Source organism: Odocoileus virginianus, chromosome 18 (genome assembly GCF_023699985.2).
Source record: "Odocoileus virginianus isolate 20LAN1187 ecotype Illinois chromosome 18, Ovbor_1.2, whole genome shotgun sequence".
Taxonomy (NCBI): Eukaryota; Metazoa; Chordata; class Mammalia; order Artiodactyla; family Cervidae; genus Odocoileus; species Odocoileus virginianus.
Window position 1 is genome coordinate 8,816,884 of NC_069691.1, and position 560,684 is coordinate 9,377,567.

At 38.9% G+C, this 560,684-nt stretch overlaps 3 protein-coding genes across 6 annotated transcripts; 1 reads left to right on the forward strand and 2 right to left on the reverse strand.

The window, feature by feature from the left end:
* Positions 1–2,970: 2,970 nt before the first annotated feature.
* GNA14 (G protein subunit alpha 14) lies at positions 2,971–183,348 on the forward strand. The gene is made up of 7 exons (XM_070480320.1): positions 2,971–3,582; positions 114,937–115,121; positions 174,635–174,789; positions 177,252–177,380; positions 178,560–178,689; positions 181,094–181,247; positions 182,369–183,348. The coding sequence occupies exons 1-7, from the start codon at positions 3,459–3,461 to the stop codon at positions 182,557–182,559; spliced, it is 1,068 nt and encodes a 355-aa protein (XP_070336421.1). The 5' UTR covers positions 2,971–3,458; the 3' UTR covers positions 182,560–183,348.
* Positions 183,349–192,360: 9,012 nt separating this feature from the next.
* Positions 192,361–445,995, reverse strand: VPS13A (vacuolar protein sorting 13 homolog A). 4 transcript variants are annotated; one of them, XM_020879716.2, is made up of 72 exons: positions 445,794–445,995; positions 425,645–425,688; positions 422,682–422,724; positions 418,806–418,901; positions 418,435–418,536; positions 414,251–414,360; positions 413,466–413,525; positions 411,623–411,682; positions 410,819–410,899; positions 407,464–407,521; positions 404,091–404,218; positions 403,805–403,911; positions 402,171–402,342; positions 401,609–401,671; positions 400,244–400,373; positions 399,336–399,430; positions 398,840–398,982; positions 381,266–381,455; positions 381,065–381,179; positions 378,658–378,794; positions 371,902–372,034; positions 371,130–371,247; positions 359,008–359,146; positions 347,542–347,623; positions 345,953–346,107; positions 345,315–345,471; positions 340,143–340,222; positions 338,030–338,095; positions 337,680–337,833; positions 336,393–336,509; positions 336,210–336,313; positions 328,998–329,165; positions 327,662–327,966; positions 313,094–313,241; positions 309,299–309,446; positions 304,819–304,946; positions 304,374–304,543; positions 303,626–303,843; positions 302,580–302,812; positions 288,887–288,979; positions 288,056–288,412; positions 284,981–285,082; positions 283,517–283,675; positions 283,095–283,350; positions 281,274–281,434; positions 275,931–276,034; positions 272,632–272,914; positions 270,238–270,633; positions 269,726–269,830; positions 269,460–269,606; positions 264,564–264,692; positions 264,005–264,138; positions 256,019–256,148; positions 249,444–249,676; positions 243,471–243,624; positions 242,767–242,931; positions 242,491–242,572; positions 241,817–241,886; positions 240,838–240,943; positions 238,327–238,440; positions 236,845–236,990; positions 235,576–235,657; positions 233,898–234,011; positions 232,752–232,827; positions 232,501–232,664; positions 232,146–232,191; positions 231,920–232,043; positions 225,894–226,008; positions 209,565–209,650; positions 205,592–205,715; positions 200,030–200,104; positions 192,361–197,895 (listed from the first exon to the last, which is right to left on the reverse strand). In XM_020879716.2, the coding sequence occupies exons 1-72, from the start codon at positions 445,891–445,893 to the stop codon at positions 197,845–197,847; spliced, it is 9,540 nt and encodes a 3,179-aa protein (XP_020735375.2). In that variant the 5' UTR covers positions 445,894–445,995; the 3' UTR covers positions 192,361–197,844. The 4 variants fall into 4 exon arrangements, with proteins under 4 accessions (XP_020735375.2, XP_020735376.2, XP_020735377.2 ...); XM_020879717.2 differs by lacking the exons at positions 192,361–197,895; positions 200,030–200,104; positions 205,592–205,715; positions 209,565–209,650 and adding an exon at positions 219,876–223,457; XM_020879718.2 differs by lacking the exons at positions 192,361–197,895; positions 200,030–200,104; positions 205,592–205,715; positions 209,565–209,650 and adding an exon at positions 224,773–225,703.
* A 109,759-nt stretch (positions 445,996–555,754) lies between these two features.
* FOXB2 (forkhead box B2) lies at positions 555,755–557,038 on the reverse strand. Its single transcript, XM_020877608.2, has one exon. The coding sequence runs from the start codon at positions 557,036–557,038 to the stop codon at positions 555,755–555,757; it is 1,284 nt and encodes a 427-aa protein (XP_020733267.2).
* Between the last annotated feature and the right edge of the window lie 3,646 nt (positions 557,039–560,684).

Genomic DNA, 560,684 nt, shown 5'->3' on the forward strand with positions numbered 1-560,684 from the left:
ATGAAATGCCAGGCTGGATAAAGCTCAAGCTGGAATCAAGATTGCCAGGAGAAATATCAATAACCTCAGAAATGCAGATGACAAAACCCTTATGGCAGGAAGCAAAGAGGAATTCAAAAGCCTCCTGATGAAAGTGAAAGAGGAGAGTTGGAAGAGCTGGCTTAAAACTCAACATTCAAAAAACGAAGATCATGGCATCTGTTCCCATCACTTCATGGCAAATAGACAGGGAAACAATGGAAACAGTGAAAGGCTTTATTTTCTTGGGCTTCAAAATCATTGCAGAAGGTGGCTGCAACCATGAAATTAAAAGACGCTTGCTCCTTGGAAGAAAAGCTATGACTAACTTAGACAGCATATTAAAAAGCAGAGACAATACTTTGCCGACAAAGGTCCATTTAGTCAAAGCCATGGTTTTTCTAGTAGTCATGTATGGATGTGAAAGTTGGACTATAAAGAAAGCTGAGCGCCAAAGAATTGATGCTTTTGAACTGTGGTGTTGGAGAAGATTCTTGAGAGTTCCTTGAACTGCAAGGAGAACCAACCAGTCCATCCTAAAGGAAATCAGTCCTGAATATTCACTGGAAGGACTGATGCTGAAATTCCAATATTTTGGCCACCTGATGCAAAGGACTGACTCCTTGGAAAAGACCCTGATGCTGGGAAAGATTGAAGGCAGGAGGAGAAGGACGACAGAGGATAAGATGGTTGGATGGCATCATCAGCTCGATGGGTATGAGTTTGAGCAAGCTCCGGGAGTTAGTGATGGACAGGGAAGCCCGGCGTGCTGCAGTTTATGGGGTTGCAAAGAGTTGGACACGACTGAGAGACTGAACTGAACTATCTAATTGTATGAATGTACTATAATTTATTGACCCATTCTCACCCTTTTTGGGCATTTAGATTGTTTTTGCATCATTGTTTTCATTAGAAATAAAATCTTTGACTTGTCTTATCATTTCTTAAGGGGGAATTACTAGTTTGGTTAAAGGGGATAGACATGTTAAGCCTTCTGAGACACACTGCCAAGTTGGTTAGCCCAGGAAAGTTTTGCAGATTTGCCATAAGCAATAAGCTTCATGTCTTTCTTGAAATCTTAGCAAATTTAGATCTAACAGATCAGTTATTCCAGTTAACTTGAGAGTTCAAAATTTCCCTAGTTTTCATTATTGAAAAAATACTAATAATTATGATGCCATTATTCATTTGAGAAGCTAAGCGGTCTTATCCTTAAATTGTAAATGCATCTGTAAGAGCTAAGAGAGAAATGTATGAATAAATAGATAATGATCAAGTAAGAAATGTCCAGGAGCTTTCCTGTAGGGGTCACTATTACTGTCAATTTATGTCTGCAAGGTAACTAAAATAGTTATGCACTTAAGAATATATGCACATTTGCCCACAGGTCACAACTAGAGATTCTGTGCAGGAAAGGAAAGATTCCCCACGACGCAAAGAAGATCATGCCTGCAGCAACTAAGACCCGATGTAGCCTAATAAATAAATATTAGAAAAAAATAATGTAGGGACATCCATTTTAAATGCCTGATTCCTCTACATTTCCTAAACTGTAAATAATAAGACCTTTTGCAGCCAGATAGTATCCTAATGTCAAGTTCTTTATATAATGACATATACCACTCTCTCCACTCAATATGTTCCTCAGTTTGAACTGACTGGGTTTCCCTTGGGGCTCAGCTGGTAAAGAATCCGCCTGCAATGCAGGAGACTTGGGTTCGATCCCTGGCTTGGGAAGATCCCCTGGAAAAGAGAACGGCTACCCACTTCAGTATTCTGGTCTGGAGAATTCCAGGGACTGTATAGTCCATGGGGTCGCAAAGAGTCGGACACTACTGAGCGACTTTCACTTTATGCTACTCCTAGGAAAGGTACCCAGGCTTGTTCTTAATAGAGGAAGCATTAACTAATTGCCTAACTCCAAAAAGTGTTTACATGGCACAAGCTTACTTGAACAGAAGGGGAAAAAAAAAAAAAAAAGTTCTTTGCTATGGACAATAGGATCCCCTCCTTCCACCTTCCCTTTTCTGCTTTCCCCGTCAACCTCTCTGCCTTCTGCCTCAAAATGTACACAGAAGACAAAAACCAGTTGTTGTAATACGCATTCTATCGTTCCATTTGGGTACAAAGAGATGCTTTTTAATGTTTAAGTTTTTGTTAATGCAGTTCAACTGTGGTCCCGAGGTTCCAGGAGACCGGCGGTCGTCAGGCTTCAGGGCTGGGGCAGGGCACCTGCTGCAAACGGGTCAGCTCTCTCCAAAGCAGGAGCCTTTACCATCGTAAAATGCAAAGTAGCCAGCCGTTTTCCATTCTCCGGTCCCCGGCGGCGTAGGAAGGGGCCGGGAGGATATTTACCCACCCCGCTTTCGCACTTCTATCGACCAGAACCCGGGGGCAGCGGCTTCTCCGAGAGCAGCGCCAACCGGCTCAAGTCCAGCCGAGGCTCACCCAGGGATCTGGCCGAGCCGGCGCTGGGCTGGGGCGTCCGGGAAGCCTAGGGGATCCGTCTAGGAAATCGCGGGGTGCCTGGTGCTGAGGCAGGTTGTGAGAGCCTGAGTTTCAACTCAGGGGCGGAACTCAGCCTCGCCCCTGGCGCGCTCGGCTCCTTTTGCAGCTGGGAGGAGTTGAGGCTGGGAGTTGGCAAACCTCACTCACCTGTCGGAACTTGGATCCGGACAGGGAGCGGGGCCTGGAGATCAGGACACGCTGGTTACCGCAGCCTCGGCCTTCCGCACGCCGGGCCACCACGGCCAGGGGGTGTGGGGGCTGCTCCCCAAGACTCGAGACGCCTGGGCTCGGCTCCGCAGCTCCCCACTCCCCGCTCTTGCCCCCGGGCGCCATCGACCTGGCGAGCAGCGAAGGCCAGCTCGAGCCGACGCCAGAGCTGCGGGTTCGAGAGGCTCCGCCTTCTTCGGCCACTTCGAGCCACTAGCGCCTCCGGGAACTTTTCCAGTCTGTCTTAGGCTGCGGTCACTGCTGAGGTTTTCAGAACTTTGCAGGAGAGGGCCCGCTAGGACCTCTGCCTTCAACCCACGCCTTGCCTGCCGCCTGCCTGGGACATCCCCGAGTCCAGGAGATCCCGCTCCCCGACGCCCCAACTTTTCCCGAGCGGTCTGCGCTCCCAGACTGTCGAGCCAAGAGGCGTGCTGGTTTTCGGGGGCCGGCAACGCTCTCTCCCTCGGCTCGCCTTCCACCTTCCCCCGCGTGGGGCTGGGTGAGTCGGGATCTGCGGTGCACTTGAGCGATCCCAGAGCTCCGGATTCGCTCCCGCCCCGGAGACGCCCTTCCAGGAGGGACTGAACCCGGGCGGTCCCGGCCTCTTACTCCGTAACTCGAATCGTCCCGGGTCTTTACCCTCCGAACTCCAGTGCCGTCGCGGATCGGCCGGCGGAGCGTCCGGGCGCTCGAGACTTCGTGGCCTGTCGGGGGCTGCGCGTACCATGGCCGGCTGCTGCTGCCTGTCCGCGGAGGAGAAGGAGTCGCAGCGCATCAGCGCCGAGATCGAGCGGCAGCTTCGCCGGGACAAGAAGGACGCGCGCCGCGAGCTCAAGTTGCTGCTTCTGGGTGAGTGAGCGTCTCCCACCCCTGAGCTCCGGGCATTTCGCTCCCGGCCGCTTCCCTCGCCCGGATCCCTGGCTGGAGGACCTGGAACCGAGCGGTTTGCTGCTGCGCGGCTTCCTCCTCCTCCCAGGGGCTCGCGGATGATAGCAAGTTGGGCCCTTAAGCGGCAGTCCTTTGCACCTCCAGCTGGGCGACATTGGAAGGCACCGCCTTCCTGACCCCGAACAGCTGAGAGGTAACATTTGACCTCTGCTTTCTCCGTTGTTTGCGTCTCTCCCTAAAGCCTCATCCACCTCACCCCTGCGTCCACAGCGCACACCGCCTCTGCAGGACGTATCTTGGATGTTGGGGGTTGGTGGTGGGGAGCTGTTTAATCCACATTTTGGGTTCATCCTGGCCCCTGCGCTCTCGACTAAGTACGGTTGACTGAGCGCTAACGAAGTGTGGAACAGCGCTCGGTTCTTATGCGCATCGCCGCCCAGTGATGAGGACAAGTGATATCCCATTTTAGAGAATTAAAAACAGGACGCAAAATTGGCGAACTTGCCCTGACTGAGAAAAGGCAAAGCAGATACCGGGTCTGTCGTGGGGGTGCAACCCAAGCCTTAACCTCTCTCCTCGCTGTGACGGCCTCCGCCTGCCTCCCCGAGCTCCCTTTGGGGAGGCCTGTTTGCGTTAAGGCCCAAACCTCCCTTGCTCAGCTCAGCTCCCCGTGTGTTCCTTCCTAGGGTTGGGACTCCGGTTCCCCAGCCGCTCTGGCTAGTTCTTCATCGGGCTCTCCGGGCGTCTGCACAGGTCTAGGTAGGACGCTCACTTTCAAAAACGGAAAGAGTGTTAAAAGTTTGCCCAGTGTACGCCTTAGGGCAGGATCCCTTCTCTTGGAACTTTCTAGAACCCTGTTCAGTCTGTTTGCTGTTGAGGAAGATTTACCTTTTCCTTCTTTCATACCAGAGTAGCAGCTGTCAGATCTTTCTAGATAGCTGCAAATAGTTCAACTTTTTTCTTTCCCTGAGAAGTGCCTACCCAGGCCGCTGTGCTGGAACGGTGGGCTCAGGTCTGCAGGTGGGCCTGAGAGGCCACTCTGGAAGGAGATGGAGCCTCGGAGGGGAAGGAAAAGGATTCTGTCCGCTGGCCTGGGCTGCCCTTTCATGCCTGGCCCAGAGCTCGGAGGGGTCTGAGAATTCTAATGTACTTGGCCTTCCAGGTTGTTCCAAAGCTACATTTGCCAAGGAAAGAGGATTCTGTGACTGTCTCTTGGTGGGTAGCACTGAAAAGTAATTGTGTGGGCCCCCAGTGTCCTCCTGTCCGAGGCTCCACGAAGATTAGGGGCGGGCCGGGCTTTAGCTGCATTGTTGTTATTGTTTAGCCCCAGTCTTTTCCATCCCTTGGACTGTAGCCCGCCAGACTCCTCTGTCCATGGAATTTCCCAGGTAAGAATACTGGAATGGGTTGCCATTTCCTTCTCCAGGGTATCTTTCCAACCAAGGGATCGAACTTGTGTCTCCTGCATTGCAGGCAGATTCTTTACCCCTGAGCCCCCTGGGAAGCTCTTTAACCGCATACTTTTTCAAGGACAGACTGAGTCCTCTTTCCTTGTGAAATACTTTTTGATCTGTGTCAGTGTGTAAAATTCAGTGCCTGAAATATACCAGGAGCTTGACAAATGAAAATTAAGCAGGAAGCTGACCATATTGTTTTGGTGATAAGACTGTTCAGGGGTAAAATGCTTGACTTACTTACAATCAAACTAGGGCAGGGATGTTTGTAGGTATGTTTTCCCTGAAAGTCGTACTTAATCCAGGTGACTAGAATCTGTTTTTGTACCCGCCAGGCCCTTGCCCTAACCCTCTCATTGCCCCTTTCAGCACTGCCTGACCTCCCAGGAACCCCTTTTTAATCATCCTCAGCTGTGACTAGCACACCATCTCAGTGCTAATCATCCAGAACTTGTTAGCAAGTTGCTATACCACATGGAACTATCCAAAACCCCAAGGATGGACTTTGAAACCTCCGGTTTAGTTTGCTCTGCAAGGGAGCAGGGCATACTTGAATTTCTTAAGACAGAAGAGGAGGAGGCCATGACGCCAAAAACACAGAAATCAGGGAATCCTTTTTTGTCTAAAGTCATGCAGTTTGAGTGAAAATGAAAGTCACCTGAGCTGCTCTAATGGGTGCATTAGATGAACCGCTGCCTGAGCACCTCAGGTGAAAGCTGTTTTGCAAATAGGAGTTGAGGATCCCGTGCGGAGGGCGGAATGAGCCAAAAGGCCGCCAGCTCTTTGACAAGGAAGCATGCTGCTGCAACGAAGTGATTTAAGGACATTTCCAAAGTACATTCAGTGGGGCCATATCCTGTTTGTGCTTAATAAAAGCATGGGTCAGTGTCCACGGGGAAAGATGAAACTTACTGTCCATTTGGGGCTACTATTTGCAAGGTGTCAGCGTGGTACTTTCTTGTGGAAGGAGAAAGGGAGAAATAAAGGAGATGGCTGAAATTAGTAGAAAGAAATTCCTCATCAGTTCCTCAGATAAACGTAGGACAAAAGAGTTCTCATAAGAACCTGATGAACATCACTCCATGTAGGAAGAAAGTGTCTAGACAATAGCAACGAAATGGGGAGAGGTGTGATTTTTATTGATTTTTGGTATCAAATGAGGCTTGGAAAAGTGCTGCTTGTTAATCAGTTCGAGTGTCTCCAGCATCTCTGATGTCTTGATTTTGGATGCAGACCTCCTGTTGGAACTGGAATGTGTACCGGGGAATTGGTATTTAACTCATGTTGGTATAGAGATTAAAAATGTAGGTTCTTAGGTCTGACTGCCTGAGTTCAAACTCTGGTTCTACCCTTTCTTAACTGCAGACTAACTTGGCTCTGTCGACTAGTAAGTGTCAACTAGCATCATTCCATTTTGTAGCATTTTTGGCCGCCGGGGAGTTGTTATTTCCATTTTAGCTGACCAGTTGTAGGTTGGTAGCAGTTTGTCTAAGTTGTGCTGGTTGTTCTTTAACAAAAATGTTTTGCTTGGAGTTCCCCTTATCATTTTCTGAGCCTTAAGCTGACTTTTAGATCTCTTATTCTTCTTACACTAATGAGTTGAAAACTCTGAGTCCCCTACAGTTTTGGTGCATTGGTTATAACCAAATTCCATGTCAGAACTATTTGTCATGTTCCTGGGCTGCAAGTCTATTTAGGCTTAATGGCTAGGAAATTATTGTCCAGCTCCAGCTTCTCTCCACTGACCAGTTGGCACCAGACATTCTGCTGTAAGCCTTCCTCTGCCCCTTTTTGGTTTATTTATTATCCATGTAAACTCACATATAGCTAGGATTGTGTATGTGTGAGAGAGAGTTTTACCAGTGGTTTTTATTTCATTACTGAATCATTTTGATACTCAAATTGCACCCAATTTGCACACTAGTTCCCGCATCACTCCTCCATCAGTTTTTGGAGCATTTCCTTACTTTCTGGCATAACTCTGTGCTCCAGGTTCATCTTGTACCCCTCTTCTCAATCCAGAAATCAGTCATTTCTCTGCTGGGCCTTGATCATTTTCAGTGGAAAACTGTACTTTTTTTTTTCCCCTGAAGATAATCACTTGAAACAAAGATATCAACTCCCCTAATTCAAATCAGTCGCCAGTATATAAGTATCTGAAAAACCACATTTCCAGAGTTCGGAGTTAAGAGGATGAAAGTTTTAAGGTTGCAATGCTATCAAAGTAGATATAAAAGGGAAAAATCTAACAGTAAAGTTAGATGAAAAACAATGTAAAAAAGTCTTAGTCCTCAAAGGGTACTTTTTTCATTTTTAATGGCTTCTAGTCTGTATCGCCTTTTGTTTTCTCTTTTTCTATGATACCTGAATCACAAGAGAAAAGTCTCCTTGTAAGAACTCTCTTGTGTGGGGTGGCAGGGAGGGAGGCGGCTGGACTGAGGGGAGAGAGGAGTGTACAGCAAGTTAGCGTAGCAAAGCTATTGTGTTACTAAAGACAGATTGAAATTCACACAAAAAGAAGGCTTTATTGGAAGGATTCTTACCAGGGCATCTAATGAAATGAAAAGAATCAAATAGTAAAAACCAGGAAAGCAGATGCCATGGCCTTCCCAGGGCACAATCACTAACGTGACTTGGCTCAGTTCCCTTCCAAGCTCTAGAACCTTCTGGGCCTTTCTTGTCGTTGTCGTTGAGCCTGCGGCCCCATGTGAGTGAGGCTGTGAACCTGAATCAATCAGTTTAGTCTGGGAGGTGCATAGCACAGACAGAGCTTCATCTGAATGCACATGGCCTGAAGCTAGGTGCCCTGTAAGGCCCGCAGCCGCTGCCGCTGCCGCTGCCGACAGTGTAAAGAATTAGAAGCAAACCGGCAGAAATCCCAGGGTGCTAGAGGTCTAGTGCTCAGCAGGACTCTGTGTGGAACCCCAACTTTCATTACCACAGTTGGCTCTCTGCTAATGGGTAAATTAGTGACTTATCGTGTTGGCCAGGGTTCCTGGTTGCAGAAGAATAATTTCACTTAAGAATAATTTATTGGAGGGGAAACAGGAAGCTCATAATTTGATGGGAATTGAAGAGCAGGCTAAGTGAAAGGGCAAGATCCAAGGGAGTCTTGACACTGGAATCAGACCAGGCTGCCAAGCGCACAGCCAGAAACTTACCACCCAGAGAGCTGAGAGTCACTGAGTCTGCCCTGGATGCCTACCTCCACATGAATGCAGCAAATCCTCTGTGATCATCTCTTGCAACTTTCTTTCACTTTGCAAAACCTCAGGCCATCTGATTTTGCCCACGGATTCGATCCTTGGGTCGGGAAGATCCCCTGGAGGAGAGCATGGCAACCCTCTCCAGTATTTTTCCTGAAGAATCCCATGGACAGAGGAGCCAGGTGGGCTGCAATTCATGGGGTCACACAGGGTCAGAGACAACTGAAGAAGCGACTTAACATGCACACATATGCGCAGGGAGCTTGGGGAGAGGTAGGATGGTGTAGTGGTGAGAATATGCTCTCTGGAGCCAGCCTTTGTGAGTTTAAAATCTGGGTGATCTAGTGGTTAAGACCATGCTTCTAATGCAGGGGTTGCAGGTCCTCATAAGGAAACTAAGCTCCCACATGCTGTGCAGTGAAGTAAAAAAGCACAAAATAATAATAAAAATAAAAAATCTAGGCAGTAAATAATCCCCATTGTGCTGCCAACCCTCTGTCTGGGCTCAGTTACAAGGTCACTGATAGAAGCAGCATTTTTTTTCCAGAAGGGCATGCATATAGGACAGTCAGTGACATGAAATCTCCACTGGTGTCCGTTCTCAGAGAACATGGACCTGACATGTGGTCATAACGTAGCATCATGAAGTGAGCAGCATGTTAAGGCTCTGGAAACCTGAGGGGTTGTTTTGTTTTGTTGTTGTTTTGATGGAGCTAGCCTCTGAGTAGTAAACATATGACCATGAGCAAGACCTTCCCTTTTGAACCCCAGGATCCTCACTGGAAAATGAAAGTTTTGGCTCAGGTGACCTCTGTTGTTGCTCAGCTGTGTCCGACTCTTTGTGACCCCATGAACTGCAGCACACCAGGCTTTCCTGTCCTTCACCATCTCTCGGAGTTTGCTCCAACTCATGTCCATTGAGTCAGTGATGCCATCCAACCATCTCATCCTCTGTCATCCCCTTCTCCTCCTGCCTTCAATCTTTCCCAGCTCATTAGAAATTTCTATTGAGTTGGCTTTTCGCATCAGGTTGCCAAAGTATTTTAGCTTCAGCATCAGTCCTTCCAATGAATATTCGTGGTAGATTTCCTTTAGAATTGACTGGTTTGACCTCCTTGCTGTCCAAGGAACTCTCTGAGGTCTTTCCAATTCTGGCATCAGATAGTTTATACCAGTGGTCTTCAAAGTGCGCTCCCAGGACCAACAATATCAGCCCCTCTGGGAACTTGTTGGAAATGCAAACTCTCAGTCCTCAGCATGGCCTTCTGAATCAAATTCTAGAGTAGGACCAGCAAGCTGTATGTTAATAGGATCTCCTGGTGATCCTGATACACATAAGTTGGAGAACGTGTCTTATAACCTTGGCCTGGACCTCAGGATGGACCAGCCTCTGATTGCCACCCTGAGCTCTAAAGCAGGTGCCTTCTCTTTCAGTGGGTATCTGGGAGGCCCCTGGGATCAACCTGTCTAGGGGATGCTCTATTTTTTTATGTTGAAGTAGTCTCTCTCACCATCTTGATGAAGGGTCTTCAGAATGTGAACTGGGTTATCTGTAGGAACTGTCTATGCTCTGTCCCCAGGTGTCAGGTTGCTGGGCAAAGAGGAGAAGCAGGCACGCATGTACCTACATCTTACCTTGCCAAGAGTCCCTACAAAAGCAACAGTGTCTGCATTTGCATGAGCTCTTGAACTTTGACCTAGAACTCCTAAAGTTGTGCTCCTATAAATTGTAATGGTTTATGGCCTATTATCATTAAGTAATTATCTCTCTATTGTGGGCTAAGTGGTTCAGGGAAAGCCTATTTTAGTACTAGCCACCAAACAGCAGTCTGCTCTTTGAAAATTCAACCTCTGTGGAACGTTGGGGGCTTCCCTGGTGGTTCAGGTGGTGAAGTGCCTGGAATGCGGGAGACCTGGGTTTGATCCTTGGGCTGGGAAGATCCCATAGAGAAGGGAATGGCAACCCACTCCAGTACCCTTGCCTGGAAAATCCCATGGACAGAGGAGCCTGGTGGGCTACAGTCCACGGGGTCACAAAGAGTTGGACACGACTGATCTGGATAAAGGAAAATGGAACATTGGCTGTATATTCTGGTTGTCAAGTGTTTTTTGTTTTTTTTTTTTTATTTCCCCCAAGTAACTGATGCATTCTGTTATTTTGTACTTGGTTGTAAATGAGAGAAAAAGAGAACTTTTATCTTCTATTATTTTGTCTGAAAGGTATCTTTTGTATGGTCAGTTAGTTGTCCATGACCCAAAGAGGAACTATGCCACTGCTTTCTCGAACCTGCCATGAATGACACCTTCATTTTGACATTTTGTGTAACTCATCTCCAGAATGTTTTTCTGTTGCTCAGCTATTATGTAACTGGGAAATACAAGCTAATTGTATTCCTAAACAAAATCAGATAAATGAAGGTGATAAATAATTTATAGAAGCATCATCTAATGTACCTCGTAGTCTAAATCCTGGTTGTCTAAGTCAGTGTCACTCAAAAAGCAGTCATGGGTCCTGGGCCAGTGTGCGTGTAAGACAAATACAGAAATCAAGAATAGACACCTAGAAACTTTTATAGCAATTTAACATTGATGTAGCATTAGGGGGTGTTTTTATTGTATTTCATTAATGTAATAGCCTGAAACTGAATGGGAAAAATTTAAAAACTGTGTCCCTTACCACAGAGTTTGAGAAACAAGAGTGCAGACTTTTAAGGATGGGATAGAAAAAAATCAGAGGAGTTAAACTCAGCAGATGTCACAGGGTTTGGTGATCAGTAGCTATTTGACAGTAAGCCACAGTGAGGAGGCCAGTCTCTTGGTTGCCAGCCAGTTCTTTTATTAAGTCACTCCCGAGTCTCCATGTTGAACTTCATTTCTAAGGTAACATCAGTTCTAAGAGGTGCCATTGATTTGAAAGCAGATTTTCATTTACTGCATTGTACACATCAACACAAAGATCTTCTTGACCTTAAAAATGTTCATTTGTGTGGCAGTAGAACTCAGAATCAAGAATATAAGGCTGTTTAATTCCTTTTTCCTCTAATAGTACAAATTTAAAATAAAGCAAAACGGTTCCAATTATTGACAAATAATTCAATTTCATAAAACTAGTTTAAGTGCTGAAATTAGATTGGAAAAGATGCCTCTGTTTTATTTCCATCAGCCCCACTGAGTTCAAGTAATCTTTTTCTGTGAAACTCTGAAAAGGGTTGCTTCCTGGGTCAGTGGGACTGTTATGTATATAACGGGTAAGAAACAAATATGTAAGAGCACTAATGAATGCTATTGTTGGCTCCAGTGCGGATGGGCTGCATCCAGGTGGCTGGCGGAGTCTAGGAAGAGCTTTCCATGGGACCTTGAAATCCGTGATGGCTTTGTTCGCCACTGAACCCACAAAGCTGAGCACAGAGCCTAGCTAAATCAGAGGTTGAATAAATACATGTCTCTCCCTCTCTCTCTTTAGTGGCTTCCATGAAATACCAGATGAGCAGTGTGAATTCCTTACAGGAGCTGGAGGTCTCTGTTGTTTCGGGTGTCACAGAAACATTCATGGAAGGAAGACTGGCCTGGCTTGGGCCTTGAAGGGTGAAAGTCGCTCAGTCGTGTCTGACTCTTTGCAACCCCTTGGACTGTACAGTCCCTGGAATTCTCCAGGCCAGAATACTGGAGTGGGTAGCCATTCCCTTCTGTAGGGGATCTTCCCAACCCAGGAATCGAACTGGAGTATTTAAAGAATTTATCAAGTGAAAATGTTACTTAAACGTTTAAACCATTTCAAGTGAGAATGTTAAAAATATTCCAGTATATTCATCTAAAAAGCAACTTAAAAGGTGATATTAGACGTATTTCCCAACTCCTTTCTTAACATATCCAAAATAGAACACATTGAGCCAAATCGAAGGGTCTTCTCTTTTTCTCTCCTTAATTGATGCATTTCTACTAACAGATGGTACCCCTGACCACCTGGTGCTCACACCAGAATCCAGGGAGTCTTTGTTGGTCTTTCTTGTTTTTCCTTTTGTTATTGGAGTATGATTGCTTTACAGTGTTGTTACTTTCTGCTGTACAATGGAGTGAATTACCTACGTGTATAAATATATCCCTCCCTCTTAAACCTCCATTCCAGCCCCACCCTACCCCTCCAAGTCTTCACAGAGCACCAAGCTGAACTTCCTATGCTATATAGCAGGTTCTCAGTAACTGTTTTATACATGGGAGTTGATATAGCAGAGAAGGCAATGGCACCCCACTCCAGTACTCTTGCCTGGAAAATCCCATGGACGGAGGAGCCTGGTAGGCTGCAGTCCATGGGGTCACTAACAGTCAGACATGACTCAGCGACTTCCCTTTCACTTTTCACTTTCATGCATTGGAGAAGGAATGGCAGTGTTCTTGCCTGGAGAATCCCAGCGACGGGGGAGCCTGGTGGGCTGCCGTCTATGGGGTCGCACAGAGTTGGACACGACTGAAGCGACTTAGCAGCAAAGATGTATATGTGTCAGTTCTACTGTCACAATTTGTCCCTCCTGACCATGTCTGTACGTCAGTTCTGTGTCTCCTGATCTTCTACTACAGGTAACACTAGAAATAAAATAATGATAATAAAACATTTATACATCCAGTCACCGTTCTAGGCACTTGAACAATCTCATTTATTTCTTGCTGTGCTTGGAACTTCAGTTAACTGTTATCCACCCCATTATACAGATGAGGAAACTGAAGCTCCAAAACCAGGTTCACCAGCTAGCTTAGAGCCAGCGTTTGAAGCCACACAGTCTGACTCCAGAGTTCTGGTTCTTAATCACATTCCTGTTTCTGTTTCCTGGAGCCAACATCTCTCCAAAATCTACTTCAGGAGGCGAAATCTCTCTGTGTGCACTTTTTGCCATCCTATTTGCCCCAACTCTTGTCTGGATTACTTCATCCTCTACTGCTCTTTGGCCCTGAGTTCACTTCTCCACATTGCAGCCAGAGTGACTTTTTAAAGGTAAATTGGAAGAATTGATGCTTTTGAACTGTGGTGTTGGAGAAGACTCTTGAGAGTCCCTTGGACTACAAGGAGATCCAACCAGTCCATCCTAAAGATCAGTCTTGAGAGTTCATTGGAAGGACTGATGTTGAAGCTGAAACTCCAGTACTTTGGCCACCTGATGCAAAGAGCTGACTCATTAGAAAAGACCCTGATGCTGGGAAAGATTGAGGGCAGGAGGAGAAGGGGATGACAGAGGATGAGATGGTTGGACGGCATCACCAGCTCAATGGACATGAGTTTGGGTAAACTCCGGGATTTGGTAATGGACAGGGAGGCCTGGCATGCTGTGCTTTATGGGGTCGCAGAGAGTCAGACATGACTGAGCGACTGGACTGGACTGAACTGAACTTTCCTGCTCAAAACCTTTCTATGTCTTCCCTTCCCTTTTTGCCTTCGGATGCAAATATAAAATCTGTGCATGGCCAGTGAGATCCTCTATCCAGCCCCTGCCACCTCTCTGCAGTTATTCCCTTTGATCACTTGCTTCTGTCCATAGAGCCTCCTTTTAGGACCTTTCATGGGCCACATGCTTCCTTATTTTATGTCTGCACACAGCAATTGTCTGCTTCCAGTGTGTGTCCTAACTGGTCTTTTAGGTACTCATTTCAGAATGCGTCTTAAACATCCCTTCTTCCTGGAAGCCTTCACTGACTCCTTGATCCAAAATAAGTCCCCCTAGAACGTTCTCCCATAGCCCATTCTACATTTTTTCCTTAATTTATTTTTTTAATTGAAGGATAACTGTTCCACAGTATTGTATTGGTCTCTGCCATACATCAACAGGAATCAGCCATAGGTATAGTCTACATTTCTTTTTAAAAATAGTTGTCATCGTGGCTTGAAACTCTGTTTCTGATGTTTTATTTACTCTCTGTCTCCCCCTCTAGACTCTTTGTTTGTTGAGCATAGGTCTTGTGTGGTGCTTGGATGTTCCAGAAACATTTACTGAATGAACAAATGTACTGCCATTTAGCATCAATATTATTGCTTAAAAGAAAGAATATTTTACCTTCAAATAGTGGGAAGGGCTTATTCTTAATAGAGGATAGTTTAAATTGGATAAATATACATTTATAACAAATTTGTATTTGTTCATATTAAACGTTCCCTTTTGGACTAATGAAAACTTTATTACATACTGACATTGGAATGTGGGCTGATGTTCTGGAATCAGTGATGTATTGCATGTGTCTTATTTTTTTTCTAAGTTTTCGCATTTTCTTATGCACAAAAGTGAATATTCTTGAGTGTTTAAAAAATTTTTTTTAGCTTAGAAAGTGGCCTATTTGTAGCAAAGACTGCTATCAGTCTCCTAAATGCCTTTCCTCCTTCTGTAATAAGGTAATCTCTTGACACATGACATGCTCAGTTTACCTGCCGCTAGGTGTGGTCGTTTGACTAAGTTTACAGCCCATGGGATGGAAACTGTAGTCACATAGGTGATTTCTGGATTGTGACCTTAAAAAGGAAGGAGGCTTTCTTCCCTTCTAGAGAAGGATGCTGATTTGGTGGTAGCAGTGAGAGCAACCACCTTTTCCCACGAGAGGGAAGTTGGGTGTTGAGGATGAAAAAGGCAACAAGATAGAAGAGGCCTGTATTCCTGATACTGTGAAGGTGCTGTACTAGCTCTGAGCTAGGAATGATGGCACCCTTTTTCAATAGCTGCTAAACTGGTATCCTAGCTAATAAAATATTATGCAATCTGTTTTGCACTCAGCTTTTTAATTCCTAATATCTGGGAGTTCTTTCCCAATCACATGCAATTCTAAGTTTAAAAAAAAAAAACAATGTAATATGTTTGGGGCAGCTGTACCTGTGTGTGTGTGCTGTTGTGTCTGGCTCTTTGAGACCCCATGGACTATATCCTGACAGGCTCTTTTGTCCATGGGATTTTTCTGGCAAGAATACTGGAGCAGGTTACCATTTCTTTCCCAGGGGATCTTCCTGACCCAGGGATCAAACCTGAGGCTCTGGTGTCTTCTGCATTGCAGGTGGATTCTTCACCACTGCACTACCGGGGAAACCCTGTGTTTGTGGAGGAGGTATCTGATATCCAATATGATGGGATCTTGGCTGGCTAGAGGTCGATACCATATCTGGGTCTCTCATTCTCCCAATATTCTGGTGATTATATGACATTCTTGTATCCTGCAGTTGACTTTTCAGGTATATGAAAGGGTCTTTTTTGCAAGCAAATAAACATTTAAAGCTACTTCTTTTATTTGATATTGAATTTGTTGAAGTTGAGGAATGTAAAACCCTAGTTGTCCTAAACCTTTAAATTCATTTCAATTTTTAAATATGTATGCCATGACTTTCACTTAGTTCTTTGATTAGCTTTTAATTTATTGCTAAGTTAACTCTACTTATTAATTCAGTGAAATTTCTGTTAGATAGTTAAAAACCTATTTACACATTTAAAAAGCCTGAATAACCTCAAATATATCAACCCCCTGACAAAGCTGGCAAGAAAAAGCTAAGCATTTAAGTGTCTCCAGTGATCTCATAAATGTAAAGTTATATATTACATTAATCTTGTTCTTTTAAACAGTCAAAACTATCTCTAAAGGTAATAAACAATACTGTTCCTAAGTGTAATCAAATCAAATAATCATTTATACTATTAACTCCTATAAATTACAGTTCTAATACTCAGATTATTTTACATCAGGTTAAATACTTTAAACAATAACAGCATCAAAAAAACCTCAGTGCTGCTCATGATTACTATACCTATTCTTAAATTTAACTTGAGTATTATTACTATATATTTGATTCATTTCTTATTCCTTCACCTTTTGTAGCTTCCAAAGTTCAATGCAATCAAGAGGAGAAGATTTACAATCTCAGTATGAATGTTAGGATAATTTTTCAAGCTCATAAATTTTGTTGAAAGCCTCACTTATTTCTTCCAATTTTTATCATTTAAAAAAAACTCCATTTAATCAGCTCATTTTAACTGCATTTTGTATCCACTCCCACCTGCGGGGACAGCTAGTTTCTTCACTACCTAATTTGTGTTGAAGAGATTGTACAATTTATAAACTGTTCAAGCTGTCTTGTGATCATCATTTCAATTCTTTTACTGTCACTGAACCTTAAAGAAGAAAAACTTAGGTCTCAGATTCAAGAGATGAGCTATGAGGTTGTTCTTTTTTAAATTTATTTTTAATTGAAGAGTAATTGCTTTACAATATTGTGGTGTTTTCTGCCATATATCAACATGAATTAGCCATAGGTGTACATATGTCTCCTCCCTCTTAAACCTGCCTTCCACCTCCCACCGCATCCCACCCCTCTAGGCTTTTACAGAGCTGTGGTTTGAATTCCCTGAGTCACACCGCAAATTCCCATTGGGTATCTATTTAATATATGGTAGTGTGTATGTTCAGTGTTCTTGCCTGGAGAATCCCAGCGACCGGGGAGCCTGGTGGGCTGCCGTCTATGGGGTTGCACAGAGTCCAACACGACTGAAGCGACTTAGCAGCAGCAGTGTATATGTTGGGCTTCCCTGGTGGCTCAGAGGTTAAAGCATCTGCCCGCAATGCGGGAGACCCGGGTTCAATCCCTGGGTCGGGAAGATCCCCTGGAGAAGGAAATGGCAACCCACTCCAGTATTCTTGCCTGGAGAATCCCATGGACAGAGGAGCCTGGTAGGCTAAGTGTGTGTGTTTCTGTGTTACTTTCTCCATTTGCCCCAGTCTCTCCTTCCTACCCAACCACCATGTCTATAAGTCTGTTCTCTATGTCTGTGTCTCCATTGCTGCCATGCAGATAGGTTCATCAGTACCATCTATGTGTTAGTATACAGTATTATTTTTCTCTTTCTGACTTCACTTTTTAACAGGCTCTGGGTTCATTCATATAGGTTGTTTCTTAAAGCTTGTCTGGTATGGTAGAAACCAGTACAATATTGTAAAACAATTATCCTCCAATTAAAAATAAATACATTTTTCAAAAAAGGTTGTCTTCATTCTGCTTTTGTTATTCTGCATTTGAACATATCAGTCTAATATTTATACATTTATTCCCTTTCAATAGAAACATTGTTATTTAAGGATGAAAGAACAAGATGAAATGGAGTGAACTAAATATAAAGCCCTTGTCACAAACCATAAGCCTATCCAAACTCCACCAGCTATAAGCCTTCAAAGCAGGTGTTTGAGTTTAAATGCTGCTTCTGTCTTCTAAAATGTCTAGAAGTTGACCGAATCACCCCTTTCATGTCTTCTCTCTGCCTTTGTATTTGTTACTGTGGAACAGCAGACTGTCTACAGGTAGCTTATGCATGAGGAAACTGCTGGAACTTTCCTTGACCATTTTTAAATTACTCGTCATTTAGGGTAATGAGGAAGTCTTTCTGCCTTGCCTAATAAGTTAATTTGTGTCTCTATTCAAGGATAGGTGGAAGGAAAGAACAGGCATCTTTGGTTTATTTGACATAAATTCATCAGGATAAGACTGGACCCTAAAGGAAGTGTCTATCAATTAGGCACAGCCTTGATGAAGTCAGTTTATGTGTACACATATACACACACCACCACAACTACCCCCAGATAATTTGCACTTAAAAGGCATTTTGAATTTGCCCTTAGAAGAATTAAATCAATTTTGTCTGAAGTGTAGCTATATCTTGATACAAACCAGGAAATGGCCAGAAAAAACTTATTATCTAACAAAAGTATATTTATTTGTTTAAGGTGTTTATTTTGAGCATCTAAAATTTCTGTTTAAAGTCATCTTCTCTTTAAGGAGAATCATGTTGGCCAAAACAGATTTTTTTTTTTTTAGTTTTTATGATTCAAAAAACTCAAAGAATACCTTAATTTATATTATGCTATCTGATAAAGAAGTCATCAGTAATATTATTTCTATGTTTTCCAGAATTCTAAACATTCCCTACTTCATTTGATACATTGCCTGTTTAATGAATTACTTTTCCCTTTAATACTTTTAAACTTTCAACTACCTGAAAAAGCTATGTCGTCTATATGCTTGTGATGAATTGCCAGAAATCTTTGGTGTAGGTCCAAGAATGGTTTCTATTTTGCAGTGTGACCTTGGGCAAGTCAGAAAGGCATAGAAGCTCCTCGGTGGTAAAAGGAAGAGGCTGGATTCGTCAGTCTCTAGAAGTTCTTCCAGCTCTGAGTTTCCCTGGTAATTCTTCAGCTGCAGTGGAAGTGTTACCTTGATCACTTGGCGCAGAAACTGACCCTGAGACTCTGTGTGTGTGTGTGTGTGTGTGTGTGTGTGTGTGTGTGTGTGTGCAGAAACTGACCCTGAGACTCTGTGTGTGTGTGTGTATTTAGTGCCTGCCCCAGCATAACTGAGGAAACAGTTCCTGGTTGCTGTTTTTCTGGGTAACAAGTGGCAAAAATAGAATTCTTCATATTCCTTTGTTCTCTAACTGTGTTCGAATTTTCAAGTAACATGAGACTTAACATGTGCGATAATCTCAGGATATCAGAACAGGTTTTTCAGGGACAGAAATGTTTTGAATTGGTAATCTAAGTGAAACTTCTGTTTGTAGAAAGAGCTATTGACATAAAAATGATTCTTGGGGGCAGGGTAGGTACAATGGGTGAAAGGAGTCCAAAGGTATAAACTTCTAGACATAAAATAAATAAGTCATGGGTGTGTAGTGTACAAAAATAAATAAGTGGTAAGTAAATAAAATGACTTCTGGGACTTCCCTGGTGGCCCATAGGTTAAGAATCTACCCTCCAATGCAGGGGATGCAGGTTCAATCCCTGGTTGGGGAACTAAGATCCCACATGCCTCAGGGCAACTAAGCTCATGCTGAAACTGGAGAGCCCATGCTACAACTACTGAGCTACAACAAGGACCCAACATAGCAAAAATTAAAAAAAAAATAAATGACTCCTGAACTATCACTATTGGCCATTAGTCTAAAACTTTCTAGCCTTTAATTTACTATAAAGTATATGAACATAAAAAGCAGAGACATTACTTTGTCAACAAAGGTCCATCTAGTCAATGCTATAGTTTTTCCAGTGATCATGTATGAATGTGAGAGTTGGACTATGAAGGAAGCTGAGCACCAAGGAATTGATGCATTTGAACTGTGGTGTTGGAGAACATTCTTGAGAGTCCCTTGGACTGCAGGGAGATTCAACCAGTCCATCCTAAAGGAAATCAGTTCTAAATATTCATTGGAAGGACTGATGCTGAAGCTGAAACTCCAATACTTTGGCCATCTGATGTGAAGAACTGACTCATTGGAAAAGACCCTGATGCTGGGAGGGATTGGGGGCAGGAGGAGATGGGGACGACAGTGGATGAGATGGCTGGATGGCATCACCAACTCGATAGACATGAGTCTGAGTAAACTCCAGGAGTTGACAATGGACAGGAAGGCCTGGCGTGCTGCGGTTCATGGGGTCGCAAAGAGTTGGACACGACTGAGCAACTGAACTGAACTGACTGATAAGAACATTTAGGGCTTCCCAGGTGGCACTAGTGGTAAAGAACCCACCTGCTAATGCAGGAGACATAAGAGATGTGGGTTTGATCCCTGGGTTGGGAAGATCCCCTGGAGAAGGAAATGGCAACCCACTCCAGTGTTCTTACCTGGAGAATCCCATGGATGGAGGAGCCCATGGTGTCAGTCCATGGAGTTGAAAAGAGTCAGACACGACTGAAGTGACTTAGCCTGCATGCATATGAACATTTAATAATGGGAGTAAACTCATATAACATGCTTATATGTCAGAAATTATCCTAAGGGTTTTATATCTATGAGTTCATTTGATCCTTACAAGTTATTGAAGTAAGCAATATACTTTTTTCCCATTTTACTGATGAGGAAACTGAGGGTAAAGAATGATTAAATGAGTTTCTCAAAGTCACTTATTAGTAGATGTGAAACTGCGATTTGATTGAGCAGGTAGTTGGATTCAGGGATTCCTTACTTTTCTTACGGGCTCTTCTCTCCTGCCCCTGGTAAAGGATCACTGTAGGGCATCGTGCCTGGGCAGTAGAAGGTAGTTGGAGTGTAGCCAGAGGTCTGGCACATGCTTCTGGGTCTTCCATTACAGTGCAGTGGCAACTTTGGGCAGGTCATCTAATCTCATCAGTGGTCTCTGATGGAATAGAATGTGAATTGTATATGTGAGCCACACACCTAATTTACAGTTTTCAAGTAGTCACATTTTAAAAAAAAAAAAGTAAAAAGAAACAAGTGAAATTAATTTTAATAATATATTTTGTTAAATCCAATACGCCAAAATATAATCATTTAACATGTAATCAATAAAATGTATCAATAAGATATATTCTTACTTCATATTAAATCTTTGAAATCTGGTGTATATTTTACACCTACAGCACATCTTAATTCAGAGTATCCATATTTTAAGTGTTTAATACCCCTGTGTGACTGGTGGCTGCCACGCTGGACAGCATAGCTCTGAACCCTTGGAAGCTCCTGTAAAGTGAGACCATGGTGATGGATACTCACTTAAACCACTGCTCTGAAATTGTAGGAATCTATGGTGAGAAACACCTGTACTGCTTAAGTGACTTTCTGTGAGATGACTTATTTCTTCCCCGCTTAAGTAGCATGGAGGTTACCTTCTAAGATAAGGAACTTTTTTCACTGTTGAATTGTGAAGACTCACAAAGGCAACATGATGTCAAGATAACGTGTATATACCAAAGAAGGATTTTCAGAAAGTAACTGTGCTTTAGTAGGTAAAATAATAATAATAATAAAACTCAATTGTTTCCCCCCACAAAATTTTGGAAGCTTGGTGTTGACCAGCTCTTGTTCCAGGTCTCTCGGATTGAGAAGAGAACCTGAATCAGAGCCTCTGCCCTCTTGGTGCTTCACTTTAGTGTGACAATAAATAGATGTGTGCAATGGTTTGAGATTAGGCAGGAACCATGAAGAAGCAGACTGAGGGGTCAGACAATGGAGTCCTGGGGGATCAGTGAGTCTGGTGTTGATAGGAAGACTTCTGTGGGGAGATGACTTTTGAGGGGAGATTGCGTTGAGAGATGGGACAGTCTGCATGAAGACCTAGAGAACAGGGACCGGGGAGTGACTGAGTATTCTAGGCTGGGGAGAGCCTAACGTGGAAACAGGCTCAGTTAGCGTGAGGAAGAGCTGAAGGTGTTGAACTGAGCAACAGAGAAGATGACAGGAACCATGATTGGGAAGGAAGAGTTTCAATTTAAGTGCTCTGGGAGGCCAAGGGAGAGCAGTGATTAGCAGAGAGAGGTGACTTGATTGTTTTTTATAAAAGAAAACTCAGACAGATAATAGACTGTATTTGGTAAGAGTGGAAGCAGGAGGACCAATTAGGATGGTATGGAATTGTTGAGGTGATCTGTCGTGGTGACTTGATTGCCATCAGAATGGTGGAGGTTCCTGGGGCTTTTGGCTTGAGCCACCTTGCCAGTGGCAATGCCATTTACTGAGATGACTGAGGGTAAGGTGAAGACGGATTGGGCAGCAGGGAGAAGGGAGCAGGGAATCAATAGTTTGGGTTTTAGACATTTTCAGATTGATGTCTAAATGAATGTAGAAGTTAAGATTAAAATTGAGGCTAGAGAGATTTATCCGGTTCACCTTAGATGTTTGGAGAGATCACTTTTCTATGACTCAGAGAGCTGGCAGTATATTGTTTCATCCGGGAACTGGGTAATTTTTTCCCCTATGATATGAATGAAGCCTTTATGATGCATAGCTCTGGATAATGATACATGTGACAAAGCCGAGTATCATGACTTAGCTGGAGGAGTGTTTCCCTTTATTGGAACAGGGTTTTGGTTCAGATGGTAAGCAGGCACACTGGTACAAGGTGTTTGATATTGAAATATTCCTGTACCAACTGGTAAATAACCATTAGCCTGAATGCCCCTCCTCTTGATGTTGTCAGTCTAGCCATCAGGACCTCATCTCTGGAATATTCCACATCTCCCTCTGCTTGGCAACTAGTAAGAACACCTCACACAATGCTTCCTTGGCCCCATTCCAGCCACTAGAATGGACCAGCATCTGTTCTGATTCGTCAACACCCATGCCACTCCATTAGCATTTGTTCAATATTTTGAGTGTAACTGGTTCTGCCCCTGGGTAGGCCATGACCAAGTCATGTGAAATTAGGAAGAGTCACCTTCATGGATCAATCACTTGCAAATAATCCAGAATGGTGAAGTCCTTGTTCTCTTGCATGAATCATGTTTCCATTCTGCATTAGCATTCTGTGAATATGGCACAACGCATTTTATAGTAGCTAGTGTCTGGGTTGACAAGGGCTTGACATACATATCAGCACAAATACCACAGATGGCACTCCCCGTCTTAGTGTGAGCAAGCACTAGGAGATTCCAGAGAGACCCTTTATTCCTTTACTTCTCATTTATACCATAAATCAAACTTAATCTTGGCTCCAAGACTAAGATAAGAAATATCTGAGTTACTACAATGAATCGAGTCCCATCAGTTCATGGCTTAATAGTTGGGGAAAAAGTGGAAACAGTGACAGATTTTATTTTTTGGATTCCAAAATCACTGCAGATGGTGACTGCAGCCATGAAATTAAAAGACGCTTGCTCCTTGGAAGGAAAGCTATGACAAACCTAGACAGCATATTAAAAGGCACTCACTTTGCTGACAAAGGTCAATTTAGTCAAAGCTATGGTTTTCCCAGTAGTCATGTTTGGATGTGAGAGTTGGATCATAAAGAAGACTGAGGGCCCAAAAATTAATGCTTTCGAACTGCAGTGCTGAGAATACTCTTGAGAGTCCCTTGGACAGCTAGGAGATCAAACCAGTCAATCCTAAAGGAAATCAACCCTGAACATTCATTGGAAGGATTGATGCTAAAGTTGAATCTCCAGTACTTTGGCCACCTGATGCAAAGAGCCAATTCATTGGAAAAGACCCTGATGCTGGGAAAGATTGAGGGCAGGAGGAGAAAGCGATGACAGAGGATGAGATAGTTGGATGGCATCATCGACACAATGGACATGAGTTTGAGCAAACTCCAGGAGATGGTGAAGGATAGGGAAGCCTGGCGTGATGCTGGGAAAGACTGAGGGCAGGAGGAGAAAGCGGTGACAGAGGATGAGATAGTTGCATGGAATCATCGACACAATGGACATGAGTTTGAGCAAACTTCAGGAGATGGTGAAGGATAGGGAAGCCTGGTGTGATGCAGTCCATGGGGTCGCAAAGAGTCGGACACAACTTAGCGAATGAAGAAGAAGAAGAAATACAATGAAAAAAGAAAAGATCGAGCTATCTCCTTTTGACTCCACCTTATACTTTGAGCTCTCTTGTTAAAAATGAAAACAAGAGCAAAAGAACTAGTGATTCTGTTGTATTTTGAGGGTTTGCATGCAAAATAAAGCCTTAGACTTGATAAAATTCTTTGTAATTTAAATATACATACACAGATATAATGGTATACATATATATATATACTATGCAGTAATATAATTTTACATCATTTCCAACCACCAGTATTGAGTTTGGGGATGTTTTGAGGACAGACTGTGCATGATGGTAAACTGGTTGGTGAAGGGAGTTGGGTAAGGGAGACTGTGGACACAGCTCCTCCTTGGTCATCCTGCTCGACTGGAGGATCTCGTCTCCTTAGAGCGGGGACACAGATAGGGAGTGATAGAGCTGGATGAAGCACGTCCTGGGGGCTTGGTGATGGAAGAGCTGAAAGTGCTGTTTGCTGAGGCCTGGGCTTGGCAGAGTTTGCCTGGAGGTAGGAGAATTGATCAGGGCCTTGGCATGCTGGTGGTCCTTAACTAAGCAGAGAGAGGCACTTACCATATTCTAGACCATAAATAAATAGTCCTTAAGATTGATTTCCCTTCAATGGCTTAAAAACCATTCCCTCCAGACATACCAATTAACTTGGGATCACTTCTGAGTAGCGCTGGGAGGATTTGTCCTCTAAAATTTGATGGCTAGTTTGGAGCCTCATGGACTCAAGTGGTCGTCATGTTTCTTAATGGGTCAAGGTTTGATGATGGTGCTTCTGTCACATTTGTTTCAGCCACAGACCCATTTGCCTTTATTCTGCAGGCATTAGGGAATTTTCTCTGTGCTAAAAGCTGTGGGTACAGAGAAGAGTAAGATTGACAAATATAAGTGGATTTTCAGTTAAATTAGACTTTTAACCCCCCTGGTCTTCCCAAGTTTATAACCATTTAGGAGGAAATCTGGCTTCCACTGTTTTAAATGCTTTTGGCATTTACAGTAAATTATAATTAGGGGAGTATTTGCAATCTACCACTGCCAGCTCTTTCTTTGAGGGCAAGACTCTTTTTCACTAGGCCAGCCAGTAGCTCTCCCTGGCATGCCAAGAGAATAATAAAGAAGTGAGGCAGGCCAGGTTGATGGATAACATTACCGTAGCGGGAAAGATGACAGACAGAGGCCGTAAGCTGTATGGCAGGGGACTTTCGAAGGAGGGAGGTTTCAGATGAGGAGAATTTCAGAGAAAGTTTTCTGTGTGGACGGTATTCAGAGGAACAGTGATGAGAGAACATTTTGAGGATAGATGTTAAAAAATATTAGCGTACCTCACCTTTGGCATTTTATAAAGATTGAGAAAAAATTGGAAAATAAAATGGGTGTTTGTTGCCTCACAGTGTTTATTTAAATGTGACACAATGTCAAAACCGAGCTGCATGGGGCCCCAGGATTTATTGAGGAAATACAGTGCAAACACAAATGCGTGGACCTCTGACCCAGATGTGCCAAGAACTGAAGGAAGAAGAGTTGTTTGACCCCTGGGGACAAAGACAATGAGATAGATGGAATATATGTCCAGTTTTGGTCATTGGAATGTGAGTGGATGTGATGTACACCATTTCCATGTATTAACTGGGACATTAGGAGACAATTTCTTTAAGTTATTAAAGGGAAATCCATCTTAAGGAAGATTTATTTATAGTCTTCTCTCTTTTTCTACTTAGGTTAGTATCACCTATTTGGCACCTTTAAATCTGGCCTATAGTAAGCCTCCCATTTCACAATCCTCTTTATTTTCTACAGTCATCTTTGAAGCCATTAGTTGGAAAGCGTATGGTTATAAGACCTGAGTTACCACTTAAAAGAAAGCTGCCTAACCATGAATGCATACATTAGACTTTATATATATGAGTAAAAACTTTCATTGGGTCAAGTCATTGAGATTATGGGATTTCTTTTTGTGGCTACAGCACAGCCTAGCCTACTTTGACTAATACACTCTTATTTCCAAGCAAGAAGTCCAGCAGTAACCCCTCTGCTCCTCTCACTGATTAACCACACTGCTAGCTGCTGTTTCTGTCCTCACATTATGAGAGAAACAGCTGCTAATCCTAGTGAATATATTCCTCTCATATTCAGTATGTTTTAGAACAGGATTATAATAATGATGTTGCTTTGGCAACAAGAAAGGAGATAAAGGTTGGGGGACAGTTTACTGGCAAATCGTCAGCACCTACCAAATTCTGGTAGAATATTCCTGAAGCCAGTTCTGGTTCTACAGGTTTCACTAATGAATGAGCGAGTCTTTGTCTTGTTTTGCCCTGTGACTTCATGTTTGTTTGCATTTTAGATCTTGATATTTGCTTTTTGGTTTTATTATTACCCATTTTGCCTGGTTTCAGCCTCAGAAAGCATGGGAGTTCCCAGGAAGGTTTCTGCCAGATACAGAGAGCGCTTGCAGCTCCCTACCCTCCCAGATTGGTAGGAATGATGTCTGAAACAGGATCTTGGGGGGGAAAAACCTTTCCCATGGATGTCTCACTTTGACTACGTGCTAGCCTTGGTCTTTGGTGAGGATTTTAATTTTGGCTTTTTGAATGAGCATGAACTTATTTTTTCTTTCTGATCAGAGGCAAATTGGTAGGCTGTGGAAGCATTTAGTTTTTGATGTCTATGTTTCAAGTGTTACTTACTGTCTAATGAATGCTTTAGTGACTCATAGAGTAAAGAATCTGCTCCCAATGCAGGAGACTCAGGTTTGATTCCTGGATTGGGAATATCCCCTGGAGAAGGAAATGGCACCCCGCTCCAGTATTCTTGCCTGGATCCATAATGAGCAACTTAATTTTTTAGGACTCTATTTACTTTCTTATTTGTTGTATGTATGTATGTATGTATGTATGTATAGCATAGCTTCTGGTTTATTATGTCCATTAAATAAAAACCCTTGTTGATATTATTATCAGCGAGAATATTACCTATTGTTTCCTCTCTAATTTTTTTCTTTGCTTTTTTTTTTTAATAGATAATGAGGTGTCACTGGTTTGTTTATTTACTTGGCTAAGTTGGGTCTTAGTTGAGGCATGTGGGATGTTTGTTGCATCATGTGGCTCTTTTGTTGCTGTTCGTGGGCTCTCTATTTGTGGCATATATGCTCAATTGCTCCTTGGCATGTGGGATCTTGGTTCCCAAACCAGGGATTGAACCCGAGTTCCCTGCATTGCAAGGCAGAATCTTAACCACTGGACCACAGGGAAGTCCCTCTCGTTTTTTCTTATGTTGATGTTTTCTAAGTTGTAGCATTGAGCATAGATTTTTGTACTTTGCATTTTGAGGGCAGCTGAAGTTTAGAAACTTCCAGATTATGAGAGTATTTCGAGTAGATTCGTGTCCATAATGGCAGCTCAGTGTAGAAATCTAAAGGATAAATGCTGTTTGGATTACCCAAAATAGTCTTTTCCATTTTTAACTTCAGCAGCAGGCTGTGGTGGGTACAAGTTACGCAGATCCACCAGTAGCAGAAAAATTACTTGTAATTTTCATTGCCTGGGCTTTGCTTCCTTCTTCGTTTTCTCTGACTATCACATGTGTAAGAAGAGGACTGGAAAGGAGGCAGTACAAAGGATGACCATTGAAACTGAGGGAGATTCATTGTCTGAAATCTGTTTTCCACCTCTGTGGTCACTGTTGGGAGGTCATTCCTCAGGGGTGTCTCCTGTGTCTGCATGTCTTGAAAGGAAGGCATCACTATCGTTTCCTTGGACTTTCTTTTCAAGGGTGTTGGTATAACAGTCTTGAAAGATGGTGTCATTCTCCCGAGTTAAGGGCATGCCTGTTCACTGCTTACTCTAAACAGTTCAGGTTTCCTAAACTCAGAGTTTCTCTCCTGCAGTAAAACCACAGAGCTTTCTGGTATCCATCTGGGGCCATCCTTGAGATCGCGCAGGAGAACAGATACAAATATGCTGGTGCTGGGTTTCCCTGGTGGTTCAGACAGTAAAAAATCTGCCTGTAATGCAAGAGAACTGGGTTTGATGCCTGGGTTGGGAAAGATCCCCTGGAAAGGGAATGGCTACCCTCTCCAGTTTTCTTGACTGGAGCATCCCAGGGGAGCCTGGCAGGCTACAGTCCACAGGGTCACAGAGAGTCAGACAACACTGGGTGACTCAGCACGTCATGCTTCTTTCAGTGCTCTTTGTAATAAAGGCTTTTGTCTCTGACACGAGTTCTGTGCCTCCTGCCAGCATCTGTGAAAACTGCGGCAGGCTAACTTGTTAGCCGGCAAGTAGGGTAAGATCCCAGGCTCTTCTTAGATCTTGACAGTCACCACTGTAGTCCCAGTCTTCTAGGGGCCTTAAGACCACTTTAGAATAAGACAGAGTAAGACAAATGTAACTGGATCTAATCCCTGAGTCATGCTGTTCATTCTGTGTGTGTCTTCAATTCACTTATTTCTTACTCTACTACTACTGTTTTTTCCTCCTAGTTGTGCATTATAATTTGACACAGGCAAAATCATCCTTAAAGGATGAAGAAGGAGAAAAAGCTTAAGGAGTGAAACCAGAATCCTTTTTTACGCAAGTGAGAAGGGGTTAGATGGGTAGCATCCGATGTGAATCCCCACTGTCCCTTTCAAGCAAGAGTCTAATCTTAACATCTCACAAATACTTTCAGTAGATGATTATTGTTTTTCTTTGCTCTGGTCTATAATATTATAACAGAATTATGTATAAGTTTATTTTGATTGCCTGCACTTAAACTTATGCAAGTATTGGCACTAATGAATAAGTGACTTTTTAAAATTTAAGTTTGTGAATGTAGAGGAGCATGTTATAGACTTAATGGTTGTGTTTTTTCCCACCCCATTCATATGTTGAACCCATAATCCCCAATGAGATGGCATTTGGAGATGGGCTTTTGGGAGATTAAGTAGGGATGAGGCCCTGAGAATGGACCCCTGGTCCTATGAGATTCATGCCCATATGGAGACACTGGAGAGCTCGGTCTCTGTCTGTTGGTCTTTTTCTCTCCCCTTGGGAGCACACTGTGAGAAGACAGCCATATACAAAGTAGAAAGAGGGCTCTTGCCAGCCATGTGGACCAGAACCTTGATCTTGGACTTCCTAGCCTTCAGAACCACGAGAAGTAAATTGAACCCAGTTGTTTAAGCCACCGAGCCTATAGTAGTTCGTTATGGCAGCTCTGAGAACTGAGTATAGATCAGGAAGCAGGCATTGAAGAGACGTGACCCAGTCAGAAAAGTTTGTGAGGGTCTGTGGAGTTGATCTCCCTGGGAAACCTTCTTCTGCTTTTCACAGCCATTCTTTATACTATGTTCAAGTGTGTGAGGCTCAGATGATGTTAATCTGCATAAGATATATCTGAACAAGTTTGGCCTACTGTGCCCACCTCAAGAACCTTCACTAAGCCATTTCAATTCCCATGCCTCAGATAGTGGCTCTATCAAGTCACTTTCCCTGCTCATTGGTTTGTAGTGGTTTCTGTTTTCAGGATTCATCAGCAATCACTTATTATTCTGATTTCTTACTATGCCTTCCCAGCATGTCACTTGATATCTCTGTCTTTATGAGCCAGTGATTAATTTAAAATTCTCTTATTATACTGCTCTGGTAACCTGTCCTTTCCTTTTATTATCATAGACGGTTGCAGCTTGAAAGAATTTCAAGTCATCCCATGCAAATCCATTATTTTCTAGATAAGGAAAGTAAGTTGTTTTAGCTTGAGCTGCTATAGCAAAACACCACACATAGGCTGGGTGGCTTAAATAACAGCATTTATTTCTTTACTTCTGGAGGCCAGGAAGTCCAAGATCATGGTTGAATTCTGGTTAGAACCCTGTTCCTGGGTGGTACAAGGCTGCCTTCTTGCTATATGCTCACATAGCAGAGAGAGGATGTTCTGATATCTCTTCTAATAAGGGCACTAATCCCATCATGAAGGCTTCCCTGAAGGCTCAAGTGGTAAAGAATCCCCCAAGAGATGTGGGTTCGATCCCTGGGTCGGGAATATCCCCTGGAGAAGGAAACGGCAACCCACTCCAGTATTCTTGCCTGGCAAAACCCATGGACGGAGGCGCCTGGGGGCCACAGTCCCTAAGGTCACAAAGAGTCCGACATGACAGAACACACAAGCATGCAGGCTCATCGTGGGGCATCACACTCATGGCCTCATCTAAACCTCATTACCTATCAATATTTCCACCTCCTATAACTGTCACACTGGGGATTAGAGATTCAACATATGACACATAGGGAGACACAGACATTCAATTTAAAATAGAAGGCTTAGGCAAGTTGAAGATTTTGAACCATACAGCATTCTTCCTTTTGTAGCATCTACTCAGAGAATGACTCCCCCATGAACTCTAACTAATTAAGCTCGTTATAGCCCATCTGATGGCGGCATTCATGCAGAAATTCTCTTTTGAGCTATGCTAAGACACAGTGGGTATGCTAATATGTAGGAGATGTGGTATCTGAAGACAGAGATTTCAGCTTTGATGTTCATTATACTTGTTTTAATGATAATGGCCATCCACCTCCTGAAAAGAGGGGAGCTATGCATATTAATGAAGAAGGAATTCAAGAGGTTGAGATTCTGATTTTCTATCATCACAGGATAATATTCATTAGCTAGTTGTTCCAAAAATAACAGCCAACATAATGGGTTTATAGAGAGAAATGTTGCTTGACTCCAAAGAAATTTGTACACACTCAGACTAGAAAGATTTAGTAAGAATGAGGTGGGATTTTTTTTTAACCCTGATAACAGGAAAATTACTTTCTCATAATAAATATTTTGGTTTGAGATAGCCTTTTATTCCTTTTTAGGAAACAGTAGTTTTTAATTGCTGGTAGTTTATCCAGATCAATTATAATGCCTTCTCCTGGGTCAAGGCCTTAAAAAAAGAGAAAGATCTTTCTTTCTGGAGTATAATGAAGCATCTACAATGTTTCTGTTTCATTTCGCAGGCTGCCCACCTAAGAATCTAGTTCATCTTGCTTTGGCAAACGTTTCCTGAATCACTTCATTGTTAGAATGGCTCCAGCCACCCTGCCCCCCACCCCCTACCCCAACCCCATTAACAGGAAAGGGAGATATCTCTCAACAGAGTATATTAAACTTATCAAGACGTGCTCTTTGCTAATTGACAGTCTTCTATCTAGTTTTGTTTTGGAATGGAAAAATAATGCTGCTTATAATATGATTTTAGGACTTGGAAGGAATTTAGAAATCTTAATAGTTCAACTTTGATTTCAAGCTGAGGTTACTGGGACCAAGAGGAGAATTTTGCTAATTAGTAAAGAATCAGAACTAGAACCAAGGGTCCTTGGCTCACATCTCAGTGTGGTTTCTGACCCAAGGTACTGGCCTCCTTTCTCATTGGCTAGGTCTTTGTCAGCTATATTTCATCCTCATCTGTGAGAAGTGACAAGCAAGAGAGCAACTCTCCGTGGCAAACTTCATGCAAGGATTCTTTTTTGAGCCTTCTATGCAATGCAAGATTGTATGAGACTTGTCACCAGAAAACAGGAATCTTGGCCTCTTGAAAAATTTCCACGTTTATTGAGCATTTATTTCTTTGTGCCAAACACAGGTCCCAGGGTCAAAATGGCATTCACTCAACAGCCCGTGACTATCATGGGCACTAAGCATTCTTGCTTAGTTCTTCTTAGGAAAAAAAAAAAAACTGAAGAAAAGAAAATTTTGATAGTGACTCTTGTCAGTGGGGAAATGATAGAGACTTTATATGCCTTCAAATGCAGAGATCTGGTGCATGAAAGGAGAGAGAAACACAAGGGAGTCTTAAGGTACTTTCTGGGTTCATCTTGCTCTCTGAGTTAGCCCAAGTGAAAGTTCTCTGAGGTTTCTTATCTCTTCTTCCATCATGTCTTCACCTTACCCCTGTATTTTTGCTTCATGTATTTTTACTTCCTTGGTAAGAACTGCAGGACTTCCAGGTGGTTAATGATGAGTGAGAACCAGACGGGCTTTATCTTGTCATATTTTCAGACAGTATCTGGAAACGCAGACTTGTCGGGATGATCAGCTGGTTCTGTTGCCCACATGACCAGATTCACCTTAGTGGTGGTCTGTGAGGAAGAGCATTCACCCTGACTGCTGCCTGTCTCTGTGACTTCGGACGTCTACGTAGGGCTTCTCCAAAGTGGGAGCAGCTCAATCTCTGCCATTTTCATAGGATTTCAGGAACATCTGTTTCCACCAGGTATTTGCTTGCTTTTAAATACAGACCACAGGACTGTCTTTCTTTGAGACCTTGTCATATTGCAGTTTTGGACATAAGCAGAACAGAGCATCTCAAAATTTTCACCCAAGTGTCCTTAGCCACAGAAGAGGGTGAAGGAAGAACCTTGGGTACTTGGGCCTAAGCTCAGGGTATCTCAGAAGGAAATACTTCTGAAGTTTTATATTTGCAGAAATGAATAGAGATTTTACATTAAACTCTCAAACATTCATTCCCATATTAAAAAATAACATTTCAGAGAATTCCCTGGTAGTCCAGTGGTTAGGACTTGGCACTTTCACTGCTGTGGCCTGGGCTCAATCCCTGGTCGGGTCACTAACAAACCAAAAAACCAAAAAATTTTTTTCAGATTAATTGCATTGAGTGTTAGCGACTTTCTAGACATTTCTTCTGTGACTTTTGTGAACCCAGCACATTGCTGACTGCCCTTTGGTTTCTCGTCCCCAGTTTAAGAAGCACAGGCCCAGGCTGGTACTCGAGTTCTTGCCGGGACATTGGGAACCTGGGGTCATTCCTGATAACACGCATGGGTGTGGTTTGAGGGGCTGCATCCGTGGCTCATCAGACCAAACCATGTCACACCTCCCCACTCTCCATCTTCGATACTCCTAAGCTGTCACAGCCATTTGTCCAGGAGGAGGGGCATTGCTTACGTAACAGTAAGAAGTGATGCCTAATTTTAATATAAATGTCACCATTCATGGAAGAATATAAGTGGGCCCACAAAGCAGATCAGTGTGAGCTTGCCAACTGTGAGAAGAGCTTCATGAGGCAGTCTTTGACAGCCACAGATTTGTCAGGAGCCTAGCGTGACCGGATGTTTGCCCTGCTTTAACGAAGGTAATATAATCCAGGTCAGGTAACTAACAAATATAATATAATCCAGGACAAGCAAATATAATCCAGGACACGTAGGGTGTTTATGAGTTAGTTGGGTGGCAGGTGAAATGATGTTCAAGACTTGTTACATAATTTGAAGGTGAAAATGTCAAGTCACTTGTGCTAAAACGATGAAGAATGTCAAGATGGCAACCTCAGAGCTTTAAACTAAGCCCAGGTCTCCTCCGAGTCACACATCACAGCATCAGTCACACACCCATCACACAGCTCACATGTCAGGTCGCTGGCCCTGATAAAGTTTCTTCAGTTGGGAAAGTTCTGAAATGTGGCTAGAAAGTAAAGGAAGAGATCATAAATATGAAAGTTACAAGAGAAAGAAGGGAGTGAGATTGTCACAGGAGCAGTTTTCTTATAGGTGGAGTACAAAAAGGTGGTGGTCCTGACTCCGAGGAGAATGGAAACAGAGATCCAGCATCAGGGTTATAACCAGGTCTCTCCCAGGGATCAGCGGTCAGCACCGATGGGTAACATCCTCGTGGGCAGAGTAGCACCTCCACAAAGCACACAATTGGCTGGTTAATTAATTATAAGATTCCTTTTCACACCTTTCCTTGAAACTCAGTGGCAATTGTGTTTGCTTTGAGGTCAGAGAACCGTGAGAGAGCTTTGACTATTTGTTCTGTCCACCTTGGGGGAAAAACTCAGTCTATAGTACGGAGAGATTGAGGGAATTGGCATGGATGGTGATTTCCATGTCTTAAAAGATAGAAACTTAAGCATCAGTGAACTCTAAAGGCCGTGAGCATAATTCAGGCCCTAGGACAGAGAATAAGTAAATGCAGTGCTCATTTAATCAGGCAATACCATTAAAGGAATGAGAGGCCAAACTGCCACATAAATATGAGCAGGCAGGAAAGTATATTTGTGGGGACAGTGAGGAGCAATGGGGACTAAGGCAAACCAGAGAGTGTGGGGCCCATTGAAAGATGCTCAGAATCAAATACTTCTAAAACCCAGTGGGAACTGAGCAGAATCCTCCCAGAGGTTAGGTTTAATTGCTTGGCCATCAGTTTACAAGCTCTGATGAGTGAGTCGTTGAGAAAAAGAGGACCCTACAGTGGTTCAGAAAAGCACTGAATCAGTATCTTTTAAGCAGGAGGTAGGCACAGGGCTTATACACACAGGGTGTGTATAGAGCTGGTTTTCAGCGTTGACGTTGTTCAGTGTCCGGAAGAAGGCTGTAGGCTACCTTCATGGTCTGCTGGGGTTTAATTACTAGTCAGGAAGTTTTTATTGCTTTAGACAAACTCACTTCATTTTCATCTTGTTTCCTCTTTATGTAGAGCTACCTTCTCCTAAGGTTGACATATTTTTCATAGAAAGACATATTTTTCTACTTCTGTTACAAGAGTATGTGTTGTTTTCCCCATTTGAAAATATTGGAAATCCTAACTTTTAAAACATAGTGTGCGGGGCCAGAGAGTTTCATTCCATCAGAATAAATGATGGTTCTGTCTGTCAACAGAGATGTTAGTGATTGATTAATCTTGAGTAAAAATGATTCTTCCTTTGCTTTCTCTTTTTGCCAAAGATCCCTAGATCTTTGCATCATTCATACTCTGCTTTTCACTCTCTGGTTCCTCATCTTGCTCTCTGGACTCCTTTTGCCTCTCAAGAGGAATTGCCTGAATCTGTTTTACCTGCTCTCAGTGTTAGGTGACAAGCATTACAGAGTTTTTACATGGCAGGCTGGGAAGCAGATACCAGAGGCCATGAGTTTCCAGTTGTGTCAAAGAGAACTCTTATACATTCCTGTGTACTCCAGGCATTAGTAAAAGGAGAAATCAATTGCTCTCAAACTTTCCTAAGAATCAGTTCAGTTCTGTTGCTCAGTCCTATCTGACTTGTTGCGACCCCATGGACTGCAACACGCCAGGCTTCCCTGTCCATCAGCAACTCCCGGAGCTTGCTCAAACTCATGTCCATCGAGTCAGTGATGCCGTCCAACCATCTCATCCTCTGTCATCCCCTTCTCCTCCTGCCTTCAATCTTTCCCAGCATCAGGGTCTTTTCCAATGAGTCAGTTTTTTCCATCAGGTGGCCAAAGTATTGGAGCTTCGGCATCAGTCCTTCCAATGAATATTCAGGTCTGATTTCCTTTAGGATGGACTGGTTGGATCTCCTTGAAGTTCAGGGGACTCTCAAGAATGTTTTCCAACACGACAGTTCAAAAGCATCAATTCTTTGGCACTGAGCTTTCTTTATAGTCCAACTCTCACATCCATACATGACTACTGGAAAAACTATAGCTTTGACTAGATTGGACCTTTGTTGGCAAAGTAATGTCTCTGCTTTTTAATATGCTGTCTAGGTTGGTCATAACTTTTCTTCCAAGAAGCAAGCATCTTTTAATTTCATGGCTGTGGTCACCATCTGCAGTGATTTTGGAGCCCCCAAAAATAAACTCTGTCACTGTTTCCACTGTTTCCCCATCTATTTGCCGTGAAGTGATAGGTCCAGATGCCATGATCTTAGTTTTCTGAATGTTGAGTTTTAAGCCAGTTTTTTCACTCTCCTCTTCCACTTTCATCAAGAGGCTCTTGAGTTCCTCTTCACTGTTTGCCATAAGGGTGGTGTTATCTGCATATCTGAGGTTATTTATATTTCTCCTGACAATCATGATTCCTGCAAATAAAAAGGTTTAAATGGTAAGTTTTACTGACAAAAGCTCTTGGTAAGAATGCATGAGCGCTTGATGTTAGGACAGAGACTTGACCATTGTTAATTTTTACTGGTTTAAATTGTGAAGATGAAAGGGGACACACTCTCGCCTTCCTCTCTTCTTTCTCTCCATTAGGGAGATACAGAGTTTCGACCTCATCGTCAAATCTGGGCCTCCAATACTTTTTTTAAACTAAAGAATTGGAAAACCCTCCATACAAGGACATTCAGACCATTTATAGCAGGATCTTAAATAAAAAAGGAAGAGAAGTGTTGTTACCTCTCTTTTAAAACTGAGATACTTCGTGATGTAAATACATACTGTAAATGCATGATGTAAATGCATACTATACTCATCACTCTTTGTTTTGCCAGTTTAAAATTTTTCATTTGCTTTATTTCTGTCAGTAGCCCCCATGTCCCGGGAAAGGGACACCTATAACCTTAAACCCTCATGTTAGTATGACAGAAGATGATGGTAAGAAAGGAGTGTTTCACAAGAGAAATGCCTCAGATTGAAGGAGTCCCAGTGGCCGCCAGCAGCCAGTCGTCCACACACCAACACATCCCTACCTGACTGTTATAGGAAATAGATCACAATAGACCAGGGCAACTCCCTTGGGGTTGGCAGAGCCTGTGTTCTCAGGGCTGGGCTTATCTCAGTGATAAAACTTTTGGTATTTGTCCCCACTCTCCTCTGTTTTCTGCCTGGCAATCAAATTGTGTTAACTGGCAGAGCTGTAGTTGACTCTTTAGTGCCTTTGTGGGCATTAGGAAGGGTTACCTCTCAGAGCAAATCCAGTGTCCAGATTCAGCCTGCTCATTACCCTTTGTGTGGAGCATAAGCTGCCCACAGTCTCTTTCAAGGATGCTCAGAATCACAGCATACGTGGGACATCTAGCCTTTCTCTTCCTTACTTAAGATGTCTCTGTTGTGTGGCTTTCTCTTCCAGGGCCTTTATTTTCCTAAGTGACCTGATTACACAATGAATAAATTCACAGTAAGGTGTTAACAGCAGTGGTTGTTCCAGGTGTGCAATTATATTGCCAAGGCTGTTTTTCATTGTCCAGAATACTGTTTCCTGCCTTGACATCTGCTAAAATTCCTATTCACTTTGCAGGACTTAACTCTAATATTAATTACTCTGTTAAAAAAAAAAAATCCTGAGACTCTCAGCTGAGTTAGGTATTTCCTTTTCTGAATGCTTATAGTACTTGTTATGCTCATCTGTTTTCATATTTCTTATATTGCTTAATAAGTATTTTTCCTGTCTCTCCTAATGGGAGAATTCCATTGAGATCCGAGGCAGTGTTACTCATTTTTATATCCCTGGCTCATGGATTATTATTTAGATGTGAATAGGTGCTCAGCAAATAAACATGAATCATGGTGTTGAATGAACTGGTCAGTCAGACTTAGTGCCCACCACAGTGCTTTTGGCTTCCATGGGGGCCTTCTGGAGACTTCTTGTTAAAGCAGTCTGCTTGATCAAAGCGCAGACAGCCCCAAGGACAGAAACCTCTTGGCTGTTTGCCTGGATCACAGTTGGTGTTTTGCATTCCATTTGTAGTTGGATCAGGAATTAGTAACAACCTCTATAAAGAGGGATTTTATCCCTTTTCCTTGCTTTTTAGATTCCTTGAGCCTCAGAAGCAATGGGAACCTCCAAATATGTCAGGAAATTTTTTGGTTTTCTGGATTTGAGGCACATTTACCGCTTACATTTGCTTAGTGTCTTTTTGAGCAGGAAGCACGTCTATAAGGTAACATACATTGTTACTGGGAAGCTAAATCGATGAAGTGATGAACAGTTCACTCTTCAGAAATCACCTCAGTCTTTGGTGACCGAAAAAGTCTTCGTGGAAGTAGATTTTTGAGCCAGATCTTGAATGATAAGTATGGTTTCTGTTTGTTCATTCGACTGAAAAATACTTATCGGATGTGCTCCCTTCTGTCCTAGGGTGTGAACATACAAAAATGACTCAGTCAGGAGTATACTTGTACTTTTGAAGTGCTTCAGCCCATATAAGTTATATAGTTCTTTGCTCAACCTTATGAAATATTGCCAAATTAGCAAAAGATAGTTGACTAAACAGGCTCAGTAATGTATCAGCCAGGTTTCAGTACAAACAAAAGGAAAGAGGTTCCACATGTTCAAAGTTTTTTTTTTTTTTTTAATTTAAAAATAGCATTGAAACATGTATATGACCATATGTGAAACAGATCGCCAGTCCAGGTTGGATGCATGAGGCAGGGTCTCAGGACCGGTGCACTGGGATGACCCAGAGGGATGGGATGGGGAGGGATGATCAGGATCGGGGACACATATACACCCATGGCTGATTCATGTCAGTGTATAGCAAAAACCACCACAATATTGTAAAGTAATTAGCTTCCAATTAAAATAAGTTAATTTAAAAAGAAATTTGTTGGAAGAAGTTAGAATTTTATCAAATATCTCATCTTTCTGTGTATGTGGAAAAGATTCTACCAAGAAGGGCATGGAGGCAGGAACACCAGACGAGACCAATATTTTAAAAACTTACTGAAAAAGATGTCGCAAAAACAATCTTAAATTGAGGCAGAGGCTGTTCATCCATGACTGGATATGATGTTGTGGGTTTTGTTTTCAAAATCAGTTTTGCTTTTGAAGTGGGCACTGTGCCCACTTCAGTGCCATTTAGAGCCGGTTCTGCTAAATGTGTCCATCAGTTCTCCAGAGAAGGTCGGGCTGTTGGTACAAATGCAACATTTTAGAAGGCACCTAAATGTGGGCAAAATGTCAGCTTTGATGGTGCCGTTCTCATGGGTCAAATTAGGCTGGGAGGAATGCTGTTTGAAGTGCTGCCAGTAGCTATTAAATCGGCCTTCAGCAAATTCAACCGGGATTGAAATTCAAGACTTGCTTCAATATAATAAAATGGCCGGACTTCCTTTTTCTCCCTTTCGGAGTATTTTGGAATTATCTTAATCTCCTTCCTGTTTCTCCCCTGATGCTGCCACCTAGAATGCGTCCTAAGGAGCCTTTGATCTCCTGTAGTCACAGTATGCACACGGCAGCATCAGAACCACTCACTGTAGGATGCTGGGAGTGTGGCATGGGGAGGAGGCATAGAAAAGGGCAAGAACGTTGGTTCAAAGGGAGCCTTTTTGATATCTCAGTCAGGGCTTTATTACTAATCCTCAGTAAAATCAATCAACAAATATCAGTTCTGCAGTACCATGTGATTTGCACCAAGTCCCTTTCTTTGTTTCCAGAGAGAGAAAGAAATTAATGTAAAATAGTCATCCTTCCAAGGTTGTTATCATCAACTTGCTGAACCATAGCTTAATTTCTTAAGAAAATTATATCTTTGTATTGATCCCACCATTTACATTTATTCTTGGTACAGTGAATAACTTGTTTGGTAATTAATACTCTCTGTAGCGGATGAGCTAAGGCATACTGGCTTTCAGAGAGAAGCGTGTCATCGCACAGAGGGACATGAAGTGGCTCTGAATTTTTCTGTTCAGAAGCATCTGTGGTGCTGGACTTTTTCATGCAGTGCTCAGAGTGATGTGCTCATGGCCCCTGGCCCACAGCGGAGATAACAGCTCCCTCCCTGAAGGTCTGCCGGAGCCCCCACCTGCTGTTTCCATCCTCCTTGTCTTGGGAAGCAAAGCCCTGTGCTTGAGCCATCTTCCAAAGGACTCATATCCTGTCTTTGTTAAGAAAAAAAAAAATTACTCAGGCCATGAAGAGGTGCTTGTCTTTTGAAAACACCCCTAAAAGCCTTGAGTGCATCTTTCCTATCTGTCTCTTGTCAGAATGGTTGCAATTTGAATTTCACCACAGTAAAATTCATTTCCTGTCCATGGTGCTGTCCAGATTGACTTTATCACACTCACATGCTTGTCAAGTGATAGCGCGGGTTAGTTGAGAGCAGCAGGAAGTGGAAAGGAAATGAGAGACGTGGTGTTTTCCAATCTCGCAATCAGCATTTGCTTTGGGAACAACAGTTGGGAAGGGAGTCTCATAGGATCGCTCTATAAGAGCAGGGGCCTTGATGACCAATCACACTGCTGCATCTTCCTAACTGTGAAGTCTCAGGCTCAGAGAAGTGAAATAGCCACTGGTTTCATCTTCTGCAAGGAGTGTGTGTGTATGTGTGCGTGTGCGCTCAGCGCAGTGCATGTGGAATGCCCTTGATAAATGGTAGTTATGTTAACATGAGCTAAGAGCTAAGGAGAATTGCTGAAGGCATTTGTCACTCTGTGCTCTTGAGCAATGATGACCCATTTTGGGTAGGGGAGGCACAGTCCCTTCTGTAATTCATTCATTTCACTCCTTAAATCCTTGGTGAGCTAAGCCAAAGCATAAATCTAGAGGTTAATTTAACAAATGTTCATCAGGCTTCAGCTGTGTACATGCCAAGTGGTGTGGGGAATGCAAATATAGAAGATGTGGCAACAGTAGCCACCAGTCTCATGGGGGCATGACACATGGCAAGCAGCTACATCACAGGGCATTTCTAGTGCCAAGTGAGGGGGGTAAAGCACTGTGGTTTGGAAGCAGTCAGAGACTTCTTGCAAAAGGTGGCATTTGAGCTGGGCATTGAAGAGTGGGAGAAATCCTGGAGACAGATATTTCAGACAGAGGCTTTGTTTATCCTCCATACTTACACATAAATTGCTGGTCACTTGTTTCTGTTCCCAAGGGCCAGCAGTACTCTTTCTTTTTTATTTTTTAAAATATAAAACATTAGTATCTTCTTGCTTTAAAAAAAAAAAAAACCAGAGCTGTTGGCAGTGCTGCTGCAGGCTTTGCAGGCTACTGTTCTCCCCCACATGTAGGGAAGAGAACTGTGGTTAAATAAACTTGGCCAGGCCAAGGTCAAGCCCAGTGTACTACATCCTAAAAAAGGACTGTTAGTGACGAATTCACTTGTAGCTCAGTAGAGGGTTTCTCATGGTAGCTGTTCAGTCCTTCAATTGCTTTCACTTGTTGTAGAAACCAGCCAAGGTCTTGTGGTTTTAAAGTGAGTGCAGGACCCTTTCTAAGGTGGAAAGGCTAGGGAAGAAGTGGCCTTTACCAAGATCGACTGTAGCTTTAGACCTTGATGTTATCTCAGCTTGGGTTCTTCAGAATCCAAGGGTTCCACCGGTAGACACTTGAAACTTTGGGTGTAGGATTTAATTTGTTTTTGATTGTTACCCTGTTTAGTGCCAGTTGGAGACCAGAGCCACAGGATGGTCTATGGAAACACAACTTTTTCTTCTGCTACTCTGAGCCAAGGTAGAAAGGGCTGGAAACGGTGGTGATCTTCTGAAACTCGGACCCTGCCTTTTTCTGCAGGGCAGACAGGATGTCCTCCTGGAACTAGAAAAACTGAGTATCTGGAAGAATGTTAGCCTAGATTCAAGGAATAGGCCTACCCAGTCTCTAAACTCAGAGTTCTTATATTCTGACCCGTTTGAGGATCCAACATGACGCTGCTGAATTATTTCCTTATCCCTATAACTGTTTACAATTTAGTCTGTACAGTGATGAAATCTCACCGCCATCCACTCACCCCCTTATGAGAAGACTCTAGCAAATGAAGCCTTGCTTGAGAATGGACTTTTCAGATTCTGATATTTTAGGCAAAAAGCAAGCAGTTCTAGGAAGTACTTCCTAAATGGTGAACAACTATAGAATAAAAGCATTATCAGACCATCTCATTTGCTCACTAGAAGGGAAGAGTTTTTTAAAAAGACTTTTAAGCAAGCTTTTAAAAACTATGTACACTTTTGGCCTGAATTTGTTTTTTTCTTTTGTATTTTCTCTGTATTGCCAGTGTGTAGTTGAAGAGCACAGTTGAAAAGGAGAATCTGTAGAAAAGAGTGATTGTGATTCTTTGCAGATGTGTTGTGACAACCCTGATCGGAGCTTAGATGGTGTAGACTAACATGTTGCCTTCAACTCAAACACACACACACAAGAATATTAGGGGATGGATTCAAGCACTCACTGCTCTACCCATGCAGGTCTTGAAATCATTTCAACCCGCAGCAGTTAGGAGCTGCTAATGGAGGGCATCTGGCTCATGCCAAGTGCGATTTCAGCTTCCACCTCTGTAACTGGAGTCAATAGTCCTGCTTTGACCTCATGGATTTGTGTGATTCTACACAAATATTATCTCTGAGAATACACGGAATAAAATAAAGTGCTAGCCAGATACAGAATTAAAACACATCTGCTACTGAAGAGTTTAAGGAATATCTCCTGCAAATGAATCTAGGACAAAATTTGAAATGGGGCATCAAGCTTAAAAGTGTGACTGTCCTTTCCCAGGGGACCCACCCTCCCCCACCACTTCTTGCCATCCTCCCTACTCTAGCTCCCTAATAGTTTTTCCTAGGAGGAATAATTGATGACTGAAACTTAGCTCATCCCAGGGAGAAAAGTGTGCTTGACTCGTTTGATGTGGACTTTCCCATGATTAAATACTTGATTTTAAAAATTTTATTCAAGTATAGTTGATTTACAAAGTTGTGTTAATTTCTGCAGTTTAGTAAAGTGATTCAGTTATATATATATATTCTTCTCCATTATAGTTTTTCATAGGATATTGAATATAGTTCCCTGTGCTATACAGTAGGACCTTGTTGTTTGATTTTTATTAAATTAAAATGATTAATCAAATATCTGCTTATAATATCGGATGCTAAGCCAGGCACAGTCCAAGCATGAGTTCTATCTCACAGGGCTTGTACTTCAGGAAGGGCAATGAAGTAAACATATAAAGTGTTATTCTACAATATTCTGTAGTGTTATTGTTATGGCAGTGACATGCCTTAACAAACACAGCTTATGGGAGTTGACAAAAATAAAATTATTTATGATACAGTATAATCAAGGAAGAGTTTATGAAGGGCTTAGGATGGGTAAAACTTAGATCAGGAATTGCAAACTCAAATGCCTTTGGAATTCCAAGCTGATAGGCTAATGAGTAAATCAGGCTGCTGTAATACCGTAGGGAGTGGGGATATAACACTATAGGGAGTGGTGGTGACTGGGCAAAATTGGAAAAAGTTTGTGTGTCTCCTAAAATGTTGGCCACTACTCAAGCCAACCCAGTGCTTTCCACCTGATAATGTGGGCCCCAAGTAGTCAGATCTTACATTTTATGAGAATGTAGAAATCTACTCAGGTAAAATCTTCTAATTTTTGACAACTGATAAAAACAAGCTAAGATTCCATGCAAGTAAATTTGTGCATGCACACAGACAGAACACATTTGAATTTGGGGGGATGGATTGAATCACTCCAGGCAGAGGGAGTGAAGTGTTGTACATGAACAAGAAACTCAGGTGGTTCACATGAAACTTGAATATCGAGTGCAAGGAGTACTTTGTGGCAAATCTACTTAAAAAGTTTGTCAGAGACCTTACATGTCACATAGGAAATTTGAACCTTATCCTCTCAGAATGGGGAGCCAATGAAGTTTCTTGAGCAAGGGAAAGGAACGACCAGATACTAGAATAATCTGATCCACTACAGAGATGCTTTAGATCACAGAGAGCTAGGCACTGTCCTACTGTATTACATACCACTGGCCACATGTTTTCCACAAATTATGCCATCTCACCCTAAGAAGCTAAGGTAGAGGTAGATACTGTTAGTTATATCCACTTAACTCATGAGCAAATGGAGACTTCCAGGAGTCCCCCAAGGTCATATAGCTCGGGAAGAAGAGGGGATCAGGATTTGAATCCAAGGATGTTTGATTGTTAAGCCTAGATAGTTAGCTTCTCTGGTGTACCCAGATTTAGAGAGAGGGAAGGAGAGGTCTAATATTTCCTTTAGTCTGGTAACTTTGTCCTCCTGTCACTTCACTAGATAATCAAAGATCTGAGCAGAAGGATGGAGCAGCCAGTAATCAGAGCACCAGAAAGGTTGAAAGTGTTAGGAAGCAATTTGGCGTAGGAGGGAGAGCTCTGGCTACAGGAAAAGCATAGTCAGTACAGTTCTCCTTAGAAACAGTAGGTGATCGTAGTCCTGAAAGAGCGTTATGTCTCTGCGGCATCTGCCTTCCTGGAGGAGGGCGAGGCCGGTCTTCGAGGGCATGTTGACACTGTCATTCATCGTCCATCACTATATATGAGATGACCGAGTTTGCTGATTCCTGCTAGGCTGTGACCCACATTTCCTGTTTCATGAGAAATGTGGAATCTCACCCTAGAGCTGGGTTTGGCATGTAGTCTACACTCCTAACCTGTGACAGCAGTGATTTCAAAAATCACTCCAGAGAATCTGTCCGCATTGCGGAAGACCCGGGTTCCATCCCTGGGTTGGGAAGTACCCCTGGAGAAGGGAACGGCAACGCACTCCAGTGTTCTTGCCTGGAGAACTCCGTGGACAGAGGAGCCTGGTGGACTGCAGCCCACAGAACTACAAAGAGTCAGACACAACTGGAGCGGCTAACACTTTCACTTTCACCACGCTCCTGACCTGTCACAAGTGTGATTTCAAAAATGACTACATTCAAAAATATGCTTGAGGTGTACAATATATCATTCTTACTTTTTTGGATACTTGGCTTTGTAGTTTTCTAATCAGGAAAGTAAGATAAAGTTTAAGTTCCACTAAGTTCTGTAATTTCTTAGTTCTTTGAAAATGAGCTGACTTGGAGAATGTTTATACTGATAAGTAAACTTGCTTGTAAGTTTATGCATAATTTCAATTTTTAAAATGTGCATGACCCAGGAGTTCTGTTTGCTTGTCCCCATAAGTTCTTTTAAAAGGTGACGTCTCTCACCCCATGCTATGTGACATCTGCCCCTCATTCTGACAGAAAACCAATGCGTGCATTTGGATAACTCTCAGGAGACCTGTGGGATAGCTGGAAAGAACACATGAAATCAAGCTGTCACAAAACATGTGGGACATCTGGTCGACACGCCATTTCTCCAGCAGAGAAGCAGAGAGGAGGGGCAGTTTCAGGCTCATAGAAAACATGAAATTGCTCTCATCTGTGTCTTTAGATCACTTGGATTTTTGTTGAAGGTTTTTCCTCCACAATGTGCACACAGCGTTTCCTTCAGTGCAAAGCCTAAACTCAGACACTTTCTTTTACAGGGAGAAATCACTTAGTACTTAGCTGCAAGGGTTAGGAAAATAATGGGGAGTTTGCGTTTAAATGACACCGTACTACTTTCCTTACTCTTAAGCACTGGTTTTCTCATCATTTTGGAGGAGCACAGCATGATAATACTCTTAACTCAGTGTGTTATCGACCACAAAAGACATAAGTTGCAAAACATTACCATTTCAGGATATTAAGTTTTTGGAATTGAAGGTAGTAACTCTGATGGCCACAGTAGAAATCCTAGAGATTCTGCCTTTGTGGGCAACTCCAACCATCAGTGTCGCTTCGGGTAAGCTAGTTCACCCAGTGTGTACTGCCTAAAGGCGTTAAGTCAAGCAGAGAGGGAAAAGGTGATAGCCAGCCACCCTCAGTGCTCTATCCACCCTGGTCAGACAAACACCCGCCTCCCCTGTCAACAAACACATACCCATAAAGGTAGAGCTGACTCATGCTGTAGCTTTTGAGAATGATATACAAAGAATGTCTGAACCCCAAGATGATAGATACACTGAACAAAGAGTGTTCTTTTCTCTTCCAGGGCCCCTGGCTTCCTAATAAAGACCCAGCTCACTTGGCTTTGTGTGCATAAAATTTCTAGGTCAAAGTTGAGTGAATTGACAGAACTGAGAGTTTGTTTAAGGCCGAGGCTGTCAAATAGCTTTGCTCTCAAACGACTCAGGGAAATAAAGTGGCCTGGCCTGTCAGAAAGTTAGACTGTCCCCAGAGTGGGTTATCTGCTCACCAAGCCAGCAGGGCCTACAGGAAATGCACCTGTGAGAGCTAACGCCAGGTTTCAGCAAACTCACCCTCAGAGTTACTGAACACAGACTCCCAGGGCGTCCAAAGGCTCTGTGATTCCAAACTTGATACTTTCGCATATATTGCAGAGTCTATATGAGAGTGGGCGGAAAGAAATGAAGATGCCTTTGAAGGCTGCCTCCGATAACTCTTTTTGGTTCTGCTGCCATTTTCCTTTTCTTAGCAGGCAAATCCCCTCTGTATTCCTGGGCACTGTGAGGCAGTGGCTGAGGGGGACTGAAGCCAGTTTGAAGAGCTGACCATGACTTGGACCGCTCGGAGCAGCGCAGTCAGCACTCATTACACACGTGTGGAGTGGAGGAAGCTGTTCATTCTGCCTGGGGACAGCAGGGGCCTTCCTGGCACGGAGATCTCTGATGCAGATTCAGGTTTAACAGTAGGAGGGTGTCAAGGAAGGGAAGACCCTTCCCACATGGAAGGGTCGTGGCTAACTTTCACGCTAGAGGTGCGAAACAGTGCTCTCAATTGGATTTTTATATTTTAATACATTTTCCCGACTCTGTGCAGTCTCACCCTTGCTTCTGTGGCCTCTGATTCAATGCTTTAGTTAAATTTTCTCTATTTTATTCTCATCTTTTTAGTTATTCAGCCACCAGACACTCATTAAATATCTGTTTGTCAGACCTCTTTGTTCCCAGGGAAGGAACTGTACCAAATATGCAATTCTTACATATTTCCTTAGTTATTTTCCCCTCATGGCCAAGGCATCCAACTCCTGCTACTGATACTTTTATGTTCCCTATTCATTCCAAATGCAATGCTGAAAAAGAGAGCATTTTACAGCTTGAGGTTCTGTGGTTACAGGCAACAGACCTACACTAACTTAGGTAAGAAAAGGAATTCATTGAAGGGGCAGTGGGGTGCGATAGATAGAAAAATCGCCTCTCAAAGTTGTTCATATCCTAGTTCCTAAAGCCTGTCAGTGTATTACCTTATATGGCAGAAGGGACTTTGCAGGTGGATTAAGGATCTTGAAATGAAGAGAGTAGCCTGGATTATCCAGATGGGTCCAGTGTAATCACGGGGTCCTTACAGAGGGAGGCAGTGAGGTCAGAGTCAGAGAAGGAGATGTGATGACAGAAGCAGAGGTCAGAGGGATGTCATTGCCAGAAAGAGGCCACAAGTCAAGAGCGCAGTAACTCTAGAAGCTGGCAAAAGCAGGTGTGAGTTGTTCTCTAGAACCTCCAGAAGAAAGGCAGCCTTGGCAGCCTTTTGATTATAGAACTTCTGACCTCTAGAATTGTGAGAGTATACATTTGTGTGTGCTTGTGTGTTTATTGAGGTGAAGTTTACATACATAAAATTAACCACTTAAAAATGATCAGTGACATGTAGTACGTCTTCCAAGTTGTACAACCCCTAAATTGTCTAGTTCCAAAACCTTCTCATTACCCCTAAAGGAAACCTTGTACCCATCCAGGACATGCTTCTCATAGTCCGTTCCCCCTTTGGCCCTGGTAGCCGCCAATCTGTGTTCTGCTGTATGGGTTAATCTATTCTGGGTATTTCACATAAATGGAATTATATAATATGTGACCTTTTGTATCTTGCTTTTTTCACTTACTGAAATGTTTTTGAGGTTCATCCATGTTATAGCCCATCTCACCTTCATCTTTTGTGCCTGGATAATATTCCATTGGGTGAATGTACCACAGTTTATTTATCCATTCATCTGCTGATAACTATTTGGGCTGTCTTGACCTTTAAGCTATCCCAACTAGTGCTGCTATACACATGCATGTACACATCTATACTTGAGTATCTGTTTTCAAGTCTTTTGGGTTGAAACTGCTGGATTGAACCTAGGATTGAAAATTGCTGGATTGTGTGATAACTCTATGTTTCACTTTTAACAGCCAAACTGTTTAGCAACTGAATCACTCTATAGTCCCATCAGCAATCTCCAAGGATTCCAATTTCTCAATACTTACATCCTTCTCAATACTTACTCTTTCATTTGTCCTCTTAAAAAATTTAGCTATCTTAATGGGAATGAATGGTATCTTACTGTGGTTTTTGAATTGCACTTCCCAGTGACTAATGCTATTGACCATGTTGACCATTTGTGGTCATGTGCTTGTTGACAATTTGTATATCTTATTTGGAGAAATGTCTTGAAGTCCTTTGCCCATTGTTTGTTTGTTTTTATTCTCAACCTTTTATTTTTAAACTTTAAACTTTTTATTTTGTATTGGAGTATAGCCGATTCACAATGTTGTGGTGGTTTCAGGTCAACAGAGAAGAAACTCAGCCATATATATACATGTACCCATTTTCCCCCAACTCCCCTCTCCTATCCACCTTTGCCAAATTTTTAATTGGATATTTAGTTTCTCCAAGTTGTGGGAAAGATGCTCTGGATTCTGGGTCATAGGAATTAATGGATAGTCCATTTGAGACATGTCTTTTAGGATCTATGTATTCACATTTCCTTCAGTTCTTATGTCCCTGATTTAAGAGGGAAGAGTGGCTGGTATAGCCTGAGGAATGTTCAGTGCCTAGGTCAGAAGAAAGCAGACTTCCTTGATGTCCAGTACCACTAAGACTGCATGTAAACAAAATAGAAGTGCTATTACCAGAAGAAAGGCAGATAGGTGCTAGAAAGGAAAAAGCAAAAGGAACCCACGTGGGCATACAACTAGGTAATAGTTCAGGAAAAGAAGCAAACAAAACATAATGTGATAGAGACTTAAAAGCTCTAATTGCTCAAGAGAGAAATCTGTAATTCTAAGATAGGGAAGACATAGCAGAAGACAAACAGCACTTAAAAAAAAAAAGGTTTAGTGGATAGGCATCACAGGCTCTGTTATTATTGCCATAGCATCTGGAGGAAAAGGTGATGATTCTATTTGCTTTGCACTGGTCATGCCCCCACTTCAGATGAGGAACTCCACTGTGTGCTTACCACCCTGAGGGTCACACAGGCGAAATAGAACATTTTCACAGGTGAGAGGCCAGGAGGCTGGGTTCATGCCATTAGAGTAATGGTCAGAGAGACTGGCATGTTTACCTGAATAAGTAAAGATTCTAGGCAAGAAGATGTAAAGTGGGATAAATGAATTCCAAATGGGGAGGATCAACACCAATATCTAAGTAGTTGAATGAAATAGAAATCTATTTCTCATTTACATCACAATTCTGTTAGGTCTGTGATGGAAGAGCTGAGTTTGGTTTCTTGGATCATATGTCGCCAAATTCCTTCAGACCTTTGCCTCCACATGGAGTTAGGGAAGGGGAGAAAAGAACATCTCTGTGTGTGTGTGTGTGTGTGTGTGTGTGTGTGTGTGTGTGTGTGTTTTCTTGGACCATGGCAAGCAGTTGTGCTAAAACTCATTCATGTGGATACACCTGCTTCAAGGAATGCTGGGAAATGTAGTCTCATTCAGAAAGAAGTGGTGACACAGACATTAGTGAAAATGATCACTTTCTCAAGGCTGCACAGAGTGGGCCCACAACTCTGGGAAAGCAAGGTACGTTAGTTATTGACCCCCTAGTAGGAAAAAGTAGGAAGCAAGTAAGAATGCCTGCCTTTGCTCTTTTGTTCTCATTAGCTTGGCCTCTTCATCACCTTCTCTTGTCATTTCTTTCTTTTTTCCTTCACCTGCACTGGTTTTAATTTTGTGTTGACTCTGACTTTATGACTTATGAAACTTGCTCTTTTTTTCTGCCTCTCTGTGATTTTTATTAATTATGAATAATTTTATTAATGAATTATGACTATAACATACACAGTGGGTAGAGCAAATTAATATCTCATGGTCCAAATGTGCCTTGAAATCTAGGCAAGTTCAGGGGTGTGTGTCTGTCTGTACGTGTGTCTGTGTGCATGTGTGTGTGCATGCACACCTGTTTAAACGTTGTAGAGTATTCAATAAAATTTGAGATGTATTTTTTCCTTGAAATATCATAAAATCTGACCACTCCAGGTCTGCATGCCCGTAATAATAGCAAGAATAAGAGGTATGCATTCTCCATGCTACCAATTGCTATTAATCCCTTTTGCTTCTTAATGCTGAGACCTAAAGTCAGTTTCCACTTAACACATTTGTACTGTGTGTGTGTGCTTTTTTTAAAAAATACTCTTCTCTTTTTCTGATCTTGTGATCTGACTGTTGTGGGCACTTGAGTTTGGAATCACTGGTTTTCCTATAGCTACTTCATCTGAAACATCAGTAAGAGTGGAGGGTGGGGGGACTGCAGCACTAGAGACAAGATAGGACGAGGGTAGGGTTGGCCAAAGGGTGCCAGGATGTTTATTCCATGTGCAGGGGAGCCCAGCTGATAGTATATAGAGCAGTGGTCTCCAAACTCTGATTATGTACCTCATCAGAAAAATAATATTTTCATATGTACTCTTCAAAGTAGGAGTTATTACTTAAAAATTATATGTATATACTCCTGTTATTTCTAGATGCAGTATACTCTCAAGGTCATAATTAAAGAAGACTATAAGTCCATATTCCAAATAATTTTCATTATAATTTTCAATTTCTGGGCCAACTTTTTGGTTGGCAGATGTACATTCTTAATGGCATCTTTAATTAGCAGTTTCTTGGCATTATTTAAGCCTCATACATTTTGTGATGATTAGTTCAATTGAACTAGATAATGCATTCCATAAATTCTGTAAATACACATCTCAGCATATGGCAGTGAGCTGAATAGAAATGAAAAAGTTGGTTCACCTCTGTCAACCCTTCCTGATTTGCACAATTTTATTTCCATTCTTTTCTTAGGATTTCTTTCATTCATCCTGATGGGAAGCCATCTGAGAGATGTAGGTACTTGTATGTGTTTAGATTTTGAAATTTTAGATTAAAATTAACATAAATAGAGTTTTTAGAAACATTAATTAATGGGACAACCAAGGATCTGTGTGTGTGGTGGGAAGGGGGATTTTAGAGGGCAGGAGACATGTAGAGCATAATAGGATCTCCTTGTAGCCTTATAAACACTAGACACAGTAGTTAGTATGTTCAACCTCTGCCCATACCCACACTCAGATGTGGGTCAGTTGACTACACTTCCCCAGACAGTCTGTAGATTCAGTGCAATCCCTATCAAATTACCAATGGTATTTTTTTTCACAAAACAAGAACAAATTATTTTAAAATTGTATGGAAACACAGACGTCCCCGAATAGCCAAAACAATTTTGAGAAAGAAGAATGGAGCTGAAGGTATCCCACTCTCTGACTTCAGACTATACTACAAAACTGCAGCCACAGGGTGGTACTGGTACAAAACAGAGACAAAGATCAACAGAATGGAACAAAAAGCCCAGAAATAAACCCATGCACCTATAGTCAATTAATCTATGACAAAGGAGGCAAGTATTTACAATGGAGAAAAGACAGTCTCTTCAATAAGTGGTGCTGGGAAAACTGGACAACTGCATGTGAAAGAATGAAATTAGAACATTTTTAAATATCATGTACAAAAATAAACTCAAAACTGTAAATGTTAAAGTGGGTACTATAAAATATTTAGAAGAAAGCATAAGCATAACACTTTTTTTTTTTTAACACTCTGACATAAATCACAGCAATATCTTTTTGAATCCATCTCTTAGTATAATGGGCATAAAAACAGAAGTAAACAAATGGGACCTAATCAAACTTGATTTTTTGCATACCAAAAGAAGCCGTAAACAAAACAAAAAGCCTACAGAATAGAAAATATTTGTTAGTGGTGCTACTGAGAAGGGATTAATCTCCAAAGATATAAACAACTAATGCAGCTCAATATTAAAATTTTAAAAACCCAAATAACAAAATAGGCAGAAGACCTGAACAGCCATTTCTGCAAAGAATATGTACAGATAGTCAAAAGGCACATGGAAAGATGCTTAACATCACTAGAAATGCAAAGCAAGACTATAATGAGGTATCACCACCCACTGGTTAGAATGACCATTATCAAAATGTGTACAGACAGTAAATGCTGGAATGGAGAACAGTATGGAGGTTCCTTAAAAAAGTAAAGATAGAGCTACCATATGATCCTACAGTCTCTCTCCTGGACATGTATCTGGAGAAAACCATACTTCAGAAAGATAATGTGAGAACAAGATGGAGGAGGAGTAGATGGACATGTAGTACTTCTGTCTCCATGGATACATCAGGAATACTTCAGACACAAAAGTGCGTGCAGAACACCCGCTGAGAGCCGACAGGAGTACCTGACCAGAGGAAAAGAATATATAGAACCATGCAGAACTCAGTAGGACGAAGGAACTAGGGGGAAAAACAGGAGTGTTAGTAGGACTGGGCCTGTCCTCAGAGGGTGGGGGAACTGAAGCAGGGGTCCGATCTCCATATTGGGGCAATTGTCTGAGTCAGGAGAAACGTTTAAGGCTGAGAGTGAAACAGCTGATCTGTGGCAACCTGAATGGAATGAGGTCCCCTGGAAGGCGCAGCGGCTGGGAGCTGGAGTTTAGGGACTGTGGAGCAATCCCAGGGCAAGGGCTGCTGTTGACTGCAGAGAGACAGATCTAGGTGATGTGAGGGAGGAAACTGGGGTGGGAAATGCCTGTGGAGGAAAGCCAGGCAGCCATGGAAGCCAAGGTGATACTGCTGAGTCACGCGTCGTGGGTGGAGCCATCACCATAGCCTCTCTCTGCCCCCACACACCAGCATCAGCAGCTGAACAAGAGAGGCTGGCCCATCAAATGCCCAAAGCTCTGAACTATAGAGCAGGACCCACCCAGCTGCTGCTAAGTCACTTCCGTCGTGTCCGACTCTGTGCGACCCCATAGACGGCAGCCCACCAGGCTCCCCCCGTCCCTGGGATTCTCCAGGCAAGAACACTGGAGTGGGTTGCCATTTCCTTCTCCAATGCATGAAAGTGAAAAGTGAAAGGGAAGTCTCTCAGTCGTGTCCGACTCTTAGTGACCCCATGGACTGCAGCCTCCCAGGCCCCTCCGTCCGTGGGACTTTCCAGGCAAGAGTACTGGAGTGGGTCGCCATTGCCTTCTCCGGCCCCACCCAGGGTGCCCCTTTAAATGCCTGTCCGGCAGATCTGCAGAGTAGGACCCCACCCAGGGTGCCCCTTTAAGTGACTGAATGGGCTGAGCTGCAGAGAAGGACTGGCCAAAGAGGTCTTCTGATTGCCAGCTAGAAGAGGCTCGAAAAAAGACTCTGATAGGGTCATAACTCCTGCGGGGGAGGCAGTCCATGTCCCTGCACACTTGGCGCCGCCAGGGTCCCTGCAAGCCAAGTAGCTGCGCCACCTTCACGCTCAGCTCTCCCTGGGGCAGAGCTGCCACCGGCAAAAAAATTCTTGCATCTGTACATGCAGGGTCACTTCAGTCGTGTCAACTCTTTGTGACCCTGTAGACTGTGGCCTGCCAGGCTTCTCTGTCAGGGGGATTTTCCAGGCAAGAGTACTGGAGCGTATTGGCCAATACTGGCCGCCATACCCTTCTAGAGCACTGTATTTCCCGCTGCCCTAGCCGCCAACTCCCCTGAGTACCTGGTGCTGCCAGAACCCCTGCGACCCAAGCAGCAGCCTCCACCCCTGGCCCTCACAGAGGCAAACCCAGGTCCTCCAGGGCAGCCTTAGGAGCAAACCCCAGTGGATGACCCACATGCAGAGGTGGGAATAAAACCGCAACTGAAACCCAGGGGCAGTGTGACTAAGGAAGAAGATCCAAAACCTTCCCACCAGCTGTATAAGCAGCAGGTGAAATCCACACGATCAACTAGGCAGACTCTGTGTCCGTGGAATATATAAAAGGTCACTGAGAGCTCCCACAAAAGAAAACGCACTAGTTCCAATAGCTGTGGACACTGGAGGCAAGAACACAGAGGAGCAGGACCAGATTAGAATCCGAGCTGCCCCCACAGCAGGGCCAGAGACCAGCGCAGTGGTGGAGGGCAATCTAGGGAGATGAGGTGGACTGTGATTCCCAGCGAGGGAAAGACTCTGACAGCAGTGACTCAAGAAAAACATTTGTTATTCTTATGTTTTGACTTCTTCTATACATTCTTTTGGATTTTTTTTCTTTGTTTTCCCCCTTTGTTGTAGTTGTTGATTTTATTCGCACTATGAAATCTAATTAAGCTTTTGAGATTTTTTTTTTCTCAGTCACATTTTTTATTGTTATAAATCTCTGCCTTTACGTTGGGCTTTTGCAGTTCTGTGGAGTTTCACTTTTTTTTTCTTTTCTTTTCTCTTTTTAACATTTTGATTTTTTAAATCTATTATTATTTTTTACATTTACTCCTTCGTTTGCTTTTGCTATTGTTCTTTTCTCCTTGCAGTTAATCTTTATATAAATCTTCTTTATCTACCTCTATTTAACTTTGCATATCTATTTTTTCTTTCTTTTCTTCTTTCCTTTCCTCTTAACCTTTTGTTAGTTTTATTTTCATTGCTTTATTCCCCATTTGGCACCTTTCTCTAGTTTTGTTTCCAGTTTGTGCTTTAGTTAGTTTTATCTGCTAAATATAATTTTTTATTTCTTTTGATCGCCAGGTCAATCCACTACATTTTTGTTGCACTGTTTTGACTTTGCCCATGGGTGTATATGTATATGTGTATATTCCATTATTTTAGTTATTATTTGCCTGATTTTATAACTGCCATTTGTCTGGGGTTCATCTTTGGCTTCTCATTTTTGGATAAGTGTTTTAATCTCAGTTAATGCCTTAACAAACCACTTGTGGAATTGTCATTCCTAACCAGAGATCAAGCCCTGAGTCTTTGGTGTGTGAGCACTGACTCCAAGACCCCAGACTACCAGAGAACTAACCCTAGGGAGTATCAAATAGTGAGAACTCACAGAAAGGGAACCACTTGAATACAAGGCCCAGCATCACCCAACCACCCAGTAGCACCCTGTGCAGGACACCTCATCTAAACAACAAACAAAAATACAAACCCAATCATCAGCAGACAGGATTACACCTCACTCAGCCTTGCCCATCAGAGGAAAAACAAACAGACAAAAACGTACAACTCTCACCCTATGTGACCCTTATACAAACCACTGGACAAACCTTAGGAGGACAGAAACCAAAAGGAAGAAAGAATTCAACTGTGAACCCTGGGAAAAGGAGACTTCAAACACAATAAGTTAAAAAAAAAATAAAGAAAAGGCAGAGAAATACTACACAAATGAAGGAACAAACTAGAAACACAGAAGTCCAAATAAATGAAGAGGAAATAGGCAAACTACCTGAAAAAGAAGTCAGAATAATGATAGTAAAGACGATTAAAAACCTTGAAAACAAAATGGACAAAATGCAAGAATCAATTAATAAAGACCTAGAAGAATTAAAGAATAAACATGTAGAGACAACAAAATTACTGAAATTTAAAGTACACTAGAAGGAATCATGGAGAAGGCAATGGCACCCCACTCCAGTACTCTTGCCTGGAAAATCCCCTGGGCAGAGGAGCCTGGTGGGCTGCAGCCCATGGGGTCTCGAAGAGTCGGACACGGCTGAGCAACTTCACTTTCACTTCTCACTTTTCATCAATAGCAGAATATCTGAAGCAGAAGGACGAATCAATAAGCTGGAAGATAAACTGGTGGAAATATCTTTCTGAAGGGCCGAATAAAGTAAAAAGAATGAAGAGAACTGAGGATAGTCTCAGAGACCTCTGGGACCATGTCAAACACACCAACTTTCGAATTATAGGGGTCCCAGAAGAAGAATGGCAACCCACTCCAGTATTCTAGCCTGGAGTATCCCAGGGACAGAGGAGCCTGGTGAGCTGCATCCATGGGGTCACATAGAGTCAGACACAACTGAAGCGACTTAGCAGCAGCAGCAGGAAAAGAAGAAGAGAAAAAGAAAGGGTATAAGAAAATTTTTGAAGAGATTATAATCGAAAATTCCCCCAACATGGAAAAGGAAATAGTCAATCAAGTCCAAGAGGTGCAAAGAGTCCCATACAGGATAAACCCAAGGAGAAACACTCCAAGACACATACTAATCGAACTAACAAAGACTAAACACAAAGAAAGAATATTAAAAGCAGCAAGGGAGAAGCAACAAGTAACATACAAGGGAAACCCCATCCACTTAACAGTTGCTTTTTCAGCAGAAACTCTGCAGGCCAGAAGGGGATGGCAGGATACATTTAAAGTACTGAAAGGGGAAAATCTACAACCAAGACTACCACACCTGGCAAGGATCTCATTCAGAATTAATGGAGAAATAAAAACTTTTCAGAAAAACAAAAATTAAGAGAATTCAGTAACACCAAACCAGCTTTACAACAAATATTAAACGGACTTGTATAGTCAAGAAATACAAGAGAAGAAAAAAAGATCTACAAAATCCCTTCAATAAATTGTGCTGGGAAAAATGGACAGCTACATGTAAAAGAATGAAATTAGAACACTTCCTAACACTATACACAAAGATAAACTGGAGTTTCAGCTTCAGCATCAGTCCTTCAGCATCAACACCCAGGACTGATCTCCTTTAGGATGGACTGGTTGGATCTCCTTGAAGTCCAAGGGATTCTCAAGAATCTTCTCCAACACCACAGTTCAAAAGCATCAATTCTTCAATGCTCAGCTTTCTTCACAGTCCAACTCTCACATCCATACGTGACCACTGGAAAAACCATAGCCTTGACTAGACGGACCTTTGTTGCCAAAGTAATGTCTCTGCTTTTTAATATGCTACCTAGGTTGGTCATAACTTTCCTTCCAAGGAATAAGCGTCTTTTAATTTCATGGCTGCAATCACTATCTGAGTGATTTTGGAGCCCAACAAAATAAAGTCAGCCACTGTTTCCACTGTTTCCCCATCTATTTGCCATGAAGTGATGGGACTGGATGCCATGATCTTAGTTTTCTGAATGTTGAGCTTTAAGCCAACTTTTTCACTCTCCTCTTTCACTTTCATCAAAAAGCTTTTTAGTTGTTCTTCACTTTCTGCCATAAGGGTGGTATCATTTGCATCTCTGAGGTTATTGATATTTCTCCCGGCAATCTTGATTCCAGCTTGTGCTTCTTCCAGCCCAGCGTTTCTCATGATGTACTCTGCATATAAGTTAAATAAGCAGGGTGACAATATACAGCCTTGACAGAAGTACTCCTTTCCCTGTTTGGAACCAGTCTATTGTTCCATTACTCAGCCATAAAAAGGAACACATTTGAGTCAGTTCTGATGAGGTGGATGAACCTAGAGCCTATTATACAGAGTGAAGTGAGTCAGAAAGAGAAAGATAAATATCATATTATAATGCATATGTATGGAATCCAGAAAATGGTACTGAAGAATTTATTTACAGGGCAATAGTGGAGAAACAGACATAGAGAATAGACTTATGGACATGGGGAGAGGGGAGGAGAGGGTGAGATGTATGGAAAGAGTAACATGGAAACTGACATCACCATATGTAAAATAGACAGCCAACAGGAATTTGCTGTATGGCTCAGGAAACTCAAACACAGACTCTGTATCAACCTAGAGGGGTGGGATGGGGAGGGAGGGAGTTCTAAAGGGAAGGGGTATATGTATACCTATGGCTGATTCATGTTGAGGTTTGACAGAAAACAGCAAAATTCTGTAAAGTAATTATCTTTCAATAAAAAAATAATAAAAAAAGAAAGATACATACACCTCAGTGTTCATTGCAGCACTATTTACAATAGCCAAGATGTGGAAACACCCTAAATGTCCATCGACAGATGAATGGATAGAGATGTGGTACATATATACCTTGGGATATTACTCAGCCATAAAAAAGAATGAAATAATGCCATTTGCAGCAACGTGAATGTGGATGGACCTGTAAATTGTTATACTAAGTCATAAAGACAAATTCCATATGATATCACTTATATGTGGAATCTAAAAAATGATACAAATGAACTTATTTGTAAAAACAGACTCACAGTTATAGAAAAAAAAACTTATGTTTACCAAAGGGGAAAGGTAGGTAAGGAAAGGATAAATTAGCAATCTGAGGGTAACACATACACATGCTCATGTATAAAATAAACAGCAAGGACCTACTGCACAGAGAGGGGCCTATACTCAGCATTTTGTAATAACCTCTATGGGGAAGGAATCTGGAAAGAATGGATATATGTGTGACTGGATCACTGTGCTATACACCCAAAACTCATACAAATTGTAAATCAACTGTATTCCAATTGCATTTCTTTTAAGTGAAAAAGTGGGTCAGCTGGAGCCACATAGAAAGAATATGAAAAGATTTTTAAAAATCTTCAACTCATCAGCTAAAATGAAGATAAAGCAAAAATAATTAAAATCTCAAACAGAAGTTTACTGGAATTTCATGAACTTACAGAGAAAGCATTTATTTTGGAATCTGGAGTCAGAGGAGTCCAAATCCCTCAAATGGGCTGTTGTTTTTGTTGTTGCCAAAGCTTCCACATTTCCCAGCTGCCTGTGATTTATCTGCCTTCTTCACTGAAGGGCTAATGACCTCAGGAGTACATTTAATGCTTTCTTGTCTCCCTTGATTGTTTTCTTTCTTCCCATCCCTCCAAACTTGAACTCTTCATTTAAGGCCTTGCCTCCCTTTCCTGAGCAGATTAAAAAAAAAAAAAAAGGCTTTGCTGTCTCTTACACTGTTTGGGAATTAGGCCTGTTAGAGATTCGATAAAGCTCTTGCTTCTCCCAGGACACCTAGGCCTAGTGGGGAAGTCTCTCTGCATCCATCAATGTGCAGTGTGACTAGAACACGTTTCAGATGCCAGCACTGCAGAAAGCAGTGGGGAATGTGGAGGTGTGAAAGCCCAGCCCGACCAGCCAGACCAGGTTTCCATCCATACAATCCATGGTTTTGAGCACCTTTTGGAAATTCTCAATATCCTGAGAATGCAGTCATCATGACCAGGCCTCTGACCTTATGGAGGTCAACTTCTTACAGCAAATAAGATATGCAGACAGATACTTAAGCCACCACATACACCTTATTTTGTTCTTGCTTAGTCGGGTAAGTCACGTCCCAACTCTTGTGGCCTCATGGACTGTAGCCTGCCAAGCTTCTCTGTCCATGGGATTTCCCCGGCAAAAATACTGGAGTGGGTTGCTGTTTTCTTCTCCAGGGGATCTTCCTGACCCAGGGATTGAACCCACGTCTCCTGTGTTGGCAGGTGGATTCTTTACCACTGAGCCACCAGGGAAGCCTATAGTTACCTTATACAACCACTGAAATACACAGGAGGTGTCACATGATACGAGGGAAATGAAGGATTAGATTTTATGGCAGCTGAATTGATGAGGCGAAGAGGCTTGTGTTTGAGAAGTTGAATATTTGTCAGGTGGACAAGGGAAAAGAAAAAGACATTTGGATAGATGTAACAGCTTACACAGAGTGGATGTGCAAATTGGCATTGAGTGTTGGCTGACTACAAGGCCAAGGGGATGGACAGGATTGCAGGAGAATCAGGTGGACAGTAACTGAGGACCCTGGATTTTATCCTGATGGACAGTGTTTCCTAAACCAGAGTCTATATGCCTGGAATGCAAAGTGGTGGAGGAGAGAGAAATCCATGAGCTGAGGTGGAAAGATTGGTAAAGTTGTAGAAGGCAGTGATGAAGGCGAGAATGTTAGCGGGTGAGTGACTACCACAGGGAACACAGAGGGCCTGCTGAGATTGTAAACTGTAATTTGAATAGTAGCAGCATCTCAGATACACTGTAGCTGCTTTGGGGCTTTCATGTGCAAAGTAGGATTAATTCATGGTTGGGGGACTTCCCTTGCTGTCCAGTGGTCAAGACTCAAGTGCTTCCACTGCAGGGGGCATGGTTTTGATCACTATGAATGATGATCTCACATGCTGCATGACCCTCTGACCCCACCCCCCCAAAAAAAACAGATTGGAGGAACACTGAAAGGTGAAAATAAAATGCCTGTGAAAAGGAGTTAAAATGATAGGACACGTGATCCAGACAGTGTAGGAAAGCAAATGAAGCCAGGAGGGAAAATAATTTGAGGAACACTCTGAGGGTTTCAAGGAACCCATGGTATAGATGAGCTGCAAGGAGCCAAGTTGATCTGAAGCTGTGGTCAGAGAGTAGGGTGAAGAATTTCCGATTTCACAAGTGTAAGGTTCCAGTTGGGGTCCCAGATTTTTCCTGCACCTCTAAGCTTGGCCTGTCCCCACTGCTGAATTTATTTAAGATGGCAGAAGAGACCCATCAACAGATGAAATTGGGTGCTGGGAGAGTATAACAGGAATGTGGAGTCAAGGTTTCTTTCGGGGGTTCAGGAACCCTGGGGCCTTAGGATTGGGCCAAACTGTGGGAAGAGAGCCTCCTGTTACTTGAGATTCGACTTCGCTGACCTGCCTTATTCAAGAGGCATTTGTGTCCTAAAAGGGAGAATCGCATTGGGTTGATTTTGTCACCCAAACCAAAGTCTTTTGCACAGTTCTCTGAAAGTGGACCTCCTTTATGTTTTGCCAATGTGTCATTGACTATGACTAGGATCTAGGTCCAGGGCAATTCTTTGTGGCAGAAAACGCTTTACAGCAGTTAGTGTGCATGGACCCATTGTGTCATGGTATTCACAACTGCCTCATGAAGTGGGTACTATTATTAACTTTATTGTTTTTTCTCTTTGAGATACAGATATTTCCTCTGAAAATATCTGCAGAAATGGAATTGCTGTATCATATGGTAGTTCTGAACCCACTCCAGTACTCTTGCCTGAATCCCACGGACAGAGGAGCCTAGTGGGTTACAGTCCATAGGGTCACCAAGAGTCGAACACGACCGAAGCGACTTAGCATGCACACATGCATGGTAGGTCTAGTTTCAGTTTTTTGAGGAACTTCCCATCTATTTTCCATAAAAGTTATACCAGTTTACATTCCCACCAGCAGTGCCCAAGAACTCTCTAGTACCTTCATTTCACACAAGAGGAAACTGAGGTACAGAGAGGTTAATTAACTTGCCTGTGTGCACATAGCCCGGAAATGGCTGTGCTGGCTTATCTGGCCATGGAGTCCATGTGCTCATCTTCTCTATGTGGCTGCGTCTGAAAAGAAATGATTCTAAGCTTGTTTCTTCAAAGGTGACGGCAGGATTCGTGACTTCCTCCTGTCACGGCCTAGCACATAGCCAAAGTTTCTTGTGATCCCTGTAATATGGGTCCTTCTCCCCCTTCACTCCAGCCAAGCCTATGAAGACTGCAGGTGGATCTCCAGTACTTGTCTGGGGGTGGTGTAATTTATCATTCAAACTGAGACAGTCTGAGAGTAAATGTGGACGCTGTTAATAGCTTTGCTAGCCCCACAGGCACAAATGAGGACTGTCTGGGCCAAAGCACTTCATATGGTCACTCTAGTGATATATTATAAATTACATGAGAATTGGAAAGTGGACCCATGATATTTCTGATCTGCCGGAGGGAGACAGAAACTTCCCAAACCCAAATTCTAAAAGATCTGGTTCATAATAGGTGCTTAATAGATGGGGTTTCGTTATATCCCAAAGAAATATGTGGAGAAGGACAGAAGTATTGGATTGGCCAAAAAGTTCGTTCAGGTTAGTACTATTTGGCCAACCCAGTACATAGCCAGACGTAAGGAAGGGGCAGAGCTAGGAAATGCCAAGAAGCCACTCCTAGCAGTAACTTCTGTCCAAGCTTCTTGCAGTTGAATAAACTAGTGCTTGCTGTTAAACTGAAGAAATTACTCAGCAGACCCAAAGGAAACTTATTAAATCTCGTTTTTGCCTCTGTCTCTGAGACTGCCATTAAAATATCTGTACCTGAGGAAGAACTTGGGGTCCACTCAGCATGTCCTACTGTAGAAAGGCTAGAGGAGTGACAGGTCTTTGAAAAGCCCAAGAGTAGGGACTGCACGCATCATCAAGATTGCCTTTGAATTTGCAGAGGAACATTGCTTTACAAAACGGCAGAAACTTGATTATTGGGAAATCGAAAGAACGTGGCCCAAGGGGTTCCCAGGTGGCACAGTGGTAAAGAACCCATATGTCAATGCAGGAGACACAAGAGACGCAGGTTTGTTCTCTGGATTGAGAGGATCCAATGGCAGGAAGGAGGAGGAAATGGCAACTCACTCCAGTATTCTTGGCTGGAAAATTCCATGGACAGAGGAATCTGTCAGACTATAGTCCATGGGGTCGCATAGAATTGGACACCTTTAAGGATGGAGGAGCCTGGTAGGCTGCAGTCCATGGGGTCACTAAGAGTTGGACATGACTAAGTGACTTCACTTTCACTTTTCATTTTTGTGCGTTGGAGAAGGAAATGGCAACCCACTCCAGTGTTCTTTCCTGGAGAATCCCAGGGATGGGGGGAGCCTGGCAGGCTGCTGTCTGTGGGGTCACACAGAGTCGGACACGACTGAAGCAACTTAGCAGCAGCAGCAGCAAGCATGCATACATACATGCCCCAAGGTCACTGAGCAGACAGAAAACAAGCAGCTCGTCTCTGACTCTAAGCCTTTCTTCTTCTCTGTTGTTGGAGGAGGGCAGGGCTTGCACACCCCTTTTCCTAGAGAGTCTAGTCCCAGTGGTACTGGGGGACTAGTCGCAGTATGCGAGAGAGGGCAAGTTGTTCGTGTAGGCACAAGGTATTCTCACCTGAAGACAGTAGCTTCACCTGCTCTGCTCCTTTGCACTCAGCTGTACCCAGCCTTAGAGGAAGACCCCTCATTTTTGCAGGGTGCCAGAGGGCCAGCCACATAGTTGGGTATTCCAACTTTATAGGAGCGGCAGAAGATGAGACTAATGACAAGATTTTAGTGATCCTGGTTAGAGACAGCCTGTCCCATCTCCCAGCCACCCAGGGCTGGATGCCCCAAGAACAGGAGAGAAGAGTGACCTGGCAGTTATCTTAGGCATCATGACCAGTGTCACCTTATAGTCTGAGATAAGGGCCACAGTGTTCTCTAGGCCCAAGAGGCTTTTCTTGAGATGAGAATTAATTTGGAAAGATTTATTATCATGAAAGCAATGAATTTCAAGTTTTACTAGAGTATTTTAGGTGAGTCCATAGTCTCTGCCCCTCTCGACTAACTGGTTCATTCCCTTTTCTGGTGATGAATCCTCTTTGTGTTTAAAGCCTATTTCTTTTTTTAAAAAATCTTTTTATTTTGTATTGGGGTATAGTCAATTAACAATGTTGTAATAGTTTCAGATGAACAGCAAAGAGACTGAGTCATACATACACATGTATCCATTCTCCTCCAACTCCGCTCCCTTCCAAGCTGCCACATAACATTGAGCAGAGTTCCATGTGTTATATACAGTAGGAAACTTACTTCTTTATAAGGACAAAATATGTGCAGAAATCAGGCACTTAAGTATTTCAACTAAACTACAATATGGGAAACATTAAATGAGGGCAAGGTTTTAAGTGAGATAAGTGTTGGAAAAACAGTTGTCACTGTCCAGACTGAGAATCCAGATGTAATTGCATAAAAATATTTTTTTCACACTCGTTCAGCTTAAAAAATTTTGTCTTTTAAGGTAGCTAGTCTATAATTTAAGATTGTAGCAACTTGTGGCCAAACGTGTTCTTTTCATGTTATAGATGAATATTTTTTCACCATTATACTTATTCCAACAGCTGAGTCATATTGGAAACACAATGTGGAACAAGTTCTAAACAAGTTTTTCAAGTGATATAAAACTGTCATTGGCCCTAGACATAATACAGTTTTCTGGAATTATGTGAGAGACCAGTCACTGAGTCACTGATTCAGAACAGTCCCAAAGGTTCTCTTACAAAAGTGAGGCAAGACTTCATCTTGTTACCATCATCATTCATCGTTTCACTCCATCACCCTTATTCTTCTATTAGTGAGTTCTGAGGATGAGTGTATTCACATTAAAGTGATGGGAATGCTTAATGGTGAGAGAGAAGTATTTATGATTTCTTTGTTTACTTCCATAAAAAGTATGACTCCTTGGAGAAAAGAGTTTTGAGATCATTTTATGGGAAAAACAAATTTACTACAGAGCTGTGTAAGCAGCTGAGCCAGACACTGGGGCAGTGGGATCTATTGGAACATGAGGAAGTTATGAGTTTACCATTAAAATCAGTCCCCTGCAGCTCTGATTTCTGGTGTGACCAGAAATTTCAAAGAACCTCCTTCAAAATCTTTTTCTGCCTTCCTGCTTCTGGATTCTACAGAGCCCTCTTTGAAAGTGGTCAGTAAATAGGTTCCCAGAGTGTTTAATCTATAGATAGGAAATATCAGTAGTTTAAAGAGACTATGCTCAAATGACTAATTGTGTGGATGGTAACTAACTCTCTCCTGAGAGCCCTTTTGGCAAAGAGAAGTCTTATCTGACTTATGACAGCCTTGGAGTGGGGAGGGGCACTACTGGAATACAGTTGGACTTGATGCTTTTTAAAAACACCTTGATTTGAATCCACTAAAGCCTTGTGGCTACCAGACCCATTCATTAAATGTCTGAATAGATGAAGGATAGGCTGTGTTCAAGGTCTGAGAACTGTACTCTGTTTTATTGCTATGCTAACCAAATGGGCAAAGTTCTGAATGTTCATTTAGGGAGAATGGGATGTATCTGAAATTCTTTCTTTGAAGTGTAGAGTGCTTAAGATGAAGAGTATTTGCTCCATACGTTTTTTCCCCCAAAGAGGTAAATTCAGGTGTTCAAGTTATGAGTTCTTGAGTGATTTAAACTTAAGGGATATTTTCCCCTCATTAACTCTTCAAACAGACCATGGATCATATTAGCAAGTGCCTTGGTGTCTAGCTCAAAGCTCTTAGTTTCCAATTGTTTAGAGGGCTGGGAATGTAATTGCTCCAAAGGAAACTCCTGTGTGATTTATTAGGTTTCATGCATGCACATATTACTACCTTATGTTTCATGCATGCACATACTACTGCCTTATGGGAAACGTTAGCGTTTAGCAAAGAAGAGGAATATGTTTCCGAGCTGTTTGCTGATAAAGTGGCATTCAGATGTTTGGCACTTTCAGGTTAGCATATCAGGCTCGTATTTTCATAGTGTCATTCACTCTGGAAAACATTTTCTCTGTTTGAGAGAACAGTCATAAATTAGGGAAGGTTCAAAGTTTTCATCCAATCCTTTTGTTACTGAGTTGTTATTGGATAGAATCATGGAACATATGGCATCTCCATAGAAGTTTGAGGGGATAAGCATAGGTTTTTAGATCATGAAGATTATAAGAAATTGCTGACTGGACAATTCAGTTGTGGTCATTATATAAGGAATGTGGACAGAATGGTGGGAAACATTAACCTCTAGGCTGTTGGAGTTATAACACCATGTTAACTCATTTTTAAAATAAAGGTCACAAATGTATCAACTAGAAATCTTCAGTGGTAGTATCATTAAATAGTACTAATTCAGTTCAGTCTCTCAGTTGTGTCCGACTCTTTGCGACCCCATGAACTGCAGCATGCCTGGCCTCCCTGTCCATCACCAACTCCTGGAGTTTATTTAATCTCATGTCCATCGAGTCGGTAATGCCATCCAGCCCTCTCATCCTCTGTCGTCCCCTTCTCCTCCTACCCTCAATCCCTCCCAGCGTCAGGTTCTTTTCCAGTGAGTCAACTCTTCGCATAAGGTGGCCAAAGTATTTGAGTTTCAGCTTCAACATCAGTCCTTCCAATGAACACCCAGGACTGATCTCCTTTAGGATGGACTGGTTGGATCTCCTTGCAGTCCAAGGGATTCTCAAGAGTCTTCTCCAACACCACAGTTCAAAAGCATCAATTCTTCAGTGCTCAGCTTTCTTCACAGTCCAACTCTCATATCCATACATGACTACTGGAAAATCCATAGCCTTGACTAGATGGACCTTTGTTGACAAAGTAATGTCTCTGCTTTTTAATATGCTATCTAGGTTGGTCATAACTTTCTCTTCCAAGGAGTAAGCATCTTTTTATTTCATGGCTGCAATCACCATCTGCAGTGATTTTGTATCCCCCAAAAATAGTCTGACACTGTTTCCACTGTTTCCCCATCTATTTGCCATGAAGTGATGGGACCAGATGCCATGATCTTAGTTTTCTGAATGTTAAGCTTTAAGCCAACTTTTTTGCTCTCCTCTTTCAATTTCATCAAGAGGCTCTTTAGTTCTTCTTCACTTTCTGCCATAAGGGTGGTGTCATCTGCATATCTAAGGTTATTGATATTTCTCCCGGCAATCTTGATTCCAGCTTATGCTTCTTCCAGCCCAGTGTTTCTCATGATGTACTCTGCATATAAGTTAAATAAATAAGCAGGGTGACAATACACAGCCTTGATATACTCCTTTCCCTATTTGGAACCAGTCTGTTGTTCCACGTCCAGTTCTAACTATTGCTTCCTGACCTGCATATAGCTTTCTCAAGAGGCAGGTCAGGAGGTCTGGTATTTCCATCTCTTTCAGAATTTTCCACAGTTTATTGCAATCCACACAGTCAAAGGCTTTGGCATAGTCAATAAAGCAGAAATAGATGTTTTTCTGGAATTCTCTTGCTTTTTCGATGATCCAGCGGATGTTGGCAATTTGATCTCTGGTTCCTCTGCCTTTTCTAAAATCAACTTGAACATCTGGAAGTTCACAGTTCACATATTGCTGAAGCCTGGCTTGGAGAATTTTGAGCATTACTTTACTAGCATGTGAGATGAGTATAATTGTGCGGTAGTTTGAGCATTCTCTGGTATTGCCTTTCTTTGGGATTGGAATGAAAACTGACCTTTTACAGTCCTGTGACCACTGCTGAGTTTTCCAAATTTGTTGGCATATTGAGTGCAGCACTTTCACAGCATCATCTTTCAGGATTTGAAATAGCTCAACTGGAATGTCATCACCTCCACTAGCTTTGTTGGTAGTGATGCTTTCTAAGGCCCATTTGACTTCACATTCCAGGATGTCTGGCTCTAGGTGAGTGATCACACCATCGTGATTATCTGGGTCATGAAGATCTTTTTTGTACAGTTCTTCTGTGTGTTCTTGCCACCTCTTCTTAATATTTTCTGCTTCTGTTAGGTCCATACCGTTTCTGTCCTTTATCAAACCCATCTTTGCATGAAATGTTCCTTGGTATCTGATTTTCTTGTATCAGAGAAAATCATATACTCGTATCTAGTCTTTCCCAGTCTATTGTTTTCCTCTATCTCTTTGCATTGATCACTTAGGAAGGCTTTCTTATCTCTCCTTGCTATCCTTTGGAACTCTGCATTTAAATGGGAATATCTTTCCCTTTCTCCTTTGCTTTTCACTTCTCTTCTTTTCACAGCTATTTGTAAGGCCTCCTCAGACAATCATTTTGCCTTTTTGCCTTTCTTTTCCAAGGGGATGGTCTTGATCCCCGTCTCCTGTACAGTGTCACAAACTTCCGTCCATAGTTCATCAGGCACTCTGTTTATCAGATCTAGTCCCTTAAATCTATTTCTCACTTCCACTGTATAATCATAAGGGATTTGATTTAGGTCATACCTGAACAGCCTAGTGGTTTTTCCTACTTTCTTCAATTTAAGTCTGAATTTGGCAGTAAGGAGTTCATGATCTGAGCCACAGTCAGCTCCTGGTCTTGTTTTTGCTGACTGTATGTATACAGCTTCTTCATCATTGGCTGCAAAGAATATAATCATTCTGATTTTGGTGTTGACATCTGGTGATGTCCATGTGTAGAGTCGTCTCTTGTGTTGTTGGAAGAGGGTGTTTGCTATAACCAGTGCGTTCTCTTGGCAAAACTCTATTAGCCTTTGCCCTGCTTCATTCCGTACTCCAAGGCCAAATTTGCCTGTTACTCTAGGTGTTTCTTGACTTCCTACTTTTGCATTCCAGTCCCCTATAATGAAAAGGACATCTTTTTTGTGTGTTAGTTCTAAAAGGTCTTATAGGTCTTCATAGAACCGTTCAACTTCAGCTTCTTCAGTGTTACTGGTTGGGGCATAGGCTTGGATTACCGTGATATTGAATGGTTTGCCTTGGAAACGAACAGAGATCATTCTGTCATTTGAGATAGTATTAATAGTATAAGGTAAATGTTATCCTGTGAAAATAGACTGTTTCTCAAACTGTTTCACTTTGATCTTGTTAAGCAGAAAAATAAAAATGATAAGTATTTATGCTTTTGAATTTTAGATGGAAAGCAAAGTACCTTATATTTTTAAAAATTCTGGTAATTTGAACATTAAAAAATATTCAGGACACTATTATAGCTAACAAATAAAAATATGTCAGTTTTCCAAGAGTGCCAGTCATAATTATTTTGATCTTTACTCTATCTGATCGCTGAGAAAAAAGCAAAGCATCTTCTTTCTTTCAAGATCTCTCTCCCTTAACAAGTCATAATATAGAACTGAAAATACACAGCAGTAGTTCTGTGCTTAGAAGAACTTTTATGTTTCTCAATTTAAACACATGCAAGCAGGTTCAAGAGGGATGGGACATATGTATACCTATGGCTGATTCATGTGGATGCATGGCAGAAACCAACAAAATAGTGTAAAGCAATTATCCTCCAATTAAAAATTAATTAATTAAAAAAGAAAAATATGCAACCGTAGATTTTGCTTCGTCATGTTTAAAATAAATTTTCGTCATTACCAATTAAAAATTCCTTGCAGTGGCATTTCAGCACCACGGACAGCACCACCCGGTGCTGTCCCCCGCCCCCTAATTTTCGTCCGTCCACCTCTGACAAGGGTGTTTAGGTATGACTGTGTTGCCATAAGGCTTCCCTGGTGGTTCAGTGGTAAAGAATCTGCCTGCCAAAGCAGGAGACGCAAGAGACATGGGTTTGATCCCTGGTTCAGGAAGATTCCCCAGGAGGAGGAAGTGGCAACCCACTCTAGTATTCTTGCCCAGAGAATTCCATGGACAGAGGAGGCTGAGGCTACAATCTCTGGGATCGCAAAGCATCAGACACAACTAAGTGACTAAACAAGTGTTGCCAAAAATAGTACTTATACTATTGGTGTTATATTAAAATTACCCGAAGGATATCCCAGTTTCCAGCCCCGACCACTCTGACCAATTAAACCAAATTATCTAGGGTGCGTTCTGAGCTTTAATTTAACTTCTTAAAGCTTTCTAGCATTAAAACCAATAGCAAGTGATCATTTCTGGGAGATGGTGTGGCTTTCTTCTAAAATAGAGATTTTTAAACTTAATGGCCTCTTAGAATTGCACAGGTAACTAAAAAATTATTACCTTGGCTTGTCTCTAAACATTGTAATTCAAGTAGCCTGAGTTGGGGCACAGACATCATTAGTTTAAAAAAAATCATCTAGGTGATCCTAATTAGAAAGGGTTGATCAACAGTACACTTTTTTTAAAAAAAAATTTATTTTTAATTGAAGGATAGTTGCCTTACAGTATTGTTTCTACCAGATAGCAGTACTCTTAAGTAAGAATTGGATTCAGTTTTTTTTTTTTTTAATGCGGACAGTTTACACAAATTTGATATTTCAGTAGGAGCCCTACATTCTAGAGGGGAGCAATGTCTAGTTTCCATGATATTGGACTTGAAGTTGAGAAACTTGGATTTTAGCCAGATTTGAGATTAAATGGGACTCCAGAAGCTACTTTCTGTACCTTGCCTGGACCAAAATTCCAAGCCTAAATGTTGAGAAACAGCATGAAATGTGAAATCCTTATGTTCCCATCTATTCAAATTAAGAGGAAAAGAACAGTATATACAGTATATGGATTCCAGATTGTGTAAATATTGTTCCTTCCATTATTCTTAGCAGTAGTGCCCCTGTGTACTTTAACTGTCTGTGTGCATGCATGCATGCTCAGTCGTGTCTGCCTCTTTGCGACCCTGTAGACTGTAACCTTCCAGGCTCCTTTGTCCATGGGATTATCCAGGCAAAAATACTGGAGTGGGTTGTCATTTCCACCTCCAGGGGATCTTCTGAACAGGGATCGAATCCATGTCTCCTGCATTGCAGATGGGTTCTTTACTGCTTGAGCAGGGCCTCTTCATTTCAGTTGAAATTACCAAACAGGTTCTTTAGTTCAGAAATATGGCCTGTAAAGGTGTGATTTCTCTCAATCTTGCTCTGCCTTTATCCTTAGACTGTAAATACCCATAAAGTCAAGCATATTCTTTTGTTGCTGAGACTAGTTTTTACCCCAAACCCTTGTTTATATTCGGTGCCACCTGCTCCCCTATGTCTCCTGCCGGTCCACTGTTTTACTAGGCAGATTGTGTGTTGCATTCCCTTCCTCTCTGAGCTGAAACTAGTAGTATGTCAACACCCAAATGTTCCCCCCACCTCTGATCTAGTGACCACAGAGAAGCAGGCACAGGTTTAAATAAACAAATGGTGATGCCTGGAGGATACAAGGAGGCCAGTTGTTTTTGGCCACTGATTGTCTTTGAACTTTGATGGTTCTCCACCTAACATCAAGCATATGAGTCTCTTAAAGGTTTTGATGGAAGATCTTTCTCATTTTACTGCTATCCCTTCACCTCTCTCCTCCCCACTTCACTCCCTCACAGAGCCTACAGGTGCCCTGGGAAGTGGAGCCAGCTTACTTACATTCAACCCCTTGAGCATAGGTCGATTACATCCCAGTGGAGGCTGAAACCTAGATCTTCACTATCAGTGTTCCCCTTTCTACATCTTCAACATTCTTTATACAGAAAGGTTTAACCTAGATTATTCTCTCAAAGTTTTCAAGGTTTGAGGAAAGTAATTTTCAAGCAGGGTATTAAAGTAACCTATAATCTAATTTTAGCTGAAATAACTCACTAAGTATTCATTTAACACTAACAGTGTGTTAATAACAGGCTTGTTATTCATGGCTTCTACCTGCAGTTCCTAATCACTTACAGACCTTTGCCTGTCTCCCTGCAATATTATCTCCACAAACTACCAATGGAACATTTAGTGAATTATTGCTATAGCTCATTAAATTATGACCCCAAAACATTCAGAAGCATCCTAGGTTCACCCTTCCATTTGGATCTGGCCTGACCTCATTTCTAAAATATGCAGAGTCCCCAGGAGACAGACAGGCAGCAGGTTTTTACAAGATTTGCGAGGCATAGAATGCCTTTTAGGCTAATTGACTGCTTTAAAATATTTAATGTCTTTGATAGACTTCATTACCTTGGCTAATTCAAGCCAATTTGATTTTTTTATTTGTAGCTAATTAATTTCAGTTTTTAATTACAATTTGTGACTCTAACGTAAATATTTTTAAAAACCTTGGGTCCCAGGTCACAGATCAGTTTATTGCATATTGAAGCAAAGCTGCCTCTTGTAAGGTATCTTTTGGAATGTACTTGAAATGAGTGTCTCATTACATAGTCTGTAGAATAAAGAAGAATATATGTTTGTTTTCATTTTATGACAAAAAGAGAGGAGGAGGAAAGAGAGAAATGTCTGAACGTTAAGACTGGTCCAAGATAGGAGGAAGATGATAGATTTGTCTGAATTTTTAAAATATATTTCCCAGTCTAAGTACTTTTACGGACACATTTTATGATCCCTTCTCTCTCCAAGTTAAGTCTCTTTCTTCTGCCCCCCCCCCTTTTTTTGGTGAAACATTTGTTGTCACTATCACTGTTCCTTCTTCAATTCCTTATCACTTGCTGGCCAAAAAATCACTCATTGCCATTGAAAACCAACTGTAATTTTCCACATGGCCTGATTTTGCCGCTTAACCTGAGGAGTTTTCGGAATCTTTCCAGTTTGTACTGCTTAGGGCTTTCACCAAGTCCTCTGATCGCAGCCTCCTCTTTGAATTGCTCCTCAGTGTTTTGCTAGAATACCAACATTCCCACAGTGTAAATACACTCCAAGTGAAGACAAATTCTCCTATAATATGACACCCTAGCATCACAGTCAAGGACTTCTGACTTTCTTCAGTCTATCTGTGACCTTCTTCCAGCTCCTGAAAGAAAGGACCAATGACTGTTTTCTTGGTTTGTCTATAAACAGAGGCCTCAAGCTCGTTGAATTCAAATTCTCTGGACAAAGGTTTAGTTTCAGGTTGAGTAAGCTGTGCATTCTACTCTTTTCATATTCTCATCCTCCAGAAACTAGCATGTTGTAGCAATACCAGAATGACTGAATGAATGATAGAATTGAAAAGTGAAAGGGTTGAAGGAAATCAGTTGCTATATTTTAATATTTCTATGTCTTTTCCCACTTGTGAGTTGACATAATGCTTACCATTTACCCAAATAACTACACTGTTGGGATTACATATAAGTGGCAAAATGAGTATTTTTTCTCATTTGACTATTAACTGCTTGTAATATGTAAGCAGCACAGACTGGCCTTTGCCCTGTGCTGTATTTTGGGGTCTGCATGTGCCTAGTCTCCCAGTCCTTCCCTCTAGTTTTGTTTTGCTTTTCTGCATATCCAGTCTGAATTTTTAGCAAGACTTCACTTCTTCAATTCTGTGGGTACTTTTCTGCACATAGTTTGGGAAACCCTGGGTAACCTCGGTGTTTGGGCCACTCTTGAGATGGTGTTTGTGGGAGAGTCCAGGGGCAGCCAGGCCCTCCCTGCCACTCACCACTATTTCTGGTCTCAATCCAACAGCATCAAACCTTCTTGCATGCCCTCAGCCACTGTGCCCGCCCGAATAACTCCGTGGCCTGAATGAGCATCACTTGGAGCCTCAGGTGGACATGAGCACCTTTTACCTTTTCCAAGACGCCACCTGTGCTCTCTGTCCTCTCACCCTCCTCCTTCAGGGATGCTTCTTCTTGCCTTGATCTTCAGAACACTCCCCTGTCTGACTGATTTCCTCTAAATGGTTCTTGTTGCTGAAAAGAAATTCCTTTGATCTGTTTGTCTTCAAGCGACCAGCAGCCTGTTCTCCAGTTCACATCTAAGGATTCAGAGAACTTCATGTTTGCTAAACACCGCTCTTTTCTGTTCAGCCCCCGTGCTGATCTGCTCTCTTTGAGGCCTGTATGACAAAGACAAAGTACATGCGTGCTCAGTCGGGTCTGACTCTTTGTGACCACATGGACTGTAGCCCACCAGGCTCCTCTGTCCATGGAATTTTCCAGGCAAGAATACTGGAGTGGGTTGCCATTTCCTACTCCAAGGGATCTTCCCAACCCAGAGATCGAACCCGTATCTTCTGCGATGCTTGCATTGGCAGGCCAATTCTTTACCACTGCTCCACCTGGGCCAAATCCCCATCTCTTGGTCTGTTTTCACTCCTGCTCAGCATTTGGCATCACTGGCTTCTGTCCTTCTTGACACTCTTGACTTAACCTATCTCCCAATTTTCCTGTACTCTTTCTTTACAAGATCCTACACTGGATCCTTATCTTTTTAAAAAGTATATTTATTTATTTACTTTGCTGTACTGGATCTTGGTTGTGGCATGCAAATTCTTAGTTGCAGCATGTGGGATCTTGTTCCCTGACTAGGAATTGAACCTGGGCCCCCTGCTTTGGGGGGCACATGTTACATGATCCTACTCTGAAGTCTTCAGGATAGGCAAATCTCTAAAAACAGAAAGTGGGTTAGTGGTTGCCTGAGCTGGCATGATGTGGGCCTGGGGAATCTCTGCTAATGGGTACAAGATTTCCTTTTGGGATAGTGGAGATGTTCTAAGATGATACTATGTGCAATCAAGTTGTGATTTCACAACTTGACACATACACAAAACCACTGAATTGTACACAATGGATGGATAAACTTTATAGTATGTAGAATATGTCTCAAAGTGACTAAAAATTGAGGGGGACATTATTTTAGAATTAAGAGCATGCATATTTACTTGTCTACATTAAAGGCATAACTTCTGTTGAGTTATCTATCCCTCCCCATTCCCTATGCTCCCTGGGAGCAGGGACCATGTCCATCTTATTCATAGCCATTTCACCAGGACCTGACATAGCAGCTGCTCAGGAAACCTTTTTTTTTTTTTTTTTAGGAAACCTTTTGGGTGGGACAATTCTGGTCTCTCCAGCCCAGGAGAGGAGCAGCTAAAGCCCCAGCCACATCTGGCAATGTATACTTCTATTTACCAGTTGTGCCATCTTAGACACCAAAGTACCAGTGACCTCACTGCCACTGTGCTAACCTCTTAGCCCCTCGTGTTAGTTACTACCTCACTGCCAGGACCAAGATAAGAGCACATCTGAGATGTTCTTAATACTATAGCACAAGTACATTCAAGCCACCTTCTGTGGGGAAGAAACGTTTCTTCTATTCCATTAAAAGAAAACAGGCAAAAGGGATACTAGAGCCTGGGGATATTCAGCCTAAAATGCATCTGGAGGACTTCCCTGGTGGGCCAGTGACCAAGACTACGAGCTCCCAGTCCTGAGGGCAGAAGTGTGAGCCCTGGTTGGGGAACTAAGATTCCATATGCTTGAGGTGTGGCAAAAAAAAGAATGCATCTGGAGCGGTAGCTCTTTACGAAATCAGAGTGGGCATGTGGGGCTTAGGTTTCTCATCAAGACTCAGCTGAATAGGAGGCCCTTGCTGCCTGGGCATTGATGAACTTGTTTGATGTGAAGTTCAACCTGAACCTATCAAGGAGGAGAGGGTTCTGCTGATCTCAAAAGTGATGGGACATTCCGTTTACAAATAGAATCCCATGAAGGTTTTCTGAAGAGTCATTCTGATTTCTAAGTTGTATCTTTGCCATCTCCACTGGACCAACCAAAGAGGGTCTGCTGGGCACAGGCCTGTTTTCTCTGAGCAGGCTGCAAAGAGTGAACAGCAGGAGAGCAGGGCCCCCCCGACAGATCCCGGAGACTTTGCCGCGCCTGCCCGCCTCCTGGACCCCCAGTGCTGCCTGAGGCTCTGCTTACCTCCACCAGCCTATCCAGTACTCGCAGTTTGGCCAGGGGCTCATTTGTGTTTCTGAATCAGTATTTTGCTCTGATCTGTGTGCTTTTTTAATCCAGATAATTATTTTTCCTCCATCTTGAATTTTTTTAAATTGACATATGGAGGGTTTACTGTATCTGTTAGTTTCAGATACACAGCACAATGATTCAGTTATACATATGTGTGTGTTTATACATATATATTCTTGTTCAGATTCTTTTCTCTGATAGGTTATTACAAAATCTTGAGTATAGTTCCCTGAGCTATACAGTAGGTCTTTGTTGGGTATCTATTTTATATGTGATAGTATGTATTCCATCCTGCATTCTTTAATCACATGTTTTAGTTAGGTTAGCTATGCTGAGACCTGGGCTAGAAGCTGTGAATGGAGTGATAAACAATAAAGATGAGTCTCTTTCCTCTAGGAGTTTCCAGTCCAGCCTTTATTTCTTCTCCTCTCCCTCTCCTTCATTTTTCTCTTTTGTTATCTGTTATCTTTCAGGCCCCAAATAGGAAAGTCAATAAATATCAATTTATAGCAAGACATGGTGAAGGTCATCCGAACTCTTGCTGCCCCCAATTTGAATACTTTACCCAGAAAACTTCCCACCAAAACATACCTTTTAAAACTGAAGGTAATGGTGGCAAGTCAGAACAAATTGTAATTGTTTCTAGTACTCGTCTCATTTTGCATGCTCTCATACTGAGAATGAATTCATGATTCAAATTCACTCCAGGAAGAAAGTTAAAATTAGTTCTTGATGAGGAGTTCATAACAGAGGACGCTTAGAAGAGCCACAGTTCTCCTAAAAACCTTTATGGCTGTGGAGTCCATTTGTCACGTGGAGGACTTGGAACAGGAAGCGTGTTTGCTACAGTGTGCGTTTTTGTAAATATGGAAATTGAAAATAGAAGAAGGTTAATAATCCTGTTTTCTAAAAAAGATTAGTAAAATATAAGTATGGGGACAATGCATTTCCTCTGGATTTGCAGAACAGATTGAGATCTGTAACATATTTCTGCATGCTGCTTTGACAAAATCATCTCTGACTAATAAATATATGGTACATTTGAGAAAAAATGCCTGATCATGGTGCATGACTTGTATTATCAGTTACCACACATGGAGGTCATCTTATGGGTGACATTTGCTGGAGAGGGAAATGGCAACCCTCTCCAGTATTCTTGCCTGGAGAATTCCATGGTCAGAGGAGCCTGGCGGGCTACAGTCCATGGGGTTGCCAAGAGTCGGACCCAACTGAGCGACTAACATTGGTAGGAAAACAGTGCTCTTGGGTTCTGGGTATGGGTGTAAGATAAATACAAATAATTCTTAAGACACTGGCAAAGTATTTTAGACCTGCAGTTCACTCTCCCAAGATTCAAATTTTAGCCATATTTGAAAGCAGAGAGATACTCTAGTTAGTTGTTTAATTTAGTTACAAATTATCTGTGCCAGGACCCCAAATGAATTGTGTTCTGAGAGCAAAGAACGCAGTTTTTAAAAGGATGGAAATAGGATAAACCTCCAAATATTTCTTAAAACTCTGGGACTTAGAATTGTATTGTCATTCCTGTTGATGAGAGTAAGAGCTCAGAATATTGAGTGGACACTTTGAAGCCTTTTGAGCTTTTCTTGGCTAGGTTTACTTGTCCATTAATGATTAATTTGAGTATTTTCATCGCACTTCTGTTGAGATATGCTGACTGGCATCACCACTCTGGAGGGCAGTTTTGTCCTGTCCATAAATGTTTTAAAAGCACATGCAATTTTTTGACTTCAGGTCTACCTTTGAGAAACACTCCCACATGTGGACAATGATTCGTGCATACCTTGGTTTTTCAACCTTAGCACTATTGATATTTTGGGCCAGATGATTCTTCATTGTGGGGGCTGTGCGCATCATAGAATGTTTAGCAGCATCCCTCTACCCATTAGATCTCAGTGGTGTGCCCAGTTGTGACAACTAAAGCTGTGTCTAGACATTGCCAAATGTCACCTGGGGGGCAAAATTGCTCCCTATTGAAAGCCATGGATGGGACACTTCCTTTGTAATTTCAAATGAACTGCAAATATCCTAAATACCCATCTTTTAAAACAGAGCCATTCAACAGAAATATGATAGGGACCATATAAGTGGTGTTATGTTTTTCAATCACTGCATTGACAGAAATAAAAGGCAACAGGTGAAATTGATTTTAATGCCATGTTTTATTTGATCCAATACATCCAACATGTTATCCTTTCAATATGCAATTAAGATAAAACATAATTAATAAGATTATGTATATTTTTTCTTAGTATTAAGAGTAAGTATTCAAAATCTGGCATGTATTTTATGACACATCTCAGCTCATGCCAGCCTGACTCAAGTATTTGATAGCCACTTGTAGCTAGTGGCTACCATATTGGATGGCACAGATTTAGAGGAATGGCTTCTAAAAGTAACTGTGGCATATTCCTACTGTGTACCAGTTACAAATAATGAGACAGAGAAGTACTCAATGGAAAGAGCTCAAAGGCATGTTGTTAAGTGAAAACAGAGCAGCAGAATAATATGTGTGCTATGACATATGTTAAAAAATTATTTTGAAAAATGAAAGTGTACATGTATTTTCATATATATGTATATTCACCAATATATCTGTGAAAATACATTTATATGCAAATAAATAGAAAATTTTCTAGAAGCGCTTCCATCATTGAGAGAGGACTGGAGGTGAGGGGAGAAGTGGAGGTGGCCAAGGCAGAATTTAAATGTCACATGTTAACTTTTGTAAAAAGGAGAAATGTATTTATATACGTGTGTGTGTGCATGCTAAGTTGCCTCAGTCGTATCTGACTCTTTGTGACCCCATGGACAGTAGCCTGCCAGGCTCCTCTGTCCATGGGATTGTCTAGGCAAGAATACTGAAGTGGCTTGTCATGCCCTCTTCCAAGGGATCTTCCCCACGCAGGAGTCGAACTCGAGTCTCTGGCATCTCCTGTATTGGCAGGCTGGTTCTTTACCCCTAGCGCCACCTGGGAAACCCGTATTTATGTATAACTTGTGTAATAGTATGTGCTTTACAAAGTGAGCTCAGTAGATTCTGATAGCCTCTGGATATTGCTGGCCTTCAACCTGGGCTGTACCTTAGACTCACGTGGATGGGGCTTTCCAAAAATATCCTGCCTGGACCCCACTTTGGACCAATTAAATCAAAATCCCTCAAGGTACTTCCTGTCTTAAACACTTCAGATGATTCTAAAGTGTGGTCAGGATTGAGAACCACTTCTTCAGAGGAAGAGGTAGAAGGTATGTTCTTCAAATGATTATCTGTGGACATTTCTTAAGAAAAGAATTTGATAAGGATCTGATGGAAGTTATCTTGAGACATATTCTCTGATGAGGGTTTTTCATGTTGAATAAGGGCAGATTCATATTTTGAAGATAAACACATCAAATGAGCTGAGGAATGGGTTTGATGTTGTTTTGTGAAAATCGAAGTTTTTGACAAGATTCTTCCTAATCCATGGCCATCCAACTTTCAAGTAAAGTCTGCCTAAGAGTCTGTAAAAGTAATGCTAATCTCTCTTTAAAGCAAGTCTATATGAACTCTATCAAACTAACATACATAGAGACATGACTCAAAGTTGCACTCCATAGAAAATTGTCCAATAGGTGGTTGACAAAAGAAAGGATCATGTAGACTTAAAAAATTATTTACTTAGATTCTTGAGCTCATTGTCACCATTTGAAAACATGAGATTAACCATCCTTGGTATTTAGAAAGCACCACTTCAGTTAGCCTGATAGGAAAAATCTCGTTAACATTTTTTCCCCTATTGCTTGTTCTGCTTGAATGCATGACAATTACAATGTCGTGCCATCCAAGGTGAAGCCAGTGTAATTTCGTTTGACAAGATAAGCCCTTCTGAGAATCAGGCATATTTTACACTTGATCCAGGGTCAATATTGGTTTGGGATGCAGTTCTCACATATTTATCCATCTTTGGCTTCCTCTGCACTTTTAGAAATGAAACAGATCAGTGTTTGGTAAGACTTACAGCCAATATATATCTGTTCCAGGGCTTTGAAAGTACCCAGAAATCGCTCGATTTACTGAATGCTTCATTCATTTGTCCTGTGGTTTAAAGGAGTACACTCTTGTCACCATGGAAACAGACTCACATCCTAAGGAAACTGATTCAGTACCTCCCTCCTAATGATAGTATTGAATACAGCATGAGCTTTGAGGAGAACAAGGGTCTACATCAGATTCTATAATTGAGATGATGACATCCCCTTGATCCATGAATCTTTCCCTTCCTTGGGTTTAGCCCCTAGGTTTACATTTGTGGAACAGTGGTACATGGTGAGAATCAATACTTTAATCCATTGCCACCGAGCTATTGCATTTGTGTGAACAATCCAAATGCCCAGTTGGTTGACTGAATTTGCTGAGCATTTGAGAACAGGTACCCGTGTCTGCTCCCAGAAACCTAGAAATCTGGTATAGGCCTCTAACTCTGGGGTTGGAATCCACTAGTTAAAACCTTTAGGAGGCTTCATGATCTGAAAATGGTTGATTCAGGGAAAAGACTACTTAAAGTGAGCCTATAGAATGAGTCCCAGTATTTCATATTAAATACTGGGAGTGAGGTGGCTTAATTGGAATTTCATTTTAAAAAATAAAACAAAATTATAAAGTTATTTGATATTATAGTTTTAAAAATTAGGTTTTAGCATCAAGAATGGTTGTAAATATAGTTTGAATCAAGCATGAAACAAGTACGGCATTAAAAAAAAATTATATGTACATCACACTGTGATAAGCACGTGTAGATTTTGATGCCATCTCCTAACTCGCCACCTACCCAATAGACACAAGTATGTTATTTTTTGTAAAATTTCTAGCAGAATTTAATAGGTGTGTTCTGGCATGTGGGACTTTTGCCACATGCTAGTGTTTATATATATATAAACACTGCAAATATATGTCAACTACCAATTGGCACTTACCAAGAACATTGTCAAAGACTAAACGAGAAAGGCGTTTGCCACTTGCCTCTAGGGAGACCGAATCCCACGCTGCTGCAGCTGCTGACCTTCAACAACCCCTGAGCGAGTTCAGGGGGGGCGAGGCGCTCTGTGCTCCAGGGAATCCAGTGGGACAGGTCTTTAGATACTTGGATGTTTTGAGTAACAGATGACCATTATATCTACTATGTGGGCAAGAATCCCTTAGAAGAAATGGAGTGTCCATCACAGTAAACAGGAGTCTGAAATGCAGTACTTGGATGCAATCTCAAAAATGACAGAATGATCTCTGTTCGTTTCCAAGGCAAACCATTCAGTATCACAGTAATCTAAGTCTATGCCCCAACCAGTAATGCTGAAGAAGCTGAAGTTGAACAGTTCTATGAAGACTTACAAGATTGTCTAGAACTAACTCTCAAAAAAGATGTCCTTTTCATTATAGGGGACTGGAATGCAAAAGTAGGAAGTCAAGAGGTACCTAGAGTAACAGGCAAATTTGGCTTTGGAGTACAGAATGAAGCAGGGCAAAGGCTAACAAGAGTTTTGCCAAGAGAAGGCACTGGTCAGAGCAAACACCCTCTTCCAACAACACAAGAGAAGACTCTGCACATGGACATCACCAGATGGTCAACATTGAAATCAGACTGATTACATTCTTTGCAGCCAGAGATGGAGAAGTTCTATACAGTCAGCAAAAACAAGACCGGGAGCTGGCTGTGGCACAGATCATGAACTCCTTATTGCAAAATTCAGACTGAAATTAAATAAAGTAGGGAGAACTACTAGACCATTCAAGTATGACCTAAATCAAATCCCTAAATCAAATTTGTCACTGTGGAAGTGACAAATAAATTCAAGGGATTAGATCTGATAGACAGAGTGCCTGAAGAACTGTGGACAGAGGTTCATGACATTGTATAAGAGGCAGTGATGAAGACCATCCCCAAGAAAAAGAAATGCAGGGAGGGGGGATCTGGATGGGGAACACATGTAAATCCATGGCTGATTCATGTCAATGTATGACAAAACCCACTACAATATTGTAAAATAATTAGCCTCCAACTAATAAAAAAAATTTTTTTTAATTAAAAAAAAAAGATACTTGCAATTGAACAGTATTTTAATAATCAAGTTATTTTCCTATAACAGTCATGTCCTATTGTGCTTATTATGTGGCTTTTTCTGTGTTAAATACTCTCTTTATTTAATTCTCATAAGTATCTGATGAAGAGTTTGCCTCAGACAGTTCTGCAGTTCTGATTTAGATATATTGTCACAATGTATGTGTGAGCCAAAGAGAGAATGAAAGTGTTAAAATAAATAAATCAATTAGAAAATAAAAAAAAAAAAAGAAAAAGAAATGCAAAAAGGCAAAAAGGTCGTCTGACAAGGCCTTACAAATAGCTGAGAAAAGAAGAAAAGCTAAAGGCAAAGGAGAAAAAGAAAGATATATCCATTTGAATGCAGAGTTCCAAAGAATAGCAAGGAGAGATAAGAAAGCCTTCCTCGGTGATCAGTGCAAAGGAAAACAATAGAATGGGAAAGATCAGAGAACTCTTCAAGAAAATTAGAGCTACCAAGGGAACATTTCATGCAATGATGGGCTCAATTAAGGACAGAAATGGTATGGACCTAACAGAAGCAGAAAATATTAAGAAGAGGTGGCAAGAATATACAGAAGAACTATACAAAAAAGATCTTCATGATCCAGATAACCATGATGGAGTGATCAGTCACCTAGAGCCAGACATCCTGGAATTCAAAGTCAAGTGGGCCTTAGGAAGCAGCATTACTATGAACAAAACTAGTGGATGTGATGGAATTCCAGTTGAACTATTTCAAATCCTGAAAGATGATGCTGTGAAAGTGCTGCAATCAATATGCCAGCAAATTTGGAAAACTCAGCAGTGGCCGCAAGACTGGAAAAGGTCAGTTTTCATTCCAATCCTAAAGAAACACAATCCCAAAGAATGCTCAAACTACCACACAGTTGCACTCATCTCACACGCTAGTAAAGTAATGCTCAAAATTCTCCAAGCCAGGCTTCAACAGTACATGAACTGTGAACTTCCAGATGTTCAAGCTGGATTTAGAAAAGGCAGAAGAACCAGAGATCAAATTGCCAACATCTGCTGGATCATTGAAAAAGCAAGAGAGTTCCAGAAAAACACCTACTTCTGCTTTACTGACTATGCCAAAGCCTTTGACTGTGTGGATCACAGAAAACTGGAAAATTCTGAAAGAGATGGGAATACCAGACCATCTGACCTGCCTCCTGAGAAATCTGTCAAGAAGCAACAGTTAGAACTGGACATGGAGCAACAGACTGGTTCCAAATAGGTACAGGAGTCCTTCAAGGCTGTATATTGTCACCCTGTTTATTGAACTTAATGCAGAGTACATCATGGGAAATGCTGGGCTGGATGAAGCACAAGCTGGAATCAAGATTGCTGGGAGAAATATCAATAACCTCAGATGTGCAGATGGTACCACCCTTATGGCAGAAAGCAAAGAAATAAAGAGCCTCTTGATGAAAGTGAAAGAGGAGAGTGAAAAAGTTGGCTTGAAACTCAGCATTCAGAAAACAAAGATCATGGCATCTGGTCCCATCACTTTATGGCAAATAGATGGGGAAACAGTAGAAACAGTGGCAGACTTTATTTTGGGGGGCTCCAAAATCACTGCAGATGGTGACTGCAGCCATGAAATTAAAAGACGCTTACTTCTTGGAAGGAAAGTTATGACCAAACTAGACAGCATATTAAAAAGCAGAGACATTACTTTGTCAACAAAGGTGCATCTAGTCAAGGCTATGGTTTTTCCAGTAATCATGTATCGATGTGAGAGTTGGACTGTGAAGAAAGCTGAGCACTGAAGAATTGATGCTTTTGAACTGTGGTGTTGGAGAAGACTCTTGAGAGTCCCTTGGACTGCAAGGAGATCCAACCAGTCCATCCTAAAGGAAATAAGTCCTGAATATTCATTGGAAGGACTGATGCTGAAGCTGAAGCTCCAATACCTTGGCCACCTGATAGGAGGACTGACTCACTTGAAAAGACCCTGATGCTGGGAATGATTGAAGGTGGGGGGAGAAGGGGACAATGGAGGATGCGATGGTTGGATGGCATCACTGACTCGATGGACATGAGTGTGAGTAAGCTGCAGGAGTTGTTGATGGACAGGGAAGTCTGGTGTGCTGCAGTCCATGGGGTCACAAAGAGTCAGACATGACTGCGCAACTGAACTGAGGGACAGATTTTATGATCTCAATCCTTGCATCTCCTCTTATCTAGAGAAGCGCTAAATCCCTTCATGGTTGCATCAGATCCTCATGACTAACACAAAAGCCTTTTGTAAAATCAGTGCTTCATGGTATTGAACTGTACCTTCACCAAAACCTTATGTATTGACCTTCCTCCACTGCTGCTTTGGAGCAGCCTCTCAGAGCTGTCTGAGATGCTGCCTCCTGGGATGCAGTCCTTATTTTTGCCCCCAATAAAAAACTTAACTCATAACTCTCAAGTTGTACACCTTTTCTTTAGTGTGTGTATGTGTGTGTATATATATATATGTGTGTGTAGGAGAAGGGAATGGCAACCCACTCCGGTATTCTTGCCTAGAGAATCCCATGGACAGAGGAGCCTGGCAGGCTACAGTCCATGGGGTCACAAGAGTTGGACACATGTATATATACTTTTCCTTTTTGGCTGCACTGGGTCTTCGATGCTACGGGCAGGCTTTCTGCAGTTGTGGTGAGCGGGGACCCCTCTCCCACTGTGGTGTGCTGGCTTCTCCCGTGGAGCGTCGGCTCCAGGTGTGAGGGCTTCAGGAGTTGCAGTACAGAGACTCCATAGCTGTGGTGCTTGGGCTTCGGTGCCCCGAGGCACGTGGACTCATCCTTAGTACAAATCACTTGGACTTAGTTCAAATCACTGTGGACTTAGTCCTGGGATGTGGACTCATCCTGGACCAGGGATCGCCAGATTCTTAACTCTTGGACTACCAGGGAAGTCCACTCTGGTGTTTGAATATTTCGGTCCTTCACACCTCTCCCTCTTTACCGCCCCAGTAGGTTTCTGTTTCCCTTTTTCCTGTTACTTTCTACTTCCTAGAATAAATACCTTATTCCAGCTCTGGCTCCCTTCTGTGCCTTCTTCTTACCTCCTATGTGATAATCCTTTTGGATTCTGCCCCTTTATTTGTGTTCAAGGAGCTTCCTTGGCCCTGTTCCACTTTTCTCATTCCCTTTAGATGCTCCGTCCTTGTTAAGATTATCAAGATTCTACTCTTTGTTTCTCCTTAGCCTTTCGATAGCACTTATCTTTTCCACTCACCGTGGCACTTAATCGCATGCTACTTCTTAAATTTATTTAAATGATACATTGTTTTATGCCTTGCCTACTCACAAATGTCCTTGTGAGAAGTGATGATGTGTCTTCAGGACTCCAGCCCAAAGCTATTCACATGATGGGTTCTTAAGATTCCATTGTTATGTTTCATTCTGTGATTTGAACTCAATGATTCCAGTTTTCTGAATACACAGTGTTAGCCTATAATTTTACTTTTTTTTACAACTGCTTAAGTTTTCTAACAAAGTCTCATAGGCAGCCATTCCAGATACAGACTCATAGGACATTAGAGGGAATCATTTCTAAATATATGTATATATAGAGAATTCAGGTGGCTGAAAATTTGTGGATTAAAAACTTCCTAGTTCATCAGGCTTTGAAATCCTCCTAAGAAAGTCAGTAATACACTGTTGAGCTTTATTCTAAAGTGAAAGATGAAGCAATGCCGAAGGGGAGAGATTTCCTAAGAAAGAAAAGCCGTTTGTAAGGCCCTATTTGGCTGGTAGAAACTAGGCAACAGGAAAATAAGATATAGATCTGATGTTTGTTAGTATAATAATAAGCTAGCTAGCTGAAGGAGAGTGGAATCACATCTTAGCTTCCTGCGTTTTGTGCTAAGTATTGACTTAAGGGGTAGAAAACTTTATTAAACACTTTTTAAAAATTGAAGTACAGTTGATTTACAATATTAGTTTTAGGTGTATAGCATAATGATTCACTTTTATAAAGATTGGGAATGCTTCATTAATTTCATGTTATCCTGCTAATCTTCTCTGTATGTACCAATTTTATTATTCATATGTGTGCTGCCAACGTGAGCACCACAATCTTTTACTGTGATAAAATATATATACATGTTGTATATATCTTAGCCATTTTAAGATGTACAACTCAGTCATTAAGTACATTTACAAAATGAGTGACCATCACCACTATCCATTTACAGAACTTTTCCATCATCCCAAAGAGAAAATCTGTACCCATTGAACCATAACTTTCCATTCCTCTTGCCCCAGCCCCCGAAAACCTTTATTCTATGGATACATTCTGTTTCTATGAATTTGCTATTCTAGCAAGGTACTTTGTGTAAGTGGAATCACGTATTTTCCCTTTTTGTGGCTGATCTATTTCACTTGGCATAATGTTTTTAAAGTTCATCTGTGTTGTAGCATGTATTAGAGTAGCCTTCCTTTTTACAGCTAAATAATATTCCACTGTATGTATATACCATATTTTGTTTATCCTTTTTTCTGTTGAATAAACAATTATTAAGCTGTGAAATATTGGCATCACTTGCTTGCCTTGTAATAGTGGTTTTTCTAATTCACCCTTACCCTTCTTCCTGTTTAAAAGATTTCTTATCCTCTGTTTGACCTCTGCAGAGGGATTTCTACATCCCAGTAAACAAGTTTGCTCAACTAGTCTGGGAAGGCATTATGACCCCACAGATTGGGACGGCTAAAACCAGGTGTGATCAGCTTAACCAAGCCCCATCCTTATTGTCTGACCCTGCATGGAGGTGCCTCTGGAGGCCTACAGGGAATGATACCATATGTTTTAAAGAGTGTAAGGTGACACTTGTGAACCTTGTTTAAATCTCCATGTAAAAACTCTGAAAGAGAACTCTGATCTAAGTTTGTGTTTGTGAAAGCTCTGGGAGGGAAGACTAAACATTTGAGAATTATTATTCTGGCTGAGGGAGCTCTCTGGAGTAATATGAATTGAGACTCAGAGGAATTCGTGGAGAAGAGCCAAGAATCCCGAGAGACGATATTTCCTCTGGTTCATGTGAAAGTGGTAAGAGCAGCAGACTTTAAATCAGGCTCAAAGAGAAGGGAAAGAACAAAGGCAGGCAGCCCCAGAGGAGCCCCAGATACTCAGCCCCATCTGCTCAGGGGAGGGTTTCCATTTTCACTGATGGTGCTTCCTAGGGGAGATAGAGCATGGGCTTAGATGCTGGGAAGTTGCTGCTTTAGAATGCAGAGGAAAACAAAGGTAGTGAGTGTCTGAATTCTGCTTCTTACAGGCTTCTTCTGCCTTTCAATGGAAGGCAGGCCTCAGACCCCATCCCCACCCCAGCCTTTTATGGGAGGAATGTCAAGCAGTGCCTCTGGGTGTAAGGTCTCCCCATCTATGCTGAGTGGACAACCTCTCCTGGTCTCTACCACTCCCTAAATACACTTTCTAGACACGATTTTGATGTCATTAGGTTTAGACATACTGTCTGGGAACCCCATAAACCCCCTTCCCTGGAAGACCTGCTTAGCTGTGTCACATGAAGTGTCTGAGGAGCTGGGCACAGAGTTGAAGTCTGTTACTCAAAATTGGAAATGCTTTAAAATAATGATTTTTGAAAATATATCTACGTTTCCTTATTTTTATTTTGCAACAGTTATAAAAATAATAAAGCCATGATATAATGAAGACCCCCTCTCTTCCATCGAAATTCAATAATTGTAAATATTTTGTGATATCTATCTATCCATCTATATTCATATCTATCTTTTCTGTTTTGCTGAGCCATTTGAAAGTTAATTGCAGACATCAGAGCATGACAACTCTAATGCCTTTTAGTTAAGAACATTTTTATATAGAAACAAAACACCATTATCACACCTGAGTATTAATCACACTTCCTATTACAGACTATCCAATTTAGATTGATATTCTTAATTTTCTTAATAAAAAACATTAGCTTTGTAACAGAAATCTCAGAGACTGGAATACTGAGACAGATTTCAGAGGTTGGAGAATTATAAAGGGAGGAATGAAATGGTGCCATGTGGAAAATATGAGACTTGGAGGGGGAGTCCTGGGTTGCGGTTCTAAATTGTTATATGGCCCCAGGGAAATCATTTAGCTTTTTTGAGTTCATTGGCAAGTTGGGGGGGGGGTTGGTAAAATAATCCCTAGAGCCCCTTCTGATTCTTTCCTCAAAAGTGTGATTATAAACTGCTAATGTAAAGATATTATACAAATGATGTCCTGTTTTTTTTTTTAGAAAGTGTTTTCCCCCCTTGTATTCTTGATTAGGGATTGTCTACTGTTGAAAATAAAAGGTAACTTACCCTTTTCTCTCATGAAATAATGATCTGTTAGCCACTGTACCCCCTTGTTCTACTGGAGGAAGGACAGTTTTAAACTTAGCTGACTTCTTTGTACCATTTATCCAGGCCTGTTCTTGTTTTTCTATCGTATTTTTGTTAGTCGTTGAAAAGACAGTTTTATTCCCTGCCAAAAAGGCTCCCTATTGTGGGCCATTCATATTCCCTGCGAGCTGATATTTTGTTCTTAATGAAACATTGTTTGAGTAATTTTGGAGTGAGAGTGCTCAGCAAAATGTCTGTACTTGGCCCTGGTCCATGAAACACTGGGAAGGCCACGATGGTCTTTTCTAACTTGACTGTGATTTTATTGATACACATCGTGTTCTGGTTATTTTCCGAGTGGGCCAGAATGATTATACTCTTGGGTATATGAAGTCTGGGAGTTGTGGCCGACTGTAGTAACTCAGAGTCCCACTGAGTCAATTGCTTCTTTTTCTATGTGTCTATCATCCTTTTCTCGCTCTCCCTTCTCTGTTCTTTCTTATTCACTTCGTTTGTTCGTCTCTTCTGTATATGCTTTTATCCTGTGCCTCCTTGGCCTCAGGCACAGGGCCGTTTATTTCTACATTGACTGTAACGTATGTCAAAATGATGGGCTGTGAAAGGGTCATGACCTTGAAAACCCTATTTGAGTCCCATAATGAGAAAGGAAAGGGACCCATGGAATGTGTGTGTGTAGTATATAAGTTCCATGGCAATTTCTAAGCAAGCTTCTGATTTGAGAAACCTGGGACTGGTTAGGAGAGAGAAGTAGGGGAGCTTAGAGCATACGGTGGTGACCAGCCTCAGCTGTGAGAAGGAGGAAGGCTGGTTCTCTCAGATTTGCTAACGCAAATGGAGATGCGTTGTGATGCTCTGGTGGTGGCCTGGAACAATCCAGTTTTATGATGAGTCCAGTTTCTTCCTTTCTAAAACCTTGGTCCATTAGGTTAAGAAACTAATAAAAATAAAACCTTCCCCAGATGTGGTGCTTGGAATTGGATTGCTTTTATCAGTATCATCTGTAAGCTCTGACATGGCCTCTTTTTTTTCCCTCATGATTCTGCCCCCTTCCCCACTGTAGCATCCATCTGGATGGATCCACCATTGTTATTTGAATCCATTCTCCATATATTCCATAGCTATGCGACTCTGAAGCACATTTTGTATTTACTTAAAAATGAATGTTGAAATAAATGGTATGTAAGACTCATTTGGCAACCTGCTTTATTGATGTATTTATCTTTTACTAGGCACTGCTTTATTAAATCCATCTATGTGGTTGTGCTCTAGATTCCATTAGAGTGGAATGAGAAGCACTCCTTTTCATTGCTATGAAACATTTCATCCAACAGAAACACATTTCTTTGGACATGTGGGCAGTTTTCAGTTCTTCATGTTAATAAACAATCCTGTAGTGGTACATGTGGTTTTGTGCATGTGAAACTTTGCTATCTTTTTCCCCCAACTCTTGTTTTGAAAGTTTTCCAACCTGTAGGAAAGCTGAAAGAGCATACAATAATCACCAGCCTTTTTTAAAACCAAAATACCCAAGTATTTAATTTTGTTAACATATTTTCAGCCTTCTTCCCTTCACCTCTATACCAGTCCATTTGGGCTGCTAGAACAGCATACCACAGACTGGGTGGCTTACGAACAACAAAAATTTACTTCTCAAAGTTCTGGAGGCTGGGAGGTCCAAGATCAAGGTGCCAGCAGATTCTGTGTCTGGTGAAGACCCGCTTCCTGGTTCATGTGTGTGTGTGTGTGTGTGTGTGTGTGTGTGTGTGTGTGTGTGAGTTGCTTAGTCGTGTCCAACTCTTTGCAACCCCATAGACTGCAGCCCACCAGGCCCCTCCATCCATGGGATTCTCCAAGCAAGAACACTGGAGTGGGTTGCCATTTCCTTCTCCAAAATGAGCTATAGAAAGAGAGAAAGTGAAGTCGCTCAGTTGTGTCTGACTCTTTGTGACCCCATGGGCTGCAGCCCACCATGCTCCTCATAGGTTACCGTTTTTTCACCATATCCTCACTTGGCAGAAGGGGGAAGTGTTGGTCTCTGCAGTCGCTTTTATAAGGGCATCAATCCCATGTGAGATTGGTGGGAACTCTCATGACCTAAGCACTTCCCAAAAGCCTCACCTCGTAATACCATCACCCTGGGGATTAAGTTTTAACATAAGAATTTTGGGGGGACACAAACATTCCGTCTATAGCGTTTTTGCTGTCTTTCTAGATAGATAGATACAAACATACACACACATATGTGTGTGTGTGTGTGTGTGTGTGTATTTAAGTTGTTTCTTTAAACTGATTCTTTTAGTTTTAGACCTCACTCCTAAATATTCCTGTCACTGATCTCCTAGTAACAAGGTCATTCTCTTATATAGCCATAATACAGTGATCACGCCTAAGAAAATTAAACCATTGCATAGTATCATAGGGTACCAATTGAGAATATACACGTTTTTATTTTTAAAAATACTGCCAAAATCTCTCCAAAGCATCTGTACCAATTTATCGTTCCCAGCAGCAATGCATGAAAACTTCCCCACATGTTCACCGACACTTTATTATCTCACTTTAAGTTTTGCTAGTTAGATGGATAGAAAAGTATCCACTTTTACACTTGCATTTTAGAAAAGAAAAATCAGCCGTAAAACATGTAAACAAGTATAAGATTAAATTTTTAATTGTCAAAATAGAAATGAGATCCCAGTTTGGCTTCTAGCTCAGGGTAATAAGCTCCATGTCTGTGAGCAATTTAGATCAGGATTCTTATATTTTTTCTGAAAATTTAGGGAAAAAATATATAATGTAGCTCAATTCTTCATTTTATAAACATAGACCTTTCAGCCAAAAATCTTGTCAGAGAATATTTTGATATAATTATCTTGGGGATCTGAAGTTTTTTCAGTGATGTTTTAATAGTATCACTGTAAAATTCATATAAATTATTAACTTTAATATTAGAATAGCCTGCAGGATATGAAGCCCTCATACTGAGAATAGTGAGGAAGCAGAACAGATTGTGTTCCTGCTCTCTCTGACAATAAAATGGAGGCTAAAACTTAAAAAAAAAAATTATTTTTTAGCAAAAGCTTTAAGGTTTGAACTTTGATGACGATAAACATGGATGCTCATGACCAGATGTGGATAGAATTTTATTTTTTTATGAATAAATAATAATAAAACCAAACACTGTATCTCTGCTACCCAGTGATTGACAGTTGGTGATGATAATTCCAACTTAGAAGTATGTGTGTGTGTATGAAGCATAAGAAGCATCTAGATCACTTTCACCTCAAAGTAACACTGACACTCATTGAGTGTTTGCTAAGGGTTACGCTCTGGCCTCAGTGCTTGTAATAATGTCATCTCCATTTTCCAGAGTCGGTCATTGAGGTTCAAGTTTAGGCACCAGGTAAATGGCAGACCTTGAATTTGAGTACTGGGAGTCCTCTTCACCTTTAATGTACTCTCTGCCAGTGTTATGTGTTATTTTCTCATTTACTATACTAGAAACATCATTTCATGTCAGTATCCATCTACATTGATTTTCTTAGCTATATAATATTTCTATTGTATAGATTCACCATGACTAATTGATTGCATCACCTACCACTTTGAATTTTTTTTTTTCTGTTGTGTTTAATGCTGTGATCACTGTCCATTGTATTTATATTTGGCTACTTGTCCCACAATTTCTTTTGAAATCCTAGAATTGAAATTTCTGGATGACATGATGTTACATTTTGAATGATGTTGATCCACCATTACCGTGTTGCTTCATATTGCTGCACAGGTACTACAGGGATAGACTGGAGTAGGTGTCTTTCTTCTTATATTCCCATTAACACTGGAGTTTTTTTTCAAACTTGCCCCTCTAATAGAATCCAGTATCTCATGGTGTTCATTTGTACTCTTTCATTACAGGGAGGCCAAATATTTTTCATGTGCCTACTTGTATTTTCTTTTCTTGAATTGCCTTTTTTGTATTTTCCCTGTTTTCTCTTCTATTGATGTTGTCTTTTAAAAATTAATTTGAATAAATGAAAAATGAAGAATATAAACTTCAATTTCAGTGAAGACTATAAATTCTTTGTTATGTTAGAACAGTTTTTGCCTAGCAAAGCCTTTGATTTTTCATGTTTTTTAATGGTGTATTTTATATTTTGTTTATACTTTAAAAAATCTGAATTTTGCTAATGCAATATTGGACAAATGTCCACCTTTACTTTCTTGACATATTGATTATTTAAGCATTTGCATATAAATCTTTAACTCATCTGAGATTACTTTTGATATGCCACACAGGTATGATTTTTCTCCCCTGATGCTACTTGTGAAAATGGTATTGGTAGTGCCTAGCACACAGTGTCTCCATAAACAGTGCTAGCCCCCCGCCTCTCCCAGTCTCGTGCATAGTCTTAGAGGTTCAAAGGAAGGAGTTTGCCATATCTAAGAGCTGAGTTGCGGCAGGGGAAATAAGAGGAAGACTGATAATTGGGATTGTACCATTTCGTCAACAATAACTATTTATGATGCTCCTCTGAGTGATGTTTGAGAATTGTTACCTTCCACTAAGCTAGTTTGGGATCTTGATAGGCAATTTTTCTTGGGACATGTTTTTTCAGAAGGTGACATCATCATTAGGTAAATGGGAGTTGGTCCTTATCTGGATTTTCATAATGATATAGCAACCTTTAGAAAACCCGGACGGAGTTATTACCTTTGCTTTTCCCCTGTTAGCCTGCATTACAGTGGTTCATTTTCATTGTTTGGCAGTGTTCCCATTGCTTGATGCTAGATAGAAACTAAATTAGACTCTCATTGTTATAGGCATGGTGGTGCTTAACCAGACTAATTTAATTTGGTTACAAATACCTGAAATGTCTGAGGTATTAAAAGAAAACTAAGGTAAAATAATCATGCTTTTAAAATTAGCTCTTGTTTCTCTAGTATATCAAGGCTAAATAGAGCTACAGTGGTAGATCATCTGGGGAGAGATGACCCCTGCCCACTTACTAGGTGAATTGGACTTTTGGTAGCATTTGTTTCTTTTATTGTATCAGAGAGTCATCATTCTTTGTGAGGTCATCTTGGAATTAGTAAAGGGGCAGAAAGTAATTATTATAACTCGTGTTGTCGTTGTTGTTCAGTGGCTAAGTTGTATCTGGTTCTTTGTGACCCCATGGACCGCAGCATGCCAGGTTCCTCTGTTCTCTACTGTTTCCCAGAGTTTGCTGAAATTCACGTCCTTTGAGTCGGTGAGGCTATCCAACTATCTCATCCTCTGCCAGCCCCTTCGCCTTTTGCCTTCAACCTTTCCCAGCATCAGGGTCTTTTCCAATGACTCTGCTTTTCACATCAGATGGCCGAAGTACTGGAGCTTCAGCTTCAGCAGGTCTTTCCCATGGATACTCAGGGTTGATATCCTTTAGGATCGACTGTTTGATCTCCTTGCAGTCCACAGGACTCTCAGGAGTCTTGTCCAACACCACAATTTGAAAGCATCAATTCTTCGGCACTCAGCCTTCTTTATGGTCTGGTTCTTACATCTGTACATAGTAGGCCATAACAAAAAGATAACCTAATTTACCAGTTAATGTAACTTGTATCATACCTCAGAGTACAAGACTGTTAGTTTTCAACTCTAGTTAGGAAGATTCATCAACAAATTCTGCTGTATGCCAAAACCCAACATTTGATGATTCTAAAATTGCTCAGAGCATCTTTTCTCACATTATTTTCATTTCTGAATCTTTTCCTCAGATTTGCTCATTTCCCAATCTCTCAAAAGCCTCCACAGTTCCTTCACTTTTCACCACTAACCCCCCATAAAAATAAACCAAAAAAAGCAAACACATAAATAATCTCCTAGAATTTGGATAATATAGATTCTTTCTATTTTATATAAGAGCTTTTGGGGAATAGTTGACTGCCTGGATATCTTTGTATTAAGGCAATGTTGTAAATATCGTCATTCTAAAATCACTGTACATATTTTGTATCAAATATGCCAAGAAAATGAAAGTGATTGTCTTTTAACAAAAATAAAGAACATGCCACCAAACCCTTTTTCTTCTTATTTTTTTGTTCCCTAAAGATGCTTCTCAGATCTGGTATGAGAATAATCCTTTAATGCTTTTTAAAAAAACTATGTTTCCTCCTGAGGGGCTGGAATTGACCAGACTTTAGGAGCAGGGGAGGGTCCCATGAAGGAGGGCTGCAGCTTCAGTTTGGGGACAGCACTTCAGAATCTGATGGTCTAGTGATTTAGGGTCACTTGGAAAGGTGAATGGGTAAGCCATGTGTATATGACTATGAGGAGATCCTAATTGATCTGATCTTTTGACTAATCCTAAGCCTGCCACAGATGTACTTCATGAGGGAAGAGGGCAGGCTGGGGTGGGAGAAAGGTGAGCTTATGCCAGCTGATGGTTAACTGGATGTCCCAACCAGGATAAAGAAATGTAAAGACCCTGCATATCTGCAAGACAGAATTTGGATTGTAAAAACTTAGTGGATGAATAGAAATTGTATCCTCTAGAAACCTGAGAAGATTCAGAATTTGAAAAGGAATGAGGAAGGGAGAGGAAGAAATGAACAGCTAGAAGGATGTGCATCAAACTGCAAAAACAGGGATTCTTGATTTGGTTGGTTGTTGAGTTGCAGGCACAAAATTTCTGCAAAAAGAATAACGAAAATTCTTGGCTAATCTGCCAGAGGTTGAAATTTTTGCTCTTCATTCTCTCATGGAAAAACTTTCATCCATATATGTTCAAAAGGGGGCAGGGGCGGGGGAGACAAAGCAGACTATTTGGAAATATACACTGTTTTCATCAAGAAAATCAGAATTGAGTTTTTATTTTCACAGAGGATTCAAAGCAGGAATTAGACCCACAATATTCTAAACAGAGAAATTTTCACATATGATCTTGAAATCTAATGTAACTAAATTTTCAGTGTATAAGTATGAGTGTGAAAGTGACCCTTTCAATATGCACAGTGTGGCTTATAACTCAACTGTTTTTCCTGCGGACAGCCTGACCCTGGCAAAAGTCCTGCCAAGGCTACCTCATTTACATCTCCCATTAGATTGTTTGGATTTCAAAGTGTAGATAATGGTTACATTATAGGAGAAGATACAAAGTGTGATGTGATGGCTACTTTGAAGATACTTTAAATGCACTTTTAATTAGTTTTATCAAATTGACTTCATGCTGCACTGCCTAACTTCATGCATTTTATGATAATGCCCATGTTTGGATGATGATTATTTCACGGATAGATATTGATTTAAATGTGATCACATGACATCATTCCCAATTGTCCTGGGAAGTATGGCTGGTCCAGAAACACCGGTTGACTCAGAAAAATCTTAGCATACTGAGCAAATAACAACCATTCTTATATGCTTTTGAAGTTTTCTTCAGTTTTTGAAAGCTCTAGGTGAAAACAAATACTCTTTTAGTCTGCCATCCTTTCAGCAAATAACAGGAAGTCAGATGTTTCTGTACTGGGTAGATACATAGCAAAATATATCCGGGCTGGGAGAGTATATCCTGGTAAAATGGAGAAATAAGAGTATTTTGGCATTGATATTTCTTTGCTATGTGTGTGTCAAGCCAGTGAGGCATTTATGTTTTTAGGGCCCTATTGTTGTTTAGTTGCTCAGTTGTATCTGACTCTTTGCAACCCCATGGATGGTCGCCTGCCAGGCACCTCCGTCCATGGAATTCTCCAGGCAAGAATCCTGGAGTGGATTGCCATTCCCTTTCTCCAGGGCATCTTCCTGACCCAGGGATAGAAGCTGAGTTTTGGCAGGCAGATTCTTTACCACTGAGCCACTGGGAGGCGCTTTAGGGCCCGGGCAGGGGTACAAATGGAAGACCCTGGCTGGTGCCCCTTGTCGCCACCACCTCCCAAGCACAGTGCAAAGGTCTCTGCATGCGCTCAGGCCAGCACATCCAGGCTTTGTCCACACCCCATCTCAGACACCTGTCTCTTGGCAGGCCCAAGGATGTGCAAACCTATGTCATATTTGCCCTCAAGAGGAGGGATTGGAAAAGGGCCTATGTTGTGAAATTCCAGGATCTTAAGTGCCTTGAGCATGGCCTTGAAGCTGGGGAGAGGACATGGTTTAAAAGTGGATATGTGTCCTTGACCCTGGGGCCTCATGGTGCTGTTGGATGAGGAGAGACGGAAGACAGCCAGAACAAGGCTTTCTGCTGGGGGAAGCTCTTTTGTCCCACTCTAAAGGTGGCAGTGTGTCGAGCCCTGGAAGATGAGAATAATTGCAGGAGGCTGTTTTGCTGGCCCTTTTGTTTCTGACCAGCATGCATCTGAATGTCTGTTCTGTGCAGATTGTGAGGCTGGGTATTGTGGGAGGATACGAAATACAAAGCTATTTTTAATTGAGTTGTGGGGGAGATAAAAGCCAAACTGAGAATAATTACAAAACAACTGGTTAATGAGGGAGAAGGGTTAGCTCCTAATTGTTGAGGAAGGGAATTTGGGGTGAAATGGAGTAAAGTGATGTGACTAATTTTGTTACCAACCTGCTTTCTTGAACTCCTTAATCAATAGAAATTGATAGGAGGAATTGAGGCAGAATTCAGGCAAGGCTTTATTGGGAGGGGGAGCAAAAACAAACAACAGATTTCCTTGCAGCTGGAGGGTGTGCAAGCTGATGCCTTAAATGGGGTGAGGGTGGGGGTGGATCCATGGATCAGGTGGAGGGGTGACTTTGGTGGTTGTGGGCAGGGTTCATGTGCAGTACCCTGCTTTTGCTCCCAGCACCTCAGAAACGGCAGTTGGGTTTTGACTTTTTTGTATCTTATTGTTTATAATTTTCCCCAACTGCCCTTGCATGATTATTTTAGTTCCTAATAGCTTCTTGGTATTCTGTTACTGAAGGAGACTTTATTTAGGAGACTTGGTCTGGTACAGGGTTCCAGGTCCCAGGTCCTGGCCTGTCTGTTTAAGAAGCATAGGGTTTAGGGATCATGGAGATCAGAGCTGGCAACTTGTGTTTCCAGAGCTCCCACAGGTATTATAAATGTGGGACTGGACCAGACACTAGGCAGTGAGGACTAGGGAGAAACCGTGGGTGTGTTTAAATTTAACTAGTGAATGTGTGCCCCAGCAAAAGACATTCAGATTTAAAAAAAAAAAAAAAAAAAAGCTGAACAATGTGCTGACCAAACAAAACATGTGTAAGATCCCTAAGCTTCTGGGGTTGTTGCTGATGATGTTAAAGTGATGTTGCCACATTGAGGCAAAAGCTTACTTGCTCACCCACATTTAGGCCTAATAAAGTAACTTGAGTTATGGAAGGTGCTTCATGTAGAAAATAAGTGTGAGGGGAAAAGCTGTAAAGTGAAAATTCTTGTTCAGTTCAGTTGCTCAGTCGTGTCCAACTCTTTGTGACCCCATGAACTGCAGCACGCCAGGCCTCCTTGTCCATCACCAACTCCTGGAGTTTACCCAAACTCATGTCCATTAAGTCGGTGATCCAACTATCTCATCCTCTGTCGTCGCCTTCTCCTCCCACCCTCAATCTTTCCCAGCATCCAGGGTCTTTTCAAATGAGTCAGCTCTTCACATCAAGTGGCCAAAGTATTGGAGTTTCAGCTTTAGCATCAGTCCTTCCTATGAACACCCAGGACTGATCTCCTTTAGGATGGACTGGTTGGATCTCCCTGCAGTCCAAGGGACTCTCAAAAGTCTTCCCCAACACCACAGTGCAAAAGCATCAATTCTTCAGTGCTCAGCTTTCTTTATAGTCCAACTCTCACATCCATACATGACTACTGGAAAAACCACAGCCTTGACTAGATGGACCTTTGCTGACAAAGTAATGTCTCTGCTTTTTAATATGCTATCTAGGTTGGTCATAACTTTCCTTCCAAGGAGTAAGCGTCTTTTTATTTCATGACTGCAATAACCATCTGCAGTGATTTTGGATCCCCAAAAAATAGTCTGACACTTGTTTCCACTGTTTCCCCATCTATTTCCCAAGAAGTGATGGGACCAGATGCCATGATCTTAGCTTTCTGAATGTTGAGCTTTAAGCCAACTTTTTCACTCACCTCTTTCACTTTCATCAAGAGACTCTTTAGTTCCTCTTCACTTTCTGCCATAAGGGTGGTGTCATCTGCACATCTGAGGTTATTGATATTTCTCCCAGCAATCTTGATTCCAGCTTGTGCTTCATCCAGCCTGGTGTTTCTCATGATGTACTCTGCATATAAGTTAAATAATCAGGCTGACAATATACAGCCTTGACAGACTCCTTTCCCTATTTGGAACCAGTGTGTTGTTCCATGTCCAGTTCTAACTGTTGCTTCCTGACCTGCATACAGGTTTCTGAAGAGGTGGGTCAGGTGGTCTGGTATTCCCATCTCATTCTTTAGTGTCCTTCAAACAGTTCAAATGATGGTTAAGACAAGTAAAATGAAGAGCCCTTTCCTCTTTCATAGTATTAAAAATTTGCTCTGTTTGGAAAACTTAGAGGAGTCCCCAGTTGCCTTTTCATTTCTGTAAAATCCTGTGAATAATTATTATATCAAGTTTTTATGAGTGTGAGCCTGTGATCACCTTTCCCAAACAGGCACTGCACAGGGTTAATTGTAGTGCCCATTAGAGTGCCCCCAATTCGTGATGAATTTGGAACCTATGAATGTGAGCTTATTTGGAAGTAGGGTCTTTGAAGATGTTAATCAAGTCAAGATGTGGTCATCCTGGATCAGGGTGTGCCCCGAATCCATTCTGACTGGTGTGCTTGTAAGGAGAGTTAAATTCGGACACATATACACACGACTGATGGCCATGTGAGGACAAAGGCAGATTGGAGTTATCTGCTCCAGGCTAAGTAGCATCAAGGATTGTCAGTCACCACCAGAAGCTAGGAGAGAAGCTAGGAACAGATTCTCTTTCAGAGCCTCTCTGAGAGAATAAATGTCTCTTGTTTTAAGTTTGTAGCACTTTGTTATAGCAGCCTAGAAAATGAAAACAGGCACCACTTCTAACTTCCTTGTTGTTATTAGAAATGCCACCGAGTTCCTGGTCTCAATGTTGATAATTCCTGCTTCTAACCTTGTCTTACAAATGCATTCAGTCTTCCAAGCTATTACATTTCCTTCCTCCACAGTTATGCTTATTACTTATCATCACAATTAATATTTGAATTCCACTTTCTGGAATTAAAGCAGTTTTAATTTTGACAACAAATGATGATGGGGATGGTATCGTTACTGAACACAGGTTCTTGCGCCCAATGCCCATTGAGGCCAAACAAACCGTAATGTCACAGTTCAGAGTCGAGAAGGGTTTATTGCAGGGCCATATAAGGAGACAGGTGGCTCACGCCCCAAAAGCCTTGAACTCCTCAAAGTGTTTTTAAAGACAAGGTGAGGGAGGGATGTGGTTTGTTGTTGCAAACTTCTTAGTGTTGGAATCCTGTTTTGCATCTGTCCACAAAAGTCAGGTCACCGTGTTCCTGCAAACCTCCAACAAGACAAATGCTCTTTTCTGGTCTGCAGGTTTCATGTATTTATTTCTGGCTGCGCTTGGCCTCTGTGGTTGCACGTGGCTTTCTCTCGTCGCAGTGAGTTGGGGCTACGCTCTAGTTTTGGTGCTCAGGCCTCTCATTGCAGCGGCTTCTTTTGCTGTAGGGTTCGTGGGCTGCAGTAGTTGTGGCATGCAGGCTCAGCTGCCCCGAGCCATGTGGGGGATCTTCCAGGCCAGGGATCAAACCTGTGCTCCCTGCAGTGACAGGCAGATTCTTAACTACTGGGCCATCTTTGTCTCTGTGTGTGTGTGTATGTGGGTGTTCTGTTATGTCCGACTCTTTGTGACCCCATGGACTGTCACCTCTGTCCTGCCAGGCTCCTCTGTCCATGGAATTTTCCAGGCAAGAATGTTGGAATGGGCTGCCATTTCCTTCTCTAGGGGATCTTTCCAACCTAGGGATCCAACTCATGTCTTTTGTGTCTCCTGCACTGGCATGCGGGATCATTCCCAGCTGAGCCACCAGAGAAACCCCATCTCTATACGAATGAACTGCCGAAGGGCAGAGCCCTGAGACTAGGCTATCTGATAGATTTCAGGATACAGGCAGCACTCCTTCGCAAAAGGTGCAGAGCCAGCATGACTAAGCACAGGAAAAGCTGTAGATCTAATGTGGGGTCAGATTTGTTCTTCCCTGTTACAGTATTATTCTGCCCACTTAATTGATGAGGAAACTGAGGTTCAGAGAGTTTAAGTCATTCACCCAAATTCAAACCGCTTTCTAGCATATGAAAAATTTGGGAATTCAGCAAGATTGGGCCCTTTACTCCAAGAAAAAATACGGAATCCCAAATGGAGTGCTTGTCTTTAATTATTTTTCCATACTGCCTTCTCCATCATTCCAGAGAAAAGACAAAAAAGAAGCAAACAAACAAAAGAAAGAAAAGACAATAAGAATTTATCCGTATCATTGGGGTAAAATGAAAATAATCAAGTCATTCTCTTTGCTTCCCCACATCTTGGAGGATTAACACTTAATTATCCCAGCAAAGGCATCTCAGTGTTGATGGAACAAAAAAGAGAAAGCTTATTTGCCCCTTTTTTCTTTTTCTTGTAACAACAGAATTTCTTTTATATGTTTAATTAAAGCCTTAGATGAGACATCAAATTGGCTTTTCGTGATGAGGTTTTTTCCCCCCATAAGTAGGTCACTAGAGATAGAATTAACACAAATAATAGCTATCATATACAGCTTTCTTTTAGTTGAAGTGACCTCTTTTGCATATACTTTCCCACTGTCTATAACAAAGCAGTTACTTGGATTACGTTGTTCAGCTGGTTTTATAGCAAAGTGAAAAAGTGCATCCTTCCCATAGAAGAAACATGTTACTAACTCCCACAATTGTCTTACTGAAAAACTGTTTTTTTTTTTGTTAAGGTGGAAGTTTATGAAAAGAAAAAACTGATGAATTATTTATTTTCTTCTCTTAGGCTACATGTTTAAGCAGGAAATTAGTGCTGTAATGCCAGAAAAGGCTGTAAAGTCTCTCCCAACCCCAATATGCAAAGTTATACTGAGAGTGACTGTATACCTCATTATCCAAACCAGGGCACTTTTGAGAATGAGAAAGAATATTATTAATAAGCATCTCAGGACAACTGGTATAAACTAGATCTGGTCTTAATCAGAGGATGTGGTCATCCTCAAGCTATTATATATATAGAATGGATAAACAATAAGGCCTGATTGCAGAGCACAGGGAACTATGTTCAGTATTGTGATGGAAAAGAGCGTTAAAGAAGGGAGTACACACATATATATGTATTTGTATAGCTGAATCACTTTGCTGTACAGAAGAAATTAAAACGTTATAAACCAACTATATTTCATGAAAAAAAAAAGATATGGTCATCCTGGTCGTTTTAACCCATACTGGAGAAAGGAGTTCAGCTTGTTTTTGCACACATCTCCCCTGAAATAGATCTCGATGAGTCAGACTAGAGATTATCATCATTCAGGAATCATTAGGTTGTCCTTGGAAATTATATTTGCATATATATATATATGTAACTTTTTTGGATATTAGTAAGACATTGAAAAGTTCTTGACCAAATGTTTTGGTTTCAGTCATCCTGGAGCTCACAGTTCCAGGGGGACTGCGCCTCAAATGGCTCTTGGGTGGGAGGGAAGGAAATGAGGGAGTTGGTCCTCTGCACTGGGCTGAAACTCACACCCTAGAATCAGTGCCCAGCCCAGGCACTCCATATATGCTGAATAAATAATGATTGAAATGGCTAAGCACCTCCTGAATTGGACTGTGATCTTACTTAAGTCACAGCTGTACACCAGAAAAGAAACTTCTTCAGTGGGTGAAGCCATAATGAAGACCATGTGATGAAAACTCCAGTTTTGAGTCTGGCACAAACTGGTCTGTTGTTTTGGAAACTGAGAGCCGAATTAAAGCAGGAGTGATCTTTCATCTACAGTTAAGGAAGGCCCTTAGGAAAGAGTCTGGGTTTTGTGATGAGATGAGGAATGTTAAGGAAAGTGGTATTAGGGAGTTCTTCAAATATTCAGACGTTTAGTCAGCACTGTTCTAGGGCTCCCTGGGTGGCTCAGATGGTCAAGTGTCTGCCTGCAGTGCGGGAACCTGGGTTCGATCCCTGGATCGGGAAGATCCCCCGGAGAAGGAAATGGCAATCCATTCCAGGATTCTTGCCTGTAAAATCCCATGGACAGAGGAGCCTGGTAGGTTATAGTCCATGGGGTCACAAACAGTCGGACACGACTGAGCGACTTCACATGGCTCCATGGTTCAGAGTTCCATACTGTAGGGCAGGGATTGTCCAAACTGCTAGGGTTCAAAGGTAGAGAGGAGAGTTAGTTCCTAATCTAAGGGAAATCGCAGACCAATAGGAAGACAAATAATGTCATGACAAGACAATAATAATGATATGTAAAGATTTGATAGGAACAGAAAGAAGAAAATGAGTCTTCCTACTCAGGAATGCAAGGGGATTCATGGTACAAGCGATGGTGGTACAGTGTGATGAGCTGGACGAGTTGGCCCGCGAGCCAGCAGGGCTCCTGGGTTAAAGAAAGGAAGAGGGAAAAGGACAGGGGCTGAGTTTTATGTGGTTGATACAACATTGCCAATGTCTTCCTACTACTTAACACATGTGTTCTTGAACTGAATCTTTCAAAGGTCAGTTCACATATTTTGATCACAGTGGTGTTGAAAGACACCATGTACCTATTTGGATATCTCTAGCAGTCTCTCTCTGAAAATACTGTAAAAATTTAAACCCTTTCCCATCTTAGCTAAAGAATCACACACTGTGGCCATAACTTCATCCATAGAGGATGTATTCTAAGACCCCAAGTAGAGACCTGAACCCACGCAATATTAACAGTACTGAATTCTACAAATACTGTATTTTTTCCTACATATATGTATCTATGATCAAGTTTATAAATTAGGCCCAATAAGAGATTAACAATGTAACTAATAATAAAATAGAACAATTCTAACAATATACTACAATGCAAGTTATGCAAATATGGTCTCTCTCTGAAAATATTGTGTAAATTAATGCCTTTTCTATCTTAGCTAAGGACTTACACATTGTGGCCATAACTTTTGCAGTTTGAAGGATAGCAGCAAAACTAGCATGGATTTCTTTTTCCTTCTTCACAACTTCACGGATGGAAGATTAATTCTTAACATAGATCTTAGCCACCTCAGCATACAATTTTTTTCCTTTCCTGATTAAGTTGAGAATTTTTACCTTTTCTTTTAAAGAAAGTACTTCATGGCTTCTCTTTGGCATATTTAAGTTGCCAGCATTGTTACTCTTGTGTGTTGGGTGTAAAATGAGGGTGACTTGAACACGACCACTGTGATAACTGGACAGTCAATCTGATAACCACATAGCTACAGAGTGACGAATGGATAGGATATGTTGGATAAAGGAATGACTCACATCGCAGGCAGGACAGAGCAAGACAGTGCAAGTTTTTATCACAGTGCTCAGAAGGGTGTGCATTTTAAAACTGAAGAATTCTTTATTTCTGGAATTTTCTATTTAGTATTTTCAGACCATGGTTGACCACAGGTAGCTGAAACTGCACAAATTCACCCCGTGAATAAGTGGGGGGTGGACTACTGTACTTAAATCTGAATAAAACTCATTTCATGTTCTGCCAGAATGGTGAGCAGGACTTCGAGAGAATGATTGTTTAACCATCCAAAGTGGATGATAGTACCTTGTACTTTGAAAGATCTGCAGTTTGGGGATTCTCTATGCTTTTATTCTTAACCTGAACCTGCATTTAATTACACTAGTACTTTTGTTTCAGTATAGTTTAATTTATTTTCATCTAAATTTATCTTTGGGGTGGAGGAGGGTGGATAGAAGAGTGAGTCAGGTACTCTAGTTCCTGGTGTTTCAGCAAAATGCTTTGGTATTTGGAAACGGACACCTTGTCTCCTTGCCTGTTCTTATTGAGGCTTGAGGATTTTAAGTCCATCCTTTCTTCTTGTCAGCTCTCTTTTTAGAGCTTCTTTCTTTTCCTTTAAGTAATTTTTGTCTTTGCTATAGTCTTTCTTCAATTATTTTTCGACATGAGCAAACATCAAGCTTTTCTTAATAGATAATCCATAACTTATGTAGGAACAGGTTTCTGACTTTAGATTCATCTCTGTGTTGACTATTCTGGGTTTATATGACTCCTCATATCCTTTCAGAGATTGAGAATCTGAAGTCTTATCCATGTCCTGGTGGTATTATTTCTTGGTAAACATTTCTGTAAAAATAGAGGAAATGGCAATTTTCAGGAAGAGCCACAGACTGGAAGATTCTAAAATCATTTATGAAAATGCTTGCAATTTGTCTTTTTAAAAAGAAACAATTTTGAGTCAGAATCATAGACTAGAAAGTGATCTCCTAACTGTCCTTATAAGTGAAATGAGTTGTACTTCTAGTAGGATTGCTAGTATTTTAGCTATAAGCCACAAAGATTATTTGAATAATTTTGTCCCTATCCTTTGTGTGATTTATTCATTTTTAGGGAAAAGTAATTGATGTCCTGGGCATTTTCCAAAATAGAGTTTTTCCATTAACAAGCATTTGATTCTTAGGATTCTGTTTATTACTTTTCCAAAATCTTATACAGATGAGCTATTGATACAGAATGAGCAGAATTGTACAACTCTTTGTGGAAGTGTCAGAATGTTTCACTAGTGACAAAGATCTCCGAACCATGTTGACTACACACAAGAGATGCATGTCAATTAATGACAGCCGTTTCCTGACATAAAGCAGTTAATGCTAAACTGAATATTTCTATAAATTTTTTTATGAGTACCACATTTATAGCAAATTATAGAAATTTGGCTGTATAGGTAAATAGCTCAAGTTAATTTAGAGCAAAAAGTAGCCTTATCTTCTTGCATTTGAACTTTTAAATGCACTTGTGGCAAATATGAGAAGTATATTATTTTTGATACTTCAAATTGGCAAAACATCTATCCAAAAATTCTTTGTGACTGAAAATTGTTAGCATGATCTTTTGGCTTTGCTTCATATAAGAACTACTCAGAAATCAAGTTTGAACTTGAAAATACCATCTTGATCAAAATGAGGCCCAAAAAGAGAAAGTGGCAGGAAATAAATATTTAGCATTGCTGTTTTTCTTGGTTAGGCAATAAAAATGATTTTGTAGATTAATGAAACAAAAGAACTATAAAACATGAGACAGCATCTTGAATTCTGCTCCATTGTTTTAATTGGTTTTTAAAAGAATCTCAAACTGTGTATTGAGCCTCATCACTTAAATTCTTTCAGCTTTTCTATTTCGAAAGCCTTGTACTTACCTCGTATGCTGAGAGAGCAGCCATGAACCCTGTCTCCAGTTGTTTCCAATTCTGTGTTGCCTAGGACACTGCCACTTCTTTCATGGTGAAAATAGCACCATTTCTCTTTACAAGAGCAGAGCTGGGGAAGGTGACATGATTGTGATGGTGATAAGGGATTGGGGAGAAGCAGGCAGGACTGATTTAACTCAGTGAATCTTTATGGCACCTTAAAAATGTTTCCTCTCTGGAAACTGAAAAACAGAGCTCCTGTGGAGATTTTATTCATGTAGAAATGAGATTGGAACTTGGTATGGAAACCCATCATCTAAACTGAGTATGATGTAAAATCTCAAGCATTGCAGCCCCAGGTAGATTACATTAGTAGAGGTTCCCCTTAGAGACCTGGAGAAGGGCTTCCCAATCACTCCATGAACTGGAAACATCAGTACCCCTGGAGCTCTTTTTAAAATGCATATATTGCCAGGCTCCTGAAAGGGCCAGTCAGAGTTGAACTGAGGAGGAGCCCAAGAATTTGCATTTTTATTATCTCTCCTTCCATTGGATTGCACTTGGTTAAATGTCTTAGGTTGTTTGAGTTGCTGTAAAATACTACAGACTGGGTAGTTATTGTACAATAAAATGTATTTTTCACAGCGTGAAGCTAGAAGTTGGAGATGAGGGTGCCATCAAGGCTGGGTTGCAGATTTCTCCTGGTGGCCTCATGTGGTGGAAGGAGCAAAGGAGTTCTCCGTGCTCTTTTATAATATAAGGCTTCATTCTCATGACTTAATCACCTTCAAAGGCCCTTCTAATACCATCTCTTTGGGCATAAGGTTTTCAACATATGAATTTTGGGGGGAGGTGGGGCACAAGCATTTTGACCATGGCAGTAGGAGAATCATTTGGAATTTTCCCCAGCATTAGCCAGATTCTCTCATAAATCAGTATCTTTGGAATAACAAGTACCAGGACTGTAGCAGTAATGGGGGCAGAAACGGCCAGCACATGGCGTAGCTGCTGCCCAAGGTCAATGGAATAGGGTCCAAGCAGAGCGCCCCCAATGCCACTGTTCTCCTCTGGACCACCCTCCTTGCTACTGAGAACCACTCCTGCTTTAAGATTCCAAAAGGAATTTTCTTAAACCATGTGCCCCCTTACCAGGAAACCCAGTACACAGCCTGAGTTGCCCTGTGTGGCTGGCCCCGGGTCCGGAGAGTCCCCATCAGAAAGGGCAAATGGCAGCTCGCCTGCCCCCGTGTGAGGATGCCTTGTTATTCAACAGACTTGTCCAATTAGTCCTGAGTCTTCTCTTGGTCAGACAAACCCTCTTCCTATTGCTTTCCCAAACCGTGATCATCCTGGTTGTCTTAGTCAATAAATACCCACGCACAGGTATTTATTAGGCTCCTACTACATGCTCTGTTTTAGGATCCAAAGACACCAGAGAACAAGAGAAATAAGGCCCTCTCCCCGTAGAGTCAACCTGCCAGTCACATCAGAATGTCCATACTCTCTCTTGCTTGCTAGTCAGATAGATCATTTATACCAATGTCTAGAATTGTGTCCCCATTTCTGTTCTGTTTACATATCAGTACATCATATTCTGTAAAACTGAGCTAAAACGCAACAACTTCTCCCAGATGCTTTCAGAAGACATTACAGACTATGGGAGATGGCCATGTCTATCTGGGAAGCTTTATCAGCTCCTCGATTTTACTCTCCAGGAGGTGGTCTTGACTAAAGATTGTAGTTAAACTTGAGAACAATTGGCTTTCTGTTTAGATGTTCTTGGTCTATCATTTGGAAAAGGATTTATTTTGCTTTGGCCGATGTTCTCTCCTGGCTCCTAAAAAGAAACTTTTTTTTTCCCCCTCCATGAGCCTTTCTGAGTGTTATGCTGAAACTTGAACCTCATATTGCTTTCTCAAATCTCAGAAAGAATTTAAAATTTTAGCACTAAGACATTTTCCTGGCTCCCTTTTAGTTACATGAGTTTCAACCCTCAGTTTTTTTGTATGTGGGTGAGTTTCCTGGGTAGAATATCAGAAGCCCCTTGAGAAAAAGAGGGGGAAAGCTCCTTTCACAATTAAGAGCAAAGGGGTACATTTCACATAAAGAGGACAATAATTCATGGGTATCATTTTCCAAAATGAAGTACCCAGATCACTGGGGATAGACCAGATGTTTGTAGCTAGAATCTCACTAAAGTCTTATTATAGTGTATTTAATTTGATTACTCATGGAAAATGATACTGGTTTTTCACTCGTAACAATCATGTTTCCTTACATAACAAATTTATTTAAATAAAATATCGGGTGGAGAGGGAGGTGGGAGGGGGGACTGGGATGGGGAATACATGTAAATCCATGGCTAATTCATTTCAATGTATGACAAAAACCACTGCAATGCTGTAAAGTAATTAGCCTCCAATTAATAAAAATAAATGGAAAAAAAAAGAAAACAAAAAAAATTTTTTAATATTATATAATCATACAGATGGTACATGGATATGATAAAAATAATAAGATAGGTACATAAATAATGGAGTTTGGGGAAACACTGGGTAAATGAATGCCAGGAACAAACATCCTGGAGGAACACTTCCAGTCCTGCAGAAGGCAAGCCCCTCAACCAAGGATGCAGGAAGCATGCGGAAGTGAACTTTCACTTAAATAGAATAGTTATCCATGTGTGCCAACCATGCTGGAGTATTTGTGTGGATTAACAGCTTACTGACCATCTACTCTGAAAAAGGAAATAACTCACATTTAAGGCTAGGGCACGGCTTCCCTGGTGGCTCAGTGGTAGAGAATCCGTCTGCCAATGCAGGAGACATGGGTCTGGTCCCTGATTCAGGAAGATCCCACCTGCCACAGAGCGCCTAAGCCTGTGCACCACAGCTATTGAGCCGGTGCTCCGGAGCCTGGGAACCACAGCTACTGAAGCCCCTATGCACAGCATGTGGGATCTTTCCAGATGCAACAAGGAGAAGCCTACACACTGCGACTCGTGAGTAGCCCCACTCACTGCAATTGGAGAAAAGCCCACAGCAACAGGCTCAGCACAGCCAAAAATAAATAAACGGAATTCTTTTACAAAAGGGACTGGGGGTGGCAGAGGATCGTGGCAGAGCATTACAGTGAGAGACTCAGGAGAGCATGAGAAACCTTAAGTGAGAAGCAGGCTGGTCTCCTGCCCTGAGGTTACCAGGCACAAAAGCAGGGAACCCACACGGGCCCTCTGAGCAATCTGTTACCAGCCAAACCTCCTTACCCAAAAGTCACCTGCTGATTTGATTGCAGATCACATTTGCAGTAAAGAATGACAATAAGGAAGAACCTCAAGCTAGCAGGCTCCTAATGATAATAAAAGTTTTGAAGTACTTGTAACCCATAGCTGGTTTTTTCCTCCCAAGTATGAAAACAGTGAAGGAAAAGCTTAAGTGGAAGAGAAGAGACATTTCCCTTATTGGTATTTGGAACAGAATCTAGAGATAGAATTGTAGTTTTATTCCTTTCCCTGCTCTGTGTTTTATCAGCATTGGGTCCTGGAATGAAAGTCCTTCTAGACTGTGCTCTCCTCGCCCTTACCCTCTTATCACATCTGGTTATATCTCTTGGTCACCTGATACCAGAGTTTGCCTTCCAACCAAAGGCTTCAGCTTCCCTGTGAATCAAAACGTTGCTTCCTGCTTGAGGCCTCTGGTTCTCCAGCTATCTGCAGAGGCGGTGGAGAAGCGCCCACCAGCATGTTGATTTCATGGAGGAGTCAGCGAGAACAGTCTTAACAAAGAGATGAGAAACAAAGCCCAATGGACTTGTGCTACTGGCCCCAACCACACACTCCAATACACAATTAGGTGTGATGTCAAAGCTAAGTCACCTATTCTTCCATTCACCAATAATTTTCATTCTAAAAATCACATCCTTTAGATTTTTCTTTTGTGCAAAATAAATGAACAGTTGTGCTTAATGTCTCAGTGTTGAGTTTCTGTTTGGAAGTGATGAAATAAAACCAAGACCTGTATACATGCTACCTGCAAGAGACTCACTTCAGATTAGAGCCACATACAAACTGGGAATGAGGGGATAGGAAAAGGTAGTCCATGCAAATGAAAATCAAAAAAAGTCAGTGTGACAATACTTATATCAGACAAAATAGACTTTAAAATAAAGACTTACATAATGATCAAGGGATCAATCCAAAAAGAAGATACAACAATTGTAAATGTATAATACCCAATAAAGGAGCCCCTCAATATGTAAGGCAAATATTAACAGACATAAAAGGAGAAATTGACAATAACACAATAATAGTAGGGGACTTTTAACACTCCACCTACATCAATGGACAGGTCATCCAGACAGAAACTCAGTTCAGATCCTTAGCTTGAGTTAACTGATGCCTGTGGTTCTGATCATGGCTATCATTGCAGAGAATGACTTACCTCTCATGTGTCCACCCCCACCTCAGCCCCTAGCTGCAAGTCCTGTTGGGGCCATCTCATTTAGAGCAGAACTCTGAAGAATTAAAGACGAAGTCCCAAGTGTTGGGATATCTGAACCAGGTGAAGACAGCGCTCAAGCTGATAGGAGGGTATAGCTTGGCCATTTATTTTGGGAAGCACTCAGGGTAAAACTAGCAAATGTGTTATCATGGGAAGTGCATGCGTCAACAGAGACCTGGATGTAGACCCAAGACTCAACAGTCACTTCCAGGCTGAGTCGCCTTGGACAGACTTTGACCTTGGACAGAGATTAAATAAACTAATCTTTCTGTTGTTCAGTTTCCCTTCTGGAAAAAGAAGACACTAACTGGGTTGTATTGCAGCTTAAAAGACAGTAAGAGGATCCCCTCGTCTGTATCCCCCACCCCACAACTCCTCACCCAACCTCCTACCCAGCCCGTGGAGTCTCTTTGCTCTGAGACCTCAGCTCCAGGTGATATGTCTTTCAATGTCTCCTCTTGGCCTTCAACCTATCCTTTTTTGCCCCATGTCTGTTTTTTAATTCTTCAAATAACCACAATGTAGAATTGAAGACTTTTAAAATATTGATATTGATCAAATAAATTTATATCATCTTTTTATTAATCATTTTTAACCTTTTCTTTTCAAAATGTTCTGTGTCCAAAAGCAAGATCAATGACTTTTTAAAAAATGTTTCTGTTTTTGGGGCTGGTAACAGATTTGACTTTAACCACTTATGAGTGAATGGCCTTTATAACTCACGTTTCTCTAACTTGGTGTAGAAATTTGGAGTGAGTCAAGTGATTTTTCTGACTTCAGTTCAGTTCAGTCACTCAGTCGTGTTCAGCTCTTTGCGACCCCATGAACCGCAGCACGCCAGGTCTCCTTGTCCATCACCAACTCCTGGAGTCCACCCAAACCCATGTCCATCGAGTTGGCGATGGCATCCAGCCATCTCATCCTCTGTCGTCCCCTTTTCCTCCTGCCCTCAATCTTTCCCAGCATCAGGGTCTTATCCAGTGAGTCAGCTCTTCACATCAGGTGGCCAAAGTATTGGAGTTTCAGCTTCAGCATCAGTCCCTCCAATGAACACCCAGGGCTGATCTCCTTTAGGATGGACTGGTTGGATCTCCTTGCAGTCCAAGGGACTCTCAAGTGTCTTCTCCAACACCACAGTTCAAAAGCACCAATTCTTCTTCACTCAGCCTTCTTTATAGTCCAACTCTCGCATCGATACATGATTACTGGAAAAACCATAGCCTTGGCTAGACGGACCTTTGTTGGCAAAGTAATGTCTCTGCTTTTTAATATGCTGTCTAGGTTGGTCATAACTTTCCTTCCAAGGAGTAAGCGTCTTTTAATTTCATGGCTGCAGTCACCATCTGCAGTGATTTTGGAGCCCAGGAAAAATAAAGTCAGCCACTGTTTCCACTGTTTCCCCATCTATTTGCCATGAAGTGATGGGACTGGCTGCCATGATCTTAGTTTTCTGAATGTTGAGCTTTAAGCCAATTTTTTCACTCTCCTCTTTCACTTTCATCAAGAGGCTCTTTAGTTCTTCCTCACTTTCTGCCATAAGGGTGGTGTCATCTGTGTATCTGAGGTTATTGATACTTCTCCCGGCAATCTTGATTCCAGCTTGTGTGTCCTCCAGCCCAGCATTTCTCATGATGTACTCTGCATATATTCTGACTTAAGAGTGCCCAAATCACAGCTTGCTGTGTGAGAGTTACATAAATTTCTCTGTTCATGTCAGCTTTGTGGTGTGTAGAACATGGAAGTGTTAATCTTTGCTTAGGGTAAAGTAGCACGGGACCCGAGGTCAACCTTGCCAGGGTGGAGTAGAAGCAAGCATGGCAGCATCATAGATGGAGGAGATACAGGGACCCCAAGATTCTGCAAGAGTGGAGACCTAATCCAATCCAGGACTTTGGACCAAGCTCTGACAGCGCAGGGTCTTCCCTCAGGTCCTCAGTTATGATATGGGGCCTCAACAGCCAAGAGTCATCATGAAACTGGTCTCATCACAATTGTATTTAGACAATTCATATCTCAACTCTCTGCAGTTGTCCATGAGATGAGACCTGTGGAGGACTTCTCGTGTTTGTTCTATCCATTTAACCATGTGTTAAGAGCTGACTATATAGCGGACACCATGATTGTGGTACCCAAATGAGTGACTCCCAAGCCCTACCCTTCCTGGACTAAAGGTGTAACAAGAGACCCATCTGCAAACAAGCAGTCAGAGGCTGTGCCCCAGTGGGATGTCCACAGGCGCTTTGAGAGTTTATACAGGGCAGGACTAACTCTTGAGGGGATGAAAGTGAAAGTGAAGTTGTGTCCAACTCTTTGCTACCCCATGGACTGTAGCCTACCAGGCTTCTCCATCTATTGGATTTTCCAGGCAAGAATACTGGAGTGGGTTGCGATTTCCTTCTCCAGGAGATCTTCCTGACCCAAGGATTGAACCTGGGTCTCCCACATTGTAGGCAGATGCTTTACCAGGGATGAAGTGAAAGGCAGCTCCTTCAGAGGGCTGGGAAGATCCCCTGGAGAAGGGAATGGCTACCCACTCCAGTATTCCGGCTTGGACAGTTCCATGGACCGTATAGTCCATGGGGTCACCATGCATCAGACATGACTGAGCGACTTTCACTTTCCAAGGCTGAGGCATTGACAATGTGGTTTCTAGCCACAGCTCTGCATCTGCACCGGGTCTGCCCTGTTGGGTGACTCCCAGCCAGTTTCCTCATCTCTGATGTGAGAAGACAGCACTCACCTTCGCCACCTCTGGAGGTAGAAGTGAAGCAACAAGCATTTTGCTTCACTGTTAAGACTGCTCTTGAGGATACACACCTGTCAGGAGGCTCTTCTTGGGCCCCAGCAGCAGCGTGTGCCTGCAGGACGGTGGATCTGCCTGGGCTCAGGGTTCGGTGTGTGGCTGTGAACTTCACGTTTGTCCTCATTAGAGCAGCATGACTAAGTCTATGGCCCTGGCGGTCTTTTCTGACAGTAAGCTTTGTCCTTAGAGTCTGATTGGGTAAATCCCCCCTCTCTCTCTTGCTGATCCTGTGCGCTTTCAGGGGTTACTAAACAGAATGAGCCCCAGGTTTCTCATCTGTATAATAGAGATGATGGTAATAATTTACATTGTAGGATGGTTGTGAAGATCAAAGGACAGAATGTGTGCAAAATACCAGGCTTTAATATTTAATATTTGTGACTCTGATATTCACCATTGTGGGGACTAGGGGAATAACCAGAAGAGGTCCCAGAGGACCAGGATAAGGCTCCTGCTTGGCCACTGTCATGGTTGTTGATGCCATGGTGGACGTCACTGCTATGCCCATAGCACCCTGGGTGGTTGAGAGAGGCTGAGCCATCTATTTTCCTATTTGTAGATAGTGCAGGTGGCCAAGACTGTGTGAATTCCTTATCACTATCATGTTTTCAAAAATACTAGAATGTAACTCAAGCTTTCAAAAGGAAGGAAATGCTATCTCAAGAATGAACTTTGAGGGTGTTGTGTTGTATGTGTGTGCATGTTCAGTCGTGTCCAACTCTCTGCGACACCATGGACTGTAGACAGCCTGGCTCCTCTGTCCATGGGATTTTCTAGGCAAGAATATTGTAGTGGGTTGCCATTTCCTCATCCAGGGGAGCTTCCTGACCCAGGGGTCAAACCTGCATCTCCTGCATTGGAGGCGGATTTTTCTACTGCTGCGCCATCAGGGAAGTCCCGTTGAGGGTATTCTAAGTGAAATAAGCCAGTCACCAAAAGACAAATGCTGTGTGATCATCCCACTTATATGAGGTACCCAGGGTAGTTAAACTCCTAGACCCAGAAAGAAAAGAGGTGGCTGCCACGGGCTGGGGGGAGGGGATAGAGGAGAGGGGAGAAGGGGAATTGTTTAATGAGTATGAGTTTCAGTTCTGCAGGATAAAATGAGTTCTGGAGATTGGTTGCATAATAGTGTGAATATGCTTCACGCTTCCAAACTGCATACCTACAAATAGCGAAGACAGTAAATTTTGTTATATGTATTTTACCGCAATCTTATGAGAGCTTATCGAGCACATTATGTGCCAAGCGTACAGCGTTCCTGGCCCAAGGGGAAAGTGGAAGTGAAAGTTGCTCAGTCGTGTCCTGGGCCAAGGGGAAACAACGTGATAAAAACAAACGTGGCCCCTGTCTTCCCTTATGGAACTTACAGGCTGGTAGGGGAGACCTGCCACAGGAAGAATGACATTAATGGGCAAAAGTGCAGCTGGAACAGGTGCTCCATTGAGACGTTCACAGTCCCTTGAGAACCTAGAGTGCAGGGACTTGACCACAACAGAGAAGTCAGGCCAAGAGCAAAGATGAGCGAGAGGAAGGAAGACCATCCTAGGAATGTGCAAAGCATGAACCAAGGCTGCCTCAAGGAGGCCAGTGTGGCCGGAGCACAGAGGGTGGAGAAAATGTGCTGGGAACAGAGGCTGGGGAACATGCAGGGGCCAGACCCCACAGCCTCGCTGGCCACAGTGAGGAGTTTGGTCTTCCTTCCTGAGCCACAGGGACCCCACTGAGGGTCTTGAGCCGAGGATGGGGAGACAGAAAAGCAGGTCTGTGCTTTGAAAAGATCAATCCAAAGGATCATTTTTTTTTTTCCTTACAAGGAAAGATCTTATCAAATACTCAATTGTAGTCATCCACATGGAAATAGTGAACGAATCCCCTAGATATTTCTCCAGGGCCTGATATTTAGAAGACCCTGACAAGAATACAGATGAAGACCCACATCCCATAAGTCTAAATAATTATAGGCTGTAATCAAGCCGCTGCCACTGCTGTTAAGTTGCATCAGCCATGTCCAACTCTGTGTGACCCCGTAGACGGCAGCCCACCAGGCTCCGCCATCCCTGGGATTCTCCAGGCAAGAACACTGGAGTGGGTTGCCATTTCCTTCTCCAATGCTTGAAAGTGAAAAGTGAAAGGGAAGTCGCTCAGTCGTGTCCGACTCTTAGCGACCCCATGGACTGCAGCCTACCAGGCTCCTCCGTCCAGGGGATTTTCCAGGCAAGAGTACTGGAGTGGGTTGCCAGTGCCTTCTCTGGAGTAATCAAGCTAAGAAACCGTTATTAATATGTTGAATCTTCTTACCATGACAAACATATCTTTATAACTCAAATGTCAAAAAAGATACGAATACCTGTGGTTTTTAAGGGACTAATAGTCAACAAAGTGTCAAAGATGATTGAATTTAACTGTAACTACACTGTCTGGAATTTCTGTTGGGTCAATGAAATGTGAATGAGTAATAAAATATTTTATAATTAGTCATTTTCTATTTTATAATTTTTGGCTTTTATAGTAAAATAATTAACTATATTATTTTAATTAAGATTTTCATATAACTCATGTTATTTTACTAGAAATGCTGAACTAAATGACTTTTTGTAACAGGTATATTGAATATATAGTATATATTACAATTCATCCATTTGAAATATCCAACTTTTCTTGAGTCATTTTATTTCTCAGATCATTTTTCATTAATTACAATTTGAAGAAACTTTGCCCTATTGAGGTCATATCAACCTGAATTGTTAAAAAAAAAAAACCTTCTTTAAAGCAATATTTGAATTTGAACCATAAATACATTATGTTCCAAACATGGTGATAAGATCTCTTAGATAAATTATCACAAAAACTGTTAGAAAGTATTTTAATTCCATTACTCAAGTCTATCACTTATATTGCAACTTTTTCTGTCTGTCCAAGCAATATCTCAGTCTAATGTAAAGCCCCAGCATCATGTTTCATACAGGTTGTCTGGGCATCTATACATATTTAATGGCAATAGAAATGGTTTGATGTTGTAAAATGCTCCTTGGTTGCCATGTACAAGTGTCATGAGTTTGGAGGGCCTCCTGAAGAGCAGATTGGAATATAAGGAGTGGGAGGAATATAGACATTTGGTACAACTGGGGAAGGTGCTTTATTGTTCAAGGATCCATTGTACTCATGTGTCTGAAAGATAGGAATTGGCAAGTCAGCCTTTTCTCCTATCCAGGTGTTTCTGCTCCTCAGACCCTCCCTGACCTCTGAGGCAGCAACCCCAGCCCTGCTATAGCTGGGATTAGCAGTAGGAAAACCCTTAAATGTTTAGGGCTTTCAGGCACAGTAGCCAATTGTTTCAAGGTCTTAGGGCTAGGGATGTGGGGGAGCAATTCCCTGGGGCCTAAACAGTGTTAGTCACGAGAGCTGATGCTTAAGATTACTCCAAGTGACATGGACACTTATGTGTCCTTAATAAATTGTGTGTGATTGCTTCTCGGCCTTTTAGCTAAGATCAGGTGTAATAAATTGTGTGTGTGTGATATTTGCAGCCCTCTAAAGCACAGGCCCTGGGGTTTAGGATGGCACTACCCCGCAGCGTAAATTGCCTAGCTATTCAGCAGTCCCTTTCCAAGTCCCCATGTCAACTTACTAATCCTGATGTTGACCAACACTGCCACAGAGTCCTTTTTTTTCTCACTCTACTCCTTTTAAAGTCTGCTGACTGCATTTTTCTCATTGATTTGTCTTATTAGGAACTGGTGAAAGTGGCAAAAGCACCTTTATCAAGCAGATGAGAATCATCCATGGGTCTGGTTACAGCGACGAAGACAGAAAGGGGTTCACGAAGCTGGTTTACCAAAACATATTCACTGCCATGCAAGCCATGATCAGAGCCATGGACACCCTGCGGATACAGTATGTGTGCGAGCAGAATAAGGTAACGTGCTTAAGAGGGCTGGAGCCATTTGTGAATGCCATGCTCTCCTCCTCGGGGTAGCCTCTGTCTCTGAACGGAAAGATGTACTGAGTGCTCTCAGCAGAGGCCAGAAGAAGCTCTTGAGCTCAGACTCTGGGGTAGAGCTCCTCCAGAGGAGTGTGATGAATTTAGGCACAGTCTGATTTCTGCAGAAGCTCTAGCACAGTGGTGTGGTGCTGCCTCATGTGCAGTCATCTCAGTGCCTTTTTTGGGGGTGCTGAGAAAAGGAAGACATATATTTACATTTCCTCTTCCAGCTAAGATACCTCGTTACTTTCTTGCTTTGAGCGATGGTGGTCTTGGGTTTACAGTGGACAACTTTTTGTTTTGTTTTTTTTTTTTACAATGGACAACTTTTTAAGAATTCCTAGTCTTAGGAAATATTTTCATAAATGTCCTGCAGACTACTCAGAGAAGGCTGTGGGTTTTGTTTGTTTCTTTGGGAAGCTGACCCTTCTTAGGAGCTAACTGATAATTTAGGAAGAGTAATGCTTGTGTCTCAACTAGCAAGGGACTCTCCCAAAGTAATGATATCAAGTTGCCATTTGCTTTCCTCTCTCTGTGGGTTATTTAAAATCCGTATCTGTTTGAGACTATAGGAGAATAATGAGACAGGAAGGTGGGAGAAGGAGACAACAATTTTCTAGGGTGTATAAGAATGTAAATCCATGGGAAAATACTATGAGCTCATTAAGAATCGAGATGACAGAATTTCTTTAAAATAATTCGTACCGAGTTATAACACGACATGATGATAAAGAGAAAAATTCCAAGATGAGTCCCTCGTGAATTGATTAGGAAGAATTTAGCTGCTCAAAAGCTGGAAGAGTGGCTTAAATATGGACCTCAGGAACTGCTTTATCATAAGCTTGTGGCATTTGTTTTTATGTGTATTATACAGAGTTTCAAAGCAGTAAGTCTAATTTTTTTTTATCACTCAGTGACTGCATTACGTAGGAAAACTCAACATGCACCAAATTTTAGACATACCTTTATACTGTGACTACAGTCTTGTGTCTTTACTACCATTTCCTTGCAGTCTTGAGGAAATGAAGGAAAGTATAATATCTCACCTACAGCTTCAGCCTTCAACAGCGTTATGTTGAAAACTGTGTGTGTGTGCATGTGTGACAGGCGGGGATGGTGGTAGTGGTGGAAACTAACCTTTAGAATATCTGGTGCCAAGTAATATGAGAGGTGGGTCATGAACCATTGGAAAGTTCTACAAGTAACTCTGATTCCTTTACAAGTTGGCTTTGAGTATGTGCCTTATATCTTTTTGGTTTTTTTTTTATAAGCATATTTTAATTTTTTGAATTTTCATTATATCTTTTTGAATGTGTGCAATTTTTTAAAAAAACCACCCTGTACGAGCTAGTTTAAAAATTAGGTCATCTGTGGAAATTTAAGATTATTTCAGAGAAGAGATAGGAACATCCTTGTGGTGATTTTAGTTAATCTACTTTCCTTCTTGGTAAAAAGACATTTTGTTTCCCAGTCATAGTGGGGTGACTGGGGAAAGCTTGGAATTTAGGAATGGGTTTGTAAACAGGCCTGTTGGGAAGAGAAGACTCAAGTATGAGTCAGTTCTGCTTACCTTGGCAACAAGTGTTTGTAAAAACCCAATCAGATTTAGGAATCAAGGTCTCTGGATTTCTGTTTTGTTTTCCCTCAAGGTCTTCTAGAGGTACTCTGAGTTTGTGTCTCAAATAGAAAGGTTTTACAGGGCTCGACATTCCACCACTTTCTTCTGTTCTCTTGATCTGCATTCTTTTCCATAAGGCCAAGTCCCCTTGCCCACTCATCTGCATTAGTTTCCTCCAGCTGCCATAACAAAGCACCTCAAACTGGGTGGCCCGAGACAGATTTCTTCCTTCCCGGTTCTGGAGGCGCGAAGTCTGAAACCAAGGACCTGGTTCCGGCCGGAGTCTCTGTCCCACGCGGTTGCCTGGTTGTGGGGTTGCTGGCAATGCGCGGCGCCCTTTGGCTGGTGGCCGCCTCCCTTCAGCGCCTCGCTCTGTCTCCACGCAGAGTTCTCGCCTGTGTCTCTGTGCTCTCGGGGCATTCCCCGCTGTGTGTCCGTTTCTCCCTCTTCCCACGACGACAGCAGTCATTGGATTAGAGCCATCCGAATTCAGGGTGACCTCATCATAGCTTGATATACCTACAAAGACTCTATTTCTCAATTAAGTTACTTTCTGAGATTTGGGGTTTGCATGGATTTCAAGGCAACACTATTCAACCCAGTATGGTCCAACCTCTGCCTGCTCCCATGAATGTCATGTCCATTAGCAAAATACTTTCACTCCATTCTAATATCCGCCAAAGATTTAACCCTAAAAACAGCATCAACTCTAAGTCCCAAATCTGATCTAGTATCAGTTCAGAAGGCCTCCAGTCTCATTTAAATCCTCTATCTCAGGATGGTGGTCCATCCTAGAGCAGAATTCTCCTTCCACACACCTGTGAAACTAGGAAGTGAATTAATCATACCTTTGTCCCTTCCTCATTTGCTGTCTCTGGCTCCATTCGCAATGCCTTCTTTCTACTTCAAGTACCTACATTCATGCATCATCAACTTCCACTTATCTCTCAAACATATGCCAGGGGTAAACCATATATTGAAATGGCTTAAAGAGATGCTTCCCTGGTGGGCTCAGATGGTAAAGAATCCACCTGCAATGCAGGAGACCTGTGTTTGATTCCTGGGTCGGGAAGATTCCCTGGAGAAGGGGATGGCTATCCGCTCCAAACTGTTGCCTGGAGAATCCCATGGACAGAGGAGCCTGGCAGGCTACATAGTCCATGAGGTCGCAGAGTTAGACATGACTGACAGACCAACAAGGAGAGGCAAAATGTCGAGTAGGAAAAAAATCACTGGATTGGTCCTACAAATCCAGGCTCTGTTCGTAGCTCCCTTGTAGGTCTCAGATGGGAGTCTCTAACCTTTTTCTCTAAAGGGCCAGAGAGGAAATATTTTCAGCTTTGAAGGCTACCGTCTCTGCTGCAACTATTCAACTCTGCTGTTTTACAAAACCAGGCATGAGTGATGCATAAAAATGAGTGAGGCTTGCTTACAAACTCTGTTTGCGAAATGTGAAAACTATTCTTAACTCATGGGCCAAACAAAAACAGGCCAGAAGTGGATGGAGTCCATGGACTGGAGTTGCTGACTCAGTCCTAGGGGAAGATATGGAACCTCTTCCATGTGGAAATTTTGATCAATTTCTTCTCTATTGTTTTCTGAATGATTGCCTCTATGGGCTAGTCCTGATCACAAATGTGAAACTATAACCAAGTACTCTTCTTAGGTCATAAAATGATCAAATGATTAATGCTCCAGGGGTTTAAGTAATTACTTAAGGAACATGATCTATTTTCTTTACAAAGTATTGCTTCATTTAAAACAGTTGACTAGTTAAGATGAGTATGAACACAACTAATTAGCTTTTCTTTTCAGTCCTTCTCTCACTTCTTGTCGTTGAATATTTATTTCTATTTGATTTTTTCACAGCTAGAAACACTTTCTTAAAAATAAGTAGAGGAGGATTAAGAGCACTTTTAGAGGGTTTTATTTTAAATGTTAGCAGGATTATGGCTCAGCCAGTTTGTTGAAAATCTTTGCTTGTTACTTGACAGGCTGCTTTTGAGAGGAAATTTGTCAGAAATTCAGTGTAGCATTTGGTTTTTAACCAATATGTTTACTCAATTAAGATTTAGCTTTGAAGATTATTTTCTTATACATTGCCTGCCTTTTTTTCCTAAAGAAATGATTCATACATATTTGCTCACTCTGTTGATAAGCCTTAATTTTTATGAATGTCTCTCGAGTGTCATGAGCACATATTAGAATTTATGACTTCTTAAATAAATATTACAGAGGCGTTTACTCAGTGTCAGGACTCCTAACATTGAATTAGTTTATATCTTATGTTGCCTGGTGATGATTTCATGGGAAAGCTTTTTTTTTTTTTTAACTCTTTGTAGTGTCTCCAATTTGAGAAATTCTTACTCTAGGCCTGTAGTAGGGTGAAGGAAATCTTATCTCATTTTAAGGTTCTGCAGAATCTGCTTGGATGATTTAGATAAGTGTTTTCCAAGGGCAAAGGACAGCCCTGCCTGACTTTTCAAAAATGCTTGGTTTCAAGAACAAGGTCTACAGATTCTTTTGGTAGCTGACCCCAGCTTCTTCCCTGCCCTCCCACTTATAGGAGCTCTTCACCACACCGCGGTCACATCATATGTGCATGTAACTTGCTGTTATTCAGTCGATAAGTTATGTCTGACTCTTTGCAACCCCATGGGCAGCACACTGGGGTCCCTGTCCTTCCCCATCTCCTGGAGTTTGCTCAAACTCATGTGCACGGACTCAGTGATACCATTCAGCCTTCTCATCCTCAGTTGCCCCCTTCTTCTGCCTTCAGTCTTTCCCAGCATCAGGGTCTTTACACACATTTAACTGCAAGGGCTCGTCATAAAAACAAAAACAGTGTCTTTAAAAAGGAGGGTTAGTAATTGAACAGCAAGAGGAGTATTTTGCCTGCCATTTGCCTCAAGAACTTAATTTGGAATTCACTGTTTCCAGAAGCTTGAAGTCTGAAATTTCCTTCAAAAGCATCTTTGTCTTCTACCAGAAGCTTGTGCTGAATTCCAAGTCACACTTGAGGCAGGGGACTTGGGCCCTCCAGCCAATCACAGCTCTTGAAAGTCTGAATTTGGTGGGTTTAATTGATGCTGAAGCTGAAACTCCAGTACTTTGGCCACCTCATGGGAAGAGTTGATTCATTGGAAAAGATGCTGATGCTGGGAGGGATTGGGGGCAGGAGGTGAAGGGGACAACAGAGGATGAGATGGCTGGATGGCATCACTGACTTGATGGGCATGAGTTTGAGTAAACTCCGGGAGTTGGTGATGGACAGGGAGGCCTGGCGTGCTGCGATTCTTGGGGTCGCAAAGAGTCAGACACGACTCAGCTACTGAACTGAACTGAATTGACTCACAAGGTCTCCACTAATTTTGTTTCATGTTTTTCAGGTTCTACATTTAGGTAAGCAGACCTCTTTGTTGTCCGTTTCCTGTAGTGTCTTGAGTTTCAGGCTCTTGGAACAGGATGCCCCCTCTCCTGACTGCTAGGTATATCAGGAACAAGGAAGACAATGGCCCTCAGCCCTGGCTGCACATTGGCATCTCCTGGGAGGCTTTTCTGTTGCTGCCCAAGGTACCACCCACCAGAGAGCTGGAGCTAAGTATTCTTGGCAAGCAGCCAGAGCTTTTGGATTGATTGTTAGAAACCTCCTAGGTGATTCTTGTTAGGCAGTCACGTTTGAGAACCACTGATACTCTATATGTGTCTTATCACTATCCAGAGGCATTCAGTTTGGATTCTACTTTCTTATTGGTCTTTCTGTAGAGGAAAGGGAGACTTCTGGTAATCTCTTCCATGGGCTGACCTAATGAATCTCCATCCCAAGGTAAATTGTGTAGCCAGCACTGAGGATGTTTGTTTAGTTCAACAGTACGAGGGGGCTCCGGTGAGATGAGGTGATGGTAAACTTGACAGCATCTGCAGGTGACATTTTTAAATTTGGGTCAGACTGTGTGTGTTTCCTTTGAGTCTTGCATGAGCCTAGCACAGCTTCATGCTGAGAGCTTCCAGGGGTGGGGCGGGAGTCAGGGCAGAAGGAGGAGCTGCATCTTGTTCTCTGGAAGTCACGTTACAGGGCCTTCTCACCCTCCTTTTTCTATTGTTGCTACATGGAAGTTATTTCTTTCTATTCAGGAAAGACTCAGAGATGCAGGTTATGCTGATATCATATGCAAGGTACAGATATTTTTTATAATAAAAATACCTTAAATTTTGTTTTGTAAATAGAGACATTCTATTAGGAAGTTAAAATGTATATTATATATAATATATAGGTTATATATAAGTATATACAATATATATACATATTATATAATACAAGTTATATATTTTCACTCCTCATTAATAGATATTTTTATTTACTGAGATGGCAGTTCACTAGGTATATAAAACTTAAACACCAAATATCCAACTTTACATTTAAGCAATAAAGTCTTATATTTATGGGGTAGGATTGCAGGAGATGTTTTCTAACACCAAAAGGAGCTCCGATCATATCTCATATCTGTGTATTTCTAACTCTTCCAGCTTAACTGTTCTCAGAAACCAAGGCTGAATGTCCAGAAGGGTCTATTAAAGATACATGTGAGGAAATTGAGCACAGTTAGGTAAAAATGGTCAATTTACATGGCTCTTTATAGAAAAGTTTCCCAGAACTTGATGTATCTTAAGACCCCCTATTTTCTAATTTGTATAATGTCTGTTTAAATATACTTTTCAGTCCCACTTCCTTATCCAGTTTGAAAAGTCAGAGTCTGCATTAGTCTCTTGAGAATAGTGAGGCCAATATTCAGACTTCGGCTGTAGCCCAGGGTCACTGGTTTTCTGGCACATGTTAAACCCAGGCTCTTTCTTCCCATGTCTTATTGGATATTAAAAATGGCATGGTGCATTTTTCTTCTTACTAAGAATTTGGAATTCTAGCCAGTGTCACAACAAGAACAAATCCTCCACCAAAATCCTGTGCTGGAATTTTTCCATTTATCCCAATAGTTTTCTGATTAATCAATGTTGACATTAGTGTGAAAATTGCTTAATCAGCTTGAAATATAATAAGCTGGAAAATGAGAAAGAACAGGATAAAAATGAGAAAGAATTGATTTTCTCCTTAATCATTATCACAAGTAAATCTGAGCACCCACTGCCCATTGGGAGATGAAGATAGTTTGAGGTCAGTGATGAGTAATGAAATAGACTGGACCACTGAAATGTTCATTTCTTCCCTAACCTCAAGGCTGGGTATGAACCTACCAGATGCAAAGAAATGCTTTTAAAAATCTAGTGAAAAGGGAAAATCTCACAAAGTTACAGTCCAGGAACTAGTGTGATCCTCAGGCTGTTTGAACACCTATCCATTCCATCTAATGTAGGTGAAACATTTTCTTTGCATCTTTTAAATTGCACCCAACTTTGTTGCTATCTTAATATACAAAGGGGAACATGTGAAACACTTTCACAAATCAAAACTCCTTGACAAAAGTTAAACTCATCATTGGTGATGCTAGTAAAGTTCTTTCTTTTTTTTTTAAATCTTCCTACAGTATAGTTGATTTACTGTGTTGTGTTGATTTACTGTTGATTTACTGTGTTACACAGCAAAGTCAGTCAGTTACACAAATATGTACTTTTTCATATTCTTTTCCATTATGATTTATCACAGGATATTGAATATAGTTCCCTGTGCTATACAGTAGGACCTCGTTGTTTGTCCACGAAAATTCTTATTATATCCAAAGTCCTTCACAATTTGCTTTCTCTTCACGGCAGAGCCACGCTTGTTTTCTGATGGCAGAGAGGTAACAGATGTGTCGACCTGCTGTCTTCTCAGCCCTGCCCTTTCTCATCACCCAGTTTCTTCGCTGTGAATGAATGCCATAAACACGGGCGAGGGGGCAAATTAACCCGCAGGTTTGTTTTGGAGTCCTGCCGAGAGAATCATCTGTTCACCTGGTTTTATTGAATTTAGAGGTAGATTTTTATTAACTGGTTGATAAACTCTGCAATATTATCCTAGGCAAACCATTCTAGAAAGCCTCCTCTATAAAGAGCTTTTTTTTTAGGGACTTCCATGATGCTCCAGTGGCTGGGACTCTGTGCTCCCAACGCAGGGGGCCCAGGTTTGGTCCTTGGTTGGGGAACTGAATCCCACGTTCTTCAAGTAAAGATCCTGCATGCCACAACTAAGACTTCTGTGTAGCCAAATAATTTTTTTCTTTTTTAAAAAAGCTTTTTAAAAAGTTAAGACAGGGACTCAAATGGGACACAGTAACTAATCAACAGAAACACATTGTTAAAAGGTTTGTGTATATCTATCTGTGTGCCTGAGTGTGTGTGTAGGCGTGAGTGAGTGGGCCTATTTACCAATAAACCTACCTTCAGAGTTAAAAGCATGTTCATTAGAAGCCAAAACAGTTGGCTTTTTTGTTTGTTTTTTTCCACTGACACATCCTTTTGGAAACTCAAATGTTTCCAGGGAGCTTTGAGACATTGCATTTTATGTACTTCACCTTGATTTCCTTTTTCTTTAAACTTTTATTTTATACTGGATTATAGTTGATTTACAGTGTTGTGTTTCAGGGGTACAGCAAGGTGATTCAGTTACACATATCCATATATCCATTCTTTTTCAGATTATTTTCCCGTATAGATTATTATAGAGTATTGAGTAGTGTTCTTTTCTGTGCTATAGACTGGTTCCTGTTGACTGTCTATTTTGTATATAGTGGTGTGTATATGTTAACCCCAAACCCTTAATTTAACCCTGCCTACCCTTTGGTAATCGTAAATTTGTTTTCTTAGTCTGAGTCTGTTTCTGTTTTGTAAATACATTCGTTTTTTTTTTTTAGATTCCACATATAAGTGATATTGTGTGACACTTGTCTTTCTCTGACTGTCTTCACTCTGACAATCTCTAGGTCCAGCCATGTTGCTGAAATGACATTCTTTTGTTCTTTTTTATGGCTGAGTAGTATTCCATTGTATATACGCACCGCATCTTTATCCGTTCCTCTGGTGATGAATATTTAGGTTGCTTCCGTGTCCCGGTGGTTGTCAGTTGTGGTGCAGTGAGCACTGGGGTGCATGTCACTTTTCACAGTACAGTTTCCTCTGGGTATATGCCTAGGAGTCGGATTGCTGGGTCTATGGCAGTTCTGTTTTTAGTTCCTTAAAGAGCCTCCATTCTATTCTCCATAATGGTTGCCCCAATTTACATTCCCACCAACAGGGTAGGTGGGTTCCCTTTTCTCATACCCTCTCTAGCATTTACTGTTTGTAGACTTTTTGATGATGGCCATTCTAATTTGTGTGAGATGATACCTCATTATAGTTTTGATTTGTATTTCTGTAATAACTAGTGATGTTGAGCATTTTTACATGTGCTTTTTGACCATCTGTATATCGTCTTTGGAGAAATGTCTGTTAAGGTCTTCTGCCCAATTTTGATTTCTTTTATTATTATTTTTGCTGTTGATTAACATGAGCTATTTGTGTACTCTGGAGATTAATCCCTTGTTGCAAATATTTTCTCCCATTCTGTGCATAATCTTTTCATTTTGTTTATGGTTTCCTTTGCTGTACAAAAGCTTTTAAGTTTAACTGAGTCCCATTTGTTTATTTTTGTTTTTGTTTTCATTATGCCAGGAGGTGGATCCAGAAAGATATTGCTAGTGATTTATGTCAGAGTGCTCTGCTTGAGAGTTTTATAGAATCTAGCCTTACATTTAGATATTTAATCAGTTTTTAATTTATTTTTGCATATGGTGTTAGAGCATGTTCTGATTTCATCTTTTTTACATGTAGCTGTTGAATTTTCTCAGCACCACTTATTAAAGAGAGTGTCTCTTCTCCATTGTATGTTCTTGCCTCCTTTGTTGTAGATTAATTGACCAAGGGGTGTGGGCTTATTTCTGGACTTTCTATGGACCTTGATTTCTGACACTTAAAACTTTGTCAGGTTTAATTAAGTATGATCTAAAATAACATAAAATAGGTTTCACATTGTTACCATCGCCTTGTATCTTCCCTAAATTTTTAAGCATTCTGGCATTTTATATATCTGTAATTAGCTGTAAAGATATAGGCACATTTGTTTCAGTTGGCCATTTATGGATTTGGTTAGAAAATTATTTGCTTTTGTGTGTGCATGTATAAAGACTAGAAAGCTGATTAGTTTTTCTAGATTCTCTTTATTAAACAACACATCTAATCTAGTCTTTTTTTTTTAATCTAGTCTTTTAGTTATTTAAATAGTTACAGTGGAGCTAGTTGTAAAGGGGTTGAAATCAATAGGAATAGCTTGGTGTTTTAGGTGCCTCAAAACTCTGCCTTCCATTTATACTGAGAACTCAAGTGGTTGAATGATGCCATTTGTGGAAGACCATCATGATTGACCAGTGGTCACCAGTTCTCCCCAAGACCCCAAACTCTCTAGCTCCTATTGTATCTCTGCTTTGTGTTGACATGGGATATCTTTCCTAGTGAGCTGTGTGGAGGCTTCACTTTGGGGGTTAATCATCATTTATCATTGTTATCATGCACGGTCACTATAATTTGGATCAGTCCATTTGTAGAGCCCTGACAGTGTTAGGAATTTCCCCAAACAAGAAAGTCTTTCTTTCCAAGTTCAAGTTAGTTCTTGGTGTGCTAGAATGAGACCATGACTGACATAAATTTGAATTTGCCTCTGCCTCTCATTTACACCCTCAACAACCTTTGACAGGTCACCAATGTTCTCAGTCTTTGTATTTCCTTCCTTAACTGAATGCTATGTTGCCTCCCTGTCATATTCCAAAATTTAAACATGTAAGTAACCTACCTTCAGAAGTAAAAAATTGCATTTTCTGTGTCCTAAAAACATTACTTTTCTCACCAAGATTTTATTTTTTGGTATTTTATCTTACTAATTTCCTAATTAATAAGATATTACACCAGGTATTAATATAATGTTATATATAGCATGTCAGCATAAGTTATTTTATTTCATATAACCTAGGAGTTCTTTTCAGATATAGTATCTGCATCTCCTGCATGTCTTCTCACATTTCACCATGAGAACAAGCATCTGTGGATGAGAATGTCCCTTACAGAAATCTTTGGTCACAATGATATAAGGATGAGGCAGGATTCATGCAGTGTCTTTCAAGTTGCTTGATTTCCTTAAAAAATTTTAAATGACAAGGTTAAAGGATTGGAGAAGAATCTTGCTTAGCATATTGTCTACTGAAAAAAATAACCACATGAGAGCTATGAGTTAAATTTTATTTGAGGCAAAATGAAGACGATAGTCCCAGAGACAGCATTTCAGATAGCTCTGAGGAACTGCTTCAAAGAGGCAGGGTGGAAGGTCGGTATGTATGTCATTTTGGTGAAGGGGAAGTGCATACAATCAGGCACATACCTTTTTTTGAGAAAGTTGCTGCTAGTCACGAGCAGATGTCACCATGAAGGATGTTAGTGCTTTTCTAGATATGAGGAGATGTAAGAATTTGGCTCAAAATCTTCTCCTGAAAGCATCTAACTATCTGAAGATCTGTTCTGACAGTTTTTCCCAGAGCACAGAGTGCCTCCTTCCTGATCTCTGCACTGAACTCGGTTCAGGGGATGTTGAAGATCAGCTGCATGATCTCATGATTTAATTCTTATGGAGGGAGATGGTAAGTGCCAATTTGTAGTTGGCAAAATGATGTGATTTCTGGTGATTTCTTCACTCCCTCCCTCAAAGAGAAGTGTCCAGGTTGGACCAGAAAGTTGGTGACTCTGGCTGTCCACATCTGATTATAACCCAGGTGGTGGGCTTTGTCTCAAGGGAAACCAGGATCTTGTCCTTTTGATTACACTCTCCATTGCCTTATCCACTAGGGACAAGTCATCGCCACTGTAGTTAGAGTTGTTCATTTTTATTTTTACCATTTGGCCAGAGATGACCCTTCTCACTATCAGTAAAGGTGATCAACCACCCCTAACCTCATTGCAAAGTCCATTCATTTTGGGTATCAAAGTCTACTTATGCTAGTTTTGCATTCCTGCTTCCAGATGGGTAGTATTTCTGCCACTAGAGATTAACGTGAATGGCTGATGATGCCTAATCCTCATTGCCACCTTGGAAACTTAGAGATGAAGACCCAACCCATATCAATAGTAGGCACTTGGTGTGTCTTTATGAATTAAGTGAACGTGTAAGGTAAAAGTGCTTTCTTGATGAAAAGCTGGGCCCAGGAGGTGATAAAACAGACAGCTAGCCTAGACTCCTTGGGCTTCCGGAGTCTAACATTGACTGGCTTTCCTTGAAGCAGGGCGCCCTGAGTGATGATCTCCCAGTGGCCCCATCTCCTCAGTGACTGTCCGCAGCTCTTGCAGGAACACCTGCCCCAAGCCTCTGTCCGTGGTTCTCTTCCCAGTGGTTGAGAGCATCACAGCGCTGTCTCTCCTGGCTGGTCTATCATGTCTGTTTCCTTCAGCTCTCAGGCAAAAGTGGTGCCCCCCAAAAATATGCCTTTTGAATTCCAGGTGGACAGTATTAGAAATCTCCAGTTGTTACATCATGGTTTTGGCATTAAAACAAAATATAATCATCCAAATAGGCCTTTTTTTTTTTTTTTTAACAAGCATACTAGCTTTGGATCAGCATCTTGACTGCTACCCTCTCTCTCCTTCAGCTCTGGGCACAGTGACCTCCTGTCTCTTGACCCCAGGAGTCCTAATGCTCCTTCAAGTCCAGGACTTTGCACATGCTCTTCTTTGCTCTTCCTCTCTTTGCCTAGCCAAGTCTTTCTTGGTCTCCACTAGACATGAAGGCCAAGAACATGTGTGCATCCACATACCTTTGCAACTCCAGCACTGACATACACACAGGCCAGTTTGCCAAAAGACTATTCACTGAAGAACCAATTTCTGGGGCAAAGAAATCTGATTTTTAGGATCCCACACATAGGTTTTGTTGTTTTTAACAAGCATCCTGGCTTTGGCATCAGCACCTCAACTGCTACCATCTCTTTCCTTCAGCTCTGAATAAAGTGACCTCCTGTCTTTTTCCCAGGTGATCTTAGGGCAACATTCTGGCCTCTCCTGAGCTTGCCTCTGACAAGCCTTCCAGCCTCATCTGCTCTCCCTGGTGGAGTATGTCTTCTAGCACATCCCATGCCTCTCTGCTCATCTTCTCTATCCATTGGAGCATCCTGACACCCGTTCCCTCTGCACTCGTAAATAGCCAACTTCATTTATTCGTCTTGAGTAAGGTATCCAATATAGTAGCAAACTTTCTTTGATACCTTCCTCTCCTATCTTCCCTGGGATGAGGCTTTCTTTCCAATACACCCGTAGCAGGTTGTGTTAACAAAATACATTGTAGTTATTTATGCATCTCTCCCACTTCAGTCTAGGAGATCTTTGAGACTGGAAATCATATTCTGTTTATCTCTACATCCCTTTGGGCTCAATAATTATTAGCAAAGTGACATTAAGACCTTGTGTGAAGTTGTTATAAACCCCACATTTCCTGAGAGTTTTGTCCATGGGGTGAAATCTACAATCTCAGAGGATGACTGAGCTGTTCTTTACATGTTTTTGCATCCCCTTTGGAATTGTGATAATGGGCAAAAAGGAACAGAGTCTATAAGACCATATTTGTCTTTTTCTAAGGAATATTGAGCAATTGGAAATATTGCTTCTGAGTTTCGGGATAGTTCAAAAAGCCTCGCAGAGTCATGGGGCTCCAAATCCCTTGCAGTAAGCTTGGGATAGAGTATATTCAGCCCTTGGGTTGTGTTTTGTGAACTACAGAAGTACTCCAACTGTGAGAATTAGGTCAGTGATGATGATTCTTCAAGCTGAATCACCAGGCAATGGTTTTGGAATCCCATGGGGCTAAAAAAAAAAATGGTGCCATAGGAAGAATGGCTTTTTGATGAGCTTGAGAGAGACTCAATAAATAACCCTCTTCAACAACCAAATTCTAAAATAATCAAGAAATAAGACAAAGAAGTAAGGTGATCAGTTCACTGTTGCTAAAGCTAAGGGTAGAGAAGGTGGCTCATAACTGAGGCATCTGACCTTTCTAATACCGAATCTAGAAGATGATAGACTGACCCATAGGGTCATCATTAGCTCTGGGAGACCCAGGCTTTACCCAGAGGGGCAGGCCTCCAACAGCACAGCAGAGAGGAAGGAGCAGAGGGCGGAACCACCCCTCAGCTGACATGCCCCCCTAGGGAGAGTGGTTGTCCCCTGTATCACAGCATCTGTCAGAGGCCCTGTCTTCCCGTACGTAGCTCCCTCAGGGAGAGAACTGTATGTTCTTCTGGGCATTAAAATGAGTGTGAATCTGTGCTGTGCTTTATTGAAGATGTTCCACGCTGGCTCTGTGGTAAAGAATCTGTCTGCAATGCAGGAGTCACAGGTTTGATGCCTGGGTTGGGAAGATCCTGGAGGGAGGGCATGACAACCCACTCCAGTATTCTTGCCTGGAGAATCACATGGACAGAGGAGCCTGGCAGACTGTAGTTCATGGGGTCGCAGAGTCGGACACGACTGATCGACTAAGCACACATCGTTTTATCTTAAGCAGTTCTTCAGTGAGAAGGCTGCCAGTTGCCCCCACTTTAGAGATGTACAGACTGAGGTTTATGGAGGTTGAATGACAGCCCCAGGCTCACACAGGGGTTGTGTGTCAGAGCTGCAGCTGAACCCAGGCAACTTCCCAGGCAGAGCTGTTAATCCCTATGCTTTGAACTTTGCTATGGTCACATAAGGCCATGTGCAGTGGAGGTCCTGGGTCATCATTTACAGTTAATTATGAAAGCAGTAAACGATGTGGAAGGAGGATTCTCTGTCTTGAAATCTCTATTCCTGGCTGCTCTCATTAATTCCTTTTTCCCTGGCTGGAATCCAACCAGCTCACACAACTGTCGGTGCTATCTCAGTCAGTATTTACACAAAAGGGTCATGCAATTAAAAAAAAAAGCCAGAAATATCAGAATGTTAGTACATCTGTTGGATGAAGTTTAAGGATTGGTGAGCTCTCTGTTAAGTGGATTTGAAATGGTTGCCTGGAGAATATATTTTTTTCTTTCCCTAGATGAGAGAAGTAAACGAGCCAGAAATGATTTCAAATTTGTTTTGCAAATTGGAACAATCAAAACATAACAGTGACCTTCGAACCAATGCCAGAAAGTTAGGAAAGATCAAATAAAATCTGAAGAATATATTCTGATAGTGGCATAAGTGGGGTTCCTTTTGGCTTTACATTCTGCCGGGATTGCATCTCAAGTGCAGTTATGTATTTTAACCCATTTCACCCCGATCTATTCAGACCTGGAGACCTACTCATGAGCACAGTTTAATTCAATTGGAAAAATCACAGGAGGAGTAAGAAGAGGGCTGTGAACCCAGTCTCTTTCTGCGTGCTAAGCTGCTTCAGTCATGCCTGACTCTGCATTCCTACGGACTGTAGCCCACCAGGCTCCTCTGTGCATGGGATTCTCCAGGCAAGAATACTGGAGTGAGTTGCCACGCCCTCCTCCAGGGGATTTTCTCGACCGAGGGATCGAACCCATGTCTCCTGCGGCTTCTGCATTGCGGCAGATTCTTTACCCCTGAGCTACCAGGGAAACCCATGATCTCACTCATCCCCCCAAAAGCACACGTACTTGCTGCACCTCGAAGCTGTCTGCCTCAGTGAAGAGCAGTCCCTGCCTCCCAGTGCCTTAGTGAGCTGGCACAGGGCCCTGTGCAGAGAACATGGATCCTCTGCTTTTTGTCCAACTTTATGGACCCTTTGACATGCTTGGGGTCTAAGAGGAAGGGAGCAAAGCAGGAATTGAAGTTGTGTCCAGCTAATTAGCTGGCTAATTTGGACAAGTTAGTGGTCCACTCTAAGCTTGCTTCCTTGTTTTAAAAGGAGGGACTGGACTGTTGGATCTTTAAATTTTTGAACTGTAGAGGCATGAAGGATCCATCTTAGAACTAGAAAATAGCACAGTGAGGCCATTCTAGGATTTCATAAGGTTATGGTCAGCTTGGGACCATTCTTTTAACTTCTATTCTTTCCTGCCTTAAAAAATAAATTTTTTTTTTCTTTTTGAGACAAGAAAATGTCTGGTGCCCTGCAATCTTGGAGCTTGAGTTTCAACTCCCATAATATGGAGATAGTTTGGTGCCTTCCTGACTTTGGCTGGTTCTGAGACCATCTTCTCTGCCCCAAAGGCTGGGATGCTTCATCACTTATCACATAATATTTGAATCCAAGGGATGGACTCCATCATCATTTATTACATAATCTTTGAATCTTAGAGCATCGCCAGACAAGATGTCTCCTCATTCTCTCCCTTTTCTCTCTGTGGACACTTTTCAACTTTTGTACTTAACTTCTCTCTGCTCTGGGAGCTACCTCCTGATTATGTTCTAGGAGCCTGATATAGAAAAGGCCAAAGGAAACATTGCTTCTCTGTCTCCCTGACTGTCCCAGGGGCATCTTGGAGGCTGCTCCAAGATGAGATGCCCGGAGGCCATTGACTGGGAATCAAACTTAAATGCGTGATAAGGACCCATCTGAGAGCAGTGTGCTTTGGCATAAGGACTGAAGGATATTCTTACTGTGCTCAGGCTCCTCTGTTCAAATGTGATTAAACATTCTTGACTAATATTGAAATAAAGTACTTATTTCATCAGTTCTGGTGAAGCAAAAGCCCTGAAGTGTCAACCCAATGAGAATATATTCAAAGGGCGATTCATCCTGAATCCCACTCATGAAGTATGATTATACAGTCGGATTTTCAGAGCTTGAAAGAACCCTCAAGTATCCTCTAGGTCAACTCAAGATCTTTTCTATTTGGTTTAGGTAATTGAAGTCTAAAGAGATTAAAAGCTGTGCCTAAGGCAAGTGAGGACTGGGAAGAATCCCATAGGGTTCTGTTTCATGTCAGTCTAGTAGGGATCGAAACATGAGGCTTCGAGTGAGGTTCTGAGGTCTGAAACATCACCTTGTCAGTTGTGAAGATCATGAATTGAAGAGGCATCTATAAAGTACTGTCTCTTTATTTTTCAATTCATGCTTTATATAGATTGGGGCATTATTTTATTCTTGTGCTTTTCTAGTAACTGTTCCTCTCAGTTTTTTTTAAGAAAAATTTCACAACCGGAAAAAATGTTGAAGAATAGCACAATGAACACTTTTGTACCCACTGATAGTTGTTAGTATCTTGTGATTCTCCCCCTTGCTTCCTGTCCTTCTTGGTACTTTTTGCTCATGTGTACACACACACACACACACACTTTATGTGAGTAAAAGCCAGCTCTAGGCATTGTGATGTCACCCTCAAGTACTCCAACCACTGTCTGCTCAGAGCCAGAGCATTCTCAACAGAACCACAGTCGCTTTAGCATGCCCAGGGCAGTTCACTTTGTAGCTTTAATATTATACAGTAAAAAAATGCATATCCAGATGTCTCCACATGCCCCCAATATGCCCTTTATAGCCTCTATTTTTTAATCTAGGAAAGAATCAGGAATAGCATTTAGCAGTCATCCTTATTCTCCTTTAAATTACAGTATCTCCCATCTTCTAATTTATGTCTCAAGTGATATTGGTAGTTTAAAGAATTTTGGCCAATTACCTTATAGAATGTCCTGCAATCAGGATTTATATTTTTGTTTTCTCATTGGATTTAAATGTTTGGGCAAGAAAAAAATATAGAGGAAACCCCATACACCACAGGTAGGAGTGTAAAAGATGCAGTCACTTTGAAAGAGAGTCAGGCAGCTCCTCAAAAGGTTAAAACAGAGTTCCACATGACCCAGCAATTCCTCTCTTAGGTATATACCCAACAGAATTGAAAACATAGCTTCACACAAAAACCTGTAAATATATGTTCATGGCAGCACTACTTGTAATAGAAAAAAAGGAGAGACAACACAAATGGATAATAAAATGTGGCATATCCGTACAATGGAATATCATTTGGTAATAAAAAGGAATGAGGTACTGATGCATGCTACAACAAGCATGAACACATTATGCTATATGAAAGAAGCCAGTCACAAAATGTCATATTTTATAGAATTCAGTTCATATGAAATTTCCAGAATAGGCAAATCCAGACCGAGAGAGAGGAGATTTGTGGTTATCCAGGGCTGGGGGAATTGGGGTAAATGGAAAGTGACTGCTGAGGGGTATATGGTTTCTTTTGGAGGTAGTTAAAATATTCTAAAAATTGTGGTGATGGATGCACAATTCTGCAAATATAACTAAAAGTTACTATTGAATTGTGCACTTTAAGTTGTATATGATATGTGTATGGTATATGAATTGTATCTAAACAAAATTGTTACTAGAAAATAAAGAATAATATGTGATAATGTGTCCTCCCCGTTGGGCACTTTAAGAGCTACTTAATCCCAATTTGTCCTGCTATTGTTTATGCTAAGCTTTGATCACTTGGGTAGCATGGCTCCTTTCAGATCTCCCCATTGTGAACGTGTCTGTCACCTTGAGATTAAGTCATCTGAAGGGTGACACTTAACCACTGTGTGGACATCCTGTTCTCCACCTGTTAGTATCCACTGGTGATCCTTGCAAGTAAGATCAATTTCACAGATGAATACAAAATGATGATTTTTTATGGTCATATTTCTTCCGTTTATTAACTAGTAGCTTTCTGTAGAGAAAGTATGCTTCTCCCTCTTTTCAGTTTAGTTCAGTCACTCAGTTACGTCCGACTCTTTGCAACCCCATGGACTGCAACATGCCAGACTTCCCTGTCCATCACCAGCTCCCAGAGCTTGCTCGTGTCCATTGAGTCAGTGATGCCATCCATTATTAAGCAGAATTATCATATGACCCAGCAGTTCCACATCTGAGTGTATCCCCAGAAGAACTGGAAGCAGAGACATACACTTGTGTGTTCATGCCAGGATCATTCACTGCAGCCAAAAGGTGGGAACCACACACATGTCCATCTCCAGATGAGTGGATCAAAAAAAGGTGATGTATATGTTCAATGGATATCATGACACCTTAAAAAGGAATGGAATTCTGATACATGCTACAGCATAGGTGAATGTGGAACATGTAAAATGACACAAATAGTGTTTGATTCCCCTTATATGAGGTACATGAGGTGATCAAATGCGTAGACACAGAAAGTAGAATGGTATTTGCCAGGGCTGGGGGGAGGTAGGAATGAGGAGTTATTGTTTAATAGATACAGAGTTTTGGTTTTCAAAGATGAGAAAATTCTGGTGATGGATGATGGCTGCACAACAAGGTGAATGTATTTGATTCTGCCGAACTGTACACTTAAAAAGTTAAGATGGTGGCAAAAACCACTACAATATTGTAATTAGCCTCCAACTAATAAAAATAAATGGAAAAAAAATTTTAAAAAAAGTTAAGATGGTAAATTTAATGTTTATGCATATTTTATCACAAAATCCCCTCATTAGATTCTTGTTTACTCTTTTTTGTTTAGAAATATTATCATTATTACTCTTTCTGATACTGGAAATTGGCCACCAGGAAACCCTTTAAGCTACTCCTATTCCCTCTTGGACACAGCCATCTCTCCGCAATTCCAGTTACAGGGGGATTGTAGTCAGAAACCAAGACTGGAATGCTTAGTGAGCTCATCGTTTAGTTGTCATCCGCTTCTCACACTTTGAGTAGATAGAGCTAGGAAAACAGACACATGTGTGCACACATACCTAATACTAATATACACACATGCACATATGCATACACATGCAAATATATTTAGACATATTCTTCATTAGTCTCCAATTTAAATCTAATACCACATTTTCCCCACCTCATCTCAGTTCATATTTATCCCCCTTCTTCCATAGTAACAACTCTGATTCCCAAGAATACCTACATATTTACTAATTTGCTCTATCCTTCAGTGAGCAAAAGAGTTTCAGATTTATCATACTAAGACCACAAATCATTTAAACACTAAAGAATAAAATTCACATGTTCAGATTACTAGCAGTGCTAAAAGTATTTTGTGGACCTGTTTTCCTTTCTTCCTTACTGAGCAGGGAGGGTGAGATTAAGGTCATGGTTGTGTTTGTGTAATTCAGTCCCTAAATTGTGTCCAGCTCTTTGCAACCCCATAGTCTGCTCCTCTGTCCTCCAGTATCTCCCAGATTTCGCTCAAATTCATGTCCATTGAGTTGGTGATGCTATGGTGGTGTTGATAGAGATTAAAAGATTAAAAAGAGAAAGGAAGGGGAGAGTGGGAGGGATGAGGAGAGAGAGAATGAGAGTTTCAACATTTAAAGTTTTCACAAGAAAAACCCCACTAAATAGAAGTGAGATATAGTAGAAGAATTGGGAGGAGAGGAGCCAACTGATTTTTAAAATTTTTTTTTAAAGAATCTGGTTTGCTGACTTTTAGAGTAAATGCTTTGTATGTTTACTTAGACAAGAAATAGTACAGAAGGTTAGACTCAGTGAACATAGAAAGACAGATGTTTTTTATGAATTCCGATAAGATTTTTATCCTGTGTGGGGAGTTCAGTTGCTGCGTTTGGCTTTGATGGTGACATTTTCTGAGACGTGGCATTTGATCCGGCAGACATGCTCTACATGGTTGTTCCTGAAACGAGGAATTGATTTATTTTTCAAAGGTTCTCCTGCCTTTGGAAGAGAACCAAATCTCTCTTTCAAGTTGGAGAAATAACTTCCTTTGGAGACCTAACCTCTTTCTCACCCCAGCAAGCCATTTGGCCTTTTGTGTACAAGTTGGGTAAGCATACTTAAACATGAGATTCTTTTTCTTCCTTTCTGACTGCTCAAACAAGCTATTTTTTCTGCTATGAAGTATTCTGATTTCTAAGAGAGATGGTGAGATGGTAGTGGAGACACTCTGAGACAGGCATCCCAAACCTATCTTGGTCATGGGTAATGAGTCTTCTCAGGAGCTTTTTCCTCTGTAAACATTCCTGGTACTTGGCCTTCACAAGAGAGCTCTGTGTGGTCCTGACAAGGTTGCCTTGCAGGCTGAAGGCCTATGGGAAGCAGGTTCCCTGTGAAAGCAGGCCTTATGAAACGACGCTCAGTTTGTATAGTCTCAAGTGTGTGATCAAATATTTAAGGCCTTTAAAAAATGACAGTGTTTATAAGGGCCCTTGCAAAGAATTTCTGATGGAAGACAGTGAAAAGATTTGTTTCCATTACTCATAGCTTCAGTCCGCTGTGATGGGAGTTGTTTAAATTTTCAGTTCTTAGATGGAAACTTAACAAAAGTAGGTGATGAAAGTTGTTGGGATGGGTAATTTGGGGCCAGGGTGAGTAGAGAGGTGACAGCGCTCTCCCTGGAGGCAACTTTGCATGCAAGCCATCCGTTGCTTCTCCCCTGGAATCCGTGTGTTCTGGCCTGTGTAAGGATGTAAAGGTGTGCTCAGTCAAGTTAGATATTTGTTATATTCCACAAAACATTTTTACGAGTCAGTGTAAGCACATATTAATAGTTCATGTCCAGAGGAGTGGGGAAATGGGAAGGGATATTAACATTATGTATTTCCTGAAGTCAACTTTCACTTAGCAGTTTCCTCTGTATTTCTCTGGGAAGTTCAGTGGAAGCTTTTGAAATCGTTGCACAGAAATGGTTTCCTCAGCATGAAAGCATTTACTGGGTGCCTCCTATCCAGGTTCCTTACCTTTTACAGCTTTATCTCTCCCTAAAACTCCTTGAGGGTCAACCCATGAGGACTGGTATTCATCACACCCCACTGGAAATAGTTGGTTAACTCATAAAGACTGGCATTCAAAACAGGTCCTGCCATGTTTGTGCATTCAATGCACTACCACGTGTAAAATAAATGGCTTTTGGGAACCTGCAGTATATAGCATAGGGAGCTCAGCTCAGAGCTCTGTGATGACCTAGAGGGACGGGGTGGGGTGATGGGAGGGGGGTGTAAGGGGGAGGGCACACAGGTATACATATAGCTGATTCACTTCATTGTACAGCAGAAACTAACATAATGTTGTAAAGCAACTGTAATCCAATTTTTTAAAAAAGAAAGAAATGGAGTCTTCTGCTTCCAGAAAATTGGAGTAGACATACTTTTCCCTATTCATCCCATTAAGTACAAATGAAAGGCCTGAATGTTATACATAAAACAAACATAAGGAGACTCTGAAAGGCAGAGAGAAGAAGGAAGACTGGCAGAGACCTCAGGACCCAAGGAGGAACACAGGGCAGAGTTCCCTGAGTTTCTGATTATATCATATATTCCAGACTTGGGTCCGAAGATGCCAGGAACTTTGCAATACAACAGGCACAGATGAAAAGTCACCCAGTAAGGCTACTCTTTCTAGCTGAGAGATCAGGAAAAGGCAGCCTAGCAAGACAGAACATTTCTAAGCAATAACCATTCTACTCCAGCCAAATACCACAAAAAACTGGTTCATCCCACTCATGCCAGCAAAATGTCAGAAAGGAACCAAGACATCTACCGTCACCAGGCTCTAGCAACACGCCTCAACCCCCCTGCTGGAATAATGTCAGAGAGAGCTAGAACTTACTTCCCCTAGGGAGTAACGAGGGGCCCCGCCTCTCCCACTGGGTTGATGTCATCTCAGGCCAAGTGAAGGTTCAGGACTTTTATCATGGCCCACCAGTGTTTTCAGGGTAGCTAAGATTTATTTTAACCAGATGTGGCAAGGCATGAAGATTCAGAAATGACTCATGAAGGGAGAAGTTGATCATGACAGCCTCTCGAAACAAGAGGCACAGCACACCACTGAGGGCCTCACACGGAATCACTGGCGTGTGTCAGATGCAGAAGGAGCAGGAGACAATTTGACGAGACTCTTTCTTGTGGTTTCCATGCCAAAGAGTGGGTGAGGCAGGGCACATAGACCGAAGACGGCCAGTTTGAATAATTGCAGCAAGCTCTGGACTGCTGGGCTTCCCTTGAGGCTCAAACAGTAAAGAATCTGCCTGCAATGCAGGAGACCCAAGCTCGATCCCTGGATCGAGAAAATCCCCTGGAGAAGGGATGTCTGACTTTGCGATCTCATGGACTATAGTCCACCAGGCTGCTCTGTCCATGGAATTCTCCAGGTAAGAATACTGGAGTGGGTTGTCATTCCCTTCTCCAGTGGATTAACACTTTCACTGGACTTAAGGGGTTGTCCTGAGTTACCTAATACCTGGTTCTGGGGTATTTAGCTCAGAGGAACAGGGTCCCAACATACAAGAGCCCGATATAGGAGGTGGTTGTAGGTTTGGACTCTGAATTGATTGGTTTGTATATGAAAGGTGCTCTCACGGGGAAGTCATTTATTTTCTCTAGGGATTGCCTAGCTGTGGAGGGGCCATTCCTCCTGGGTCAGCCAGGCTCCTGATGTCAAAGCTTCATAAAATGAAAGGCACGGTTAATACAAAGAGGAACAGGTCCACCCTCCCAGAGGTGGTGGTGGTGGTGATCACACGGGGATCAGCGATGAGGCTCTCCCAGCAGAGAAGTGTCCATAGAGGTCAGGAAGGAGCCAGGACACCCCTCCTTACCATGCATTATCAAGCAGCCCTGGCCTCCTCCACTGCTGGAGCAGGGTAAACCAGTTAAAACACAATTCAGAGCCTCATAATATCCAAACTGTTCAGATTAATTGAAAATCAGTCATCATGCCAAGTATTTGGAAGATTTCAGATTGAATGAAGAAGATAATATATGTCCACACCAAGGTGGCTAAGATGTTAGTATTATAGTGATAAGATTTAAAGCAGCCAATGTCAAAATATGTGAGCAATTGCGAACATGCTAGAGAGAAAGATTCAACAACAGCAACAAAAATAAAGATACAACGAAGTAGCAAATGGAAATTAAAGCTACAGAACACAATAACCAAAACAAAATACTCAGTGATGCGCTTAATAGCAGCATGGATGAGACAGAGGAAGAAGCCATGAACTGGAAGATAGTCTAATGGAAATTACATATAATCTGACTAACAGAGAGAAAGTAGACTTTAACATCGTGTTAAAAGGATGAAAAGACAACCTAAAAACAGGGAGACAATATTTTCAAACCCTATATCCAATAAAAGACTGGAACTAGAATATATAAAATAAAACTCTCAAAACTCAGCACTAAAAAAATGCAATCTAATTAGAAAATAGACAAAAGACATAAGGAGACATTTCACTGAAGAAGATATATAGGTGACAAATAAACCCATGAAATGATGTTCAACATCATTAGCCATCAGGGAAAAGCAAATTAAAATCACAATGAGCTGTCACATCAGAATGGTTAAAATAGAAAGTAGTGAAAACACCAAATGCTGGGGGAAAGGTGGAGAAACTGGGTCACTCATACACTGCTGGTGGGAAGGTGAAATGGTACAGCCGCCCCAGAGAAGAGTTTGGCAGTTATCTTAAATAAATTAATATGACCATATGACCTGGAAATTGCATTCCTGGACATTTATCCCAGAGAAATGAAAACTGTGTTCACACAGAAGCCTATACATGAATGTTCATAGCCAGTGTATTTGTAGTAGCTCCAAACTGGAAACAACCCAGGTGTCTTTCTCAAAGGTGGATGGTTAAACTGTGGTGCCTCTATACCATGGAATGCTGCTCTGCGATAAATAGGAAGGAACTGTTGCTATGCTGGGTGAATAAAGCCAGTCCTAAAAGCTTGCATGCTATATGATTCTGCTTGTGTAATATTCTTGAAATGATACGCTTACAGAAAAATAAAAAAGATTAGTAGTCATCAGAATGGAATGGAGCCAGGATGAATGCTGTGGCTGTGAAAGAACAACATATGGGATCTTTATGATACTTGGAGATGTTCTATATCTTGACTGTATTAGTGTTGAGACCTCTCTGTATTATTTATAACCACATGTGAATCTGCAGTTGTATCAACATAAAATGTTTGAATATATAAATAGTAGTATACTCTTCCTCTCAGTGTAGGGTCACTCCCCAAAATTCATCCTAAAGGAATAATAATCAGAGCTTGGCACAAAGAGCCTAGATCCTAAATATTTAATAAGAGAAAGACTAAATTATGACACATTCATGGGTTAAATACTATGTATAGTTAGCAAGAATCATATTCCAGACTGTTCATTTTATTTTCATTATTCTTACTTTTTTAATGCACATAAATGTTATGTAGCTCTTTTTGTACCTGTCTTGCTTTCTGTCTCTGTCACTCAGTTGTGTACAATACTTTTGCAATGCCATGGACTATAGTCTGCCAGGCTCCTCTGTCCTTGGAGTTTCCCAGGCAAGAATGCTGGTATGGGTTACCATTTCCCCCTCCAAGGATCTTTCTGACCCAGGGATCGAACCCGTGTCTCCCGCATTGCCTGTATTTTCAGGCAAATTCTTTATTGCTGAGCCGTCAGGGAAGCCTGTTTCTTGCTTTATGGTAAAAACATTCAAAAATGTTCAGTCTTCTTAATAACATAAGATTTTCATAGTCTAAATGGAAAAAACCACAATATTGAGTTCTCTGCAATGCAGTCATGAATTGGTTTGAAAAAGTTATGTATAAATTATAAAATACTAAAGGAGATTTACCAAGATGTTGACAGTGGACATCTCTGGTAGTAGTGATGTTTTTATATTTCTTTAATTATTCTTCTGGAATTAATAGCTCAAGAATTTACAGTGAACTTTTTATAGTTATGATAAATGGAATGAGCTTTTGAAATCAAGGAACAATACAAATGTTATTTAACAGAGCAGTGGTCTGATGACAGTGCTCGAAGGTATCAAGGCTAAAGACTTGGAGGTAAGCACATAGCTAAGTTACTTACCCTTTCCTTAGTACCATCTTATATTTCCCATATGTTTGTGGAATTCCCCACATATTAGCATTTTGCTTATTACTCTTTCCAATCTAGAATATGCTTGACATTTGCCCTTTCACTTCAGGCCAAGGTGCCAGAAAACCCTGCTCATGTAATTCCTCCCAGCTGTAAACATTTCTCTACCAGTTTCTGGGTTCTTGTATGTCTTATCCGGTGTCCTGGACACTTGTATTCCAGGAAGTTTGATAGAATGGTGATGAGGGTGGAGGTGAAGGAGTGAAAGGACAGATCCATTCATGGCCTGTGCTCTGTCCTTCAACATGTGATCCTAGGAGGTATCCCACACAAAGCCAGGAGGACTAGACAAGCCCATCAGTGCCTCCAGCATTGGTCACTATGCTGGGGCAAAGCCAAGTTCATGCCGCTGCAGTCTGGAGAGATCCCAGGGCTTTGAGACCAATATCAAGACTCACTGACACCATGGCATTCCCTCAGAGCCACGAACTACTAATCTCAAGTGTTGTATTATAGACATAGAAAACAAACACGTTTATAACAGGGAAAGGGGAGAGGGATAAATTAGGAGTATAAAATTAACAGATATATACTACTGTATATAAAACAGATAACAAGGATTTACTGTATAGTACCAGGAACTATATTCAATATCTTATAATCTATAATGAAAAAGAATCTGAAAAAGAATATGCATATATATACACACACATATATGTATCTGAATGGGCTTCCCAGGTGACGCTAGTGGTAAAGAACCCACCTGCCAGTGCAGGAGACATAAGAGATGCAGGTTCGATCCCTGGGTTTGGAAGATCTCCTGGAGAAGGGCATGGCAGCCCACTCCAGTGTTCTTGCCTGGAGAATCCCATGGTCAGAGGAGCCTGGCGGGCTACAGTAGTCCATGGGATCTCAAAGAGTCGGATGCCACTGAAGCAACTTTGTATGCATGCATACATCTGAATCATTTTGTTGTTTACCTGAAACTAACACAGTATTGTTCATCAATTATAGTTCAATTTTAAAACACACAGAGACACCATATCATACCCACAAAAAAGCCCCAAAATGAAAAAGCACAATACAGAGTTGTGAAATGTACAGCAGGGCTTCTCCCGTCCAAGGTGCCCAGTGGTACTCACTCAGTCGTGTCCGACTCTTTGTACAAGGTGCCGAGGAAGCACACCCAAGGTACACAGACACAGCCCCAGGAGGCTTGCAGCTCAGGCGTGTGGTGTATTTGTTTTAAAGGTAAATAAATGGGCTCAGAGAGGCTAAGTGTCCTCCTCATGGTCTCATTGCTAGGAGCTGGAGGAACTCCAGTTTGAAATCAGGATTTCTGACTGTTGGTCTAGTGTGGTCTTTTCTGAGCATCCACGTCAGGGCCCAGTTAGCTTCTGGACAAGCAAGGAGCCAGAGGGCACATCAGATCCAGGTCTTTTTTCCCTCAGCCTCTTAGGTTTTAAGCCTCACATGATCTTCTGGAAAGAGCTGGAGTTTGAGACAAACCCAGGGTGCTTGAGCGTTCAGGGCAGCCTCATTCAGCGGGTGGAGAACTCTTAACATTCACGGGAAAGAACAGAGAGTCCGTGAAAGGCGTCTGTCTTGGAGGGGAGATAAGAAGCAGAGTATACAAAATCCAAATTAGAGAAATGAGTGTTGTATCTCTGGAGAGAAAGAGAAGAGTACACAGCAGAGGGCTACCTAGGAAGCGTCTATGTGATATTAGGACCTAAAGCGAATGCCAAGCCATGTTATGATTTGACAAAGCAGGAAAGCAGATACAATCCCATTTGTTATATTACTCTTTGTACCTTTCTGTTTGCTTGGAATATTTCACTCAAAACACAAAGCGTACCATGACTGGGGCATAATCCCATTTGTTATATTACTCTTTGTACCGTTCTGTTTGCTTGGAATATTTCACTCAAAACACAAAGCATACCATGACTGGGGCATAAAATGGGGATAAATCCCAACTCATAGTAAGCACTTGACTGATTTTCAATAACCTTGACCTTTCCGGAACAGATTGATTGTTTCTCTAAGGTCTGGTTCAATGTCACTTCCTCCACGAAAACAGCTCTGATTCCACTCCGTGGCTGAAAGAATGTGCCCAGGAACCTGCCATACAAATTAGCGCCTCTTTTTTGGGCAGATCCAGGTCACACCTCTGCTCTGCGCTGTCTGCTCTGTCCTCCCTCAGCATTGCTTAGAGGGTTCTCCGTCAGTTTGCTAAAGGCAAAAACAAGCCTCTGATGCCAGAGCTGGAAGCCAGTTGTTCGGTAGTTTTATTTCCTTGGGCGGGTCACTGCAGCTGAATGTTTGTCACTATCAAAAGTGAAATCTTGTAAGGAAAATGGACCCAGCACCCCCTCCCAGCACCAGCAGTGAGGTCACAGGAATTGATGTGGTTTTTCATCTTGTTGGTCCCTCTCCCAGGGGAGACCCCTTACCCTTGTCTCAGCCACTTCTATTCCGGGGCTGCTTGAGAACATCTCAGGAGTTTGTAGATCTTAAATAATTGTGGATCTGAGCTCTAAATAAGCAGGGTATTCTGGGACAAAGCTCTTCTTGAAGGGGCATAGTAAAAAGGAGTTAAAGAACCTGTGAGGACTTGACTCTTATACCTGTGGCTTTAGATGAATCAATCAAGGGGAAAGTAGCCCAGCCATTGTTCATACTTTGACCATGTAGGCAGAAGACATAAGCTTCCTAAAAGTCAAATGTTTCAAAAAGAGTATTTTTCCACTATCATGATGTGAAACGTCATTGTTTGCCAAAGGAAAGAAAAACAGTAAATTCCTTCCTTATTTATTCATCTTCAGAGGGTACAATCAAAGATTCCAACAGCAGTGTAGATATGCCACAACCCTGCTCCAGCGCTTGCCAGTGCAGAAGGTGTTATGGACATCAACTCCTGATTGCCTTGGGTCCAGTTGTGTAGAGCAAGTCCAAGGTCACCTTGGTATCATAAACTTTCTCCATCCCTTCCATGAAACATTATCCTCCCTGGGGAGAAAGCTGACTAATTAAGAAACATGATTTAACATTGTTTAGTGAAACAAGCAGCAATTTCTTTTGTATTCGGCTAAGTTATCTCAGAACAACTTGTTTTTAAAGAAATAGAGCATTAAATATAGTTGAAATCCCTTGTGTATACATTCTCCTTCCCATTTGCTTCTTTTTCCCAAACTGTGAACTGTAGTGGATTTCTCATAGTTTCTAAAGACATGGAGCATCCTGGTTTCTTGTTTACTATGAAATATTCTAAGTAGGTAGCAAATTGTAGAGAATAAAGTAGATATCTTTGTGCCTACTTTGTCAAAACCTGTTGGCCATATTTGCTATATTGTCAAGGAAAGTAATATTAGCTGCTATTATAAAAGATTCCCAAGTCTTAGTGTCTGGGCACAACAGAAGTTTATGTCTTGTTTATACAATATTCATGTACTCTGTCAAGCAACTTTCCAGCAAGAGGTGACTCGGGATGCAGACTACATTCTTATTGTGCTTCTGTCATCTTTAACATGCGATCTCCAATCACTGTGGCGCAGGGGCTAACTAATTAAGAAGTTTCCTCCTGAAGACTCTGTACTGTGGCGAGTGACAAGAATTTGTTCTTGAGTAATTAGTTGCTACTGCCACATTTCAGTGTTTTGGGGACGGGGGGTGGGGGGAAGGAGTTTTATTTTTTTAACTTCTCTAAGGCAGCCTATTCACTGTGTAGCAACCCAAGGATCTTAGAAAATTCTTCTTTGATCTCAACTGAGTCTCTGTTGAGTCCGAGCCCCATTTCTTTGTGTGTGAACTTCCCTATGCTGTGTGTGAACTGTTCTGATTTTGTTCTGTGAAAGGCAGGGATGAACCAGCTGCCATGCTGAACTCTGTGGCCACCAGAGGTGAAGAGAATGTTTCCTAGTCTCCAAGAGACTCCCTCCTTTTACTGGAGATAGCAGCACCGGTTTTCAGTATCCTTTTATTTTATTTTTTTTTTTTGCAATTGGAAAGTAACGAAAACAGATATTTTGGTTGGTATAATTTAGCCATTTCAGTATGTTAGAAAATCTAAAATCGAAATCACTTCCCCAGTAAGTTGGATGCTACATGTAGGATCAGATTATTTCATTTCTAAAGCATTTTGACCACATCTCTCCCCTACTTAAACCCCTCCAAGCTATACTACTGTTTGAATTCCTATTTATCAAATTACTTCTAGGGTGTGAAGCATCTCTTTTCTTTGTCATGTGCGTTTCTACCAAACCAGTGTAATTCTTAAAGACTTAAACTAGAGGGCTCCACTTGGGCCTGCTCCTGCAAGGATTTAAAGAGGCAGAAGGATCATGCCCACCCAGAGCCTGTACCCTGCTTCTAGACCATCTCTGGGTACCCAGTTCCCTAGAGTCTCCTGTCCAGCAGTGCCGAGTGGCTGCCGGGGCCCCGTGCGGGTCTCGTCTCCAGGTCCTCTCGGGGACAAGGGAAGCCACGTGATCCTAGGCCGTGGGAGTTGTGTAGGGACCTGAGCGAGCATGTCATGTCCCCTTTAACTGTGTACCCCAAATTCTCTTATCTCAGCCTGATCCTGCCCTGGGAATGGTGCTAGGAAAAAAATGAGGAAGAGTGCCGGGAGTCAGAGAGGAAAATAAGTTCCCATATTCAATTCTCAGCCCTGTCACTGGACTCAGACTGTTCACTACCCCCAAGGCCAGGATCGTCCACTCTGTCCCCTCCTTTACCAAAGATTCAGAGCTGCTGCTAGGATCTGAGATTCAGCCCCAGAATATGTTTGAGATTATGCAAATAAATACTTAAGTATAGGGATTTTCATTTTGCTTTAATGTTGAAAGAACTGTCACCAACGTAATAAGCCTCTTCAAATTCTGAGTCTAGTGACCAAAATTTTCTTAATAAGAGCATTATGTTTCTGCTTATGTTTATAAAAACCAACCTGACTATAGGTACGGGTGATTATCAGGTGAGCAAATTCGCTTGTAAAGCTACACTGAAGAGGAGAGTTTATAGCAAGACTTCATCATCCAGGTCAAACCCTCTTCTCATTTTGTTTTTTCATGATTATATTATGACTTTCCATCACTGCGGTGATGGCAAGCAAAGCAGGTAAACTGTCTCACTTCTGCTTCTGGGCTGTCATCAACACAGACAACTCTCAGGCAAATGGCACTCCTACCTTTTTGAAGAACTGAAACACTTCTCAAACGTGGGTGTGCTTCAGAATCACCTGGGGCACTTATTGTATAGATAGCTGGATCCTACCTTTAGAGGTTCTGATTCCGGAGATTGGGATGGGGCAGAAGAATTTGGTTTTCTGGCAAGTTCTTAGATTCTGCAGATGCTGCTGGTGCAAAACCCACCTTGAGAACTACAGGTATGCCTCAGAGACACTGCCGGTTTGGTTCCAGACCACTGCAATACAGTGGATAGCACAATAAAGTGAGTCATACAAATTTCGAGGTTTCCCAGTGCATATAAAAGTTATTTTTGCACTGTACTCTTAAGTGTGCAATAGTATTTTGTCTAAAAGACATACCTTAATATAAAAATACTTTCCAAAAAATGCTAACCATCATCTGATCCTTTAGTCATCTTTTTTGCTGGTGAAGGGTGTTGCCTGATGTTGATAGCTGCTGACTAATCAGGGTGGTGTTTGCTGAAGGTTGGGGTGGCTGTGACAATTTTTTTTTCATTTATTTGGCTGCGCTGAGTCTTAGTTGCAGTACACAATTTAATTTTCCTTCAAGTACTTTTTCTTTCATTCACAACTTGGCTAAGTGTTTGGTGCAAGAGGTCTAGCTCTTGGCCTGTCTCAGCTTCTGACCTGCCTTCCTCACTGAGTTTCATCATTTCTAGCTTTTAATTTGAAGTGAGAGACTTGTGACTCTTTCCCTTGTACACTTGAAGGCCACTGTAGGGTTATTCATTGGCCTGATTTTAATATTGTTGTGTCTCAGGGAATAGAAGGGCCTAAGGAGAGGAAAAGAGATGGTGGAACGGCTGGTCAGTGGAGCAGTGAGAACACACACAGTCCCGTCAATTAAGTTTGCTGTTTAATGTGGGTGCAGTTTGCGGCACCCCAAAACAGTTACAATAGTGACATCAAGTTGGATCACTGATCACAGATCAATATAACAAATATAATGGTAATGAAAAGTTTGAAATGTCGCAAGAATTACCAAAATGTGATACAGAGACACAAAGTAAGCAAATAGAAAAATGACACCAATGGACTTGCTTGTTACAGAATTGCCATAAACCATCAATTTATTTCAAATGCATTATCTGTGAGGCACAATAAGGTAGAACATAATAAAAGGAGGTATGCCTATAGTGGAATAGAGGAATTGTTGACCCTTACCTTAATTAATTAACTAAAAGTAAATTGGTCCATTTTATTTTTAAAAAAGTTTCTTTTATTGAAGTATAGTTGCTGTATGATATTATAGTCGTCTTGCCTGGAGAATTCCATGGGCAGAGGAGCCTGGCAGGCTATCGTCTATGGGATTGCAAAGAATTGGACATAACTGAGCAACTAACACACACATTATAGGAGTTACAGGTGTGCAATATAGTGATTCACAGTGTTTAAAGGTTATATTCCATTTATAGTTATTATAAGATACTGGCCATATTCCCTGTGTTATGCAGTTTATCTTTGTAGCTTAGTTTATACCTAATAGTTTGTACCTCTTAACTCCCTGTCCCTGTATTACCCTTTCCCTCTCCCCACTGGTAAGCACTAGTTTGTTCTATATATCTGTCAGTCTGTTTGTTTTTGTTATATTCACTAGTGTGTTGTACTTTTTAAGATGCCACATATAAGTGGTATACAGCATTCGTCTCTGTTTGTCTGATTTATTTCACTTAGTATGATAAGCTCTAGGTCCATCCATGTTCTGCAAATGGCATTATTTCATTCTCTTTTATGGCTGAGTAGTATTCCATTGGATATATAGGCACTACATCCTCTTTTTTGTTGAGATTATTTTTTTAAATTAATTAATTTATTTTAATTGGAGGCTAATTACAATATTGTGACACTACATCCTCTTTATGCATTCATCTGTTGATGGAAATTAAGTTGCTTCCATATCTTGGTTTTTATAAATAGTGCTGCTATGAACATTGTGGTGCCAATGCCTTGAATTTAGATCTGAACTCCTGAAAGGAGGAGGAACATACTTAAGTAACTAAGGTATCTTCACCATTAAGCAGTCTTAGTTATTGTTTGAAATATCTTTCCTATGGTCCTGAATTCCAGATGTCTGTATTTTCTCTCTTCTAGCTCTTCTTTCTAAATTACTCTTTAAAAATTTTACACCTTTATTGAGATGTATTTTACATACTAAACAAATCACCATCTAAATTATAGTGTATATAATTTATAGTGTATAGAATACATTTTAGTGTATGATTAAATGTTTTTTAGAAATCTTTTGTCTCCCATAAAAAAAACCATTTGCCCCTTAAACTTCCCTTGTGGCTCAGCTGGTAAAGAATCCGCCTGCAATGAGGGAGACCTGGGTTCGATCCCTGGGTTGGGAAGATCCCCTGGAGAAGGGAAAGGCTCCCACTCCAATATTCTGGCCTGGAGAATTCCATGGACTGTATCATCCATGGGGTCGCAAAGAGTCAGACATGACTGAGTGACTTTCACTTCACTGCCCATTCTGCCCCTCGACATTCCCCTCATCACTGCCCAGTCCTAAACAACAGCTAACCTACTTTTTCTCTTTCTAGATTTGCCTACTGGGACATTTCACATAGATAGAATCATACAGTATGTGACCTTTGGTGACTAGCTTTGTTCACTTAGCATAATGCTTTCAAGATTCATTCATGTTTCTGTTGTATGGATATACAACATTTTGTTTATGAATTTTTCAACTGAAGAGTACTTGAGTTTCTACTTTTTGGCTTTTATGGAAAATGCTGCAGTGATCATTCATCAGCAGGTTTTTTTGTGGGCATATATCTTATATGGTGTATATACCTGGAGCCCCCTGAACATAGCTTTGGGGTTTTTTACACAATACTGTGTGTACATGTCTGTCTCCCTCCAAAGGCTGAAAACTCTCTGCAGAACAAAGACTTTCTTTTTATCTTTATAACATCAGCATCTAGTCATCTGGTTGGTATTCAATAAATGTTTGAATACATGAAAACAAAATACAGGAATGCCTTTTAATTCTAAAAACAAAATTGATGAGTGAAACAACTAATCAAGCCAGGATTGCCTCTGAGCAATATTGCCTCTTGCCTGTAAGCCTCCTGAGAAAGAAAAATTGTCCAAAACAGGTCTGCAATAGAACTTTCTGCATGGTGTAATTCTCAACCTCCTTCTGGGAAGTAATTTGCATTCCTGATTAAATGCTTGAACAATTCTCTGATACTCTTAAATGACTAAGAATTGGGAAGTTAGCGTTTATCCACCCAACTGACTGACTAATCTAATCATCTTTGATCATACTTTTTTTTTCTTATTGTCGATCTTTTCAGAGTGTTTGAAATAAAACTTTAACACGTGCTTATAAATAATTTGGGAAGTTCTTTCTAAAAACAGTTTGTCTTAAGACTGTCTCTGAGCCCTCTCACTTTCATAACAACTTCCATGTGAATGCAGTATCTTATTTATTCTCTCTCTTCACTCCATCTTTCCTTCCCAGCCATCCCAGGCCTAGAAAAAGGCAGAGTCTAGGATGATGGATGGTTGTACCACGTGAAGGAAGTGGGAAGTGGATAGATGGCTAGCATGAGGATGGGAGTCTCATGCAATTACACACAGCAAGAGAGGGAAGGGGAGCTAATGCATCCTCAGAGGAGTGGAGACCAATAGATGACCAGGGCACAGACCTTGTGGACTTGCTAAGAAGCTTGGACTCCATACACATACCAATGGATTAAATTAACACTAACCCAGATCTTCTGAAATTCAGAAAAATACACTGCATGTGATTGAAGTTTTAAAAAGAAGAATATTCTTATAAATCAAGGTAGGCTAGGATGTGGTGAGCAGCGAACATTTCCCAAATCTCGGTGGCTTAGAATATCCAAAATTGTTTTTCGTTTTTGTTTTTTTGCCTATATCACATGTCTAAGCAGCGGGGTGAAGGCTCTGCTTCACGTGATCCTCACTCAGGACCCAGGGTAGCAGAGGCTTCCCCATCTTATGATGCCATTGCTCCAAGGTATGTTACAACAGAAGAGAAGAAATAGAGACACAGAGCATCAATTAAGCAATTAATTCCAAGCAAATGATTCTTTTTGGAAGTCACGAGTCTCACATGTCATTGTCCAAAGATTGCAAGGTCACACCCAACTTCAAGGAGGGCAGGAAAAGATAATCATTCCATATTCCTGGAAAGAGAAAAGTACTTAAAATATTTCTGAAGACTGGGACTGTCTACCCCACATAGCTAACATGGAACAAAGACAGAATAGCCACTTCAGACCGTGGAGGATGTGCTAGATGGTGGTGAAAAAGAGAACTCAACATCTGTATGTCTGAATACAAGAGAGGATTTCAGACCTTCAGGATGGTGGTGCAAGGAGCTTGGTAGACCCTTTCTCCAACAAAACCATTGAATTGGTGAAAATTGTAACAACTGTTTAAAGTCTGTGGAAATTGTCCCAAAAGCATCCAGCAAATACAGAAACATTTTTTTTTCAAGAAAATATCTCAGTAACTATTGAGAGTTGGTAGCATTGGAACCATGGCCTGTTCTCATACCTCTTCTCCTTGCTCCATGTGATGAAAGCTCTGTCCCAAGAGAGTGTGGCTAAGAAGATGTAAGACGCAGCTCCTGGTCTCCCCATGGCCCACCCTGCATCCCCAGCTCCTAGCCCAGGTTGGTGGTTTTGCTCTGGGAGGGTCACACTGACTGTATCCTCTCAAGGACTGTGTGTGGAGTGCTCTCTCTGGCAAGTATGAATGAGAGGTCTGGGCTCCCTTTCCCCACTCAGGTCTTACTCATGTGGCAGGGGCTCTGTCCCAGGAATAAAAGGCTGAAGACACTGGGGCCTCAACCATCCTCTCCCAGGACTTGTAGGGTGGACTTTCCATTTCAGATGGGCTAAGAAAAGAAGACCAAAGATGATCAGTTCCCAAGCAGAGCAGAGGTTTTGCTCCAGGAGAAGTGAATCATTGTCCCTACCCCTCACTCTGGTACAGGGTTCTATCCCAAAGGAGAGGCAGGATGTGAAAATGGCATTTCCTCCAAAGAGGGTGGTTGTTACTTGGAATAGAGCACAGAGAAATTCATGCCAAAGGTCATTGCCAGAAACAATGGAAGCCTTGGTGGTGAGCAGTTACAGAGATGCTGGTAGCTCGGTGATATTAGAGCAGGAAGCAAAGCAAAGGTTGAAAAGAGACAGCCAGCTAAGAAAAGCCCTCCTGAGATTGTAAGCCCAAGGGGTTTAGAGGGCCTCTGTGATAGCTCAGTCAGTAAAGAATCCACCTGCAATTAGGAGACCATAGTTCATTGCCTGGGTTGGGAAGATCCCCTGGAGAAGGGATAGGCTGCCCACTCCAGTATTCTTGGGCTTCCCTGGCGGCTCAGCTGGTAAAGAATCTGCCTGCAATGTGGGAGACCTGGGTTTGATCCCTGGGTTGGGAAGACTCCCTGGAGCAGGGAAAGGCTACCCACTCCAGTATTCTGGCCTGGAGAAGTCCATGGACTGTATAGTCTGTGGGGTCACAAAGAGTTGGACACGACTGAGCGACTTTCACTTCACTTTCAAGGGGTCTGGAAGGCTATTGCACATGCATAATGCTCAAAGGAAAAAAACTGTCAACCTAAAAGCTACCATCCAGAAATGATGGCAATCCTCAACATTGTTGGTGGGAATTTAAAAACTGGAGCAGCTGCTTTGGAAAACAGTTTGACAGTTCCTCAAAAAGTTAAACTCCTAGGTCTTTATACAAGAGTAATGAAGGCACAGGCCACATAAACATTGTATATGAATGCTAATAGCAGCATTATTCATAAATAGCCAGAAAGTCTACAAAATCCAAATGTCCATCAAATGTTAAGAGGATCTATGTGATATCGTCATACAATGGAGTAGCATGAGGCAATAAAAAGAGATGACATCCTGAAGCATGCTACAATGTGGGTAAACCTTGAAAACACTATGCTAAGTGAAAGAAGTCAGTCACAAAGACCACATATTGTATGATTCCACTTATGTAAAACTTCCAGAATAGACAAATCCATAGAGACAGAGAGTATATTGTTGGTTTCCTAGCCTGGGAAATTCCGGAGGGAATGGAGAATGAGTGTGTATTAGTTTCCATGGCTAGTGTAACAAAAAAATACCCACAAACTGCATGGGTTTAAAACAAGAGAAACTTATTCTCTCACAGTTCTGGAGGCTAGAAGTCCAACATCAAGGTGTTGGTAGGGCCATGTTCTCTCCACAGACTCTAGTAGAAGATCCTTCTGTCTTTTCTGTCTCTGGCGGCCCCAGGCACTCCTTCCCTGGGGCTGCGAAGCTCCAGTTTCTGTCCCTGTCGTCCTTCGGGGTCTGTGTCTGGCTTCCAGGCATTCTCCTGTCTGTGTATGTCAGTCTCCAAATTCCCCTCTTCTTATAAGGATGCTAATCATAGTTTTAGGGCCCACCCTAAGGGTCTCATCTTAACTTGATTACATCTATAGACATAACCAAATCACATTCACACGTTACTAGGGGTTAATACTTCAGCATATCTTTTGGGGAATGTAGGGTTTCTTTTTAAAGTTGATAAAAATGTTCTAAAATTGGTTATGACGATGGTCGCATAGCTCCTTGACTATTAAAAAAACCACTGAATTGCAGATTTCCAGTGGATGAATTGTATGGCATGTGAGTTATATCTGGTTAAAATTTTTTAAAAAATGAAAGAGGTGGACTTCCCTGGCTGTCCAGTGGTTAAGACTATACGCTTCCAATGTAGGGGGGCACAGGTTCAATCCCTAGTCAGGGAACTAAGATCCCACATGGTACAATGTAGCAAAAAAAAAAAAGAGAGAGACATTCCCAGATTTCAAAAAGAAAAACAAAACAGAGAATTCATGATTAGCAGGCCTTCCTTAAAAGAAATGCTAAAGGAGGTTCTTTCAGCTGGAAAGGTAGGGCACCACTAATTCAAATCCACAGGGAAAAGAAGAGTTTCAGTAAAGGTAACTGCGTAGGTAATGAGAAAAGACAATATAATTACACGTTTCTTTTTCTTTCTTCTTGTTGCTGATATAAAAAGCAGTTGTATAAAAGAGAGGAACCTGCATATGCGCTTTTACTCATATGAAGCCAGAACGACTCCAGCATTTCTCCTGAATTTTAGCTGTTCACTTAGACTGGTTCTGTTCAGCTTCCAAGATGCTCCCAGCTCCTGAGATGTCCTGGCATTGCTCAGGGCTTTTGAGGTCTTGGCCTATTGAATCTGGCATTATTCTACCAGCACCCCTCCTGAAATGGAAACCAAATAATCATTTTTGAGACATTTCTAGTTGCTTTTGATATCGGAGGGGCTTCCCTGATGGCCTAGGATCACAGAGTCAGACACGATGGAGCACGGCACACCACGTCCATCCTTGATGTTGGTGGAAAAACCACAAGTGTTCTTTGCTGAAGGAAAAAAATAAAGCTTATCTAAAAGCTAATCACACTTTCTAAATGACAGAAATATTTGACTGGAGTTAAAAACTAAAGGTTAAGGATAAAGGTCCGCTTTCGGAGATTTAATCCTTTGGCCATGGTCCTGCCCTCTGTTGCGTGGAGAGATTTTCTAAAGCAAAGGTCAGCATCTGTCTGAGAAGTGACCGGTCTGCATATAATGCAACCTCTTCTTTTCTTTTTTAAATGGCATCAGTGGATTCCACACTGTTTTCATTAGCCTGGCTCTTGGGTATCTGGAGAGGAAAGTTATTGGCATCATCCAAATTGACTGCAGTTGTTCTGGATATTCTGTTGGGGTGTCTGATTATGATGAGGATCCAGGGATTTTTTCATCCAGGGAACAAGTGAGGCTATGCATTGCCCTGGAAGTTTTGTGATTCCCATGTTCTACTGCCATTTGCTCTAAAATCTAAAAGAACGCCGGTACAACTCTATCCTGAAATGGTTTGTATTAGCAGCAGGGGGTCAAGGACTTGGCTTTCCAAACCCTGCTCTCTTACCTGTGCTTCCATCTCCCAAGCTGTTTAACGTGCCTGAGTTGCTCCCACCGGAGGGCCATGGGCTGGAGGTGAGGCTGAAGTCGCAATTAACTTACCCCATGAGGGAACTCTATTCAGCTGAGTTCAGTCGCTCAGTCATGTCCGACTCTTTGTGACCCCGTGGGCTGTAGCTCGCCAGGCTTCCCTGCCCATCACCAACTCCCGGAGCTTGCTCAAACTCATTTCCATTGAGTCGATAATGCCATCCAACCATCTCATCCTCTGTCGTCCCCTCCATTGGTCATCCCAACAAGAGGAGCCGTCTCCTGGGAGGCCGTCAGAGTCCAGAGCGGAGGCCCAAGGACAGCAGGGCTGGAGAAGAGTTTGGCGTCTGTGGGTCCTGGTGGGAGTCTGAAGCTGCTCCTGCTCTCTGAGCCATGAAGGGCTAAGAGGGGCTGCAGAAAGGGTGAACTGAGTCTTTTCTGACCAAACTTAGGGACCTCTAGAGAGATTCCGTTTCATTATTCCAAGAGGGAGCTGATGACCGGAACCATACTACCGGGGAACGCCGCCATCACTGGCAGTCTAGTCACTAGACTTGGGCACAGGCGGCTCGCAGAGAAAACCTATCGAGCTGGCTGAGCCCCAGGCCAGGGAAAGAGCCAGCAGTCAGGAATCGAGGACTCGGCAGGGTTGCTCCTTCCGGCCTCTCTGGGGGAGAACCCGTCCCCGTGTCTCCTCCCAGCTTCCTGCCGGTCCTTGGCTGGTAGATTTATCAGGCAATCCTGCCCCTTCTTCCCTGCATCTCTGTCCCTTACAAAGTCCTCTAACTGGATTTAGAGCCTCCACTAATCCAGTGTGATCTTATCTTGATTCTTAATTACATCTACAGAGGCACTACTTCCAAATAAAGTCAAATTCTGAGGTAGACATAAATTTAGTGGGGATACTGTTCAACTCACTAAGGGTGGGGGAAAGAGCTTTCTGATGGGTTTGTAGGTAAGGGAAACCAAAGCAGAGAAGAAAATGAACTTGTTCAGGAGTGCCGGGAGCATTCCTGACAAAGAGACGTGGGTGCTACAGAGGACTCCCCACGTTGACTCCAGTGGCCTCCCAGGATCACAGGTGGCCCATGGGCAGGTCACCTCGGCTCTGGCCACTGTGTGGAGGGAGAGCGGGGCAGAGCGTGGAAAAGCCTGGCAGAGGGCATTGTGGGATGCCAGGAGGCATCCTGTGGGCCCCATAGGATGTGAGAAGGCTTTGTACCTATAAGTCAGGGGAGTTTGGGGTTGAATAAGGATACATTTTTATGCTTGGCGACTGAGAAGCTGATTTGACATTTGGAAAAAAGGCAAATGAAAATTGCTGAGGGATCAGGCAATCCTAGTATTTGATTAAGAGCAGGAAAAATCATGGCCCAGGCTCTCCTGCAAGGTGATTTGACAGGGGTGGGGAGCGATCAGGCAAGGGTTTGAGGGTGGAACCTTGGAGACGGGGGCTGAGAGCAGTGAGAGTTCCTCAGGCCAGAGATGGTGCGCAGGGAGGGAGCACCCGGGGACACATCCAGGAGGCAGAAAAGGCCGGGGTTTGTGCGCGGGTGCAGGAAAGAGCATGTGGAGGCAAATAGGAGGTGGTGAGGCGAGATGTCACATCCTGAAGTAAGAGCTCTTCGTCCTTACTTTTTCTTTTCTAAAATTGTGGTGAAATATACATAGCATGAAATGTACCACTGTAACCGTCTCCAAGTGCACAGTTGAGGGCATTAAGTCCTTTGTTGGGCATGTTCCTTCCTATCACATGTGGGGGCGGAGGGCAGCGGAGGGGACCTTAGTACTGACTGCCGGCAGCAGGAGGGATCCTGTGAGGAGCCTGCCTGGCGCCTTGGGTGAGTGGATGAGAAAGTTGATCCTCCCCAGCTTGCTCTACAGATAAAGTCCGGAACATGGGAAAGCGGGGCGTAGACACCCTTCAGAAGGAAATGGGTACTGAGTTCTACTTTTTCCCCTAGAGGAGGTAGCCTTGCTAATGCCAGATTTGCTTCAAAAACCAGGGAGAAGCCCTGAAATTGATCAACAGTCTACACACAGAAGCACCTGAATTGCTTTAGTGTCTTTACTACAGGAAAATACTACAGTAAATTGAAAAGGCACTTTAGCACAAGTTCTTCCCAAATACATGAGCCTGCTTAGATGAAAAGAGTATTTGTTGTGTGTCTGAAAATCAAACTTCACTAGCCGTCCCCTGTTTCCATTTGATAGTCATATTCTGATGAAACTTTGATATCGGGGCTAATTAAATCCAGACGTAGGACAACCGTCTGCATTTGGGGTGGTTCTCTTTCCACCGGCCCAGACCCACCAGAAACACTGCAGACTGCTACAGCCGTGGTCAGCCCATCCCCAGCCCCCGACTCCACAGCATCACAAATGCCACCAAGCAGAGCCCCCATGGCTTCCAAATGCCCCTCAGGCCACGTGGAGTTCCAGGGAGACCCCTCTTCTCTCTCAGAGCCGTCCGTGTGGATATGACCTCACCTACAGAAAGTGGGTAGTAGTTGATGGAGGACAGTGCGGGCCAGCCTGGTGCCCCCAGAGGCAGCCACCCTATCCCCACAGCCCTATCTAGAGAGAGCTCAGGGCATACTCTCTGAGAATTGCAGGGTCAGGGTGCTGGAAGAGGCTCCTCAGAGCCAAGGATAGGGGATTCCTCAGGAAATCTGGGGTGCCCTGCTCGTCGTAAAGCTGCTCCCCGGCAGAAATGCTTGTGGGTTTTCACCGCAAGAGGAAAGCAACAACCGCATATGCATCCAGGATTAAAACCACCATTTCAAAAGCGCATCATTAAAATAAGCTGTGACCCAAATATTTGTTGTGGTGTGTTTAAGAGTTTTTCAAGCTAGTGAAAAGAATGGAAAAAGTGAAACACCAAAAAAGTAAAAAAAAAGGAAAGAAAGAAAGGAAAAAACACCCCAGAGCAAGGAATGTTTTTGGATGACTCTCTGGGAGTTGTGTGGCAGCTTTTTTTTTTTTCCAGAAATGTAAGTTCAGTGTGGAGGGAGGACCAGTGCGGAACTAGATGCAGGGCATCACTGGAGCATGGTTTTGACGGTTTACAGGGTGGAGTGTCTATAGCCCAGATAGATGTGCATTTGAAATGAAAGGCGCACCAGTGGGAAACGTGGTGTTGAATTCAGTCCTAGGAGTAGGACAACCTCACACAGCTCCTTGGATGCCATGGGAACTGGCTGTGCTCTTGGGCGCTTTTTCACACACTGGTAGGGCCTTGCCTGCCAGCTGCCCCGAGCTGGCTATTGAAGCATCGGGGAAGTCACATGGACAGCTTGGAACATGGACAGTTGGCCTGAGTCCCATGGCCACTCATCTGCTTACTGCTAATGAAGACAACTTAACCTCTCGTCAATTTTTGTACACTTCAAAGGAAACACCGATAAAATTTGAATTTATTAGAGCCCTGTCCTCCAAGTGGTTCATATTCTACTGACCTGGAAAGTAGCAACAAGGATGTGCCTTCTACTAAACTCTCAAACCCTCTCTCTCACTCCTATTCACTAAACTTTCCTATCAAAGAGTGAGAATGTCTGGGTCTATTCCATATATCCTAACTGTGAGATAGACTCCAAGGTAGAAGTCTGACCGCGTGATTTACTGAAACTTGATGATTATAAAGCAAGCACCGAGTCTGCTGTCAGCGGATGCAATCGGAGAAGCCGTCACGAGGGGGCGCCTTGGGTCGCAGTGGCGTGAACCAAGCCGCCGGATTCCCTTCTCCTTGCTGTCTGCGGGTTTTGATGAGCACGGAGACTAATCAGTGAAGCTTGTTTTTTCTATAAACATCACATTGATACTGATTTTAATATAAACCACCGCCGACAATCTATCTGATTGTATTTAATTTTATTTTTCTTGTATAAATGATATTCTTTAGAGGAAAGGGTGTGTGGGCTGGCGCCAGTGGTGGTCTTCAGAATGCACATTTCTGATTTTGATTTCCCATATTCTGTGTTAAGAAGAACACATGTATTCTCAGTTGCATGGTAACTACCGGAAAGTCTTCTGTGTGGAAACAGTCACGCCGTGCTGGAGGCTTGGTGTTGTATATTCTCTCGCAGTTGTTGCAGCTCGCTGTGGAAGCAGCTTCTTTTATCTCTGAAGGCCCTTTTCCTCCTTTTTTTGAGCAGGGCTTGCCTCTTGAATGCTGTATGTTCCAAAACACTTCATTTTTCCTTGGAGAAGAGCAGCTGGCAGGCGGCGGGTGAGGGAAATAATTCTGGCTCTCCTAGTACCTAGGGTAATCCTGTCTAGTCTGGAGGGTTTCAGGCAACCACTACCCCGACTCCTTCCTCCCTTTAAGTGTAAATGTTGTACATCAGTTGAGCATGTGGTTGACTATACAGACTTTGGGGCCAGGCACCCTGCACGCAGGCACCGTGGACCCGAATGGCTATTCTGCCACCTCTTCTCTCTAAGCTTTGGTTTATTTACTTATTAAATCAGAGTATTCAAAGTATCAAATTTCATAAGTTTATTGTAATGATCAAATGAGATAATGCTTATATAAGGTGGTCACATAATGCCTCAGTTTATACTAGTATTGATGTTATTTTGTAAGTTGATTTGTATTTATGCCCTATTTCCTTACGTAACACAGGGGAAACTACTGATAAGAATACATATCTTAAACTCGATGCCAGAAAAAGTTAAAGATAGAAGAGTGAGACTGGGAGAAAATTAGAACACAGGTGTTTCAGGACATGAGTCCTCATCAACTCCTACTGAGTTACTTAGACTTTGCCACATATTTATCTCTGAGCTTCCCGTTAGCTGAAGTGAAAAGAGAATCAGGTTCACATATATGATTCCCATGGACCACAAGGCAAAACCTACCATTCCCTCAAGGAATCTTGATTGTTCTTGGCTCTTTTTAAAATTATGATTATTGATATAGTTGATTTACAGTGTTGTTAGTTTCTGATACAGAGCAAAGTGAGATGCAAACACATATATGTTCTTTTTTAGGTTCTTTTCCCTGATTGGTTATTATAAGATATCTGAATATAGTTCCTTATGCTATACAGTAGGACTTTGTTGTATATCTATGTTCTTGGTTTTTAATTCCAAAAATATGTCTTAATTCCTATATAAGATATCATAGGTACTCCTTTATTACACGCTGAGGGAAAAGTAAACAGCAGTTATGCTCCCCAGAACTGTGAGTAAGACCATGTGGTCGGCAGAATTCTAAGATGGGCCCCAAGATTCACGCCCTGGTGTACTCACCTTCACAATCCCCTCCCCTTGAGTGTGGGCAGGAGCATGATAGATGTCACCCCATGATTAGATTATGTCATATGGCAGGCGAAGATGTCCTTACTGAGTTGGCTTCTTAAAGGTGTGTCTTTAATTTCTGTACTTGTGGCTGTGCTGGGACTTGTTGTGGCTGTGCTGGGACATTGTTGCTGCGAGGACTTTTCCCCGGCTGCAGCGCGCAGTGGCCCCTCTCTAGTTGCGGTGCACGGGCTCCTCACTGTGACATCTCACTGCAGGGCCCAGGCTCTAGGTGCGTGGGCCTCGGTAGTTGCGGCCCATGGGCTCAGTAGTTGGGGCTCACAGGCTCTGGAGCAGAGGATCCGTGGTTGTGGCACATAAGCTTAGCTGCTCCCCAGCATATGGGATCTTCCCGACTCAGGGATCGAACCCACGTCTCCTGCCTTGGCAGGCAGATTCTTTACCACTGTGCCACCAGGGAAGCCCCCTAATGAGTTTACGTTAATCAAAGGGAAGATTGCCCTGGGTGGCCTGACCGAATCAGCCTACTGGAAGTCCTAGAGGCAGGGAGATTGTCCTGCTGGCCTTGAAGAAGTGGCTGCTATGCTGTGAGAGGGCCATGTGGCTGGGACCTGAGGCAGGCCCTAGAGGTTTAGAGTGGCTTTCAGGGGACAGCCATCAAGAAGACTAGGACCTCACTCCTGTTGTCACGAGGAACTGAATTCTGCCAACAACTTAAGTGAACTTGGATGGGCATCCTGAGCTCCAGGTGACCACACAGCCCAGCCAACACGTTATTTCAGTCTTCTGAGACCCTAAGCAGAAAACTCAGTCACTCTATGCCTGGGTCCTGGCCCACAGAAACTGCGAGATAGTAACAGGAGATTGTTTTTAGCTGCTTAAGCATGTGGCAGTTTTTTATGTTTTTAGCTGCTTAAGCATGTGGCAGTTTTTCATGCAGCAGTGGGAAACTAATTCAGATAATATGGCTGAAGACTACATAGCCTTTGGATAGATTCAGAAATAAAGCCTAGAACATCTAGGGTTATTTCTAAGCTGAATTAAATGTATTAATAGAGGAAGATGTTACGAGATGTGCCATGAAAAAAGTCTTCTTCCGAAGACCCTAACTGTTTACATCAGAGAGAAGGCCTTTGTTCTGCTGCTGGGACAGGGTCAGGTTCTTGGGTTGTGAGCAACAGGACCAAGCTAACCTATGTGTGCCCAAGAGAATTATGGAAAGCTGTAGTGGAGATCATGGAATCAAGGAGAAGCCTGAAAAAACAGTCTCAGAATGGGCAGAAACCCAGAAACTCCTGGGCTCTCACTACCAAGAAAATCCTTGATGAGCCTCTTGCTCCCCAAATAAAAGAATTTAATCTGGTCCTTTCCTCTGTGTCCACTGCTACCATATAACTTCTGCTCAAGGTTGACAGTCTGTGCCAAGTGAGAATGGCCTGAGCCCTGAATCAGCAGACCTGCCGGGACCCACAGGATAGCTCTCCCCAAACCAGGACCATTGTAGCCAGGAGGAGGTAGATGGTGGATGGTGGACCATCTGAAAGCTGAGGGGACCCACAAAGTAGGCTTGAACTTGTGATGTGGGGTAGAATCTGAGCTCTTCTCCCTTTCAACTGAGTATTAGAGGAAAGGGGAAGTCACTCTTACAAGAAGAGGTGAGGAATCCGGAGCCTCTAAACTGCGGAGCTGCAGAAGGGTGGGCTGAGTAGGTGGAGAAGGAATTGAGGGGTGGACTGAGGTGGTGGGGAGATGTGCGGGGCACCCCTGGCTTGTGCAAACCAAGGTTGTGAACAGTCGGATGCTCTGGGCGAGGGATGGAGAAGCCGAGCTTTGTGCCTGAGCAGCTGAGTGTAGATGTTGAACCGTGAAGACATAACCCTTGGAGATTAGCCATAACCCTTAGAAATTAGGCTTTCACAGGCGATGGAATCTGCCGGGGCCTGAGCCAGTAAGACCCTATGAGAAAATGGCTGCTGCTTTAGCTATGTTAGTTTGGCACGTTGTATATCCTCAGTCTCTTTGGAAATTCGTAATAGGCAGGCCCATTGAAGAGTCTGTGCTTTGTCTGGACTTCTTTACTTAGTGTTATTCAGTTTTTTGTGGTTCTGTTTGTTGCTGCAGGCTTTTCACTGTGGACCTTCAGTAAGTTGTCACTAAATGCTGCATTTGTGAATGGAGTCATGCTGTGGTTTCAATGATTTTTTTCCCCTAGCATGCATATATCCATTCTTATGTTAAATGTTCTCGTGAAACATTCCAGTGATCAAACGTTTAAGAACTGAGTGTGCACAGTTACACAATTCCAGGCACTGTTGTATCCTGTTAATACACATTGTTCCCTGATTTAATATATTCTGTAATATACTCTGTATATTCAGTATTGACTAAATGTAATGATTTTCATGCAGCATTCATTTATTCATTCCAGCAATATAGGTGTGCCAGCCACTGCTTTGAGCACTTGGGGTACATCGATGAGAAGAAGAGACCAAGACCCCTGCCCCCTTGGGATTCATGTGATACCCACCCGTGTGTGCATGTGCATGCATGCATGCACAACACACACACTCTCTAACTTCTCAGAAGTCCTGCAGTTAAAAAAAAAAGTGGGTGACTGTTTCAGACCTTGTCCTAAACTTAGTTGGACAAACTTTTTTGTGTGTACTCACACCATTTTGTCGAGTCATGGTCCGTATAATACAGCCCTCTGAGAAATCCTTCACAAAGGTATAGCCGGACGGTGTGTACTTCAGAAGAAAAATCCATAGATATCATTTGTTTCAACATTTAATGAGAGTCAGACGGCAGGGAGATTACTGATAAATCCTCCACCAGGTTCTGGGGTGCAGATCTTCTCTACTGCTGCTCAAAGTCACGTCTGTATGCTTCCGTGTCCAGTGAGCAGGTGACTTTGGCCAATACTGAGGTCCCATCTGGAAGCTTCCCTTTCCCTGGTGGCTGAGATGGTAAAGAATTTGCCTGTACTGTGGGAGACCCAGATTTGATCCCTGGGTCAGGAAGATCCCCTGGAGAAGGAACTGACAACCCACTCCAGGAAGCTTGCCTGGAGAATCCCAGGGACAGAGGAGCCTGGTGGGTTACAGTCCACGGGGTCGCAAAGAGTCAGACACGACTGAGCGGCTAGGTGATGAGGTTCTGTCTGAGACTGCTGCTTGACCAGATGTCAGCCCCTCACCCACTGGCAGGACAGGGATATTTTCAAGGGATTCTGGATCAAACGGTGTCGTGGTCAGATGTGCCGGTCTTTGTCTCTTCCTGGACTGTGACTGTCAAGGCAGGATCTGTGGATTTACACCCACCTTCCGAGGAACCCAGCGTGACATCTAGCATGTAGTAAGCACAGTCCAGTCAGTCGATCTTAAGGGACCACGTCCAGTCCTTTACACAAATACCTACCACCTCGATGTGCTCAGCTGATTTCTTGGTTGGGAGTTTTGGGCAAGAAATATGGAACTTGGCTAAGCATCTGTATTACTGTGTGATGCTTGAGGATAAGGTACTTTGCATTGACCCAACAGTTTTCCTTATTCCCCCAGTTAATGCAAAGAATCTCATGTCATTGCTTGGAAGGGTAGCTGAGAGGCTGCGGACCATGTTGGCACAATTGACCTGAGGTGGAATAACCTGAGGTCTGGAGCTCCCAGGATTACTGATGACTGTGTGATTGGGGCGGGAAAATAGTCTGGGCTGATACCAGCTTTTGGAGGTACCTGCTTGTGATCTTGTGTTTGGGGGTGGGGTCTGAATCACTGTGAGGGACACAGAGGGGATTTCTAGAATTATGCCTGGGCCTAAGATGGCTTGGAAAGAGAGCAACGCCCAGATACAGCTCTGGCTCCATGTCAGGGGGAGAATTTCATTCCTTCATGTTTGTTCTTCAGCTTAGTCTTGGATGTATGTACCTGCCAGGTTGCTGTTACTGAACTAACTGTTGAATCTAGCATTTCCTTCCCTTTGCCTTTGAATAGAAAACCTGTTTTACATGAGTAGGAGGGAGGATCTTTTTTGGAGCTGCCTTAAAGAGATCTTCCCCTCCTCCGATGCCGTCTCTTGAATGTCAGCAGTGCCCCAGGAAGAACATGGGGACTTATACCCACTCCAGGGCCAGCTTGCTTGTCTTGGATTTCAGGGTCTCTGGAAACATCTGGTCCAGATCCCAGGCTGGTGGACACAGCATAGACTTAAAGAAAAACAACAACAAAGAATGTAATATGGCACCTTGGGAAACAGGGACAGAATAAAATCTATTTTATTGTCTGCTTAAGGAAGTAAAGAAGGAAAAAAAGAAATGGGAACATTCTCTAAATGTTGTGAAAAGGAGTCTGTATCAGAAACAATTCCAGCTTTTTCCACTGGGTGGTGTTTTTGTTTAATTTTATTGTATGCTTTCAGTCTCAGGGCAAGTTTGCAATCCAAATTAGTTCTGGGCATTACCCTTGGAAAATCTTGAAGTCTTGGGGAAATTTACTTAGGTGGAATTATCTTGTTTTTTACACTAATTTAGATATACATATATATATAGTTTTTTAGAGGATCCTTCTATGTCCTACTTGCCTGTTACCATCATTCCCATAAAGACGAGAAACTTTAGGATAAAGACAAGGTTTTTTTCATAGTTGCAGACTCGTACCAAGCATCGGATCTGGCAAAGAGTGGGTGATTCCTAGTGATGTGGCCGCTGATTGAATGAAGGAGGGAGCGGAGGCTGCAGCAGTCCTCAGATGCATTTAGGAACTACCCGTCTCCGCCAGGGCCGGCAAACATTATCTGTAAGGGTCAGCGGGTATTTGGTTCTGTGGACCACAAAGACTGTTGCAACAACGTGACTCTGCTTTTGTAGCTGTGCCATCAGCCCAGCAGTGTGACAGGGTGTGGCTGTGTCCTAATGGAACTTCATTTACAAGAAGAGACAGAGAGCTGGACCCGGCCCGTATGGTGTTGACCTTGGTTCATACAAAAGCACACATGGGCACCTTGCAGACCTCGACGATCTCTGTGACAAAGAGGGAGTCTGTGAGTGGCAGAGACAACGCTATGTGTTGACCACATCTCATGTCACCTTCCTCCTGAGCACAGGAGGACCGCTCCCCTAGGCTCCTTTGCAGTTAGATGGTGTCATGTGACGACTTCTAGCCGTGAACTGTATGTCTGCCGTGTTCAGGCCTGCCCCGTAAAACGTCTTGCCTACTGCGCCACGATCTCTTCCTCCACCCGCCTGCTGGCTGCAGTGTGGGCCTGGGAGTTGGTGAAGCCACTTGATGGAGGAAGCCTGGGTCCCTGCCTGGATAACTGGATGAAACAGAGTCCTTCCCACCACCACCCTGCTGCATCCTGGACTGGGAAGGAGTGTGAAAGAAACCTGTGTGTGCTGTCAATCCACATGCTGAGACTGCTCTCTCTGATATTACCATATCTGGGCTCAGATACAGATAAAGGAAAGACACTGAAAAATAACTGCTCAGAACTGTTCTCTGCAGGCTTGACAACCTCCTGCCTAGGGAACCTGCAGTGTTTGATGGGGGAGAAGCGGGGTGAAGTTTTGGGAAGTGTGTGTATAGAAAGTAGTAATGCTGTTTGCTTCTGAGAATCTGGGGCCTTGGAGAGAGAGCCACTGGGAGGTAGGATGGGAGGATGCAGTAATGAAATCAGAGGTGAGTGATTTTTAAAAGATCGTGCATGAGCCACACTAACCCTTGTATCCCAGCTGTGGTCCATGCCTTCAGCTCGTTGGTTTGTCTCTGTGCTGGTTCACATGGGTTTCTTGGAGCTAGCGCTGGACTTCTCCAGTCTCACATTACTCCTCTTTCTCTACGGATGCATAAACTTTGATACCCTCAGAGTAGATCAACACCAAATCTTTAGTGGCCTAGCAAAATCAGTGTTTATTTCTAGGCCACATCCATCTCAATACACGGGAGCTGCTGGGGAATGGGCTGCGCTTCACACCGCCTGTCAGGGATCCAGTCCCTTGTGCCGGAGGCTCCCCTCCTCCCAGCCCTCATCGTCCTGTCAGCTGAGAGATGGGAAAAGACAGAGTGGAGGAGGATTGCATGGGAGGCTTGGAAGGTCAGGCTGGTGGTGGTGCGCATCACGTCAACCCAAACCCCATCACACAGAACACACGTTACGTGACTGCAAGGGAGACCGAGAAATAGAGCCCGACCTATGTGTTCAGTAGGAAAAGAAAACGGGATTGGTGGACCCATAGCAGTCTCTTAGTGGGAGAACACTTTGAACTCCAAATAACCAACTCTACAATATTTGGAACCAGCGTATTCTGAAATTGAGAACTTGCCAGTGCTTTTTGTGTCTGTAAGCCTTTATTATGCCTTATTTTCTGGAAGGACCACAAATATAATCCAATATCAAAGAGAGGCTTAAGATTTCTTACTGCTGGTTGTGATGCTAGAGGAAGCCAGCAAGGTGAGCAAGGCGTTTGTTGTTTTCTCTTCGAGGTGAGTGGCGGCGGGTTGGGGCTATCTTTTGTTGTAGGAGCCCCCCACCCACCCCACGGCACTGCTTCACTGGCCTCTCTTCCTTTTCAGCTCCTCTGTTTTTCTCTGTAAGTCCTGTCTTCCCACCATCTGGGCCCTGGCTGCAGTCATTCGGCTTTATGTGGGGAGGACCTGGGTGTGTCCAGCATAGAAGCTCCAGTCCCCCCAGCAGATTCTGTAGAGGCAGAAACACAAAAGACACATCTTCCTCTTGCTTTTTTGAACTGTTTCTCATAACCCAATTTTGGTGTGCTTAAAAAACTAAAAACTCTCAACTACAGGAGGGAGAGAGAGGAAGATGATGGTAAGGATAGAACATCCTTTCTTGCTACGTAACATGACCATATTATGTGATCGCTGGGCACATGCAGTAAAACTGGGCTGAAACAAATGATTTTCTAAGAGGCAGTTTCCTTTGCTCTTTGGAGCATATATATACTTTGGAGGGGTTACTGGATGCTATTGGTAAATTACACCTTGAATATATTCAGCTACCCTGGGGCCTGAGGGAGTTCGGGTGCTTTCCAAAGCATCTCAGGGAAAGGAATGTTATGTGAAAGGTGATAAAGAACTGGTCTGCTCCCTGCACATTCATGGTGCCGACTCTAACAAGCAGTCAGGTATCCGCATTCACGAATACGGGAAGGGCAGACACAGCCGTTCTCCTTATAAGCATCTGGCCACTTCTGGTGGGAACTCTTAGCCCATCCTCTCACTCATCCCCAGTTGAAATGTCTTCTTTGATCTCTCAGCATCTGTGTGTGGATCTGATGTATTAATAGTTCTTCCAAAAGGCATCGGTGTAATTCTGGGACCCTCGGGGGCAGGGCCCTGGTCTTCATGTCCCCAGAAAGCAGCCCGGGTCTCGCGTGGAGCAGGCGTGTGCTGCTGGGTCCTGAATGATGGTGGAGTCTGGCTGCCAGTGTCTCACTGAGTTTGGGACGTTTCGGTCACTGCAGCTGAGGCCTGAGTTGTTACCATCACCCAGACCTAAGACTATAGGGAATTTTTGCCCCTGGAGAGAATTGAATGGGCCAGAATAGAGGATTCCTGGTTTGGTCAGGAAGTCAGAGGGCAATGAGGAATAATGGATTCGTGCAGGGATTCCACTGTATGTAGCTGTTAGGGCTGTGAAGGTGTTGGAAGGCTATTGCCTCAGCGTGTCTGGTATCTGGTCAGCAGGGCTGGTCGTCAGGGAGGAAAACTGCATGTGGAAGAGGCAGCAAGGATGAACCGGAACCAGCAAAGGCAGTTTGTCCCCACGGGGATAAACTGGAAGCTGCACCTGCCTCTCACATCTCTGTGGTGACGGTCTGGGGGACCTGCAGCAGATACTGGCATCCTTTGCTGGGAACCCGCATGTCTGCCTGCCCCAGGATGTGGACAAGCTGAAGGAGAGGGTCCAAGTAGGGTGCTGAGGCCCAGCTGTGCCTTTCTCCAAAAGTCGAGTGGACCAGAAGACTAACCACAATGTGTGTACGTGTGTGTGTGTGTAGGGGGTGCGCGCCCCTTAAACTGGAGCTCTGACCTTCAGAACATGACCACTGGCTTCTCCCACCTCCCCTTCAAATTGCTCTTACAGCCCATTCAAACCCAGAATCATAGAGGGAAGGAGTGCTGGGGAGTGTCATGGCAGCTTCACCAGGTTGACACAGGATAGGGCCAAAGCTTCGATGTCTTAGCTGCATTATTTAGCACTCACTGTAGCTTTGGATGTTTGTGCCAGAGTAATTTATGGCAGGACTCTTTGAAAAGAGCCTTTTAAGTTAAACCCACTGAAGTTTAGACTGACACGAAGAGATAAAGTCACTTGCTTGGCCTTTCATGCCAACACTTTGTAGCTAGTGAATTCTGTTATTTATTTTTGTTGGAGAAAAGATAAGGAGAAAGAGGGCAAAGGTTGGAGTAGAAATAAAGGTTTCTTTTAATCTTGAATTGGGTTTAAAAAAACTTACTTCCCATTCTGAGTGTGGTGGAAGACTGCCTTTCTACAGGAGAATCTAGGCAGCTTTAGCCCCGTGGTTAAATATTCAGATGTCTGCGCCTTGAGTCGGGGTGGATAGCAATGGCTGATGCAAAAGTGCATTCCTCTTGAAGCTGAGTTGTTAAAGAAACTGGAATTGGAAACTGATCAAAGGAAGCTAGAAAACCAATTTTTAAAATGTGTAGTCTCAAACAAATGGCCATTTTGGTAAATATTCTAGGTGTGCTTGAGAAAAGTCTGTCTTCTATAGTTATTTTAAAGAGCTCTACATATGTCCATGGCGCTTCCCAGGTGGCTTAATGGTAAAGAACCCCTCTGCCAATGCTGGAGACGCGAGAAATGCAGGTTTGATCCCTGGGTGGGGAAGACCCCCTGGAGGAGGGCATAGCAAATCACTCCAGTATTCTTGCCTGGAGAATTACACGGACAGAGGAGCCTGGCGGGCTACAGTCCGTGGGGCCGCGGAGAATCGGACCCAAATTGGTGACTAAGCAGCATATGTCCATAAAGTCAAATTGCTGGTTATGACATTTGAACTGTATGTGTCTTCACTGAATTTTTGTTTATTCCATCAGTTCCTGAGAGATGTGTGTTTCGATTTCCTGTAAGATGAAAATTTGTCTGTTTCACCATTTAGATCTAAGAGATTTTGTTCCTATATATTTTAAACCTATATCATTAGTTGCATAGAACTTTAGTACCCTTATATCCAAATCTTTTTGTCATTTGAAATATCTCTATCTCCAGTTATACTTTAGAAGTCTTCCCCCCACCCCCAGCTTTACTGAGGTATAATTGACAAGTAGACCTTAAAGTCCATTTTTACGATAATAGATTCCTCCTTCCTGTGGGTTGGAGGAATGTATCTTTGCATCTTTTTTACTTGTTGCTTCTTCTTGAAGTTGTCTTATCTTCTTATACTTGATTATTTTTGTGAGTGTGCTGGACATTCATGAGAAAATAATTTGAGGGTGAGGAAGATGTTCTCTTCAAAAAGAAATCTCCTTTTCTTCTGTCAGGTGTCTGGAGACGCTCAGTTTCTGAGATCGTGGTGATTCCAAGCTGAGTTCAAACTCCCTAAGAGCTACCCCTTGGATCCCAACCCAGAGCCAGAGGGCTTCTAAGGGCCTTTTGCTCTTGCTAAACCCTTGGATCCCAGCCACCCTAATCCTGTGATGTTGAAAAGGGAGCTGCTCAATCTCACAACTGCTCCTTCAAGAGCAAGCTGAGCCCCAGGGAGGAAGGTTTTCTAAATGCTGTTTCAACTCCTTGGATGCCTTTCTTCCCTATATTCCGGCCCAGCAGTTACTTCATTAGTTTCCTGGTATTTTCAAGCATACTTTTGAAAATATTTTGTCCACCATTTCTAGCTGTCCTTAGTGGAAGAGTTGATCCATATTTCCCAGTCTTCATTTATCAGAGCAGAAGTTGTTTGTTTTTTTATAAAAAAAAAAAAATTCCTTTCTCCAGCATAATTCACCAGCATTTTCTTTAGTATGCAATTTTTGAAATGCTTTCAGAGAACACTGAAATTTTTATTTCATAATTTTTGTTTAATAGAACATGTAGTATATAATTCTGGATCTTGATGTGAGATGTTAAAACAAGGGGGGTGTGATTTTGTCAGTCAGAAATACTATGTTATAGGGAACTTTCATTTTTAATTGTATATTTTAATCTCATTTGATTTTAGAAAACTTTTGAGGTTCATAGGCACTACAAATGACAGTAGGCTCTTGAAATATCATGCAATTAGGCTTTTATTATCTAGACTTGTATTAATGAATACAGATTTCAGTGAAAACACTTAAGGACCTGATGAAAGAACAGGAACTCCAGTGTCCTGACGAAGGAGGGGGAAATCTTCCCTGGTGAGTGAGCAGGCTCGGGGTCCCGCAGTGCTGGGTGATTAATGGTACCGGGGCTCTCCCTGCGAGGACCTGGTGGAGAACAGGGTTGCCCACTGGGCCCTGAATTCCAGCCGGAGGGGCCTGCTGGGCTCAACAGGGACTCTCACCCGGGCAGCCAGCCATCCTTGTGTGAAGTCAGCAAGGCACTGCTTCATGAGCAGCTCCTTCCACTGCCACCCTGGGAATTTCCGAGTGAAACGCACATGTAGGACATGTTTTCAGTGTTCTTTCCTCAGAGCAATGAAAGTGGCGGTTCTGTTTGAGAAAGGAAAAGAGGAAAAGCCAGGTATGAACTCAGTGTTTGAGAAACTGGTCATGTTTCTGTATCTGCTGAATTTGCTCCAATAATATTTACTCTTTTGTGATTTTTTTCTTTTCAAAGAAATGTATGAGTTAGGCAGTTTCAAATCAATGTGTTCCCCTAACCTAGGGCTTTTCCATGAACTACAGACCCATCTTATTTATCCACTTCCTAGTTTCTTCACTTAGATACCAGCCACCTCAGACTGTCTCCCACCCAAAACCTAACATTTCCCTAAATCTGACCCTCTGAGAACATTTCTTCCCTCTTTCCAGAAAGTCCGACTACATGACACACAGCCTTCCCCGTTATATAAGGACGCCCTGATCAGGATGGGGTTCACTGCAGTGGTGGTTTGAACAGGAATGTAAAAATGCTCACACTCTGTGTATAACACTATTTAGCCAAGTCGGAGGGAAACCTGCCCAAAAGTTCACTTGAAAAAAATTTGTTTAATTAATTATTTTCATTGGATGTGAATTACTTTACAATATTGTAGTGGTTTTTGCTATACATTGACATGAATTAGCCATGGGTGTACATGTGTTCCCTATCCTGAACCCTGCTCCCACCTCCCTCCCCATCCCATCCCTCTGGGTCATCCCAGCGCACCAGCCCTGAGTACTTGTCTCATGCATTGAGCCTGGACTGGTGATCTGTTTCACCCTTGATAATATACATGTTTCAATGCTATTCTCTCAAATCATCCCACCCTCGCCTTCTCCCACAGAGTCCAAAAGTCTATTCTTTACATCTGTGTCTCTTTAGCTGTCTTGCATATAGGGTCATCGCTAACATCTTTCTAAATTCCATATATATGCGTTAGTATACTGTATTGGTGTTTTTCTTTCTGGCTTACTTCACTCTGTATAATAGGCTCCAGTTTCATCCACCTCATTAGAACTGATTCAAATGCATTCTTTTTAATAGCCGAGTAATATTCCATTGTGTATATGTACCACAGCTTTCTTATCCATTCGTCTGCCCACGGACATCTAGGTTGCTTCCATGTCCCAGCTATTGTAAACAGTGCTGCGATGAACACTGGGGTACACGTGTCTCTTTGAATTCTGATTTCCTTGGTGTGTACGCCCAGCAGTGGGATTGCTGGGTCATATGGCAGTTCTAATTCCAGTTTTTAAGGAATCTCCACACTGTTCTCCATAGTGGCTGTACTAGTTTGCATTCCCACCAACAGTGTAAGAAGGTTCCTTTTTCTCTGCACCCTCTCCAGCATTTATTGTTTGTAGAATTTTGGATAGCAGCCATCCTGACTGGCGTGTAATGGTACCTCATTGTGGTTTTGATTTGCATTTCTCTGGTAATGAGTGATGTTGAGCATCTTTTCATGTGTCTTCTTTGAGAAATGTCTGTTTAGTTCTGTGGCCCATTTTTTTATTGGGTTGCTTATTTTTCTGGAATTGAGCTGCAGGAGTTGCTTGTATATTTTTGAGATTAATCCTTTGTCTGTTGCTTCGTTTGCTATTATTTTCTCCCAATCTGAGGGCTGTCTTTTCACCTTGCTTATAGTTTCCTTCACTGTGCAAAACTTTTAAGTTTAGTTAGGTCCCATTTGTTTATTTTTGCTTTTATTTCCAATATTCTGGGAGGTGGGTCATAGAGGATCCTGCTGTGATTTATGTCAGAGAGTGTTTTGCCTATGTTCTCCTCTAGGAGTTTTATAGTTTCTGGTCTTACATTTAGATCTTTAATCCATTTTGAGTTTATTTCTGTGTATAGTGTTAGAAAGTGTTCTATTTCCATTCTTTTAGAAGTCGTTGACCAGTTTTCCCAGCACCACTTGTTAAAGAGGTTGTCTTTTCTCCATTGTATATTCTTGCCTCCTTTGTCAAAGATAAGGTGTCCATAAGGGCGTGGATTTATCTCTGGGCTTTCTAGTTTGTTCCATTGGTCTATGTTTCTGTCTTTGTGCCACCAAAACTTCACTTTTTTAAAAACACACATTGTTAATGTGCAAAAGTCATTCATCTGACATCTTAATAGAATTTATTTAAAAACCAGGGCACCCTTTTTCTCATTCCTCTCTGCCCTGTATAATATTTGCCCTTGGGACATTCTCTGGGGCTCGGCTCCCAGTCCACCAGCCACCTTCATGATGACTTGTGACTAAAGAACACACCCTTTCTGGCTGCACCATGCAGCTTGCAGGATCTTAGTGGCCCCACCCTGCCCCCCAACCAGGGACTGAACCTGGGCCCTGGCAGCGGGGGTGCAGAGTCCTAACCGCTGGACCACAAGGGAGCTCTCCCCTTGTCAGGCCATTCTTGATCAGAGTGACACAAACAACTCCTTTGACTACAGTTTTTCCAGGTAAATGGAGACTAGAGAGACAGCTGACTAAATGCAATACATGAGTCTAGATCGGGCCAATGAAGGACACTTATGGGACAACTGCCAAACTTTGGATAAGGTCTGAGGATTAGACTACAATATTGTATCACTGTTAATTTCCTGATATTGATCATTATATATGATTATACAATGTGATTACGTATGTTTGGTTTTAGGAAACTGCACTGAGGCTGCAGTTTTCTTTCAGATATTTCCAGGAAAAAGCATATGTATGAGTTACATGTGCATGTGTGGGTATATGTATGAACACATATGGAAGGAGTGAAGATGAATGATGAAGTTAAGTAGGAGAGTATGAATGTTTGGGCAATTTTGAAAGGCAGAGAAGAACTTGTTCTACCATGTTTCCCACCTTTTTTCCAAGTCTTAAATAGGAAGTTAAAAAAAGATGATCCAGACAGGTAGAGCTAACCAGGAGAAGACAAAGATGGACAGGAAAACCTTTGAACACAGAGTCCTGGGTGGCTAAGTCTGGTTAGTTCTAAAGTCCCAACTGTTGGGTTTCTAAGGAGCTTCTATTCTCTTCTTTTAAGTAAGATATCCCCCAAATCTCCTCCCTTGGCTGAACAAACAATATGTCTTTCTCACCAGGCTGAATTCCCTTGGTTACCTGAAATCCCAGGTCAAAGTCTTTTCCCTAAATTCCTCCCGCCCCAGAGCTTATGTAGAAGGCTGCATTCCTCTGTGATAATTTACTGGGAGCCACTTTTTATCTACTGGAAGAGCCAAACACTGGTGTGGGCAAAGGGGGTATCCTGGGAAGCTCCACCATCCGCATTATCCAGTGAAGACCATCTGCTCCTATGTGGGAGGTGGGCGAGTGGAGGGAAGAAGTGGGAGAGGCCCTTCTGGTGCACAGACACTGTCTGTGGTCTTCATTCATCGTTCTCTCTGGTTGAGAACAGGGCATGTGACACAAAATGTGCCAGCAGGCAGAACTAGAACTCCTGGTTTAGGGGCTGTCACTGTGCTCTGTTTTGGCAGACAAGAAATATTTATTAGGCATGTATTGCAATAATGCGGCTAGTTCTGCTTACATTGGGGTGATACTTTATAAATTAGGTTCCCATGAAAATCACTGGCTCCTCTTACAAATAACGATGCTGAGGCAGGGAACCTACTAGGTTCCTTAAATCCCACTGAACTAGAGGTCAGGGTCTTGATTTTCAGTCCAGGTTCTTTCTGCTCACCCATCCCGCACAGACCTTGTTTGAGAATCTACAAAGGGGATCCTTCACCTGCCTCAGGATACCACAGTCTGGGAGAAGATTATATTCACTCTTGATGGATGGAGGGGAAAGCCATGTTGATTTAATCATGGTTCTGGGTTTTTCCAAGTCAAGTGAATCCATAAGTTCTTCCTTTCCTCTAGCCTTCTGTTGGGCTTCCTGATAAAAAATGCAAGAAAAGAGTGACTTTTCAAGGGGTTAGTATATACTTAAAGAGACCACAGCTGCCAAAGGATGTTTTGCTGACTCCCAGCTGCCAGTGAATTGCCCGCTCTGCATGATGTAATTGCCCTGAAATCCAGTGAAGAGGGCGGGCTCCTGTCTCCCACAGCAGGACTCTCATTTGCTGCAACTTGCAGCCAAGGATGGGATGCTGAATCTCTCAGGCCAAAGCAGAGATGTGCTGTGGATGCAGGTCAATCTTATCACTTTAATTTACTAAGGTGTGGAAAAATTTCTGGCCTCTTGCTTGCTTTCTGTTGATCAGATGTTATGATACATGCAGAGCCCTGGGTACACAGTGAGTGTAGTAAGTGATAACTGCTGTAGTAACAGTAATCACAGCAATAATGATATTAACACTCACTGTAATAATAAAGTAGGAGTATTAGAGCAGCCAGTGGCATGGGGTCAGGGGCACAGTAAGTGTGGTCCACCGCGTAGGAAAGAGTTTTGTTAGTGATGCATGATAATAAGAAGCATGAGAACTCTGTACTTTCCTCTCAGTTTTGCTGTGAACTTGAAACTACTCTAAAAAATAAGGTCAATTAAAACATATTTAAAAAATGAAGGAAAGAGAAAGCAGACTCATGATTAACGGCTGGGATATGACTTTTGAATTCTCTGAAGATGATGACACTGCTTCTTTCCTGCACTGGGGTGGACCCGCTTACCCTGCCCTTGGTATGCCACTAACAATACTGTTATTTTTAAATTGTTCTATGGGCTGCGCAAGTATTCAGACGAGTTGCATGCTAATGAGGGAGTAATGTTGGTCAGTACAATGATGATCAATCATTCCAGTGTTGCTCCACGCACAGTTGGGTGCTGAACACTGGTGACGCTGACCCCCAGGTACTGCTGGGACCAAAGGCCGTGGGGCTGCAACTGAGTGACTTGGCTGTGAGGAGCTCTTCTGAAGGGCACCCACCACACCCCGCATCTAGGGGACATCTTCCCTGATCCACAGACAAGGGCAAGTCTTGTCCCTGCGTCACCAACATGATGGTTTCCTTGCCTTTGCCTGATGAAAGGTCTTCCCCCTCTGAGCAGGAGAATGCCCAGCTGATCAGAGGGGTGGAAGTAGACAAGGTGTCCACGCTCTCCGGGGACCAGGTGGAGGCCATCAAGCAGCTGTGGCGGGATCCTGGAATCCAGGAGTGCTACGATCGGAGGCGGGAGTACCAGCTGTCAGACTCTGCCAAGTAGTGAGTACAGAGCCCCGGGCTGTGGCCACACTTCAAAGGAGCTTCTTACCAGGGAGAAATGAGCTACCTGCTAAAATGCAGGCACTCAGCGCAACACAGCCTCCCTCTCCATTTTGATGCCTCACTTCCCACCTCCTAAATTGAGTCCCCCTAAGGAGCCCCCCAGATAGCTCTCCTTGCCCATACCTTCCTTTTCACTGAGAGGCTAAGTCAATTGTGGGCTTTCCTTGGTAAGACCGATCTCATTTGGGGTGCTGAAGTTAGATGATTTAAACCAGGGCTACACCTGCTTCTGGTTTCTCTGTTCCCCCCTCTCCATATCCCTCTGCCTTCCGGTTTTCTGACCAGCAAAGAGCAGGTCTAATTGCCCTAAAGTCAAGAGTTCAGACCCAACAGCCCGGTACACCCTTCACTGGCTGATCTGGTGCTGCCCTCAAGTGGACAAGATGGTCACGAAGAAAGCTCAGTTTGGGAGCTCTTTGTTCAATAACTCCTTGTGAAGCAGTAATCAGTAATCTATTAGGGTAAAAAGAAATAAATAGTTCTGCATGCAAACTATCCCACAGAGATCACAGAATTTGATTTTAACAATTCCCCAAGACAAAGCCTCTGCCCAGATCACTAGGCAAATAGCTGGATCATGGTCCTTCTTTGAAGGGGTGGGGATTCCTGCTTTTGCGGCTCTGCTCCTTCCCTCTTACTCTGGGTCATTTCCACCCTCTGAGGGCCCTGGAATTCTTTCCCTAGACCCATCCCCTTCCCTTTAGGTGCTGCCATCACCCTCCAAAGTGGTGTGGGTAATTCACCCATCCTGACAAGCCAGGGGGCAGGAAAGGAACCCAGAATCTTACCTCCTTAATTTCACTGGCCTTCCTCTGGTGGTTGTCCCAGGCCGAGTGCTGAATGACATGAATCGAGGTTAGTACAACACGGCAGCAAAGCAGGAACAGGAATGAAAAGAAACCCAGGAAGTCGTTAGATCAGCACAAAGACAGCAGGGCAGAGTCCCCAGTGGGAGGGCAGACAGCCTCTGACAGCTGGGAGCCAGGGCATCCCTGAGTCCTCCTGGTCCAGCCTGTGTCACTGGCTTCCGGGAAGGCCCTGGGAATGGCTAGGGCTCTTGATACAGATCAGCTTGAAAAAGACCCACTAGGCCTGCTGCAGAATTCAGTCGGGCCTGGCAACTGGGGCAAGTGCACGGAGAAGAGTGTGGAGAGTGACTAGAGGGGCGGACAGGGCTGTGCAGAGAAAAGGGGACTCATAAACCGGGAACAGGTGAGACCCGAGGCTTCCGTGGTCCGGTCAGTGGCGATCATCTGTCTGCTGCCACCGTCTGCCTCTTTGGAGAGGTTTTCACTTCACAAAAATGTGATGCGTGTCTGCTCTGTGCCAGGCACTGAGGAAAGGGCTACAGGGACAATTGGTACTTTCTGCCCTGAAGGCACACACACTCTGGTGGGGTGACACAGAGATTCGCTCAGTCGTGTCCGAGTCTTTGCGACCTCACAGACGGTAGCCCAGCAGGCTCCTCTGTCCATGGGATTCTCCAGGCAAGAATACTGGAGTGGGTTGCCATTCCCTTCTCCAGGGGATCTTCCCGACCCAGGGATTGAACCTGGGTCTCCCGCATTGCAGGCAGATTGTTTACCATCTGAGCCACCGAGGAAGCTGACAGGCATAAACTGAAGCGCCAGAAGTCCACAGCGACAAGCCCCGGGGCCGTGTTTGGGGGTGTGCCCTGGAGGTTCACCTGTTCAGCCCCGGCACACCTAGGGGAGCTCCGCCTATGGGGGGCCACCTCCGTGTGCAGGGGGCTCCAAGTCAGCACTGCCACTGGCCAGGGCCTCAGTTAGTTACTCAAAAGTGCCTTTTTCAAAGGCCTTAACATTTAAAAAGAAGCGTGTTCTTGTTTTAACACAGAAAAAGAGACTTGTTTTAAGCCTGGGCTGTAATATATGGCCCAAAATAATCCAAGCCAAGTTTTGGGTTATTTGAGGAGATGTGCAATTTCCCAATGTAACAAGGAACTTTTTGAGAGGACTTCCCATTGGCCTGATTTATGCTTTTATATTTTCCTTAACTCTAATTCACTGAGCAAAGTAAAGTGTCCAAGCACAGCATCTACGTTCTACAGTGTCTTGGAGGAGGGCCTGTGAGAGGAGAACAGATGAAATGTCAGGGAGCCAGGCGCCGTCTGTGGCCCCTGTGGCCTGGCCGGCTCCCTCCCCAGCAGAGCGATGGAGCTGGGAGCCGGGAGGAGAGACAGAGCCGCAGACTGAGTCTCAGCAGGATCACCAAAGCCTCTGATCCACACTCTCTCCACAGTTTTAGGAGGGCTGGAGGGCTGCTGCTCAGGAAAGTCACTGATGAGTCCACGAACCTGAGTGGGTGTGGCTGGGAGCTCGGGTGACTTTCTGGGTGGGGCACTTCCCCCTTCTCAGCATCTTGGTCTCTAACATCAGTTACCTGACGGACATTGACCGGATCGCCATGCCAACATTCGTGCCAACGCAGCAGGATGTGCTTCGCGTCCGAGTGCCCACCACTGGCATCATTGAGTATCCCTTTGACCTGGAAAACATCATCTTTCGGTAAGTCTGTCTCCTTGACATGGTCCATTAAGAGTCTGTCTCTCCAGGCTTGGAAGTCCACAAATGGGTTCTTCGATGTGTTATTGCTAAAAGGGCTTATATCTCTTAGGGCAATAATGGCCTTCGCCATCACAGGGTATTAGAATTGTGGTTGGTCTCAAGTTGTACAGTGGATACAAACACACCTTTCTATTCCCCTTAGAGAAGAAGAGATCCCCTACTGATGTCTGGAACGCTTCTCGTGTGTAACACACTCACAGAGATGTGTATTTCTGTAACCCACAGATGGGCAATACTGGGGTCTTTTCCCTGAAGTCGAATATTCCTCTTCCTTTCTATTCTCAGCTCCAAGGTTTATCATTGCAAATTTCCAAGCACTTTTATATCCGTTCATTCCCGCGTTCCCCCTAGTACTTGGTACACATGGCTGTCTGGAGACAGCACAAGTGCAGTCTAGCCCCCGGATACTCGGCATCTCTGTGAGCACATGTCCTGTGTGTACACAAATTTATTTGAGACTTTTCAGAATCAATCTCTGCTTAACCCTTCCAAAACCTCCCTCTAGATGGGCCCAGCACAGCATGCCTTAAGTGTATGCCTTAAGTGAGAGAGGTCCCCAGACTCATTTCTGTAAACTGCCTGAGCCCTGGAACACTTGAGCTTGTGACTGACCCTTGGGCTGTGACACCCTGAAGTTGCCCAAAGACACAGGCGAAGGCTTTGGGTCTCCACATCAAACAGAGGGCACTTACAGGTTTTCTAGGGAAGGGGGAGCATCCAGCTAATGCCAAAGAATATCTGGATTAGCTGGAGGGGGCCAGGAAATAGGTGGCGAGTAGTCAGAAGCCTGCCTGCCCTTTTGTGTCTGGTATCCCGGCACTCTGGGATGGTTTGGGCACCACCCAAGTGATGCCTGGACTACTGCAGCAGCTCCCTAACCAGTATCCTCAAGAAGCTCTATCTGAGTGACCTCTGCATGCATCTTCAGGAACTTCACTTACATTCTGTTGCCTCCTTTGCTAGGAAACATCATATGGTTCCTCATTGCCTAAAGCAGCGGTGCTCAAGCATTTTAATCTAAGGATCTCTCTCTATTCTTAACAATTATTGAGGACCCTAAAGAGTGCTGATTTCCATGTGCTTCCCCCCAGAGAGTCCTATGTTTATTCTGTTAAACAGGATGGTGGATGTTGGTGGCCAGCGATCTGAAAGACGGAAATGGATTCACTGCTTTGAGAGTGTCACCTCCATTATTTTTTTGGTTGCTCTGAGTGAATATGACCAGGTCCTGGCTGAGTGTGACAATGAGGTATGCTGGGTGGGGAGTCTGGTTAGCTGTGGAAACAGAAACTTATTTCTGCAGTTTGCAAGAAGCCAGCCCACTCTGGCATTAGGCCCTATCCCTTAGGTTAAGTTGCCTCACTTCTGGAAGTGTAGTCTGTGGGTTGGCAGTCCTGGCATCACCTGGGTGCTTGTTAGGAATGCACACCTTCCGAATCACCCCAGGCCAAATAAAGCAGGATCCTCAAGAAGATCCTAGGTAATCTGAGAATCACTGACCTAGAATCCTGACTCTCACACTTAGATGGACACTGAAATTCCCAGGGGACCTTAAAGAACAACTATGTATGGCCAGACCTTGGACATCTAGTCTTCATGAAGGGCAGAGCCACTCAGAAACATGGGTCTCGGCCTTGGCTGCATAGTGGGAGGGTTTTTTTTTTCAATTTAAAAACATCTTTAGGACCCTATTGTTGAGATTCTTATTTCCTGGTTTAGAGTTGGGGGTTACCTTCACTAAGGCCCCCGGGGATGAGCATATACAACCAAAGTTGAACAACACTATTTCTAATAGACTTACCTAAGGACAGGCTTCCCAACCTCCATGGTGCTCTCAAATTAGGTCCTGAGCTAAGCTGGCCAGGGAAGTGGTACCCGATGCTTGGAGCTGTCCGGGGGCAGCATCTGACCTTCACTTCCCCTGGAAAGGACTTGCTCAGGGCAACTGCCACTGATCCACCCCAGTCAGGCATTCGGTGCCCTCTGCAGAGCCTCCATGGCACTGGCTGGTTAAATTCCATTAACTGGATCTGCCAGGAAAGTGAAGAGAACCATCCCGGCCCTTCTTTGTGAGGTTAGGGCTATTTTCTGTGTGATAATCACCATCTTTTCCCCTACCTTATGCACCAGACCGCTTGACCTTTTAGAGATACCTCTTGCCTGCAGGGAATGAAAGGAAATCAATAAAGAATTCTGTCCAGGATTAGGCAATAATTATGAACAAATTCTATCTTGTATTTTTTGAAAGCAGACTTTTCTCTGAGGAGCACAGTTACATTAGCTAATTAGTGGTGGATTAGCCCATTTGCTAGTGTCATTGTGCAAAGAAGAATAGAAATCTTGGCTGCCACCCAGCTCTCCCAGTGGAGAGTTGTGTTTTTTTTTTTTTAAAGCAAAGGCATTGAGTTATCAATATGAAAAATTAGCTCCAAATTTGTCTCAGGAATTACTTAGAATGTTTTTCAGGGAAGATTAGTCAGGTACACCAGGGATGAGTACCTTAGCCTGATATACTTAGAAATTAGTTTCTCCTCTCTGAAAAATCCTAGGTATCTGGGGGAAAATGAAGTGGTTGCCACTCCAGACTTTTCTATCCTGGCTGGAGATATGTCTTACCTCCACTCACTATGGTGTATAGGAATGGTTTTTTTCATATGTTGTAGTTCCTTGGAGCTCATTACTGATAACATCATAATTAATGCTAAAGAAGCTTTAAAAACAAGTGAGACCTTACCTTTTTGGGGACAGAGTCTGGAACTGATCCCCAAAAATTACTGAGTGGGAGAACGGGCCCAGGCATTGGGAGTCACAGGAGCAGAAATTTAGGTGGTGTCCCTCTCTAGCAGGAGGGCCATGTTTCCCAGTCTAAAGGAAGGAAGGAAAGTGTTTCTTTCTTCTTAGAAATACTTGGGAGAGGGCGGAATGCTAGATTATTATCACCAGAGATTTATACACGCCCTATCTACTTTCATTTAATATTTTCTTGCCAGTGTCTAATGTTCAGAAATTATTACTGTCTACATAGCTTCCCCTGGATTGTGCTACTGTAGAGTCCAGGGAAAGCATCTGCATCTTTGTGAACAGTATGCTCGCCCATAAATGGGGACCTGTTGCCTGGGAGAGCATCGGCTGTTACACGCCTGTCAGACATAGTGCAGGGCAGGTGCTCGGTAGCATCAGCTCTTCTCCACCAGCGTCCCTGAGGCCGGTGGCCCTCCCAGAAGAGCCTTCCTTCCTCTCATTGTCACTGGACTCCTGAGGCCCAGTCTGGAAGCCCACACCCAGTGAAAGAGCATCTCAGCCCCCACCTGGTAATCCCAGTAGTTACACAGAGAAAACGTGTGTCAATTCTGGGTTTCAACCTTCCTTTTCCAAGTTACACAAAAGCCTTTCCTATATCCTTATGTGTTTGGGGGCCAGAGAAGAATTTGCGTGAGAGGAGTTCCAGAAGAGGGTGATTAATGGGAGGGTGAGGATGAGGGAAATAGAAGCAGGAACCACCTGCCACTCCCTCCCCAGCCAGAGTAAGGCCAGCGACCTGGAGACGACAGCTGGGTAAGAGGACAAATGGATGGAAGCGGTGATTCGGCATGCTATTTCCAAAGCACTGTTTTTCTTCCTAGTTTATCCTAAATCTTTTGTTTTTCATTTAGAACCGCATGGAAGAGAGTAAAGCCTTATTTAAAACTATCATCACCTACCCCTGGTTTCTGAACTCATCAGTGATTCTGTTCTTAAACAAGAAGGATCTTTTGGAAGAGAAAATCATGTACTCTCATCTAATTAGCTATTTTCCAGAATACACTGGTAAGTAAGTGTCCATCCTGTGGCCCTGACCTCCCTGGCACCAGTTCAGAGCTCTCAGCATAGCTTATCTGGGCCTCCTTGATCTGCCTCTAACAGACTTTCTTACCATCCCTCACTTCTGAATGGAAGCCCCAGTCAAATCAGCGTGTTTGCACCTCAGCACCTCTGCACACGCCTCTCCTCTTGCCTGGGATGTGCTGCCAACTCCCTTGCTAATTCTGCTTTGTTCTCTGAGACCCCAATCAGGCACCTCCTCCTTTGGGAAGGCCTTCTGATCCTCACCCCACCTCCTTCCACAGTAGGTACGCCCCCACAAGCTCCCCTGGGGGCCTGGGCTTGTGTGGCCCTCTCTGCCTCCAGCTGTCTTGTCCCAGCAGACCCTGAGGGCAGAGACTGTGCCTGACTCATCTCAGCACTTCTAGTGCCGAAATGTGGCAGCCCCTTCACCAGACAGGGCGGACACGGACGTTATCTTTATGACCTCTCCAAGGCAGAGGGAGAGTTTAGACCCTGTCGCTAATTAATTCTGGTACAGAAACATTACCAAGTTTGATACTGATATTTAGACAAGTGGTGTTTAAACGCTCCCCCTTTTCCTTTTATTAACCACACGGACAATGTAGCATACAGCTCTCAGGCTTCACAATCAGACTTGGGCGCTCCGCTCCCCATATTCTCTCTGTTCCCTCCTCTACTTCACTTAAGAACCACCTCTTCAGGGACTTCCCTGGTGGCCCGGTGGCTAAGCCTCTGCACTCACAGTGGAGCGGGAACTAGATCCCGCATGCTGCAACTAAGACCTGGTGCAGCCAAATAAAATCAGTAGATTTTTAAAGAGTAATTACCTCTTCAAAAATGGTCCAAATCAGAAAATTAAATTAGGTCACTATTTTTCAACAAATCTCTTTCAAGTATGATTTTTAGATACCAGTGGACACTTAAAATACCCTTCTGCAAGTTCATAACAAAAATAATGCCCCAAGTAAAAAAGCCTCTAGAAATAAGATGGCTCAAAGAAGGATTCCTAGTAAGAACAAGAAGAGTACACTGAATATGACTTTTGAGAGGACCTGGTGGTGAGTTGGTATCTTTCTTTTTGATTCTGACTGCCCTCATGACAGGACCAAAGCAAGATGTCAAAGCTGCCAGAGACTTTATCCTGAAGCTTTATCAAGATCAGAATCCCGACAAAGAGAAAGTCATCTATTCCCACTTCACATGTGCTACAGACACAGAGAATATCCGCTTTGTGTTTGCTGCTGTGAAAGACACAATTCTACAACTAAACCTGAGGGAATTCAACCTGGTGTAAAAGCTGCTGGGCACCCCCCTCACCCGGGCCAGAAAACCGGATTTATTTGCAAGTGCTCTGACATCACCCAGCTCAGCCCACTAGGTGGCGCCAAGTCCATCATGCAGCCACGGGGATGGGTGATGGAGCTTGTAAGATGTTTGAATTCAGCAAAATGTCTTCAAAGTCTTGCTTTTACATTTCTTTTCTTAACTTTAAGCTGTAAGGTTTTTTGTATAATTTTTGAATTTGGTATTCTACAGAATTCTAAAAAGCCACTGTGATTTATGGTTTTTTTTTTTTTAATTGAAGTGTGTGTGCCATTAGAAAAATCACATAACAGAGGAGCCTGTCAATTTATAGATCCTGCTTTGAGACCTCTAGTATTGGTTAGGTAACCTTTTTTAAAAATTAAATATTGTAACTGTTTTTCTCTCTTCATGCTGAAGTATTCAACATGCAACCAAAGTTTTTTTTTTTAAGTTTGTTTTTCTTTGTGTTAACTTTCTAAGTCAAATTAATGATTGTATCAGTACCTCTAATTTAGTTTTGCCATAGTTTGATTACTATGGACTCTGGATAGTATTATGCTGTACTGGTGAAAAATGTGTGGTGAAAACTTACACACATGTATATATTCTAATGGAGATGACCAGGCCTTATAAACTTATGAAACAGCTAACAGCCCAAATTGTTTAACAAATGTACTGTACCCTCTGCCAGAGTTCTGAAGGCTACCACAGATTTGCTGTTTGAACCATGTATGTCGTGCCTTTCTGAGGAGGCTAAGAATATACCATTTTGCCATTAGCACTGGATTATGTTTCTTTGAGCTCATGGTTGACTGATAGTTCTGCTCCTAAAAAGAAAAATGCTGTGATTTTAATAACTCAGAAACTTCCTAAATGTCCCTATCGGGGAGGTAAAATAATTTTCCTTCCACCCTTCCAGGTTCTTGGCTGAGACCTCACCCCTCTAATAATAAAATAATGTAAGCCTAACACCATGTATCCTCCTGTATACATGGGAGATATCCTGGAAAACTGAGTTTAACTCTACTAAAATGACTCAAGCCATCACCTTAAATACTTTCTTCAGCTGAAGATGCAAGAAAGATGGAGGAGAAGAGAAGGTCATTTATGGGAGGTTAATAGGTAAAGCACAATAAAAAAGGGTGAGGTTGTTTAGCTGAATTAAGATGGGCACCTTCTACTTTGATAATTTGTCATTTAGAATCACCCTTCTAGGAACAGAGGAGGAGACACATTTAAAATGGAGAGTTCCTTAAAATAAATGTATATTTCCCTTACAAAAGGGTAACTTCTACTAGATTTTCAGAGCTTTTCCTGTGTCTCTTGTTTCTTAAAATCACCAAAAGCACATGAAAATATGCTCAACATCACTAATTAGTAGAGAAATGCAAATCAGAACTATCATGAGGTACTTCTTCACACCGGTCACAAGGGCCATCATCAAAAAATCTACAAACAATAAATGCTGGAGAGGATGTGGAGAAGAGGGAACCCTCAAACACAGTTGGTGGGAATGTAAATCAGTGCAGCTACTATGGAGAACAGAACAGAGGTTCCTCAGAAAACTAAAAACAGAACTACCATAAGATCCAGCAATCCTACTCCTGAGCATATATCCAAGAAAACCATAACGTGAAGATAATATGCATCCCAATGTTCACAGCAGCACCATCTACCATAGCCAAGACACAGAAGCGCCCTAAATGTCCATCAACAGCTGAACGGGTGAAGGAGCTGCGGCACACACATACACTGGAATACCACTCAGCTACGGAAATGAACAGAGCAGCGCCACGCGCAGCAACATAGATCGACCTAGAGATTATCGTACTGAGTGAGGTCAGAGGAGGACAAGTGTATGTCATCACTTATATGTGAAATCTAAAAAAACGGTATAAATGAACTTATTTACAGAACAGAAATAGAGTCATAGATGTCTAGATGTTGGAGCTGAGGCATCTTCCAAGTTTGAATGCCTCTGATGTCATCAGATGTTCAGGTAAACTCCCTGAGTGGCCCACAGAGCATCAGGCACAAAGATGATCTAAACATGAGCCGTTTGGGCTGTTTCTCTGAAGTTTATAGCAATCCACTTAACATTTAGTTCGCAGGACTTTGGGAAATACTTTTGTATTTGTAGAAAACAAACTTAACGGTTGCCGAGGAGGGGGATGAACTTAGAGAGTGGGATTGACACCTACACACTATATAAAATAGAGAGCTAATAAGAACCTGCCAGAGAGCACAGGGAACTCTGCTCACTACTCTGTAATGACCTATATGGGAAAGGACCTAAAATAAATAAATTAACTAGTTTAAAAAATCAGCTCTAAGTAATTCTTATACTAAAGAGGTGTACATTTGGGTCACATACTCTGTTCCCCTTCAGTCCTGTCTTTAAAAGTTCAGTGAAGTTTTATAGTCCAGAAGCTAAGTTGATAGACTATTATTTCATTGAACCAACCTCTTAGTCTTGAAAGTAGGTCAGTTCAGTTGAACAGCTGTCTCATTTCAGGAGCTAGTGTTGCAGGTGGGGTCCCGAAGTTAGCCTTAAATGGTGTGAGCAATTAGGTACTTATCAACAAGCATGTCTATGGAAACAAAAGAAAAACAGAAGTTAGTGGTTGGGGCAAACTATAAACTCAGTCTGAGTCCTGAAGGCCCCTGATCAGATTTCTAGATGTTGGAGCTGAAGCATCTTCCAAGTTTGAATGCCTCTGATGTCATCAGATGTTCAGGTAAACTCCCTGAGTGGCCCACAGAGCATCAGGCACAAAGATGATCTAAACATGAGCCATTTGGGCTGTTTCTCTGAAGTCTGTATCAATCCACTTAACATCCAGTTTGCAGGACTTTGGGAAATACTTTTGTAAAAGCAAAACAATAACTTTCATAAATGACAAAAGACTTAAAAAGAGTCATGATTAAAAAAACTGATGAGCCTTTGTCAGTTGGCAAAGAAATATGGTTATTTCTATGACATATATTTTAAGAAAACTAGAATTACAAATGATGATACTATTAATATATAAGGACATATCAGATTTCTTACCTGGCTTCCCAGGTGGTACTAGTGGTAATGAATCTGCCTGCCAATGCAGGAGATATAAGAGACTTAGGTTTGATCCTTGGGTTGTGAAGATCCTCTGGAGGAGGAAATGGCACCCCACTCTAGTATCTTGCAGGGGGAATCCCATGGACAGAGGCTACAGTCCATTGGGTGGCAAAGTCTTGGACACAACTGAGCATCTAAGCACATTAGATTTCTAGGAATGTCATAACAATTTGGCTTTGATTCCAAGTCAAAAGAGTGGAAGAAAACTGGAAACAGTTTGAAGAGATGTAGCCAGATTATCTGAGGAAAGTAGAATAATTCAGGATCCCGTTTACTTTATAGGTAAAAAAGGAAACAGACAATTAATAGGACTAGAACTTTATACCCATAAGAGTATGTTATTTACTGAAGTATCATTTTTCTGTTTACAATCATTCCCTTTTTGCCAAGGAGAAGCTTTCCATTCCAACTAAGAAGGAAATAAAAAGACTCCTATGTCCTGGAGCTTTAGGGTTTAGTGCAATTTGTCTTTGGGAAAGTCTGTATAAAGCATTCAATACAGAGGCCTCTGAATGCACTCCTTGAGTGTACAATCCAACTTTGAACAGCTTTTGCTTCTATCAACCCCTAAACACTGACCTCCAGCTGATCCATTTCTTGATCATCTGCAGGACAGCTTGGGAGACATTCTGGTCATTTCCTTGGGGTGCAGTTGGGAGGTCCATCTACTAGGGGACTGTCTGGCTTGTCTGATAACTGCAGTATAATTACAGATGAGAAGAATACCTTTGAACATCCAATCAAGGTCCTGTGGGTCCTCCTTGGTGGTGTAGCAGTTAAGACTCTGCTCCCAATGTAGAGGGTCTGGATTTGATCCCTGGTCAGGGAACTAGACCCCACATACCACCACAAAGATCCCACACGCAGCAACTAAGACCTGGCACAGCCAAATAAAATATTCTTAAAAAAAAAAAAGTTTAAAAAGGTCCTTGTGAGGTTGTGAATGGCCATTGATCCTAACTCTTTTCTAAATCTGGTAGGAACTTCTGAAAGTGTAGGCAAAAGGGGCTTTGTGTATCTTGTTAAAGGTCAGTGTTCAGGGGTTGATAGAAGCAAAAGTTGTTCAAAGTTGGATTGTACACTCAAGACGCGAATTCAGAGGCCTCTGTATTGAATGCTTTATACAGACTTTACAAAGACAAATTGCACTAAACCCTTGACTGGTGGCTCAGTTGGTAAAGAATCTGTCTGCAATGTGAGAAACCTGGGTTTGATCCCTGGGTTGGGAAGATCCCCTGGAAGAGGGCATGGCAACCCACTCCAGTGTTCCTGCCTGGAGAATCCCTATGGACAGAGGTGACTGGCAGGCTACAGTCCATGGGGGTCACAAAAAACTGGACACAACTGAGCATCTAAGCACAAAGGCTAGACACAATATTCCTTTGTGTCTACTTTTCAACTTGATCTTCCCATAGGTACCAATAAGACAATTCTTTAGAGTAAGAGCTCCCTAAAATTTTTTTCAAATACAAAAGTTTTTCCAATTCAAAAGATCCATCATCTGGCCATTGATGAGTAGGATCTTCAGTGGTATTATATTAATCTCAACAGCAACTCAAATCAATAAACCTTTTTATGGCTTAACTGTGGGTACAAGAGGTGTGCCCTAAGGGGATGCAAAAGATCATAAGATCTAGAAAGTTCACCCCCAGAGTTAGCCCTAAGAAATTAAAGACGCTCTTTGTCACAAATCTGCTAATCTGTAATACCAGGCAGACACTAGTGGAATGGGACTTTTCTACCACTAACAAGACAACAAAGGTTGACATGCAAACAAAGGTTGGCCCCTTGTGGACTGGGGCCCCTTCAGACAAATTCTCCTGAGAGCTGGCACAGTGGGAACGCTACCTGTCACTGTGTGTTTCAAATCTCCATCCTACTGTGTGGCTGCCAGGTACACGTCGATGCTAGCATCTTCCAGCTGGTGATGACTAGAGGCAGTTTTCCTACCAGTTGAAAAGCCAAGCTCTCGAGACAAAGAACAAGATGAAAGGAAAACCTTGTCTTGACTACGGTTCCCCTCCTCATGAAAAATGACACAAAGGACAGACAATGTAAGTCAGTGACCATCTCTGGAAGGGAAAGGGATCAACAGAAAAGAAGAGTACTTATAACAAAATCTCTACCAGAGTCTTCATACTCAAGGAACTAATTCACATGAACATTTTCTTCTATAAATCTAAATCTGGAAAGGAAAGAATAAGGTGCAAGTTCCTCTTCCTCTCTCAACTGAGCCTTATAGACAGAGATCTGAGAGAGATTACTTCTGTAAGAATTCTTACCCTTTGCTGGCTTCTGCCAGTTTTCCAGGTTCCCATCTTCAGGCTCCGAAGGAAGTACAGTGTTTCAGCAGGTCCCATCATGGGTCACCCAACTGTCAAGTGGGGAAGAAAGATTACCCCCCCACCATTCTAGGTTCTTAGTTGAGACCCCACCCCTATAATAAAAGACAGATTAACAGGAGAAAAACAAATAGAAAACAAATAACATATATACCTCCTATTTACACATGAGACACCCTGGAAAACTGAGTAACTCCATCAATGGCCCAAGCCATCACCTTAAATACCTTTTTCAGCTAAAGACACCAGAAGAATGTTGGGAGAAGGCTAGTTGTGAGAAGTTACCAGGAAAAACCTAGTAAATGGGGTAACGTTATTATGCAGATTTGAGCTGGGTATCTTCTCCATTGATAAGAGTTTCCTGTGATTTAGAGTCATCTTTCTCTTTCTGGTACAGATTAGGAGACACACCCTTACAAATAAAAGTTTATGTCATAAATGTAAAGGTCTCCTGCAAATGAGTAATTTCTACTAGATTTTTAGAGCTTTTCCTGAAAATAACCTGGTCAAAATAATCCCTTTGCTAAAGAGGCATCTTTGGTGATGGCATGTTCTGCTCCCCTTCATCCTCCTTTTTGAGGCATTAAGCTTTAAAAGCTAACCTTCATTCAAGAAATGAAGGCAAAACCAACAGTTTTTGTGGAGCCTGACAATGATATCAAAATTTAATCTGGAACAGTAACATTCCGAGAATAGCCAAGGCCATTCTGCGTAAGAGAACAAAGAATGGGAGACACGGGAGCAGGGGCCGATTGCTGCCCCTGCTGTCCTGCGAGTGTGCACACTGCCACCATCACTAAGCAACCAGAGCAGGCGCCAGTCACGGCCCTGCTGTCCCGGGGTGCACGGGCCACTGGGAGACTCTGAGCAGGGGCCGACGGCTGCCCCCACCCTACCGGGAGCGGGCCTAGGCCACTGCACCCGCACACCCCCATCGCCAAACCCCACATCCACTGGGAAGGTGACCCACAACTGGAAAATAATTATACAGCAGAGCTTCTCCCACGGGAGTGAGAGCTCTGAGCCCCACATCAACCACTCCAGTCTGAGGGTCCGACATCAGGAGCAGGAGCCCCCAGAGCACCGAGTTCTGTTTTGCGGGCCAGGAGGACCTCCTCCTGTGCAGGAACTCCACAGGACTGGGGGCGACAGAGACTCCACTCTTAGAGGGACGAGATTTCACATGCACTGGGACCCAGTACGAAGCAGTGGCTCCACAGAAGCCTGGGCTACGTCTACCTGTGGGTGCTGGAGGCTCTCCTGGGGTTGTGGGGGTCAACTGTGGCTCGCTATGGGGGCAAGGACACTGGGAGTGAAGGCCCAGAGAATCCTGATCAACGTGAGCTCTCCCAGGGGTAGTCATTTTGGCACCAAGACCTTGCCCCACCCAACAGCCTGTAGGGTCCAGTGCTGGGATGCCTCAAGCCAAACCACCAGCAATGGGGGAGAACACAGCTCCAATCATCAGCAGACAGGCTGTTAAAGTTGTACTGAGCTCACAGCCACCTCTAAACACACCCCTTGACATGGTTCTGCCCACTAAACAGACAAGACCTAGCTCTACCCACCAAGGGGTAGGCACGAGTCCCTCCCACCAGGAAGCCTGCACTAGCCCCTGGACCAACCTCACCCACCAAGGGGCAGAAGACACCTGAAGCAAGAGGAACTATGATCCTGCTGCCTGAGTAAAGGAAACCACAAACACAGGAAGTTACACAAAATAAAATAGCAGAGAAGTATGTTCTAGATGAAGGAACAAGATAAAAAACCGGAAGAACAATCAAGTGGAGATAGGCAATCTAAATGAATAACAACGCAGAGTAATGAGAGTACAGGTGACACAAGATCACAGAAAGACAGTGGAGGCAAAAGAAATGCTTAACAAAGAGCTGGGAGACTTGCAGAACAAATAAACAGATGAACAATACAATAACAAATATGAAAACATACTAGCAGGAATCAATAGCAGAATAACTTAAGCAGAAGAAAAGAATAAGTCAGTTGGCACATAAAATGGTGGGAATAGCTGAGGAGCAGAATAAAGAAAAAAGAATGAGAAGAAATGAGGACAGGTTGAGAGATCTCTGGGACAAAATTAAACACATCAACATTAGAATTATAGGGGTTCCAGAAGAAGAAAAGAAAAAGTGTCTATGACATAAATCACAGCAAGACATTTTTTGATCCACTTCCTAGAGTAATGAAAATAAAAACAAAAATAAACAAATGGGACCTAATTAAACTGAAAAGCTTTTTGCACAGCAAAGGAAACCATAAACAAAATGAAAAGACAATCCACAGAATGACAGAAAATATTTGTAAATGAAGTGACTGACAAGGGATTAATCTCCAAAATATACAAACAGCTCATGCAGTTCAACAACAAAAAAATGAACAACCCCATCATATAATGGGCAGAAGACCTAAGTAGATATTTCTCAAAGGAAGACATACATATGGCCAGAAAGCACATGAAAAGATGCTCAACATCACTAGAGAAATGACTAGAGAAATGCAAATCAAAGCTACAATGAGGCATTACCTCATACCAGTCAGCATGGCCATGATCAAAAATGTATAAATGATAAATGCTGGAGAGGGTGTGGAGAAAAGGGAAGTCTCCTACACTTTGGGCAGGAATGTAAATTGGTACAATCATTATGGAGAATGTTATGGAAGTTCCTTAAAAAACTAAAAATAGGACTACCATATGACCCAGCAATCATACTCCTAGGCACATACCCAGAGAAAACCGTACTTTGAAAAGATACATTCATCCCAATGTTCACTGCAGCACTATTTACAGTAGCCAGGACATAGAAGCAAACTAAATGTCCATCAAAAAATGAATGGATAAAGATGCAGTACATATAAACAATGGAACTACCATAGGATCCACCAATGCAATTCCTGGGCATATGAAAACCATAACTGAAAAGATACACGCACCCCAATGTTCATAGCAGCATAGTTTAAAATAGCCAAGTCATCTAAGCAACCTAAATGCCCATCACAAGGGAATGGGTAAAGAAGACGTGGTACTTATAGACAATGGAATATTACTAAGCCAAAAAAAGAATGAAACAATGCAATTTGCAGGAACTCAGTTAAGTTCAGTCGTTCAGTCGTGTCTGACTCTTTACAGGAACATAGGTGGACCTAAAAATTATAATACTAAGCAAAGTCAGACAGAGAAAGACAAATATCCTATGGTATCACTTATGTGGAATATAAAAAAAAATTGATACAGATGAACTTCTTTACAAAACAGAAATAGACTCCCAGTCTTCAAAAACAAACGTCTGGCTACCAAAGGGTAAATGTGGAGGGTAGGGATAAATTAGGAGTTTAGGAATAACATACACACACACTACTATAAATAAAACAGATAGTCAACAAAGACCAACCATATAGCACAGGGAAGGCTACTCGATATTCTATAATAACCTATACTGGAAAAGAATCTAAAATAGAATGAACATATGTATAACTGAAATCTTTAGCTGTATACCTGAGACTAACATAGCATTGTACATCAACTATACTCCAATATAAAATAAAAATTAAAAAACATTGCATTACTATGTTGCATACATGAAACTCATAATATGTAAATCAAGTATATTTTAATACAAAATAAAAATTAATCAATAAACAATAAAATACCTAAAGAAAAAGCATACCCCCAAAGGATGGAGAAGTCGCTCTCAAGGATATCTAGAAATGAAACAAAGAGAAAGCAAAACAACCTGAGGTGGGAGTTGGGCACCGCTTCTTACCATCCAATTAACATGTGAAAAGGGCTCAAGAGAATCAGTTATGGGGCAATTAAACAATGAGGAATTTTGTTTTTAAGCACTTTCTAGCACTCGGTTATTATTTTTATCTTTGGCTGACAAAGCACAGAAGAAAATGGCTTTGAGTCACTTTAAGTATCAGTAACAAGTCATAAAAAGGCTAAACACTTCCTATTAGAAGCGAATGATTTATTTGTCAATATTAATTCTGCAAGTAGGAAATCCTCTCTCTTAGCCCTCCTTTCAAAATATAATCATTACTTACCTTGGAAATAGCCGTTTGAAGTTTTCTGAGGCTGGGAGGCACAGTCTCTGTGCTTACGAATCAGGTAGGTATTGCCACTCAAGCTCTTAGTCAGCAGTGATCATGCTGGGCTGGAAAGCTGTCAGTTTTGACTGCAAAACCAGGACCTTGGGCAATCTGTTAGTTATCCAGATTTATTTAGGGCCCACAGAGGGCAGAGTTGAGATAGGTGAGACAGGACTTAATGGCAGTGTTTCTAGTTCTATTCAGTAACTAAAAAACAGAGGCAGACTGAAGATCAGAAACCTTTATTTTACTCAGTTTATTTGAAGAGATACACAGAGTTAAACCGGGCAGTCACATGACCAAGCAATTCAATTCTACCAATAGCAAGAAATCATTATTTAGAAAAAAGTCATTGGTGAGCATGGCAAACCGATTTTCAGGAGGAAAAAGACTAAGTTCAATTTCAAGAACTTCACTGTATTTTTTGTGTTTATAAATTATCTCATCAGAACACACAAAATCAAGGCAGAGACTGTGTAACAGGCAACTGGGTCAGATGTAAGTACAAGGAAATATTGCACTGAATCAGAAATAGACATTTAAAATACTATCATCACCAAGAATCATATTTTCACTAAAGAATAAGCATTCCAAAGAAGCAAAGACTATTTGGTCAATACAAAAATTAGTAAGGAAATATTTTTAAAGTGCACATTCCCTGAAAAATTCAATTTTATATGTAAAATGCACATTCACATACAGAGGACCATTTTAAAAAGTCTTAACAATCTGACCTTGCAACAAGTCGCAGATACAATCTCTAACAGTCTGTGAGTGCAGGTATAAAACTGACAATGAGAACATTTCAATGTAGTCTACATTTTTACTTGAATGTTCTTCAGTTTCCAAGTTGGAAACTTTCGGGTAGCCAATGGAATGCTAGTGGTATGACTGCATAAGAAGAGATGTTGGATTTTTCCAACATGATATCTTTTAAGTACACTTTTGACAACTGGACTTTTTATTATAGCACTCTCACAGGGTTTCCTGTTATAAGGACCTCAAGAGAAGGAACCCGTTATTAAAGGTATCAAAGCAACAGTAAATGAATGTGAATGGTGCTCAGTGACAGGGATTTTCAGGTTGACAGACATCACAGCAGGTGCTAAACTATAATACAAATGGCTTTGTGTAAAGTGATAAAAACTTTAAAAGTATATGAGTATCAACCTATAAAATCTGAAGTTTCATATCTTACATGGCTTACTGGGTAACCAAAATTATCAATTTTTTGGAAAATGCCATAATGCTTTTAAAAAAGAACTAATCTGTTATCCTAAAGTGAAACATTTTTTTAAAAAATGACATGGAACAATTTGTTTTACACAACAGGAAATAACGGTTTCAATTAAAGAAACATGAAGATTTGCAGAAGAGTAGGATCCAGTGTCTTCTCAGTCCTTGTGCAGGCCTTTTAGGATAGCTCTGGAACAAATATTACTTTACACCAACTGGGGTAGAGAGAAACAGTAGGAGAAAAGGTCTGCGCTGACAGCTGTTTGGGGCAATGATCAAAGGTACAGAATATAAGAATCCTAAAAATTTTAACCAATCAGTGCTAGCTTGATTAGGTATAGCATTATCAGTAAGGTATAATTTCAAAAGCACATTTCAAAGGATTGGGCCGGAGGGCGGATGGTTCTCATTTACAGTATGCAAAAGAGCGATCAGTGATACTGGGTAGCACCAAAGAAAATCAGATTCAACAAATTTTGCATTGAATCTTGCAAAAAGAATCAAGTTATCTGTATTTTCTACTTGAATCCTACATAAATTAGGAAATTCAATTATCTTCGGCTAGAAAGTATTGGCATCTGTCTGGCAGTCTCCAGAGAATAAGTATTTTGGCCCTAAAAGACTGTGACCTATGAATCAGCTCCCCACTCACCTCTGTCCATTTGGCGACTCAGATGGCAGGCAGATGGAGCAAAATCAATGACCTTAAAAAGAGAACTTCTGTGCCCAATCCCAGTAAAATGCTTAGTGCGAGAGAGGGGGAAATACACTGAATTAAAGGATATTCTGTGATCTTTTCTGGGAGCTGTTTGTGAATCTAACTTTTCTATGCTTTTTCTAGACCACTGATACTTGGTGGGACATATTACACAGGTATCAGATATATACCAGAAAAGGAAAACATTTCCAAAATAAGAGCTATCCTATCTTCTCACTCAAAAGAAAAAGACAGTGCTCACAGCCTAAAAACTCCCTGAGTTGTGGGTCTGTTGCGCCTTACCCAAAGTAAAGTAAGGCTTGGCACAATCCAGATTGTTTCAACAATCACTGAATGGTACATGCCTCCTACAGCAGTGGCTTTCAGGTTCCTCCTCCCCAAACTGCAATTCACCATAAGAAATTACATTTTGTGACCCAGTACACACAGTATATAGATTATTTAACTAATTATTTAACTCAAACAATATTTAACCTTGTTACCTGCAAAGCTCTTTTCTTTTCTATTCCATTAAGAAAATATGCTGGTCTTGAACTGATTGCCTGGGTCACTAATGGGTTAAGACCTACAGTTTGAAAAACACCGTCCTGAGGATTTTAGCTGACCTTGAGAGAAGGTAAAAGCAACGGCCCTGGAATCCGAACAGCCTTCTCTGATCTATGGTGGCTGGGGCATGAATACGTCCATTTCCAAACAGCTGCTTCTACCTTCAGTGTATTCGGCAAACACTTTCAGTTCCTACAGGCAAACTAACCCAGTACCTTGTGGCAATCTTTTTAATACTGGGGCCTGAAAAGTACCAGCGAAAACTGGTCATTGATGACTTAATAAATAAGGTCTATAAAATTCAGCACTAAGTAGCATCTTTACTTTTTACCAGACAGTAACAGGATACTACTTCACAGGATATTTCTAAGAGATGAGTTAGGTATGTGTATACTCACTGGGACAGTATTTTTACTACTACTTTTGGAAAAAATGATGGATATAATTATGATAGAATTGACAAATAAGTTTCAGAAAATCTTCTTTGGAGGCCACAGGATAGTTTTGGGATTGATTAGGATTATGGAGGAGAGAGGGACAGGAAAGGACTGCCACGGCTAATCATGATTATTTAGGGACCAGAAAATAACGCAGTTGCACTGAAGTGAGCCTGGGAAAAATCCCAAGGGCTTGCGAACACCAGGGAAGGAGCAGCCAATATACATATTGTAGTTGGGAAGTCACTGCAGAAGCGCACATGCTCTTTGGTTCACAGAGTCTTTTGTAAATGTGAAGAAATCACAAACTTCTTTTTGTATCAGAAATTAAAGTTGCTATGTTTAGTGATTATAGTTTTCTGGAGGAGAGTTGGCTAGGAACAGACACTCTGCCTTCAGCTTCATACATAATCACACATCAGGATACATGAAGGGCACAGGGCAACAGCTAACACATAATAGAAAGAGATGAAGGACAGAATACTCAGGACCCCTTTCCACAGCAACTACCCAACAACGAAGACAAGTTTAAAGTTCCCAAGCTGAGAACCACTAAACATAGTTAAATATAATTCAAGGTAGGTTACTTTTTAAATACCATTAAGATTATGGACTCTGTAATATTCAAGAAAAAGACTACAGAATCAAACATATAACTGTAAATTGTAAAATATTATGCTAAAAAGACTGACTCGTTATCTAGTGATTTACTTATGTTCTTTGTTTTAGATGAAAAAAAGCTTCAAAGACAACTGATAAAACTATTGCTCTTGAAATTGTGGGTCTTTCTATTCCAGAGACAGGAACGGATGGGAGGTGTTGATGGACAGATGACTGATGGGGGGAGAAAGAATAAGAAAGGATATTTCTAGGCCCTTATTGGCATGGGAACAGGAAAAAAGGGCACACTGGCTTTGCATGTGTACTAATGACAAGACCCACTCTGGCTGGCCTCCAGAGGATACCAGAAGGATTTCTCTCCTTACACTAATAAGACTCTTCCCCTTAATCATGGGATACCCAAAGAGTGATGGGTCTCTATTCTTTCTGAGAATAAAACCATGGAACTGGAGTAGGTAATGAGGCACTTGGCTAATGACACTGACTAGAACTCCAGTAAAGCAACATTTCAGATGAGGACAATTTGATCAAAGATTTCTGACTACCTCTATTCTTAGGTTTAATTCTAATGTATGCAAAATTGGCGGAGCTCAGCAAAAGACAAAAAGTATATGTTACTTTGAACAAAGGCCATCAAGGGAACATGCACTATCGTGAGATTTGAAACTTGTCATCTTGTGATTAAATTTATGTTCAGCAAAGAAAAAAAAATCCTGAAGGAACTATTATTAATAAACAATGTGTTTTTATAATCAGAGGAAAATCAGTAGTATTTAGCAGCAATATTTGGTCAGGAAGAAATACAATTACAGTCTGGCATGCTGTTTATTTTAGCTTTTACAACAAATCAAGGGTTCAAGGAATATGAGAATTTCACAACCATTAACGTCTTATACAGTCTCCGATTCTAAAAAGTTTACAGTAACTTGGTGGCATGTACAACATGCATCAAATACTCTATTATTCAATAAATAAGATACTGCATTGTTCTCTTCATGGTTTACAATCATGTATTTATCCTCTTTCATTTGAAAACTCTCATTAATATAAAGGTACAAGGATCTTGGGCAAAAACCAAGGGAAAAAACACCCATGACATTTTTACTGATTTGCTACCCATAGATCTTGCTTGGATGAGCTACACACTTAGAAAGAGTGATTCTCATTTGAATAAGACAAAGCAAACCAGAAATTCTCAATTTATTGCCAATAGAATAGGTTACTGGGTTAGATTTTAGGGTACACACATTTATCCTACATTTGTACAGAGAGGGGCTATCTGTTCTGAAGCATAACTTGTATTAAGACAGTAAAATTTTATTTCATACTACCAGTGAATAGGAAGCTGGTATTGTTAAGGCCTCAGGAATTTTCCTTTAAGGTCAGCAATCTATTAAATCTATTAAAAATATAACCTTGGTAAACCAAGTAGATCTCAAGATGCTGGCTTTGAGGAAGTATTTCTAAGGCTTTAAAGTTTTGAGAGGGACTTTCCCTGTTCAGGTATGACACTCATTTCTTCAAGCCTTTCTTAAGATGAGGCTTGAAGGGGTATTTGTCAATTTGTATCATATAAAATAAAAAAGATTATTTTTCATAGTCATGCTATGTACTTCAAATAGTAATTTAAGTCTACCCTTTATTTAAAAAAATAAGGAAAATCATACTAAAATATTTATCTGTAAAATGAAATTCATGTTTCTAAAGAAACTACCACCAAAGTTATCTTGATAGCACTAAGGCAATGTCTGATTTCATCATCTGTTCATCATCCATTCAGGGAGTCTGGCATAAGCATGATACAACTTTAAAATGTGAACTAGGAATATTCAATTTAGCTCCATTAAATTTAGGCTAAATATGGGCAATTTCTCCACCATTATAGAGAATCACCTGGAGCAAATACTTAAGATTCATAAAAGAAATACTTCTTTTATAAAGTAATCAGAATTTAACTGGATGCATGATTTCAAGTTAGAAAACCAAATGGATCCCCAAAGAGTTGAACCATGTAGCTGTTTTACTTGATTCTGAATTTTTTAAAAAAGTACTTGAAATTACTTCTGTACTACACTTCCCAAACAGGTTTTGGAAGGTACAAGGTAGAAACTGTAATGATTTATTGCTGTATATCTTCAGGCAGTGGTCTCTGTCAGAGGTTCGGGGAAGGTTCTCTTGCTTCTTCTAGCTTTCTGAGGATCCACTGTTGTGGGGAAATGAAGCAACATTTACTTAACTTCAGTGAACTTGCAATGATAAAATGTAATGAGTGAAAATCTAGAAGCTATCTTCCAGTTTAGTCAGGAGTATACAGATATAGCCAAGAACTAAATTCACTATGTAGGAGAGATCATTCATTCACTTAAATAGTCCAAGTGACTCAGGAACAATGGTACTGGGTTTGATTTAACAGTAGTAATAATACTATTCTAAGGTCTTTGGACTTAGATGTTCATCTTCAAAATAAGAAAAGTAAAATGAACCATCCTGAGAGAGAAGAGTAATTTGACAGCTGGATTGAATAACTCTGGCATAGCATAAAAATCATCCAGGCAGAATTCCTTCCAAGCTATGCCAATTCTGTATCACAAACCTTCATCATTCTATATATTGGGTTCTGACTGAATAGGAATAATACATAAAATTCTACAGTAAATAGCAACATAGCAACATTCTTGAGCATATTAATAGGTGCTTTCCGATGTATTTTTCTATTTCCAAAGGATCTGAAATTTCAAAATGCAAATGAAATGGAAAACTTTCCACTGATAAAGTCTATTATCATTTGGCCTATATGACAAATAAAAGCCATGGAGTCAGTGATAACTGGGGTTATCCCATTATGAAAATCTTAAGCAGATATATTTGTGCTTTTTTATTTAAGAAGAACCTAGTGGGAACAGCTCTAAGATAAGTAGAGAAAGAGAACTAGGCTCAGTAGCTTTTTCTGGATGCAGGGAGATTAAAAAGAACTTTGAGATAAAATAATATGGTGACATATTATTTAATGTTTAATATTTAATATTTAATTTTCCATTGGAAAACTTATTACAGAGAAACTGAAGGTAATGTCCCCTTCAGCAACATGAAGAAGATGGCCTGCAAGTCATATTATCATCATGCTTTACACTGTCTCCCTGTTCCAGGCAACATGCATACTGAGGCTCTAGCCACTTTATCATTCTTTCTTCGTAACTTGTCTCCTTTTCAGTTTTCTATTGTCAGTATGTCAATGTTACTTTATATTACAATGTCTAGACAGAAAATGGCTCAGCACTTGCTAAATGATACAAGGCACACATGTATGGGTGAGAGAGGTTCCTGCTTTGACCTCCAGGTGTGAGAAGTGAACTGGTAAAGTCATAACCAGCCAGGACCAACACAGAGAGACCAGAGGCCCAGGGAGTCAGCAAAGAAGCCACGTGTTCTTATTTGTAATTTCACAACCCAGTGAGCAAAATTTAGCATCAGGAATAGCATCTAAGTTGTGACCAGTGAGGTAGATAATCAATTCAGTCTTCCTTTTCTTGACAGTGCATACACTTTTAATTGTCACAATCCCTAAAGTATGTAGAAGGCTTTTCAATTCACCTAATTCACATTTTGAGGAAACTGAGGTTAACTGTCTTCCCCGAGGTCCTACAGTCAAGAAGGAGCAGAATCAGTAGCTAAAGGCCAGATTTCCTGACTCCAGGCATGGCTCCTCTCCCGTTGTGCCAGGCTCCAGTAACTAAAGGAGAAAACCACTGCAGCCCCACAGCAGAGAAACGAACAGTGCGGTGCTATGCTCCCACTGCCGGGGCTGGTCGATGAGCATTAGACTGAGTTAATTTCCTTTGTTTGTTGGCTTTTTTTTGCAAAGTATTACAGTTAAGATTTAAAATAAGAGAGCAATTTGATTTTAAAAACAAGTAGGATGCATGAGACAAGTGCTCGGGCCTGGTGCACTGGGAAGACCCAGAGGGATCAGATAGAGAGGGAGGTGGGAGGGGGGATTGGGATGGGGAACACATGTAAATCCATGGCTGATTCATGTCAATGTATGACAAAAACCACTACAATACTGTAAAGTAATTAGCCTCCAACTAATAAAAATAAATGGAAAAAAAAGAAAAAAAAAGGAGAAAAAAAAACAAGTAGGTGTGTGAATTCAATCTAATGAAAAAATAATTTTGGGTGAAATATTACATAGTTACATATATTAAAATAATCAAAACACAACATAAAATTGAAAAACACAACTTATCTGCCTTAAAGACTAATATTATCAATACAACTTACACGGCTTTAAAATGAGAAGCTGCTATGTGTTTAAGTAAAAGGTTGACTATATTTACCCTTGCATCCTCTGGGGTTCTGAAGTTAACTATTTTTCCAAACTCTTTGGCATGGAATACAGACTTCACCCGTTCCTATAAACAGAGTAAGTACTTCATTAAAATGGAAATCTAGTTGCAGAAATACTAATAAAGAAATGCCATTTAAAAAAAAAGCCAAGGATGAGAAATCAACAAGAATCAAATACAAACAAAAAAAGACTAAATTCTAACCCATCCATTATCACTAAACCTAAGACAAAAAATTTTAGGTGAGATTTCAATTGCTTTATAAAGCCATAAAAGGTTGGCACAGAGGATAGGAAGGAGATAAATCTAGAAGCAGTGCCACTGTTTTCCCTCTCTCAGATAGTTCTTGATTTCTGGCCAAGGATTCCTGACAATTTTCAGCTGAAAAATAATGCACACATGTGTGTGAATACACATACACGTGGTGCATAAGTATGTGCATGTGTTTCTGTAACTTGACATTTTAAACCAATGCAATTCTTTTTATTTAAAGAATGCAATAAAAATGTAGCTTCAGAATCAAAGAAATCACAGTGGGTGTTATATGACTGTTCTCCAATTATTTTTCAATCTTTTAGTATTCTGTTCACTGCTTGTGGGAGAACTGTTGGATGGTGGTGGATGTTAAGTATTAGAGGGACAAACAGAATGGAATTATTAAGAAGAGAGAGGGGTGGTGATTACTTCTATTAACCATGGGTAAAGACATAAAAGAAGCAGTGTATTACCAGTCTAACAATTTCTACAAGTAATTAGACTAAACAGGTGTATACAGACTTCAGAAGAAATCAGATTCTTCTACTTAAAAAAAAAAAAGGATGATTGCTAACATTAGGTCTCAGGGAAAGGTGGAAGAGGAAGAAATCAAGGAGATAAGAAGTTTATCTTTGTAGATAAAAAAAAAAGCTGCAAAAAACACAATATGGGCTAAAGCAGAGCCTAATAGCTACTCAGGTCAGTCGCTCAGTCGTGTCCAACTCTTTAAAACCCCATGGACTTCAGCATGCCAGGCTTCCCTGTCCATTACCAACTCTGGAGTTTACTCAAGCTCATGTCTATTGAGTCGGTGATGCCTCCCGACCATCTCACCCTGTCATGTCTCCTTCTCCTTCTGCCTCAATCTTTCCCAGCATCAGGGTCATTTCAAATGACTCAGTTCTTCACATCAGGTGGACAAGTATTGGAGTTTCAGCTTCAACATCAATCCTTCCAATGAATATTCAGAACTGATTTCCGTTAGGATGGACTGGATGGATCTCCTTGCAGTCCAAGGGATTCTCAGGAGTCTTCTCCAACACCACAGTTCAAAACCATCAATTCTTCAGCGCTCAGCTATCTTTATAGTCTAACTATCACATCTATACATGACTGCTGGAAAAACCATAGTTTTGACTAGATGGATCTTTGTTGGCAAAGTAATGTCTCTGCTTTTTAATAAGCTGTCTAGATTGGTCACAATTTTTCTTCCAAGGAGCGTCTTTTAATTTCATGGCTGCAATCACCATCTGCAGTGATTTTGGAGCCCAAAAAGTAAATTCTGTCACTGTTTCCACTGTTTCCCCATCTATTTGCCATGAAGTGATGGGACTGGATGCCATGATCTTAGTTTTCTGAATGTTGAGTTTTAAGCCAACTTTTTCACTCTTTTTCACTTTCATCAAGTCTCTTTAGTTCTTCTTCACTTTCTGCCATAAGGGTGTCATCTGCATACCTGAGGTTATTAATATTTCTCCCAGCAATCTTGATTCCAGCTTGTGCTTCATCCAGTCCAGCATTTCTCATGATATATTCTGCATATAAGTTAAATAAGCAGGGCAACAATATACAGCCTTGATTACTCTTTTCCCGATTTGGAACCAGTCTGTTGTACCATGTCCAGTTCTAATTGTTGCTTCTTGACCTGCATATAGATTTCTCAGGAAGCAGGTCAGGTGGTCTGGTATTCCCATTTCTTTTAAGACTTTCCCACAGTTTGTTGTGATCCACACAGTCAAGGCTTTGGCATAGTCAATAAAGCAGAAATAGATGTTTTTCTGGAACTCTTGCTTTTTCGATGATCCAGCAGATGTTGGCAATTTGATCTCTGGTTCCTCTGTCTTTTCTAAAACCAGCTTGAACATCTGGAAGTTCATGTTTCACATACTGTTGAAGCCTAGCTTGGAGAATTTTGAGCATCACTTTGCTAACGTGTGAGATGAGTGCAACTGTATGGTAGTCTGAACATTCTTTGGCATTGCCTTTCTTTGGGATTGGAATGAAAACTGACCTTTTCCAGTCCTGCGGCCACTGCTGAGTTTTCCAAATTTGCTGGCATATTGAGTGCAGCACTTTCACAGCATCATCTTTTAGGATTTGAAACAGCTCAATTGGAATGCCATCACCTCCACTAGCTTTGTTCATAGTGATGCTTCCTAAGGCCCACTTGACTTCACATTCCAGAATGTCTGGCTCTAAGTGAGTGATCACACCATCGTGATTATCTGGGTCATGAAGATCTTTTTTATATAGTTCTTCTGTATATTCTTGCCACCTGTTCTTACTATCTTCTGCATCTGTTAGGTCCCTACCATTTCTGTCCTTTATTGAGCCCATCTTTGCATGGAATGTTCCCTGGGTATCTCTAATTTTCTTATCTCTAGTCTTTCCCATTCTATTGTTTTCCTCTATTTCTTTGCACTGATCACTGAGGAAGGCTTTCTTCTCTCTCCTTGCTATTCTTTGGAACTCCGCATTCAAATGGGTATATCTTTCCTTTTCTCCTTTGCCTTTAGTTTCTCTTCTTTTCCTAGCTGTATGTAAGGCCTACTCAGACAACCATTTTGCTTTTTTGCATTTCTTTTTCTTGGGAATGGTCTTGATCACTGCCTCCTGTACAATGTCACAAACCTCTGTCCATAGTTCTTCAGGCACTCTATCCATCAGGTCTAATCCCTTGAATCTATCTGTCACTTCCACTGTATAGTCATAAGGGATTTTATTTAGGTCATACCTGAATGGTCTAGTGATTTTCCATACTTTCTTCAATTTAAGTCTGAATTTAGCAGTAAGTTCATGATCTGAGCCACAGTCAGCTCCTGGTCTTGTTTTTGCTGACTACATAGAGCTTTTCCATCTTTGGTTGCAAAGAATATAATCAGTCTGATTTTGGCATTGACCATCTGGTGATGTCCATGTGTAGAGTTTTCTCTTGTGTTGTTGGAAGAGGGTGTTTGCTATGACCAGTGAGTTCTCTTGGCAAAACTCTTTCAGCCTTTGCCCTGCTTCATTCCGTACTCCAAGGCCAAATTTGCCCATTACTGCAGGTATTTCTTGACTTCCTACTTGTGCATTCCAGTCCCCTATAATGAAAAGGACATCTTTTTTGGGTGTTAGTTCTAGACGATCTTGTTGTGGCTTCCCTGGTGGCTCAGAGGATAAAGTGTCTGCCTGCAATGTGGGAGATCCGGGTTTGATCCCTGGGTTGGGAAGATCCCCTGGAGAAGGAAATGGCAACCCACTCCAGGATTCTTGCCTGGAGAATCCCATGGATAGAGAAGCCTGGCGGTCTACAGTCCACGGGGTTGCAGAGTTGGACACGACTGAGTGACTTCACTTTCTTTCTTTCTAGATGATCTTGTAGGTCTTCAAAGAACTGTTCAACTTCAGCTTCTTCAGCATTAATGGTCAGGGCATAGACTTGGATTATCGCGATATTGAATGGTTTGTCTTGGAAACAACAGAAATCATTCTGTCATTTTTGAGATTGCATCCAAGTACTGCATTTCAAACTCTTCTGTTGACTATGAGGACTACTCCATTTCTTCTGAGGGATTCTTGCCCACAGTAGTAGATATAATGGTCATTTGAGTTAAATTCACACATTCCAGTCCATATCAGTTTGCTTATTCCTAAAATATCGATGTTCACCCTTGCCATCATGTTTGACCACTTCCAATTTGCCTTGATTCATGGACCTAACATTCCAGGTTCCTATGCAATATTGCTCTTTACAGCATCGGACTTTACTTCCATCACCAGTCATATCCATAACTTGGTGTTGTTTTTGCTTTAGCTCCATCTCTTCTTTCTGGAGTTAGTTCTCCACTGATCTCCAGTAGCATGTTGGGCACCTACTGACCTGGGGCTACTCATTAGTGGCTACAGGGTCTTTCATTTTCTGAGTGAATCAGAGAAATTCTCAGTGGGTAAATTGGTCTAAGATGCTCAAAAACTAACATCCAGTCTACTTAAGAGCTACCTCATCTCTGAAATGAATGGTAAGATTGAACTAATGGTCTTCACTAGTTAAGCATAGGACCTAGGCACAGTTCTGTTCTGTAGGCTAGCCTAGAGGAAATCTGTTGTTTTTGCCTGTGTCCAATGCCCCTTCTTCCAGTAACGATTTCTTGAATCACCTCTGGGTAACTACTTCTCACCATCTCTTACTGCCAAAACTTCATATAGAGCTGACCTTTCCTTCTTGGTAGTACCACACTCATCCTGTGACCCTCCCCTGGCCAACTGGCTAACGTGACTGGTTTAGGAATAAGCAACAGATCAAAGGTGGTCCAGTGACACCGCTGAGAAGCTCTCATTGTGCTGAGCGAGTAGGATATGAGCCTGGAACTTCTGGTCACAATGTCACCAAAGGATAGACTGCTTGAGAATGAAGCCCACACTGAAGAAAGTAGAACCTAGAGATGGGGGCGGGAGCAATGGACAGAATGAAGGAGGAGAGGAAGGGGAGAGAATAAATGCTAATGATGTCAATAGAGCATAATTAAGTCACAAGATAAAGACTTGGACTTCTCAGTTATATGCACTAATTAAAACCCTCAAAACCAAACAAAACCACAAATAACAATGAACAAAACTAACTTGGCCTGAATCACATATTTCTGGATTAATACAGCCACTGCCAAAGTGGCCCTCCACATAGGTATCTAGTAAATACCTTGGGGTCAAATATATTATATATCTTTCTATCACCTATAGTACTGAGAGTAGTCAATACAACTTACAGTGGATATTGAGACTCTTGATGATTTACCAAATGACTAGCAATTTTCTGTATTTTATATCAACATCCAAGTACCAGGTACTGCACTAGCAGCTACAAATCAAAGAAATGGTCTCTGCATTCAAGAAGATTACAACTGAATTAGGAAGATAATATCTATAAAAAGATAAAAGAACTGTTGATAACAGGCTGTTAGAAAACTTCTCAAGTGTCTTTTAGTGAGCATTTCAGGGAAAAATATTCTGTAGGCAACTGCCAGGGATTCTGAGGTATACAAATATCTCACTTTAGTGCCTTAGATAGCAACGAAGAAGGTACAGTTCAGTTACTGAGTATGAAATGAGGGCCCACAAATGTCAATGTGAGAGAACAAAAGTGCATTTCTTCTTGGCCTAAGTTTCTTTTCTTTAAGCCTGAGTAAGACAGCAGGTGCAAAGAAAAACCATACAAAGATAAAGCTACATCTATAAAAGAAGTAGAAACATTACAGAGGTCAAGACTATTTTAATGTGTTGTTTTCAGCTCCAAGTGTTAAAAAATTCTATTCAACATACCTTTGCTTCGATGCGCAGTCTTCTCTCATGAACAATGAATGGCTCTTTGGTAAACTCATCAAAGCTATACTGCCACTCACAAGTAAGCTGTCCAAATGTTCCTTTTGTTACAAACAATACACCACTCAAAAAGAGAAAGAAGAATCCACTTTAAAAACCGAAGAATTTACATCCAATAATATAATAAAGCAGTATACACATTTTTTGCAAAGGCATGTAGAACATTCACTAAGAGACACCGCAATCGAGGTCATAAAAGACTAAAATGAATTTAAGGGAACTGAAATAAAACAAAATATGTTCTCAGTATGTTTAATGAAATTAAACTAGAAAATATGTAACAGAAATAAGGATACTTCCAAATGTTTACTTAACAGAGTACTTCCAAAAAAATAAATACATGGGTCAAAGAATCTCAACGGAAATAGAACTAAATGAGAATGAAAACATGAAATCTGTAGCAATGTTTAGTAGGAAATGTATAGCATGACATACCTATATTAGAAAAAATACTTGTAAAGTAAAATATATTAGAATTTTTTTAAGAAATAGGAAAAAGTTAAGAGAACCAGTTACCAAGCAATATTTTGGAGAAGGTCCATGGAATTAGTGCTTTAGAAAAAAATGCCTTTGTTGCTAAGGCTCCATAAAATATATTTACCAAACTTTATCAGAAAGAGATTTTTAAAAGTAATTCTTGTTCTCCCCCAATTATTTTGAGGAAAGAAATCAAGAGATGCAAATAATTCCATTTATAATAATTCTATTTAATTCTTCCTTCAAAGGCCTTTCTTCCCCAAGTCATCTTTCTGGCTGATACATCAATTGTAGGTACAATCAGAGGTTTCTTTAAGTGGCATATACTTTAAGTTAAGGGACTGAATTAAAGAAACAGCTGATACATGGCTAGAATGGAAAAAAAAAAAAAAGACAGCTAACAAGATTTATTTCTTTCATCTCCATCTTCTGTCTCTGATCCCGTCTTTCACCGATCGGATTACAGAGACTGTTGGAATAGACCCACTGGTCCTCCAGAATATCTACAAAAATGTGAAAAACCCAAGCTAAGCTAATTTTACTGCAGATACTTAGTATTTCCTCTCCTGATCCAAAGATCCTTTATCTTCAAGTGCAAAACTTGGAAAGAAAGTACATCCTAAGTATAAATATCATTTTTCAATCAAATAACTCATTACACTTACTGTCAAGGTTTATATGACCACATTTAAAGAGGTCCACTATGTTGAGAAGAAAGGTATTTCTAAAATGTTGCAAGATGTGGAAATAATAAACTTTGTAAATGACTCTTGTTTTAACTCTGATGAGTCACCCTTTCCTTAGTCAATGGGGAGAAGGGTTAATAAAACATGACTGAATGCTGCTATGAAAAAGAATGACTGAACCACTGGTCTTTAAATATAAAAGTTCAGAAACTTAGGTGTACATTATAGTACATATTTCTAAATGAATACTAGGCAGTCATTTACAAATTAAAACAGACATTTCTCCAAACAAGACATACAGATGGCTAACAAGCACATGAAAAGATGCTCAACATCACTCATCATCAGAGAAATGCAAATCAAAACCACAATGAGGTACCATTACACGCCAGTCAGGATGGCTGCTATCCAAAAGTCTACAAGCAATAAATGCTGGAGAGGGTGTGGAGAAAAGGGAACCCTCTTACACTGTTGGTGGGAATGCAAACTAGTAAAGCTGCTATGGAGAACAGTGTGGAGATTTCTTAAAAAACTGGAAATAGAACTGCCATATGACCCAGCAACACCACTTCTGGGCATACACACCGAGGAAACCAGATCTGAAAGAGACATGTGCACCTCAATGTTCATCGCAGCACTGTTTATAATAGCCAGGACATGGAAGCAACCTATTCATTCATCAGCAGACGAATGGATAAGGAAGCTGTGGTACATATACACCATGGAATATTACTCAGCCATTAAAAAAAATTCATTTGAATCAGTTCTAATGAGATGGATGAAACTGGAGCCCATTATACATAGTGAAGCCAGAAAGATAAAGACCATTACAGTATACTAACACATATATATGGAATTTAGAAAGATGGTAATGATAACCCTATATGCAAAACAGAAAAAGAGACACAGATGTACAGAACAGACTTTTGGACCCTGTGGGAGAAGGCAAGGGTGGGATGTTTCGAGAGAACAGCATCGAAACATGTATATTATCTATAGCGAAACAGATCACCAGCCCAGGTTGGATGCATGAGACAAGTGCTCGGGCCTGGTGCATTGGGAAGACCCAGAGGGATTGGGTAGAGAGGGAGGTGGGAGGGAGGATTGGGATGGTGAATACATGTAAATCCATGGTTGATTCATGTCAATGTATGACAGAACCCACTACAATATTGTAAAGAAATTAGCCTCCAACTAATAAAAATAAATGAAAAATAAAAAATAAAAAGGAAAGAAAGAAAGATCCCCATATGCTGACATGGAGTACTCTTTAAGACATAGGCCTTAAGTAAAGAATTAAGGTACAGAATGGTGTTATAATAGATTCCCATTTACATTAAAGTATGTATGTGTATGCCTATACAAAAAACTAAGATAAGGGCATACGGTCACATCACTTCATGGCAAATAATAGGGGAAAAAGTGGAAGCAGTGGCAGATTTCATTTTTGGGGGCTCCAGAATCACTGCAGATGGTGACTACAGAAATTAAAAGATGCTTGCTCCTTGGAATGAAAGCTATGACAAACCTAGACAGTGTATTAAAAAGCAGAGACATCACTCTGCCAACAAAAGTCAATATAGTCAAAGCTATGGTCATGGACGGATGTGAGAGTTAGACCATAAAAAAAGGCTGAGTGCCAAAAACTTGATGCTTTCAGATTGTGGTGCCAGAGAAAACAATCAAACCTAAAGGAAATTAACCCTAAACATTCACTAGAAGGATTGATGCTGAAACTAAAGCTCCAAACTTTTGGCTAATGCAAAGAGCTGACTCGCTGGAAAAGATTCTGATACTGGGAAAGATGGAAGGCAAAAGGAAAAGGAGGTGGCAGGGGATAAGATGGTTAGATAGCATCATCAACTCAATGGACATGAATTTGGGCAAACTCCTGGAGATAGTAAGCACAGAGGAGCCTGGCATGTTGCAGTCCATGGGGTCACAAAGAATCAACATGGCTTACCAACTGAACAACAGCCACCAACATGCCTATACAGGCAGACATATGCTTTTAGGGGCAGATGTTTGTTTCACAGGCATAGACTATTTCAAGGACACAAAACAAACAGAAGGAGTGGCCCCTAGGAAAAGAGGGACTAGTATCTGAGATGGAAAGAATATTGGCTCTCGCATCTATTGCTTCTAAATACTCTGAGTTTTCTACTCTATGTTACTCTTTAAACAAGAAAATTCAGATAGTGCTATAAATTTGGGGCTCAGAAATTATTAGGATTAAAAACATTAAACATGATTGCTAAGTTCAGTAATCAACTTGAACCAACAAGATGCTTATATAAATTCACCCTTTTGGCAGTGAACAAACCTGCATCAGTCAGTAGGCCACTCCTTTCTATTTAGTTGTATTTCTCCTCCTCAGCTACTTTTAGGCACGAGGCTTGCAGAGCAAGAGAATCACAGTTACTATGAAGTGAGGTATTAGTTGCGTCTGACTCTTTGAGGCTCTATGAACTGTAGCCCACCAGGCTCTTCTGTCCATGAGATTTCCAGGCAAGAGTAATGGAGTGGGTTGCCATTCCCTTCTCCAGGTGATTTTCCTGATCCAGGGATAGAAACCAGGTCTCCTGCATTACAGGCAGATTTTTTTTAACTGTCTGAGCCACCAGTATAGCTCCATAGTTACTATGAATCAGTGTTAAATATGTGGAATAAGGTGTGAATAACAACTGCTTCACTTCATGAGTGATTGTCAGTTAACCTGTTATCAAATTATACTAGAGAAAGGAGGTTACCTTCTGGTAATCATTAACATGTCTGTCTTATTGATCATGACATGGGTAAAATATTTGTATTTTGCAAATCTTCCATTTTCCATGACCTAAAAAAGAAAGGTGAGAGAATGAGGAAATTGACAATATCCTATTCTAATGCAAATAATGCTTAACTGATCCTATAAAAACCCTTCTCAGGGGGGCAAATTCATTAACACACTTACACAGTAAACATATTGTCAGAAAGTTGAATATTCACAAAGTCATTGCTACTCCTTCTTAAAAAGTGCATTTTTGTACTACTTTATTCAAGATTACTCAACTACAGCTATACTGGTGTTTAATGCTAGTTTTAGAAGATATTGTTATTTTACAAAGTTTAAGTGATAAAGACCCTGACGCTGGGAAAGACTGAGGGCAGGAGGAGAAGGGGATGACAGAGGATGAGATGGTTGGATGGCATCACCGACTCAATGGACATGAGTTTGGGTGGACTCTGGGAATTGGTGATGGACAGGGAGGCCTGGCATGCTGCGGTTCATGGGGTTGCAAAGAGTCGGACACGACTGAGTGAATAAACTGAACTAAACTGAACTGAAGTGAAACCTATTGAAGTTAGTATTAAACAATCAACTTCATTCTCTCTTGGAAAACAGATTAGTATTTGGTCATATCTGTACAAAACCACATGTAAATACTAATACATATTTAAACATATGCATCATATAAACTACCATTATCTCCCATCTTGCCTCTTCCCTATAATTGTCATATCTGCCTTACAAACATGTGTTTTTCTGCCAATCTCATAATTCATTCAAAATTAGGAAGCAAATTATTTCTGGAAAGACAGGCAACCCCAGACCAGCCCATGGAATAGACTTTCTCTTTTAAGACTGCTGAAACATTGTCTATATATGATGTGATCAACAGTTCTTTGTTTCACAAAATATAAAGTTAACTACATAAACAAAATAGACAATATTCTCAATATAATGTGCTCTGAAAATAGAATTACTCTGGCTACTTAAAATGTATGTCAGGCTAGCCTATTATTTATTAAAGGCAAGCAATGTAACTGTGACTAAGGTTCCTTAAGAATTTAGACAAAAATGTTAGATCTCTTGAAGAAGTTCCAAAAGAGGATATAAAGATTCTAGAAAACTGTATTCTATGAGGCTATATCAAAAAACTAAAATTATGTAATTTAGAAGAAAGCTAACAAGTGACTTCATAGTAAGGTTGCTTTAGAAAGCTGATACAATAGACTTTTTATTAAAGGAGTTTTTTAAAAAGCAGGATAAAACATACAAATTAACTGCATGGAAGCATTTTCTAACTTCAAAGATCATAATATTGAGGAAAGAGTAACTTTACTATTTACTGTAGTGAGTAGGGCCATTTAAACTTCAATTCATTGAGTTACAAATGAAAAAGGGACATAACCACAGATTCAGAAAAATTAATAAAAATTATTAACATATAAATTTGCAAAACTAGTGGTAAAGTGGGTCATGTTTTAAGAAATTATAAATTATTAAAAAAAGATGCATCAAATATTGGAGAGGAAGAGTAGAAATTACTTGCAGATAATAGTATCTGTAAAATCCGAATACAAAATCCAGTTAACTTTACTTTAAAACACAGTAATCAGTTTGAAAAATGGAAGGAAAACAAACCTGCTTACAAAGGTAATAAAAAGATAAATCTTTATACATTAAGTTTAATAAATAACAGGCAGAATTTGTATAATAAAAGCTGTAACACTCTATTGAGGGGAATAATAGAAAATTTGAAAATGGAAATCCATGTCTTATTCTTGGATACAAAAATTCATTATAATAAAGATTTTACTCTTCTATCCCATTTTTACACATGAACTCTTAATGTGATTCCAAGATGGTATTTATTAATTTGTTCTGAGGAGGGGAAAAAGTGATTTGACAAAATTATAATAAAATTTATCTGAAAATAAGTGATAATATAAACTATGAAAGCAGAATAAGAACTACCCTCGCTGACATTAATACAATTTATAAAGTTGCAGGCGTGAAACAGTTTGGTGCTAGTGGAAGTTATGTACAGACATATCAACAGAAAGCATACAGATTCCAGAAGCTGACCAAAACACAACAGGATTTTATAAAATCCTATATATCCAAACATAAGTATTTATAAAATCAATACAACATTTCAAATTATTGGGCAAAAATATGCATTTCCAAATAAATGATGTCTCAAGCAACTTGCTGGCTAAAGCTAGATCTCTGTTTCTCTCTTTCCACCAAATTAATTCCACACGTATCACTAATTTAACTACACAAAATGAAATTACAAAAGCACTAGAATAAAACCACACTTGTATGATTTTACAGTAAAGGTCTAAATGTAAAACACAAAGTCCATAAGAACTGTTAAGTATGTGGAAATTAAACACCAATGAATAGCAAAACAGTAAGCAAATAAATAGAAATAAAATAAAAATCAAAGGATAAATTAGGAAAATATCTGTCAATACAGTGATAAAGAACTAATATCATATACACACAGAATTCTAGTAATATGAATAAACCAATGGAAGAAAAAGGAGTTAGTCTATAGGAAAACATGTAAGGATATGACCAGGCAGTTCAACGAAACACAAAATCTGACAATAAACATGAGAAAATGTTTAATCTAACTCAATATCAAGAAAATTCAAGTCAAATAAATGTATCCTTTGAGTGAGAAATCCCACTGCTATGATTTATCTTATGCAAAGCCATGCCAAGAAATACATATAGTAATCTTCATGGTAATGTTGTGTTAAATGTAAAAAACCTAAATGTTCAAAAACAGGAGATTGTTTAAATAAATTACAGTATAGGCATACAGCAGGACACTATACAATCATGAAAAAGAAACAATCCTGCTTACAAGGGTAATTAATGGTAGATGAGTATGTACTGATACTGAAAATTGGGCAAGATATACTATCTGAAAAGAAATTAAATTACCGAGAATGAATGAGGGGAGCAGCAATACATACATTTGCATAAAAACAAATAATTTCTGGAAGTGTTGGTGGTAACACACCAAATCCATTCACAGCATTTTTCTCTGGGCTTAGGAAGGGTAAAGATGGGGATGGGGGTACAAGCTAAGCTTTTATTTATAATTTTACATCCTTCGTTTCAGTTTTGTGGTACTGGAAGAAAAATAAGCTTGCAAGTATTTATTTTCTTTTGTTCTATATGGCTAAGTTTTAAAATACAGAATACAAATGTTTATTTCCTCAAGAATAGCACTACTAAAAGAAGCCAAGAGTCTACAGATCCCATTAATAGACTACAATCTTCAAATAACTTAAAATCTAATGGTTCAATTCTAAGTAACCAACTTTTATTTAAATATTTGGTTTGGGTACTGCAACTTAACTTATTATTTCTTTTCATCACCTTTTACTTTTCAGTCCCAATCTGATCTGTACATTTAAGTAATTAAACCACTTTCAACAGTCACAATAAAATCTGATAAAAAGAAAGCTAATAAAAAGTAATTCACGCAATGCTTTTTGGAGTTCATCAAAAATCTCAAATGCAAAACTTGAAACATGAGTGGTCAAACTGCTTTGAAACATATAATGAATGTATTTGAATAAACATCAAAGATAACTCAACATGCAGCAAAATTTTACTGGTCAGTCTCCATTAAAACATGTGACTATGGAAGAACAACAGGATTAACAAGCAGAATTGACAACTTTGGAACTAAATCCCAGAGATGGATAGGAGAGACTATGATAGCTAGTCATCTTTCATCATGCTGTAAAGAAGCTACAAATGTCATGCCTTTGGTCACAATTTCCTGATAAAATTATTTGACTCTGTAAACTCACTACATATGAACTTTTATGCTTTCCTAAACATCATTTGTATTATTTTGAAAATCTGGAATTTCAGACCTGAAGGAATATTATTGTTCATCCAAACTAATCTCTTCCTATTATACATGAAGAAACCAAGGGTCATTTAAGTGTCCTTCCTATCTAATCCTCATGACAACCCTGTGTTATTAGGTTAAGATTACCGTGAACTGACTGGCTTGGGGTCACTTCGTCAGTACTTCAGACATGTAAGTTATGAATGTGGGCTCAGAAAAAGTGGTTTATTTCTAATTTCAATGCTTTTTTTCACTACACCATGTCACATGTTCCCGTGACCTCAAAAATGTCTTCAATATCCCTGGATGCTGGCTGTTGTCATGGAAGGCTGCTAAAGCAGCTCAGACTGGCTTAATTTTTTTTATGTTAACACTGTTTCAATAGTATAATATTAATACCCTATCTTCTTCTACTCTAAATAGATCTTAGGTATGAATGTTTTTCCTAAAATAATTTGTGATATCCTTTAAAATAAACGAAGAATTAGCAATACCAGGACTAGCAATCACATGTAGTCTTTGCATCAAGACCCAAGTTTGGCAGAAATATCAATGAGTTCGTCTGAGGTTTCAAGTACAACTGCCGGCACTTTAGACATGTTCGTTCCATCTATATGCTTCAGTGTTAAAAGAAAAGCATTTTTTGCCTTACTCATTAATAGAATATACAAATTATCCATCATCATTTAAGAATTTTCTTAATGAAATAAACAGAAACACTAAGGAAACTGCATTTTTTGCATATAATTGTCAGAACCTATAGGTAACAATTAAAATGTATGATTCTTGGCAAGGGTTTCTTTTATAATAGAAAGGATGAGTATGTAAACCTTAGCTTGCTAGATATAAAAAAATCCAAACCAAACTGATTATACATTAGAAATATACAAAAAGTAGGAACTGGATAGACAGTTGTATCAGTTACTCTCTACTAATATCCGGGTCTCCTGCCAGATAAGTTCCAGTACTTTAGAAAAAGAATATACCTAACAACTACAGTAATACAGAAAACACAGCTAACACTTTCAAACCATCCAAATGCTATGAAGTAGCAGAGTTCTATAACAAAAACATTTCTGAAAAAACAAACCAAAATATGAAAAGGCAGATGATAGGAACAACTCATTAACATGGAAGGCTTTAAATCCCAAATATAAGGTGATAATATTCAGTATAAATATATTTAAGAAAATTAGGTAAAGATAGGAATACAGTTAAGTAAAAAACAAAACCAAAATCTGATTATTATCTGACTTTTTAAGAAGAGGAGTTTCATAGAGGTATATATTAAGAAACATATATTACATATATTGAGGTAGCTCATATATATATAATATATAGCTCATATATCACATAATATATACATATATTACATATATTAAGATAGCTCAGTTGATAAAGAGTTTGCCTGCAATGCAGGACACCCCAGTTTGATTCCTGGGTTGGAAGATCCGCTGGAGAATGGATAGGCTACCCATTCTAGTATTCTTGAGATTCCTTTGTGGCTCAGCTGGTAAAGAATTTGCCTGCAATGTGGGAGACCTGGGTTCGATCCCTGGGTTGGGAAGATCCTCTATAGAGAAGGGAAAGGCTACCCACTCCAGTATTCTGGCCTAGAGAATTCCATGGATTCTATAGTCCATGGAGTCGCAAAGAGTCAGACACGACTGAGCAACTTTCACTTCACATGAGTGATAAAAGGAAAATGAAACTTATCTAGATGAAAAAAAGATAAAATACTATTGAGCAAGAAAATCTACTGGATAATGAATAAATGGTTTTACAGATTGGCTAATTTGGTTAGGAGATAATGGGAAAAGTGAAAGGTTTATGAACAGATTAAAAAAAATTAAATTTACTTTAAAAATGACAAAATTCAGGGAAGTAAACATAAAATTAAAATGCTAAGTGCTATCATTTCTCAATTATTTAAGAAGTAAATAAGTAGATGAGCAAGTCATCTACTTGTTCAAGATGACTTGTTCATTTACTTATTCATCATCTACTGAGAAAGTCAGTAAGTATAACTTCCTTAGAATAATATGATAAAACTTAGGGATAAAAAAGGATTTAGCAATTCACTTCAAGTGTAAGAAACATGAGGGCTATGGCCGGGAAGAACAAGGTATTCAACTAAGCTTCATGGGCAAATATAGTAGACATTCATTTCCTGAAAGCTCAGTGATTTCATACATACATAATACATACATACATATATGAAACAGAAGAGATATAAACACAAGGGAAGGGATATTCAGCTTACTGTGTGAGGCAAATTTTTTTTTTTAACTAAATCTCATTGACTCTGTCATCAAATCTGAAGAGGATTAGGCTTTGTTTAATCCCCCCCCCATATCTTTTGTCTCCTCACATGCAAACAAGATATTTTGACTGTCAGCCAAAGTATAAATCATGCTAACACCTTACACAGCTGAGCATAACACTTGACATAAAATCAAACAGAAGAAAGTATTATCCTAAGAAATGTGAATTGTTACCTACTGGTTCAACTAAAATAGTCTGGAGAAAAGACAGAAATAGCTCATGATTATGTGCACTGACAAAAGCAGACTATTAATCAACAGACCTAATGCAATCTAGAAGTAGAGACAAAGTGGTTTAGTGTAAGTGGATAGTTAACAAAAGTTTTCCTAATGCATTTCCAGCAGAACCTCTACTGAACAACATTTATTGACTCATGACACTATACAAACATTTACTGACCCATGACACTATATAAATTTGAAAAGAATAACATTTCTTTCAAAATATTAAAATAATCAGATGAGTCCAAATTACTGAGGTTTTACTGTTTCTATACAATTAATGTGTGGAAACTGTCACAACATTCTAACTATTCTATTAACCTTTAAAGAAAAAAAAGGGCAAAATTTAATGACAATTTTGGCCAAGAGGAGACAAATGAGGAATAATGATGACCAAGAACTAGCATAAAATTATTATTCATCTGGAATAATAAAAATATAACAATGAGTTCCTATTAGACACTGTACTAATAATCATATACACGACCTAACTTTTAATCTTAGCAATACCATCAAGGTATTGTTAGTACAATGATCTCCATTTTACAGTCTAGAATATAAGATCAGACTAGATTAAAACCTATAACGCTAGTAAAAACAAACGGCTATTAATTGAACTCTGGTTTTCATGGTTCCAGAATCCAGGCACTGAGCCATATTGTATTACTGCACCTTCAAGTATTTTTACTGTGAAAATGAGTTCACATGGAAGAACTGCATGTATTCCAGTAGATGCAGCGGGATCCCATTTTAACAGCTCATTGAAATATGGACTCAGAGACACAAGCTGTGTCATGCCTCTTGTAATGCTTCAGTTTCAAATAATACCCATGGAAAATTATCTATTTGGAAGATAATAAGACTAAAAAACAACTAACTCACATTCAAAGTGCACAAAATGTCTAAATGCACATTTCCCACATTTCTTCCTGTAGGAATTTTTCCAGTGGTAAATTTTCACTGGGTTACAGTTCATCAGAATCATCCTCAGAAGTAACTAGGATATCAATTTCATTTGAATTTACAACTGAAGACTCAACTGACAAAAAATCATGTGTGGTGCTTCCTTTCATGGATGACATTACATTTTGTCTTTAAATGAATGAAAGCAGCCTCCAATCTAATTTTCTATGAATCGTTTCATTTGGCAGGAGAACAGCTTTTCTTTCATAGGATATTTGGCTAATAAAAAAGACTTTTCATAATTTATGCTAAAGTCTTTTAACAATATTACTGTTAAGAGCACACACTAAAAAAAAAAATGGATGAACTTTTACTAAGCTCAATTTATGATGAGAATTATTTGCCGTCGAAAGTAGCCAGGGGACATTGTAAGGTAGAACTCTTATAATCAGTAGAGAAATCATGGTTGAGTCTCAGGTTACAATTTAGCACCTTCAGCTAAATAAAGAGTAACCACCTTTTCAACCAGGACTTAATGTAGAAAGCTAACTCTACTTGCACATCCGTGGTAAGCAAAAATAAGACTCAAGTTGAATCCATTTAAGCATAACACTTATATTTCTTTTAAAGTTAAATGTGCTACATTTCCTATTTTAATAATATTTATCCTTCCTTAATATATTTATAAATTTATGGGATGAGTGATTTAGCACATGTCACTTCAGCAAGCTGAGCTGTTTTCATAATTCGTGAAGATTGAATGATCACGTATGTTAAACAGCTTTGCAAACTGTCAAGCCCACACAAATACAAATTGCTACTGATGAGTTTTTTTTTTTTAATTTATGGGATGAAATGATGATAAACTTTTGAAAATGATATAGTAATCAAATTAGTCTCACTTCAATTATTGGATTAAGAAATAATTTAAAAATTCATTGTACACTGGAATGAGGAAACTGGAACCTTCCCTCAGTGAAACCATCACCTCCAGAAAAAGACATAATTTCAAAGTCCTATTCACACAATATTTTTATATAATTCTGGACTATTCTAAGTGAGGTAAGTTACTCCACTAGCCCAAAATAAGTTAGTGGGGTTCACTACTAAATGTCCAAAAGTATAAGCTTTCAAAAATGATGTGTCAAAAGACTCTCCAAGAGAGTTCTGATCAACTAATAAATGAAGTATGAGGACTGTATCCAAATGGACAGGTCATCGTCTTCTCAGGGGACCTGCCTTATCTGAGATGCTAATTTTAATTTGCCTTGAGAACAGAATTTGGCTCTCTTCAGTTTTCTCATCCCATTCAGAAGTAAGATTCTGGAGAGGAAGAGTTAAAAGTGAAGAGTGAAATCCAATGGTCCTTTATCTCCTAGTTCTTGTCCACTTACTCAAAATTTCAGATGAAGTCAGGAAGAGTGTTCAGCACTACTCTGGTGATTTGACTGCCTATGATAAGCCCTTTTTTCCAGATCAGTTGTAATTCTCCCGAAGTAAAGGGAAAGACCACATCAGCTGAAGCAGTTATCTTCCAATTGCTATTAAGGCAGTATTTGAAGCTACTTATAAACATCTGTAATTTCTGAAAGAAAAGAAATATACAACAAACAAAAACAGCCTCCCTTCTACAACAACTTATATAATGGCAACTATGATATCTTTGTAAGAGATATAAGAGAGTCAAAGACAACATAGAAAAAAATTTTAAATGTCTGAAATGGTTGAAAATTAGTTACTCCATGGGATAACACAGCTGTCAATATTCATACACAATGAAAATCGTAAGGATCATACATACATGTAAACACATAACTGAATTTTCAGAGAAGATTTATTTAAGGGATACATTTTTTTAAAAGGCAGAGTCAAAAGATAAAAATATGTCCAATCAAAAAGAAAAAGCTTCAAAAAAAACCAACAAAAAATAAAAAATAATCTATGAGATTATCAATAAACAAAAAGAAAAATCTTCTACATCAGCTATAAAAATATAGAAAAGTTCTGCCGGTTATAATGTATTGTAGAAATAAAGACCAGGTTTCCTACATTGGGGACTAAAACAATCACTTTTTTAATCTTTAGAAATTAAAAATAATTCTTTAAAAAGTGATTCAATTTATAAAAATTTACAATAAAATAAAAATATATAACAGAAATTTATATATTTGAATCATAATTAATAAAATTTAAATGTGAAATACACTGTAATAAATAGTGGGGAGACAGGGTAACTTTTTCTTTTCTATTCCTATTTTGCTTTACTGAGCATATATTACTTTAACAATGAAGAAAATATTCTAGTTTTTGAAAAATTTCACATCTTCTATAAAATACTGAAATTGTAGACTGAGAACCAATGTAAATCATGTGATTCACAAAATGGATTTACCTTTTTCCAAGCAGTGTGAGTCTCTATAAATTCTTTTAATTCAAAGAAACTCCAAGTTCTACTGAATACATTGGAAAAATCTTTGTAGACATAATATATATAACAAGTTATTCATAAATGATAACTTATAGTAGAAAACATAGCATTCCCAATTAAGAATTAAATATACTATCCTGATTATCTGCTGATAAAAATACAATGACTATATTATAAATGCTCAAATAATTAAGGATCTCTAAGATCCAGAGGAATAGCATAATGCAAATTTAGTAGATATCTGTTACCATTTCACTGCATAGAGTACATATATGCAATGAAGAGGGGTACATTAAAAATCAGTTTTACAAAATTATTAAACATTTAAAGCTGATATTTGGAGGTAAACTATTCCTATATATTGGTTGATATGAAATAAACTGTTAAATTTACCATACTGATTGAGAGGTAAGTATAGACATGAAAATGGTTTATCACGTTAAGACAGACCAAGTCATAAATGCCTACATATAACCATTATAAATTATTCCAATTGGCTCCCCCATCATGATCTATGTTACTTGAAATAATATATTTCATTCTTCTTTGATTCAGGACTTTCTGTAATGTTTCGTATAGTATGCTTTGTACTCACTGCACTTCATAAATCTGAATATTCATCCACTGAAATTAAAGATTAAATTAATGACCTATACATTTTAATTGATCTCCATTTATTTCAAAGGTGTAGGGACAGAATAATAAATAAAACTAACATTCTTTTTACATATCCATCATAATTATTATTTGACCTAAATGAACAATCTGTGTATCTTGTTTAGACCCTACAGGATCTTTAATATTTTGGACTTTTACAATAAACTATTAATATGCAAGGAAACCTGTAAAACAAAAAGCTGAGGCTTGAAGGTACAGTAGAAAAGTAATCAACAACAGGTGGGATGGTTGTTTCTGGTCCTCCTCCCATCACTATAGGAGAGTATAACACAAAATTCCACCATAAGATTTAAATCAGACAAACTAAAGCAGCTATTACAGCAGTCATCATTTAATAGTGTATAAGACTTTGGGATATAAAAATACAGCAGCTCATATTTCATGTTGAACTTTGATGTCCTAGTCACAGATCTAACATGGCTCCATCTGTAAATTTTCATAATGTGACCTTAAAGTCACCACTCAACACCGCACAATGATATATGTGTTTTCAACAATTTCAGAAGGTAAAATTTATAAAATTCTGATCATTTTAAAAACAGAAGCAAACTGAAAATTTCAACTTTCTTTTTAATAAGCAATATTCAAAGTCAGTAATATTATTCTGGACTTCATTTTTTATATCTAAACCAATGTGAACACTAAATAATTTCATTTACAGGTTCTTATAATCAGATTATTTATCCATGGTAATAGGTATTCACAAATTCAGGATTTTTATAAATTTTTCTTCCTGTAAGTTTTCACTATGCTATTCAAATGTCAAGTAGACACAAAGGAAATAGAGAATGAATGATTATTCCCTCAGGAAGAAGACAGAAGACCCTCCATCTCCTTTTCTATACATAAGCAATGACTGCACAGAAATTTAGAACATAAATAAAGTTAAAGGATATGGAAAGCTATGGTATTACATAGTCAATCTTTCAAACTCAGTTTTCTCAGTAGACTTAATTAGATGGAAACTCTCAGTTTTAAAGTTCTAATTAATTATAAAGCCACTAATAAACAAAATAACTGTTCATTTTATTTAAAATCCCAAAACTGAACTCATTTTCTATATATTTGATGAGGAATAAGAAGATATTTTTGCCTAAGTCCTACATCTCCATCAAAAAACCATATACCAATCCTCAGTCTTGAGTTTTTCTCAAATAAAGGTAACAATAAATACATTTTTAAAACTAGAAAAATAATTAATACCTGTCAGCAGAGAAGTTTGAAAAGATTATTTCACTGGGGCAAGAAAACAGAAAGAACAAGGGCAATCATACTGTTAAAAGAATATATATCACTTCCAAGGGCTAAAACCTTAAGGATGAATCCCTAAGGCCACATGAACAAAGTTTACAAGTTAATTTAAAATATTATTTTAAATCTCTTTATTATTCAGGAATTCTTAAATAAATGTAATTCTACCTCCAGTTTTCATTAATATGGTAAGGCACTGCTGAAATATCCAGAACTTTTTCCAGATAAATTCTTATGGACCTTTATGAAATCTGTACCACAGAATTAAGTGTCACAGACCAATCAAAGGAAACTCAGTTGTAAACGTCTTGCAAAGAAGCAGTTTAGCATTTTCCCCTTTAGAAAGACCTCATGGTTAGCAAAGCTGTGATCGATCGATCGACCTATCGAAGAAGTCAATGAAGAAATTACCAGACCCTTCCTTCCTCAGGCACACCTATACATAACAACAGACTGTTTCAGCTTCCGGGAGAAGCAGCAGACTTTGATTTTGACCAAGGGTAAGAAAGCAGTGGAGGCTGACAAATACAAATTGTCTCTGATTCCTGTAGTGACTACTTTAATGGTCAGTGTTTTAATTTATTTACTTATTCTAAAAGATAAGAATATAATATTTTGAGGAAAACAGTAAGTAAATTCTTTGACAGTCACATATTTCTTAGTCCTAGCATACATAACCTTGATTTCTACTTAATTTGAATCAATGCTAGGCAGGTAGAATTTCAAGACCTAAATTTTTAGCTTCTGTTTTTGGTAACCTCAATATTAAAAATCTGAAGTAGTCATTTACTCAGAAATAGGGAATAGTAATTTATAGAGGTAAAATCTTGATAAACCTAAGAATTAGAAGAGACTCAATTAATTAATGGCTGAATAAACCAAAAGCTGAACAATTATGGCAATTGTCTACTACAATCTGATATAAGTTTATTATAAGCAAGATGCTTAATATAAATTAAGGTAAATGTTCCTCTGCTGATCCAAATGCAGAGTGGCCTAAGGGATTACACATCATACTATTAACAGTCATTAACTGATGCACATTAAGTACTCAGTTATTTAATGAGCATTACAAACTAGGAAGCAGTATAATACTGCGCTACTTTCTAGAAAGAAAGATATACAATGAGAGTACATTAAAAAGATGTGCTTTTTAAGTACATCTGGTGTAACAGAAAAATAGAACAAAAATTTTCATCTAGGTTAATGTTAAAAAGAAAGACTTTGGCACACAAAACATACAATAGATTTCCTTATAGGTCTTTCAGAAACATAGATTATGACATTTTCCCAATATTACCCAAAAGAAATACATATATCTATGCTTACTATAAAAATTCTTCTAATGACCTGAATTAATTCATGACATATTATAATAGGATATAGCACATGAATATGTAAGTTAAAATGTAATGACTGTAAAACCAACTTTGTTCACTGTTTCACAAAAACTATACATAATAAAATGAAATTATAAGGAGAACCAAAGAACATATTTTTCACTCTCAGACTATAAATTATTTCACTGTATAACCTTTAAAACAAATCATGAATGTTTCTTATAATAGTAGTTAAACCTATTAGATTTTGGAATAGAACAACAAATTTGTATTGCTTCAAGTTACAGAAGTTTATTATTATTAAAAGAAATTTGACAAAATACTTCTGAAATGCTGAATAAGTATAAATTATTGACTGGCTACTATTCTTTTTCTTTTTTTCAAAATTCAGTGACATAATACAGCCCAGAAAATCTACAGAGAACATTAAAAACAGCATTTTGCTAACAAATAAGCAGATAATTTAAAATGAAACTAACGAACATTTTAAAAAATTGTCTTTAAATCTTAAAGACAAACTGTTATTGCAAAGCTATAAAATACATACAAGCAAATGTTGTAATATACAGCATGCCCTTGGGCTGTAAAATACATATTTTTGTGCTTAATGCACTAATTTTTGTTTTTGAAAAGAGAAAAACATTTTAAAAGGAAAAAGTACTTTTATGTCCCTAAAAATGGACATATAGGCATTATGGTATAATCATACAAAACATGTTAATGAAACATCCCAAATAAAATGACAAAGAACATATAGATTTTAACATTTCAGAATCTAATCATCGTCATCATTATCATCACTACTTCTACTGTGAGTCACAATCCACTCCCTGTAGACCTGAATTCTCTGTAAGCATGGTAAAGAAAAAAAGAAGCACAAATGTTAGTTAAGTATGGCAAACTGCTTGGAAAACATGGACAATTATGAAATGTTCAAAAAGTCAATAATTTTGAAGAAGACTTCAGCTCTAAGTGGGGCAGTAATTATGGATATTATATTTCTTAATCTAATAGACTTAACTAAACTCCAATTGTTGGCACATTTAATGTATAAAATAACTTGATGATATCAGTAAATTATTCCATGACTGTATTAGAATTATTTTCTTTCTCTAGTAGGCAACTTGAATAGACTACTAGGAAGCACTATAATAATGTGTCACTTTCTAGACAGAAAGGTATACAATCAGAGTGTATCTCACATTTAGTTATCAAATATAGGCACATATAAATTAATAAACACAGAGCACCCTTTTTAGAAAGTTAGAAAATAAAAGGACAAACATCTGAAAGTACTAAATATTTTCTAAGGGCATTATTATTAAATCACTTAGGTTAAATTGAGGTAGATGAGATTTGAAATACTGATTATGTGTCACCTACTTCTTTGCAACAGTACTGGTATTTATATATTTTAGTGTTTGCTAATAGTAAAGTTTTAATTCAAAAAATTACCATTACCACTAAAGCAACAACCCACTTCTTAACACCGGAAAGGGAATAATGCCAAGCACAACCATCCTAAGGCATCTGGTGAATTCCTACAGGTATTCAGACTAATACAGTGCTTACTGCACTTGCTGAAAAATAAGTAATGGCTGACAAGGACTGTGAATTTTTAGTCATTTAAACAGCTCTTTCAGCAATTAATTCTAAGACTGCCCCTCTGAAAATAATAGGCATGTTTAAAAATACAGTCAATAGTCATGGCCTTAAATCCCAAACTTTAAAGCTTTCAAAAACAATGGAAAAAAGTGTAGGACAAATACTTGTTACTGAAATCTAGAAATCAACCATGAGAAACTTTTGGTATCTCAGGGCTTCCTTGTCATCTGTTCTCTAATAATGAGGATGTATGTCTAAACTCTCTTCACCACTCTAAATTCTCTTCACTGAATATTAACTATTCAGTATAATAAAATGAATTAATAATATGTTAATTATGTTCTAATAAGGGAAGGCAGGTACTGAGTAGGTATGTATGTTTCAATTGTATAACTATGAGGGATTTCTACAACATTTCCAAGGAATGATATACTGTCCTTATAGAGTCTGTCAACATGCTATTTAGAACACGATAACCTAATAGATTGCCAGTTTTATCCCAACATGCAATTATTTTGATGCTTTAAAAGCATTTTAACACAATGTAAAACCACATAACTAAATGTCATATATTAACACAATGCTTATATTTTATGGAAATACATTTAATGCAAATTATATACTGGGCATGTAGTGGGTAAAAATATTAAAATTTGAAATCTTTACCCTGATCACTTTAAACATAACAATATTTAAAATATCAAGGCTATAGAGGAAAGACCGTATCTCTCCACAATTTATTATTACTATGAATATTTTCAAGTCTGTACAACAGAATGACTCCTTGTTTTAAAATAAATCATTTAATTCAGTATTCTACATCTAAACCACAGAAATAACTTTAAATTGGTATATCCTCTTGTGAATGTTATCTATAGCATAATCCAGATTTTTAGAAGTCCAATTTATAAAGTAAAAGCTATGTAAACAGATAAAATACTCCACCTTGAAACTTACTATTGCTCCAAAAGCTAACTTTCCTTACTAAAAGATGCTGGTTTTCATGTGAATTGCTTATTAATTTCACAGGGTTTTAAATAAGACCATACAAACAGAGCAGGAAGAAGAGTCATGGCCATTTAAGCAACTTCAAAAGAAAAGGAGAACCCAAGAATTCACAATAGCAGTAGTTATGATTTTTTCCCTTATATTGTCTAACTTGAAAGGAGGATTATATCTGGAATATTAGTGGTTTGAAGGAAGTACCCTAAACAGAAATGGTCTAACTGGGTAAATAAGCACCATCAACTATGAAGGCACAATGGCTTTCAACAAATCTAGCAAATCCAGTACAGAACTAAGAATATCCTATAAAAAGATCAGATCTGCTAAAACTTCTACACAAAATGTTACCAATATAAAAGCTTTTCTTTGCATTCAAAATACTGAAACAGCTGTATGTAGTTTGTAAATTTTAAGACTAAAATCTATAGTTGGCTTTCACTTGCAAAGTCATGCATTAACTTTTCATATCAAACTTTTTGATGCCTGTAAAAAAGAAAAAAAAATCTTATAGTAAATAAATGCACATTTAGAACCTAAGTAAATGTAAGAAACTTTAAATGAAATTAAGCAGAACATATAAAAGACCAAATATCCTAATACATATTTAAAGCAATATATAGCTACTTAAAACTGGCTAAATTAATTTTAATTAATAGGTTATTTCTTCACCCACCTGTAACATTTGATTTCCAGTGCCATCCCTCAACCTGTAAGGTCTGATAACTCCATCTTCATTAAAGAACCTAGGGGGTCGCAGACTCTCCACTTCATCAGAAGTCTCTGTAGCTCTAGAGGGAAAATGTATAACTTTACTTTAAAAATTACTCAAAAACTCCTAGTATACTTTAAAATGTAACTATTAATACTAAAAAAGATCTTTTGGACAAAACAAGACTATTACCTCATATCTCCATTTTAAAACCTGTCTTCTGACACAAATAGTGTAAGTTTTCTAGAAAAATGTAGAACTGTAAAGATTTTTTTTATAAATTCTCTTGGATTTTCTTTGTAGACAAGAATCAGAGAATCAGCACAAGTACTGCTTTTTCTCTTCCGATTTAAGACTTTTAATTTCTTTTGTTTTTCCTATTTCCTACTATATTGCATTATTAGCTACTCCAACACAATGCTAAAGATGGCATTCAAGAAACCTTCTCTTGTTCCTAACCTTTAAAAAGAAAAATTCTAAGAGATCTTCATGAAGTATAGATATCAGCAACTTTTTTTTTTTTTTTTTTTAAGGCACTTCTTGTGAAGCCAAGTAAGTTAATCTCTACCTTTAGTTTGCTAACAGTTTGTTTTTGGTCATTATTACTGAAATCTTGAACAAGCAATGGATTTTAAATAGGGAATTTCCCCCTGGTCATTGCTGTGATTCTATGGTTTATTTCCTTCAATCTATCTATGTTTTAAGTCACATTACATGATTTCCTAATGTTCAAATACCTTCACATTCCTTTCTGAGGCTTGATATGTACTATTTGAAACACATATACACATTGCTGAATTTGGTAACATGTTAACATTTTTGACTGTACAGACCTACATGAGATGGGCTCACTTATTTGATCACTCATGCATTTAACAAATATCCACCCATTCAATAAATATTAAGAGCATGTAATGTATCCATAGTATAAACATATATGTATGGATCAGTTCTCCAAGTAAAAGCAAAAATTGGCAGAATGGATAAAAAATGTGATCCAATTATGTGCTGCCCATAAGAGGCTCATTTTAGAGTCAAAGACACAGATAAATTGAAAGTAAAAGGAAGGAAAAACATATACAATGTAAGTAATAACCAAGAGAGAGCTGAAATGACTCTACTAAAGCAGAAACAATTAGACTTAAAAAATTCCTGTTAGACAGAAGAAGGACATTTTGTTTAGAATTAATTTTATTAGGCTATAGTTGATTTACACTGTTGTGTTAGTTTCAGGTGTACGGCAAAGTGAATCAGGTACACATACACGTATCCCCACTCTTTTTTAGATTCTTTCCCCATACGGGCCATTACAGCGGACTGAGAAGAGCTCCCTGTGGTATACAGTGGGTCCTTACTATCATCTATTCTATCTATAATCGTGGGTATATGTCAAACCCAACCTCCCAATTTATCCCTCCCTTCCCTACCCCTTGGCTTCCTTGGTATCTCCGCTGGTAAAGAATCCACCTGCAAAGCAGGAGACCCCTGGTTCAATTCCTGGATCGGGAAGATCCCCTGGAGAAGGGACAGGCTGCCCACTCCAGTATTCTTGGGCTTCCTTGGTATCTCAGATGGTTAAGAATCCACCTGCAAAGCAGGAGACCCCAGTTCGATTCCTGGATCGGGAAGATCCCCTGGAGAAGGGACAGGCTGCCCACTTCAGTATTCTTGGGCTTCCCTTGTGGCTCAGCTGGTGAAGAATCCGCCTGCAATGCAGGAGACCTGGGCTCAATCCCTGGGTTGGGAAGATCTCCTGGAGAAGGGAACGGCTACCCACTCCAGTGTTCTGGCCTGGAGAATTCCATGGACTGTATATAGTGCATGGGGTCGCACAGAGTCGGACACGACTGAGCGACTTTCATTTTCACGTTCCCTTGCCCCTGGTAGCCAGTTTGTCTTCTACATTTGTAACTTTATGCTTTGTAGATAAGTTCATTCGTACCATTTCTGTAGATTCCACACATACACAATATTTTATATTTGTCTTTGACTTACTTCACTCATTCTGACAATCTCTAGCTTCATCCATATCACTGCAAATGGCATTATTTTATTCTTTTTTACGGCTAGTAATATTCCATTGTATATCTGTACCACATCTTCTTTGTTCATTCATCTGTCGATGGACACTTAGGTTGCTTCCATATCCTAGCTATTGTAAACAGTGTTACAGTGAATATGGGGGGGGGGCATGTATCTTTTGGAATTATGGTTTTCTCTGGATATAAATGGCCTTGAGTGGGACTGTTGTATCATATGCTAGCTCTATTTTTTGTTTTTTTAAGGAACTCCCATATTGTTTCCCATAGTGGTTGTACTAATTTATATTGTCACCAACTAGCAGGAAGGTTTGCTTTTCTACACACCCTCTCCAGCATTTATTGTCTGCACAATTTTATTGATGATGGCCATTCTGACTGCATTTCTCGAGCATTAATAATCAGTGATACTGGGCATCTTTTCATGTGCTTTTTCAGCCATCTGTATGTCTTCTTTTGAGAAGTGTTTGTTCAGGTCTTTCACACATTTTTTGATTGGGTTATTTCTTTGCTATTGATCTGCGTGAATTGTCTGTATATTTTGGAGATTAACCCACTGTCAGTTTTCATTCCAATCCCAAAGAAAGGCAATGCCAAAGAATGTTCAAACTACTGCACAATTGCATTCATTTCACACGCTAGCAAAGCAATACTTAAAATTCTCCCAGCTAGGCTTCAAATAAGCAAGATGACAATATACAGCCTTGACATACTCCTTTCTCAATTTGGAACCAGTTTGTTGTTCCATGTCCAGTTCTAAGTGTTGCTTCTTGACCTGCATACAGATTTCTCAGGAGGCAGGTCAGGTGGTCTGCCCATCTCTTTAAGAATTTTCCACAGTTTGTTGTGATCCACACAAAGGCTTTGGCATTGTCAATAAAGCAGAAGTAGAGTACATCATGAGAAATCCTAGACTGAATGAAGCACAAGCTGGATTCAAGACTGCCGGGAGAAATATCAATAACCTCAGATATGCAGAAGACACCAGCCTTATGGCAGAAAGCGAAGAGGAACTCATCCATCTGTTGTCAGTTGCTTTGCTTGCAAATATTTTTGCCCACTCAGGGTGTCTTTTTGTTTTGTTTATGGTTTTATTTGCTGTGCAAAAGTTTTTAAGTTTAATTAGGTCCCATTTGTTTACTTTTGTTTTTATTTTTATTTTCATTACTTTAGGAGGTGGATCAAAAAAGATCTTGCTGTGAATTATGTCAGAGTATTCTGCCTATGTTTTCCTCTAAGAGTTTTATAGTATCTGGTCTCCAGTTTAGTTCAGTTCAGTCGCTCAGTCGTGTCTAACTCTTTGCAACCCCATGGACTGCAGCACACCAGGCCTTCCTGTCCATCACCAACTGCCAGAGTTTACTCAAACTCATGTCCATTCAATCAGGGATGCCATCCAACCATATCATCCTGTTGTGTCTCCTTCTCCTTCTGCCTTCAAATCTTTCCCAGCATCAGGGTCTCTTCAAATGAGTCAGTTCTTCACATCAGGTGGACAAAGTATTAGAGTTTCAGCTTCAACATCAGTCCTTCCAATGAACACCCGGGACTGATCTCCTTTAGGATGGACCGGTTGGATCTCCTCGCAGTCCAAGGGACTCTCAAGAATCTTCTCCAACACCACAGTTCAAAAGCATCAATTCTTTTGCGCTCAGCTTTCTTTATAGTCCAACTCTCACATCCATACATGACCACTAGAAAAACCATAGCCTTGACTAGACGGACCTTTGTTGGCAAAGTAATGTCTCTGCTTTTTAATATGCTGTGTAGGTTGGTCATAACTTTCCTTCCAAGGAATAAGTGTCTTTTAATTTGATGGCTGCAATCACCATCTGCAGTGATTTTGAAGCCCAAAAAACTAAAGTCAGCCACTGTTTCCCCATCGATTTGTTATGAAGTGATGGGACCAGATGCCATGATCTTAGTTTTCTGAATGTTGAGCTTTAAGCCAACTTTTTCACTCTCCTCTTTCACTTTCATCAAGAGGCTCTTTAGTTCTTCACTTTCTGCTGTAAGGGTGGTGTATCTGCATATCTGAGGTTATTGAGATTTCTCACGGCAATCTTGATTCCAGCTTGTGCTTCATTCAGCCCAGTGTTTCTCATGATGTTAAGTTAATTAAATTTATAAGTTTATAAACTGTATATAAGTTAAATAAGTAGGGTGACAATATACAGCCTTGACGTACTCCTTTTCCTATAGTATAGTATCTGGTCTTGCATTTAAGTATTTAACACATTCTGAGTTTATTTTTATGTATGGTGTTAGGAATTATCCTAATTGTATTGATTTACTTGCAGCTGTTCAGTTTTTCTGGCATCACTCATTGAGGAGACTGTCTTTTCTCCATTGTATATTCTTGCTTCCTTTATCAGAGATAGGGTGACCACAGGTGCATGGGTTTATCTCGGGACTTTTTATTCTGTTCCTTTGATCTGTATCTCTGCTTTTGTTCCAGTGCTATTCTGTTTTGATTACTGTAGCTTTGTACTATAGTCTGAAGTCAGGGATCCCAACTCCTCTAGTTGTCTTTTTTGTTCAGGATTGCTTTGGCTATTCATGGCCTTCTGTGCTTCCACACAAATTATAAATTTTTTCTGGTCTAATTCTGTGAAAAATGCCATTAGTTTCATAGGGATTTCACTGAATCTGAAGATTGCCTTGAGCAGTATAGTTACTTTGAAAATATTGATTTTTCCAATCCAAGAACTTGGTATATCTTTCCATCTCTTTGTGTGGTCTTTGATTTCTTTCATCAGTGTCTTACAGTTTTCAAAGTATAAGTCTTTTGCTTCCTTAGGTAGGTTTATTCCTAGATATTTTATTCTTTTTGATGTAATGATAAATGGGACTATTTCCTTGATTTCTCTTTCTGATCTTTTGTTGTTAGTGTATATGAATGCAAGAGATGTCTGTGTATTAATTTTATAGCCTGCAATATTACCAAATTCACTGATGAGCTACAGCAGTTTTCTGATAGCATCTTTAGGATTTTCCATGTATAGTATCATGTCATCTGCAAACAATGACAGTCTTACTTCTTTTCCAATTTGGATTCCTTTTATTTTTTTTTCTTCTCTGACTGCCATGGAGAATTCCTTATTTTTATTGACTTTTGAGTTTATCTGATGGCTATGACTCAATAATTATATTTGTGAAACCAAAGTTACAGGCAAAAGAAACTGAGGCTTTTTTCTAATCTTAACTTTAAGCTAAAACAGTAAACACTGCATCATGGGAATAGTATGAAATAGTGACTTAAAAGGAGCAGCTCATTTAATGACAATGATTATTCCTATAGAACAGGAAGTGAGAGATAATACAAAAGAAAAAAGATCAGGGAGCTATTCACCCACCAACTTTGTAAGTTAGGTTTCTAAGTTAAATTCATTAGCATGAATTTAATCAATTGTTTTATATGTTACAAACTTCTAGAATAGAGGTGGCAATAATGTAACTACTAAATTTTAGTCTTATAATAAATTTAATTTGGAGGAAAAAAGAACATGTTTTAAAATTATTTGCACAAGTGAAGAGAAACAGAAAAGATGTAATAGTTCACAGCAAATGAAATCATAAAGGAAGGTATAAACACAAGCTGAATTTGAATGAGGAATATAAAAAGTCATTCTTTATTTCTCAGAAAAGGAATTAGAGTACTATATTTGCTAATTTTATAACTAATGTATAGAATTACATTATTGTAAAGTATTTCAATCAAAATAAGTAAAAAGCTGAATTTGCCAAACCCTTCCTTCCAAGGCTGCTGGGAATGAATGATGAATAAAGCAGAACTGAAGCTGAAATGATGCAACAGAAAAAAGTATCAAAAGCAATTAGGAAGATCATATGCAACTTGCTGTTATTATTGGGTTCATAGTTAAGTGCCTTGGGTCAAACCGATTTACCTCATTTCTCTTGGTTGAAGCATTTTACATCAGGAGAATTTACCTTTTTATTCCCTGAAATGTACTGCTAGCCATGTCTATGATGCCTCCAGTTGGCCTTGTCACTGCTCCAACTAAACCTTTCCCAACACCTTTAAAGAAACCAGTTGCTCCTTCTTTCTGAGCTCCTAGAAAGAAAAAAGACAGAGTTTTTGACAACTGGATTAAGAATGAAAATGGAATCAACTCATGAAATATACATATCAACCCAAAAGAATTATTATACTTACCTTTGATTGGTTTTGTAACAATTCCTGTTATGCCACTTACAAAACCCTAGAGGAAAAGCACAGATGAAAATTTACAATAATTTGACGTGATACTTTGAAGAAGCAAGTCAGGCTTACAAAAGAAATACAGATTCTGCTTTCTAGATACCACAATAATTAATGTATTTCCTACATATTTTATTTAAACAGAGTATTTTAAAGGCTACTGACATATTTTTTTTAATATATTACAACTCACTGCTCCTCTAACATCCAAATGATATTTGAGTGAATGCAAGTTTTCTATTTCCTTTCTCATGGAATGTAGCTTTAAAAGATATTCCTCAAACGTTCACAACTATGGGAAACTTCTTACAGAAACTAAGCCTTTTCCTCCACGAGTGATGCCTTCTCTAAGACCAGCTGGTTGCTTATTCATGGCTTCTCTTCTCTTCTGTTGGTAGTCTTCATCCATAGTCATAGCTGCCACCCCTTTAGCCATAGCACTGGTGATTTTGGAGGCAGCACCAGCTAGTCCACCTGGAAAAATTATAACACCTTTAGCAAAAACCAAACATATCCTTACTTTTTAGCATAACGATCCTTGGTGGGCATACTGTTTCTTACCAACAGCTCCACCAACGAGTGCTTTCAGTCCTAATGCCATTCCTTCCACAAACTCTTCAGGACCCTGGATGGCTCCCTAAAGGGTCAAAATAGAATCACAGTAAATAAAGTTACTGTTACTTTTAAAGTTTAAATATACAAGGAAGGTAGTAGTGACAAAAGGAATTAAGACATCCCAGAGAAAGTGACATCAGAAGAAAACTTCACATGAACAAAATTCTCAGATATCTCATGACTTTCGAAGTTCAAACATAAAGTACTGGAAGTTGATCCAAACTTAGAAAGGAATATGACTATTCACCAAAGTGTACAAAAGATGCTTACATGGATTATAAGCTATATATGAGAAGGTAACCACAAACTACTCTTGAAAATTTTTCAGAAAAAGAAATAAAAACACTTTAATTTTTAGTATTTCTAATATTTTAGATTACAGTGTACAAAATAAATATCAAATGTATTTTATTTTTAATTATCCTCTATGGTTGTTTAAAAGTCAAAGTGGGAGTGTTTTGAATGTTTTAACAGGAATTTTTAAGGGACATAGATCAATCATAATTTCTGCCACTGAATATCAAGACTGCTTCGCACACTGTCAGCTTACATGGTTATTTTTACTGTCCCACACTACTGTGAAAAGCAAGATTGCATGTCCATGGGAATCTTGATTCTACTATAGTATAAACTTTATCCACTTTTAATATTCCAAAAGACCACTTAAAATTTGGTATTTCTTAGTAAAGTCTTAAGTTTTGAAGGAAAAGGTAAACATTTCTTCCAAGATTTTGCAAAACCTCTTAACACTGCTTCAAAATAATGTCCTTTTGTTGTTTCCAAAAATCTATTTACACCTACAACTCAAGTTAACAATTGGGGTGTGTTATTCTCACTATTTTTAATTGAAGTACAGTTCATTTACAATGTTGTATTGGTTACCAGTATATACTAAAGTGATTCAGTCATACATACTTGTGTGTGTGTGTACACACTTCTTCATACTCTTCCCATTATGGTTTTTTACAGGATATTGAATATAGTTCCCTGTGATATACACAGTAGGACTTTGCTGATCATCTGTTTTATATATAGCAACTTATTTATTCAAAAGAATTAGTGTGATATATTGTACAAGATTAACTATGTTACCTGGTAAGGTTCATAAAAAAATGCTTCTACACCTTCAGAAAATTCTCTTATCAAGCCAAAGGGATTTCCCAAAACATCAAGTCCAAGAATGAGTACATACATCTGTTTAATGGCCTAAAAATGAAGTATAAACATTAGTCAAATCAGATAATCAGAGATAATATTTTCTTCCTTACATTTAGTGCACATATCTAGGCTAACATTCTCACCAGCAATTTCAAACTATCCCATATCACCTTATTCATCACTAGTCTTAGTTTAAAAAAGCAATTTGGTATTAGAATATGAGAAATAATATGATCTATTTACATAAAGTTTTAGAATATTCAAAATACTTTGACTTTTACAACTATTTGTGACAGTTGTTATTACTGCCAATATTTTATAGACTACAGAAGCACACAGGTCAAATGATGCTGAGTCATATAAACAGTAAAACTGAGATCCAAACCCAGATTTCTTTCTTTTTTAAAAAAAATTATTTATTTTAATTGGAGGCTAATTACTTTACAGTATTGTAGCAGTTTTGCCATATATTGACATGAATCAGCCATGGGTGTACATCTGTCCCCCTGTTCCAAACCCCCCTCCCTCCTCATCCCATCCCTCTGGGTTGTCCCAGTGCACTGGCTTTGAATGCCCTGTTTCATGCATCAAACTTGGACTGTTAATCTATTTCATATATGGCAATACACATGTTTCAATGCTATTCTCTCAAATCACCCCATCCTTGCCTTCTCCCACAGAGTCCAAAAGTCTGTTCTTTACATCTGTGTCTCTTTTGCTGTCTTGCATAAGGGTCATCGTTACCATCTTTCTAAATTTCATATATATGCATTAATATACTGTATTGGTGTTTTTCTTTCTGACTTACTTCACTCTGTATAATAGGTGCCAGTTTCATCCACCTCATTAAAACTGACTCAAATGTGTTCCTTTTTATAACTGAGTAATATTCCATTGTGTATATGTACCACAACTTTCTTATCCATTCATCTGCTAATGGACATCTAGGTTGCTTCCATGTCCTTGCTATTGTAAACAGTGCTGCAATGAACACTGGGGTTCAATTCTGGTTTCCTCGGTGTGTATGCCCAGCAGTGGGATTGCTGAGTCATATGGCAGTTCTATTTCCAGTTTTTTAAGGAATCTCCACACTATTCTCCATAGTGTAAACCCAGATTTCTTAAGTCATGCTCAGTGATCTGTCCACCATACAACAGTTATCCTAATTCTCTGTAAGTTATCCCCTAAATTATAGGACTCCTTTAGTTCAGGATTCCTTAGAGATGGACAAAAGTCCAATAAATAATATATCTAGCTTGACTAAGCAACTTAATTACATTAAAAATATCCTCTGTTCAGCTACTTACTGATAAATAGTTCCCCTTGATCTATTTTTTTTAAGTGAGATGAGTTACTCAGTTAATTATTATTTAAAGATTTATATCTAGTTCACACTGATCCAGGAAGATTTCTGTCAAAGATGAAAAGTAAAGGTAAAAATCTGAAATGGTTGTTGGGCTTAATTTCTTTCCACAACCCTCAGGAGAAAAACTAAGTTCTAAAATTTTGGAAATGGCTGTTCATTTACTTGCCAAATCTAAATTATATATTACATATGCGGTTTCACTATTTTATATCAGTCTGTACTTTTGTAAAATAATCTCAGACAAACCTGCTTTGAATAGTGTCTTATTACTTCAGACTGTAGTTCAGCTGTTGTATGGAACTGATAGTTGAGTTCAAAAAATGCTAGCCTAAAAAACAAAAAAACACAACAAAAAACACATAAAAATGCATATGGGTCTCCACTCATGAACATGAACTGCATTTCTCAATTCTGTCCTCCTATGGCCTACACAGAAAATGCTTGATTCACTGAGATAAACAGAAGTTGCTCAAGAATGGCCAGGATTCAATTGCTGCAGTTTTCCCTGATTAGCTGCCAGCTGAAGAATCCCCCTAAGTTCGTGTGTGTGCGCTCCATCATGTCTGCCTCTTTGCAACTCCATGGACTATGGCCTGCCAGACTCCTCGTCCGTGGGGTTTTTCTGGCAAGAATACTAGCAGGTTGCCATTTCTTCCTCCAGAGGATCTTCCCAACCCAGGGATCAAACCCACATCTCCTCCCTGGGCAGAGGGATTCTTTATCACTGAGGCACATGGGAGCCCCCACCATCATTTTATTTATAACCTGTTCATAGTATATACCTGGATCCACTAATTGGGAAGCTTTATGCTAAGGCTACAGTCCATGGGGTCACAAAGAGCTGGACATAACTGAGTGACTGACACTTCCTTTCTTTCATGCTAAGGATAGGACAGCAGCAAGGTTAGAAATCTCATCCAATTTTTCATGTCTGCAAACTTATGTTTGACTATTTCCTAACTTTTATCTAGATTTACAGTTACCTCTTTGGACTCACTGATTCTTACTACTCCTTCATTTCTGCTATCATGGTATTCATTTTCTCCTAGTCACATATGCTTTAAAGAGTCTTGATACCATAAGCGTTAAAGCAACAGCTTTAAAAGCACCACACATCACACCTTTGAGTATATACATCTTCTTAGGGATCCTTGCCTAAGTGAAAAAGGCATTATATAACACACAAACTTGCATGGCCTCTTTCCTTTTTTCTTTTTTTGACCCTGCCATGTGGCGTATAGAATCTCTGAGCCAGGATTCAAACCCTCTCTCCCTACAATAGGAGCTTGGAGTTTTAACCACTGGACCACCAGGGAAGTCTCTGTCCCTGTGTATTAAGGAAATTATTTAGTAATTACTCTGCTATTTAATAGTTAAGGGTTATCAGGCAATATGTTAAATTATATTTAGCCTATGATCTGCAATGTAGTTTACATACTTTTTCACTTTCAAAATTTTAAGGTAAATATAAAAATGGAATTTTTGTCAACTTATAGATTTGAATTATAAACGTACTTAAAAACTACGTCCTGCACATCTGTGAGAGTGGCACCAATACTCTTCAGCAGAAGATTTAGAGAACGAACTGCCGTCAGCCCTTCATGCTGTGCTGAGTCTTCCGCCTCCTCACCACCTGAGCTCAGGGAGACACTTAAATGCAACTGAAGAGATAAAGAGAGAAATACTTAAAGCACTTTCTTCATAATAACTCTTAAAATTCAATCTCATTCTAAATTTACTATACCATACATAAGATTTCAAATAACCTAGATATTAATTTTGATATAATTAATAAGTGGAATGTTAAAGGAATTTAAAATCTAAACAGCCCTTTAAAAATTTTAAATCCAACAGTGTAATGTATGTTATTTACATACATTTACATACAATCCAATTCTTTTGGTAAACCTAGGAAAATATTAATCTTTATAAATTTTTAATAACAGTAACAATCTAGAAGTTGAAGTTGTTGCAAATAACTCAACTATCTCCAAAATTTCTCCAAGTTGAATGCTTCAACTATTAGAATTAAGTTATTGTGGTGAAAGAAAGTAAAGTAGCTCAGTCGTGTCCGACTCTGCGACCCCATGGGCTGTAGCCTACAAGGCTCCTCTGTCCATGGAATTTTCCAGGCAAGAGTACTGGAGTGGGTTGCCATTTCCTTCTCCAAGGGATCTTCCCAAACCATGGATCGAACCTGGGTCTCCCGCATTGCAGGCAGTGCTTTACCATCTGAGCCACCAGGGAAGCATGGTGAAGCTAGTTAGAAACATTTTTATATTATATGCATATATGTGTGTGTGTGTGTGTGTGTGTGTGTATACATATGTACAGTATATGCACTGTAAGTCGCTCAGTTGTGTCTGACTCTGAGATCCCATGGACTGTAGCCCACCAGGCTCCTCTTTTCATGGGATTTCTCCGGGCAAGAATACTGGAGTGGATTACCATTCCCTTCTCCAGAGGATCTTCTGGCCCAGAGATCAAAGCCCAGTTTCCTGCATTGCAGGCAGGTTCTTTCCTCTTTCAGCTACAGGGAAGGTCACCATGGGGTATGCAGTTAGACAGCAATTTTCTTCAGGTATTATGCAACTCATAGATATTTTATGTTAAGAACTTACTTTTAGTTCCATTCAATCTTCAGTTTTTAAATTAAGGTTATTTTATAAAATCATTTGAAACTTTAATATCATATATAAAAGTTTGAAAATTATCAGTCAACACCTCAATTAGATAGAAATGAACACAATGTTAGGTCAAATGTAAACATATAAACACATACTATAGGCAGCTCCCACATGATAAAAGAGTATAAAAAAATAAAAATTAAAAGTATCATTCCTTTCTAATTTACTTATATTTGAATGATGATGTTGCAGAATTTATATACTATTAAAGAACAGAATTGAAATGCTATATTCCCCTACACTGATCAAATCCATTTGCTATTAACTAGATTACCAAGGATAATAAAAATGACTTTTATTTTCCCCCTACCTTGATAGGAGATATATGAAAGTATTCATAGAGACTGACTTGTGATGAATCTTCTAATGAGACTATTTTATATTCTTCTTGGAAAGCTTCTATGTCTTTATGAAAAAGCTCAACCTATAAAGGAACATAAAATATTAAAAACTTAAGGAATGTATCTGCATAAGTATTAAGCCAATACATTTACAATGGAAAAAACAAAAATGAGATTATGATAACAATTTTGTTCACAATACTATAAAAAGAATAAAATACTAAAATTTAGCAAAAAGAAGTATAAAACGTATACTTATATGATAAAAACTCTCTTGAAAGAAAATGAAGATCTATATAAATGGAAAACATCCCATGTTCAAGGGTTGGAAGACTTAATACCATTAAGATGGTACCTCTTCCAAGATGATCTGTACATCCAATGTAATCACTATCAGAACCCTACATGACTTCTCTGAAGAAGGCAAGCTGATTCTAAATTTCATATGGGACTGAAAACGGATCCAAAATAGCCAAAACAATCTTGAAAAAGAACTAGATACCAATAATCATACTTCTCAATTTCAAATTTTACTGACATTAGACTCTTAATTATACCATATACAAAAATTAACTCAATATGAATGAAACACCTAATTTTAAGAACTTAAAATTTTAAAATGCTTAGAACACAGGGCTAAATCTTTTAACTTTGGATTTGGCAAAGGAGTCTTAGAAATGACACCAAATACATTAGCAACAAAAGAAAAAATATTTTGGACTTCAGTAACATCAAAAGCTTCTGTGCTTCAAAAGACAAATAGAAAGTAAAACACAACATAAAGAATTAGAGAAAATATTTGCAAATTATATATCAGACATGGATGGGGCTTGCATTCAAAACACATAAAGAATTTTACAATTCAATTAAAAAACAAACCCATTAAATAAGGGGCAAAAAATTTGAACAGACATTTCTCCACAGCAGATATGCAAGTAGTCAATTAACAAATTAACAAGTCAAAAGATGGTCAACATCATAACTCATTAGATAAATACAAATCAAAACCATAGGGATATATACTGCTTCACACCTACTAGGATAGCTAGTAGGACAGACAATAACAAGTTAAGTATTAGTGAGATGTGTTGAAATCAGAATCTTCGTATATTCTGATGAAGAGTATAAAATGATGCAGTAACTATGGACAACTGTCTAGAAGTCCTGAAATTATTAAACAGAGCTACCAACTTCCCAGAAATTTCACTCTTAGGTAAATACCCAAGAGAACTGAAAATGTATGTCCACATAAAAACTTGTACAAAAATACTCACAGCAGCATTGTTCATAATAGCCAAGTTGTACAAACAACCCTAATGTCTACTAACTGATGAATGGATAAACAAAATGTGGCGTACCTATACAGCAGAATATTACTTGGCCATAAAAAGGAATCTGATACATGCTACAACATGGATGAATGTTGAAAGCATTATGTTAAATCAAAGGAAACACATCAAAAAACACTATATAGTGTATGATTCCATTTATACTAAATATCTAGAACAAGAAAATCCACAGACAGAAAGTACATTAGTGTTTGCATAAGGCTAAGGCAGTTTTCTTTTGGGGGTGAAGAAAATGTTCTGGAATCAGTGATGATGGTTGCATAATTCTGAATATACTAAAAACTACTAAACTACACAATTCAATTGGGTAAAATATATAGTATATGAACTATAGCTCGATGAACTGTTATTAAAAGGAAAAAAGGTGTAATTTCCTTGTCTTTATCTGTGTACAATTGACCCTGAACCACAGAGATTTGAAGTGCAAGGATCTACTTATACACGTTCCCCTTCCCCCACCCCATACTAAATACTATAGTACTATACGATCCTCGGTTGTGTGAATCCTTGGATGTAGACCCTTGGGTATGGAGGAACTATGTATGCAGAGGGCCAAATATACATTATACACAGATCTTTAACTGAGAACAGCGTTGATGCCCATCACCCCCACATTGTTCAAAGGTAAACTATAGTTTGTTTTATCTTCAAAATCCTTTCTAAAAGATCAGCTGAAAAAGAAAACATCTCTTATCCACCCAACAATTGTAATTTTATCATCTTTCTATCAATTATAAAGAACATATTTATTTTCCTTATCCCTTTTCTTATCAAATATCCTGGTCATATCCAAATGTATAAATTATCAATTAACACAAAAGTAACACAGGAAAATAAAATAGGAAGAAACAAGTGATGTAAGCATGACCGATTATCCTCTTCCTCTTTTACTGACTTAAAACTTTTCCTCCTACTTGCTACCTCATCTTCAAAAGGCTAGCTGTCTCACTTCCAACTTCTATAATTTGAATATGTGATTTCCACCAATGTAGAACCATGGTAGCAGAATAAACTTTTTTTAATTTTTAAAAACATGCTAATACACTTAAGAATGTATAATGCTGTCACTATTTTCTAAAGTCCTCCTCTGTCCCAACTTCATCCAATCAACCCTACTATTTTAAGTCTCACCTCTGTTTTTTCAGTTACTTCAGCTGGTGTCATAAGTTCTGATACAGCATAGACAAATCCAAGATCTAACCTGAGATCCATTTCTTGGATCAACACTTTGAAATACCTATAATAGCAAGGTAAAACATTTTAAGGTAAAACATTTAAAAATTATCGATTAACTGAATTAACAAAATTATAAAAGAAAAAATATAAGACAAATATCAAAACATTGACAGTTAGGACTTTCTAGATGAATGAATTAAAAACATAATGGCAACACTGTTCATAATAGAAACAAACTCAAAATGTGAAAATGCCTACAAAGAGAAAATTGATAAGTAAACTGGCACAAAGTCACACAAGGAAATATTACATACAAGTGAAAATAAATACACTCTAGCTATATACAACAAAATAAATTAATTTTAGTAAAAATTTGAATTAAAAAAGCAAGCCCAAGGAATATATTTACAGTTTGAAAAAAATTTAATTAGCAAACTTTTGGCAAAGTAAGAAGCATAATGTTCAGCTACACATAAATAATAAACTAGTATTTTTAAAAGGGAATAAAAACAGTATTTATCTTGGTGACAGGGTGGAGGAAACAAGAAATAATCGGGAGTGATACATAGATGGATGCTTCTGTCAATGTTCTATTTTTTGAAATGGGGTGACTGAATTTGAATATACTATTTTCTTTCTTGTTTATAAAACAGTATGCAGTAATGATAGACAACAGAGAAAACAAATAAGAAAGTAATAAAATACACATAATTTAGAAATGACTATTATTAATATCTATGTATAATTCATTTGAAGCCTTCTGACTTCTAAAGATTATGAAATAATTGATTTTTTCTATGACCTTTCTAATTTAACATTTTACACTTATATCTTTGACTCATCTAAAATTCATTTAAGAGTACAATTAACTCACATATTTAAACAAAACATTGTGCTTTAAATGCACACAAAATAAATATATTAAGACACTTACTTAATACGTGATATCTGTGAATGTCCTGCAGATCTCATGACGATACTGACATCTGTAAAGGGTTTTGGTGCTGTAAAGATTAACAAATATGATTAATCTAAGGATGCTTTAAACAAAAGATAAGCATTTTCTTGTAATTTAATACACATCACAATGGGCACTTAAATTATGTATTAAATCATGAGCATGAATTAAAATTACTGATATTTGTAAGATCTACCACAATTTTAATTTCAGACTGCAGGACTGGTTTTTTTTTTTTTAATTATCTGTATTCACTTTTAGGTTAACTGAACCTTTAAATTAGTGATTTTAAACCAGAAGTATACATTAGAATCATCAGGACAACTTTGTGAAAACAGACTTCATGGTCTTATCCCTTTATCCAAAGGTTTTACTGGCTTTTAAATGAGGAATTTACAAATTTGTAATCTTTTAAAGAAATTAATATCTCTAAAAATTATATATACATTTCAAATCAATCTTTTCTTCAGTATTCACTCAGTTTTATTGAAGTTAGTTGAGTACTTCCCGGTCTTTTTTCAAGTCATTGAATTTTTCAATGATCCTATAGAAACTAAACTTGAGGATGGTTTCACTGCATACTTTTATAGTAAAATAAATCAAATAGCTAATACAACCATTTTTATGTCAATCTAAAAATAGAAACAAACCTGAATCCAAGGTGACTGACTTGGGCGGTTTAATGGGATAAAACACAAATGGAAATATAGCACCATGTATTTGGTTTTGGATCTAAAAAAACAAACAGGTCAGTATATTAATATGTTAATTATAGAATCTGACTAGAATAACAAAATTTAAGAAGTAGAAGGCATCAAACACTCTAGTCCAACAAACTGAAGTACAGACAAAACAGACTATGGGAATATATTTATTCTATTTCCACATATCTTTAGAATATGATTTGAATATCTTTTCAAACTTACCTGTATTCTGTAAATTTGAATTCTAAACGATGACTGATGTGCAGATGTGCTATATTCTACTTTTAATGCTGGAAGATAATTTCTTCTTATAGCTATTACATGCGGCTGCAGAATTTTCATGTTTGTACCACTAGGTGTCAAGCGAACCTGAAAAATATGCCCACTCTCCCACAAAAAAACCCACAGAATTTCTCTTTATTAATTGACTAAAGTTAGAAATCTGTACCAAAAACCTTTTATAATATTAATTTAAATAGCAGGCTAAATATTTGATAAGATTTTGATTGAGATCTTTATATCCCATACACATATAACTCACAAATATTCATATAATATTCACAAAATATTCATATACCTCTGGTAACTTGATTTTATCACTTTTTATGTAACTTTTATATAACTAACATTTTTTTACTTTATTTCCTTAACTTTTAATTCACTAAAATTTATCAAAAAATAAAGCAATACAAGAAAAATAACTTTAAAAATAAAGCAAAACAACTTAGATCATTAGCACTTAAAAAAGTCTGAATCTTAATACAGAGAACTATTCCTTTAAAATATTCTATATAAAGTACATATAATAATATAATAAGATTCATTATTTTGTAAGCAAACTTGTCTTTCCTTAAAAACAAACTCGTGGTTCATCTAATTACAACAGATAGAAATTAAAACTTCATATCAGTACTTAAAAATATTACCGGAACGTTAGTGTCCAACTCGATAACCTTGTCTTCCGATGGTGAAGATTCAGTGTATTCCTTAAATTCCTTCTCTAACTTCTCAGTGTGCTTCACACTCATTGGCTTCCATCTTGCCTTCTTCCTGGGCTTTGTCTCCCAAACCACATCAGAACTTATATATGAAAGCAAAAATCACGGTACTAATTTATAAACAGTTTCATTTTAACTGGTTTATTACATAAATTACAAAACCATAAGTGCATTTTTGCAATATCTCTAGTTGTGATCAAGCACATTATAAGTTTTAAAACATGAATTCATTCAACCAGTACTTATTAAACTCTTATTCAGGCATTATTCTAGGTGGCAGCAATATTATTAGGGAACGTTTCTGCCATTTTGGAACCTTCTTTTACCTGAGGATAGACAGACAGACACTAAACAGTAAACTAGCATATTTTAATATATTAGGAGGTGAAAATGCTTTTGAAAGAAGAAAAAGCAGATAGGTTAAGGAGGATCTGGAGTACTGGGATATGCAAAGAGGTGGGGGTTGCAGTATCAAAACAGAATGGTCAATGGAGTTGTCATTAAGAAGGTGAGATTTCAACAGCCTTAAAGAAAACATGGGGCAGTTCTCCAACAGACAAGAACGTTTCAGGCAGAGACAAGCCAGAACAGACTACAGGGCAGAGCAGGCCACAGCACAGCAAGACCAGGGGCCTGGCATGCCTGGAATATATAAGAGTAGCAGATGACATAAGACAGATAATGAGAGGCAAAACAGTGTAAAGCCTAGAGGATACGGTAAAGACTGAGTTTTATTCTGAGATGAGGACCCACTGAATGATTATGAGAAGATAAATCAACAACATGATCTGACTTAAGGTTTACGAATAAACTGTGTGATGGGATGGGAAGCAAGAAAAAATAATATAGGATGAGGACTAGAACAGGAAAACTTGTTAGGAATGTAATGCAGTAAGCCAGGAGAAAAATGGTGATGGTTCCACCTAGGGTGCTAAGACTGAAGCATTACAAAGGGGTCAGATTCTATGTGTGTTTTGAAGCAAGATCCAAAACACTATTTTCAGATGGTTTAGACATAGGGGGTAAGATAAAGAAATCAAAGATGATTCCAAAGATTTTGACCTGAGCAAGTAGAAGAATATAGTTGTGATTAACTCCAGTGGGAAAGCAGGTTTTGATAGAAAGAGGAAGGAGTTTGGTTTTACATACCAGAAAGCTTAAGAAGTTGCTTAGATACCTAAGCAGAGATTTTATGTAAATAGCTGGACAGACAAGTCTGGAGCTCAGAACAAAAATCTAGCTGAAGATACACTTCAAGAAGTTTTCTACATATATACGGTATTTGAAATCATAAAACTGAAACAGAGAAGAGAAGTGGACTCAGATCTGAGAGCCTCAAGACACCCAATATTAAGCAGTTGAGAAAATAACAAGGAAACAAGAGGTGAGACTAAGAATGCTGGAATAGAAAGAAAAACCAAGGCGGTGAGTTACCCTGGAAGTAAAGTCAAAGAAACTGGGTCAAGGAGGGATCTTTGTAGAATGTTCAGTTCAGTTCAGTTGCTCAGTCATGTCTGACTCTTTGCAACCCCATGAATCGAGGCACGCCAGGCCTCCATGTCCGTCACCAACTCCCGGAATTTACTAAAATCCATATCCATCAAGTTGGTGATGCCATCCAACCATCTCATCCTCTGTTGTCCCCTTCTCCTCCTGCCCCCAATCCCTCCCAACATCAGGGTCTTTTCAAATGAGTCAACTCTTCACATGAGGTGGCCAAAGTACTGGAGTTTCAGCTTCAGCACCAGTCCTTCCAATGAACACCCAGGACTGATCTCCCTTAGGATGGACTGGTTGGATCCCCTTGCAGTCCAAGGGACTCTCAAGAGTCTTCCCCAACACCACAGTTCAAAAGTATCAATTTTTCGGCACTCAGCTTTCTTCATAGTCCAATTCTCACATCCATACATGACCACTGGAAAAACCATAGCCTTGACTAGACGGACCTTTGTTGGCAAAGTAATGTCTCTGCTTTTTAATGTGCTGTCTAGGGTGGTCATAACTTTCCTTCCAAAGAGTAAGCATCTTTTAATTTCATGTCTGCAATCCCCATCTGCAGTGATTTTGGAGCCCCAAATAATAAAGTCAGTCACTGTTTCCACTGTTTCCCACCTATTTTCCATGAAGTGATGTGACCAGATGCCATGATCTTAGTTTTCTGAATGCTGAGTTTTAAGCCAACTTTTTCACTCTCCTCTTTCACTTTTATCAAGAGGCTCTTTAGTTCTTCTTCACTTTCTGCCATAAGGGTGGTGTCATCTGCATATCTGAGGTTATTGATATTTCTCCCAGCAATCTTGATTCCAGCCTGTGCTTCTTCCAGCCCAGCGTTTCTCATGATGTACTCTGCATATAAGTTAAATAAGCAGGGTGACAATATACAGCCTTGACGTACACCTTTTCCTATTTGGAACCAGTCTGTTATTCCATGTCCAGTTCTAACTGTTGCTTCCTGACCTGCATACAGTTTTCTCAAGAGCAGATCAGGTGGTCTGGTGTTCCCATCTCTTTCAGAATTTTCCACAGTTTGTTGTGATCCATAGTCAAAGGCTTTGGCATAGTCAATAAAGCAGAAATAGATGTCTTTCTGGAACTCTCTTGCTTCTCCAATGATCCAGTGGATGTTGGCAATTTGATCTCTGGTTCCTCTGCCTTTTCTAAATCCACCTTGAACATCTGCAAGTTCATGGTTCACGCATTGCTGAAGCCTGGCTTCGAGAATTTTGAGCATTACTTTACTAGCGTGTGAGATGAGTGCAACTGTGTGGTAGTTTGAGCATTCTTTGGGATTGCCTTTCTTTGGAATTGGAATGAAAACTGATCTTTTCCAGTCCTGTGGCCACTGCTGAGTTTTCCAAATTTGTTGGCATATTGAGTGCAGCACTTTAACAGCATCATCTTTCAGGATTTGAAATAGCTCCACTGGAATTCCATCACCTCCATTAGCTTTGTTCATAGTGATGCTTTCTAAGGCCCACGTGACTTCACGTTCCAGGATGTCTGGCTCTAGGTGAGTGATCACACCATTGTGATTATCTGGGTCATGATGATCTTTTTTATACAATTCTTCTGTGTATTCTTGCCATCTCTTCTTAATATCTTCTGCTTCTGTTAGGTCCATACCATTTCTGTCCTTTATCGAACCCATCTTTGCATGGAATGTTCCCTTAGTATCTCTGATTTTCTTGGAGAGATCTCTAGTATTTCCCATTTTGTTGTTTTCCTCTATTTCTTTGCATTGATTGCTGAGGAAGGCTTTCTTATCTCTCCTTGCTGTTCTTTGGAACTCTGCATTCAAATGGGAATATCTTTCCTGTAGAATATTAGAATGTTATAAACTTAAGCAACATGAAGACTGGTAATTGTACAATGCACCTGGCAAAACATAGGTCTCTGGTGATATTATTAAGACCAGCTTTATGGTACACTGAAAGCAAAATCCTGTTCGGAACAGTTGAAGAAAAAATGCTTAAAAAAAGAACTGGAGAGACTGAAAATATTTTTTGAGATAGATAACACCTCTAATGAGTTCAGCTATAAAGTAAAGCAAAGAAATATGCAGTAGGCAGCAGGGAAAGTAGGTTCAAGATAATATTTTTTTAGTTGAAAGATATTAAACTTATTAGGACAATTCAATAGGGAGCCAAAAATTATTGAAGTAGGACAGAGAAAGAAGAGGATTGCTGGATCAGTGTCTCAAGAGGCAAGAGTGAATGAAATATAGTGCAAAAGAAGAAAAATATGTTTAAATAGGAGCACATCCAATACATCTATGATAAGTGGGAAGTGTGCTGCTGCAATATATAGGTAAAAAATACTGGTGCATGGAGAGCTGAGATGTTGGGAGTGGGTCTTTGGAAGTTCCTTTTTGACTGCATCAGTTTACTTGGTGAAATAAGACTCAAGGCACTGAGCTGAGAGAGAATGGGGATTTAAAACGAGCCAAAATGTGAAATGGGCTTTCCTTGTGGCTCAGCTAGTAAAGAATCCCCCTGCAATGCAGGAGATCTGGGTTCGATCCCTGGGTTGGGAAGATCCCCTGAAGAAGGGAAAGGCTACCAACTCCATTATTCTGGCCTGGAGAATTCCATGAACACTATAGTCCATGGGGTTGCAAAGAGTCTGGCTCAGTGATAAAGAATCTGCTTGCCAATGCTGGAGACTTTAAGACATGGGTTCAATCCCTGGGTTGGGATGATCCCTGGGGAGGAAAGGGCAACCAGAGGCAGTATTCTTGCCTGGAAAGTTCCATGGATAGAGGAACCTGGCAAGCTACAGTCCATGGGGTCTCAAGGAGTCTGACAGGACACATGCATGCAAAGTGTGAAATAGTAATCTAGGAGAGAGAGTGAATGGAACAAATCTAATTTACTAAAAAACCACTGAAAGACTTAAACACAGAATTTAAAAATCTATCCACATTCTAGGGACTTCCCTGGTGGTGCAGTAGTTAACACTCCATGCTTTCACTGCAGGGGATGCAGGTTTGATCTCTGGTCAGGTAATTAAGATCCTGCATGCCATGCCACATAGCAAAAACACACACACACAAAGGTGGGAGAAGAGGCTCCTGACAGCTTCCAGTTTCCACACCTCGAAAAAAATCTATCCACATTCTAAAAGCACTTCACCCATTCTGTTTAAGTATGTAAATTATTTAATTTTACTCATTCTAAAATTTGTTCTCTTTCTTCTAAGATTTATGTTCTCTTACGAAATATGTCCTCTTATAATTTCCATTCTCTTAAAAATAAAAGAAAGATAGAAACCATGTATCAATTCCCTTTGCATTCACATCATTTAGCATGGGAGACAGCACATTCGGTTTCACAGGCTTAAAATCTGTTATTTGAACTTTCTATTTCAGTAATAAGATTTTTTTTGACAACAATAAAAATTTCTAAGGAAATAGTTGTAACATGCTTATTTATTGATTTGGCTGCACTGCTTGGCACACAGGTTCTTAGTTCTCTGACCAGGGATCGAATCTGTGCCCCTGCAATGGATGCGCTAAATACTAGCCACTAGACTGCCCAGGAATTTCCTTTAATATGTCTTTTTAAATGGCACAGTTACCATTCAAGAAGTCAGGGACATTTCTAGACGAATTTACATAGAAAAACAAAATATGTATCATAAACCTTTAACTTATATATCTGAGAGTTTAATTCAAGGGATTAAAACTCCATTATCCTTGTTATAGAAACTGGAATCGTGCAACTCTCATATTAGGCAGTAATACAAAAATACTAATTTCAAGTAGTTACGAACAGAAACATTAAGTGCATAAAGGAAAGAAAAGAGTTTTACTGGTGATGACTTATGTGGGAAACGGTAAATACAATACTACCTTATTAGATCTTAAAGTGCCAAGATCAAAGTAGAAAGTGATTAGAAAGTAAGATGTATAGTGTGGGGAATACAGTCAATAGTAATGAATAATTTTTGTATGGTCACAGATGGTAATTAGACTTACTGTGATCACTGTAATAAACAGAAATACTGAGTTACTATGTTATGTACCAGGAACTAACACAGTGTAGCAGATCAAACGTACTTCAAAATAAACAAACTCATAGAAAAAGGTAGTAATGAACAATTAAACATTTCCTTATGACATGTTAAAGAAAGAAAATATACTTTTAATAAGTTGAATAATTCTAATTTTCAGAGAGTTGGGAAAATAAATATGATGAGAGATTTATAAATCTGATTTTTGGTATATCTTTATCTTGAAAGGCAAAAAAATTATCAAAGCACTTTTAAATTAGCATTACCTTAGATTAGTATCATTGAGCAGTCAAAACAAAATTTAAACTAAATCATTTTAGACTTTACAATCACCATTCTTAATGATTAAGAACTTACACTTAAATGTATCCAAATTCTAATGCATCTAACCTTGTAATGCCAATATAGGCTACTTCTTGCTTTGTATAATTGTTGACAAGAGAAATCCCAACATCTTGTAATGCCAACACAATCTCTTGCTCTGCTAACTCTGCTTTCTCACTTTCATATGTCACTTTAAACACTCTGGGATCTTCAGTGAATAAAATAATGCGTTGTAAGCCTTCAAAAAATGAAACTAAATAAATGGTCTTTTTCCCCAAATTTATAGGTGTCATCATATCCTGAAATAAAATCATCAAAAAAATAAGAAAATTAGAATTTGGTGCCAACCAACATGAAATCTACGTTCCACATTTGAAAAATGAGAATAGTAATGGTACCTCCTTCACAGGTATAAAATAAATTAACAATTGTGTAACATTTGGAAATTTACATAATTCAAATTAGTTAATCAAAGTTTCTGCCATAATCATTATGAAGTCAGGAAGACTGGTAAACTTTTAATATCATAGTAAAATCTAATTAGTCTTCCTTTGTAGGCTAATTAGTAACACAGAATTTATCTTCTCTGCTTTATTACAAGACTAATCAATGTGTTATGCATTAAAAGTTGTTTAGTCAGAAACTTCTATTCCTTTTCAGAGCTGAACTAAATAAAATAAAAGAATATTTGACACCCCAGCTGCATGCTCTACAAAGCACAAATACTACAGGGTTAATACTACAGAAAGAGTTTATATATAAGCATTGTGCTGATAGCAGGGTCTTCAGTTTAAAATAATTAACTTCTAATAGTTAACTCTCAGCCATTAATTTCTAGTTAAGTGAACATTCTGATTAAACAAGATATTATAATATACAGTACACATTCATGTTATAATCCACTAAAATTAAAAATAAGTTAAAATATAGTCATGTTACTTATAACCTCTCTAAAATATAATACATAATACTAAAACTATATTAAGATAAATAAGCTAATTTCCAAGTAATTCTGAAATATTGCTAATATGTTATAGTGGATTACAGGTTTATCTTGGCAAACTTCAACTATCATGGTGATATAAATATGCAAAAGTACTTATTGAAGCTGAGGCTCCAATACTTTAGCCACCTGATGCAAAGAGCTGACTCATTTGAAAAGACCCTGATGCTGGGAAAGATTGGAGGCAGGAGGAGAAGAGGATGACAGAAGATGAGATGATTGGATGGCATCACCAACTCAATGGAGAAGAGTTTGAGTAAACTCTGTGAGTTGGTGATGGACAGGGAGGCCTGGTGTGCTGCAATCCATGGGGTCACAAAGAATCGGACACGACTGAGCAACTAAACTGAACTGAACTGATGCAAAAGTACTAATCGACAGGTTAAACAGCTTATTATTTTTATTTTTTATATTAAAATGAATTATTTTCTAAAAATAAATCTAATCTTGAATTTAAAAAATAAAGTTAGGCCAATTATGGGCAACCCTCTCAAATAATCTAAACAACACTGGACTTCACAAGAGCAACACTGGAAAGACACTGGAAAAATATAATCAATATTCTAAAAGAAATCAACTCAGAACCCAGAATTCCTTACTCAGTAAAAGTATTCCTCAGTGAAGAAAAGTACAAGAAATAAAGACGCTTGAAGACAAATGAAAACTACTAAATATCACCATCAACAGAAATTCACTCGAGCAAATTCTACAGGAGGAATTAAATACCAGCAAGAGCAAAGTGATATAAGATGAATGTGTGAAGTAAGAAAGGAATGTTATGCAAATAAAATGTGAGAGAAAATATTTTACAAAATTCAATATTCAGGATTAATAAAAATTTTTGGCAAACAAAGACTACATGAGAAGTTCTTTAACCTCTTATCAAACTTCCCAACACACACCAAACTTCAGCAAAGATCACACTAAAAGGTAAATGTTGATGTCATATAACTTGAGACCAGAAATAAGGCAAAAATATATGTAGACATCAGTTTTATTAAAGAGGACATAGAGATGCAAGCCAGTCCAGTAAGGCAAAAAGAAATTAAAGATGAAAGGACTGAAAAGGAGAAAGCAAAACTCTCATTCTTTTTAAGTGTCATGATTGTACATGTGGAAAAATAAAAAACAAATAGTGTCAATAGGAGAATTCAGTGGATTTTCTGGATTAAAAAAAAAAATCAATACTCAAAATGCCATTACACTCCCATATGCTAACAAGCTTAATTTTAAAAAGATATCATGGGTTTCTGTTCTGGCAACTGATGACTAGGTGGTCTGAGATAAACCTTCTTGCTAACAGCAAAAAGTTGGACAATATCTAAAAAGGAAAAATATGTGTCTGAAAAAACAGAAAAGCTTCCGAGATAGCATGAATCAATGGCGCCAAGATCTGAGAGAGAAAGAAAGCCAATAAAGGTGAACTTTGTGGGACTTCCCTGGAGGTCCAATGGCTAAGATTCTGCGCTTCCAATGCAGGGGGCTCAGGTTGGATCCAGGGTCTGGGAGATAGATCCCACATGCCAGAACTAAGAGTTCACAGGCCGTAACTAAAGATCCCTCAGGCCACAACTAAGACTCAGTGTAGTCAAATAAATAAAACCAAGAAACTAAACAAAACAACAGAAAAGACAAAGTGTATTCAGCGTTCACAACCGTCAGTTCAAAAAGTAGAAGCAAATACTGAGAAGTTAGGGAACATCATACAGAATCTCAAATTATCTTTAAAATTTTCCATATACTATGTTCAGCACAGAGTCAAAAATAAACATTCAAACAGAATGGATTTTAGTGAAAACCAATAAAAGAGAAAATTTTAAAACATCCAGAAGAAATCTAGGTATTGGAATTGTCAGACAGTCTTTAAAGTAGTTATGATCAGAACATTCAAGAAATTATGTAACAAAATAGAGAATTTTGGAACAAAAACTTTTATAATAGAAACCTTAGCACTGATATTTCAATAACTAAAATTAAGAACTCAATAGATGATTTTAAGAGATTAGACACAGTAAAAGAAGTACATTGAAAAAGAAGTCAGAAGGAAATATTCGTACTGAAGGAAGCAGAGAAAAGGATGAAACAACACATCAAAGTCTTAAGAGGCATCATAGAACATGTCTCTTAGAACAACATCGAAAAGTCATAAGAGACATGATGAAAACTCTAACATTTATGCAATGGTGAATTTCAAAGAGAAAGAGGAAAGAGGTGCCGAACCTGAAATTTAATATCCAGCAGAAATACTTCACTAAAAACAGAGCAAAATAAAGACATTTTCAGACAAATCAAACTGATCAGCTATGGACTCTGATAAGCGGAACACTGCCTGCCGTATCAGTAAACAAAGGATGTCACAGTCAACAATTACAGTCGCAGTCTAGGATGAGCTGGTGAACCCTGAGGAAACTCAGAATATAAAAACACAGGATACTAGTCCCAGATAGCCGAGGTGAATATCAAAAGAATGAGTTCAGTGAGCCCAGACTCTTGTACCTTCCCATACACAGAAAAGTGCTAAATGCCCTAACACTTGACTTAACTGCTTTTCTTAAATTAACAGTAATCTTTTGATGTTCACACTACCTGTCCTTTGTTGCAATACTCCTATTATATCCTGGTTCCCCCAACACTGCCTTGTCTCTCTACAGAGCAATTCTCTCAGGGATGCTTTAGATGCTGCCTCCTAGGGTTGAAGTCCTAAAAATTCCTGCTGAATAAAACATAACTCTCAACACTTTTAGGTTTTGAATAATATTGTAGTCAACAACTCTTGCCTGGAAAATCCCATGGACAGAGGAGTCTGGCAGGTTATAGTCCACGGGGTCGCAGAAGAGTCAGACACAACTTAGCCACTAAACAACAACAACAATAATCCTCCCAGTTAGGCAGTTGTAAACTGTGGCCTATGATAGTTTTATAAGTCTCAATATTTAAGCCTAAAAAGATACTGTTGTGGGCACTGCAACATTATATACTAATAAGAATCAACTTAACAAAAAGACCACAATTCTAAATTTACATCTACCTGATCACATAGTTGCAAGGAGATCCAACCAGTCCATCCTAAAGGAAATCAGTCCTGAATGTTCACTGGAAGGACTGATGTTGAAGCTGAAACGCCAATGCTTTGGCCACCTGATGCAAAGAGCTGACTCATTTGAAAAGACCCTGATGCTGGGAAAGACTGAAGGCAGGAGGAGAACGGGACGACAGAAGATGAGATGGTTGGATGGCATCACCGACTCAATGGAGGTGAGTTTGAGTAAACTCTGTGAATCGGTGATGGACAGGGAGGCCTGCAATTCATGGGGTCGCAAAGAGTCAGACACGACTGAGCGACTGAACTGAACTGAATCACACAGTTTCAAAATGTAAGAGCCCAAATTAAGAAAACCAAAAACGGTATGCATAGATCCATGATTTCAAACACCATTCTCATAACAGAACAAGCACAAACAAAAAACTTAATAAGATAGAAGATCTAAACAACTCAATAAAAACTTGAATAAACTGACATATATAGAACACTGTAACCAACTGCAGAATATGTATTTTTTTCAAATACACACAAAATATTTATAAAAATTGATTACAAGCCCACACAGTCGATTTCAATAAATTTCAATGAACTGAATCAGAGTATGTTCTCTGGTCACAGTGGAATTAAGTTAGAAATAAATAAACACAGCAAGAAAATACTTTGAAAAGTGATAACCTAAGTAACCATGAAGCCAAAACATAAAAATAAATCACAATGAAATTCAGAAAATATTTTGAACTAAAAAATAATTAATATACAGCCAAATCTGTGAGACAGAATTACTAATGTTTTTGGAAGAAGTTTGTGACTTTAAGTGACTTCAAATAAAAAGTGAAGAAAATCTAGAAAGCAATGATCTAGGTATCTGCTATGAACTCATTTGTGCTGCTCCCCTCCCCCCATTCATATGTTACAGTCTCAGCCTCCAATGTGACTATATGATGGAGGTAATGACATCATGGGGGAGGGGAAGGGTGTAAATAGGGCTCTGATCCACCAGTATTCCTTTCCTTATAAGAGATACTAGAGAGGTCACTCCCTCTCTCTTCACCCTGTGAAGACACAGCAAGAAGGCTGTCATCTGCAAGCCAGGAAGCATCCTCATAAAGTTCACAGAATTCGATTATACTGGCATTCCCATCTCAGGGGTCCTGCCTCCAGTACCACTAGAAATGAATCTCCACTGTTTAAGGCATCCAGGCTAAGGTATTTTGTTATAGCATCCTGAGCAGATTAATACAATTATCTATCTCAAGAGTTTAAAAGAAAATTATAAAATTAAAACAGAAGAAAGGTGAAATAATATAATATAGATGAAGCAAAAATAGGTGAAAATGAAAACAAATGTATAAAAGAGATCATCAAAAGGGCAAATTGATGGTTTTCTGACAGACAAAACTAAACTGAAAGTAATTAATAAAATCTCGGCAAAACTTAGGGAAAAAAGGGATGAAGGCACAAATATTCTATACTAGGAATGGAACAAAAAGAAGAATCATCACTATAAATCTTAAAAAGATAAAAATATGGATATTATAAAAACATTTATATCAATATATTAGAAAACTGAGATGAAATACATGCATTCTTAGGAAAACTCTTATCAAAACCACACAAATAAAAGTAGAAAACTGAAATGCCCTATCAATAAAAAGTAGCATTCATAATTTAAAAACCTTCTTACAAAGACTATTGCAGGTAAGATGACTAGGTTTCACTTGTGAACTCTATAGCAAACATTCCAAACATTCTACAAATCATACCAGTCTAACATTAACTCTCAGAAAATAGAAAAATTATAGATAATTCCCAACATGTATTAGAAGTCAGGATGACCTTAATATTAAAATTTGGTAAAGTTATTACAAGATAAGACGGTGACAGGCCAACTACATTCATGAATACAAGCAAAAGTCTTGAACAAAACATTAGCAAGTCAATTCCAAATAAACAAGGCTGGTCTAATATTTGAAAAACAACCAAATAAGACAAAGCCCCCAAAGCATATAATCATCTCAAAAGATAAAAAACAAAAGACATAAAAATTAATAAAAATTCAATACTCATTCATTTACTCATTTGATAAGAAATAATAACTAGTGGCAAGAAAAAAGACACTGGAATAGGGAACAAATTAAGATAAATTTTGAAAGATCAATAAGACTTTAATAAAACAATTTTTGAAAGTCATTTAATATGTTACTGGAGAATGTTTATACCTAATTTTATTATTATAAAAAACAACAGTCTGCCATTCATAGATAAATCCATATGTTAACAGATTCCTAAATGTCCTTCACAGAAGCACCACCAACATAGAAGACATTTAATGCAATAATATATTTGTATCTGTTTATAAACTGAATGCTGAAAGTATCTAAGTTACCCTTTATAACACAATAAAGGGCAAATAAGGCAGAAAAAATAAGACTGCTTCCAGTTTTAAACATTTTTGGTTAAGTTAAAGCTTGAATATTGCTTTAAAAATCTTCAGCAGTGTTTAAGAAGTGTAAACACAAAAAGGTCTCAAAACTAGTAAGGCTGAAAAAAAAAAATAAAATCCTGCTAAGAACACAATAATAACCCAGTACATACATCCTTTTGTGTTACTTCACCGTGGCTTTTTCCACATTTCCACTTCAGCTTTCTAGAGCCCACTGGATCAGCCCATGTATAAAACACTGCTTTTCCAGGAGGGAGGGAATCTTCTATTTCACTGAGGGAACTGACATAAATAGGAAAAAGACACAGTAAATTAAGTACAAGTATACAAATATACTAAGAATCTAAAATAATACTTCATTAATTCTGAGTCCATTAATTAAGATTTATGATAGTTCTGAGTAAAGTAGACTGAACTTTTTCCTTGTACAATAAAAAAGTGGTTTTCTGAGAAAATAATGAGAATATCTCAAGGGAAATGTTTGTCCTAGTTAGGAAATAAATATCTCAGGTTGAGTTTCCCTGCTGGATCAGAGGTAAAGAATCCACCTGCTAAGGCAGGAGACATGGATCCCTGTCTGGGAAGGTCCCAGATGCCACAGAGCAACTAACTCCATGAGCTATGACTACTGAGCCTGTGCTCTGAGCTGGGGAACCACAACTACTGAGTGCTTGCACCCAGCACCGTGAACCCTAGAGCCTATGCTCTACAAGAAGAGAGGCCACCACAATGAGAAGCCCAGGCACTTCAAGGAAGAGTAGTTCAAGCTTGCTGCAACTAATGATGGACCGCACAAAGCAGCAAAGACTTAGCACTGTCAAAAATTAATTTAAAAAATATCTCCAGGTTTCTGAAACTACTCTGTCAACTTTAAATACTAATTAATTATGAAAGAAAATTATTTCAATTACTTTACCTTATCTATACCAAATCTAAGATAATTTAACTGGTAATACTTTCCTAAGAATCAATTTTACTGTGTCAAAATTCAGTTCAATTATTTTTAAAAACCATAAGACACAGGATATAAATCTAAGAAACTCAATCAACTCACAAAACAATTCACCAAAAGAAAATGGAGAAGTTACAAACCAAAAAAATAATACAATATAACTTTTCTGAGCTAAAAAGCAGACTCTGCCGATTAGACTTCACTGGGTATCAGACTAAACGAATGGAGACAATATCATCCAACACAGAATGTAGGACTTTGGAAAATGTCAAATTTTAAGAAAATACAGGGAAACCTGCCTATCCCTAAACCTGATCTAGGGAAATCAGTTACCCTTAGAAATAAAAATAAGACTTTTCACTCTGTTCTGTAATACTGAATGCCAGAAAACAATGCAGCAATGCCTACACAAATTTGAGGCAAGAGTTATGACTTAAAAAACTTATGGCAAATTGTTAATTTCCAAAAGTAAGACATTTTTAAATAAGCAATAGCATAACATTTTACCATAAACCCTTCCTTTTTCCAACCAAGCCAGAGAGGAGTCAAAATAAAATTTTAAGAACTGTGGTGCAAAAATATTAAACTAAACCAGTCAAATAAATTAACTCGTTAATATTGTGAAAGTCGCTCAGTCGTGTCCAATTCTTTGTGACACCAAGACTATAGAGTCCATGGACTTCTCCAGGCCAGAATACTGGAGTGGGTAGCCTTTCCCATCTCCAGGGGATAATCCCAATCCAGGGATCATACACAGGTCTTCTGCACTGCAGGCAGAATCTTAACTAGCTGAGCCCCCAGGGAAATCCAAGAAATCTGGAGTGGGTAGCCTATCCCTTCTCCAGCAGATCTTCCCGACCCAGGAATCGAACTAGGGTCTTCTAATTGCAGGTGGAATCTTTACCAGTTAAGCTACAAGGGAAATCCAATTATAAATCAATCCAAATATCTTCAATAACATAGTTTTGAAAAATTAATCATGTATTACTCTGGCTCAAAAATCCCAAATTATATTCATAAGAAACTAAATTTGGAAAGAGAAATTGAAGGAAATGAAAAAGTACTCTATATTTTTCATGGAAAATTAGCAGATACTATTTCACTCTCAAAATTTTAAATGCATCAAAATCTTCCAGAACACAAAAAGTAATTACATACAAGAGAAACAAAATTATATTTTCCAAATCATCATTAGAAGAAATTAATCCATATGATAAAAAAGTATGGCAAGGAATCATAATTAGTCTTTAAAAGTATTACAAACAGGATAAAAATTTTTATTAAAAGACAGATTTTTAACATTATAAAATTAGGAACAAATTCTCAACAATAGAGGAACATTTAACTATAGTGCACCTAAATGATGGAATACCATGCATTTATTTAAAATTGTGTTTCTAAAGCAAATTTACATGCTTGTAATAGCTGTTAAAAACAAGAGATTCAGAAATATAAATGGAGAGCAACAGTAAAAGAGAACTGAATCAAAATGTCGACATTTTTGGTATCAAAGATTATGCTTTTCACAGTTTTTCTACAGAATATTAAAAAAATAAATGGACATCTAGTGATATTATTTTTATATGTAGGACAGAGTATTAAAAAGCAGAGATATCACTTTGCTGACAAAGGTTCATATAGTCAAAGATATGGTTTTTTTGGTAGTCATGTATGGATGTGAGAGTTGGACCGTAAAGAAGGCTGAGCCCTGAAGAACTGATGCTTTTGAACTGTGGTGCCAGAGAAGACTCTTAAGAGTCTGTTGGACTGCAAGGAGAGCAAACCAGTTAATCCTAAAAGAAATCAACCCTGAATATTCATTGGAAAGACTGATGCTGAAACTGAAGCTCCAATACTTTGGCCACCTGATGCAAAGAGTCGACTCATTGGAAAAGACCCTAATGCTGGGAAAGATTGAGGGAAGGAAGAAAAGGGGATGATAGAGGATGAAATGGCTGGATGGCATCATCGACTCAATGGACGTAAGTTTGAGTAAACTCTGGGAGATAGTGAAGGACAGGGAAGCCTGGCATGCTACAGTCCATGGGGTTGCAAAGAGTCAGACATGACTGAGAGAAGAGCAACAAAAACCATACTAACATCAACAAAAAAGGGAAGGGAAGGCAGAGGAAACAGAAGTTCTATATTCCTTACTTTTCTATGAAAGAATATCAAATGTAACAGTATTGTTCAGATAAATTAGGTTGAAAATATTTACAAATGCTTTAAGTCTATTTCCATTCATTGCAGAACATTCATTATGAAAAAATTAATCTCAAACTGACCTCATGGAATTCAAAGAAAGTAAAAACCAACCAGAGTCCTCGGAATATTAACTATATACAAGTAGTAACTTCACAAGAAAATGACAATACAATGTGACAAACACTGTCATCTATGTGTGAAGATGTAATCGAAAACTGGGTGTACAGACTAAGGAGCTGATGGAAGGGACTGCATGGAAATGAAGCTTTTCTAGCAGAAAAGAGCAACTGGAATGGTAATAACACATGGAAGAGCCCAGAGCATTCAGGAAACCAACATTTCACTTGGACTTAAGTACAGGGTAAGAGACAACAGAAAGAGAAATGTTTAGAAAAGTAGTATACAAACATTTTAAAAGAATGGAAAATCACTAAAGAGCTTTAAGCAAGAAAGAGACATGATTACATTAGTATTTATTTTTAAAAATTTCATTCTTTTGGCTATTTATTTTATGTGTGTGTGTGTGTGTGCACGCACACATTCATTTACGCAGTCTTGTCGGACTCTTTGCAACCCTATGGACCACAGCCCCCTAGTCTGTCCATGGAATTTTCTAAGCAGGAATACTGGAGTGAGTTGCCATTTCCTACTCCAGGGGATATTCTGAATTTGGGTCGGTTCAGGGATGGAACCCACATCTCTTGCACTGGCAGGCAGATGCTTTGCCACTGAGCCACCTGGCATTTTAGAAACCTACCTCTGGAGGATTTACTAGAGATAAGACTAGAGGATCAGACTTAAAATCTACTCAAGAAATAAATGTTGGAGAGAGTAGCTATCTGAAAAGACAGCAGAGAGTAGACAAGAAGAGAAAATTTTTTTAAAAAATAAGAGTTTAACTGGATGGCATGGGGAGGCAGGAGAAATCTAGAATCACAAGGGTGATGACAGTGTCATTCACTGAGATAAGGATATAAACGAGAAAGAGATTCTGCAGTACAAATGATGAGTCAGCTTTGAATCACATTAGCTTTTTATTTAATACAGTATTTAGGAAAAGGTGGTAGCATAAAACTCAATAGAAGGCTACACTGGAGTAAAGATTTGGGGATCTGGATTCAATACTCTTTTAAACCAAAATTCCATGTTCTCAATTTAAAAAGTTCTTCAAATAACTGGGCTTCCCTTGTGGCTCAGCTGGTAAAGAATCCACCTGCAGGAGACCTGGGTTCAATCCCTAGGTTGGGAATATCCCCTGGAGAAGGGAACAGCTACCCACTACAGTATTCTGGCCTGGAAAATTCCATGGACTGTATAGTCCATGGGGTTGCAAAGAGTCGGACATGACTGAGCAACTTTAACCTCACTTCACTTCTTCAAACAATTATAAATCTAAATCTTACACATTGTTAATTTTATAAACTCCCTTTACCATTAATTTTGCAGTTTGAGAATCTCTACACAGGACCACATTTTAGTTTCTCTTACATCCCTTACTTTTATAATCATAGCAATGCAGGAGATAAAATTTTAAAACATTTCACATCTGAACTAGACTATAAATAAGAGTGCAAAGTCAAGCCCAAAGAAAGGACTGATAAAGTCTCTTGTTCAGCATTAGCCAGGCTCAAACAGATGTCAGAGAATTAAAGCTATGATGCCCTACATTATCCACAGTATATAAAGAATCAACTTAGCTCCTATGTATCTTAGAATGTTACCAGTTATGTAATATGTTTGAGAGAATTGAAAAAAATAGTCACTCAAATAATTTTCTGGACGTCTTAAATTTGTGAAAATTTCTTTGAGAAAGGCTAGCTGAGGTAAATGAATTGAAGAGCAAATAAGTGAAAGCCATTTCTACTTGCTTTTGCCAGTTTTAATCAACCAATTTACTATTTTTTATAATATGGATAGTCATAAAAAAAGGCTCTCCTCTCTCTCAACATATTCCACAAATGAGAGAATTGATGGGCAAGGAGGAGTTCTAGGTATATGCCAGATCAACCTGGGGTTCTCACTCAATCAATGCCTATTTTATTTTAGTCAATGATTAGAACTGTACGGTTAGCAGTGAAAAAAAAAAGCAGAAATGCACTGATTAAACATGGGCCCACTGGTAAGTGACATGAAAACAAACTAAAAAAGTAGAAAAAATAAATTCAAGACAACCTGGGACCCATAAATAGAGTAAAAGGTTATGTAAACTGTAGTGGTACTAGGAGGATATGATATCACATATTAAAACAAATGATGTTATGAGTAATCCTAAATAAATACATAAACATGGTCTTCAGTGAAGCTTAAAAACGTAGTGGTCCTTTCCCACATGCCTCAGCAAGAAAAATGTTATCTACTGTTTGAAAAAAAAACCTGAAGAATCAATATTTACATTATGTTCACTAAAAATAAAAAATTTCAAAACTAGACAAAATGCTTATGATAAACTCTGACAATTTCCTCACCAGATTCTGCACTGATCAAGCTTTTACCATAGTTGCTTCAGTTCTTCTTTTTTTTTTGAAGTATTTAAAAGTAAATTATATCACTAATCATCAAGGAAATGCAAATCAAAACTACAATGAGATATCATCCCATACTATTATTATTATTTTTTTAACACAAAACTGTTTAATATTACCAAAATGTATAACATTACATTTAGAACCGTTTTTCTTTCAAATGGCAGCTAGGTATTTGAAGTGTTTTTCTTTTTTTTTTTTTTCCAGTTTTATTTACTTATTTTTTTACTTTACAATATTGTAGTGGTTTTGCCATACATGGACATGAATTAGCATGGGTGTACATGTGTTCCCCATCTTGAACCCCCGTCTCACCTCCCTCCCCATCCCATCTCTCTGGGTCATCCCAGTGCTCCAGCCCCGAGCACCCTGTCTCATGCATCAAACCTGGACTGGCGATCTGTTTCATATACGGTAATTTACATGTTTCAATGCCTGTTCTCCCATATCATCCCACCCTCGCCCTCTCCCACAGAGTCCAAAAGACTGTTCTATAGATCTGTGTCTCTTTTGCTGTCTCACATACAGGGATATCGTTACCATCTTTCTAAATTCCATATATATGTGTTAGTATACTGTATTGGTGTTTTCTTTCTGGCTTACTTCTCTCTGTATAATAGGCTCCAGTTTCATCCTCCTCGTTAGAACTGATTCAAATGTATTCTTTTTAATGGCTGAGTTATTGCATCATGTATATGTACCACAGCTTTCTTATCCATTCGTCTGCTGATGGGCATCTACATTGCTTCCATGTCCTGGCTATTATAAACAGTGCTGCGATGAACATTGAGGTACACGTGTCTCTTTCAATTCTGATTTCCTCGGTGTGTATGCCCAGCAGTGGGATTGCTGGGTCATATGGCAGTTCTATTTCCAGTTTTTTAAGGAATCTCCACACTGTTCTCCATAGTGGCTGTACTAGTTTGCATTCCCACCAACAGTGTAAGAGGGTTCCCTTTTCTCCACACCCTCTCCAGCATTTATTGCTTGTAGACTTTTGGATAGCAGCCATTCTGACTGGCGTGTAATGGTACCTCGTTGTGGCTTTGATTTGTATTTCTCTGATAATGAGTGATGCTGAGCATCTTGTCATGTGTTTGTTAGCCATCTGTATGTCTTCTTTGGAGAAGTGTCTGTTCAGTTCTTTGTCCCACTTTTTGATTGGGTCATTTATTTTTCTGGAATTGAGTTGCAGGAGTTGCTTGTATGTTTTTGAGATAATCCTTTGTCTACTGCTTCATTTGCTATTATTTTCTCCCATTCTGAAGGCTGTCTTTTCACCTTGCTTATTGTTTCCTTTGTTGTGCAGAAGCTTTTAATTTTAATTAGGTCCCATTTGTTTATTTTTGGTTTTATTTCCAATATTCTATATCCCCCACTATTAGAATGGTTATCATCAAAAAGATAAGAAAAAAATAAATGTTGGTGAGAATTTGGGGAAAAAGGTATTGCGTATTGTTGACAGTAATGTAAACTGGTGCAGCCACTACGGAAGACAGTATGGAGGCTTGTCAAAAAACTAAAAACAGAACGCATCATCCAGCAACTGGATATCTATTCAAAAGAAATGAAAACACTAATTCAAAACAAATATGTTTACTTACTGCAGTCTTAACATAGAATCACCAAGACATGGAAACAACCTATGTGTCCACTAATGAATGAATGAAGAAAATGAGGTGTGTGTATAAACATATATACACACTCACACACACATAATGTTTCATTCTATATACATAGAATTAAATAGTATTTAGCCATAGAAAAGAAGGAAACCTTGACACTTGAGACAACATGGATGGACTTTAATGGCATTATGCTAAGTGAAATAAGCCAGTGAGAGAAAGACAAATACCATATTATCTCAGTTAAATGTGGAATCTAAAAAAGCAAGAAAAAAAAAACCAACAAAAGAACCAAACCCATGGAGAATAGATTGGTAGAAGCTACAGGCAGGGGCAGGGACAGATGAAATGAGTAAAAGGGGTCAAAAGGTACTAACTTACATTTCTAAAATTAGTCATGGGGATGTGAGGTACAACATGATGACTATAGTTAATAATACTCTATTTTATATGCAAAAGTTGCTAAGAGAGTAAATCTTAAAAGTTCTCATCACAAGAAAAAAAAACTTGATATACGGTGACGAATGTTAACTAGACTTATTGTTGTGATGATTTCACCATATATATACAAACATTTAATCATTAGGTTCGACAACTGAAATTCATGTTTTATGTCAATTATGTTAAAACTTTTAAAAAAGTAAATTACAGATATCAAGTCAGTTTTAAACCTATATATTTCAGTATACATTTTTTTTAACAAGGACATTGTTTTACATGGCCATAATGCCATTATTAGTTTTTATACTCTTAAGAAATTATCAAAAAGTCAAAGTTTTATCACCTAGACTCTGCTAAAATCAGAGGATACTGTATCTGTAATAATCCTCTTACCTTTGCTTATACTGAACAATGTCATTCTTGGTGTGATTTATTAGCAGAAATGTAGCAGCTCCATCACGATAATCTGAAAATGTAATAACTGTAGAATGCTCAGCCAAATTAACTTCTGCTATAATACCTCCAAGCTAGAAAAAAGGAAAAGAAAATATTCTCTCTAATGTGATCATTTCCAAAAAACACTATCCAGTAACATTTAATAATAAAACTATTCTTAACAATAAAATTGTTCTTAAAACTATAGCTACTACATTTTTTTTGATGATTTAGAAAGTAATTCAAGATTTTATACTGATTTTTAACTGAGAGAAAAACCATGACTCTCAGTTATCATAGACAGGTGGGTCAAATTCAAGATGTGGTTTATTCCAGGCACTGTAACTTTCTATGCAACAATTAAATTGTTTATGTCTCTTGTGTCCTTTTAGAACTTTTTCCCCTTTGCAAAGAGAAACATTCATTCATTTTTGGTAAAACAAACAAAAATCACTATTACAAAATTAGTAAGTATATATTAGCTTCTCTAATCACACACACACAAAAAATCACTTACCTCATTGTCTAGACGCAGTAAAATACAACTTTCTTGCTTATTAAAATGTATCTTTTGGGGAGGGCTTTTACTTCTTTCAACTTGAATAAGAAGTTTATTAGAAGCATCCTCAGGCCAAAAGGGGATACACTAAAACATATATTATACATACTTATTTTTTAAAAAATGATTTCACCATGAAGACCTTTATCATTTTAATAAACCCATCAGAGTAGACTTAAAATAGTTTTAAATAAACCTCTGTCAACACTACTCTGGTTACTGTACTGCTTAGCTATAAACTGTTGATTTTGAGATGCGGCGCCACTTGTGGGCACTTGGAACACAAACAGTAATGGGTAGTTAGCTGACGAGCTAAAATAATTAGAGTGCTGTGAAGAGATGTTAATGTGGTCCAGAGCTAGAGTTGGACTAAAAAGTAAGTAAGCTGAGCCAAAGTGATCAGTTTAAAATAGGGGAATGTTCTATTACAAAAAAATCACAATTGGGTTGTGGGTACCAGTAATTTAAACAGTAGTCAAAGTACACACAAATGTTGAGTCAGGACAAATACTAAATTCAGAGTCTTGGAAGTCAAATAAGGATAAAACAAAAACAAAAATCAAGAGAAGTATCTAAAGTCTTAAAGCAGAGTAGAAAATAGGCTCAAAATCTTAAGAAACAACCTGGATATCAGTGATCTGGAAGCCAAACTAACAGAACAGGAGTTAATGCACCTACAAAGAAGACAACAGGAGCTGGAAACAAAAGAGCTAAAAGAACAGTAAACGGGACCTAGCCTCGTCTGTGAACTATTATGTAAACCAAGTCTTAGTGTGACAGGCTCCGACCAGGCTGGCAACCACATAATTCAATGAGACCTATGAGATCGTCACCATATGACCTGAGGGCAATGTAGCAGAACCTTGATGTTAGTGCCAAGTGCCTTAGCTTGTTAAAGTCAGTTTTATTCAGTCATAAAAAATAATTAATGGAACTAGACATGGGACATGGTTAAGGCTGTAAGAGGCTGAGAAAATTCCCATTCAGGGCTTCTTGCAACACTTATCTGGGAAAGTCATCTGGGAAACTCAAAACAGTAACAATACTAAGCCAAGCATATTTCCCAGGAGGAACTAACAAGACTGAAAATTATGTGCTCTCTGAAAACCCCCAAGCCTTGCTACTTCCTGGTAGACTCGGCTTTAAAATGTATGTTTTTATGTTTAGTAATATATGCTATACCTTTTCAAAGAGTTTTGGGCTCGACCTCCTGAGACTAGAGACAGTACCAAAATACTTGTCTTTGTAGTGGAAAAAATATGTATGTTTGACAAATCAATATAGCTAATAACCATAAACTGCATGTTAAGGTTGACTACTGTAAGCCAAAATTAAAATGCTAAGATTTTAAACTAGCAACAGAAATTTATCTTAAGAAAAGCTGAAATTGACAAAAGAGAAAGTAAAGTAAAAAATAATAAGCTGTTATGTTTGTAATTGCAATTACTGTAAACAGAAACTATTAGAAGACAGATGCTATAGATTAAGTTTTTAAAAATAGAAGAGCTAATAATCTTATCTGCAACTGACATATAATAAGACATAAAACTACTGTAAATGAAAGTATGGAAAAAGATATACCTAAAAAATATATAAAGTAAAACAAAGCTGGAATTATAATCTTAGCATCTAGATATATGGAGAGTTCTATGTGGTAAAGAACTTGCCTGCCAAGGCAGGAGATGTAAGAGACACAGGTTTGATCCCTGGGTCAGGAAGATCCCCTGGAGGAGGGCATGGCAACCCACTCCAGTATTCTTGTCTGAAGAATTCCATACACAGAGGAACCTGGCAGGCTACAGTCCATAGGTTAACAACAAGTTGGGCATGACTGAATCAAACAGCATGCAAACATGCACGACATCCAACAAACTAAGAATCCATGGACTCAAAGGAGCACACACGAAACATTTGCCAAAAAAATTCATATATTCATTCAAGAAATATTTGCTGAGAGCCTACTGTGTTTAATCAGTGTTGAAATCCTCCAAGAGCCCTCTCCATTTCACTCAGAGCAAAAGTTAAAATCCTTGCAATGGGTCTCAAAGTTCTACAGAAATACTTTTTACCACTGGTAAGTCTTGCTCTCTCCTCCTTTCCCCTCTCCAATAATCCTGGCCTCTTTTGCTCTCCCCATGCCAAATACTCTCTCACTTTAGATCGCTGACCCTGAGTGAGCCTTTGTCTTTAAAGCTCTTCCCCAGATATCCATATTGCTGAGGGGTTCAGCAATTTATTTTCTTGGGCTCCGAAATCACTGCAGATGGTGACTGCAGCCATGAAATTAAGACACTTGCTCCTTGGAAGGAAAGCTAAGACAAACCTAGACAGTATATTAAAAGGCAGAGACATTACTTTGCCGACAAAGGTCCACATAGTCAAGGCTATGGTTTTCCCAGTGGTCATGTATGGATGTGAGAGTTGGACTATAAAGAAAGCTGAGCACCGAAGAATTGATGCTTTTGAACTGTGGTTGGAGAAGACCCTTGGGAGTCCCGTGGACTGCAAGGAGATTCAATCAGTCCATCCTAAAGGAGATCGGCGTGAATATTCATTGGAAAGACTGATGCTGAAGCTCAAATGCTTTGGCCACCTGATGTGAAAAACTGATTCATTAGAAAAGACCCTGATGCTGAAAAAGATTGAGGGCAGGAGGAGAAGGGGACGACATATAATGAGATGGTTGGATGGCATCACCGACTCAATGGACATGGGTTTGGGTAAACTCCGGCAGTTGGTGATGGACAGGGAGACCTGGCATGCTGTGGTTCATGGGGTCGCAAAGAGTCAGGACACAACTGAGCAACTGAACTGAACTGAACTTAGTTATTTCTGTATCTGGCAGCTGAGCTGGAAGCTCTTGACAAGCGTACCTCTCACATTTTCTTTAGTATATGTGTGCTCAGTCATGGCTGACTCTTTGAGACCCCATGTACTATAGCCTGCCAGGATCCTCTCTCTATGGAATTTTCCACTCAAGAATACTGGAGTGGGTTGCCAATTCCTACTCCAAGGATCTTTCCAACCCAGGGACCAAATCTGCATCCCTTATGTCTCCTGCATTGGCAGACAGATTCTCCACCACTGTGCCACCTGGGAAGCCCTGCACGTTTTTTCCCTATCTGTTCAAATGTGACCTCCACAACTCTTATCCTTGACCACATTATGTAAAATTACAGCCCACTCACTCCTTGCACATTAGAACTCAAAATACCTCTTAGCCTGCCTTATTTCCTTTTCTCTATTAGACTTGTCACATTTAAATATACTATGTATTTTACTAATTGACTATGGCATTATCAGTTTAATGGTTCCCCCAAGCTCCCATTGAAATGTAAACCATACAGGACAGGGACTTGTGGTTTTGGTAAAATATGGCACATAAAGAGTACACAATAAATATTTGTTGAAAAAATAAATGAACAGGCAAACATGAAAAAAGATACAACTTCTAAAAATGAGAAATATAATTATTCAAATAAAAAACTCAGTTGAAGGTTCAAATAGCATACATACAGACACACTGTATGATATATACAGTAAAAAGTGTAAATTATGAAAACTACATATGCAGAATTTATCCAAAATAAGGGCAAGAGTTATACAGATAGAAAATGTAAAAAAAAAAAAATAGTAAGATATATGGAAGAGAGAATATAAAGTGAAAGTGAAAGTCGCTCAGTCGTGTCCAACTCTTTGTGACCCCAAGGACTATTCAGCCCATGGAATTCTCCAGGCCAGAATACTGGAGTGGGTAGCTTTTCCCTTCTCCAGGGGATCTTCCCAACCCAGGGATGGAACCCAGGTGGTCTAGAATAAATCTGATCAAAGATCCAGAAGGAAGAAACAGGAGTATCTAAGAATGGCAGTATTTAAAAACATAATCACTGCAAATTTTACAGAAGATATGAAATAATCTATAGACCTAGGAATAAAGTATCTCAAGCAGGATACAGAAAAAGAACCCACATGCAGATAAATAGCTGTAAGACTGCAGAACAAAGACAAAGAGAACTCCACAAAGGCAGGAGAGACAAAGATAACTTCCAAAGAAATGACAGAATCACAGCAGAATTTTCAACAAAAATGGAATCCAGAATATAGTAAATGCTACAACATGTTGAAAAAAAACAGGAATTACCAAGAAAAATTATCATAAAAGAAAGATGATGATTAAAACTTTTATGGATAAACAAAAACTGATGGTATTTACCGCCAACAAGCTCAAAAGGAAATGCTAAAGGATGTAACTCAGGAATAATGAACGAATATAGAGGATAGCTTCAAAACAAAAAGGCATAATGAATAAAAATAGCAAATACTTCTCTTATAACATACTTAGAACAAAATTTCTTCAGAAGTAAAATATTCTATTAACTTCAGGTAGTCTTTCAGAAAGCTCTTATCCACACACCTAGCAACTACAGATAGAGCAGAATCAAAATCTCATTCCTAAGACACTACTGTCTTTTTAAAGTAATTAGCTTAATCTACTCTATAAAGGCATTTCTAAAATCTTCCCGAAGAGAATAAATTTACCAATTTATCTTCATCAGTTTGCTGTATTGATACTTTATCCCATCTTCTACTGCTATATTTAACCCCATCTAGTTAGTGTCAGCCTCTTTTACAAAGCAATGCATTCTTAGATGACAATATTCAGGCTTAAATAATTAAATAAATCATTTATTTGGTTTATTCTGGTACAAATAGATACTCAAAATGTTCATGGAACTGAAACAAAATTGGGAGGTGGGGGTGGATGGATAAAACACTACATAGTGATTTCAGGTATCCAACTTCAAGAAAAAACAAAAATCGAAAGAGGTATATTTTTGAAATTCATTTACCCACCTGCTCCAAATCAAGAGCGAGCCATTTATCACTTCCCTCTTCAGCCACTGATATATGATATTTGCTTTTGTTTTTAATCAAAAAAAAGGGGGTAAATGTGACAATTCTGGTAATGTTAAAACTGCTAAGGTCTATAGTGACACCAACCTATGGGGAAAAAAAAGTAACATTTCAAAAACTATTACATTATCATAACATTCTTATAAAAACTAAGTACTTAACAGAGCTTAAATAAAAGTTTCCAGATGAGCACAGAATGAACTCACTTGATATTCCATTTTTGGGCCTTTACATTTAACAGCTCCATGACTACCAACTGTATCAATTGAAAATTGATCTGACAATTCACTATCAGTTACCATAAGCTGAACCTAGAAAAAAATATTTCAAATATATTAGTATTTAGGTACCTTTAAAAATTCCTACCTAAGTTGATATATTTTTTTGCTTTTTAGCCTAAACTATTGTTATATTCTGGAGAAAGGAATGGCAATCCACTCCAGTATTCTTGCCTGGAGAATTCCATGGAGAGAGGAGCCTGGCGGGCCACAGTCCATGGGGTTGCAGAGTCGGAAATGACTGAGCAACTAACACTACTACTACTAATGTTATATTATTAATGCACTAAAACTTCTCCAATACTAAATTCCAATCTTTCTAACCTCAAATATTTCACAAATGCTATTTCTACCTGCTTCATATTTTATTTTTCAAAACAAACTAAAAATGAGTGATAGTAGCTAAAGAAGAATGAAAGTTAAAAAAAAACTTCACATACCTTATTGTTATTGAAAAAGTGCTTTGGCTGAAATGAAAAGAGAACTGGCTTTTTATAATTAGGTGGATGCTTTCGATGAATTCCATCTGCTTTATACTGTAACATTCGACCAGTTTTATTAACCATCCAATAAGGACTATGAAATGCCATAACAGTCTGGCCAGTATTATAAGTCACATGGACAGCAATATCTAAATCAGTCTTTTCTATTTCTGTAACACAAGTAAAACTGATGAAATTAATATCTTGTTGATTAGGTTTTATATGATATTCACTTTTCCAATCATGATTAAGATAGTCAAGTAATTTTAAATGTAGCCTGGCTTTATCCACCTGTACAGTACAAAGCTGGGCTGAACGGCCTTCATGTAGAGTAAAAACTCTATGTTCAATCCCCTATAATAAAAAAAAAAAAATAGTCAATTTTTAATGCTTCAGAATAATATGCTAAAATATTCTACTTAATGATTTTGAATGCTATACAAAATATTTTTGAAATACTTCTGTCAGAAAAAGTCAAAAGACTTATGTTCAAGTTCTAACTCTGTCAACTGTGTAAACTTCTATAAAGCACTTGAGTTACTGTATTTGTAAAAAGGTCTAAATGATCTACTTCAAAGGACTATTGTGAAAATAAAATTAAATAATATAATGAGAAATTCTACTGGCAATAATGAAGACTATAAAACACTATAATTAGTAAAAATAAATCTTATCTATTAATACTAGTGATTTTAGTTGTGAAAAGTACAAAATAATGAAAACTGTATGTAATCCAAAATAAGCAATCCCTACCAACTCCTATTCTTGATTTTTAACTCTCATAACCCATTTCCCATACGTGTTTATACTGCATCTGACAAAACTCTCAAAACTGTTCATTTCTCTCCATCCACACCTGCATTACCTTAGTTCATGTCACTGTAACTCCTCCTTTTAAAAGTCTCCTAACTGCTCTTAACTCCTCTAAGCCCTTCTCCATACCACAGGTAAACTATCTTTCTAAAAATTGATCATCTCTTTCGAAAACTAGCAAACAGAATGTTATCCCTAAAAGCATCAAGTTAAAAGTTCTATTAAAATGGAACAGATAGCCCATCTGGGTATTCCACCTGTTTTTCTAGCATCTCTAATCTGGTTCCCTCCTGTTGTTATAACATAGGAACCTCTTCATCTTCAGACTTTAAATTACTTAAAGCAAAAACAATGTAAGTTTATTAATACCTGACATGTTCCACAAAATAGAATAGTGGTGCTGGTGGTGCTAAAGAGGTTGACCAGTAGAAACCATATGCCTTTCACTCACTGTGCTAAGTCCTTCACTACATTATTTGATTTTCCCCATATCCCAGACATGAAAGTTTTACTACCATCACTCTTTATAAGATAGGACAAATGATTTAGAAAGATAATATAACTCACCTAAAGACCCAGGGCTAGTAAGCGATAGAGTTAAGATTCAATCTCAAATCTATCTAACAGTAAAGAGTTATTTAATTCTTAACCACTATTTTAATTGCCAACTATATGGAAAATAGATATTCTTAAACCATAGATGTGTTAACTCCCTCACTCCGAAAAAAAAATTTGACAGAAAAGTATAAACACATAGTAAATTCCAATCATTAATAACAGACTCCAACAAAACAAATAATAGATTACAATGAAGAACTACTTTCTTACATATGACAAGCAATGGTAAATGGAATATTTACTTAAAATCCTAAGATGGAGAGATTCCTATTATAGCAAAAGGAAGGAATCAGATGTAATCTCTTAAAACAAAAGAGTATTTAAACGAAAAAGCATTTTTATAGGCATAAAATCTTTTTAGAAACCTAAAGGTATGAGAATAATATAATGTAGCAGGTTTTAAGTCTAGTAGTAGTATTTTCATACTAATTCTCATACTTGTTTGAAAAGTTAGTATCCATCTTTCAAAAATATGTAAAATACACATGCATGGAAAAGATTGAAAAATATATTTTAGAACTGAAATGATATCTTCATCAGAAGTGCTACCTTCAGATAATGTGATTACAGACAATCTACCTCTATTTTCTAAAATTTTCTATAGGAGTATCTAGTACTTTCATGATTTTTAAAATGGAGTATCTAGTACTTTCATAATTTTTAAAATGGCATATCATAGTTGTACATATAAATTATATCCAACTTAGTAACCATAGTTCTAAGGTAAATGAATGGAAAAAAATTTTTAAATCTTTTATATAACATCATTGAAACATTTTCATTTGAAGAAAATCTATACTGCTTGTTCACCAGTACTAAAATTTTTATTAGAATTTTAAAACACTGCTTTATTACTCATAATTTTAAATAACTAAAGCTACAAAATAAAAGACAAGAAGGCATTAAAAAATACCAGGATACCTCTATGTAATAAGCAATTTTGTAAGGAAGAAGATTTCGGAGTAGAATAGGTGGCCACAAATGTATTATGTATGGTAAGTCCCAACGATCTTCTGAATACACTGACATATATGTCAAATTATCTTTTTCTGGTACTATATTAATGATAAATGGCTTCTTGGAAGGGTTTATAGGTTTACATTTCTTCTTGAAAGAAGTACCATCTTGTTTTATCATTTCTTCAAAGTCAATTCCTTCACACACTTGATAGTCTGCATCTTCTGGCTTCAGAGAAAGTAGTGATCTACATAAAAGATTAAACAAAATGCTTTAAAAGAAAACACAAATTATTTGGTTGCAGCTTTAGAACAGTGAAGTTATCTTTCTCCATACTACTGTAATAAATTTTTATATTTTCACATTCTTAGAGAAAGGTAAGACAGATATACAGAAACATATTTGCATTTTAACTCTCTGTAAAATAATGAAGTTATTTGGCTTTCAAAAGGAGAGTGTTTTTCTTACAAACCTGCCATCTTGTATGTTTACAAGCTCATAACTGGTTTCTTGCAGAAAATACATTATCATATAGGTCATATATGCAACACACACACCCCTACAGATGTGACCTACACACTTACAGAAGTTGGCTTTCCTGGGTATGTGGTCCCAAGTACGCACCATGACTGAGTTCATGAACCAAAAATACATTTCTATAGAAAAATTAATCACCAGCTTTTCAAGGTTAATCAAATGAAGGCTTTCAACAGATACTTAACTTTACTGAGCAGGGGTAAGAAATGGCAACTCACTCCAGTATACTTGCCTGGAGAATCCCATGGACAGAGGAGCCTGGCGGGCTATAGACCATGGGGTCGCAAAGAGTTAGACACGACCAAGCAACTAACACTTTACCTTTATTGAAATGTTGACAGCATTGCAGAAGTTATTGCAGTGATTGCAAGAAGAGAGTGATATAAAGTATTGGATGTCACATATGATCAGTGGCTCCCCTGGTGGCTCAGAGAGTAAAGTGTCTGCCTGCAATGTGGAAGACCCTGGTTCAATCCCTGAGTCGGAGAGATCTGGAGAAGGAAATGGCAACCCATTCCAGTACTCTTGCCTGGAAAATCCCATGGACGGAGAAGACTGGTAGGCTACAGTCGATGGGGTCGCAAAGAGTTGGGACATGACTGAGCGACTTCACTTCACTTATGATTAAACCTTATACTTAAACATCACATTCTTTGTTTACATTGCAACTGTACTTGGGTTTAATAATTTTTTTAAGTCTAAAGTGTGTCCAAGTGTAAACACTTAAATGTTTTTATACTTGTAAAACTATAATTAGTGTGACTGTGACACTATCCCTTAATGTGTGACAACTGTCAATACTATCTCTAGCTATCATCATTTTCTTAAGCTCCATCCCCCAAATTTTACATATCTAATACATATTCTGTAATGATGCCTGATGGCGCCTTAAATGTGCTAGACTGAACTATGAACCCTCCACATCCATCTCTCTGTGTGTCTTTTTTTCAAGAACTTTAAGCTACTGGCACTCTGGACTATAAAATAATATTAAACTCTTTTACCACCACTCCCCTCCTTAGACTCATAGAGTTACCTGGCAAATCAGTTACAGATTTAGCCATTTTTACTTCTACATTCTCTGTATTTCATTCTTTTTTTCACTCTTACTTCTAACACTTAAACATATATATGGAATTTAGAAAGATGGTAACGATAACCCTATATGCAAAACAGAAAAAGAGACTCAGATGTATAGAACAGACTTGTGGACTCTGTGGGAGGAGGCGAGGGTGGGATGTTTCAAGAGAACAGCATCGAAACATGTATATTATCTAGGGTGAAACAGATCACCAGCCCAGGTTGGGTGCATGAGACAAGTGCTCAGGCCTGGTGCACTGGGAAGATCCAGAGGGATCGGGTGGAGAGGGAGGTGGGAGGGGGGACCGGGATGGGGAATACATGTAAATCCATGGCTAATTCATTTCAATGTATGACAAAAACCACTGCAATGATGTAAAGTAATTAGCCTCCAACTAATAAAAATAAATGGAAAAAAAAATAAAAATAAAAAAATAAAAAAATAAAAATAAAAGCTTAATTGTCTCTACATTAAACTAATGCCAACACACTCACATCCAGTTTATCAAGACATTTATTGGACCCATTACCACCAATGAGAAGGCAAAACTGAAAATGCACAAGTTAGTCAGTCTTTCCTCTTAAAGAGATATCAATCACATGGGAAACGTAAGGTTAAAAGGTAAAAAGGTTAAAAGGTAACTAATGATTATAAGATAACTATAGGCACCAAAAAACAAAACAATTGTACACTGCAGATTGAGCATATGAAGCCATAGTTAACTCTTTCTAGACTGGCCGCAGAGTATTTTGCAGAGGTGACAATTTTCCTTACAAACTTTCTGAAGGACAGAGCTGGATTAGAGAAATATGCAAAGTTAAAGTTTAAGAAATAAAGAGAAAACATGAGAGACAGATAATCAGCAAGAGGTTTTGAGTGAGAAGAACTGAATACTGAGGGACAGCTGAATGTGGATATTTGACTGCATGAGGGTCACACATAGTGTTCAAGAATGAACTGCACAGCTCTATTTACATTACAATTCTATCAATGAGCAATTAATAGATAAATAGACAGATAAAAGCTTCCCAGGTGGCTCAGTAATAAAGAATCCACCTGCCAAGCAGGAGACGTGGGTTTGTTCCCCGGGTCAGGAAAATCCCCAGGAGAAGGAAATGGCAACCCATTCCAGTGTTCTTGTCTGGAAACTTCCATGGACAGAGAAGCCTGGAGGGCTGCAGTGTATGGGGTTGCAAAGAGTTGGACATGATTTAGCAACTGAGCACGAGCACATAGATAAAAAGACAAAATATTTCACATTTTCTAAAGAAATTTCTAAAAAATTAATTATAAAACACTTGAAAAGGAAAAATCACTTTATAATAGTATAATAAAATCTAGAAGGCACCACTCATGTTCAGTTAGAAATTTGTTAAAAATCATGAGTAAACATGACTATGACTCTGATAATATTGCAAGCATGTAATCTGTATTTAGGAAAAGTAAAGATAATTTATATGTTATGCACATTAAGTTAAATATTATTACTTTAAAAATTTTAGGAATGCTGAAACTTAAATAAATTAAGAGATATTAACAAAATAAATTTGATCACAGTTTGATAACTTAAAGATAGATATTACTACCAAATCATAAACTAAAACGTCTGTAAGAGACCACAGGGCAAACAAAAAGATAAAATTACCGATAATATGCTAATGGTACGTTAAATTCACTTCCAGGTGAAGCCGTTCCCAATACCGTGTCTCCTCCATAAACAGAAAGTGGTATTGAAAAATGATTTCTAATCTGGGAAAGGAAAAATAACATTTAGAATCATTAATCTAAGACTCTAAAGACATATACAAAATATTCTATCTAAATATCCCAACAAAGGAATTATCAGGCAATATTTATTTTCCTCATATAAATTAGAAAAACAATTCAAACATGCAAATATCCATGCTAAAAAATAAAAAGGAAAGTTTCTACAGTTTTAGAGAAAAGGAATTTCAAAAACAAAACTTTAAAAAATCCTAGAAAAAAACAAGATAACATCTTCTTGACTGTGATACAGGAATAAAATTTCCCTTAGACAAATACGGTAGAAAAAATTAATAAGAAAAATATGACATCAAAGTTTCAGATGCCTATATGATTACAGTGCAAAAAAGCCACTGTCTGACAAATGTCTACTTTTTACATCACTGTTGTATGCTACTCATTGAATGAAAAAGTATGTAAAGAGTATCTCATCCAATGAGGTGCATACAACAGTGATGTAAATGATTAACATTATTTTGATTAATACACATTATCAGATACAATTCTACTTGTATTTGTCTTTGGGACAGATAAAAACACATTGGTTAGTAACACTATTTCTATATCTTACTAAAATCTTCATATTTTAAAAATCATATCAATATATAAAATATGCTGAGCACAAATTAAGAATTGATAGATACATAAACTTAATTAACTACATATTTTATTTCTAGATAAGCTTACTTATTTGAAAGAAGAGAAATATATTTTCATTTCTATGAAAGTACCTATAAGAAATTAAACATTAATATTTTACTATTTAATAAAATTAAAAAGTAATCAACAATAATGAGAGCAGCCTAACAGTCATCTTTTAATACAGTTCATTGTAAATGAAAGGCTTCCCTGATGGCTCAGATGGTAAGCGTCTGCCTGCAATGCACGAAACACTGATTCTCCCTGGGTCAGGAAGATTCCCTGGAGGAGGAAATGGCAACCCACTCCAGTATTCTTGCCTGGGAAATCCCATGAACAGATGAGCCTCGTGAGCTAGTCCATGAGGTTGCAGAGTCAGACAGGAGTAAGCAACTTAACACCAAACCGGCGAATGTTACCAGAGATATGAAACGTGATATATGGGCAAATTTCATGGCTAACATCTTCAAACTGTACATATAAATCAAAATTAAATGCTTATATACTGGGGCTTCCCTGGTGGCTCAGACAGTCAAGAATCTGCTTACAGTGCAAGAGACCCAGGTTTGATCCCTAGGTCAGGAAGATGCCCTGGAGGAGGAAATGGCAACTCACTCCAGTATCCTTGCCTGGAGAATCCCATGGACACAGCAGCCCACTAGGTTACAGTCCATGGGGTCACAAAGAGTCAGACAAAGAGTCAGACATGACTGAGTGACATACTAACATTACATATTATTGTAAATCAGATAAAAAAGAAAGAATCTCTGCTTTCAGCCCCGATGGAACAATATAAGCTAGATATAACCTCCCAATTTACTAGTAAACAAACAAAACACAGGGTGTTAAAAAATACACATGAAATAATCATTTTTAAACAGTGGACAAAGAGCACAGGAAAGAAAGACCAGGGGTGAGGGAAGGGAGGAAGGAAGAAAAAGAAGGAAAGGGAGAGAAAAATCCTACTAAGATAAGCCCTAAGACTGTCTCCCCATCCTGTCACCCCATCTTACTATCTTTACTAGGTGGTAAGAGTTCCAGATTACTGTGCAGAGAAGAAATCAAACAGAGCCCAGTCTGAGTAGAAGACAGAGATAGAAGAATGTGGGAGAGCCAACAGGCTTAACCTAACAGCACATTATGAGAGAGGAGACGGCTACATGGAGAGGTAGAGCCGTAGAGGAGGAACTCCTGAGGTTTTGAGAGTTCGGGGGTATCTGGCATATGCCCATGAGTACACTAGGTAAGGCTCCGTAAAGATCCATTTGAAAGGGGGAGGCAATCTCTGCTGTTCATGCGTAATTCCTTTTCTCACCAACCACAGTGGCAAAATCTTGCTTAGTACAAACGATATTGGTTCTATCCTTCATCAGCATGGCAAAATGAGCCCTAGACTACAGACTGCTTGAGCCTCACCTAAAACGCTTTTAAACAAGCATTGGGAGGATCACTTTCCAACTCACATAACTGTATTGAAGAATTAAATTCAAGAATACATAAAGGAATACAAAGACATCTAAAGAACCTGACAAAGTAAAATTCAAGCTGATTCATGTCAATGTATGACAAAGACTACTACAATATTGTAAAGTAGTTAGCCTCCAACTAATAAAACATTAAAAAAAAAAAAAAAGTAAAATAAAGCATCAAAAAAAAAAAAAAAACAATATCCTTCAGGTCAGCCAGAAGTTACTACCAAAATAAAGTTACTTATTACCTTCAAAAAAAAAAAAAAGAGCATCTAGAAAAAAAATTATTATACACACAAAAATTTAAAAATAACCAATAGAAATTAATAAAATGAAACAAATCAGAAACAATACTCATAATCAAATTAGTAGACAAGAATATTAAAACACTTATATAACTATACTTGATATATTCAAAAGTTAGGGGAAAGATTAAAGATATATAAAAAGACATGGAAATTGTAAATAAAAATGCAAATTAAACTTCTAGACATAAAAATACACTGGATGAGATTAAGACAGATGAGACATTGAAAAGAAATGTAAACTTCAAGACTTAACAATAGAAACTTAACATCAAATCAGAAACATGGGGGTGGTGGAAAGCTGAAAGAAAAAGTGAACAGAGCATTAGAGAGCATAAGTTTAAACACTCTAATATCAGTACAAACCTGCTGTGGACCATGAAGACGAGAATGGGAAGACAGAAATAAAACTTTTGAATAAACAATGGTAAAATTTTTTTCTAAAGTTGACGAAAACTATAAATCCATAAATTCAAGTACAAAAAAGTATGAAACAAACAAACTGGACTAAGATTCATCACAACCAAACTGCTTCAAACCAGTAATAAAGTGAAAAAAATAATACAATTATATAAAAATAAAATCACACATTTCATAAAAGAGCAGAGAGCACACTCTGGTCAGAAACATCGTAATATAGTTGACAGTGGAATGACATTCTACGGAAAAAATAACTGTCAATCTAAATTACTACAACCAGTGAAAACAACTTAAAACATAAAAGTGAAGTCAAAGCAAAAAATACTTCATTGACAAATTTCACGAAACAACACATAATCACTAGAAGAGCTCACTCAAAAAGTGACAAATATGAATAGCTTTTAGAGTGAAATTGTGGTTTAAAAAATTAACATAAGAAAAACACTACCAGAAAACTCTAAACAAATACACCTCAAGAATATAAAAATTCTAAACATGAATTTAGCAAATCAATCAAACAGTACTTCATGAAGGTTAATACTTCATGAGCAAATGAGATTTATCCTGGGAATGCAGGGTTGATTTAACATTAACGGTCAATCATTATCAAATATAGTAATTAGAAAACAATCAATGGTAATTCATTGCATTAACAATTTTTTTAAAAAGATTCTTTCCGTAGTAACAGGGAAATTTACAATGTCATATGTAAAATAGATAGCCAATGGGAGTGTGCCGTATGACCCAGGGAACCCAAACAGGGGCTCTGTGGGACTCTAGACGGTGGAGCGGGGGGGGGGGGGGGGATGGGAGGGAGGGGACATGGATGTAGCTGATTCTTGTTGATGTGTGACAGAAAACCACAAAATTCTGTAAAGCAATTATCCTTCAATTTAAAACGATAAATAACGTGCCAAAAATTTGTTTTTTAAATCCTCTCAGGAAAGACAGAAAATCTTCTGACAAAATCCAACATTCATTTTTGATAAAAACTCTCAGTAAACTAGGATCATGAACAAAAAAAGCTACAACTCAAAACACACTCAGTGGTGAAAGACCAAACACTTTTCCCCTAAGATTGGGAATAAGACAAAAACATCCACTTTCATAATTTCTATTCAAATTTTATTGGAGATTCTACCTAGTAGAATAAACTAAACAAAATAAAATAAGACAATAAACACCCAGATTGGAAAGGAAGAGGAAAAATGTTTTTATCTGCAGGCATTGCAACTATCTATACATCTAGAAAAAAGCTACTAGAAAAAAATTATCCAGTAGACTGCATATTACTAGTTAATACAAAAACAAAATGTACTTATACTAACAAGAAAAAAAGTCAAAAATTATTAAAAATGCTAATTTCATAAAAGTTTCTAAATAAAAACTGAAAACTCAAGTCTAAAATTTAAATGGAAATGGAAAGGACTCAGCTAGCCAAAACAACTTGGAAAAAGAACAAAGTGGGACAACTTGTACTGCCTGATTTCAAGACTGAGGATAAACCAGTAATCAAGACAGAATGGTGCTGACATAAACAGATCAACGAAGCATATTAGAGGCCTTACACAAAAAGATATGGTCAATTTATTTTTGACAGAAGTATCAAGGTAATTTAATGGAAAAAGGATAATCTTGGTCAGAACAAATAGCCAAGTGAAAAAAATGAACCTCAACACTTACCTCATATCATATACAAAAATTCATTAAAAACGGCATGTGATATATACATAGAACAGATTACTACTCAACAACATGTAACTGTGTGCAACATTAAAACATGAAAACCGATACACACAAAATTTTCCTCAGTGACAGAGGTCAGACTTCATTCTGTATTTCATTCATTTATATAAAATTCTATATTGTATAAGTAATGTACCACAAGTACATGTTAAGGAGATGCATGGGAATGGGGAAAAAGGGGATGAGGAAACTTTTGGGGTGATAAGTATGTTTGTTACTTAGATTGTGATGACAGTTTCGTAAGTGTATTTTTTGTCAAAATTCATCAGCTTTCATATATATGCAGTTTATTGTACATCAATTTTACCTCAATAAAGGTATACAAAATTTCTGTAATTAAAACAAAAGAATACATATCACAAAGACCTAAAACAAAATACTGATGCATTTGTTTTTACAAAATAATATTAAAAAAAAACTTACAAAACATTCCTATAAAAATTATGAGACATATATTCAACAAAATTCTTCAAATATAATAAATGTTCATATAGAGTAGTATAATTACTGATGATGATGATGCTTTTTGCTATTAGCTGTATTTCTATCACAATTTGAATACTTCTGGTGGTAATATAGTTTTTTTTTCTAATGGCACACAAATATGCAAAATATGACCTCACAAAAAAGTGAATCATTCCATACCTGCACTGGAGAGCGAATTGTTACCTTCTTACTTCCTTCCACTGCATCAACTTGACAAACAATCGATCTTTCAACTCCAGACTCTCTGTGTCTTACACTGTACAGTCGTCGTCCCACTTTTGTTAAAGGGATTTTATCAGCAGTAGAGTGGTTAGCAGGTGCTAAATTAGGTATACACGTTTAAAATTGATCATAAATCATCATATATTAATTTTAGTAGACATTTTAAGCCAGAAACATCAGATGATTTCTTAAAATTTTAAACATTATTACTGAAAACTGTATAAAGGGATGTTTTAAGAATCCACAATACACTTCTACATCATTCACTGAAACCCTTCAAAGCATTTTAACAAAAAAGTTTTATTTGAAAAAAACTCATCCAAAAGTTAAACCTAAGACAACAACCTAATCTTTTAAAAATAACTGACTGATGAGGGAAATTGCTAGAAAACATAAGAACACTGATCTTTGGTTTGTTATCACAATAAAACAGGCAGTCACCAGCAACTACCAAGTAGCTGCAGTTTTTCAGTTTTTAATTTTTCCAACAGGCTGTGACACTTTGTCATATCTAAGATTTGGTTACAATTTTATATAGCCTTACCTAATATATACATATATTGTATTGGGGGGTAAATTATCTATTTTGGAAGTTAATTATTTATTTATATATTCCTCTCCCTAGACAAGAAAGTGGCAAACCACTCCAGTATTCTTGCCTGGAGAATCCCGTGGACAGAGGAGACTGGCGGGCTAAGGTCAGTCCATGAGGCTGCAAAGACTGAGCAACTAACCTGTCTGCCTTCCCTACTATCCTATAAAAATGTTAGTTTAAAAGCAAACAGAAGTACAATTGATGAGAACAATTCACAGACAGTGTTGGGAAAACACATGAAACCTAGCCACTGTTAAGAATCAGTTACTGATTAGGAAAAAGCACTAGCTATCATTTTTAGCACCCCTCCTCCATGCCTAAGTAACCTCTCTAATGTCCCTCCTTCCATAACTACTTAATTGTCAAATGTCATAAAGTGCTGTGAGTGAGGATTTGGGACTATTTAATATTTAACTTCACAACGAGTTTTGTTGTTCAGGTGCTTAGTCATGTCTGACTCTTGTGACTTCATGGACGGCAGCATGCCAGGCTTCTCTGTCCTTTACTATCTCCCTGAGCTTGCTTAAATTCATGTCCATTGAGTCTATAATGCCATACAACCATCTCATCCTCTCTCGCTCCCTTCTCTCAAGAGAAGAATGAGTACATACTACAATGTACATACACTGAAGAATACAATGAATACATACTATGATAATTTTAAAATGTATTTACTCCTACTTTTTACCTCTCTTCTGAGAAACAAAAAGAGCAAAGGAAAAAGAAAAAACCTCTACTTCAATAGGCAGAAGATAAAAACCATTCACAAACCCCAAAACCATTATCTTGTGCCATTGGCTGAATTCAAACCTTATTCTGAATTCATTCAGTTGCAAAACTGTTGGAATTTTACTGAGTTACACTAAAAGTGGTTAAAACAACCACTGATAGTTATTGTCTATAAATGCTCACTGAAGATGAGATCTAATAATTTTCTTCTCCAAAGTAGTAAATTATTATGCTCTAAATAAAGCAGTGGATAAAGCCAGAATTTGAAATACAGCAATACAGTGACAACAGCAACCAATGCCCTGCAAAGGAAATAATAAAATTTGCAACATATTAGGAAGGAAATAAAAAACCTGAGATACCAGGAGTAAGTAAAGTGGGATGTAAAATATAATTTAGAAAATAAAGCACCAGGACGGTAATTTATCACTTACTAAGAAGAATGAAGAAGTGTTTGCTGCTTAAGCTGGTCATTGCATTGAAATGATCATTGTCTTTAGTTCGCATATAATCCATACTTAAACTCTCCTCATTTTTCAATACATATGATTTTGCCATAGGTACGCTGAGTACACTAAAAGATTCACTTGGTGAAACAGAAATATTAAGTCCAAGAGAATTTAAAATCATAAAAGGTGCCAGATCCCTTACGAAGGCAGCTGAAGATCCGGTGGCAGCTTCTGTAAATGCCTAACAAGGAAGAGTCATAAATATAAGAAAATGTAGAAAACCAAATGACAAGCAGGACACTAACAGCCATATGACAAACAACTAAGTTAACTAAAACTTCTTTTTTAACCGAAGGGTTAACTCAGACTAGGACCCCCAAATTAAAGTTTCAAGTAACTTTTCTTACCTCAGCTAAATTATTTAACATTATAAGGCCACATTTAGATAATGTAATGTTCAGCTGGTCTTTCGAATAGAAAGTGATGACAGTTTTATATTCTGGTACTCTGTAATTTTCTTCTTCAGTACCTGACTCGACAATGGCCTTTTTGGCTTTCTTTTTCATCTAAAATAACATATAAATTATAGAAATATGAGAAAAATCTGTTTCTAGGAACATGGCACAACTCATTTTACAAAGGAAAAACAAACATCAGACAAATTTCAACCACAACATTAGAGAAAGCAATACATTTTATCAGTTGCACTGCCTTACTGGAATTACTGGGACATCACCCAACTAATGCCGCCTGGACAGAAGCAATACTGGAAGAAAAGTTCTTCTCCTCCTCAGTTACACTAAAATGGCAGACATAATTTAGAAGGGGAAAATAAAACCCTAATAAGTAAACGCATGTAGGATCTGAATGAAAATCAGAAGCACATACATCATAGAATGTGGAAATTCAGGGCAAGAAAAGTTAGCCTACTGGTGTTATAAATGCTATATATAAAGAACAGAAACCTAGGGACTTAAAAAGTCCAACAATGGTTGCAGAACAGTGCCACTACAACCTAGGCACATGTGAATCAAACTACCTACCTCTTTTTAAGTTTTGCAAGTCTACTACCTGTGAGTATTCTGACCTAACAACCGCCAAAGAAGTTCCTTTATCCAAATCCTTTATCTGAAATGAGCACAATCAAATGTACTGGTCTAATACAAAAGACTGGAAATGCCAAGCTAGTCACCTTCACTGTTCCTTTAACTGGCTTTAAGCCACTGAAAATCTGTTCATTATTTGACAGAATCATTATCAGGGAGGAGATATACCAATAATCCTACAATCTCTTGCTTCAGAAGCACAATTTCATCCATCTAAAGGTTCTGATTTATATGATTACATAAATTCATACTATATTTGAAGTAAATAATAATGTATTTTCTTTTACATACACACCCTTCAGATACCAAGGAAAATGTGGGACAGACAGAAACCTACAAGAAAATGCTAGAAATATTTTAAGACGATAGTTTATGAGTGGGGACTTTGCAGCCAGTATTGCATTCCATCTCTTCAAATTTAAAGGTGTTATTACTTTATGGAAGTCCTTTAACTTCCACAGTTTTAGTTCTATCATATGTTAAAATGAAGTTTAAAACTGTATCTTCTTCAGAAGTTTGTTTTAAGGTTTAAAGAAAAGTAGATTATTTAAGACAGTGTCTAGTACATAATAAATGTTACACAATATTTATATTAGAAGCCCATGAGGCAACAGTCGGGTTTGAAAATTACATTCAGAGGTCAAACAAGAAAGCATGTGGAAAGGTTCATAATGAAATATCTGAACTCTGTTGTGATTAAAATTAAAGTGTGTGTGATATGGACATCCTCAATATTTGAAAAAAATTTCCAGATATCAAAAATACCTTGATTCCAAGATTCCATGGTCTAAAATCCTCAGTCTGATCAATTTCTAAGGGTTCAAGCAAAGGCTCCCACACACCAAACATTTCATTGTAATAATGTACCTAGAGAGAGAATTTAATTTTTTAAATAAAATATTGTATTTTCTAAAATCATCTTCATGTTGTTCTCCACACCATTCCCTTTGGCTGTGCTATTTCTTCTGTATGAAAACCATCGACATGCCATCAGTTTCCTATACATTCTGTCTCAATGATTTCCTCATCTGGCTAACTTTAGGGTCTACTCTTCACAATTTATTCCAGAAAAAAATCTCTTTTAAGTATCTTTTCTTGATTTTCAGGCTGGGTTTAACAGTGAAAACTATGTTCATCTATCAAACATTAATGGAGTTTTAAAAACATATTCTGTCTACCTCCACTAACTTTTTGAAAGCCTTTGAAGTGAAGGCAAATAACATAAAATCCCATTGACGGAGGAGCCTGGTAGGCTGCAGTCCATGGAGTCGCCAAGAGTCAGACATGACTGAGCGACTTCACTTTCACTTTTCACTTTTATGCATTGGAGAAGGAAATGGCAACCCACTCCAGTGTTCTTGCCTGGAGAATCCCAGGGATGGGGTCGCACAGAGTTGGACACGACTGAAGTGACTTAGCAGCAGTAGCAATATGTACATATTTCAATTCTCTGAACTTCCTAGACATCTTAGATCAAATTCTCTGCAAAATACAGATAATTCTAGCTAAAACTTGGAAACTTGAAACCTAGTCTATCAGTTCCACCTCTATTAGTATATAACCCTATCATCACAAATATTATAGTGGCTTATAAATTTTCATACTTATTGACTGAAGTAGAATATCAGATTAGTTTCTACTAAACATAAACTAAATACTTTTAAGCAAAGTATCCCTGGGAGGATTCTATGCAGAAAAATTCAGATGCATAATATATGTTGGCTCAAAGTAAGTATCTTCCATATAACCAAAGGACTCTCACAGAAATGTGAAAGACCTTGGTAGGGTCTCACCAGAGTATGAAGACCTGCATTATATAAATGTATAAAGCATATTCTTCTAATTTTTTATGTCACTATTTCCAAAGAGAAAAGAAATACTCTATTATCACTTTAAGGAAAAAAGGATACTCAATTTTTAAAATTAAGAATTTTACATCTACTCAACAGTCTATGGTATGGACCTAAAAAAAGCAAGAGATATTAAGAAGAGGTGGCAAGAATACACAGAAGAACTGTACAAAAAAGATCTTCACAACCCACGTAATCATGATGGTGTGATCACTCACCTACAGCCAGACATCCTGGAATATGAAGTCAAGTGGGCATTAAGAAGCATCACTACGAACAAAGCTAGTGCAGGTGATGGAATTCTAGTTTAGCTATTTCAAATCCTAAAAGATGATGCTGTGATAGTGCTGCACTCAATATGCCAACAAATTTGGAAAACTCAGCAGTGGCCATAGGACTGGAAAAGGTCAGTTTTCATTACAATCCCAAAGAAAGGCAGTGCCAAAGAATGCTCCAACTACCGCACAATTGCACTCATCTCACACACTAGTAGAGTAATGCTCAAAATTCTCCAAGACAGGCTTCAACAGTATGTAAACCGTGAACTTCCAGATGTTCAAGCTGGTTTTAGAAAAGGCAGAGGGACCAGAGATCAAATTGACAACATCCACTGGATCATTGGAAAAGCAAGAGAGTTCCAGAAAAACATCTATTTCTGCTTTATTGACTATGCCAAAGCCTTTGACTGTGTGGATCACAATAAACTGTGGAAAGAGATGGGAATACCAGACCACCTGACCTGCCTCTTGAGAAACCTATATGCAGGTCAGGAAGCAACAGTTAGAACTGGACACAGAACAACAGACTGGTTCCAAATAGGAAAAGGAGTACATCAAGGCTGTATATTGACACTCTGCTTATTTAATTTATATGCAGAGTACATCATGAGAAATGCTCTGCTGGAGGAAGCACAAGCTGGAATCAAGATTGCTGGGAGAAATATCAATAACCTCAGATATGCAGATGACACCACCCTTATGGCAGAAAGTGAAGAAGAACTAAAGAGCCTCTTGATCAAAGAGAAAGAGGAGAGTGAAAAAACTGGCTTAAAGCCCAACATTCAAAAAACTAAGAACATGGCATCCAGTTCCATCTCTTCATGGCAAATAGATGGGGAAACAGTGGAAACAGTGGCTGACTTTATTTTTCTGGGCTCCAAAATCACTGCAGATGGTGACTGCAGCCATGAAATTAAAAGACACTTACTCCTTGGAAGGAAAGTTATGACCAACCTAGACAGCATATTAAAAAGCAGAGACATTACTTTGCCAACAAAGGTCTATCTAGTCAAGGCTATGGTTTTTCCAGTGGTCATGTATGGATGTGAGAGTTGCACTATAAGGAAGGCTGAGCGCTGAAGAATTGATGCTTCTGAACTGTGGTGTTGGAGAAGACTCTTGAGAGTCCCTTGGACTGAAGGAGATCTAATCAGTCCATCCTAAAGGAGATCAGTCTTGAGTGTTCATTGGAAAGACTAATGCTGAAGGTGAAACTCCAATACTTTGGACACCTGATGTGAAGAGCTGACTCATTTGTAAAGACCCTGATGCTGGGAAACATTGAAGGTAGGAGAAGGGGATGACAGAGGATGAGATGGTTGTATGGCATTAGTGATTTAATGGAGATGAGTTTGAGTAGACTCTGGGAGTTGGTAATGGACAGGGAGGCCTGGTGTGCTGTGGTCCATGGGGTCATGAAGAGTCAGACACGACTGAGAAACTGAACTGAACAGCAGTCTATTAATTTAATCAACTTAAGATGAATGAAATCAGTTGAAATATAAACTCAATATGGATATGTACTCTACAAGTAACATACACATAAAAACAACTATATCAACGGCATAAATAGGTACACTTTTTTCTAAAAGTTTGAGAATAAACTTCGTATTTATGATAAACTTAACTTAAATGTTTAAATGAGATTTCCAAAATAGTTCATATGTAGCAGTATTTCTCACATAATCTGGAAAAATACTATATATACTTACTTCTAGCTCAAGCTGACAGTGGAGATTTATTAAGGAACTCCAGTTTTTGCCTTCCCCTGAGAAACGTGATTTTGCCAAAAGCATAGGTACTGTTCTATGACCAATGCCAGCCTCAAGAACCAGAAAAATAGAATCAATGTTCATTTTTATTATCTCTCCTTTGGGTACCAATTCAGGTGTGGGAGTTGTTTTTACAGCTTCATTTGGTTCTTCCAGAAACCACATATTTAAATCTTTTGTATCCTTCTTTTCCCATAAATGTGCTGTAGAAGAAGCAGTTTCTTTTGGGATGGTTTCCTTAGCAGTATAAAGTGCGGAAGTTATGGTAATCACAGTATTTATGATAACTGGTGAAACCTAAGAAGAAAAATTCAAAATAATAAAAAAAACTACAAAAATCACTTTCCAAACTACATACTTCAAAGAACATGAAATATATTTGGCAAAGGATCAAGAGGAATTAATACTGAAGTAACATTACTACCAAGAAACAGATGCAATTTGCTGCCTGCAAAAAATTTTATTATCATAGCTAATTTCAATAGTTAAAATATTTACCCGTTGATATTAAACTGACCAATTTCAAGTATCATACTATAAGGAAGCTATCTACAGAAGCAGCCAACTGCCAATAATAAAATACATAAAAACATTCATTATAAAATGTAAATTAAGTATACTTTTAAAATTATGTGTCAAAAATATTTTTAAACAGCTTCCTTTTGCTTATTTAATGATTAAAATTGTTGTTATAATTGTTTATTTCTAAGTTTTATTGTTTTTTTCAAAAGGGCACTAAAGATCTGAATGACACACTACATTATAACTTACCTTCAGTGTCAGGGATTTTACTGATAACTCAAGTACTTGTGGATCTGGACTTATCTGAGTAGCTTGATAGAATAAGTCACAGGGTTGCAAAACCTATATGAGAAAAATCAATACTATTAAATTAACACATTCTTAAAATATTTTTACTTAAAGACTTGTCCAACAATAGATAACTATGCTAAATAAACAAGTTAGTAAAAATAATCTACTTCAAAAACAAGTGAATCAATAAAACATTTCTTTCTTATCCTCTCATTCATTATTTATAATCAACAGAAAGTACTTATATTAGCACTACTGATAACACTGATCAGCACTACTGATTACTACTACTGATAAAGTAAAAGAATTTCTTAAATATATGAAAATTTCACAAAACTTGTATTCTGTATTTTATTTTACAGCAGTCCCTTGGTATCCCTTCGGGACTGGTTCCAGGACACAAACACCTGTCCCCTACCTGCTTCCTCCTACCCATGGCAGATACTAAAATCCAAGAATGCTCAAGTCCTATGTATATTGATAAAATGGCACAGTATTCAACAACAATGGAACAAACAGCACAATTTTAAAAATGGCAAGAGAAGTTGAATAGATTTTTTTTTCCCCAAAGAAGACAGAAGGCCAACAAGCACATGAAAAGATGTTCAACATCACTATTTATCAGGGAAATGCAAATCAAAACCAAAATAAAATATCACCTCCTACCTGTTGTAATGGCTATTATCAAAAAGGCAAGAAATTAAGAGTTGGAAAGAATGTGGAGGAAAGGGAATCCTCATTCACTAAACGTGGGATTTGTGTAGTTACTGTGGAAAAACAGTATGGAGAGTCCTCAAAAAATTAAGAATAGAGCTATCATATGATTCACCTATCTCACTTCTGGGTATTTATCCAAATAATACAAAAGCACTAATTCAAAAAGATAAACGTCACCCCCGTGTTCACTGCAGCATTATCTACAACAGCCAAGATATGAAAACAACCTAGAGTGCCTTTCAACAGATGAAAAGATAATGAAAATGTGGAGTGTTTCTATATGTTTGTATGATAATGGAATACTACTCAGGGATAAAAAGGTGAAACTTTGCTATCTCCAACAATATGGGAGGACCTTGAGGGTATGATGGACCTAAGAGAAATGAGTCAGATAAAGAAAGACAAATACTGCATGATTTCACTTACATATGTCATATAAAAAAAAAAAAACAAGAAATGAACAAATCAAACAACCATGTAGATACAGATAACAGATTGGAAGTTATATAGGGGAAGGAGTGGGGAACAAAATGGGGTCAAGGGGGTCAACTGTATGGTTACTGATAAAAACTAAATTTTTGGTGGTGAACATACTGTTGTGTATGCAGAAGTAGAAAAATAATACTGTAACAACGAAACTTACATATTGTTATAAGTCAACATTATCTTAAGAAATAAAAAGACCAAGTACAGTCAGCCCTCTGTATCCACAGGTTCTGTATTTGTGGATTCAACCACAGATTGAGCTACTAACATAAAAGTTTTATCATGGTATTTTTTTCCATTGTAAAAGTAAATGAAATAAGTTAATCTACATAGGACAAACTACAAAAGAAGAAAAAATTACAAATACATTAGACTTGCTAAATAATTCTCAATATAAGTGTAAACTAACTGAGTCTTCCCTAACTATAGTGAGCATAAATGTGTCCTGCAGCCCTCAGTAACTCACACTCCTCCCAAATATAACATATGGTCACCTCCTAAGGATCCTGATAGTCACCTCCCATTATTACAGCATGAAGTCCAAAATCTTGAGAGAGTTAATTCTTATGTAGACTGCTAAGGAGAAAGGGGTCCAGGGCTCTCAAGAGAAAGGGGCAAATGTTTTGTTTTGTTTTTAACATTGCTTTGTCTTAGTCACGTAAGACATTTTTTCTTAAACTCTAAGCAGTTATGACAACAATCTTTAAGACTGAGTTTCTTTAAGCCCAGAGCTAATGATTACACAACAAAACAACTCATCTTGCTCAAGAGTATGTTTTTCCTTAAGTTCTGTATTAATGATTATATAACAACAATGTAGCTTGCTTGAGGACAGGTTTCTCCTTCTTAACAAGAAACTTCTGAGTAATCTTGTTATCTAAAGATGTATGTTACAGAAGTGGGTTTGGTAAGACCTTTCCATTGCTACTTCTAATCTTGTTAATTTAAGATATATATTGTGTCCCTAGGTCTGATAAAAGTATATAAAGCATTGATAAAGACTTCCATAAGAAATCTGTATACAGGTCAAGAAGCAACAATTAGAATTGGATATGGAACAACAGAAGGGTTCCAAATCAGGAAAGGAGTATGTCAAGGCTGTTTATTGTCACCCTGCTTATTTAACTTATATGCAGAGTACATCCTGTGAAATGCCAGGCTGGATGAAGCACAGGCTGGAATCAAGATTGCCGGGAGAAATACCAATAACCTCAGACATGCAGATGATACCACCCTTATGGCAGAAAGCAAAGAGGAACTAAAGAGCCTCTTGATGAAAGTGAAAGAGGAGGGTGAAAAAGTTGGCTTAAAACTCAACATTCAGAAAACTAAGATCATGGCATCTGGTCCCAACACTTCATGGCAAATAAATGGGGAAACAATGGAAACAGTGAGAGACTTTATTTTGGGGGGGCTCCAAAATCACTGCAGATGGTGACTGCAGCCATGAAATTAAAAGACATTTCCTCCTTGGAAGAAAAGCAATGACCCAAACAGCATATTAAAAAGCAGGGACATTACTTTGCCAACAAAGGTCCATTTAGTCAAAGCTATGGTTTTTCCAGTAGTCACACAGGGATGTGAGAGTTGGACCGTAAAGAAAGCTGAGTGCCGAAGAACTGACGTTTTCAAACTGTGGTGTTGGAGAAGACTCTTGAGAGTCCCTTGGACTACAAGGAGATCCAACCAGTCCATCCTAAAGGAAATCAGTCCTGAATATTCATTGGAAGGACCGATGCTGAAGCTGAAACTGCAATACTGTGACTGCCTGATGCAAAGAATGGCCTCATTGGAAAAGATCCTGATGCTGGGCAAGATAGAAGACTAGAGAAGAAAAGGATGACAGAGGATGAGATGATTGGATGGCATCACCGACTTGATGGATATGAGTTTGAACAAGCTCTGGGAGTTGATGATGGACAGGGAAGCCTGGCACGCTGCTGTCCACGAGGTCGCAAAGAGTCGGACACGACTGAGCGACGGAACTGAACTGAACACTAGCAAGTGGGGCACTCTCCATCCCATCTCTGGTATCTGTGTCAGAAGTTTTCTCTTTTTCACTGGAATAAAAAGTCTGCCACACAAAAGCTCTGAGTGATCAAGCCTGGTCCCTGGTGCTGAAGCTAAATCTTCTTCAGAGATCACAAATCGCAAATTCTTCACTATCAATTTCATCACATCATGTAATTTTAGTTCATCTACATCTCTCATTAATTCAAAATTCTAAAATCTCATCTATTAGCTCAAAGTCTAAAATCTAAATCAGGTTCAGATGATGATGAAGTTCTTAGGTATAATCTATTAAGTACAATTGCTGGGGCACAACTTCTTTTAAAACTGAAACTGAGTTCCTGGTTCCCATCACTCCCAAAATAGAATGGTGGGACAGATAGAAGATAACAATTACAGACATTTCAATTCATAGAGAAGGTAAAATGGAGTCACTAGTCCAAAGCAGTTCTGAAATACAGCCAAGTAAATGAGTTTCCTGATTAGATTTCAAAGGCTAGGAATAATTCTCTGTGGCTCTGAACTTCACTCCAAGTCATCCTTCCTCTTTTTTCACAACAGGTAGCACAAAACTGCAGCTGAGCAGTTTTATTATTCTGCACCTTGCCAGGATTTGGGGGGGGTGCAAGAGTCTCTCATCATTTTGCACTTTTTGCCTCTCTCATGCCATGATGGTAGTGTTTCTTGCTAAAATAATTTTCTCAAGAACTTTGAGGGCCTGCTATAGATTTCATGAAATTTCATTCCATTAGACAAATGTTGCATTCATGGATCTTTTTTATATAATGATGGCCTCCTGTTAATAAAGTTAAGGGGTGATAACTTTATGATTTCTAAGGCCTTCTGGTTTCACTGAGATCAGCGAAACAGACAGTAATCTCTTGAAAGTGCTCCTTGTATGACTGAATATTCTGTAATTTTCAAACCTGAGGTTCAACAAAAGGTTATACAATAACACATTCTTTTCTCTATCTTATATTTTTGGTAGTCATTTCTGACTTGAAGCATCTTATGCCAAGCCACTCTAATGACTCCACTATCTCAGTTTAACAAGCTAATACTTAATGTTCCTGCATTTATTCATCAGCAAAAATGTCATTTCTACTAAGTCCCTCTCACCTACTACTCCAGAACAGTTAGAATATTTTGTTAAAGAATCCTAATTAGCAAACAGAATATAAGAGCAAACTAAGATAGTCTCAAATTTAGGGTTAACCCATAAATGTTACCTGGCATGCCATGGGAGAACTATTAATGTAATTTATAATAAGACTAATAAAAACTATTTCAGCTTTTTCAACAGACGACAGTGAGCACTCAATAAAATTCCACACTTATTTACAACTAAGATAATTTCAAAATTAGATAGGGAGTATTTCTCAACACAATAGAAGTTTTAACTTAAGTTCACAAGCGTTTCCCTTATACAGATGCCCAGCTAAAGGTCTCCTTTCTTTAGACTTCCATTCCCATCTGAAGGAAGAAACTTGTGACCAAGCAATAATCCACCTACAAGTTGAAAAGTCATATTTAAAAAGTCTGCTTGATGTAAAAGAATGAAACTGGAACATTCCATAAAACTATACAAAAAAATAAACTCAAAATAGATTAAAGACCTAAATGTAACCAGGTACTATAAAACTTTCAAAGAAAAACATAGGCAGAACTCTTTACTATAAATTGCAAAAGTTTTTTTTTTTTGGATCTCTCTCCTAAAGCAAAGGAAATAAAAGCAAACACAGACCTAATTAAACTTAAAAGCTTTGATAAAGCAAAGGAAACCACTGACAAAATGAAAAGACAACCTATTGAATGGGAGAAAATAATTACAAGTGGTATAATTAATAAGGGTTAATATCCAAAATACAGAAACAGCTCGGCAAGATTACACAGAAGAACTGTACAAAAAAGATCTTCACAACCCAGATAATCACGATGGTGTGATCACTCACTTAGAGCCAGACATCCTGGAATGTGAAGTCAAACAGGCCTTAGAAAGCACCACTACAAACAAAGATAGTGGAGGTGATGGAATTCCAGTTGAGCTATTTCAAATCCTGAAGGATGATGCTGTGAAAGTGCTACACTATTATGCCAGCAAATTTGGAAAACTCAGCAGTGGCCATAGGACTGGAAAAGGTCAGTTTTCATTCCAATCCCAAAGAAAGGCAGTGCCAAAGAATGCTCCAACTACCGCACAATTGCACTCATCTCACACACTAGTAGAGTAATGCTCAAAATTCTCCAAGACAGGCTTCAACAGTAAGTGAACCGTGAACTTCCAGATGTTCAAGCTGGTTTTAGAAAAGGCAGAGGGACCAGAGATCAAATTGCCAACATCCACTGGATCATTGGAAAAGCAAGAGAGTTCCAGAAAAACATCTATTTCTGCTTTACTGACTATGCCAAAGCCTTTGACTGTGTGGATCACAATAAACTGTGGAAAGAGATGGGAATACCAGACCACCTTACCTGCCTCTTGAGAAACCTATATGCAGGTCAGGAAGCAACAATTAGAACTGGACACAGAACAACAGACTGGTTCCAAATAGGAAAAGGAGTACATCAAGGCTGTATACTGTCACCCTGCTTATTTAACTTATATGCAGAGTACATCATGAGAAATGCTCTGCTGGAGGAAGCACAAGCTGGAATCAAGATTGTCAGCAGAAATACCAATAACCTCAGATATGCAGATGATACCACCCTTATGGCAGAAAGTGAAAAATAACTAAAGAGCCTCTTGATCAAAGAGAAAGAGGAGAGTGAAAAAATTGGCTTAAAGCTCAACATTCAAAAAACTAAGATCATGGCATTCGGTCCCATCGCTTCATGGCAAATAGATGGGGAAACAATGGAAACAGTGAGAACTTTATTTTCTTGGGCTCCAAAATCACTGTAAACAGTGACTGCAGCCATGAAATTAAAAGACACTTACTCCTTGGAAGGAAAGTTATGACGAACCTAGACAGAATATTGAAAAGCAGAGACATTACTTTGCCAACAAAGGTCCAGCTAGTCAAGGCTATGGTTTTTCCAGTAGTCATGTATGGATGTGAGAGTTGGACTATAAAGAAAGATGAGCACTGAAGAACTGATGCTTTTGAACTGTGGTGGTGGAGAAGACTCTTGAGAGTCCCTTGGACTGCAAGGGGATCCAACCAGTCCATCCTAAAGGAGATCAGTCCTAGGTGTTCATTGGAGGGACTGATGTTGAAGCTGAAACTCCAATACTTTGGCCATCTGATGCAGAGAGCTGAGTCATTTGAAAAGACCCTGATGCTGGGAAAGATTGAGGGCAGGAGGAGAAGGAGACGACAGAGGATGAGATGGTTGGATGGCATCACTGACTCAATGGACATGGGTTTTGGTGGACTCTGGGAGTTGGTGATGGACAGGGAGGCCTGGCATGCTGCAGTTCATGGGGTCACAGAGAGTCAGACACAACTGAGTGACTGAACTGAACATACAACTCAACATCATTTTTGTTTTTTTACCAAACGCTCCAATTAAAGATAGGCAGCAGAACTTAACAGACATTTTTCCAAAGAGGACATGCAGATGTCCAACAGGCACATGAAATGATGTTCAACAATGCTAATCATTAGAGAGATGCAAATCAAAACCACAATTAGCTATCACCTCACACCTATCAGAATGGCTATCGTTAAAAAAACAAACGCTGGGAAGCATGTAGAGAAAAGGGAACCCACTGTTAAATAGTCTTTACTGTCAGGATGGACATAGGATAGACAAATAACAGATTAGTAAATAAAACAAGAGTTCTGCAGCAAATATAAAAACAAAAACTTTCCATGAATAAATAATAGCTTTGGTTGTTAAAGCTACTTACATATGGATCCACCAAGTGGTTAACAAACTAAGGACTGCCAAGGAGACCAATACCTGGTATATAGAAATTTTTTAGTATTAAAACTGCTGAAATAACCTCCAAGTAATAAGTTCAACAGAAAGTAAGCTGTGACAACAGTGTTTATCCTGAAAAAGACAACATTCACTTTATATATGTTTACAGTGATAATGGTTAAAAAAAGAGAGCTAGAGCCATGTGAAAATGTGAATAATGTTCTTTCAAGAGAGCAAAATCAAAGACTCCAACATGGGCTATCCAAGGAATTTACTCCATTGCTGGAGTTTCAAGTTTTCACAATTCAATTCAGCAGGATATTTCATTTGTCATGAAGCAGTGACTACAAAGTGTTTCCTATTCTTTCTTTTTCTAAATAGGTTTTTGAACTTCAAGTTTTCAGTCCTGTACCACTGTTAAACTAGTGACTGTGTATAGTGGTGAAATGTGCGTCTGTCAAAAACTGGTAACTTATTTGTCTATTAGTTAATATATTGCCAAACTGAAAGAAGTCATATGCAGACACAATAAAGCAAACTATCATTTAGGAGCGGGGACAAGATGATGGAGGAGCAGGAGGACGTGGAGAACATCTGTCTCCACGGATACATCAGGAATACACCTTCAGACACAGAAGTGCATGCAGAACACCAGCTAAGGGCAGACAGGAGTGCCTGACCAGAGGAAAAGAATATAGAACCACCCAAAACTCGGTAGGACAAAGGAACTAAGGGGAAAAACAGGAGTGTTCATATGACTGGACCTCCCCTTGGAGTGTGGGGGAACTGAAGCAGGGGTCCGATCCCCACATTGGGGCAATTGTCTGAGTCAGAGGAGAAACATGTAAGGCTGAGAGTGAAACAGCTGATCTGTGGCAGCCTAAATGGAATGGGAATCAGATAGTCCTTGCAGCAGCCAAACATAATCTGGACAGGGACGCAGGTCCCAAGAAAGGAGCAGCAGCTGAGAGCTGGAGTTGAAAGACTGTGGAGCAATCCCAGCGTGAGGGCTCTGTTGACTGTGGAGAGACAGATCTAGGTGATGTGAGGGAGGAGACTGTGATGGGAAATGCCTGTGGAGGAAAGCCAGGCAGCCATGGAAGCCAAGGTGATACTGCTGAGTCATGCACAGGGGGTGGAGCCATCACCATAGCCTCTCTCTCCCCACAGGCCAGCATCAGCAGCTGAACAAGAGAAAGGCTGGCCCATCAAACACCTGACGCACTGCACTACATAGTAGGACCCATCCAGGGTGCCCCTTTAAGTGCCTGAAATGCCGATCTATGGGTAGGACCCCAGTCAAAGGAGCCCTCTAAGTGCTATGGGGAAAACTGGCCTAAGAAGCCTTCTGATCGCCAGTTAAAGAGGCTCAAAAAAAGACTCTGATAGGGCCATAACTCCTGTGGCAGAGGCAGTCCATGTCCCTGCACTTTGGCACTGCCCAGAATCCCCACAAGCCAAGCAGCTGTGCCACCTTCTCGTTCAATTCTCACTGGGGCAGAACTGCCACAGGCAAAAAAAAGTCTTGCATCTATGCACACAGGGTTGCTTCAGTTGTGCCCAGCTCTTTGCGAACCTGCAGACTGTGGCCTGCCAGGCTTCTGTTAGGGGAGTTCTTCAGGCAGGAATACTGGAGCGTATTGGCCAATACTGGCCGCCATACCCTTCTAGAGCACTGTATTTCCTGCTGCCCTAGCCGCCAACTCCCCTGAGTACCTGGTGCTGCCAGAACCCCTGTGACCCAAGCAGCTGCAGCACCCCCACCCCTGGCCCTCATGGGGCAAACCCAGGTCCTCCAGGGCAGCCCCAGGAGCAAACGCCAATGGACGACCCACATGCAGAGATGGAAATAAAACCGCAACTGAAACCCAGGGGCAGTGTGGCTAAGGAAGAAGACCCAAAACCTTCCCACTAGTTACACAAGCTGCAGATTAAATCCACACGATCAATTGGCAGACTCTGTGTCTATGGAATACATAAAAGGACATTCAGAGCTCCCACAAGAGGAAACACACTGGTTCTGATAGCTGTGGACACTGGAGGCAAGAACACAGAGGAGCAGGACCAGATTAGAATCTGAGCTGCCCCCACAGCAGGGCCAGAGACCAGCGCAGTGGTGGAGGGCATCCCAGGGAGGCGAGGTGGACGGCAACCTCCAGCAAGGGAAAGGACTCTGACAGCAGTGGCTCAAGAAAAACATTTATTATTCTTGTGGTTTGACCTGTCCTGTAGATTCCTTTGGATTTTTTTCTTTTTTTCTTGCCCCTCTGTTGTAGTTGTCAATTTTTTGGCACTATGAAATCTAATTAAGTTTTTGAATTTTTTTTTTTCTCCTCAGTCACATTTTTTATTGTTGTTATAAACCTGTGCCTCTACATTGGGCTTTTGCAGTTCTGGGGAGTTTTCCTTTTTCTTTTTTAATTAAAAATTTTTTAAACCTATTATTATTTTTTATACATTTATTCCTTTGTTTGATTTTCATACTGTTCCTTTCCCCTTCCAGATAATCTTTAATGTATATAAGTCTTCTTTATCTACCTGTATTTAACTTTGCATATCTATTTTTTCTTTCTTTCCTTTCTTTCCTTTCCTCTCAAACATTTGTTAGTTTTATTTTCATAGCTTTATTCCCCAACTTGCGTCTTCCTTTAGTTTCGTTTTCCAGTTTCTGCTTTATTTAGTTTTGTTCTTAACTGGTAGATATAACTCTTGATTTTTTTTGTACAGTGGGTCAATCTATTGTAATTTGTTTTTGTTGGACTGTTTTTATTTTGCTTATGGGTGTATACGCATAAGTGTATATTCAGTCACACTTCTTATTGTTGTCATAAACCTCTGACTCTGTGTTGGGATTTTGCGGTTCTGTGTTTTTCTTTTTTCTTTCTTCTTCCGTTATGTCTTTCTTTTTTTTCTTTGCTCTTTTTTATAATTTTAATGTTTTAAGCCTATTATTTTTTTCTCTACATTTATTTCTTTGTTTGCCTTTCCTACTGTTCTTTTCCCCCTGCAATTAACCTTTAATGTATATAAATCTTCATCTACCTGTATTTAACTTTGCATATCTGTTCTTTCTTTCCTTTCCTCTCAATATATGTGTTAGTTTTGTTTTCACTGCTTTATTGCGTAATTGGCACCTTGCTTTAGTTCTGTTTTCCAGTTTATGCTTTAGTTAGTTTTGTTCTTAACAGGTAAATATAATTTTTGATTTCCTTTGTTTGCCAGGTCAATCACTGTACTTTATTTTTGTTGGACTGTTTTGACTTTGCTTATGGGTGTATATGTATATTGCATCATTTTAATTATTATTTGCCTGATTTTGTAACTGCCATTTGTCTGGGGTTCATCTTTGGTTTCTCATTTTTGGGTATTTGTTTTTAATCTCACTTAATGCCATAACAAAGCACTTGTGCAATCTTCCTTCCTGACCAGGGATCAAGCCCTGAGCCTTTGGAGTGGGAACACCGACTCCAAGACCCTAGACTACTACAGAACTAACCCTAGGGAGTATCAAATAATGAGGACTCACACAAAGGAAACCACTTGAGTGCAAGACCTGGCATCACCCAGCCACAAGTAACACCCTGTGCAGGACGCCTCATCTAAACAACAAACAAAAAAATACATATGCAATCACCAACAAACAAAAAAATACATATGCAATCACCAGCAGACAGGACGACCACCTCACTCACCCTTGCCCATCAGAGGAAAAACAAACAAACAAAAACTCATTATGAATCTCAGCCTATAGGAAGGTTAGACAAACCACTGCACCAAATATAGGAGGCCAGAAACCAAAAGGAAGAAAGAATTCAACCTTGTACCCTGGGAAAAGACCACAAACACAGTAAGTTAAAAAAAAAAAAAAGAAGATTGGCTGAATGGATACAAAAACAAGATCCATATACATGCTGTCTATAAGAAACCTACTTCACACCCAAAAACACATACAGACTGAAAGTTAGAGGATGGAAAAATATACTCCATGCAAATGGAAAGCAGAAGAAAGCTGGAGTAGCAATCTTCATATAAGACAAAATAGACCTTAAAACAAATAAGATTACAAGAGATAAGGAAGGATGCTACATAATGATCAGGGGATCAATCCAAGAGGAAGACATAACAATTGTAAATACCTATGCACCCAACATAGGACCACCTTAATACATAAGACAAACACTAACAGACATAAAAGGAGAAACTGACAGTGACACAGTAGTAACAGGAGACTTTAACACCCCACTCCCACCAGTGGACAGATCCTCAAAACTGAAAATTAAAAAGAAACACAAGTCTTAAATGATACATTAGGTGAGATGGACCTCATTGATATCCTCAGGACATTCCATCCAAATGCAGAAGAATACATCTTCTTCTCAAGTGCACATGGAATATTCTCCAGGATAGACCACATCCTGGGTCACAAATCAAACCTCGGTTAAGAAAACTGAAACCATACTGCAATGCTATGAGACTAGATATCAATTATAAGAAAAAAACTGTAAGAAAAACAAACACATGGAGATTAAACAACACACTTCTAAATAACCAATAGGTTATTGAAGAAATCAAAAGGGAAATCAAAAAATTTCTAGAAACAAATGACAATGTAAACATGATAACTCTAAAACCTAATGGGATGCAGCAAAAGCAGTCCTAAGAGGGATGTTTATAGCAATACAATCCTAACTCAAGAAACAAGAAAAACACCAAATAGACAACCTAACTTTACACCTAAAACAACTGGAAAAAGAAGAACAAAAAAAAACCCCAAAATTAGTAGAAGGAAAGAAATAATAAAGGTCCAAGCAGAAATAAATGAAAAAGAAATGAAAGAAATAACAGTAAAGATTAATAAAATGAAAAGCTGGTTGTTTAAGAACATAAACAAAATTCACAAACCATTAACCAGACTCAATAAGAAAAAAAAGAGAGAAGAATCAAATGAACAAAATTAGAAAAACAAAGGAGAGGTTACAACAGACAATGCAAAAATACTAACAATTATAAGACTATTATGAACGATATGTAAACAAAAAATTTCACAATTCATATGGAAACACAAAAGACCCCGAATAGCCAAAGCAGTCTTGAGAAAGAAGAATGGAGCTGGAGAAATCAACCTTCCTGACTTCAGATTATACTACAAAGCTACAGTCATCAGGACAGAATGGTACTGGCACAAAAACAGAAATATAGGCCAATGGAACAAGATAGAAAGCCCAGAAATAAATCTGTGCACCTATGGGTATTTTAGTTTTGACAAAGGAGGCAAGAATATACAATGGTGCAAAGACAGCTTCAATAAATGGTGCTGGGAAAACTGGACAGCTACATGTAAAAGAATTAAATTAGAACACTTCCTAACACCATACACAAAGATAAACTCAAAATGGTGAAAAGACAACCTTCAGAATGGGAGAAAATAAAAACAAATGACACAACTGACAAAGGATTAGCTTCCAAAATATACAAGCAGCTCATACAACTCAATACCGGAGAAGCAAACAACCCAGTCAAAAAGTGGGAAAAAGACCTAAACAGACATTTCTCCAAAAAAAACATACAGATGGCTAACAAACACATGAAAAGATGCTCAACATCACTCATTATTAGAGAAATGAAAATCAAAACTACAATGAGGTATCACCTCACACAGGTCAGAAGGGCCATCATCAAAAAGCCTACAAACAATAAATGCTGGAGAGGGTGTGGAGAAAACAGAATGCTCTTGCACTGTTGGTGGGAATGTAAATGAATACAGCCACTATGGAAGACGGTATGGAGATTCCTTAAAAAACTAGGAATAAAACCACCATATGACCCAGCAATCCCACTCCTAGGCACATACCTTGAAGAAACCAAAACTGAAAAAGACACATGCATCCCACCGCTCACTGCAGCACTATTTACAACAGCTAGAACATGGAAGCAACCTAGATGACCATCGAGAGATGCAAAGATAAGGAAGTTGTGGTACATTTTCAGAAGTGTTTTATAAGAGTACTAGAAGTCAGATAACTTGAAAAGATGTCTTTGAAGAAACAAATTTTAATCAGTTATGAAGAGGAGGAAGGCCAAGAGGATACTAGAAAATAAAATACAAATGCGAACTATGTCAAAGCATACAACTGATGGTTCAAATAAGCCATATGGAGAAAAGCAAATAACATATCTGGGAAAAATAGGTCTAGATGGGAGAAAAAATTAAAAATAATAAAACTCAAACAACACAACAAACAATTGGTAGAAAGTCTTAACTGCCTAAAAGCAGTGTGGAATTGACATGGAAAGAAAATCAGAGTAAAGTCTTCACTGAGAAGTATTTAGATTAAAATCAAATTCTTAGTGTGACTATTCCCATAAATACACAAAACAATGAGAAACAAATGGAAAAAATGAAAAGAGACTTTAAAAGCTGGTGCAATAATAATATAAATTAGGCTCTACAAGACAAAAGAAAAGTATTTCATACAATAAGGTTGGAGAGTATGTAGCCACTTTCCTAAAGTGATACACGCTAAATATAAAACAGTTTACAATTAAGCTGACAAGTAAATAGAAAACTCACAGTAGTGATTTTTCCTTTTCTCTTGACTGGAAGAAATGGGCATGCTTTTACTTGGAGATCTTTAATGGCAGCAGTCATTCTGTCGTTTTCAAAGTCACCTAGCCAATATATTTCACACTGTGTTGTAATGACTAAGGCAGGAGCATCATTTCTTGTCATATCAGCGACAAACACAATTTCAGGATTTTTAATAGTGATATTCACTTCCCACTTTTCTGATTGCTGTTTAGGTACTAAAATAAAAACACACATGATGTCTTAAAATAGCTATAAATCTTTCTTATATTATGAAAAATTATTTATAGGAAAATGATATCTCCATTTGAAGTAAAAAGCAAAATAAAAATACTTAGATCCCAAAAGAATTTACTGCACCTCTCCTAGTGTAAGATTTAAAGAACTCATAGCCATTAGAATATTTTAAAATGTGAGGGGAAATCTCTACTATTTAATGGCAGAGCTAAAAATAAACATAGTTTCTAACTCTTAGCTTGACACTCTTTCTACTATACTACAAGGAATGAAATATATAAAAGATAACAGAAAATTATAAATGTAACAAGAATAAAATAACTTTAGGGACTTCTCTGCTGTGGGTCCAGTAGGTAAGACTCTGCCCTTTCACTGCAGGGGGAACAAGTTCAATCCCTGATTGAGTGGCCTGGCCAGAAAGCAAAAATAAACATATAAATAAAAGACAAGTTTAAGTTGAAATATATATGAAATATTATATAAAATACTATATGAAAAGGAATCATTGTTTCATTGTTTCCTTCCAAGAAAATCTTTCAAATTATTGTCTTCAAAGAAGTACAATTACTTATTTTAACATGGGTCTCATAATTTTTGAACCCAGTATCTACTTATGCCTTGAAAAATACAGGAACTGTCTATCTTATCAGAAAACATTTAAATTTTCCTCTTACCTCTGAAAAATAAAGATTTCTAATTTATTGATCCACTTAACCTCATCATCTAGAAGGATAATTGAGCTGTTATTATAGCACTTCAGTAACAGATATGAAATATTTTAGCCAATAACTAACCTTCTTCTTTAGCAGACCAAGTTTGAACACTGGTTTCTACAGCAGTGCCTGCAGTGTAGGCCTCAAGAAAGACATTGGCAACTGTCAGCAGAAACTCCACACTTGCACAAATGTACGTCTCTTGAAGGACTATATCAGCCACCCAACCATCCCGGATTCTCCTGTATCTTACGTCCATCATGTCCTTTTTCTCAAACCCGACTGTCAGTCCTATCATTCTGAAAAACACAATCACAACTCCTATGAGCATCCTGCACATAATCAAACATACCAACACAACTCAAAGGTCTCTCATTGCTTTCACTGACAGTAAGCCAGCGTCCTGAAGTCACTTGGTAAGATAAGAGAAATAACAAATTTACAGACTTCAGGAGCACAACTGTTTCACAATATAGGAAGTATATCCTTAAGAAATCATCAGAATTTTGAATCTCAGCATATTTTTTCCACAAATTTTCACATATTACCCATTACAAGTATATGGATTCAAAAATCAGATAATAGAGATTAATTTAAAACCAATTTAATTACACTGATTATTTCTATTTAACCATTTTTTTCTATTCAACCATTCAGCAAGAACAGCACATAAACAGGGCATTTAAAATGTTGGCTGAGAACTATGGAATCAACTGCATTAAAGCTTTGAAGATTTCAGCATATACCTGGAAAATGCACATGCAACTCTGAGAGTAAGTTCTGTAAAATATACCAACCATTGCTCAATAAAAATTTAAAACACTATTACCTAGGAGTTGCTTTCTTGATATGGGGCCTTTTGTCATCTAAAATACAGTTTTTTAATGAGAAGGAAGAAAATATTGAGTCATCTGTATACATTTGTAAAGTGCTTATAATATTCTCCAACTTAAATTCAGCAAGTTTCAGAGAAGGATCACGAATATCTGTAAAGGAAGTCTGAGGAAAAAGAAATCAATACAAATTTTAAACAAAAATACAAATTTAAAATATATTTTAAGATATGAAATACCACATTCTCTATCTGCAAGAGCTCATAATGAAAGGCATATATTAACTTTAAAATATCATTTTTCATATCAAAGGCTGTATGTAAGAAAACTCATTTTAAAAGGCTAAATATTAACATGAAAAGTGCAACAATTTTTCTCAAAGGAACAGATACAACAAAACACAGGAAACAGCAAAAATATAGTTTTTCTTCTTCAACTCACCTCTTTAGGACCTGGACTATACAGAGCCATGGTGAGATAATCGGTTCTGAAACTCATATTCAGGGTTGTCTTAATTTGAGAAGCACGTGAATGTACTTCTACGACAGCAGCTGTCACTACAGTTGTTCCTGGGAAAAATTAGTTAGTGGATAAAAGAAAAAGGTCAGCAAGGGCAGAACTCATTAAAATAGAATTAAAGTAGATTTAACATAATTATTAAATAAATGGTTATAGTATAATATTTTTCAAAAAGATTTAAAAATTCAGATGTTGAATTCACTTAAATCCAGGGTTAGCATTCTTTACATAATAATCTGGGAGTATAAATTAAACTCTTGGTTTACTTTTAATAAACTCTTGGTTTAATTTTTGTAAAATGAGAATAGAAGAACTAACCCCTGGGTCTGTTTTGGCAATTCAGGAAAATAGCATGTGTAAAATGCATACCAGAGTACCTGACATATGTGTTTTGCATTTAAATTTTACTTCAAAAAAAAAACTAAAAACAAACAAGATGCTTTAGATGACATTTTTAAAATGTTCCACTAACCAAAAGGATCCAAAATTCAAACTTTTCTACATTTTATATTTTGGGGCAAGTTATTATATACACATGGTACATATTAAATGGATTCTGTAGACCTATTAATCCTTCTCTTGGCTGCATTGCTCTGTCAATGATTACTAGTTGAATAGGAATGCGATTGTGGACATACTTGCTTTGTTCCTATTTTAGGCGGAAAACTTTCCATTTCACCATTAAATATGCCTTTTAGATATTTCTAGTTTTTATCACAAATAGGTGACTTTTATCAAATGCTTTTTCTGCATCTATTCAAGTGATATAATTTTTTTCTCCTTTTTCTATTAATTTGGTGTTACCTTAATTGATTTTTGAGGGTTAAACGAACTCTGCATTTCAGGATAAGTCTAAGTCAAGATGACACATCCTATATGCTTATTGCTGGATTTAGTATGCTATGCTGTTAAGAATGATTATTCCTGTGTTCATTAGGGATATTAGGTAACCCTAACTAAAAATGCTAAATTGATTTCTTAATTCTAGTAATTTGTTGGAGACGTCTTAGGGTTTTCTATGTAGTCAATCATGCTGAGAGGCATTTTTACTTTCTACTGTGTAGAAATTATTATGTATAAATAATTTTTTGATAATAAACTCTACAACTTACATGAAATGTACAAATTTTTTGAAAAAAAAAAAAGTTACCAAAACTGACATATGATGAAATAGAAATAAGATGAGTAGTTCTGCATCTATTAAAAGAACTGAATTTCAGTGCTGAATTTTGTTAAACATTTAAATAAGATACCAGTGTTAAACAAACCTTTTGGAAAACAGAGGAGGAAGAAACACTTCCTTAGTCATTTTATAAAGCAAGCATTAGCCTGATACCAAAAACCCAAATAAAAAATAACTTTGAGGAAAGAATACTGCACCTAGTATCCCTAATGAACACAGGAATACAGGGTTACTATGCAAATATCGGGCTTCCCTAGTGGCTTAGAGGGTAAAGCGTCCACCTGCAATGTGGGAGACCCGGGTTCAATCCCTGAGTCAGAAAGATCCCCTGGAGAAGGAAATGGCAACCCACTCCAGTATTCTTGCTTGGAAAAATCCCATGGACGGAGGAGCCTGGGAGGCTGTAGTCCATGGGGTCGCAAAGAGTCAGACACGACTGAGAGACTTCACTCATGCAAATATCAACTGTATCAGTAACAACTGAGAAATATACTTTTAAAAATATTCACAGTAGCATCAAAAAACATACTTAGGAAGAAGTTCAACAAAATTATGCAAGACTGCTACACTGAAAATCTCATTATTGAGACTGAAAAATCTCAGTATTTTAAATGAAGAGACTAATGTGTGCTCAATCACTCAGTACTGTCCAACTCTTTTTGACTCTCTGGATTGCAGCCTGCCAGGCTTTTCTCTGTCCATGGAATTGCCCAGGCAAGAATAACTGGAATGGGTTGCCATTTCCTTCTCTAGGGGATCTTCCAGACACAGGTATCAAATCCACATCTCCTGCACTGCAGGTGGATTCTTTACCTACTAGGCATCATGGAAGCCCCAACAGCTTATTATTTTACGTCCTCTGTTGCTGCAACACAACACATGCATCCCTCAAGGGAAAAACACACACACACAACAGAGTATCTCTCTCCACACATTCTAAACATGGCTCAAAATCATGCAGAACTTAGTTCACTTCACATCTGCACCAGGATATACTGTATATATTTCTCCCTTCTTTGGAACAGAAAACATGTCTTCTTCTCCCACATTACTTAATGCAGCATAGTTAATACCTCATTCTACATGTTATATAGAATTTGTGTCATTTTTCTCAAGACATTTGTCATTTTTCTCTTGAAGCATTCTAAATTCCTTTTTAATGAAAACCAAGTACTTTCTAGACCAGTAACAGATAATTTAGGGATTCCTTTTTAATGCTCTCTGTATTTGAATCCTATGTTTTCCCTTTTCCTGCATTTCTTATTTGTTTTGCTAGAATATATTTTCAAACTACCAGCATACCTCATAGACTGCAAGTTTGGTTCCAGACTACTGCAATAAAATGAATACCACAACAAAGCAAGTCACACAAATTGGTTTTCCAGTATATATAAAATGTTATGTTTATACTATATTATAGTCTGCTTTCCTGGTGGCTCAGAGGTTAAAGCATCTGCCTGCAATGCGGGAGACCTGGGTTCGGAAGATTCCCTGGAGAAGGAAATGGCACCCCACTCCACTATTCTTGCCTGGGAAATCCCATGGATGGAGGAGCCTGGAGGCCAACGGTCCACGGGGTCGCAAAGAGTCAGACGTGACTGAGTGATTTCACTTCACTTCACTTCATAGTAATGCAGTAGCATTGTGTTTTTAAAACATATATATCTTAATTAAAAACTAATTTTGTTAGAAAAATGGCACCCAGATAGACTTTCTTGACTCAGGGTTGCCACAAACCTTAAATTTGTAAAAAATGCAATGTCTGAGAAACACAATAAAAATGAAGTGCAATAAAATGAGCTGTACCTGAATGGGTATAAAGAAAGTAAACTTTGAGTCAATGGAAATCTAAAAATTGTTTTCACATTTGGATGTCAGTTTGACCATATATGGAATCCTAACTTCAAAATTATTTTCCTTAGAAACATATTTTCCAATATTACCCCACTGTCTTTTATCCTCCATCAATCCCATCCCATCCAGTTTCATTCATGATGAATCTGATTCCAGTCACTTTTTTTTCTAAGCCCTAACAGGCAGCCTGATATTCTTCAATATTATTTCTGTCGTTCTGACATTTCACGAAAATGTGTTTGCATGGAGAGTATTCAATGAGCTTGAAACTGGGTAGATTCTTTATATCCAAGAATTTGTTTCAATATTTGCTTAGTTCTATAGAGTTCTCTTCTAGGAACTCTTTCTTATCTTAGGAAGGCAGAAGGTAGTGATGGTAGGATTCAGTTCTTATACTCCTAGAATTCTGTTTTTATGAATTAGAGTTAGTTTTCTGTTCACATTCTCTTTTGTTTCTTCAATTATTTTTGTCTCATTCAAGAAACACTATTCTGTTTATCTTGCCTGCTTTTATGCTTGGGTTCTAATGATTTTCTTTATATCTGACTATTAATATTTAACTATAAAGCACTGGGTTGGTTATTCTAGCTAGTAAGAATGATGATTCCTATAATGTTATACATAAATGTAAGGTTGTTTCTTTGCTGGGATTCTGACTGGAAAAGCTGTGCAATATGCCAGGCATTGGCAAGTGGGGATCTTGTAAACTAGTAGATTTCAGTTTGAGGTAGGGAGACTTGGGGTTCCCCCAAAATGCCAGAATGAGAAGTATTTATTCTAGTGAAGAAAAATCATCCAGTAGTTCTAATTAAGCCAATTTCTTTATGTGCTGGTATTGAACTTAGACCTTAGTTAGGTGTCTACATAATAAATTAAATCCAACACTGGATGCATCTTTCTACTGAGTTATGATTCCCTCTGCTCTATTTTAGCCATGTATCTTCTAAATATTTGCTGGAGTCCATCACTAATGATCATCCTCTTTTGAGACTGCTAATATTTTGATACTTCTAATATTAATATGAAATATTCCATCGGAACATATGCTTCACTAGGAACAAGGGAGAAGAGAAAGGGTGAGGAGAAAAATTGAAAACTGAAAAACAAGAACTTATAGGGGAGTTAGGATAACAAGAAAAAAAATACATACTAAGGAATTTTGTCACAAGAATTAGAAATTTGATTCAAAGAAGGAAAATCAACAGAATGACTAATAACAGATAAATCAGAACTACTTGAGTAAGATTAGCTAAATAGAAAAGGTTTATAAATCTTATTTTACCCAAACCTACAGAATTAGGGAGAAGGAAAGGAAGGACAGAAGCGAAGGAGGAGGAGGGGGACTCATTTAAGGCTGAGACATACCTGCTGAATGGTGTGAAGCAGTAGTAGCGCCACTAGTGACACTGGACTGATCTTTTGTTACTTCATGTGACGCACTATCACCTTCATACCATATGTTGCCATATAATGTTTTAAAAATGGTTGTTATATCTTCTTGACTAAGAATGAACTGTTAAAAAAATAAGATTTGACCATTTCAACATTACTACCTCAAGTAGTGAAAAATTTTTATAGAAGAAAACCTGTTTCATTTCAAACCCCTGCAAAACCAACTTTTAACACATTAGATAATTCTATTAACTGAATGTTTCATTTTCTAAATGACCACGTATTCTTAAAGTACCCTGTGAAATACAGAACTAAATTAAATGCCAGTATCAATACCAGAAGCTATGAACGATAAACTTTGTTATGAATGCAGCAATTAGCCTACTGGTTTTAAGCCTTTAAAATAAACTTTCATCTTTAAGTATCCATGTTGTTACTCTATGTATTTTTGGTTAGTAAGCCCCTCAATTGACAAATACGGAATAATAAAAAATAATAAATTTAGAACACTTCCTAACACCACACACAAAAATAAATTCAAAATGGATTAAAGATTTAAATATAAGGCCAGAAACTATAAAGTTCTTAGAGGAAAACACAGGCAGTACACACTTCAGCATACATAACAGCAAGATTCTCTTTGTCCCACCTCCTACAGTAATGGAAATAAAACAAAAATAAACAAATGGGACTTAACAAGCTTAAAGACTTCAGCACAGCAAAGGAAACAATAATCAAGATTAAAAGATAACCCTCAAAATGGGAGAAAATAATTGCAAACAAAACTGACAAAGGATTAATCTCCAGAATATACAAGCAGCTCACACAGGTCAACATCAGGAAAACAAACAACCCAATCAAAAAATGGGTAGATGAACTAAACAGACATTTCTCCAAAGAAGACATTCAAATGGCTAATAATCATATGGAAAGATGCTCAACATCACTCATTATTAGAGACATGCAAGTCAAAACTACAATGAGGTATCACTTCACACCAGTCAGAATGGCCATCATTAAAAACATCTACAAACAATAAATGTTTGACAGGTGTGGAGAAAAGGGAAGCCTCTTGCACTGCTGGGCTGGTGGGAATGTAAATTGATACAGCCATTATGGAGAACAGTATGGAGATTCCTTAAAAAACTAGGACTAGAATTATCTCATAACCCAACAATCCCAGTACTGGGCATACACCCCGAGAAAACCATAACTGAAAGAGACACATATATCCCAATGCTTGCTGCAGCACTATTTACCATAGCTAGGACAAGGAAGCAACCTAGATGTCCATCAACAGATAAATGGATAAAGAAGTTGTGGTACATATACACAAAGGAATATTACTCAGCCATAAAAAGAATACATTTGAGTTAGTCCTAATTAGGTGGATGAACCTAGAGCCTGTTATTCAGAGAAGTGAGTCAGAAAGAGAAAATAAAGATCACATATTAATGCACATATATGGAATCTATGAAGATGGTGCTGATGACCCTTGTGCAGGGCAGCAATGGAGATGCAGAGATAGAGAACAGACTTGTGGACATGGTAGGGGAAGAAGAGGGTGTGATGAACTGAGAGCGCAGCATGGAAACATATAAATTACCACATGGAAAACAAACAGCTGGAAATTTGGAAAATTGGAAAAAACAAACAGGTGGAAATTTGCTGTATGATGCAGGGAGCTCAAATCAGATGCTCTGTGACAACTAGAGGGGTGAGATGGGGTGAGAGGGAAGTCCAAGAGGAGGGGACATATGTATGCCTATGGCTGATGCATGTTGATGTATGGCAGAGACTAATACAACACTGTAAAGCAATCATCCTGCAATTAAAATTTTTTAAAATAACACATTTATAAAATTGAAAATATTTTACAATATGTTTTACATGAATTATTTTAGTTGAACCTCACAAAAGTTCTAGATACAAAGAGTATAATCTTGATATTATAAGAAGCTAAGAATTAAATGATTAAGTATCATGCTTAAGTACACTTAACACAACACACTAACTCAAAACTCTATGCTTTGTGAATTCAACATTAAACCACTAGCATAAGACCTATATTGAAAGCTGTGACAGTAAATTTTATGTCAACTTGACTGGGTTATAGTACGTAGAGACTGACATATTATTCTAGATGTTGTATATACATATGGTATTGTAGACTGTCTACAAATGCTCAGCTCTCTTGTGGGGGGGCAGATCCACTAGAATGAAACTGAGTCGTCCCCTGTCAAGACACCCCAAGTAGCAGCTGTTGCAACCCACTGTAGGGGATATCACATATTCAACTTCTCCTGGATCTCAACTTCAGAGTCAGGGGCAGGTTAAAATCGAGTCTTCAGGAAATCAGTTCAGTGCATCCAGATCAGGAGTATACAGACAGACACACACACATCCCATGCCACACACACATCCTACTGGTTCTATTTTTCTGGAGAACTCTAACACAATTAGGCTTTTAAAGAAAGAACCTGTCAGTTTTAAATCTATACATTTAATGACCTCAAAGGGATAACTTTAATCTCACAAAATTTAACAGTTTTATTTGCATCAGACTTCTTTTGACTGCATTTGAAAGGTGATAAACTAGTGTTTTAAAATTAACTCTATGTGTATCTTTTTCTTGCTCAGTTCAGTTCAGTCACTCAGTCATATCCAACTCTTTGCAATCCCATGGACCTCAGCACGCCAGACCTCCCTGTGCATCACCAACTCCAGGAGTCCACCCAAAGCCACGTCCATTGAGTCAGTGATGCCATCCAACCATCTCATCCTCTGTTGTCTCCTTCTCCTCCTGCCCTCAATCTTTCCCAGCATCAGGGTCTTTTCAAATGAGTCAGCTCTTTGCATCAGATGGCCAAAGTATTGGAGTTTCAGCTTCAACATCAGTCCTTCCAATGAATACTCAGGACTGATCTCCTTTAGGATGGACTGGTTGGATCTCCTCACAGTCCAAGGGAATCTCAAGAGTCTTCTCCACCACCACAGTTCAATTCTTCTGCGCTCAGCTTTCTTTATAGTTCAACTCTCACATCCATACATGACCAATGGAAAAACCTTAGCCTTGACTAGATGGACCTTTGTTGGCAAAGTAATGCTCTGCTTTTTAATATGCTGTCTAGGTTGGTCATAACTTTCCTTCCAAGGAGTAAGCGTCTTTTAATTTCATGGCTTCAGTCACCATCCGCAGTGATTTTGGATCCAGAAAAAACAGTCAGCCAATAATTGGACACGGCTGAGCAACTGAACTGAACTGAGTGGAGAAAAAGACATAGAAAATAGACTCATGGACATGGGGAGAGGGGAGAAGAAGGTGAGATTTATGGAAAGAGCAAGAAGGTTACTTATATTACCATATGTAAAATACAGAGCCAATGGTAATCTGTTGTATAGCTCAGGAAACTCAAAAAGGGGCTCTGTATCAACCTAGAGGGATGGGATGCTAAGGGAATTGGGAGGGAAATCCAAAAGGGAGCAGATACATGTATACCTATGGCTGATTCATGTTGAGATTTGACAGAAAACAACAAAATTCTCTAATGTAATTATCCATCAATTAAAAAATAAATATTTTTTTTAAATAAAAAAAAATCTTTAAAAAAAAATCAACATTCAATGCATTCTAGGCTATACACAGGAGCTACTATCTCTTTTCTGACCAAAATATTTTTACATAACTTGTACATATAAAATGATTTATGTCCCCAAGCAATAATTTTTAACCAACAAAAGATAGATCAGTAAGGATTCAGAAGTTACCTCCATGGGCTTTAGCTGAGCATTTACATTGAAACAAGGAACTTCCTGGAACCACTCCCACGATAAATTTCGCTCAACCATCACCTCAAGATTTAATGGCAATAGTAGATCCAGTACTTCCTGATATGCATCATTAATATATTGAGTCCTAGGAGTAGAAATAAAATTGTTTTGAATAAATTTCATACAGTATCAGAAAAAATAATTTTATATATAAATAATAGAAATCAATAATTTTGTGTGTTCAGAGGAAAAGAGAATCAAATAGTCTTTCCACGTAAAATGAGAGACATTCTACCTCCCTAGAAACCTAGGTGACTTTTCTCTGAGTTGAAGTTCTCTGTGTGAAAAAAAATAACACTTTTAAATAGGATTTTTATAATATATTTAAAAGTGCCAAAAATACACATTTTGGACAATAAACTCTTAAAATGAGAATTATCCCTATATAAAACATAAAATACATTATACAAGACCTTAACATGAAAACATTTAAATTCACAGATTTACACATGTCAGAAGATTACTACCTATCCCCTTTATAAGAAACTAGTTTGCAAATATGAAATTTCTATTTTTGCAGATCAAATACAGTTGAATATGCACAATTTTATATTAAAGGTGAACCATATTTGCCTTTCCAAGTCCGTGTAAGGGTAGGACTGATGCTCAGGAATTATGAAAAGAGTAGTTGGTTATCAAACGCCTTTCAACTGACATGAGACCAAAGCAGCCTCCAAATATACCTTCAAATGACAACCTCAAAGAGGTCCTCCTCAATAATACATCTACACTTTAATTGGTAGCAACTGTGTGACGCTGGCATGGCGGCTGCGTGGCGCTGGAGCAGTGGTGAGGAGACACCCCACATCCAAGGTCAGAGAAACCCCAGCAAGATGGGAGGTGCTGGAGTGGCCGTGAGGAGACACCTCACATCCAAAGTCAGAGAAACCCCAGCAAGATGGGAGGCGCTGGAGTGGCCGTGAGGAGACACCCCACAACCAAAGTCAGAGAAACCCCAGCAAGATGGGAGGCGCTGGAGTGGCCGTGAGGAGACACCCCACATCCAAGGTCAGAGAAACCCCAGCAAGATGGGAGGCGCTGGAGTGGCCGTGAGGAGACACCCCACATCCAAGGTCAGAGAAACCCCAGCAAGATGGGAGGCGCTGGAGTGGCCGTGAGGAGACACCCCACATCCAAGGTCAGAGAAACCCCAGCAAGACAGTAGGCACTGGAGTGGCCATAAGAAGATACCCCACATCCAAGGTCAGAGAAACCCCAGCAAGATGGGAGGCTCTGGAGTGGCCATGAGGAGTTACCCAACATCCAAGGTCAGAGAAACCCCATCAAGATGGGAGGCGCTGGAGTGGCCGTGAGGAGATACCCGACATCCAAGGTCAGAGAAACCCCAGCAAGACAGTAGGCGCTGGAGTGGCTGTGAGGAGACACCCCACATCCAAGGTCAGAGAAACCCCAGCAAGACAGTAGGCGCTGGAGTGGCGGCTGTGTGGTGCTGGTGTGGCTGTGAAGGGACAGCTGACGTCCAAGGGCAAAGGAGAAGGCCCAGAAAAACTGCAGGCGAGGCAAATTCATGTTTAGAATCAAACCCCATTCCCACCAGAGATGCTCAGCGGGCTCAAACAACCCTGTGCGCACCAGGACCCGGGGTCCCCACAGAAACTGAGTCAGAACTGGGTCTGGGCGGCTCCTGTGGAGGTACGGTCAGCAGTGGACTGCCACAGGGACTGGGGCTCTGGGTGCACCACACTTGGGAACTAAGCCCTCTTAGAGAAGGTCACCTCTGACCCCACCATGAAGCTGCCAGGACTTGCACAGGACTGGGAATAAGACTCTTGGTGGGCACAAACAGAACCTTGTGTGCACCAGGACTCAGGAGAAATGAGCAGTGACCCCCAAGAGACGGACCCAGACTTGCCCAGAGTGTCCAGGAGTCTCCAGCAGAGGTGTGGGTCGGTGGTGGCCTGCTGCAGGGTTGCGGGCAGTGAGTGTACCAGTACATGCACAGGATCTTCTGAAGGAGGTGGCCATTATCTTCACTACCGCCACCATAGTCTGGGGCCAAGTAAATAGCAGGGAGGGAACACAGCTCCACCCATCAACAGAAAATTGGATTAAAGATTTACTGAGCATGGCCTGCCTATCAGAACAGACCCAGTTTCCCCCTCAGTCAGTCTCTCCCATCAGGAAGCTGCCATAAGCCTCTTAATCTTCTCCATCAGAGGGCAGACAGACACAGAAATCTAACACAATCATGGAAAACTAACACAGAAACAAACAGAAAACTAACCAATCTGATCACATGGACCACAGCCTGTCTAACTGAATGAAACTATGAGCCATGCTGTGTAGGGCCACCCAAGACGGAGAGAACATGGTGCAGAGTTCTGACAAAATGTGGTCCACTGGAGAAGGGAATGGCAAACCACTTCAGTATTCCTGCCTCGAGAACCCCATGAACAGTATGAAAACGCAAGAAGATAGGACACTGAAAGAGGAACTCCCCAGGTCGATAGGTGCCCAGTGTGCTACTGGAGATCAGTGGAGAAATAACTCCAGAAAGAATGAAGAGAAGGAGCTAAAGCAAAAACAACACACAGTTGTGGATGTGACTGGTGATAGAAGCAAAGTCCAATGCTGTAAAGAGTAATACTGTATACAAACCTGGAACGTTAGGTCCATGAATCTTGCAAGGCATACCAGAAGTGGTCCAACAGGAGACAGCAAGAGTGACCATTGATATTTTAGGAATCAGCAAATTAAAATGGACTGGAATGGGTGAATTTAACTCAGATGACCATTATATCTACTACTGTGGGCAAGAATCACTTAGAAGAAATGGAGTAGCATCATAGTAAACAAGAGTCCAAAATGTAGTACTTAGATGAAATATCAAAAATGACAGAATAATCTCTGTTCTTTTCCAAGGTAAAGCATTCTATATCACAGTAATCCAAGTCTATGCCCTGACCAGTAATGATGAAGAAGCTGAAGCTGAATGGTTTTATGAAGACCTACAAGACCTTCTAGAACTAACACACAAAAAAGATGTCCTTTTCATTATAGAGGACTGGAATGCAAAAGTAGGAAGTCAAGAAATACTTGGAGAAACAGGCAAATTTGGCCTTGGAGTACAGAAGGAAGCAGGGCAAAGGCTAATATAGAGTTTTGCCAAGAGTACGCACTGGTCATAGTAAACACCCTCTTCCAACAACACAAGAGAAGACTCTACACATGGGTATCACCAGATGGTCAACATCGAAATCAGCCTGATTATATTCTTTGCAGCCAAAGATGGAGAAGCTCTATACAGTCAGCAAAAACAAGACCGGGAGCTGACTGTGGCACAGACCATGAACTCCTTACTGCCAAATTCAGACTTAAATTTTTAAGACAGTGGGGAAAACCACTAGACCATTCAGGTATGACCTAAATCAAATCCCTTATCATTATACAGTTGAAGTGACAAATAGATGCAAAGGATTAGACCTGACAGACATAGTGCCTGAAGAACTATGAACAGAGGTTCATGACCGTTGTGTAGGAGGCAGGGATCAAGACCATCCCCAAGAAAAAGAGATGCAAAAAAGCAAAATGGCTGTCTGAAGAGGCCTTACCAATAGCTGTGAAAAGAAGAGAAACAAAAGGCAAAGGAGAAAAGGAAAGATATACCCATTTGAATGCAGAGTTCCAAAGAATAGGAAAGAGAAATAAGAAATCCTTCCTCGGTGATCAGTGCAAAGAAATAGAGGAAAACAACAGAATGGGAAAGACTAGAGATCTCTTCAAGAAAATTAGAGATACCAAGGGAACATTTCATGCAAAAATGAGCTCAATAAAGGACAGAAATGGTATGGACCTAACAGAGGCAGAAGATATTAAGAAGAGGTAATATACATGTTTCGATGCTGTATATTACCTCTTCTTAATATCTTCTGCTTCTGTTAGATCCATACCATTTCTGTCCTTTATTGAGCTCATCTTTGCATGAAATATTCCCTTATTATCTAGGGTGAAACAGATCACCAGCCCAGGCTGGATGCATGAGACAAATGCTTGGGCCTGGTGCACTGGAAAGACCCAGAGGAATCGGGTGGAGAGGGAGGTGGGAGGGGGGATCGGGATGGGGAATACATGTAAATCCATGGCTGATTCATGTCAATGTATGGCAAAAACCACTACAATATTGTAAAGTAATTAGCCTCCAACTAATAAAAAAAAAAAAAAAAAGAAGAGGTAGCAAGAATACACAGAAGAACTATACAAAGAAGATCTTCATGACCCAGATAATCATGATGGTATGATCATTCATCTAGAGCCAGACATCCTGAAATGAGAAGCCAAGTGGGCCTTAGGAAGCATCACTACAAACAAAGCTAGTGGAGGTGATGGAATTCCAGTTGAGCTATTTCAAATCTTAAAAGATGATGCTGTGAAAGTCCTGCACTCAAAATGCCAACAAATTTGGAAAACTCAGCTGTGGCCATAGGACTGGAAAAGGTGAGTTTTCATTCCAATCCCAAAGAAAGGCAATGCCAAAGAATGCTCAAATTACTGCACAATTGCAGTCATCTCATATGCTAGTAAAGTAATGCTCAATCTTCTTCAAGCCAGGCTTCAGTAGTATGTGAACCATGAACTTCCAGATGTTCAAGCTGGTTTTAGAAAAGGCAGAGGAACCAGAGATTGCTAACATCCGCTGGATCATCGAAAAAGCAAGAGAGTTCCAGATAAACATCTATTTCTGGGTTTATTGACTGTGCCAAAGCCTGTGACTGTGTGGACCACCACAAAGTGTGCGGGAAATTATTAAAGAGATGGGAATACCAGACTACCTGACCTGCCTCCTGAGAAAGCTGTATTTCTCAAGATCAGGTCAGAAAGCAACAGTTAGAAGTGGACATGGAACAACTGACTGGTTCCAAATAGGAAAAGGAGTATGTCAAGGCTGTATACTGCCACCCTGCTTATTTAACTTATATGCAGAGCACATCATGAGAAATGCTGGGCTGGAAGAAGCACAAGCTAGAATCAAGATTGCCATTAGAAACAGTAATAACCTCAGATATGCAGATGACACCACCCTTATGGCAGAAAGCAGAGGAACTAAAGAGGCCCTTCATGAGAGTAAAAGAGGAAAGTGAAAAAGTTGGCTTAAAGCTCAACATTTAGAAAACTAAGTTCATGGTATCTGGTCCCATCACTTCATGGCAAATAGATGGGAAACAGTAGAAAGAGTGACAGACATTTTTTGAGGGGTCTCCAAAATCACTGCAGATGGTGATTACAGCCATGAAATTAAAAGACGCTTACTCCTTGGAAGGAAAGTTATGATCAACCTAGAAAGCATGTTAAAAAGCAGAGACACTACTTTGCCAACAAAGGTCCATCCAGTTAAGACTATGGTTTTTCCAGTCGTCATGTGTAGATGTGAGAGTTGGACTATAAGAAAAGCTGAGTGCTGAAGAATTGAATGCTTTTGAACTGTGGTGTTGGAGAAGACTCTTGAGAGTCCCTTGGACTGAAGGAGATCCTACCAGTCCATCCTAAAGTAAATTAGTCCTGGATACTCACTGGAAGGACTGATATTGAAGCTGAAACTCCAATGCTTTGGCCCCCTGATGTGAAGAACTGACTCATTTGATAAGACCCGGATGCTGGGAAAGATTGAAGGCAGGTTGAGAAGGGGACGAATGAGTATTAGATGGTTGCATGGCATCATCGACTCAACAGACATGAGTTTCAGTAAATTCCGGGAGTTGGTGATAGACAGGGAGGCCTGACTTGCTGCAGTCCTGGGGTTGTAGAGAGTCAGACACGACTGAGTGACTGAACTGGTAGCAAATCCCAAATTCTTTACTGGGGAATGAAATTATAACTGCAGAATTTAGATTATCACTGATACAACTGAGAGATATTAGAGTCAGCAGGGATCTCCTAGAATTCCTAGCAGCTTCCCTGGTGGGTCAGACAGTAAAGAGTCTGCCTGCAATGCAGGAGATCCAGGTTCCAAAGATGCCCTGGGGAATGGAATGGCTACCCACTCTAGTATTCTTGCCTGGAGAATTCAATGGACAGACAGGCCTGGAGGGGTACAGTTCACTGGGTCACAGAGTCAGACACAGCTGAGCAACTAACAGGGTCATAGGGTAACGTTTTACTTATCTTTTATGCATCTTTGCAATCTCCTTTAATGGTACCAAGTAGAGGAATCTAAAAGCTCTCAGGGGATATTACATTTCTAATACAATTTTAAGAGGTGAATATTAAAATATATAACTGTATCATAAGTCATTAAGTCAACCTTATATTGTTAAAAAATATGCTGCTTCTAATTCTTCACTATAATAAATAATAACACTTGGATCATTATCTTTACATATTTCTGAGTAAATTTCTTCTTGACTAATTTCAAGAAATATTACCTGCTATGTCAAAAGATTACTTCATCTGGAAAAACTTTTTCTTACCAGTACTACCCAAACTTTGGAAAAGGTCAATTTTCATTCCAATTCCAAAAAAAGGTAATGCCAAAGAACGCTCAAACTACTGCACAATTGCACTCATCTCTCATGCTAGTAAAGTAATGCTCAAAATTCTCCAAGCCAGTCTTCAGCAATATGTGAACCGTGAACTTCCAGATGTTTAAGCTGGTTTTAGAAATAGCAGAGGAACCAGAGATCAAATTGCGAACATCTTTTGGATCATCGAAAAAGCAAGAGAGTTCCAGAAAAACATCTATTTCTGCTTTATTGACTATGCCAAAGCCTTGACTGTGTGGATCACAATAAACTGTGGAAAATTCCAAAAGAGATGGGAATACCAGCCCACATGACCTGCCTCTTAAGAAACCTGTATGCAGGTCAGGAAGCAACAGTTAGAACTGGACATGAAACAACAGACTGGTTCCAAATAGGAAAAGGAGTACATCAAGGCTGTATATTGTCACCCTGCTTATTTAACTTATATGCAGTAGTACATCATGAGAAATGCTGGGCTGGAGGAAGCACAAGCTGGAATCAAGATTGCCAGGAGAAGTATCAATAACCTCAGATATGCAGATGACACCACCCTTATGGCAGAAAGTGAAGAGGAACTAAAAAGCCTCTTGATGAAAGTGAAAGAGGAGAGTGAAAAAGTTGGCATAAAGCTCAACATTAAGAAAACTAAGATCATGGCATCCAGTCCCATCACTTCATGGCAAACAGATGGGGAAACAGTGCAAACAGTGGCTGAATTTCTTTTTCTGGGCTCCAAAATCACTGCAGATGGTGATTGCAGCCATGAAATTAAAAGAAGGAAAGTTATGATGGACATACACAGCATATTAAAAAGCAGAGACATTACTTTGTAAAGAAAGGTCTGTCTAGTCAAGGGTATGGTTTTTCCAGTGGTCATGTATGGATGTGAGAGTTGGACTATAAAGAAAGTTGAGTGCCGAAGAATTGATGCTTTTGAACTGTGGTGTTGGAGAAGACTCTTGAGAATCCCTTGGACTGCAAAGAGATCCAACCAGTCCATCCTAAAGGAGATCAGTCCTGGGTGTTCACTGGAGGGACTGATGTTGAAGGTGAAACTCCAATACTTTGGCCACCTAATGCAGAGAGTTGAGTCATTTGTGAAGACCCTGATGCTGGGAAAGATTGAGGGCAGGAGGAGAAGGGGACGACAGAGCATGAGATGGCTGGATGGCATCACCAACTCAATGGACATGGGTTTGGGTGGACTCCGGGAGTTGGTGATGGACAGGGAGGCCTGCCGTGCTGCGATTCATGGGGTTGCAGAGAGTCAGACACAATTGAGTGACTGAACTGAACTGAACCTTTCCTGCGTAATACCACAAGTATCCTGAGTTTTACTACCACTTTATGCATTTATTTTAAACCTTTTATTTTGTATTGGTGTACAGCTGATTAACAATGTTGTGACAGTTTCAGGTGAACAGAGGAGGAACCCAGCCATACATACACATGTATCCTTGCTCCCATCCAGGCTGCCACCCAACACTGAGTGGAGTTCCATGTGCTGTACAGCAGATCCTTGCTGGTTCTCCAGTTCAAACACAACAGTGTATGCGTGTCAATCCCAAACTCCCCAGCCATCCCTTTCCCCATTCGCCTCCCCAGCAACCATAAGTTCATTCTCTAAGTCTGTGAGTTGCTTGCTGTTTTGCAAGTAAGTCCATTTGTATTTTCCATTTTTAAATTCCACATTTAAGGGATGTCATGCGGTATTTCTCCTTATTTGTCTGACTTTCTTCACTCAGTTTGACAATCTCTAGGTCCATCCATGTTGCTGCAAATGGCATTATAACTTTTTAATGACTCTTCTACCACTCTTTAATATACATTTAATAGGTCACTGTCTGTCTGTAGTTTCAAATAAAATGATTCATGAGGGTAGGGAATATATCTTATTCTTTGATGTACTGTCAGTAGTTGGCTCAGATAACAATATGACATGTACTCTTTAATTATTTGCTAAATTCAAGAGAGTGAATCAATGTATAAATTTATATAGAACATATGAGAATATCTATCTCCCTGCACCCAGATTGAGAATTACTGATTATTAAGATCTGCCAAATTTAATAGGCAAACAATACTATTTCACTGTATTAATTTTCATTCCTTTGATTACTAATGAAGTTGAACATTTCTATTAGCTGCTGCTGCTGCTGCTGCTGCTAAGTCACTTCAGTCGTGTCCGACTCTGTGCGACCCCATAGACGGCAGCCCACCAGGCTCCTCCATCTCTGGGATTCTCCAGGCAAGAGCACTGGAGTGGGTTGCCATTTCCTTCTCCAATGCATGAAAGTGAAAAGTGAAAGTGAAGTCGCTCAGTCGTGTCCAACTCCTAGCGACCCCATGGACCACAGTCCACCATGTTCCTCCGTCCACAGGATTTTCCAGGCAAGAGTCCTGGAGTGGGGTGCCATTGCCTTCTCCTTCTATTAGCTAGGTACCAGCTATTATTGTTCCTGAAAAGAATCATTTAGTCTTGTTCTTTACTAATTTTTCAAATTATCTTTTTTCTTACTGCCTTAAAATATCTAAAGATTTTCATTATTTTTTAAAGATGTTGCTAATTATCCTATATGCTAGCATTTGGTTTTGGTAATTAATATTAAACATATTTTGAACAGTCAAAGCCAACTGATATTCTTCCTTTATCATTTTCTGTCTGTTTTCAGTGCTTAATTTATCAAGTTCTTCTCTACCATATAACTGGTACTTGTGTGTTATTTGTCCTTAGCTTTTTAAGATCATTATTGAGATAATTCATATACTATTAACATATGACTCACTCAATTTTAGTTTTTTTATTACTGGCATTATGCTCTCAAGACATTTTAAATGGCAAACTTACCAAGGAAAATACCCTAAATGCAAAAAAAAGAAACAAGGCACACAGAAAAGAACACAGGTCTACAGCAGAAGAGCTTACATAAGAAGGCAGGGTACTCTCTAACACCTCAGCTGGGGACACAGGCCTTGGGAGACTCAAGCTCTGTGCAAGCGCAAAAATGACTGTGAAAGGGACAGGAATATCGATTTTGGGGTTACACATGTTTCAGCAAGCAAGAACACTCACAAATATGAAATGTGTGAATAATGAGCTTGACTGTTATATATGAATAATGGTGATACACACACATGCACCCACACAGTCAGCTGGTGAGTTTTATACTATTCCACTATCTTAATTATTGTAGTGTTATATTTTAGTAGTATTTAATGAAATTTAATATTTTAGTAGTAATTTTAAGGTTGTTATAATTCTTCCATGCCCTATCTCAATTCTTTCTTTCAAAAAATCTTTGCTACATCCTGCCCCCTATTTATATTTCCAGAAAAACTTTACAATAATTCTGAAAGACTTTAAAAGAACTGCTGTTGTGATTTTTTATTGAGTGCATTAAATATACAAAGTTAATTTATAAGAAACTGACACCTTTATTAAACTAGATGTAGGAAAATATTCTCTCTACAATTATCTAGAATTATCTAAGGTTTCTTACTGGCCCTTAGTTAAATTTTACAACTTTCCTTATAGAAGTATTATATATATCTTTTTAAAATTTTATATTACAATTAAAATCTTTGCAATAAAACTATTTCAGGGAAAATGGTTTACTCTATAAACAAGTAATTTTATTTTGAGGAATTCATCTGAAGGAAACATATTACCCTAAAGAAATGAGCAGAAAATCATGTATTGATAAAGAAATCAATCAGCATTATAATGCTATTTATAACAATGAAAATGAATCAACTTAAGTTTTTAACAACAGGAAAATAGATTTTTTTTTTAATCATAGATTAAAATATTTAGAAAAAATAATGCACTCAAAATGGGGCTTCCCATGTGGCTCAGTGGTAAAGAATCTACCTGCCAATGCCGCAGACTCAGGAGATGTGGATTCAATCCCTGGGTTGGGAAGATCCCCTGGAGTAGTAAATGGTAACCTATGCCAGTTTTCTTGCCTGAAAAATTTCATGGACAGAGAAGCTTGGTGGGCTACAGTCCACAGGGTTGCAAAGAGATACAACTGAAGCAACTTAGTAAGCACACAAAATTTATTCACCCCTTGTAAAAACTGCTCACTATGATACTTCATGTTCCTAGCACAGTGCCTGGGATATATTACATAATTAATAAATACCCAAATATTCAACTGATGGAAATTTATCCTTCTATTTAAGATAAAATAACATGAACTAGATTTACCCTCCTGCCTGAAAGAATTTCTCCCTCTCCCCCTGCAACAAAGACACACATACAAAATATATTAACAAATGATTTTCAAGACAAAGGACATCAGGCAATGGGCAGTGATTACTGAGAAACAAGAAAAAACAAGATGAATCCCATGACTATTCCAACTTCAATCGTTTTGAGATAATTTAAAGGTCATGAAAAAGCAAGAGGGTGGATAAGCCAAGAAATAACCAATAAAAGTCCATGAGTTAAGAAAAGAGCTGAGAATCCAGGGAAACCAAGACAGGTAGAGATTATATGGTACAATGCTACAGAGGGCAGGGCTACAGAGAAGAACCCCAAAATTTCAGCACTAAATGCATATACAAGAAGAGAAATGTTCAAATCAGTCATCTGAATCACCCCCTAGAGAAAATTAGAAAAGAAAAATTAAAATCAAAGGAAGCAGAAGGAATAATACCAAAGCAGATATTAATGAAGGAGAAAAAAAAGAGAAATCAAAAAGCTGGTGCTTTAAAAGCAATAAAACTGAATATTCAAGAATGGATAACCAGGGAATGGCCAAGATGGAGAATAGAAAGATTGGAAGATCACCTCCTCTTAGTGGCACACCTAACTTACAACTATTTACAGAGCAGCAGTCAATGAGAATGACCGGAAGGCTAGCAGAAAATCTCTTCAAAACTAAAGATATAAAAAGGATCAAGACAAGTAGAAGGAAGGTAGACACAGTGCAGTAAAGAACCATACCTCCAGGTAGGCCACAAATGGAAGAAGGATCATTATAATTGCAGAAGTTCTCCCCAAGGAACTAGGGGTACAACCCTCCTCATCAGGCTGCCCAATCTAGAGTCCCCGGAATGAGTGGCTTTGAAGACCAGTGGGGCATACTTTTGGCAAAGTCAGAGAGCAGTTGCAGACAGACTCTGCTCTTACAGGGCACAGACTCTCACATGACCTAAGATCAAGGGGAGCAGCAGTAATTTAAAAGGAGCCTGGGTGAGATCAACTTGCTATTAGAGAGCCTCCCAGAGCAGCAGGAATCTTCTGGGACTCACACTGGGGACAGAGACACTGACAGAGGCCATTTTTGGGCCCTTATTCAAACACAAGGACAATGCTCTAGCAAGCACCATTTTGGAATCCTCTCTCTAGCTCGTAACACTGAGACCTGGCCTAACTCACCAGTTAGGAGGTACCAGTCCTGAGACAGCCCACATCAAGCAGCTAGCTGAATGTGGGCACAGCTCCACCTACCCGCAGCAGGCCAACACCCTACAGGATCCCTTGAGCTCCTAGCTGGCCCAGGAACCAGCTCTGGAAGCAGTGGCCCAACACCAGTTCTGGAACCCTTGAGCTCTTCAACCATCCAAATAACAAACCTAGACTCTCCCAACTCTGAAACGCCCCAAACACCGCAGCCAGCTTTGTCAGGAACTAGCCCTGCTCAGCAATTCCACTCCTGAGTATTTATCCAAACAAAATGAAAAGACTAATTTGAAAGATATACATGCCCCTAAGTTCACTGCATTATTTACAACAGTTAAGAAATGGGAACAATCTAAATGTTCATCAGTAGGTAAATGGATAGAGAAGATGTGGTGTGTGTGTGTGCATACACACACATGCACACAACGAAATATTACTCAACCATTATAAAAAGAATGAAATCTTGGCATTTGTGACAACATGGGCTCCAAGAGGATATTAAATCAGACAGAGAAAGATAAACACCACATGATTTCACTTATATATAGAATTTAAAGAACAAAAGAAATGAACAAACATAACAAAAAAGAGTCACTGATATAGAGAACAAACAGGTGCTTGCTAGAGAAGAGAGATGGGGGAAGGAGAGAAATAAGTGGAGGAGATTAAGAGGTACAAACTTTCAGTTACAAAATAAATGAGTCATGGGTACAGTGTGGAGAATATAGTCAATAATTATGTAGTGTCTTTGTATGGTCACAGATGTTAGCTAGAGATGTAACATGGTTATCTTTTTGAAATGTACAGAAATACTGAATCACTATGTTGTGTAACCGAAACTAACATAGTTCTGTAGGTCAGTTATACTTCAAAACAAACTCATAAAAAAATGGAGTTAAGATCTGTGGTTACCAGAAGCAAGGGATAGGAGGAGGGCAATCTGGATGCAGGTAGTCAAAAGGCATAAGTTGTAAGATACATAAGTACTACAGATATAATGTACAACATGATAAATTAACACTGTTGTATGTTACACAGGGAAACTGTTAACAGAGTAAATCCAAAGCACTCTCGGCACAAGAAAAAATATTTTCTATTCCTTTAATTTTGTCTCTATATAAGATGATGGATATTTACTAAACTTATGTTGTAATCATTTCATGATGTATGTAAGTCAAATCATTATGTTGTATACCTTAAACCTATACAGTGCTATATATCAATAAAACTGGAAGGGAAACAATAATGGATACCATTTATCCCACAGGAAAAAAAAAAGCAATAAAACTGATAAACCTCTAGCCAGAATGATTAATAAAAAAGTATAAATTATAAATATCAAGAATAAGGGAGGTAATATCAATATAGGTATTAATGAATAAGAGAATATTATTAACTTTATGTCATAAAACCCTACTATGTAGATGAAAGACATGTTTCTTGAAAATATCAATGATCACTCATAAAATAATTAATTCATATAGCACCAAGCTTACTAAAGAAATGGAAATTGTAGTTATAAATCTTCCACAAGCAAATCCCAGCCCCACTGGCTTCACTGGTGAATTCCACCAAATATTTAAGAAAGAATATAAGTGTACTCAAACTACCACAAGTGTATACACATCAAACTTATCCAACTGTATACTTTTAAAAATACTCAATTTATTATATACTAATTACATCTCAAGGCTGTTTTTAAAATGTTCAGTTGATGGAAAGTGGTAGGAGGGACACAGACATGCCAGGAGCCAAAGAGAAGCAGCAAAAATAAAAGGAAAACAATAAACAGAATGAGATTAAAGAAAAAGTACAGAAAGAAAAGAGCAAGTGAGAGGTTTAAATAGAAATGAATCCCAGTTGTAAAAGGAACAGGGTATTAAATCTAGAATGTGTGATAAGAAACAGCACAATAAAAGTTTTGGAACTATCTGGATAGTCACTTAATTCCCCTAATTACTAATCCCACGCAGAGTGAATATATAAGATTGGACTCTACTCTGTGTGGGTATGTATGTGTGTGCATGTTTAATTAGCATATCAGAACCACAGCACAAAGCTGATAGAGTACTTTGGGCACGCTGTATTTCCAGAGAGAATGAATATATTAGAAATTCTCCTATTTCTTCCATAACCTTCTAATTTTTGAAGAATTGCCAGTAAGTACAAATATACTTCCTCAGACAACAAATTTTACATCATGTCTAATTATCTAATATTTTCTAGGTATTTGTTTATTTAATCACTAAATTTTTATTTTTTGTGGGAATATAACTGATTTACAACATTTACTTTCTGGTGTACAAGAGTGTGAATCAGCCATAAGTAGACATATATCCCCATCTCTCCTGAGCCTTCCTCTTTCCCCCGTTTCACCCCTCCAGGTCATCACAGAGCACCGAGCTGAGCGTCCTGTGTTTTCCAGGTTTTTAAAAACTAGAAGACAATAATTGATTTTACCAAAAAATACTTGGGGAAGGAAAAAAACCCACAAAATTAAGTATAGTTATAATAAAATTAAATTCCATTCTAAAAAGAAAACTCAAGATACCAAAGCCTTTAATAGAAAAAATTAGAAAAAGACTGCATTCTACATAAATATACTTGTGAAAAGCTTACCTGTATAGTCGCATTTCACTCAGCTTTATCGTTATCAAATCAATAATGGGTGGGGGGTTGGTCTGACTCTTTGATATTACATGGAATGTATTTTTCATTGTAATTAGTCCAAAATCAGCAACAAAAACATTTTCAGAAACTGCAGACTGTGGGATGACCACAACAGGGGCTTTGATGTTAACGTCCAGCGCCATTCGAGAGCTCCGTTGTGCCAGCTCTCTCACCCCAGTGGCAGCCATTCCTGCCGCCTGAACAGTTGCCTCAGCTAAGGCTTGTTTACCTGCTTGGAAATTATCTATAAAAGCCTATAAAGAAAACAGAATTATATCCTTAAGGCTACCATTAATGAAAGAAATTATTAAATGTATCACTATTCATGATTTTACCTCCGTAAGAAAAACTTTTTCTTGGTACAACTAAACATCATTTATTCAAAGTCTGTCTACATTAGACCTTAATCTTCTGCAATAGAAGTTGGGAAACAAAAAGATACAGATACAGAAACACAGTAAAACAATAAAAACCTAGTCCCTGGACCAAAGCAATGTGGGGATACTGCAATGTTTCACTGGTATCTATTTCTCTTTTTATCTCACTTTCCTAAGGGCTAAACAATCCTGTTGTATTTCACTATACAACCTCAATGCATAGAGGGCTTATTTACATTTGTAAGGTAAAACAGTAATGAAAATGTCTGCCAAGAAAAACTGCATGATAACCTCAGTTAAAAAGATCACAGAGACAACAACATTATTTATTTAGAATCAAGTGATTATCTAGTTTATACCACAATTTAGTTAAAGGAATGAATAGTGAAGTCAGAGACAGGCATGACACTCACAGGAAAAAATATCAGCTGTCAGCAAAAGAAAAACAAACTATGAAGAAATAGTCTATATACCTTAGGGAAATGTCATAGGGATTAAATCTAAATCCCACAAAGCCCCAAATATTCATCGAGTAATTTTCCTAATGATTATCTGAAACCAAACAGGACTTCAATTGTATATTTAGCACTTTTAGCAAGAGCTGAAAGGTAAAATACTTAAACAAATTATGTATAAAATAAAGAATTAAATATACATAACATATATAAAATGCACATATATTTAATGTCTATAAAATACATATTTCAATTAACTAGAACATTCTCATGTGAAAAATGACACTATATAAACGATACTATACATTTCAGTCACGATAAACGGTACCTGGAATATTTTAAAAAAACAGGGGGAAATAATCAAGCAAGGAATTCCTTATCTATGCTTGAGAAACAGCAAACACTTTCCAACTAGTAGGGAAAAATAAATAAAAAATCAATTAAGATACTTACCAATATAGAATACAGAAATTTTTTGACAAGAACTACTTCAATGCAACCAACAGTTAAATTAACTTGCATATCAACTACATTCATATCTGTGTATGCAGAACCAGCAGTTGCACCCATATAAGAAACCATTTTGAAGCTGAAAACTTCTTTTCCGGTAATATAAACAGCCTTAAAGAGAGAAAATTTCAATAGTCAAAATCCACTTTGGATAGAATGTCTTCAGTGCAAAAATAAAAAGAAAACATACACACATATTTGGAAAATCTTCCAAACAGTGAAGCCAAGTATAAATAAGACAACAATTCTAATGTCCTTACTAGAATCCGCACAAGGTTATTCAAAACAGAAATGGCAGTTCCCTTTTGGGATGAAATCAATTTGGTAGGTTTGGCACAAGATATTTTTAGTGGTAAAAACAGAAAAAAAAGTTATCAGGATATTCCTTTTCATTTAGTGAGTATACTTTTGTACTGAGAACTGCCATAAAAATGTATTTTTCATTCACTGTCAAAACTTATAATCTATTTTCTTGATCTGAGGTATGTGAACAGATTTTCCAGATCCTTCAAAGGAGTCTTCTCCTATCACAAAACTTCTGTTCCTTATTAGTTTGTTGAGTCACCTCAACTGCCAAGTAAGAGTTACCTACAGCAGTATGACATCTCAAGCTCCGCAATATATTAAAAATGGTTGGAGATATTAGCAGATGTTGAATGACTGAAATATTTTGAAAGATAAACAGAGCACTCACTATTTTAATTTTTAACTACTTTATAGTTTTCTTGACCCTCCTAAATGCTAGAAGCAGGGCAGAGGGCTGAAGAACCATAAATAAACAAATTCCAACCATGAAACAAAAAAACCTCAGGAATTAGAGAGAGCTGACTGAAGGCTGAAGTGTAAGATGAGACTACTGAAGTCTATAGGTATTCTGCTTCTGCCTAGGATACAGAATGTTGAAGAGACGTCACTGCAAACCTTAAGAATGAGAAAAACAAAAACAAACTATAAAATTTTTAACTTTTCTTAAAGAAAGAAAGAGAAGTCACTCAGTTGTGTCCAACTCTTTGCAACCCCAGGGACTGTAGCCCACCAGGCTCCTCCGTCCAAGGAATCTTCCAGGCAAGAATACTGGAGTAGGTTGCCATTTCCTTCTCCAGGGGATCTCCCCAACCTAGGGACTGAACCTGGGTCTCCCACATAGAATAAAGGAAAGAAGGTATATGTCTTGTAAAAAATTAATTTCTCTAAAAGAAAAATAAACCCAAATCAGTACATATACATTGCAAATTTTCAGCATACACAAAAGTAAAACATATTACAATAACACTATGAAAGGCAACAAAAGTAGGAACTGACAGTAGTGTTGCTACAATACACTACATAAGCAGTGAAATATTATCAGAAGGTAGACTATAATATCCCTAATACTATTAATCAATAAAGAAGCAGAATAACTTCCATAAGTCACATGAGTGACTTGTGACTACCTGCCTTGAGTCCAATAGAAGAGAAGAAATTTTCATAAAACAGTGTTTAATGCAGAGATTGTGGCCTAGGAGACAACATGCATAGATAAGGGGTAAATAAAAAGATCATACTAAAAGATGAGTATTTTAAGTAAAAACCTGTATTTTGAAACATAAGGTCCCCTCATTCTTCATCCAACTCGCTCCCTGAACTTACACCATCAGGTCTATACTTATAGTACTTTTCTAAAAGGAAAATGACTGGCCCAAGAGAAAAAGAAAACAAACAAACAAAAAACTCTATAGATACTCAAGTTTTGAGGCTATAAAATCACTGCATTACTGCCCAATCTGCCATGATGTTCACCTGTCCAAATGATGTTCACCTGGCCAAAGTGCTGACTACACAAAGCTTCCAATCAGCTCTGAATATTTAGGCAAAATTACCAAGTCCTTCTAAGAGAAAGAAAGCGAAACTGTCATCAGGATTAGCAGCAACAATTTGACTGAACATTCACACTAGGCCAGAAGATATAGAATAACATGCTTAAAATCATCTAGAAAAGAAAATGCAAGCTAAAGAATCAAAATCCAGTCAGAGTATCCTGCAAATATAAATGTAATGCAACATATAAACGTTCGTGGAGTATCGTTCTTACAACTATGAGCCCTGCCTAAGAAATCTACTGGCGAATAAATTTATGAGTAGCTAAAATTTTGGAGATGTCAACAGAAAGACTGGTGGAAGACTCCCATTTAATAAGGAAGAAATTTTTTTGAATATTCTGAATCAGAGTATTATCATTTTGCAACCCTTAATGAAATGATGGTTTTTAATATTACAAAGACAGCAAGAAACTATGTGAACCCTTTGAAGATATTCAACACAATCTATGAAGTATTCTTGTCTTCCCCAACCCCCGCAAAACAAACAAAACAAACTCCCTGAATCTCACCGAATGAAATTTAACTTATCAATTTTATTTTCTTAGGCTCCAAAATCACTGCAGATGGTGACTGCAGCCATGAAATTAAAAGACGCTTGCTCCTTGGAAGAAAAGCAATGACCAACTAGACAGAGTATTAAAAAGCAGAGACATCACCCTGCTGACAAAGGTCCGTACAGTCAAAGCCATGGTTTTTCCAGTGGTCACATATGGATGTGAGAGTTGGACCATAAAGAAGGCTGAGCACCAAAGAATTGATGCTCTCAAACTGTGGTGCTGGAGAAGACTATTGAGTGTCCCTTGGACAGCAAGGAGATCAAACCAGTCCATCCTAAAGGAAATCAAGCCTGAATATTTATTGGAAGGACTGATGCTCCAATAGTCTGGCCACCTAAAGCAAAGAGCCAACACATTGGAAAAGATGCCTATGCTGGGATTGAAGGTGGTAGGGAAGAGGATGACAGAGGATGAGATGCTTGAATAGTATCATGAACTAAATGGACATGAGTATGAGCAAACTCCAGGCAGGGAAGCCTGGCATGCTGCAGTCCATGGGTTCACACAGAATCAAACATGACTTAGTAACTGAACAATAGCTGTACACGGTAAAAAAAAAAAAAAAAAAAAGGACATCTATTTAAATAAATGATGCTAGGAAAAAAGAAGCCAATGTTAAAAAAAAGTGAAACTGGATTCCAGCCTCAATCATATTAAAAAAAAAAAATCAGTTTCAAGTAGGATGAAAGATGTAACAGTAAAAGGCAAAATCATATAACGTTTAGAAGGTGACGGAGAGGAATACCTTTATGAATTCAGAGAACTGATTGATTTAGAAAATGTAAAACTCTCAAACCAAAAAAGGATAAAATTCAACTTCATTAAAGTTAACAACTTCTGTTTCTCAAAAGACATCATAACCAAACTGGGAGTAACTATTCGAAACAAAAATAAACTAAGCAAGGAATAATACAGACCATATTAAATGATTTCCTACAAATCAATGAGGAAAAAAATTAACAGTCCTTCCCCCAAAATTGGTAAATCAAATCAGGGTTCAGCAAACTAGCATCAGCAGGATTAGGTAAGAATGATTTTCGTATCTCTAAGTAGTTAAAAATAATCTAAATAATAGTAATATTTTGTGACACGAGCAAGTTATATGAAATTTTTACTTTATTATCCATAAAATAAAATTTCATTGGAACACAGCCAAATCATCCACTTCTACATTACCCTATGGCTACTTTCACACTACAACAGCAGAGCTTAAGAGTTTTAGCAAAACTGCATGGCCCACAAAGCCTCAAAGACTTACAGCCTGGCTATTTACAGAAAAAGTTTGCTGGCACCTGGCTTTAACAGACATTTCATAGAAAAGCAAACATAAATAGTCTATAAATATATGAAAAACATGCAACTTCATCACTGGTAAGAAAAATACAAACTGAAAACACCACATTATATACTCCAGATCTTCAAAAACTTAACACAACAATTTCGAGCACTGGCATTGAAATAAAATACCAGATCTCTCCTGCTCCTGGGAGTACATGAAATGTACTTACATTCTCTGGAAAGGCTTACATGAGATATGTCCAAGAATATACCAGGAGACATGTGCAAGACTAGCTACAGAAGCAGTGCTCATAAAACAAAAGAACAGAAACCAAATATCAATAGAACAATGAATAAATAACAATATACACTGGAATCAAAGTTAACAAAAAAGGAAAGGAAAATGGGGGTAGGACAAGAAGATACAAGTGAGAAACTTCATTTTGTAGCTTTTTTTAAGTTGGATTTTTAACCTTAAATATGCATTAAAAATAAAATTATAGAAGGAAAAAAGTACAGGTCTTGGGTTAGAGTGTAAGTTCCATTTCTAACTACCTAAATGTCTTTTAGTAGATTCATTAATTTACATTAGCTTTATTTGCTAAACAGGATAAATAAAAAGGACAATATGCTTTCCTCAGTGCTCTAATAATATAACTTTTCTTTCAAATAAAAGCAATGGAAGCAAATTAAACCATGGCTTCTAAAAAATGTCTTGATCTTTATACCTATGAGCCATGCATCTGTGATGTTTGGGGGATGCTTGTTATCCCATGCTAACAAATAAGAAATGTAAGGAATAAGAATTTTTATTTAACATATAAATCAGGTCATCTCATCCATATTATTTGCTAATAAGCTGATATATCTATTTTCTTTCCTCCTGTCATATTCCAAACTTTGACTTCCTGACTCAACGAGTACCTCAGCCTTTTCTAATCCTACTACTTGATATTCTCTTCACTCTTTTAAACATACCACCTCACACAGACGCCCTTGATCAAAAGCCACCTATACACTCCACAACAGTGTCTAATCTAAGAACCTTACTCTCTGCACCCAGTAACAAGGGGCCTATCTTTCAAATGCTAGCCACATAGTTCAAAGGGCTTCTAACATTGAAATGCTATGTTAGTAAGCATCCATGAAAGTGAACTTTGAAAAACCTTATTATTCAATCTGATTTCATACTCTCTGGTCTGATCTAAAATGCACAACAAAGTTCACAGTATTTCAAGATAGAGGAAAGATAATAAGGACATTTGCTACTAGCCAACCCACCCTCCAACAATCCCCAACACTTGAGTTCCAGGAGTATTACTTGTACTAATTTCATTTATGAGATACTTAACCTCATTTTACAAATAAACAAAGATTCTGAGATGAGGCCACACAACTGCTGAAGAGCAAGGCTAAAATAAGAACCCAATTATGCCTAATTTCAAAACCTATGGACCCAATAAGACACACTGTTAAAATCCAACAGCTCTTTAATTTACACCTATGACTAAGCTTACAAATAGCTGTGAAAAGAAGGGAAGTGAAAAGCAAAGGAGAAAAGGAAAGATATACCCATGCAGAGCTGCAAAGAATAGCAAGAAGAGATAAGAAAACATTCCTCAGCGATCAGTGAAAAGAAATAGAGGAAAGCAATAGAATGGGAAAGACTAGAGATCTCTTCAAGAAAATTAGAGATACCAGGGGAACATTTTATGCAAAGATGGGCTCAATAAAGGACAGAAATGGTAGGCACCTAACAGAAGCAAAATATTAAGAAGAGGTGGCAAGAATACACAAAAGAACTGTACAAAAAAGATCTTCAAAACCCAGATAATCACGATGGTGTGATCACTCACTTAGAGCCAGACATTCCTGGATTGTGAAATCAAGTGGGCCTTAGGAAGCATCACTAGAAACAAATCTAGTGGAGGTGATAGAATTCCAGTTGAGCTATTCCAAATCCTGAAAGATGATGCTGTGAAAGTGCTGCACTCAATATGCCAGCATATTTGGAAAACTCAGCAGTGGCCACAGGACTGGAAAAGGTCAGTTTTCATTCCAATCCCAAAGAAAGGCAATGCCAAAGAATGCTCAAACTACCACATGATTGCACTCATCTCACAGGCTGGTAAAGTGATGCTTAAAATTCTCCAAGCCTGGCTTCATTCAGCAATACATGAACCATGAACTTCCAGATGTTCAAGCTGGTTTTAGAAAAGGCAAAGGGACCAGAGATCAAATTCCTAACATCCTCTGGATCATCAAAAAAGCAAGAGAGTTCCAGAAAAACATCTATTTCTGCTCTATTGACTATGTCAAAGTCTTTGACTGTGTGGATCACAATAAACTGTGGAAAATTCTGAAAGAGATGGGAATACCAGACCACCTGACCTGCCTCTTGAGAAATCTGTATGCAGGTGAGGAAGCAATAGTTAGAACTAGACATGGAACAACACACTGGTTCCTAACAAGAAAAGGAGTATGTCAAGGCTGTATATTGTCACCCTGCTTATTTAACTTATATGCAGAGTACATCATGAGAAACGCTGAGCTGGAGGAAGCACAAGCTGGAATCAAGATTGCCGGGAGAAATATCAATAACCTCAGATATGCAGATGACACCACCCTTAGGGCAAAAAGGGAAGAAGAACTAAACAGCCTCTTGATGAAGGTGAAAGAAGAGGGTTAAAAAAAAAAAAAGTTGGCTTAAAGCTCAATATTCAGAAAACTAAGATCATGGCATCCGGTCCCATTACTTCATGGCAAATAGTTGGGGAAACAGTGGAAACAGTGACTGACTTTATTTTTCGGGGCTCCAAAATCACTGCTGATGGTGATTGCAGCCATAAAATTAAAAGATGCTTACTCCTTGGAAGGAAAGTTATCACCGACCTGGACAGCATATTAAAAAGCAAGACATTACTTTGCCAACAAAGGTCCATCTAGTCAAGGCTATGGTTTTCCCAGTGGTCATGTATGGATGTGAGAGTTGGACTATAAAGAAAGCTGAGCACCAAAGAATTGATGCTTTTGAACTGTGGTGTTGGAGAAGACTCTTGAGAGTCTCTTGGACTGCAATGAGATCCAACCAGTCCATCCTAAAGGAGATCAGTCCTGGTTGTTCATTGGAAGGACTGATGTTGAAGCTGAAACTCCAATACTTTGGCCACCTGATGTGAAGAGCTGACTCATTTTAAAAGACCCTGATGCTGGGATAGACGTGAGGGCAGGAGGAGAAGGGGACGACAGAGGATGAGATGGTTGGATGGCATCACCGACTCAATGGACATGGTTTGGGTGGACTCTGGGAGTTGGTGATGGACAGGGAGGCCTGGCGTGCTGAGGTTCACAGAGTCGCAAAGAGTTGGACACGACTGAGTGACTGAACTGAACTGAACTGATGACTAATCTTAAAGGACAACCATATTTAATAATGTTAATTAATAGAAACATGTTCTTACCTTTTTGTATACAGCTGTTATGTCAGAATCCAGAACAATTATATTCCTTAGGTTTGCATTTGTTTCAGTCACTAATGGCCTCATAATGATTTCACAATCAAGCCCTAAGGGGAAAAAAGAATCATTCAATTCCTTTTCCTTCATTTAGTAGTTCTGAACTCACTTTTTATCAAATCTTGTTACCTTCTATCTTAATTTCTGAAATGTTACGTTTCTGATCTTGAATAAAGATCTGTAAACATGATAATTCTGCTAAAATCTGCAAGGTAATAGTGTCTTCATTCTTGGATGATTTTAAAGCTGCAAAAAGAAACTCATATTGTAAAACATAAGACAAAATTTTTAGTAGTTATCTTACTACGCTTATAAAGTAACTGAAATCACAACAATAATGCAAATACTAGAGGAATATCTGATTTGCAAATTGAAAGCAAGCAATAATATGTTACCTATTAAGTTATGAATTCTAAAAAAACAATCAAATCCAATGAAACCAAAGCCAAACAAACGCAAACAAAGAGACAAAACAAAATAGTTCTAGATGAGAATAACATTTGAAACTAAGTCGCAGCTGTAAAATCAATCTTTGGCAATTTACTGATAATAAGGTGATACTTGTTATTATCCAACTTATAACTTTTAACTGCTTAAAAATAGCACTTGGTTTAAAAATATACACTCATATTATTGAAATTTTGTTAGTCCTATGTTTCTAATCTAAAATAATATTTTGTTGTTCAGTCATTCAGTCATTTCCGGCTCTGTGAGACCCCATGAACTGCAGCACGCTAGATTTCCCTTTCCTTCACCACCTCCTGGAGTTTGTGCAAACTAATGTCCATTGAGCTGGTGATGCCATCTAATCATCTCATCCTCTGTCGACCCCTTCTCCTCCTTGCTTCAATCTTTTCCAGAATTAGGGTTTTAAATTCATGGCAAATAGTTGGGGAAACAGTGGAAACAGTGACTGACTTTATTTTTCGGGGCTCCAAAATCACTGCAGATGGTGACTGCAGCCATAAAATTAAAGGACGCTAACTCATTGGAAGGGCAGTTATGACCGACCTAGACAGCAGGGTTTAACTACATTAAATTTATAATTTTCAGGTGGCACTAGTGGTCAAGAACCCGCCTGCCAATGCAGGAGATGGAAGAGATGCAGATTTGATCCCTGGGTCAGGAAGATTCCCTGGAGAAGAGCATGGCAACCCACTCCAGTATTCTTGCCTGGAGAATCCCATGGACAGAATCAACTAAAATGAATGACTAGATAAATAAAAGCTACTTTCTTTAGCAATAATCACTTTACTAACATTTTTAAAAATTAACTTGGTACATAATGAATCTTTCCAGATATTAATCTAGGCAACAGAATTCTGAAGTCAATATCATAAGATAATAACAAGCCAAGAATCAAAATTTATTGATCTACTTGGTAAAAATTTGAAGTTGAATTTTAAAGAAACATACGTATTTTTTTAATAACCTCCCCTTTGTCTTCAGTCTCCACAACATGCACCAGGGCTGGTTTCTCCTCCAAATATGGAAGGATATTATTAAAATAATTTATTGTATTCAGAAGTGCTTCAGTATGTAAATGAATATCCAAAGAGGAAAAATTCACCTAAAGAACAAAACTGATTTTAGTAACACAACAAATATTTGTTTCCCTGTTCTATGTTCTTTGTGGTATAAAGGATACAATTTATAATAGTCAATTTTTATCCTCAAGGATCTTACAGTTCCAGTTAAAATTTTTATAATATATTTGCTTAGAAATACAGTATCTAACTAAAAAATTAATTATTATTCACTTATACCTTTATCAGTTGCACAACGCTGTTATAAGCATTCTTCAATATTGTTGCAGGTAAATTATTTTCAACCTACACAAAGTGAGAAATACAAATCTGTTAGATTATCATAGGAACACAACTGCGCATACAATTACACAATGGTCCTAATACACATTTATATAATGTTTTGAGCTATTTATATACATATAATTACTTAAAGACTGCTTCACCAGAACAAAAGAAACTTGGTAATTATGGAGCAAGTATTCAGTAAATGTGCTACATACTATCTTGCTTATTACCAAGAATAGAAATTTAGATAAAGAAGATACAATACATACATATAACAAAATATTCATTATAAAAAAGAACGAATTTGAGTCAGTTCTACTGAGGTGGATGAACCTAGAGCCTGTTATACAGAGTGAAGTCAGAAAGAAAAAACCAAATATTATATATTAATGCATATATATGGAATCTAGAAAAATGATATTGATAAATCTATCTGCAGGGAAGGAATGGACACAAAGATATAGAGAATGGACTTGGAGACACAGTGGGGGAAGGAAAGAGTGAGACAAATGGAGAAAGTAGCATAGACATATATACACTACCATGTGCAAGACAGACAGCTGGTGTGAAGCTGCTATGTAACACAGGGAGCCCAGCCAGGATTCCGTGAGGACTGCGAGGGCTGGGGGATGGGAGGGGAGGGTCAGGAGGGAGGCGGTAAAGGTATAATTACGGCTGGTCCGTGGTGTTGTACGACAGAAACCATCACAACATCGTAAAGCAATTTTCTTCCAACTAAAAAGTAAATTTAAAAAAAGAAAAAAACTCCCCCCCACACACACGAAGAGTGGAAATTTAGATATTATCACACGTAGAGGACAATCATTTAATCATCCACAACTTTGTAAAGTCCTTCCCAAATCCTCCTGAATGTTAAAACAAAATTTTGACAGAATGGTCCACCAGGTATCAAATATTCTGTGTAATATTTAGATCTGGAACATTTTTATACTGATAATATAAAAGTTGTTTAATTCATAAACAATACAAACACTAAAAACTGCAACAATAATAGTTAAAATGTAAAATAGTAAAATGTAAAAATAGTAAAATGAATAAATAATAAATATAATAAAATAATAAAATGTAAAATAAAAAATAAAAAATAAAATAAAATAAAAATAAATAAAATATTTATTTTTAATAATTTTATTTTATAAAAAATAAAAATAAAATTTAAAAATAAAATAAAAAATAAAAGTAAAATAAAATAAAAAAAATAAAAAATAAAATGTAAAAATAGTAAAAATAGTAAAAGCTGCAACAATAATAGTAAAAAATGGTCTTAAAAATTATATAATGCTTACTGAACATTACTCTTACCATAAAATACTATAATTATTAAAATAATGTGGCACTTATCTAAAAACAGATCAGTGAAAACAAAGGCAAAATCATATGTAGATGACAGTACACATAAATATTTAATAAATGATGACTTGGTTATCACAGAAAAGGAATGGAGCCACTGACAGCAGGAAAATTAGGTAACTTCAAACAATCGTGGGAAATCAAGTGAAAGCTTCATCTTTTATAGTATACCACAATAAATTTCATCAAGGTTAAAAAGTCTGTAGATTCCCTGATGGGGGGGAAACAGTCAAACTGCAGGTCATTTCTACTTAGAAAGTAGGCTGCTTATTGTCCTGCTACATTAAGTGTTCATAAATCACAAGTTATCTAATAGAGGATAACAAAACAAAACATATTAAAGTTTTAGGAGATACAGTGATCACATCAGGATGGAGATTAAACTGAATATTTCTGAACTTATAGAACCTGATTTAAATATCTCAGCAGTATGCTTACCATGCCTGCGTGAGAGGTAAGTCGCTTAGTGGTGTCCGACTCTTTGAGACCCTATGGACTGTAGCCCACCAGGCTCCTCTGTCCACGGGATCCTCCAGGCAAAAATACTGGAGTGGGTTGCCATGCCTTCCTCCAGGCCTTCTTCCTGACTCAGGGATCAAACCCACATCTCTTAAGTCTCCTGCATTGGCATGCAGGTTCTTTACCACAAGCACCACTTGCTTACCATATCAAGTATATAAATCAAACTACTTACCTTCACATATTCCAGTGTTAAGAGATCTTCCATTGTGTTATCCAGTGTTGTAATCAAATAAACTGGTTTCTTGTTTTCATCTAAAAATAATTTGTCAAATTATTCTTTCATAGAAAAACTAATGGGAAATAAATGCAGGAAATATTAACAATTATAGAATTGGAAAAGAAGTATTTCCTGAATCAGTTCTGAACTCTGATCTCTGTATTACTCAAATCAGGTGGTCTTTCTTCCTTTATTTTAAACTCTACAAATGTAATTTCATCTCATGATTCCCTTCTCTTATGCCACATCTCAAAAGATTCTTATCTTACCTTTCTAAACTTAGATACGAAGTTAAGAAAGAAAAAGTAGCAATCAGATAGAGAAAACAATGTTTATGAGGAACAATGAAAGGACATGAAGTAATGCCAGTCCTGAATCACAGAAACAGTCAGAATCTCTAAAAACAACTGTATACAAAAAACATCAGATAGTTGATGAGAAATGAGCTGTTCTGTGTATTAGTTTAGATTAAAATAAACCTGAATACCATATTATCAGTCTTTACAAATTATATTGTTGCTTCTGCTTAAAATCTAAGAAAATAATCAAGGAAACTGCTGAAGAAGAGTATTTTGTGTCAAGTCTTTATAACTATCATTAGCAAATTACTTATGCCTTTGATACTGGAAGATAGGAGTACAAACCAGTCATACTACTCTTGACAGAAAAAATACAGTGTATTTCCAAAGAACCCTCCAGATTTAAGTTTATTAGTACTTAAGCTAGCCTTCTACTGTAGATGCTAATCACATTTCATCCTTAAAAAGGTCTCCACTTTTTCACACATTCATTCATTCACTGAACAACTATTTACTGACCATTTACTTTGTGTAAGAATATTGTATTTGCTTCTTCCTACTCTTTCTAAGAAAACATAAGCAAATGTATTACACAAATAGGTAAACTGTTAGTTGTATATCCTGTATTATGTATGCAAGGGTTTTCTTACCCTTTGCTCTTAGGGAAACAAACAATTATAAAAAAACAAATATTAACAACTTCTGTAATACTTCTGGATTACTGGAAAGCACTATCAAGTTGGCTCACTTTTCTTTCCAACTGTCAGAGCAAACTTTCTTGATGTAAAAAGCATAATAAGGCAGAATTCTGTTTCTTGCATGTACGATAATTTTTTCACAAAGAGATAATCATAACACAAATTCACCAGATGCAAGTTCTAAAGGGCCACAGAACAAGTGTAGAGTATGGAATTTAAAATGTGTAAATCATTTCCAATGACTAAGTTTTCAGGCCACAATACTTAATCTGCTTCCCAACATACAGAGATCACATTTAATCCAGGGCTCATAAAAAAAGGCAAAGTTTCATTATACCAGTTAACGACATCTTTTGTCTGAGAATGAGTTCCCAGAGAATATGACATTCTCAAATCCTTGATACATGTATAAGCATATTCCTCACCTTTCTTATTTCCACAGAGAGTTCAGCTTAAGTTTTTAACTCCCTTATTTTGGTATCTCAGTTTACGGCAGGGTAGGGGGGGAACCCCTAAATGAGTTCAAAGGATTTCACAGGATAGGTTCCATTTAAACTTAAATAACTTACAAACATTAAAAAAAAATAAAAAGCTAACAATCAAAAGGGAATTTCCTGGCAGTCCAGTGGTTATAACTCCAACACTTTCACTGTCAGGGCCCAGGGTTTGATCCCTGGTCAGGGAACTAACATCCTAAAAGCCACAAGGCCATGCCCACCTCCCCCCCACCAAAAAAAATTTTTTTAACTTTAAAAATTAAAAAAAAACAACAACAAAAAACACTGGTTCCAGGACAGCCAAGAATAACGTACTTTTATACACATGCAAATAAAATATATTTGTGCAGTTTCAAAACTAAAAGTAAAGCCTTATTAATTTTAAGTTCAAAAAAAAAAATTAAGCCAACTGTTTCAATAATCACTTTGAACATCAATGGTCTAAATGCATCAAGTAAAAGACACCAATTTCCAACATGAATCAAAAAAAATAAGACCCAAGAAAATATTGTCTGCTAAAAACACACTTTAAATACAAAAGTACATATACTTTGAAAGTAAACAGATGTTGAAAAATATATTATGCTAACACTAAAAAGAAGAAAGCAAGGATAGTTATGTTAATTTTCAGAAAGAGCAGACTTCAAAGCAAGAAAAAGTTGTAAGGGATAAAGAAAGGCATTAAATAATGATAAAGTAGTCAATTTTCCATGAGAACACAACAATTCTTAAGGTGTACTTATTGAACAATAGAAAGGAAAAAATGATCATAATGCAAAGAGAAACAGATGAACCCACTACATTATTAGAACACTTCATACTCTATCAGAAATGAAAAAAATATATATATAAAATATATATATAAGGATAGAGTTGAGCTCAGTAACATCATCAAACAACTGGAGGTAATGGACATCTAGAGACTACTTCATCCAGCAAGAGCATAATATTCATTCTTCTTAAGCTCACATGGAATATTCACCAAGATTAAACACATCCTGAGCCACAGAATACACCTTAGCAACTTTTAAAAACAGAAATCATACAATGTCTGCCTTCAGACCACAGAAGAATGAAAACAGAAATCAGTAACAGAAAACTAGTTGGAAAATTCCAAAATATTTGGAAAATAAACAACACATTTCTAAATAACACATGACTCAAAAAAGAAATCTTGAAGGAAGAGTTAAAAACACTTGGAATTAAATGAAATGTCCATGCTCTAATTCCCCCAAATTCGAGAATATGTTATCTCATATGGTAAATGTAACATTACAGAGGTGATTAAGGTCAAGATTAAGGGGAAATGATCTTTGATTGTCCAGATGCACTCAATCTTAATTACCTTAGTTTTTAGAGCAGAAGAAAAGGCGGAAGAAAAGGTTAGCGAGATTACAACATAAGAAGGATCTAACACCTCATAATCGTTCTGGGATACAAAAAATTATTTGCAAGGATTCAGAGAGGCCTATAGGAGCTAAGCCCAATCTACACCTTATAAGCAGTAAGAAAATAGACTCAAATCGACTAAAACTGATGTCCTGCCAACACCTGAATGAAGAAGAAAACAGATCTTCCCCTACAGCCTCCAAAACAGAAGTCCTGTTAATAGCTTGACTTTTGCCTGTTTGAGACTTCTGTCAGACATCTAAGTTACACAAATTTAATAAATTTGTGGTAAACTGTTGTAATATCAATAGAAAACTATTTCAGTATTTTAGTATTCATTAAGTAGATTTAAAATTAAACTATTTTTCTTAATGAGAAAAGTTATCTTCATAACTCTCTAGCCTACCCCTTAGATAAAGTTTAATATGAAAGTTGAAGACTAACTCATAATATTTCTTTGATAATATCAAATGTACTGACTACATGTCTAGAGAATTTATATCTAGAGGCTAATCAAATAGTAAAATTAATTTTTTAAATTAACCTCAGATATGCAGATATGCAGATGACACCACTCTTATAGCAGAAAGCAAAGAAGAACTAAAGAGCCTCTTAATGAAAATGAAAGAGTAAAGTGAAAAAGTTGGCTTAAAACTCAACATTCAGAAAACTAAGATCATGGCATCCAGTCCCATCACTTCATGGCAGATAGATGGGTAAACAATGCAAACACTGACAGACTATTTTTTGGGCTCCAAAATCACTGCAGATGGTGATTGTAGCTATGAAATTAAAAGATACTTACTCAAATCAAAACCACAATGAGGTACCATTATACGCCAGTCAGGATGGCTGCTATCCAAAAGTCTACAAGCAATAAATGCTGGAGAGGGTGTGGAGAAAAGGGAACCCTCTTACACTGTTGGTGGGAATGCAAATTAGTACAGCCACTATGGAAAACAGTGTGGAGATTTCTTAAAAAGCTGGAAATAGAACTGCCATATGACCCAGCAATCCCACTTCTGGGCATACACACTAAGGAAACCAGATCTGAAAGAGACACGTGCACCCCAATGTTCATCGCAGCACTGTTTATAATAGCCAGGACATGGAAGCAACCTAGATGCCCATCAGCAGACGAATGGATGAGGAAGCTGTGGTACATATACACCATGGAATATTACTCAGCCGTTAAAAAGAATTCATTTGAATCAGTTCTAATGAGATGGATGAAACTGGAGCCCATTATACAGAGCGAAGTAAGCCAGAAAGATAAAGACCATTACAGTATACTAACACATATATATGGAATTTAGAAAGATGTAACGATAACCCTATATGCAAAACAGAAAAAGAGACTCAGATGTATAGAACAGACTTGTGGACTCTGGGAGAAGGCGAGGGTGGGATGTTTCAAGAGAATAGCATCGAAACATGTATATTATCTAGGGTGAAACAGATCACCAGCCCAGGTTGAGTGCATGAGACAAGTGCTCGGGCCTGCTGCACTGGGAAGACCCAGAGGGATCGGGTGGAGGGGGAGGTGGGAGGGGGGACCGGGATGGGGAATACATGTAAATCCATGGCTAATTCATTTCAATGTATGACAAAAACCACTGCAATGATGTAAAGTAATTAGCCTCCAACTAATAAAAATAAGTGGAAAAAAAAAAAAAAGATACTTACTCCTTGGAAGGAAAGTTACGACCAACCTAGACAGCATATTAAAAAGCAGAGACATTACTTTGCCAACAAGGGTCTGTCTAGTCAAAGCTATGGTTTTTCCAGTAGTCATGTATGGATGTGAGAGCTGGACTATAAGGAAGGCTGAGCACTGAAGAATTGATGCTTTTGAACTGTGGTGTTGGAGAAAACTCTTGAGAGTCCCTTGGACTGCAATGAGATCCAACCAGTCCATCCTAAAGAAAATCAGTGCTGAATACTCATTGGAAGGACTGATGTTGAAGCTGAAACTCCAATACTTTGGCCACCTGATGCAAAGAACTGACTCATCTGAAAAGACCCTGATGCTGGGAAAGACTGAAGGCAGGAGGAGAAGGGGACGACAAAGGATAAGATGGTTGGATGGCATCACCGACTCAATGGACATGAGCTTGAGTAAATTCCAGGAGTTGGTGATGGACAGGGAGGCCTGGCATGCTGCAGTCCATGGGGTCGCAAGGAGTCAGACATGACTGAGCAACTGAACTGAACTGAATTATTTTCAAAAACAGAGATACTTACCAAAATAATCTGGACATTTTAAGCACACCTCTTTCAAAAATGCATTTGCTTTCAAATCAAATGTTCTAAGCTCAATATCTGTGCCCAATCCTAAGACATTAATTTCTACCACAGGTAGTTCACAATCTCCAACAAGGTGACAGAACTGAATCAAAACCTAAAAAAGAAAGAAAAAAGAAACAACTATCTAACACACACAAAAATATTTATGCAGATCGTGGTCATATATGGATATGTGAGGTATACATATGGTATAAATGATATATATTTAAATTTAGGAGAGATCTTATACATATAAAATACATGCACTAGGCAAATTATTTTAAATAAATATATATTGAATAATAATAATACAAGTAAACTCTTAATTCTTTTTTTTTCAAATGAAAGAGGATTTATTTAAACTTTCCACAGGCAGAATGTGGTCCCTCTCAGAAGGTGAGGGCGGCAAAATCTTTAATTAAGGAAATTAATCTTCAAAGGGGAAGGAGAATCACAAAGTAACATCTGGATTGAGCTTAAATAGGGTTAAAACAACAATATCTATTAGTAATAAGACTATATAATCTATGAATAGCAGAAATGACCAAAATTTAAATCAGCCATACTAATTTTACCATGGTACATATAATGCATACCTCTGGCACTTCAAATCTTATTTTATACTCAATCATATTTTTAAAACATTCTGGTTTCTGAAGCTTTTTCTGTTGAGGACTTTTAATGCTAGATGGAGATTGAAGAGGCTCTTCCAATGGACTACATGGTGCATCAAAAAACTCCTCATCTGAATCTAAATACCACAGAACATTTTTTAAGTCAATAATCTATAGGAGTGATTTAATAATAAAACTTTAATAATTTATCTGAAATAAATATGAACACTACAACACTACTTCAAAAAACTGAAGGCAACATCAAAATAAAAAGAAAACAATATAGAGATTATAGCTGCGAAAATAAATTCTTAATGACAAAACATATGGAAAATTACAAAATGCAATCTTTAGCTTAACGAACGTCATCTTTAAAATCAGTAAGTCTAAAACTGCCAAAAAAAATTTTATAGCAAATGCCAAGGCCAATTACTACCTACATGATGAATACTCAAAGGAACATACTAATATGCTCACTCTATCTGGAGAGCAAAACAGAGCTTAATTACAAACTCTGAAACATTAAAAGCAGGGGGTAGACCCTGCGGTTTAAACAGAGAAACTAAGATTAAGCACTATTTCACATATGTACAACTATATAGCCATATATATATATATATATATATATATGATAATAAATTTTTAAAACATACTTTAAAGGGTCCAAAATCCAGTAAAACTATTAAAAGAAAGGAGAAACTAAAACCATCTAAGTATATCCCAAAAATAAAAAATTGAATTTTAGGATAGATGATCTCACAAACAACATTTCCTTCCCCTTCCCACCAATCCTGGTCACTACAGAGAACGGTAAACATTCTCTAGAAAACTGAGGATCAACATGGAAATATCTGTTATTTAACATTTAGCAATTTTTAAACTCTTAAAAATAGTAAAATACATTTATTTTTCTTTCCAATATGGCCAAAAAAGCCTGTATTTCATAACAAAATATTTACAAGTCTTCATAGGTGAATGTAGATATTAAGGCTTGATTATTTTCCTTTAATAACAAAAAAGAAAATGTAAAAAGTTAAAAAAAAATTACTATAATGAAGATCTCCAAAAGCTAAGTAACAGATTATAAATTAGACACAAACTTTCATGGGTTCTCTTGATCACAATAAGATAGAGAAGATTAAAACTTTCTAGTGGTCCTTGTTACTATGGGATTCAATTGTTTTTCGAAGCTTAGTTTTAGTTGAAGGAAAATTTCTTCACAATGTTGTATTGGCCTCTGCCACACATGAACATGAGTCAGCCACAGGCATACATGTGTCGCCTGCGCCTTTAACCTCCCTCCCACCCTTTCCACCCCTCTATGTTATCACACAGCCCCAGTTTGAGTTCCCTGAGTCTACGGCAAATTCCTTTTGGTTACTATTTTATACATGGTAGTGCATATGCTTCCATGCTACTCTCTCCAGAAAATCCCACTGCAAAAGGAATTTAAGTGAAATTTTCTAGATGACATGCATATCTACTATTGCCTGAAATTTTTTATGCAAATGAAAATTATTTTTATAATCAATTTTTAACAAGGAAAATTTCCTAAAGTAGCTTCATTTTACCATCTTCAACACATGGAATTTCCAAAAGAGGAAATTTCTTCTGTGACATCTGTGATGTTCCCAAAGAAGTGGATCTTTGAACCTGGAAGAAAAGTTAATCCACTCTCAATTGGCAAACAGACTTTTATTTTAAGTTCTAGAACAACTGTGACAACAAACACACAGACACCTAAATCTGAATTAACTGGAAAAATTCCAGTCTGAACGAGAAAGTTTGTAAATGTAAATTTAAAGAAGTATTTTTACAATTTAAGGCTAAATATAAATTTCACAACTGTTATAATCATTTCCTTGTTGACAGACTTTGTGTAGGAAGAAATCTTAGATATATCTTAACATCTTACTAAATAAAGGAAACCACCTCTATGGCATCCACAGGAAACAACCAAATTCTCAAAATTTAAAGCTTCTGTAGTTAGGGAGCTTGTACTTTTATTTTTAATTTTTTAAAGATATTTTGGTAAATTTAGAAATTTACTAAATTTAGAAAATACTTTTCTATTGTCCTGTGCCAAGTAGAGCATACCAAAAAAAGTAATTCATTTCAAAATGATGCTAATAAAAGATACCCCTGAATCTTCCATCCAGGCCAAAAACCAAAATAGTACCAGATACCTAGAAGCATCTTATGTGCTACTTTCTTGATCACATTCCCTAAAATTGATTTATTTACTTGTTTTTAACCTTCTATGACTGATTTTATAAGTAAAATATTATTTAACCTGTTTCTTTCTAAACTCAGAAAGAGGCAATAATAATGCATACATTTTCCTATGAAACTGTCTCCACAAAATATTCTTTAAATTTTATCCATATTGATACTTTACTCATTCTTACCGCTATACATTGATGAATATAAATCACTAGTTATTTGTCCATTACAGTGTTGGTAAATATTTGTACTGTTTAGAGATTTTTGCTTTTACTCACATTACCAGTATAAGCATCCTATCCTGTAACACACAGGCTCAAATGCAAGATTTTCTATCATGTATGTATCAGAGTGGAATTTTATATATTCACTTTAATAGTACTATCAATATGTTTTCACATGTGTTTATAAGACATTATCTGATGTCATCAGTGGATTAGTGTTTGTATGTCTCCACTTCCTCATTAACATTTAGCATTCTCAGACATAATCTTACTGGCATTTTCACCCTAGTTTTAATTAGAATTTCACAAATATAGTTACACATATCATAGGTTCATGGATTGTGTTTCTGCTTCTCAGAATCCTATTCATTTGGCGGAAACATTTTTACTGAAATATAATCTACTGCGTATGAGTATGTAATCTGAGTATAAAAACTAAATTTCAAAAAGAAAACACATCCATGCACCCAAAATTCAGATCCAGGAACAGAATATTACCAGCAACTCAGAAGCTGCCCTCAGGGTCCTCAATCATCAGGCACACCTCCAAAAAGCAACAACTATCCTGCCCCCAATTTCAATATTTAATGTTTTGAAGTTTTTTACACTACATTCATTAAAGATTTTGTCTTATGAGGTGAATAATAAAACTAAACACCTTTCTTGTCTGTTTGCTCATTTCTTATTGGATTCCTGGTCTCCCTTACGTATTTTGGATAGTCTTTCCCTTGTGGCTCAGATGGTAAAGAGTCTGCCTGCAATGCAGGAGACCCAGGTTCAATCCCTGGTTTGGGAAGATCCCCTGCAGAAGGGAATGGCAACCCACTCCAGTATTCTTGCCTGGAGAATCTGATGGACAGAGGAACCTAGAGGGCTATAGTCCATGGCGTTGCAAAGAGTCAGATTCGACTTCGCAGCTAACAGCTTTTCTAAGCTGTACGGGTTGCCAATATTTTTCCCAGTTGGATGGACAGCCTTTTTTCATTATTAACAGTATCATTCAAAAGGCAGAAAATTTTAATATCTATGAAGTATAATTTATTTTTTTTCTCCTGTATTTGTACCTATTTATCCCAAGACACTTTTATCCAGCAAAAGAACTCAAAGATTTTCTCTGCTTTTGAAGGTTTTCAAACTTTATACCTTTGGGCATTTACATTTAAGTCTCTGTTCCACTGCAGGTTAAATTCCATGTATGGTATATGTTACAGGTTGATGTTCACTTTTTTCCCCCCATGGAAATCTAATTATTTTAGAACAACTGTTGAAAAGACTAGCTTACTTAGTTGCACTGGAAACTTTTTAAGAAATAAAATATATATATTAACCATATTGTGAATTTACTTTTGAATTCTATTCAACTTTAGTTATCTTTATGTCTATTCTTACACTGAAACAACACTTTCCCTGAATAAACGAGCTATAAAATAAACCTTGAAATCAAATATTAGAAACCCACCAATATTATTCTTATCCAATTTTTTGGCCAACATATGTTCATTTATTTCCATACGTGTATTATAATAAACTTGCTAACTTCAAAAAAAAAAAATCTGGTATTTAGATTGGGACTATGAGAAATCTATAGGGTTTTGAGAGAACTGTCATTTTAAGAGGGTCAGTCCTCCAACTCTTTTTTTTTTTTTTTTTAGTCCTCCAACTCTTCACTGTATCATTCCACTTATTTAGGTCATGGTCAATTTTTTATAGAAATGTCCTGTAGCTTTAGATTCACAGGTCTTATATTCCTTTGCTACACTTTTCCTAATTATTTAATTTTTTAATCCTATTATGAAAGGAATATTTTTCTTAATTTGATTTTTAGAAACAACTTAATATTTACACTGATGATATAGACTGCAACCGTGACAAATTCACTATTGCTAGTTGTATTTTTCCACACTCCTTAGGACTTTTTGCATAAGTGATCGTATCATCAGGAAACAGTCTTACTTTTCCCTTTCCACCCTGTCATTATTTCTCTTAAGTTACTGCAGAAGCTAGAGTCCTCAGTGCGAATCTGAACAGAAGTAGTCAGAAAGGCCATCATTCCTGCACTGTTCCTGATATTACAGGGGAAGCATTAATTTTCAAAGTAAACATTATATTAGTTATAATTAAACATTATATTAGTTTCATAAATTGATGGGGTGCCCTTATATTCTCAGTTTGAGATCATGAATGGTTGTTGGATCTTATCAATGCTTTTTCCTTGTCTACTGAAATAACAATATATTTTTTATCCTTTATTCAATAAAGTGTACTTAACACTGATCAGTGAACTATTTTTGCTTTCATGGGATAAATGCTTTCCTGGGTGGTTTAGAGTATTATAGTGTCTAATCTTTTTAAAATATCATACTATTTGACTGTAATATTTGCTAAGTATTAATATTTTAAAATCTATGTTAATGAATATATACATCTGTAATTTCCTCATAATTCCTCTATCTAGTTACAACAGCAGGGGAGCAGATGCAAAGAAACAAAAGTGTGGCCTATGCACAGAGGAAAAAAGCAGACATAGTTCAAGCAGAAGCAAAGGCATCAGATTTACTGGGGGGGGAAAAAAACTTTAAATAAATTGTCTAAAATGTGCTCAGAGAGCTAAAAAGAGCCATCGAGAAAGAGATAAAGGAAACCAGGTGAATGTTACAACAAATGGAAAGTATCAATAAAGAGACAGAAATTATAAAAAGAAACCGAACAAGTTCCTGACCTAAAAACTACAATAACTGAAAGAAAAAATACGTTAGAGAATTTCAAAAGCAGAGTTGAGCTAGCCGTAAACATGTACACACATCAGTCAAAATTATTAAAGAAAAAAAGAAAGAAATAAAGGATAAAGAAAAATGAACACAACCTAAGGGGCCTGTGAGATACCATAATGTAAGGTGATATATGCATTATGAGAACACCAGCAAGAAACAGGATGAAGAGAGGGCAAGAAAGCATATCTGAAAAAATAATTACCAAAAATGTGCCCAAATATGATGAAAAACTGGGACAGAGGAGCCTGGCAGGCTACAGCTCATGGAGCTGCAAAGAGCTGGACACAACTGGGCAACTGAGCAAAGCACATACATGAACCTAAAAAGTCTAAGTTTAATAACTGAAAGTGACATATACTCAAATACATCCACTCCAAAACATACTATCATCGAACAGTTGAAAGACAAAGTAAGAAAATTGCAAGCAACAAGAGAAGTGAGCTGTCCATGTTAAGACTCTCAATAAATTATTAACAGCTAATTTCTTACCAGAAACCATGAAGGTCAAAAGGTAATGGAAAGTCATATTTGACACCAAGGATTATGTGTCTGGCAAAACTATCCTTCAAAATGAGAGAGAAATTAAGATATTTCCAGACAAACAACAACAACATAAGGAGTGTATCATCACTATACTTGCCCAATAAGAAATCCTTGCCAGAGCCCTCTAGGTAAGGAAAAGAATACTAGATAGTAACTCAAAGCTATATAAAGAAGAAATCTCCAGTACATATAATTAGATGGGTAAATAAATAAGGAGATGTTGGATTCTTAGTTCAGTCACTTTTTTTTAATTTCCTATACACTTAAAAGAAAACCATAAGAATAATTATAACGACACTACTGAATACACAATGTATAATATGGAACTTGTGACAACACCACAGGGAGTACAAAGCTGTACAAGAGTTTCTGGTTGCTTTGCAGTTAAATTGGTACTAATTCAAAACACAGTTTTATCAATTCAGAATGTTAAATGTAATTGACATAGTAGAAGAAAACAGCAACCCACTCCAGTATTCTTGCCTGGGAAATCCCATGGGCAGAGAAGCTGGCAGGCTATACAGTCCATAGAGTCAGAGTCAGACGTGACTAAACAACAATAGATAAAGATATAAAACAAAAAATATATAAAAACAAGAAACAAATAGAAACTGGAAGAAAAAGTTTCCTAATCAGTAATGACTTTAATGCTTAATATTTTACTTATGTATCTGGTATCTGTACAGATGTCTCTGTCCTCAGATGTCTCTGTCCTGCAAAATTCCTAAAGGATAAGACTTGTATCTGTTTAACTCAATTTATACACTATAGGCAGAGCACAAGCATCAGACGAACATCTGACATAGTTCAATAATGACAAACACAAGAGAAAATCAAATGTAAGTCAACAAGAGACATCAGAAAAAGGCAGATGAAAAGACATAATTCCTTATTTTAGGATCATGCTATATCTAACTTGTAAAATCTACTTCTTCAAGTTTATATATGAGATTATATTGGTTTTATTACTTAAAACAGGAGAATTTCAATGAGTCACAGGAATAAAATACAAAGTAAAAGTAACAAATATTTTGGACTCTTGGACTAAAAAAATAATGATCAGTGACGACAAACAAGAAGTGAAGTGGAACGAAATAGATTTATATTTCACTACACTGATTTTCTCTTCATGTTAAAAAAAAAGGCAAAAACATTACCTTTTAGTCTTATGTGGATCAACTGGAAATGGGCAGTGGACTAAAAAATCCATTAAAAAAGCTCATTAAAACAAAAGGTGCAAAAGAACAATAACCAAACCACACTTGTAGGGTTACTTCTAACATGGAAGCATCAGGGGGTAAAAAAAGCACAAATGCCATATTCTATTGCATCCTCCTCAGTTCAGGAAGACAAGAAATGGCATGGAAAAAAACATCTTACCCAATTAATCCAGAAGCCTGTAAATCTCCATGACACTTCTGGAAAGGTTAACAGGGACACAAGTTTGAGCAAGCTCCGGAAGTTGGTGATGGACAGGGAAGCCTGGCGTTCTGCAGTCCATGGGGTTGCAAAGTGAGACACAACTGAGCGACTGAACAGAATTGAACAGGTTGAGTCCAGTATTTAGCACAGCCATTTCATGGCTGAAAATACATGGTGGTGGTGGTGGGTCAGTTGCTAAGTTATGTCCAACTCTTTTGACCCTATGGTCTACAGTCCACTGAGCTCCTCTGTCCATAGGATTTCCCAAGCAAGAATACTGGAGCAGGTTGCCATTTCTATCTTCAAGCAATGGCTTTAAATATCAATAGATGGAATCATCCAATCAAGAGGAACAAATTGACAAAATAGATGAAAGAAAATTGGATCCAACTACATGCTGTCTGCTTTGTTGTTATTCAGTCACTCATTGTGTCTGACTCTTTGTGACCCCATGGCCAAGGACTGCAATACGCCAGGATTCCATGTCCCTCACCATCTCCTGTCATCATGCTGTCTACCAGAGATTTCTTTTAGATCAAAATACACAAATAGACAGAAAAATGAAAGGACTGAAAAAAAAAGAGACTATGCAAACAGCAATCACAACAGTAGTGGTAATTTCTAACAAAAGACTTTAAAAACTGTAACAAAAGACATAAAGGTCATCATATATAATCAAAGGAATAATTAATTAGGAATATATAACAATTATAAACATAAAGACACCCAAAAAAGTCACCAAATATGCAAACAAAACAATGACAAAACAGGAGAAACAGAAAGTTCCACAGTAATAGTTGGAGACTTCAATAAGCTCACTTTCAATAAAGAATAAAAAAACTAGTCAGAGGATCAGTATGTAAATAAAGAACTTGAACAATGCTATACACCAACTAGACATAACAGACATACACAGAACAAACCAGCCAACAGCAGAATATACATTCTTCCCAAGTACATGCAGAACATTTTCCAGGATTGATCATGTGGCAGACCACAAAACAAGTGTCAAAAGAATTTTTTAAGGGGGAAATCATATAAAGTATCTTCTCCAACCACAATGAAATCAAGCTAGAAATCATTAACACAAGGGAAAGTAGAAATACACAAATACACAGAAATTGAAGAAAACTTTAAAAAAACAAACCAGTAGATCAAAGAACAAACTGCAAGAAAATTTACAAATACTTTGAGATGAAAGACAATGAAAATACATTGTATGAGATACCTTGACATCAGTACTTGGAAGGAAATTTACTGCTATAAAAGTATACATTAAGATAAAAGATTTCAAAATCAATAACCTCACTTATACTTCAAACAAGTAAAAAATGGACCAACCAAAACAAAAAGCCAGCAAAGGTAAAAAATATATATATAATAGAAATATTACAGCAGAGATAAAATAAACAGTGAAAAGAAAAACAAAAGAATTAACAAAACCAAATGCTGGTTCTTGACAAAGTCAACAAAAATGACAAACCTTCAGCTAGATTGAGACAAAAAGAAAAGACATAACTAAAATCAGAAATCAAATTGAAGTCACTGCAGCCAATCTTACAGAAATAAAAAAAGATTGAAAAGCTGAAGGCCCACAGATCGGATAACCTAGATTCAATAGACAAAATTTCAACAAAGACACAAATTACTTTAACTGACTCAAGAACAAACAGAAACTCTGAACAGGCTTGTAACAAGAAAAGGTATTGAATCAGTACCCAAAATTCTACCAAGAAAGAAAAGTAAGAAGGCTTCGATAAAGAAGTTGACCACCATTTAATGAATTAAAACCATCCTTTTCAAATTCTTATCAAATAAATGGAAGAAAACATTCCTAACCTAATCTCTTATGCCTAACAACAGACTCAAGCAAACATACCACACATAAAAAATTATAGACTGATGTAACTTACTGTATGATAATTTGAACATTCTTTGGCATTGCTTTTTTTTTGGAACTAGAATGAAAACTGACCTTTTCCAGTCCTGTGGCCACTGTTGAGTTGTCCAAATTTGCTGGCATACTGAGTGCAGCACTTTAACAGCATCATCTTCTAGGATCTGAAATAGTTCAGCTGGAATTCCATAACCTTCACTAGCAGTTCACAGTAATGCTTCCTAAGGCCCACTAGACTTCACACTCCAGGATGTTTGGTTCTAAATGGGTGACCATACCATCATGGTTATCCATGTCATTAAGACCTTTTTTGTACAGTTCTCATGTGTATTCTTGCCACCTCTTAATATCGTCTGCTTCTGTTGACGTTTCTGTCCTTTACTGTGCCTATCTATGCATGAAATGTTTCCTTGGTTATCCCCAATTTTCTTGAAGAGATCTCTAGTGTTTTCCACTCTATTGTTTTCCTCTATTTCTTTGCATTGTTTACTTAAGGTTTTCTTATCTCTTCCTGCTATTCTCTGGAATTCTGCATTCAGTTGGGTGTATCTTTCCCTTTCTCCTTTGTCTTTTGCTTCTCTTCTTTTCTCAGCTATTTTTAAGGCCTCCTCAGACAACCACTTTGCCTTCTTGCATTTGTTTTTCTTTGGGATAGCATTGGTCAACACCTCCTGTACAATATTATGAACCTTTGACTATAGATCTTCAGGCACTGTGTCTACCAGATCTAGTTCCTTGAATCTATTCATCACCTCCACTGTATAGTCACAAGGGATTTGATTGAGGTCATATAGAGTGGTTTTCCCCACTTTCTTCAATTTAAGTCTGAATTTTCAACAAGGAGCTCAAGATCCGAGCCACAGTCAGCTCCAGCCTTTGTTTCTGCTGTCTAGAGCTTCTCCATCTTCAGCAGCAAAGAATATAATCAATCTGTTTCAGTGTTGACCATCTGATGATGTCCATATGTGGAGTTATCTCTTGTATTGCTAGAAGACGGTGTTTGCTATGACCAGTGTGTTCTCTCAGCAAAACTCTGTGAGTCTTTGCCCTGCTTCATTTGGTATTCCAAGACCAAACTTACCTGTTACTCAAGGTATCTCCTGACTTCCTACTTTTGCATTCCAGTCCCTTATGATGAAAAGGACACCTGTTTTTAGTCTTAGTTCTAGGAGGTCTTGGAGGTTTTGGTACAATCAATCAACTTCAGCTTCTCTGGCATTACTGGTTAGGGTATAGACTTGGGTTACTGTGATGTTGAATGGTTTGCCTTGGAAATGAACTGAGATCATTCTGTCATTTTTGAGACTGCACCCAAGTACTGCATTTCAGATTCTTTTGCTGACTATGAGGGCTACTCCACTCCTTCTAAGGGATTCTTGCTCACAGTAGTAGATACAATGGTCATCTGAATTAAATTCACCCATCACAGTTCACTGAATCCTAAAATGTCAACATTCACTCTTGGCATCTCCTGTTTGATCAAATCCATTTTACCTTGATTTATGGACCTAACATTCCAGGTTGCTATGCAATACATTTTTTTATAGCATTGGACTTTACTTTCACCACCAGACACATCCACAACTGTGCATCGTTTAAACTTTGGTTCAGCCTCTTCATTCTTTCTGGAGCTATTTCTCTGTTCTTCCCCAATAGCATATTGAAGAACCACCAGCCTGGGGGTCTCATCTTTCAGTATCATACCTTTTTGCCTTTTCAAAGTTCATGGGGCTCTCAAGGCAAAAATACTGAAGTAGCTTGCCATTCTCTTCTCCAGGAGACCACAATTAGTCAGGCCATGACTAGCAGGGACATGCTCTTCAGCCGCTCCAGGTCAGTTTTCATTCCAATCCCAAAGAAAGGCAACGACAAACTACCACACAACTGCACTCATTTCACATGCTAGCCAGGTAATGCTCAAAATACTTCAAGCTAGGCAACAGCAGTATGTGAACCAAGAACTGTCAGAGGTAAACCTGGATTTAGAAAAGGTAGAGGACCCAGAGATCAAATGGCCAACATCCAGTGAATCACAGAAGCAGCAAGAGAATTCTAAAAAAAGTCTACTTCTGCGGCATTGATTATGCTAAAGCCTTTGACTGTGTGGATCACAACAAACTGTGGAAAATTCTTAAAGAGATGGAAATACCAGGCCACCTTACCTGCCTTCTGAGAAACCTGTATGCAGGACAAGAAGCAACAGTGAGAACCAGACATGGAACAACAGACTCTTTCAAAATTGGGAAAGGAGTACGTCAAGGCTGTATATTGTCACCCTGCTTATTTAACTTATATGCAAGTACATCATCCAAAATGCCGGGCTGGATGATTTACAAGGTTAAATCAAGATTGCCAGGAGAACTATCAACAACCTCAGATATGTATGATACCACTTTAATGGCAGAAAGCAAAGAGGAACTAAAGAGCCTTTTAATGAATGAAAGAGCAGAGTGAAAAAGTTGGCTTAAAACTCAACATTTAAAAAACAAAGATCATGACACCACTCCCATCACTTCATGGCAAACAGATGGGGAAAAAGTGGAAACAGTGACAGATTTCATTTTCTTTGGCTCCAAAATATCTGCGGAAGGTGACTGAAGTCACGAAATTAAAAGATGCTTGCTCTTTGGAAGAAAAGATATGACAAACCTAGACAGCATAATAAAAAGCAGAGACATCACTTTCCTGACAAAGGTCCATATAGTCAAACAAAGCTATGATTTATCCAGCAGTCATGTACAGATATAAGAGTTGGACCATAAAGAAGGTTGAGTGCCAAAGAGTTGATGCTTTTGAACTGTGGTACTGGAGAAGACTCTTGAGAGTCTCATGGACTGCAAAGAGATCAAACCAGTCAATTTTAAAGGAAATCAACCTTGAACGTTTACTGGAAGGACTGATGCTGAAACGGAAGTTTCAATACTTTGGCCACCTGATGCAAAGTGCTGATTCACTGGAAAAGACCCTGATGCTGGGAAAAACTGAGGGCAAGAGAAGATGCAGCAACAGAGGATGAGATGGTTGGATGGCATCACTGACTCAATGGACGTGAGTTTGAGCTAAGGCACAGGAACCAGAGATCAAATTGCCAACATATACTGGATCATAGAAAAGGCAAGGAAATTTTAAAAAAACAGCTACTTCTGCTTCACTGACTACACTAAAACTGTCACATTTGTTTATACTCAAGACTAATGAGAACAGAGAAACAACATTTAATGCTGGTGGGACTAAACATTCGTAATCAGAAAGCAAATCTGGCAAAATTCATTAAACTATAAAATTCACATATTTTACTCAACAATACCACTTCCAGAAATGTATCCAATGGATTAAAAAATTACTCAAATATACGTATAAGAAAGTTCAAAGCAGTGACATTTTTTATAACTAAAAATATAACAATATAAAAGCCCATCAGAAGAGAATTACATTAGGCAAAGGATGGTACACTCACAAATTTAACACTGTACCACCATTAAAAAAAATGGCATATCTGTTTATGCTGAACAGGTAAATATCTCTAAGGTACATAACATATGCTAATAACAGTGAAAAAGACAGATTTAAAACAGGAAGTATAAAGATCCCATTTATGTAAATTTTAAGAACATTATAATATAAACACATACATACGTATACACACAGAGAGCCATGCATATTTGTACATATGTGTATTAGCAAAAGCTATAAACATTTTCAAAAACCTAGAGAAGCAGTAGTTAACCACTAAGGAAAGGGAACAGAGACTGGAAAAGTGAAGAAAGGGAGACATCATTTCATATTTTTGTTTACTATTTGCATCTTTAACTATTTTATCATTTTCTCTTTCAAAATGTAATTTTTAAAAGTCTATTACAGATGAACTGAATTTCACTCCAAATTTCTGTGGTCACACATACTCTTTGTGAAATCTGCCTTTTAATTCTACTGTCATTAACTCTGAGAACACATTACCTGGTGTGATTTGACGGGCACGTCCACCTCAGCTGCAGGCGGGGGTTTGGGGATGCTTTCAATCAGTTCCAAAATCCCTTGCAGTTTTTTATCTGAGATTCGTAAAGAAACTAATGGTAAGTTTCCATAAATCTTGAATCTGTTTCAAAAAGACAGAAATCATTATTTAAAAAATGACTAATCACCTTATATTATCTAAGAATAATCATGTGTGATATTAAGTACAAAAAATTATCTACACAATCCATGGGACAAATTATTTCACAATCTAAGAATTCCCATCATTTTTCCTTACTGACCAATCTCATCAGCTGAATTAACATTATATTTAAAAGGCTTATTTTCCATTGTTTTGTCAATGCCAGTTGGCAATTAATACTTACGAAGTGTTTATTACCAACAGCAATTAAGGAAAGCAGTTGATATGTAATACAATAAATAGTTCTCACAATGTATGAGGCAGAAATGTACTTCTGCTCCCTGTTTCTTATAAGTTCCCATATGTACATGGTTCCTAGCAGGAAATTAGGTTTGGCAAGTACAAATAACCTGTCCAAGAGATTATATATTTAAAACCAGGTTTAAAAATCAGATCTGAATGAAAAATCACAATCATATAGAGAAATATGTAACAAAATTCAACACCCATTCATGATAAGAACTCTCAGTAAATTAGAATTAAGAAATATCTTGGAAAAACCTACAACCAACATCCTCCTTAACAGTGAGAAACTCAACATTTTCCCAACAAGATTGAGTACAAAACAAAGATGTCCCTCTCACCATTCCTTTTTAACATCACAGTAGAAGTCATGCCAATGCAGTAAGCCAAGAAAAGAAAATTTTAAAGTATAGAGATTGGTAAAGACATAAAACTGACTCTGTCAACAGACAACATGATTATCTATGTAAATTATCTATAAAAAAATTCCTGAAACTAATAAGCTAATACAGCATAGTTGTACAATATAAGATTAATATAGAATAGTGAACTGCTTCCCTATATATCAAAGGACAAATATAATATGAAATTAAAAACATAAGAACATTTATATTAGCATTCAAAGAAAGTAATACTTAGGCATAAATCTAACAAAATAAATACAAAATTCATAGGAGGAAAATTATAAAATTCTGATAATAAACAACTAAATAAATAGAGATATTCCACATTCAAGGGTAGGAAAATTCAATACTGTCAAGATGTCAGTTAATCCCCAACTGGTCTACAGATTCAATGCAATCACAATCAATATCCCATGAAGTTATTTAATGGATATGGACAAATTGATTTTAAAATTTATATGGAGAGGCAAAAGACCCAGAACATACTAGAAAACATAATACTGAAGAAGAGCAAGGTTGGAGGGCTGACATTCCCAGATTCAAGACTTACTCTAAAGCTACAGTAAGCAAGACACTGTGCTACTGTCAAAAGAACAAACAGATCAATGGAACAGAACAGACCTCCACAAATACAGTCTGAATCTCTGACAAAAGAGCAAGGACAAATAACGGAGCAAAGACATTCTCTTCAAAAAATGGTGCTGAATAAATGAATGTTGACACGCAAAAACATTAATTTAGACATAAGCTTTACACCTTTTACAAAAGCCAACTGAAAGTGGACCACAGACCTAAATTTAAAACTCAATACTATAAAGCTCCATAAAGATAAATCAAAGAAAACTTAGATGACTTTTTCAGATACTTTTTAGACGATCACTTAATAGATACAATGCAAAGGCACAATTCATGAAAGAACTAATTGATAAACGATTTGGTTAAAATTAAAAAACTTCTGGAACTTCCCTGACAATCCAGTGGTTCCATTGCAGGGAGCAAGGCTTTGATCCCTGTTCGGGGAACTAAGATCCCGTATGCCACAGCCAAAACAAAGAGTAATGAATTTTAAAAAAATTTTTTTTTAAGCTTCTGCTCTACAAAAGACAATTCCAAGAGAATTATAAGACAAGCTACCAAGTGGGAGAAAATATTTGCAAAAGAGAGATCTCATAAAGGAATACTTACTATCCAAAAAGTTCAAGAAGTTTATAATACTCAATAAGAAGGCAATCTAGTTGAAAAATGGGCCAAAGATCTTAACAGACACCTCATCAAAGAAGACATACAGACAGCAAATAAGCAAAAATGTTTCACATTATATACTATCAGAGAAATACAAATCAAAATAAGAATACTGAGATACTACTACACACCTACTATAACAACCAAATCAGGAATACTGACAACAGCAAATAATGGTAAGGATGTGGAGCAGCAGCAGCTCACAATCACTGCCAACAGCAATGCAAAAGGTATAGCCACTCAGAAGAAAGGTTCTTATAAAACTAAAGATACTCTTACCATAGGATTCGGCAATTTTGCTCCTTGATATTTACCCCAAAGGAATTTAAAGTTATGTCTCCATAAATCCTATGGGGATTTATCCATAAATTTATCCATAAATCCATGTATGTCTATAACAGCTGCTTGATATTTACCCAAAGGAGTTTAAAGTTATGTCCCCATAAATCCTATGGGGATTTATCCATAAATTTATCCATAAATCCATGGATGTCTATAACAGCTTTGCCCATAAATTTATATGAATCAAGTTTATCCACAAAAATTTTATATTTCAATTTTATAGCTAAACTTGGAAGAAACCAAGATGTCCTGCAGAAGGTAATGGATACACAATCTGTGATACATCAGATAATGGAATATTACTCAACATTAAAAAATTGAGCTATCAAGTCAGGAAATGATAGGGAGGAACCTCAAATGCATATTACTGAGTGAAAGATGCAAATCTGAAAAGTCTTTCTCCTCTATAATTCCATCTATATGACATGCTGGAAAAGGCAAAACTATGGACACAGTAAAAAGATCAGTGCTTGCTAGGGCTTGTGTGATAGGGGAGAGATAAAATGGAAGATTTTTAAAGCAGTGAAAATACTCTATAAGATAAAGTCTATCAATCAGTTCAGTTCAGTAGCTCAGTCGTGTCCGACTCTTTGCAACCCCATGAATCGCAGCATGTCAGGCCTCCCTGTCCATCACCAACTTCCAGAGTTTACTCAAACTCATGCCCATCAAGTCAGTGATGCCATCCAGCCATCTCATCCTCTGTCATCCCCTTCTCCTCCTGCCCTCAACCCCTCCCAGCATCAGGGTCTTTTCCAATAAGTCAATTCTTCACATGAGGTGGCCAAAGTACTGGCGTTTCAGCTTCAGCATCAGTCCTTCCAATGAACACCCAGGACTGATCTCCTTTAGGATGGACTGGTTGGATCTCCTTGCAGTCCAAGGGACCCTCAAGAGTCTTCTCCAACACCACAGTTCAAAAGCATCAACTTTTCGGCACTCAGCTTTCTTCACAGTCCAACTCTCACATTCACACATGACCACTGGAAACGGATACATGTCACAAACCCATGTCCAAACCCATTCAACGTAAAACATCAAGAGTGAAATATAATGTAAACTACAGACTCTGGGTAATTATGATGTGTCAATGTAAGTCTGATCTGTTAATGTGTATCTAACAAGTGTGCCACTTGGTGAGGGATGTTGTTAATGGGGAAGGCTATGCATGGATGGCTCAGTTGGTAAAGAATCTGCCTGCAACGCAGGAGACCCTGGCTTGATTCCTGGATCGGGAAAATCCACTGGAGAAGGGATAGGATTCCCGCTCCAATAGTCTTAGGCTTCCCTGGTGGTTGAGTTGGTGAAGAATCCACCTGCAATGCAGGAGACACTGGTTCGATTCCTGAGTTGGGATGAGCCCCTAGAGAAGGGAACAGCTACCCACTCCAGTACTGTGGGCAAGAGAATTCCATGGACTAGTCTATGGGGTTGCAAAGAATCAGACACAACTGAGCATTTTTCATTTTCATGCATGGGTGGATGCAAGGGTATAAGGACAATCTCTGGAGCTTCCTATCAACTTTTGTGTGACTCTGAAACTGCTGCAATATGAAGAAAGTCTTTAAAAAGAATATATTAAAAATAGACTGACGTCAAAGACAGAATAAATTTTCATTCACAATTTTTATCCCTGCATTTTTTAAAACTTACTTTTCAGTCATACACAATGACTGCTAAAAATATATCTGAATTCCTTGGAAAAATTATAGCTTTCATTTCTCTAACAGCCTAAGTATTTTTAACTAATCCCATACATCCTAATTTAACAGTTACACATTATGGATCCATCTCATTAATGTATCTAAACTTATTTTCAATTTCTTTCAGTAAGGCAGCTGAACAACATGAAGACAACAGGTGCCAAAATACTACCCACCAAATAATAAGAGGATTTCCTTTCATTTGCCTTAAACTTTTTAAGCTCAAACTGCAAGGAAAGTTCCCTGACACTTGTAGAGTTCTAGGATTTTATGTAATGTCATATTCACTTTATACTGCCCACATTACAAAACTAAAATCAAATCCTTCTTAGATTTCGTCTTTCTAAATCATTATAGTTTCTGCCTGTGATTATTTTCAGCACACATCTCTGGTCCTAACTTATAGCCATTTTAGTATTATACGGATATGAGCACAAAGAGCTTTCCTGGGGGATCTTCCCTTTTGTTGATTATGTGATGCACTGAACCAGAGTTTGGCAAAATATGACCATGGATTAATCCAGCATGCTGCTTATTTTTGTAAATAAAGTATTCTGGAATACAGCTATACATATTCATTCTGTGCTGTCTACAGCTGCTTTCATGTTCAAACACCAGAGCTGAGTACTTGTGACAGATGACACAACTTCAAGCTTAAAATATTTACTATCTGGCTCTTAAAAGAAACAGTCTGCTTACTGTCACATTGAACTAATCTTTCACATACTCTTGCATTCCATTATCTATACAAAGACATTTTAATCAGCTACTTTAATTCACATATTCCCTATATTACAGGACATAAATTCTCCCTAATCATATATTTATAGAGAAATCTAAAGCAAGGGATGTTAGCCATTTCTTCTGTCAATAATATCTTTTTTGGTACCCTGTAACATCCTAGATTCTAGCACACTTAAGTAAAATGCTGGAAAAGAGCTTTATTCATAATCATGTTTACAACAGGAAATCACATACATCTTTGACTTTTCTCATGTACTGACAAACTTTAAAAGAAATATCAGACAATAATAAATAGGCAGGAGAACATCTGGAAAGGAACCCAAAGAATGTAAGCCTTGCATCTAAAATTAACCTACACCTAATGTTTGATTATACAAAACAGCAAAATGTATAGAATGGTCTTCTTTCCTTCTTTCTCAAACCACATCCTGGTATTCCTCTACTTTAAGACTCTCAGAGTCCCAGTTTGATATTTTTGATTAAGGAAGTATAAGACAATGAGAGTTAGTAAACTGTACAATGTTTCCTAGAGAACTGAATCATTATAATTTGAAAGGCAAAAAAAAAGTACACAGGTTTCTTTTAAGTCTCTTCCCTTCACATGGCCACAACAGTAAAACAGTATGAAAAAGGTACATAACATAGCATATGCAAAAGAGACCAAGCTATCACTACTTCCTACTATCCCTTCCACCCATACTTCAGGCACAAAACCTTGACCACTACTATATGAGCATTCTCTTCTTGCCTCTCTAGTAACAATTCCCCTTAGACTACCTACTGTCTGGTAGTTGTTAGATATGTCTTTCTTTAAATTTTTAAGTAGATCTGTAGCTGAGGTTTGAATGTTTGCAAGGGAGAAAAATTACTCGTGGAAAGAAAAGGTGAAAGGGCTAGCTAGCAATAGTCTAAAACTATTTAGACTAAACTAAATCAGCTAAATAGCCTAGTCTAACTCAACAGATAAAACCAACTATTACTATGACTTTTCATTTTAACTCCACCTTTTATTTCCTACAGGATTTAAAAGACAAATGCATGAAAATAATTATAAATCTATGATAATGGGTACAAAATATACAATAAGGATATAATTTCTGACATCAATGACAAAATGGAGGGGGTTAAGCAGTAAATAGTAGTTTTTGTATGCAATTAAATTAAGCTGATGTCAATTTTAACAAGATAGTCAACTTTACAATGTTACAGGTAATCTCCATGAAAATAACTAATAAGAAATTATCTATAGAAGATGCATATCTGGAAAAGAGAAGGGCATCAAAACATGTCAAAACAAGAAAATAAACTAAACACAAAGGCCAAAAGGGAGGGAAAAAATGGACAAACAAGCTGTAAGACACACAGAAAGTAACAAAATGACAAAATTAAACTGTTTATCAGTATTTATTTTAAACATAATGGCGTTAACTTCACAAAGATATAAACTGACAGAATGGATTTTTTTAAAAAACAGACCAAACTATATGCTTTCTGCAAGAGACTTACTTTAGATCTAAGGACACAAACAGTTTGAAAGTGAATGATATTCCATGCCAATAATACCCAGAAGAAAGCAGAAATGGCTATAATAATATCACTTAAACCAGACTGGTATGTCAAAACCTGTAATTACACAAAAGACATTGTACAATAAAAGGTAATTTCATCAAGAAGATAAAATAACTAAAAACACATACACACCAAACAGCAGAGCTCGAAAATACATGAAATATCGATAGAACCGAGGAAAAAATTCACCCTACAGTAACATGAGACTTCAAAACCTACCCCACTTTCAATAACTGACAGAAGAGCCAGGCGAAAGATGAATAAAGAAACAGAGGATGAAAATAATACTATCAAAAACATAAACAGAATACTCCTCCATCAACAGCAGAATACACATTGTTCATACATGTACACAGAACATTTTCCAGGACAGACCAAATTTTAGGTCATAAGACAAGAGTCAAAATTTTTTTAAAGACTGAAATCATAGAAAGCATCTTTTCAAATCACAATGGAATGAAACTAGAAATCAACAGCAGAATGAAAAATGTAAAATTACGAATATGTATAAATTAACACATTTACTGTTAAACAATTAGTCGAAGAAGTCACAAGGAAAACAAATATATTGAGACAACTGAAAATCAAGATACAACATAGCATAAAGCAATAACTATACTGAAGGAAATTTATAGCTGTAAATATTTATACTGAAAAAGAAAGATCTCAAATCAACAACTCAACTTTATATCTTAAAGAACTAAAAAAGGAGCAAACTAACCCAAAAGTTAGCTGAAGTAAAGAAATACAAATCAGAGAGAAATAGAGAATTGAAAAATAATTGAGAAAATCAACAAGAGTTGGTTCTTCAAAAAGATGAACAAAATTGAAGAATCTTTAGTAAGATTAAAGAAGGAATATTCAACTGAAATCAGAAATGAAAGTGGGGACATCACTACCAATTCTACCAAAATAAGAGGGATTTTATGCCAACAAATTAGATAACTTAACGTGAACAAATTCCTAGAAACACAGACCAATCAACACTGAGTTTTGAAGAAATAGAAAATCTAGATAGATCTATAACTAATATAGAGAGTGAATCACTAATCAAAAATCACCTAAGAAATAAAAGCCCATGATCAGATGGTTTCATGAGTGAATTCTATCACACATTTAAACATCTGAAGAAGAAACACATGTTTTTCTCAACTTCTTCCAAAAAACTGAAAGGAAAGGAATACTTCCTAACGTATCTTAAGGACAGAGTTACTGATACCAAAACCAGACAAAGATACTACAAGAAAAAAACAAAACTACAAACCAATATCCCTTATGAACACTGATGCAAAAATTCTAAAAAATGAGAGCAAACAAAATTCAACACCATATTAACAGGATAACATACCATGACCCACTAGGACTTATCCCTATTGGGATAAGGAATGGAAGAGTGGTTCAACATATGAAAACAGATCAACGTAATACACCACATTAACAAAATGAAAGGACAAAAACAACATCTGATCATCTCAACTGATGAAGAAAAAGCATTTGAAAAATATAACACATTTCCCTAATAAAAATACTCAAAAATTATAAATAGAAGGAAACTAATTAAGAATAATAAAGGTCACATATGAACAAACTACTGATAGCATACTCAAGGAAAAGATGAAAAGCTTTTCCACTATGATCAGAATAAAGGATGCAAACTTAAATCACCTTTATTCAACATATGTCAGGGAACATTTAACAGGAGGATTCCTGCATGCTGTTTTCTATTTCTCATAAATCCTCTGTTCCTTACAGTTCCTGGCAATGGGAACGAGTGAAGCTGCACACAGTTCTCATCACTGAGATCACGGGAAGGGGTACCTGCTTGGATTCCTTCCAGTAACTCCCTTCAGTGACTCTTCTCTGCATCAGCAACCTTGTATGTATTAGACTACCCATATTGTGACTACTGATGAAATTTCATCCTGTGTAATAGCTGAGTAATCATCCTACTAAAGATATAAAAGCCTGCATTTCTGCTAATAAAATACCCTTTTTTTGCTCCATCAACACGTGGGTCCCCGTGTCTCTCTTTCTCTCTCTCCCTCCCTCCCTCCAGCTCTTTCACTTTCTTATTGTTGGCTCCTGACGACCAGGCTCCAGTCCATTAAAGGACCACAATTCTGGAAATTCTACCCAGAGAAATTAGGCAAGAAAAAGGAAAAAAAAAAGGTATCCAAATCAGATATGATGAAATAAAATTGCCTCTGTTTTAAGACAAAGTGGTCTTATATGTAGAAAACCCTAACAATTTCACACACACACAGACAGAACTTAAGCAAATTCGAAGTTGCACAACATAAAATCAACTCAAAAAAGTCAACTGAGTTTCCATTTACAAAGAAATTAAGAAAACAATTCCATTTATAATAGCACCAAAAAGAATAAGCTTAATCAGGGAAGCAAAAGACACAGTGAAAAGTACAAAATTATGTGGAAAGAAATTAAAGATACAAGTAAATGGCAAAACAGCTTGTATTCATAGATGGGAAGACAATGTTAACATGTCACAACTAAAAACACCTGCAGATTCAAAAGCTCCAAGACATCTGTTGTAAAAATAGAAATATTCATCCTAAAATTCATGTAGAATCTCAATAGACTCCGAATCACCAAGTCAATGTAGAAAAAGACTAACGCTGATGACTCATGCTTCCTGATTTCATTATTACAAAGCTACAGTAATCAAAACAGTGTGTTACTGGCATAAAGACAGATACAAAGACCCAAGGAACAGAAGAGAAAGCCCAGAAATAAACCCTCACATATATGGGCAACTGATTTTCAACAGGGGTTATCAAGGCTATTCAACAGCGAAAGAACAGTCTTTTCAATGAACGGTGCTGAAAAACTACATACCCACATGCAAAAGAATAAAACTGATTCATTACCTTATACCATATCAAAAAATTAACTCAAAAAGATTTCCTAAGAGTTAAAGTATAAAATTCTTTGAAAAAAATATATAGGAAAACTTCAGGACACTGGATTTGCTAATTTCTCATTTGACACAAACACACAAGCAACAAAGATAAATTAAACATAATCATACTTTAAAGCATTAGTACAGCAAAGGACATATCAAAAGATTATAATATAGACAACACAGAAACAAAAGAAAATATTTGCAACTCATTTATCTAACAGGGAGTTAATATCCCAGAAAGTATTAAGGACAAAATAAAACAAATTTGCTGCAACTTGACAACAAAAAACACAAACCACATAATAAAAGGGGTGAGGTGGGGTGGTGGTAAAGAATCCACCTGCTGATGCAGGAAATGCAGGTTTGATCCCTGGGTTGGGAAGATCCCCTGGAGAAGAAAATGGTAACCCACTCCAGTATTTTTGCCTGGAAAATTCCACGACAGGGGAGTCTGGTGGGCTATAATCCATGAGGTTGCAAAGAGATGGACACAACTTATGTGACAGAGCACACACAAAGGACTTGAATTGAAGGTAATGCTCAAAGTCCTTCAAGCGAGGCTTCAACTGTATGTGGACTGAGAACTTCCAGAGGTACAAGCTGGATTTAGAAAAGGCAAAGAAACCAGAGATCAAATTGCCAACAACCGCTGAATCATAGAAAAAGCAAGAGAATCCCAGAGAAACATCTGCTTCATTGACTATGTCAAAGCCTTTGACTGTGTGTATCACAACAAACTGGAAAATTCTGAAAGAGATGGGAATACCAGATCACCTTACCTGCCTTCAAAGAAACCTGTATGCAAGGCAAGAAGCAATAGCTACAACTAGACATAGAACAATGGACTGTCTCAAAATTAGGAAAGGAGTAGGTCAAGGCTGTACATGGTCACCCTGCTTATTTAACTTATATGCAGAGTACATCATGTGAAATGCCAGGCTAGATGAATCACAAGCTGGAATCAAGATTTCCAGGAGAAATATCAATAACTTCAGATATGCAGATGATACCACCTTAACGGAAGAAAGCAAAGAGGAACTAAACAGCCTCTTGAAAGTGAAAGAGGAGAGTGAAAAAGCTGGCTTAACACTCAACATTCAAAAAAGGAAGATTATGCCATCCGGTCCCATAGTTTAATGGCAAATAGATAGTGAAAAAATGGAAATAGTGGAGAATTTTACTCTCTTCGTCTCCAAAATCACTGCAGACAGTGGATTGCAGCCATGGAATTAAATGATGCTTGCTCCTTGAAGAAAAGCAATGACAATCTAGACAGCATATTAAAAGGTACAGACATCACTTTGCTGACAAAGGTGCATACAGTCAAAGCTATGGTTTTTCCATTAGTCATGAACAGATGTGAAAGTTGGACCATAGACAAGGCTGAGTGCCAAAGAACTGATGCTTTCGACCTGTGGTGTTGGAGAAGACTATTGAGAGTCCCTTGGACAGAAAGGAGATCAAATCAGTCAATCCTAAAGGAAATTAACCCTGAATATTTACCGGATGGATGCAAGCTGAAGCTCCAATACTTTGCCAACTGATACAAAGAGTTGACTCATTGGAAAAGACTCTAATGCTGGGAAATATCAAAGGCAAAAGAAGAAAGAGGTGACAAAGATGAGAAGTTTGGATGGCAACATCAACTGAATGAACATGAGTTTGAGTGAACTACAAGAGATAGTAAAGGACAGGGAAGCTTGGTATGCTACAGTCCAAAGGGTCAGAAAGAGCCAGGCATGATTTAGCAAATGAACAACAAAAAGACTTGAATAGACATTTTTCTAAAGAAACATGTAAACTGCCAGAAGAATGTGAAAATATGTTCAACATCACTTATCATAAGGAAAATGCAACTCAAAACTATAATTAAATACTACTCATGCCTGTTAGAATCACTATTATTTTTTTAAAAAAGAAGATAACAAGTGTTGGTGAAGAGGTAGAAAAGTTGGAAACTTTTCACATGGCTGATGGGTTTATAAAATAGTGCAGTAGCTACAGAAAACAATAGGGGAGTTGTTTGTTTGTTTTTTTTTTTAATTAATAATAGAATAATCCAATATTCTACTTCTGGATACCTATCCGAGAAATTTAAAGCAGGGACACCAACAGAATACTGTACACCAATTTCCACAGCAACATTATTATAATAATCAAATGTTCATCAACATATAAATAAACAATCTATGACATATATGTGCAATGAAATTAAGCTTCAAGAACAAATGAAATCCTCATGTATATGTATGGCTGAGTCCCTTTGCTATTCACCTGAAACTATCAAACACTATTAACTGGGTATACACCAATACAAAATAAAAAGTTAAAAAAAAAAATGAAATTCTGATGTATACTACAACATGGGTCAACATGGAGACATTATGCTATGTGAAATAAACCAAGCACAAAAGGAGAAATATTGTATGATTCCACTTACACAAAATACCTAGTCAAATTCAGAGAGAAATAACAGAAAATGATGACTGCCATGGACTTCCAGGAGGAGAGAATGGAACATTATTGTTTAATGGGTAGAGTTCCAGTTTGTGAATCCGATAAACTTCTAGAGACAGATGGTAGTGTGGTCAGGAAAAAGTGTGTATGGACTTAATAATACCACAGAATTATACACTTAAAATGGTAAATTTTATGTTATATATATTGTACTACAAAAAAAAAAAATCAATGAAACATGGTATTTCTTAGCTACATAAGAAAATTTACAAACACATGAAACAGATCGTACATACTTGGGCATACTGATGTCCATGAAAACCATGGCCTTGGAGAGCTCCACGCTGAAATGCATCGGCACCAAGATGTGCTGTGCAGACACATTGAGTTTTCGTGCTTCTTTCCAATTATCACCTAGTTACAGAGAACAGTACATGCTTAAAGAAAGCATAACTAAAAAACACACTGAACCTAAAATTACCATTGCTACTTTATACAATGCATGATATGAGGAAACCTTCCTACATCTAGATGATCTCAATGCCATATTCTCAAGTATACATAATCAGCAAGTAAGTTCTTTTCCCTCTTCATTTTCCTTCTTCTGCTTCAGACTATTTTAACAGGAAAGTGAAAGTGTTAGTCACTCAGTCATGTCTGACTCTGTGACCCCATGGACTGTAGCCTGCCAGGCTCCTCTGTCCATGGAATTCTCCAGGCAAAAATACTGGAGTGGGCTGCCAATGCCTCCTGCAGGGTATCTTCCTGACCCAGAGATTGAACCCGATTCCATGACTATCTGAGCCACCAGGGAAGGACAGATAGTAGCAGTGCCCAAACTCCCTGCTTCTCACAACAAACATGTCTCCAGATACTGACAATGTCTCCTGAACGGTAAAATGTCTCCTACTCGAGATACCATTCCTGGGAAAAAAATCTATTACTTCTAATTCAAAAATATAAAAGCTCTAACATATTTTGTACCAAAGGCATCAGAGAAACTGTCTAAAATCCTAATTTTAATCACTTCAGCAAAATGAATCAACAAATAATCCCTTGTGTACTTACCAACTCTGCAGAAAAGCAACTGTATGCTTGTAAGCTGAACATCAAAGGAATCATAAGCTCTGTGCATTATCTCTTCACGATTGGCTCCACGTTGTTTTAAATCTGGCATTTCTGAACGAATTTTACTTGTCACCTTGAAGTTAATTTTACTAGTTTAGAATATGCAAATTACTTCAAATGAAAATATAAAGTTTTTATGTTTTAGACTATACTATAAAAACTTAACAGGAAAAGATAAACTCACAAGCTGACATACATTGTAAGATAATTAAAAACACCTTTATCCATGACATATATAATGAGAAGGCAAAGTACAAAGTAAGTTTTTACATAATAAGTTTTATTTCCTAAACATTTATATTAAAAAGGGGGAACAAAGCCAGTTCTGGTAAATAATACATCTAAATTTTTTTTAATCTGCCAAGAAGACTTTTTACTAAAAAACAACATAAAGACAAAAATACATCTTACAAAATATTTCCATGGCATCACAAGATATTTAGATAAATTTATAATGATAAGTAAGAGTCCAGGATTAAATATTAGTATACCTGATACCTGCATCAAAAAGGCAGGAGAGTTCCAGAAAAACATCTACTTCTGCTTTATTGACTATGCCAAAGCCTTTGACTGTGTGGATCACAACAAACTGGAAAATTCTGAAAGAGAGGGGAAAACCAGACCACCTGACCTGTCCCCTGAGAAATCTGTATACAGGTCAGGAAGCAACAGTGAGAACTGAACATGGAGCAACAGACTGGTTACAAATAGGGAAAGGAGGAAGACAAGGCTGTATATTGTCACCCTGCTTATTTAACTTATATGCAGAGTATATCATTGAGAAACACTACTGGATGAAGCACAAGCTGGAATCAAGACTGCCAGGAGAAATATCAATAACCGCAGATATTATATTATATTATATTATTATTATAAAGAAAAACTAAGGAGACTCTTGATGAAAGTGAAAGAGGAGAGTGAAAAGTTTGGCTTAAAGCTCAATATTCAGACAACTAAGATCATTGCATCCGGTCCCATCACTTCATGGCAAATAGATGGGGAAACAGTGGAAATAGTGGCTGACTTTATTTTCTGGAGCTCCAAAATCACTGCAGATGATGACTGCAGCCATGAAATTAAAAGATGCTTGCTCCTTGGAAGAAGAGTTACGGCCAATCTAGTTCAGTTCACCTCAATTACTAAGTTGTGTAAGACTCTTTGTGACCCCATGAATCACAGCATACCAAGCCTCCCTGTGCATCACCAACTCCAGGAGTCCACCAAAATCCATGTCCATTGAGTCGATGATGCCATCCAACCATCTCATCCTAGTCGTCCCATTCTCCTCCTGCCCACAATCTTTCCCAGCATCACGTCTTTTCAAATGAGTCAGCTCTTCGCATCAGGTGGCCAAAGTATTGGAGTTTCAGCTTCAACATCAGTCCTTCCAATAACACCCAGGACTGATCTCCTTAGGGTGGACTGGTTGGATATTCGTGCTGGCCAACAGACTCTCAAGAGTCTTCTCCAACACCACAAATCAAAAGCATCAATTCTTCAGTGCTCAGTTTTCTTTATAGTCCAACTCTCACATTCATACATGACCACTGGAAAAACCATGGCCTTGACTAGACGGACCTTTATTGGCAAAGTAATGTCTCTGCTTCTTAATATGCTGTCTAGGTTGGTTATAAATTTCCTTCCAAGGAGTAAGCATCTTTTAATTTCATGGCTGCAATCACCATCTGCAGTGATTTTGGAGCCAAAAAACGAAGTCAGTCACTGTTCCCACTGTTTCCCCAACTATCTGCCATGAAGTGATGGGACTGGATGCCATGATCTTAGTTTTCTGAATGTTGAGCTTTAAGCCAACTTTTTCACTCTCCTCTTTCACTTTCATCAAGAGGCTTTTAGTTCTTCTTCACTTTCTGCCATAAGGGTGGTATCATCTGCATATCTGAGGTTATTGCTATTTCTCATGGCAATCTTGATTCCAGCTTGTGCTTCATTCAGCCCAGCATTTCTCATGATGTACTCTGCATATAAGTTAAATAAGCAGGGTGACAATATACAACCTTGATGTACTCCCTTTTCCCTATTTGGAACCAGTCTGCTGTTCCGGGTCCAGTTCTAACTGTTGCTTCCTGACCTGCATACAGGTTTCTCAAGAGGCAGGTCAGGTGGTCTGGTATTCCCATCTCTTTCAGAATTTTCCACAGTTTATTGTGATCCACACAGTCAAAGGCTTTGGCATAGTCAATAAAGCAGAAGAAGATGCTTTTCTGGAACTCTCTTGCTTTTTCGATGATCCAGCAGATGTTGGCAAATTGATCTCTGGTTCCTCTGCCATTTCTAAAATGAGCTTGAACATCTGGAAATTCATGGTTTACGTACTGCTGAAGCCTGGCTTGGAGAATTTTAAGCATCACTTTATTAGCATGTGAGATGAATGCAATTGTGCGGTAGTTTGAGCATTCTTTGGCATTGACTTTATTTGGCACTGGGATGAAAACTGACCTCTTCCAGTCCTGTGGCTGAGTTTTCCAAATTTGCTGGCATATTGAGTGCAGCACTTTCACAGCATCATCTTTCAGGATTTGAAATAGCTCAACTGTAATTCCATCACTTCCACTAGCTTTGTTCATAGTGATGCTTCCTAAGGCCCACTTGACTTCACATTCCAGGATATCTGGCTCTAGGTGAGTGATCACACCATTATGATTATCTGGGTCAAGAAGATCTTTTTTGTACAGTTCTTTTGTGTATTCTTGCCACCTCTTCTTAATATTTTCTGCTTCTGTTAGGTCTATACCATTTCTGTCCTTTATTGAGCCCATCTTTGCATGAAACATTCCCTTGGGATCTCTAATTTTCTTGAAGAGATCTCTAGTCTTTCCCATTCTAGTGTTTCCTCCATTTCTTTGCACTGATCGCTGAGGAAGGCTTTCTTCTCTCTCCTGGCTATTCTTGGGAACTCTGCATTCAAATGGGTATATCTTTCCTTTTCCCCTTTGCTTTTCGCTTCCCTTCTTTTCACAGCTATTTGTAAGGCCTCCTCAGATAGCCATTTTGCTTTTTTGCATTTCTTTTTCTTGGGGATGGTCTTGAGTCCTGTCTCCTTTACAATGTCATGAACTTCCATCCATAATTCATCAGGCACTCTATCAGATCTAGTCCCTTAAATCTATTTATCACTTCCACTGTATAATCATAAGGGATTTGATTTAGGTCATAGCCAAATGGTCTAATGGTTTTCTCCACTTTCTTGAATTTCAGTCTGAATTTGGCAATAAGGAGTTCATGATCTGCACCACAGTCAGCTCCCAGTCTTGTTTTAGTTGACTGTATAGAGCTTCTCCACCTTTGGCTGCAAAGAATATAATCAATCTGATTTCGGTGTTGACCATCTGGTGATGTCCATGTGTAGAGTATTCTCTTGTGTTGTTGGAATAGGGTATTTGCTATGACCAGTGCGTTCGCTTGGCAGAACTCTGTTAGCCTTAGCTCTGCTTCATTCTGTACGCCAAGGCCTAATTTGCCTGTTACTCCAGGTGTTTCTTGACTTCTTACTTTTGCATTCCAGTCCCCTATAATGAAAAGGACATCTTTTGGGGGTGTTAGTTCCAGAAGGTCTCGTAAGTCTTCATAGAACTGTTTAACTTCAGCTTCTTGAGCATTACTGGTCAGGGCATATACTTGGATTACCATGATATTGAATGGTTTGCCTTGGAAAGACAGAGATCATTCTGTCATTTTTGAGACTGCATCCAAGTACTGCATTTCGGACTCTTTTGCAGCCATGAAGAGATACCCCACATTCAAGATAAGAGAAAATCAATTAAGAGGTAGGCACTGAGAGAGCATCAGAGGGCAGACAGACTGAAACCACAATCGCAGACAACTAGCCAATCTGATAACATGGACCACAGCCTTGTCTAACTCAATGAAACTAAGCCATTCCGTGTGGGGCCACCGAAGACGGACGGATCATGGTGGCAAGGTCTGACAGAATGTGGTCCACTGGAGAAGGGAATGACAAATCACTTCAGTATTCTTCCCTTGAGAACCCCATGAACAGCATGAAAAGACAAAAAGATAGGACACTGAAAGATGAATTCCCCAGGTCGGTAGGTGCCCAATATGCTACTGGAGATCAGTAGAGAAATAACTCCAGACAGAATGAAGGGATGGAGCCAAAGCAAAAACACCACCCAGCTGTGGATGGGACTGGTGACAGAAGCAAGGTTCAGTGGTGTAAAGAGCAATATTGCATAGGAAACTGGAATGTTAGATCCATGAATCAAGGCAAATTGGAAGTGGTCAAACATGAAATGGCAAGAGTGAACATCAACATTAGAGGAATCAGCAAACTAAGATGGACTGGAATGGGTGAATTTAACTCAGATGACCATTATATCTGCTACTGTAGGCAGGAATCCCTTAGAAGAAATGGAGTAGGCATCATAGTCAACAAACGAGTCCGAAAGAGGCCAACCTAGACAGCATATTAAAAACCAGAGACATCACTTTGCCAACAAAGGTCTGTTTGTCTAATCAAAGCTATGTTTTTTTTTCAGTAGTCATGTATGGATGTGAGAGTTGGACTATAAAGAAAGCTGAGTGCCAAAGAATTGATGCTTTTGAACTGTGGTGTTGGAGGAGACTCTTGAGAGTCCCTTGGACAGAAAGGAGATCAACCTAAGAAACATAAGTCCGAATATTCATTGGAAGGACTAATGCTGAAGCTGAAACTCCAATACTTTGGCCACCTGGTGTGAAGAACTGACTCACTGGAAAAGACCCTGATGTTGGGAAAGATTGAAGGCGGGAGGAGAAGGGGACGACAGAGGATGAGATGGTTGGATGGCATCATCGACTCAACGGACATGAGTTTGAGTAAACTCTGGGAGTTGGTGATGGACAGGGAGGCCTGGCATGCTGCAGTCCATGGAGTCACAAAGAGCTGGACATGAATAAGCGACTGAACTGAAACCTGAATTTTAATTCCATCTCTGCCTTTTATGCAACCCCAAGGGGCTTCCCTAATAGCTCAATTGGTAAAGAATTCACCTGCAATGCAGGAGACCCCGGTTTGATTCCTGGGTCAGGAAGATCCCCTGGAGAAGGGATAGGCTACCCCCTCCACTATTCTTGGGCTTCCCTTGTGGCTCAGCTGGTAAAGAATCCACCTGCAATGCAGGAGACCTGGGGTTCAACCCCTGGGTTGGGAAGATCCCCTGGAGAAGGGAAAGGTTACCCATTCCACTATTCTTGGGCTTCCCTTGTGGCTCAGCTGGTAAAGAATCCACCAGCAATGCAGAAGACCTGGGGTTCAATCCCTGGGTTGGGAAGATCCCCTGGAGAAGACAAAGGCTACCCACTCCAGTATTTTCGCCTGGAGAATTCCACGGACTGTAAAGTCCATGGGGTCACAAAGAGTCGGACACAACTGAGAGACCTTCACTTTTCAAGCAAGTTATAGTTACATAACTCTTTCATGCTATACTCTGCATACTACTTTTTTCACTCAAGTATCCTGGAAATCATTTTACAGTAGAATATAAAGATTTTATTCACCCATTCATTCATATACATACACACACACATGCATATATGTGTTTTTTATTATAACATTTTCCCCTCTATTTTACACAGTTCATTTGAAGTACACAGTCAAAATTGACTATCTGTTTGAAAGTAACAAATTTCAGGCAAAAGGTTATGCAAATTCTAAGGTCATAAAACTAAAGATACACCGTTACTTTTGACCACTATACCTTTCCACAGGCTATTTCCACTATACCACACTGCCCATGAACCAAATCCATAAAGAAGTTCAAATATGAATTATTAGTTGTACAAAATTTTATTATAAGTGTAAATTCAGCAGTGTCTACATAATTACTAACCGAGGAGTAAAAAAATACATAAAGGAGAATGTCAATATCAAGGAAAGACACACACTTATTAGGTAGCCAGAAAGAGCATTCCATATCTATCCCTCTTGGGTCTGTTAGCTAGTCCTCTACATTTAATGATATGGAGTCCTCCTTTCCAACTGAGTTTCCCATGATGATAAAAATGTTCTCCACCTGTTTTAATACAGTAGCCACAGGCCATTTGTGACTACTAAATGCTGGAATGTGACTAAAGTATAACTAAGGAACTGAATTTAAAAAAAACTTTAATCAATTTAAATAAATACAAGTGGGTACCATATTGAACAGCATAGAACCAGAAACACAGAAAAAAGTATTCTCTACTCAAAAATGATGGAAAAAACATACATAACTGAACAGGAAGGGAAATGAAAGAAGACCATCTCTCAATTATAGGACTATTAAAAAAAAATACTGAAATGTCAATATTTAAATAAATAAACAAATTTCAGAAGGATGAAAATACATTTGAGGACTTCGAGAACTTCCTCCTACTCTATACATTTTAATTTATCAAGTAATAAACTTAAATTGAAAAGGAAATAAACTCAAGCATTATCTCAAATTTTACAACTATAATTCTTAGGTTTGCCTCTGACGTTCAGCATTCAATAGGTCATTTTCATATAAGAAATGTAGAAAACTACCTAATTAAATGAAACCACTTTATTTGTTACAAAGGGAGGCTTTCTCAAATCTTAGTTTCTGCTACTAAGCTAAAAATTAATTTACCAAATCAAATATCTATAAACCAAAACACATCTTAAACAAAGTAATATCATAGAAGACATATAAAATATTTAATAGTAATATATACCTTGAGATGTCCAAGATCCAAAAGAAGGAGATTTGACGTAGGGCTAAAGATACCATCTTGTGGGATAATGATATATGAAGCATTCAAGTTAATTCTGAGATCAAGAACTTTCTGTGTTTCAATAATATATACCAGACCTGCAGAAAATTTAAATCTTTACAATGAATACTGTTCACAAATTACTCCAGAAACAGAGATTCATCAAACACATGAATTAGTAACACAATTTAAAAATAGTGTGAAGTTAGTATTAATTTTAAAATAATCTTGAGCAAGATGTTTTCAATATAAAGTCAATGTGTATGTTCCTCATTAAATATTAGTCAAATATAAAATTGTAATACTTCAAAAAGGAATTTTTGATCCATAAACTCAATTGGGTAAAACTTGGAAGATACGCATCTAAAAAAATCAAGTTCCATGACATAGTTATTTATAACTGTGATATTAGAATCTCTATAATTCTCCCCAATTTATGAAATTAACACAGCTACATCTGCCATACCGAACAATGAACTCAACCTTTATATTACTTGAGACAATGAAAAATTTTCAATTACTAAATCATCTTCAAGAAAACCATATGTAAACCAAAATAAGCAACCAGAGTTTTCTATAAAAACAGATGATTCTATCCCAATGAATTCTAACTAAAATAACATTTTCAACTTATATTAAAACATTTAACTAGAGTTTATATCCTGGTAACATCAATAAGTAGGTAGCCAAACTTTTTCTTTCACTTAAAGCAATAAAAATTGTGGGACACAGAGCAAAACAAACAGCAATGAAAATGAAACTTACTAAAAACATTAAGAGGAGGCAAGAAAGTAAGTATCTATCAAGTGGAAAATCAAACTGAAAGAGTCAGCCAACAGATTTCAAGGGGAACCAAAAAAATTTTATCCTGAGACCATGCTCTGCACTTGGTAAACTTTGGAACTCCTTTCCATAGTCTCACAGAGCACAGTGAACAGATGACAAAAAAACAGAGTCCAGTAGGAGTTCTCATAAATCTGGGATCTAAAAGAAACATACTAAAATTAAGAAAATACAGAAGTTAAATCTCCCTCTCCCTAAAACCTACCCAGAAGAGAATGCAAAGAATGTCTCTGAGAAAAACTTGGTGCTACAGAAGATTCCTGAGAGTCCCATGGACAGCAAGGAGATCAAACCAGTCAATCCTAAAGGAAATCAACCCTGAATATTCATTGGAAGGACTGATGCTAAAGTTGAACCTCCAATACTTTGACCACCTGATAGAAAGAGCCAACTGATTGGAAAAGACCCTGATGGTGGAAAACACTGAGGGCAGAAGGAGAAGGGGGTAAAGAGTGAATGTTTAAGTTTCAAACGGTACAAGGGTGGGAGCTGAGGAAACAATGCTGTAATTTATCCAAAGGCAGGCAAAAAACAGTCAAGAAACAGAAAAGTCTGAATATCACAGCTTGAAAAACACCTCATACATGTTGTTTAAATGACACACCTAGAACTAAACATAAAGGGGGAAAGAAGGTAGAAGAATAAAAAAACATGTAGCAGACAATTACAGCCAAAAGAAACCTAGAATATCTATACTAAAATCAGAATGAAAAGAATATTGAAAAATTAAAGCATTACAAAAAATATTCAAAATTTCATACAGATAAAAGATCTGGTTCACAGGAAAAAATTATCTCTGTATGTACCTAATTAGCGACAAAATTTATAAAGCAGAAAATTACAGATCCACATGAAATATACAAATCTACATAGACAGTGACGTGTTTTTCATGTACTTCTCTAAATAACTGTTAGACTATGGTGAAAAGGGGAAAAAAAATCTACTAAGGATACAGAAGACATGAAGTACCCACTTTTCAAACATATATGGAACATTTTAAACATTACCATATGTTGAGCCAGAAAGCAAGTCTCAACAAATTACAAACCATTAAAAACCACAGAGATCATCTCTATAGTCATCTATATTTTTTTAAAGTGAATCTCTAATTTAAAATTGTTCCCAAAGAAATCTCCTAGCCCAAAGACTGAAAAAAGAAATGAGACCCAATCTTATACAAACTCTCCAAGATAATAAAAAAGGGTGGAACTTCTAGGTTCTGAGACCAATAGACTAAAATCTGGAAGTCATTACAAGAAAGGAAAATATAGGCCAGTTTCTGTCATAAACAGAATTTCAAAAACCCTAACAAAATTTTGCAATTAACAAGAATGTGGTTCGAAGGTCAGACCTTTCTAAGTGTAAGACATAATTATCATTCTATTTGAATTTAAATATATAAAAGTACCAGACTAAGTTTCAACTGTATCTAGTCTAGAAATATTAACTCAAAGAATACTAAAATCAGTATAACATGATTCAAACTTTAGTAAATGATAAAACAACAATAATACTGGCATTTACCTGTTGCCGTCTTATCACGGAATTCTTCAAGTTTTGTCAAAGTTATTGAAGTCAGCTGTGCTAAATTTACCTCTTTTGGAGGTCTGAAGAATTCTACTATACTATTCACTGTTCTCTGTTAAAATAAGTATCAATAACATGAGGACAAACTCAAGGCAAATAGAAATACATTAAAACTTAGGAATTGCAAAAAATGCTTACTGCATCATATAACATTTCTAAAGGTTCAGCTTCTATGATACACCTCTGAGAAACAGTTTCATCTAAAGGATTTATCTCAAACATAATTTTCAAGAGTGATGCAGCATCATCTAATGAAGACAGGAGGCGGGGTTTTGTTGAGTTATCTGGTAAGCCAGTAACATGAAATGAATCTATTTTGGTTTCAAATCTGCATGAAGAAAAGACAGGGAAAAAATTAGCAATCAATATAATCTTAAAAATATTTTTCAAATTAAAATTAGTAAAATAAAAAAAATTTCACTCTGCATTTCTTGCTACTCTGTTCCATGCACAACAAAGAAAATACACAGCTATTTGATCTAAACTGACATAGATTAACTCACAAAGAATTCTATTCACATTTTGACTTCTAGATTAAGCAGTTGTGAAAGGTTTGGGGTTTTCGGTTCCCTATGAAAGGAGTTTTAAGTTACCACTCCATACTAACAAGTAAAAAGAACTGAAAAACCAAAAACTCTTCTTGGATATGTAAGAGGGGAGGACACAGGGTAAACCACTGCCCCTAAGAGTGGAGAGACAGACAGACAGTCATGACTTACCAGAGCAGAGACCTGCAAAAGGAAGATAGCATGGACACCAGAACCAAGGCTGGGAAACCTAAACTGTACCTGATAAACTGCAGGAGACATTAGTGTAGATAACTGAGAGTTAAAAACTCTAGAGGGAGCCAGCCACAGGGAGGCCCCACATAATTTGATATATACCCCCAGGAATTTGACCAAGTTCTAACAGTAAGAACTGGAGAAATATCTCCTCCTCAGGCAAGGAGTGGTCAAACAGGAGATGACTGAACATGAGACCAAAATGAGAGAATTTAATTCAGATGACCATTATATCAACTACTGTGGGCAAGAATCCCTTAGAAGTCCTTAGTAGCCCTCAAAGTCAACAAGAGTCCAAAATGCAGTACTTGGGTGCAATCTCAAAAACAAAAGAATGATCTTGGTTCGTTCCCAAAGCAAACCATTCAATATCACAGTAATCCAAGTCTGTGCCCCAACACTAATGCTGAAGAAAGTGAATTTGAATGGTTCTATCAAGACCTATAGAACTAACACGCCAAAAGGATGTCCCTTTCATCACAGATGAAGGGAATGCAAAAGGAGGAAGTCAAGAGTTACCTGGAGTAACAAGCAAGTTTGACCATGGAGTACAAAATGAAGCAGGACAAAGGCTACTAGACTTTTGCAAAGAGAACACACTGATCAAAGAAAACATTCTTTACCAACAATGCAAGAGATGACTCTACACATGGACATTACCAGATGGTCAATTTCAAAATCAGGTTGATTATATTGTTTGCAGCTGAAGATGCATAAGCTCTTTAGAGTCAGCTAAAACAAGACTGAGAGCTAACTATGGCTCAGATCATGAGTGACTTATTGAAAATTCAGACTTAAATTGAAGAAAGTAAGGAAAACCACTAGCCCATTCAGGTATGACTTAAATGCATTATGATTATGAGAAATAGATTAAAGGGATTAGATCTGATTGAGTAAAAAACCTATGAATGGAGGTTCGTAACACTGTACAGGAGGCAGTGATTAAAACAATCCCCAAGAAAAAGAAAAATGGCTGTCTGAGGAGGCCTTACAAATATCTGAGAAAACAGGAGAAGCAAATGGCAAAGGAAAAAAGGAAAGATACACCCATTTGAATGCAGAGTTCCAAAGAAAAGGAGAGATAAGAAAGCCTTCCTCAGGAATCAAGGCAAAGAAATAGAGGACAACAATAGAATGGGAAGACTAGAGATCTCTTCAAGAAAATTAGAGATACCAAGGGAACATTTCACACAAAGATGAGCACAACAACAGACAGAAATGCTGTGAAACTAACAGAAACAGAAGATGTTAAGAAGGGGTGGCAAAAATGCACAGAAGAATTATGCAAAAAAGAACTTAATGACCCAGATAACGATGACAGTGTGATCCCTCATCTAGAGGCAGACATCCTGGAGTGTGAAGTCAAGTGGGCCTTAGAAAGAATCACTACAAACAAAGCTAGTGGAGGTGATGGAATTCTAGCTGACCTATTTCAGATCCTATAAGATGATGCTGTTAAAGGGCTACACTCAATATGCCAGCAAATTTGGAAAACTCAGCAGCAGATACAGGATTGGAAAAGGTCAGTTTTCATTCCAATCCCAAAGAAAGCACTGTCAAACAATGTTCCAACAACCCACACAATTGCCCTCATTTCACATGCTAGCAAAGTAATGCATAAAAATTCTCCAAGCTAGGCTTCAACAGTACATGAACCAAGAACTTCCAGATGTTCAAGCTAGATTTAGAAAAGGCAGAGGAACCAGAGATCAAATTGTCAACATCTGTTGGATCATAGAAAAAGCAAGATAATTCTCAGAAAAACATCTACTTCTGCTTTATTGACTATGTCAAAGCCTTTGACTGTGTGGATCACAATGAAATACGGAAAATTCTTAAAGAGATGGGAATATCATACCACCTAACCTGACTCCTGGGCAATCTGTATACAGGTCAAAAAAGCAACAATTACAACCGAACATGGAGCAATAGACTGGTCCAAAATTGGGAAAGAAGTACATCAAGGCTATATACTGAACCCTGCTTATTTAACTTCTATGCAGAGTACCTCATGCAAAATGCTGGGTTGGATGAATCACAAGCAGGAATCAAGATTGCTGGGAGAAATATCAAATTTTCTCAGATATGCAGATGATACCACCCTAATGGCAGAAAGCAAAGAGGAACTAAAGAGACTCCTGATGAAGGTGAAAGAGGAGAGGAAAAAGCTGGCTTAAAACTCAACATATGGAGAGGGGAGGTTCAGCGTCCGGAAAAGAGGAGGCCGGAATGGGGACCAGAGTCATAGGTGGTGGATGGGATGCTTGGGTTTCACAGGAAAGAAGATGGAGGGTGCAGAGGAGGTGTCTGTGACTGGATTTGCAGTTGAAATGTGGCCTCCACAGAAGAACTGTTTACTGGGACAGCAAGAGTGGAAGGCGGACCAGAGCAAGGCTGACAAGTGGCCCAGGTGACACATTCATGTGGAAAACCTCCTCCCCATTCTTGTCTTCATCTGCAAGGACAGGAACTCTGTGTGCCGTGGAGGATATATCAAGCCCTGAGCCTTTGGAGTGGGAGCAATAACTCCAAGACCCTAGACTATCAGAGACTAACCCTAGGGAGTATCAAATAGTGAGAACTCACACAAAGGAAACCACTTGAATACAAGACCTGGCATTACCAGGTAGCACCCTGTGCAGCGGCTCAGACAGTAAAGAGTCTGCCTCCAATGCGGGAGACCTGGGTTCAATCCCTGGGTTGGGAAGATCCCCTGGAGAAGAAAATGGCAACCCACTCCAGTACTCTTGCCTGGAAAATCCCATAGATGGAGGAGCCTAGTAGGCTACAGTTCATGGGGTCTCGAAGAGTCGGACACGACTGAGTGACTTCACTTTCACTCACAAACAAAAAATAAAAATACAAAACCAATCATCATCACACAGGATTACTACCTCACCCAGCCTTGCCCATCAGAGGGAAAAGAAACAAACACTCAGCACAAATCTCAGCCTATAGGAAGCTTACACAAACTACTGCATCAACCTTAGAAGGGCAGAAATCAAAAGGAAGAAAGAATTCAATCATGAAGCCTGGGAAAAGGAGACCTCAAACACAAAGTTAAAAAAATAACAAAAGGCAGAGAAATACTACACAAATGAAGGAACAAACTAGAAACACAGAAGTCCAAATAAGTGAAGAGAAAATAGGCAAACATCTGAAAAAGAATTCAGAATAATGATAGTAAAGATGATCACAAACCTTGAAAACAAAATGGAGAAAATGCAAGAAGCAATTAACAAAGACCTAGAAGAAGTGAAGACTAAACACAGAGACAAAAAAACAGAATTATTGAAATTAAAAATACTCTATAAGGAATCAATAGTAGAATATCTAAAGCAGAAGAATGAATCAGTGAATTGGAAGATAAAATGGTGGAAATAACTTCTGAAGAGCAGAATAAAGGAAAAATAATGAAAAGAACTGAGGACAACATCAGAGACATCTGGGACAATATAAAATGCATCAACATTCAAATTATAGGGGTCTCAGAAGAAGAGAAAAAGAAAGGGCATGAGAAAATTTTTGAAGAGATTATAGTTGAAAATTTCCCCAACATGGAAAAGGAATAGTCAATCAAGTCCTAGAGGCACAAAGAGTCCCATATAGGGTAAATCCAAGGAGAAACATGCCAAGACACATACTAATCAAACTAACAAAGACTAAGCACAAAGAAAGAATATTAAAAGCAGCAAGGGAAAAGCAACAAGTAACATACAAAGGAAACCCCATACGCTTAACAGCTGATCTTTCAGCAGAAACTCTGCAGGCCAGAAGGGGATGGCAGGATACATTTAAAGGGAAAAATCTACAACTAAGACTACTGGACCCAGCAAGGATCTCATTCAAAATTGATGGAGAAATAAAAAGCTTTTCAGACAAGCAGAAGTTAAGAGAATTCAGTACCACCAATCCAGCTTTACAATAAATGTTAAAGGGACTTATATGGTCAAGAAATACAAGAAAAGAAAAAGATCTACAAAATCAACCCCCAACAATGAAGAAAATGGCAACAGGAATATATATATCAATAATTACTTTAAATGTAAATGGATTAAGCGCTCCAACCGAAAGACACAGACTGGCTGAATGGAAACAAAAACAAGACCCACATATATACTATCTACAAGAAACCCATTTCAGACCTAAAGACACATATAGATGGAAAGCGAGAGGATGGAAAAATATATTCCATGCAAATGGGAAGCAAAAGAAAGCTGGAGTAGCAATCCTCATATCAGACAAAATAAACCTTAAAGATTACAAGAGATAAGGCAGGACACTACATAATGATCAAGGGATCAATCCAAGAGAAAGATATAACAACTGTATATATCTATGCACCCAACACAGGAGCACCTCAATACATAAGACAAACACTAACAGACATAAAAGGAGAAACTGACAATAACACAATAATAGTAGGAGACTTGAACACCCCACTCACACCAATGGAGAGATCATCAAAACAGAAAATTAATAAGGAAACACAAGTCTTAAATGCTACATTAGATAAGATGGATCTCACTGATATCTTCAGGACATTCCATCCAAATGCAGAATACACCTTCTTCTCAAGTGCACATGGAACATTCTCCATGATAGACCACATCCTGGGTCACAAATCAAACTTCAGTAAACTTAAGAAAACTGAAAGCATACCAGCATCTTCTCCGACCACAACACTTTGAGACTAGATATCAATTACAAGAAAAAAACTGTAAGAAACACAAACACGTGGAGATTAAACAACACATTTCTAAATAACCAGTGGGTTACTGAAAAAATCAAAAGGGAAATCAGAAAATTTCTAGAAGCAAATGACAATGAAAACACGACAACTCAAAACCTATGGGATGCAGCAAAAGGTGTTCTAAGAGGGAAGTTTGTAGCAATACAATCCTACCTCAAGAAACAAAAAGAAAACATCAAATAGACAACCTAACTTTACACCTAAAACAACTGGAAAAAGAAGAACAAAAAAAAACAAAAATTAGTAGAAGGAAAGAAATCATAAAGATCTGAGCAAAAATAAATGAAAAAGAAATGAAAGAAATAACAGTAAAGATTAATAAAATGAAAAGCTGGTTCTTTGAGAAGATAAACAAGATTCACAAACCTTTAGCCAGACTCAATAAGAAAAAAAGACAGAAGAATCAAATCAACAAAATTAGAAATTAAAACGGAGAGGGTTACAACAGACAATGCAGAATTACGAAGAACTATAAGAGACTATTATGAACAACTATATGGCAATAAAATGGATAACCTGGAAGAAATGGACAGATTCTAAGAAAAGTTCAATTTTCCAAGACTGAACCAGGAAGAAATAGAAATTATGAATAACCCAATTACAAGCACTGAAGTTGATCAATAATCTCCCAAAAAACAAAAGCCCAGGACTAGATGGCTTCACAGGAGAATTCCATCAAACATCTAGAGAAGAGCTAATGACTATCCTTCTAAAACTCTTTCAAAAAATTGCAGAGGAAGAACACTTCCAAACTCATTCTATGAAGCCACCATCATCACCCTGATACCAAAATCAAAGACAGCACACAAAAAAGAAAACTATAGGCCAATATCACTGATGAACATAGATGCAAAAATCCTCAACAAAATCTTAGCAAACAGAATTCAGCAACACATCAAAAACATCATACACCATGATCAAGTTAGGTTTATTCCAAGAATGCAAGGATTCTCCCACACACGCAAATCAATTAATGTGATACACCGTTATTAACAAATTGAAACATAAAAACCATATGATCATCACAAAAGATGACCAAGAAGTCTTTGACAAAATTCAGCACCCATTTATGATGAAAACTCTTCAAAAAATGGGCATAGAAGTAACCTGCCTCAACATAGTAAAGGCCATATATAATAAACCTACAGCAAACATCATTCTCAATGGTGAAAACTGAAAGCATTCCAGCTAAGATCAGGAACAAGACAGGTTGTCCACTTTCATCACTATTATTCAACATAGTTCTGGAAGTCCTAGCTATAGCAATCAAAGAAAAAGAATTAAAAGGAATCCAGATTGGAAAAGAAGTAGTAAAGCTCTCACTGTTTGCAGATGACATGATACTGTACATAGAAAACCCAAAAGATAGTATCAGAAAATTACTAAAGCTAATCAGTGAATTTAGCGAAGTCACAGGATACAAAATCAATACACAGAAATCACTTGCATTTCTATATACTAACAATAAAAAATCAGAAAGAAATTAAGGAATCAATCCCATTCACCATTGCAACACAAAGAATTAAATATCTGGGATAAACTTACCTAAGGAGACAAAAGAACTGTAAACAGAAAATTACAAGACACTAATGAAAGAAATCAAAGATGACATAAGACAGATGAAGAGATATTCCATGTTCCTGGGTAGGAAGAATCAATATTGTGAAAATGACTATACTACCAAACACAATCTACATATTCAATGCAATCCCTATCAAGCTACCAATGACGTTTTTTCACAGAACTAGAACAAAAATTTCCCAATTCATATGAAAACACAAAAGACCCTGAATAATGGAGCTGGAGGAAATCAACCTTCCTGACTTCAGATTATACTACAAGGCTTCCCTGGTGGCTCAGATGGTAAAGCATCTGTCTGCAATGCTGGAGACCCAGGTTCGTTCCCTGGGTTGGGAAGATCCCCTGGAGAAGGAAATGGCAACCCGTTCCAGTACTCTTGCCTGGAAAATCCCATGGAAAGAGGAGCCTGGTAGGCTACAGTCCATGGGGCCGCAAAGAGTCGGACACGACTGAGTGACTTTACTTACTTACAGTCATCAAGACAGTATGGTACTAGCACAAAAACAGAAAAATAGACCAATGGAACAAGATAGAAAGCCCAGAAATAAACCCACGCACCTATGTGTACCTTATCTTTGACAAAGGAGGTGAGAATATAAAAGGGGGCAAAGACAGCCTATTCAATAAATGGTGCTGGGAAAACTGGACAGCTACCTGTAAAAGAATGAAGTTAGACCACTTCCTAACACCATTCACAGAGACAAACTCAAAATGGAATAAAGACCTAAACGTAAGATCAGAAATTATAGAGCTCTTAGAGCAAAAACATAGGCCAAACACTCAATGACATAAATCAAAGAAAGATCCTCCATGATTAACCTCCTAGAGCAGTGAAAATAAAAGCAAAAGTAAACAAATGGGACCTGATTAAACTTAAAAGCTTTTGCACAGCTAAGGAAACTATAAGCAAGATGAAAAGACAACCCTCAGAATGGGAGAAAATGACAGCAAATGAATCAACTGACAAAGGATTAATTTCCAAATATACAAGCAGCTCATACAACTCAATGCCAGAAAAACAAACAACCCAATCAAAAAGCAGGAGAAAGACCTAAACAGACATTTCTCCCAGGAAGACATACAGATGGCTTAACACATGAAAAGATGCTGAACATCGCTCATTATTAGAGAAATGCAAATCTAAACCACTATGAGATATCACCTCACACTGGTCAGAATGGCCATCATCAAAAAGTCTACAAACAATAAATGCTGGAGAGGGTGTAGAGAAAAGGGAATGCTCTTGCACTGTTGGTGGCAATGTAAATGGATACAGGCACTATGGAAGACAGTACAAAGATTCATTTAAATAGTGCAAATATAACCACCATATGACCCAGAAATCCCACTCCTAGGCATATATCCTGAGGAAGCCAAAACTGAAAAAGACACATGTATCCCACTGTTCATTGCAGCACTATTTACAATAGATAGAACATGGAAGCAACTTAGACATCCATCAACAGATGATTGGATAAAGAAGGTGTGGTACATATATATGATGGAATATTACTCAGCCATAAAAAGTAATACATTTGAGTCAGTTCTAATGAGGTGGATGAACCTAGAACCTATTATACAGAGTGAAGTAAGTCAGAAAGAGAAAGATAAATATCATATTCTAACACATATATACAGAATCTAGAAAAATGGTACTGAAGAATTGATTTACAGTGCAGCAGTGGAGAAACTCCAGTGTTCTTGCCTGGAGAATCCCAGGGATGGCAGAGCCTGGTGGGTTGCCGTCTACGGGGTCACACAGAGTCGGACACGACTGAAGTGATTTAGAGAGAGAGAGTGGAGAAACAGACATAGAGAAAAGACTTATAGACATGGGGAGAGGGAGGAGAGGGTGAGATGTATGGAAACAGTAACATGGAAACTTAATTACCATATGTAAAATAGACAGTCAATGGGAATTTGCTGTATGGCTCAGGAAACTCAAACAGGGACTCTGCATCAACCTGGAGGGGTCGGATGGGAGGGAGATGGGAGGGAGGTTCAAAAGGGAGGGGATATATGTACACCTATGGCTGATTCATGTTGAGGTTTGACAGAAAATAACAAAATTCTATAAAGCAATTATCCTTCAATAAAAATTAATAAAAAAAAAAATAAAACAACACATAAAAAACAAAGGTAAAAAAATCATGGCATCCAGTCCCATCACTTCAAAGCAAACAGATGGTGAAAAAATTGAAACAGTGGCAGATTTTATGTTCTTCATCCCCAAAATCACTGCAGAAAGTGATTGCAACCATGAAATTAAAAGATGCTTGCTTGGAAGGAAAGCTATGACAAACCTAGACAGTATATTAAAAAGCAGAGACATCACTTCGTCAACAAAGGTCCATGTAGTCAAAGTTATGTTTTTTTCAGCAGTCATGTAGAGATGTGAGTGTTCAACCATAATGAAGACTGAGTACCAAAGAACAGATGCTTTGGAATTGTGGTGCCAGAGTCTGGAGAGTCCCGTGGACAGCAAGGAGATCAAACCAGTCAATCCTAAAGAAAATAAACCCTGAATATTCTTTAGAAGGACTGATGCTGAAGTTGAAGCTCCAATATTTTGATGACCTGACGTGAGGAGCCGACTCACTGTAAAGACCCTGATACTGGAAAGGTTGAGGGCAGGAGAGGAGGCGACAGACGATGAGGCAGTTGACTGGCATCACCGACTAAATGGACATGAGTGTGAGCAAACTTCGGAACATAGTAGGATAGTAGTGCTGCAGTTCATGGGATCACAAAGAGTTAGACAAAACTTAGTGACTGAACAACAAACAGCAATGTTAAGAGGAAGAAAAAACAGCAATGTACAGAGGAAGAAAAAATATTTGAAAACAATACATCTGATAAGGACCTATTGTCTGAAATACAAAAAGAACACATAAAACTCAACAAGAACAAAACATACACAAGACAATTTAAAAAAATGGACTAAAGAACTTAACAGACACCAAATACGACTGACAAAAAGTTTATGAAAAGATGCTCTACATCACATCATTTGCAGAAACACAAATTCAAATAATACTGACATACCACTACACACTTATTACAACAGCCAAAACCTGGCATATGACAACACCAAGTAATAACGAAGATACAGGTGGAGCAATAGGAACAATCATACGATGCTCTTAGGAATTCAAAATGGTATAGTAACTGTGGAAAAAGTTTGGTGGTTCCTTACACAATTAAGCATAGTCACCCCATAGGTGTGTGTGTTAAGTTGCTTTAGTCGTGTCTGACTCCTTGCGATGCTAGGGACTGTAGCCCATGAGGGTCCTCTGTCCATAGGATTCTCCAGGCAAGAATACTGGAGTAAATTGCCAGGCCCTCCTCCAGGAACTCTCCCTAACTCAGGGATTGAACCTGGGTCTCCTGCACTGGCAGGCAGGTTCTTTACCACTAGTACCACCTGGGAAGCCCACTGTTACCATGTGAACCAGCAATCAGCTCCTTGTTTACCCTTTGTTTACCCAAAGGAGATGAAAACTTATGTTCATATAAAACCTGTACACAGCTGTTTATAGCACTTTTATTCATACTGTCAAAATGTAGATGCAACCAAAATGTCCTTCAGTAGGTGAATGGATGAACTGTGGTACATCCAGACAATAAAAACAATGGGTTATCAACACATGAAGACATACAGGAAGCGTAAATGCATATCACTAAATGAAAGAAGTCAACATGAAGAGACTACACATTGTATTTCAGCTATTGGACATTCTACAAAGGGCAAAACTATGAACACAGGAAAACTGTAGTTGGGGGGGTAGGTAAGGAATAAATACACAGAATAGGATTTTTAGAACTGTGAAAATACTATGTGTGATACTGTAATAATGGACACTTGTCATTCTGTATTTGTTCGTACCACAGAATATAAAACAAGAGTGAATCATGATGTAAACTATGGACTTTGGATAACTATGTCAGTGTATGTTCAGTTTTAGTAAAAATGTACCATTCTGCTAAGTGGAGTTGATATGGGGGTACTTGTGAGTAGGAACAAGATTTATATGAGAAATGTCTACACCTCCCTCTCAATTTTGTTGTAAACCTCAAACTGCTCTAAAATAATACAGGCTTCAAAAAACAAGTTAATGTACGAGTACTGTCACTCAAAGTGGCAGGAAACGGTGCTCAAATAATCAAGTTTCCCCACTGAAATAAACCATTAACCTAGCAAAAACTCCTAAAATCAACTTTTTAGCAAGTCTGGAATTTAATTAAAAAAAAAAAAAAACTAACTTAGAGCAACCAGGGAAAAGTTAAGCAAAAGACAGCTGAATTTCAGAAAGGTAGCCCTTTAACATTTCTGCTTAACTGTCCATCATCCCCATTCCCTAGCAAAGCAGTAACTATAGGGACAGTGGGCCATATTCCTGGTGTGTCCCACTGGAGCCAGGGGACTAACAAAAGCTGCTGTGATATGAATATCTGGGGCCTCAAAGTTCATTTGCTGAAATTCTAATGTCTAATGTGATGTTATTTAGACGCAGGGCCTTTGGGTAGTGATTAGGTCATTAGGGCAGAGCCATCATGAATGGGATCACTGGTCTTTAAAAAGAGGCACTGAAGGCTCCAGGAGAGATGATAAGCCGCTGTTGCTGCTGCCCTCATGGACTCCAGGAGCGATCTTGAGCTGCCGCTGCCACCCTTGCAGGTTCCAGGAGCAGCCACGAGCCACCTCCAGCGCCATCGCGGGCTCTGGAGGCACGCACGAGCTGCCAATGTCACCAAGAGCCCCAGGAAGGGGCACATCACGTACACATGATGTACATGATCCACACTACATGTACACATGATGTACATGGAGTGCACTACACGTACACACCGCCTACCAAGGGGATAACAGCCAGCACACGCTGAGGTTAGAGGCAGCAGACGCCTGTACCAAAACAGCCCTTGCGCCAAATGTACTATTAACCCCACTCAAGCAACACAAGAATGCGCCCACATACAAAAAGCCCTCAAAGATCAGAGAACACAATTGTTTCTCCTAACTTTACATAGTAAGAGAAGAATAATTAAAATGAAGAAGCAGAAGAATGACTCCCAGTAAAAAGATCAAGAGAATTCCCCTGAAAGAACAATGACACAGACCTCTTCAGTCTAACAGACACCAAGTTCGAAAGATAAAATTAAATATAAAATAAAATAAAAATACTTAAGTAATTAAGAAAGGCTATTAATAGAAATGCAGAGTGCTATAAAAACAAAATAAAAACTATACAGGGGGAGGCAAGAAAAAGTAGAAAACTCATTTACTGAGACAGAAAGTGAGCTAAAGGCAATGAAGAGCATAATGAATAATTTAGAAGGATAAGCTATCTGGCAGATAGAATTGAGTAAATCACCCAATCAGAACACCAGATGAAAGCCAATTGAAATTATGGGGCTGAAAATTTTCCAAACATAAAGAAGAAAACAGAAATCCAGATACAGGAAGCACAGAAAGTCCCAAACAAGATACACTCAAACAGAACTATACCAAGACATATTATAATAAAAATGGCAAAAGTTAAAGAGAGGATTCTAAAAGTAACAAGAGAAAAACAAAAAGTTAACTACAAGGGAATCCCCATAAGACTATCAGCTGATTTTTCTACAGAAATGTTGTTGGCCAGAAGGGATGGCAAGACATTATTCAAAATCAAAAAAGGGGAAAATATGCAACCTAGAATACTCTGACCAGCAAAGTCAGGAGAGGAGACAAAAAGAATTTCTCAGATAAGCAAAAAATAAAGAGAATACAGCAATACTAAACCCACCTTAAAAGAAACATGGAAAATCTTTTCTAAATAAGAATGTACGGGAAAGAGAAAAATCACAACTGTAAAGCAAATCACTTAAATACGCTAGTACATTTTTTATGTAAAAACCAAAACAAAACAATTTCATGAAAACAATGATAACCTCAATGGAACAGTAAAAGGATAAACACAAAGATGTTAAAAAAAAAAAAAGGATATCAAAAACATAAAATGTGGGGAAGAAGAGCAAGAAAAGGTAGAAGGTAGATTCTTTTTTTTTCTTTTTTTAGAATGTGTGTTAGCCTATATGACTATCAATCTAAAGCAAGTAGATATAAGAAGCAGTTAACATACTTGAAAAACAAGGCAATCTCAAATCAAATGCACACAACAGATTGACTAAAACCAAAAAAAGAAAACATAAACATAAAAGGAAATCATCAAACCACAAAAGAGAAAAATGGGAGGATTCCCTGGTGGTCCAATGGCTAGAACTGTGCACTCTCCAGTACTGCCAAGGACTGGGGTTCAAACTAAGATCCCATTAAGTCATGTGGTGTGGCCAAAAGAAGAAGAAATATAGCATCAACAGGAAACAAGGTTTCAGTTCAGTTGCTCAATCGTGTCTGACTCTGTGCGACCCCATGAATCCCAGCACACCAGGCCTCCCTGTCCATCACCAACTCCTGGAGTTTACCCAAACCCATGTCCATTGAGTCGGTGATGCCATCCAACCATCTCATCCTCTGTCGTCCCCTTCTCCTTCTGCCCTCAATCTCTCCCAGCATCAGGGTCTTTTCCAATGAGTCAACTCTTCGCATGAGGTAGCCAAAGTACCGGAGTTTCAGCTTCAACATCAGTCCTTCCAATAACACCCAGGACTGATCTCCTTTAGGATGGACTGGTTGGATATCCTTGCGGTCCAAGGGACTCTCAAGAGTCTTCTCCAACACCACAGTTCAAAAGCATCAATTCTTCAGTGCTCAGCTTTCTTTATAGTCCAACTCTCACATTCATACATGACCACTGGAAAAACCATGCCCTTGACTAGACGGACCTTTGTTGACAAGAGAATATCTCTTCTTTTTAATATGCTGTCTAGGTTGGTCATAACTTTCCTCCCAAGGAGTAAGCATCTTATAATTTCATGGCTGCAATCACCATCTGCAGTGATTTTGGAGCCCAGAAAAATAAAGTCAGCCACTATTTCCACCGTTTCCCATCTATTTGCCATGAAGTGATGGGACCAGATGCCATGGTCTTAGTTTTCTTAATGTTGAGCTTTAAGCCAACTTTTTCACTCTCCTCTTTCACTTTCATTCATCAAGAGGCTCTTTAGTTCTTCACTTTCTGCCATAAGGGTGGTGTCATCTACATATTTGAGGTTATTGATATTTCTCCCGGCAATCTTGATTCTGGCTTATGCTTCCTCCAGCCCAGCGTTTCTAATGATGTACTCTGCATGTAAGTTAAATAAGCAGGGTGACAATATACAGCCTTGATGTACTCCTTTTCCTATTTGAAACCAATCTGTTGTTCCATGTCCAGTTCTAACCATTGCTTCCTGACCAGCACACAGGTTTCTCAAGAGGCAGGTCAGGTGGTATAGTATTCCCATCTCTTGAAGAATTTTCCAGTTTATTATGATCCACACAGTATAACATAAATACATACCTATCAATAATTACCTTAAACATCAATGGCCTAAATGCTCCAACAAAAGAGTGGCAAACTGAATAAAACAAACAGTCTACAATATGCTACCTACAAGAGACCCACCTTAGGGCAAAAGACCCACACAGATCAAAAGTGAGAGGATGGAAAAGATATTCCATGCAAATGAAAATGACAAGAAAGTGGGAGTCACAATACGTCTATTAGACGAAATAAACTTTAAAACAAATGCCATAGAAGGATACTAAAATGATAAAAGGATCAATACAAGATGATTTTACACTAATCAACATACATGCACCTAATACAGGAGAACCGAAACACATAAATACTAACAGACGTAAAGGGAGAAATTGATGGGAATACAGTAATAGTAGGAGATTTTAACACCCCACTCACATTAATGAAAAGATCTTTGAGACAGGAAATCAATAAGGCAACAGAGATCCTAAATGATAAAACAGAACAATTAGACTTTTAATTGATATTTTCAGGACTTTACATCCAAAGACACATTTTTTTCAAGTGCACATGGAAGATTCTCTAGGACTGACCACATACTAGAGTATGAAATAAGACTTAACAAATTTAAGAGTAAAGAAATTATCTCAAGTAACTATTCTGACCACACAGAAAAAAGGAGCATCCTTGGAAAGTAGTATTGGGAAAGTTGGACAGTGGCATGTAAATCAATGAAGTTAGAACATACTCTCACATCATGCACAAAAATAAACTCAAAGTGACTTAAAGACTTAAACATAAGATATGACACCATAAAAGTCCTAGAAGAGATATAGGCCAAAACATTCTCTTATATAAAACATACGAATGTTTTGTTAGGTCAATCTCCCAAGGCAATACAAATAAAAGTAAAATACACAAATGGGACCTAATCAAACTTGGAAGCTTTTGTACAGCAAAGGAAACCATAAAAGAACAAGAAGATAACTAGGACTGGGAGAAAACATTTGCGAAGATGTGAATGACCAGGGCTTAATTTCCTAACTATACAACAACTATTACAACTCAATAATAACAAGAGCATAAAAATCTAATCAAAAAATAGGCAGAAGATCTAAATAGACATTTCTCCAAAAACAGACATACAGATGGCCAACAGCACATGAACCGATGCGTAACAACACTAATTATTAGAGAAACACAAATCAAAACTACAATAAGGTACCACCTCTCACTGGTCAGAATGGCCATCACTGAAAATCTACAAATAACGAATGCTGAAAAGTATGTGGAGCAAACAGAGTCCTCCTACGGTGGTGGTAGGAATGTAGATTGGTACAGCCACTATGGAAAACAATATGGAGACTCATCAAAAAACTAAAAGTGGAGTTGCCACATGATTCTGCAATCCCACTCCTGGGCATACATCCAGAAAAAGTTGTAATTTGAAAAGATACACATACCTCAATGTTCAATACAACACTACTTACAATAGCCAAGACATGGAAACCTATCAAACAGATGACTGGATAAAGATGTGGTACATATATACAATGGAATACGATGGAATACTACTTAGACATAAAAAACAGACAATGTCATGTGCCATTTGTCAACATGAATGGACCTAAAGATTATCATGCTAAATGAGGTAATTTAGGAAAAGACAAGTACCATATGATATCACATATGTGGAATCTAATATATGACACAAATGAACTTGTCTATACATAGACATAGACTCAAACTTGTGGCTGTTGAGTGGGAGGGGTGGGTTGGGAGTTTAGGATTAGTAGATGCAAACTATTACATAGAGAATGGGTAGAAAAGAGGGCCCTACTGTATGGCACAGGTAACTATATATAGTATACTGTGACAAACCACGGTAGAAAAGAATATGAAAAGAATACACGTAGAGCTGAGTCACTCTGCTTTAGAGCAGAAATGAACACAACATCGTAAACCAACTACACCTCAGTGTAAGTTTTTAAAAACTAAAAGAGAAAAAATGGGCAAAGGAATTTAGTAGTTCTAAAAATAACTATACAGAAACAGCCAATAAACACATGAAAAGACGCTCAACATCATTAGCCATCAGGGAAGCGCAAGTCAAAACTACAGTGGGATTCCACTTTACACTCATTAGGATGGCTAAAATCAATCATCAAAAAGGACAGAGAAGTGCAGGAAAGGATGTAGATAAGTGGAGACCTCACACAATGTTGGTAGGAATATAAAATGATGCAGTTGCTTTGGAAAACAGTCTGGCAGTTCCTCAAAATGTTAAGTACAGTTACCATTTGAGGCAACAATTCCACTTCTGGGTAAATACCCAAGAAAATTTGAAAATTGTCCTTATAAAATATTGCTCATTAATATTCACAGCAGCATTATTCATAACAGCCAAAAGAGGATATAAACCAAATATCCATCATCTGATGAATAGGCAAACAAAATGTGGTATATTCATATAATGAAATATTAGGCAATAAAAAAGAGTGAAGTACTAATTCATGCTATACCATGGATGAACCTTGAAAACATCATGCTAAGTAAAAGAAGCTTGACAGAAAAGACCATGTATTATATGATTCAATTAATATGAAATACCCTAAACAAACAAATTCTTAGAAACAGAAAATAAATTAGCTTTTACCAATTTTGCACTGGAAAGAAGGAGCAATGGGGAGGGACTGCTAATGGGGATTAGCATTTCCTTTCTGGGGTGTTAAAATGTTCTGAAATTAGGTAAGGATAATTATCGTACAATGCTGAATAAATCAATGTGGACTCTGTATACATTACAGTGTGATAAAAAGTAAATTATACAATTTAATGGATGAATTGTATGGCACATGAATTATAACTCAATAAAGCAATTTTAAAACAGAAGGTAAAATACATTCCCAGATAAAAACAAAATTGGTGATGCTATTTCTTCTTGAATAGTGTGATTGCTGACATTTTTGTATTATTCTTTAATGTCCTTCATGTTTCCTCAGCATAAAGTTTTCTATTGAACATGTGCTATTTTAATAATCACAATATATATATATAAATGAAAAACACCAAGTTCCTAAAAATACAAAAGAATAAATTAATTCTTTACAAAATACCATATGACTCTAATCTACAATTCAACCTTACAACGAATTTTTTTCTTATAGATAAGAGAAAATAAATTAATACTTACTTAACTGCTTGCGCTCCTGGTCTTTGCACAATCAAAGTGCTAAATTCTTCCACTACAATATCCAGCAGTTCAGGTTTTTGTTGTTGTTCTCTTAGAATAATAGACATACTTTTCAAGTGAACAAAAAACTTCATTGCTTCAAACTAGAATATAAACAGGAAGAAAATGAAATAAATTATATATCTATAATATTATTTATACAATTTGTTCCTTCCAAAAACCAGAAAAATATTTCAAAAACAATCTTTACATATTAAAGGATCACCACATAATACTAAAACTAAACATAAACTAAAATTAAACATAACATAAAATTTTTTAAAAAGCCACATAACACTAAAAATTTTATTCCTACTATGGAAACTAAAACAAATGCAATATTTACAGATTCAAAGTAAGATCACCAAACACGTCAGTAACACATATTTCTGAAAGGATTAAAATCAGGCGAATCTATCAATAAATACTCAGGTATAAGGCAACAAAATATTTTTACTGTTTTTGGCAAGGTTGGATCAACTGCTGTTTCACTATAGCCAATTGCTTCATACAGCAAAATTTTTTCTTTAGGTGTCAATATTTCTTCAAGACCTACGAATCATAAAGAATGTTTTATGTTATTAACTAGTAGATAACAAGATAAAACCAAATCCAAATTTAGCCGCTTTTAATAATGTAAATTTACTCTTTTTTATAATACCTTTAAGAAATTATATTCACAAATGCTAAGATGGCATTGGCAATTTTAGGTTTATTTTTTAAAAATATAAATGACTAAATACATAAATTTAGCAATATAAATTTCTAAATGCTTGTATTAAGCACACAAAATAGCTACCCGTATTAGGTACTTAATGACATTATGCTAGTCAACATAAGTAGCATACAAAATACGAAGTATTAATATCATGTCCACCCATTTTAAAGTCGACAAAATTGAGTTTTAGAGAGCTTAAATTTGCCAGGGTCATACTGCTAATAAATGATATATCCAGGATACAAACCTAAGTCCCTAAGCCTCTGAAGTTATGATGTTAAGCATTTGGTTGGGAAGTAAAAATCTTTCCAAGAAATAATTTCAATGAAAATTTACAGTGGTTTATACTCTTTTGAAACTTTTATTTATAACTGTGCTATACACACTTACTAAATATTCTAGACATAATGCTCTTCTGAAAGCATTAGTCAGAGTTTAAAATTTTTATTTGATTTTTATTTGACATACATTTAAAATTTTATTAGCAATTTTACTTATAATAAGAATTACTTATCATATATATATATACTTTCTATGTCTATTTAATGAAAGAGAAAACTTCCTGCAAAACTTAATTTCACACTTGATGGTTAGAGACACTACCACAGCTTGGTTAACTGCACCACTGTACAATGAAATGAACGTACTTCCAGGTTTAACATCAAGTTGTTGTTTACTATTCGATTCTGACCAATTCCACATCCAGCTAAACCATCCTTTACTACCCTCTGACTCTTCTGCTCCTTCTCTGAAAATTCTGTATCCAGCTTTCTTCACCTAAAATAAACAAATTTTCAAATAAATGACAAATTATCCTTTATTTAGCAATTCAAAGAAACAGGATATTTCCAAAACTTATCTACTTTAGTGGATAAGTATAAACAACAATCATACTGACAATAAAATAGAGTAACTGTAATACTGGCCAAATATCAGAATTTAGAATTATCTGGTACTTAGCACACTGTCTTACAAGCAATAATAATGGGAGGGGAAATTGGCTTTTCACCTTTAAGACCAATCACTGAGAAAGAATTTTTTCCCCACTGAAACTGTCTTGAACAGATGTGGCAAATAAATGGTTTAAATAGATGTGGCGAAAGAATACGTCAAATTTTCTTGTAATATGGTGTTTTTCTTCAGACACTAAGTCATGTCCGACTCTGTGACCCCATGGACTACAGCGTGCCAGCCTTCCCTGCCTGTCCTTCACTACATCCTGGAGTTTGCTCAAATTCTTGTTCACTGAGTCAGTGATGCCATCCAAACATCTCATCCTTTGTCACTCCCTTTCTCCTCCTGCTCTCAGTCTTTCCCAGTATCAATCAGGGTGTTTTCCAATGAGCTGGCTCTCCACATCAGGTGGCCAAAGTATTGGAGTTTTAGCATCAATCCTTCCAATGAATATTCAGGGTTGATTTCCTTTAGGATTGACTGGTTTGAGCTCCTTGCTCTCCAAGGGACTCTCAAGAGTCTTCTCCAGCACCACAATTCGAAAGCATCAATTATCTGGTGCTCAGTCTTCTTTATAGTCCAACTCTCACATCCATACATGACTACTGGGAAAACCATAGTTCTGACTATATGAACCTTTGTCAGCAGAGCTTGATGTCTCTGGTTTTTAATATGCTGTCTAGGTTTGCCATAGCTTTTCTTCCAAAGTGCAAATGTCTTTTAATTTTGTAGCTGCAGTCACCATCACCGATGATTTTGGAGCCAAAGAAAACAAAAGCTGCCACTGTTTCCACTTTTTCCCTATCTATTTGCCATGAAGTGATGAGACTGGATGCCATGGTTTTAGTCTTTTGAATGCTGAGTTTCAAGCCAGGTTTTCACTCTTTCACCCTCATCAAGAAGTTCTTTAGTTCCTCTTTACTTTCTGCCATTATTCTTATAATACAGGTAAGCAAATTTGAATCCCTTTTAGGAAATAGTATAATACAGCACAATACCAATAAATTCTATATAAATTATAAATTTATTTTACTAATTGAAGGACAATCTGGAATTACCTCAACTTCCGCCTGTTGTCTTGCTATAGTTATGTTAAACACATCCAAAGTCTTTTCCAACGCCTAAAAATATAAATAAAATGTGTTTACATAACTTTATATAGATAATTTCATATATGCTCTATCAAACTGCTGCACTAGAGAAAACACAGGAAATTGAAAATAAGTCATCCATCAATATGATATTTCTCTTAAATTCTGAAAAGCAATGCTTGTATATATATCAACTTGGAAATTTGGCTTTGAAACCAACACTGAGAAGACTGGGATCAATGCAGCAAATACTTTCTAGGACTCTGAGGTTTATAAACGTCATAATAATGTGAGGCTTCAAGTTACTATTTACATAAACCCAAATCTCTCCAGATTGAGAAGAATCTGAAATTCCAAACGATCACCAGAATTTCTATCATCCAACTGAAGTTAAGGAGTATGAAAAAGTCTAAGTAAAAGAGACAGAGAATGCCAGTCAAAATTAGAACAAATAAGTAGGAAGTGTTAATCACTAAAGACTGAGGACTTAAGTATTACAAAATATTCAACAAATTTTTAAAATACTAACCTCCAAAGAGTTGAGAAGTTCACCAGATGGCTTCTTACTTGTTAGCTTTTTTTTATACAGTTCTTTATATTGCTTCATTTTTTGCCTATGTTCTCTAATATGCTTCCAGGACCACATCCGTAAGTGGGGGCGAATGTTTACTTCAAGAATACCACGTATAGCATAAGCCCACCTAGTTAAAAAATAAAAACAAAAACTCTCCCCTTAAAAACACTCTCAAACCAACAGTATGAAATATAACTGACATCACTTCTGTTCTAACAACATACATAATACAGAGACTGTGAAAATATTATCTAGCACTGGCTTCTTACCAACCCTATTAGTAGTTAATTAAGAACACAATATTTTGTCTTATCTTTTTCCCAAATGAAAATAAGCAAAATTACAGAATTTTGTTATAACACAGTTCTACCAAAAAACTATTAAAGTATTAATTGGCAACTAGCCCTGTAGCCACCTGAATAGTAAATAAAATACTCAACTGAAAAAGTAACCGCAACTTTGAAAACTTAGGTAAGAGCTTAATAACTAAAAAAAAAGACTACTTCTGAATTTTAAAAACAGGTTGCACTTTACAGACTCCCATAACTTTTTCAGATTTATAACAGGTAGAGTGTTCTGATACCAAAGTTTGAAAACTAAAAAAAGACATGGTTGAAAAAGAAACTGGGATTTTTTTTTAGTAATTTCAAAAATACAGTAAATGAATAGACTGCTAGTATTTCCAGCTGCAAATTAAGCAAAAGCCACTACAAGTGTTTCAGGCCAAATATCATAATATAGCTTATATCAGCCTTTAAAGAGAGTATCTTAAAACTCTTAAAGTCAAGAAATTCACTTTTATGCTGTCATTTTTTTAATACAACTGAAGACACATTAATGCCACAGACATTAGTATCTGCAAAAATTCCCTAGGCAATAAATAATGTGCTAAAATAAATTTCACTGAGCAATTCCACTTCTGAGTATTTATGTGAAGAAAATGAAAACACTAACTCAGAAAGATATACGCACCCGCATGTTCACTGCAGCAGTGTTTACAAGAGCCAAGATATGGAAACAATCAACTGTCCACAGATGGATGAAAGGATAAAGTGTACACACACACTCACACACACACACACACACACCCGCCCAACCGACAAATGTTACTTAGCCATAAAAACGGAGTAAAATCCTGGCATTTGTTACAACATGAATGAACAATGATGGGCATTATGCTAAGCAAAATAAGTGAGAGAAAGACAAATACTGTAGAATTCACTTATATAAAGTTTTTTTTTTTTTTTAATGAGCTCATAGATACAGAGAACAGACTGGTGAGAGGCAAAAGTAGTGGGTGGGGGATGGGCAAAATGGGTGAAGCGGGTCCAAAAAACTTCCAGTTACAGTATAAATAAGTTATGGGCATATAATGTACAGCAAGTTGACAATAGCTAATCATATTGTATGGCATATTTGAAAGTTGCTAAGAGAGTAGATATTAAAAGTTCTCATAAGAAAAATAGTTTTACTAACTATGTGTGATATTGGACATTAAAGACTTATTGTGGTGATCCTTTCTCAGTATGTACAAATATCCAATCATTATGGCAATTATACTTCAATTTAAAAAATTTAAAGCATATTACCATTCTTTGGCATGGTATTGAAGAGGTACCTCAGGTTTGAATTTCCTGTATGGTAGATTTTGCGTCATCATATCAACCGATTCAAGAAATTCCATAAAACTGAAATACTGAAGAATGAAAAAATTAAATCTTTAAGATTTTTTTAATTGTCAAAGATAAAAATTAAATTACTAACTTATTTAACATAATGTTTATTATATACCATCATGAATCAACACTTAAAATCTTAGCTCTGCTTTTAACAAACTATAACCTACAATTTAAAATTTCATTTTAAAAAAATCACCTGTGGTTTATTAAGTTCGATTGTTATGTCATGTAACTCAACACCCAGGTCTATTTTGGGGGCAGAAAAGTCAAAATCCGATCTGCGATTCATCTGAAGTTTGGCATTAGCAGATATGGGGCGAAATACTGAAAAATAACACAAATTTTTAAAAATTATATTGAGTTCTTTTTCCAAGTCGCAAAGTGCTAGAGGAATCAAGCTGAAAATGCTCATTTTCATTTCTTCTATACCCTTTCCAGGTTCCAGATTTCCATACTGCTATAACTTGATCAGATGAATTATCACTTAGTCTTGAGGAATCTTTTACCTTTATCTACAACCCATACTGCTTTTTGCAAGTACAATAAAAGCTAACTGAACTGCCCCTCAAAAAAAAAAAAAAAACCCTAAGAAGCAGGAACACGCTCTAAGAGGCAAAACAGTCCAACAAGACAGTTCTAATGAAAGTATAGTTTCAAGAATGAATGCACATCAAAAATGCTAAGGGGAAAAATATTTTATTTAACCACTGACTTTCATTATGTAACTGTAATTCCTGGATTTCAGGTCAGTGTCTCTGTATCCATCTGTTCCCCACTTTTAACTTGAAAAATGAGAAGAGAAAAGATTAGAGCTTGTCCAGGATAACCTTCTTGGCTCAATCCATATTTAAGATTTCTCTTAATCTTTTACATTTAGCACCAAAAAGTATAAGAATAATGCAGAGGGACACTAGTAATAGAAGAATCTAGAAAAAGATCAACTACTAAATCATAAGTTAATGTGTATATAAAGATAATATATTCCTCTTGTTTTAACCATCCCTAAAGTGCAGCACTGAATTCAAAAATACTTTTAATTTGAATTGAACAAAAAGATATTTATCAATAGGAGACAGGATAAATTTGCTATGGTACATCTATACAACAGAATACTATACAGTTACAAATGAGAAAAATTTACATGTACCTAAGTAGAAGGATTTAAAAGAGCAAGCTTAAAAAAGTATATGTATAAAGCAATAGTATCAGTATTTGAAAAGTAAAATTATTATTCTCCCCCAGCTTTAATTTTTGTTACATAGAAAACTACGCCACCTACTATACCCTCTCTGGTTGTAATAATCCATCCATGGGCTACACTCTCTCCCATCTTTCTCAGATTGGCTCCTGGTAACTGGAATTTCTAAGTGATTTCAATATACAAGTGATTGTTCCAGTACCATAGTCTCTCAGTTCCTTAAATTCTTTTGCGCTCACCTCACCCACTAGACTTAATCATTCCAGTATCCTCAATCTCTCAATAAACTCAGTTTCAAACATCCAATTCTACTAACACCACCTCTAGTAATCCAATACCAAACCTTCAAGTCTTAAGGGAACTACCATTCATTCTGTGACCAGGAAAAAAACAAAATCAAAGTGATTGGTCTCACATTAATGTCATAAATCTCAAGTAGACACTTAATGTGGCTGACTGATCACACAACATTCTTTCAGTCCAAGGATATGCCAGATCCATACCACAGCCTGTTTTGTATAGCCAGTGAGCTAAAAATAATCTTTACACTTTTATTAAAGTATTGTTTAAAAGAAACAGAAAAACATGTGACAGACTATATATTCATGACCTGTAAAATATATGTCTACTACATGGCCCTTTGCAAAAAGAAAGTTAGCCCACCCCTACTTTGACCCAGTGGTTCTCAAACTGTAGCATTCCTCAGAATCACCAGGACAGGTTGTTAAAGACAGACTGTTGAGCCTCACTCTCAGAGGCTCTGACTAAGCATGCCTGGGATGGGCCCAAGAATTTACATTTCTAACATGGTTTCAAGCGATACTGATGGTGCTAATCTGAACCACACTTTGCTAACACTGCTCTCGCCAGCATTCTCTCACTCTCCTACATGGAGATCTCATAGCCCCTCCTCCCTCCAAAAACCTCTAATGCCTTAATTTTTAAAAAAAGAAAGAGTTCAGAAGAAAAAATAAATCCCATTAACTCCAATCACCATATTTATTTGTTCACCCAACATCAGGACTTCTGTTATAACTGAAATCTATTGTATAAACAAACTGACCATGCTCCTCTCTGTGACAAAGCACAATTCTACCTTCTTTCACCCACATCAATACATAATAATTACACTTCACTCTCTCACCTTCCATGTTCTAAGGATCATCCCAATCTTAGCCTCTTAACAAGCTATTAACAAGCTACTATCTTTCCCATTATATAAAAAACAAAACAAAATCTTTCATTCATCCTTTCCCCTCCACTGTGTCAGTTATCAATTTACTGCTATAACCTCCAGATTACCCTTCCCTACCTGCTCTGAACCCTAGACTTCCAGGCTCATTCTTTAGAGTTCTCTTTACTTTTTTGTTAGCCAATCCTTTAAACGTCTTTTTCTTTACCAGTTGGCATAACACTGCTCCTTGTTAGGAGAGGACACAGGAGAGACACTGCAGGGGGAAGGAGTTATGCTTCATGGCACTGCTGTGCTCGCTCAGCAGACACCTGCTGGGCCATGGTTCTCCACCAGCTCCTGAAAAAAACGGCTTCTCCAGTGTCCAGGGCCTGCAGCACAACACATTTCTTCAGCACTAGACTCCGGCAGCACAGAGCAGCTAGCACCACCCAAGAGCCAGCAAATTCTCTCAACACATTGCTCAGGAGGTGTTAGAGTGCAGTGCCTTCTACAGACAACTCTCCACAAGACTTCTTAATGGGTCAATTTCCCAGAAGTTCCTTCAGGCTAATTTACAAGTTTTACCAACAGGGCATCAGAGACTTTCCTGCCAGTGAGTGACTCACAGCAATCCCCTCTCCAGCAAGTTCCAGATCTCAGTGTGAAGGAGACAGACACACTTCTTTGGGCACTTCACCTAAGTCCTAGGGTAAAGGCTCTTTCTTCTAGCTGTTGGGATGGCCAAAAAGTTCACTCAGATCTTTCCGTAAGATGTTATGGAAAGAGTCAAACGAGCTTTTTGGCCAACCCTATACTATTCTTGCATTCTATAAAGAATATACTTTACTCTTTGTTAGCCAATCCCTTGTTACTCTAATCCCCTGTTATATTTAGTGATTCTTCATAAATACTTTCCCTTCTCAAATTACTATGTGGTTCCTGTCTCTTCATCAGACTCTGAATGAAACAGCCAGAAATGACAGTAGGGTAAAGAAGAAATAAGTCAAAATTAAACTGACAGATTTGAGAATCATCAACACACATGATACAGCAAAGTGTTTTGCTTTTGTGTACATATTAGAAATATTTAATTTTATGAGAAAATTAACATGAAATACCACAGTAATATCAACAATATTCATTTCAAATTTATACTGATTACTTTAATTGTACATTTATCTTATGAAATTTACTTACCAAAATCATAACCTTCTGGAACAATATTTTCATCAACAATGCCATTCCTCAGGCTGCTCTATTAAAAATCAAATTGATATTACTTATATTGATGCTAATACTAGTATATGCAAAAAATGTTTAAAAGCAATTTAAAAAAATAACTCAAACTTAGAGTACAGCTAAGAAAATACTAAAGTGACTAAACACTATTTCATCAAACTACTATTATGTAAGAAGGTTCTAGAAATTAAGATAGGAATATATTTATATATATTTGTATACAAGCACATACACAAAATTTCATAAAATTCACCATCTCTTTAAGACAAAACAAAGTGGGTACAAAAGTAACATATCTCAATATAATGAAGGTCATAGATGACAAGCCCATAATTATCATCATACTCAAGCGTGAAAAGCTGAAAGCTTCTCTTCTAAGATCAGAAACAAGACAAAGATACTCACTTTCACTTTTATTCAACACAGTATTAGAAGTCTTAGCCAGAGAAATTAGGTAAGAAAAAGAAATAAAAGGCATACAAGTTGGAAAGGAAGAAGTAAAACTTTCACTATTTGCAGAGGACATAATGATATATAGAAAACTCTGAAGACTCCACCAAAAACTGCTAAAACTAATAATAAATGAGTTAAAGTTGCAGGACACAAAAATCAATATACAGAAATCTGTAGTATTTCTTTACACTAACAACAAACTATCAGAAAGAAAAAATAACAATTCCATTTACAATTGCATTAAAATATAAGAATAAACTTCACTATGGAGGTAAAAGGCTTGTACCCTGAAAACAATAAGGCACTGAGGAACAAAAATAAAAAGTACACTAACTAATGGAAAGATATTCCATGCTCATGAATTAGAATAAGTAATATTGTTAAAAGATTCATATTACCCAAAGCAATCTGCAGATATGTTGCAATCTCCATCAAAATACCAACGGCATTTCTCACAGAAATAGAAAAAACAAAATTCGTATGGAACCACAAAAGAACCCAAATAGCCAAAGCAATCCTGAGAAAGAACAAAGCTGGAGTTGTCATCTTCTCTGATATCTAACTATATTATAAAGCTAAGAGCAATTAGTATCTGTCACACAGACAGACACACAGATCAACAGACTAGAACAGACAACCCAGAAATAAACCCACGCAGATGTGGTCCAAGAACCACTGCAGAGGGTGACTGCAGCCATGAAATTAAAAGACACTTGCTCCTTGGAAGGAAAGTCACGACAAACCTAGACAGCGTATTTAAAAGCAGAGACCTCACTTTGCCAACAAAGATCCATAGAGTCAAAGCTGTGGTTTTTCCAGTTGTACACAATGTACAGTTGTGAGAGGCAGACCATAAGGAAGGTGAGAGCTAAAGAATTGATGGTTTCTAACTGTGGTGCTGGAAAAGACTCCTGAGAGTCCCTTGGACAGCAAGGAGATCAAACCAGTCAATCCTAAAGGAAACCAAGCCTGAATATTCATTGGAAGGACTGATGCTGAAGTTGAAGCTCCAATACTTTGGTCACCTGATGTGACGAGCTGACCCATTAGAAAAGACCCTGATGCTGGGAAAGATTGAGGGCAGGAGGAGGAGTGAGTGAGAGAGGATAAGATGGTTGGATGGCATAACCAATTCAATGGACATGAGTTTGAGCAAAGTCTGGGATATAGTGAAGGGCAGGAAAGCCTGGCATGTTGCAGTACATGGGGTTGCAAAGAGTCAGACACAACTTAGCAACTGAACAACAACATACATGGTCAGTTATAACTCACGACCAAGGAGTCAAGAACATACAATGGGAAAAGGACAGTCTCTTCAATAAATGGTTTTGAGAAAACTTGACAGCTAGTTGAGAAAGAATGAAATCTGACGACCTTACACAGTAAATGAAAAGAACTCAAAATGGATTAAAGACTTGAACATAATACCTAAAATCATAAAAACTCCAGAAGAAAATAGATGGTAAGCTCTCTGATATCAGTTTTAGCAATGAGTTTTTAGATTTGACAGCAAAAGTAAAAGCAACGAAAGCAAAAAAAAACAAACTGACTACATCAAATTAACAGCTTTTGCACAGCAAAGAAAACTATCAAATACATGAAAAGGGAACCTATAAATGAAAGAAAATATATGAAAATATTATATCTGATAAGGAGCTAATATCTGAAATATATAATGAACCCCTATAACTCAAAAGCAAAAAAACTCAAACAACCCTATTAAAAATTTCAAAATAGAAATACGGATGGCTAACAGATACATGGAAAGATGCTCATCATCCCTAATGATTAGAGAAATGTAAACCAAAACCACAATGAAATACTACCTTAAGCTTGTTAGAATAACTATTATCAAAAACCAAAAAAATTATAAATGTTGGTGAAAATGTGGAAAAAAGAAAACCCTTCTGTTCTGTTGGTGGACACAAATTGGTGCAGACCCTATGGACAATTATGGAAGGACCTCAACAGTTAAAAACAGAACTATCATATAACCCAACAGCTCCACTTCTGAGAAGAAAATAAACATACTAGAAAGCATATCTACACTCCATGTTCACTGCAGCATTATTTATAATAGCCAAGATATGGAAACAACATAAATATCCATCAAGAGTGAATGAAGAAAATGATTTATACACACACACACAGACACACACTGTGGAGTATCACTCAGCCATTAAAAATGAGAGTGAAATCTTGCCATTGGGACATCACAAATGGACCTTGCGGGCATTATGCTAAGTGAAGTAGCTCAGAGAGAGAAAAACAAACACTGTACTATCTCGCTGATATGTGGAATTTAGAAGAAGAAAAACAGAGAACAGATCAGTGGTTGCAGAGGAGGGAGGTACTGATAGGACGGGAAAAAAATTGACAAAGGGAGCCAAAAAGTCCAAACTTTCAGTTATAAAATAATTATTTATTACCTCATGGAGATGTAATATACAGCATGGTGGCTATCATTAATAATACTGTTGCATATTTGAGAGTTGTTATGAGTAAATCTTACAAGTTCTCATCACAAGAAAAACAATTATATAATTACATATGGTGATTGACATTACTGGACTTATTGTGTTGATCATTTTGCAATATATACAAGTCTCAAAACATTATGGTGCACACATAACTAAGAAATGTTTCATATCAGTTACACCGAAAAGCTATGTTTACATACGTCTATGTACAAACATATATATTCACCTACTGCTGAAAATTTTAATGGATTTTTGCCTAGGAAAAAAAGGACCACTGACTAACATACTATCTACAGTATGTTAGATAAATGACAAAGAATAAAACTATGCAAAATATGATACCAAAGATATATATGCATATATCAAAAAAATTTACTTACCAATGATTCATCATAATTACTAAGATAAAACAGCTGAGACTTCACGTTCCAATAGGCAAAAAGGTTATCCAATCGGATTAACTGAAAACAAATCAAATTTATTATAATCCTCATTTTCAATGAAGATTCTTTAGTATATGCTTTTTCAGAAGTCTCAAATAATTGGTCATATAACACTTAAGTCAACACAATTCACAAAAATCCTTATCTATGTCACTTGTCTTAAAGCTGTGGTACATATACACAATGGAATATTACTCAGCCATTAAAAAGAATTCATTTGAATCAGTTCTAATGAGGTGGATGAAACTGGAGCCCATTATACAGAGTGAAGTAAGCCAGAAAGAAAAACACCAATACAGTATACTAATGCATATATATGGAATTTAGAAAGATGATAACAATAACTCTATATGCAAGACAGAAAAAGACACACAGATGTATAGAACAGACTTTTGGACTCTATGGGAGAAGGCGAGGGTGGGATGATCTGAGAGAACAGCATTGAAACATGTATATTATCAAGTGTGAAGCAGATCGCCAGTCCAGGTTGGATGCATGAGACAAGTGCTCGGGGCTGGTGCACCGGGATGACCCAGAGGGATGGGATGGGGAGGGAGGTGGGAGGGGGGTTCAGGATGGGGAACACATGTATATCCATGGCTGATTCATGTCAATGTATGGCAAAAGCCACTACAACATTGTAAAGTAGTTAGCCTCCAACTAATAAAAATAATTGGGGGGAAAAAAAGTATCTTTTGTCAAGCCCATGGACTGACAAAACATAGTATTTGTTTATTTTACCTTACGAAATAGTTTCTCAGTTTCATCATGTAAACATGGAATCCAGTATTGATCCGTTGTCTGAAAAGGGAAAAAAGAAGCAGTAAAAACTGTCACTTGCATGTGAAATGGCAGAGTGATAAACAGAATCTATCCTGCGCTAGACCAATCTTCCATTAAAATGTCCTTGAAAACATAACATTTAGTCAAAGAATATTAACTGAATATTCTGTATTCAAAAATCTCATTGCCTGGTGAAAAAATAGAAAGCAAATTACAAACCAGTAAGTGCCATTATTGAGGTTAAATACACAGTACTCTGGGAGACTGAAGTCCATAACTAGAGACTCCACAGAAGGAGCCTCAATTTCAAGTATGTGATGGCAAAAGTGATACCTAACCTAAGTGACACATTAATTGAAATTATCAATTCTAAATTTAGTATGGAATATGATTCATGGTAGGAAGATATCTGAATGTATGGTATGTTCAAAGAACTGAAGTAGCCCAATTTGGCCCAAAAATATACTCAAAACAGAGAAAAGAGGTAAAACCAGGTGTCCTACCAAGGGTCAGATTACACAGGGATTATAAACTATTTTGACAAAATTATGGACTTTAAAAGCAATGAAAAGTCACTGAGAGAAATCAATTGATATCAAATGCTTATATTTAAAAGATGGTTTTCATTTTTTCTAGAGAACTAAATGGACTGGAACAGTGGTGCTCAAATTTTATCATGCAATTAGGATGACCTGGAGGGTTTTTTAAACAAAACAGCTGGGTCTCAGCCTGAGTTTGCAATTGAGTATGACTTGGTTGGGAGACAAGTTTCCAAATACCTCCAAAACCAGTGGTGAAAACCACTGCTGACACTGTTACCAATCACCTTCACATTGCCAAATCCAATGGCTAATTTTCCAATCTTATTTTTCAATGTTACAATAGCATTTGACCATTAACCTCACCCAACTTTATTGAATAACTTTTCACTTGACTTTTCTCTTTTCCTGTTTGAGGTGGATCCAAATTTTAAAAACCACACACAAAAACTGAATGAACATAAAAAACAAAAGCATATAATGAAATACTATACAGCAGTTGAACTGAATCAATTAAACTACATGTGGCAATAAACACGTCACAAACAATGTGTAGCAAAATGGAAACTGAGAGAAGAATCATGTAACACTTATATGAACTTTTAAAAATCTACCAAATACTACACATTTTCAATGGATATACAGTGTAAAGTTTAAAAATGTAAGATGTTTACCTCTTGGGTGGGAGAGAAGAGTGGAGCAGAATACAAAAGGAATTTAAACTTTATTCATAACAGCTTAGTCTTTAAAAGTATTTAAAATTTAAACTAAATGACAAACTTAACTATCATCCATTCTGGATACAAGCAAGTGTCTCAAAATTCTTATGTTCTCCTACAGTTTTAAAGTTTCTTAATTAAAAAACTAAACAGGAAGAAAGTATGCCATGATTACCAGTAACAGTGATGATGAAATGATATGATTCTGTATACTTTCCACAACTAATCAAAGATTCTGAAATGAACATTACTTTTATTTTATACTTATGCATTTAAAATTCAGAATGGATTTTTTAAAGTAAAATAAGTATGAAACATCATAATTGGTAAATAGTCTCTCACATATGAAATTAAATTTGATTATCAACCTTTTTTTAAATATGAAACGACCTACCCCCAGTTTCAATCCAGTCTATGCACTTCCTGTATGAATTCTATATAGACACCTACTCCTGATGCTGGCATACATTAAGTAATTATCAGTAATTTAATTAACTATATTGCAAAAATGAATATGGTTAAATTTCTTTTTAAACAACATACCTGCATGCTGAGATTCTGAAGGGAAATACCAAATGACAGAGGGTTTTCTCGATTTGTGACCTAAAGAGGGAGGAGAGTAAATTTTATTCAGATTTTTAGTAGATGGACAAAATTTATATTATAGAAAAAGTTCACTTTCTGGTAAGTAAGTTATTTCAAACATTCAAAAACATTTTTCTAGCTTCTGGAATAATTTTTATTTCTACATTTTTCCTAACTGCATATAAAGTACCAATGTATTAGTGTGGTACAATAATAATTTATCAATATAACATTGCTGCAGTCCATGGGATTACAAAGAGACACATTTAGGAACTGAACAACAAAATACTCTTTTTCAATCTACAAAAAAAGAAGTTTATTAAAAATGAGACTGACCCTCACAACAGAGCTTCGAGAAGCCAACAATGACGTGTTTGAGAGACAATATATGATCTATTTGAAATCAAACAATTAGTTAAGTCTAACTAATGATTCTTAAACCATTGCTTCTTCCAGGAAGTAAACACAGTATAAAGTATTTTAAAAACATGTAACTACTAACTCTATCAAAGGAGATTATAAGAAAGAAATTTTCCTTCATTATCTGATGCTTGAACATTTTAGAAAAGTGTTAATCAAGGCACTAAGGACTGCAAATTACAACTAATTATAAAAAATAAAGATCATGCCATGTTCAGCTCTATATCCCTCCATGTGCCAGCATCTCATAAGTTGACCACTACAAAGCCGGTGTCAATAGCAAAATAAATATAAAAACAGTTATCACCTATTAAAATACTTACATCATCTTCATAGCGAATATGGATGTTGGAAATTTTCACTTGAAGATTTTTTATGATCTGGGTAATTAATTTTTCTGTAAAAGTGTCCTGTTTCTCCACATGCTGTTTTTCTACAATTGCAAATATTCATTTTTAATATGAATGAAAGATACATTCTATGAGTATCTGTACTGAAATAACAAAAATGCTACCTTCTTCAAGAAAGAAATCTATAATCAGAATACTAAGTCTCCTTTCCAAATATTTTACATACCAAAAGACTTTCCCAAGTGACTAAATGCACACAGTTTTCAAAACCTACTTTCTGTCCAAACTAAAGCTTAACTTGTAGAATTTATTGGCATCAAATTTTATAATTTCTGTAGATGTACCTGAGTACATAAGGACATGAAAAACAGTAAGATTATTAGGTAAGAATTATAATAGGATCATATTAGAAGAGTCAGAAACAGTACCAAAGAAAGAATCTCCCTTAAAACTTGTGTTGTCATCATAAGGTGTCTGTGGTTACAAGTATAAAACAGCTGAATATGCTCCTTCTCTAATAAACACAAAATGGGAAGATACAAGATTCTTTCCCTCTCCCCTTTTAAGCAAAAATGAAAGATGTTCGTGTGTTTCATTTTTCAAAATAAGATTAAACAATCTTCTTCAATACTTTCCAGGAAAATATAAAGAATAAAAAATCGAGGTTCCTAATTTTTTTTAATATGCTGATGATAACCACTAATTACCAACACTTTTGCCCCCACTTAAAAATGTCCATGAAAGTTATTTTTCTAGTCCTATTCCACCTGTATACACTTATTATTTATCTTTTCCTCTAATGACCTACTACTTCCTAATTCAGCTGACCCAGAAAGTCTCAGATAAACAAAAGCTGATGAAGATATTCTCATACTTGCATCAAAGGGAAGCATGAGTGAACGAACATACTGAACAGGACTTTAGAAAGGACTTTAGAATTAACAAACAGAAGTAGAATAAAAACTCTTTGAAGACAAGTTTTTTATTTTAAATGTTGAATCCCACCACTACCTAATGAAATCCTCTGCTCTATAAATTTATTTTGTCATTCAATTAAATGCTAAATTTTTCTTTCCCTCTCAACTAGTTTCTTTCTGACTTCCTTACCCAGCTCAGACTCCTTAATACATTATTTCACCGACACTTTAAACTCTTCTGCTTTCTGTCTTCTCCTTTTTCTTCTGTCAATAAAGTTCCAAGCCGACACAAATCCAAAGTCTACTTTTTATATAAACATGTGTATGCCTTGCCAGGTGAGTAGCGGAGAAGAAAAATTACCACAAAATAGACTGCAATTACTTTAAGTTAGTCATTATCAACTTCAACTAACCAACAGCCTTACTACATTTCTCCAATCAACTTGTTCACACACCAGAGTAACTGCCTTAAAATTCTTCTTAGTACTCTTCAAAGGTCCAACAATTCCTCCACTGCTCTATTTACTCTTAGCAAACCACTTTACAACTATGAAGAAATAGAAGCTTCTCTGCAATCATCACTAAATCGAAATAGCAATTTCTAAGGTAACCAAGGACCTCCATGTCATAAACAAAATGATTATTTGTTAATCCTCAATTTACCTGATAAATCAGCAGGATCTGACATATTCTTCACTTTCCAAACCACTCTTTTCCCATCGAAATGTTATCTCCAAATTTCCTACTGTAATACTTACCTAACCACTCTTTCTTGGTGTTTTTTTTTTTTTGGCTGTTTTCCTCCTCTACACAATCCTTAAATGTTGACTTTCCTTAGGGCTTAGTTCTAGAAATGTTTCTCTTCTCATTCTATACTGTTGCAGGAAAGAATCTCATCCATACCTTATAGCCTGAACCATCTTCCTAATGCTGACAACTTTCAAAAGTATATTGAATAATGCAGGAAATAAGATATGATCACAGAGTAGTTGGTACATTCAGTAAACTACAAATAGGCCAGTATGGCTGGAACAAAGAACAGAGAAGATATGAAAGGGATGGGGTCAGTAAAAGGCTGGAAAGGTAGGCAAGATTCAAGTCATAAGAGCAACAAAAGTATTTTGTTGAAGAGTTCAAAATTCTATCTGATAACAGGTATAATTGATGAATCTTAAGCAGGGCTATTTATATTTCAGATTTAAGTATAACTAGGAGGCACTTCTGATTAAACATGAGTTTGCATCTATTTTTCTCTTCCTCAGTAAAACCCCATCAAGGCAAAAGTAAAGGGGAAAAGTGGATAAATCCCCAAGACCAAAAGAAAAGAGTGTAGAAGAATAAAAGAGAGCTTAAAAAATTCAGAAGCTGGAAAGCAGATGGCCTTAGACAACATGACAGAAGGAGAAATTTGATCTCAAATGCCCATAAATTGAGATGCCAATAAAACATAAGACGAGTTAAAAAACGAATCCTGGGAAGATTCAGGAACTGGAATCCCCTGAAAATATAAATGGCAAAGAGGTGGAGGAAGAAGGTGATCATATAAGGATTGGCTTAAAGTCTGTATGTTGAGTAGTTAGATTTCTAGGTATCCTTTCTCTTCTAATCCACATGATTAAGCAATTATCCTTTTCCCCATTCTCATGAGAAGCAAATGTTTATTCTGGAGACGATAAAACTGACAGGCTCCAGACTCTGGGACTATGCATGTGAAGGTACAAGGAAATCCATCATACCAATATGGACATTTTAAGTAAATAATAAATAATAAATGTTAAGACCCACATCCAACTGCTATTGCCAATCAACACTAGGGATCTGACTTCCCATGATATGCAAATGTCAATAAGCAGACAAAAAAGATGCTAAAACACTAATTTTTACACACAGACACACAATGGAATATTATTCAGCCTTAAAGAGGAAAGTGTGACAAATGCTACAACACGGATAAACCCTGAAGACAAAGTGAAAGTAAAGTCACTCAGTCGTGTCCAACATTATGAAGATATAATACTTCATATGGGGAAATAAACCACTGAAGAAAACACAAATACCATATGATTCCACTTGCATGATTACTCAGAACAGTCAAAATCAAACAGACAAAAAGCAAAATTGCAGTTGCCTGGGTCTGGGGGTAAAGGGAGGAAGAATGGGTGGGTTATTACCTATCAAGTGTAAACTTTCAATTTTACAAAATGAAAAGAGATATGGGGAGAGATGATGGTACTGGATGCAATACAATAAATGTATTTAATACCACTGAACTACTTAAAAGTTGTTAAGAAGGCAAATTTTATATGAACACTACAATAAAAAGATTTTTTTTAAAAAATAGGAAGAGGGTATGGATGAAAGACAATAGAGATGAAAACATAAGAAGTACTGCCAGGAATTGTGGTAAATCTCCTTTAATGCCTTTTTTTTACCAATTTGTCAACCAGTAAATGGTTTATTATTCCATTTTTTTATTTAAAAAGTAAGTTAATGGCAAGGACATTTTGAGCAGTACACATACATCTCTTCTAAGATGCTTAGCTATCAAAGGATGGAGGAGCATAAGTTAACCAGAGGACAAGGACAGGACAAGTCATGTGACTTGATGCTAGGAACATGACTTGATGTTGAAAGATAAGAGAGCTATGGCATATTTACATGTCAAAGAGAAAGCTTCACTAGAAGGAAAAGCTAAGAGTCAGAGTGCCGGAGTGCAGACGGTGATGGTTGTATGAAGAACTCCCACCATTTCTCCATCACCGTCAACAGCAGGAAGTGGAGGGGGTTAGACCCCTGCAGGGCATCTCTCATACTGACAAAAGAAGGGGACTAAAGGAATGGACCATTTTGGTCTCAGCTGAACAGGAATGTATGTGACGCCAGAGGGTAAACAGATTTGGAAAAATAGACCAAGAAACTATTTCCAAAAGGTGAAGAACTGATCAAAGTGGAGTAAGGAAGAAAAGACTAGAAAGGTTAAAAAAAAAAAATACTTCATGAAATTAACTACTATACTTAAAAACTAACCTCACCGTTTTAGGTTTGGAATATTATTTGCACTAAGGTTAATTTCTATAAACATGATAAAACATAGAAAACACATTAAAATTCTTGTAATAAGACTATCTTGTAAATATTTTTAAAGTAATCTCAGTGCTTCCAGAAGAAAATAATATAGTAATGTAATAAATATTTAGCTCTTTTCTGCTTTTCTTATTACCATCCTGATTGTTTTGTTACCTTGATCAGCTACTTTTTGTTTTGCTTCTTCTATTCTTTTCAATTCCTGTTGCTTTGCTTCAAAGAGTTGTTTTTCTTCCTTTATAGGATCATATTTTATTCCTGCAGAAAGTATAAAAAAGGAAGACTCTTAATTACCTTAAATATACTCATTCCAAAAAATATCCTGGAAAATAATCACTAATTCAAAGTTTGCAAAAATTGAGGGTAAAAACCAATTTATTTTATATTATCAAGTAACAAATTTAAATATTAAAAAAGTTCAAAAAATTCACCAAAATTATTTGAACAAATATAATTATCAAATATAAAGATTTTTCCACATTAAAAAAAGGAATAGTTGAAATGATAATGTTTAAAATTTGACTTACTAGAAGAGGGCAGTATGAGTAAATAAACGTCTTCCAACACAGCTTCAACTGGCTGGGTATAAAGGTTTTTCCATGGAATTTTAAGATTAAGAGTACCTATATGAAAAAAAATAAAAAATATTATTCTTTCAATCTTGATTTACTATCAGCCTATTTTCTATCAAGCACTAAAGGAGATAACAAAGTTGTTTTTGACCTTATGAGCTCATTAACTTTATAGAAAGCTATTTTACAACAATAAACTAAAAGTCTTTTTAGTGATGATTTGAAATTATTTGTATTAGTATTGTTGGAAAATCTACTTAAAAATATTCTAAATATTTAAAAGCTTCTACTGTGGTGATATGTACCACAAACATATCAGTGTTATCCTTCCGTTAATCAACAATCCTCGATAAAATAAGATTGATTTGTACCAATTATTACTCAAAATCTCTAAGAAATATTTTTCTTATACTATAAAAAGGTAGATTACATACTTTATATAGTATACTTTATGTAGATATTTTACACAAATGTACATATTTGTATATATATAATATTTACATAAGTATGATTATCATAAGTGTATGTACTCATAAATTCCTATGGTAATAATCAAGGATCCTAAGCAATATTAGAAAATCATTTCAACTAATAAAGATATTTTGCTACAACTCAACAGCAAAGTATTTTAAAAGCATTTGATTTCTTAAACTAAAGAATATGATGTAAAGGACTCATTATACTACTAATTCTAGTATTATGTATTTTATGTATTTAGTATATGTAGAAAACTTTTAAAATAGTTTTTAACATTTAAAAAGTTTTTCAGAAAGTATGGATCTCTAAGTTTAAAATCAGTTGTCATGATCAGGGAAGGAAAAGACTTACTAAATCCATCATTGCTGCAGTAACTCCTTAGAAAGAAAGTCATGACAAATCTAGACAGTGTACTAAAAACCAAAGACACCACTTTTCCAACAAAGGTCCATATAATCTAAGCTACGGTTTTTCCAGTAGTCATGTACAGATGTGAGAGTTGGACCATAAAGAAGGCTGAGCACCCAAGAACTGATGTTTTTGAATTATGGTGCTGGAGAAGACTTGAGAGTCCCTTGGACTGCCTGGACCAGTCAATCCTAAAGGAATCAGTCCTGAATATTCACTGGAAGGACTGATGCTGAAGCTAAAGCTCCAATACTCTGGCTACCTGATGTGAAGAGTCAACTCACTAGAAAAGACCCTGAGGCTGGGAAAGACAGAAGGCAAAAGGAGAAGAGGGGAGCAGAGGATTGCAGAGGATGAAATGGTTCTATGGTATCAAAGACTCAGTGGACATGAATTTGAGCAAACTCCAGGAGATAGTGAAGAACAGGGAAGCCTGGCGTGCTGCAGTCCATGGAGTCTCAAAGAGCCAGACACAACTTAGTGACTGAAAAACAGTAATACATACTTAGACAAACTGTAGTATATAAGTCCAAAATCCCATGTTTTAAAAAGTGCCAAATCAAGAAAAAGATTTCTCCATACTAACTTAGAGAAAAATAAACTACCTGACTTCTAAAAGAGGAATAGCTTTCTAAGTTTTAAAATCAGAGAAGATGGTGACCATTTTAAATTTCTGTACTAACAATATACCATTTGTACCACTAAGCATTTGTTTTAAACCAAATCATTTTTTCCTTCCTTATGAAGGGAAGGCTTCTTATAGAAAATTTAGAAAAATCGGAAAAAATACATAAGAAGGTACTTTAAAAATCTTCCACATGAAAACAATTACTTTAAAAGTATGTAAGTATATTTGATATGTATGTAATTCTGCATCTTAAATGAGAAAAACTTTGAAAGATCAGTAAGATTAACAACCCCTATAAATGGCAAGGGGACAATATGTTCTTATAAAACTGGTTGGACCACTACATCACTCATTTGAAAATGTGTACTTCATTTAGCAGACTGTGTTCCTATTATAAGCCAAGTATTGTGCTAAGTGAAGATATGATGAAATTAAAATTGTAAAATTAAATCCACTTCTCAAAAAACTTACTGTCTAGAAGAAAAAATAATAATGATATTTAAAAATGGCAGTTTCTATGACAGAGATATGCAAATGCACCTTAAATGATTCTCAAGATTATCTTATGTATCAGTGTACTTTCTACCACCTTATATTAACACTGAAAATTTACTGTCATCATTTTTAAACATGATCAGAAAAGAAAAAGAACAGAAATAATGAAGGCACTAAAGGAAAGCAAGTCTACCTACTGTCCTTATATATTTTTCTAGAATAGGTGTTAAATTTATATACAGTGATTTACAATGATCATAGTTATAAAATTCAGTGACTTTCAGAATACTTTCAAAAAGTATATGAAAATGTTTACTGTAAATTTGTGGACCAATAGAAATATAAGATTACATTGTTCAAATTTTGTAATATGCAATATTGAGAAATAAGGGAGGTCAAATCAATATGCATTATGAGGAAACTTTATTAAATGCTAATTGAAAAATATATAAAATCCTACATACACCATGATTCTAAGTCAAGATGTTCACATGTAAAAAACCATATAAAAATTTGCAAAAATAAATATATTAGGTGGAAAAGTAATGGGTGACATTTTCTCCATTTATACTAAGTAGTGTTTAAATTATGGGGGCAAAAGGAAGAAAAAACAGAATTAGAGTCCTAGCAATGTAAATGAAAAAAGTTTCTTTGGCATATGGTCTAATACCAACTACAAGAGCACAAAATTGTGGAGATTTTCATCAGGTAATTTATGTAAGCTTTCAAAACACCTTGTTCTCCAAGTGACACCAATACACTGCAATAACATTATATAAATTCTTCTACACTAATTATCTGCATAACACTGCTTTTAAGTCACAAATAATAATACTATCATCTTGCACAATATGTAAACCAATAAAGTTTAAACAATAAAGTTAAAACAATAAACTGAAATAATTTAAGAAATAAAACATATATGTCTTTATTAAACACATTTGAATCAATTTCTGTTCAACTAGTATATTGAGCCAGTATATTCTGCTCAACCTGTATACGTAAACTACAGAAACTGGAAATGTAATACATGAAAATTAGCATAGTGTTTCCTAGAAAACTAGCAGAACGGAAACCAGGTTTTTGATTGGTTCCTGACCACACTGCCTGGAGGCTCCAGACCCAATTCCTTATGCCACTTATCCATGGCCAATCAGAACACAGCAATGATAACTAGTCAGACTTAAGAAACTGAAACAGTCAGGCTCTCCATTAGTTTTAATGCTTTGGATCTCAACTCATTTCAACACTTAACAAGATGTATAATTTCACAAGTATTGGGGCTTCCCTGGTGGCAGGGGTTAAGAATCCACCCTGCAATGCAAGGGACACTGGTTCGATCCCTGGTCCAGGAAGACACTACATGCCATCGGGCAACTGGGCATGTGTGCCAAAACTACTGAGCTCACACTGCACTCTGGAGCCCACAAGTGCTAACTACTGAGCCCATGTTACAGCTACTGAGGCCCACGCGCCCTACAGCCTGCGCTCCACAACAAAAGAAACCGCTGCAAGAAGCCCTCACAGCTCAACTAGAGAGCAGCTCCCACTCACCACAACGAGGGAACGCTCGCCTGCACCAACCGAGCCCCAGTACAGCTAAAACCAAGTATTTTTTAAAAGTACTTCACAGGTATTCACCAAGGGATATGTGGACCACAACACATTTTAAGTTACACAACTAAGTTTTATATACATGAAAACACATGATTCTTTTAATTTATGCTCAGAAACATTATAAAGATCACATTATAGAGATATTAGACATATTATTCTGGTTATATGTCTAACAGGGGGACATACAAATAATAAAGACAGCTTACCTATATGGCCAACTTTAATTTTAAATGGTACATCCAGTTGACTCTACAAAAAAAATATATGTAAAATCTTAGTACATACACAGTTTGCAAAACACGTAACTAATTTTTTCTTCCCAAAATTACTTAAGGGATTTAAGTTAACTTACACCTTCTCTTTACCTTCAATACTTATTTAAGTTCCTAAATACATAACTGCAATATCTTCAAATCCATAAAATTCAGAGCCTGATCACCTTAAACAGCGAAAGATTCTACAGAAATACTGACCACCGAAGTTACTCATACCAGAATCACTACAGCTTTTACGCTGCTTGAAAAAGAAAAGGAAGTGGGAAATTTCACTGTCAGTTTGTATTTGAAGGGAAACTAAACCACTGGTGCAAAAAACTATCCTCAAATAAATTTCTACTCATTCAATGGGAGAAAAGACAACCTTTTCAGTAAACGGTACTAGAATAACTGGATATCCACTTGCAAAAAGAATGTAGTTGACCCTTATCTTATACCATATATGAAAATTAACTCGGAATGAACCAAAGGTCTAATGTAAGAACTAAAACAATAAAACATTCATGGAGAAGGAAATGGCAACCCACTCCAGCGTTCTTGCCTGGAGAAACCCAGGGACGGGGGAGCCTGGCGGGCTGCCGTCTACGGGACTGCACAGAGTCGGACGACTGAGCGACTTAGCTGTAGCAGCAGCAGTGCCACAAGGTGAAAATACAGGTCACTGACTACAAACCACCAAAGGGTTCCGCTTCCACTAAACCAAGGTCATACACGTTATGTCTGAACTTTTTTTATTTTTGTCTTCTTTCATATCTTGGTAGTTTTCCCTCCTTTCCAATAAAGTTTTTCTATGAAGGCTTAAAAAAAAAAATTAAGAAGAAGACAAAATCATGTGATTTCTTGGATATCACATGAAAAGCACAGGCAACAATTAAAAAAAGATGAATTCAATTTCATCAAAATTTAATTTTTTACATAAAAAATATTTGTATATAACACCATTAACAGAAGCAAAAGACAACCCACAAAATGGGAGGAAGTATTTGCAAATCATATCTTCTGACAAGGGGAAATATCCAAAATATGTAAAGAACCAAAGTGCACCCCCCCAAAAAAAGAACCATGATTTTAAAAAATCAGCAATGCTTTTCAATAGACATTTCTCCAAAGAACATATAAAAATGGTCAACAAGCACATGTAAAGATGCTCAACCTCACTAATCATTAGAAAAGTATTAAGGAAAACCAATAAGATTTACCACTTCATACTGATTAGGATAGTTATTATCAAAAAAAAACAGAAAGTAAATGTTATGAAGGATATGGAAAATTGGAATTCATATACTGATGGTGCGAATTCAGGTATATTTCATTTTATTGTGCTTTACTTTGTTGCACTTCCCAGATACTGATTTTTTTTTGGGGGGGGTTTTGTCTTTTTTTTTTTTTAATCAAATTGAAGGTTTGTGGCAATTCTTCACCAAGGAAATCTATCTGCCACTTTCCCAACAGCATTAAACTTTTAACTGATGTATGTACACTGGTTTTTTAGACTAGGTGGCACAGTGGTAAAGAATCTGCCTGCCAATGCAGGAGATCCAAGAGTCACGGGTTTGATCTTTGGGTTGGGAAGATCCCCTGGAGTAGGAAATGGCAACCCATTCCAGTGTTCTTGCCTAGAAAATTCCACGGACAAAGAGCCTGGTGGGCTACAGTTCATCAGGTTGCAGAGAGACACACGTGACTGAGCAGCTGGGCACATACATGGTGTAAACATTTAAACACTGGGAAACCAGAAAATTCTGTGACTTGCTTTATTGTGACAGTACTCACTTCACTGTAGTGGACTGGAAACAAGCCTACAAATTCCCCAAGGCGTGCCTACATAATGTAGTTCAACTGCTACGGAAAACAGCGTGGTGGCGGCTTAATGGCTCAGCCGCGTCCAACTCTCGTGATCCCACGGACTGGAACCCACCAGGCTCCTCCATCCATGAGTCTCCCAAGTAATGATACTGGAGTGTATTGCCATTTCCTTCTCCAGGGGAATCTTCCCAACCCAGGAATCAAACCCGGGTCTCCTACATTGCAGGTGGATTCTTTACGGACTGAGTGAGTGTGGGAGGTCCTAAAAAGGCTAAACATAAAATTACCAAATAATCCATCAATTTCACTCCTAAGTATTTACCCAAAGGAAATGAAAGCTAGGATTTGAACAGACACGAATACTAATATTAATAGCAGCATTATCCACAAGAGAGAGAGGCAAAAACAACCCAAGTGTACATCAACAGATAAGTGAACAAAATGCAGTATATACATACAATACTATTCAGCCTTCATAAAAAGGAGTGATTTCCTGATAACTGCTACAACATGGATGAACCTTAAAGGAATTACGCTAAGTAAACTAGATTAAAAAAAGACAAACATAGCATGATTCCATTTATATGAGGTACTTGGAATAGACAAATTAATAGAAGCAGAAGTTAGCAGGGTGAATGGGGAAAGGGAATGGGGAGTTACGTTATTTCTTACTGGTGACAAAGCTTTCCTTAGTGTAATAAAAATGTTTCAGAAACACATACTGATGATGGTTGCACAACACTGTTAATGCCACTGTATTCTATGGCAAAAATAGATATATAATTAAAATGGTACCAGGAAAAAAAAAATGAAGATGACTGGAGAGGTAAGTTAAAAATCTAAAATGAAAGCATACAGGAAGAGAGAAATTTTATAAATATTTTTAATGGGGGAAATTACAGTCAGGCTGTATTTCTATGGAGACTCAAAGTCCATTTTGCAAAATTCACAGTTCAGAAAAATTATTTTTTAAAAGTTTTCTTAAACTTAAATAATTTAAGATAACAAATCAGGAAGATGTTCATGTAACCTAAATGTAACCTGTTCATGTAACCTAACATAAGAAAGTGTTTATAGTCAAAACATACCAGGGCATTTTCTTTAATTTCAAGATTCTTCAGGGCCACAGCTCCTAAAAGAAAAAAAAAGAAAACCAATAAAAAACTAAAAGTGAAATATTCAAATAACCTTAATTTTAACAAGGTAGGTATACTTCACTCCTGAATGTCCTATTAAGGAAAACAGTTATCAAAATGTAAATAGAAACAGAATCCAACTGTAATTGTTGGCTCCCCTTCATTCTTCAACTTAGTCTAAGAGTCTATGTTTGAGCAAACATCATTTATTGTAAGTTCTGACCTATACAGCTGTAGCTCAAGGAAAATGAATACATTGTCATCAAAATTATACAAATAATATGAATCTACCAACATAGCATGATGTAAGAAATTACTGGAAAAAATTACTGCACTTAAGTATATTTGCAATGAGCAATTGGAAAGATTTTTAATTCATCCATGTGAGATTAATAAGGATTTCCTAGAGATACTGAGTATTGTCTTATCTTGCTCTGTTTTGATTCTGCTATAGAAAATGAATGCCTTCACTTTTAAGCAGTAATTTGAATATGAGTAACTGTTGTCTAGATGTTCACATGATATATGGGGAAAACACCAAGAAATAAACATCAATGAACATCTAATAGAAGTGACTTGTACAATTAGAAACAAACGTTAATATATTGGGGTACTGACCAATACATATTGGGTGAATGACATAGGTATAAGGAGTATCACAGTTTTTTCTACTGCAATGTTCAACAGTAGAGCTTAAACCTTCCATTTATAGCTAATTCTTTGAACTGGCAGCTTTGAATTTTTTGTAAATCAATATACTACACAGACATAAAATGAATTACTCAGTACAACTGGAAAAAGTATTATATTGTAAATGTTATTTTACATTAAAATGTATCTCCTCTAAATAAATAGCTTTAAGTCTATAATGTTATATATCTCTATATACTGTTTAAAAATTAAACTTGATAGAAAAAATATTTCTATCAAATAAATTTTAACAAATTTTAAAAGGGCTTCCAGTGCAACAAAATGAAAAATACATGACACTGAAGAAAAATTAAGAGATAACAACATTTAATTTGTCCAAAGTTAATATCCACATATAAAACTAAATTTAGATATTAGTAGTACCACTTAAAGTACAAGTGATTTTAGATTTTGGGTTTTTCTGATTATGACAAGTTTTGCACAGCAATCTATACAACTGTTTTAAGTTGCTGATCTCAAATGCATTTTTTAAAGACACGCATTTGCACTCTCCTCCCTGCACAATGACTATTTTTGATACTAAATTTTGTATCTAATTACCTTTTGTATCCCTTCACGATGACTATTTTTCATACCTTGTTTTGTATCTAATTGTTTTGTGTATCCCTTAACAGCTTACTGTGGGCTTCCCTGGTGTCTCAGTGGTAAAGACTGCCTGTCAATGCAGGAGACACAGGTTTGATTCCTGGGGAAGATCCCCTGGAGAAGGAAATGGCAATCCACTCCAGTAGTCTTGCCTGGGAAATTCCACGGACAGAGGAGCTTAGTGGGCTAGAGTCCATGGGGTCACAAAAGAGTTGGACAAAACTGATCGACTAAACAACAACAACAACAACAGCTTACTGTGGGCAGATAATTTTTCTACTTTTATCTTTAAACCTCCCTACTAGTTTTGTGTGTGTGGATGACTTCCTACCTTTACTGTCTGTTTGCCCTTACCACTGACCTTCTCATTTAATAATGTTCTTGTTTTCAATTATGGTCTTTTCTTTTTTCACCTAAAGAAGGTTCCTTTAACAACTGCTGTAGGGCTGGTTTTACAGTGCTGAACTCTTTTGGCTTTTGCTTGATTGTAAACTTATGATCTCTCCATTAAATCTCAAGGAGAGCCTTGCTGGGTACAGTATTCTTGAAGGTAGATTTTATCATTTAATCACCTTGAATATATTGTGCCATTCTCTTCCAGCCTGCAGAGTTTCTCCTAAAAATCAGTGGATAACCTTATAGAGATTCCCTTGTAGGTTATGTGTGGTTTTTTCCCTTGTTGCTTTTAGTATTTTCTCAATGTCTCTAATTTTTGTCAGTTTGACTAATGCATGTCTCTGTGAGTTCCTCCTTGGGTTGATCATGCATGGGACTCTCCACACTTTCTGGACTTAAAAGTATTTCCTTTCTCATGTAGGGATGTTTGGGCTATTATGTTTTGCACAGACTGCTATGCACAAAAACATCAGTGACCAGAAACCAAAAGTCTATAATAGATATACACACAAAAGAGAAAAGGAATCCCAAACATAACACAAGAGATATTCATCAAATCACAGGAGAACAAAGGGGGGGTGGGGGGGAAGGGGAGAAAGGGAGAAAACCTACAATAACAAATACAAAATGGCTAACAAAATAACAGTAAGAACATACATATCAATAATTAAGTTAAATATAAGTGGAGAAAACACTCCAACTGAAAGACTCAGAGCAGCTGAATGGATACAGAAACAAGACCCACTACACAAGACTCACTTCAGATCTAGAGATACACACACACTTGAGAGAGGATGAAAAAGGTATTTCATGTAAACGGAAATCAAGAGAAAGCCTAACTGGGAATATTTATATCACATGAAATACTTTAAAGATTGCTACAAATTAGTACAGCCTCTATGGAGAACAGTGTGGAGATTCCTTAAGAAACTGGAAATAGAACTGCCGTATGACCCAGCAGTGCACCGAGGAAACCAGAATTCAAAGAGACACGTGCACCCCAATGTTCATGGCAGCACTGTTTATAATAGCCAGGACGTGGAAGCAACCTAGATGCCCATCAGCAGACGAATGGATAAGGAAGCTGTGGTACATATACACCATGGAATATTACTCAGCCATTAAAAAGAATGCAATTGAATCAGTTCTAATGAGGTGAATGAAACTGGAGCCTATTATACAGAGCGAAGTAAGTGAGAAAGAAAAACACCAATACAGTATATTAACGCATATATATGGAATTTAGAAAGATGGTAACGATGACACTATATGCAAAGCAGAAAAAGAGACACAGATGTAAAGAACCGTCTTTTGGACTCTGTGGGAGAAGGCGAGGGTGGGATGATTTGAGAGAATAGCACTGAAACATGTGTATTATCATCATATGTGAAATAGATCGCCAGTCAGGTTTGATGTTTGAGACAGGGTGCTCGGGGCTGGTGCACTGCGATGACCCTGGGGGATGGGATGGGGAGGGAGGTAGGAGGGGGTTCAGGATGGGGAACACATGTACACCAATGGCCGATTCATGTGAATATATGGCAATATATTAAATAATATATAAACTAATTAGCCTCCAATTAAAATAAATTTTTTTAAAAACTGCTACAAAAAACAGAAAAGGACATTACATACTGATCAAAGGATCAAACCAAGAAGAAGATAAAACAAGTGTAAATATATGTGCACCCAAGAGAAGAGCAACTAAATATATAAGGCAAATCTTAAAAGATGAAAAAGGAGACATCAACAGTAACACAATAATAGTTGGGATTTTAACAACCCTATGTATATCAATGGACAGATCATCCCGACGGAAAATCAAAATGGAAACCCTGGACTTAAAGGACAGACTATACCGCATCTACTTAACTGATATACAGACAGAATTCAATCAAAAAGCGGCAGGACACACATTCTTTTCTAGTGAACATAGAACATTCTCCAGAATAGATCACATGTTGGACCACAAAGCAGGTCTCAGGAAATTTAAGAAAACTGAAATCTTATCAAGCATCTCTTCCATCCACAAAGCTATAAGGTCAGAAACCCACTAAAAGAAAACAACTGCAAAAAACACAAATACAAGGGTTAATCAATGTGCTACTGAATGGTCAATGGATCACTGAAGAAATAAAAGAGGAAACTTTAAATATACTTAGAGACAAATGAAAAAACAACAATCCAAAACCTATGGGAAGCAGCAAAAGCAGTCATATAAGGGAAGTTTATAGCAATACAAGCTTACCTCAGGAAACAGGGAAAATCCCAATTAAAAAACATAACTTTATACCTAAAGCAACTAGATAAAGAACAAACAAAACTCAAAGCTAGCAGAAGGAAGGAAATCATAAACATCAGAGCAGAAATAAGTGAAACAGAGACCAAGAAAATAGAAAAGAACAAGAAAACTAAAAGCTGCTACTTTGAAAACATAGAAAGTCTCCACTGAACCAGGAAGTAAAAGAAAGCATGAGCAGACCAACAAGTACTATAATTTAACCTGTGATTGAAAACTCCCGATAAACAAAAACTCCAGGACCAGACGGCTTTACAGGCAAATTCTACCAAACACTTAGAGTTAACGCCTGTTCTTCTAAAACTACTCCAAAAACTTCAGAGGAAGAACACTTCCAAATTCATTCCATGAAGACACCATCGTCTTGATAGCCAAAACCAAAGATACCACACACAAAAAAAACAAATAACAGGCTGGTATCACTAATGACCACATATGCAACAATTCTCAATAAAATACTAGTAACCTGACTAAAGCAATACATTAAGAGGCTCATACACCATGATCAAGTGGAATTATCCCAGGGATGCAGGGAATTTTCAATCTCCACAAAATAATCGGTGTGATACAGCACATTAGTAAACTGAAGAATAAAAACCTTATGAATCTCTCAATAGATGCAGAAACAGCTTTTGATAAATTCAACATGTATGAGAAAAATGCTCCAGTAAGCAAGCAGAGAGGGAACATATCTCAACATAACAAAGACCATATATGACAAACCCACAGCCACTATTATACTCAATGCTGAAAAGCTGAAAGCATTCCTCTAAGATCAAGAACAAGACAAGTATGTCCACTCTTGCCACATTTACTCAATATAGATTTGGAAGTCCTAGCCATAGCAGAGAAGAAATAAAATGAATCCAAACTGGGAAGGAAAAAGTAAAATCGTCACTGCAGATGACATGGTACTCTACACAGAAAATCATTAAGGTGCTACCAAAAAACTACTGCAGTTCATCAATGAATTCTGTAAATCTGTAGGATACAAAATTAACATACAGAAATCTGTTGCTTTTCTATACACTATAAAAAAAATTAAAGAAACAAACCAATATATTACTGCATCAAAAAGAATAAAGTATTTAGGAGTAAATCTAACCAAAGAGGTACAAGATCTGTATTCAGGAAAAAAACAAAAATTAATCATACCACCCGATGCAAAGTATAGACTCAACGTAACCCCTATCAAAATACCATTGGTATTTTTCACAGAACAGGAACAAATAATTTTGCATGGAAACACAGAAGACCCTGCATAGCTCAAGCAATCTTGAAAAAGAAGAACAGAGCTGGAGCGTCACCCTCTCTGACTTCACACTGTCCCACAAAGCTATCGTTATCAAACTCCAGGAGATGGTTAGCAAACTCTGGGAGACAGTGAAGGACAGGGAAGCCTGGTGTGCCGCAGTCCATTGGGCCGCAAAGAGTTGGACACGACCAAACAACTAAACAACAAAAAATCACCATCCAAACCGTATACTGCTGGCGCAAAAACAGGCACATTGATCAATGTAAGAGGAGAGTCCAGAAATAAATCCCCATATTTACAGTCAGTTAGTCTACAAGAATATACAATGGAGAAAACAGTCTCTTCAATAAGTGGTGCTGAGAAAACTGAACAGCCACATGTAAAAGAATAAAATTAAAACATTTTATAACACCATATACAAAAATAAATTCAACCTGGATTAAAGACCTAATTGCAGCAGTATTTTTTTGGATCCATCTTCTATAGCAAAGAAAAAGGCAAAAAAGTGAATCTACAAAGACAAACCTACTGAGTGGGAGAAAATATTTCCAAATGATAAGACCAATAAGGAGACAACATCCAACATACATTAACAGCTCATAGACCTAGCAATCCCACTACTGTGCATATACCACAAGGAAACCAGAACTGAAAGAGACGCACATACAGCAACGTTCACTGCAGCACCATTTACAGCTGCTAGGACACGGAGAAGGCAATGGCGACCCACTCCAGTCTTCTCGCCTGGAAAATCCCATGGACGGAGGAGCCTGAAAGGCTGCAGTCCATGGGCTTGCTAAGAGTCAGACACGACTGAGCGACTTCACTTTCATGCACTGGAGAAGGAAATGGCAACCCACTCCAGTGTTCTTGCCTGGAGAATCCCAGACTAGTGGGCTGTCGTCTATGGGGTCGCAGAGTTGGACACGACTGAAGCGACCTAGCAGCAGCAGCAGAACATGGAAGCAACCTAGATGTCCATCAACAGATGAATGTATCAGGAAGCTGTGGTACATATACACAATGGACTATTACTCAGCTAGTAAAAGGAATTCATTTGAGTCAGTTCTAATAAGATGGATGAACCTACAACCTATTATACAGAGGTGAAGTAAGTCAGAAAAAGAAATACTGTAGATTAAAGCATATATACAGAACTTAGAAAGATGGTACTGAGAATACTACATGCAGGCAAGCAAAGGAGACACAGACATAAAGAACATACGCTTGGACTCAGTGGGAGGAGAGGGTTGGATGATTTGAGAGAATAGCACTGAAACATGTACATTACCACATGTAAAACAGATGACCAGTGTGAGTTCAATGCATGAAGCAGCACCCAAAGTTGTTGCTCTGGGACAACATAAAGGGACAGGGTGGGGAAGGAGCTGGGAGGGGGGTTCAGGATGGGGAGACACTTGTATACCCATGGCTGATTCGTGTTGATGTATGGCAAAAACCATTACAATATTGTAATTATCCTCCAACTAAAATTAATTAGTTAAAAAAAAAAACCAGCTCATACAACTCAATATCAAACCCCCTCACTGAGAAATTAAATTCCCTAGGGGTCCAGTGGTTGAGACTCCATGTTCCCACTGTATGGAGGGGACCCAGGCTCGACCCCCGGGTCAGGAGACTAAGACCCCACATGCCACACAGCAGCAAAAAAGAAAAGACTGAAAAATGAGCAAAGGAATTGAATAGACATTTTCCCAAAGAAGACATGCAGATGGGCAACAGGCATACGAAAACACGCCCAACATCATTAATCATCAGGGAAATGCAAATCAAAACCACAATATCACCTCACACCTGTCAGAATGGTTGTCATCAAAAAGAAGACAAGTAACTGCCCCTGCTAAGGATATGGAGAAGAGAGAACCCTGGTACACGGTTGGTGAGAATGTAAACTGATACAGCCACCGTGGAAGACAGTGTGGAAGTTTTTCAAAATCTAAAAATATAACTACCAGATGACTCAGCAAGTCCACTCCTGGGAATATATTTGGGGAAAAAAAAAACACTAATTAGAAAATATACATGTACCCCAATGCTCAAAGCCACGTTATTTACAATGCCAAGAAATGGAAGCAACTTAAGTGTCCATCAACAGATGAATGGATAAAGAAGATGTAATACACACATAAAATAGAATAAAGCCATAAGAAAGAATAAAATATTGCCATTTGCAGCAACACAGACAGACTTGGAAGGCATTACGCTAAGTGAAATAAATCAGAGAAAGTATATTACTTACATGTGGAGTCTAAAAAAATGCAACGAGTGAATAAAACGAATAAGAAACAAACTCACAGATATACAGAACAAACTAGTGGTTACCAGTGGGCAGAGGGAAGGAGGGAGCAACCATATAGAGATGAAGGGAGAAAAGGTTATTATGCGATTATACGAAATCATATATGTGAAACCTTTGAAAATTGTAAAGCACTAACAGATTTAAAGAATCTTTCCTTCAATGAAAAAATAAATTAGAAATAAAAATAAAATGTATCTGTGATAATTTCTATTCTGTCCTATCCATAAATTTACAGTACTGAACAAGTCTGAAAATGTACATTTTAAATAAAGTTTAAGTCATTTCACATACTTTTTAAAAAATCAGCAAGCTTATTTAAAGATATGTAAATATTAATAACATAAGCTTCCAAATAGATAAACTTCCATAATAAAATAATAAAAACTTCTGAACTGAAATGTAAAGAGAAAGGTAAAATTAAAATGATAAAATAATGTCCAAGAACCATAGGACAATTCTAAAAGCTGTAACCTAGGCATAATAGGAATACCAGAAGGCAAAAGAGAGAGGAGCAAATGTATACATTTGGAGCAATAATGACTAAGAAATTTCTGCAATTAACGATAAAGTCACCAAACCACAGAGCCAGGCAACTCCAAAAATACCAAGCAGGGAAATAATAAAAAGTCTACCCCTAGGCATACCATGATCAAACTGCAGAAAATGGGGACCAAAAAATCTTGAATATGATTCAGAAAATCCATTTCATGTATATCCAAAGGCAAAGAAAAGGGGTACAAGAAAGATTTCTGCATTCCCATGTTTATTGCACATTATTCACAAAAGCCCAAATACGAAAACCAGTTAGTGTCATCAAGATGAACAGATAAAGAAGATGTGGTTTATATATAAAGGGAATATTAAGCCATGAAAAAGAAATCCTTTCATTTGGAACTACATGGATGGACCCCTTTAAGGGGTTTATGGTGAGATAAGACAGACAATGAAAGACAAACACTGTATGATATAATTTACTTAAAGAATCTAAAAAAGTCAAACTTAAAGGAACAGTAGAACAGTGGTGACCAAGGATTGGAATGTGGGAGAATTGTGGAAATGTTAAAAAACACAAACTTGCAACTAGGAGATAATTAAGTTCTGGAGATCTAATGCAGAGCAGAGTGACTACAGCCAAAATACTGTATTATATAATTCAACACTGTTGAGAGAATAAATCTTGAGCGTTCCCACCACACACACACACACAAATGACGTGCATGTGACACAATAGAGGTGTTAGCTAAAGCTATGGTGGTAATCATACTGTGATATACAAATGTATCACGCCAACATGTTGAACACCTGAAACTTATACGATGTTGTATATAAAGTCTTGAAAGTAGAAAACACACACACTACAATAGACGTGTAAGGAATAACTGGACTGAAAACTCACTAGAGAAAATCTGAAGCAGTCTTCAACAAGCAAAAAAATAAAAGAATTAGAAAATCTGAAGACAGGTCATTTGAAAATAACTAGGAACAAAAAAGAAAAAAATGAAGAAAAGTGAACAGAGGCTAAGGAACTTATGGTACATCATTGAGTGGGTCAATACATACACAATGGGAGTCCAAGAGAAGAGATACAATACATTAATCATGGAGTCCACAAGGAAGAAAGATAAATATAGAGCTTATTTGAACAAATAATAGCTAGAAATTTGAGGAAACACACGAATATACAAATTTCAAGAATTTCAAGCGAGAAACAGAATAATGAAAAAGAGATCATTAAAGGCAACAAGAGAAAAGCAACTTCACATGTACAAAGGATCCTCAATAAGATTATCAGTGGATTTCTCAGCAGAACAGTACAAGCAAAGTAACAAGGGAATGATACATTTAAAGTACTGAATTAAAATTAAAAAAATGTCAACCAAACATTATAGTCAGCAAAAAAGAGGGTAAAATTAAGATATTAATGTTAGATAAACAAAAACTGAGGGGGTTCGTTACCAGGACAGCTGTCTTAGAAGAAATTTTGAAGTCCTACAAGTAAACAAGAAAGAATGCTAAGGGCTAACTTGAACTTACATAGAAATATAAAGTTCTCCAGTAAAGTCAGATAAATAGGCAAATATAAAAACCAGGTCTACAGTGGTCCTCTTCTCCTTTGCCTTTCGCTTTCTTCTTTTCACAGCTGTTTGTAAGGCTTCCTCAGACAACCATTTTGCCTTTTTTCAAAGGAGAAAAGGAAAGATATACCCATTTGAATGCAAAGTTCCAAAGAATAGCAAGGAGAGATAAGAAAGCCTTCCTCAGTGATCAATGCAAAAAAAAAAAAAAACAGAGGAAAACAACAGAATGGGAAAGACTAGAGATCTCTTCAAGAAAATTGAAGACCAAGGGAATATTTCATGCAAAGATGGGCACAAATAAGGACAGAAATGTTATGGATCTAACAGAAGCAGAAGATATTAAGAAGAGGTGGCAAGAATACACAAAAGAACTGTACAAAAAAGATCATGACCCAGATAATCCTGATGGTGTGATCACTCACCTAGAGCCAGATATCCTGGAATGTGAAGTCAAGTGGGCCTTAGGAAGCATCACTGTGAACAAAGCCAGTGGAGGTGATGGAATTCCAGTTGAGCTATTTCAAATCCTAAAAGATGATGCTGTGAAAGTGCTGCACTCAATATGCCAGCAAATTTGGAAAACTCAGCAGTGGCCACAGGACTGGAAAAGGTCAGTTTTCATTCCAGTCCCAAAGAAAGGCAATGCCAAAGAATGCTCAAACTATCGCACAACTGCACTCATCTCACACGCTAGCAAAGTAATGCTCAAAATTCTCCAAGCCAGGCTTCAACATTACGTGAACCGTGAACTTCCAGATGTTCAAGCTAGTTTTAGAAAAGGCAGAGGAACCAGAGATCAAATTGCCAACATCCACTGGATCATCAAAAAAGCAAGAGAGTTCCAGAAAAACATCTACTTCTGCTTTATTGATTATGCCAAAGCCTTTGACTGTGTGGATCACAACAAACTGCAGAAAATTCTCAAAGAGGTGGGAATACCAGACCACCTGACCTGCCTCCTGAGAAATCTGTGTGCAGGTCAGAAAGCAACAGTTAGAACTGGACATCGAACAACAGACTGATTCCAAATCGGGAAAAGAGTACGTCAAGGTTGTATATTGTCACCCTGCTCATTTAACTTATATGCAGAGTACATCATGAGAAATGCTGGACTGGATAAAGCACAAGCTGGAATCAAGATTGCTGGGAGAAATATCAATAACCTCAGATATGCAGATGACACCACGCTTATGGCAGAAAGTGAAGAACTAAAAAGCCTCTTGATGAAAGTGAAAGAGGAGAGTGAAAAAGTTGGCTTAAAGCTCAACATTCAGTAAACTAAGATCATGGCATCTGGTCCCATCACTTCATAGCAAATAGATGGGGAAACAGTGGAAAGAGTGACAGACTTTATTTGGGGGGGGGGGGGCTCCAAAATCACTGCAGATGGTGACTGCAGCCATGAAATTAAAAGACGCTTGCTCCGTGGAAGAAAAGTTATGACCAAACTAGACAGTATCTTAAAAAGCAGAGACATTACTTTGCCAACAAAGCTATGGTTTTTCCAATGGTCATGTATGGATGTGAGAGCTGGACTATAAAGAAAGCTGAGAGCCCAAGAACTGAATCCTTTGAACTGTGATGTTGGAGAAGACTCTTAAGAGTGACTTGGACAGCAAGGATATCCAACCAGTCTATCCTAAAGGAAATCAGCCCTGAATATTCATTTGAAGAACTGATGCTGAACCTGAAACTCCAATACTCTGGCCACTTGATGCAAAGAACTGACTTATTTGACCCTGATGCTGGGAAAGATTGAAGGCAGGAGGAGAAATGGACTGGAATGGGTGAATTTAACTCAGATGACCATTATAACTACTACTGTGGGCAAGAATCCCTTAGAAGATAGGGAGTAGCCATCACAGTCAACAAAAGAGTCCAAAATGCAGTACCTGAATGCAATCTCAAAAATGACAGAATGATCTCTGTTCATTTCCAAGGCAAGTCGTTCAATATCACAGTAATCCAAGTCTATGCCCCAACCAGTAATGCTGAAGAAGCTGAAGTTGAATGGCTCAATAAAGACCTACAAGACCTTATAGAACTAACACCCAAAAAAGATGTCCTTTTCATTACAGGGGACTGGAATGCAACAGTAGGAAGTCAAGAGATACCTGAAGTAACAGGCAAATTTGGCCTTGTGCTAACAGAGTTTTGCCAAAAGAATGCATCGGTCATAGCAAACACCCTCTTCCAACAACACAAGAGAAGACTCTACACATGGACATCACCAGATGGTCAACACCAAAATCAGACTGATTATATTCTTTGCAGCCAAAGATGGAGAAGCTCTATACAGTCAGCAAAAACAAGACCCACAGCTAACTATGGCTCAGATCATGAACTCCTTATTGCCAAATTCAGACTTAAATTGAAGAAAGTAGGGAAGACCACTAGACCATTCAGGTATAACCTAAAGCAAGTCCCTTATGATTGTACAGTGGAAGTGAGAAATAGATTAAAGGGACAGAGATTCATGACATTGTACAGGAGGCAGGGATCAAGACCATCCTCAAGAAAAAGAAATGCAAAAAGGCAAAATGGTTGTCTGAGGAGGCCTTACAAAATAGCTTTGAAATGAAGTGATGCGAAAGGCAAACGAGAAAAGGAAAGATGTATGAGGAGTGGAATACAACTGACTCTTGAACAACAGAGCTCTGCATTTTGTGGGTACACTTGTATGTGAATTTTTTCCAATAAATACATACTTCAGAATTACATCATCAGTGAATCTGAGGATGTGAACCACAGATATGGAAGGCCAACTGTAAAGTTATATGCAGGTTTTCGACTGTGTGGGGATTTGAAGCCCTAACCCCTGTGGTGCTAAAGTGTCAATTGTAAGTAAAATGAAAAATGAAGGAGGGGATAATATTACCAATTTCACGGAAATAAAAAGGACTATAAGAATACTATGAACAGCTATGTATCTACAAATTTGATAGCCTAGATAAAATGGATAAATTCCTAGAAATATGCACACTACCACTAATGAATCATAAAGAAACGCATAATCTGCACAGATTTGTAATGAGATTTCATCAGTAATCAAAAAACATCCCAACAACAATGACAACAATAAAAGCTGAGAACAGAAGAGTTTTACTGTAGAATTCTACCAAACATTTAAAAGAGAACACCAATCCTCCTCAAACTCTTTTAAAAAAATTCGAAGGAAACACTTCCAAACTGCATATAGGTCTCCATTAATCTGATACCAAAGCATAGGATACCACAAGAAAACTACAGATCAGTATCCCTCATGAATACTGAGCCAAAAATCCTCAACAAAATACTAGCAACCAAAATTGAATGGTACACTAAAAGAATTAGCACTATTATTCAATGTAATATTCTAGGAATGGAAAGATGATTCAACATACGAATTCAATCAGGGTAATACACCTCATTAACAGAATGAACTAACACAGGATCACTTCAACTGATGAAGAAAATGCATTCAAAAACTTCAACATTCTTTCAAGATAAAAACATTCAAAAAATTAGGAATAAAAGTAAACTATCTCAAGATATTAAAGCCATATATGGAAAGCACACAGTGAACTTCATATGTAATGGTGCAAGATATGTCTTTCTCTAACATCAGAACAAGGTAAAGATGTCCACTTTTGCCACTTTTACTCAACACAATGTCATAGCCAGAGCAATTAGGCAAGAAGAATAAATAAAAGGAATCCACATTGGAAAGGAAGAAGGAAAAATCTCTCTGTTCATAGACAACATGATCTTACATGAAGAAAAATATTCCACAAAAAAAACTGCTAGAATAAAGAAATTCAGCATGTTGCTGGATTTGATACATAATCAAAATACAAAAATCAGTTGTTTCTATACACTTAACCCAAGATGGAAACTATGAAAACAATTACATTTACAATTGTGTTAGTTAGTTGCTAAGTCATGTCCAACTCTTGTAACCCCATGGACTGCAGGCCGCCAGGTTCTCTGTCCATGGGATTTCTCAGGCAAGAATACTGGAGTGGGTTGCCATTTCCTTCCCCAGGGGAACTTCCACACCCAGGGATTGAACCCACATCTTATTGCACGCAGAATCTTTACCACTGAGCCACCAAGGAAGCCGTTTACAACAGTATCAAAAACAACAAAATAGACAGGAAAAAACCATTGGGAGAGAGGAGAATGATTTATACCCCAAGTCCTACAAGACATTGTTGAAATAAAGAAAACAACACATATAAATAGAAAAACATCGCATTTTCACAATATTGTTAAGATATCACTACCACCCAAAGCAACCTACAGATCCAATGTAATCCACATTAAATCCCAATTCTTTTCAGAAATAGATTCATTTTTAAATTCATATGACATTTCAAAGGACCCACAGTCAAAACAACCTTCAAAGGAATGTTGGCAATCTCACATTTCCTAATTTTGAAAATTATGCAAATGATGTGACTAACAAGGGGTTAGCGTCCAAAATATGCAAACAGTTCATATCAAAAAAACAATCTAATCAAAAAAATGGGTGGAAGACCTGAATAGACATTTTTCCAAAGACAACACACAGAAGGCTAAATAAGCATGTGAAAAGACTCTCAGTATTGCTAGTTACTAGAGACATGGAAATCAAAACCACAATGAGGTATCACCTCACTGCTGGAATACCTATCATCACAAAGTCTACAAATAACTGATGTTAGCATACAGAGAAATGGCAACCCTTGTACACTGTTGGGGGGAAGGTAAGTTGGTACAGCCACAGTGGAAGGCAGTAAGGAGGTCCCTTTAGAAAGTAAAAATAAAACTAGACTATGATCCAGCACTAATTGATAAAGACGGAGGCAACCCAGTGTTTATAGCAGCAGTACTTACAACAGCCAAGACATGGAAACAACTCAACTGTCCAGCAATAGATGACTGGGTTAAAAAGATGTCTCACATACATTCACACATACACAAAATAGTACTCAGTCATAAAAATGAAATATAGCCATATACAGCAATGAAGATGAACACAGAGAATATCATACTTAGTGAAAAAAGTCAGAGAAGGCAAATATTATATGATGTCAACTATATATGGAATCTAAATAAGTGTATATACAAAACAGAAACAGACTCACAGAAATAGAAAATAAACTTGTCGTTACAAAAGGAGAGAGGGAAAGAAGGAAGAACAAATTAGGGGTATGTGATGAAGATATAAAAACTGTTGCCAGACTGGATGAAGCACAAGATGGAATCAAGATTGCTGGGAGAAATGTCAGTAACGTCAGATATGCAGATAACACACCTTTATGACAGAAAGCAAAGAGGAACTAAAGAGCCTCTTGATGAAGGTGAAAGAAGAGAGTGAAAAAGCTGGCTTAAAACTCAACATTCAAAAAATGAAGATCATGGCATCCGGCCCCATCACTTCATGGCAAATAAATGGGGAAACAATGGAAACAGTGACAGACTTTATTTTCTTAGGCTCCAAAATCACTGCAGATGGTGACTGCAGCCATGAAATTAAAAGATGCTTGCGCCTTGGAAGAAAAGCTATGACCACCCTAGACAGCATACTAAAAAGCAGAGACATTACTTTGCCAACAAAGGTCTGTCTGGTCAAGGCTTGGTTTTTCCAGTGGTCATGTATGGATGTGAGAGTTGGACTGTGAAGAAAGCTGAGTGCCGAAGAACTGATGCTTTTGAACTGTGGTGTTGGAAGAGACTCTTGAGAGTCCCTTGGACAGCAAGGAGATCCAACCAGTCCATCCTAAAGGAAATCAGTTCTGAATATTCATTGGAAGGACTGATGCTGAAGCTCCAATACTTTGGCCACCTGATGCGAAGAACTGACTCATCTAAAAAGACCCTGATGCTGGGAAAGATTGAAAGCGGGAGGAGAAGGCAATGACAGAGGATGAGATGGTTGGATGGCATCACCAACTCAATGGACATGGATTTGGGTAAACTCTGGGAGTTGGTGATGGACAGGGAGGCCTGGCGTGCTGCAGTCCATGGGGTCACAAAGAGAGAGACACAAGGGAGCAGCTGAACTGAACTGAACCTAAGACTACACATAAAGAGAAACATTTTAACAGATTAACATTTCAAAAACAGAATATGCAATTTAGTTTTGTTTTTTTAAAAAGAAGTCTGAACTTCTAATATTACACAAAGATGTCAGACATAACAAATTTTTTTTTTTTTAATTTGCCCAAGTATTGTAATTTTGGAGCAAAAAAAGAAAATAAGTGAGAAGAAAGAAAAATATAATATTAAAAGGTACACTCTATCTTACAAATGATAATTCTATTACACAAGACATCCTTACTACTACTTCTGCCCCTGAATTTCTAATATTTTTGCCCTGAAAGTGCCCTTAAAATGCACCTCATTTGGACATCACAATCCCATGTCAGTTGGTTAAAAAATACTGGTGGGGGGTGTCCTACTTTCAATAAATGAATTATAGTATCTGGGAAGTAGTTCCAAAAATATCTGTATTTCTAACAATCACATATGACTGATTCTGATGCAGCCTAGCTCTTGAGTGAAATATTAAACACTAGTTGGTTTAGCAAAGTTGGGAGGTGAATCGCAGATATGTCTATGCAGTACTACCAACTCCCTAAACAGATGATACACAGGAAGGATGGAAGGGTGGAACTAACACTGTTTAAAATATATACTTTATCAACATCAGAATCTGCCAACAGTTTGAGAAAAAACTCAATTCCTCTCTCTCCTTCCACAAAATAGATGCTTCCAGGACTCCGTCTCCTTAGTGCAAGGCACAGTACAGTGGCACTGTTTTACTGCAGTATCATTAGCTTTGTAAACTTCATATATAACAATGTTTCTAAGGAAAAAAGAATTCTAATTTTCAAAGGAACATCTCTGAAACAAATTTTCCATTATTAGATATGAAACCATCAATTTAACTTCTGTAGGAAATGGCAACCCACTCCAGTGTTCTTGCCTGGAGAATCCCAGGGACGGCGGAGCCTGGTGGGCTGCCATCTATGGGGTCGCACAGAGTCGGACACAACTGAAGCGACTTAGCAGCAGCAGCCTACTAATTATACTATTCATATGCCAATAGTGATATTAACTGGATTACTATACAGAAGCCTAGCAAAAGCACACATTTACTAATAGGTCCTCCTGACACTAGACCATAAAATATTAAGTCCATAATCTTAACATTTTTCCTATGTAGCATCTAGTTTCTATTATTGAGATTTTCAAAGAATTTTTAATCCTCTAAGTTTATCAAGAATTATTATTGCTTTTTAAATACTTTAAGAATATTTTAAATTCTGCCTAGTACTCAAAAAATGTAAAATATAAAATCATAAAGTTTCTGGAATAAAACACAGTAGAAAATCTTTGTGACTTTGGGTTAGGGAAAGATTTCACAGATACACCACCAAAAGCATTACTCATAAATTCTGATAAACTGGACTTGATTAAAATTTTAAACTTTTGTTTTACAAAAGACAGTCTTGGAAACGACTCCGAGAAAGTATTTTTCAAATCACCTATCTTACAAAGGACTTGCATCCATAATACTTAAAAGAATTTTCAAGAGTTTGGAAATTCCTTAAAATGTCTAAACATAGTTACCATATCACTCAGAAATTCCTCCTCTATACACAAGAGAACTTAAAGTATATGTCCATGAAAAACCTGTACATGAAAGTTCACAGCAGCATTAGTCATAAAAGGAAAAAGTAATAATAATTTAAATGTCCATCAACTGATGAACAGATAAACAAAATGAGTTATACCCATACAATGGAATGTTATTAACAGCCACAAAAACGAATTAAATACTGATATATGCTACAATATAAATGAACCTTGAGAATATAATACTAAGTGAAAGAAACCAGAAACAAGAGACCATGTATATTATGATTCCATTTACACGAAATGTCCAGAATTGGCAATCAATAGAAGACAAAAAGTGTATTAGTGATTGCCAGAGGAAGGTGGGGATAAATTTGTAGTGATTATTAACAGGTATGAGATTTATTTTTGGAGTGTTGAAAATGTTCTGGAATTAGATGTACCAACAGTTGCACAATTTTGATGCATGCCACACATGAATGCCTCTCAAATTCATTTCATTTAGTAAGTGAAAGGAATGAAACTAAGAAATCAGATCCATGAAGATACATACCACATAATTCCATTTATATGGCACTCTAGAAAAGGCAAAACTGTAGGGATGGAAACGACCAATGGTTGCCAGGAGGAAGGGTAGGAGTTGGGTGGGAGACTACTAGAGGGGCAGCAGAGGGAATTCTGAGGTATGGAAACAGTGTCAGGCTTTATTTTTCTGGACTCCAAAATCACTGCAGATGGTGACTGCAGCCATGAAAGTAAAAGACACTTACTCCCTGGAAGGAAAGTTATGACCAACCTACATAGCATATTAAGAAGCAGAGACATTACTTTGCCAACAAAGGCCCGTCTAGTCAAGGCTATGGTTTTTCCAGTGGTCATGTATGGATGTGAGAGTTGGACTATAAAGAAAGCTGAGCGCTGAAGAATTGATGCTTTTGAACTGTGGTGTTGGAGAAGACTCTTGAGAGTCCCTTGGACTGGAAGGAGATACAACCAGTCCATCCTAAAGGAGATCAGTCCTGGGTGTTCATTGGAGGGACTGATGTTAAAGCTGAAACTCCAATACTTTGGCCACCTGATGAGAAGAGCTGACTCATTAGAAAAGACCCTAATGCTAGGAAAGATTGAAGGCAGGAGGAGAAGGGGACAACAGAGGATGAGATGGTTGGATGGCATCACCAACTCAATGGACAGGAGTTTGGGTAAACCCCAGGAATTGGTGATGGACAGAGAGGCCTGGTGAGCTAGAGTCCACGGGGTCGCAAAGAGTCCGACGCCACTGAGTGACAGAACTGAACTGATATTTTTTCTGTATCAAGATCGTGATGCTGGATACATGCTTCCTTGTATTTGTCAAATTGATAGAACTGTGCAGCACAACAGTGAATTTAGTGTAAAGTATTTTAAATTAACAAATCCACTGAAAAATCAAACTCTACACCAACCTCCACCTTGAAGTAAAAGCAATTTTCCACTACAGATTAAAAGCAAAGCACACCACAAAATGTTCTCAAGACTTCCAACTGAAGTGGGTGGAGACAAGTTTTATCATTATTTTACAAATGAAAAGCAGCACAGATTAAACTATCTGTAAATTTCCGGTACTAGTCAGAGATGCTGAGCTAGCATTTATGTTCTTTATTCCTGCAGTCCCACTCTCTACCAAGGTACTAGATATCAACAGTAGTTAAGAGGTTTTCTTTATCAAACTAAATTACCTATTTACACTATTAAATAAAGGAGAAATACCACGATAAATGAGTACTTTAGAAGAAGGCTGCCAAGTGTGTGCATATTCAAAAAGACTAAAATTATATATATATATACGTGTGTGTGTGTGTGTATATATATATATATATATATAACACAAGGAAATTAACCCTAGCTTTGGCCTGGGAAAGACATTTCATAAGAAAAAGAATCTATTTCTAATGGGTGTTTAAAATAGATAAGGGTGTAATACAAAAACAGGTGGAAGCACAGCACTAAAAACGAAACTCCAAATAAGGAAATACACCAGAATAAACGGATACAAAGTAAAGCATCAGTCCTTCACCATCCAACTTCACATCTCACTTAGCATAAGGACATGTCTCTTTTAGGTCTGGGATGTTACACTGCGCACCAAGCTTCTTTAAAAATTCAGTGACTCAACGCGACCCACAAAACCCCAAGGCCTTAACAAGCTTGACACATCGCTGGGTCAGGTTGTAAATTGACAACACACCACCAATCTTTCGAGCGATCCCGCACAGGAGTTTTCGCTCTGTTATCAGCCGAGCCTCACGGACTCGAAGCGGTGAGCCCGGAAGGGGGAGCCGAGCAGCCAGCAGGTTTTGGCCATACCCGGAGGCTGGGCGCGTAAGGAGGACGGCATCTCCGGTCGCAGCTCCTGGCTTTCACGTGCGAGGCGGCGTGCGGCCCTCAGTGGGCTGCCCGGACCTCCATCACAACCGAAGGGGCGAAAATGACAGGGACCAGACGAAGCCCAGGGTGTCTCGAGGCCGCCCCTCGCCCAACACAGCTGAAACCGGACCTCGAGGGGCAGAAAAGGGCGGGTCGGTGGAATTTGAACTCCAGACCCTTGGAGTCCACTGTGGGTCCCTTCGGCGGAAAAGGGGGGTGGGGGCGGCCTTTCCATCCAGCATCAGAGACCCCAATCCCCTCCAGCCAAAAAACTAACTCGCCGATGGAGGCCCAGCAACTGCCGCCTGGCTCTACGTAACATGACCCCAAACGAGGGCGGCGGCAGGTGGCAGAGTGGGGCCCGAGGTCCCAAGAAGGCAGGGCCGGCTCTGTCAACGGAAGCACGGGAGGGAGGCGAGATGGAGGGACTGCGGCGGTCTCGTTACCTGCCCAGATGCCCAGACTGAGCTGGGACGTGTCCAGGTTCACCACATAGTCCCCCAAGAATCGGTTCAACACGTCCACGACCACCGACTCGAACACCATCTTCCTCAGCCGCGGTGGACACGGCGCCCCTTCTTCCTGCGCCTGCCTTCTCGAGCCCCTCTCACGAGACTGCTCGGTTCACCGGCTCCTGGGCGGCTCCGACCGTGGTGCCACCCGCGCCGGACGCGTAGCCCCGCCACGAGCCCTATGAGGGGCGGAGGCGGTCGCTCGCGCTACGCATGTGCGGCTCCGGATCCAGGGTTGGGCGGAGCGCGAGGCCCGAGAGAGAGCTAAGGCGGCTGCGCGGCCGCCTCTCCAGATCCTGCCCTAGTCGGGCGGAGCGCGGCTCCTTTTTCTCCTCGGCCCCGCCTCCTCCCCCATCGCCAGGCAACCGGACAGGTACCTGGAGTTGCCAGGCATTTCTGACCCCGCCCCCAGCGGCCGTCTGACCTCCCCACTGGCAGCGGGGGCGGGGGGCGGGGCGACAGGGGGCGCGGCGGTTACTCCCGGCCCGGAACGCCCCGCCCCTAACTGAGGAGACACGCCCCCAAGTGGGCCGCGAGGTCCTAAATCTGAGTAAAGCGGCAGCTGATTAAAAATGCCTTACGCATTAGTTAGGCTGGAGGCTCTCAAGTGGAGTCCCGGGGAGCTTCGCACTTATTATTACAAGTTGGGAGGTACAAGCGGAACCCGGGCGGTGCTGGCTTCCTAGGTCAGTCCAGCCTGAGTGTCTGGATGCCTGTAACTGCCCTGTTCAGTCTTCCGAGCGCTTGGAGAGGTGACGCAGTTGGTGACTTAACTTCCCTGGCTGCACATCGAGAGAGGAAAGTAAAGAGTGAATTCTGGGCTGTAATTCCATGCTGCCTTCCCTGCATCTGAGATCGCACTCTTTCTTGGTCTGGTTGTTTAGATGGAGCCGACTTTCATCCCTTAGAGAGTCAACCAGTCTTGCCTGACATTGCGGAGCGCCCTCCTACGAACACCTGAAGACCTAAGACTCACAGCCCGTGAGGCTTCACAGAATGACCTTAAATAAATAAATAAAAATTAGCGCTCTTTCAGAACCACTCTCACAGCCGTGTCTGGTTTTATACAGAAAGAGGGCCAAAGGCCTGAGGTTGTGAAGGCAAAAGACGCTGGACGTGAAGCTTGGAGAACTATAATTAATAACCCTCTACGGATTTAGGATGTAGGAGTGTAGTTTAAATTTCTTTCTGCATAGCAAATGATGACTTTCCTGTTAATTCTTGCATCTTTTGTGCGTAGTCACCCCAATTTTTTAAGGTTTGAAGGTTTACCTTTCCAAGTAGAATGTCTGGAAAAATACAGTGTAAAATCTTATTTTACATGAGTTGATGAATTGCTTTCCTATAATTTCATATTTGAAGGGGCCTTAATTAGGTCACAGTTCAAGCTCTTGGGCTTTAAGATAATAAAGCTGCAATGTTAGGGATTTGTCCAAGGTGACAGGACTCATTTTCTGCAGAAACAGATGGAACCTGTTAGTTCTGCCTGACTCCACTCCATCATCTCACCTGCTCCTCTTGTATTTGGCTAATGACATTGCAAATCTACCTCAGAATACCTGAACAGAGAAATTAATGGAAGCTAAAATGCCTAGTGAAGGGGAAAACTGTATGTCATCAGGGATTTTGCTACTATACTGTGATAAGCCACATATACAGCAGCTACAAAATTCCACTATTATATCTAGCACAAGTTTAAAGTACAAGAAATTCCAGAACTCATTCCAAAAATATGCTTTAGTAGCTTGCAAACACCTCACACTAGTTTTATACAGTCCATGAAAATCCTGTAGAATTGGGTGAGGGGAGTGTCCTGCTAAAATTTTAGAAGTATTAGGTTTTATTTGCTAAAGAGACCAATGAAAAAAATTCTGAGAAACTGTTGGAAATAAAAAACACGATGCATGTTCTAACAATTCTTGTCTACTGTTAGGTGCTATGTCATAAACATGTTTCCTAAGTATTAAAAGGTACAATTTTCATGTTGCTTAATCCATCTTAGGAATTTTGTAAGCAAAACTAATACCATCATATAAAAGATAAGTGTATTTATTAAACCATTAAATCAAATCTCTGTTGAACCTTGAAAAATAAGCCCAGGGATTACCAATAAGATGCTGAAGTTTCAATTTTGAAAATGTACCAGTGTAAGGTGTTTTTCCCTCCATATCTTAATTCATTGTTTTATCAAATAAAAAAGAAAAGCTTTTTGAGTGACCCCAAACTGCAATATCGTCCAACTGTGCAATAGATTAATAACTTTGTAAGTTAGATTTGCTATGATCTTGTGCTTAGTTTACATACTACAGCTTTCTGTCTCTGAAGTTTGGGTATGCTGGTAGTAATGCTGGACATTTTTTCCTCCTAACTGTGATTCCTCTGTCCAAAAGTGCATGTCATTGCTGTGCTGCTTCTGTTTATCATCCCCCTCCTGAGGTCAGTATTGAGGAACTAAGCTAGACATTCAGATAACAAAGCCAATGAAGCACACCTCCTTTCTGAAAACTGTCTTGGAGGAACAAGTCTAGAAGATAGAGATTTTATAGGACTTTTACTGACCTGGCCTCATAAAGCTCTACACTCCTATCTCAGTTAACAGTTTAAAAATTATAAACAATTAGAAGTTATTTGGATGTGTGTGTTCCAGTCCTAATAAAAAAAAGAGAGAGAAATTTGTTAGAAGGGAGACCTACGGAAAAGGTTGAGAAACTTACAAGAACCTTATTCAGGCAGTGCATGTGAAAATTTAAATCAACAGTGTTTCTAAAGGGCAGTTTAAAACATGTGCAAACTGACATATACATGTCTATGTATATACTTGTGCTTATGATTTAGCTCAGCAATCCCACTTCTAGAGATTTACTCTAAGAAAATAATTATAAAAATTCAAAAAGCTATCCCACAAATATATTCATTAAAGCATTATTTATAATAGCAAAAAATTAGAAACAATCTAAATGTCCATTAATAGGGAACATGGTTAAGTAAACACACACACGTTACTATACAGCTTTAAAAATGATGAAGATCTATACTAATATGGAAAGAAGTCAATACTATACCCTTGTGACAAACAAGGTACAGTATATGAAGTATATAAATTATGGATGTGTTTTAAATGTTCAGAGAACATATATAAAGAATATATATTATATTTATATTATATATAAAGAATATATTCTTTATATATCATATATATATATTTATATATATATATAAAGAAATCGATGTATGCTCACCAAATGTTAACGGTGGTTATCTAGATAATGAGACTTTGGGTAATATGTATTTTCTCTGTTCTTTCGAGCTTAAAAAAACATGTTTTACAGTGAGTATGTATCTTTTCCCCAAATCAAGAAATCTGTCTAAACAAAGTAAGATAAATACAAATCAAGTATAATATCATTTCTCTTACTAATACTAATTGAATTTCTTTTAGTCTAAAGCAAATCATCTTTGGAGATTTTGAACCAAAGAAACTGAATTTTATTACATTCAGCTATATGCTGTACACTTGGAACATTTTTTAAAAGATGAAAAATAAATTTATTCTTCTAAACTGGTGAAGAGGGATGTATCAGAAATGTTATTTTAGTGTATATTCTTTTGTAATGCTTCAGGAAACTGCATGTGCACATAGATAAACTACTCTTCCTGAAATTAGAGGCAACTGAAGTTTGTTAGCAAGGTCCCAATCCTGGTGGAGAATTAATATAGAAACATATGTGAATTCTCAAATATTAGCCAAAAGACGTGAACAGACATTTCCTGAAAAGGATATACAGGTGGCAAATATCACATGAAAATATTCTCAACATCATTAACCATTGGGGAAATGGCTAAAACCACAAATGAGCAATCACTACATACCATCAGAATGGCTGTAAAAAGAAAAGTGATAACTCAAAATGCTAGTGAAGGACTTCCCTGGTGGTACAGTGGATAAGAATCAGCCTTCCGATGCAGGTGACATGGGTTTGATCCCTGGTCCGGGAAGACTCCACATGTCGCAAGGCAACCAAGCCAGGATGCCACAACTACTGAACCTGCATGCCTAGAGCCTGTGGTCCACAACAGAAGCCCCCGCATGGCAGCAAAGAGTCATACCCACTCTTTGGAACTAGAGAAAGCCTGCACACAGTGACAAAGACCCAACACAGCCCCAAAAAATACTTATTTTAAAAAATGCCAGTAAGGTTGTGGAGAAATTGAATCATTTATGTATCAATGAGTGGCTTCCCTGGTCCATGGTATCACAAAGAGTTGGACACGACTGAACAACTTTCACACACACACACATACACGCATGCATCAGTGGAGTGCTTCCCAGGTGGCACTGTGGTAAAGAATCTGTCTGCCAGTGCTGGAGATGCAAGAGAAGTGGATCCTATCCCTGGGTTGGGAGGAACCCTTGAAGAAGGAAATGGCAGCCCACTCCAGTATTCATCCCTGGATAATCCCCAAGACAAAGGAGCCTGGAGGCTACAGTCCACAGGGTTGCAAAAGATTCGGACACGACTGAGTGACTAAGCACGCAAGTATGCATGCATCAGTGGTGAGAAAGTGAGAGGGTATGACCATTCTGGAAAACAGTTTAGCAGTTTCTAAAAAATAATAATGAAATAAATAAACACCGTCTGAACCAGCGTTTATAGTCCTGAACATTTATCCCAGAGAAAGAAAAATATGTGTTCACACAAAAACTCATACATGAATGTTCGTAGCAGTTTTATTCTTAATAGGCAAAAACAGGAAATCACCAAATGTTTTCCAACAGATGAATGGTTAAATAAACTGTTACATACCCACACCATGGAATACTACACAGCAATGAACATAACAAATTCTTGATATATGTAACAATTTGGATGGATTTCTGGGGAATTACCTGAATGAAAAATATGATACAAATTATAAAAATAGAGAACAGATTAGAAGTTGCCAAAGGTTAGATATTGGATGGAGAGACAGGTGTGGCTACAAATGAATAGCAGCAAGGGACCTTGTATTTTTGGAATAATTCTGCATCTTGATTGTGGTAGTGATTACATATAACTGCATAAAATATACACAAATGAGTGCATATAAAACTGATAAAATCTGAATAAGCATTGGTACCATAAGTGGTACCAATATATTTGTTTCCTGGTTTTGATATTGCACTATAGCTATGCAAGATGTTACCTTTGAGGGGCATGATGAAAGGTACAAGGGACCTCCCTATAAATTTCTTCTGCAACTTTCTATAAATGTATAATTACCTTGAAGCAATATTGTTAAAGTTTTTGTTAATTTGGGGTCCACTAAGGGATACATCTAAGGATCAAATGAGCCTGAATTAAGAGATTCCATCCAAGTGCTTTAATGCTGTTATGCAAGATACTTGGTAAAATATTTGTCAACTGAAAAAAAAATGCACAACCTAAATAAAAGTTGAGAATTTGGTGAATATTCTGACACAGCATCTCAGGTAATGCTGAGAAACTGTTCTGAAGAGGCAAGGTGGGGAGCCAGGGTAAATAGGAGTTTTTGCAACAGAAGTCCAGGTATTCAGAATGTCAAAATGTTACTGTTAATAAAAGAAAATCAGATATCTCAAGTTAAGGCATTTAGTATTTTTCTATGTATGCGAAGATGCTGGGCTCACTTAAATCATTCTTTCAATATGCACCTGAGCCATCTGGGGTCCGTATCCCATGTTTCCTCATTCTGAGCTTCCTCAGGGCACACCATCAGGGGGTGGCTGTAGTGGCTGAATGCTAGAGGCCTTGGCCAAGAGCAGCCCGTTTGTCTCCATTCTGAGTTACTTCAGAGTTCACCATCTAAGTGGTTGTCATGTGATGGCTTGATGGCTATAACATCCTTTGTTTACTGAAATGGCAAGCAATATTTTAGTTCACATATTTAAGAAGGAAAAGTATCTGAATGTGACGCCTTATCAGGAAGCAATAAAATACCAATTATTCTGCAGTCCCAGTAAAATACTAGAGAGAGATACAATAATGGATTTTTCAAGCATCTTCCTCTGGCTCAAAATATCTAAAATGTGTGACCCCTTCCCAGATTAAAAGGAGTCCCAAATGCTGATGTCCATCAGTGCTTGCTGACCCCAGATTTTTACATGGCTGATTGTTTATCATTCAGGTCTCTGCTCAAATGTTGTTGTTCAGTTGCTAAGTTGTGTCCGACTCTTGGGGACCCCATGGACTGCAGCACTCCGGGATTTCCTGTCCCTCACCATATTCCGGAGTTTGCCGAAGTTCATGTCCATTCAACTGGTGATGACATCCAACCAGCTCATCCTCTGCTCAAATATCTAAGGCCTAATCAGGGAACTTCCCTGTCCTTTCCTTCTCAAGTAGCCATCTGTCATACTCTGTCATAGCCACCTTTTTATCTTCATGTCATTTATCACTCTCTAAAATTATCTTCTTTACAGGTTTTAAAATTTTCTGTCTCCCCATCACCGCTATTTCTAGACAGGGTGCTAATGTTTCTAGTCTACTGTTTTTTTCCTCAGTACATGGGTGTTTGGCACACAGTAGGTTTTCAATACATTTTTGTTGAAAGAATGAACAAATGTTGGATAAGAAGTCACCCCCAACTCTCACAAGACTGAACATACCACCAGAGAAGTAGGTTAATGAGCCGAGGCCAACTTAAGGAGAGGGTATTTGTAGGATACAAAAAGCAGAGACTGTGGAGTGAAGTTGCAGCCCAGAAGAAGCATCTGAACCTCGGCTGGATGCCTGCTGCAGTGCTGTAAGAGGCATGTGTATGCATGCTTAGTAGGGTCTCTTTGTGACCCTGTGGGCTGTAGCCCACCAGGCTCCTCCGTCCGCGGAATTTTCCAGGCAAGAATATTGGAGTGAGCTGCCGTTTCCATCTCTAGGGGATCTTCCCGACCTAGGGATGGAACTCGAGTCTCTTGCGTCTCCTGCGTTGGCAGTCAGATTCTTTACCACTGCGCCACCTTGGGAAGCCCATGACAGGCAGGCACAGAGAGTTACAGTGAGACAAAAAGGATGTGTGTGGAAGACCAGACTATAGTCCCAGAATTAGGTTCCTGATGGTTGAGCCAAGGTGAGATCAGAGAGGACAATCTAATTTCAAAAGAGCATCCAGAAGGATCCTTCAAATGAAAGTAAGCTTAGGTCACCTTTGTGCTCCAAAGCTGCTAACATGCTGCCTGTATCACCATGGTAACGGCCACAGCCCTTCTGATGGCAGATAAGGCCTTCCCTTCCACCCTGCCCTTATCTAGAAGCTCTTTCCTCAGACACTTACATGACTCACTCCCTCCATGTTTGTTAGCTCTGTGTCATTTTCTCAGCCCTTCCTTGAACAGCCCAGTTAACCCTGATTCCTACTCCTCCTACTGCTCAGCTGTCCTATCCCCTTATAACTGCTCTACCTTCCCTCAGAGCACTTACCACCTGACATGCTGTTTTTCACTTATTTTATTTTCTGTCCACCTATCTGTCTGCATTATCATGTCATAATATAATATATTGAAAGCTACTCAAGGAAGAAATATTATTATTATTTTTTTGCTCATTGTTCTATCCTCTGTGCCTAGAGCAATGCATACATTCACATATTTGTGGAAGGAAGGAAAGGCATACCTGCCCAGTATTGGATCATTGCCAGTCAGCTCCAAACTTACCCTTGGATCTGGAGCTCTAGGATGCTGAAGCACTCTGCAAAGGACATTAGCAGCTGACTCCTATTTAGGTTTCGTTCAGAATAGGCACTGGAAGGGCCAGAGGAGGAAGAAGAGACTTGCTCCTTTACTTTTGTTCCCCATAAGGCTTCCTGCTTACTTCCGTTGGTTTTGACTGATTCACCAGCAACCCTTCTTCACCTGACAGCAGCCCCTGAATCTACCTTGCATTTTCCCCAACTTGCAGAATCAGTATCATCTCACCATCTCAGAGACCTCAGAACCAACCTTGTTCCTGCTCCTAAGGATGCTTCTCCTAACTCGGAGACACAGCCCCCTCAGAGGCCCGTGGTTCATCTTGAGGGCTCTTTTCCCTAGTTCCCATGTCTGTCCATTTGCTTACTCAGTATGTGTGTGTGTGCGCGTGAAGTCGCTTCAGTCTTGTCTGACTCTTTGCAACCCCATGGACTGTACCTCGCCAGGCTCCTCTGTCCATGGGATTCTCCAGGCAAGGATACTGGAGTGGGCTGCTGTGCCCTCCTCCAGGGGGTCTTCCCGACCCAGGGATCAAACCCACATCTCTCGTGTCTCCTACGTTGGCAGGCATGTTCTTTACTATTAGCTCCACCTGGGAAGCCCTTGCTTACTCAGTCCTGGGGGTTATATCCACTTCCTGCAAAAACTACCTCTAAAATCCTTTAGAACTCTCACTCTTTCATTACTTAACGATGTTATGGCTAATTAACAGTTCTGTATACGTTTCTTTTGTGGAGAGCTGAGTCAGTACCTGCAGTTGGGTCTGCGCCCAGGGAGATGTTTGGCTGAGAGACAGAAGCAGTGTCATCAAAGGGAGGACAGACAAATCGTGGGCGAGGAAGGGAGCCAGACTCAGGGCCAGAGATGGGATTAAGGATCAGGATTGGCAGCAAACTGCCTGTCTATAAATAAGGAATGAGTCCAGGGATCAAGACCAGGTCAGGCAGTAAAGTGTGAAGTGGGCCAAGATGGAGACTGCAGAAGACAGCCCTCCCAGATGAAGTGCCGGGGTCTGCTCTGAATGGTCCTGTGAACAGGGGCGCGTGACAGTACACGACACCGCTCCCCTCCTTCTCCGCTCAGGGCAGCCTTTCCATCCCAGAACCTTCGACAGGAGTCGAAAGACCCCTCAGATATGAAATCTCTGCCTCTCTGGACTTTTGAGAAATGACCACTATCTCGATTTCCCGATTTTAATTCTTTATCCTCCCTCTGGGAACCCCTGATTGCACTGGCAGCTCTGTGACCCTGTGTATGCTTCTGTGAAACCCTTTCCAGAGCCTAAAGCACCTCAGCATGCAGTTCTAAAGCCACTCCCTAGCCTCCTCTACCCAACCTGTTAATGCAAGTCATCTGAAACATACAGACGGGAAGCTCAGACCAGGATGGAGAGGGATGGAACAGTCCACTCTTAGAGAGCACCCAGGTGGCCACGTTGAGACTGAGGCAGGTGGCAACTATGGATCTCTCCTAGGTCATGGCAGTTTACACAAATAGAAAAGCATAGAGGAAATGGAGAATTTATGAACCTGGGAAATATTAATGATAGTGGTAATTAAAATAATAACAAGATTTTGTCATTCATGATAGCTGAAATATAAAGTCAAGGCCTTGGTTTTACAGGAGATGATAAGGAGTTCAGTATTTGCTTCATTCCATGAGATTTGAAATCTAGGGGAAAATATCCAGGATATGGTGCAATTTGTCTGAGAACAGTTAGAAATTAAGAAATTAAGTCCCACTGTGAGACCACCTGACCTGCCTCTTTAGAAATCTGTATGCAGGTCAGGAAGCAACAGTTAGAACTGGACATGGAACAACAGACTGGTTCCAAATAGGAAAAGGAGTACGTCAAGGCTGTATATTCTCACCCTGCATATTTAATTTATGTGCAGAATACATCATGAGAAATGCTGGGCTGGAAGAAGCACAAGCTGGAATCAAGATTGCAGGGAGAAATATCAATAACCTCAGGTATGCAGATGACACCACCCTTATGGCAGAAAGTGAGGAAGAACTAAAAAGCCTCTTGATGAAAGTGAAAGGGGAGAGTGAAAAAGTTGGCTAAAAACTCAACATTCAGAAAATCAAGATCATGGCATCTGGTCCCATCACTTCATGGCAAATAGATGGGGAAACAGTGGAAATAGACAGACTTTACTTTCTTGAGCCCCCAGATCACTGCAGATGGTGATTGCAGCCATGAAATTAAAAGACGCTTGCTCCGTGGAAGGAAAGTTATGACCAACCTAGATAGCATATTAAAAAGCAGAGACATTACTTTGCCAACAAAGGTCCATCTAGTCAAGGCTATGGTTTTTTCTAGTAGTCATGTATGGATGTGAGAGTTGGACTATGAAGAAAGCTGAGCACCAGAGAATTGATGCTTTTGAACTGTGGTGTTGGAGAAGACTCTTGAGAGTCCCTTGGACTGCAAGGAGATCCAACCAGTCCATCCTAAAAGAGATCATTCCTGGGTGTTCGTTGGAAGGACTGATGCTGAAGCTGAAACTCCAATACTTTGGCCACCTGATGCAAAGAGCTGACTCATTGGAAAAGACCCTGATGCTGGGAAAGATTGAGGGCAGGAAGAGAATGGGACGACAGAGGATGAGATGGTTGGATGGCATCACCAACTCAGTGGACATGAGTTTGAGTAAGCTCTGGGAGTTGGTGGTGGACAGGGAGGCCTGGCGTGCTGTGGTTCATGGGGTCGCAAAGAGTCGGACACGACTGAGCGACTGAACCGAACTGAGAGTCCAGGACACGAGGTGAGCTCCCTACACAAAAGCAATTATGTACACTCAATGTATAAATGACACTTAGGAGTAAAGGAATATAAAGAAAGAAAAGCAGAGCAAGGATAGAACAGTGAGGAAGCATTCTCATTTAGGGAGAAGTCAAATGGACATGAGAGAGGAAGCCTAGGATAGGAACCAGAGAGCCTGGAGCAGGATGACACAGAAATCCAAGAAGGATTTATACCAAGAGGAAGTGGTCAACAATATTAAAAATGTAGAACTGTCAAGAAAGATAAAAACTGAGAAAGCTCAACAAAATTTAGCTATTGATGAGTACTTGCAAGTACTTTTGATTTACCTACTGATAGAGTAGATTTTAAAAACAAGAGTTACTACCAAATCCAGACCTTATATTTGCCAGTAGTATGCTTTTATTTAGAGAATTAAGTTCATGTCAACACCTAACAACTACTTAAAAATACACAGCTTCCATATCTAAAGATTCTTTATTAATGAGGGTTCATTAACTCAATAAGTACTCACATTATTTTTGTATTTTTTCAGTATTTTAAGCTTCCCTTTCTGGTATATGCTTTTATCACCCCAGTATAACATAATTCCTGATAAGAATCTTAACTGATCCATAAATAAACTGAACAGTCATCTCCACATATCTTATTTTTTGGTTGTCTTAATCACAGTTTCTCTCTGCATACTTTATTTAGAATTTCTTGCCTGGAAATATGCTAACCTATAAATAGACATTTAAGAAACTATATATAAACCTGCTTTCTAAGTTTTTGTACTTGTATAAATCTTGATAAGATATGTTATTACTAAAAACAATGGTATGTATGTGGGGTTATAGGAAAACTAACCCCTTGCCTCCTGGTCTGCATACACATGCACACACACATATGTGATAAAGTTGTAGTATGCTTCAGTATTTTCATAAGTAATATTGTCCGTTTCATGTAGAGATAGCTTATGTACTTCATATGTATACAATTCAATTTTATATTATATTACATGTATAATTCACTCATAGTATCACAGATGGAGGATAGATTTTTTAATAACAAAAAAAAGACTATTGGCAAATTTGAGCCTCATGTATATCAGTAGTATGTTTTTAAATTTTATAAATTCAGCAATTGCTTATTAAGTAAAACCTAATATTGCCTGAAATTTCCATGTTCACATTTTATGAAATCTTATTTTCTAAAGAGCACAATATAATATGCCCAGAATCCTTTCCTTGAAAATAATAATGGTATTTTTCTACTTCTAACAAAATTAGTCTTCATCAATTAGTTATCACAATTATACTGTTCATAGATTATATACTGTGCTTTTTATATCCAGGAAAACTCTGAGTCAGATGCATTAATTTGGTTTTGTTAACATTAAAATTAGCTGAGTCAGGCCTCAGCTACTAATTCAAACTGCATCGGTTTTCCTTTAAGGAAGTTGAAAGATCACCATCTAGTGGAATTTTTGGCATAAAAATTTTCCAAATTGAGCTTCAAATTGAAGTAATCAATATTTTAATCAAAATTTTTAAAATGATAGTGGTCATCATTAACTTCAGATTAGAAAATAAAAATCAGTGTCATTGATGATTTTTTTTAGTAATTGTATTTATTTCTGGTTGCACTGGATCTTCGCAGCTGTGCGAGGACTTTCTCTAGTTGTGGCGCTCAGGCTTCTCACTGTTGTGGCTTCTCTTGTTGCAGAGCTCAGGCTCTGAAGTGCGGGCTCAGCAGCTGTGGCACCCAGTCTTAGTTGCCCCGAGGCATGTGGAATCTTCCCGGACCAGGAATCGAACCTGTGGCCCCTGCGTTGGCAGGCAGGTTCTTTTCCACCGTGCTACCAGGGAAGTCCCTCATTTATGATATTTTTAACCACATAGTTTAATAACTGAATTGGTTTTTCTTTCATTTGGGTGTTAACTATGACTTTCTAAAATTTTTCTTACTTTTTATGTAGATTCATATTTTTAAAGAAGAAACACAATTGCTTGCAATTTTATGTTATTGAATACAAATTTGTCTTTATTTTTTCCCCATTAGTTTTTGTTAATGGAACAAGTCCTAAACCAGGAAGATTTAATTCTACTCACTGACTAGTATTTTAATTTCAAACATTTGAACTGGTCTTAAGGAGGTTCAAAAAATTTAGGTATAGGATTCTAATTTATTTTTTAGTAGCTATGCCCACTACAAGCTATTTGACTTTTTCCTTAGTTGCATAAAAACCATATATATGTTTGATATGAAAAGACAAACATGGTAGATGGCCAACAGATAACATGAAAACTGCTCAGCATCACTCATCATCAGGAAAATGCAAATCAAAACCCCAATGAGATATCCCCTCACACCGTGAGAATGGTTATTAGCAAAAAGACAACAAATAAGTGTCAATAGGACTGGAGAAAAGGGAACCCTTGAGCACTGTTTATAGGAATGTAAATTGGAGCTGATACTATGGAAAAGAGTGTAGGGATTTCTCAAAAAATTAAAAACAGAACTACCATGTGATCCAGTTCAGAGTATTTTTCCAAAAAAAACAAAAACACTAATTTGAAAAGATGCGTGTATATATACATTGCAGAATTATTCACGATAGCCAAGATATGAAAGCAGCCCAAGTGCTCATTGATAGATGAATGGATAAAAAAGATATATATTTATTCCAAGGTGTGTGTGTGTGTGTATATATATATATATATGGTATATATGTATGCATATATATGGTGTGTATATATATATATGTATGTATGTATATATGTGTGTGTATATATATATATTCAGTAGAATACTACTAAGCCCTAAAAGAGAATGAAATCTTGTCATTTGCACAACAAAGATGGACGTACAGGGTATTTTGCTAACTGAAATAAATCATAAAGAGAAGGACAAATCCTGTATAACCTCACTTATATGTGGAATCCCAAAAATAAAACAAATGAACAAACACAATAAAACGGAAACAAAGTCATAGATACAGAAAACAGGTAGTTTCCAGAGAGGATAGTGGGTGGTGGAAGAGAATGAATGAAATAAGTGAGGGAAATTAAGAGGCAGAAAATTTCAGCTTTGAAATAAATGTTAACTCTTAAAAACCTTAATTGCTAGTGACAACCAAGAAACAAGTAATTATGAATTATTTGTCATATCAGCATTTCCTGATCAGCAAACTTAGGAATAGTCTATAGACACTAGAAACATATACTTTCTCCTGGTATAATTTCTTTCTTCAATACAGTATAAGATGTGTCTAATAAACCCAGGGGCTTTCTTGGTGGCTCAGATGGTAAAGAATCTGTCAGCAATGCAGGAGACCTGGGTTTGATCCCTGGGTTAGGAAGAGTCCCTGGAAAAGGGAATGGCTACCCTCTCTAGTATTCTTGCCTGGAAAATTCCACTGATAGAGAAACCTGGTGGGCTACAGCCCTTGGGGTTGCAAAGAGTCAGACACAACTGAGCGACTAAGCGCACAAGTTAGCTTTAAGCTACAAAAAAAAAAAAACAAAACTATCTAATCTAAGGTATGTCAATCTAGACATACCCAAAACATAACTATTCCTAAAGAGTTCATCTGAAAACCCCTTCCTCACTTACCTCTATTTTATAAATTATGAAAATATCATCATACCAGTTACCTTCTTTTTGACAGACTCTGCAACATATATAACATGAATTTATTGACCTTCAGTAAACCTAGGAACAATAAAAGTAATATATGTCTGTAATGATTAAACCAACAAGCTTAAGCTAACTTTGATAACAAATAGTAATTTAATACTGAATATTTCCTAGACCACATGAATCTGAAATTCATTCTGGCCAGTTTCCTTTATATTTAGAAAGGTTTAATTTGTAAGAACTTAAAGTCAATTAAATAGAACTCTCTTATAATTTAATTTTGATAATGCAGTTCTAAGGTACAGATATACCATATGCCTAATATACACACAGCCATAAAAGCAGACATAATTAGAGATCTCATAGCTTCACTTTAAAACTTGATTATGAATCAGGTATTACAATATTATCTTTGTTGTTGTTCAGTTGCTCAGTCCAACTCTTTGCAAACCCATGGACTGCAGCACACCAAGCTTTCCTGTCCTTCAATATTCCCAGAGTTTGTTCAAACTCATGTCCATTGAATCAGTGATGCCATCCAACCATCTCGTCCTCTGTTGTCCCCTTCTCTTCCTGATTTCAGTATTTCCCAACATCAGGGTCATTTTCCCATGTGTCGCCTCTTCGCATCAAGTGGCTAAAGTATTGGAGCTTTAGCTTCAGCATCAGTCTTTCCAATGAATATTCAGGGTTGATTTCCTTTAGAATTGACTGGTTTGATCTCCTTGTTGTTCGAGGGACTCTCAAGAGTCTTCTCCAGCATCACAATTCAAAGACATCATTTCTTCGGCATTCAGCTGTTTTTACTGTCCAACTCTCACATTCATACATGACTACTGGAAAAACCATAGCTTTGACTATATGGGCCTTTGTCAGCAAAGTGATGTCTCTGCTTTTTAATACTTTGTCTAGGTTTGTCATAGCTTTCCTTCCAGGTGGGCTTCCCTGGTGGCTCAGCTGGTAAAGAATCCACCTGCAATGCAGGAGACGTGGGTTTGATCCCTGGGTTGGGAAGATCTCCTGGAGAAGGGAATGGTTACCCACTCCAGTATTCTGGCCTGGACAATTCCATGGACTGTATAGTGCATGGGTTCACAAAGTGTCAGACATGACTGAGCAACTTCCACTTCACTTCCTTCCAAGCAGCAAGAATTTTTTAATTTCATGGCTGTAGTCACCATCTGCAGTGATTTTGGAGCCTCGAAAAATAAAATCTGTCAGTGCTTTCACTTTTTCCCTTTCTATTTGTGATGGCACCAGATGCCATGATTTTAGTTTCTTTTTTAATGTTGAGCTTTAAGCTACTTTTTCACTCTCCTCCTTCACCTTCATCAAGAGTCTCTTTAGTTCCCCTCACTTTCTGCCGTTAGTGTGGTATCATCGGCATATCTGAAGTGGTTGATATTTCTTCCATCAGTCTTGATTCCAGAGTGTGAATCATTCAACTCCACATTTCGTGTGATGTGTTCTGTTAAGCAAGCAGGGTGATAATACATAGCTTTGATCTATGCCTTTCCCAATTTGGAACTAGTCAGTTGTTCCATTTCCAGCTCTAACTGTTGCTTCTTGACCTGCATACAGGTTTCTCAGGAGACAAGTAAGGTGGCCTTCCCATCTCTTTAAAGAAGTTTCCAGTTCGCTGTGATGCACAGTCAAAGCCTCTAGCACAGTTAATGAAGCAGACGTAGATGTCATACTGTTCATCAGGTTCTCAACCACTGGAGTGGGTTGCCATTCCCTCCTCCAGTGGACCATGTTTTGTCAGACCTCTTCACTATGACCCATCTATCTTGGGTGGTCCTGCATAGTATGGTTCATAGCTTCACTGAGTTCACAAGCCCCTTCACCATGACAACACTGTGATCATTGGGGGGTTTATATATATATACATGTACACATAAATAAAGCAGACTTATTTGGGGCTTTTTATTGCTGGGGACCAGTAGAGAATCCCTTTGGCTCATCCAAACTTAGCTAATGTATCAAACTTTAATTTTAATCATATTTATATCTACATTACTTATTCCACTTCTTAATAACCAGCAAAAGATTTCTTATCCTTTTGGGATGAGTCTCTTTAAAATTTCCACATTTTGGGGAAGAAGTTTCTAGATTTTCCCTTCAGTTTTTTCTTACTTCCCTGTTAATCGACCTAATAAGCATTAATTAATCTAATGTTTCTACTAGACTCATTTAAGTGGAACTGAGACAAATCAGGCTTCCTAAACTGGTTTACTTTGTTTTAGTTCTTAGATCAGTCATATATATATATATAATTTATTCACCTTCTAATTTGCCTTTTCATATGTGCCAATAAAATAGCTGTTGATATAGGATTATCATTACCATCTTTCTAAATTCCATATATATGCGTTAGTATACTGTAATGGTCTTTATCTTTCTGGCTTACTTCGCTCTGTATAATGGGCTCCAGTTTCATCCATCTCATTAGAACTGATTCAAATGAATTCTTTTTAATGGCTGAGTAATATTCCATGGTGTATATGTACCACAGCTTCAAACAGAAAAAGAGACACAGATGTAAAGAACAGACTTTGGGACTCTATGGGAGAAGGCGAGGGTGGGATGTTTCAAGAAAACAGCATCAAAACATGTATATTATCAAGGGTGAAACAGATCACCAGCCCAGGTTGGGTGCATGAGACAAGTGCTCGGGGCTGTGCACTGGGAAGACCCAGAGGGATCGGGTGGAGAGGGAGGTGGGAGGGGGGATCCGGATGGAGAACACATGTAAATCCATGGCTGATTCATGTCAATGTATGACAAAACCCACTGCAATATTGTAAAGTAATTAGCCTCCAACTAATAAAAATAAATGAAAAAAAAAAAGAAAGAGAAAATTCAACATAGCAAATTTGAAGATCTAAAAAAAAAATAATAAAATAAAATAGCTGTTGATAATGAGAACTCTCTAAAGTTTACCAATTTAGAATTCCTCCAATTTAAAGAGTCCATCATCTGGCCATCAATTATATTATCTTAATAATGACTCCAATCAATAAATGCAAGAGGCACTCCACAAGAGACTGCAGAAGAGGTCGCCTTCATAAGATAAAGACAGTTCACTCTTAAAAATGTCTAAGAAAGTAAAGATCTTCTTTGTACAGGTGGGCACAATGAAAATTAAGATGACAAAGTGCCTTGAGAATTGGCCCAGCCAGACAAAAATGCTGCTCAGAACTCCAGTCTATTTGTCTGACTGCCAAATGTACACTGTATGCACACATCCTGGATGGCAGGGACCAAGCCCTCAAAACAGAGGAAAAATAGGCTGAGATCAGGTAGAATATTTACATCTCAAAGACACAGGGAGAGAAACGCAGGTTCCCCCAGAAGAGCTCTTGTTCCTTTAAGGTCAGAATTCTGGGGAGATTTTCCAAGCTGGTTTTTTCAAACTGTTCATGCAAAAATGATAATAATAATTTTGGAATGTTAAAAACTCTAATTTGGCCATTTTAAGAACAACATTTTCTTTAGTTCCTAATTCAGTACTTTTGAGAATACATTCATATAAAATAAATCCTCCCAGGGTCTTTCAACTAAGGATAACCTAGGTGCTGCTTCTTGGAACTATGTTTCAAGGAAAATGTACTCCTGTAGCAAGGAGCTTAACACCCCCAATTAACACTCAGGATCATCAGTCAATAATGGCAGATCCGAGACCCAGAAGAGACTGACCCAAATTCATCTGAACTCTCCAAGGAGGCCTCTCTGCTGGTACCAAGGCTCCAAATTCTAATAGAGTTCAAGTGAAAGAGAGAAGCTTGTTCTGGGTTCTTTCATTGGTCACCAAAACTGTCAACTAAAGAAAACAAAAATCCACAACCTAAAAGCTAAGAGTTATGTTTTATTTGGGGATTATTGAGAAATATAGACTGAGAGACAGCCTCTTAGATTGCTGTGATCCAAAAAAGTAAAAGAGGAGCCAGAATATATAGGAGTTTTTGCTGTTAAAAAAAAAAATATATATATATATATATATATATATATATATCAAATGGTTACTGCTAATCACAACAGACATGTCAAGTTTATGATTTTAGTGCTTTTCTATGTGCAGGAAAATGCACGAGTCTGGGTTCACTGAAATTATCCCTTTGATATATATCAACTCTCTAGGGTCAGTATCCTGCTTTTCTTCATCCTGAATTCCCCTCACGTGCTCTGTCCTGGCTGTGGCAGTGACTGACAGCTTGATAGCAGGCAAATCTTTGTCCACATTGCTCATTTAGCTTTCATACATTTCTACTGTTTTTATTTTGTTTTGTTGCTAAGTCTGTCCAACTGTTTTTCAACCTCAAGGATTATAGCCCACCAGGCTCCTCTGTCCATGGAATTTTCCAGGCAAGAATACTGGAGTGGGTTGCCATTTCCTACTCCAGGGGATCTTCCCAACCCAGGGACTGAACCCCCATCTCTTCTGTCTCCTGCACTGGTGAGTGGGTTCTTTACCACTCTGCCACCTAGAAGGCTGATACATTTCTATATGTGTACCTGAAAAGAACCAATAAAGATAAAATATGCTGTCAGAATTGATTATTTTAATATATCTTAAGCAATCTGAATATTTTCTTCCTCAGAAATTTCATTCAACACCATGGACTCTGAGAAAGTAGCACCTGGTTGGTATAAAGCAACTCTATTTTTAACTAAGTTTATTTTCCAGTCTTACTAGAGCCCCAACATTGTAAAGGGTTAAAATATATGTATACCATCTGTATATACATAGTTTAATATGCAAAATTTTACAATTTCTCTCTTTAGTACTATTTAAGAAGCTGGGTACTTAATCACTATGAACTCAACTATAGTTTCCTCCTCAATCTTTAAATTTCTATTTTCCCAGATGCCCTACTTTAAAGGTTTCTTTTCAGTATTACAGAAACCACCAAACAAATCTATGCAAGCAATTAAAGGGCATTGTGTGAGATCTGAGGAAAGCATTGATATATTCACTTGCCTTCATTTTAAATCAATGAACTAATATGGATCTGTATACAATACCCATTTGGTGGTCAAGCTCACCTTGCTTAAAAAGCAAGCTACTTCTGTTAGCCCTCATCTCAGAACTAGTGAAAGTTAGTGGTGATTTTTATCCGGAAACCAGATTCATTAGGGCAGCAGGACGGCGGAGCAGCTGAAAGCATTCCAAGGAAGGCCAGAGGGGTGCCGTGGCAGTCACCATTGATGGGAGGCTAGGGACGCGTCAATGATTAGGAAGCTCTGACGGCAACTGCAGGAGGCATCACGAGGGCACTTGCCTTGAGGAAAGACCTGTTTCTTAGTCCCTGGTTGCTTCTTATCACTGGTATCTGTGTGCCCTGCATACCTGCCCCTCCCGGTACAGTACAAAGAATGATCTTTGTACTATAGCCATTATTCTCTTTGCCTCAAAGGACGGAACACATTGAGTTTATTACCCTGCTTGGCTGTGCGTAGCCTCTAATCCTGGTCACGGTGGAAACCTGCCCAATCTTTTATCCAAGAGCACACAACGAAGGGCCAGAGATATTTTTAGTTCTGACTCATTGAGAAACGAAAATAAATATAATAGGAATAATATGTGAAACTTAAAACATGAATCACACCCTGATACGGATATAGCTTGGAAAGGAAATGGCAAACCACTGCACTATTCTTGCTGGGAAAATCCCATGGCCAGAGAAGCCAGGAGGGCTACAGTCAGCGGGGCCGTAGAGAGGGGGACACGACAGCACAGAACAGCAGCAGCATGCACAGAACCGGAGATGTTGCAGGGCCAATGTCCCCAGCCTCCGTGCTTCCTGTCACGTCAGCGGCCGCTTTAGATTAGAAATAAAGTGCACGATCAACTCGATGCGCTTGAATCATGCTGAAACCATCCTCCCTAACCCTGATCCGTGGAAAAATTCTCTTTCATGAAATCAGTCCCGGGTCAAACAGTTGGGGACCGCTGTATAAGGGCACCGTCCTGCTTCCTTTGAGAACCAACATTCACTCCCTCAACTTCTGAGAGCTGCAGGTGACTCACAGCTGAGTCCGTCTCTGAGCATGGCCCTGGGCAGGAGAGAACTCCCTCCTGAAACTTTGTGCTTCCTCTTCAGGAGCTGCCAGCATCCAGTGATAAAGGGAAGCAATGACTCACCCCCTGGTCTTGATACAGGATAACCTCTGGAAGGCCAGCTCAGCTTCAGAAACTCATAAAATCAGCTGAACTCTCTGCTACAGCTGCTCTGCATCTCAACTTCTCTCTCTGCCCAATCCTAGTTCCTTTGCTTCCTTGCAGGGGATTGTTTTCAAGAGCCTTCCTGTAAAAATTCTGAGTGCAAATCTCCACCTCAAACATTGTTTTCCAAGAACTGACCTATAACAGTACCTGTTCCAAAGCGAAGAAAGGCATTCATTGAAGAGAATTTTATTGAGCTAATTCTCGTACTCCCAGTTTTATTAAAAGTATGGTATGTTTAGTAGAAACGGCTTGAACCAGGTAAAGTTTGATTTTTCTCTCGTAAAAGAAGTCTACAGGAGACAGTCTAGAGCTGAGATGATAGTGCCATGAAATCCCTCATCAGAAATTTAAGTTTCTTCTGTCTTTTTTCTTTACCATGTTGAGCGTTTGACCTCCATCCTCATTTCAGCTCAGAATCCAAAACAGCTGCTGAAGCTCCTGCCATCATGTCTGCGTGCAGGTAAAGGAAAGACAGAGGACAAAAAAGTTCTTTCTTTGTAGTTGTCAATCATCTTTAAAGACTATTCACCAAATCCAGTCCATAAACTTCCACAAATATCCCTCTGGTGACTGCTGTCTGCCAGTGAGAAGGGAAAATAATTTTTAGTTGGGTCCATGCCATCCATGATAATATTTAAATCGGTTACTAACAAAAAAAGGGGAGAACTACTAATGAAAAAGGAGGAGAATGCAACTAGCAGGCTCTGCCTTACATAGGTTAAAAGTCTCTACTTAAAAAAAATAGAAAGCAAGAATGATAAGTAGTATCTGACCACAGGCTCCATGTAGGGAGGTAACAAGAAGTGATGAGAGCTACGTTGAGCCAGAGAACACATCTAGTCTAATGGGCACAGCAGAGCCTGCCTGGCCATGTGAGAATGAAGTCCAGTTTGGTTTGCCATTCCAATTTTCCAAGAGAAACTAGCAATCCAGATTTTTATGTGAATTTTCCTTACTTTAAAATCAACACCCACATTTTAATAAAATTCCATGTCTAAATTTTGTAATCTGGATCTCACCTCCAGTTTGCAATTTCTGAAAGAAGTGTCAGTTTTCCTTGGGGCAACTTTTTAGTATATGTGCTGTAAAATAAGAAATGGACTGTGTATCAAATCATGTTGTATACCTGAAACTAATGTAATGACATATGTCAATTATACCTCAATTAGAAAAAAAAAGAAAAGAAATGAACTCCATTCCTTTGCAAAGGTGTGGGAGGAACAATGTGAAGTGAAGGGGCAGGAAACCAGATCCTTCAATCAGGGCAAAAAGTGAAAAGTACAAAGTGAAGTCGTTCAGTCGTATTTGAGTCTTTGCAACCCCATGGACAGTAGTTTAGCAAGCTCCGGGTCCATGGGATTTTCCAGGCAAGGATACTGGAGTGGGCTGCCATTCCCTTCTCTAGGGGATCTTCCCAACCCAGCGGTCGAACCCGGGTCTCCTGCATTACAGACAGACGCTTTACCGTTTGAGCCGCTAGGAAAGCCCCAATTAGGGCAAACTCGTGTGCATAATCTATGAGCAGCGATCCCGAACCCACCAGTCACCTGGCCCTCATACCCCCTCTGCCATTCAGAGGGGGCTTGCTCTGAAGTCGGCGAGGGGTGGGGGAGTGGGGAGGGGGGTGGGTAAGCAGTATTTTTACATGCACAGTTCTGGATAATTAACCCCTGCCTGCCCTCAAAGGGCTGAGGCACAAACCTGTTCAAATTTCAACTGCATCTCCATTCCTTGTAGTTTTCTTTTGTAACCAGCAGATGGCAGCAAATATTGATCGGATTTGGGCACTAATTTACACGTTTATTGGAGAAGGGAATAGCAACCCACTCCAGTATTCCTGTCTGGAGAATCCCATGGACCGAGAAGCCTGGCGGAACACAGTCCATAGGGTCACAAAGAGTCGGACATGACTGAAGTGACTTAGCATGCATGCGTAGCGTTACACGTTTATAGTTCTTGTTGATTCATATTCTTTGATTTGTGTCAGTAAAAACAACGAGTCATTCACATTTGCCTCACTCATTGCTTTTCACACTAACAAGCATTTTACACCTGGTTTATACTTTTGAAATCATCATTGTGAAAGTCAACTATATGAAATAATGGAGCAAACATCTTAATTTATTCCTTGATAACACAAGGATTATTGAGGCTTTAACAAGTGAAACAAGAACTTCCAGATGTTCAAGCTGGATTTAGAAAAGGCAGAGGAACCAGAGATCAAATTGCCAACATCCATTGGATCATCGAAAAAGCAAGAGTTCCAGAAAAATGTCTACTTCTGCTTTATAGACTACGCCAAAGCGTTTGATTGCGTGTGTCACAGCAAACTGTGGAAAATTCTTAAACAGATGGGAATACCAGACCACCTTACCTGCCTCCTGAGAAATCTGTATGTAGGTCAAGAAGCAACAGTTAGAGCTGGATATGAAACAATGGACTGGTTCCAAATAGGGAAAGGAGTATATCAAGGCTGTATATTGTCACCCTGCTTATTTAACTTATATGCAGAGTACATCATGCGAAATACCGGGCTGGATGAAGCACAAACTGGAATCAAGATTGCTGGGAGAAATATCAATAACCTCAGATATGCAGATGACACCACCCTTATGGCAGAAAGCAAAGAGGATTTGAAGAACCTCTTGATGAAAGTGAAAGAAGAAAGTGAAAAGGCTGGCTTAAACCTCAACATTCAGAAAACTAAGATCATGGCATCTGGTCCCATCACTTCATGGCAAATAGATGGGGAAACAATGGAAACAGTGACAGACTTTATTTTCTTGGGCTCCAAAATCACTGCAGATGGTGACTGCAGTCGTGAAATTAAAAGACACTTGCTCCTTGGAAGAAAAACTATGACCACCCTAGACAGCATATTAAAAAGCAGAGACATTACTTTGTCAACAAGGGTCCATCTAGTCAAAGCTATGGTTTTTCCAGTTGTCATGTATGGATGTGAGAGTTAGACTATAAAGAAAGCTGAGTGCCAAGAATTGATGCTTCTGAACTGTGGTGCTGGAGAAGACTCTTGAGAGTCCCTTGGACAGCAAGGAGATCCAACTAGTCCATCCTAAAGAAAATTAGTCCTGAATACTCACTGGAAGAACTGATGCTGAAACTGAAGCTCCAATACTTTAGCCACCTGATGTGAAGAACAGACTCATTGGAAAAGAGGCTGATGCTGAGAAAGATTGAAGGTGAGAGAAGAGAAAGACAGAGGATGAGGTGGTTGGATGACATCACTAACTCGATGGACATGAATTTGAGCAAGCTCTGGGAGTTCATGATGGACTGGGAGGCCTGGTATGCTGCAGTCCATGGGGTCACAAAGAGTTGGACATGACTAAGCGATTGAACTTAACTGACACAAGGATAAAGTTTAATGTACACCACAAAATAAGGATTACCTATTTAATCTTGACTCTGAGAGTTGCTCTTAATACAAGACTATATATTTTTTAATGTTTCTAAATAGAATACAACCACTTTAGTACATGAATGTTTACTATTATTATTTTATGAATAATATCCACACTTGCCCAAATCCATCCCTTTTAAAATGCACAGCATCTTTTTACTCACCTGGAGGTGCAAATAATGAGATATATATTGGGAATAATTATTAAGAAAATCTGCTATGTGGCATTAAGTTAAACTCTTTTTGTATTATCTTCTGAAGAATAAGTCTTTTGAGTTTTTGTTATGTCAGCAGTGATTATGGCATAAATAGATCTCTTTGAAGAGAAACAAACGCCATACTCAATAAAGTAATGGAGATCTTAGTGGAGATTACATCTGAGGAACAGTTACTTCCTGACTTCATGGTTCAACATTTTATACAACATAAACTAAAATCTCAGTAATTTATGAAGAAGGAAATATGGAAAATGAGCAATCAGGCTACATGAGAAATAAGAATTACCAGTGCCTACGGATGCCAACCCCCCCCATCACCTCATGAGAAATAGATGGGGAGACAGTGGAAACAGTGTCAGACTTTATTTTTGGGGGCTCCAAAATCACTGCAGATGGTGACTGCAGCCATGAAATTAAAAGACTCTTACTCCTTGGAAGGAAAGTTATGACCAACCTAGATAACATATTAAAAAGCAGAGACATTACTTTGCCAACAAAGGTCTGTCTGGTCAAGGCTGTGGTTTTTCCAGTTGTCATGTATGGATGTGAGAGTTGGACTGTGAAGAAAGCTGAGGGCCGAAAAATTGATAGTTTTGAAGTGTGGTGTTGGAGAAGACTCTTGAGAGTCCCTTGGACTGCAAGGAGATCCAACCAGTCCATCCTAAAGGAGATCAGTCCTGGGTGTTCATTGGAAGGACTGATGCTGAAGTTGAAACTCCAATACTTTGGCCACCTGATGCAAAGAGCTGATTCATTGGAAAAGACCCTGATGCTGGGAGGGATTGGGGGCAGGAGGAGAAGGGGATGACAGAGGATGAGATGGCTGGCATCACCAACTTGATGGATATGGGTTTGAATAAACTCTGGGAGTTGGTGATGGACAGGGAGGCCTGGCGTGCTGTGATTCATGGGGTTGCAAAGAGTTGGACACGACTGAGCGACTGAACTGACTGACTGACTGACTGACAGATGCCAACAGCGTTTACATCTAAGTTGTTTGGGTTTATTAAGAGATGCAGTGAAACTTAAAAATGATTGTTTTCGTGTATGAAAAAGTAACAGACTGAGGAAGATCCCATGATTGTTCTAAAATAATCAAAATTTTTGTGAAGTTTAAAAAAAACAACAAGAAAGGAGAACATTTGTTATGGACTGCATCTCTGAATTACAGAATCACAAAAGTTGAATGAGTGTGGAAATTTTCCTTGTTGTAGCTTTGAGCCTGCCAGAATCCTATGAATGTCTTTTTCTTTGGCCATGTTTATCTGGCCTTTTCTTGATTGCTTCCACTGATCCAGAGTTCTGGACGTTTTACTGTAAGATTTTATGTTCAAACAGCTCTCCTTGTTATAGATTCCTTCTTTACAGAGATCTGAAACTGGTCTTCCTGTAATATCTGCTCATCAGTCTCTTCTGGAGGAATAGTTTTAAACATTTTTATTTTGGGTCACAGACAGCTTTGTGAGATTTATGTAAGTTATGTACCCTCATCTTAGAAAAAAGGCATTCCTACTACTGAAAGGATAAAATCTTTTCTATGTGTTAATTCTTCAAAATGTTACAACAACATCACATTCTTCTTAAAAACAACCTTACTAATTTCTCCAATTCCTGCTTTCCTTCCTTTCTTCCTCTCTCTTCCCCTTCATTCACTTTTTTGGAACAAGCATCATCTAAAACCTGTTCTGTGCCAGTTCCCATGCTGGACAATGGGGACAGCAGGAGGACTAAGACACTGTTCTGTGCTTGAGGAGTTCACAGCTTGATTGGGGAGACAGATCTGTAAACAGATGAGTGGTACTTAGTTGCTCAGTCGTGTCTGACTCTGCAACCCCATGGACTGGAATCTGCTAGGCTCCTCTGTCCGTGGAGACTCTCCAGGCAAGAATACTGGAGTGGGTTGCCAAGCCCTCCTCTAGGGGATCTTCCATTGAACCGGGATCTCCTGCACTGCAGGCGGATTCTTTACCGACTGAAACTATCAGGGAAGCCCACACAGTTCCTTTAGGCATTGGAAATATGGGTCTGAAATTTGGGACAGAAGCCTCCACTGGGAATAAAAGATTTGGAATTTTTGTCCTCGGCGGCCAGTCCTGAGAATGGATGAGTTCATATGGAAGAGGCACATAGTGGGTGAAGAACGTGGAAAGCCACCAAGGAGAAAATACTGGCATTTAAAGGGCACTGGAAGAGGAGGAGGAGGAAGCGTTAATGAAGGCAATTGACAGCAGAAAGTTGGAAAACAAAACTCAAGGGTATTAGCAGCAACAGAAAAAGCTATCATTCTTTAAAAAAAAATTGGAATGCCCAGTAAGCCCCAGGCATTCTACTAATTGCTAATCTTATTTCTGCTCCCCCCCACATCCACCCCCGCCAGCCACTCTGAATAGCCCGGTGCCCAGGGCTATCCTTTTCTGTTGATCTATGGCCACCCCTACAAGTCAAGGCCCCTCCCATGCCTGAGTGTTTCTTGCTCCTTATTAGTTTCCACTGGGCTAGGTATTTATGTTTGCACTAGTGCCATGCCATTTATATTGCTCAATTATAAATCCTTTCAAACATTCTCTCCCTTGATTCCACAATAAATATAAGTTACTGTCATATTTCAATTGCACAAAGTTGTTGGCACATTTTCAGTCCTATAGGTATGTGCTGCATAGATGTATTGATTTAGAAATCCTTTCTCTGTGATGCCACCTCTAAAATGAAATTAGAGAAAGGGTTAACATACTATATGATGCACTTTATCTCTTTCCTCTTTGGATCTACATAAATCATATTCTCTTAGACAGTGATTCCCAAACCTGGCTGGGTATCAGAATCACCTGGGGAACTTTTTAAAAAATGTGAATTCCAGAGCCCCATCCCAGATGTACTGAACTGGGTAGCAAGGGACATTTGAGGCCAAGAAATAGGTATGTGCAATATTAATAAAATATTCCTTAGGTTATTTTGATGTGTTCACTTCATGGACTGCCATTTGGGAATCCTTGACTAGGGTTAGAAACTTCTGAGAACATTGATTAAAAAGCTTGTCTGATTTTAGAGTGCTATTTTTCGATTCTTTCTCAGAAAGCAAGCAATTTTTAAAAAATCTTGCTGTTTTTCTTCTTGTTATAAATAATAATGTTATAAAAATTATAAACATTGTACAAATAAAAAGTGAGGTAATGTAGCTTCATAATTTCCTTTTGATATGAACAATTCGATGAACACAGTATTTTTTTTCCCCAATGCATTTGCTAAGTTATTTTTTCTGAAAAAAAAAAAATTAGATCATATTACACTTTGGGAGGGGCTTCCCTGATGGTTCAGACAGTTGAGAATCTGTCTGCAGTGTAGGAGACTGGGGTTCAATCCCTGGGTTGGGAAGATCCCCTGGAGAAGGGAATGGCAACCCGCACCAGTGTTCCTACCTGGAGAATCCCATGGACAGAGGAGCCTGGTGAGCTATAGTCGATGGGATCACAAAGAGTCGGACATGACTGAGTGACTAACACTAACTATACTTTGGGAATCCAGACCAAGAGCCTGCATTTGGGAGCCAAGCTTATCTGGATTCAGATCTCACATCTAGTCCTTACTGGCATCCTTGGGAAAATTATTAAACCCTCTGAGTCTCAAATGGGAATAAAAATACTACCTACGTCATAAAGTAGAGGGCTTAGTACAACATGCAAAATGAATTCTCAATAAATATTAACTTTTTATTATGGTTATTATAATGGCTTCCGAGGTGGCGCTAGTGGTAAAGAACCCGCATGCCAATGCAGGAGACATAAGAGATGTGGGTTGGATCCCTGGGTCGGGAAGATCCCCTGGAGAAGGGAATGCAACCCACTCCAGTATTCTTGCCTGGAAAATCTCATGGACAGAGGAGTCTGGCAGGCTATAGTATGTGGGGTCACAAAGAGTCGGACATGACTGAAGCCACTTATCACACTTGGTTATTGTTATAATTGCAATTGCTACCACTAAACCTGCTAATACTATAGGCATTTTTATCTAATATATATTGAACATCCTATTACTATAAGCTTTTCTTAATTCTTTTATATTTATGTGCAATAATTTATTTAACAAATGCCTTACTCACACTTACTTGGTTTTTCCCCCCAATTTTTCATGATTGTAATCAATCCTGCAGGGAATATCCTTGTTCATATGTCTTTTCATATTTGTGTAAGTGTCTCTCCAATACAGGGGATTTTTGAGTCAATGAGTATGAATATTTTAATAAACTTCTTCCCATTAGCACCACAGTTTATTTATAAATAAAATGATAAATCATCTAATAGTGTAGGAGACTGTTTCTTCACATACTTGTCCAAACTGGATATTAGTATTCTTCCCAAGTTTTGCTAATAAGCTAGGCAAAATTATATATCATTGCTGTATTGCTTTGCATTTATTTAATTATTAGAGAAAGGAAGCATTTAAAATAATCTATTTGTATCTCTTTTTTAAATTTAGCTTTGTATTTTCCTGTGTGCCCCCTGGTTTATCTTCTTTTTAAAGAATATTTTTCCTTTTTTACTTTACTCTTTTCATTTTTTTTCTTCCATTCACCTTCTAATTTTCTTTCTCCTTGATTTAGCATTTTAATGATATTTTATGTCAAGGTCATTTTCTATATTCCCTTAATATTAGGTGTTCTCTCAGCCCCTTCAATTTATTTTCTCTTTATTTGCTTTTTTTAAGCAGAAAACTCCAAATGATCTCATCCCACGATTTATTCAAGTCAGTGTTTTCTTCTTCCCTGAGGTTTGCGTTTTGTAGAAGAGGAGAGGTTATGAGTGTTATAGCTTTCTCAATACCTGTTTGAAATGGAAAAGAGCTGGTTTGTTAATTTCCTTCCTTCCCAAATCAAGGTATTTTCTGCAGCATGCCATTGTTTCCTTGACTTTCCAGATATTACTCATCTGCTGATAGAAAATGTTACAGCTTGTGTGAGTGCCAGCAGCAGCCAATTATATCCTAAATGATGTGCGTTGGCATGAGCAGGGTTGGCAGAACACATTCTGCTTTGGTGAGATGAAAATTTGCTTCAATATGTGTGCCTATATGGGATTGACCACGAACAAAATCACATCAGTGTAGGAACTGAAGCAGTTGTTGCCACACAGTGTTAAACAATCATGACATCATTAAAAACCAAATGGTATTTTAGATGTCACTGTTACAGCATATTACAATAACAATGTCACCGAGAGGGCTCCATTCTCAATATTCCAAATTCACTGTATTCTAATTTTACTAAAGCTACTATCTTTTCCTTGTCTTATGCAAAGATAATATATAGATAAATACCCTAAACAAACATGTAATGTATTTAAAGTTTATGTTAAATAAAATCATTCGGTGTTTATTGTGAAGGTAATTTGTACCTTCAAGATACATTTTCACATTTTTCAAGTTGAATTAAGTTAGTTCATCCTTAGAATTCCAATGTTTTCAAGAGCCTAGATCATTAAAATAATAACTAACTGAAAAAATGTTTTTAGTGGCTTATATTGTATAAGTTCAAATGTATGAGGTACACAAAAACATTATTACCATTACATCTAATCTTAAAGTGATAATGTCATAGTTAAAATCAAAACTTTTTACATTAAAATGGTACACAGCCATTGAAATATGATTAGAAAAAATATATGGAGATAAGGAAATATTTGTCACCATGTAAAGCGAAGAGGTGACTCATTGGAAAAGACCCTGATGCTGGGAGGGATTGGGGGCAGGAGGAGAAGGGGATGACAGAGGATGAGATGGCTGGATGGCATCACTGACTCGATGGACATGAGTTTGAGTAAACACCAGGAGTTGGTGATGGACAGGGAGGCCTGGCGTGCTGCGATTAATGGGGTCGCAAAGAGTAGGACATGACTGAGCGACTGAACTGAACTGAACTGAACTAAAAGTGAATAAGTGGAGAAGAAATGGCAACCCATTCCAATATTCTTGCCTGGAGAATCCCATGGACGGAGGAATCTTGTGGGCTACAGTCCATGGGGTTGCAAAGAGTCAGACATGACTGAAGTGACTGAACACACACAGAGAAAGTGAATAAGGTATAATATTAATATGATCAGTGGCTTAACTATAAAGTCCAATGAAATAATTACCTTCTATTTGGGGGATTAAGTTCTCTTCACCCTGCTGTATATTGCCTTCTCAATAAAAAAATTTTTGTGTAATAACCTAAACAATGGCTCAATGCTTATTCAGTAACTCAACAGTTCTATCTTTCATTAAACAAAAATCATTAACAGTCACCTGACTCATGTTTGTATTTTGCAATTAATCTCCAGAATGCATTTATTCCCTGTCTTCTTAATAATCTTAGAAACTTGGCCCTGAATAGCTTTGGCTAGAAACAAGGGTCATATTTAAAATATTAAAAAATCAATGAGTCAGAAGAAACAATGAACAAAGAGAACAGACACATCCATAACTGAGTGCAGAGGCTGAATATCCATGTTGGATGGAAGTGAAAATGTGCATCTAGAAACAGTCTGCAGGGAGCCCTGATTTTTTGGACACCAACACAAATTGATTAATAAAACAAACACTTGATTTGCAAAGAGAAGGCACAGGTTCTAGTTCCAACTTTGCTGCATAACTCCATTGAGTTTTATTTTCTAGATGGATGAAAATAAACTTTTGAAAGAATGAGGTAATACATTTGGGAAAATACTGGACATTTTAGAGTACAACAGAATCCATAAGATCTTAGTCATTAATGAAGTGTTAACATATTTATTTACCTGTATGCAGTAGACACAATAAATATTCTTGTTTTTCTTACATATGTCACTTAATAAGTCTAGTAACTGAATGCTGACTTTTAAAATAATGCAGATTTCAGATGCTATATATTGAATTAGTCAGAAATCTGTCCTTATGAATTATGAATGAATAAAACCAGTCCATCCTAAAGGAGATCAGTCCTGAGTGTTCATTGGGAGGACTGGTGTTGAAGCTGAAACTCCAATACTTTGGCCACCTGATGGGAAGAACTGACCCATTTGAAAGGACCCTGATGCTGGGAAAGATTGAGGGCAGGAGAAGGGGACGACAGAGGATGAGATGGTTGGATGGCATCACTGACTCAATGGACATGAGTTTGAGTAAACTCTGGGAGTTGGTGATGGACAGGGAGGCCTGGCATGCTGCAGTCCATGGGGTCGCAAAGACATGCCTGAGTGACTGAAATGAACTGAACTGAAAACTGCCAAATGTATAGGAAGTTATCTTCTTTAATTATAAAACCATATTTGTGTTAAGTGAAATAAGAAGCATATACTGCATATGGTCACAAGGCTCAGAGTTAAGACACATATTTCCTGTGTTAAACTCTTCCAGGATTGATTAAAGTTTGCTAAACATTTATAAATAGTGTTGTTATTTTATTAATTCTATGGAGTTCTCCTGTTTTTTCTCATTTCTCATTCATTTTTCTTTCTTCAGTATTCTCTAAGCCACGATGTCAATGTGGAGTTTTGGTTGGTCTCCTGGTCCATTTGATCTCAGCTATGACATTTCACTGGGATGTCGACTGTAGATTCTCTGGATTTTTAGACATGTATTTAATATAAAGCAGTTTTATATACTTCTAAGACTTCTAAAGCCTTCAACTTTTGACTTACCTTGAAAATGCTTAGAAAGCACCACAAAGTTAAGTAAGTGGTGGGAAGTAAAGCAAAAGTCTTCATGAAAATATTTGGCGCTCAAACTTGGCATACTACAAAAATTTTGAACTTGATATTAGAAAACTTACTTAAGCAAATGCTCAGAAACTCAAACAATTCTTACCTCACTATATGGACCATCTATCAGTGTCAACTTTTAAAAAGTACTTGACAATCATCTCTGGATAACAATATGTCTATATACTATAAGTATAATTATATATATTGTATATCTATGTATTTGGATATATGTCTAGGAATAATACTAGGGACAGAATTATTAATTGCAGTAGGAAAGAAAATTTTGAATACCTTATAGACAGTGTAAACCCAAAACAGTGTTTATTTGTCCCAAATGGTTAAAAAAAATCTTGCCTTATTTGCATTTTATCACCAAAAAGCAATATTGTCCTAAAACCCCTACAACTTAAGTACTTATGTCAATTACAAGTCTCGTTTATTATTTAAAGAAAACACATGTATTATATCCTGAAGAGTCTCTTCTCATAAGAATTACTTAATTTTTCAGCTGGAAATAGAACTGCCATATGACCCAGCAATCCCACTTCTGGGCATACACACCAAGGAAACCAGATCTGAAAGAGACACGTGCACCCCAATGTTCATCGCAGCACTGTTTATAATAGCCAGGACATGGAAGCAACCCAGATGCCCATCAGCAGACGAATGGATGAGGAAGCTGTGGTACATATACACCATGGAATACTACTCAGCCATTAAAAAGAATTCATTTGAATCAGTTCTAATGAGATGGATGAAACTGGAGCCCATTATACAGAGCGAAGTAAGCCAGAAAGATAAAGACCATTACAATATACTAACACATATATATGGACTTTAGAAAGATGGTAACGATAACCCTATATGCAAAACAGAAAAAGAGACTCAGATGTATGGAACAGACTTGTGGACTCTGGGAGAAGGAGAGGGTGGGATGTTTCAGGAGAACAGCATTGAAACATGTATATTATCTAGGGTGAAACGGATAACCAGCTCAGGTTGGGTACATGAGACAAGTGCTCGGGCCTGGTGCACTGGGAAGACCCAGAGGGATCGGGTGGAGAGGGAGGTGGGAGGGGGGACTGGGATGGGGAATACATGTAAATCCAGGGCTAATTCATATCAATGTATAACAAAAACTACTGTAATGATGTAAAGTAATTAGCCTCCAACTAATAAAAATTTTAAAAGAAAAAAAAAAAAAAGAATTACTTAATTTTTCTAACATTGAAACAATATGGTATTACAGATAGACTCCTGTCATGTAATCTATCTTAATACAAATACACATACATCTCATGTTTTCATGTGTCCTTTACAAAGTACCAACTCATTTTATACACAAGCACACAAACAATAATAATAATACTGTTACAATCACACAGTATAATCTTAATGATTCTTCTTTCCAAGGAAATGATTGAAATGCTTATGTGAACTAAGGCAGATGCTCTATCCTCCCCACACTTCCTCTTCAGGGGTTTGCTTCTGACAGAGAATATGTCTCACTGCCACGTCAAAAATAACTATATACACATAAACATACAAGCACAACAAATGTCAAATCTGCACCTTTCTCTCTGTACTTTTCAGTATTTTCATCTTCTAGTTTTGAAGGAATTAATATTTTTGTATAACATCATATTTTGGCTCTGTGTTATCTTTCATGGTTCCCAAATCAGGAATCGTGAAATTATGTCCTACTATTTCCTATACACATTTGTAGTTGTAGTCCAGCTAATTTTCACTATGTTCAAAAGAAACAAACAAACAACAACAAAAAAAATGGCTCCATCTTCCTTTTTTTTTTTCCAACTCTCAACCTCTCATCTACAAGTTATAATATGTTGGGCAAGCCAGCCTCTCTGGGCATCAGCTTCTCCTCTATAAAACAGTTGCTTAGAGACCTGATTGTGAAATGCTGTGTTTTACCCCATAGAGTCCATTACTCTTAGAAACCTGTTCCCGAGGATGATACAAAAATGGACTTACTATGCCCGGAGATTGTCACTGTTTCCTTTTGAATTGTTTATCTTAAACTGACTTGCATGCTGTTTCCCAAACTGTTATGTTAATTTCTTTGCCTTGTGACTATTGTATTTGTTTTATTTATGGCTTTGCCTCACCTCTTCAACCAGAAATGTTTCTGTCCTCCTCTAGCACCAACTCTGGTTTCCCTCCAAGTGATCCCTCACCTCTTATTTCTTTGCGGTGGCCTCTGTAAGTAAAAACTTTGTCTTGACCATGTATCTGGTCTTGGACCTTGCACCTTTGGCAGGAGCACTTGGGGTCCATACCTTTGCCGGGTTTACTCTCCCAGGACTGGGAAGTTGCCATTATGATTCTGTTTCTCTTACCTACACATTTCTCTATTTCTTACACAAATGCTGCCCATCCTTCAAAGATCAGCTCAAGTTCTCAAAATTATATGAAAATTTCCTACCTTTACTGTATCAATTATCATTGATCTTTTCCATTTTGGACTCTTACCTGCATCACATCTGGCATCAGACTACAGAATAAATTTTCTTTTTTGTAAACTTAGAGGTCATTTTGTCAAATTACACCATGCAAGACTCTTTCCTGTTCCTCACCAAATCTTCGTTGGGAAAATAGTCATCCTATTTGAATGAAACAAGTATCTCAAATATCATTTTCTTCTCTAGACATATTGGCTCTGGGATATTTCCAATGAATGTGTATCAACTCATTTTTAGAAAGTGTAAAATGAATTCCCAGGAGAGAGGAAATTTCTACCGTTCAGAGCACACCTGCTTTCAGCTTGAGGTAAAGGTCAGGCATAGAGGATTCAGACTAAGAGAGGAGGTAGAATGTTCGACGGATGGATGATGGGATTCTTTTTCTGAGGTCTCCCAGTGGAGACAAAGAGGTGAAATTCCGAACAGTTTACCCTTTAGAGGATGAAACTTTTACACGTACAGGTCACTTGTTTCCTATTAAATACTTCATGATGATGATAGATAAGTAGGTTAAAGATGACTCCAGTACTTGGTCTCTATATTGCCTACTTCTTTCCAGCGAGCTAGGACTATTAGTTCAAAGCCCACTGATGCCAAATTCAAATTTTTACATATCTAAGTGCTTTGAATATAGCCCCAATAGACAGATTTTTAGCTATTAAGAGCTAAGTGTTTTGCATACTCCACGAAACTGCATCTAACATCTGTTAGCCATAAATAAGGTAATCCTTGTAGCTATGAAAGACCCCAGACCACTGCTGCGCTTTGGAGCTCCCTGACCCAAAGACTCCCCCGTTTGCTGCTGGGCAACATTGCTCAGACATGTGAATCCCCTCTCAAATTCCCTTCTCCTCCGAGAACTCTGCCTCTCTTTCTTTTCTGGGTAGTGAGCCACTGTCTCCGGAAGGTCTCCTGCTGTGTGAGATTTCCTCTCTCAAGCAAGCTTGTCCCAGTGCTGCCCAACAAAACTTGTGCAATGCTACCATCTCCTGGGCCTGGCTTTTTCCAGCTCACATCTGAAATCCTCAAACTCACCACAGATGTGCCTAGTAAAAGTTAAAGCAGTACCAAATTTAGCCTCCTTTCCTCCTCACACCTCTAGTCACCCTACCTACATGATTAAATGAACTTAGTGCATAATTACAAATTAAATCATTTGGCTCTAAACACATTTTCCCCTAAAAATTGAAGTCTCAATTTCAATCAGTAAATCTGCCTGGGAAGTGGAAGAATCATTCATGTTGATAGGATCAAAATTTATGGAATGTATCTCTAAACCTTAAAGGATCTGTTTGAAAGGACCACATTCCTTTCTACCATTAGCCATTTTTCATGGAGCATTTTCCCTTCTGCATCTTCTCATCCTTCAAATTCTAGTTTAAATGCCCTTTCTGGGACTTCCCTGGCAGTCTGGTGGTAAAGGCTCCATGCTCCCAATGCAGGGGGCATGGGTTCCATCCTTGGTCAGAGAACTAAGATCCTGAATACTGCACAGAATGGCCAAAAAAAAAGTCCTTTTCTAGTGCTTATCCATCTCCTGGGCTGACAGAGGCCGTTCCCACTAGACTCTCAAAGTACTCTATTCTATTCTTTTTAGCATTGAACAAAATTGGTAGTCATACATGTATTTATTTAGCACGATGTCTGCTGCATATTAGACACAGTACAGAGTTGATTACATAAAATATAATTCCTTTGGGTTCTAACATTATACAATTTTATGAAATGGTAAGTTCTAAAGAAGCCACAGATGTGTTTTTTTTTTTTTTTTCCACAGATGTGTTTTTATCTTTATAGTTCATGAGGTTACTGTAAATACTTAGCCACAAAAACATACGTGTCTGGACAAACCTTGACTTTTCCCTAGTCATTTTCATCCATATTCTTTGGAGACAAGTATCTGATCCATCCCTGACTCCATAGCAACCCTTCTCTGTTTTGAACTCTCCATAAGTCTTACCTTATAAATTAGAAGTGAAAAAAGTGTGAGAGAAGGCAATTAATACATCCAGATCTCTGCTCCAGTGTAGGTACAGGTTAAATGTCTTTTTATTTTTACTACAACAGACTTTATGACTGCAATAAAGATGTGAGTGGTTTCCTCAAAGATAAACATCTGAAACAGAGAGGTGGGTTACATTCTAATAGCCTGTGGCTGCAGTCAGAAATAATTTAATGCTTAGTGCTTTGTTGGCTGACCCAAGTCTTTTGAAGGAGTGAAGCATGCTACTTACACCATCATGGCTGCCCAGAATCCACTCATTTATGTGAGGTGTTCTGTAGTGCTGCTCAATGAAGGCAAGAAGCCTGAACTTGGTAATTGAGAATGAATGTCAAGTAGTGTCAAGGCGCCTCAATTCATAAGGCTGATAACTCCTTCTGTGATTGCATTTCCATTTTTACAGCTGCTTCAGTGGCCAAGTTTGTAGCCTTGTTTGGGAAAGTGTATACATTACAGGACTCTTGGCACTGCCTGAGAAGAAGCTAGTCGTTTTATTCATTTTTAAGGGTTGTGGAATTTTCTAACTATTGTGAAGATCAGTTTTATAACATTTATAAAGAGATAGAAAGAAGAGAGAAACTTTTTAAAGGACAAGAAATAAAAGAAAAGCATTCATCTTTGTGCTGCTCGCTAGCAATCACACATTTGAAAAACTTTTGACATTGGCAATAGATTTCTTTGAGAGAAAGAAACTTCCCTAAATGAAAATATACAAATGATTAAATGATAGTGAAGAATAAATTCAATTTCTAAAATGTTTTGCAACTATAGTCATTAAATTGAATAATATACGTGTTATCTCTAGCAGAGGGTCTAGCTTCTCTTTCTGCAAAGAGCTAGAAAGTAAATATTTTAGGCTATGGAAGCCAAATAGTGCCTGTAGCAGCTACTCTGCTCTGGCATTGCACAAAAGCAGCTATAGAAAATAAGTGAACGAGTGAGCATGGCTGTGTCCCAATGAAACTTATTTGTGGGCACTGAGATTAGAATTTGTAAAATCTTGTGTGTCATGAATGGGCTTCCCAGGTGGCGCAGTGGTAAAGAATCTGCCTACCAATGCAGGAGATGCAGGAGACACGGGTTTGATCCCTAGGTCAGGAAGATCCTCTGGAGGAGGAAATGGCAATCCACTCCAGTATTTTTGCCCAGAGAATCCATGGACAGAGGACACTGGCCAGCTACAGTCCATAGCGTTGCAAAGAGTAGGACACAACTGAGCGACTGAGCACGTATGTCATGAATATTATTTTTCTTTTAATTCTTTTAAATTATTTAAAAATGTGAAAACCATTCTTAGCTCATGTGTTGTACAGTTAGTAGGTGGTATGCTGGATTTGGCTCACAGGCCTGGTTTGCTGATTCCAGGTTTAAACATTGCAGATGCTCCATATATGTACCTGAGCCCTTTCTAAAAAAGTTATGTCTCATGGGCCAGCCACCTTGATGGGCAGGAACTGAATCATACTTAGCAAGGTCTTTGGTCGGCATGTTATGCAAGAGTCTCGAGCTTTGAGCTACACATAGTAGTATCTGTTTTTTATCAACTATTTGCTCCACAGACAGAAAACTACCTGGGTAAAGTCAATAGATAGAGGGAGGCATGAACTGTCTCAAAGACTCACCCCTCACCTTCCTGCCCTGCTCTTTCAAAAAACATTTTTCTATTTGTTTCTTGAACTGATCTGGAAGTCAGATATGATATAAAGAATACTGTGACTGAATATTAGTCTGAAGTCAAGGTACCTTCTTTTTTTTTCCCAAGGTACCTTCTTAAAGAGAGGTAATGGTGAAGATTGGAAAGCAATTTGTAAACCTGCAAAACTGAAAATTTAGTTTACTGCCATATGGTTGGTTTTTACTTACATGCTGAGTCTACCTACCACCTTCTTTTCTCTCAAATTACATAAAATCAATTAGCAGAACTTCTCTTTCATTAGAAGTTTTTAAAAAGAGATTTTGGTTTTAAAAGATCTTTTAGGGAGAGTCTATTTTTTTCTTATTGTTTTATAAATTGTCTTGGTTGGCAGAAATATGGAAATCAGCTGAAAAGATGTATTGATTAATTATTTTTATCTTTTCCCTGAGAGTAGAAACCTGAGACTTAACTCTAATAGTTGAGAAATTAAAAACAAAACAAACAAAAAAGCCCAAAACATTGAAGTTGTTTTCACAAAATCAATCTGGGTGCCCCCTTGGTGAGACTGGGGCTGCTATAGAGCTGTCCAATTTTAAACCATTTTGCGCTGACTGTATACCAAAGGGTGGTAATGATGAGAATCAAGTCCACTGAATTACAAAAGTGACTGTCTAGTTTGTCCAAGAAAAGGAATTAATATATAAAGCACATACTCAAAATCCAGTTTGAGATTTACATAACAAATTCTAGTAGTTTAAGGAAGCAGCTTCAACTATGGGATACTTGATAATTTTGAACATAACTTTGAGAGTCAGTATAAAAGCTTTTATAGTTTTGTTGTGCCACTATTATTCTGTCTTAGACAGCAAATGACAAAAGTCATGTTTGCTTTCATGTATTTCCTGCGCTTAGGGAGGCCCAAATAAAACTACATCAAGGATCTGGATAAAAGTTTCAGGCACTTATTTACATGTTTCCCAATCACAAAGTCAGCTTACTATCTAGATGTTTCCCAGTAACAAATATGATGATAATTGAGGAGGTCTTTGGTTTGGCCTCGGATGTCAGCCATTGTCTGGGTGTCTGCGGCTATTTAGCATTTCTATGCCACTTTAGAGATGCTTTCAGACTTTGGGTGGCTAACAAGCTGTTTTGTATGACACTAAGAATCTTAATCTGATCAAATGGTGGTGCTGAAAGGCTCCCTTGGTTTTTAATATGATGATCTAATGCTAGGAAATTGCAGTCCCTTGTTTCTATACATAGATCAAGACATTTTATTCTGGACATAGACTGTCACCTCTGCTCTTGAAGATTAGAGGATCTCAAGGCCACAGGAGAAGTGTAAATGTCTTTATTTTGTCTACAAGCATCCTTCCTCCTACTCCCATCCTGAACACGTTTGACTCCAAAGCACAGCCTTAATAGAAAAATGGATGGTTCATGTAGTTTTAGTTATAAATCGCATATTGTTGGATATTTAAATAATTGCTTATGAATGACACAAGCTAGATTTATTTTTAAATGTTGTTTTGTTTATAAGCTTTCTATTTGCCAGCTGTTTATATGCTCTATTTTCAGCCTTTAGATGCTGTGAAAGTGACAGTGAGACACTCAGCTGTGTCTGACTCTTTGCATCATGGACTATAGCCCGCCAGGCTCCTCTGTCCATGGAATTCTCCAAGCAAGAATACTGGAGTGGGTACGCATTCCTTCTCCAGGGGATCTTCGAGACCCAGGGATCAAATCCATGCTTTCTTTACCATCTGAGCCATTCTTTACTATCTGAGCTGTAGTGAGTCTCCATAGTCTTGATTAGAAAATAGTCATGAGTCTTCTGAATCTCACATAACTTAGGTGAAATAGTATTTGATAAGTCCCTGAAGTGCTTCCATTAACTTCTTGGAGAGTTTAATGCTTGCTCTGCCCATTCCCTCTGGCCATTTTGATCAGTTCTTGTAATCGTGTGTGTTTATTTTCAAGCAGATTCCTTGGTTCCGGCCATTGAAAAAACTGTTTCGCTTTATCCAGCATCTGGTTAATAAATACAATACTACATTCTGTTTTACCATAATAGTTTTAGTTTAGTCAGATTCAACAGAGTCCTATTAAGTTAGATCATGGTCATAAACAATGTCCACCTTCCTGAAAATAAACTCACTTGAGAGCAGCTAAGTATGTCCTAAATTAAACAAATCAAATGCAAAGGTTTTTCACTTGGGTAAGCTATAAACTTGCTCCTTTTCTTCAAAGCTTACTCTCTCTTTTAGTCATGTACTAGATTTTTAAAAACTTTCTTCATTTGTCATTTTCAAAAGGCAACTTTTCTTAAAATGGAACTTAAACTTAGTACTTAAAAGAAATTAAATGCTTTTTTTTTTCCTTTCATTATATTATTTAGATGGTTTGCAATTTTTTTTAAACCTCAGAGTCTTAGTATTTAAATGTAAGAATTCTTATTTGGCCTCCCAAATATTACATTGTAATACTGATATAGTTAATGTGAGATAAATAAACAAGCTCAGTTTTGACATGGGTTCTATTACACAGGTGGGTCTTGGGCATCAGAGACAGGTTTTCTTTCTTTCCTTTTCTTTTTTTTTTTTTGCTATTACAAAGAGAAAGAGAACTTAAGTAAAAATTGGAGGTTGCTGCAGCTGCTAAAAGCTCTCTCAAGCCTATTGAGCAGGAACAGAGCTGTTGAATAATGCAGACAAGATAATGAACAGCAGACAAATGATCCCAGGAGGCTCCCCACTGGGTAAAGGGAGTGTATACTTAGAGGCTAGATTTATTATCCTAACATCTTTTCTGGTGACCTCCAATTTATTGGAAATACCTGAGACATTTATAAACTCTGCGTTCTTCCTCTTCAACCAACGCCAAGTGTATTCATCATTTCTACCTCAGCTTCTTGAAGTCACATAGCAAAGTTGCAAAATCCAAAACTTCCCCTCTTTGAAAGAAAAAACTGAGATTTAGGCAAAGAGAAAAGAACCAAGAATGTAACCTTGTGGTGGATTTGTTAACCGAAGAACAGACATATTTCCCGAGACTGATGGATGGCACTACAGATAGAAGGCTTTCTTGCTTACTAGAAATTGCCAGTACAGTTTAAACCCTAAGTAACTGGATTTAATAATGCAGCACTTTACAGGTACACTCTATGCCCAGCCAAATTTGGGACATTTTCTAACAAAGGCAGATTTGCAAGATATATAGTATTATGGGATGACAAATCACCTTTGTTTTAAAATGAGCATTCTTAAAGGCAGGTTTTGATGTGAAACTTATTCTTCACACACAATTCATCAAATTTGATTTACACAATCTCACAGTCAAATTTAGTGAGAACTTCAATTTGGGATTGAAGAAATTATTCCATAAAAGAAGAGATTAGTTTAGAAAGCCATGAGTACAATTGTTTTGAGATTCTTTGAAATATCCTAATGAGCTCCTAAGATACTGGGTCCATTTTTCCCCTTTCACTCCACATTGCTGGTTTTCTTAGAAAAAACAAACAAAATCCTACCTAATTTTAAACCTTAATTGTCCTATCAGGCAAATGTTCCTTCTTAAGATTTTAGAGCTTAACAAGTGCTGATTATGTCAGTATATTAATTTAAGACAGTAAAATTCTGAACACTATTGTTGCTTGAGAAGTACTATTCTAAGTGTTTATTGATATTCATATCCATCATTTCAGGCATATTAAGAAAAAAGTTTGAGAATTTTAAAGTTAATGCTAAGTGACAATATTTAAATCATAAAAAAAAAAACCTTTTTTGGTATTTGTGTATGTGAATAAATGCAATGGAAAGGTTTTAGTTTGCAGAAGGGGTTAAACTGAATGAGATTAGATGTGAACTTGGAATAGTTGCAAGTTTTTCCCGTCCTGAGAAATACTGGAAAGAAGAAAATTAGGGTGAGGATTTGCAGCTGGCTGGTGGAGGGGTTGGGATTCTTAACCACAGTTAGATGAATTAAATTTAGTATAGCTGAAATAAAATAATATAGTAGATGCTGAAAGCACCTAAATGGCTTAAGTAGGTATATGACTTTAAGTGTCCAACAATATCACAAGATAACTAAGGTCATGTCTATATAAGGAGTTCATTTGTCCTTTCTTGTTTTCCTTTGTTTTGACTTCTGTAATGATTGAATTCTGAGTTCTTGATCAGTTGATGTTTATTTGAATCATATTAATGAACTGATTGCATTGACTACTTGCTAGTGTCACTGAGGGCACCACTGTGATTTCTGAATAATCAAACAATGTACATAAAGCCAAACACAGACATTGAGCAGCAAACCGCATAAATATAATTAAGCCTGTAGCAGTATATTATGTATACTGTGTATATCCCTGTTAATTAAATACAATGGTGAAGTATAATAAAACAAATGAAACATATGTGCTCAAGCTTATGAAATTAAAATTCATTCACTCATTCATCCTTCAACTATATTTTAAGCATCCACCATGAATAGGCATGTTTATGATTCATGTCCAATTATAGTGAACAGGATCTATAAGATCCTTGCTCTACATTTTACAAGTAGAAGAGGACAATAAATATGTGCATGTTAAATGGAGATATCATATATTAAAATGACAATACTTTTTGATGTGTTGGGTTTAAAAATACATTAATAGCATTAATTCATTTTATTTTATTTTATTTTTAATTTTTTTCCATTTATTTTTATTAGTTGGAGGCTAATTACTTTAAAACACTGCAGTGGTTTTTGTCATACATTGAATTGAATTAGCCATGGATTTACATGTATTCCCCATCCCGGTCCCCCCTCCCACCTCCCTCTCCACACGATTCCTCTGGGTCTTCCCAGTGCACCAGGCCCGAGCACTTGTCTCATGCATCCAACCTGGGCTGGCGATCTGTTTCACCCTAGATAATATACATGTTTCGATGCTGTTCTCTTGAAACATCCCACCCTCACCTTCTCCCACAGAGTCCAGAAGTCTGTTCTATACATCTGAGTCTCTTTTTCTGTTTTGCATATAGGGTTATTGTTACCATCTTTCTAAATTCCATATATATGTGTTAGTATACTGTAATGGTCTTTATCTTTCTGGCTTACTTCGCTCTGTATAATGGGCTCCAGTTTCATCCGTCTCATTAGAACTGACTCAAGTGAATTCTTTTTAATGGCTGAGTAATATTCCATGGTGTATATGTACCACAGCTTCCTCATCCATTCATCTGCTGATGGGCATCTAGGTTGCTTCCATGTCCTGGCTATTATAAACAGTGCTGCGATGAACATTGGGGTGCACGTGTCTCTTTCAGATCTGGTTTCCTTGGTGTGTATGCCCAGCAGTGGGATTGCTGGGTCATATGGCACTTCTGATTCCAGGTTTTTAAGAAATCTCCACACTGTTTTCCATAGTGGCTGTACTAGTTTGCATTCCCACCAACAGTGTAAGAGGTTTCCCTTTTCTCCACACCCTCTCCAGCATTTATTGCTTGTAGACTTTTGGATAGCAGCCATCCTGACTGGCGTGTAATGGTACCTCATTGTGGTTTTGATTTGCATTTCTCTGATGATGAGTGATGTTGAGCATCTTTTCATGTGTTTTTTTGCCATCCGTATGTCTTCCTTGGAGAAATGTCTGTTTAGTTCTTTGGCCCATATTTTGATTGGGTTGTTTATTTTTCTGGAGTTGAGCTGGAGGAGTTGCTTGTATATTTTTGAGATTAATCCTTTGTCTGTTGCTTCGTTTGCTATCATTTTCTCCCAATCTGAGGGCTGTCTATTCACCTTGCTTATAGTTTCCTTTGTTGTGCAAAAGCTTTTAAGTTTCATTAGGTCCCATTTGTTTATTTTTGCTTTTGTTTCTAAAATTCTGGGAGGTGGGTCATAGAGGATCCTTCTGTGATTTATGTCGGAGAGTGTTTTGCCTATGTTCTCCTCTAGGAGTTTTATTGTTTCTGGTCTTACATTTAGATCTTTAATCCATTTTGAGTTTATTTTTGTGTATGGTGTTAGAAAGTGTTCTAGTTTCATTCTTTGACAGGTGGTTGACCAGTTTTCCCAGCACCACTTGTTAAAGAGGTTGTCTTTTTCCCATTGTATATCCTTGCCTCCTTTGTCGAAGATAAGGTGACCATAGGTTCGTGGATTTATCTCTGGGCTTTCTATTCTGTTCCATTGATCTATATTTCTGTCTTTGTGCCAGTACCATACTGTCTTGATGACTGTGGCTTTGTAGTATAGTCTGAAGTCAGGCAGGTTGATTCCTCCAGTTCCACTCTTCTTTCTCAAGGTTACTTTGGCTATTCCAGGTTTTTTGTATTTCCATACAAATTGTTAAATTATTTGTTCTAGTTCTGTGAAAAATACCGTTGGTAGTTTGATAGGGATTGCATGGAATCTAGAGATTGCTTTGGGTTGCATAGCCATTTTGCCAATATTGATTCTTCCAGTCCATGAACACGGTATATTTCTCCATCTGTTTGTGTCCTCTTTGATTTCTTTCATCAGTGTTTTATAGTTTTCTATGTATAGGTCTTTTGTTTCTTTAGGTAGATATACTCCTAAGTATTTTATTCTTTTTGTTGCAATGGTGAATGATTTCTCTTTCTGTTTTCTCATTGTTAGTGTATAGGAATGCAAGAGATTTCTGTGTGTTAATTTTATATCCTGCAACTTTACTGTATTCGTTGATTAGCTCTAGTAATTTTCTGGTAGAGTCTTTAGGGTTTTCTATGTAGAGGATCTAATTCATTTTATTTTAAAGGTTTAAAAAAATGTAGCCAAAACACTAAAAAATTACATATAATGCTCACACTTGTAGCATAAATTACTTTCTATGGGACAGGACTGATTTAGACAACCTTATTTCTACGTACCACACTTTTTACCCTGTTCCAAGTAGGCAGATGACTACCCCTCCAACATACGGACAAAAGACAGTGTGGTCTATAAAGAGCTTGAATTGGAAAAGCTCTGGACTTTGAACCATTTTAAAGCCTCATTCTGAACAGTAATAGGTTATCAGACATTTGAGAAAAGCCTCAAATGTGAAATCCAGAGGTCAAAATAAAAAGAAAATAAATTTTAAAAGATTTATAGGGCATAGAAAAAATGTCCACAAGAAAAAGAAATCCATAATTATTTTCCTTAGAGAAATAAGAAAGTGTATATCTTCTATAAAACAAGAATGCAGGTGATAAGATGAAGGCATTCTGTTAACAAGAATATTGAAATTTTTTAATATTGAATTAAAATTCAAAGAAGGTTTTGAAACTAAAACCAAGGAAAATTCAAAGAAGGTTTGGAAAATGAAGCCCAGAAAATAGTCTAGATGATAGAACATTGAGACTAGAAAAAAAAAATAGATCATTTTCCCATGTGGTCCAATATTTAAATAATGTTCAAGGACTTCTTGCAAAAAACAGGGAAAAAGATGGGATAAAAATCATCAGAGAATTTTTTTTTCAATTTTTAGAACTGAAAAATCCAAGTCCAGATTGAAAAGTCCAATGAAGCTCCAGCACAGCAAATGAAAAAAAGTGTTACTTATTATTCCTCAGGGCACATGATTGTGAAATTTCAGTACACTGGAGAAGGAGAAGATCCTGAAAAGTTTTGAATATAAATGAATAAAAACACCTCCCAAAGGATCAATATTAGAATGGTAGTACATAATATAATCGCAAAGTTGAAAACCAGAAGACAATGGAAGAATTCTGAGGAAAAATTATTTCCAATTTAAAATCTATACCCAGAAAACATATCCATCATTTGAGAAGGTTGCAGATGTTTAATGTCCCCCCAAATTTAGTCTCATTCATCCTTTCTCAGAGAACTCTTAGAGGCTGTATTCTACTGAAACAAAAAATCAAACCAAGAAAGAAAAAGTATGGGATTCAAAAAACAGGGGGAGATGAGACATAGAAAGGTCAAAGAAATCCCCAGAAGGATGGTGAGAGGAGATTCCAAGTATGACAGCTATGAAGCAGGCCTAGAAAGCAGCAATCCAGAGTGGAGCAAAGGAAAATGAACTCCAGGAGGACCATATCCCAGAAGAAAAAAAGAGATAAACTCTACATATCTGATATATTTGAATATATCAAAAGATATACTAAAAGATTTTTTACTCATTTACAGAGTTAGGAATGAAATGGTAATTGATTCATAGAAATAAACAAAACAGAGACAAAAGGTGAGACAATCATGAAGTCTAGGGGAAAAAAGCACGCAAGGTAAGAAAGGAAACATAGTACTTGATGCACTTCACCGTGAATAATAGTTATCTAGCTATGATCAAATTGCCAACTTCCGTTGGATCATCGAAAAAGCAAGAGTTCCAGAAAAACATTTACTTCTGCTTTATTGACTATGCCAAAGCCTTTGACTGTGTGGATTACAACAAACTGTTGAAACTTCTTAAAGAGATGGGAATCCAGACCACCTTACCTGCCTCCTGAGAAATCTGTATGCAGGTCAAGCAGCAACAGTTAGAACTGGACATGGAAAACAGACTGGTTTCAAATTGGGAAAGGAGTACATAAAGGCTGTATATTGTCACCCTGCTTATTTAACTTATATGCAGAGTACATCATGAGAAATGCTGGACAGGATGAAGCACAAGCTGGAATCAAGATTGCCAGGAGAAATATCAATAACCTCAGATATGCAGATGATACCACCTTATGGTAGAAAGTGAAGAACTAAAGAGCCTCTTGATGAAAGTGAAAGAGGAAAGTGAAAAAGTTGGCTTAAAACTCAGCCTTCAGAAAACTAAGATCATGGCATCTGGTCCCATCACTTCATGGCAAATAGATGGGGAAACAGTGGAAACAGTGGCTGACTTTATTTTTCTGGGCTCCAAAATCACTGCAGATGGTGACTGCAGCCATGAAATTAAAAGACGCTTGCTCCTTGAAAGAAAAGCTATGCCCAACCTAGACAGCATATTAAAAAGCAGAGACATTACTTTGCCAACAAAGGTCCGTCTAGTCAAAGCTATAGTTTTTCCAGTAGTCATGTATGGATGTGAGAGTTGGACTATAAAGAAAGCTGAGTGCCAAAGAACTGATGCTTTTGAACTGTGGTGTTAGAGAAGACTCTTGTGAGTCCCTTGGACAGCAAGGAGATCAAACAAGTCCATCCTAAAGGATATCAGTCCTGAATATTCATTGGAAGGACTGATGCTGAAGCTCCAATACTTGGGCCTCCTGATTCGAAGAACTGACTCATTGGAAAAGAGACTGATGCTGGCAAAGATTGAAGGTGGGAGGAGAAGGGGACGACAGGGGATGAGATGGTTGGATGGCATCACCGACTCAATGAACCTGAGTTTGAGTAATCTCTGGGAATTGGTGATGGACAAGGAAGCCTGGCATGCTGCATTCCATGGGATTGCAAAGAGTCACTCAGTGACTGAGTGACTGAACTGAACTGAACTGAGCTGAGTTGTGATCACGTAAACACTGAATATTTACTAAAAACAGATTTATGTAGAACATATTTGGATAGAGGGACAGTAATGTATGTGTGTGTGACAGTGATATGTAAGAGAATAAAAATCTGTAGGATGTCAGTAGGTAAAACTGAAAGATTAAAATGGGCTTCCCAGGTGGCACTAGTGGTAAAGAACCTGCCTGCCAATGCCGGAGTCATAAGAGACAAAGGTTCAATTCCTGGCTTGGGTAGGACCACTGGACCCGAGGGTATAGCAACCTGCTCCAGTATCCTTGCCTGGAGAATCCCACAGACAGAGAAACCTGGAAGGCTACAGTCCATAGGGTCTCAAAGAGTGTGACATGACAGAAGCAACTTAGCATGCACGCAAGCAAAGACTGAAATAATAGAAAAAGAGAATTAAAGAAATTGAAATTGCTATCACTGGGAAAGGCCACCCATTACTGTGGTTCATCCAAGTCAGTTCTTGTGGTCCAGAGTAGTGAAATGGAGAGGGCTGATGCCAGCATCTGAAGGAGCAAAGAGAAGATATACAACACAGAAAATTTCAGAGAAAAAATGGGAAAGATCATAGAGAAGTAGATCATAAAGAAAAGGAAAATGAGATGTTAAAATAATCAGAATTCTTAATCTTAGAGAAGAAAATGATCAACAATTTCTAGAATATGAAGTTTCTAGGCTATTAATGTCACGGCTAATGTTTCTAGGCTATTAATGTCTAAAATAGCTATTTTATGTGGCCTTTAAAAATTCAGGAATATGATGAAATGATTTTTAATTCTGTAGATTAGATAGTATGACAATCTACATGTCAGCAAGACACATTAAACACTTAAATGATTCCTTGGAAAGGCATTGGGCCTTTTCTCATGATACTTACAAATTTCTCTGAAGGCTATTTAAACCTTCCTCTTTTAAGAGCAAGAAGAATATATCAGCTCTTTTGCAGTTCTAGTTTTTTTTCCCCAATATGCAGCTAATTTAAAAGCCATATTATTTTTTGAGGCATTTGTAATGTCATTAGAAGTTGTATTGGTTTTCTATTATTTTGTAACAAACTACCACAAACTTAGTGACTTAAAACAACACGTATTTATCAAGTCACAGTTTCCACAGGTCAGGAGTCTGGGCATAGCTTACCTTGGTCCTCTGTCGAAGGTCTCACAAGACTGCAATCGGTGCCTCAGATAGTCTGTGCTCTCATTTGGAAGCTCAAGGGGAAAAGTATGCTTCATAGTTCATTCTGGTGTTGCCAGAATTTATTTCCTTGGCTGTCTGACTGAGGGCTCCAGCATTTTGCTAGCTGTCAGCTGGAGGTTGCCCTCAGATCCAAGAGGCTGATTGAAGTCCCCTGCTATCTCGGCTTCCTCAGTATGCCTGCTGACTTCATCCACCCAGGAAGAAGAGTCTCTCACCTCAGTTGGCTATAAAATGGAGTCTTATGTAATATAACCTGATCATAGGAGCCATAGTCCACCACCATTGCCATCTTCTATTTGTTAGAAGCCTGATACTGGTCCTGCTCACACCCAGAGGAGGGAATTACACAAAGACATGGACAGTAGAGAGTGGGAAATTAATTGGGGCCACCTTACATCTGTCTGCTTCAGAAGCATAAAAAAATACAGAGAAAGTTAACATTTGCAAGATTTTAGTGTGCAATGTAGTGTTTAACATGATAATTTCTCTACACTTACATATATTTCAAATATTTTAAAGTTTAAAAGCAATTTATTGACAAAACAACACATAACTCTGCTCTATTTTCATCATCTCTTTGACTTGCAGTACAATGGAACCCAGCTCAGTGATCATGCATGATATATCTTATTTCCCATGCTTGACACACTGCCTGACTCATAGTAGCTGATCAATGAATGAGAATCAAATAAATTCCCTAAAATGTTTCAAAAAATCAGTTGTATTAATATATCCACAAATTCTACTCCAGCTTTACATTGTCAGGACCTGCCGTGTAGTTAATGATTGTTACTGTCACTCGGGTACAGAATAACAATAAAAACTCAAATTTATTGAGTGCTCACTCTGTCCTAGGCACTGATCAAAGAGTATATATGTTTAACTATTTAACTCTGATAACAATTCTAAGGAGGCAATCATATACTTTTAAAATGGTTCATTCCTCTAAAAATCCGTTTGTAAGTTTCATAGTCTGTAAAACTGAGATTTAAGCATTTCACTCTTTATCTTTTCCCTTTTAAGGTAATGGTTGCCTAAGTAAACAGTAACCGTGACATTAAAACATCTTTTTTTCCTTTGACCTCAGGTGTTCAACAGGTCTTTGCCCTTTGTTCGAAAAGTAGCCTTTCATATGTAAACCAGGAATGATTATCTTATGCATATCCTAAAATATACTTATAAATAATCATGCATTCAAACATATTAAGTCATTTAAGACTGTAATTAGTCATTGTCAAGTCCTGGCAAACAGCAGGATTCTAATTGGAGAGCAGTGTTTGCCCTACTTGTGCCTCAATGAAACTTTCAGAGAAGGGCAGCCTGTGCTTCTTAATCTGTTTTTCTAACAGCAAGTAAATCAATGAAGATGAGGCTGGTGGGTATGATAAATTAATATGCATACTGACAACTTATAACCGTACAATCGCTTAGGGAATTACTATGCGACTATATCCAAGTAATTATATGTTTTAAATGATTTACTTCAATTTGTTAACAATAGCTCCCTAAAATGGAAATAAAAAGAGAGAAAATGCTAATAGCATGTTATACCAACTTTATGTTCAACTTATTAAGAGGTTGCCCTTTTAATGAAGAATTTAATGAATTAAGAGATTTGTTATGAATAAGCATTCTCACTACTTGTTAAGTATTTGTCACCACAGACCTGTCATAGTCATTCTAATTATGATTAATACCTTATCTAGAATTCCATCTTCATTCACATTTCAGTAACAAATGTAACTTCTATTATATGATCAAGGTTCATGAAAACAGGATGATTTGCCTATGACCTTATATTTTATTCATTTTTACATTCATATTTAACAGATTTCTCTGAAAGTTAACCTTATGCATCTTCTAATTTTTAAAGTGCATGTTATTCTTGACATGCTTTTCAACCCTTTATGCTGTTTCAAATCATGGTTATGTACTCAAGATAAATGAAATATCCTAACATTTTGATTATTTTTATATATACCTAGGAGGTGCTACTTTCAGGCATTATTTAAGAATATTTTTTGTACCGTATGGAAAAGTTACTTTAATTATCTCAAGCATTGCTAACATTCTCAGTGTGGAAGACACAGTTATATGAAGTTCAAAGAACCATGCATTAAAATTTTCAGATTTTTCATTTTAGTCTATGTATAAACTGTGGCAAATACGGAGCTTTTTTGTAGGTGGGTTTTTTTTTTTTTTTTAGTGGCACAATACAATCCACATCCACATGATATTATGTTATGTGTCACCAAGATCTTCCTTTTCAGCTCTTTCTTTGTTTCCTTTAAATCTTTTCTACTTACTTTTCTCCTTTTTTTTTCTTTTTGTCCTATTTCTGTCCCTGTTTCATTCCCTCTTCTTTGAATTTTTTCTTCCATCTTAATTGTTCTTCCCTTCTCTGCATTCCCCTTTGTCCCTGTTTCTATGTTCTCACTATTTGCATCCTCTTCTTTGTCCTGTTTCTCTCATCCTTTCCTTTTGAGCCCGGTTCATCTGCCTCAAGGGAGTTCGTACTCTCTACCTTTGTAAAAGGCAATAAGCCATCTTTGCATTTGATTTTTGTGGTTTTTAGAGTCCTCAATTATTGACACTACCAGGTGTTAAAAGCTCTGAAAGGAAGTAAAAGTAATAATATGACTTACTTTTGTCCACTTTTTATTAGATTAAAAGAATCTCTAGGAGAGTATAAAGGGTTATGTTTACTAATAAGCTCACTGGTGTCATCAGGAAAATTAAGCCCATTAACTAGGGGCAATAAGAATAACAATAATAGTAACACTGGGCTGAAAGAAAACCGGATCATTTATCAGACATGAAGTGTGCTCTCCTAAGGGCCTGGTATCACAGAGGGGCAGCTTCTTGAGCAGGAAGAAGCTCTCTGGTCCCCAGAGCCACTGGATCCTTCCCAGTCTCTGGTGTGGACGAGGAACACTCCACACACACATCATCAAGGCATTTGTAGTGAGCCAGGTAGTATGAGCGAAGTGTATGCAAATCGGAGAAATGAACCCTCTCCAGAGGTCTTCCAAATCACTCAATTCTTGAAGCAATTAGCAGATAGTCTATTTCCCCTTAAACTAGATGCATTTACATTTTCTTCATCATTTGAAGCATGTCTTCACACATTTCAGGTTCTCCATTATAAGCAGAGATAAGTACTATGCACTTATTGTTGAATTCAGTGGAATAAAGTCAAACACTCGTGGTATGCAATATTCTAATGTTGTAAAGATCTGATGAGTTTTCCCTTAAAAAAAATACTGCAAAACAGACTACATTTTAATTACATTTTCTCAGAGGTATCTGGCGGAAGGAGGGTCCTGGGTTTAAGAGTGTTTAATGTACTTAAAAATTGTATCTTCTAGCAGTCTCCAGTACTGATTTAACAGGTCTGATCTTTTGAAATGAATCCCATATCATATTTATGATGATGGCTTATTTGAGAATGAGGCTAAATCTAATGAGAGGCAATTCCTTTGATGAGAATGACAATTACATCACTTGAACCAACACATCAACAGCTATCTCTTCTTCTCGACAATGAACTCATTGCTTTGGAAATAAATTTAATGTTGTGATCTCAGGTGTTGGTCATCATTCATGAACAAGCCTGCTCTAACTTAGGTGTGTCTCTAATCGTGCAAAAACAAAGTAGTAAATTGAATGCCAGAGACAAACCAGAATTTCTCATTCACCATCATTCTCAGCTTCCATAAATCCCAAATCTTTGCTCTAAATTCAAGTAAGTAGAAAGAACTAGTAAATATGGAGTCTCTACACATGGCAGACTGTGCTATAACTGATTTTATTTTAATCAAATTCTTTTTTTTATTCTACAAATCCTTTGTAGTAAGAACTATTAAGTACCGAAATGGCAAAAGTGCCAAAGGCAAGGAAGCATGGCAAATTTCTATGTGCTGCATGATCTTTTGGTAAATTTTACAAAAATCTAATTTAATACTGTGTGGTCTAGATCTTTGAATGCTTAATAATTGAAAAATTTAAAAAGGTAACTCTTTTGTTGAGAGAAAGAGTAATGACAAGTACAGTTCACAGATCTAACTTCACTAAGTTGATAGAGTACAAAGCCAGCACACAGTAAAATATGTATTAGTCAATAAATAATGTTAAGACAACTGTTCAGGTAACTGTAAACAAAACCCCCCAAATCCTTGCCTGAGTTCTAATATCATTACAAATTCTAAATGGACACAATAACAAAAATAAACTTTTCCTAACTTATAGGTATTTTGATTTGAGAAATGGAGTTTCAAATTGTTTTTTTTTAAATGTCTATGAAGAATATTAATAAAACTGCAAAGTATATAAAATAAAAGATTGATTATATCATGTCTAAATACATATTTTATTTGTAGATGTTGTTCATCCATCTGTGTATTTGGCAGTCAGTGCAAATGTATAGTTTGGCAAATTACATTCAGTCTATAAACTTCTCATCAAAGAAAAGGAGATTTTATCAGCTAGATGTCCTGACACCTTGACACAACATTGCTAAAAAGAGGTGTGATTTGCTTACCTGTAATATTGAGACTTTCGTAGTGCAAGCTTTGGATCACTTTTCATTTTCTGCAAAACCTGCAGAGATACTTAATGAGATTTTAGACTTTATAGAAATGAAAGGAGTTAGCTTCCTGAAAAAAGTGCCTACAAGATGGCAATCACTGTTGCTGAGAAAAGATGCTAAAATGTTTACCTGGTGTAAAATCACACCTCAGATTTTTGAGGTGTGAGACAAGCAGAAAGTTCTTATCTTGTTTGGAAACATATTGAGAATGAACACTGAGTAAGGAATTACAGTAAAATATAAATTTAGTTGCCGTTTAGCGACTTCAGGTAATATTACACAGAGCAGCCAAGCCCTTATCAAAACTGGTTTAATTTTCTCTGGAGAGGTCATAAAGAGCCTTGTAAAGATGGATTGAAAAAAAAAAAAGATGGATTGATTGTTTTGTCACCTGATTTTTCATATTATGTGTCAGATGCAAGGAAAAAATGACCCTTTTTGGGGAACCAAACTGCCTCAGAACTAGAAAAATCTGCCACCAGAAAAAGGCAGTCAAGAATGAGGACCTCCTTGGTGGTCCAGTGGTTAAGACTTCACCCTGCCAATGCAGGGGGTATGGGTTCAATCCCTGGTCAGGGAATTAAACTCCCACATGTTGTCAGGCACAGCTAGAAAAACCCAATAAGAATAATGAAATTTTTTTTTTAAAAGAAAAAGGCCACCAAGTTAAACAGGACCTTGTCAACTTCTTTACTGAAAGTGTGACTTATTTGAGCACTTACCTTTGATTTCATCTGTTCAAATTAGCTCTGTGCTTTAAAACCATTTGTCCTGAGAAAAAGAGGCTTAATTAATGATGATATTTAATGTGTTTCAGAGTGTTTAAAAATGATGGACAATGCAGATATGGATAGCCTGTAATGACAAAAGTATAGATGCAAACTACCTGAAAATAAGCTGATGCCTAGAATAAGCTGTAGGTGCAGAGTGGTTGGGTATTACTAGCGGCTACATGCCTACAATGCGGGAGACCCGGGTTCGATCCCTGGGTGGGGAAGATCCCCTGGAGAAGGAAACAGCAACCCACTCCAGTATTCATGCCTGGAAAATCCCATGGACCGAGGAGCCTGGTCGGCTACAGTCCATGGGGTTGCAAAGAGTTGGACACGACAGAGCAACTTCACTTCACTTCACAGGTCTAAATGATGCTGTTAGTAACTTTTGAAAAGAAACATAAATGCAATAGGAATAATAAAGGATATTACCTTTATTAACTAAAAAAATGATAAAATGTTTCTTTCTGTCTCATGATACAGCAGAACTTCCCTGGTGGCTCAGATGGTGAAGAGCCTGCTTGCAATGCAGGAGACCTGGGTTTGACCCCTGGCTTGGGAAGATCCCCTGGAGGAGGGCATGGCAACCCGCTCCAGCATTCTTGCCTGGAGAATCCTGACGGACAGAAGAGCCTGATGAGCGATAGTCCATGGGGTGGCATAGGTGGGCATGACTGAGCAGCTAAGCACAGCACAGCAGCATGATACAGTAAGATATTTTGCCCTTTCTGTTGTCTTTTCCATAACACTGCTTTGAACTACCTGCAGCCTGGAGGATGTCCTTCTTAAAACAAAATTTTACTGGAGTATAGTTGATTTACAACGATGTGCTAGTTTCTAGGTATTCCATGTACAAATGCCTCTGCTGGGAGGATATTCCAGTTGACTGACATCACACTGAACTGATACCAGACATCTGCTTTTCTGATTAAAGCAGATCTGCATGTCAAAGTGTATCTTACTTTTGACTGTATTCAGTTTTACCACCACCAAAACAAAAAAGAACGTCTTACTGACATATACACACTACTATATATAATGTAGATAATTAATAAAGAGCTACTGTATAGCACAGAGGACTTTACTGAATACTCTGTAATGATCTCTATAGGAAGAGAATCTAAGAAAGAATGGATATATGTATATATGTGACTGATTCACTTTGCTGTACACCAGAAACTAACACATCATTGTAAATCTATGTAAATACATGTAAATCAATGATTTACATATGTAAATCATTTTACTATACTCCAGTAAAAAGACATTTTAAAAAGGACAATCTTCAGGCTGCAACAGTTCAGAGAAATGTTATGGAAAAGGCAACAGAAAGAGTAAAACAGCCTACTGTATCCTGGGACAGAAAGAAACATCTCATCATTTTTTAAGTTAAATAAAGGTAATATCTTTTATTATTTCTATTGTATTTATGACCTTTTAAAAAGTCATTTATGTAGCTTATGAATGCACAATAAAAATCTAAAAAATGTGAAATCCAATAAAGGGCTTTAAAAAAGAGTCTCATTAAATTGCTGTATCAAAAAACAGAAACAGGCCTGAGCGCTCTGGGCATGCTGAGCCTTTGTAAGTCTCCACTCCCCAGGAGCTCCTCCCGGCAGACTCAGGTGGTAGGTGTGGCTGACCGCAGGGGCTCAGTAAATGTTAGCAGTTGGGATTATGATCCTCAAGTAGAAGCCTTATTGTCCTGCCCCCTCCCTGGTATAATGGTTCTGCAGCTGATCGACCCAGCGCAAGTCTCCCTGTCCCATCTCCAAGGTGAGTCCAGAGAAGGGCCTCAGAGCCCTGCCTGCCCAGGAGTGTGACCTGGGCCAGGGAGGGGGAGCTGAGCCTGTGCCGGGAAGATAACCCAGAGCTCCCAGTTGGAGGTGGGGGGCACCTGGATGGCAATGCCAGGTGAGGGTGGGACAAGGAGGGGTCGGTACCAGCAGGGCAGTTAGGGCTTTGCAAACCATTGTCTCTGGCGGGCTTTGGGAGTCGCCTATCCGACGAACCCTCACGCAGGAGGAGGACAGTGGGAGGACACTGGAGAGCTTCCTGGGGAGGGGGCGTGAGGCTGCAGGAGGGAGCGCGGGGTGGGGAAGGCCCTCTCAGGCAAGCGCGACCAAGGCCGTGGGAGTAGGGGCGGGGGTCTGATCTCGAGCGGGGGTTGGGGGGAAAGAAGCAGGCATCCTAATGTACTGTTACAAATTCTCACACGTCGTATATTATTAATTTAACTAACCCTATTATTCACTTCTAATTATTGTTAGCTGGGCTTCTTTTTGTTTGGTGTAAATAACAGTTTCATTTAACATAAAAGTAAAACAGAATATACAATTTCAAGTAAGCACCTGTTTTTATATTTTTTTGCTTAAACATAAGTGTAATAACATAAAAACATAGTAACACATTTGGAAATAGTTATTTATTATGTGCTTCTATAGTGTTCAGGGGTATTTTTAATCTGGTGTATCTGTGTCCTGGGTTGACTCTAAGAAGTTGCTCACCATCCTAGACAGGGTTCTTGCATGTCAGTCCAAGGCTCGAAAAATGCATGTCCCATGGGAGAGCTATCCAGGTGAAAACTGCATTTCCTTGTAGGACCTGGTGTCAAAAATCTCACATCTTCTTTGTGCTGTAATCTATTCTTTAGAAGTAAGTCATTAAATCTGGCCCACATTCAATGAAATAATTAGACTCCATCTTTTGATAAGTGTCAAGTTGTAAATATTTTTTATCGCATAACAAAATGGTTGTTATTATATATCCATCTCTTCCATATTTTTCCATTTTGATTTATCACAGGATATCAAATATATAGTTCCCTGTACTATACAGTAGGGCCTTGTTCTTTAATCATTCTGTATGTAATAGTTTGCATCTGCTAGTTCCAAACTCTGTCCATTCCTCACCCACGTAAGAGTCCATCCTTTAGCTGAAAGCCACAGAGTGGCTTCAGTAATGCCACATGGAGCCAGAATAATCATCCATCCCAGTCCTTCTCAAATTCCTGATTCAAGAAATGATGAAATAAAATGGAATGGCCACTATTGAGCTGCTAAGTTTTGGAGCTGTTTCATAAGGAGCCATAGGTAATCAGGATGACCCCATACCCTTCATCCCACATTCATCAACTGAACACTTTGCCACATTTTGCATGTGCTCTCTCTTCCCCTGAATCATTTAAAAATAATTTGCAAGTATCATGACACTTTATCTCAGTATTTAGCATGAAGTTTTCCTTAAAAATTACTATACCATTATCACTCACATGATATTTAAGATAGATATTATATAATATACAGTGTGAGTGTGTGTGCATGGTCAGTCACTCACTCGTGTCTGACTCTTTGCGACTCCATGGACTATAGCCTATCAGACTTCTCTGTTCATGGAATTTTTCAGGCAAGAATACTGGAACGGCCTGTCATTTCCTTCTCTAGGGCATCTTCCTGTCCCAGGGATGGATCCTGAGTCTCTTGCCTCTCCTGTGTTGGCAGGCAGGTTCTGCACCACTGCACCGCCTGGGAAACCATATAGTGTGAACTATATAGCTTTAAAAAAAATTCCAATATTTAATGAAGGATTACATGTAATATTTAATTGTCTTGAGTTTTGTTTTAACTTATTACAATAAGCTGCTGCCTTTTTTTTTTCCTATACTTTTTTTATTATTTTATTTTTATTTTTATTTTTTTCCATTTATTTTTATTAGTTGGAGGCTAATTACTTTACATCATTACAGTAGTTTTTGTCATACATTGAAATGAATTAGCCATGGATTTACATGTATTCCCCATCCCAGTCCCCCCTCCCACCTCCCTCTCCACCCGATTCCTCTGGGTCTTCCCAGTGCACCAGCCCTGAGCACTTGTCTCATGTATCCAACCTGGGCTGGTGATTTGTTTCACCCTAGATAATATATATGTTTCGATGCTGTTCTCTTGAAACATCCCACCCTCGCCTTCTCCCACAGAGTCCACAAGTCTGTTCTATACATCTGGGTCTCTTTTTCTGTTTTGCATATAGGGTTATCGTTACCATCTTTCTAAAGTCCATATATATGTGTTAGTATACTGTAATGGTCTTTATCTTTCTGGCTTACTTCGCTCTGTATAATGGGCTCCAGTTTCATCCATCTCATTAGAACTGATTCAAATGAATTCTTTTTAATGGCTGAGTAATATTCCATGGTGTATATGTACCACAGCTTCCTCATCCATTCATCTGCTGATGGGCATCTGGGTTGCTTCCATGTCCTGGCTATTATAAACAGTGCTGCGATGAACATTGGGGTGCAAGTGTCTCTTTCAGGTCTGGTTTCCTTGGTGTGTATGCCCAGAAGTGGGATTGCTGGGTCATATGGCAGTTCTATTTCCAGCTTTTTAAGAAATCTCCACACAGTACAGCCACTATGGAAAGCTGCTGCCTTTTTGTCTTTCATGCTATTGAAAACTTTGAGGAGTCCAGAGCAGCATGTCCCACCATCTGGATTTATAAAATTATTTCCTCATTATTATCTTGGGGTTAAATGTTTTTTATAAGAGTGCAACCCAGGGTGATATCACTTCCCATTATGACCTATGAGGAGGCATGTAATGCCAGTTTGTACCATGATTGATAATGCTTGATCAATTAGATAATTTGATTAATGTCATGTGCATGAGATTTCTCAGTTGTGATTAAGATGACGTCCATGATGTATATTATATATATATATATATATATATATATATTCCTTTATAATTAATAAGAACTGTGTAAGTTGATACTCTGAGATTGTGTGACTTTCCTGTTCCCCTACAACTGTTCCCAAATTGTTTGTAGCATTCATTAATGATCCTTGCTTGACTCAGTTATTATGTAGGTGGTTGCATAATAGTTGTTTGCTTTTTCTGTGTTTCTTTCTACATTTGTTACTTGGCATTCTCTTGAAAGGAGGTCTTCAGTTATTGTATTTTCATTTCTAAAATATCCACTTAGTTCTTCTTTATATCTTCTATGCCTTTGCTGAGGCTCCCTATTTTTTATTTGTTTCGAGCACATTTGTAACACTTGTTGAAATATTTTAATCACATGATCAGTTGCTAAGTTATGCCTGACTTTTTTTTTCATTTATTTTTATTAGTTGGAGGCTAATTACTTTACAATATTGTAGTGGTTTTTGTCATACATTGACATGAATCAGCCATGGATTTACATGTATTCCCCATCCCCATCCCCCCTCCCACCTCCCTCTCCACACGATTCCTCTGGGTCTTCCCAGTGCACCAGGCCCGAGCACTTGTCTCATGCATCCAACCTGGGCTGGTGATCTGTTTCACCCTAGATAATATACATATTTTGATGCTGTTCTCTCAAAACATCCCACCCTCGCCTTCTCCCACAGAGTTCAAAATTCTGTTCTGTACATCTGTGTCTCTTTTTCTGTTTTGCATGTAGGGTTATCGTTACCATCTTTCTAAATTCCATATATATGCGTGAGTATACAGTATTGGTCTTTATATTTCTGGCTTACTTCACTCTGTATAATAGGCTCCAGTTTTATCCATCTCATTAGAACTGATTCAAATGAATTCTTTTTAATGGCTGAGTAATATTCCATGGTGTATATGTACCACAGCTTCCTTATCCATTTGTCTGCTGATGGGCATCTAGGTTGCTTCCATGTCCTGGCTATTATAAACAGTGCTGTGATGAACATTGGGGTGCACGTGTCTCTTTCAGATCTGGTTTCCTTAGTGTGTATGCCCAGCAGTGGGATTGCTGGGTCATATGGCACTTCTGATTCCTGTTTTTTAAGAAATCTCCACACTGTTCTCTATAGCGGCTGTACTAGTTTGCATTCCCACCAACAGTGTAAGAGGGTTCCCTTTTCTCCACACCCTCTCCAGCATTTATTGCTTGTAGACTTTTGGATAGCAGCCATCCTGACTGGTGTGTAATGGTACCTCATTGTGGTTTTGATTTTCATTTCTCTGATGATGAGTGATGTTGAGCATCTTTTCATGTGTTTGTTAGCCATCTGTATGTCTTCTTTGGAGAAATGTCTGTTTAGTTCTTTGGCCCATTTTTTGATTGGGTCATTTATTTTTCTGGAATTGAGCTGCAGGAGTTGCTTGTATTTTTTGAGATTAATCCTTTGTCTGTTGCTTCATTTGCTATTACTTTCTCCCAATCTGAGGGCTGTCTTTTCACCTTGCTTATAGTTTCTTTTGTTGTGCAAAAGCTTTTAAATTTAATTAGGTCCCATTTGTTTTTTTTTTTTTTTGCTTTTATTTCCAATATTCTGGGATGTGGGTCATAGAGGATCCTGCTGTGATTTATGTTGGAGAGTGTTTTGCCTATGTTATCCTCTAGAAGTTTTATAGTTTCTGGTCTTACATTTAGATCTTTAATCCATTTTGAGTTTATTTTTATGTATGGTGTTAGAAAGTGTTCTAGTTTCATTCTTTTACAAGTGGTTGACCAGTTTTCCCAGCACCACTTGTGTGCCTGACTCTTTGAGACACCATGAAATGTGGCCTGCCAGGTTCTTCAATCCATGGAATTTTCCAGGCAAGAATACTGGAGTGGGTTCCTGCCTTAAAATATTTGTCAGCTAATTCTGTTTCTGTTGGCATCTATTTGGTGTCTTTTCATAGTTTGGGTTCTTTCTGGTTCTTAGTATGATGAATGATCTTTTTGTTGAAACATGGACATTTTCATATTATATTGTACGACTCTGAATGTTACTCACAGCTTCTGTCTTAGTTTTCTTTGACGCTACTCCTCAGAGTGGATGGGTCACAGTCTCATTACTACCAGGTGGAGATAGATAGAAGTCCAGTTCCAGTCAGCCTCAGTTGATACCTGATTTGGCAAGACTTCTTGTTATAGCTCAGATGGGGTTAGAGTTTTGGCCCCTCCTGTGGTCTCCACAGGCTTCCCAGGTGTTGCTAGTGGTAAAGAACCCACCTGCCAAAGCAAGAGACCCAAAAGACACAGGTTCGATCCCTGGGTTCGAAAGATCCCCTGGATCCGAGGGCATAACAACCCACTCCAGTGTTCTTGCTTGGAGAATCCCATGGACAGACTCGACTGAAGCGACTTAGCACACATGCAGGTGTTCTCCACTATTACTGCTGTGTAGGTGGCCTTGTTACTGCTGGGTAGTGATGACAGTCCTGACTCTTCACCGGTGTCCCCTGAATCACTCCCCCGGGGGAGAGGAGGTCCCATGACTGCCATGTGGGGGTGGGAGCCCAGGGTCCCCACCATCGCCAATGACACAGCAAAGGTGTGGAGAAGGCCTTGTTACCCAACAGTGGGGATGAAAGTTCTAGCCCCCTATTTGGCCTTCTCTGATACTACATGGCCAGCTGTGGAGGTGTCTTGTTTCAGCCTTACAAGGATGGACACCTCGGCTTCCTGCTCAGTCTGTGCCGGGGAGGGTAGGAATGGGTTGCAGTCTTTTCCAGTGGTGCTTGGTTGGAGTAGGGTGGTTATTAACTAACAGCTTTCACTGGCTAGATTGTCCCTTTCCTGGAACTTTGGCTAAAAAGAGCAGGTTTTGTTGGGATTTTCTTTGGTCTGGGCCCACTTGTGTTTCAGGTTTATCATCTTCTCCAGCTCTGAGTTGTATGAGGTAAAAAGGAAAACTAGGGAATCTATCACTATGTCATTCCTTGGGTCCCAGGATCCCTATCCAGTTTGTTCTCTTCTCTGCATCTTTCAGAATCTAAAGTTTGTTGAAAATACAATGTTCGGGGTTTTCAGTTATACTTAGCAGAAAGAGTAGGGAAAAGTATATTTGCTCCATATTCCTGGAAGCAAAAGTTCCATAGTGTTGAATTTTATCAGAAGTTTTTAGAAAATCTCTCCTGAGATAATCTTTCTATTTTGACTTTTTGATGTTTTGATTTCAACTGTTGATATATTATTTGTCATAACAGATGTTCTGAAATAAATACATAGTCCTAGTTTAAAATATATATATACTAGATTAAAGGAATATGTATATGTAAATTAGATAAACTTTTAAAAAACACATCTTGTATATTTAAAAGAATAATTATTGATCATGTAAAAAATGGCTTATATAAAATATTATTCTTCAATTCTAAAAAAATCATCAGGATATATTTTAAAGAGGATTGCTTATTATCGAGCTTTCAAATACAACAATGCCCATTTTCTTTTTCTTCTCATTTCCCTATCAGTTTAAAAATTGAATTTAGAAGAATGGGGCCCAGAATATTTTAAAACTTGGTACATTTTTGCCCACAGAAGGTCCTCATTAAAATGGCAACTTGTTCTTGCAGTTGCTTGGGGCAAAAATTTTGGTGTTCCTCTTAATTCCTCTCATTCTCTTTGTTTCATTATCTCTTTAGCTATGGATCCAAGTATCTTGTTCTCGCTTCATTTAGGTCTCCTCTGCCCCCTCCTGGCCCTTCATATAAAATAATCCCCCACCTCAGCCCCACCCCACGCATAAGCTTTCCCTTTCTTCCTTACTGTGCTTTTTTTTTTTTTTCTCCATACCATTTATCCCTACCTGGAATGTTCAGCTCGTGTTTATACAAACTGTAAGTTGTATCAGGGTCCAGTTCAGTTCAGTTCAGTCGCTCAGTTGGGTCCGACTCTTTGAGACCCCGTGGACTGCAGCACGCCAGGCTTCCCTGTCCATCACCAACTCCTGGAGCTTGCTCAAACTCATTGTCCATCGGTCGGTGATGCCATCTAGCCATCTCATCCTCTGTCGCCCCCTTCTCTTCCCATCTTCAATCTTTCCCAGCATCAGGGTCTTTTCCAATGAGTCAGTTCTTCGCATCCGGTGGACAAAGTATTGGAGTTTCAGCTTCAGCATCAGACCTTCCAACGAATATTCAGGACTGATTTCCTTTAGGATGGACTAGCTGAATCTCCTTGCTGTCCAAGGGACTCTCAAGAGTCTTCTCTAACACCACAGTTCAAAAGCATCAGTTCTTTGGCACTCAGCTTTCTTTATAGTCCAACTCTCACATTCGTATGTGACCACTGAAAAAATCACAGCTTTGACTCTGCAGACCTCTGTTGGCAAAGTAATGTCTCTGCTTTTTAATATGCTGTCTAGGTTGGTCATAGCTTTTCTTCCAAGGACTAAGTATCTTTTCATTTCATGGCTGCAGTCACCATCTGCAGTGATTTTGGAGCCAAAGAAAATAAAGTCTGTCACTGTTTTCATTTTTCCCCGTCTATTTGCCATGAAGTGATGGGACCAAATGCCATGATCTTAATTTTCTGAATGCTGAGTTTTAAGCCAACTTTTTCACTCTCCTCTTTCACTTTCATCAAGAGGCTCTTTAGTTCCTCTTCGCTTTCTGTCATAAGTGTGGTGTCATCTGCATATCTGAGGTTATTGCTATTTCTCCCAGCAATCTTGATTCCAGCTTGTGCTTCATCCAGCTCAGCATTTCTCATGATGTACTCTGCATATAAGTTAAGTAAGCAGGGTGACAGTACACAGTCTTAATGTACTCCTTTCCCAATTTGGAACCAGTCTGCTTTTCATGTCCAGTTCTAACTGTTGCTTCCTGACCAGCATACAGATTTCTCAGGAGGCAGGTAAAGTGGTCTGGATTCCCAACTCTTTAAGAATTTTCCACAGTTTATTGTGATCCACACAGTCAAAGGCTTTGACATAGTCAATAAAGCAGAAATAGATGTTTTTCTGGAACTACCTTGCTTTTTCGATGATCCAATGGATGTTGGCATTTTAATCTCTGGTTTCTCTCCCTTTTCTAAAACCAATTTGAAAATCTGAAAGTTCACAGTTCACATACTATTGAAGCCTGGCATGGAGGATTTGGGGCATTACTTTGCTAGTGTATAAGATGAGTGCAATTGTGCTGTTGTTCGAGTATTCTTTGGCATTTCCTTTCTTTGGGATTGGAATGAAAACTGACCTTTGCCAGTCCTGTGGCCACTGCTGAGTTTTCCAAATTTGCTGGCATATTGAGTGCAGCACTTTCACAACATCATCTTTTAGGATTTGAAATAGCTCAACTAGAATGCCATCACCTCCACTGGCTTTGTTCGTAGTGATGCTTCCTAAGGCCCACTTGACTTTGCATTCCAGGATGTCTGGCTCTAGGTGAGTGATCACATCATCGTGGTTATTTGGGTCATGAAGATCTTTGTGTAGTTCTGTGTATTCTTGCCACCTCTTCTTAACATCTTTTGCTTCTGTTAGGTCCATACAATTTCTGTCCTTTATTGAGCCCATCTTTGCATGAAATGTTCCCTGTTCTCTTCTAATTTTCTTGAAGAGATATCTAGTCTTTCCCATTCTATTATTTTCCTCTATTTATTTGCATTGATCACTGAGGAAGGCTTTCTTATCTCTCCTTGCTATTCTTTGGAACTCTGCATTCAAATGAGTATATCTTTCCTTTTCTCCTTTGCCTTTCATGTCTTTTCTTTTCTCAGCTATTTGTAAGGCCTCCTCAGATGACCATTTTGCCTTTTTGCATTTCTTTTCCTTGGGGATCGTCTTGATCACTGCCTCCTGTACAATGTCACAAACCTCTGACCATAGTTCTTCAGGCACTCTATCAGATCTAGTCCCTTGAATCTATTTCTCACTTCCACTGTATAATCATATGGGATTTGATTTAGGTCATACCTGAATGGTCTAGTGGTTTTCCCTACTTTCATCATATTAAGTCTGAATTTGGCAATAAGGAGTTCATGATCTGAGCCACAGTCAGCTCCTGGTCTTGTTTTTGCTGACTGTATAGAGCTTCTCCATCTTTGGATGCAAAGAATATAATCAATCTGATTTTGGTATTGACCATCTGGTGATGTCCATGTGTAGAGTCGTCTCCTGTGTTGTTGGAAGAGTGTGTTTGCTATGACCAGTGCATTCTCTTGGCAAAACTCTGTTAGCACAAGATCAAATTTGCCTGTTACTTCAGGTATCTCTTGGCTTCCTACTTTTGTATTCCAGTCACCTATAATGAAAAGAACATCTCTTTTGGGTGTTAGTTCTAGAAGGTCTTGTAGGTCTTTATTGAGCCATTCAACTTCAGCTTCTTCAGCACTACTGGTTGGTATCAGGGTGGGGAGTTTACTTTGCTGCTTTATCTTAGAGTTCAGAGCAACATCTGATATGTTGTAGAGCCTCAGTAAATAGGTGTTGAATGAATGGATTAGTAAGAGGATGGAGATTCTAATGCATAAATGACTTTAGTGAAGATAAGCTTGTCTTTGCATTTTTTCATTCTGATTTGTTATCTGTGTTTCTTATATTGCTTCATTTTAATGTTATGAAGCCAAAACTTACATTTTAAGACATAAAATTAAATTCCCTAATAAGACAGATAAACACAAACCACCAAAATAAAAGTTTGTTTTCATCTTGATATGGTATGTATTATGGACTGTAATTACGGTACATAGTATGGACAGTATGCTATTAATGGGCTTGGCAAAGAATAAAGGGGAGTTTAATTGCAAGTCATCACTGCATTTGAGTCCAACCTTTCTGCGTAGAGCCATTCATCATGAGTGACAGCTCAGAAAAGGAGGGGAAGCAGTAGATTCTTCCACAGACCACTCTGCCCCTTATTTGCCTCACCCTGTCGTTCAGTTTACAGTCCTCTTTGTTGGCTGCAGTCATTCCCAGAGGACGTACTTATCACCATGGAAAAAACCCCAATGACATCAGCAGCAGCACTTACAGCTCTGTGCCCTGGTCCAATAAATAACGTGTGCTCAGTGTGTGCAAGTGCTGGAGCAGCCCCCAGCGTGATCAAAACCAAGGAGGGTGAGCTCGCACTGACCAGCCTTGCCTGGGAGCTGGTGAGAAGAGCCACCTCAGGCCCTGCCCCAGACCTGCCTTTTTGAAATCTGTGTTAATCTGTCTGGACACAGGAGCCTGAGAAATGCTGATCTACAGAAGATCCGAATAGTTCCTGAAGCACCAATTCTTTAGGACTTGATTTAAGAACCATCATATCATAAATAGAATTCAACCAAGGTGAGAAAACTAAACTTCTCATTTTCACCTGGGGGAGTGTAACAGAAATAGAAGTTGGATTAACACTGAGGTGACCTATGTGGGTTTGTGATTCCCAAAGCTATTGTATGTAAATCTCAGTTCATTTCCTGTAAAATGGGTATTATCATTCCTGTTTTCAATGCAGTAAACTCCCCCCCTACCCTCCCCAGAAAAGTGAGCTGACTCTCCTAAGGTGACACTGGTAGTAAAGGCATTAAAAATCAGCAGGACCCATTTTTGGACACCTCCCTCATTCCAATTCAGTTTTCTCTTACCTCATTATAAAATTTCACCTCTTTTTAAAGACTTGCCTACTTCCTCCCTCCTCCCCTCTCGCCCTCCTCTGTTCCTTCCTCTTTGTTCTTTCTTTTTCTCTCATCCTCTTGGTAAAGAATGATACATAGCTAGTCAAAGCACATTTTTTTTTCTTATAACTGAATCCCACAATCATATCATGTTGCACAGCTCTGAGCAGATCAGTTTTGGATGCTTCTTTACAAATCACTTAATTGAATCCATCTGAAAGGCCTCTGCCTCTGGTGAATGTTCATCATTTGGTTAATGTTATATAGATACAGACTAAGTGTACATTTGGGATCAGCTAAATGGGTACTCAGCACTATAGCAATTGGTAAAGAGATCCCTAAATAAATGGGACCACTTGTGAAAGTCGCTCAGTCATATTCAACTCCTTGCGACCCCGTGGACTGTAGCCTGCCAGTCTCCTCTGTCCATGGAATCCTCCAGGCAAAAATACTGGAGTGGGCAGCCATTCCCTTCTCCAGGGGATCTTCCCAACTCAGGGATCAAACCCAGGTCTCCCACATTGCAGGTGGGTTCTTTACCATCTGAGCCACAGGGAAGCCCTAAATGAGACCACTTAGTTTTGGCTTATTTCTTAAATATGTATATTCCTTTCGTAAATGTTTTTGCTGCTATTTTGGGAGGAGAAATAAACTGTGAGAGTTTGGGAAGAGTGCGGGGCATGTGTAGTAGTTCCCTAAGAAGATTTTAAAGCATGTATGAAAAAGTAGAAAGTGTCTCTATTTGACTTGATGTGTGTTGGCAGGAGGGTAGGAGGGGAGACAGCAGAAGGCTATGCTCATGTACACCTATGGGGTAGGTTTAATACCTACTTAAACATCTTTCCTGGCAGCATTTTAGGACATCCTGTATACTTTAGCTGGTATCTTTGCAAAATTTGGGGATGATTGACAATAACAGCACTGACTGGATTATACTTCAGTTGACAAAATTATCAGTGATTAAGATGGAGTGTACTTAGAGGAGCTGCAGTGAATCCTGATGACTAGCATTTAACAATCTACCAGCTCTCTTCTGTAGATTTTTTTGCTGAAATTAATAGAAAAACTGAAGGTTTTAAAAGCTTTTTATTCCTTCACAAACCTCACAATTAATGGCTGTTGGTGGCAGGGAGTACACAAAATATTAAATGTAACAGACTTATCGGCTTTGTTTAAGTCTCAAAACCAGTTCTGTTTGGGAATCTAAAATCCAATTTTGAGGAAATACCACTTGTGTAGCCTCTGTGCTCCCATCAAGATACCAGAAAGCTTTAAGTTACAGAAATATGGCACAAGGAATAAGAGCTGACATTCCGTACCTGCACTAGTAGGTCTCAAGGGCCCAAGCAATGCGTATGGTCTAAACATTGGGTACATCATGTGAATTCTTTATGCACTGTTTTTCCATCAGCCATATTTCATCAGCAATCATTTAATTAAAAATTTGAGCACTATAGGCGGTTCATACCTTATTGCCATTATTTAATATTTGTTTTATGACCAGCTAGGAAGGGGTTGTGGAAACCATCAATTTTTCTCTTGGGGAATAGTTACAGTCAGAACCATCAACCCCAAGTGTACATAAAACAGGATCTAAGTCACATTTATCTCCCACCAGAGAACCAGAAACTCAGTGACTATGTCTCCAGAATTAAAAATTAATAGCCATAAAAGGGACTATAAAAGAGGTGAAAAGGATGTAGGTTTTGTAACAATACACAAGGAGCACCTAGAGGACCATTTATTTGCATTTTGGAGCTGGTGAGTTATAAAGATGGTCCCTTCAGGTTAACAGTTTTTAAAATGAAAAAGCCTTTTTAAAAAACCTGTTTGGAAAAACCAACTGAGCTCAGTGAGACCATGTTTTGAAATAAAAGATTTTTATCCTGAATTTCTAGTTCAACTGACAAATGAAATACAACCCAATAATTATAAAATCTCTTTATTTTGTAATGCTTGAATACAATTTTATCGTAATAACATTACTTTTTGTTCCAATTTTATGAGGATTTGTAAAATCAAATATTGACTTTCCCTAAGTGGGAAAAATCACTTTGATCTTTTTTAAAAATTAATTTGTTTATTTTAATTGGAGGCTAATTACTTTACAATATTGTGGTGGTTTTTGCCATACATTGACATGAATCAGCCACAGGTGTACATGTGTCATAATACAATCATAGTATTTTCTAATTCATTTCATAACAGCTATCACAAAGTCACTTATTTATCCATCTGGAAATATTTTCAGTATGCTACATTTCTAAAAAAAAGAAGACTAGAAATTTAAAAAAATTATTGGAATACGGTTGATTTACAATGTTGTTTTGTTTCAAGTACATAGCAAAGTGAATTAGTTTTTCATATACCTATTTATATATGAATATTCATTTCCCATACAGGTTATTACAGAATATTGAGTAAAGGTCCCTGCACTGTAGAGTAGGTCCTACTGAGTTATCTGTTCTCTATATTAGTATGTATATTTTAATCTCAATCTCCTAATTTATCACTTCTCCCATATTTCCCCTTTGGTAACATGGTAATCAAACCATAAATTTGATTTTCAAATCTGAGTCTGTTTCTGTTTTATAAATAAGTTCATTTGTATAATTTTAAATTAGATTTCACATCAAATTTATATCATATACTTGTCTTTGTCTGACTTACTTCACTTAGTATGATAATCTCTATCCATCCATGTTGCTATACATGGCATTATTTCATTCATTTTATGGCTGAGTAATACTTCATTGTATATATGTACCACGTCTTTATTTATTCCTCTGTTGATGGACATTTAAGTCGCTTCCATGTCTTGGCTATTGTAAACAGTGCTTTAGTGAACACTGCAGTGCATGTATCTTTTCAAATTTTGGTTTCCTTTAGGTATATGCCCAGGAGTGGAAATTCTGGATCATAAGGCTTGGAATTTTGAACATTATATTCAACAGGACAACTGGTACTTCGTGCTGGTCAGAGTAAAATTAGTGGTATTTCACTGAATAAAATTGTTTTTGTAACTTCATATGAGAAGGGTTACACTTTATATTTCCATGTATTTACATTTGTATCAGGTTTCCCTCGTGGCTAAGCGGTAAAGAATCCACCTGTCAATGTAAGAGCAGCAAGTTCGACTGCTGGGTTGGGAAGATGCCCTGGAGAAGTTGGACATCCCTACTGCCTCAGTAACAGAACTACAGGAAAAGTGTCACGATTCACAGTGTTGGCAGCTTTCTGTCCACGGAGCTACCAGAGCTAGAAGGTCAACAGGAAGGATATCACAACTTCCGAGGACAGTGGGAAGGCAATCAGGGGGCAGTGGGAAAGGTAGAAGCTTCGGAGGACAGCAATCAGGAGGTGGCAACAAAAGTAGCAAATTCCAAAACAAAGGCCAGAAGCAGAGTTTTAATAAAGCATTTGGACAGTAATTTGAAGTAGAGGATTTATTTGGTAGAAACAGAACTATGTTCAGCACCATGGAACTGAACATAATTTTTCATACAAAGTTAAAAGCACATTGTATTTCCTTCCTGACCACTTGCCCAGTCCCCATTTCTTCGAGAGAGAAAAGCTTCATCTAAATTATTTCATCTGATTGATGATTGTCATTTATAACTTTACTGCTACTTCTGTCTCGGGTTCCTTTAGAAAAGAGGTATGGATTCATTACATATTCTAATGTATTGTCTATAGATTATAAGAGAAAGTCAAGCATGTATCTGGTGATACTTTTTAAGTTCACCTGTCTTTATACTTAGAAATGTTTCTCAATAGTAGGCTTCCCTGGTGGCTCAGATGGTAAAGACTCTCCTGCAATGCAGGATCCCTGGGTCGGGAAGATCCCCTGGAGAAGGAAATTGCAACCCATTCCAGTAATCTTGCCTGGAGAATTCCATGTATAGAGGAGCCTGACAGGCTACAGTCCATGGGGTTGCAAAGAGTCAGGCATGACTGAGCAACTATCACTCACCAGTATGCTTACTTGGGAAATCGCATGGACAGATGAGCCTGGTGGGCTATATATAGTTCATGGGGTTGCAAAAGAGTCAGACACAACTTAGTGATTAAACAGCAGCAACAACATTCATATCACCCATTTCTAAGAATTCCTATACTTTGGGATCTTAACAAGGTTTATTGAATGACTAACCATCTTCTGTTATTCTCCTTGCCAAATGAGGGCAATAGGACGAACGGCATACTACTCATCCCCATTGGCAGATGATGAGCATGAGAAAAGAGAGGTTAGACGTTTGCCAACATCTTAAATTTAAACTGTACAATATATCTTTTGGCTGCTAGAAGAAACATAAAGTGGAGAGATATAGGGGATAATCTGGACCTTGGTTGCAGCTCAACTTTGTCTGGAAGTTGAGAAATCCTCTTCATACCTCAGTCATCACAGATCTGGTTGCTTCCAGAGACTGGCTGTCAAGGTTCTTACAAATTGCCTTTAGTTTTGTACTATTTATTCACAGACCAAAGTAGATTTCTCTAAAGTAAACAGACACACCATTATGGCTGAATTTTTCTTGTCCCGGACGAGATTACTAATCTTTAATGAATTTTATAAAAACAATTTTACAAAGGCCAAGAATGTACCAAGGTCAAGAAGACTTGGGTTTGAAACCTGTGTGTTTTATCAGCCATGAATCTTTGGGGAAATTACAAAATCTCCATGTTTGTTAGTGGCTCAGTCACATCCAACTCTTCCCAACCCATGGACTATAGCCTGCCACGCTCCTCTGTTCATGGGATTTTCCAGGCAAGAATCCTGGAGTGGGTTGCCATTTCTTTCTCCAGGGGACCTTCCCAACCCAAGGATCAAACCTGGGTATCCTCCATATGCCTCAGTTTCCTCATCAGCAAAATGGTAGTGAAGGAGTTGCTAGACCATAGTTCGTCATGGGAATTAAATAAGCTAATTCTTATAAAGAATATAGAATAGTGCCTTTCACATATAACGTGTAATGAATGTTAAGTATTGTCAAAATTTCTCCTGACTTTGATGTTTTCACAATCATGAAATATAATAAGACTAGTTGAACTGCTTTGTTATGTTTTATTTTGAAAGGCAACAATATTAGAAAATTTTTCAAAATTCCCTCTAATGCTAGTACTTTAACACAATTATCTTTGTTCATATATATTCCTTCCTGTTTTTGTCGTTTGTGTGCATGTTTCTGCATAGTTGGTAAACCCACAGTCAAATAACAAATTCCATGTTTGTATTTTGCTGTTTTTGACTTAGCATAATCTATGCACGTTTTATGTAGTTCTATAGGCTTAATAATAATTTTGTTAATGGATACACAGTATTTCATTCTTTCCACTTTTACAGATAATACTGTAATAATATTACAATAGTATTACAATATAATCAATAGTATTACAATAGTTTTGTTGAAATATTTTTGTCATATAAATCCCCAAAGTGAAATAACTAATAGTGATACAATAATAACAACCACTATGACCATCACCTATCCCTATATTTCTGATTTTTGAAATCTCTTGTCTTCTTTCCCTCTTTCTACCCACCACCACACATCCCACTCAGAACCAAAGATCTTCATAGTATGCTTGACAGGGCAGGATGGTATATTCAGGGTTGAGAGCTGTGCTGATAAACTGGTTCTCTGCAAAACACAACCTTGATTTGTAGCATTTGCCAATTTCTGCAGTGTAAATATTCCCACTATGTCCAGTTTTCACCTACCAATGGTGTTAATAGTTGGCTTACAAAATTCCTGAGAACTTAACTGGCTTTGGGGAGCTGACTCCAACATAGCAATCAAAGTGGAGCTGAAGCCTTTTGGTATGTTGTGAAATGAAGTTATTCAATAGGCCAGTCACCCACCAGATCACTGAGTTAATTCCATTATCTGAGCTTTTGCTGCTCAGTCCAGTGGGTTAAAGGACCAGCAGCTTCGGCACCACCAGGGAGCTGGTTAGAAAAGCAGAATTCTGGGCCCCACCCAACGTGTGACTTCTGTTTATTTATTTATTTATTTTTGGCTGTACTGGGTCTTCGTTGCTGCACACAGGCTTTCTTTAGTTGAGGTGAGCGGGGGCTGCTCTCTAGTTGCAGTGCTCAGGCTTTGGGGGCCTCTCTCGTTGAGGGGTACAGGCTCTCGGGTTCACGGGCTTCAGTGGTTGGGGCATGCAGGTTTAGTTGCCCTGCAGCATGTGGGATATTCCTGGATCAGGGCTTGAACCCATGTCCCCTGTATTGGAAGGCAGATTCTTAACTACTGGACCACCAGGCAAGTTCCCCCACATGTAATTTGCTCAAAGTCACAAAGTAAGTATTTTCAGCAAGATTCAAACCCAGGCCTTCTAACATAGTCTAGCTTATAGCCATTATTTGTTCTGCTCTGCTAGTTTTTCCAATACTAGTTTTTTGTGTTTTTTTTTTCCCTGAAATAGAAAAATTGAGGATCTTAAAAGCTTTTGTCTCATAGAACCAAACCCAAATGGAATTGAGAATGGAAACCCTTTTGTCTCAGAGTAAATGGTTCTGTGTGCTGGAACAGGAATAATTCACTTTGTGATCTTTACTCATATTTGGGTGGGTTAAGTATTGGTTGATTAAAAAGCCTCATGTCTAGGGGCTTCCTCCAGGCAGCTGTATCCACATCAGTGGGATTTTCTTAATTTTCAACTCTCAGTTAAATCCCCTTCACCCAATTCCCTAGCATTTTAATTTTTCTTTAAGTTATTAAAGAAATACATTCTTATGAAAAAAACACATTTTAATTATGCTAAGTGAAATAGACAAAGACAAATATAGATTTTACTTATATGTGAAATCTGAAAAACAGAATAAATGAAAAGACATAACAAAACAGAGAAAAAGAGTCAGATACAGAGAAGAGACAGGTAGTTGCCGGAGGGCAAGGTGGCGAGGGGAATAGCTGAGGGAAATTAAGAGGTACAGATTTCCAGTTGCAAAATAAATGAGTCACTGGAATGAAATGTACAGAGTGAGGAAAATAATTAAAAACCTTGTAATATCATAGTATGGTGACACGTTGTAACTAGACTTATCACAGTGATCATTTTGAAATGTATAGGAATATTGAATCACTATGGGGATGGCGGAGTCTGGTGGGCTGCCGTCTGTGGGGTCCTACAGAGTCAGACCCGACTGCAGCGACTTAGCAGCAGCAGCATGCTGTGTAATAGGAACAAACACAGTGTTGAAAGTCAACTATACTTCAAAAAGAAACTCATAAAAAGAGATAAGATTTGTAGTCATCGGAGGAAGCAGGTGAGGGGAGGGGGAATTAGATGAAGGCAATCAAAAGGTTGTTGTTTAGTGGCAAAGTGAAAGTGAAAGTCGCTCAGTTGTGTCCGACTCTTTGCGGACTATACAGTCCATGGAATTCTCCAGGCCAGAATACTGGAGTAGGAAGTCTTTCCCTTCTCCAGGGGCTCTTCCAACCCCAGGGATCCAACCCAGGTCTCCCACATTGCAGGCAGATTCTTTACCAGCTGAGCCAAAAGGAAAGCCCAAGAATACTGAAGTGGGTAGCCTATCCCTTCTCCCATGGCTCTTCCTGACCCAGGAATTGAACCGGGGCCTCCTGCATTGTGGGTGGGTTCTTTACTAACTGAACTATCAGGAAAGCCCAAAGTTGTGTCCGACTCTTTGGCGACTCCATGTGCTGTAGCCCATCAGGCTCCTTTGTCTATGAGATTGCCCAGGCAAGGATATTGCAGTGGGCTGCCATTTCCTTCTCCAGGGGATTTTCCCAACCCAGGGATCAAACCCAAACTGAACCATGTCTCCTGCTTGGCAGGTGGATTCTTTACTACTGACATACCAAAAAAGCTCAATCAAAAGGTACAAACTCCCAGTTACAAGTACTATGGATATAACGTATAACATGATAAATACAATGAAAACACTGTATGTTATGAAAAAGCTGAAAAGTTAAGAGAGTTATCTTGAGTTCTCATTGTTGTTCCTCAGTCGCTAAATTGTGTCTGACTCTTTGCAACCCCATGGACTGCAGCACGCCAGGGTCCCTGTCCATCACTGTCTCCTGGAGTTTCACTCAGACTCATGTCTGTTGAGTCTGTGATGCCATCCAACCATCTCATCCTCTGTTGCCCCCTTCTTCTCCTGCCCTTAATCTTTCCCAGCATCAGGGTCTTTTCCAAGGAGTCGGCTCTTTGCATCAAGTGGCCAAAGTATTGAAGCTTCAGCTTTAGCATCAGTGCTTCTAATGAATAGTCAGGGTTGATTTCCTTTAGGATTGACTGGTTTGATCTCCTTTCTATACAAAGAAAAATATATTTTTTCTATTATTTTAAATTTGTATTTTTACAAGATGATAGCCGTTCGCTAAACTTATTATGATGATAATTTCATGATGTACCTAAGTCAAACCCTTATCCTGTTCATCTTGCATGCTCAGTTGTTAAGTCGTGTCAGATTCAGTGACCCCATAGACTCTAGCCTGTTAGGCTCCTATGTCAATGGGATTTCCCAGGCAAGAATACTGGAGTGGGTTGCCATTTCCTTCTCCAGGGGATCTTCCCAATCCAGAGATAGAACCCACGTCTCCTGCATTCACCAGTGGATTCTTTACCACTGAGCCACCTGGGAAGCCCTGTTGTACACCTTAAACTTATATGATGCTGTTCAACAAATAATATCTTGCTAAAACTGTAAGAAAAAACATTTTAAAATAATAGAAAGGCTATACAGTGAAAAATGGGACTATCCCTTCCTTCTCCCCACCCCGTCCCATTTCTCTGAGTTAAGGTCTGGTGTTGCTTCTATTACCTCTGTAAATGCTTCTGCTGCTGCTGCTGCTAAGTCGCTTCAGTCGTATCCGTCTCTGTGCGACCCCATAGATGGCATTTATAAATAACGTTTTTGATAAATATTATCACACTACACATGATATCCTACTTCTGTTTTTTTATAAGTTGACACTATATCTCATATATTACTTCTACAAATATTTATAAATATATCAAATATTGCATTGCTTGAGAACACCTACTTGGGGCACTAGCAAAGCGAGGGAGGAAAGAAAGAAAAAGGTAGGAAGGAGGGAGGAAGCAAGAGAGAGAGAGAAACAAGAAGGAAGAGGCCTATTTTGATCACTTTATACATAGCATGTTGCAAAATATTTTCAGAATCTAAAAAAATAAAAAGCTACTTTGATTTCAGCTTGCAGGGAGTTCTGAGTTTTGTAGCTTAAATTTATTTTAAATTAGATGCAATTTAACCAGTCCCTATTTACATTATTTCCAACTTATGATTGCAAACAATGCTACAATGAATATCTATCTCTGCATCTGTTTTTGCATAATATTTGCATGCATGCATGTTTGAATGCTAAGCTTCTTCAGTCGTGTTGAACTCTTTGTGACCCTATGGACTGTAGCCCACCAGGCTCCTCTGTCCATTGATACAGGAATGGGTTGCCATGTGCTGCTTCAGGGGGTCTTCCCAACCCAGGGATCAAACCTGCCTCTCTTACACCTACTGCATTGCAGGCAGATTCTGCTGAGCCACCGTGGAAGCTCCACCTATTTGCACACACAATTGAGCGACTGAACTGAACTACAAATATCCATAAATTAGTACAAATCCTGAGATTTCCTCGACAATTCAAGCACTTCTAGGAGAAAGAGGAAACAGAATCTTACATGAGAAGATCACACATTAAGGTTCTGGAGAGAAGGGGACAGTCTCTTCATTCATTGCTCTGATGTTTAACTTTAGGAAATACTGTTGGGAGAATGCCACAAATCTCCTTCTACTTGGGAGAAAAAATTGGAGAGCTTTTTTGCACAGATATAGTTGATACAGTTTGGAATCCCCCAGGAAATTGAACTCATCATTTTCAGCAGTTGTTGTTATTATTCAGTCACTTAGTCATGTCCTACTCTTTGCGACCCCACAGACCGCAGCACGCCAGGCTTCCCTGTCCTTCACCATCTCCAGGAGCTTGCTCAAACTCAGATACTTATCATTCTTTCCAGTTTGCATCTTTTTCCTTTTCACACCACACAACAGCCCATAGATACTAGGAAGTAAGGAGGAAGGACAAGATTCTTGATCAACTTTTTAATGACAAGGTTCTGTTGAGATCCATTGACTTTTTCACTAGGATGTGGGAGGGGCCATTAATCCAGAGCCCTGAGTAGAGGACAGCCTCAGAAATGAGTCCCTTACCTTATAATAGGTTCCTTTAAAAGTTTCCTCAACAGATCCCATTCTAAAACGGCTGCTTGTGCTGCCTTATGCTGAATCCTACTTTAGAACAAATACATGTGATCACTCAAGGTCCTGTTATGTTTTACAGGCCAGTATCAATCTTTTCCATGGAGAACATGCTGCTATATACTAAGCAATTTGAACATACACAGCAGAGGGCAGAATTTAGCTGGGAGTAATGAATTTGTAAGTAGTCAGCTAAGGGTGTGTGAGTTTGAAGGCACATGTTCTAATATATCAATACTAGTCATTGAATATTTACCCTGAGCTTCCTTTGTAAATGATGCTAGCCTAGCTGGGTGGAAAAGAAAAACTCTTAGCATTGTAGAACTCTCAATATTTCCATAAGTCAGCATTTTTCTCTTACCCTCGAAAGATTGGTTTTTGAGGAATTAAATCCATTTTATACTCACTTCTGTTTTTGAAACTGGATGGCCATATTGAGACCCCTTGTTTCCTGGAGAATTTACTGTTTTCACAGAGCAAAGGAGACTCAGATCCCTGGTTGCTTTGTAAAAAGTGACTTCCCAAAATGATTTAGTCTTTAGCACACGTATCTTACCTGATTAGTTTGCCATTAAAGCTAATGTAAGACAAATACTCAGGCTGTGAGGAGAGTGCCTGTAACTTTAATAATGCCCAAGGGAATATGTATGACCTCACACCTCCAACCCAGACATTGTTTAACCATACTCCACAACTTGTGAATTTCAATTATTTGTTCTGAGGGGCCATTCATAATTGCCTGGTGTAAGCCTGCCTTTAGGATGCAAAGCAGAAGACAATGAAAATGCTACCCGAGCGAATTAAGGCAGCAGCACTTAAACATATAAATTAACTAGGCCTCTTTTCACATCTCCCTCTTTCTATTCTGAGAGGTTTCAGTCTGGTGACATCAAAGACAGGATTATGGGAGAAGATAAAAACTTGATCTAATGTCCATGTTTGAAGTCATGAAAGTCCTCCTCCCTCCATGGCAAAATAGCCCTCTTCATAACACACACAAAAACCGGGGTCCAGGTGCAAAGGAGTTGGGGGAGGGGTGAGGGATGAGGGAAGCCAGCAAGAAGGCCCCGGCTTCCTGAGGTTGTCGAAATAACTGGGTGTTAAAGCTCTGCATTGCCAAATGTGCTAATAGATTGTTTGTAGGCTTGGGCTGGCTTTGTTCTGCAAATTAATATGTTAAATCTTTCTTTTAAGCCCCTATGCTGTTGAGATGGTTCTTTAATGAGATTTTAACTAGGTTTTTCCTACTGTCAGCAAAGCCTAGAACAGAAATGTTTCTTAGGTGAGAGAATGATCTTTAACTTCAACACCATTAAAATATTTCCTTAAATGTCATTTTTCAATCAAATGTCTTGCCCTGTAACCAACTATGATATTTGTGTTCACTGCCCCAATGGGATATGAGGTATATGTATTCATGTTAAAATGATGGGCTTAAAAAAATGTACAATAAAGAGTTTTTTTGGAGGGGTGAGAGTTTGAAGAAGGTAAATAAACTATAATTTGAAGATATTGAAGTTTCACTTTCTTTGGAATTCACAGAAATAATCTGAGATGAATACAAACCTTGGCTGTTTAAAAATAAATGCAGCTGCACTGCCTGGCATTACAGCCTAGAAGATTTATTTTCAAAACTCTGCAAGCTACAGCCCCATGACTTTTAAAGTCTTTAGTCCTTTAAGCACTAAATCAGCATTCAAGTGGCTGGTTAATCTCCCAAGGGCCAAAATGAAGTGCTCCATCCTAGTTTATAACATAGACTGACTGTTAGAAAACTCTTTCTTAGCACCAAACCTAGGAAGTGTGGAGTTTAAACACAGCTTCTAGACAAAATCGGTGTATTGGCTTCCTTCCTCATTTCTCCTTTTTTCAAACTTTGTAGATTCATATATACTTGAACCAAAAAATAGGAAAAAAATAGAACCTTTTCTTGTGGAAGGGAAGTAGTAGGTATTACAATTTGGTCTGACAAACTTGGGTGAAAAGTGAAAGTCGCTCAGTAGTGTCTGACTCTTTGTGACCCTATGGACTATATAGTCCATGGAATTCTCCAGGCCAGAATAGTGGAGTGAGTAGCCTTTCCCTTCTCCAAGGCATCTTCCCAACCCAGGGATTAAGCCAGGTCTCCTGCATTCGCCAGTGGATTCTTTACCACTGAGCCACCAGGGAAGCCCAAGAATACTGAGTGGGTAGCCTGTCCCTTCTCCAGGGGATCTTCCCGACCCAGGGATCAAACCGGGGTCTCCTGCATCGCAGGCAGATTCTTTACCGACTGAGCTATCAGGGAAGCCCGTACACCATGAAAAGCTCTTCATTTTTGCCTGTGTTCCCCACCTTCTTGTTTGGAGAGCTCATAGACTTCGTTACTGCTCTCTCTACTATGATTGGCACCTCTCCAAGGGGAAAAGGTAGCCCATGGAGGGCAGTCCAATCCAGCCAGTGATACATTCCATCCTGAACCCTGGCTCTCTGCCTCATAGTGGAGGAGGTCTTTAATCTCCTTTCATTTATCCAAGCCTAATAGAAAAATCAAACCTACTAGTTTACCAAAAGGGTGGGTCTTTGCTATGTGGTAGAAGGTGTGAATCTCACCATTTTCTAGAAGAGTCAAGTTCTTAGAAGGAAACCTAAGAAAACCCCATGGCTTAGAAGTCTGAGCATCCCCCAGTGACTTTCCCCAGCTTAGTTTCACATCTTTACACACTCATTCAGTTTTATATTTATATATTTACTTAAAACTTGTTTGATTAGATGTTATAAGGGTCGGTCATTTATGCTACTTTAAAAAAAATTGTGTTAGTCTTCTGATTTCTGCTTCCAAAGACATTTAAGAAAATTAGCACATCCGAGGCTTGAAAACTGATGTGAACAAGTTACAAATATGGTCTACAATGAGTTTTCAGAACATAAGCCATGTAACAGAAACCAGTGAATCACACTCGAATCAAAGAAATAGTCAAGTAACTTTTCCATTTACATATTCAAGGTCCTCTCTGTTCTGGACTGATCTTCCAGGGTATAGCCGATACCTGTGTATTCTATCTGTTTTCCTCAAAAACCCTTCATGGCTGATATAACATGAATTACTCTGCCTTGAGTATTGACTATCTCACGACCTCAGGTAAAGGCTCAGCCTTAATAACAATGAGTAAACAGTTTTGTTGAGAGCACATGGCTGTGACATTCATCTGCTGTGGGTCAGGCATTCTTGGCTGTATGACCCATACATTTGCATACACACTTTTATGGGTATGAGTGTTTCTTCTGGGTGGGCCTAGTACTTGATCTTTGCTAATCAGTGGAAACAAGGGAAGATGTATCATGAGTTTTCTCTATTTCCTAAAAATTTGGGATAGCTCTGAGATGTAAGCACTTGAGCCAGAGTGATTTAGAGGCGCTTTCACACTTCATGATCATCACAGTCCAATCTTCCATTAGGGTGCACGTCCCTCTGGTCTGGTTTCAGGCATCACCGCTACCGTGTAAATTCCCGTAAGAGTAAAGGCAAAGATTTTCATTTCTTGATGGAGTTCTAGAAATCTGGGTTTTCCACGATTTCTTGGATTTCCAGGACTTTGAAGGAGGGAGCAGTTCTGGTTTTTCAAGAGGCCCTTGAAGGTCATTCTGGCACAGTAGCCCCGGTGGCCCTCCCCTGGTGGTGATGGGGTTGCCTGAAACGTTCTTAAATCAGTGCAGTTCCTGGAAATTCTACAAGTTTCTGTGAGAGTGACTGTTCAATTGTTTAATATGATCTCAACACACTCAATCTCCTGGACTGCTCATTATTCAGCTTTTATAGTCTCATTTTTCCAGGTTCTGAACCTATCAGAAGCTGAAAAATCACCTTAAGCATACACCTTACTTTTTATTCTCCCCTTCCCTCAGCTCCTGGAATTCTACTTTCTCTCCCTATGAATTTTCTACTTTAGATACTTCATGTAGGTGGAATAATATAATATTTGTCTTTTTCTGACTGGCTTATTTCACTTCTCATAATGTCTTAAAATTCCATTTATGTTGTAGCATTTATCAGAATTCCCTTCCTTTTTAAGGCTGGATAATATTCTATTGTATATATGTTCCAAACTTTTGTTTCTTCATTCATTCATCAGTGGATACTTGGGTTGCTTTTACCTTTCAACTATTGTGAATAACGCTGCTACAAACATGGATATACAACTACCTATTCAAGTCTGCTTTCAATTCTTCGGAATATACACCTTTTCATAAACTTTAAACTTTGAATTCTGTGTTTTATTTTTAATATAAAAAGTAAAATAATTTGAAAGAAAAACTCTAAAATTGAAATCAACACCCCCCTCCCCAAACTGAAAACACATGAAGCTATCAAATTGGTATCATAGCCACACAGGGAAAAATAGTCATTTCAAGCTTTTCACAGAAGAGTGAAAATCAGTCAATGAAGATGAAATGGTAAATGGAGGGATCATCAATTAATTATAAAGTCTTTAAATGAGAAGATGTAGTGGAAAAGTGTTTTAATAGGCCAAAGTATAACCCTACAGATTTTTTGCTAAAATCTGTGACATAGCTTTGTAAAAGAGAGATCTCATTGTCACCATCTGTCATCACCATTGTAACCAATGTCAAACTTAGATAAGAAAGAATGACAAAAAGAAAAAAAGAAAAAGGAAGAATGACATACATGATATTGTGTCTTCCAAGCATGAAAGCATCACCCATGAAGTATTCTTGCCAGAAATGTCTAACCAAAACTTACTTGAGCCCTTAACTTTCAGTTTACAGGAAATATAAAAGCTAAAGAAACAACTTAAATGGCTCCAGGAGTAAACAATCCAACACACACAGAATGTGGAACTGTACAGAACTTGCTGGTATCTTCAAAATGTTGGTGTCCAAGAGGAATGAGACAAGATTACTGTAGAATAAAAAATTATAAAGTAATATAAAAACCAAATGCAATGCATACACATGATCTTAATCCTGGTTTTTAAAATTAGCCATAAAAAACAGTTTGGGGACAAATGGAGAAATTTAAATTTGGAGTGAGTACAATGTGATGTTTGAGAAACACTGTTAATTTCCTTAGATGTGTTAATGGTAAGCGATTATGTAAGTGAAAGTTCTTGTTCTTAGATTATGTATATCACAGCATGTAGTAGTGAAGGGTGATGATAAATAGACATAGTCAAATAAGCCAAAATGTAATATCTATGTAGTAGGTTTATCGGAGTTGAATTTGGGTGATGGGTCTATGGCTGTTCATTGTACTATTTTAATACTTTTATTTTCTCTGCATGTTTAATGTTTTTCATAATATATAATTGAAAAGTAAAAAATCAAATTTTGAGAGTCAGCACAAAAGACATGTACATACGACTTTCAGAGGCTTCACCCTCAAATTCCGTATCAGGGAATTGTCTCAGTTGAGATGTGGAAAAGAGATTTGAAATCAAGAAAACTAGCATTTATGTAGTGATGGATATTCTTCCCCTCAAAGAGAGACAGGATTCAGTGACTAAGTTTTAATTCTAGGCCCGCAAGCAAAAGTTTCAGAAAGGTACCTTTTAGCCTTTGCTAATTGTGAATTAATCAGCTCCCCAGTGGCAAGAAGACCCCTTCTTTCTTCACCCCGTCTTACTCCCCAGTGTTTATGCCTAGAGCAAGAACAAGACATTTCATAGAATGCAAGGAAGCTCTTAGAGAATAAGATATGGTTACTTAGTTGTTAGTGATGAATAGAGCGCCGGCATAAATATGATGGGTAAAGTTTTTAAGGATGATGAATACCTTTTCCTTTATTGAATGAAGTGATGGTGAAAGAGTGGTTGAAAGGGTGGACTGTGCAGTTAGATGACCCAGATTCAACACTGGGCTCTGCCACTTAATCACTGTGTGAAACAAGAGCTGTCCAAACCATTTTCTGTACATTTAAGTGGAGATAATCATCCACCTCTGAATCCTGTGAGAATGAAGAATGACAAATAACGCACTAGTAGCACAGAACCTAGCAGAGTTAAGTCCAAAAATGTTAATGATGGTTGTTATATTACTCACAGAAGGGAAGTGAACACACATGAACGAGTTGAAAGGCAGACTCCTACTGAGTCTTTAGACTATCCATAGGCAGGAGGTAAATTTCTGGCCACTTAATAACTTAAATTCATTGTGAATTTAACTATTTTCCTGAGCTTCCCCAGAGTCCATCTCCAGGATCCTGAGTAAAGCTGAAGTCGGGACATCATGGAGAAAGCTGTGACGACATTCGTTGTCGCTATGAGACAGTGATGCTCTGTTTCCCTAGCTTGGTGTCTACAAAGCAAGTTGTGAACCCCTCTCAGCGACAGTTGCTATCTTAGGGCTTTTTCCCAGCAGGTGCTGAAATGTAAACCATTGTTAAATTAGCTGATGGTTGTTAGGAAATAAAAACTTGTCTTAAGTACTTTAGTTTTTTTCATTTCTTGCCTAAGACCCTATTTCAAATACTCTGGGGCTGCTGGCAGTTGAGATGGCATTTTGTTCCATGATTTTACTGATTATGCACCAACCACTCAAAGGTACTACGTTATCTTCTAATTTTATTTAACATATTTTAAAAAGTTGTAAATGGCCAGTGACATCCATGTATTTCTGAGACTAGTGAAGTCTTTTGGAGTGGAAATCAATTAGTAAACCACTTAATTTTAAGGATTATCTTGAAAAATAAGACTTTTCACTTAACCATTAATCTTCAAACTTCTAAAAATGTCTTTGATTGATAATAAATCTGTAAAAATCACAAATGATGAAAGAATACTTCTCTAAATTAATAGCATAAGAATTGAGCACTGCTTTAAAAATAAGTTTCTAAGGAAAGTTTAGTCTTAGCAAAAACGGCAATTCCATGATCCTCAAACTGAAAAGGCTGTAATATAGACGCAAATTGAGTAGGACACCCTCATTATAACTGCCTCTCTTAAGAAGGAAGGGTCATGTATGATAGAAACAACAAAAAAGCTGCTTTAAAAAAAAAGATACAGAACAAAATATCAGTGGAATGAAACTGACATGAAATGAGCTGCTGGGTTTGTAAAAATATCTTCTATTTTCAAGTTATAGGTTTAGAGTCAGGCTTATCTCAAGTGCCCTGCATAAAACAAAAGTTTATAAGATCATTGATATCAATGGTATCAGTTATAGGTTAGTTGTATATATATTGTACTTATATACAACTTTCTTTTTTATTTTTAATTGGAGGATAATTCCTTTACAATATTTTGTAGGCTTCTGCCATACAACAACATGTATCAGCCACAAATACACATGTGTCCCCTCTCTCCTGAACCTTCCCCATCCCACCCCTCTAGGCTGTTACAGACACCAGGTTGAGCTTCTTGTGCCCATACAGTGGCTTCTCACTGACTGTTTTACATATGGTAGTACATACATGTCAATGCTATGCCCTCAGTTCATCCCATGCTGTCCTTCCCCTGCTGTGTCCAAAGTCTGTTCCCTGTGTCTGTATCTCTATTCGTGCCCTGCACATATGTTCATCAGTACCATTTTTCTGGATTCCTTATACATGTGTTAATATACAAAATTTGTTTTTCTCTGTCTTACTTCACTCTGTACAACAGATTCTAGGTTTATCCATTTCACTAGAACTGACTCAAATGCATTCCTTTTTATGGCTGAATAGTATTCCGCTGGTGGGAATGTAAATTGATACAGTCATTATGTAGAACAATATGGAGATCACTTAAAAAAAAAAACAGGAATAAAAATTACCAGATATCCCAGCAATCGCACTACTGGGCATGTACCCTGAGAAAACCATAACTGAAAAAGACACATGTTCTGCAATGTTCATAGCAGCATTATCTACAATAGCTAGGACATGGGAGCAACCTAGATGTTCATCAATAGATGAATGGACAACTTTCTTTTGACTGACTTTCAGACCACAATTAGAAGACTACTGATAATTCTACCACAAGGAGAGAAATCAGAATTGTAAATGAGCCTGCTATTTAAAAGTTCTGGCCAGAGATTCAGCAACACCTATTTCAAATTAATTACATACAACATCTGGGCTTCCCTGGTGGCTCAGATGGTGAAGAATTTCCATCGCCTGCAATGCAGGAGACCCAGTTCAATTTCTGGATCGGGAAGATCCTCTGGTGAAGGGAATGGCTATCTACTCCAGTATTCTTGCCACACCTCCATGGACAGAGGAGCCTGACAGGTTATAGTCCACGGGGTTCTAAAGAGTTGGACACGACTGAGTGTTTAGTGTTGGATACACACACAGACAATATCTATGATTATATTTTAAATATAATTTTGAAAATGTTCATAAGAAACTTTGACCATATTAGATTTGAAAGCCTTGTACTTTCAACCAGGATGGCGTAGGCCAATTTCCCTTTATCAAAGCAACTGAGTGGATAAGCCTTAAGACTGACAAAAGCTTTTGCTTTTTATTTTTAAATTATTATTAAAGAAAAACAGGAAATAGAATACCTACACATCAAATTTTGCTTTCTAGGACGGATGTGGCCAAGAAGGGAGTAGGAAGAACTTAAGCTCACCTCCTCCCTTGGGAACATGAAAATTACCACCATTTGCAGAGCAGCTTTCTATGAGAACAACCTGAAGAGTAGCAGAGAAGAGCTTCACAGCTCTAGCTATAAGAAGGAACCACAATGAGATGGTAGGAAGGGTGTATACACTCAAGACCCACAACCCTAGGGAGACGATCCACAAGTGGGAGGAATCTCCTAAGGAGGGAGGGATCTGAGTCCCACACCAAGCTCCCCAACCTAGGGGTCCTGCACTGAAAAGATGAGCCCCCAGAACGGCTGGCTGTGAAGACCAGCACGGCTTCCATACTGGTAAGCTGGAGGACGCAAAAATGCTGCTCAAAAGGGCACACATAAAATCTCACAGGTGCCACCAAGTCCCAGCGCAAAGGCAGTGATATGGAAGGAGCCTGGGTCAGACCCACCTTCTGATCTTGAAGAGCATCCCAGAAAGGCAGGAGGCGCCTGGGACTCACCCTGGAAACACAGGTGCCACCCGCCATTACCATGAGGACACTGGTGGTGCAAGCACCATTCTGGAATCCTCCCTCTAGTCTTTTAGCATGATGGGGTTACCCACCCACCAACAGGCCAGTACCAGCCTCAGCTCCTCCAGTCCCCAAAGCACGCTGCCCTGGGACCCAGTCCTGTTAGCCATTCAGGCTGGCCTCAGCCCCAAGAACACCCCAGGCCATGCAGCCAGCTGTCCTGGCATCAGCCTCACTCATAAGTGGGCTGCAACCACAGCATGAGGCTGGCCTTGCAGTCACCTGGGCAGGGGCCAGCCCCACTACCTATGCATACCCACAGTAGTCAACGCTGCCACAGCAGAATGGCTGGGAACCAACCAAAGACGTCTACTAATTTGAAAAGTCGTGTTCAGATCTTTACCAACAAATAGCTGTACAACATTAACAACTTCTTTCACCCTCCATTTCCTCATCAGTAATGTAAGGCAAAAGCATCCATCTCAAGGAATGGATGATAAAGAAAAATAATTCATGGTAATTCCCTGGTTGTCTGGTGGTTAGGACTCTGCAGTTTCACTGCCAAGGGCAAAGGTTCAATCCCTGGTCAGAACTAAGACCCAACAAGGTTCAAGGCATGGCCAGAAAAAAAAAAATGTATAATCCAGATAAAGTGCTTAACATAGAGCTATCACACAGTAGGCATTTAAGACACATTGACAGCTATTATTATTATTTCTTTTATCTTACAGACATGGAGATCTCATTGTCTTTCAGAACACTGAGTTTGTGCTGACCAAGGAAGTATGTAATATTTAGAATTTATACCCTTCCTCATACCCTTCCCCCAGACAGAACTCAGACCACCTATTGCTGGCAGTGAATGTGAGCTATCTCACTGGTTTCAAGAACTGATATGTCCCATGAAAAATTCCTCCCACATGAAATATTTATGTGTTTTTTCTTCAGAAAGCTACTCTGCCTCAAGGCTTCAGGTGTTTCTTCTGCTCAAGTCAACAGGTATTTTCAAAACTTTAATGGGTTTAGATGATTTTTTGAAAGCATACTGCTGCTTTTTAAAGCAGTTGGTGAATCTGGATTATTTATATTGCATTAAAACTCATGGTTTTGCTCTCTGTGTTGTAAACTATACTCCACGGGAAAAACACAAACTTGTATCACTTAAAAACTTCACAGTGACCAAGGCCCCTTTGCATCTTACAAGATCCTCATTGCCTTTTAACATCTAGCTAATCCCCTTAAGGTACAAATATTTAAATTAGAAAAAAGAACAAGAACAGGACATGAACACAAAATCAGGAGACGTGGCAGGAACCCAGCTGAAGGCACTAGTTGCCCAGGTGCCTTTATTTGTCTGGTGCAATTTGTTCTGTGTGTCAGACAAAAATGTAGCTTTCATTTCCAGATGACAAGTATAATGGAGTGCTTTGTGAAAAATAGCAGCATTATCGATGGTACTTTATGATAGCGTCTCACTGACAACTCATGGTTATCAAATTTAAGATACTTTATACTAGGTGGAAAATTAGCAAAGCCCTCAAAAACATACATTTGAGGGGAGGAAGCACTTGAAGTCTGAACTTGATGGAGTTTCTAACAGTATCCCCATTTTAACCCAATTCCAGGAGTTGAGTTGATTAGAACTTGGGAGGATTCATGTGGGGAATATTCATATATACTCTTGTTCTGGGAGACACTGCCAAGCTTCAGGTAGTCTAGAAATGCTCTATGGATTTCTAGAGTGGAGCCTCAAGCAAAAGTTCTTCTGAAATATTTTGGGAGCTTTTCTCATGCACAGTTCTTGGCATATAGTAAGCCCAACAAATATTAGCTGAATTGTTATTGTTGTTCAGTCCCTAAGTCGTGTCTGACTCTTTGTGACCCCATGGACTGCAGCACCCCAGGCTTCCCTGTCCTTCACTGTCTCCTGGAGTTTGCTCAAACTCATGTCCATTGAGTCCGTGATGGCATCTAACCATCTCATCCTCCCCCACCCACTTCTCCTGCTGCTGTCAATCTTCCCCAGCATCAGGGTCATTTTCAATGAGTTGGCTCTTCGTATCAGATGGTCAAAGTGTTGGAGCTTCAGCTTCAGCATCAGTCCTTCCAATGAATACTCAGGCCTAATTTCCTTTAGAATTGACTGGTTTGATCTCCTTGCTGTCCAAGGGACTCTGAAGAGTCTTATCCAACACCACAGTTTGAAAACCAATTCTTTGGCTGAATAGACATCTAAATTTGTAATGTTTATCTTCCTAGTAGAAATCCAGCACCTAAAGCCATTTTATGGCTTAACCTGTAGTGGTCACAAGTACAGTATGAATGTATTTCTACTGATTTTCTACTGCCTCTCACTAAACAGAGTTCTGTGCTGTTTTCACTCCTCTTCTTTTTATATTCCCTCCTTCCTTTTGAGTGGCCAGTGACATACATGGGAATTCCATTCTTTTTTTTTTTTTAGTTATTTTTTTATTATTTATTTATTTATTTATTTTTCCATTTATTTTTATTAGTTGGAGGCTAACTACTTTACAACATTGCAGTGGTTTTTGTCATACATTGAAATGAATTAGCCATGGATTTACATGTATTCCCCATCCCAGTCCCCCCTCCCACCTCCCTCTGGGAATTCCATTCTTTGTAGATAAATCTCATCATTAGACAAATTACTGACCCTTTGGCTGGTCATCAGATAATGTAATTGAGGGGTGATGCCCATTTAGGATGATTTCAGAAGTCAGGGAAGCCTCAAACTGTCTTCTTTTTTTTTTTTTCCTAACTGTCTTCTAATCCACTGATCATTGTGGAATGCCACATACAATTAAAAGCTAATTTTTATGATTTAGGTACTACTAGAGAATGAGCTTCTTTCACTAAGGACAGTCTCAGAGCCACAGACACACGTTCACAGAAACAAATGTGATCAGGTTAGCTCCTTCTATTGCTGTTTAAATCTTGATCATGCATTGGAAGCAGTAGTGTTGCCGGGTCAACTGAATTGTTTCCTGTTTCCAGTTGATTGTATTTGAGGCATTTGTCATGATATGACCTAAGGATTGAATAAAGCCTATTTGTAGGGGGAAAAAAATAAAATGATCTTCATAATTTCTCCATCAACAATTGATATTATTGAATATTTCCTATAAACAAGATCATGTACTAAGTCCTAAGATTATAAAAATAAATAAGGGCATGAGACAAGGACCTGATCAGATGTGCAATGTAATAAAGAGCAACTTAGCTGAATTGTGGAAAAAGGATTCTGGCTGAGAGAGAAGGGACTAGTAGAACTAGTTTACACAACTGAAGCGACTTAGGATGGAGGATGGATAGTCGCTAAGTTATGTCTGACTCTTGCGACTCCATGGACGGCAGCCCGCCAGGCTCTGCCTGGGATTTTCAGGCAAGAACACTGGAGTGGGTTGCCATTTCCTTCTCCAAAGGATCTTCTCCACCCGGAGATCAAACCTGCATCTCCTACACTGGCAGGCAGATTCTTTATCACCGATCCACCCGGGACAGAAGACAGACAACAGTGGCTTCCACAAGAAAGATTTACTTCTCTCTTACATAAAACTTTGAGGTGGCAATCAGTCCAGGAGAAAAGGGTCCCATTTATCTTGTGGCTCCTTCATCCCCTATTGTGCTGTTTTTTCCCTGCAAGGTGTAACTTACCACCATCTTGTTACAATCTAGTCTGCAGAGACAGAAAACGGGGAGGACAAGCAACTTTATACGAAGGACGTGGTTCAGAAGGTGCTTCACTCTCACACTAGTGACCGGAACTTCATAGATGACATTGTAGCTTGGCCATATGGAGCCCCCAGACAGGCTGGGAGGCATGATGCTCAATTTACTACCAAAAGGAAGAGGGAGTATGGATATTAGACATAATTAGTAGTCTGTTCTATAAGGGACAAGACTAGAGGCAAAGACATACATTTACTGTTTATGTCTTAGACTATGTTTATGTTTATGTCAAGGACTACTATTTCACAGACATAGAAAACAAATTTATGGTTACCAAAGAGGAAATGGGGGGAGGAACAAATTAGGAATTTGGGATTAACAGATACACACTAGTATATATAAAATAGATAAAACAACAAGGACCTAATGTATAGCATATGAAGTTTCAAGGTGATTTTTTGATGGGTGCCAGGAGACTGCAAATTATTGTTTCTTTTTCCTTCAAAGTTCTCAGTATTTTAATGAGGAAGTACTATATAAGTACTGTATCCTGCCATTTGGTAAAGGATCTGTTCGAGAGGTGGGTTTGAGATGAAAATTGCATTGTATACTTCACTGAAATTTTTAAACCATGTCCTTAGGGGAAACTATACCATTTAAACTTTTAGGTCTTAGACTAAAGCTTGAAGGAAGACATTTCTTAAAAATTACTTACAAAATTGACATTTTGTGGATAAAAGAAGCTAAAACCAAACCATACAGTAAGTATTAAGGGATCTTGAGGGTTTGGACAGATAGTTTGCAGCTACCTGTTGGATTTCAGGATTTATTTCTGGGTAAATCTCCCCTTCCTGGACTCACAACAGCTCTTTCTGGTGAATGCCAGCTTGAGGTGGGTTTGCCAGGTCTCCTTCATTCTCTCCTCACCACACACTCCATCTTTTCCACCCGGCCTCCTTCTCTGGGAGGCTCATCTGTGATTTCCATGCCTAATAGTTTCCTGTTGGGTTCGGCCATGGGGAGCCTTCCAGGGAGATCAGACAGAGAATAGTGAAGCCAAGTATCTCTTTGTAGGGTGGCCTCAGGTTTGTGTCCCTCCACCCAAGGTTGCTAATTAACATAACTCTCTCCTCTGTGGTTCTAGTAACCACTTTCTTCCCTCAGGTCAAGGGGTGGTAACATTTCAGTTGCTACAAACCCCAGGTTGATGTGTTATCCCTTGTGGTTCCTTTACAATCCCTTCATGAATAAATCCTCCTAATTAGTCTAATTTAAAAGTGTATTCTGTTTCCTACTGGATTTTCATTTGGCACTTGGACATTTCTAATGCATCCAAAGCGTAACACTTGATTTTCTGCTTTTGTTTATTTTCAAATGATGAACAAGGCCTTCTCTCCTATCCTCTCTGAGCCACATGCAGAGACCCAGGATAAGGGTCAGAAAGGGTAAGAAATGACATAAAGGATGGGGTACCAAGAGATAGAATTAGTTTCAGGAAAGGGATGAGCATTAAGCTCAGAGTGGAAATCAAAGCTATGGTCAATGTGTTCCTTGATAATGGAAAACAAAATGTTTACATTTTAGTGAGATCTAGTTTAATGTAGTTCATAAAATTTCTCTTACTCTTTTCCATAGAATTTTAGAGAGGCAGCAGAGAATTGTGGTTAAAACATCAAGTTTGGAGTTAGTCTTTCCAGTTAAATCCTGATTCTGCCACTTACAAGCTGTATGACTTTGGACAAGTTATTAAAGGTCTCTATCTCAGTTTCCTTGTTTGTTAAATGTGGGTAATACTTTTACTTATGGATCTGTGAAGGTTAAAGTAGTTGGTATGTGGAAGGGCTTAGAATAAGGGCCTGATACATAGTAAGTACTCTTTAAATGTTGACATTAATATTTAGAACCAGAATAAATCTTTGAGTTTATTTAGACTAACTCATCAGACAAAGAAGTGAAGGAGTAGATACCAAATCACCTGGCCAAGGTCCTATTGCAAAGGTTAATTTCGGGATTATTCAATGATTCATTTGTGCAACAAATATTTATCTCACCAGGACACCTGAGATAACAGAAGCTCCATTAATTTGGCCAGGTCTATGTAAACGGGTAAGGCCAGCGTGAGAAGCAAACAACAGCAATAGCAACAGACAAACCACAAAACAAAGCCCTGGGTCTCACCTGTTCGGCTGTCTTCCCCTCATCTGTTACCCATGGCATCACTTAGCTGTCCAAACGCCACCTTGGATTTTAATCAGTTCCTGTCTAGCATCCTTTGGAAAATCCACCATCCTATACAGGAGGCTTATAATACTACAGTTAGTGCTGAGATCTTGGTTTTTGGCTGATATGCAAAAATGAAAAAGAGCAAGAAATTCCCCCAGAGACCCCACAGCTGTGCATGTGAAAAAACACAAATCTTTCCAACTAAGATAGAGCAACGATGAAACCTCCAAGTAATTTATGCTCTAAGATTTCCCCCCGGATCTACATTTTCTAAAAGTCTCAGATGGTATGTTTTGTGTGTATGTGTGTGCTAATTTCATCCTCCTTGGTCAAACCGTCTACTTCTGGGAGTACTGAAGTCCTGCCGATTGTGGGGCTTTCTCTGCCACTGGGGAGAGCAACATTTCAGTAAATCCACATTTAACTGTGAAGACAGCTGTAAGCCCTTTAAATTCATAAATGAAATTAAATCACAGAATTCTGTAGGATGGGTTTGATGCTACCCAAACATTCCCAAGTGCAAAGCTAATCCTTGAGATAAAAAGTAGCAAATTTAAAGGCTCCATCCAAGATGGATGATTCCCCTGACTACCAGTAAGAAGAGTTACATGAAACTTAATTAAATAATAAAACAAAACAAAAGCCATTGATTTAAAAAAAATCTGTTGGCTGGGTCAACATAGTACAGGATAAAGTGTACAGTGGAAGTAATTTTTCAGAGAATTTGTCTTTGAAACACCTTCGAGGCTAAAAAAAAAAGCTTTATATTTTTATGTTTTAAACCTACAGTCGATAATTTTAATAAAAAGTGCTCAGCATTAGGGAGAGAGTTGATGTATTTTTCACAATCCTGACTGAAAGTCAAAAGTCTGGTGTCTGAATTGTGTGCAGGTGTTTTGGGGTCAATCACTTTTTCTTCTTGTGCCTCAGTTTTTCTCTTATTGGGAACAATGTATAATGTGTGTGTGCCCTGCTATCAATACACACATACATAGGGGGAAGTTCAGGATTACTAGCATTCAATCTGATTTATAAAACAGATTTTGTATTTTAGGAACACAACTATTAAAACAAATGATGTACACTATCACATGCTATTATTGGAGAGGATATTTACAGTTTTTAAGGAGAAAAAACACTATTTGGGATTCAAAACACTTCCTCCATGCACTCAGTAATGACAAAAGTAGGGAATGGAGCATTATGTTAACTTTTAAATAAGCAGATCTATCTTACTTGAGAAAGTGTTATAAATCCTCTTGAAAATAAAATCACCTCCTGCATAATTTTATGAAATAAAACTTGCTTTATTTCTGAGAGACATCTGCTCTATGTCATATGATTTGAAAGGAGTCACCAGGTATTGTCATCTGAACTCTAGAAACTCTTAAATTACATTTAATATTAAAACACACACACACACACACACACACACACACACACACACACACCCTTTAAATGCGGATATGTAGAGAGCCTTTCATATTACAAGTAGTAAAAACCTATGTCTTTTCACTGACGTACAGAGCAGCTGTCCTTAGCAGCTTTTTCCTTTCCTTATTGTTTCTTTGCATCTCAATACATAAAGGTGGATTTAAGGTTTTCAAACCCATAGTGATTGTTAAGGTCAGATATACACCCCTTTAAGGGATGAGATCCTAAATGTTGGAAAGATCAAACACTCCCTACCTTATAATCCTCACTTCAAAGTTCAAGAGAAGATTTCTTATAATAGATTTGCATTTTCCTAAGGATGTTAAATATCTCTATTATTCACTCTGAGTCAGGTTAAGGATCCTGCCAGATACACTCTATGGTTGTTCTACAGACTGGCGTGGCAACCAGCTCCAGTATTCTGGCCTGGAGAATCCCCATGGACAGAGGTGCCTGGTGGGCTACAGTCCATGAGATCACAGTCAGGCACTACTGAGCAACTCAGCATAGCACACAGCACAGACTAGTCAGATTGTGTATATTTGATCTAAGTATTTGTGGGCCCATCTCAGATTCCAGGAACTAGCCATTCTTGGAAAATTGATCTTCTTTTTAGGTGGCTCTTCAGAATCAGATTTTTTATTTGCTTATTCATATTATGTTATTATCAAAAACTAAGAGATAATTGTTCCAGGAAGAACCACTGAAACAAAGAACTAACACATCTCCCCTGAGAATCGTTTGTTCACTCCTGAATATTTTCAATGTAGGTTGGCTTCCATTGGCTTCGAGTGTGTCTTTAAGGAGATGGAGATTGAGGGCAAGTGAAAGATCTCATGGAATTTAAAATCATCTTGTCCTTAGTCAACGTGAGGTATGTGTAATGGGATTTTTTTTTAGGTATTACTTTCTCTTTTATTTTATCCTTTCCTGCCTCATGATCTTGAATGCCAGCTGTTCTGGCTGGAGGTCTCCTTAGAACTCACTCTGAAGAATAAATCAAGACATGATATTAAAAGTTGTTCTGTCATTTCATGTAGTGGAAAACCTGAGTGAGGTCTGTATAAGCCCTCAATGAATGAATGATTCACTTGTGTGGTAGACAGGATAATGGCTCCCCAAAGCATCCACATTCTAATTCTCAGAACCTGTGAGTGCTTATTTATATGACAACAGGGATTTTGCAAATGTGAATAAATTAAGGATTTTGAGATGGGGAGATTAACCTGGATTATTTTAGGAGTCCTAAATGTTATCATTCAGTGTCCTTAAAAGAGAGAGACAGAGGGAGATTTGACTACAAAAGAGGATAAGCTGATGTGATGATGGAAGCTGGCTTTGAAGATGGAGGAAGGGGCCATGGGCCAAATACAGGTGGCTACTAGCAGCTGAGAAAAGCAAAGAAACAGATTCTCCTCCTAGAGCCTCCAGAAGGAGTCAAACCTGCCTGTATCTTGACATTAGCCCTGAAACTGACTTTGGACTTCAGACCTCCAAAACTCTAAGAACAAATCTAAATTGTTTTAAACCACAAAGTTGACAGCTTATTATAGCAGGAGTAATAAACAATATCTAGCATTCAGCATTTGGATTTGGATCTATACAAATAATTTTGAACTTTTATTTTGGATTCTTGTCCATACCAATTGTATCCACAACATCACATCATTACAAAAAATAACATGGATATTTGGCTGGAGGGTTCTGAATCTTAGCTTTAGTGTGAGTCATGATGTGATATATATTTAGTCATCTAATTTAGCAATTTAGGATCTCGATTATTTTTATTTCAAGAATGGTAGTAATAGAATGTAGTCACTTTGGGATTTTTTTTTAGAAACTTTATCAATATCATATGTAAAAAATATGAAAGAGAAAATTTTCTAATTCCTAGATTTTTATTTAACTCAAGGAGCAAGCTAGTTGTAGATGTCAAGTGTTGCATGTTTATCTTTTAAGCATAGAGTGCTCAGTGTACTAGAAATAACACTCGGTATGTGGAAGAGCAAGTAATAAGTTCTGGGACTGTTTTTTCCAGTGAGAGATGTTCTAAAAAACATTCAGCCTAAAAATTTCATGGAGCAGCTTAGAAAATTACAGTTCAGTAGGCCCTTAGATATCTGATTTTCTGTCTAACTCTGTCTGGAATCTTGTCTGTAAAACGTGTTAAAAAGCTGCTTAGTGTTTTATGTAATAGAGAGCTCAGCAATCTGATCTCTGAGAACTTAAACTCAGTGTTTACATATGTGCTATAGGCTCCATGGAGTCTACATGAGATCAAGGCCCAAACTTCTCCCATTTCCTATCCTATTTCCATGCCCATAAAGGTTTTGTTTGTGTCTTTGAAATCCTCAGTGAGACTGGAAGAGCAGCACCAACCCTCATCTAGGTTCAGGATGGCAACTATTCACAGCATCCTTATGGCCATTACCAACCCCATGGTCATCACCGCCATCCCCAAGGCTAGTTGTAGCACCCTTAGTTCATAAAGAGCTTTCATGTGCTCTTTATGTGCATGACCTCTTTATTGGCATTCAGAGCTGGGTGGAGCATTTCATCTTGCAAAGACTTTGTGGAGGAATCAGGGCAGCATTATTGTTCTCCTTGCATACCTCCACACTATGAGGGTCTGTGGAACTGATGTTTGTAAATAAGGGATCTACATTGCAGAGAAGTTCCATAGTTTTTCTTCTGACAGGCGGAAAGGGAACTGCAGACGTTAGAACTCAGTGTCTTCATCTGTAACATCAGGGACTAAAAAAACCCAAGTCCTATGTAAACCCATGGAAATGTCTCCATGATACCTTAGTTGAATCAAAGTTAAAGAAAAGATCAAAGGCAATGATTCATCAAAAAGCACATGCTCCTACCTTATCTCACTGTATGTGCAGAACAAAAAAGAAAATTGATGAGGCACCAGTTCAGAAAAAAAAAAAAAATCATAATATTGTCACTGGATGGTGATGGAAGAAAAAGAAGGGATTTACCAATGTCACTATAGGTCATTTGTTCTTTTTTTGTCCATGATTTTTCTCAGTGGGAAGCAGGAGTAAGATTTCCTCCCCTTTATGAAACTAAGGACAATTTCCATTCCAGACTTTGGTTTTCCTCACCAGTGGCTAATACAGAGCTAACCCAACTTGGGTTGATACATATGTAAATTCATACAATTGTTTCTGTTTGTAAAAGGAAATGTGTTAGTTGCTCAGTCCTGTCTGACTCTTTGAGATCCCATGGACTGTAGCCTGCCAGGCTCCTCAGTCCTTTGTCCATGGGATTCTCCAAGCAAGAATACTGGAATAGGTAGCCAATTTTTACTCCAGGAGATCTTCCCAACCCAGGGATGGAACCTGGGTCTCCTGTATTGCAGGCAAATTCTTTACTATCTGAGCCACCACGGAAAAGGTATTGTCAGTAATATGTGGCAAGTGCTTTTTTAAAACATCCTTAATCATCAGCAAATATATTTAAATTGCTAAGGAACCAAGGAAGGCATTTCTGAATCTTGTGCTCTGTTGGAGAACCAATTCTGCAACCACAAAACCCCCGGATCATTGGGATACCAACAAACAGTTGGAAAACAGGATGAAATTTAGGGTGTTATGCAGAATGTTCCTTTGTTTCTGCCAAAGATCTTCATTCAGATTGCTTTAGCTTGATGAAGTTCCACAGTTACAAGTGAAAGAAAGTTCAGGTTCATTGGAATGCTGCAACAACCCAATGAGGTAGAAATTATTTGTTTGATTTTTAAGATGAGAAAACAGAGAAAGAGAGAGACTGAGGAACTTAATGAGACAGCCTAGCATTGAAGTTGAAAGTTGGGACTTGGGTTTGAGTTCTAATCCTGACTCAGTTATTGAATTAGCTGTGTGACCTTGAGAAGAAAGTTAACTCTGATCTTCAGTTTTCTTACAGATAAAATGAGGATAGGATTTAGGACTAGGACTTAATACATTCAAATGTTTTGAGGATCCAAGTTAGACTATAACAATCAATTATGATCATCAGAGTGTTGAAGCAGTAAAGAGATGAGGTTCAAAGCTCAAGCCCTTTTCATTATACCATGTCACCCTTTGGGTAATATTCACAAGATCCAGAATTTCTCATAGTGAGACAAGATGAGAACATAGTCTAGGATGAGAACTTTAAAATGACCTTTATGGTCAATTAATTAGTTAAATTTTGCATACATGCATTTAGAAAAAAAATTTGGAGTATAGTTGCTTTATATTGCAGTGTTAGTTTCTGCTAGACAGCAAAGTGAATCAGCTCTATGTATACACACATATCCCTTCTTTTTTGGATTTTCTTCCCGTTTAGGTCACCACAGAGCATTGAGTTGAGTTCCCTGTGCAATATAGTAAGTTCTCGTTAGTTATTTATTTCATACATAGTAGTATGTATACATGTCAATCCCATTCTCCCAGTTTATCTCATCACACCCCTACTCCCCTTGGTGTCCATACATTTGTTCTCTAAGGCTGTGTCTCTATAGGTTCATCTGTACCATTTTTCTAGATCCCACATATATGGATTAATATATGATATTTGTTTTTCTGTTTCTGACTTCACTCTATATGACAGTCTGTAGGTCCATCCTTGTCTTTCCAAATGGCATAATTTTGTTTCTTTTTATGGCTGAGTAATATTCCATTGTATATATGTACCACGTCTTCTTTATCCATTTCTCTGCTGATGGACATGTAGGTTGCTTCCGTGTCCTGGTTATTGGGCCAATTTCAATCTGCTCTGGAGCAAGTTGGCCACCTAGAGTTGGGGCACCTGTTATGTCTTAAGATGAGTGCTGTCAATGACTATAAGAACATGGGGTTAAAAGCCACTAGTCTCACATAATTTCATGTCACAGGATATGGAGTGGGTACCAGAAGATACAAATTGAGTTGGACAACAGAGAATCTACCTCTCTCTCTAGGAATCAGCTTTGAAGGAGACCAGCTAGGGTCAATTTTATTTGTATACACACACCTCTGGAGTTCTTACTGTATAAAAAACACCACGCAGTGAGGAGTATGACGATTTCACCATAGGTAAAGTGCATGCTATTCTACAGTTCATTTTGGCAGGAGACCCAGTGATACACTCAGTCCAAATCAAGGCATCTTGTGCCATGGGTCTTACAATATGCTCTAAGAATAAGGAAAAGGGAGGTTAGTAACCAAGTAGAGGGCATCTGTTAAGACTTCTTGGGAAAAAAGATAGAAAGAAAACATTTGGTTCTTATCATCTATTAGGTACATTAACAGTTGGTTTTTACATTGGGCTTAAAGGAAAGATAAAATTCAATAGAGAGAGAGAGAAAGAGAGAGAGACTATGCCTGGTCCGCAGAGAGCACTCATGACTGATGTGGTGCAGAGAATTACTCATCATCTTGGTGGATCCACGTTTTTAAAAGAACTTTTAATTACAGTTATGTTCAAGTTTTGCCTTGTCACGATACATTCTAAAATTTTATTTTAAATACTGTTCAAATTGTTTTTCAATTTTTCATTTAGTATGCTTTAAATATTTTTGAAACCAGGAAATGTTACATTTAAATAAATGCCATAAAATATAAAAATTAATTTTGAAGTCAGGAAATTGTTCCTATAAATAGGGTTTTAAAACCATGACACAGCTTTGAAAAGTTGTAAGAAATATTGCCTGGATCTAGTTGTTTTTTAATATTGTCCAAAACAATTTCCTCTTTTCAGCTGGTCTGCTTGACTGAATCATATTAATTTTTAAGTTTCTCCAATCTGTCTCCAGTTACTAAGAAACATTTCTCAATTGGCTTTTGAAAATATGAATTTCAACTTTGATTGTCAGCATACTTGATGTTATTTATTAGTTAAATTAAAGAGAATTAGATAGGCATTATTTGTCCTGGTTTACAGATGTGAAAACTAAGAAACAGAGAAGAAACATTTCAAAGCAGTTTAACATTGTGACTAAGAACCGGGCTTGAGTCTGCCCTGAGACTCAATCTTGGCTCCATCACAAGCTAGCTTAAGGCCTTGACAAAGTAGCTGAATATCTGTCTCTCTTGAAGCCATTTAAGCTAAGTAGAATTTAGTTATCTTAGTTTTTTTTTTAAGCATTTTAATTTACATAACTGAATATTTGTTAAGTAATAGTGGAGGTATGTATTAGCCAAATTCTTCTTTCTCCTCAACAAACCTTTATTAAGAACTTAAACATGAGCAGATTATTATAGTAGGCAGTGGAGATACAGAGATGAAAAAGATACCTTTAGAAACATTGAAAAAGTTTCCACAAATATTAATATCAAATCAGCAAAATAATATACACAGGGTCAAAATAATTCTCTCACAGACCCCCATAGTACACAGATGTGTCTTGAGCTTCATTAACTAATTGGTTTGTTAGGTGTTCGAATACTGTCAAAACTACCATTTCTAAGTAAGTCTTTGTTGCCCTAGCAGGAAACCACAGAAGTCTCTGAAGTGAATTTATTCTAACTTGCTATCTTGTGTGTGTGTGTGTGTGTGTGTGTGTGCGCGCGCGCGCGCTCGCGAGACTCTTGAGGAGCGGAAGATTAGACAGGATCTCTCCAGTGGGGAACTCAGACAGGTTCATTTGAATCTGAGTTCTTATTCCCATTCCCCACTTTGCATAGTCTTGGGCAAGCTCCTTCAGCAACCTATGCCTCAGCTCTCTCATCTGTAACATGAGGAGACCATCTTCTGCTTCAGACCAGCTGGCTGGTACTTGAGGGCAGATGCATTAAAGTCTGGTGAGAAGACAGAAACCATGTGAGTTGTTTTCACAGACAAAATTTACTATAAAGAATTGTTAAATAGGTATAAAAGAAAGTGAAAATGCTAACCGCTCAGTTGTGTCCGACTCTTTGTGACCCCATGTAGCCCACCAGGCTTCTCTGTCCATGGAATTCTTCAGGCAGAAATACTGGAGTGGGTAGCCATTCCTTTCTCTAGGGGATCTTCCTGACCCAGGGACAGAACTCAGGTCTTCTGAATTGCAGGTGGATTCTTCACCGTCTTAGTCGCTAGGAAAGCCCAACTAGGTATAAAAATGTTAACAATTGAAAGGGTAAAAAGACAGCTCTAAGATATGGCAGACTGTCGCCGCTGCAGGAAGCAGCTACCACCCTTAGGGTGGTGAGTGCAAAGGGAAGAAGCTGGAATTATTAACACTTAGACCATTACAGGGGATCTCTATGGAGCTAAACCTCAGAACCTCACAGGGAGCCTTGCTGATGGAACTGGCGTCTCTGAAACAGTTTGTGATAAAGCTGGTTCTTCAAGTGTTTAAAAGACTTCCAACTGATTCAACTGCTGCCATAGGAAGGAACTGCAGGTTGCTGCAACTTTGTAATGCTTCCAGGAATCCCAAGCAGAAAGGAAGCCCCAGAAAGAACAGGCAGATGGAGCAAATCCCTTCTTTGTCCACCTTTGCTAACTCCCTCTGAAAGTGAAAGTGTTAGTCGCTCAGATTTGTCTGACTCTCTGCGACCCCACAGACTGTAGCCCACCAGGCTCCTCTGTCCACGGAATTCCCCAGGCAAGAATACTGGAGTGGGTAGCCATTCTCTTCTCCAGGGGATCTTCCTGACCCAGGAACAGAACCTGGGTCTCCTGCATTGCAGGCAGATTCCTGACTGCCTGAGTGACCAGGGAAGTCCTAACTCCCTCTAGAGCCACCATATTACCAGATCCAATATTTCTATTGGATCTATTTGCAACTGGCAAAGCAGAACTGTGGTTTGCAAAGTTCCAACCCCAGTGTCTGAGAAAAGAGTAAGAAGGATGGATTTGGAGATGAGAAATAATCTTAATAATTGGTGTAGGCAAAAAGCAGACAAACTTGCTTTATTGTCAGCACCTGGTGTAGTGCCTGAACTGTACTATTGTATAAATGCTCATGGAATGGATGTATGTATAGTTAGATTTTAAAATGTGATTTTAATAGCTAGCATCTTAGTTCAGCTGATAAAAATAGCTGTCTTCATGCAGGAAAATAACTTGATAGACCACTTTCATTATAGAGAGTGAGGTCCCAATGGCTACAGTCTAAAGAGAGTTAGAGAAAGAAAGAATTAAACTGTCCTTCATAAGGAGTTAGCGGATAGTGGGGTGGAGCAGGGTGAGCGACAAAGCAAGCAGGTGGAGAGGAAAGGAGAGATCAAACAGTCAAAGACGAGGGTGAGGCCAAGCAAACTATATGAAGGGTAGAGGTGATCGAGAAAGAGAACCAGTGAGAAACTCCTGGTAGAGATGATAGAAGGACTTTAAGAAATGATAAATGATAAATATTTGACTTCAAGTTTTATGACTATGAAACTAAACTTAAATCTTCACAACATTGACCTTTGCTACTCACACTAGTTTACATCTGGAGTATTTGCAAATAAAAATGCAGTATATTCTGGACATTGAGATGACCCATAAATTTAAACAAGTCTCTGAAAGGTGGAGTTGTAAGTCAGAGACAACTAAGAGCAATGAAGCCTATATGCTTTGTTTGCCACTGACTATAATCCCCCAGAGATACAGGGCTGTGAGTCTATCACATCAGTCTATCACAGTACACGGGATGAGCTATGGAAAATTTCATAAACTCTAAAAAAAATCAGAGGGGTCCCTACCTCTGATTCTGGTAACATTCGTGTTAGAAATGTGCATTGAAAAACAAAGTATTTGGCTAAATGGCTCCATTTTTAGGTAAAGTGTGAGTCTACTGAGTTGATGCATCATTTGTACATCTGCGTGAACTCTAGCCTCCAAGTTGCAAATCTGAACCCGCATAGATTTAAACTCAGAATAAAACCATCTCCTCTAAATAAAATAGTAGATATAAAAATCCCTCAATAAAATGCATAAAGTGTCACATACAAGTGTGATGTGCCAACATCATAGCATCACACAAAGGAAGAAAATGAAGTAACAACTCCTTAAGCTCATTGGTTAAAATGCTTTGGGGAAGGGGTTGGCTTATGATGAAAAGATGGGAATGGGAAGACTTCTCGGTCTAGTTTTCAATCATTTGCTTTTCAAGTGCTGCTGTCTCAGTTTCCTCCTTGAGGAAACAAGTTTGCTGCTGCTTTCTGATCTAACATTTCTGTCTTTAGGTGACTTACAATGGGGAGTGTTCCAACTCTGGAGGCATATGGAGTTTTTCTGTTTCTCTTGTGTGTTAATATTAATATATCATGTTATTATTATACTGTATATTAGTATATATAGACAAGGAGATGAGTACATTTGATAGGCACCAATGAGCTTTTGAGAGAAAAGGGATAGAGATCTTAATGCCTTTTCTATATGTTCAAAGTTATTTGGGTATTTCTGACAGACTGAGATGGCTGTAATTGAGGTAAACTGACAAAAAAAGAATCTTTATTGTAGGACTTCTCAAAGTGCCCAGAACATCAGCATCACCTGGGAGCTTGTGAGAAATGTACAACCTGGGCCCACTTCACACCTGCTGAATCAGAATCTTTGAAGATGGGGCCCAGCAGAGTGTGTTTTTAAAAACCTCTCCAGGTGATTCATATGCACCTAAAGTTTTAAGAAGCAGTGTTAGCAGATGGATTAAACTTTCCTTTTTTTTTTTTTCTTTGCAAGGCAGGAGTAAGCAGGTCCAAGTCAGCCTGAGGTCCCCTGGCAGGTAAGAAGAGAAGAATTTTCTAGTAATAACTGAAATGATGGTTCAAAATTTTTGCATCTCAAAGAAGTAGAATCTAATTTTGTTCTCCACACTGGCAAAGCAGATACATTTGATCCTCTGTTTCTTGGATTAAACATAAAGTCTTATATTTTCAAGAATTTTAGTTGTCCAATGCAACTTATTAAAAACCCAAGTCTAAATGATCTGTGATCATTTTGAGAGGTTATCAGACTTCTAGCATAAAAGTTGAGACGTTTAGAAAACAACAAAATTCTGTAAAGCAATTATCCTTTAATAAAAAAATAAAAAGAAAAAAAAGTTGAGACGTTTAATCTGAAAATATGCATATTCCGAGTAGTTACATGCTTTTACATTTTGCGGGAAAAATAAACTATTTCAAGGTAGATAAGGAAGAAAAAGTACAGGTTTACTCAAACCAGTGTGTGTGTGTGCATGCTCAGTCCCTCAGCTGTGTCTGACTCTTTGTGACCCCATGGACCATAGCCTGCCGGGTTCCTCTGTGCATGGGATTTTCCTGGTGAGAATACTGGAGTGGGTTGCCATTTCCTTCTCCACAAACTGGTATAAACAGTAGCTAAAACTTTTCCCTTGAAAACATTGTCATTACACAAAAAGTATTTGCCAACTCAGAAAAAGAAAAATTATATTACTGTTTTAGAAAACCAGACGTTATTTTTTCATTTGGAAGGAAATGCCTAAACTTGTAGACTATATTTACTTTGTGTTCATTATCTGCCTAGCTTCAAAAAAAGTTCAAGGCTACTACAAAAGTTAATGAAATGCAAAAGATGAAAAGAGAGGAAGCTAGTAGTGAAGGTAATAAAATTATGTGAGATTTATTCTATAACCAGCCCCCTTTGTAATTTTAACCCCTTCACATTTCCCAGTCCAGTATGATGGGACAGCAAATCTCTGAAAGGTTCTCTGAAAGGAGAGTCGGCTGCCTGGCCTCTTGTCAAAGGCACAGCAGGAGAATGGCAAGGTGTGTGAGGTTCATTTGCCTTTCCCACTCTTTGCTTTTAAAGTATATTTCCTCAGCTAGTTCTTCTCTCCTCCCCCTACATTTTACTACATTTAAAAATGATAATTCATAGTTTGTTGAAATGCCAGTTATATTGGCTGGATAGATTTGAGTAATCCTCTCCTTGGTTATAATAGTAAATGTGATTGCTATATGTAGACAACCTAAAAAGAGTCTCAAACATATGGGAAACAGGAAAAGAAAATGACTCTGGATTTCACCAATCTAAAGGTACCACTGTTAATAATTGGTGTAGTCTCTTTGAGTGTATGTCCAGTGATGTTAGAGGGTTGAGATTATTCCCTCAATAGGATTTCATAAGCACTTTCTGTATGAGTAAATTTCATAAGTGTTATTTGTAATGGCTGCATGATATTCCACAGTATGCAAATAGTATTTATTTATTTATTTGGTGGCACTGGGATTACCCAGAGGGATGGGATGGGGAGGGAGGTGGGAGGGGGGTTCAGGATGGGGAACACATGTACACCCATGGCTGATTCATGTCAATGTATGGCAAAAACCACTACAGTATTGTAAAGTAATTCGCCTCCAATTAAAATAAATAAATTAAAAATAAATAAATAAAACTTTTCAGGAAAAAAGTTATCATTTATTTAAACACCTCTCTCTGGGGATTTAGGTTAATCCCTATAAAGTAAATTGTGGCAAAGTTAATGTCACAAAATCCTCACCTAGGTTGAATTCTTCAGCAGACTAAAGTCTCATCTTCTTCAATAAATGGAGCTGCTTGTTTGTTATGCAATGCTCTGTCCTCTCTAGCTAAGAAAAATGCTAAGAGAAGAGGAATATTGCTTTTAAGGCAAAATGACATCAGTCAGGTAGTTACAGAGTCACACACATTGAAAGAATCGATCTACAGTTTTCTGAGAGAAAACCAAAGCAGTACTATGTTAAAAATTGTTACTAAAAATTTTGTTTGCTTTGTCAGTACTAGATGCACACATTCTCTCACGCTCCGCTTCCTTCCTTCCTTCCTTCTTTCTTCTCTCCATCTTTCCTCCTTCCCTCTGTCCCACTGTCTTCCCTGCCCTTTTCATCTGTACATTTCAGTGTTGTAAATCCTTTCTAGAATGAATCTAGTTCAGCTGTGTCTGGACTGCAGCTCTCCAGCTCCTTACTGAGCATATATCCTCAGTAACAGTAAAATCACCCTGTCTGTGACGGTGCTGACAGGACTGGAAGTGGCTCAGATGAGAAAGCTTATTCCAAAGCATTTTAAAAATGATGCTGCCATAATGAGATTTGTGACTCACAAGCAAAGTCTGGGTGTCTTGTGCACATAAAAGACCTGTTCCTCATGTCAGGAAAGAACTATTTGGCCCAAACTAAATGCAACCAAAATATCTTCCTAGCAATACTCTTTTAAAGTATTTGCATGAGTCACTAAGTTAGTTTCTTGAATTTTTTGATAATTTTATAAAATACTTTTTTAATATGGCACTCTCAGCATGGCTCTTCTGTCTAAAGAAATGTTACTATAATAATATGACTACAGTTCTCAGAGGCTTTATTTTCTGCTTAATGATATGTGTGCATATCATGTGACTGCTTATAGACCATACGAATGTATTATGGCTTAAAACTCAGAATTTAAATTTCATGGGCCATGCTAAAATTCAATAAAACTACATTTGAATGCAAGGGAGAAAGAGCAACATGTGGCTTGAATTTTCCTTAAAATACACAGAGGATAGTTAAGGGGGAAAGTGCTTGGGACAGAGTACATCTGGAGTTTTGCCAAACTCATACATTTAAACAATGGCTTAAGACTGAATTCAAACCCAAGCAAATCTCTTCAATCTCCCCCAAGGAGTACAAGGTAGTATTTCAGCTTTGAAAGATAAAGTTAATGAAAATACTTTCAATGAACAAAATGAAAATGTTGGACTTGAAGAAACAGTTTTGCCCTTTGGAATTTAAGAACTTCCTACCTTCACTTGGATTCCTGTTCTGCATTTTCACCCACAAAGAGGTTATCATTGACTTTTTGAAGCCATTTCTGTAGTTTTCCATCTTCAATGCCGATTCCACCCTGACCCACACCCCATGTAGAATCATATACACACAATCAGATGAACACTAATACTACTTCAAACCTTTGAATAACATCCAAACCTGAACATGACCCCAAACTACCCTTTCTGCCTATCTCATAGTCAGGTACAATGGGTGAGAATTCTTATCAATGGAGAAGTCAAATCCCAGCACAATTTACTGGGATCTCTATAATTTTTGCATCTCAGAAGCAGCAGTTTTGTCAGGTGAATGGAATTTAAAGGGAACCAGTGGCTTTGGTGGGCAAGGTTTCTTCTCCTAAGGCACCACTTCTATCCTTTTCTGCAGTCTTGCTGTACTATTGCCAAGCAAGCAAATGTCACCTTTGAGTCCCAGCAGAACATGCGTTGATCTGCTTTCCAAACCTCCCAAATGCAAAGATGCTTGGAGTTCAGCAGTGCCACTTCCAGCTAACTGGCTCTGATTTCAGTGGATACAACCAGCCCTCCTCCCTGGCTGGACTAATGCCAGTCTACTTAAGGAGATAATTGACCACAAACCAGCCTGACTGACAGGCTTTCTAAGTGCCAGATGACAAATGTGCTAGTTCTGGCCTTTGCAGGAGGGCTTGTTCTCCTAGGGACCACAGCTAAAATAGCTTTGTCCTCCCTCAGCCCTGAGCTCTCTTCTCAGCTCCCCAAGGAAATGTTATCAAATAGATCATTCCAAGTTGTTTTCCTTCTATTTTAATTTTAAGGGCAGCTACATTAAAATCTTCGTCCCTCCTCTTTGCTTCTCCCCATGTTTCTTAAGTTTCTGTGCCTGAAGTAGTATACAGGCTAAGCCACTACAATGTTTTCTATCATCCTGGAAACAAGCAGCATAATTTCAGGTTCTCTCCACTAGTACTTGATAAACCAAGAGTGATTTTATTTATCTTGTGAACTGAGATGGTCATACATTTGTAAATGTCTCTATTTCTATCTCACTGATGTCCAGAACTTACTTTCTCTCTATTCCAACATGTAACTAGAGGGAGAACCACGTGAGAGATCATAATGAAATCACGACTCAGTTGAGAGTTACAGTTAGATTTCAGATCCCACCCTAGTTAAGAGGGGGATCTTCAGGATTGTCAGTATGAGGGTTTAATTGGGACCTCCCGTGGGATCAGAGCTTTGACAGAAAGCTCCCCCCACTTTGTTTATTTACATGAATTCCTTTGTTCTACAACATCAATGCCATGTATAGCTTCTGTTGGGTAGCAGGTTCTCCTCTTGATGAAAACTTGAGTAGAATCATCTCTCAGCTCACTTTACCTTTCCTTCTCCTTTCTCTCTCTCATAGTAAAAACTAGGCACAACAACCATGCTTTCCCCACAGAGGGAGGAGAGGTTCTGGGAACTGGGGGCTGTGAGACTGAGTTGCTAAGAGTGTCCTGGGAAATGCAGAGGATCAATTACTCATCCTTCTCTGCTGAGTTGGCCCAGAGGCTCCTTGCTTTTCAGGACAGACTATCACTTTAGCTAGCCCCCTGGGTTCTGGATGTCATTTTGGACTGTGCCCCTCTACAGGAAGTGGGAAAATGGGCACTGCTAAAAAAAAAAAAAAGCCCACTAACCCTTTGGGGCAGGTGGAGAAGGAAGAAGAGATGTTCTTTAGAAGAAATCACTGGGATCCAGTGACTGCCATTCTTTGGCCTGATGACTTGCCCTCCCCACACTAGGGGTCCCAGCCTGGAGCTTCAGGGCACCACTCACCCAGAGGTGGACCAAGCAGTCAGGCTCCCAAGTCTCCTCAAGTCTATGCTGCCCACGCCAGTGGCTTCCCTTTTCTGTCTTTCAACACTCTCTGATTATTGTAAAGGAAAACCGGCAGGAATCTTTGCAGTCTCAAGCTTAAAGTTGGGATACACTACAGTTGCTTGGGCCCCCAAGGAGGCAGAGACCTCCATTGAGACTTGCCTCGCAGGCGAGCCCAAAACTTAGCTGAATGGGTGCAATAAAGTGAAAGTGAAGTCGCTCAGTCGTGTCCGACTCTTTGTGACCCCATGGACTGTAGCCTACCACGCTCCTCTGTCCATGGGATTTTCCAGGCAAGAGTACTGGAGTGGGGTGCCATTTCCTTCTCCAGAGGATCTTCCCAACCCAGGGATTGAACCTGGATGTCCCGCATTGTAGGCAGACGCTTTACCGTCTGAGTCACCAATGGGACTTGCAAATAAGGGATGTATGGAAATTTTTATTTTTAAGAAGCAATGCAAATCCCCTTAGTGTCATTGCTGTGAGCAGGTCATTTTGTTGGCAGTTTATTTTCTTCTGATGAAAAGGTTAGAGGCGGGCATCTGCTGGGCTGGTTCTAGATGGAGCCCTGTTCGCGGCGCCCCACCACTTCCCCGCGTAGCTCCGCCGGGGTTGCAGCCCTCAGGGTCTCTCCAGCGAGCACGGGCTGCGGTCGGCTGCGGGGCCCCCGGCTCTCCCAGGACCCAGGCTGCGGAGGATACGCAACAGGTCCCCTAGGCCGCCGCGGCTGGGCGCGCGCTTCTTGGGAGTGTGGCCCGCGGCGGCAGTGCCGGCGTCCGGGCGCCCTCCTCCCCGCCGCGAGCCCGCCCCGCAGACTTAGTGGGGCGCCGCGGCACCCATCCAATGACACCGGGACCCGGCCGGGCCCACTCTCAAAAGAGGGTCAGAGAAACCCTCAGAAAAGGGAAAGGGTATTGGTGATGATGTGTTGCTAATAACCCTCACGTAGGAACAGAAGAAGTTCCTCGTTGGGGGGTTTTTCTCCTAACCCGGCCTCTCCCACTGAGGTGGACTAGAGCTTGGTTAGGAAAGCAGCGGAAGAATGGGTGGTAGAGATGCAGTTACAGCGCCAGCTGATGAAAGGAGGCACGGAGGAGGAAGCCTGTTCAGGCGCGGCCCCTCCTGTGAACTCATCCTCTTGATGCTCACAAGTTTGAAATGAAAAGGGAAGAGGAAGATGTGCCACGTCCCGATTTTCCCCCAGTGGGCACTCACACCGCGGCCTCGTCTCTTGAGAAGCGAAACACCTTCACACCGGCACATCCAGAGAGAAGCTTTAATGGCGAACACCGCGTACAACACAGGCAGACATGAACTTGGCACAAAGTCACAACCCGAACGCGGCGCGGACACAAGCCAGAGGTGACTCGGGGCACGGTCAGCGGCCTCCTCCCTACCCGCCCCCGTTCGTTCCAAACGTTTGTCGCGAGCAAAGTGCTGTTCCGGGGCTCAAAAACGAGGACGAGCAACAGCCGCAAGGCAAGTTTCTTTTCCATTCACGGACTGAAGCTGAGGAGTTCGCCTGAAAGACGAACGCGCCCCAACAGCTCACGGAATACCAAATCGACGGTCATCCTCACACGTCTGTCCCAAGGAAGCTGGAGGGCAACGGCCACGAAACGCTCCTGGAAACGTTAAGAGCAATCTTGTCGGGGGGACACGGCAGGTTTTTCTTGCCTTCTAGAGTTACGGGAATAAAATCCCGCGATGCAAGTAATTAAAAAAAAAATCCCAAATGGAACGGATCATAGGAATTCACATTATCTGGGGGCCCCTCAATGGTCTCATCCGATTGATTAACAAATCGCAGGTAGAAAGTCTCCTTTAATGTCTCTCTTTGGTTTTGTTTCCCAAACTTACTTTTGGAATCTGAGGCTTTGTGCTTTAAGCTGCGGCCATTCTCTTTTGTGCAAACTAATTGCTTTAGCCGTTCCTTCTATCCTTCTCGACCCTCGGGTCAGAGCCAAGAAACTGTTTCCCAAGATCCATCGTGAGGTTCCCACTATCCGCACCCCACCCCCCACCCCCCCCGCCCCAGGGCTTTATTCATGCTACTATGTCCTTCTCCATTTCACTGACCAGGAAAATAACAGTTATCAAATGCTCCCTCTTTCCCTTCTTAAATAAAACGAGATTTCCTTAGTGAATAGCAGTTTTGTCTAGAATATTCACGAGGGGCGGCTGTCTGGGGTTGAGACCCGCCGGGAGAAACGCGGTGGCTGAAGTCCGCCTCAGCCTCACTCTCTGTTGGATTTCTCTCTGCTGGCTTCTGCTCCCGGGAATAAGAATCGAAATCCATCTCCAGTATGTCAGCGAATGAGGCTTAAACTCTTTTGTTCCCTTCCCGCATAACTTATGGATTTATAATATTAATTACAATAGAAACTCTTACCTGAAAACTGGTTTTCATTAATCTGTACAATGTAGTATAAACACAGACACAGTGTTATATTTATTCAGACCACTGGAGAATCCACTTTCGGGTTGGTTTGTCTGTTTAAATACCTTCCCTTCCCCGCAAAGACTGGGGCTCGCCAGCTGTGCCCGACCTGGGCAGGGCGCCCTCGCCCTCTCCGGCGGGCGGTCCCGGGGCGGCGTCTGTCCACGAGAACCCGCTGGGTCCCCTAAGAGCGCACCAGCACGGAGTGCAGAGAGCCGCCTTTGGTCTCGGCCGCGCCGGGGGCGGTGGGCTCCATCAGGGGGGCGGCGGGCGAGGCGGCGGCCGCCGGGCACACGGTGGACTGCGCCGGCGGCTGCGGTGTGGCCCCGGGGACAGCGAGCGTCGGCGGCAGCGCGGCCACTGGAGGCAGCGCGGGAGTCGGCTTGATGGGCACGGGCACCGCGGGGAGGCTCTGGCTTGCCGAGTGGCACAAGGCCTTGACCGGCACCCCGAAGGCGCCGTATTCCGGGCCCACGGGGACCCCCGCGGCGGCAGCGGCGGCGGCAGCCGCGGCCACCGAATCCATGACGCCGACGTGCGGCCACACGGAGCTGACCACGTTGCCCAGCTGGCCCGGCACGGGGTAACCCAGGTGGTGCATGACCGACGCCAAGGGCAGCCCACCCGCCTGCAGCACGCCCTTGTAGTCCCGGCCTATGATGTTTTCGATGGCAAACGGGTGCTTGAAGCCCGACGTGGACGCGGCGGCAGCAGCGGCGGCGGCGGCGGCCGAGCCCAGCCCGTAGGGCGGGAACTGGGACAGGCGCCCCACGCTGCCCACTGCCGCCGCCGCCGCCGCCGCTGCCGCCGCCGCCACGGCCGCCGCCTCCTGCATCTTGCCGGGGTGAGACTGCTGCGGAGGCTGCGGCGGCGGCGGCGGCGGCGGCGGCGGGGGCTGCGAAGCGAGGGGCGGCGGCGGCTGCGGAGCGGGAGGCGGCTGCTGGTGGAAATAGTGCACCATGTGCGGCGGGGGAGGCGGCGGCGGCGGGTGGTGGTGATGATGGTGATGGTGCGCCGCGGCGTGGTGGTGATGGTGTGGGTGATGCGCGTGGTGGGGGTGCACGTGCCCTCCGGGCCCAGCGCCCGGCGCGCCCTTGGCGCTTCCAGCCTGCAGGTGAGGGTGGTCCGCGCGCAGCACCTTGAAGCGCTTGCGGCGCCGCAGAAAGCTGCCGTTCTCGAACATGTCGCCGCAGTCGGGATGCAGTGCCCAGAAGCTGCCCTTGCCGGGCTGGTCGGGCCGCCGCGGGATCTTGATGAAGCAGTCGTTGAAGGAGAGGTTGTGGCGCAGGCTGTTCTGCCAGCGCTGCGTGTGCTCGCGGTAGTAGGGGAAGCGTTCCATGATGAACTTATAGATGTCGCTCAGCGGCAGCATCTTTTCCGCTGAGTGCTGGATGGCCATCGCGGTCAGCGAGATGTAAGAGTAGGGAGGCTTTTGGTCGCTGTACGAACTTTTCCCCGGCCGCGGCATCGCCCCCGGCGCCTCCGCCGCCGTCTGGCCCCGCAGCGTCGCTCCGCACCCCACTCCCGGGGCCTGGCGGTCTTCACTAACCCGCACTCCGCCTTCCAAGGCCCGCCACCCCGCCCTCTTTCCCCCCAGGCCCGCTCGCCGTTTCCCTCCCGCCTTCTCCCTGCTGCCTGTGGTCTGCGCGCTTGGCCTCTAGACCCAATTTAGTAATCCGACGCTCGCAACTTCTGGCCTCGACGGCTGCGAGCCCGCGCGCACAGTCGCAAGCGGGGCGCGCCAGCTTCACCACCACCCTTCCGGCGTCTTCCCGCGGGTGGCCAGAGGTTAAGCGTGGGAGCTGGCGGAGGAGGAGTCGGGAGGGGCCATGTTTCCTTCTGGCTTCGTCTCGTCTCTCGGTCCGAGGGAAGCGCAGGCCCAAAGAGCTGGAAGGGACTGGGCAGTCAAGACTCTGGCCCTTTAAATCCGAGTTGGCGCTCGTTGTGCAGGAGGCCGGGGGCGGCGGGACTGAAGAGCGCGCTGCACGCTGCCCCTTGACCGGTCCCTTAATCCGCTGTGAGTTCTTGCGCTCCTAGAGAGGAGAGGCGAGGTAAGGCCAAGGGAGCTCGACTCTGGCAGCCCGCGTCTCCCTTCTCTCCGGCAGCTAGCAGCGGATCCGGGGGGTAGAGCTGTAGGCGGTCGCCTTGCGGCGGGGGTGGGGGGCAGGGGGGAAAGTTTGTAGGTTTCTGGAACCGCGGCGCGCGCTTGCAGACCCTGAGGAGGGGCGGGGGCGCTGAACGCGGGGCGCAGGCGGAGGGGCTTCTGCGAGCGCCAGGAGGGCGCGCGGCTGGCCCGGGCCGCTCAGTTGCAGCCGCTCTCCCGGGCCGGTCTGGAGCTGGAGAGGCGGCGGCGGCGGCTGTGGTAGCGACGCGCTCTCCTGACTGCGTTTTGTAACGGTCCCCGAGACGCCGAGACCCCCGCAGCTCGCGCTTCGAGACTATCACATGACCGAGGCTGAGGGACTCAGCCTCCGCCGCCGCCGAGTCTCTTGCTGAAGAAGGGGCTAGAAGGCGCCGAGCCTCGCCCCCGCCCCCTCCTCCGCCTCGGCTCGGGCGCCCCCACCCGCTCGGCAGCCCCCAGCCGCGGCGGAGTGGGGCGGGGGGCGCAGGCTGTTCGCAGGGTGGGGCCCGGGGCCCGGTACGGTTCCCACCACTGCACCCCACCCGGGTCGCAACGCACGGTAGAGGGGGACCGGAGACTGCTTTCTCGTTCCGCTCCTGGAACCTCCCGCCTGTCCCCGCCCTTTCAGGCTTCCCTCTTCCCACCTACCCGCTCTGGTCTTCTCTCTCTCTACACTGCTTTCCTCCTGGACTAACCACTCTGGGTCACGTTCACAGCACCGTGGCCTCGAGACCTCTTCTCTGCACGTAATCTCAAAGGCCGAAGGGTTGGAAGGAAAAGCTATCGCAGAGGAGAGCCAGGGACGTTTTCGCCAAATGTCAATTTCATCACCATTTTATTGCGCGCCAACTGAGTGTCGGCCCCAGTGATAGGCACCTGGTACATGGAGGCCTGGAACAGCTCTTTGCGCTCCAGAACCGCAGTCTAGTGGGAGAGACTGACAGTAGCTGGGAAATTTGGATAGATACTAAGGGCTTTATGGATGGAGGCCTCACCAAGAGCGCCTGGATGGGACAGCGTTTCTTTGGGTGGTAACATTTGAGCTGGAGCCAGAAGGAGGGCTTGGAAGCTCAGCGGTCTCATCACCTGGGTGTGTCAGAGCGCAGTCTTGCTATTTTCAGCACATCGAGGGAGAAGGAGATAATTAGAATTAAATAGGAGGTCAAAATGATCAATCCATAGGGCCCTGATATGATCTGTGAGGTTGGATGAGCCATAGCGCTGAGATCCCTATGCTTGATGGGATTCCTGAAGCAGTTTCCTGCTCTCCATTCTCTTGCACACCCATGAGCGAATCCCAACTGACTGGAGAGAACCTGCAGTTATACTCTGGTTTTGGTTGTCTCTGTCAGAGGAAAAGCAGAGTTTGGAGATTGTATGTGTACATATATATATGTATATGTATATACAGATACACATACATTCCGTCTCTTGGCCTCAGTTTATTTGTAAAATTAGATTGTGAAGTTGGAAATTTCACGGGTGCCTTCCAGTTCGGAGATTTGAGGAGAAAGGAGCAGTTAAGGACTGTGGATCATTCTGTATTTAATTTCTTCTATTCCGTGTCTAAATTTGGAGGCAGAAGGCTGTTGGCCCAGACTGTTTCGGAGACTGCCCCTTGCTCTTCCACCTTGACGACACCAGGTCGAGTGTTTTTAGCTTCCGACGTTTGGTGAGCTGCCCAAGAAGAGGCGTAGGAGAAGGGCTGTTTGCCCGTCGGGCTGCAGGAGTGCAGTGAGCGGAACAGATTCACAATATTCATCCTCAGGCAGGAGCTGGATTTCTGGCTAGTGCTATTGGCCAGTTTTTTTCTAGGTCCGCAGACGTTTTAGAATAGGCGTTAAATGTCGAGCGTGCCAGAGGGCCTCAGGGGGAAAGAGCAACTTCTTGGTTTGTCCTAAGGAAAGGAAACCCTTTCAGAGCAGGATGCTTTCGCTGTACTTCAGGCCGGGAACCCTCCTTCCGCCAGTGGAGTTTTTGCGGGATTTTTGGTCTGCTGATGAAGTTTAAAGAACCAAGCAGCAGACGGCCTCCTGGCCTCAAGAAGTCACGGATAAATTCCGAGGAGGTCCACAGTTACAGTGACAGCTAGAGCCCGCTGGCGCCGGGTGTCCCTTACTCCCTTGACGGATGTGGTGCGAGAACAGCCCCGTCTAGGTCCAAGAGCCCCCGACGGGCTGCTGGTGGGAGCTCGGCAAGCCCAGAGCGCAAAGGCACTTCCGGCCCTGGCCCCGCACGCCTCGCGGGCAACGGCAAATTTTGTTAAAAGATCTTTTCCGCGCACTCCGGGAAAAGCCGTGCCTCCTGTTTGGAAGCAGCTCGAGGACGTTCTCGCCTGGCAACGGGACTCCGAGGCGTCTGGGGACAGCAAGGGGAGGGGGCCTTGAAGGGTGCTCCGGCCCCGCGGCGGGCGCATAAAACCTCAGCACTGTAGCTGGAGCCGGACGCTCGCTGGGTGAGCTCGGCCCGGCCCACGGACCTGCCGCCACCACCTCGTGGGGACGCGAGCCGTGTGACCGGCATCTTCCGCCTCGGCGAGCCAGCGGCGTTCAGCTGGCTGAGCGGCTCCGAGCAACTCGAACCCAATCAGAGCCGCGGAGGTCGAGCGAGAGCCCCAAGCTTCACGCTTCCTCGTCCCGGGTGGACTTGTCAAGAGTAGAAAGTACTTCCCCGCCCCGAAGCCCCAGCCAGCTCCCGCGGTCCGGGCCCGCGTCGCAGCGGAGAGCGCGGCCGAGGAGTATTGTGGGGGATTCCCGGGGGGCGCGGGGCCTGGCAGCCCGGCTCCGGCCGCCGTGGGGGGCGCGCCCGCCCTCTCTCCCCCTCCTTCCCTCGAGGTTGATTTAATTCCGGCAAGTTTTGCAGGCGCTCAGCAGCACCGGCGGGGGCCGGTACGCGCGCGCTCCAGCTGCCTGCAGACAGACCCCCGTTCAAGAAAAACAGATCAAGTAACCACCCTGGCACCAAGCAGTCGGTTTCAAGTTTCCGCGTGTAA

What these genes read in the sequence shown, in the direction of transcription:
- GNA14 (XM_070480320.1), top strand. Translation starts at nt 3,459, where the DNA reads ATGGCCGGCTGCTGCTGCCTGTCCGCGGAGGAGAAGGAGTCGCAGCGC. An exon ending in GCTCAAGTTGCTGCTTCTGG is followed by an intron (nt 3,583 to 114,936) that starts GTGAGTGAGCGT and finishes TTGTCTTATTAG; the next exon opens with GAACTGGTGAAAGTGGCAAA. An exon ending in ATGTGTGCGAGCAGAATAAG is followed by an intron (nt 115,122 to 174,634) that starts GTAACGTGCTTA and finishes CCCTCTGAGCAG; the next exon opens with GAGAATGCCCAGCTGATCAG.
- VPS13A (XM_020879716.2), bottom strand. Translation starts at nt 445,893, where the DNA reads ATGGTGTTCGAGTCGGTGGTCGTGGACGTGTTGAACCGATTCTTGGGG. An exon ending in GTTGCTTTTCTGCAGAGTTG is followed by an intron (nt 371,248 to 371,901) that starts GTAAGTACACAA and finishes CTCTGTAACTAG; the next exon opens with GTGATAATTGGAAAGAAGCA. An exon ending in ACACTTCTTCATTCTTCTTA is followed by an intron (nt 281,435 to 283,094) that starts GTAAGTGATAAA and finishes TACCTAATTTAG; the next exon opens with CACCTGCTAACCACTCTACT.
- FOXB2 (XM_020877608.2), bottom strand. Translation starts at nt 557,038, where the DNA reads ATGCCGCGGCCGGGGAAAAGTTCGTACAGCGACCAAAAGCCTCCCTAC.